The sequence below is a fragment of the Carcharodon carcharias genome, chromosome 7 (assembly GCF_017639515.1).
Source record: "Carcharodon carcharias isolate sCarCar2 chromosome 7, sCarCar2.pri, whole genome shotgun sequence".
In the NCBI taxonomy this organism is placed as follows: domain Eukaryota; kingdom Metazoa; phylum Chordata; class Chondrichthyes; order Lamniformes; family Lamnidae; genus Carcharodon; species Carcharodon carcharias.
This window is the reverse complement of record NC_054473.1, coordinates 115283568-115744251: the sequence shown is the minus strand read 5'-3', so window position 1 is coordinate 115744251 and position 460684 is coordinate 115283568. Positions and strand designations below refer to the sequence as shown.

The following is a 460684-nucleotide window of genomic DNA, read 5'->3' as shown; positions in this document are numbered from 1 at the left end:
CCTGATAGTGCCACCCCTTCTCACCGACTGGGGGGACCCCAGTTCGGAAACTTCTACAATCCAGTCCCCTTTATTAGTTAAACAAGAAACCCTCCAAGTGTTTACCATATAATATCCTCACCAGCTACAAAATTGAAAAATTAGCAGTGAGACCATCCACATACGTCAATCAGGAAGTCTGTGGAAACTTGTCAAACAGTATGAAAGATTTGGGAGATGGATAATGTTTTTGAATCATATGAAAATTATGTACCAATGCTAGGTTCAATTTTGTGCAATCTGTTCCTGATGTATTAATTGCCTTTGTCATGTTGTTACCTTGCCTTCTATATTTTTAAAAATATTTTGTAGAATAAATTTTCAGCTATGCAAACTGGTGGGTAATGATGTAGACCAGTAATTCTCTGTCAAGTTTCAATACCCCCCGCCCTGTTTCCTCACTTTGCTTTTCTGAATGTGAGTACTCTTTTTTGGGTACCATTCAAAAATGCTACCCTCTCCAGTATTTCACCATAGTTGTATGTCATGTGCAGGTGTACACCAGGAATTATTCACTAGCTTTTTGTCAAAAACCTGGATCTAATTACTGGCTTACTTAAGGGCCATTCTCATGAATGCTGTAACATCAAATGATTGGGCTGTTAGTTCTTGTGATTGTGGTCACTCTGTGCATCACAGAGTAGAGAAGTTGGGAACTGGGTAAAGAGTGGGAACAAGGTGCTGCTTTTTGCCTCTAGTACTTGTAATGGTTCGGATAAGCTTTAGGCAGAATGTATTTAAAATTCACTGTACTTCCTGACCCGGGATCGGAAGTTGTTTCTGCTTGGTCCTGTCTGAATTTTGCAAGGCTGGAACTATGGAAAGAGCTGTTTATAACACTGTAGTCTCAGGACCCCTAGATAATGTTAACAACTCAAGATTGATGCAATTAAATGGAAGTTGGATTTAAACCTTTTTTAATGTGACCTCTACAGATACATTGCAGATCAATAAATTTCAATAGACTTCATCACTAATTTTACATCAGGACAGCCTGTTGAATATCTACCACAATGTCTCAATCAATGAACTATGTAAAATAAAGTCTTGGACCAATCTGACAATCATTCCTGGTCTGAAGACAGACGGTTGCCTTTTGGCTTCATGGATTGTTGCTCTATAGGTTGTGAAATGGACAAGGAGCTCATCTGTAATACCGGGCAAGCCCATATTTTTTGATCTGATGGTCCTGGTTATTTAGAATGTAATGTTAGACAGAATTCAGAAGAAACACCAACTGGGAAAGGAATGCCATCATCAGTTCAATTATAGAGCAGTGTCTGTGTTGTATGTGCTAATATTAGCAGCAAACAATTCACTCACAATCTCTGGTTCCACTAAGTCTGTAACTAGCAACCTTACAATTGATCTTTCTACAGTTCTGAAAGTCACATTCCATTAATAATTCAAGGCTGCAAATTATCTTTTACAGGGTGTTGCAGGATGTTGATGTGATTTTCAGATAAATATTGATTATATACCACTGACCTATACAATCAAAACTCAATATTGGACTTTCATTATTCATTTGTATCACTTGTTTCGTGGGATTCTCAACTTTGTTTTTCATCGCCTATTCACCATCTACTTGGTTTGATGACTGGGTGCAGAGCCTATTCATGGGTGGCTACTGTGTCCTCTGGTGGAGTGGGCAGATAAGTGCCAGATTAAGTTCAATGCGGAGAAGTGTGAGGTGATGTTCTTTGTACCAAAGTGTATGGAGCGACAATACAAAATAAAGGATACTATTCTAAAGGGTGTGCAGGTACATAAATCATTAAAGGTGGCAGGGCAGGTAGAGCTGTTTTTAAAGCATGAAGTACTCTAGGCTTCATTAATAGGGGCATAGATACAAGAGCAGGGACATTATGATGAACTTATATAAGACACTGGTTAGACCTCAGCTGGAGTACTGTGTACAATTCTTGGCACCACACTATGGGAAGCATTAGAGAGAGTGAAGAAGAGGTTTACAAGAATGGTCTCAGGGATGAGACACTTCAGCTATGAGGATAGATTGGAGAAGTTGGGACTGTTTTCCTTGGAGAGGAGAAGGCTGAGAGGAGACTTGATAAAAGTTTTCAAAATCATGAAGGGTCTGGACAGAGTAGATAGGGAGAAACAGTTCCCACTGGTAAACAGATCGAGAATCAGAGGGCACAGTTTTAAGGTGTTTTGCAAAAGAAGCAAATGTGAGGTGAGAAAAAACTTTTTCACACAGCGAGTAGTTAAGGTTTGGGAAGCACTGCCTGGAAGTGTGGTGGAGGCAGGTTCAATTGAGGCATTCAAGAGGCCATTGGTTATTATTTAAATAGAAACAATGCACAGGGTTATGGGGAAAAGGCAGAGATCGGCACCAAGTTAAAATGCTGAGAGATCCGGTGCAGACATGATAGGCTGAATGACCTCCTTCTACACCGTAACAATTCTGAGATTCTGTATCTGGTTGCTTAGAAGTTCCACACAAGTGTGACAGCCCTGCCAAGTATTCTATCCATCCCTTTAAGATATTGAGTGAGGTCAAATCATCGAATGATTACAGCACAGAAGGAGGCCATTTGGCCTGGCACATCTGTGCTGGTTCTCTGCAATCCAACATTTCACTGGGCTGTTGGCGGGAGAGACTCTTATCTACCCACTATAACTTCCCTCCTTGAAATCCGGCTATCATATTGAATTAATGGCATTAGATGTGGGCATAAAACCATGCAATCTGAAACTCCAGTATTATCTCATAGGAATATAAGCCAATCTAATATGTTTAATCCCTTAACCTTTAACCTTGGATGTAAGAGACTGTATTTATAGAAATTGCTAGGGATTCCAAAGCCCTTTCAAACAGTAATAGGGACAGTGAACAGTTTGCCTTATGCCTCCAGCCAATGCATGGAGAAAATTAGCTACTTAATGTAGCTGAAGCTAGAGGAACCACTTACAGAGCTTCAATTTATTCGAACTGATTACGATTTCTATAATGTGCAGAATAGGGACACCCACTCTACCCTACAAAATGGATAACTCCACTCTACAATATCAAATGGAAAGCATAGGTACCTCTATTCTCAAGGGGATTAGATAATGCTGAACATGACAAGTTATTTCCCCAGATCCAATAGAACCAGAGGACGTTTCCTGGACTTGAAAGGAAATCAGTTCAAAACTAATCTGCAAAAACCATGGGCTGAAATTTATGGCCCAGGTGCGGGTGGAAAAGGAGGCAGGTGGGTCTGTAAATTGGGGTACTGTGCTATTGGTAGTATACCCGCTACCAGTCCACCTGCCATAGCCTCTCCATGATTTTACAGGCAGCCAGGGAGATGTCAATTAATGCCCAATTAAGGGACTTATCCTGCCGTTGCTCCAACAGCGGCAGGAGAGGCCTGTACCCAACTTGTAGCCTGGCAGGTTTAAGCCTGTTGGCTGCTGGACAGTGAAAGGGGGGCAGCACCTCCTTGGCCTGCCTATAGCACTAGCAGTGCTCACCACTCTTGCTTGGCAATGCCAGTGTGCAGAGCTGCTGACCTCTGATTGGCCAGCTGCTCTATGAGGTGGAATGTCCTCTTGGAGATGGTGGAGTCTGCTGTCAGCGTAAAATCCAGCACAATGTGTCAGTGAGCAAGTGGTTAATCTATGGAACAAATTCCCTAGAGATGCTCAAATGTAAATAGAATTCTTTGAGGATATAACATCTTGAGATATGATATCTGTGGTAAGTCTAGTGTGCCTGTGCAGAAAAAGTTAATTTTGGACCTATGGTTCTCCATTTGTAATGGTGCAGAAACTCCATGTTTTTAGGAGATTCTCGTGATGTTCTCCATTACTGAGAACCTTCACAGCATTGAGAGTCAAGCAAATATGACAGCAGTAATGCCTAACATCTAGTGACCACCGGTCAATTTACCAGAACATCAATTAAAAACTATTCCCAGGATCCAGATAGATCTCTTTCTGGAGTACTTAGGGGTCAAATATAATGAGTTTCCTGTGGTGGTCTTGACTTTCTCTGATATTCAAAGTCTAATGTTGCCAGACTTTCAGACTTGTCCAGAATCTGATGAAAAGATTGACTCCTCTCCACAAATCTAAAAAGCTTCCAACAATTAAGATGTATATCCAAAAGCAAAATACTGTGGGTGCTGCACATCTGAAATAGAAACAGAAAGTGCTGGAAACTCTCAGCAGTTCAAACAACATGTGGGGAGAGAGAAACAGAGTTAACATTTCAGGTCGATGACCCCTCATCAGAACTTGAAGATGTTAGAGACAACAGCTTTTAAGCAAATACAAAGCGAGGTTAAAGAGGGACAGGGAAAGAATGAAAGGGAGATGTCGATGAAACAGAGGGCAGGAGTGATTAAGTAACAATAAAGGAGATAGTAAAGAGACAAGTATGGGAGCAAAAGATGGGCCCACAGAAGATGTAGATAGTTACGGTAGAGTAGCAGAAGGGAAGGGAAACATTGAAAACCTTGAAAAGTGAAGAGGTTGTTATGATTCTGGGAGTGTGGCAGATGGTCCACGGGGATATGAACAATCTCTCTGACCCCAAATTGATAGGGAATCCATTTTAGTTTTGCAATGAATGCAGAGATTCTAGTTTTGCTGGTTTGGTGACCATTCTCCATTCATTAAATATTAAACGAGATGATGTGATACTGCTCCATCTGATCTTTCAGTGGGAATTTTACAAAGTACTAAATTGACTCAGTTGCAGACTGCTTTGTAAAATAGATGCAGTGCAAACTTATAGTGGCTCAGAAAGAGAAAAGCGAAGTGGTGCAGCATAAGTTGCCCTTCTACAGTCAGCGTCCTTAAGCCAAGGCAAATAATTTGAAGAAAACTGCTCATTGGTGACATTGCAAGGAGTTTTACACTGAGGCCAACAGGAAACAGATGCATACAAATTGTGAGTAAACAGGTGGTGACAGAAGTTTCCTTTTCAGAGAATAATTGTGAAGGCTGCACAGTTTATTCACAAGCTCTGTATTTATTTCCAGCCTGTTTGGGACTAATGTCACAGAATTAAGATAGGTAGAATTTGTTTATCAATCCAGGGTTCATTAGAAAACGATCTTTGTCCCTGGATTTAGATCAGGAATGGGGTGGGGGCAGAAAAGAGAAAGAATGAAAATACGAAAGGACTAGGAACATAAGACATAGGAGCAGGAGTTGATATGTAAAGTATATGTTGTTTACTATGTAGCACTGAATTAGACAGACTGGAAGATCCCAGCTTCCATCCCCAGTCTGTGCTGCTTTAGTGGTTGATCTGAACTTGGGTGATAATTAGGGCACCACAACTGGCCTTCCAATTTCAACTCCTGAACCTGGCCAAATAATCATGCATATGTGTGTTACAGTTGCCAACTGCGATTAAATGTATTTCTGGAGGTTTCATCACATTCTTGCCCCCATGCTCCAGCCATTAATCAGCCAACACATCTATCCTTGTGGCACACTGCTATTTTCAATATTTCCATCTTCAATATTTCTATATCTGTTAAAGATAAATGTTCAAAGAATTTTTTTTACAGTGGGAGGGATTTTCTGGTCCTGCCCGCCATGGGAATAACCGTGGGAAGGATGGAAAATTTGACAGGCCAGCCAAAGGTCCATTGACTCAGTCCCACTCTTTCTCCAGGATTGTACACACTAATGTCCCGAAGATTGATCTTCAATTCCTGGAGACTCCAGGCCAATCCTGGAGGGTTGGCAACCCTATTATGTGCATACAAGAAGTTGCATTTATACAAATGTGTATATGGGTGTGTCTGCATGTGTATTCATGTGTCCTTTGCATACTTTTTTTTGGAAAAATATACTTTATTCATAAAATATCTGGCAGAACATTCCAAACCATTTCAAAATCACCATCACAAAAGGTACAATCAGATTCAACTTTGAGGACATGTATCACAAGGTGCATCAATACAATCAATGAACGTTACTATCATTTGCAGACATTCATTTTGAGCTGTACAGCCCGAGGGTTCACAGTCCCTCGGTGCACTGTGGCAGAAAGATCTTAGACAGCGACCCTTCCCCATTGCGCCTTTGCGGCGGCTGCCCCAAGCTTTAGTGCGTACCTCAGCACGTAGTCCCAGACCTTGGAATGTGCCAGTCTGCAACACTCGGTCGGGGACAACTCTTTGCACTGGAAGACTAACAAGTTTCGGGTAGACCAAAGAGCGTCTTTCACCGAGTTGATGATCCTCCAGCTGCAGTTGATGTTTGTCTCGGTGTGTGTCCCTGGGAACAGCCCGTAGAGCAACCATGTCACAGAACTGCTCGGGATGAACCTCGACAGAAACCACTGCATCTCTCTCCAGACCTTCTTTGCAAAGGCACAACCACAAGGAGGTGAACAACGGTCTCGTCCCCACCACAGCCACCTCGAGGGCAACGTGCTGAGGGGGTGAGATTCCTGATGTGTAGGAAGGATCTGACGGGAGGGCCTTTCTCACTTTGCTTGTTGGAAAGTTCCGGCGATGAGGCATTCTGCCAAATGACTTTGACAGTCTGCTCGGGGAACCATCCCACAGGATCCACCTTCTCCTTTTCCCACAGGGCCTCTAAGATGTTACGTACCGACCACTGCCTGATGGACTTGTGGTCAAAGGTGTTTCTGTGCATAAATTTTTCCACCAGGGACAGGTGGTACGGCACGGTCCAACTACTTGGAACGTTCCGCAGCAGCATGGCCAGACCCATCCTCTGCAACACCAGGGACAGGTAGAACCTCAGCACATAGTGACACTTGGTGTTTGCATACTGAGGATCTACACACAGCTTAATGCAGCCACACGCAAAGGTGGCCATCAGTATGAGGGCGACGTTGGGCACGTTTTTTCCACCTTTAGAGGCTTGTACATCGCGTCCCTGCAGACACGATCCATGTGTCCTTTGCATACATCACGAGGATCAGTTTCAGTTGCCTCAGTCTCTCCCTCTCTCTCTCAAGATGCCCCTTACAACCTCCCTCTCTGACCAACATTTGGGCCACCAGTCCTTCTATGGCTCAATGTCAAATTTTGTTTCATAACTTTCATGTGAAGCACCTTTAACATAGTAAAATGTCCGATGTAAATGCAAATTCTTGTAGCTGTTGTTTTAATGGCCACCCCACAGACAAACAATGTGCCAAAGTTTATTGCTCCATCTAAACACATGAAGAATGGTCACTTGGACAGAGTTTCATGGAACTGCTGCAACTTTGAATCTACGCCCAAATATGAATCAGTGCCTTTACAGCAGCTGACAGGGAAGACAGAATCAACCATTTTCCACAAGGGCCAGAATGTAATTTGTGCTGCCTGGAGCCACTGCCTGTTGAGTTAGACAGTGAAGAACAATACAGAACTGGACAAACAGTTTTCTTGTGGTCATTTCTGGACCATTCACTATAAACCGCCTCTGATGATTCTTTGATAGAATGGACCTGTAATGAGAAGGTAAAATCAGTTATCTGTTTACTTGATAATACATGCATTGTGTTCAGTCACTGAAGAAATGATCATGTGTAAATTGGCATTAATCTATACAGGCCCAGGAAGATCCCAGATTTTCATCTCTAGGTTTTGTTGACATAGCTGATCTCAGCTACAGCAGGATTGGAGTTGCCACAATCTGTCTCGGTTTCTGCAATGTCATTACAGCAAGTTTATAAAGGAATAGTCTGGATTTGGCTATAGTAAAACTTTTTGCCCAGTTTGCATAATAGGGTATGTATTATTTATGTAAAAACAAGGCTCTGGAGAGAAGATAATCACCCATGGCATTAACTTGGATTCTCATCTGCCTGCCACTATGGTTTTAAATGGATTAAAAATGGATTAACTTCTGAGCCTATGGACTGTGGCCAGGGCTCCATCCAAGTATAGGACCCACGGTAAAACTCACTATAATTTATGAAACCTACATGAGTCCTTGCGATTAAATATTCTAGAATTTTAAAAAGTACCATCAGAATTGGGGGAGGCAATGCACATTCAATATTTTAGTACATGTTTAAGTTTTAATGATAAAGGCAAAATACTGCAGATGCTGGAAATCTGAGGCAAAAACTAAAAAAGTGCTGGAAAAACTCAGCAGGCCTGACAACTCTCTTTCTCTCCACAGCTGCTAACGTTTTGAGTCCATATGACTCTCCTTCAGAGCTTCTGAAGAAGAGTCATACGGGCTTGAAACATTAACTGTCTTTCTTTCCACAGATGCTGTCAGACCGGCTGAGTTTTTCCAGCATTTTGTTTTTGTTTATGTTTTAATGGTTTGAATAGAAGGAGCTTGTGGGAACGAGTGTGAAGGGGCTCCGAATTATTCCCACCAAAATGTAAGAAAAGAATGGCAATCATTCCAGATTTTACTGTAAGACTTGCATCTATAGAGCACGACTCCCAAATCCTTCATATAAGATGAGGACATTGCTGCAGGAATTCCTCAGGGTAGTGTCCTAGGCCCAACTATTTTCAGTTGCTTCAACAATGACCTTCCGTCCATCATAACATCAAAAGTTAAGATATTCGCTGATGATTGCGCAATGCTTAGCACCAATCGCGACTCCTCAGATACTGAAGAAGTCCATGCCCTTATTTAGCAAGACCTGGACAACATTCAGGTTTGGGCTCATGTTAAATCGCCACTTATTTGCACCATACAAGTGCCAGGCAATGACCATCTCCAGCAAGAGAGAATCCAACCATCTCCCCTTCACATTCAGTAGCATTACCATTGCTAAATCCCCCACTAATCAACATCCTGGGTGTTACCATTGACCAGAAATTGAACTGGACCAACCATATAAATACTATATAAATACTGTGTCTACAAGAACAGGTCAGAGGTTGGGAATTCTGCAGGTAGTGACTCACCAAAACCTATTCGCCATCTACAAGCCACAGGTCAGGAGTGTGAAGGAATACTCTCCAATTACCTGGGTGAATGGAGCTCCAACAGCACTCAACACCCATCCAGGACAAAGCAACCCGTTTAACTGGCACCCCACCTACTACCTTCAACATCCACTCCCTCCACCACCATCGCACAGTAGCAGCAATGTGTACCATCTACAAGATGCACTTCAGTAACTTGCCAAAGCTCCTTTGACAGCACCTTTCAAACCCATAACCTCTACCATCTAGAAGGACAAGGGCAGCAAATATATGGGAACACCATCACATGCAAGCTTCCCTACACACACCATCTTCACCTGGAAATATATCACCATTCCTTCACTATCACTGGGTCAAAATCCTGGAACTCCCTAACAGCATTGTGGGTGTTCCTACACCACATGGACTGCAGCAGTTCAAGAAGGCAACTCACCACCACTTTCTCAAGGGCAATTAGGGATGGGGCAATAAATGCTGGCCATCTGGCGACACCCACATCTCATGAAAGAACATTTAAAAAGTTACTTTGTAATATTAGGAGGAATTTTCCATTTTGAAACTAAATGCAGTGGTGGGCGAGTTCCAAGGTGCGTTTCCCACTGGTCAGAATGACAGGAAATCACACCAGATTCTGCACCTGGAAGTTCATTAATTATGCACAGGCGAGTATCTCCCCGAATCACTTGGCAGGTTGGGAGCTGATTCGCCATCTCACCGTTACCTGACTGGTCAAAGGACCAGGCGCCATATTTAAACACCACCAGCGCACACACACATCTCACTCTCTCTAGCCCAGCTGTCTCCTGGAGACGTATCAAGATATCTGATGACCAGAGAAAGAAGGCAGCAAGTCACAAGAAGGAGGCTGCACTCAGTTTCTGCCCTGATGCCCTCAAAGCATTGACACAAGGAACATGGGAGCATAGGGACGTGCTTTATCCCAACAACGGCCCCAGGAAGCACACCAGCTTCACCTCTCTGGCTGGGGTAGCCATCGCAGAGCATGTCAACATGGCTGGTCATCACACCTGCAACGCAATCCAGTGCGGGAAGAGGATGAGTGATCTCATCCGCTCTGCCAGAGTAAGTCATCCTTCAACTCCCTCCAATATCAAACTCTCATCATGGCATCATGTACTCAAAAGGTTACTCTATTCATGGATCTCACACATCCATTAGCGAGGGACACGTATCACCACAAAAATTGTCTCACGGAAACTTTCACATCATGACCACCTCATCCATCATGCTGCACACACTATCCTCAGCTCCTTGTGGGGAGGGCTCAGCACACAGGGGAATGCATCTTTCCCAACCTCTGCTCCATTGTTTCTCAGCACATGCCTTTCTTTTGTCTTTATCCAGGCAAAACTAGTCCACCACAGACGGGAAAGAGTGCAGACAGGGGGAGGGACAGCCAGCATCATTGCCGTCAGTGAGTTTGAGGAGGATGCAGCCAAGCTGGCTGAGGGCAGGGATCGTTCCTGTGGGGAAGGAGAGATCGGATTGCCCCAGCAACCCAGTACAGATCACACCTCCATGAGTTCATCGCATCCTGACAATCACAGCAGGTGACAAGCAGTCTTGTAATTGGCCTGCTCAACTCTCTCTCTCTCCCATAGGCACCAGCAGATCAAGGCCCACAAGGTGCCCACCATAAGCCTCAGCTCCCAGACCACGTCAGAAGAGGAAGCTAGGGAAGAACCGTCACTGCGCTCACACACACCCTCTACCAGCGCAGGGACACACACTTCAATGGGGCCATAGCTTTAAATTATGCTCGGGGTCACCCACTGGGAGAACACCTCACTGACATGTCCCCACAGTAGTCAAAGGCAGGGACAGTCCATGTCTCTGACACTTGGAGGACTGCTGGAGACCAGTCACCTGTTGAGTCTGAGCCAGATGATGAGCTTCTCATCAAGCGGCTGCCAACACAATGATGCAGTGACAGATGGTGGAACATCAGGCAGAGATTCAGCAGTCACTCAGCAGATTAGAGCGAATGATAGAGGAGTCCGTCCACATTCTGTCTGATGTCATGGCTCCAACATCTGAGCACAGAGGTCACCATGGCAAGGCTGACAACCACCAAAGGAGACCTTGGTCCAGCAGGCTTTGCACTTGGCCCTAGAATCCATGGCCACACACACTGGCAGACACCATCAATGTCTAGGCAAGAGAGGTTGAGGCACCTTGACCTCCCTCCAGGTGCCCCTTGTCCTCAAGGAGTCAGGGAGGGGCCCTTAGGAACTCACAGGAAGCATAAGCCTGACACCACAGGGGCCTCCACTCAGAATGCTCCAAGGGTGTCCAGCCGCTCACAGTCCCCTCTACTTGTGACCCCATCCACTCTAGCTGCTCAGGCCAGGGAGGGTGCATCTGTTCCTGAGCAGGTGACCCTTATCAGGCCAAGACCCTCCAGGCCTCGGGCTACCAGAGAACGTCTGCCAGGGTCATCACAGACATCAGGACATAGCAGTCAGCAGGCTGCCTCCACCTCTGCTGCAGATGTCAGGGCTGCACCCAGGTGTAGCGGTAGGATTAGGAAAGGTAAGAAATATTGAATCATTTTTGGGTCACTGGTGTGCAACCAGTGTACAAATATTGCACTTTTATTAATACATTTGATGTTTATGTGAATGGTTTGGTCAGCTGAAGGCATTGTGATTTTATACATATGAATCCTCTTATTTCCAGGTTTAGCCATCCTCCCACTCAGTGATAAGCTCGCTCTGTGAGATTCACATTCATGTGATGTCAACCTCACTGAAGATAGTCTCCGCACCCTTGTGAGATGTCAGGGAAACACGTTGAAATCTTTATTGGAAGTATGTGATTAATGCACTCAATCCTTTTTCATCACGACACACCATTGTAAGAGGGCAGCTCAGCAGCCTTAAAGGATTAGGAGCAGTTGTGTCTCCTCAGTGGTAGTGGCAAAGGACAAGACCTGGACAGGAGAATGATACTCCCAACCATGTCCTCATCTCACTGGCCACTGTAGTTTCTCATTAACGTGGTGATGACTGCATGACTGCATCAGGTAAGTTGCCGAAGAGTTCTCACTGTTTAGTTGACTTTCACTTCCCAGAGCGAGCGTGTGCAGGGTACACCGCTGACCTTGGAGATGATGGCCTGGTGAATCATGAAACTGGAAGGTGCAAGTCTGAATTCTGAACTTGGTCTCAATGTGACAGGTTGGACATCCCTATCACTGCAACGGAATGGCATTAAGGAATAGAAGAAAAGTGACCATCTCCCTTTGCCTTCACTTTACTTCTCCTGGAATCTGATGGCAATTAAAATAGCACGGGCCTGTCTTCCACGTTGTGCTTCCTCGATGGTATTGCCCCGTGGAAGTTGACCTTCATCACCCTCTTCAGGCTCCTGGCCCTGCTGCTCTTCATCCTCCATGGAGCTCTCATCCTTCTCCATATCTCCCTCTGGCAATGGATCACCTCTTTGCAGCACCAGGTTGTGAATGACGCAACACACAATGATGCAGGAGACCCTATCTGGAGTGTACCCCAATCCGCCACCTGAATAGTCCAAATATCGGAAGCACATCTTCAGAATACCAATTATTCGATTAGGGACCACGTGGAGCTGTGAGCAGCGTTGTACCTCTCCTCAGAAGCACTCTGAGGCTGATGCACAGGTGTCATAAGCCAATGTTTCAGTGGGCACCCCTTATCCTCAAGCAGCCATCTTTCAAATATTTGAGTGACTCAGGATGTATGAGTCATGGCAACTCCCAGGGTATGTGCTTAAAGTGATCGCACACCAGTTATACATTGATGGAATGAAAGCCTTTGCGGTTTATCAACATTAGGGGCTGCTGCCATCGAGCTCTTAAAGTCACATGGGTGTACTTGATTGCACCCTGCCCTTTCTGGGAAGCCTGAGATAGCTGCAAACCTGTTGAATCTTGCAGCCTGGCTTTCTTCATCAAGTATAAACTTCACATATTGATGAGCCTTGCTGTAGACGGCATCTATGGCTGGTGGACTGCGAGATGCCACACAGGTCCCCTGTGGATCCCTGGGACAACCCTCCAGCAAAGAGGTTGAGTGCGGTGATGTTACAACTGGTCCCCAGGTAAGGTTCCCCCAATTTGTTATGATCCAAACAAGGTACACCGAGTTGTTATGCTCCCGGGTGAAGAGGGATGAATTGGCTCCCCTTCTCTATTCAACCCCCTCGGTTGATCGCAACAAGGTTAATGTAAAAAAAGATCCCTTCCCTCATGGATACCTTTTCCTAGTCCAAATATATTTATGCTTTAAAAAGGAACCAATCTAACCAGGCTTTCTTGAGTTAAAGAAAGAGTGAGTTTATTAGTTACTAAAACACGAGAAAAAAAATAATAAAATGCAACACACAAACTTCTCATTTCTAATAAGTGTGTGTGAGTCCAAAAATAAAAGTAAAGATATACGAATCAGTCTTTGGCCGATCCATGAGGAGTAGATTATGAAACGTTACAGCTATTAAATTTGATGATTCTAGTAGTGCTGACTTTTGGCAATTGAGCAGTTGGGTTGGAGATTCTTGGTTCTGCAGGTTATCTAAAATGAATTGTCCTGTTTCCTATTCAACCAAAGCTTTGCTGACTTGTGACTTGTTCCAGCAATCAGAGAGAGGACCTTTTTTACCTACAAGCTCTAGTTGATGTTCTTCATCAACTATGACCTTCATAGCACGCCCTTGCACATCAGGCCCAGAACACCAAGCCAGCACACAGAGACCAGGGTTGCGGCTAGCTTTTAACACCTTTCCTTGTGTATTCCTGGAAGGGAGAAAACAAACATGTGTTTTGCCCAGATCAGCTTTCTTTTCAACTCACACCATGTCCACAGCCTGGGATATAACTCACAGGAAATGGTAATCAGCCTTCATTATCTCCACAACCACAGGAGATTACAGTTCAGCTTTTGCATTGCATCTTTTCCTTTGAAGTGTCCCTGTCTGAAGTAGGACTTGGCACTTTTTAGGTGTAACATTCCATTCTATGGACTAGTTAGTCAAGTGTAATCCACATAGGAATTTTCCAGCAAGTGGAAAATTTACAATCTCAGCCAGCTTTCGTTTGTATGTCTGACACATCTTACTGAAAAGTTCAATATGTCCATAAGTAATTTGAGGCTATGACAGTGATCACCTTGTCACTGATTGTTTTAGCACTTCAGATACAAGCCTGACACATTGAGGCAACAAGTTGCCATCCCTGAGATTCGTCTCTACTTTTGATTTTTGAATGCACCATTACTGCAATCATATGAGATGGTGGTTCTGCGCTCTTACATCGAGACCTGCTCCAATGCTACCTCTCTCAAAGTCCGTGTTCCAAATATTTACCTGGAACCTCACAATGTGAAGGTAGAAGGTAAAGCTCCCTCCTATTATTCTCCATCCTCACCCATTAATACTGGATGTCATTGTTGTGGTCGACATTCTTACCCTCCCCCCTAAACCCGTCACTGCTGATGTGACCATATGGACCTCTACCTTTCCCATCTAGAGGCTGTGTGCACGGTCACCTACAGGGGAGAACACTCCCAGGAAAGTTTCACATTCCCCCACCTTCATTATGTTTTTCACAAATACAGCCTGTGGATGTGTCCCATAACCATAACAATCCCATTTTCACACCGAGTTGTGCATTATTACAATTGAGCACACAGCCCTTGCCCCTATCTGGAGCAGCAGCACAATGTGTATGCCATGAGTAGCCCTATAGCATGGCCCGCTGCACCCCAGGACTGTCAACTTTCTTACTCTTAACTGTGAGGTCCACAGAGGCCCAGGACAGTCTCTGACTCCGATCTGCTAGCCTTGGACCAAACACTTTGCCTTTCAATGAGTTCCCCACTGCCCTCAGGACTGAACAATATACACTGTCTCCCTTCCCACCTTCCTTTATGAGTCTCTGTGTGATCCATCCCTCATGTGCCACACTAACACACACATTCCCTTTCCTATTCTGGAGTCTGTGTGCATCCTGTCCCATTCATACATGTGGTATTCCATCCACACCCTTGTTTGTCAGTGTTTCAGTTTCACTGTTGGGCTCCAGCTTCCCACACCCCTCCCCTGTGCCTACCATAATTCCCTCTCCCCCAACCCCCTGCAATGCCTTTCTTCCTCTTTGCCTGTGTTTCCCCTCCCTCAAACCCCTTGCAATGGTTTCCTTCCCCCTTGCCACCCATGTGTCCATTTTCCTTTCCCCTCCCCCATCCCTACCCCAGTTGAAATGCTGGTTGCTGTCTGAAGGCTCAGCCCGGCCTGAGCACCGCTGCACAGCTGTTCCTTCAGGACTACAGCAGAGGCTACCGGGAGCAGACCAACCTTACACCCCCACCGTGGATGCAATACTGGTCTCTGTCTGAAGGCTCAGCTGTGCCTGAGCACCGCTGCGCAATGGTCTCCTCTGACAACAGAGACACCTACCGGGAGCAGACCACCCTACATCCCCAGCAGTGTAGCGTTCCACTGGCATTGCAACTAGACTGGCTCAGCACTGTGGCAGGTAGGCTATGAATGTTGTACTCACTGCAAAGTCAGGAGCGAAATGGAGGTGAAATGACCACTGCACACCACTTTTTTCTAAATGTGATTCAGACGGACATGGTTTCCCGCTGGTTTGACACAAGGTTGCAAGGCAGCATGTGATTCCGATGAGCAGCTAATTTAATGATCATTCATGAAATGGTTAAAAACAAAAAAAACTGCGGATGCTGGAAATCCAAAACAAAAACAGAATTACCTGGAAAAACTCAGCAGGTCTGGCAGCATCAGCGGAGAAGAAAAGAGTTGACGTTTCGAGTCCTCATGACCCTTTGACAGAACTTGAGTTCAAGTCCAAGAAAGAGTTGAAATATAAGCTGGTTTAAGGTGTTGGGGGGGTGGGGGGCGCAGAGAGAGAGAGAAAGAGAGAGAAAAAGAGAAAGTGGAGGGGGTTGGTGTGGTTGTAGGGACAAACAAGCAGTGATAGAAGCAGATCATCAAAAGGTGTCACCAACAATAGAACAAAAGAACACATAGGTGTTAAAGTTGGTGATATTATCTAAACGAATGTGCTAATTAAGAATGGATGGTAGGGCACTCAAGGTATAGCTCTAGTGGGGGTGGGGAGAGCATAAAAGGTTTAAAAATATTTAAAAATAATGGAAATAGGTGGGAAAAGAAAAATCTATATAATTTATTGGAAAAAAACAAAAGGAAGGGGGAAAACAGAAAGGGGGTGGGGATGGAGGAGGGAGCTCAAGACCTAAAGTTGTTGAATTCAATATTCAGTCCAGAAGGCTGTAAAGTGCCTAGTCGGAAGATGAGGTGTTGTTCCTCCAGTTTGCGTTGGGCTTCACTGGAACAATGCAGCAAGCCAAGAACAGACATGTGGGCAAGAGAGCAGGGTGGAGTGTTAAAATGGCAAGCGACAGGGAGGTTTGGGTCATTCTTGCGGACAGACCGCAGGTGTTCTGCAAAGCGGTCGCCCAGTTTACGTTTGGTCTCTCCAATGTAGAGGAGACCACATTGGGAGCAACGAATGCAGTAGACTAAGTTGGGGGAAATGCAAGTGAAATGCTGCTTCACTTGAAAGGAGCGTTTGGGCCCTTGGACAGTGAGGAAAGAGGAAGTGAAGGGGCAGGTGTTGCATCTTTTGTGTGGGCATGGGGTGGTGCCATAGGAGGGGGTTGAAGAGTAGGGGGTGATGGAGGAGTGGACCAGGGTGTCCCGGAGGGAACGATCCCTACGGAATGCCGATGGGGGGTGAAGGGAAGATGTGTTTGGTAGTGGCATCATGCTGGAGTTGGCGGAAATGGCGGAGGATGATCCTTTGAATGCGGAGGCTGGTGGGGTGATAAGTGAGGACAAGGGGGACCCTATCATGTTTCTGGGAGGGAGGAGAAGGCGTGAGGGCAGATACGTGGGAGATGGGCCGGACACGGTTGAGGGCCCTGTCAACGACTGTGGGTGGAAAACCTCGGTTAAGGAAGACATGTCAGAGGAACTGTTTTTGAAGGTAGCATCATCAGAACAGATGCAACGGAGGCGAAGGAACTGAGAGAATGGGATGGAGTCCTTACAGGAAGCGGGGTGTGAGGAGCTGTAGTCGAGGTAGCTGTGGGAGTTGGTGGGTTTTCACAGCCATATCTCCTTTCTCAGTGACTGTATCTGCCTCCGACTTACCCCACGTGGATTTCAACTGAAATTCCACCCCTCATGTTTCGAACCCACCCAGGATTACAGGTATCTCCGGGACATAAAACATTTCTCGGACTGCTGTTCCTGTCACATTCTGAAATCCACACTCAGTGCCATGTGCCGCCATATGACCACACTCGACCTCTCCCTCCAGTAGCACCGCCGTACCCTTTTTCAAAGCTGCGCGTGCCCCCAGTTTCATTTTATTCTTCGGCTCATCCGACGCCTCAACAAGAAACTTTTTCTCTTTCTCTCAAGTGCTAAGGAACGCAAGCTCCAACAACTCATTGACACCAACACCCATCTAGGACCCTCCACCCCTGCCTGTCCCTGCGTCCCCACCCCATCTTCCAATCCCAGCCCCAGCCGTGTATTCACTATACCCCCTGACCTTCCCATCTCCGATGCTGAACGTTCAGTGCTCAGCAAAGGACTTAGTTTCATACCCTTAGGCCCTCACCTCAATTTCAGGCTCGGCATGATGCTGAACTCTTCTTCTGCCGTCTTCGTCTCCGGGCTCACTTCTTTGGGCAGGAGTCCTCTCCCCATTCAACGGATCCTTTCACCCACCTCCAATATTCTCCCTCCACCTGGACCCCTCCCTCTAGATTCTTACCTTCTCTTGATCTTTTCATTGAGAAACGTCGGCGCGACATTAGTCGTCTCAATTTCTCTGCTCCTGTCACCCATTCTAACCTGTCTCTCTCTGAACTTACTGCACTCCATTCTCTCAGGTCCAATCCTGACGTTGTCATCAAACCTGCTGACAAGGGTGGTGCTGTTGTTGTCTGGCGCACTGACCTCTACCTCGCGGAGACGGAGTGTCAACTCGCAGACACTTCCTCCTACTTGTCCCTGGACCATGACCCCACCACTGAACATCAAGCCATTGTTTCCAGGACTGTCACTGACCTCATCTCCTCTGGGGATCTCCCTCCCACAGCTTCCAACCTGATAGTCGCCCAACCTCGGACGGCCCGCTTCTATCTCCTACCCAAAATCCACAAACAGAACTGCCCCGGTAGACCGATCGTCTCAGCTTGCTCCTGCCCCACAGAACTCATTTCTCGTTATCTTGACTCCCTTCTCTCTCCCCTTGTCCAGTCCCTTCCCACCTACATCCGTGATTCCTCTGACACCTTACGTCACATCAACAATTTCCAGTTCCCTGGCCCCAACCGCTTCCTCTTCACCATGGACGTCCAATCCCTCTACACCTCCATCCCCCACCAGGATGGTCTGAGGGCACTTAGCTTCTTCCTCGAACAGAGGCCCAAACAATCTCCATCCACCACTACTCTCCACTGTCTGGCTGAACTTGTTCTCACACTGAACAATTTCTCCTTCAACTCCTATCACTTCCTCCAAATAAAAAGGTGTGGCTATGGGTACCTGCATGGGCCCCAGCTATGCCTGTCTCTTTATGGGGTATGTGGAACATTCCTTGTTCCAGTCCTACTCCGGCCCCCTTCCACAACTCTTTCTCCAGTACATGGATGATTACTTCGGTGCTGCTTCATGCTCTCGTCGGGACTTGGAAAAATTTATTAATTTTGCTTCCAATCTCCACCCCTCCATCATTTTCATGTGGTCCATCTCTGACACTTCCCTTCCCTTCCTTGACCTCTCTGTCTCAGTCTCTGGTGATAGACTGTCCACCAATATCCATTACAAACCCACTGACTCCCACAGCTACCTCGACTACAGCTCCTCACACCCCGCTTCCTGTAAGGACTCCATCCCATTCTCTCAGTTCCTTCGCCTCCATCGCATCTGTTCCGATGATGCTACCTTCAAAAACAGTTCCTCTGACATGTCCTCCTTCCTTAACCGAGGTTTTCCACCCACGGTCATTGACAGGGCCCTCAACCGTGTCCGGCCCATCTCCCGCGCATCCGCCCTCACGCCTTCTCCTCCCTCCCAGAAACATGATAGGGTCCCCCTTGTCCTCACTTATCACCCCACCAGCCTCCGCATTCAAATGATCATCCTCCGCCATTTCCGCCAACTCCAGCATGATGCCACTACCAAACACATCTTCCCTTCACCCCCCCTATCGGCATTCCATAGGGATTGCTCCCTCCAGGACACCCTGGTCCACTCCTCCATCACCCCCTACTCTTCAACCCCCTCCTATGGCACCACCCCACGCCCACGCAAAAGATGCAACACCTGCCCCTTCACTTCCTCTCTCCTCACCATCCAAGGGCCCAAACGCTCCTTTCAAGTGAAGCAGCATTTCACTTGCAATTCCCCAACTTAGTCTACTGCATTCGTTGCTCCCAATGTGGTCTCCTCTACATTGGAGAGACCAAATGTAAACTGGGCGACCGCTTTGCAGAACACCTGCGGTCTGTCCGCAAGAATGACCCAAACCTCCCTGTCCCTTGCCATTTTAACACTCCACCCTGCTCTCTTGCCCACATGTCTGTCCTTGGCTTGCTGCATTGTTCCAGTGAAGCCCAACGCAAACTGGAGGAACAACACCTCATCTTCCGACTAGGCACTTTACAGCCTTCCAGACTGAATATTGAATTCAACAACTTTAGGTCTTGAGCTCCCTCCTCCATCCCCACCCCCTTTCTGTTTTCCCCCTTCCTTTTGTTTTTTTCCAATAAATTATATAGATTTTTCTTTTCCCACCTATTTCCATTATTTTTAAATATTTTTAAACCTTTTATGCTCTCCCCACCCCCACTAGAGCTATACCTTGAGTGCCCTACCATCCATTCTTAATTAGCACATTCGTTTAGATAATATCACCAACTTTAACACCTATGTGTTCTTTTGTTCTATTGTTGGTGACATCTTTTGATGATCTGCTTCTATCACTGCTTGTTTGTCCCTACAACCACACCAACCCCCTCCACTTCTCTCTCTCTCTCTCTCTCTCTCTCTCTCTGCCCCCCCCCGCCCCCCGCCCCCCCGCCCCCCCCCCCCCCCCCACCCCCCACCCCCCACACCTTAAACCAGCTTATATTTCAACTCTTTCTTGGACTCGAACTCAAGTTCTGTCGAAGGGTCATGAGGACTCGAAACGTCAACTCTTTTCTTCTCCGCCGATGATGCCATTCATGAAATGGTAATGGATGCAAATGGCATTCACACCACTAGTCAGCGAGCTACCTGACCCACCAGCAGGAGAATTGCAAACTGTTTTTACGCTGGCAGGATTCCAATTTTTTGGCTCCTGCTAGATTCTCTGCTCCCTCCCACCACAAAACCCGCCACAGGCAGGATGGGAAAACTCCACCTGTAGGTTCTCATTGTCATTTTAAAAATAAACATTGCAGTCAGTTTGCTTACAATAAAGATCTCAGTTGTTGGATGGATGACCAGCTTGTGAGGCTCCCAATTATTCATTATTGAGCTCCAAATGTTAAATATTAAAATTCCATGGCTTTAGCTGGAAAGGTGTAGAAAGTTCTTGTATACTGGCCATCATTCCTCTCAACCAAAAACAGATAAACTGTGAGCAACTTGGATGAAATTAGAAAAACATTCAAGTTCAGAGCTAGAATAGCAAAGATCATACCTTAGTGGGCAAGGGAAAGGGATGTGGCAAAGGCAGCTGAACAAGTTGTCTCAATCTTAGTGACAAAGAATTCCATGACCTCTTCACACTTGTCGGAGACGGGCATGGAGGAGGCAAGTGAGAGGGGTTCAAAGAGCTGCTTTATAGTGGTTGTCTTTGTGCTCTGGGATGATCCTGGAATAATGAATAGTTTTGTTAGAGGAAAGCAGGTTCCTCATTCTGCTCAATGTAGTCTAGCCAGATCTGGCTATGAATGGCTCAACCAGTTGTGCATCATACAAACTTAAATGGATATGGTGAACTACTGGTTAAGCCATTCATAGCCAGATCTGACTGGGCTACATAAAGTAAAAAATTCTCTCTTGTTTCTCTCCTATCTCCCTTCTCTGGGCTCATTTTGTCCACGAGACGTACCCCCAGCTCCCTCAACCCTTTCCCAAGTGCTGACCACCCACAGTTTGTTCCTGGCTCTCATGTTAGCTGATGTTGTTAACAGTTCTCTCACTTCAAGTACAGTATCCCTTCTCTTTAAATTCTGCCATTGTCACCCCTCTACTCAAAAACTAACCCTTGATCCCATTTGCCAATGAAAACTACCCATCCCATCTCCAACCTTCCTTTCCTCTCCAAAGACCTTGAACCTGTTGTCAGCTCCCAAATCTGTGCACACTTTGCCTGGAATTCCATGTTTGAATCCCTCCAATCAGGTTGCTGCCCCTGTCACATATTGAAACCGCTCTTATCAAAGTCACAAATGACATTGTGTGTGACAGCGACAAAGGTAATACAAAGGTAAAATATCTCTCCTCATTATTCTCAACCATCTGCAGCATTTCACCCGGTTGACCACACCATCCTCCTCCAATACCTCTCCACATTGTCCGGCTGGGTGATACTCCTCTCACCTGGTTCCATTCTTATCCACCCTGTCATAGCCAAAGAATCGTTTGTAATGGCTTCTCTTCCTACTCCTACACCGTTCCTCTGGTGTCTTTCAAGGATCTATCCTTGGCCAATTTCTCATCTACATGCTGCCCTTCAGTGACATCGTCCAAAAAGGCAACATCACTTTCGACATGTACTTTGATGACACCCAGCTTTACCTCACCATCACCTTTATCAAATCCTTCACTGTTTCGAAATTACCAGACTGCTTGTCTCTGGACTTAGCACAAATTCCATTCCTTAACCACTGACTCCATCACTTTCCCTAGTTACTCTCTGAGACTGATCTCAGAGACTGAACCAGACTGTTCATAACCCTGGTGTCATATTTGACCCTGGGCTGAGCCTCAGACTAAATATCCACACCATCACTAAGATCTCTTATTTGTACCTTTGTAACATCACCTAACTCAATCCCTGCCTTATTTCATCTGTTGCTGAAACCCTCATTTATGCCTTTGTTACTGCCAGACTGCACCTTTCCAACACCCTCCTGGCTGGCTTCCCACATTCTACCCTCCGTAAACTTGAGCTCATCCAAAACTTTGCTGCCTGTGTCCTAACTCACACCACATCCCACTCACCTATCATTCCTGTGTCCTAACTCGCAGCACATCCCATTCACCTATCTCATTCCTGTGCCTGTTAACATTGTTTGGGGAAAATTAAAAATGCTGAAAGAGAACATTAAGAATTTACTGAACAACACTTAAAATCTCCAGGCAGTCATGGCTGCTAAACATATTAAGAGTTGATGATTATCAATGAACATTGCACAGCCTTGAGAGTCAGGCTGAAGACACAAGGAGGACATAATTTATTTTATGTGTACTCCCCTCTCACATAGGGAAGGGGCAGATGGTTTTAAGCTTAGATATGGGAAGACATACAGTGGACAAGAGGGGGCTTTGATGAAACACAAGCAGTCTTGAGTTGTGAGAACCAAGGTCTTTGCATATGTGTTTTAATTTTGATTGGATAATATAATTATGTATACACCCTTTAGAATAATTGGTTAGCAAAATCACATGTTTATGTACTCAATAGGATAGTTTTAACATGGTACCTGTGTGTCGGTTACCGATTGGATGTATTCAAATGTACTCAAATATATTGTGATAAGAAAAAGTACAAAAGTAGTGAAATGTAATCAATCTGGGAGCTGGGTCTTCATTCTTAGGAATGATTGCAGCTCCCTTGCATGTGTGTGAATAAAACTGGTTAAAGAAAGCCCAAGTCTCTGTGGTCGCTACGTGATTGGGGATTGTAATTTCTCCTCTTCAACTGGCCTATGTGGTAGTCGCTGTATTGGAGGGAGTACCCTCTTCAACCTACATTGGTTCCCAGTTAAGCAACACCTCAATTTTAAAACTCTCATCCTTGTTTGTAAAGTCCATGGCCCTGACCCTCCCTGTATCTGTAATCTCCTCCAGCCCCACAATCCTCCGAATATCTGTTCTCTTCTAATTCTGATCTCTTGTATGTTCCTGAGTTTATCAATCCTCCTTTGGTGACTGTGCCTTCAGCTGTCAAGGCTCTAAGCTCTGGAATTCTTTCTGCCTCACTTTCCTCCTCTAAGACGTTACTTAAAACCTCCCTCTTTGACCAAGCTTTTAGTCATCTGCCCTATACCTCCTGCTCCGGCTAGTGTCAAATTTTGTTTCATAGCACTGCCTGAGATGTTTTATTTCATGAAAGGCACTATCTAAATACAGGTTGTTATTGTTGTAGACAGGCAGGAAGGTTTCAGTAAAGGAGAAGGCGGCCTCAACTGTCAGCCAGACTTCCATTAATGTCACAATATCAGTGCAATCAGCACAATAATCTCACTGATGGCGAGAGCCATGTTTGCAAGTGAATGGTCATTCTCCAGGGAGATGTGGTGAGGGGGTGTTTGATTGTTGATTTGTTGGCAGAATCCAAAGTGGGAATGCGATGAGAGGGTCAGGAAGGAGGTTAGCAAGATTAGTGGGTGTGCTGGGTGGGAAGGTCAGAGAGTGAGAGGCAGATGGGTTTCCTGTTCATAAGGAGGCAGTGCCGACTGCCTCAGTTGGAACAGTGGAAAGCTGTGGGCTCATCCAGGAAGTTAACATGTGGGACTGTGGCAAGAGAATAGGAAAGTAGAGGGATAGGGAAGGGATGCAGTGGGGATTTGGAGGGACTAACAAAGCACCTGAGATGGGAAAACGAAAGGAGGCATGACTGGGTAACAGGAAGGGGAGGACACAGGAAAGAAGGGACCATGGGAGTAAAATGGGAGGTAGAAATAATGAGGATAAGGTCAGGAGTAGCAGTCAAGCTATGCACATAAATGAATACAGAGCAAATTCAGCCATGGCAAAGATTGCCACATACAAGCTACCCAGTTACTTTCACTAAATTCCTACTTCCAATTTTACTTTCACGGTTCCTTTAATCTGTAGAGAGATAATGACCTGGATTCTGTCAGGCCACCAATCAGAGAATTGGCAGGGAGCCCTCAACAATTCCATAGGGGAGGCTCAGTGACATCAAGTACCCTTCAGGCACTTAAATGGCCTCCATCAGGCCTATCCTGCAATTGAGGTCCCTGCCAGTGGAATCCAGCCCACCAAGAGATGTTGGCCAATCAGAAGCTGGCAATTGTCCATTGCTACCAGCAGCGAACGGGATGGGGATCGTGGTGTGGGGGCGGGGGGGGGGGGGGGGGGGGGGGGGGGGTGTGTCACAGGAGAGGAGGACCGGGGTGCAGGCCGGAAGCCAGCGCAGGGTGTGGCTTCCAGCAGCACCCACCTTTCCAATCCCAGCTCCTTGATCAGGTACAGAGTACCTGACAGTGAGGGACACCACCCTCAGATGGCAAACCTGACAGGTGGGTGTCCTTCCAAGGGCATGGGAAAGCTGTGCAACTCTGATTTAATACGTGAGTGGTGGGCTCAGGGATAATGGGCATCGTTTAGCTCATTAATGAAGCTAACTGGCATCTCGCCACCGGCTGCTTGGGATCCTGCGTCAGCCCTTTCAGCGTTCCCACTTAATAGGGAAAGCTTTGCCACCGCCGGGACACTAACGCGGGGCCTCACCCGCGATTAAGTCATGACATGAATTGCATTAAATCTGGCCCAATTTATCAACGTTAAGCTTCCAGTGCAGAGCCTTAGCTATCAAGAATCATCTTCTCCTCTGCCACATGTATTGACACACTACATAATTTTTTTAAAATTCTGTCATGGGATATTGGCAGTGCATCACAGGCAGTGCCCGCATTTGTTGGCCATCGCTAATTGCCCTTGAACTGAATGGCTTACTGGGCCATGTCAGAGGACAGTTAAGAGTCAACCACATTGTGTTGGTCTGGAGTCACATGTAGGCCAGACCAGCTAACAAAGGCAGATTTCCATCCCTAAAGGGCATTAGAGTCAGATTTTTTTTTTTTTAAATATAATAGCTTCATGGTCACCATTGCTGAGACTAGCTTTCAATTCTAGATTTTGTCAATTGAATTTAAATTCCACCACAGCATTACCCTGGGTCTCTGGATTATTAGTCCAGTGACACTACCACTACACCACCACCTCCCCTAATTCCATTTCTTCCACTGCTTTTATGTACATGGATTGTCTCTTTAACAAAGAAACACCCCTCTTTATGTGGGCAGATCTGACCCAAAGGAGTGGCTACATGTGATTGGCGAGGGGTTGGTAGACACTGCGCCCCATCAGGCATGGAAAACCCGCTGGCTATTAAGCCAGTATTCACAGACAGGAAAGCTCATCCCCACCCTCTGGGCTGTGTGGAGTGCAGCTTGAACCTGTAACTTCCTGAATCAAAGACAGGGATAACGGAGTCAAGGCTCACTCCTTGCCCCTTGAGAATGCATGGGGAAAATTTGAGTGAGAACTCTGCCTTGACCATTTCCAATACAGATTTTTGTCTGTCTCTCCCAGAAATGGAAAATTAGGAAATTGCCACATATATAAAAATCATCTGATCCCTTTGTTTAGATTCCAGTCCACAACGTGCTTCCAGTCATCAATTAATCTAGTCAAGTATATTGGGCAGGATTTTCCCCTCATTCGGCAGGCGTGGCGGGCGGGCCCGAGGGTGGGCAAAATGGTCCACTGCCCACGATTTCACGCTGCCTGGCCAATTAACAGCCAGCCACTGTGAAAGGTGCGCTGGAACCCTCAGCACTGCCGGAGTGGGGGTGGGAGGAGTGCGAGCGCTGAAGTGTGTGCCTGTGCAGGGGTGCGCTCATTGAAAGCTCTCTGAAGGCACAGAGCTGCCTCAGGGAGCTGAAGACTTCTAAAATGAAAAATCAACAAATAACATAAACATGTCCTGACATGTGACTCAGTCGCATGAAGAGGGTCATGTTCAAAATGAGTTTAATTTAAAAAAAAATTTTATTCACTGTAGGAAACCTCATCCCACCCATGGATGAGGTTTCGCAAAAAATGCAAAGGTCACCTGGCCTATTTGTGTGCCCGCCAACCGTAAGGTTAGACGGGCAGTGAAAAATTCAATCTAATTACCTGCTTAAGTGCCTTAATAGGCCTCTTAATTGTTGGCAGGCACATTGCCAACCCTCACCCATGCCCGCTGACTGAAATATAGTGCGAGTGCGCGATGACATCGAGACGCTCGCCTGACATCATTGCGTGATATTTCATGCTCAGGCAAGTCAGGCATGCATCCGCACACGGAGCTGAAAATTCTGGCCATTGATTACATTCCACCCATAACTCTCTCCAACCTGAGAAAGCTTGCTTCATATTTTCATACATTTATTGCACTTCATGGTTGCAAATGAGAGCCCTGGCAAAACGTCATTTACCCAAAAGCTTAAGTTTCTTTCTCCCTCCTCAGATGCTGCCTAACCTGCTGAGCATTTCTACCATTTTCTGCTTTTATTCCTGCTTGGGTGGACGGTTTTGAAAGTGAGGATTGATCACTGCATGGTGGATTTTGCATGTCCTCATAGCTCACCATCTGAAGGGTTTTTAATGTGTGTCACTGGCTAACCAGGAGGGATTTGTAATGTGTACATGTCTAATACTTTGGTAACAAAGCTGGGAGTGGACAGTTTGATGAGGGGACCGGGAATGTTTAGTCCAAGTCTGTCCCTGGGTTTTGAGTGGAGTCGATATGGAGATACAGCCGAGCCGAGTGGCTGCAGAATGAGAGTCGGTTGGACGCCTTTGCTGGCGGCTTGTGGCTGACTCACCTCTGTGTTTCAGGATGTCCACTCCGGGACTGTGAGCAGCAGTCTGACGGATCGCTCTCCGTCCCTGCCATCGCGAAGTAAACTGGCACAGGAAGAAAGACCATCCCTTGGTCTCCTTTCTCCAGCTCCTCCCCTCGTGGTGTGAGCACAGACAGTCCCAGCCTGCTAATGACCACTCGCTAACATCCAGAGCCTGTCTACGGCAGAGCAGGCAATGTCTGCAGAGGATAGCAATGTGAAGAGACAAGGTAAGGAGCAGGCTGAACTGGCAGTCAGCATCAGCGATTCTGATCATCCTCAGCTAGTGCTTTGCTCGGATCTGGGAATGCCTGTAAATCCGCCCATAGAGTGTTATAACACACTGCGCCTGGCCGACAGTGCGTCGTTAAAGGGGGGGTTGGGGGGGCGGCGGGTGGGGTGTGAAATCATTTAGGAACGTTAACGGTTGCGGACTGATTAAGTAGCATTTGGATCGTATCTGCGAATGTGACATCTCTTAATCCGCTACTGTTAAGGAACATTGTGCTGTGAGCGGGTCACCCTCCCTAGCTCAGCAAGTCTCGATATCCATTATCTTTCAAAGACTTTCCAAGCTACTTGTGGCAGATTCGCGTCCCCGTTTCCCTCTCTCTTGCTCCCACCTCAGTTTCCGAACACTTTTCTGTTGTACTACCTTGATCTATGTCTGGAATCATCTATACATTAGAGCGCGTTTATCGAAAAGACGGTTTGATGTCAACATGGGATAGGTGTTGGAGGTGGGGGATGCAGTTGAAGCGGGGAGTGTGGGCTTTTCGCAACTGACTTAACCTATCTGCTGTTCAAACTGTCAGATCTGTAATAATAGCTGTAATGCACAGATTTGTATTCCGACAACATTTCCCCGCAGAAAGTTGTTTTGAGATGTAAGCACAGCGGTCGTTTCGCACTAAACCGGATCTCATACGGCAAGTGAGTGATGTATTTTTGAAAGGTTCTGCTTGGGGTGGGGGGGGAGAAAGAGGAGTGTTGGTTAAAACATTAAATGGGGTCTTTAGCATCTCCTTAATCAGGGCTCGGTTTCATCTCATCCGAATGGCAGTACAGCAATTCCCTGTGTACTATATTGAAGATTATATGCTGGGTCCTGCAGTGAGATATGCGAATGAGTTCGGGCCAACTGAGACAAACTGACACAGTCTGCTATTTTCTAAAGATAGACAGGAGCCGCGACGGAAACGTATGCATTGTATTATCGAGGAAAGAGAATGGCTTCACTAAGGAGTGGCCAGGATTAGATTCGTTCTCTTTCGAGTTGATTTCAGCACTTGTTAAGTAGTCATCATGGACCATTAGTTAATATGAGGCAGCAAACACGTTGTTAAATGAAACGTTAAAATCCTAATTCGAAAACGAAAAAGCATTAAGTGCTAGAATGTAGAAATGCATATTTTATATTCACCCTTTCATTCAATAAGAGATTAATGAGCACCGAGACGCACAGTATTAACTGATTGAGAACTTCAATTTATTATACAAATTGGCGGAGCACATCAGTACGTAATACTTATTAATGGGGCAACCAATTTACAGCACCTGTTGATTCAGCACCCAACTTACAGTTCCTGTTGGTAATCCAAATCCATTATACTTACTTACCGAGTAGCCAAACACACAGTACTTAGTAATGGAGCCTTCTAACCTGTTGCACACCTAGTTGGAGGACCCAACTTGTAGTATTTATTAATGGAGTGCCTCATTATACAGTACTTATTGTTGGAACAGCCTGACTTTTGACACTTGCTCAATCCTTAGTCAATTGGTGCCCACAGAGTAGCTAAGCAGACATTATATATTGGTGGACATATTGTACTACTGATGGACTATCTAAACCGATAGTACTTATTTCCAATTGACTTCACCTCTAGTTTTTTTTTGGGAAGGTAGTTCCTGAATTCCACTACCTTTGGCATCACCTCTGGCCTCGCTCTAACTGTAAGGTTATGTCTGGACTCTCACCAGAGGAAATAGTTTCTCTCCATTTACCCAATCAAATCATTTAATTATCTTAAGCACCTCAATTAGATTACCCCTCAACCTTGTATATTTAAAAGGAATACAAACCTATAACTTTGTCTCCTAATTATCCCCCTTATCATTTTGGTAAATCTGTGCTGCACCCCTTCAAAGGCCAATATGTCATTCCTGAGATGTGGTGACCAGAACTGAATGCAATGCAGCACTGTAAACAGAACTTTGTACTTCTGTAACATAACTTTAACCTTTTTGCATTCCATTCAACATGGAATAAAGACCAATATTCCATTAGCTTTTTAAGTTTTTTTGTACCTGTCCACTAGTTCTTAATGATTCTTGTGCTGGAACTTCTAATCTTTCTCTTTATCCATTGTTCCTCACTTTTCATCATTTAGAAAATTCTCTGATCTATCTTCCTTTGGTTGAAAGTGGATGACTACATTTTTTCACATTGAACTCTAACTGCCAGTTTCACCCACTCACTTAATCTATCAATGTCCCTTTGCAATGTTCTGTTCCCATCTACACTATTTACTGTGCCTCCTTATTGTTGTCAGGAAACTTCATCCAAGTCATCTATAAGGGTAGTGAAAATGTGAGGCGCCAGTACAAGCCCCTGGCTGACACCACCAGTCACACCCTTCTACTACTGTACATACCCCATTATGACACTATCTTCTCCCTCTGAACCAGTTCACTATTCCACCCAATAGGTTGCCTCCAGTTTGATGCACCTTCATTTTTGTTAATGGTCTCTTACATGTAATGTTCTTGCCTCCTGGAAGCTCATAAAAATAACATCTATAGACATGGCTTTATCACCATGTTAGATACCTTGTTAAAGAATTTAACTATGGTTGTTTGACATGACTTACCCTTTATAAATCCATGCTGGCTCTCTCTCAGTTCAGATTTATTCAGATATATTCAGTCATCCTGTCCCTGAAAAGACATTCTTGTAACTTCCCCACAACTGACATCAGACTAATAAGCCTATAGTTTCCTATTTATTCCTCTTACACTTCTTGAATAATAGGGTGACAGACAATGTCTGAATCAAGAGAGTTTTGAAAAATCATGACTAACAGTTCACCTACTGTCTCACCCACTTACTTTAATTCCCTTGAGGTGGGAACAGCAGGCCCTGGAGATTTGTCCAGCTTTAATCTCATTAACTCCTCAGTCACTACTTTATTTATATTGAATCCAGTTAGTTCCGGCCCTTGATTTATTTTTTGTTTTCCTTGCATCACTAATACTTTATCCTCATCCTCTCCTGTGAAGGCCCACAAAGTAGCTGCTTAGTAAATCTGCCATTGTCTAATTTCCAATTACAATATCATCTGCACCTGTCTTTAAGGGTCACATGACTCTCAGGCATTCTGCTTCACTTAATATATTTATAAAAATCTTTCGTGTTGACCTTGATGACCTCCCATAAGTCTTTTCTGGTATTCTTTTTTGCAGCTCTGACCATTTTTTTGTATTCTTTGGCCGTTCTTTATATATTTTCCAGTCTGCAGAATCTCTCCTATTCATTGTCTTTGAAAAAGCTCTTTCTTTGAGTTTTAGACTAACTCTCGCTCCTCTTGCTGACTAAGGTGTTTAATTACACAAGTACTGGGAGACCTCTTGCCCTTTTGGAATATGTACAGGTCTTGTTTTCTACCAAATACTTTTCAATCACCTTCCATTTTCATCTATCGTTTTATCTGTTAATAGTTCTGCACAGTCTACTGTGCATTGCTGAAAAAAGAGACATGTCAACGTTTTTTCTTTTTGTACATCAGGACACTTTGCAAGAATACCAATACAAGGAGAAAACAAGAAATTATACTGTATGTGGAAAGGAATTGTTGCTCTCCCCTTATGTTGGTATTCTTGCAAAGTGTCCTGATAACAACTTAGACATGCCCCTTTTTTCAGCAGTACTCAAGTTCTGTTCCACCAAATGACAGTCTGCTTTGGCAATTCCTACCTCAACTCTTCAAAGCCAGCTTAACTTAAGTTTAAAACTTTTGATCTTTTAATAATATGGAATCTCAGTTCTGTTCAGTATATGTTTCATTTTCTGACATACAGTGATAAAATAGGCACATGTATAGTTAGCATGCATGATGGCTGAAGGAGTTTAATGCACCACCTGGTGAGGTTGATACAGACAAGTTTTGAGTTAGTTATTCGCCTAGCATCCCCAAAGTTAGATTCGGCAAAGTCAGGGTTTTTGCTCCTGATCACTATCCAGTGACTCCTGCTAGAAATTTTGCATATTTGGATGTTAGCTGATGATAGGAGTGGGCTCGACTGTGATGCTCCACACAGTTGAATGGCTTCCTAATAATTGCTCCTTAGATATATTTATGACAGTTATTTGGAGGATGGCTGACATCCATGGAACTCAGACGTAGTGAAAACAGCACCCTGAGGAGAGGAGGGCCTGGTAATTAATGACATTGGCATGTGCACAGCAGCAGTGCTAGACTGTACACAGCACAGGATGTCTCAAATGCCTGCTGACAGGAGAATATTGGATGACTTTGCCAAGGGCTGGTGCCATCTGTACCCGTATCATACCCCAACTGCCATTATCAAATATTGTATCTCTCTTATTCTGTCTCTCACACTCATTTTCTTTCAATGTCTTTCTCTGTTCCTTCTGAGTCTTTGTCTTCTTTTCTCATTCTCTCCCTCTTTTTAGTGTTTTTCTCATATTGTCACTCCCTAAATCACTTTCACTTTTTTTCCCTTACATACTTTCTCTCCCCTCCGCACTTTCACCACCCTTTTTCTCTGCCCCCTCTCAATTTCTTAACCACTCCCTTGCTCATTTTTATCCTCATCCTTTCCCTCTCTCATTATTTCTTTCACCTCTTTCTCACAACCTCTCATTCTTCCTTTCTTCTCCTTCTCTCTCCTTGTTTAATTTTCACTTTAAAGTCTCATCTGAGGGACAGCAGCTCCGACAACGCAGCACTCTGTCAGTGGTGAATGTCAGCCTAGATTTTTGTGCTTAAGTCTCAGGAATGTGAGTAACTACTCATTTGAAGTGTTTCGGCACTGACCTTCGCAGAGTGAGGACACATTGTGGGAACTTGGGCATAAGCTCAATTTTTCATCCACCACAGTTAATATGGCAGCCAGGCTCCCACTCCCAGGTGTGCAAAGCCAAGGGTGCTAAATGTGCCCCCCTAATCTGAGTAACAGCCATATCAGCTCCTCATTCTCCCCATACAGGCAGTTCCAAACGCTTTCTCTTTATTTTTAATTCTTTCATGTGGGCATCACTGACAAGGCCAGCCAGCATTTGGTGTCCTTCCTAATTGCTCTTGAGCAGAGCAGCTTGCTAGGCCATTTCAGAGAGCAGTTAAGAATCAACCATATTGCTGCGGGTATGGAGTCACATGTAGGCCAGGTAAGGAGAGCAGATTTCCTTCCCTAAAGGATATTAGTGAACTAGGTAGCTTTTTATGACAATTGATGGTAGTATCATGGTCACCATGACTGAGACTAGCTTTATATTCCAGATTTATTAACTGAAAAATTAAATTCCACCAGCTGCCATGGTGGAATTTGAATCCATGCCCTAGGAGCATTAGCCTGGGCCTCTGGATTACTAGTTCAGTGACATTACCGCTGTGCCACCATTTCCCATTTATCATGGATACTGTGTCCTTTTATGAAGCATAGATAGTCAAAGAATTGAAGTATTATGATGATTCTCAAAGGCAGAAGATTAATTCAGCAATGGTAAATAATCCATATCCTTTAATACGTTGCTAAGCTGTCATCACTGACCTTTGCAGTCCTTCTGCTCGATATCGATCTTTGCTGGAGAATGATTTCAGCACAGGATGATTTCATTTGCACTGAGTGATGCATTGCTTCCAGCAGGCTGCCAATGAGTTACTTCATTGCTGATTGCCTGCTGAACATGCAGGAGCTGAAATCGTTTGCTATTGATGAAGTGACTGCTGTGAGGTGTGTGACTGCCCTCTGCCTCACTTCATATCCTGAGAGGGTTTGTGTGGGGACAGTGGGATACAGGGGGTTCAGCCCTGGCTGTTCAGCTCTAGAAGCTGTTTTTGCATCCAGTTCACACTGACAGAGATGTAAGCTTCCATTATGGTCCTGACTCACTCCCTGTTTTGTGTTTAGATAAAAGATGTCTTCTGTAGCAAAAACAAAAAATGCTTGAAAAACTCAGTAGATCTGACAGCATCTGTGGAGAGAGAGAGATAGATAACATTTTGAGTCCGTATGACTCTTCTTCAGATCTAAAGGGATGTAGAGATGTGGTGAAATATATACTGATTAAGGGGGGTGGAACAGGTAAAGCCGGATAGAAGGCCAGCGATGGGTGAAGGCAAAGGAGAGACGGCAAAAGATGTCATAAACAAAAGGTCAAAGAGTTGTTATTGGTGGTGGTACTGGCTAAAGAAGGTGCTGATGGTGACATTAAGAAAACAAAATGTGATAATGGCCGGACCAGGGTAAGCACTCTGGAAAGTGACAGATGGTCCTAATGGGGGAGGGGAAGGTGGTGGGAAGGGAGATCGAAAATAGGCCAAAAGCAGGGGATAAATGAATGAATGAAAATGGAAATATATTTTTAAAAATAATAATGAAAATAAGTGGGGAAAAAATTAATTAAAATTTTAAAAAATAAAAATGAATGTGAAAAACGAGGGATGAAAAAGGGGGATGGGAATGGAGGAGAGAGTTCATGATCTGAAGTTGTTGAACTCTATGTTAAGTCCGGAAGGCTATAGAGTGCCTAGTTGGAAGATGAGGTGCTGTTCCTCCAGTTTGCGTTGAGCTTCACTGGAACATTGCAGCAGGCCAAGGACGGACATGTGGGCATGAGAACAGGATGGTGTGTTGAAATGGCAAGCGGCAGGAAGGTCTGGGTCATGCTTGCGGACAGACCGAAGGTGTTCCGCAAAGCAGTCACCCAGTCTGTGTTTGGCCTCCCCAATGTAGAGGAGACCACATTGGGAGCAGTGAATGCAGTAGACCAAATTGAGGAAAGTGCAAGTGAAGCGCTGCTTCATTTGGAAGGAGTGTTTGGGCCCTTGGACGGTGAGGAGTGGGGGAATAAAGGGGCAGGGGCATTAACAACTCTTTGACCTTTTGTTTATGACATCTTTTGCCATCTCTCCTTTGCCTCCACCTATCGCTGGCCTTCTGTCCAACTTCACCGGTGCCACCCCCCCTTAATCAGTAGAGATTTCGCCACATCTCTACCTCCCTTTAGATCTGAAGAAGAGTCATATGGTCTCAAAACGTTATCTCTGTCTCTCTCTCCACAGATGCTGTCAGACCTGCTGAGTTTTTCCAGCATTTTTTGTTTTCTTTTCAGGTTTCCAGTATCTGCAGTATTTTGCCTTTATTTTGATGTCTTCCATAGTTGGGCTGATTCTGTGCCCTTTTATGTGGGCCCAGGATGAACAATTGTCGCTAAGTTATGATCTCTATCTTTGTTACCTCCTCTAGCCCTACAACCCCTCTGAGATCACTTCCCTTTTTGTGCATCCCCCATTTATTTTCTTCCACTATTGGTGGCTATGCCTTCAACAGCCCAGGCCCCAAACTCCATAATTACCACCCTAAACCTCCTGCCTCTCTCTAATCCTTCTGTATACTCTTAAATGCACCTCTCTGATCAAACCTTTGGTCATTTGTAGTCCTAATATCTCCTTATGTGGATCAGTATCAAATGTTGTCTTCTAACACTTCAATCAAGCAGCTTGGGATGTTTCATTGCGTTAGAGGTGCTATACAATTTCAAGTTGCTGTTGTATGTATAGATAAGTGTTGCAAAGTTGCAGTCCCAGACAGTACTTAACACGTTGAGGGTACATAATGATAATATAAATGCAAAAGCCAATGCTCCATCAATTAGTTTAAAGAGTCAGATAGTCCTGTGGGCCCAATGATTGTAGCAGTCAAATTCCCAAAATCAGCTCTAGGCAAATGAATCTCTGCCCTAGAAGTGTAAATTTATAAATCTTAACCCGTACTGCACAGATAAAGTGAGATGCCCAGCATGTCTTTTCTTTTCTGCACTGTCAGGACAATACAGACAGGCTAAAATAAGAAATTCAGGTTTATTTACAGTTTGAATAATACACTGAAGTGGTAAAACACAGCAAGGTATTTAAAGCACAATGGCAGACTTACAGAATTCATAAATGTTGCTAAATTTTAAAAAAGAGAGAGTCCAAAATTCTGTAGCTCTTTTTTGTTGCTTCTGATGGAGTATTTGACAGGAGGTACATGAAACAGGATCCTTACAGAGTTCTCTTGAGCCTCATCACCTTGCAGGTGCAGTGTGAGGCATAAAGCCATAGAACCATGATGGTGTTCATCAATTAAATGTTAGCTGTTACCTTGATGTTAAAAAAAGTACTTTTGAATATCGCAAGACTTCTTCTCAGGCCATTGAGTTATTAACCTACTTTTAACACTTAAGTAGATGTGAGGATAGATTTTCATGTTCATAGCCTTAGCTGACTGGACCAACTGCCTCTTACAGAACCATCTGGTTTTCATACTGTTGTAATTAGTAGAATGAAAACCAGGTGAGTTCTCCAATAATGGCAGATCCACTCTGCCACATTATCACCCAGACCAATGTGAAAATCTATCCCTAGGTATGAAGTGAGGTCCCTGGTCATTTGTTTGCTTTGACACCCAAAGACATTTGAAGCCACAATTTTGCCTGTTTGGCATGAGATGAGCTGAAGTACAATCATTTGATTAGCTGAAGTTCACAGGCTAGAGTGATTTTGTCCCAAAGCCAAAATTTGTAATCCTCATTGTTGAATTTTGGTAAGGGGAGACGATGTCCATTTAAACTCCAGCTATTTTGTAAACTGCCTCAAATAATGACATGGATTTTCATATTTGTCAGAGAATGGAAGTTCTCCTTTTTCTTCTTTGAATGTCCCTGTAAGGATCATACATGAAGTGCATGTCAGTTTGGTTTCTACTTGGCCTAGTGCTAAATTGTCCAAAACCAATTGATGTCAGAAAGGAATCAGGGGATTAGATTTTCTCATGGGCTTTGGGACCCCAACATCAAGATCAAATAGGGATCCCGGACCCTCACTTACTGTCAGCGCATCCGCCAGTGTAATCCTCCCAGATTCAGGCTCCTAATTGGGCCTCCAATTTCAAAGACCTATTAAAGACAGCAGGTGGACTCGCAATACTGCAGGCCCCATCAGAGGACCAGCAATCCTGAAGCCTCAGCAGTGCCTCTGGGAGAGGTTGGTGCTGCTAAGGCAAGTCGGGGACCGTGGAGGGATCTCAACATGGAGGCACCCTCGGACACAGCACTTAAAAGTAAAACTTTTAGGGTCAAAGCTAGTAGGTCCTTTGAAGCAGAGGGAAAACCCCTGTGGGGGTGCATCCTTTGGGCCACAGGTGTTGCCTTTTCTGCTGACTGACCCCACACCCCCGCTTCAGGGCATGAAGCCTCGGTTCCAATGACCACCCGCCTGCCGCGGGGAAGCTGCCTCCATTGAGCTGGCAGCCTCTGCTTGTGGTGGGCATCTGCTCTGCTGTGGCAAAATGCTGGTGCAGCCAAAAATCTGAGGTACTTTGCCCATAATTGACTTAATTGGTTGCCCACCTCTGTAGTGCAGGCAGCCAATCCAGGTCCTCATCCACCCATGGGAAACTTTCAGGCAGTGGGAATGCATTGGAAAGCCATTCTGAAGCAGCTCCCCCTTTTTATCCCATGCACCACACCCCTACCCCCACCCCCACCTTGACCCTGCCTGCAAGCCTACCATCATGAGGTCACAAAAATTCAGCCCAGGATGCAGGAAATAAAAATACCATAGAGGTTGCAGTAGGTGGGGCTCTGTTCGGAGGTTAGAGGTACAAGCATTTGGATCTAACCCATGTTATACCTAACCTGGGATCCACTTGATGCTGACAGTAATTTACTAACATAGTGTGGTGCAACATGTTAAAATAATTCTGAAGTGGAACAAGGGTGGGAGGAAGAAGGAGCCTACAATGGGTTGCAGATCATCTGTTTATTCCAGTGGTTATGCTTGGAGTGCTAAGTAATGACTCTAGTATCTTGGACTGAACGTGTTTTCTCTATCTTGTGGTGTATGAATAATGGAGTTTGCTGTTAAGTGACAGCGCTGAGTGCTCAGAAAATTGAAGAGGTGCCTCTGATTGTAAGGTAATGTGAGCATGTTTGTTCCAGAGCCTCATTTTCTATAAATATATTCCAGGATGTTGCTCACACTGCTGCTGAGAAGTCTCCAAACTGAATGTAACCTGTGGTGTTCTTACCCTCTGTGCTTCAGCTCCTGTCATTGAGCATGTTAAATTACCAACCAGCTCCTGTGCTACAATATATTTTCAGCATCAAATACCAATTTGAAGTGAATCTGCTACATCAAAGCTCAGCCCTAAGGTCAAGGAAGGAATAGGGCAAATATTCACAAGAGCAAAATACTGCAGATGCTGCAAAGCTGAAATAAAACAGAAAATGATTGAAGTACTCAGCAGGTCAGGCAGCCCCTGTGGAGAGAGAAAAACAGAGGTAATGTTTCAGATCGACAACCCTTTGTCAGAACTGGGAGTACTTCAAGATGTAGGCAAAGCTGGTATAGGAGGAAGGAATGAAAAAGAAAGTCTTTGTAAAGTAAAAGGCAGGCGATATTAAGTGACAAAAGGAGTGATGGTGCAAGGCCAAAAGAGATGGTAATGGAAAAAGTAATGAAACAAAAGATGTGTCAAGAGGAGGTATAAATGGGAATAGCAGAATTATCATCAATAGCTGCCACCCAAATATAAAAACACAAAAAGAAAAGAATGGGATCAGTGATTATGATCTGAAATTATTGAATAAATGTTGAGTCTGGAAAGCTATAAAGTGCTTTTCCTTGAGATTTCATTGGGCTTCATTGGAACAATATTGAAGGCCGTGCATAGGGAGGTCAGAGTGGAAGTGGCAGAGAATTAAAATTCCAGACCTCTAGAACAGATGGACTGAATGGAGGGTTCTGCAAAGTGGTCATCCAATCTGGGTTTGATCTCCCAAGTATGGAGAGCTCTGCATCGGGAGCAGTGAATACAGGATACTAAACTATAAGTAAAATCGCTGTTTCACCTGGAAGGGATGTTTGGGACCTTGGGGAGTGGGAAGAGAGGAGGTAAAAAGGTAGGTATTGCATTTCCTGCTCTTGCATGGGAAGTTGTGGTGGGAAGGAGAATGGGTGTTGGGGGTGATTGAGGAATGGACCAGTGTCACAGGGGGAACAATCCCTTCAAAATACTGAAAGAGGGGAGGATGTGTTTCGCGGTGACATCACATTGGAGGCATCAGTACTGACAGAGGATCATCTGTTGAATGTGGAGCCTGGTGGGGTGGAAGGCCGAGGACAAGGGAACGATCACAAGGGTAACCATTTACGCTGGACTATAGTAGGAACCTAAGATAAAAGCAAAAAACTGCGGATGCTGAAAATTCAAAACAAAAATAAAAATACCTGGAAAAACTCAGCAGGTCTGACAGCATCTGCAGAGAACACTGGTAACATTTCGAGTCCATATGACTCTTCACCAGAACTAAGGAAAAATAGAAAAGAGGTGAAATATAAGCTGGTTTGGGGGGTGGGGGGGTGCGCGTGGGACAGGTAGAGCTGGATAGAGGGCCATTGATAGGTGGAGATAACTAAAAGATGTCATAGACAAAAGGACAAAGAGATGTTGACACTGGTGATATTATCTAAGGAATGTGCTAATAGGTGACATTAAGGGTAGAAAGCAGGACGAGCAAGGTACAGATAGCCATAGTGGGGGTGGGGTGGGGGGAAGGGATCGAAATAGGCTAAAAGGTAGAGATAAAACAATGGATGGAAATACATTTAAAAATAATGGAAATAGGTGGGAAAAGAAAAATCTATATAAATTATTGGGAAAAAGGAGAATCGGAAATGGGGTGGGGATGGAGGAGAGAGTTCATGATCTAAAATTGTTGAACTCAATATTCAGTCCAGAAGGCTGTAAAGTGCTTTGTCAGAAGATGAGGTGCTGTTCCTCCAGTTTGCGTTGAGCTTCACTGGAACAAAGCAGCAGGCCAAGGACAGACATGTGGGCATGAGAGCAGGGTGGAGTGTTGAAATGGCAAGCGACAGGGAAGTCTGGGTCAATCTTGTGGATTATCTCCACCTATCACTGGCCCTCTATCCAGCTCTACCTGTGTTCCCCACCCCCCTCCGCAGATGCTGTCGGACCTGCTGAGTTCTTCCAGGTATTTTTATTTCTGTTATAGTAGGAACCTACCCGTAGAACAAGCAGGGCTGATAACAGGATGACAGGCACCTGAAGCTATGACTCAGCTCATAGCTGCAGATTCTCTGTATTGTATGGTGTCAGGTCTGAGGTCTATAGGAACAGAAAAACAGAAAGAGGCTATTTGGCCCCTTGAGCCTATTCCACCATTCAATGGCTGAATCGCAACCTAACTCCATATACAGGCCTTTGTCCAGTATCTCATAATATCTTTGGTATTAATCAGTCTCCATGTTCAATTTAATAATTGATCCAACATCAATTGCCATTTGCAGAAGAGAGTCCAAGTTTCTACCACCCTTTGTGTGAAGAAGCGTTTCTTAACTTCACTCCTGTGAGCTCCTGCTCTAATTTGTAGACTATACCTCCAAGTCCTAGACTCCCAATAAGCGGAAATAGTTTCTCTCTACCTACCCCATCTCCCCTTAACACCTTGAAAACTTAAATCAAGTCAACCCTTAACCTTCTAAATTCAAGGAATAATGGCCTTAGTTTGTTTAATCTCTCGTTGTAGCTTAATCTTTGGAGTCCAGGTATCATTCTGTGCTACACTCCCTTCAAAGCCAATGTATCCTTCTGAAGGTGTGGCACCCAGAGCTGCTCATAGTAACTCCATGTATGGTCTAAACAGGGCTTTGTATAGCTGAAGGATGACTTCCACCTTCCATGTATTCTAGTCCTTGAAATATAAAGACCAGCATTCTATTAGCATTTCTGATTATTTTCTGTTCATGCCATTTAGTCCCCCAAGTCTGTTTGGACCTCCACTGCTCCACTGTTTCTATTCACCAGTTAGAAAGTCCCCTCCATTTGCCACAGTTTTCTACATTCACTTAATCTATCAATACACCTTTGTAACTCTTTCGAGTACAAACACATTTCCATCTGTTCCTATTCAGATGAAAATTACATTGTTTCATAGTTTGCCATTGTGAGATTTGAACTCTTGATCTTGGGGTTATGAGCCCAGTACCATAACCACTTGGCTATTTAGGCCAAGCATAATACACCTTTGTAATTTTAAACTTCCACCTACCATGCTAATAATGCAGCCTATGTGTCATCAGCAAATTTGGATATGTGGCTTTCTATCCCATCATCTAAGTCGTTAATGAACACAGTGAATAGTTGAGGCCCCAAAACAGATCTTTGTGTGTCACCACTGGTCACATCCTGGCAATTAGAGTATTCGCCCTCTATATCTACTCTCTGCTCTTTCCACTCAGCCATTTTCCTAAGCAGGTAAATAATTTGCCTTCAATTCCATGAGCATCAAATTTACCTGACATTCTCTTATGAGGGAGTCTATCAAATGCCTTCTGGAAGTCCATATAAATAACATACATAGATATTCCCCTCTCCACCACATTAGTTAGCTCTCAAAAAAAAATTCAATCATGTTTGTCAGGCATGACCTTCCCTTTACAAATAATTGTATACGTGACTCACATAGAGCACCAGTTGGAGTTATTAACTCTGATTAGACATTTCCTAGAGGTTTCATAACAAGACTCTGGGGCAGAAATTTTTGTCTCATGGGTGGGCGCGCTCCCACTCGAAAGGGAGTGAAATAGTGAGCGATGACGTTGGGCGAGTGTCCCAACATCATTGCACACCCTTGTGATCTTTCGGACAGCGGGCACACACGAGAGGTGGCAGCGCGCCCACTGACAATTAAGAGGCCTATTAAGGCCCTTAAGTAATTAATTAAGTTGCATTTTTCACTGCCCGCTTAACCATTCGGTTGGTGGGCAGGCAAATAGGCCAGGTGGCCTTTGCATTTTTAATAAAAGGTTATCCATGGGCAGAATGAGGTTTCCAACAGTTACTAAAAGAAAAATTTTAACACCCTTTTTTACATGTCCCTCTTCATGTGACTGAGTCATATGTGGAGACATGTTTATATCATATGTAAAAAGTTTATGTATTGGCGCAAGGGTTGCCAACCCTCCAGGATTGTCCTGGAGCTTCCAGGAATTAAGGTCATTCTCCTGGACACCGTGGCTCTGTGCATGCTGCCCCACACATGCGCACACTTCAGCCCCCACCCCAGCAGCACTGAGGCTCCTAGCACACCTTTCACGGTGGCTGGCCGTTACTTGGCCAGCCAGTGTGAAGTTGCGGTTGGAGCCCGATCACAGGTGGCGTTTGGTCTCATGGCTATTCCCAGGCCTGTCTGCCGTGCCCGCCTGACGAGGGGAAAATTCTCCCCCTAGTCTCTATTTGCCCCCCCCAATGAAAACAACTTATTCCCACTCCAATACTTTTTTATAACTGCTAAATGAAAGTGTTCAAAAGTTTTTTTAAACACCATTTTTCTCCCAAAATTACCAGCATGCAGGAGATCGATCTTAATTCCTGGAAGCTCCAGGACAATCCTGGAGGGTTGGCAACCCTTGCGCCAAAACAAAATTCAGAAGCACTTTGAGCCCAAGTAGCAATCCTGATTTTCAGAGCTCGACTAGATGGGTATCTCAAAAGGGGCCCTCTCGCTTCAGCCTAGTAAGAATATTGTTCCCCCTGAGAGGCACTGTTCTTCCTTTGTTTTTATTCATTCACAGGATGTGGGCTTCACTGGCTAGGCCAGCATTTATTGCCCATCCCTAATTGCCCTTGAGAACGTGATGGTGAGCTGCTTTCTTGAACTGCTGCAGCCCATGATCCTGAAGGGTCATTCTTAATATTTGACTCTCTCCTTCATTGGTTTCCAAAGAACTCATCGTGCCTCAAACCCTTTCTGTTGTAGAAAACAGATATGGGGGCAGTGCTAAGGACACCTAATGTCTGCAGCCCACATTGGCAATGGTGGTTTCTGGTGCATTAGAGTCCAGGATTAGGAACATTCTAAGTCATGGAAGAAGGACAGTGCACCTTGACACAGCAATCCTTGAGTCACCTATTTCTACTTGGCATCCTTTGGGATTAAACCATGAATGAACGAACCCCAATCAATAATCCTCCTATTTCACAGGGATTGAGAATGGACAGTTCTGTGTACTTAGGGTTTAAATGCACACCATATTCTACCTAAAAATTAAAACCTACTCCCCATCTGATTGAATGAGCGCAGCTCCAATGACGCACAAGAAGCTTGACACCATACAGGATAAAGCAGCCTGCTTGATTGGCACCCCATTCACCACCTTAGACATTCACTCCTTCCACTGCCGATACACAGTGGCAGCAGTGTGTACCATTTACAAGATGTGCTGCAACAACTCACCAAGGCTCCTTCAATAGCACCTTCCAAACCAACGACTTCTATCACCTAGGAGGACAAGGGCAGCAGACACATGGGAACACTACCACTTGCATGTTCCCCTCCAAGTCATACACTATCCTGACTTGGAAGTATATCGCCGTTCCTTCGCTGTCACTGGGTCAAAATCCTGGAGCTCCCTCCCTAACTGCATTGTGGACGTACCCACACCACACGGACTGCAGCAGTTCACCACCATCTTCTCAGGGTGCTGCTCCTTATATCTCTGGGCCTCCCTATTTGGGCAATGGGGTGTTGTTAGAACAGGGATCCCAGCCATTATGCAGCTGACTCTTTCTGGAAAGTGCAGCCGTGCATGTACTTGATCAGAATTCAGCGGAGTGAGGGAATGGGCTTGGCTATGATGCCCCCTATAGTAGGATAGCCTAATGACAATCATTTGCTAAATTCACTGAAACAGTGGTCGTTCGGCTGCAGTGTGGAGATTGGCCAGCAGCATTGAACCCATCACTCACCCTCCCACCATCACCCAGAATGGTCAGCAGTGTGAGAAGTGAATCTCAGTGAAATAGAATCCCACATGACAGAATATTATTCCAGTTTGTGGCCTATAGACTTTTTTGGACGTGAGGAAGGAGAGCCAACCTCCTCGCACTCCTTGCATTGACCTCCACTTGGTGGTAACATTGTTCCCTGGTGTGTCTCTCTATCAAGTTCTCCCATTGTTGAATGGGGCCTGTTCATTCTTCTCCAGTCCCCTCCCCCACCCACCTCCTCAGATGACATATCATATGGCTGTCACTGTTACAAATTCAGTCAGATTACAGAGCAACAGGAAACATGGCTGAATGCTTTGATTATGTACTAACAGCCACGTGTCTGCTGTGAGCTTGGATCTGTGGAATGGACATCAGACAGCCTGTGACGTGAGGTTCCCATCCCCCTCGCTCAATGACTTTGGTAGTCAGTGGAGTACTGAGCCACACAGGGACATTTTGATGTTCTAACCTGTGCTGAGCCTTGGCTTGTGTTATTGGGTGGCGGAGGGAGCGGGTGACAATTAACCTCATTAACCTGAGTTAGAGAAGGGAAACTCAGCCAGGGTTCCTGCACCAGATATCTCTGCAGTGGTTCCTCCTGGCAAGTGGATACCAGGCTCTGTTGGGGTGCCCTCCATGGCCAAATAGTCTGCGGCACTGTTTGAGCTAACACATTATAAATGGTCATCAGTTTTCCTACGACTTTGAAATTCAAGCTTGGTGACATCTGGCCACCTCTTCTGGATTAGTCTCACCCTCTACCCCATCCCTCTCCACCTTGCTTGCTTCACCCGCTCTAAGGGCCTTGACCCTTCATGTTGGCTTAGTACAGTGAGAGAAATGAGTCAGCGCCTTCAGGAAGGGAGGAAACTAGAGAGAAATAATTATAGGGAAAATAAAAGAAACATGTCAGATTCACACACACAAAAAAAGAGAAAAATGAGAGGATGTTGAGTTAGTCAGAATTATTTTTAAACTGGGTTTTGAAAAGTCAGATATGATTTCCTCTCTACTGATTGTAATCTATTGTTCTTATAGCTCTTAAAGGTTTTTGTTTGCTATTTCAAATTAAATCTTCAGATGTTTTATCGTTCAAGACCTAGGCCTCCCAAAGCTGTTAAAATGTTTACATAAATGCACACTTTAACTCAGCCAGGTATCAGGCCAAAGAACATTGCTCTCTCTGGGGAATTGCATGGCAGCGATCTCTACATCTTAGCCTATCCCAGCTGGACTTTCACCTCTGGAAGATTGTGGCACTAACTTGAGCACCTAATATATGTCCCATCAAGGATGACACTTACTGAGGGACTGCTGCGTTGCCAGAAGTATCCATCATTCAGACAAGGCACTAAATCATGGCCTTGTCTGTTTGCTTGGTTAAGGATCACATAATACAGAAGAGTCGTAGAGCTATTACAATACGGAAGGAGCTCATTCGTCTCATCAAGACCATGCCTGCTTTCTGTAGAGCAATCCAGTCAGTCCCATTTCCCTATCCTATCCTTGTAACCCTGAGTTTATTTACCTTGTGCCTGCCCAATTTCCTTTTGAAATCATTGAATGTCTCTTCTTCCACTATCCTCGTAGGCAGAGAGGTCCAGTTCATGTGCACTCATGCAAAAAACATCTTCCTCATATTCCCCCCTGTATCTTATGCCCAAAACCTGAAATCTGTGTTCCCTAGTTCTTCTCAATCAGCTTTTCTTTTTCAATGTCCTCTAAACCTGTCAGAATCTCGTACACTTCCATCATAGGATCCCTAAATCTCTCTGCTCAGTCACAGTTCCTAGCGTCACATCATTTGGAAAATGCTCTGATCTATCTTTTAGAGATATTAGTTGTGTCTCAGTGGATAACATTCTCACCACTGCATCAGAGGTTGTGGGTTCAGTGCCACTCCAGCAACTTGTTAGAAAAAAATGTAGACTGACAAGCCGATACTGAGGGAGAACTGCACAATCGGAGAGTCGGTACCAAGGGAGCACTGCACAGTCAGAGTCAGTACTGAGGTAGCGTTGCACTGTCAGAGTCAATACTGAGGGAGCACTGCACTGTTGGAGTCAGTACTGAGGGAGCAGTGCATTGTCAGAGAGTCAATAATGAAAGAGCGCTGCACTGTCAGAGTCAGTACTGAGGGAGTGCTGCACTGTCGGAGTCAGTACTGAGGGAGCACTGCACTGTCGGAGTCAGTACTGAGAGAGCATTGCATTGTCAGAGAGTCAATATTGAAAGAGTGCTGCACTGTCGGAGTCAGTACTGAGGGAGCGCTGCACTGTCGGAGTCAGTACTGAGGGAGCGCTGCACTGTCGGAGTCAGTACTGAGGGAGCGCTGCACTGTCGGAGTCAGTACTGAGGGAGCGCTGCACTGTCGGAGTCAGTAATGAGGGAGCACTGCACCGTCAGAGTCAATACTGAGGGAGCACTGCACTGTCAGAGGGTCAGTACTGAGGGAGCGCTGCACTGTCAGAGAGTCAGTACTGAGGGAGAATTATATTGTCAGAGAGTCAATATTGAGGGAGCGCAGCACTGTCGAAGTCAGTACTGAGGGAGTGCTGCACTGTAGGAGTCAGTACTGAGGGAGGACTGCACTGTCGGAGTCAGTACTGAGGGAGCACTGCACTGTCGGAGTCAGTACTGAGGGAGCGCTGCACTGTTGGAGTCAGTACTGAGGGAGCGCGGCACTTTTGGAGTCAGTACAGACGGAGCGCTGCACCGTCAGAGTCAGTACTGAGGGAGCGCTGCACCGTCAGAGTCAGTACTGAGGGAGCGCTGCACCGTCAGAGTCAGTACTGAGGGAACACTGCACTGTCAGAGTCAGTACTGAGGGAGCATTGCACTGTCAGAGTCAGTACTGAGGGTGCACTGCACTGTCAGAGAGTCAGTACTGAGGGAGCATTGCAATGTCAGAGAGTCAGTACTGAGGGAGCGCTGGACTGTCGGAGGGTCAGTACTGAGGGAGCGCTGCACTGTCAGAGATCAGTACTGAGGGAGCATTGCATTGTCAGAGAGTCAATATTGAAACAGCTGCACTGTCAGAGAATCAGTACTGAGGAAGCACCGCACAGTCGGCAAGTCAGCACTGAGGGAGTGCTGCAGTTTTGGAGCGTCAGTACTGAGAGAGCACTGTACTGTCAGAGATGCGCTGAATTTTCAGAGGGTCAGTACTGAGGGAGTGCTGTACTGTTGAAGGGTCAGTACTGAGGGAGAGCTGCACTGTCAGAGAGTCAGAACTGAGGGAGCATTGCACTGTGGGAGAGTCAGTACTGAGGGAGCGCTACATTGTCGGGGAGTGAGTAATGAGGGAGTGCTGCACAGTCGGAGTCAGTACTGAGGGAGTGTGCACTGTTGGAGTCAGTAGTGAGAGAGCGCTGCACTGTGGGAGTCAGTACTGAGGGAGCGCTGCACTGTGGGAGACAGTATGAGGGATCGCTGCACTGTGGGAGTCAATACTGAGGGATCGCTGCACCGTGGCAGTCAGTACTGAGGGAGCGCTGCGCTGTGGGAGTCAGTACTGTGGGAGCGCTGCACTGTGGGAGGCAGTACTGAGGGAGTGCTACACTGTGGGAGTCAGTACTGAGGGAGTGCTGCACTGTGGGATTCAATACTGAGGGAGCGCTGCACAGTCGGAGTCAATACTGAGGGAGCGCTGCACTGTCGGAGTCAGTACTGAGGGGGCGCTGCACTGTCGGAGTCAGTACTGAGGGAGCGCTGCACTGTGGGAGTCAGTACTGAGGGAGCGCTGCACTGTCGGAGTCAGTACTGAGGAGCGCTGCTCTGTCGGAGTCAGTACTTAGGCAACGCTGCACTGTCGGAAGGCCAGTACTGAGGGAGCACAGCACTGTCGGATGGTCAATACTGAGGGAGCGTTGCACTGTCGGAGGGTCAGTACTGAGTGAGCGCTGCACAGTCGGAGGGTCAGTACTGAGGGAGCGCTGCACTGTCAGAGGGTCAGTACTGAGGGAGCGCTGCACTGTGGGAGACAGTATGAGGGATCGCTGCACTGTGGGAGTCAATACTGAGGGATCGCTGCACTGTGGCAGTCAGTACTGAGGGAGCGCTGTGCTGTGGGAGGCAGTACTGAGGGAGCGCTACACTGTGGGAGTCAGTACTGAGGGAGTGCTGCACTGTGGGAATCAGTACTGAGGGAGCGCTGCACTGTCGGAGTCAATACTGAGGGAGCGCTGCACTGTCGGAGTCAGTACTGAGGGAGTGTGCACTGTTGGAGTCAGTAGTGAGAGAGCGCTGCACTGTGGGAGTCAGTACTGAGGGAGCGCTGCACTGTGGGAGACAGTATGAGGGATCGCTGCACTGTGGGAGTCAATACTGAGGGATCGCTGCACCGTGGCAGTCAGTACTGAGGGAGCGCTGCGCTGTGGGAGTCAGTACTGTGGGAGCGCTGCACTGTCGGAGTCAATACTGAGGGAGCGTTGCACTGTCGGAGGGTCAGTACTGAGTGAGCGCTGCACAGTCGGAGGGTCAGTACTGAGGGAGCGCTGCACTGTCAGAGGGTCAGTACTGAGGGAGCGCTGCGCAGACGGAGTCAGTACTGAGGGAGCGCTGCACATTCGGAGTCAGTACTGAGGGAGTGCTGCGCTGTGGGAGTCAGTACTGAGGGAGCGCTGCACTGTCGGAGTCAGTGTTGAGGGAGCGCAGCACTGTCGGAGTCAGTACTGAGGAGCGCTGCTCTGTTGGAGTCAGTACTGAGGGAGCGCTGCACTGTCGGAGGGTCAGTACTGAGGGAGCGCTGCACTGTCGGAGGGTCAGTACTGAGGAAGCGCTGCACTGTCAGAGAGTCACTACTAAGGGAGCATTGCACAGTCGGCAAGTCAGCACTGAGGGAGTGCTGCAGTTTTGGAGCGTCAGTACTGAGGGAGCACTGTACTATCAGAGATGCGCTGAATTTTCAAGGGTCAGTACTGAGGGAGTGCTGTACTGTCGGAGGGTCAGTTCTGAGGGAGAGCTGCACTGTCGGAGTCAGTACTGAGGGAGCGTTGCACTGTTGGAGTCAGTACTGAGGGAGCGCTGCACAGTCGGAGTCAGTACTGAGGGAGCGCTGCACTGTCGGAGTCAGTACTGAGGGAGTGCTGCACTGTTGGACGGTCAGTACTGAGGGAGCGCTGCACTGTTGGAGGGTCAGTACTGAGGGAGCACTGCACTGTCAGAGGGTCAGTACTGAGAGAGCGCTGCACTGTCAGAGGGTCAGTATTGAGGGAGCGCTGCACTGTCGGAGAGTTACTACTAAGGGAGCATTGCATTGTCAGAGAGTCAATATTGAAAGAGAGCTGCACTGTCAGAGAGTCAGTACTGAGGAAGCACCGCACAGTCGGCAAGTCAGCACTGAGGCAGTGCTGCAGTTTTGGAGCGTCAGTACTGAGAGAGCACTGTACTATCAGAGATGCGCTGAATTTTCAAGGGTCAGTACTGAGGGAGTGCTGTACTGTCGGAGGGTCAGTACTGAGGGAGAGCTGCACTGTCGGAGTCAGTACTGAGGGCGCGCTGCACTGTCGGAGTCAGTACTGAGGGAGTGCTGCACTGTCAGAGTCAGTACTGGGGGAGCGCTGCATTGTGGGAGTCAGTACTGAGCGAGCGCTGCACTGTTGGAGGGTCGGTACTGAGGGAGCGCTGCACTGTCGGAGGGTCAGTACTGAGGGAGCGCTGCAGTGTCGGAGGGTCAGTACTGAGGGAGCGCTGCACTTTCAGAGAGTCAGTACTGAGGGAGCATTGCACTGTGGGAGAGTCAGTACTGAGGGAGCGCTACATTGTCGGGGAGTCAGTAATGAGGGAGCACTCCCCGATCAGAGAGTCAGTGCCGAGGGAGTGCTGTACTGTCAGAGTGTTAGTATTGAGGGTGCACAGCATCGTCAGAGAGTCAGTACTGAGGGCGTGCTGCACTGTCAGAGAGTCAGTACTGAGGGAGCGTTGTACTGTCAGAGCGTTAGTACTTAGGGTGCACTGCATTATCGGAGTGTCAGTACTGAGGGCGCACTGTGCTGTCAGAGAGTCAGTGTTGAGGGAAGGCTGCACTGTTAGAGTCAGTACTGAGGGAGCACTGCACTGTCAGAGTCAGTACCGAGAGAGCACTGGACTGTAAGAGTCAGAACCGAGGGAGCGCAGCACTGTAGGAGTCAGTAGTGAGGGAGCGCTGCACAGTCGGAGTCAGTACTGAAGGAGAGCTGCACAGTCGGAGTCAGTACTGAAGGAGCGTTGCACAGTCGGAGTCAGTACTGAGAGAGCGCTGCACAGTCGGAATCAGTACTGAGGGAGCGCTGCACTGTGGGAGTCAGTACTGAGGGAGCGCTGCACTGTGGGAGTCAGTACATAGGGAGCGCTGCGCTATGGGAGTCAGTACTGAGGGAGCGCTACACTGTGGGAATCAGTGCTGAGGGAGCGCTGCACCGTGGGAGTCAGTACTGAGGGAGCGCTGCACCGTCGGAGTCAGTACTGAGGGAGCGCTGGACTGTCGGAGGGTCAGTACTGAGGGAGAGCTGCACTGTCGGAGTCAGTACTGAGGGAGCGCTGCACAGTCGGAGTCAGTATTGTGGGAGCGCTGCACTGTGGGAGTCAGTACTGAGGGAGCGCTGCACTGTGGGAGTCAGTACTGAGGGAGCGCTACACTGTGGGAGTCAGTACTGAGGGAGCGCTGCACTGTGGGAGTCAGTTATGAGGGAGCGCTGCACTGTTGGAGTCAGTATTGAGGGAGCGCTGCACTGTCGGAGTCAGTACTGAGGGAGCACTGCACTGTCGGAGTCAGTACTGAGGGAGCGCTGGACTGTCGGAGGGTCAGTACTGAGGGAGCGCTGCACTGTCAGAGATCAGTACTGAGGGAGCATTGCATTGTCAGAGAGTCAATATTGAAACAGAGCTGCACTGTCAGAGAATCAGTACTGAGGAAGCACCGCACAGTCGGCAAGTCAGCACTGAGGGAGTGCTGCAGTTTTGGAGCGTCAGTACTGAGAGAGCACTGTACTGTCAGAGATGCGCTGAATTTTCAGAGGGTCAGTACTGAGGGAGTGCTGTACTGTTGAAGGGTCAGTACTGAGGGAGAGCTGCACTGTCAGAGAGTCAGAACTGAGGGAGCATTGCACTGTGGGAGAGTCAGTACTGAGGGAGCGCTACATTGTCGGGGAGTGAGTAATGAGGGAGTGCTGCACAGTCGGAGTCAGTACTGAGGGAGTGTGCACTGTTGGAGTCAGTAGTGAGAGAGCGCTGCACTGTGGGAGTCAGTACTGAGGGAGCGCTGCACTGTGGGAGACAGTATGAGGGATCGCTGCACTGTGGGAGTCAATACTGAGGGATCGCTGCACCGTGGCAGTCAGTACTGAGGGAGCGCTGGACTGTCGGAGAGTCAGTACTGTGGGAGCGCTGCACTGTGGGAGGCAGTACTGAGGGAGTGCTACACTGTGGGAGTCAGTACTGATGGAGTGCTGCACTGTGGGAATCAGTACTGAGGGAGCGCTGCACTGTCGGAGTCAATACTGAGGGAGCGCTGCACTGTCGGAGTCAGTACTGAGGGAGCGCTGCACTGTCGGAGTCAGTACTGAGGGAGCACTGCACTATGGGAGTCAGTACTGAGGGAGCACTGCACTGTCGGAGTCAGTATTGAGGGAGCGCTGCACTGTCGGAGTCAGTACTGAGGAGCGCTGCTCTGTCGGAGTCAGTACTGAGGCAACGCTGCACTGTCGGAAGGCCAGTACTGAGGGAGCACTGCACTGTCAGATGGTCAATACTGAGGGAGCGTTGCACTGTCGGAGGGTCAGTACTGAGTGAGCGCTGCACAGTCGGAGGGTCAGTACTGAGGGAGCGCTGCACTGTCGGAGTCAGTACTGAGGGAGCACTGCACTATGGGAGTCAGTACTGAGGGAGCACTGCACTGTCGGAGTCAGTATTGAGGGAGCGCTGCACTGTGGGAGTCAGTTATGAGGGAGCGCTGCACTGTTGGAGTCAGTATTGAGGGAGCGCTGCACTGTCGGAGTCAGTACTGAGGGAGCACTGCACTGTCGGAGTCAGTACTGAGGGAGCGCTGGACTGTCGGAGGGTCAGTACTGAGGGAGCGCTGCACTGTCAGAGATCAGTACTGAGGGAGCATTGCATTGTCAGAGAGTCAATATTGAAACAGAGCTGCACTGTCAGAGAATCAGTACTGAGGAAGCACCGCACAGTCGGCAAGTCAGCACTGAGGGAGTGCTGCAGTTTTGGAGCATCAGTACTGAGAGAGCACTGTACTGTCAGAGATGCGCTGAATTTTCAGAGGGTCAGTACTGAGGGAGTGCTGTACTGTTGAAGCTTCAGTACTGAGGGAGAGCTGCACTGTCAGAGAGTCAGAACTGAGGGAGCATTGCACTGTGGGAGAGTCAGTACTGAGGGAGCGCTACATTGTCGGGGAGTGAGTAATGAGGGAGTGCTGCACAGTCGGAGTCAGTACTGAGGGAGTGTGCACTGTTGGAGTCAGTAGTGAGAGAGCGCTGCACTGTGGGAGTCAGTACTGAGGGAGCGCTGCACTGTGGGAGACAGTATGAGGGATCGCTGCACTGTGGGAGTCAATACTGAGGGATCGCTGCACTGTGGCAGTCAGTACTGAGGGAGCGCTGCGCTGTGGGAGTCAGTACTGTGGGAGCGCTGCACTGTGGGAGGCAGTACTGAGGGAGTGCTACACTGTGGGAGTCAGTACTGAGGGAGCGCTGCACTGTCGGAGTCAATACTGAGGGAGCGCTGCACTGTCGGAGTCAGTACTGAGGGAGCGCTGCACTGTCGGAGTCAGTACTGAGGGAGCGCTGCACTGTGGGAGTCAGTACTGAGGGAGCGCTGCACTGTCGGAGTCAGTACTGAGGAGCGCTGCTCTGTCGGAGTCAGTACTTAGGCAACGCTGCACTGTCGGAAGGCCAGTACTGAGGGAGCACTGCACTGTCGGATGGTCAATACTGAGGGAGCGTTGCACTGTCGGAGGGTCAGTACTGAGTGAGCGCTGCACAGTCGGAGGGTCAGTACTGAGGGAGCGCTGCACTGTCAGAGGGTCAGTACTGAGGGAGCGCTGCACTGTGGGAGACAGTATGAGGGATCGCTGCACTGTGGGAGTCAATACTGAGGGATCGCTGCACTGTGGCAGTCAGTACTGAGGGAGCGCTGTGCTGTGGGAGGCAGTACTGAGGGAGCGCTACACTGTGGGAGTCAGTACTGATGGAGTGCTGCACTGTGGGAATCAGTACTGAGGGAGCGCTGCACTGTCGGAGTCAATACTGAGGGAGCGCTGCACTGTCGGAGTCAGTACTGAGGGAGCGCTGCACTGTCGGAGTCAGTACTGAGGGAGCACTGCACTATGGGAGTCAGTACTGAGGGAGCACTGCACTGTCGGAGTCAGTACTGAGGCAACGCTGCACTGTCGGAAGGCCAGTACTGAGGGAGCACTGAACTGTCAGATGGTCAATACTGAGGGAGCGTTGCACTGTCGGAGGGTCAGTACTGAGTGAGCGCTGCACAGTCGGAGGGTCAGTACTGAGGGAGCGCTGCACTGTCAGAGGGTCAGTACTGAGGGAGCGCTGCGCAGACGGAGTCAGTACTGAGGGAGCGCTGCACATTCGGAGTCAGTACTGAGGGAGTGCTGCGCTGTGGGAGTCAGTACTGAGGGAGCGCTGCACTGTCGGAGTCAGTGTTGAGGGAGCGCAGCACTGTCGGAGTCAGTACTGAGGAGCGTTGCACTGTCGGAGGGTCAGTACTGAGGGAGCGCTGCACTGTCGGAGGGTCAGTACTGAGGGAGCGCTTCACTGTCGGAGGGTCAGTACTGAGGGAGCGCTGCACTTTCCGAGAGTCACTACTAAGGGAGCATTGCACAGTCGGCAAGTCAGCACTGAGGGAGTGCTGCAGTTTTGGAGCGTCAGTACTGAGGGAGCACTGTACTATCAGAGATGCGCTGAATTTTCAAGGGTCAGTACTGAGGGAGTGCTGTACTGTCGGAGGGTCAGTTCTGAGGGAGAGCTGCACTGTCGGAGTCAGTACTGAGGGAGCGTTGCACTGTTGGAGTCAGTACTGAGGGAGCGCTGCACAGTCGGAGTCAGTACTGAGGGAGCGCTGCACTGTCGGAGTCAGTACTGAGGGAGTGCTGCACTGTTGGACGGTCAGTACTGAGGGAGCGCTGCACTGTCGGAGGGTCAGTACTGAGGGAGCACTGCACTGTCAGAGGGTCAGTACTGAGAGAGCGCTGCACTGTCAGAGGGTCAGTACTGAGGGAGCGCTGCACTGTCGGAGGGTCAGTACTGAGGGAGCACTGCACTGTCAGAGGGTCAGTACTGAGGGAGCGCTGCACTGTCAGAGGGTCAGTATTGAGGGAGCGCTGCACTGTCGGAGAGTAACTGCTAAGGGAGCATTGCATTGTCAGAGAGTCAATATTGAAAGAGAGCTGCACTGTCAGAGAGTCAGTACTGAGGAAGCACCGCACAGTCGGCATGTCAGCACTGAGGCAGTGCTGCAGTTTTGGAGCATCAGTACTGAGAGAGCACTGTACTATCAGAGATGCGCTGAATTTTCAAGGGTCAGTACTGAGGGAGTGCTGTACTGTCGGAGGGTCAGTACTGAGGGAGAGCTGCACTGTCGGAGTCAGTACTGAGGGCGCGCTGCAATGTCGGAGTCAGTACTGAGGGAGTGCTGCACTGTCAGAGTCAGTACTGGGGGAGCGCTGCATTGTGGGAGTCTGTACTGAGGGAGCGCTGCACTGTCGGAGGGTCAGTACTGAGGGAGCGCTGCAGTGTCGGAGGGTCAGTACTGAGGGAGCGCTGCACTTTTAGAGAGTCAGTACTGAGGGAGCATTGCACTGTGGGAGAGTCAGTACTGAGGCAGCGCTACATTGTCGGGGAGTCAGTAATGAGGGAGCACTCCCCGATCAGAGAGTCAGTGCCGAGGGAGTGCTGTACTGTCAGAGTGTTAGTATTGAGGGTGCACAGCATCGTCAGAGAGTCAGTACTGAGGGCGTGCTGCACTGTCAGAGAGTCAGTACTGAGGGAGCGTTGTACTGTCAGAGCGTTAGTACTTCGGGTGCACTGCATTATCGGAGTGTCAGTACTGAGGGCGCACTGTGCTGTCAGAGAGTCAGTACTGAGGGAAGGCTGCACTGTTAGAGTCAGTACTGAGGGAGCACTGCACTGTCAGAGTCAGTACCGAGAGAGCACTGGACTGTAAGAGTCAGAACTGAGGGAGCGCAGCACTGTCGGATTCAGTAGTGAGGGAGCGCTGCACAGTCGGAGTCAGTACTGAAGGAGAGCTGCACAGTCGGAGTCAGTACTGAAGGAGCGTTGCACAGTCGGAGTCAGTACTGAGGGAGCGCTACACAGTCGGAATCAGTACTGAGGGAGCGCTGCACTGTGGGAGTCAGTACTGAGGGAGCGCTGCACTGTGGGAGTCAGTACTGAGGGAGCGCTGCGCTATGGGAGTCAGTACTGAGGGAGCGCTACACTGTGGGAATCAGTGCTGAGGGAGCGCTGCACCGTGGGAGTCAGTACTGAGGGAGCACTGCACTATGGGAGTCAGTACTGAGGGAGCACTGCACTGTCGGAGTCAGTATTGAGGGAGCGCTGCACTGTCGGAGTCAGTACTGAGGAGCGCTGCTCTGTCGGAGTCAGTACTGAGGCAACGCTGCACTGTCGGAAGGCCAGTACTGCGGGAGCACTGCACTGTCAGATGGTCAATACTGAGGGAGCGTTGCACTGTCGGAGGGTCAGTACTGAGTGAGCGCTGCACAGTCGGAGGGTCAGTACTGAGGGAGCGCTGCACTGTCAGAGGGTCAGTACTGAGGGAGCGCTGCGCAGACGGAGTCAGTACTGAGGGAGCGCTGCACATTCGGAGTCAGTACTGAGGGAGTGCTGCGCTGTGGGAGTCAGTACTGAGGGAGCGCTGCACTGTCGGAGTCAGTGTTGAGGGAGCGCAGCACTGTCGGAGTCAGTACTGAGGAGCGTTGCACTGTCGGAGGGTCAGTACTGAGGGAGCGCTGCACTGTCGGAGGGTCAGTACTGAGGGAGCGCTTCACTGTCGGAGGGTCAGTACTGAGGGAGCGCTGCACTTTCAGAGAGTCACTACTAAGGGAGCATTGCACAGTCGGCAAGTCAGCACTGAGGGAGTGCTGCAGTTTTGGAGCGTCAGTACTGAGGGAGCACTGTACTATCAGAGATGCGCTGAATTTTCAAGGGTCAGTACTGAGGGAGTGCTGTACTGTCGGAGGGTCAGTTCTGAGGGAGAGCTGCACTGTCGGAGTCAGTACTGAGGGAGCGTTGCACTGTTGGAGTCAGTACTGAGGGAGCGCTGCACAGTCGGAGTCAGTACTGAGGGAGCGCTGCACTGTCGGAGTCAGTACTGAGGGAGTGCTGCACTGTTGGACGGTCAGTACTGAGGGAGCGCTGCACTGTCGGAGGGTCAGTACTGAGGGAGCACTGCACTGTCAGAGGGTCAGTACTGGGAGAGCGCTGCACTGTCAGAGGGTCAGTATTGAGGGAGCGCTGCACTGTCGGAGAGTAACTACTAAGGGAGCATTGCATTGTCAGAGAGTCAATATTGAAAGAGAGCTGCACTGTCAGAGAGTCAGTACTGAGGAAGCACCGCACAGTCGGCAAGTCAGCACTGAGGCAGTGCTGCAGTTTTGGAGCATCAGTACTGAGAGAGCACTGTACTATCAGAGATGCGCTGAATTTTCAAGGGTCAGTACTGAGGGAGTGCTGTACTGTCGGAGGGTCAGTACTGAGGGAGAGCTGCACTGTCGGAGTCAGTACTGAGGGCGCGCTGCAATGTCGGAGTCAGTACTGAGGGAGTGCTGCACTGTCAGAGTCAGTACTGGGGGAGCGCTGCATTGTGGGAGTCTGTACTGAGGGAGCGCTGCACTGTCGGAGGGTCAGTACTGAGGGAGCGCTGCAGTGTCGGAGGGTCAGTACTGAGGGAGCGCTGCAGTGTCGGAGGGTCAGTACTGAGGGAGCGCTGCACTTTTAGAGAGTCAGTACTGAGGGAGCATTGCACTGTGGGAGAGTCAGTACTGAGGCAGCGCTACATTGTCGGGGAGTCAGTAATGAGGGAGCACTCCCCGATCAGAGAGTCAGTGCCGAGGGAGTGCTGTACTGTCAGAGTGTTAGTATTGAGGGTGCACAGCATCGTCAGAGAGTCAGTACTGAGGGCGTGCTGCACTGTCAGAGAGTCAGTACTGAGGGAGCGTTGTACTGTCAGAGCGTTAGTACTTCGGGTGCACTGCATTATCGGAGTGTCAGTACTGAGGGCGCACTGTGCTGTCAGAGAGTCAGTACTGAGGGAAGGCTGCACTGTTAGAGTCAGTACTGAGGGAGCACTGCACTGTCAGAGTCAGTACCGAGAGAGCACTGGACTGTAAGAGTCAGAACTGAGGGAGCGCAGCACTGTCGGATTCAGTAGTGAGGGAGCGCTGCACAGTCGGAGTCAGTACTGAAGGAGAGCTGCACAGTCGGAGTCAGTACTGAAGGAGCGTTGCACAGTCGGAGTCAGTACTGAGGGAGCGCTACACAGTCGGAATCAGTACTGAGGGAGCGCTGCACTGTGGGAGTCAGTACTGAGGGAGCGCTGCACTGTGGGAGTCAGTACTGAGGGAGCGCTGCGCTATGGGAGTCAGTACTGAGGGAGCGCTACACTGTGGGAATCAGTGCTGAGGGAGCGCTGCACCGTGGGAGTCAGTACTGAGGGAGCACTGCACTATGGGAGTCAGTACTGAGGGAGCACTGCACTGTCGGAGTCAGTATTGAGGGAGCGCTGCACTGTCGGAGTCAGTACTGAGGAGCGCTGCTCTGTCGGAGTCAGTACTGAGGCAACGCTGCACTGTCGGAAGGCCAGTACTGCGGGAGCACTGCACTGTCAGATGGTCAATACTGAGGGAGCGTTGCACTGTCGGAGGGTCAGTACTGAGTGAGCGCTGCACAGTCGGAGGGTCAGTACTGAGGGAGCGCTGCACTGTCAGAGGGTCAGTACTGAGGGAGCGCTGCGCAGACGGAGTCAGTACTGAGGGAGCGCTGCACATTCGGAGTCAGTACTGAGGGAGTGCTGCGCTGTGGGAGTCAGTACTGAGGGAGCGCTGCACTGTCGGAGTCAGTGTTGAGGGAGCGCAGCACTGTCGGAGTCAGTACTGAGGAGCGTTGCACTGTCGGAGGGTCAGTACTGAGGGAGCGCTGCACTGTCGGAGGGTCAGTACTGAGGGAGCGCTTCACTGTCGGAGGGTCAGTACTGAGGGAGCGCTGCACTTTCAGAGAGTCACTACTAAGGGAGCATTGCACAGTCGGCAAGTCAGCACTGAGGGAGTGCTGCAGTTTTGGAGCGTCAGTACTGAGGGAGCACTGTACTATCAGAGATGCGCTGAATTTTCAAGGGTCAGTACTGAGGGAGTGCTGTACTGTCGGAGGGTCAGTTCTGAGGGAGAGCTGCACTGTCGGAGTCAGTACTGAGGGAGCGTTGCACTGTTGGAGTCAGTACTGAGGGAGCGCTGCACAGTCGGAGTCAGTACTGAGGGAGCGCTGCACTGTCGGAGTCAGTACTGAGGGAGTGCTGCACTGTTGGACGGTCAGTACTGAGGGAGCGCTGCACTGTCGGAGGGTCAGTACTGAGGGAGCACTGCACTGTCAGAGGGTCAGTACTGAGAGAGCGCTGCACTGTCAGAGGGTCAGTATTGAGGGAGCGCTGCACTGTCGGAGAGTAACTACTAAGGGAGCATTGCATTGTCAGAGAGTCAATATTGAAAGAGAGCTGCACTGTCAGAGAGTCAGTACTGAGGAAGCACCGCACAGTCGGCAAGTCAGCACTGAGGGAGTGCTGCAGTTTTGGAGCGTCAGTACTGAGGGAGCACTGTACTATCAGAGATGCGCTGAATTTTCAAGGGTCAGTACTGAGGGAGTGCTGTACTGTCGGAGGGTCAGTACTGAGGGAGAGCTGCACTGTCGGAGTCAGTACTGAGGGCGCGCTGCAATGTCGGAGTCAGTACTGAGGGAGTGCTGCACTGTCAGAGTCAGTACTGGGGGAGCGCTGCATTGTGGGAGTCTGTACTGAGGGAGCGCTGCACTGTTGGAGGGTCAGTACTGAGGGAGCGCTGCAGTGTCGGAGGGTCAGTACTGAGGGAGCGCTGCACTTTTAGAGAGTCAGTACTGAGGGAGCATTGCACTGTGGGAGAGTCAGTACTGAGGCAGCGCTACATTGTCGGGGAGTCAGTAATGAGGGAGCATTCCCCGATTAGAGAGTCAGTGCCGAGGGAGTGCTGTACTGTCAGAGTGTTAGTATTGAGGGTGCACAGCATCGTCAGAGAGTCAGTACTGAGGGCGTGCTGCACTGTCAGAGAGTCAGTACTGAGGGAGCGTTGTACTGTCAGAGCGTTAGTACTTCGGGTGCACTGCATTATCGGAGTGTCAGTACTGAGGGCGCACTGTGCTGTCAGAGAGTCAGTACTGAGGGAAGGCTGCACTGTTAGAGTCAGTACTGAGGGAGCACTGCACTGTCAGAGTCAGTACCGAGAGAGCACTGGACTGTAAGAGTCAGAACTGAGGGAGCGCAGCACTATCGGATTCAGTAGTGAGGGAGCGCTGCACAGTCGGAGTCAGTACTGAAGGAGAGCTGCACAGTCGGAGTCAGTACTGAAGGAGCGTTGCACAGTCGGAGTCAGTACTGAGGGAGCGCTACACAGTCGGAATCAGTACTGAGGGAGCGCTGCACTGTGGGAGTCAGTACTGAGGGAGCGCTGCACTGTGGGAGTCAGTACTGAGGGAGCGCTGCGCTATGGGAGTCAGTACTGAGGGAGCGCTACACTGTGGGAATCAGTGCTGAGGGAGCGCTGCACCGTGGGAGTCAGTACTGAGGGAGCGCTGCACCGTCGGAGTCAGTACTGAGGGAGCGCTGGAATGTCGGAGGGTCAGTACTGAGGGAGAGCTGCACTGTCGGAGTCAGTACTGAGGGAGCGCTGCACAGTCGGAGTCAGTACTGAGGGAGCGCTGCACAGTCGGAGTCAGTATTGAGGGAGCGCTGCACTGTGGGAGTCAGTACTGAGGGAGCGCTGCACTGTGGGAGTCAGTACTGAGGGAGCGCTGCACTGTGGGAGTCAGTACTGAGGGAGCGCTGCACTGTCGGAGTCAGTATTGAGGGAGCGCTGCACTGTTGGAGTCGGTATTGAGGGAGCGCTGCACTGTGGGAGTCAGTACTGAGGGAGCGCTGCACTGTGGGAGTCAGTTATGAGGGAGCGCTGCACTGTTGGAGTCAGTATTGAGGGAGCGCTGCACTGTCGGAGTCAGTACTGAGGGAGCACTGCACTGTCGGAGTCAGTACTGAGGGAGCGCTGCCCTGTCGGAGGGTCAGTATTGAGGGAGCGCTGCAAAGTCGGAGGGTCAGTACTGAGGGAGCGCTGCACTGTCGGAGGGTCAGTACTGAGGGAGCGCTGCACTGTCGGAGGGTCAGAACTGTGGGAGCGCTGCACTGTCGGAGGGTCAGTATTGAGGGAGCGCTGCAAAGTCGGAGGGTCAGTACTGAGGGAGCGCTGCACTGTCGGAGGGTCAGTATTGAGGGAGCGCTGCAAAGTCGGAGGGTCAGTACTGAGGGAGCGCTGCACTGTCGGAGGGTCAGTACTGAGGGAGCGCTGCACTGTCGGAGGGTCAGAACTGTGGGAGCGCTACACTGTCGGAGGGTCAGTGCTGAAGGAGCGCTGCACTGTCGGAGGGTCAGTACTGAGGGAGCGCTGCACTGTCGGAGAGGGACTACTAAGGGAGCATTGCATTGTCAGAGAGTCAATATTGAAAGAGAGCTGCACTGTCAGTGAGTCAGTACTGAGGAAGCACCGCACAGTCGGCAAGTCAGCACTGAGAGAGTGCTGCAGTTTTGGAGCGTCAGGACTGAGAGAGCACTGCACTATCAGAGATGCGCTGAATTTTCAAGGGTCAGTACTGAGGGAGTGCTGTACTGTCGGAGGGTCAGTACTGAGGGAGAGCTGCACTGTCGGAGTCAGTACTGAGGGAGCGCTGCACTGTTGGAGTCAGTACTGATGGAGCGCTGCACTGTCGGAGTCAGTACTGAGGGAGCGCTGCACTGTCGGAGTCAGTACTGAGGGAGCGCTGCACTGTTGGAGGGTCAGTACTGAGGGAGCGCTGCACTGTCGGAGGGTCAGTACTGAGGGAGCATTGCACCGTGGGAGAGTCAGTACTGAGGGAGCGCTACATTGTCGGGGAGTCAGTAATGAGGGAGCACTGCCCGATCAGAGAGTCAGTGCCGAGGAAGTGCTGTACTGTCAGAGTGTTAGTATTGAGGGTGCACTGCATCGTCAAAGAGTCAGTACTCAGGGCGTGCTGCACTGTCAGAGAGTCAGTACTGAGGGAGCGATGTACTGTCAGAGCGTTAGTACTTAGGGTGCATTGCATTATTGGAGTGTCAGTACTGAGGGCGCACTATGCTGTCAGAGAGTCAGTACTGAGGGAAGGCTGCACTGTCAGAATCAGTACTGAGGGAGCACTGCACTGTCAGAGTCAGTACCGAGAGAGCACTGCACTGTAAGAGTCAGTACTGAGGGAGCGCAGCACTGTCGGAGTCAGTAGTGAGGGAGCGCTGCACAGTCGGAGTCAGTGCTGAAGGAGAGATGCACAGTCGGAGTCAGTACTGAAGGAGCGTTGCACAGTCGGAATCAGTACTGAGGGAGCGCTGCACAGTCGGAGTCAGTACTGAGGGAGCGCTGCACTGGCAGAGTCAGTACTGAGAGAGCATTGCTTTGTCAGAGAATCAATATTGAAAGAGCACTGCACTGTGGGAGTCAGTAATGAGGGGGCGCTGCACTGTCGGAATCAGTACTGAGGGAGTGCTGCACTGTCGGAGTCAGTAGTGATGGAGCGCAGCACTGTCGGAGTCAGTACTGAGGAGGCACTGCACTGTCGGAGTCAGTATTGAGGGAGTGCTGCACTGTCGGAGTCAGTACTGAGGGAGCGCTGCACTGTCGGAGTCAGTACTGAGGGAGTGCTGCACTGTCGGAGTTAGTACTGAGGGAGCGCTGCAATGTCGGAGTCAGTAAAGAGGGAGCACTGCATCGTCAGAGAGTCAGTACTGAGGGCGTGCTGCACTATCAGAGAGTCAGTACTGAGGGAGAGCTGCGCAGACAGAGTCAGTACTGAGGGAGCGCTGCACACTCGGAGTCAGTACTGAGGGCGTGCTGCACTATCAGAGAGTCAGTACTGAGGGAGCGCTGCACATTCGGAGTCAGTACTGAGGGAGCGCTGCACTGTGGGAGTAAGTACTGAGGGAGCGCTGCACTGTGGGAGTCAGTACTGAGGGAGTGCTGTACTGTCGGAGGGTCAGTACTGAGGGAGAGCTGCACTGTCGGAGTCAGTACTGAGGGAGCGTTGCACTGTTGGAGTCAGTACTGAGGGAGCGTTGCACTGTTGGAGTCAGTACTGAGGGAGCGCTGCACAGTCGGAGTCAATACTGAGGGAGCACTGCACTGTCAGAGGGTCAGTACTGAGGGAGCGCTGCACTGTCAGAGAGTCAGTACTGAGGGAGAATTATATTGTCAGAGAGTCAATATTGAGGGAGCGCAGCACTGTCGAAGTCAGTACTGAGGGAGTGCTGCACTGTAGGAGTCAGTACTGAGGGAGCACTGCACTGTCGGAGTCAGTACTGAGGGAGCGCTGCACTGTCGGAGTCAGTAGTGATGGAGCGCAGCACTGTCGGAGTCAGTACTGAGGAGGCACTGCACTGTCGGAGTCAGTATTGAGGGAGTGCTGCACTGTCGGAGTCAGTACTGAGGGAGCGCTGCACTGTCGGAGTCAGTACTGAGGGAGTGCTGCACTGTCGGAGTTAGTACTGAGGGAGCGCTGCAATGTCGGAGTCAGTAATGAGGGAGCACTGCATCGTCAGAGAGTCAGTACTGAGGGCGTGCTGCACTATCAGAGAGTCAGTACTGAGGGAGAGCTGCGCAGACAGAGTCAGTACTGAGGGAGCACTGCACATTCGGAGTCAGTACTGAGGGCGTGCTGCACTATCAGAGAGTCAGTACTGAGGGAGCGCTGCACATTCGGAGTCAGTACTGAGGGAGCACTGCACTGTGGGAGTAAGTACTGAGGGAGCGCTGCACTGTGGGAGTCAGTACTGAGGGAGTGCTGTACTGTCGGAGGGTCAGTACTGAGGGAGAGCTGCACTGTCGGAGTCAGTACTGAGGGAGCGTTGCACTGTTGGAGTCAGTACTGAGGGAGCGCTGCACAGTCGGAGTCAATACTGAGGGAGCACTGCACTGTCAGAGGGTCAGTACTGAGGGAGCGCTGCACTGTCAGAGAGTCAGTACTGAGGGAGAATTATATTGTCAGAGAGTCAATATTGAGGGAGCGCAGCACTGTCGAAGTCAGTACTGAGGGAGTGCTGCACTGTAGGAGTCAGTACTGAGGGAGCACTGCACTGTCGGAGTCAGTACTGAGGGAGCGCTGCACTGTTGGAGTCAGTACTGAGGGAGCGCGGCACATTTGGAGTCAGTACAGACGGAGCGCTGCACCGTCAGAGTCAGTACTGAGGGAGCGCTGCACCGTCAGAGTCAGTACTGAGGGAGCACTGCACTGTCAGAGTCAGTACTGAGGGAGCATTGCACTGTCAGAGTCAGTACTGAGGGTGCACTGCACTGTCAGAGGGTCAGTACTGAGGGAGCGCTGCACTGTCAGAGAGTCAGTACTGAGGGAGCGCTGGACTGTCGGAGGGTCAGTACTGAGGGAGCGCTGCACTGTCAGAGATCAGTACTGAGGGAGCATTGCATTGTCAGAGAGTCAATATTGAAACAGAGCTGCACTGTCAGAGAATCAGTACTGAGGAAGCACCGCACAGTCGGCAAGTCAGCACTGAGGGAGTGCTGCAGTTTTGGAGCGTCAGTACTGAGAGAGCACTGTACTGTCAGATGCGCTGAATTTTCAGAGGGTCAGTACTGAGGGAGTGCTGTACTGTTGAAGGGTCAGTACTGAGGGAGAGCTGCACTGTCAGAGAGTCAGAACTGAGGGAGCATTGCACTGTGGGAGAGTCAGTACTGAGGGAGCGCTACATTGTCGGGGAGTGAGTAATGAGGGAGTGCTGCACAGTCGGAGTCAGTACTGAGGGAGTGTGCACTGTTGGAGTAAGTAGTGAGAGAGCGCTGCACTGTGGGAGTCAGTACTGAGGGAGCGCTGCACTGTGGGAGACAGTATGAGGGATCGCTGCACTGTGGGAGTCAATACTGAGGGATCGCTGCACCGTGGCAGTCAGTACTGAGGGAGCGCTGCGCTGTGGGAGTCAGTACTGTGGGAGCGCTGCACTGTGGGAGTCAGTACTGAGGGAGCGCTACACTGTGGGAGTCAGTACTGAGGGAGTGCTGCACTGTGGGAGTCAGTACTGAGGGAGCGCTGCACTGTCGGAGTCAATACTGAGGGAGCGCTGCACTGTCGGAGTCAGTACTGAGGGGGCGCTGCACTGTCGGAGTCAGTACTGAGAGAGCGCTGCACTGTGGGAGTCAGTACTGAGGGAGCGCTGCACTGTTGGAGTCAGTACTGAGGAGCGCTGCTCTGTCGGAGTCAGTACTTAGGCAACGCTGCACTGTCGGAAGGCCAGTACTGAGGGAGCACTGCACTGTCGGATGGTCAATACTGAGGGAGCGTTGCACTGTCGGAGGGTCAGTACTGAGTGAGCGCTGCACAGTCGGAGGGTCAGTACTGAGGGAGCGCTGCACTGTCAGAGGGTCAGTACTGAGGGAGCGCTGCACTGTGGGAGACAGTATGAGGGATCGCTGCACTGTGGGAGTCAATACTGAGGGATCGCTGCACTGTGGCAGTCAGTACTGAGGGAGCCCTGTGCTGTGGGAGTCAGTACTGTGGGAGCGCTGCACTGTGGGAGGCAGTACTGAGGGAGCGCTACACTGTGGGAGTCAGTACTGAGGGAGCGCTGCACTTTCATAGAGTCAGTACTGAGGGAGCATTGCACTGTGGGAGAGTCAGTACTGAGGGAGCGCTACATTGTCAGGGAGTCAGTAATGAGGGAGCACTCCCCGATCAGAGAGTCAGTGCCGAGGGAGTGCTGTACTGTCAGAGTGTTAGTATTGAGGGTGCACTGCATCGTCAGAGAGTCAGTACTGAGGGCGTGCTGCACTGTCAGAGAGTCAGTACTGAGGGAGCGTTGTACTGTCAGAGCGTTAGTACTTAGGGTGCACTGCATTATCGGAGTGTCAGTACTGAGGGCGCACTGTGCTGTCAGAGAGTCAGTACTGAGGGAAGGCTGCACTGTTAGAGTCAGTACTGAGGGAGCACTGCACTGTCAGAGTCAGTACCGAGAGAGCACTGGACTGTAAGAGTCAGAACTGAGGGAGCGCAGCACTGTCGGAGTCAGTAGTGAGGGAGCGCTGCACAGTCGGAGTCAGTACTGAAGGAGAGCTGCACAGTCGGAGTCAGTACTGAAGGAGCGTTGCACAGTCGGAGTCAGTACTGAGGGAGCGCTGCACAGTCGGAATCAGTACTGAGGGAGCGCTGCACTGTGGGAGTCAGTACTGAGGGAGCGCTGCACTGTGGGAGTCAGTACTGAGGGAGCGCTGCACTGTGGGAGTCAGTACTGAGGGAGCGCTGCACTGTGGGAGTCAGTACTGAGGGAGCGCTGCACTGTCGGAGTCAGTATTGAGGGAGCGCTGCACTGTTGGAGTCGGTATTGAGGGAGCGCTGCACTGTGGGAGTCAGTACTGAGGGAGCGCTGCACCGTGGGAGTCAGTACTGAGGGAGCGCTGCACCGTCGGAGTCAGTACTGAGGGAGCGCTGGACTGTCGGAGGGTCAGTACTGAGGGAGAGCTGCACTGTCGGAGTCAGTACTGAGGGAGCGCTGCACAGTCGGAGTCAGTACTGAGGGAGCGCTGCACTGTGGGAGTCAGTACTGAGGGAGCGCTGCACTGTGGGAGTCAGTACTGAGGGTGCGCGGCACTTTTGGAGTCAGTACAGACGGAGCGCTGCACCGTCAGAGTCAGTACTGAGGGAGCGCTGCACCGTCAGAGTCAGTACTGAGGAAGCACCGCACAGTCGGCAAGTCAGCACTGAGGGAGTGCTGCAGTTTTGGAGCGTCAGTACTGAGAGAGCACTGTACTGTCAGAGATGCGCTGAATTTTCAGAGGGTCAGTACTGAGGGAGTGCTGTACTGTTGAAGGGTCAGAACTGAGGGAGCATTGCACTGTGGGAGAGTCAGTACTGAGGGAGCGCTACATTGTCGGGGAGTGAGTAATGAGGGAGTGCTGCACAGTCGGAGTCAGTACTGAGGGAGTGTGCACTGTTGGAGTCAGTAGTGAGAGAGCGCTGCACTGTGGGAGTCAGTACTGAGGGAGCGCTGCACTGTGGGAGACAGTATGAGGGATCGCTGCACTGTGGGAGTTAATACTGAGGGATCGCTGCACCGTGGCAGTCAGTACTGAGGGAGCGCTGCGCTGTGGGAGTCAGTACTATGGGAGCGCTGCACTGTGGGAGGCAGTACTGAGGGAGCGCTACACTGTGGGAGTCAGAACTGAGGGAGTGCTGCACTGTGGGAGTCAGTACTGAGGGAGCGCTGCACTGTCGGAGTCAATACTGAGGGAGCGCTGCACTGTCGGAGTCAGTACTGAGGGAGCGCTGCACTGTGGGAGTCAGTACTGAGGGAGCGCTGCACTGTGGGAGTCAGTACTGAGGGAGCGCTGCACTGTCGGAGTCAGTACTGAGGAGCGCTGCTCTGTCGGAGTCAGTACTTAGGCAACGCTGCACTATGGGAGTCAGTACTGAGGGAGCACTGCACTGTCGGAGTCAGTATTGAGGGAGCGCTGCACTGTCGGAGTCAGTACTGAGGAGCGCTGCTCTGTCGGAGTCAGTACTGAGGCAACGCTGCACTGTCGGAAGGCCAGTACTGCGGGAGCACTGCACTGTCAGATGGTCAATACTGAGGGAGCGTTGCACTGTCGGCGGGTCAGTACTGAGTGAGCGCTGCACAGTCGGAGGGTCAGTACTGAGGGAGCGCTGCACTGTCAGAGGGTCAGTACTGAGGGAGCGCTGCGCAGACGGAGTCAGTACTGAGGGAGCGCTGCACATTCGGAGTCAGTACTGAGGGAGTGCTGCACTGTGGGAGTCAGTACTGAGGGAGCGCTGCACTGTCGGAGTCAGTGTTGAGGGAGTGCAGCACTGTCGGAGTCAGTACTGAGGAGCGCTGCTCAATTGGAGTCAGTACTGAGGGAGCGCTGCACTGTCGGAGGGTCAGTACTGAGGGAGCGCTTCACTGTCGGAGGGTCAGTACTGAGGGAGCGCTGCACTGTCGGAGAGTCACTACTAAGGGAGCATTGCATTGTCAGAGAGTCAATATTGAAAGAGTGCTGCACTGTCAGAGAGTCAGTACTGAGGAAGCACCGCACAGTCGGCATGTCAGCACTGAGGGAGTGCTGCAGTTTTGGAGCGTCAGTACTGAGGGAGCACTGTACTATCAGAGATGCGCTGAATTTTCAAGGGTCAGTACTGAGGGAGTGCTGTACTGTCGGAGGGTCAGTACTGAGGGAGAGCTGCACTGTCGGAGTCAGTACTGAGGGAGCGTTGCACTGTTGGAGTCAGTACTGAGGGAGCGCTGCACAGTCGGAGTCAGTACTGAGGGAGCGCTGCACTGTGGGAGTCAGTACTGAGGGAGTGCTGCACTGTTGGACGGTCAGTACTGAGGGAGCGCTGCACTGTTGGAGGGTCAGTACTGAGGGAGCACTGCACTGTCGGAGGGTCAGTACTGAGAGAGCGCTGCACTGTCAGAGGGTCAGTATTGAGGGAGCGCTGCACTGTCGGAGAGTAACTGCTAAGGGAGCATTGCATTGTCAGAGAGTCAATATTGAAAGAGAGCTGCACTGTCAGAGAGTCAGTACTGAGGAAGCACCGCACAGTCGGCAAGTCAGCACTGAGGCAGTGCTGCAGTTTTGGAGCGTCAGTACTGAGAGAGCACTGTACTATCAGAGATGCGCTGAATTTTCAAGGGTCAGTACTGAGGGAGTGCTGTACTGTCGGAGGGTCAGTACTGTGGGAGAGCTGCACTGTCGGAGTCAGTACTGAGGGCGCGCTGCACTGTCGGAGTCAGTACTGAGGGAGTGCTGCACTGTCAGAGTCAGTACTGGGGGAGCGCTGCATTGTGGGAGTCAGTACTGAGCGAGCGCTGCACTGTTGGAGGGTCAGTACTGAGGGAGCGCTGCACTGTTGGAGGGTCAGTACTGAGGAAGCGCTGCACTTTCATAGAGTCAGTACTGAGGGAGCATTGCACTGTGGGAGAGTCAGTACTGAGGGAGCGCTACATTGTCGGGGAGTCAGTAATGAGGGAGCACTCCCCGATCAGAGAGTCAGTGCCGAGGGAGTGCTGTACTGTCAGAGTGTTAGTATTGAGGGTGCACTGCATCGTCAGAGAGTCAGTACTGAGGGCGTGCTGCACTGTCAGAGAGTCAGTACTGAGGGAGCGTTGTACTGTCAGAGCGTTAGTACTTAGGGTGCACTGCATTATCGGAGTGTCAGTACTGAGGGCGCACTGTGCTGTCAGAGAGTCAGTACTGAGGGAAGGCTGCACTGTTAGAGTCAGTACTGAGGGAGCACTGCACTGTCAGAGTTAGTACCGAGAGAGCACTGGACTGTAAGAGTCAGAACTGAGGGAGCGCAGCACTGTCGGAGTCAGTAGTGAGGGAGCGCTGCACAGTCGGAGTCAGTACTGAGGGAGCGCTGCACAGTCGGAATCAGTACTGAGGGAGCGCTGCACTGTGGGAGTCAGTACTGAGGGAGCGCTGCACTGTGGGAGTCAGTACTGAGGGAGCGCTGCGCTGTGGGAGTCAGTACTGAGGGAGCGCTACACTGTGGGAATCAGTGCTGAGGGAGCGCTGCATCGTGGGAGTCAGTACTGAGGGAGCGCTGCACCGTCGGAGTCAGTACGGAGGGAGCGCGGCACTGTCGGAGGGACAGTACTGAGGGAGAGCTGCACTGTCGGAGTCAGTACTGAGCGAGCGCTGCACTGTCGGAGTCAGTATTGAGGGAGCGCTGCACTGTGGGAGTCAGTACTGAGGGAGCGCTGCACTGTGGGAGTCAGTACTGAGGGAGCGCTGCACTGTCGGAGTCAGTATTGAGGGAGCGCTGCACTGTTGGAGTCGGTATTGAGGGAGCGCTGCACTGTGGGAGTCAGTACTGAGGGAGCGCTGCACCGTGGGAGTCAGTACTGAGGGAGCGCTGCACCGTCGGAGTCAGTACTGAGGGAGCGCTGGACTGTCGGAGGGTCAGTACTGAGGGAGAGCTGCACTGTCGGAGTCAGTACTGAGGGAGCGCTGCACAGTCGGAGTCAGTACTGAGGGAGCGCTGCACTGTGGGAGTCAGTACTGAGGGAGCGCTGCACTGTGGGAGTCAGTACTGAGGGTGCGCGGCACTTTTGGAGTCAGTACAGACGGAGCGCTGCACCGTCAGAGTCAGTACTGAGGGAGCGCTGCACCGTCAGAGTCAGTACTGAGGGAGCACTGCACTGTCAGAGTCAGTACTGAGGGAGCATTGCACTGTCAGAGTCAGTACTGAGGGTGCACTGCACTGTCAGAGGGTCAGTACTGAGGGAGCGCTGCATTGTCAGAGAGTCAGTACTGAGGGAGCATTGCAATGTCAGAGAGTCAGTACTGAGGGAGCGCTGGACTGTCGGAGGGTCAGTACTGAGGGAGCGCTGCACTGTCAGAGATCAGTACTGAGGGAGCATTGCATTGTCAGAGAGTCAATATTGAAACAGAGCTGCACTGTCAGAGAATCAGTACTGAGGAAGCACCGCACAGTAGGCAAGTCAGCACTGAGGGAGTGCTGCAGTTTTGGAGCGTCAGTACTGAGAGAGCACTGTACTGTCAGAGATGCGCTGAATTTTCAGAGGGTCAGTACTGAGGGAGTGCTGTACTGTTGAAGGGTCAGTACTGAGGGAGAGCTGCACTGTCAGAGAGTCAGAACTGAGGGAGCATTGCACTGTGGGAGAGTCAGTACTGAGGGAGCGCTACATTGTCGGGGAGTGAGTAATGAGGGAGTGCTGCACAGTCGGAGTCAGTACTGAGGGAGTGTGCACTGTTGGAGTCAGTAGTGAGAGAGCGCTGCACTGTGGGAGTCAATACTGAGGGATCGCTGCACCGTGGCAGTCAGTACTGAGGGAGCGCTGCGCTGTGGGAGTCAGTACTGTGGGAGCGCTGCACTGTGGGAGGCAGTACTGAGGGAGCGCTACACTGTGGGAGTCAGTACTGAGGGAGTGCTGCACTGTGGGAGTCAGTACTGAGGGAGCGCTGCACTGTCGGAGTCAATACTGAGGGAGCGCTGCACTGTCGGAGTCAGTACTGAGGGAGCGCTGCACTGTCGGAGTCAGTACTGAGGGAGCGCTGCACTGTGGGAGTCAGTACTGAGGGAGCGCTGCACTGTCGGAGTCAGTACTGAGGAGCGCTGCTCTGTCGGAGTCAGTACTTAGGCAACGCTGCACTGTCGGAAGGCCAGTACTGAGGGAGCACTGCACTGTCGGATGGTCAATACTGAGGGAGCGTTGCACTGTCGGAGGGTCAGTACTGAGTGAGCACTGCACAGTCGGAGGGTCAGTACTGAGGGAGCGCTGCACTGTGGGAGACAGTATGAGGGATCGCTGCACTGTGGGAGTCAATACTGAGGGATCGCTGCACTGTGGTTGTCAGTACTGAGGGAGCCCTGTGCTGTGGGAGTCAGTACTGTGGGAGCGCTGCACTGTGGGAGGCAGTACTGAGGGAGCGCTACACTGTGGGAGTCAGTACTGAGGGAGTGCTGCACTGTGGGAATCAGTACTGAGGGAGCGCTGCACTGTCGGAGTCAGTACTGAGGGAGCGCTGCACTATGGGAGTCAGTACTGAGGGAGCACTGCACTGTCGGAGTCAGTATTGAGGGAGCGCTGCACTGTCGGAGTCAGTACTGAGGAGCGCTGCTCTGTCGGAGTCAGTACTGAGGCAATGCTGCACTGTCGGAAGGCCAGTACTGCGGGAGCACTGCACTGTCAGATGGTCAATACTGAGGGAGCGTTGCACTGTCGGAGGGTCAGTACTGAGTGAGCGCTGCACAGTCGGAGGGTCAGTACTGAGGGAGCGCTGCACTGTCAGAGGGTCAGTACTGAGGGAGCGCTGCGCAGACGGTGTCAGTACTGAGGGAGCGCTGCACATTCGGAGTCAGTACTGAGGGAGTGCTGCAATGTGGGAGTCAGTACTGAGGGAGCGCTGCACTGTCGGAGTCAGTGTTGAGGGAGCGCAGCACTGTCGGAGTCAGTACTGAGGAGCGCTGCTCTGTTGGAGTCAGTACTGAGGGAGCGCTGCACTGTCGGAGGGTCAGTACTGAGGGAGCGCTTCACTGTCGGAGGGTCAGTACTGAGGGAGCGCTGCACTGTCGGAGAGTCACTACTAAGGGAGCATTGCATTGTCAGAGAGTCAATATTGAAAGAGTGCTGCACTGTCAGAGAGTCAGTACTGAGGAAGCACCGCACAGTCGGCAAGTCAGCACTGAGGGAATGCTGCAGTTTTGGAGCGTCAGTACTGAGGGAGCACTGTACTATCAGAGATGCGCTGAATTTTCAAGGGTCAGTACTGAGGGAGTGCTGTACTGTCGGAGGGTCAGTACTGAGGGAGAGCTGCACTGTCGGAGTCAGTACTGAGGGAGCGTTGCACTGTTGGAGTCAGTACTGAGGGAGCGCTGCACAGTCGGAGTCAGTACTGAGGGAGCGCTGCACTGTGGGAGTCAGTACTGAGGGAGTGCTGCACTGTTGGACGGTCAGTACTGAGGGAGCGCTGCACTGTTGGAGGGTCAGTACTGAGGGAGCACTGCACTGTCGGAGGGTCAGTACTGAGAGAGCGCTGCACTGTCAGAGGGTCAGTATTGAGGGAGCGCTGCACTGTCGGAGAGTAACTGCTAAGGGAGCATTGCATTGTCAGAGAGTCAATATTGAAAGAGAGCTGCACTGTCAGAGAGTCAGTACTGAGGAAGCACCGCACAGTCGGCAAGTCAGCACTGAGGCAGTGCTGCAGTTTTGGAGCGTCAGTACTGAGAGAGCACTGTACTATCAGAGATGCGCTGAATTTTCAAGGGTCAGTACTGAGGGAGTGCTGTACTGTCGGAGGGTCAGTACTGAGGGAGAGCTGCACTGTCGGAGTCAGTACTGAGGGCGCGCTGCACTGTCGGAGTCAGTACTGAGGGAGCGCTGCACCGTCAGAGTCAGTACTGAGGGAGCATTGCACTGTCAGAGTCAGTACTGAGGGAGCATTGCACTGTTAGAGTCAGTACTGAGGGTGCACTGCACTGTCAGAGGGTCAGTACTGAGGGAGCGCTGCACTGTCAGAGAGTCAGTACTGAGGGAGCATTGCAATGTCAGAGAGTCTGTACTGAGGGAGCGCTGGACTGTCGGAGGGTCAGTACTGAGGGAGCGCTGCACTGTCAGAGATCAGTACTGAGGGAGCATTGCATTGTCAGAGAGTCAATATTGAAACAGAGCTGCACTGTCAGAGAATCAGTACTGAGGAAGCACCGCACAGTCGGCAAGTCAGCACTGAGGGAGTGCTGCAGTTTTGGAGCGTCAGTACTGAGAGAGCACTGTACTGTCAGAGATGCGCTGAATTTTCAGAGGGTCAGTACTGAGGGAGTGCTGTACTGTTGAAGGGTCAGTACTGAGGGAGAGCTGCACTGTCAGAGAGTCAGAACTGAGGGAGCATTGCACTGTGGGAGAGTCAGTACTGAGGGAGCGCTACATTGTCGGGGAGTGAGTAATGAGGTAGTGCTGCACAGTCGGAGTCAGTACTGAGGGAGTGTGCACTGTTGGAGTCAGTAGTGAGAGAGCGCTGCACTGTGGGAGTCAGTACTGAGGGAGCGCTGCACTGTGGGAGACAGTATGAGGGATCGCTGCACTGTGGGAGTCAATACTGAGGGATCGCTGCACCGTGGCAGTCAGTACTGAGGGAGCGCTGCGCTGTGGGAGTCAGTACTGTGGGAGCGCTGCACTGTGGGAGGCAGTACTGAGGGAGCGCTACACTGTGGGAGTCAGTACTGAGGGAGTGCTGCACTGTGGGAGTCAGTACTGAGGGAGCGCTGCACTGTCGGAGTCAATACTGAGGGAGCGCTGCACTGTCGGAGTCAGTACTGAGGGAGCGCTGCACTGTCGGAGTCAGTACTGAGAGAGCGCTGCACTGTGGGAGTCAGTACTGAGGGATCGCTGCACTGTCGGAGTCAGTACTGAGGAGCGCTGCTCTGTCGGAGTCAGTACTTAGGCAACGCTGCACTGTCGGAAGGCCAGTACTGAGGGAGCACTGCACTGTCGGATGGTCAATACTGAGGGAGCGTTGCACTGTCGGAGGGTCAGTACTGAGTGAGCGCTGCACAGTCGGAGGGTCAGTACTGAGGGAGCGCTGCACTGTCAGAGGGTCAGTACTGAGGGAGCGCTGCACTGTGGGAGACAGTATGAGGGATCGCTGCACTGTGGGAGTCAATACTGAGGGATCGCTGCACTGTGGCAGTCAGTACTGAGGGAGCCCTGTGCTGTGGGAGTCAGTACTGTGGGAGCGCTGCACTGTGGGAGGCAGTACTGAGGGAGCGCTACACTGTGGGAGTCAGTACTGAGGGAGCGCTGCACTTTCATAGAGTCAGTACTGAGGGAGCATTGCACTGTGGGAGAGTCAGTACTGAGGGAGCACTGCACTGTCGGAGGGTCAGTACTGAGAGAGCGCTGCACTGTCAGAGGGTCAGTATTGAGGGAGCGCTGCACTGTCGGAGAGTAACTGCTAAGGGAGCATTGCATTGTCAGAGAGTCAATATTGAAAGAGAGCTGCACTGTCAGAGAGTCAGTACTGAGGAAGCACCGCACAGTCGGCAAGTCAGCACTGAGGCAGTGCTGCAGTTTTGGAGCGTCAGTACTGAGAGAGCACTGTACTATCAGAGATGCGCTGAATTTTCAAGGGTCAGTACTGAGGGAGTGCTGTACTGTCGGAGGGTCAGTACTGAGGGAGAGCTGCACTGTCGGAGTCAGTACTGAGGGCGCGCTGCACTGTCGGAGTCAGTACTGAGGGAGCGCTGCACCGTCAGAGTCAGTACTGAGGGAGCATTGCACTGTCAGAGTCAGTACTGAGGGAGCATTGCACTGTTAGAGTCAGTACTGAGGGTGCACTGCACTGTCAGAGGGTCAGTACTGAGGGAGCGCTGCACTGTCAGAGAGTCAGTACTGAGGGAGCATTGCAATGTCAGAGAGTCTGTACTGAGGGAGCGCTGGACTGTCGGAGGGTCAGTACTGAGGGAGCGCTGCACTGTCAGAGATCAGTACTGAGGGAGCATTGCATTGTCAGAGAGTCAATATTGAAACAGAGCTGCACTGTCAGAGAATCAGTACTGAGGAAGCACCGCACAGTCGGCAAGTCAGCACTGAGGGAGTGCTGCAGTTTTGGAGCGTCAGTACTGAGAGAGCACTGTACTGTCAGAGATGCGCTGAATTTTCAGAGGGTCAGTACTGAGGGAGTGCTGTACTGTTGAAGGGTCAGTACTGAGGGAGAGCTGCACTGTCAGAGAGTCAGAACTGAGGGAGCATTGCACTGTGGGAGAGTCAGTACTGAGGGAGCGCTACATTGTCGGGGAGTGAGTAATGAGGTAGTGCTGCACAGTCGGAGTCAGTACTGAGGGAGTGTGCACAGTTGGAGTCAGTAGTGAGAGAGCGCTGCACTGTGGGAGTCAGTACTGAGGGAGCGCTGCACTGTGGGAGACAGTATGAGGGATCGCTGCACTGTGGGAGTCAATACTGAGGGATCGCTGCACCGTGGCAGTCAGTACTGAGGGAGCGCTGCGCTGTGGGAGTCAGTACTGTGGGAGCGCTGCACTGTGGGAGGCAGTACTGAGGGAGCACTACACTGTGGGAGTCAGTACTGAGGGAGTGCTGCACTGTGGGAGTCAGTACTGAGGGAGCGCTGCACTGTCGGAGTCAATACTGAGGGAGCGCTGCACTGTCGGAGTCAGTACTGAGGGAGCGCTGCACTGTCGGAGTCAGTACTGAGAGAGCGCTGCACTGTGGGAGTCAGTACTGAGGGATCGCTGCACTGTCGGAGTCAGTACTGAGGAGCGCTGCTCTGTCGGAGTCAGTACTTAGGCAACGCTGCACTGTCGGAAGGCCAGTACTGAGGGAGCACTGCACTGTCGGATGGTCAATACTGAGGGAGCGTTGCACTGTCGGAGGGTCAGTACTGAGTGAGCGCTGCACAGTCGGAGGGTCAGTACTGAGGGAGCGCTGCACTGTCAGAGGGTCAGTACTGAGGGAGCGCTGCACTGTGGGAGACAGTATGAGGGATCGCTGCACTGTGGGAGTCAATACTGAGGGATCGCTGCACTGTGGCAGTCAGTACTGAGGGAGCCCTGTGCTGTGGGAGTCAGTACTGTGGGAGCGCTGCACTGTGGGAGGCAGTACTGAGGGAGCGCTACACTGTGGGAGTCAGTACTGAGGGAGCGCTGCACTTTCATAGAGTCAGTACTGAGGGAGCATTGCACTGTGGGAGAGTCAGTACTGAGGGAGCACTGCACTGTCGGAGGGTCAGTACTGAGAGAGCGCTGCACTGTCAGAGGGTCAGTATTGAGGGAGCGCTGCACTGTCGGAGAGTAACTGCTAAGGGAGCATTGCATTGTCAGAGAGTCAATATTGAAAGAGAGCTGCACTGTCAGAGAGTCAGTACTGAGGAAGCACCGCACAGTCGGCAAGTCAGCACTGAGGCAGTGCTGCAGTTTTGGAGCGTCAGTACTGAGAGAGCACTGTACTATCAGAGATGCGCTGAATTTTCAAGGGTCAGTACTGAGGGAGTGCTGTACTGTCGGAGGGTCAGTACTGAGGGAGAGCTGCACTGTTGGAGTCAGTACTGAGGGCGCGCTGCACTGTCGGAGTCAGTACTGAGGGAGTGCTGCACTGTCAGAGTCAGTACTGGGGGAGCGCTGCATTGTGGGAGTCAGTACTGAGCGAGCGCTGCACTGTTGGAGGGTCGGTACTGAGGGAGCGCTGCACTGTTGGAGGGTCAGTACTGAGGAAGCGCTGCACTTTCATAGAGTCAGTACTGAGGGAGCATTGCACTGTGGGAGAGTCAGTACTGAGGGAGCGCTACATTGTCGGGGAGTCAGTAATGAGGGAGCACTCCCCGATCAGAGAGTCAGTGCCGAGGGAGTGCTGTACTGTCAGAGTGTTAGTATTGAGGGTGCACTGCATCGTCAGAGAGTCAGTACTGAGGGCGTGCTGCACTGTCAGAGAGTCAGTACTGAGGGAGCGTTGTACTGTCAGAGCGTTAGTACTTAGGGTGCACTGCATTATCGGAGTGTCAGTACTGAGGGCGCACTGTGCTGTCAGAGAGTCAGTACTGAGGGAAGGCTGCACTGTTAGAGTCAGTACTGAGGGAGCACTGCACTGTCAGAGTCAGTACCGAGAGAGCACTGGACTGTAAGAGTCAGAACTGAGGGAGCGCAGCACTGTCGGAGTCAGTAGTGAGGGAGCGCTGCACAGTCGGAGTCAGTACTGAAGGAGAGCTGCACAGTCGGAGTCAGTACTGAAGGAGCGTTGCACAGTCGGAGTCAGTACTGAGGGAGCACTGCACAGTCGGAATCAGTACTGAGGGAGCGCTGCACTGTGGGAGTCAGTACTGAGGGAGCGCTGCACTGTGGGAGTCAGTACTGAGGGAGCGCTGCGCTGTGGGAGTCAGTACTGAGGGAGCGCTACACTGTGGGAATCAGTGCTGAGGGAGCGCTGCACCGTGGGAGTCAGTACTGAGGGAGAGCTGCACTGTCGGAGTCAGTACTGAGCGAGCGCTGCACTGTGGGAGTCAGTATTGAGGGAGCGCTGCACTGTGGGAGTCAGTACTGAGGGAGCGCTGCACTGTGGGAGTCAGTACTGAGGGAGCGCTGCACTGTCGGAGTCAGTATTGAGGGAGCGCTGCACTGTTGGAGTCGGTATTGAGGGAGCGCTGCACTGTGGGAGTCAGTACTGAGGGAGCGCTGCACCGTGGGAGTCAGTACTGAGGAAGCGCTGCACCGTCGGAGTCAGTACTGAGGGAGCGCTGGACTGTCGGAGGGTCAGTACTGAGGGAGAGCTGCACTGTCGGAGTCAGTACTGAGGGAGCGCTGCACAGTCGGAGTCAGTACTGAGGGAGCGCTGCACTGTGGGAGTCAGTACTGAGGGAGCGCTGCACTGTGGGAGTCAGTACTGAGGGTGCGCGGCACTTTTGGAGTCAGTACAGACGGAGCGCTGCACCGTCAGAGTCAGTACTGAGGGAGCGCTGCACCGTCAGAGTCAGTACTGAGGGAGCACTGCACTGTCAGAGTCAGTACTGAGGGAGCATTGCACTGTCAGAGTCAGTACTGAGGGTGCACTGCACTGTCAGAGGGTCAGTACTGAGGGAGCGCTGCACTGTCAGAGAGTCAGTACTGAGGGAGCATTGCAATGTCAGAGAGTCAGTACTGAAGGAGCGCTGGACTGTCGGAGGGTCAGTACTGAGGGAGCGCTGCACTGTCAGAGATCAGTACTGAGGGAGCATTGCATTGTCAGAGAGTCAATATTGAAACAGAGCTGCACTGTCAGAGAATCAGTACTGAGGAAGCACCGCACAGTCGGCAAGTCAGCACTGAGGGAGTGCTGCAGTTTTGGAGTGTCAGTACTGAGAGAGCATTGTACTGTCAGAGATGCGCTGAATTTTCAGAGGGTCAGTACTGAGGGAGTGCTGTACTGTTGAAGGGTCAGTACTGAGGGAGAGCTGCACTGTCAGAGAGTCAGAACTGAGGGAGCATTGCACTGTGGGAGAGTCAGTACTGAGGGAGCGCTACATTGTCGGGGAGTGAGTAATGAGGGAGTGCTGCACAGTCGGAGTCAGTACTGAGGGAGTGTGCACTGTTGGAGTCAGTAGTGAGAGAGCGCTGCACTGTGGGAGTCAGTACTGAGGGAGCGCTGCACTGTGGGAGACAGTATGAGGGATCGCTGCACTGTGGAAGTCAATACTGAGGGATCGCTGCACCGTGGCAGTCAGTACTGAGGGAGCGCTGCGCTGTGGGAGTCAGTACTGTGGGAGCGCTGCACTGTGGGAGGCAGTACTGAGGGAGCGCTACACTGTCGGAGTCAATACTGAGGGAGCGCTGCACTGTGGGAGTCAGTACTGAGGGAGCGCAGCACTGTTGGAGTCAGTAGTGAGGGAGGCTGCACTTTGGGAGTCAGTAGTGAGGGAGCGCTGCACTGTGGGAGTCAGTACTGAGGAAGCGCTGCACTGTGGGAGATAGTATGAGGGATCGCTGCACTGTGGGAGTCAATACTGAGGGATCGCTGCACTGTGGGAGTCAGTACTGAGGGAGCGCTGCGCTGTGGGAGTCAGTACTGTGGGAGCGCTGCACTGTGGGAGGCAGTACTGAGGGAGCGCTACACTGTGGGAGTCAGTACTGAGGGAGTGCTGCACTGTGGGAGTCAGTACTGAGGGAGCGCTGCACTGTCGGAGTCAATACTGAGGGAGCGCTACACTGTCGGAGTCAGTACTAAGGGAGAGCTGCACTGTCGGAGTCAGTACTGAGGGAGAGCTGCACTGTCGGAGTCAGTACTGAGGGAGCGCTGCACTGTGGGAGTCAGTACTGAGGGAGCGCTGCACTGTGGGAGTCAGTACTGAGGGAGCACTGCACTTTCGGAGTCAGTATTGAGGGAGCGCTGCACTGTCGGAGTCAGTACTGAGGAGCGCTGCTCAGTCGGAGTCAGTACTGAGGCAATGCTGCACTGTCGGAGGGTCAGTACTGAGTGAGCGCTGCACAGTCGGAGGGTCAGTACTGAGGGAGCGCTGCACTGTCGGAGTCCGTCCTGAGTGATCGCTGCACTGTTGGAGTCAGTACTGAGGAGCGCTGCTCCGTTGGAGTCAGTACTGAGGGAGCGCTGCACTGTCGGAGGGTCAGTACTGAGGGAGCGCTGCACTGTCGGAGAGTCACTCCTAAGGGAGCATTGCATTGTCAGATAGTCAATATTGAAAGAGAGCTGCATTGTCAGAGAGTCAGTACTGAGGAAGCACTGCACAATCGGCAAGTCAGCACTGAGGGAGTGCTGCAGTTTTGGAGCGTCAGTACTGAGAGAGCACTGTACTATCAGAGATGCGCTGAATTTTCAAGGGTCAGTACTGAGGGAGTGCTGTACTGTCGGAGGGTCAGTACTGAGGGAGCGCTGCACTGTCGGAGTCAGTACTGAGGGAGTGCTGCACTGTTGGACGGTCAGTACTGTGGGAGCGCTGCACTGTCGTAGTCAGTATTGAGGGAGCACTGCACTGTTGGAGTCATTATTGAGGGAACGCTGCACTGTCGGAGTCAGTACTGAGGGAGCGCTGCACTGTGGGAGTCAGTACTGAGGGAGCGCTGCACTGTTGGAGTCAGTATTGAGGGAGCTCTGCACTGTCGGAGTCAGTACTGAGGGAGCACTGCACTGTCGGAGTCAGTACTGAGGGAGCACAGCCCTGTCGGAGGGTCAGTACTGAGGGAGCGCTGCACTGTCGGAGGGTCAGTACTGAGGGAGCGCTGCACTGTCGGAGGGTCAGTACTGAGGGAGCGCTGCACTGTCGGAGGGTCAGTACTGAGGGAGCGCTGCACTGTCGGAGGGTCAGTGATGAAGGAGCGCTGCACTGTCGGTGGGTCAGAACTGAGGGAGCGCTGCCCTGTCGGAGAGGGATTACTAAGGGAGCATTGCATTGTCAGAGAGTCAATATTGAAAGAGAGCTGCACTGTCACAGAGTCAGTACTGAGGAAGCACAGCACAGTCGGCATGTCAGCACTGAGGCAGTGCTGCAGTTTTGGAGCGTCAGTACGGAGAGAGCACTGTACTCTCAGAGATGCGCTGAAGTTTCAAGGGTCAGTACTGAGGGAGTGTTGTACTGTCGGAGGGTCAGTACTGAGGGAGAGCTGCACTGTCGGAGTCAGTGCTGAGGGTGCGTTGCACTGTCGGAGTCAGTACTGATGGAGCGCTGCACTATCGGAGTCAGTACTGAGGGAGCGCTGCACTGTCGGAGTCAGTACTAAGTGAGCGATGCACTGTCGGTGTCAGTACTGAGGGAGCGCTGCACTATTGGAGGGTCAGTACTGAGGGAGCGCTGCACTGTCAGAGAGTCAGTACTGAGGGAGCATTGCACTGTGGGAGAGTCAGTACTGAGGGAGCGCTGCACTGTGGGAGACAGTATGAGGGATCGCTGCACTGTGGCAGTCTACTGAGGGAGCGCTGCGCTGTGGGGGTCAGTACTGTGGGAGCGCTGCTCTGTGGGAGGCAGTACTGAGGGAGTGCTACACTGTGGGAGTCAGTACTGAGGGAGTGCTGCTCTGTGGGAGTCAGTACTGAGGGAGCGCTGCACTGTCGGATTCAATACTGAGGGAGCGCTGCACTGTCGGAGTCAGTACTGAGGGAGAGCTGCACTGTCGGAGTCAGTACTGAGGGAGCGCTGCACTGTGGGAGTCAGTACTGAGGGAGCGCTGCGCTGTGGGAGTCAGTACTGTGGGAGCGCTGCACTGTGGGAGGCAGTACTGAGGGAGTGCTGCACTGTGGGAGGCAGTACTGAGGGAGTGCTACACTGTGGGAGTCAGTACTGAGGGAGTGCTGCACTGTGGGAGTCAGTACTGAGGGAGCGCGGCACTGTCGGAGTCAGTACTGAGGGAGAGCTGCACTGTCGGAGTCAGTACTGAGGGAGCGCTGCACTGTGGGAGTCAGTACTGAGGGAGCGCTGCACTGTGGGTGTCAGTACTGAGGGAGCACTGCACTGTCGGAGTCAGTTTTGAGGGAGCGCTGCACTGTCGGAGTCAGTACTGAGGAGCGCTGCTCTGTCGGAGTCAGTACTGAGGCAACGCTGCACTGTCGGAGGGTCAGTACTGAGTGAGCGCTGCACAGTCGGAGGGTCAGTACTGAGGGAGCGCTGCACTGTCAGAGGGTCAGTACTGAGGGAGCGCTGCACTGTCGGAGAGTTACTGCTAAGGGAGCATTGCATTGTCAGAGAGTCAATATTGAAAGAGAGCTGCACTATCAGTGAGTCAGTACTGAGGAAGCACCGCACAGTCGGCAAGTCAGCACTGAGGGACTGCTGCAGTTAGGAGCGTCAGTACTGAGAGAGCACTGTACTAACAGAGATGCGCTGAATATTTAAGGGTCAGTACTGAGGGAGTGCTGTACTGTCGGAGGGTCAGTACTGAGGGAGAGCTGCACTGTTGGTGTCAGTAGTGAGGGCACCGCAGCACTGTGGGACTCAGTACTGAGGGAGCGCAGCACTGTGGGTGTCAGTACTGAGGGTGCGCTGCGCTGTGGGAGGCAGTACTGAGGGAGTGCTACACTGTGGGAGTCAGTACTGAGGGAGCGCTGCACTGTCGGAGTCCGTCCTGAGTGATCGCTGCACTGTTGGAGTCAGTACTGAGGGAGAGCTGCACTGTCGGAGTCAGTACTGAGGGAGCGCTGCACTGTCGAAGTCCGTCCTGAGTGATCGCTGCACTGTTGGAGTCAGTACTGAGGGAGTGCTGCACTGTGTGAGTCAGTAGTGAGGGAGCCCTACACTTTGGGAGTCAGTACTGAGGGAGCGCTGCACTGTGGGAGTCAGTACTGAGGGAGCGCTGCACTGTTGGAGGCAGTACTGAGGGAGCGCTGCACTGTGGGAGTCAGTACTGAGGGATCGCTGCACTGTGGGAGTCAGTACTGAGGGATCGCTGCACTGTGGGAGTCAGTTCTGAGGGAGAGCTGCAATGTTGGAGTCAGTACTGAGGGAGTGCTGCACTGTTGGACGGTCAGTACTGAGGGAGCGCTGCACTGTCGGAGTCAGTATTGAGGGAGCGCTGCACTGTGGAAGTCAGTATTGAGGGAGCGCTGCACTGTCGGAGTCACTACTGAGGGAGCGCTGCACTGTGGGAGTCAGTAGTGAGGGAGCACTGCACTGTTGGAGTCAGTATTGAGGGAGCTCTGCACTGTCGGAGTCAGTACTGAGGGAGCACTGCCCTGTCGGAGGGTCAGTACTGAGGGAGCGCTGCACTGTCGGAGGGTCAGTACTGAGGGAGCGTTGCACTGTCGGAGGGTCAGTACTGAGGGAGCGCTGCACTGTCGGAGGGTCAGTACTGAGGGAGCGCTGCACTGTCGGAGGGTCAGTGCTGAAGGAGCGCTGCACTGTCGGAGGGTCAGTACTGAGGGAGCGCTGCCCTGTCGGAGAGGGACTACTAAGGGAGCATTGCATTGTCAGAGAGTCAATATTGAAAGAGAGCTGCACTGTCACAGAGTCAGTACTGAGGAAGCACTGCACAGTCGGCATGTCAGCACTGAGGGAGTGCTGCAGTTTTGGAGCGTCAGTACTGAGAGAGCACTGTACTATCAGAGATGCGCTGAAGTTTCAACGGTCAGTACTGAGGGAGTGTTGTACTGTCGGAGGGTCAGTACTGAGGGAGAGCTGCACTGTCGGAGTCAGTGCTGAGGGAGCGTTGCACTGTTGGAGTCAGTACTGATGGAGAGCTGCACTGTCGGAGTCAGTACTGAGGGAGCACTGCACTGTCGGAGTCAGTACTAAGTGAGCGATGCACTGTCGGAGTCAGTACTGAGGGAGCGCTGCACTATTGGAGGGTCAGTACTGAGGGAGCGCTGCACTGTCAGAGGGTCAGTACTGAGGGAGCATTGCACTGTGGGAGAGTCAGTACTGAGGGAGCGCTACATTGTCGGGGAGTCAGTAATGAGGGAGCACTGCCCGATCAGAGAATCAGTGCCGAGGGAGTGCTGCACTGTCAGAGTGTTAGTATTGAGGGTGCACTGCATCGTCAGAGAGTCAGTACTGAGGGCGTGCTGCACTGTCAGAGAGTCAGTACTGAGGGAGCGTTGTACCGTCAGAGCGTTAGTACTTAGGGTGCACTGCATTATCGGAGTGTCAGTACTGAGGGCGCACTGTGCTGTCAGAGACTCAATACTGAGGGAAGGCTGCACTGTCAGAGTCACTACTGAGGGAGCAGTGCACTGTCAAAGTCAGTACCGAGGGAGCACTGCACTGTCAGAGTCAGTACCGAGGGAGCTCAGCACTGTCGGAGTCAGTAGTGAGGGAGCGCTGCACAGTCGGAGTCAGTACTGAGGGAGCGCTGCACTGTCGGAGTCAGTACTGAGGGAGCGCTGCACTGTGGGAGTCAGTACTGAGGGAGCGCTGCACTGGCGGAGTCAGTACTGAGGGAGCATTGCATTGTCAGAGAATCAATATTAAAAGAGCACTGCACTGTCGGAGTCAGTACTGAGGGAGCGCTGCACTGTCGGAGTCAGTACTGATGGAGCGCAGTACTGTCGGAGTCAGTACTGAGGGAGCACTGCACTGTCGGAGTCAGTATTGAGGGAGCGCTGCACTGTTGGAGTCAGTATTGAGGGAGCGCTGCACTGTCGGAGTCAGTATTGAGGGAGCGCTGCACTGTGGGAGTCAGTACTGAGGGAGCACTGCACTGTTGGAGTCAGTATTGAGGGAGCTCTGCACTGTGCGAGTCAGTACTGAGGGAGCACTGCACTGTCGGAGTCAGTACTGAGGGAGCACTGCCCTGTCGGAGGGTCAGTACTGAGGGAGCGCTGCACTGTCGGAGGGTCAGTACTGAGGGAGCGCTGCACTGTCGGAAGGTCAGTACTGAGGTAGCGCTGCACTGTCGGAGGGTCAGTACTGAGGGAGCGCTGCACTGTCGGAGGGTCAGTGCTGAAGGAGCGCTGCACTGTCGGAGGGTCAGTACTGAGGGAGCGCTGCCCTGTCGGAGAGGGACTACTAAGGGAGCATTGCATTGTCAGAGAGTCAATATTGAAAGAGAGCTGCACAGTCACAGAGTCAGTACTGAGGAAGCACTGCACAGTCGGCATGTCAGCACTGAGGGAGTGCTGCAGTTTTGGAGCGTCAGTACTGAGAGAGCACTGTACCATCAGAGATGCGCTGAAGTTTCAAGGGTCAGTACTGAGGGAGTGTTGTACTGTCGGAGGGTCAGTACTGAGGGAGAGCTGCACTGTCGGAGTCAGTGCTGAGGGTGCGTTGCACTGTCGGAGTCAGTACTGATGGAGCGCTGCACTATCGGAGTCAGTACTGAGGGAGCGCTGCACTGTCGGAGTCAGTACTAAGTGAGCGATGCACTGTCGGTGTCAGTACTGAGGGAGCGCTGCACTATTGGAGGGTCAGTACTGAGGGAGCGCTGCACTGTCAGAGAGTCAGTACTGAGGGAGCATTGCACTGTGGGAGAGTCAGTACTGAGGGAGCGCTGCACTGTGGGAGACAGTATGAGGGATCGCTGCACTGTGGCAGTCTACTGAGGGAGCGCTGCGCTGTGGGAGTCAGTACTGTGGGAGCGCTGCACTGTGGGAGGCAGTACTGAGGGAGTGCTACACTGTGGGAGTCAGTACTGAGGGAGTGCTGCTCTGTGGGAGTCAGTACTGAGGGAGCGCTGCACTGTCGGAATCAATACTGAGGGAGCGCTGCACTGTCGGAGTCAGTACTGAGGGAGAGCTGCACTGTCGGAGTCAGTACTGAGGGAGCGCTGCACTGTGGGAGTCAGTACTGAGGGAGCGCTGCGCTGTGGGAGTCAGTACTGTGGGAGCGCTGCACTGTGGGAGGCAGTACTGAGGGAGTGCTGCACTGTGGGAGGCAGTACTGAGGGAGTGCTACACTGTGGGAGTCAGTACTGAGGGAGTGCTGCACTGTGGGAGTCAGTACTGAGGGAGCGCGGCACTGTCGGAGTCAGTACTGAGGGAGAGCTGCACTGTCGGAGTCAGTACTGAGGGAGCGCTGCACTGTGGGAGTCAGTACTGAGGGAGCGCTGCACTGTGGGAGTCAGTACTGAGGGAGCACTGCACTGTCGGAGTCAGTTTTGAGGGAGCGCTGCACTGTCGGAGTCAGTACTGAGGAGCGCTGCTCTGTCGGAGTCAGTACTGAGGCAACGCTGCACTGTCGGAGGGTCAGTACTGAGTGAGCGCTGCACAGTCGGAGGGTCAGTACTGAGGGAGCGCTGCACTGTCAGAGGGTCAGTACTGAGGGAGCGCTGCACTGTCGGAGAGTTACTGCTAAGGGAGCATTGCATTGTCAGAGAGTCAATATTGAAAGAGAGCTGCACTATCAGTGAGTCAGTACTGAGGAAGCACCGCACAGTCGGCAAGTCAGCACTGAGGGACTGCTGCAGTTAGGAGCGTCAGTACTGAGAGAGCACTGTACTAACAGAGATGCGCTGAATATTTAAGGGTCAGTACTGAGGGAGTGCTGTACTGTCGGAGGGTCAGTACTGAGGGAGAGCTGCACTGTTGGTGTCAGTAGTGAGGGCACCGCAGCACTGTGGGACTCAGTACTGAGGGAGCGCAGCACTGTGGGTGTCAGTACTGAGGGTGCGCTGCGCTGTGGGAGGCAGTACTGAGGGAGTGCTACACTGTGGGAGTCAGTACTGAGGGAGCGCTGCACTGTCGGAGTCCGTCCTGAGTGATCGCTGCACTGTTGGAGTCAGTACTGAGGGAGAGCTGCACTGTCGGAGTCAGTACTGAGGGAGCGCTGCACTGTCGAAGTCCGTCCTGAGTGATCGCTGCACTGTTGGAGTCAGTACTGAGGGAGTGCTGCACTGTGTGAGTCAGTAGTGAGGGAGCCCTACACTTTGGGAGTCAGTACTGAGGGAGCGCTGCACTGTGGGAGTCAGTACTGAGGGAGCGCTGCACTGTTGGAGGCAGTACTGAGGGAGCGCTGCACTGTGGGAGTCAGTACTGAGGGATCGCTGCACTGTGGGAGTCAGTACTGAGGGATCGCTGCACTGTGGGAGTCAGTTCTGAGGGAGAGCTGCAATGTTGGAGTCAGTACTGAGGGAGTGCTGCACTGTTGGACGGTCAGTACTGAGGGAGCGCTGCACTGTCGGAGTCAGTATTGAGGGAGCGCTGCACTGTGGAAGTCAGTATTGAGGGAGCGCTGCACTGTCGGAGTCACTACTGAGGGAGCGCTGCACTGTGGGAGTCAGTAGTGAGGGAGCACTGCACTGTTGGAGTCAGTATTGAGGGAGCTCTGCACTGTCGGAGTCAGTACTGAGGGAGCACTGCCCTGTCGGAGGGTCAGTACTGAGGGAGCGCTGCACTGTCGGAGGGTCAGTACTGAGGGAGCGTTGCACTGTCAGAGGGTCAGTACTGAGGGAGCGCTGCACTGTCGGAGGGTCAGTACTGAGGGAGCGCTGCACTGTCGGAGGGTCAGTGCTGAAGGAGCGCTGCACTGTCGGAGGGTCAGTACTGAGGGAGCGCTGCCCTGTCGGAGAGGGACTACTAAGGGAGCATTGCATTGTCAGAGAGTCAATATTGAAAGAGAGCTGCACTGTCACAGAGTCAGTACTGAGGAAGCACTGCACAGTCGGCATGTCAGCACTGAGGGAGTGCTGCAGTTTTGGAGCGTCAGTACTGAGAGAGCACTGTACTATCAGAGATGCGCTGAAGTTTCAAGGGTCAGTACTGAGGGAGTGTTGTACTGTCGGAGGGTCAGTACTGAGGGAGAGCTGCACTGTCGGAGTCAGTGCTGAGGGAGCGTTGCACTGTTGGAGTCAGTACTGATGGAGAGCTGCACTGTCGGAGTCAGTACTGAGGGAGCACTGCACTGTCGGAGTCAGTACTAAGTGAGCGATGCACTGTCGGAGTCAGTACTGAGGGAGCGCTGCACTATTGGAGGGTCAGTACTGAGGGAGCGCTGCACTGTCAGAGGGTCAGTACTGAGGGAGCATTGCACTGTGGGAGAGTCAGTACTGAGGGAGCGCTACATTGTCGGGGAGTCAGTAATGAGGGAGCACTGCCCGATCAGAGAATCAGTGCCGAGGGAGTGCTGCACTGTCAGAGTGTTAGTATTGAGGGTGCACTGCATCGTCAGAGAGTCAGTACTGAGGGCGTGCTGCACTGTCAGAGAGTCAGTACTGAGGGAGCGTTGTACCGTCAGAGCGTTAGTACTTAGGGTGCACTGCATTATCGGAGTGTCAGTACTGAGGGCGCACTGTGCTGTCAGAGACTCAATACTGAGGGAAGGCTGCACTGTCAGAGTCACTACTGAGGGAGCAGTGCACTGTCAAAGTCAGTACCGAGGGAGCACTGCACTGTCAGAGTCAGTACCGAGGGAGCTCAGCACTGTCGGAGTCAGTAGTGAGGGAGCGCTGCACAGTCGGAGTCAGTACTGAGGGAGCGCTGCACTGTCGGAGTCAGTACTGAGGGAGCGCTGCACTGTGGGAGTCAGTACTGAGGGAGCGCTGCACTGGCGGAGTCAGTACTGAGGGAGCATTGCATTGTCAGAGAATCAATATTAAAAGAGCACTGCACTGTCGGAGTCAGTACTGAGGGAGCGCTGCACTGTCGGAGTCAGTACTGATGGAGCGCAGTACTGTCGGAGTCAGTACTGAGGGAGCACTGCACTGTCGGAGTCAGTATTGAGGGAGCGCTGCACTGTTGGAGTCAGTATTGAGGGAGCGCTGCACTGTCGGAGTCAGTATTGAGGGAGCGCTGCACTGTGGGAGTCAGTACTGAGGGAGCACTGCACTGTTGGAGTCAGTATTGAGGGAGCTCTGCACTGTGCGAGTCAGTACTGAGGGAGCACTGCACTGTCGGAGTCAGTACTGAGGGAGCACTGCCCTGTCGGAGGGTCAGTACTGAGGGAGCGCTGCACTGTCGGAGGGTCAGTACTGAGGGAGCGCTGCACTGTCGGAAGGTCAGTACTGAGGTAGCGCTGCACTGTCGGAGGGTCAGTACTGAGGGAGCGCTGCACTGTCGGAGGGTCAGTGCTGAAGGAGCGCTGCACTGTCGGAGGGTCAGTACTGAGGGAGCGCTGCCCTGTCGGAGAGGGACTACTAAGGGAGCATTGCATTGTCAGAGAGTCAATATTGAAAGAGAGCTGCACTGTCACAGAGTCAGTACTGAGGAAGCACTGCACAGTCGGCATGTCAGCACTGAGGGAGTGCTGCAGTTTTGGAGCGTCAGTACTGAGAGAGCACTGTACCATCAGAGATGCGCTGAAGTTTCAAGGGTCAGTACTGAGGGAGTGTTGTACTGTCGGAGGGTCAGTACTGAGGGAGAGCTGCACTGTCGGAGTCAGTGCTGAGGGAGCGTTGCACTGTTGGAGTCAGTACTGATGGAGCGCAGTACTGTCGGAGTCAGTACTGAGGGAGCACTGCACTGTCGGAGTCAGTATTGAGGGAGCGCTGCACTTTCGGAGTCAGTACTGAGGGAGCGCTGCACTGTCGGAGTCAGTACTGTGGGCGTACTGCACTGTGGGAGTCAGTAGTGAGGGAGCGCTGCACTGTGGGAGTCAGTACTGAGTGAGCGCTGCACTGTGGGAGACAGTATGAGGGATCGCTGCACTGTGGGAGTCAATACTGAGGGATCGCTGCACTGTGGCAGTCAGTACTGAGGGAGCGCTGCGCTGTGGGAGTCAGTACTGTGGGAGCGCTGCACTGTGGGAGGCAGTATTGAGGGAGTGCTACACTGTGGGAGTCAGTACTGAGGGAGTGCTGCACTGTGGGAGACAGTATGAGGGATCGCTGCACTGTGGGAGTCAATACTGAGGGATCGCTGCACTGTGGCAGTCAGTACTGAGGGAGCGCTGCGCTGTGGGAGTCAGTACTGTGGGAGCGCTGCACTGTGGGAGGCAGTACTGAGGGAGTGCTGCACTATTGGAGGGTCAGTGCTGAGGGAGCGCTGCACTGTCAGAGAGTCAGTACTGAGGGAGCATTGCACTGTGGGAGAGTCAGTACTGAGGGAGCGCTGCACTGTGGGAGACAGTATGAGGGATCGCTGCACTGTGGCAGTCTACTGAGGGAGCGCTGCGCTGTGGGAGTCAGTACTGTGGGAGCGCTGCACTGTGGGAGGCAGTACTGAGGGAGTGCTACACTGTGGGAGTCAGTACTGAGGGAGTGCTGCTCTGTGGGAGTCAGTACTGAGGGAGCGCTGCACTGTCGGATTCAATACTGAGGGAGCGCTGCACTGTCGGAGTCAGTACTGAGGGAGAGCTGCACTGTCGGAGTCAGTACTGAGGGAGCGCTGCACTGTGGGAGTCAGTACTGAGGGAGCGCTGCGCTGTGGGAGTCAGTACTGTGGGAGCGCTGCACTGTGGGAGGCAGTACTGAGGGAGTGCTGCACTGTGGGAGGCAGTACTGAGGGAGTGCTACACTGTGGGAGTCAGTACTGAGGGAGTGCTGCACTGTGGGAGTCAGTACTGAGGGAGCGCGGCACTGTCGGAGTCAGTACTGAGGGAGAGCTGCACTGTCGGAGTCAGTACTGAGGGAGCGCTGCACTGTGGGAGTCAGTACTGAGGGAGCGCTGCACTGTGGGAGTCAGTACTGAGGGAGCACTGCACTGTCGGAGTCAGTTTTGAGGGAGCGCTGCACTGTCGGAGTCAGTACTGAGGAGCGCTGCTCTGTCGGAGTCAGTACTGAGGCAACGCTGCACTGTCGGAGGGTCAGTACTGAGTGAGCGCTGCACAGTCGGAGGGTCAGTACTGAGGGAGCGCTGCACTGTCAGAGGGTCAGTACTGAGGGAGCGCTGCACTGTCGGAGAGTTACTGCTAAGGGAGCATTGCATTGTCAGAGAGTCAATATTGAAAGAGAGCTGCACTATCAGTGAGTCAGTACTGAGGAAGCACCGCACAGTCGGCAAGTCAGCACTGAGGGACTGCTGCAGTTAGGAGCGTCAGTACTGAGAGAGCACTGTACTAACAGAGATGCGCTGAATATTTAAGGGTCAGTACTGAGGGAGTGCTGTACTGTCGGAGGGTCAGTACTGAGGGTGCGCTGCGCTGTGGGAGGCAGTACTGAGGGAGTGCTACACTGTGGGAGTCAGTACTGAGGGAGCGCTGCACTGTCGGAGTCCGTCCTGAGTGATCGCTGCACTGTTGGAGTCAGTACTGAGGGAGAGCTGCACTGTCGGAGTCAGTACTGAGGGAGCGCTGCACTGTCGAAGTCCGTCCTGAGTGATCGCTGCACTGTTGGAGTCAGTACTGAGGGAGTGCTGCACTGTGTGAGTCAGTAGTGAGGGAGCCCTACACTTTGGGAGTCAGTACTGAGGGAGCGCTGCACTGTGGGAGTCAGTACTGAGGGAGCGCTGCACTGTTGGAGGCAGTACTGAGGGAGCGCTGCACTGTGGGAGTCAGTACTGAGGGATCGCTGCACTGTGGGAGTCAGTACTGAGGGATCGCTGCACTGTGGGAGTCAGTTCTGAGGGAGAGCTGCAATGTTGGAGTCAGTACTGAGGGAATGCTGCACTGTTGGACGGTCAGTACTGAGGGAGCGCTGCACTGTCGGAGTCAGTATTGAGGGAGCGCTGCACTGTGGAAGTCAGTATTGAGGGAGCGCTGCACTGTCGGAGTCACTACTGAGGGAGCGCTGCACTGTGGGAGTCAGTAGTGAGGGAGCACTGCACTGTTGGAGTCAGTATTGAGGGAGCTCTGCACTGTCGGAGTCAGTACTGAGGGAGCACTGCCCTGTCGGAGGGTCAGTACTGAGGGAGCGCTGCACTGTCGGAGGGTCAGTACTGAGGGAGCGTTGCACTGTCGGAGGGTCAGTACTGAGGGAGCGCTGCACTGTCGGAGGGTCAGTACTGAGGGAGCGCTGCACTGTCGGAGGGTCAGTGCTGAAGGAGCGCTGCACTGTCGGAGGGTCAGTGCTGAAGGAGCGCTGCACTGTCGGAGGGTCAGTGCTGAAGGAGCGCTGCACTGTCGGAGGGTCAGTACTGAGGGAGCGCTGCCCTGTCGGAGAGGGACTACTAAGGGAGCATTGCATTGTCAGAGAGTCAATATTGAAAGAGAGCTGCACTGTCACAGAGTCAGTACTGAGGAAGCACTGCACAGTCGGCATGTCAGCACTGAGGGAGTGCTGCAGTTTTGGAGCGTCAGTACTGAGAGAGCACTGTACTATCAGAGATGCGCTGAAGTTTCAACGGTCAGTACTGAGGGAGTGTTGTACTGTCGGAGGGTCAGTACTGAGGGAGAGCTGCACTGTCGGAGTCAGTGCTGAGGGAGCGTTGCACTGTTGGAGTCAGTACTGATGGAGAGCTGCACTGTCGGAGTCAGTACTGAGGGAGCACTGCACTGTCGGAGTCAGTACTAAGTGAGCGATGCACTGTCGGAGTCAGTACTGAGGGAGCGCTGCACTATTGGAGGGTCAGTACTGAGGGAGCGCTGCACTGTCAGAGGGTCAGTACTGAGGGAGCATTGCACTGTGGGAGAGTCAGTACTGAGGGAGCGCTACATTGTCGGGGAGTCAGTAATGAGGGAGCACTGCCCGATCAGAGAATCAGTGCCGAGGGAGTGCTGCACTGTCAGAGTGTTAGTATTGAGGGTGCACTGCATCGTCAGAGAGTCAGTACTGAGGGCGTGCTGCACTGTCAGAGAGTCAGTACTGAGGGAGCGTTGTACCGTCAGAGCGTTAGTACTTAGGGTGCACTGCATTATCGGAGTGTCAGTACTGAGGGCGCACTGTGCTGTCAGAGACTCAATACTGAGGGAAGGCTGCACTGTCAGAGTCACTACTGAGGGAGCAGTGCACTGTCAAAGTCAGTACCGAGGGAGCACTGCACTGTCAGAGTCAGTACCGAGGGAGCTCAGCACTGTCGGAGTCAGTAGTGAGGGAGCGCTGCACAGTCGGAGTCAGTACTGAGGGAGCGCTGCACTGTCGGAGTCAGTACTGAGGGAGCGCTGCACTGTGGGAGTCAGTACTGAGGGAGCGCTGCACTGGCGGAGTCAGTACTGAGGGAGCATTGCATTGTCAGAGAATCAATATTAAAAGAGCACTGCACTGTCGGAGTCAGTACTGAGGGAGCGCTGCACTGTCGGAGTCAGTACTGATGGAGCGCAGTACTGTCGGAGTCAGTACTGAGGGAGCACTGCACTGTCGGAGTCAGTATTGAGGGAGCGCTGCACTGTTGGAGTCAGTATTGAGGGAGCGCTGCACTGTCGGAGTCAGTATTGAGGGAGCGCTGCACTGTGGGAGTCAGTACTGAGGGAGCACTGCACTGTTGGAGTCAGTATTGAGGGAGCTCTGCACTGTGCGAGTCAGTACTGAGGGAGCACTGCACTGTCGGAGTCAGTACTGAGGGAGCACTGCCCTGTCGGAGGGTCAGTACTGAGGGAGCGCTGCACTGTCGGAGGGTCAGTACTGAGGGAGCGCTGCACTGTCGGAAGGTCAGTACTGAGGTAGCGCTGCACTGTCGGAGGGTCAGTACTGAGGGAGCGCTGCACTGTCGGAGGGTCAGTGCTGAAGGAGCGCTGCACTGTCGGAGGGTCAGTACTGAGGGAGCGCTGCCCTGTCGGAGAGGGACTACTAAGGGAGCATTGCATTGTCAGAGAGTCAATATTGAAAGAGAGCTGCACAGTCACAGAGTCAGTACTGAGGAAGCACTGCACAGTCGGCATGTCAGCACTGAGGGAGTGCTGCAGTTTTGGAGCGTCAGTACTGAGAGAGCACTGTACCATCAGAGATGCGCTGAAGTTTCAAGGGTCAGTACTGAGGGAGTGTTGTACTGTCGGAGGGTCAGTACTGAGGGAGAGCTGCACTGTCGGAGTCAGTGCTGAGGGAGCGTTGCACTGTTGGAGTCAGTACTGATGGAGCGCAGTACTGTCGGAGTCAGTACTGAGGGAGCACTGCACTGTCGGAGTCAGTATTGAGGGAGCGCTGCACTTTCGGAGTCAGTACTGAGGGAGCGCTGCACTGTCGGAGTCAGTACTGTGGGCGTACTGCACTGTGGGAGTCAGTAGTGAGGGAGCGCTGCACTGTGGGAGTCAGTACTGAGTGAGCGCTGCACTGTGGGAGACAGTATGAGGGATCGCTGCACTGTGGGAGTCAATACTGAGGGATCGCTGCACTGTGGCAGTCAGTACTGAGGGAGCGCTGCGCTGTGGGAGTCAGTACTGTGGGAGCGCTGCACTGTGGGAGGCAGTATTGAGGGAGTGCTACACTGTGGGAGTCAGTACTGAGGGAGTGCTGCACTGTGGGAGACAGTATGAGGGATCGCTGCACTGTGGGAGTCAATACTGAGGGATCGCTGCACTGTGGGAGTCAGTACTGTGGGAGCGCTGCACTGTGGGAGGCAGTATTGAGGGAGTGCTACACTGTGGGAGTCAGTACTGAGGGAGTGCTGCACTGTGGGAGTCAGTGCTGAGGGAGCACTGCACTGTCGAAGTCAATACTGAGGGAGCGCTGCACTGTCGGAGTCAGTACAGAGGGAGAGCTGCACTGTCGGAGTCAGTACTGAGGGAGCGCTGCACTGTGGGACTCAGTAATGAGGGAGCGCTGCACTGTGGGAGTCAGTACTGAGGGAGCACTGCACTGTCGGAGTCAGTATTGAGGGAGCGCTTCACTGTCGGAGGGTCAGTACTGAGTGAGCGCTGCACAGTCGGAGGGTCAGTACTGAGGGAGCGCTGCACTGTCAGAGGTTCAGTACTGAGGGAGCGCTGCACTGTCGGAGAGTTACTGCTAAGGGAGTATTGCATTGTCAGAGATTCAATATTGAAAGAGAGCTGCACTGTCAGTGAGTCAGTACTGAGGAAGCACCGCACAGTCGTCAAGTCAGCACTGAGTGAGTGCTGCAGTTAGGAGCGTCAGTACTGAGAGAGCACTGTACTAACAGAGATGCGCTGAATTTTCAAGGGTCAGTACTGAAGGAGTGCTGTACTGTCGGAGGGTCAGTACTGAGGGAGAGCTGCACTGTCGGTGTCAGTAGAGATGGAGCGCAGCACTGTGGGACTCAGTACTGAGGGAGCGCAGCACTGTGGGTGTCAGTACTGAGGGTGCACTGCGCTGTGGGAGGCAGTACTGAGGGAGCGCTACACTGTGGGAGTCAGTAGTGAGGGAGCGCTGCACTGTGGGAGTCAGTACTGAGGGAGAGCTGCACTGTCGGAGTCAGTATTGAGGGAGCGCTGCACTGTCGGAGTCCGTCCTGAGTGATCGCTGCACTGTTGGAGTCAGTACTGAGGGAGTGCTGCACTGTGTGAGTCAGTAGTGAGGGAGCCCTACACTCTGGGAGTCAGTACTGAGGGAGCGCTGCACTGTGGGAGTCAGTACTGAGGGAGCGCTGCACTGTTGGAGGCAGTACTGAGGGAGCGCTGCACTGTGGGAGTCAGTACAGAGGGATCGCTGCACTGTGGGAGTCAGTACAGAGGGATCGCTGCACTGTGGGAGTCAGTACTGAGGGATCGCTGCACTGTGGGAGTCAGTTCTGAGGGAGAGCTGCAATGTCGGAGTCAGTACTGAGGGAGTGCTGCACTGTCGGAATCAGTACTGAGGGAGCGCTGCACTGTGGGAGTCAGTACTGAGGGAGCGCTGCACTGTCGGTGTCGGTTTTGAGGGAGCGCTGCACTGTCGGAGTCAATACTGAGTAGCGCTGCTCTGTTGGAGTCAGTACTGAGGCAACGCTGCACGGTCGGAGGGTCAGTACTGAGGGAGCGCTGCACTGTCGGAGGGTCAGTACTGAGGGAGAGCTGCACTGTCGGAGAGTAACTGCTAAGGGAGCATTGCATTGTCAGAGAGTCAATATTGAAAGAGAGCTGCACTGTCAGAGAGTCAGTACTGAGGAAGCACCGCACAGTCGGCAAGTCAGCACTGAGGCAGTGCTGCAGTTTTGGAGCGTCAGTAGTGAGAGAGCACTGTACTATCAGAGATGCGCTGAATTTTCAAGGGTCAGTACTGAGGGAGTGCTGTACACTCGGATGGTCAGTACTGAGGGAGAGCTGCACTTTCGGAGTCAGTACTGAGGGAGCGCTGCACTGTTGGAGTCAGTACTGAGTTAGCGCTGCACTGTGGGAGAGTCAGTACTGAGGGCGCGCTACATTGTCAGGGAGTCAGTAATGAGGGAGCACTGACCGATCAGAGAGTCAGTGCCGATGGAGTGCTGTACTGTCAGAGTGTTAGTATTGATGGTGCACTGCATCGTCAGAGAGTCAGTACTGAGGGCGTGCTGCACTGTCAGAGAGTCAGTACTGAGGAAGCGTTGTACTGTCAGAGCGTTAGTACTTAGGGTGCACTGCATTATCGGAGTGTCAGTACTGAGGGCGCACTGTGCTGTCAGAGAGTCAGTACTGAGGGAAGGCTGCATTGTCAGAGTCAGTACTGAGGGTGCACGGCACTGTCAGAGTCAGTACCGAGGGAGCACTGCTCTTTCAGAGTCAGTGCCGAGGGAGCTCAGCACTCTCGGTGTCAGTACTGAGGGAGCGCTGCACTATCGCAGTCAGTACTGAGGGAGTGCTGCACTGTCGGAATCAGTACTGAGGGATCGCTGCACTGTGGGAGTCAGTACTGAGGGAGCGCTGCACTGTGGGAGTCAGTACTGAGGGAGCGCTGCACTGTGGGAGTCAGTACTGAGTGAGCGCTACACTGTGGGAGTCACCACTGAGGAAGCTCTGCACTGTGGGAGTCAGTAGTGAGGGAGCGCTGCACTGTGAGAGTCAGTACTGAGGAGCGCTGCACTGTGGCAGTGTGTACTGAGGGAGCGCTGCACTGTGGGAATCAGTACTGAGTGAGCGCTGCAGTGTGGGAGTCAGTACTGAGGGAGCGCTGCACTGTGGGAGTCAGTACTGAGGGAGCGCTGCACTGTGGGAGTCAGTACTGAGGGAGCGCTGCACTGTGGGAGTCAGTACTGAAGGAGCGCTGCAGTGTCGGAGTCAGTAATGAGGGAGCACTGCATCGTCAAAGAGTCAGTACTGAGGGCGTGCTGCACTGTCATAGAGTCAGTACTGAGGGAGCGCTGCACTGTGGGCGTCAGTAATGAGGGAGCGCTGCACTGTGGGTCTCAGTACTGAGGGAGCGCAGCAATGTGGGAGTCAGTACTGAGGGAGCGCTGCGCTGTGGGAGGCAGCACTGAGGGAGCGCTACAATGTGGGAGTCACTACTGAGGGAGCGCTGCACTGTGGGAGTCAGTACTGAGGGAGCGATGCACTGTGGGAGTCAGTACTGAGGGAGCGCTGCACTGTGGGAGTCAGTACTGAGGGAGGGATGCACTGTGGGAGTCAGTACTGAGGGATCGCTGCACTGTTGGAGTCAGTACTGAGTGAGCGCTGCACTGTGGGAGTCAGTACGGAGGGAGCGCTGCACTGTCGGAGTCAGTACTGAGGGAGCGCTGCACTGTGGGAGTCAGTGCTGAGGGAGCGCTGCACTGTGGCAGTTAGTACTGAGTGAGCGTTGCACTGTGGGAGACAGTAGTGAGGGAGAGCTGCACTGTTTGACTCAGTACTGAGGGAGCGCTGCACTGTGGGATTCAGTACTGAGGGCGTGAGGCACTGTCAGAGAGTCAGTACTGAGGGAGCGCTGCACTGTGGGAGTCAGTACTGAGGGAGCGCTGCACTGTCGGAGTCAATAGTGAGGGCTCGCTGCACTGTTGGAGTCAGTACTTAGGGAGAGCTGCACTGTCGGAGTCAGTACTGAGGGAGCGCTGCACTGTCGGAGTCAGTACTGAGGGATCGCTGCACTGTGGGAGTCAGTACTGAGGGAGCGCTGCACTGTGGGAGTCAGTACTGAGGGAGCGCTGCACTGTGGGAGTCAATAATGAGGGAGCGCTGCACTGTGGGAGTCAGTACTGAGGGAGCGATGCACTGTGGGAGTCCGTACTGAGGGAGCGCTGCACTGTGGGAGTGAGTACTGAGGGAGCGCAGCACCGTGGGTGTCTGTACTGTGGGAACGCTGCACTGTGGGTGTCATTACTGAGTGAGCGCTGCACTGTGGGAGTCAGTACTGAGGGATCGCTGCACTGTGGGAGTCATTACTGAGGGAGCGCTGCTCTGTGGGAGTCAGTACTGAGGGAGCACTGCACTGTGGGTCTCAGTACTGAGGGAGCACTGCATCGTCAGAGAGTCATTACTGAGGGCGTGAGGCACTGTCAGAGAGTCAGTACTGAGGGAGCGCTGCACTGTGGGAGTCAGTACTGAGGGAGCGCTGCACTGTGGGAGTCAGTACTGAGGGAGCGCTGCACTGTCGGAGTCAATAGTGAGGGATCGCTGCACTGTTGGAATTAGTACTGAGGGAGAGCTGCACTGTCGGTGTCAGTACTGAGGGAGCGCTGCACTGTCGGAGTCAGTACTGAGTGAGCGCTGCACTGTGGGAGTCAGTACTGAGGGAGCGCTGCAATGTGGGAGTCAGTACTGAGGGAGCACTGCACTGTGGGAGTCAGTACTGAGGGAGCACTGTACTGTGGGAGTCAGTACTGAGGGAGCGCTGCACTGTCGGAGTCAGTACTGAGTGAGCGCTGCGCTGTCGGTGTCAGTAATGAGGGAGCACTGCATCGTCAGACAGTCAGTATTGAGGGCGTGCTGCACTGTCAGAGAGTCAGTACTGAGGGAGCGCCGCACTGTGGGAGTCAGTACTGAGGGAGTTCTGCACTGTGGGACTCAGTACTGAGGGAGCGCTGCAATGTGGGAGTCAGTACTGAGGGAGCACTGCGCTGTGGGAGGCAGTACTGAGAGAGCGCTAAACTGTGGGAGTCAGTACTGAGGGAGCGCTGCACTGTGGGAGTCACTACTGAGGGAGCGCTGCACTGTCGGAGTCAATACTGAGGGAGCGCTGCACTGTGGGAGTCAGTACTGAGGGAGAGCTGCACTTTCGGAGACAGTACAGAGGGAGCGCTGCACTGTCGGAGTCAGTAGTGAGGGAGCGCTGCACTGTGGGTCTCAGTACTGAGGGAGCACTGCATCGTCAGAGAGTCATTACTGAGGGCGTGAGGCACTGTCAGAGAGTCAGTACTGAGGGAGCGCTGCACTGTGGGAGTCAGTACTGAGGGAGCGCTGCACTCTGGGAGTCAGTACTGAGGGAGCACTGCCCTGTCGGAGTCAGTATTGAGGGAGCGCTGCACTGTCGGAGTCAGTACTGAGGAGCGCTGCTCTGGCGGAGTCAGTACTGAGGCAACGCTGCACTGTCGGAGGGTCTGTACTGAGTGAGCGCTGCACAGTCGGAGGGTCAGTACTGAGGGAGCGCTGCACTGTCAGAGGGTCAGTACTGAGGGAGCACTGCACTGTCGGAGAGTTACTGCTAAGGGAGCATTGCATTGTCAGAGAGTCAATATTGAAAGAGAGCTGCACTGTCAGTGAGTCAGTACTGAGGAAGCACTGCACAGTCGGCAAGTCAGCACTGAGGGAGTGCTGCAGTTTTGGAGCGTCAGTACTGAGAGAGCACTGTACTAACAGAGATGCGCTGAATTTTCAAGGGTCAGTACTGAGGGAGTGCTGTACTGTCGGAGGGTCAGTACTGAGGGAGAGCTGCACTGTCGGTGTCAGTAGTGAGGGAGCGCAGCACTGTGGGACTCAGTACTGAGGGAGCGCAGCACTGTGGGTGTCAGTACTGAGGGTGCGCTGCGCTGCGGAAGGCAGTACTGAGGGAGCGCTACACTGTGGGAGTCAGTAGTGAGGGAGCGCTGCACTGTGGGAGTCAGTACTGAGGGAGCGCTGCACTGTCGGAGTCAATAGTGAGGGATCGCTGCACTGTTGGAGTCAGTACTGAGGGAGAGCTGCACTGTCGGAGTCAGTACTGAGGGAGCGCTGCACTGTCGGAGTCCGTCCTGAGTGATCGCTGCACTGTCGGAGTCAGTACTGAGGGAGTGCTGCACTGTGTGAGTCAGTAGTGAGGGAGCCCTACACTTTGGGAGTCAGTACTGAGGGAGCGCTGCACTGTGGGAGTCAGTACTGAGGGAGCGCTGCACTGTTGGAGGCAGTACTGAGGGAGCGCTGCACTGTGGGAGTCAGTACTGAGGGATCGCTGCACTGTGGGAGTCAGTAATGAGGGAGCGCTGCACTGTGGGAGTCAGTACTGAGGGAGCGCTGCACTGTGGGAGTCAGTTCTGAGGGAGAGCTGCAATGTCGGAGTGAGTACTGAGGGAGTGCTGCACTGTCGGAATCAGTACTGAGGGAGCGCTGTACTGTGGGAGTCAGTACTGAGGGAGCGCTGCACTGTGGGACTCAGTACTGAGGGATCGCTGCACTGTCGGAGTCGGTTTTGAGGGAGCGCTGCACTGTCGGAGTCAGTACTGAGTAGCGCTGCTCTGTTGGAGTCAGTACTGAGGCAACGCTGCACTGTCGGAGGGTCAGTACTGAGGGAGCGCTGCACTGTCGGAGGGTCACTACTAAGGGAGCATTGCATTGTCAGAGAGTCAATATTGAAAGAGAGCTGCACTGTCAGAGAGTCAGTACTGAAGAAGCACCGCACAGTCGGCAAGTCAGCACTGAGGTAGTGCTGCAGTTTTGGAGCGTCAGTAGTGAGAGAGCACTGTACTATCAGAGATGCGCTGAATTTTCAAGGGTCAGTACTGAGGGAGTGCTGTACTCTCGGAGGGTCTGTACTGAGGGAGAGCTGCACTTTCGGAGTCAGTACTGAGGGAGCGCAGCACTGTTGGAGTCAGTACTGAGTTAGCGCTGCACTGTCGGAGTCAGTACTGAGGGAGCGCTGCACTGTCGGAGTCAGTACTGAGGGAGCGCTACACTGTCGGAGTCAGTACTGAGGGAGCGCTGCACTGTTGGAGAGTCAGTACTGAGGGAGCGCTGCACTGTCGGAGGGTCAGTACTGAGGGAGCGCTTCACTGTCAGAGAGTCAGTACTGAGGGAGCATTGCACTGTGGGAGAGTCAGTACTGAGGGAGTGCTACATTGTCAGGGAGTCAGTAATGAGGGAGCACTGACCGATCAGAGAGTCAGTGCCGATGGAGTGCTGTACTGTCAGAGTGTTAGTATTGATGGTGCACTGCATCGTCAGAGAGTCAGTACTGAGGGCGTGCTGCACTGTCAGAGAGTCAGTACTGAGGAAGCGTTGTAATGTCAGAGCATTAGTACTTAGGGTGCACTGCATTATCGGAGTGTCAGTACTGAGGGCGCACTGTGCTGTCAGACAGTCAGTACTGAGAGCGCACTGTGCTGTCAGAGAGTCAGTACTGAGGGAAGGCTGCACTGTCAGAGTCAGTACCGAGGGAGCACTGCTCTGTCAGAGTCAGTGCCGAGGGAGCGCAGCACTGTCGGTGTCAGTACTGAGGGAGCGCTGCACTGTCGGAGTCAGTACTGAGGGAGCGTTGCACTGTCGGAGTCAGTACTGAGGGAGTGCTGCACTGTCGGAGTCAGTACTGAGGGCGCGCTGCACTGTGGGACTCAGCACTGAGGGAGCGCTTCACTGTGGGAGTCAGTACTGAGGGAGCGCTGCACTGTGGGAGTCAGTACTGAGGGAGGGCTGCACTTTTGGAGGCAGTACTGAGGGAGCGTTGCAGTCGGAGTCAGTACTGAGGGAGTGCTGCACAGTAGGAGTCAGTACTGAGGGAGCGCTGCACTGGCGGAGTCAGTACTGAGGGAGCATTGCATTTTCAGAGAATCAATATTAAAAGAGCACTGAACTGTGGGAGTCAGTAATGAGGGGGCGCTGCACTGTGGGAGTCAGTACTGAGGGAACGCTGCACTGTCGGAGTCAGTAGTGATGGAGCGCAGCACTGTCATAGAGTCAGTACTGAGGGAGCGCTGCACTGTGGGAGTCAGTAATGAGGGAGCGCTGCACTGTGGGTCTCAGTACAGAGGGAGCGCAGCACTGTGGGAGTCAGTACTGAGAGAGCGCTAAACTGTGGGAGTCAGTACTGAGGGAGCGCTGCACTTTGGGAGTCAGTACTGAGGGAGCGCTGCACTGTCGGAGTCAATAATGAGGGAGCTCTGCATCGTCAGAGAGTCAGTACTGAGGGCATGCTGCACTGTCAGATTGTCAGTACTGAAGGAGCGCTGCACTGTGGGAGTCAGTACTGAGGGAGCGCTGCACTGTGGGAGTCAGTACTGAGGGAGCGCTGCACTGTGGGAGTCAGTACTGAGGGAGCGCTGCGCTGTGGGAGTCAGTAGTGAGGGAGCGCTGCGCTGTGGGAGTCAGTAGTGAGGGAGCGCTGCCCTGTGGGAGTCAGTACTGAGGGATCGCTGCCCTGTGGGAGTCAGTAGTGAGGGAGCGCTGCAATGTGGCAGTCAGTACTGAGGGAGCGCTGCACTGTGGGAGACAGTACTGAGGGAGCGCTTCACTGTGGGAGTCAGTACTGAGGGAGCGCTGCAATGTGGGAGTCAGTACTGTGAGAGCGCTTCACTGTGGGAGTCAGTACTGAGGGAGCGTTGCACTGTCGGAGTCAATAGTGAGGGATCGCTGCACTGTTGGAGTCAGTACTGAGGGAGAGCTGCACTGTGGGAGTCAGTACTGAGGGAGCGCTGCACTGTCGCAGTCAGTACTGAGGGAGCGCTGCACTGTGGGGGTCTGTACTGAGGGAGCGCTGGACTGTGGGAGTCAGTACGGAGGGAGCGCTACACTGTGGGAGTCAGTACTGAGGGAGCACTACACTGTGGGAGTCAGTACTGAGGGAGCGCTGCACTGTGGGAGTCAGTACTGAGGAGCGCTGCACTGTGGGAGTCAGTAATGAGGAGCGCTGCACTGTGGGAGTCGGTATTGAGGGAGCGATGCACTGTGGGAGTCAGTACAGACTGAGCGCTGCACTGTGGGAGTCAGTACTGAGGGAGCGCTGCACTGTGGGAGTCAGTTCTGAGGGAGCGCTGCACTGTGGGAGTCAGTACTGCGGGAGCGCTGCACTGTGGGAGTCAGTACTGAGGGCGCGCTGCACTGTGGGAGTCAGTACTGAGGGAGCGTTGCACTGTAGGAGTCAGTACTGAGGGAGCGCTGCACTTTGGGACTCAGTACTGAGGGAGCGCTGCGCTGTGGGAGGCAGCACTGAGGGAGCGCTATACTGTGGGAGACAGTACTGAGGGAGTGCTGCACTGTGGGAGTCAGTACTGAGGGTGCACTGCACTGTCGGAGTCAAGAGTGAGGGATCGCTGCACTGTTGGAGTCAGTACTGAGGGAGAGCTGCACTGTCGGAGTCAGTACTGAGGGAGCGCTGCACTGTCGCAGACAGTACTGAGGGATCGCTGTACTGTGGCAGTCAGTACTGAGGGAGCGCTGCAGTGTGGGAGTCAGTAGTGAGGGAGCGCTACATTGTGGGAGTCAGTACTGAGGGAGCGCTGCACTGTGGGAGTCAGTTCTTAAGGAGCGCTGCACTGTGTGAGTCAGTACTGAGGGATAGCTGCGCTGTTGGAGGCATTACTGAGGGAGCGCTGCGCTGTTGGAGACCGTACTGAGGGAGTGCTGCACTGTGGGAGTCAGTACTGAGGGAGCGCTGCACTGTGGGAGTCAGTACTGAGGGAGCGCTGCACTGTGGGAGTCAGTACTGAGGGAGCGCTGCACTGTGGGAGTCAGTACTGAGGGAGCGCTGCACTGTGGGAGTCAGTACTGAGTGAGCGCTGCACTGTGGGAGACAGTAGTGAGGGAGCGCTGCACTGTGGGACACAGTACTGAGGGAGTGCTGCACTGTGGGATTCAGTACTGAGGGAGCGCAGCGCTGTGCGAGGCAGTAATGAGGGACCGCTGCACTGTGTGAGTCAGTACTGAGGGAGCGCTGCACTGTGGGAGTCAGTACTGAGGGAGCGATGCACTGTTTCAGTCAGTAATGAGGGAGCGATGCACTGTTGGTGTCAGTACTGAGGAAGCGCTGCACCGTGGGTGTCAGTACTGAGGGAGCGCTGCACTGTGGGTGTCAGTACTGAGTGAGCGCTGCACTGTGGGAGTCAGTACTGAGGGAGCGCTGCACTGTGGGAGTCACTACTGAGGGAGCGCTGCACTGTTGGAGTCGGTACTGAGGGAGCGCTGCTCTGTGGGAGTCAGTACTGAGGGAGCGCTGCACTGTGGGAGTCAGTACTGAGGGAGCGCTGCACTGTGGGAGTCAGTACTGAGGGAGCGCTGTACTGTGGGAGTCAGTACTGAGTGAGCGCTACACTGTGAGAGTCAGTACTGAGGAAGCTCTGCACTGTGGGAGTCAGTAGTGAGGGAGCGCTGCACTGTGAGAGTCTGTACTGAGGGTGCGCTGCACTGTGGGAGTCAGTACTGAGGAGCGCTGCACTGTGGGAGTGTATACTGAGGGAGCGCTGCACTGTGGGAATCAGTACTGAGTGAGCGCTGCATTGTGGGAGTCAGTACTGAGGGAGCGCTGCAATTTGGGAGTCAGTACTGAGGGAGCGCTGCACTGTGGGAGTCAGTACTGAGGGAGCGCTGCACTGTGGGAGTCACTACTGAAGGAGCGCGGCAGTGTCGGAGTCAGTAATGAGGGAGCACTGCATCGTCAAAGAGTCAGTACTGAGGGCGTGCTGCACTGTCATAGAGTCAGTACTGAGGGAGCGCTGCACTGTGGGAGTCAGTAATGAGGGAGCGCTGCACTGTGGGTCTCAGTACTGAGGGAGCGCAGCACTGTGGGAGTCAGTACTGAGGGAGCGCTGCGCTGTGGGAGGCAGCACTGAGGGAGCGCTACAATGTGGGAGTCAGTACTGAGGGAGCGCTGCACTGTGGGAGTCAGTACTGGGGGAGCGCTGCACTGTCGGAGTCAATAGTGAGGGATCGCTGCACTGTTGGAATCAGTACTGAGGGAGAGCTGCACTGTGGGAGTCGGTATTGAGGGAGCGATGCACTGTGGGAGTCAGTACAGAGTGAGCGCTGCACTGTGGGAGTCAGTACTGAGGGAGCGCTGCACTGTGGGAGTCAGTTCTGAGGGAGCGCTGCACTGTGGGAGTCAGTACTGCGGGAGCGCTGCACTGTGGGAGTCAGTACTGAGGGCGCGCTGCACTGTGGGAGTCAGTACTGAGGGAGCGTTGCACTGTAGGAGTCAGTACTGAGGGAGCGCTGCACTTTGGGACTCAGTACTGAGGGAGCGCTGCGCTGTGGGAGGCAGCCCTGAGGGAGCGCTATACTGTGGGAGACAGTACTGAGGGAGTGCTGCACTGTGGGAGTCAGTACTGAGGGTGCACTGCACTGTCGGAGTCAAGAGTGAGGGATCGCTGCACTGTTGGAGTCAGTACTGAGGGAGAGCTGCACTGTCGGAGTCAGTACTGAGGGAGCGCTGCACTGTCGCAGACAGTACTGAGGAATCGCTGTACTGTGGGAGTCAGTAGTGAGGGAGCGCTGCAGTGTGGGAGTCAGTAGTGAGGGAGCGCTACACTGTGGGAGTCAGTACTGAGGGAGCGCTGCACTGTGGGAGTCAGTTCTTAAGGAGCGCTGCACTGTGTGAGTCAGTACTGAGGGATAGCTGCGCTGTTGGAGGCATTACTGAGGGAGCGCTGCGCTGTTGGAGACAGTACTGAGGGAGTGCTGCACTGTGGGAGTCAGTACTGAGGGAGCGCTGCACTGTGGGAGTCAGTACTGAGGGAGCGCTGCACTGTGGGAGTCAGTACTGAGGGAGCGCTGCACTGTGGGAGTCAGTACTGAGGGAGCGCTGCACTGTGGGAGTCAGTACTGAGGGAGCACTGCACTGTGGAGGTCAGTACTGAGGGAGCGCTGTACTGTGGGAGTCAGTACTGAGGGAGCGCTGCGCTGTCGGAGTCAGTAATGAGGGGGCACTGCATTGTCAGAGAGTCAGTACTGAGGGCGTGCTGCACTGTCAGAGAGTCAGTACTGAGGGAGCGCTGCACTGTGGGAGTCAGTACTGAGGGAGTTCTGCACTGTGGGACTCAGTACTGAGGGAGCGCTGCACTGTGGGAGTCAGTACTGAGGGAGCACTGCGCTGTGGGAGGCAGTACTGAGAGAGCGCTAAACTGTGGGAGTCAGTACTGAGGGAGCGCTGCACTGTGGGAGTCAGTACTGAGGGAGCGCTGCACTGTCGGAGTCAATAATGAGGGAGCTCTGCATCGTCAGAGAGTCAGTACTGAGGGCATGCTGCACTGTCAGATTGTCAGTACTGAAGGAGCGCTGCACTGTGGGAGTCAGTACTGAGGGAGCGCTGCACTGTGGGAGTCAGTACTGAGGGAGCGCTGCAATGTGGGAGTCAGTACTGAGGGAGCGCTGCGCTGTGGGAGTCAGTAGTGAGGGAGCGCTGCACTGTGGGAGTCAGTACTGAGGGAGCGCTGCACTGTGGGAGTCAGTACTGAGTGAGCGCTGCACTGTGGGAGTCAGTACTGAGGGAGCGCTGCACTGTGGGAGTCAGTACTGAGTGAGCGCTACACTGTGAGAGTCAGTACTGAGGAAGCTCTGCACTGTGGGAGTCAGTAGTGAGGGAGCGCTGCACTGTGAGAGTCTGTACTGAGGGTGCGCTGCACTGTGGGAGTCAGTACTGAGGAGCGCTGCACTGTGGGAGTGTATACTGAGGGAGCGCTGCACTGTGGGAATCAGTATTGAGTGAGCGCTGCACTGTGGGAGTCAGTACTGAGGGAGCGCTGCACTGTGGGAGTCAGTACTGAGGGAGCGCTGCACTGTGGGAGTCAGTACTGAGGGAGCGCTGCACTGTGGGAGTCACTACTGAAGGAGCGCGGCAGTGTCGGAGTCAGTAATGAGGGAGCACTGCATCGTCAAAGAGTCAGTACTGAGGGCGTGCTGCACTGTCATAGAGTCAGTACTGAGGGAGCGCTGCACTGTGGGAGTCAGTAATGAGGGAGCACTGCACTGTGGGTCTCAGTACTGAGGTAGCGCAGCCCTGTGGGAGTCAGTACTGAGGGAGCGCTGCGCTGTGGGAGGCAGCACTGAGGGAGCGCTACAATGTGGGAGTCAGTACTGAGGGAGCGCTGCACTGTGGGAGTCAGTACTGGGGGAGCGCTGCACTGTCGGAGTCAATAGTGAGGGATCGCTGCACTGTTGGAATCAGTACTGAGGGAGAGCTGCACTGTGGGAGTCGGTATTGAGGGAGCGATGCACTGTGGGAGTCAGTACAGAGTGAGCGCTGCACTGTGGTAGTCAGTACTGAGGGAGCGCTGCACTGTGGGAGTCAGTTCTGAGGGAGCGCTGCACTGTGGGAGTCAGTACTGCGGGAGCGCTGCACTGTGGGAGTCAGTACTGAGGGCGCGCTGCACTGTGGGAGTCAGTACTGAGGGAGCGTTGCACTGTAGGAGTCAGTACTGAGGGAGCGCTGCACTTTGGGACTCAGTACTGAGGGAGCGCTGCGCTGTGGGAGGCAGCACTGAGGGAGCGCTATACTGTGGGAGACAGTACTGAGGGAGTGCTGCACTGTGGGAGTCAGTACTGAGGGTGCACTGCACTGTCGGAGTCAAGAGTGAGGGATCGCTGCACTGTTGGAGTCAGTACTGAGGGAGAGCTGCACTGTCGGAGTCAGTACTGAGGGAGCGCTGCACTGTCGCAGACAGTACTGAGGGATCGCTGTACTGTGGCAGTCAGTACTGAGGGAGCGCTGCAGTGTGGGAGTCAGTAGTGAGGGAGCGCTACACTGTGGGAGTCAGTACTGAGGGAGCGCTGCACTGTGGGAGTCAGTTCTTAAGGAGCGCTGCACTGTGTGAGTCAGTACTGAGGGATAGCTGCGCTGTTGGAGGCATTACTGAGGGAGCGCTGCGCTGTTGGAGACAGTACTGAGGGAGTGCTGCACTGTGGGAGTCAGTACTGAGGGAGCGCTGCACTGTGGGAGTCAGTACTGAGGGAGCGCTGCACTGTGGGAGTCAGTACTGAGGGAGCGCTGCACTGTGGGAGTCAGTACTGAGGGAGCGCTGCACTGTGGGAGTCAGTACTGAGGGAGCACTGCACTGTGGAGGTCAGTACTGAGGGAGCGCTGTACTGTGGGAGTCAGTACTGAGGGAGCGCTGCGCTGTCGGAGTCAGTAATGAGGGGGCACTGCATCGTCAGAGAGTCAGTACTGAGGGCGTGCTGCACTGTCAGAGAGTCAGTACTGAGGGAGCGATGCACTGTGGGAGTCAGTACTGAGGGAGTTCTGCACTGTGGGACTCAGTACTGAGGGAGCGCTGCACTGTGGGAGTCAGTACTGAGGGAGCACTGCGCTGTGGGAGGCAGTACTGAGAGAGCGCTAAACAGTGGGAGTCAGTACTGAGGGAGCGCTGCACTGTGGGAGTCAGTACTGAGGGAGCGCTGCACTGTCGGAGTCAATAATGAGGGAGCTCTGCATCGTCAGAGAGTCAGTACTGAGGGCATGCTGCACTGTCAGATTGTCAGTACTGAAGGAGCGCTGCACTGTGGGAGTCAGTACTGAGGGAGCGCTGCACTGTGGGAGTCAGTACTGAGGGAGCGCTGCAATGTGGGAGTCAGTACTGAGGGAGCGCTGCGCTGTGGGAGTCAGTAGTGAGGGAGCGCTGCACTGTGGGAGTCAGTACTGAGGGATCGCTGCCCTGTGGGAGTCAGTAGTGAGGGAGCGCTGCACTGTGGCAGTCAGTACTGAGGGAGCGCTGCACTGTGGGAGACAGTACTGAGAGAGCGCTTCACTGTGGGAGTCAGTACTGAGGGATCGCTGCCCTGTGGGAGTCAGTAGTGAGGGAGCGCTGCACTGTGGCAGTCAGTACTGAGGGAGCGCTGCACTGTGGGAGACAGTACTGAGAGAGCGCTTCACTGTGGGAGTCAGTACTGAGGGAACACTGCGCTGTGGGAGGCAGTACTAAGAGAGCGCTAGACTGTGGGAGTCAGTACTGAGGGAGCGCTGCACTTTGTGAGTCAGTACTGAGGGAGCGTTGCACTGTCGGAGTCAATAGTGAGGGATCGCTGCACTGTTGGAGTCAGTACTGAGGGAGAGCTGCACTGTGGGAGTCAGTACTGAGGGAGCGCTGCACTGTCGCAGTCAGTACTGAGGGAGCGCTGCACTGTGGGGGTCTGTACTGAGGGAGCGCTGGACTGTGGGAGTCAGTACGGAGGGAGCGCTACACTGTGGGAGTCAGTACTGAGGGAGCACTACACTGTGGGAGTCAGTACTGAGGGAGCGCTGCACTGTGGGAGTCAGTACTGAGGGAGCGCTGCACTGTGGGAGTCAGTAATGAGGAGCGCTGCACTGTGGGAGTCGGTATTGAGGGAGCGATGCACTGTGGGAGTCAGTACAGAGTGAGCGCTGCACTGTGGGAGTCAGTACTGAGGGAGCGCTGCACTGTGGGAGTCAGTTCTGAGGGAGCGCTGCACTGTGGGAGTCAGTACTGCGGGAGCGCTGCACTGTGGGAGTCAGTACTGAGGGCGCGCTGCACTGTGGGAGTCAGTAGTGAGGGAGCGTTGCACTGTAGGAGTCAGTACTGAGGGAGCGCTGCACTTTGGGACTCAGTACTGAGGGAGCGCTGCGCTGTGGGAGGCAGCACTGAGGGAGCGCTATACTGTGGGAGACAGTACTGAGGGAGTGCTGCACTGTGGGAGTCAGTACTGAGGGTGCACTGCACTGTCGGAGTCAAGAGTGAGGGATCGCTGCACTGTTGGAGTCAGTACTGAGGGAGAGCTGCACTGTCGGAGTCAGTAATGAGGGAGCGCTGCACTGTCGCAGACAGTACTGAGGGATCGCTGTACTGTGGCAGTCAGTACTGAGGGAGCGCTGCAGTGTGGGAGTCAGTAGTCAGGGAGCGCTACACTGTGGGAGTCAGTACTGAGGGAGCGCTGCACTTTGGGAGTCAGTTCTTAAGGAGCGCTGCACTGTGTGAGTCAGTACTGAGGGAGCGCTGCACTGTGGGAGTCAGTACTGAGGGAGCGATGCACTGTTTCAGTCAGTAATGAGGGAGCGATGCACTGTTGGTGTCAGTACTGAGGGAGCGCTTCACTGTGGGAATCAGTACTGAGGGAGCGATGCACTGTGGGAGTCCGTACTGAGGGAGCGCTGCAATGTTGGAGGCAGTACTGAGGGAGCACTGCACTGTGGGAGTCAGTACTGAGGAAGCGCTGCACCGTGGGTGTCAGTACTGAGGGAGCGCTGCACTGTGGGTGTCAGTACTGAGTGAGCGCTGCACTGTGGGAGTCAGTACTGAGGGAGCGCTGCACTGTGGGAGTCACTACTGAGGGAGCGCTGCACTGTTGGAGTCGGTACTGAGGGAGCGTGCTCTGTGGGAGTCAGTACTGAGGGAGCGCTGCACTGTGGGAGTCAGTACTGAGGGAGCGCTGAACTGTGGGAGTCAGTACTGAGGGAGCGCTGCACTGTGGGAGTCAGTACTGAGTGAGCGCTACACTGTGAGAGTCAGTACTGAGGAAGCTCTGCACTGTGGGAGTCAGTAGTGAGGGAGCGCTGCACTGTGAGAGTCTGTACTGAGCGTGCGCTGCACTGTGGGAGTCAGTACTGAGGAGCGCTGCACTGTGGGAGTGTATACTGAGGGAACGCTGCACTGTGGGAATCAGTACTGAGTGAGCGCTGCACTGTGGGAGTCAGTACTGAGGGAGCGCTGCACTGTGGGAGTCAGTACTGAGGGAGCGCTGCACTGTGGGAGTCAGTACTGAGGGAGCGCTGCACTGTGGGAGTCAATACTGAAGGAGCGCGGCAGTGTCGGTGTCAGTAATGAGGGAGCACTGCATCGTCAAAGAGTCAGTACTGAGGGCGTGCTGCACTGTCATAGAGTCAGTACTGAGGGAGCGCTGCACTGTGGGAGTCAGTAATGAGGGAGAACTGCACTGTGGGTCTCAGTACTGAGGGAGCGCAGCACTGTGGGAGTCAGTACTGAGGGAGCACTGCGCTGTGGGAGGCAGCACTGAGGGAGCGCTACAATGTGGGAGTCAGTACTGAGGGAGCGCTGCACTGTGGGAGTCAGTACTGGGGGAGCGCTGCACTGTCGGAGTCAATAGTGAGGGATCGCTGCACTGTTGGAATCAGTACTGAGGGAGAGCTGCACTGTCGGTGTCAGTACTGAGGGAGCGCTGCACTGTCGGAGTCAGTACTGAGTGAGCGCTGCACTGTGGGAGTCAGTACTGAGGGAGCGCTGCACTGTGGGAGTCAGTACTGAGGGAGCACTGCACTGTGGAGGTCAGTACTGAGGGAGCGCTGTACTGTGGGAGTCAGTACTGAGGGAGCGCTGCGCTGTCGGAGTCAGTAATGAGGGGGCACTGCATCGTCAGAGAGTCAGTACTGAGGGCGTGCTGCACTGTCAGAGAGTCAGTACTGAGGGAGCGCTGCACTGTGGGAGTCAGTACTGAGGGAGTTCTGCACTGTGGGACTCAGTACTGAGGGAGCGCTGCACTGTGGGAGTCAGTACTGAGGGAGCACTGCGCTGTGGGAGGCAGTACTGAGAGAGCGCTAAACTGTGGGAGTCAGTACTGAGGGAGCGCTGCACTGTGGGAGTCAGTACTGAGGGAGCGCTGCACTGTCGGAGTCAATAATGAGGGAGCTCTGCATCATCAGAGAGTCAGTACTGAGGGCATGCTGCACTGTCAGATTGTCAGTACTGAAGGAGCGCTGCACTGTGGGAGTCAGTACTGAGGGAGCGCTGCACTGTGGGAGTCAGTACTGAGGGAGCGCTGCAATGTGGGAGTCAGTACTGAGGGAGCGCTGCGCTGTGGGAGTCAGTAGTGAGGGAGCGCTGCACTGTGGGAGTCAGTACTGAGGGATCACTGCCCTGTGGGAGTCAGTAGTGAGGGAGCGCTGCACTGTGGCAGTCAGTACTGAGGGAGCGCTGCACTGTGGGAGACAGTACTGAGAGAGCGCTTCACTGTGGGAGTCAGTACTGAGGGATCGCTGCCCTGTGGGAGTCAGTACTGAGGGAGCGCTGCACTGTGGCAGTCAGTACTGAGGGAGAGCTGCACTGTGGGAGACAGTACTGAGAGAGCGCTTCACTGTGGGAGTCAGTACTGAGGGAACACTGCGCTGTGGGAGTCAGCACTGAGGGAGCGCTGCACTGTGGGAGTCAGTACTGAGGGAGCACTGCACTGTCGGAATCAGTATTGAGGGAGCGCTGCACTGTCGGAGTCAGTACTGAGGAGCGCTACTCTGGCGGAGTCAGTACTGAGGCAACGCTGCACTGTCGGAGGGTCAGTACTGAGTGAGCGCTGCACAGTCGGAGGGTCAGTACTGAGGGTGTGCTGCACTGTCAGAGGGTCAGTACTGAGGGAGCACTGCACTGTCGGAGAGTTACTGCTAAGGGAGCATTGCATTGTCAGAGAGTCAATATTGAAAGACAGCTGCACTGTCAGTGAGTCAGTACTGAGGAAGCACCGCACAGTCGGCAAGTCAGCACTGAGGGAGTGCTGCAGTTTTGGAGCGTCAGTACTGAGAGAGCACTGTACTAACAGAGATGCGCTGAATTTTCAAGGGTCAGTACTGAGGGAGTGCTGTACTGTCGGAGGGTCAGTACTGAGGGAGAGCTGCACAGTCGGTGTCAGTAGTGAGGGAGCGCAGCACTGTGGGACTCAGTACTGAGGGAGCGCAGCACTGTGGGTGTCAGTACTGAGGGTGCGCTGCGCTGTGGAAGGCAGTACTGAGGGAGCGCTACACTGTGGGAGTCAGTAGTGAGGGAGCGCTGCACTGTGGGAGTCAGTACTGAGGGAGCGCTGCACTGTCGGAGTCAATGGTGAGGGATCGCTGCACTGTTGGAGTCAGTACTGAGGGAGAGCTGCACTGTCGGAGTCAGTATTGAGGGAGCGCTGCACTGTCGGAGTCCGTCCTGAGTGATCGCTGCACTGTTGGAGTCAGTACTGAGGGAGTGCTGCACTGTGTGAGTCAGTAGTGAGGGAGCCCTACACTTTGGGAGTCAGTACTGAGGGAGCGCTGCACTGTGGGAGTCATTACTGAGGGAGCGCTGCACTGTTGGAGGCAGTACTGAGGGAGCGCTGCACTGTGGGAGTCAGTACTGAGGGATCGCTGCACTGTGGGAGTCAGTACTGAGGGAGCGATGCACTGTGTGAGTCAGTACTGAGGGAGCTCTGCACTGTGGGAGTCAGTTCTGAGGGAGAGCTGCAATGTCGGAGTGAGTACTGAGGGAGTGCTGCACTGTCGGAATCAGTACTGAGGGAGCGCTGCACTGTGGGAGTCAGTACTGAGGGAGCGCTGCACTGTGGGACTCAGTACTGAGGGAGCGCTGCACTGTCGGAGTCGGTTTTGAGGGAGTGCTGCACTGTCGGAGTCAGTACTGAGTAGCGCTGCTCTGTTGGAGTCAGTACTGAGGCAACGCTGCACTGTCGGAGGGTCAGTACTGAGGGAGCGCTGCACTGTGGGAGTCAGTACTGAGGGAGCGCTGCACTGTGGGAGTCAGTAATGAGGGAGCGCTGCACTGTGGGAGTCAGTACTGAGGGAGCGCTGCACTGTGGGAGTCAGTACTGAGGGAGCACTGCACTGTGGAGGTCAGTACTGAGGGAGCGCTGTACTGTGGGAGTCAGTACTGAGGGAGCGCTGCGCTGTCGGAGTCAGTAATGAGGGGGCACTGCATCGTCAGAGAGTCAGTACTGAGGGCGTGCTGCACTGTCAGAGAGTCAGTACTGAGGGAGCGATGCACTGTGGGAGTCAGTACTGAGGGAGTTCTGCACTGTGGGACTCAGTACTGAGGGAGCGCTGCACTGTGGGAGTCAGTACTGAGGGAGCACTGCGCTGTGGGAGGCAGTACTGAGAGAGCGCTAAACTGTGGGAGTCAGTACTGAGGGAGCGCTGCACTGTGGGAGTCAGTACTGAGGGAGCGCTGCACTGTCGGAGTCAATAATGAGGGAGCTCTGCATCGTCAGAGAGTCAGTACTGAGGGCATGCTGCACTGTCAGATTGTCAGTACTGAAGGAGCGCTGCACTGTGGGAGTCAGTACTGAGGGAGCGCTGCACTGTGGGAGTCAGTACTGAGGGAGCGCTGCAATGTGGGAGTCAGTACTGAGGGAGCGCTGCGCTGTGGGAGTCAGTAGTGAGGGAGCGCTGCACTGTGGGAGTCAGTACTGAGGGATCGCTGCCCTGTGGGAGTCAGTAGTGAGGGAGCGCTGCACTGTGGCAGTCAGTACTGAGGGAGCGCTGCACTGTGGGAGACAGTACTGAGAGAGCGCTTCACTGTGGGAGTCAGTACTGAGGGATCGCTGCCCTGTGGAGTCAGTAGTGAGGGAGCGCTGCACTGTGGCAGTCAGTACTGAGGGAGCGCTGCACTGTGGGAGACAGTACTGAGAGAGCGCTTCACTGTGGGAGTCAGTACTGAGGGAACACTGCGCTGTGGGAGGCAGTACTAAGAGAGCGCTAGACTGTGGGAGTCAGTACTGAGGGAGCGCTGCAACTTTGTGAGTCAGTACTGAGGGAGCGTTGCACTGTCGGAGTCATAGTGAGGGATCGCTGCACTGTTGGAGTCAGTACTGAGGGAGAGCTGCACTGTGGGAGTCAGTACTGAGGGAGCGCTGCACTGTCGCAGTCAGTACTGAGGGAGCGCTGCACTGTGGGGGTCTGTACTGAGGGAGCGCTGGACTGTGGGAGTCAGTACGGAGGGAGCGCTACACTGTGGGAGTCAGTACTGAGGGAGCACTACACTGTGGGAGTCAGTACTGAGGGAGCGCTGCACTGTGGAGTCAGTACTGAGGGAGCGCTGCACTGTGGGAGTCAGTAATGAGGAGCGCTGCACTGTGGGAGTCGGTATTGAGGGAGCGATGCACTGTGGGAGTCAGTACAGAGTGAGCGCTGCACTGTGGGAGTCAGTACTGAGGGAGCGCTGCACTGTGGGAGTCAGTTCTGAGGGAGCGCTGCACTGTGGGAGTCAGTACTGCGGGAGCGCTGCACTGTGGGAGTCAGTACTGCGGGAGCGCTGCACTGTGGGAGTCAGTACTGAGGGCGCGCTGCACTGTGGGAGTCAGTAGTGAGGGAGCGTTGCACTGTAGGAGTCAGTACTGAGGGAGCGCTGCACTTTGGGACTCAGTACTGAGGGAGCGCTGCGCTGTGGGAGGCAGCACTGAGGGAGCGCTATACTGTGGGAGACAGTACTGAGGGAGTGCTGCACTGTGGGAGTCAGTACTGAGGGTGCGCTGCACTGTCGGAGTCAGTAGTGAGGGAGCGCTGCACTGTGGAGTCAGTACTGAGGGAGCGCTGCACTGTCGGAGTCAGTAATGAGGGAGCGCTGCACTGTGGAGACAGTACTGAGGGAGCGCTGCACTGTGGGAGTCAGTACTGAGGGAGCGCTGCGCTGTGGGAGTCAGTAGTGAGGGAGCGCTGCACTGTGGCAGTCAGTACTGAGGGAGCGCTGCACTTTGGGAGTCAGTACTGATGGAGCGCTGCACTGTGGGAGTCAGTAGTGAGGGAGCGCTGCACTGTGGGAGACAGTATGAGGGATCGCTGCAGTGTGGGAGTCAGTACTGAGGGAGCGCTGCACTGTGGGAGTCAGTAGTGAGGGAGCGCTGCACTGTGGGAGTCAGTACTGAGGGAGAGCTGCACTGTCGGAGTCAGTACTGAGGGAGCGCTGCACTGTCGGAGACAGTACTGAGGGAAGCAGCTGTACTGTGGCAGTCAGTACTGAGGGAGCGCTGCAGTGTGGAGTCAGTACTGAGGGAGCGCTACACTGTGGGAGTCAGTACTGAGGGAGCGCTGCACTGTGGGAGTCAGTACTGAAGGAGCAGCTGCACTGTGGGAGTCAGTACTGAGGGAGCGCTGCACTGTTGGAGTCAGTACTGAGGGAGCGCTGCGCTGTTGGAGACAGTACTGAGGGAGCGCTGCACTGTGGGAGTCAGTACTGAGGGAGCGCTGCACTGTGGGAGTCAGTACTGAGGGAGCGCTGCACTGTGGGAGTCAGTACTGAGGGAGCGCTGCACTGTGAGAGTCAGTACTGAGGGTGCGCTGCACTGTGGGAGTCAGTACTGAGGAGCGCTGCACTGTGGGAGTCAGTACTGAAGGAGCGCGGCAGTGTCGGAGTCAGTAATGAGGGAGCACTGCATCGTCAAAGAGTCAGTACTGAGGGAGCGCTGCACTGTGGGAGTCAGTAATGAGGGAGCGCTGCACTGTGGGTCTCAGTACTGAGGGAGCGCAGCACTGTGGGAGTCAGTACTGAGGGAGCGCTGCGCTGTGGGAGGCAGTACTGAGGGAGCGCTGCACTGTGGGAGTCAGTACTGAGGGAGCGCTGCACTGTTGGAGTCAGTACTGAGGGAGCGCTGCATCGTCGGAGTCAGTAGTGAGGGAGCGCTGCACTGTCGGAGTCAGTACTGAGGGAGCGCTGCACTGTGGGAGTCAGTAATGAGGGAGCACTGCACTGTGGGTCTCAGTACTGAGGGAGCGCAGCACTGTGGGAGTCAGTACTGAGGGAGCGCTGCGCTGTGGGAGGCAGCACTGAGGGAGCGCTACAATGTGGGAGTCAGTACTGAGGGAGCGCTGCACTGTGGGAGTCAGTACTGAGGGAGCGCTGCACTGTCGGAGTCAGTACTGAGGGAGCGCTGCACTGTTGGAATCAGTACTGAGGGAGAGCTGCACTGTCGGTGTCAGTACTGAGGGAGCGCTGCACTGTCGGAGTCAGTACTGAGTGAGCGCTGCACTGTGGGAGTCAGTACTGAGGGAGCGCTGCACTGTGGGAGTCAGTACTGAGGGAGCACTGCACTGTGGAGGTCAGTACTGAGGGAGCGCTGTACTGTGGGAGTCAGTGCTGAGGGAGCGCTGCGCTGTCGGAGTCAGTAATGAGGGGGCACTGCATCGTCAGAGAGTCAGTACTGAGGGCGTGCTGCACTGTCAGAGAGTCAGTACTGAGGGAGCGCTGCACTGTGGGAGTCAGTACTGAGGGAGTTCTGCACTGTGGGACTCAGTACTGAGGGAGCGCTGCACTGTGGGAGTCAGTACTGAGGGAGCACTGCGCTGTGGGAGGCAGTACTGAGAGAGCGCTAAACTGTGGGAGTCAGTACTGAGGGAGCGCTGCACTGTGGGAGTCAGTACTGAGGGAGCGCTGCACTGTCGGAGTCAATAATGAGGGAGCTCTGCATCATCAGAGAGTCAGTACTGAGGGCATGCTGCACTGTCAGATTGTCAGTACTGAAGGAGCGCTGCACTGTGGGAGTCAGTACTGAGGGAGCGCTGCACTGTGGGAGTCAGTACTGAGGGAGCGCTGCAATGTGGGAGTCAGTACTGAGGGAGCGCTGCGCTGTGGGAGTCAGTAGTGAGGGAGCGCTGCACTGTGGGAGTCAGTACTGAGGGATCACTGCCCTGTGGGAGTCAGTAGTGAGGGAGCGCTGCACTGTGGCAGTCAGTACTGAGGGAGCGCTGCACTGTGGGAGACAGTACTGAGAGAGCGCTTCACTGTGGGAGTCAGTACTGAGGGATCGCTGCCCTGTGGGAGTCAGTACTGAGGGAGCGCTGCACTGTGGCAGTCAGTACTGAGGGAGCGCTGCACTGTGGGAGACAGTACTGAGAGAGCGCTTCACTGTGGGAGTCAGTACTGAGGGAACACTGCGCTGTGGGAGTCAGTACTGAGGGAGCGCTGCACTGTGGGAGTCAGTACTGAGGGAGCGCTGCACTGTCGGAGTCAATAATGAGGGAGCTCTGCATCGTCAGAGAGTCAGTACTGAGGGCATGCTGCGCTCTCAGAGTGTCAGTACTGAAGGAGCGCTGCAGTGTGGGAGTCAGTACTGAGGGAGCGCTGCACTGTGGGAGTCAGTTCTGAGGGAGTGCTGCACTGTGGGAGTCAGTACTGAGGGAGCGCTGCGCTGTGGGAGTCAGTAGTGAGGGAGCGCTGCACTGTGGGAGTCAGTACTGAGGGACCGCTGCCCTGTGGGAGTCAGTAGTGAGGGAGCGCTGCACTGTGGCAGTCAGTACTGAGGGCGCGCTGCACTGTGGGAGTCAGTAATGAGGGAGCGCTTCACTGTGGGAGTCAGTACTGAGGGAGCGCTGCACTGTGGGAGTCAGTACTGAGGGAGCGCTGCACTGTGGGAGTCAGTACTGAGGGAGCGCTGCACTGTGGGAGTCAGTACTGAGGGAGCGCTGCACTGTGGGAGTCAGTACTGAGGGAGCGCTGCACTGTGGGAGTCAGTACTGAGGGAGCGCTGCACTGTGGGAGTCAGTACTGAGGGAGCGCTGCACTGTGGGAGTCAGTACTGAGGGAGCGCTGCACTGTGGGAGTCAGTACTGAGGGAGCGCTGCACTGTGGGAGTCAGTACTGAGGGAGCGCTGCACTGTGGGAGTCAGTACTGAGGGAGCGCTGCACTGTGGAGTCAGTACTGAGGGAGCGCTGCACTGTGGGAGTCAGTACTGAGGGAGCGCTGCACTGTGGGAGTCAGTACTGAGGGAGCGCTGCACTGTGGGAGTCAGTACTGAGGGAGCGCTGCACTGTGGGAGTCAGTACTGAGGGATCGCTGCACTGTGGGAGTCAGTACTGAGGGAGCGCTGCACTGTTGGAGTCAGTACTGAGGGAGCGCTGCACTGTCGGAGTCAGTACTGAGGGAGCGCTGCACTGTGGGAGTCAGTACTGAGGGAGCGCTGCACTGTGGGAGTCAGTACTGAGGGAGCGCTGCACTGTGGGAGTCAGTACTGAGGGAGCGCTGCACTGTGGGAGTCAGTACTGAGGGAGCGCTGCACTGTGGGAGTCAGTACTGAGGGAGCGCTGCACTGTGGGAGTCAGTACTGAGGGAGCGCTGCACTGTGGGAGTCAGTACTGAGGGAGCGCTGCACTGTGGGAGTCAGTACTGAGGGAGCGCTGCACTGTGGGAGTCAGTACTGAGGGAGCGCTGCACTGTGGGAGTCAGTACTGAGGGAGCGCTGCACTGTGGGAGTCAGTACTGAGGGAGCGCTGCACTGTGGGAGTCAGTACTGAGGGAGCGCTGCACTGTGGGAGTCAGTACTGAGGGAGCGCTGCACTGTGGGAGTCAGTACTGAGGGAGCGCTGCACTGTGGGAGTCAGTACTGAGGGAGCGCTGCACTGTGGGAGTCAGTACTGAGGGAGCGCTGCACTGTGGGAGTCAGTACTGAGGGAGCGCTGCACTGTGGGAGTCAGTACTGAGGGAGCGCTGCACTGTGGGAGTCAGTACTGAGGGAGCGCTGCACTGTGGGAGTCAGTACTGAGGGAGCGCTGCACTGTGGGAGTCAGTACTGAGGGAGCGCTGCACTGTGGGAGTCAGTACTGAGGGAGCGCTGCACTGTGGGAGTCAGTACTGAGGGAGCGCTGCACTGTGGAGTCAGTACTGAGGGAGCGCTGCACTGTGGAGTCAGTACTGAGGGAGCGCTGCACTGTCGGAGTCAGTACTGAGGGAGCGCTGCACTGTGGGAGTCAGTACTGAGGGAGCGCTGCACTGTGGGAGTCAGTACTGAGGGAGCGCTGCACTGTGGGAGTCAGTACTGAGGGAGCGCTGCACTGTGGGAGTCAGTACTGAGGGAGCGCTGCACTGTGGGAGTCAGTACTGAGGGAGCGCTGCACTGTGGGAGTCAGTACTGAGGGAGCGCTGCACTGTGGGAGTCAGTACTGAGGGAGCGCTGCACTGTGGAGTCAGTACTGAGGGAGCGCTGCACTGTGGGAGTCAGTACTGAGGGAGCGCTGCACTGTGGGAGTCAGTACTGAGGGAGCGCTGCACTGTGGGAGTCAGTACTGAGGGAGCGCTGCACTGTGGGAGTCAGTACTGAGGGAGCGCTGCACTGTGGGAGTCAGTACTGAGGGAGCGCTGCACTGTGGGAGTCAGTACTGAGGGAGCGCTGCACTGTGGGAGTCAGTACTGAGGGAGCGCTGCACTGTGGGAGTCAGTACTGAGGGAGCGCTGCACTGTGGGAGTCAGTACTGAGGGAGCGCTGCACTGTGGGAGTCAGTACTGAGGGAGCGCTGCACTGTGGGAGTCAGTACTGAGGGAGCGCTGCACTGTGGGAGTCAGTACTGAGGGAGCGCTGCACTGTGGGAGTCAGTACTGAGGGAGCGCTGCACTGTGGGAGTCAGTACTGAGGGAGCGCTGCACTGTGGGAGTCAGTACTGAGGGAGCGCTGCACTGTGGGAGTCAGTACTGAGGGAGCGCTGCACTGTGGGAGTCAGTACTGAGGGAGCGCTGCACTGTGGGAGTCAGTACTGAGGGAGCGCTGCACTGTGGGAGTCAGTACTGAGGGAGCGCTGCACTGTGGGAGTCAGTACTGAGGGAGCGCTGCACTGTGGGAGTCAGTACTGAGGGAGCGCTGCACTGTGGGAGTCAGTACTGAGGGAGCGCTGCACTGTGGGAGTCAGTACTGAGGGAGCGCTGCACTGTGGGAGTCAGTACTGAGGGAGCGCTGCACTGTGGGAGTCAGTACTGAGGGAGCGCTGCACTGTGGGAGTCAGTACTGAGGGAGCGCTGCACTGTGGGAGTCAGTACTGAGGGAGCGCTGCACTGTGGGAGTCAGTACTGAGGGAGCGCTGCACTGTGGGAGTCAGTACTGAGGGAGCGCTGCACTGTGGGAGTCAGTACTGAGGGAGCGCTGCACTGTGGGAGTCAGTACTGAGGGAGCGCTGCACTGTGGGAGTCAGTACTGAGGGAGCGCTGCACTGTGGGAGTCAGTACTGAGGGAGCGCTGCACTGTGGGAGTCAGTACTGAGGGAGCGCTGCACTGTGGGAGTCAGTACTGAGGGAGCGCTGCACTGTGGGAGTCAGTACTGAGGGAGCGCTGCACTGTGGGAGTCAGTACTGAGGGAGCGCTGCACTGTGGGAGTCAGTACTGAGGGAGCGCTGCACTGTGGGAGTCAGTACTGAGGGAGCGCTGCACTGTGGGAGTCAGTACTGAGGGAGCGCTGCACTGTGGGAGTCAGTACTGAGGGAGCGCTGCACTGTGGGAGTCAGTACTGAGGGAGCGCTGCACTGTGGGAGTCAGTACTGAGGGAGCGCTGCACTGTGGGAGTCAGTACTGAGGGAGCGCTGCACTGTGGGAGTCAGTACTGAGGGAGCGCTGCACTGTGGGAGTCAGTACTGAGGGAGCGCTGCACTGTGGGAGTCAGTACTGAGGGAGCGCTGCACTGTGGGAGTCAGTACTGAGGGAGCGCTGCACTGTGGGAGTCAGTACTGAGGGAGCGCTGCACTGTGGGAGTCAGTACTGAGGGAGCGCTGCACTGTGGGAGTCAGTACTGAGGGAGCGCTGCACTGTGGGAGTCAGTACTGAGGGAGCGCTGCACTGTGGGAGTCAGTACTGAGGGAGCGCTGCACTGTGGGAGTCAGTACTGAGGGAGCGCTGCACTGTGGGAGTCAGTACTGAGGGAGCGCTGCACTGTGGGAGTCAGTACTGAGGGAGCGCTGCACTGTGGGAGTCAGTACTGAGGGAGCGCTGCACTGTGGGAGTCAGTACTGAGGGAGCGCTGCACTGTGGGAGTCAGTACTGAGGGAGCGCTGCACTGTGGGAGTCAGTACTGAGGGAGCGCTGCACTGTGGGAGTCAGTACTGAGGGAGCGCTGCACTGTGGGAGTCAGTACTGAGGGAGCGCTGCACTGTGGGAGTCAGTACTGAGGGAGCGCTGCACTGTGGGAGTCAGTACTGAGGGAGCGCTGCACTGTGGGAGTCAGTACTGAGGGAGCGCTGCACTGTGGGAGTCAGTACTGAGGGAGCGCTGCACTGTGGGAGTCAGTACTGAGGGAGCGCTGCACTGTGGGAGTCAGTACTGAGGGAGCGCTGCACTGTGGGAGTCAGTACTGAGGGAGCGCTGCACTGTGGGAGTCAGTACTGAGGGAGCGCTGCACTGTGGGAGTCAGTACTGAGGGAGCGCTGCACTGTGGGAGTCAGTACTGAGGGAGCGCTGCACTGTGGGAGTCAGTACTGAGGGAGCGCTGCACTGTGGGAGTCAGTACTGAGGGAGCGCTGCACTGTGGGAGTCAGTACTGAGGGAGCGCTGCACTGTGGGAGTCAGTACTGAGGGAGCGCTGCACTGTGGGAGTCAGTACTGAGGGAGCGCTGCACTGTGGGAGTCAGTACTGAGGGAGCGCTGCACTGTGGGAGTCAGTACTGAGGGAGCGCTGCACTGTGGGAGTCAGTACTGAGGGAGCGCTGCACTGTGGGAGTCAGTACTGAGGGAGCGCTGCACTGTGGAGTCAGTACTGAGGGAGCGCTGCACTGTGGGAGTCAGTACTGAGGGAGCGCTGCACTGTGGGAGTCAGTACTGAGGGAGCGCTGCACTGTGGGAGTCAGTACTGAGGGAGCGCTGCACTGTGGGAGTCAGTACTGAGGGAGCGCTGCACTGTGGGAGTCAGTACTGAGGGAGCGCTGCACTGTGGGAGTCAGTACTGAGGGAGCGCTGCACTGTGGGAGTCAGTACTGAGGGAGCGCTGCACTGTGGGAGTCAGTACTGAGGGAGCGCTGCACTGTGGGAGTCAGTACTGAGGGAGCGCTGCACTGTGGGAGTCAGTACTGAGGGAGCGCTGCACTGTGGGAGTCAGTACTGAGGGAGCGCTGCACTGTGGGAGTCAGTACTGAGGGAGCGCTGCACTGTGGGAGTCAGTACTGAGGGAGCGCTGCACTGTGGGAGTCAGTACTGAGGGAGCGCTGCACTGTGGGAGTCAGTACTGAGGGAGCGCTGCACTGTGGGAGTCAGTACTGAGGGAGCGCTGCACTGTGGGAGTCAGTACTGAGGGAGCGCTGCACTGTGGGAGTCAGTACTGAGGGAGCGCTGCACTGTGGGAGTCAGTACTGAGGGAGCGCTGCACTGTGGGAGTCAGTACTGAGGGAGCGCTGCACTGTGGAGTCAGTACTGAGGGAGCGCTGCACTGTGGGAGTCAGTACTGAGGGAGCGCTGCACTGTGGGAGTCAGTACTGAGGGAGCGCTGCACTGTGGGAGTCAGTACTGAGGGAGCGCTGCACTGTGGGAGTCAGTACTGAGGGAGCGCTGCACTGTGGGAGTCAGTACTGAGGGAGCGCTGCACTGTGGGAGTCAGTACTGAGGGAGCGCTGCACTGTGGGAGTCAGTACTGAGGGAGCGCTGCACTGTGGGAGTCAGTACTGAGGGAGCGCTGCACTGTGGGAGTCAGTACTGAGGGAGCGCTGCACTGTGGGAGTCAGTACTGAGGGAGCGCTGCACTGTGGGAGTCAGTACTGAGGGAGCGCTGCACTGTGGGAGTCAGTACTGAGGGAGCGCTGCACTGTGGGAGTCAGTACTGAGGGAGCGCTGCACTGTGGGAGTCAGTACTGAGGGAGCGCTGCACTGTGGGAGTCAGTACTGAGGGAGCGCTGCACTGTGGGAGTCAGTACTGAGGGAGCGCTGCACTGTGGGAGTCAGTACTGAGGGAGCGCTGCACTGTGGGAGTCAGTACTGAGGGAGCGCTGCACTGTGGGAGTCAGTACTGAGGGAGCGCTGCACTGTGGGAGTCAGTACTGAGGGAGCGCTGCACTGTGGGAGTCAGTACTGAGGGAGCGCTGCACTGTGGGAGTCAGTACTGAGGGAGCGCTGCACTGTGGGAGTCAGTACTGAGGGAGCGCTGCACTGTGGGAGTCAGTACTGAGGGAGCGCTGCACTGTGGGAGTCAGTACTGAGGGAGCGCTGCACTGTGGGAGTCAGTACTGAGGGAGCGCTGCACTGTGGGAGTCAGTACTGAGGGAGCGCTGCACTGTGGGAGTCAGTACTGAGGGAGCGCTGCACTGTGGGAGTCAGTACTGAGGGAGCGCTGCACTGTGGGAGTCAGTACTGAGGGAGCGCTGCACTGTGGGAGTCAGTACTGAGGGAGCGCTGCACTGTGGGAGTCAGTACTGAGGGAGCGCTGCACTGTGGGAGTCAGTACTGAGGGAGCGCTGCACTGTGGGAGTCAGTACTGAGGGAGCGCTGCACTGTGGGAGTCAGTACTGAGGGAGCGCTGCACTGTGGGAGTCAGTACTGAGGGAGCGCTGCACTGTGGGAGTCAGTACTGAGGGAGCGCTGCACTGTGGGAGTCAGTACTGAGGGAGCGCTGCACTGTGGGAGTCAGTACTGAGGGAGCGCTGCACTGTGGGAGTCAGTACTGAGGGAGCGCTGCACTGTGGGAGTCAGTACTGAGGGAGCGCTGCACTGTGGGAGTCAGTACTGAGGGAGCGCTGCACTGTGGGAGTCAGTACTGAGGGAGCGCTGCACTGTGGGAGTCAGTACTGAGGGAGCGCTGCACTGTGGGAGTCAGTACTGAGGGAGCGCTGCACTGTGGGAGTCAGTACTGAGGGAGCGCTGCACTGTGGGAGTCAGTACTGAGGGAGCGCTGCACTGTGGGAGTCAGTACTGAGGGAGCGCTGCACTGTGGGAGTCAGTACTGAGGGAGCGCTGCACTGTGGGAGTCAGTACTGAGGGAGCGCTGCACTGTGGGAGTCAGTACTGAGGGAGCGCTGCACTGTGGGAGTCAGTACTGAGGGAGCGCTGCACTGTGGGAGTCAGTACTGAGGGAGCGCTGCACTGTGGGAGTCAGTACTGAGGGAGCGCTGCACTGTGGGAGTCAGTACTGAGGGAGCGCTGCACTGTGGGAGTCAGTACTGAGGGAGCGCTGCACTGTGGGAGTCAGTACTGAGGGAGCGCTGCACTGTGGGAGTCAGTACTGAGGGAGCGCTGCACTGTGGGAGTCAGTACTGAGGGAGCGCTGCACTGTGGGAGTCAGTACTGAGGGAGCGCTGCACTGTGGGAGTCAGTACTGAGGGAGCGCTGCACTGTGGGAGTCAGTACTGAGGGAGCGCTGCACTGTGGGAGTCAGTACTGAGGGAGCGCTGCACTGTGGGAGTCAGTACTGAGGGAGCGCTGCACTGTGGGAGTCAGTACTGAGGGAGCGCTGCACTGTGGGAGTCAGTACTGAGGGAGCGCTGCACTGTGGGAGTCAGTACTGAGGGAGCGCTGCACTGTGGGAGTCAGTACTGAGGGAGCGCTGCACTGTGGGAGTCAGTACTGAGGGAGCGCTGCACTGTGGGAGTCAGTACTGAGGGAGCGCTGCACTGTGGAGTCAGTACTGAGGGAGCGCTGCACTGTGGGAGTCAGTACTGAGGGAGCGCTGCACTGTGGGAGTCAGTACTGAGGGAGCGCTGCACTGTGGGAGTCAGTACTGAGGGAGCGCTGCACTGTGGGAGTCAGTACTGAGGGAGCGCTGCACTGTGGGAGTCAGTACTGAGGGAGCGCTGCACTGTGGGAGTCAGTACTGAGGGAGCGCTGCACTGTGGGAGTCAGTACTGAGGGAGCGCTGCACTGTGGGAGTCAGTACTGAGGGAGCGCTGCACTGTGGGAGTCAGTACTGAGGGAGCGCTGCACTGTGGGAGTCAGTACTGAGGGAGCGCTGCACTGTGGGAGTCAGTACTGAGGGAGCGCTGCACTGTGGGAGTCAGTACTGAGGGAGCGCTGCACTGTGGGAGTCAGTACTGAGGGAGCGCTGCACTGTGGGAGTCAGTACTGAGGGAGCGCTGCACTGTGGGAGTCAGTACTGAGGGAGCGCTGCACTGTGGGAGTCAGTACTGAGGGAGCGCTGCACTGTGGAGTCAGTACTGAGGGAGCGCTGCACTGTGGGAGTCAGTACTGAGGGAGCGCTGCACTGTGGGAGTCAGTACTGAGGGAGCGCTGCACTGTGGGAGTCAGTACTGAGGGAGCGCTGCACTGTGGGAGTCAGTACTGAGGGAGCGCTGCACTGTGGGAGTCAGTACTGAGGGAGCGCTGCACTGTGGGAGTCAGTACTGAGGGAGCGCTGCACTGTGGGAGTCAGTACTGAGGGAGCGCTGCACTGTGGGAGTCAGTACTGAGGGAGCGCTGCACTGTGGGAGTCAGTACTGAGGGAGCGCTGCACTGTGGGAGTCAGTACTGAGGGAGCGCTGCACTGTGGGAGTCAGTACTGAGGGAGCGCTGCACTGTGGGAGTCAGTACTGAGGGAGCGCTGCACTGTGGGAGTCAGTACTGAGGGAGCGCTGCACTGTGGGAGTCAGTACTGAGGGAGCGCTGCACTGTGGGAGTCAGTACTGAGGGAGCGCTGCACTGTGGGAGTCAGTACTGAGGGAGCGCTGCACTGTGGGAGTCAGTACTGAGGGAGCGCTGCACTGTGGGAGTCAGTACTGAGGGAGCGCTGCACTGTGGGAGTCAGTACTGAGGGAGCGCTGCACTGTGGGAGTCAGTACTGAGGGAGCGCTGCACTGTGGGAGTCAGTACTGAGGGAGCGCTGCACTGTGGGAGTCAGTACTGAGGGAGCGCTGCACTGTGGGAGTCAGTACTGAGGGAGCGCTGCACTGTGGGAGTCAGTACTGAGGGAGCGCTGCACTGTGGGAGTCAGTACTGAGGGAGCGCTGCACTGTGGGAGTCAGTACTGAGGGAGCGCTGCACTGTGGGAGTCAGTACTGAGGGAGCGCTGCACTGTGGGAGTCAGTACTGAGGGAGCGCTGCACTGTGGGAGTCAGTACTGAGGGAGCGCTGCACTGTGGGAGTCAGTACTGAGGGAGCGCTGCACTGTGGGAGTCAGTACTGAGGGAGCGCTGCACTGTGGGAGTCAGTACTGAGGGAGCGCTGCACTGTGGGAGTCAGTACTGAGGGAGCGCTGCACTGTGGGAGTCAGTACTGAGGGAGCGCTGCACTGTGGGAGTCAGTACTGAGGGAGCGCTGCACTGTGGGAGTCAGTACTGAGGGAGCGCTGCACTGTGGGAGTCAGTACTGAGGGAGCGCTGCACTGTGGGAGTCAGTACTGAGGGAGCGCTGCACTGTGGGAGTCAGTACTGAGGGAGCGCTGCACTGTGGGAGTCAGTACTGAGGGAGCGCTGCACTGTGGGAGTCAGTACTGAGGGAGCGCTGCACTGTGGGAGTCAGTACTGAGGGAGCGCTGCACTGTGGGAGTCAGTACTGAGGGAGCGCTGCACTGTGGGAGTCAGTACTGAGGGAGCGCTGCACTGTGGGAGTCAGTACTGAGGGAGCGCTGCACTGTGGGAGTCAGTACTGAGGGAGCGCTGCACTGTGGGAGTCAGTACTGAGGGAGCGCTGCACTGTGGGAGTCAGTACTGAGGGAGCGCTGCACTGTGGGAGTCAGTACTGAGGGAGCGCTGCACTGTGGGAGTCAGTACTGAGGGAGCGCTGCACTGTGGGAGTCAGTACTGAGGGAGCGCTGCACTGTGGGAGTCAGTACTGAGGGAGCGCTGCACTGTGGGAGTCAGTACTGAGGGAGCGCTGCACTGTGGGAGTCAGTACTGAGGGAGCGCTGCACTGTGGGAGTCAGTACTGAGGGAGCGCTGCACTGTGGGAGTCAGTACTGAGGGAGCGCTGCACTGTGGGAGTCAGTACTGAGGGAGCGCTGCACTGTGGGAGTCAGTACTGAGGGAGCGCTGCACTGTGGGAGTCAGTACTGAGGGAGCGCTGCACTGTGGGAGTCAGTACTGAGGGAGCGCTGCACTGTGGGAGTCAGTACTGAGGGAGCGCTGCACTGTGGGAGTCAGTACTGAGGGAGCGCTGCACTGTGGGAGTCAGTACTGAGGGAGCGCTGCACTGTGGGAGTCAGTACTGAGGGAGCGCTGCACTGTGGGAGTCAGTACTGAGGGAGCGCTGCACTGTGGGAGTCAGTACTGAGGGAGCGCTGCACTGTGGGAGTCAGTACTGAGGGAGCGCTGCACTGTGGGAGTCAGTACTGAGGGAGCGCTGCACTGTGGGAGTCAGTACTGAGGGAGCGCTGCACTGTGGGAGTCAGTACTGAGGGAGCGCTGCACTGTGGGAGTCAGTACTGAGGGAGCGCTGCACTGTGGGAGTCAGTACTGAGGGAGCGCTGCACTGTGGGAGTCAGTACTGAGGGAGCGCTGCACTGTGGGAGTCAGTACTGAGGGAGCGCTGCACTGTGGGAGTCAGTACTGAGGGAGCGCTGCACTGTGGGAGTCAGTACTGAGGGAGCGCTGCACTGTGGGAGTCAGTACTGAGGGAGCGCTGCACTGTGGGAGTCAGTACTGAGGGAGCGCTGCACTGTGGGAGTCAGTACTGAGGGAGCGCTGCACTGTGGGAGTCAGTACTGAGGGAGCGCTGCACTGTGGGAGTCAGTACTGAGGGAGCGCTGCACTGTGGGAGTCAGTACTGAGGGAGCGCTGCACTGTGGGAGTCAGTACTGAGGGAGCGCTGCACTGTGGGAGTCAGTACTGAGGGAGCGCTGCACTGTGGGAGTCAGTACTGAGGGAGCGCTGCACTGTGGGAGTCAGTACTGAGGGAGCGCTGCACTGTGGGAGTCAGTACTGAGGGAGCGCTGCACTGTGGGAGTCAGTACTGAGGGAGCGCTGCACTGTGGGAGTCAGTACTGAGGGAGCGCTGCACTGTGGGAGTCAGTACTGAGGGAGCGCTGCACTGTGGGAGTCAGTACTGAGGGAGCGCTGCACTGTGGGAGTCAGTACTGAGGGAGCGCTGCACTGTGGGAGTCAGTACTGAGGGAGCGCTGCACTGTGGGAGTCAGTACTGAGGGAGCGCTGCACTGTGGGAGTCAGTACTGAGGGAGCGCTGCACTGTGGAGTCAGTACTGAGGGAGCGCTGCACTGTGGGAGTCAGTACTGAGGGAGCGCTGCACTGTGGGAGTCAGTACTGAGGGAGCGCTGCACTGTGGGAGTCAGTACTGAGGGAGCGCTGCACTGTGGGAGTCAGTACTGAGGGAGCGCTGCACTGTGGGAGTCAGTACTGAGGGAGCGCTGCACTGTGGGAGTCAGTACTGAGGGAGCGCTGCACTGTGGGAGTCAGTACTGAGGGAGCGCTGCACTGTGGGAGTCAGTACTGAGGGAGCGCTGCACTGTGGAGTCAGTACTGAGGGAGCGCTGCACTGTGGGAGTCAGTACTGAGGGAGCGCTGCACTGTGGGAGTCAGTACTGAGGGAGCGCTGCACTGTGGGAGTCAGTACTGAGGGAGCGCTGCACTGTGGGAGTCAGTACTGAGGGAGCGCTGCACTGTGGGAGTCAGTACTGAGGGAGCGCTGCACTGTGGGAGTCAGTACTGAGGGAGCGCTGCACTGTGGAGTCAGTACTGAGGGAGCGCTGCACTGTGGGAGTCAGTACTGAGGGAGCGCTGCACTGTGGGAGTCAGTACTGAGGGAGCGCTGCACTGTGGGAGTCAGTACTGAGGGAGCGCTGCACTGTGGGAGTCAGTACTGAGGGAGCGCTGCACTGTGGGAGTCAGTACTGAGGGAGCGCTGCACTGTGGGAGTCAGTACTGAGGGAGCGCTGCACTGTGGGAGTCAGTACTGAGGGAGCGCTGCACTGTGGGAGTCAGTACTGAGGGAGCGCTGCACTGTGGGAGTCAGTACTGAGGGAGCGCTGCACTGTGGGAGTCAGTACTGAGGGAGCGCTGCACTGTGGGAGTCAGTACTGAGGGAGCGCTGCACTGTGGGAGTCAGTACTGAGGGAGCGCTGCACTGTGGGAGTCAGTACTGAGGGAGCGCTGCACTGTGGGAGTCAGTACTGAGGGAGCGCTGCACTGTGGGAGTCAGTACTGAGGGAGCGCTGCACTGTGGGAGTCAGTACTGAGGGAGCGCTGCACTGTGGGAGTCAGTACTGAGGGAGCGCTGCACTGTGGGAGTCAGTACTGAGGGAGCGCTGCACTGTGGGAGTCAGTACTGAGGGAGCGCTGCACTGTGGGAGTCAGTACTGAGGGAGCGCTGCACTGTGGGAGTCAGTACTGAGGGAGCGCTGCACTGTGGGAGTCAGTACTGAGGGAGCGCTGCACTGTGGGAGTCAGTACTGAGGGAGCGCTGCACTGTGGGAGTCAGTACTGAGGGAGCGCTGCACTGTGGGAGTCAGTACTGAGGGAGCGCTGCACTGTGGGAGTCAGTACTGAGGGAGCGCTGCACTGTGGGAGTCAGTACTGAGGGAGCGCTGCACTGTGGGAGTCAGTACTGAGGGAGCGCTGCACTGTGGGAGTCAGTACTGAGGGAGCGCTGCACTGTGGGAGTCAGTACTGAGGGAGCGCTGCACTGTGGGAGTCAGTACTGAGGGAGCGCTGCACTGTGGGAGTCAGTACTGAGGGAGCGCTGCACTGTGGGAGTCAGTACTGAGGGAGCGCTGCACTGTGGGAGTCAGTACTGAGGGAGCGCTGCACTGTGGGAGTCAGTACTGAGGGAGCGCTGCACTGTGGGAGTCAGTACTGAGGGAGCGCTGCACTGTGGGAGTCAGTACTGAGGGAGCGCTGCACTGTGGGAGTCAGTACTGAGGGAGCGCTGCACTGTGGGAGTCAGTACTGAGGGAGCGCTGCACTGTGGGAGTCAGTACTGAGGGAGCGCTGCACTGTGGGAGTCAGTACTGAGGGAGCGCTGCACTGTGGGAGTCAGTACTGAGGGAGCGCTGCACTGTGGGAGTCAGTACTGAGGGAGCGCTGCACTGTGGGAGTCAGTACTGAGGGAGCGCTGCACTGTGGGAGTCAGTACTGAGGGAGCGCTGCACTGTGGGAGTCAGTACTGAGGGAGCGCTGCACTGTGGGAGTCAGTACTGAGGGAGCGCTGCACTGTGGGAGTCAGTACTGAGGGAGCGCTGCACTGTGGGAGTCAGTACTGAGGGAGCGCTGCACTGTGGAGTCAGTACTGAGGGAGCGCTGCACTGTGGGAGTCAGTACTGAGGGAGCGCTGCACTGTGGAGTCAGTACTGAGGGAGCGCTGCACTGTGGGAGTCAGTACTGAGGGAGCGCTGCACTGTGGGAGTCAGTACTGAGGGAGCGCTGCACTGTGGGAGTCAGTACTGAGGGAGCGCTGCACTGTGGGAGTCAGTACTGAGGGAGCGCTGCACTGTGGGAGTCAGTACTGAGGGAGCGCTGCACTGTGGGAGTCAGTACTGAGGGAGCGCTGCACTGTGGGAGTCAGTACTGAGGGAGCGCTGCACTGTGGGAGTCAGTACTGAGGGAGCGCTGCACTGTGGGAGTCAGTACTGAGGGAGCGCTGCACTGTGGGAGTCAGTACTGAGGGAGCGCTGCACTGTGGGAGTCAGTACTGAGGGAGCGCTGCACTGTGGGAGTCAGTACTGAGGGAGCGCTGCACTGTGGGAGTCAGTACTGAGGGAGCGCTGCACTGTGGGAGTCAGTACTGAGGGAGCGCTGCACTGTGGGAGTCAGTACTGAGGGAGCGCTGCACTGTGGGAGTCAGTACTGAGGGAGCGCTGCACTGTGGGAGTCAGTACTGAGGGAGCGCTGCACTGTGGGAGTCAGTACTGAGGGAGCGCTGCACTGTGGGAGTCAGTACTGAGGGAGCGCTGCACTGTGGGAGTCAGTACTGAGGGAGCGCTGCACTGTGGGAGTCAGTACTGAGGGAGCGCTGCACTGTGGGAGTCAGTACTGAGGGAGCGCTGCACTGTGGGAGTCAGTACTGAGGGAGCGCTGCACTGTGGGAGTCAGTACTGAGGGAGCGCTGCACTGTGGGAGTCAGTACTGAGGGAGCGCTGCACTGTGGGAGTCAGTACTGAGGGAGCGCTGCACTGTGGGAGTCAGTACTGAGGGAGCGCTGCACTGTGGGAGTCAGTACTGAGGGAGCGCTGCACTGTGGGAGTCAGTACTGAGGGAGCGCTGCACTGTGGGAGTCAGTACTGAGGGAGCGCTGCACTGTGGAGTCAGTACTGAGGGAGCGCTGCACTGTGGGAGTCAGTACTGAGGGAGCGCTGCACTGTGGGAGTCAGTACTGAGGGAGCGCTGCACTGTGGGAGTCAGTACTGAGGGAGCGCTGCACTGTGGGAGTCAGTACTGAGGGAGCGCTGCACTGTGGGAGTCAGTACTGAGGGAGCGCTGCACTGTGGGAGTCAGTACTGAGGGAGCGCTGCACTGTGGGAGTCAGTACTGAGGGAGCGCTGCACTGTGGGAGTCAGTACTGAGGGAGCGCTGCACTGTGGAGTCAGTACTGAGGGAGCGCTGCACTGTCGGAGTCAGTACTGAGGGAGCGCTGCACTGTCGGAGTCAGTACTGAGTGAGCGCTGCACTGAGGGAGTCAGTACTGAGGGAGCGCTGCACTGTGGTGTCAGTACTGAGGGAGCACAGCACTGTGGGAGTAAATACTGAGGGAGCGCTGTACTGTGGGAGTCAGTACTGAGGGAGCGCTGCACTGTGAGAGAGTCCGTACTGAGGGAGCGCTGCACTGTGGGAGTCCAGTACTGAGGGAGTTTCTGCACTGTGGCACTCAGTACTGAGGGAGCGCTGCACTGTGGGTGTCAGTACTGAGGGAGCGTTGCGCTGTGGCGGCAGTACTGAGAGAGAGCTAAACTGTGGGAGTCAGTACTGAGGGAGCGCTGCACTGTGGGAGTCAGTACTGAGGGAGCGCTGCACTGTCGGAGTCAATATGAGGGGAGCACTGCATCGTCAGAGAGTCAGTACTGAGGGGCATGCTGCACTGTCAGAGTGTCAGTACTGAAGAGCGCTGCACTTTGGGAGTCAGTACTGAGGGAGCGCTGCACTGTGGGAGTCAGTACTGAGGGAGCGCTGCACTGTGGGAGTCAGTACTGAGGGAGTCGCTGCACTGTGGGAGTCAGTACTGAGGGAGCGCTGCACTGTGGGAGTCAGTACTGAGGGAGCGATGCACTGTGGGAGTCAGTACTGAGGGAGAGCTGCACTGTCGGAATCAGTACTGAGGGAGCGCTGCACTGTCGGAGTCAGTACTGAGGGAGTCGCTGCACTGTGGCAGTCAGTACTGAGGGAGCGCTGCTCGTGTGGAGTCAGTACTGAGGGGAGCGCTACACTGTGGGAGTCAGTACTGAGGGAGCGCTGCACTGTGGGAGTCAGTACTGAGGAGCGCTGCACTGTCGGAGTCAGTACTGAGGGATAGCTGCACTGTTGGAGTCAGTACTGATGGAGCGCTGCACTGTGGGAGTCAGTACTGAGGGAGAGCTGCACTGTGGGAGTCAGTACTGAGGGAGCGCTGCACTGTGGGAGTCAGTACTGAGGGAGCGCTGCACTGTGGGAGTCAGTAGTGAGGGAGCGCTGCACTGTGGAACTCAGTACTGAGGGAGTGCTGCACTGTGGGATTCAGTACTGAGGGAGCGCTGCGCATTGCGAGGCTGTACTGAGGGACCGCTGCACTGTGGGAGTCAGTACTGAGGGAGCGCTGCACTGTGGGAGTCAGTACTGAGGGAGCGCTGCACTGTTTGAGTCAGTAATGAGGGAGCGATGCACTGTTGTTCTCAGTACTGAGGGAGCGCTTCACTGTGGGAGTCAGTACTGAGGGAGCGCTGCACTGTGCGAGGCAGTACTGAGGGACCGCTGCACTGTGGGAGTCCGTACTGAGGGAGCGCTGCACTGTGGGAGTCAGTACTGAGGGAGCGCTGCACTGTGGGAGTCAGTACTGAGGAAGCGCTGTACCGTGGGTGTCAGTACTGAGGGAGCGCTGCACTGTGGGTGTCAGTACTGAGGGAGCGCTGCACTGTGGGAGTCAGTACTGAGGGAGCGCTGCACTGTGGGAGTCAGTACTGAGGGAGCGCTGCACTGTCGGAGTCAGTACTGAGGGAGCGCTGCACTGTGGGAGTCAGTACTGAGGGAGAGCTGCACTGTTGGAGTCAGTACTGAGGGAGCGTTGCAACGGTCGGGAGTCAGTTCTGAGGGAGCGCTGCACTGTCGGAGTCAGTACTGAGGGAGCGCTGCACTGTCGGAGTCAGTACTGAGGGAGCGCTGCACTGTGGAGGCAGCTATGAGGGAGCGCTATACTGTGGGAGTCAGTACTGAGGGAGCGCTGCACTGTCGGAGTCAATAGTGAGGGATCGCTGCACTGTTGGAGTCAGTACTGAGGGAGCGTTGCACTGTCGGAGTCAGTTCTGAGGGAGCGCTGCACTGTCGGAGTCAGTACTGAGGGAGCGCTGCACTGGCGGAGTCAGTACTGAGGGAGCGCTGCACTGTGGGAGTCAGTACTGAGGGAGCGCTAGCACTGTGGAGTCAGTACTGAGGGAGCGCTGCACTGTCGGAGTCAGATACTGAGGGATCGCTGCACTGTGGAGTCAGTACTGAGGGAGAGCTGCACTGTGGGAGTCAGTACTGAGGTAGCGCTGCACTGTCGGAGTCAGTACTGAGGGAAGCTGCACTGTGGCAGTCAGTACTGAGGGAGCGCTGCACTGTGGGAGTCAGTACTGAGGGAGCGCTGCACTGTGGGAGTCAGTACTGAGGGAGCGCTGCACTGTCGGAGTCAATAATGAGGGAGCTCTGCATCGTCAGAGAGTCAGTACTGAGGGCATGCTGCACTGTCAGATTGTCAGTACTGAAGGAGCGCTGCACTGTTGGAGTCAGTACTGAGGGAGCGCTGCACTGTGGGAGTCAGTACTGAGGGAGCGCTGCACTGTGGGAGTCAGTACTGAGGGAGCGCTGCGCTGTGGGAGTCAGTAGTGAGGGAGCGCTGCACTGTGGGAGTCAGTACTGAGGGATCGCTGCCCTGTGGGAGTCAGTAGTGAGGGAGCGCTGCACTGTGGCAGTCAGTACTGAGGGAGCGCTGCACTGTGGGAGTCAGTACTGAGGGAGCGCTGCACTGTGGGAGTCAGTACTGAGGGAGCGCTGCACTGTGGGAGTCAGTACTGAGGGAGCGCTGCACTGTGGGAGTCAGTACTGAGGGAGCGCTGCACTGTGGAGTCAGTACTGAGGGAGCGCTGCACTGTGGGAGTCAGTACTGAGGGAGCGCTGCACTGTCGGAGTCAGTAATGAGGGAGCGCTGCACTGTCGAGAGTCAGTACTGAGGGAGCGCTGCACTGTAGGAGTCAGTACTGAGGAGCGCTGCACTGTGGGAGTCAGTACTGAGGGAGCGCTGCACTGTGGGAGTCAGTACTGAGGGAGCGCTGCACTGTGGAGTCAGTACTGAGGGAGCGCTGCGCTGTGGGAGTCAGTACTGAGGGAGCGCTTCACTGTGGGAGTCAGTACTGAGGGAGCGCTGCACTGTGGGAGTCAGTACTGAGGGAGCGCTGCACTGTGGGAGTCAGTACTGAGGGAGCGCTGCACTGTGGAGTCAGTACTGAGGGAGCGCTGCACTGTGGGAGTCAGTTCTGAGGGAGTGCTGCACTGTGGGAGTCAGTACTGAGGGAGCGCTGCGCTGTGGGAGTCAGTAGTGAGGGAGCGCTGCAATGTTGGAGGCAGTACTGAGGGAGTGCTGCACAGTAGGAGTCAGTATTGAGGGAGCGCTGCACTGTCGGAGTCAGTACTGAGGGAGCGCTGCACTGTCGGAGTCAGTACTGAGGGAGCGCTGCACTGTGGGAGTCAGTACTGAGGGAGCGCTGCACTGTGGGAGTCAGTACTGAGGGAGCGCTGCACTGTCGGAGTCAGTACTGAGGGAGCGCTGCACTGTGGGAGTCAGTACTGAGGGAGCGCTGCACTGTGGGAGTCAGTACTGAGGGAGCGCTGCACTGTGGGAGTCAGTACTGAGGGAGCGCTGCACTGTGGGAGTCAGTACTGAGGGAGCGCTGCACTGTGGGAGTCAGTACTGAGGGAGCGCTGCACTGTGGGAGTCAGTAATGAGGGAGCGCTGCACTGTGGGAGTCAGTACTGAGGGAGCGCTGCACTGTGGGAGTCAGTACTGAGGGAGCGCTGCACTGTGGGAGTCAGTACTGAGGGAGCGCTGCACTGTGGGAGTCAGTACTGAGGGAGCGCTGCACTGTGGGAGTCAGTACTGAGGGAGCGCTGCACTGTGGGAGTCAGTACTGAGGGAGCGCTGCACTGTGGGAGTCAGTACTGAGGGAGCGCTGCACTGTCGGAGTCAGTACTGAGGGAGCGCTGCACTGTCGGAGTCAGTACTGAGGGATCGCTGCACTGTCGGAGTCAGTACTGAGGGAGCAAAACTGTGGGAGTCAGTACTGAGGGAGCGCTGCACTGTGGGAGTCAGTACTGAGGGAGCACTGCACTGTGGGAGTCAGTACTGAGGGAGCGCTGCACTGTGGGAGTCAGTACTGAGGGAGCGCTGCACTGTTGGAGGCAGTACTGAGGGAGCGCTGCACTGTGGGAGTCAGTACTGAGGGAGCGCTGCACTGTGGGAGTCAGTACTGAGGGAGCGCTGCACTGTGGGAGTCAGTACTGAGGGAGCGCTGCACTGTGGGAGACAGTACTGAGGGAGCGCTGCACTGTGGGAGTCAGTACTGAGGGAGCGCTGCACTGTGGGATTCAGTACTGAGGGAGCGCTGCACTGTGGGAGTCAGTACTGAGGGAGCGCTGCACTGTGGGAGTCAGTACTGAGGGAGCGCTGCACTGTGGGAGTCAGTACTGAGGGAGCGCTGCACTGTGGGAGTCAGTACTGAGGGAGCGCTGCACTGTGGGATTCAGTTCTGAGGGAGCGCTGCGCTGTGCGAGTCAGTACTGAGGGAGCGCTGCACTGTGGGAGTCAGTACTGAGGGAGCGCTGCACTGTTTGAGTCAGTAATGAGGGAGCGATGCACTGTTGGTGTCAGTACTGAGGGAGCGCTACACTGTGGGAGTCAGTACTGAGGGAGCGCTGCACTGTGGGAGTCATTACTGAGGGTGCGCTGCACTGTCGGTGTCAGTACTGAGGGAGCGCTGCACTGTCGGAGTCAGTACTGAGTGAGCGCTGCACTGAGGGAGTCAGTACTGAGGGAGCGCTGCACTGTGGGAGTTCAGTACTGAGGGAGCGCTGTACTGTGGGAGTCAGTACTGAGGGAGCGCTGCACTGTGGGAGTCAGTACTGAGGGAGCGCTGCAGTGTGGGAGTCAGTAATGAGGGAGCACTGCATCGTCAGAGAGTCAGTACTGAGGGCGTGCTGCACTGTCAGAGAGTCAGTACTGAGGGAGCGCTGTACTGTGGGAGTCAGTACTGAGGGATTTCTGCACTGTGGGACTCAGTACTGAGGGAGCGCTGCACTGTGGGTGTCAGTACTGATGGAGCGCTGCGCTGTGGGAGGCAGTACTGAGAGAGAGCTAAACTGTGGGAGTCAGTACTGAGGGAGCGCTGCACTGTGGGAGTCAGTACTGAGGGAGCGCTGTACTGTTGGAGTCAATAATGAGGGAGCACTGCATCGTCAGAGAGTCAGTACTGAGGGCATGCTGCACTGTCAGAGTGTCAGTACTGAGGGAGCGCTGCACTTTGGGAGTCAGTACTGAGGGAGCGCTGCACTGTGCGAGTCAGTACTGAGAGAACGCTTCACTGTGGGAGTCAGTACTGAGGGAGCGCTGCAATGTGGGAGTCAGTACTGAGGGAACACTGCACTGTGGGAAGCAGTACTGAGAGAGCGCTAAACTGTGGGAGTCAGTACTGAGGGAGCGCTGCACTGTGGGAGTCAGTACTGAGGGAGCGCTGCACTGTCGGAGTCAATAATGAGGGAGCTCTGCATCGTCAGAGAGTCAGTACTGAGGGCATGCTGCACTGTCAGAGTGTCAGTACTGAAGGAGCGCTGCACTGTGGGAGTCAGTACTGAGGGAGCGCTGCACTGTGGGAGTCAGTACTGAGGGAGCGCTGCCCTGTGGGAGTCAGTAGTGAGGGAGCGCTGCACTGTGGCAGTCAGTACTGAGGGCGCGCTGCACTGTGGGAGTCAGTACTGAGGGAGCGCTTCACTGTGGGAGTCAGTACTGAGGGAGCGCTGAACTGTGGGAGTCAGTACTGAGGTCGCGCTGCACTGTTGGAGGCAGTACTGAGGGAGCGCTGCACTGTTGGAGGCAGTACTGAGGGAGCGTTGCACAGTCGGAGTCAGTACTGAGGGAGTGCTGCACAGTAGGAGTCAGTACTGAGGGAGCGCTGCACTTACGGAGTCAGTACTGAGGGAGCATTGCATTGTCAGAGAATCAATATTAAAAGAGCACTGAACTGTGGGAGTCAGTAATGAGGGGGCGCTGCACTGTGGGAGTCAGTACTGAGGGAACGCTGCACTGTCGGAGTCAGTAGTGATGGAGCGCAGCACTGTCGGAGTCAGTACTGAGGGAGCGATGCACTGTGGGTGTCAGTTCGGAGGGAGCGCTGCACTGTCGGAGTCAGTAATGAGGGAGAACTGCAACGTCAGAGAATCAGTACTGAGGGCGTGCTGCACTGTCATAGAGTCAGTACTGAGGGAGCGCTGCACTGTGGGAGTCAGTAATGAGGGAGCGCTGCACTGTGGGTCTCAGTACTGAGGGAGCGCAGCACTGTGGGAGTCAGTACTGAGGGAGCGCTGCGCAGTGGGAGGGAGCACTGAGGGAGCGCTACACTGTGGGAGTCAGTACTGAGAGAGCGCTGCACTGTGGGAGTCAGTACTGAGGGAGCGTTGCACTGTCGGAGTCAATAGTGAGGGATCGCTGCACTGTTGGAGTCAGTACTGAGGGAGAGCTGCACTGTCGGAGTCAGTACTGAGGGAGCACTGCACTGTCGGAGTCAGTACTGAGGGAGCGCTGCACTGTGGGGGTCTGTACTGAGGGAGCGCTGCACTGTGGGAGTCAGTACGGAGGGAGTGCTACACTGTGGGAGTCAGTACTGAGGGAGCACTACACTGTGGGAGTCAGTACTGAGGGAGCGCTGCACTGTGGGAGTCAGTACTGAGGGAGCGCTGCACTGTGGGAGTCAGTAATGAGGAGCGCTGCACTGTGGGAGTCGGTATTGAGGGAGCGCTGCACTGTGGGAGTCAGTACTGAGTGAGCGCTGCACTGTGGGAGTCAGTACTGAGGGAGCGCTGCACTGTGGGAGTCAGTACTGAGGGAGCGCTGCACTGTGGGAGTCAGTACTGAGGGAGCGTTGCACTGTAGGAGTCAGTACTGAGGGAGCGCTGCACTTTGGGACTCAGTACTGAGGGAGCGCTGCGCTGTGGGAGGCAGCACTGAGGCAGCGCTATACTGTGGGAGTCAGTACTTAGGGAGTGCTGCACTGTGGGAGTCAGTACTGAGGGACCACTGCACTGTCGGAGTCAATAGTGAGGGATCGCTGCACTGTTGGAGTCAGTACTGAGGGAGAGCTGCACTGTCGGAGACAGTACTGAGGGATCGCTGTACTGTGGCAGTCAGTACTGAGGGAGCGCTGCAGTGTGGGAGTCAGTATTGAGGGAACGCTACACTGTGGGAGTCAGTACTGAGGGAGCGCTGCACTGTGGGAGTCAGTTCTTAAGGAGCGCTGCACTGTGTGAGTCAGTACTGAGGGATAGCTGCGCTGTTGGAGGCATTACTGAGGGAGCGCTGCGCTGTTGGAGACAGTACTGAGGGCGTGCTGCACTGTGGGAGTCAGTACTGAGGGAGCGCTGCACTGTGGGAGTCAGTACTGAGGGAGCGCTGCACTGTGGGAGTCAGTACTGAGGGAGCGCTGCACTGTGGGAGTCAGTACTGAGGGAGCACTGCACTGTGGGAGACAGTAGTGAGGGAGCGCTGCACTGTGGGACTCAGTACTGAGGGAGTGCTGCACTGTGGGATTCAGTACTGAGGGAGCGCTGCGCTGTGCGAGGCAGTACTGAGGGACCGCTGCACTGTGGGAGTCCGTACTGAGGGAGCGCTGCACTGTGGGAATCAGTACTGAGGGAGCGCTGCACTGTTTGAGTCAGTAATGAGGGAGCGATGCACTGTTGGTGTCAGTACTGAGGGAGCGCTACACTGTGGGAGTCAGTACTGAGGGAGCGCTGCACTGTGGGAGTCACTACTGAGGGAGCGATGCACTGTGGGTGTCCGTACTGAGGGAGCGCTGCAATGTTGGAGGCAGTACTGAGGGAGCGCTGCACTGTGGGAGTCAGTACTGAGGAAGCGCTGCACCGTGGGTGTCAGTACTGAGGGAGCGCTGCACTGTGGGTGTCAGTACTGAGTGAGTGCTGCACTGTGGGAGACGTACTGAGGGAGCGCTGCACTGTGGGAGTCACTACTGAGGGAGCACTGCTCTGTGGGAGTCAGTACTGAGGGAGCGCTGCACTGTCGGAGTTAGTAATGAGGGAGCACTGCATCGTCAGAGAGTCATTACTGAGGGCGTGCTGCACTGTCAGAGAGTCAGTACTGAGGGAGCGCTGCACTGTGGGAGTCATTACTGAGGGAGCGCTGCACTGTCGGTGTCAGTACTGAGGGAGCGCTGCACTGTCGGAGTCAGTACTGAGTGAGCGCTGCACTGTGGGAGTCAGTACTGAGGGAGCGCTGCACTGTGGGAGTCAGTACTGAGGGAGCGCTGTACTGTGGGAGTCAGTACTGAGGGAGCGCTGCACTGCGGGAGTCAGTACTGAGGGAGCGCTGCATTGTAGGAGTCAGTAATGAGGGAGCACTGCATCGTCAGAGAGTCAGTACTGAGGGCGTGCTGCACTGTCAGAGAGTCAGTACTGAGGGAGCGCTGCACTGTGGGAGTCAGTACTGAGGGAGTTCTGCACTGTGGGACTCAGTACTGAGGGAGCGCTGCACTGTGGGTGTCAGTACTGAGGGAGCGCTGCGCTGTGGGAGGCAGTACTGAGAGAGAGCTAAACTGTGGGAGTCAGTACTGAGGGAACGCTGTTATGTCGGAGTCAATAATGAGGGAGCACTGCATCGTCAGAGAGTCAGTACTGAGGGCATGCTGCACTGTCAGAGTGTCAGTACTGAGGGAGCGCTGCACTGTGGGAGTCAGTAGTGAGGGAGCGCTGCACTGTGGGAGACAGTATGAGGGATCGCTGCAGTGTGGGAGTCAGTAGTGAGGGAGCGCTGCACTGTGGGAGTCAGTACTGAGGGATCGCTGCACTGTGGGAGTCTGTACTGAGGGAGCGCTGCACTGTGGGAGTCAGTACTGAGGGAGCGCTGCACTGTGGGAGTCAGTACTGAAGGAGAGCTGCACAGTTGGAGTCAGAACTGAGGGAGCGTTGCACAGTCGGAGTCAGTACTGAGGGAGTGCTGCACAGTCGGAGTCAGTACTGAGGGAGTGCTGCACTGGCGGAGTCAGTACTGAGGGAGCGCTGCGCTGTGGGAGGCAGCACTGAGGGAGCGCTATACTGTGGGAGTCAGTACTGAGGGAGCGCTGCACTGTCGGAGTCAATAGTGTGGGATCGCTGCACTGTTGGAGTCAGTACTGAGGGAGAGCTGCACTGTCGGAGTCAGTACTGAGGGAGCGCTGCACTATCGGAGACAGTACTGAGGGATCGCTGCACTGTGGCAGTCAGTACTGAGGGAGCGCTGAACTGTGGGAGTCAGTACTGAAGGAGCGCTGCACTGTGGTAGTCAGTACTGAAGGAGCGCTGCACTGTGGGAGTCAGTATTGAGGGAGTGCTGCACTGTGGGAGTCAGTAATGAGGGAGCGCTGCACTGTGGGAGTCAGTACTGAAGGAGCGCTGCACTCTCGGAGTTAATAGTGAGGGATCGCTGCACTGTTGGAGTCAGTACTTAGGGAGAGCTGCACAGTCGGAGTCAGTACTGAGGGAGCGCTGCACTGTCGGAGTCAGTACTGAGGGATCGCTGCACTGTGGGAGTCAGTACTGAGGGAGCGCCGCCCTGTGGGAGTCAGTACTGAGGGAGCGCTGCACTGTGGGAGTCAGTAATGAGGGAGCGCTGCACTGTGGGAGACAGTACTGAGGGAGCGCTACACTGTGGGAGTCAGTACTGAGGGAGCGCTGCACTGTGGGAGTCAGTACTGAGGGAACGATGCACTGTGGGAGTCCGTTCTGAGGGAGTGCTGCAATGTAGGAGGCAGTACTGAGGGAGCGCTGCACCGTGGGTGTCAGTACTGAGGGAGCGCTGCACTGTGGGAGTCACTACTGAGGGAGCGCTGCACTGTGGTAGTCGGCACTGAGGGAGCGCTGATCTGTGGGAGTCAGTACTGAGGGAAAACTGCACTGTCGGAGTCAGTAATGAGGGAGCACTGCATCGTCAGAGAGTCAGTACTGAGGGCGTGCTGCACAGTCAGAGAGTCAGTACTGAGGGAGCGCTGCACTGTGGGAGTCAGTACTAAGGGAGTTCTCCACTTTGGGACTCAGTACTGAGGGAGCGCTGCACTGTGGGAGTCAGTACTGAGGGAGCGCTGCGCTGTGGGAGGCAGTACTGAGAGAGCGCTAAACTGTGGGAGTCAGTACTGAGGGAGCACTGCACTGTGGGAGTCAGTACTGAGTGAGCGCTGCACTGTCGGAGTCAATAGTGAGGGATCGCTGCACTGTTGGTGTCAGTACTGAGGGAGAGCTGCACTGTCGGAGTCAGTACTGAGGGAGCGCTGCACTGTGAGAGTCAGTACTGAGGGATCGCTGCACTGTGGTAGTCAGTAATGAGGGAGCGCTGCACTGTGGGAGTCAGAAGTGAGGGAGCGCTACACTGTGGGAGTCAGTACAGAGGGAGCGCTGCACTGTGGGAGTCAGTACTGAGGGAGCGCTGCACTGTCAGAGTCAGTACTGAGGGTGCGCTGCACTGTTGGAGGCAGTACTGAGCGAGCGCTGCACTGTGGGAGTCAGCACTGAGGAAGCGCTGCACTGTGGGAGTCAGTATTGAGGGAGCGCTGCACTGTGGGAGTCAATACTGAGGGTGCGCTGCACTGTGGGAGGGTCAGAACTGAGGGAGAGCTGCACTGTCAGAGAGTCAGTACTGAGGGAGCATTGCACTGTGGGAAAGTCAGTACTGAGGGAGCACTGCACTGTGAGAGTCAGTACTGAGGGTGCACTGCACTGTCAGAGGGTCAGTACTGAGGAAGCGCTGCACTGTCAGAGATTCAGTACTGAGGGAGCATTGCATTGTCAGAGAGTCAATATTGAAAGAGAGCTGCACTGTCAGAGAATCAGTACTGAGGAAGCACTGCACAGTCGGCAAGTCAGCACTGAGGAGTGCTGCAGTTTTGGAGCGTCAGTACTGAGAGAGCACTGTACTGTCAGAGATGCGCTGAATTTTCAGAAGGTCAGTACTGAGGGAGAGCTGCACTGTCAGAGAGTCAGAACTGAGGGAGCATTGCACTGTGGGAGAGTCATTACTGAGGGAGCGCTACATTGTCGGGGTGTCAGTACTGAGGGAGCACTGCACGATCAGAGAGTCAGTGCTGAGGGAGTGCTGTACTGTCAGAGTGTTAGTATTGAGGGTGCACTGCATCGTCAGAGAGTGAGTACTGAGGGCGTGCTGCACTGTCAGAGAGTCAGTACTGAGGGAGCGTTGCACAGTCGGAGTTAGTACTGAGGGAGCGCTGCACAGTCGGTGTCAGTACTGAGGGAGCGCTGCACTGTCGGAGTCAGTACTGAGGGAGCGCTGCACTGTGGGAGTCAGTACTGAGGGAGCGCTGCACTGTGGGAGTCAGTAGCGAGGGAGCGCTGCACTGTGGGAGTCCGTACTGAGGGAGCGCTGCAATGTTGGAGGCAGTACTGAGGAAGCGCTGCACTGTGGGAGTCAGTACTGAGGGAGCACTGCACCGTTGGTGTCAGTACTGAGGGAGCGCTGCACTGTGGGTGTCAGTACTGAGTGAGCGCTGCACTGTGGGAGTCAGTTCTGAGGGAGCGCTGCACTGTGGGAGTTGGTACTGAGGGAGCGCTGCTCTGTGGGAGTCAGTACTGAGGGAACACTGCACTGTGGGAAGCAGTACTGAGAGAGCGCTAAACTGTGGGAGTCAGTACTCAGGGAGCGCTGCACTGTGGGAGTCAGTACTGAGGGAGCGCTGCACTGTCGGAGTCAATAATGAGGGAGCTCTGCATCGTCAGAGAGTCAGTACTGAGGGCATGCTGCACTGTCAGAGTGTCAGTACTGAAGGAGCGCTGCACTGTGGGAGTCAGTACTGAGGGAGCGCTGCACTGTGGGTGTCAGTTCTGAGGGAGCGCTGCACTGTGGGAGTCAGTACTGAGGGAGCGCTGCGGAGTGGGAGTCAGTAGTGAGGGAGCGCTGCACTGTGGGAGTCAGTACTGAGGGATCGCTGCCCTGTGGGAGTCAGTAGTGAGGGAGCGCTGCACTGTGGCAGTCAGTACTGAGGGCGCGCTGCACTGTGGGAGTCAGTACTGAGGGAGCGCTTCACTGTGGGAGTCAGTACTGAGGGAGCGCTGCACTGTGGGAGTCAGTACTGAGGGAGCGCTGCACTGTTGGAGGCAGTACTGAGGGAGCGCTGCACTTACGGAGTCAGTACTGAGGGAGCATTGCATTGTCATAGAATCAATATTAAAAGAGCACTGAACTGTGGGAGTCAGTAATGAGGGGGCGCTGCACTGTGGGAGTCAGTACTGAGGGAACGCTGCACTGTCGGAGTCAGTAGTGATGGAGCGCAGCACTGTCGGAGTCAGTACTGAGGGAGCGCTGCACTGTGGGTGTCAGTACTGAGGGAGCGCTGCACTGTCGGAGTCAGTAATGAGGGAGAACTGCATCGTCAGAGTGTCAGTACTGAGGGAGCGCTGCACTTTGGGAGTCAGTACTGATGGAGCGCTGCACTGTGGGAGTCAGTAGTGAGGGAGCGCTGCACTGTGGGAGACAGTATGAGGGATCGCTGCAGTGTGGGAGTCAGTACTGAGGGATCGCTGCACTGTGGGAGTCAATAGTGAGGGATCGCTGCACTGTTGGAGTCAGTACTGAGGGAGAGCTGCACTGTCGGAGTCAGTACTGAGGGAGCGCTGCACTGTCGGAGACAGTACTGAGGAATCGCTGTACTGTGGCAGTCAGTACTGAGGGAGCGCTGCAGTGTGGGAGTCAGTAGTGAGGGAGCGCTACACTGTGGGAGTCAGTACTGAGGGAGCGCTGCACTGTGGGAGTCAGTTCTTAAGGAGTGCTGCACTGTGTGAGTCAGTACTGAGGGATAGCAGCGCTGTTGGAGGCATTACTGAGGGAGCGCTGCGCTGTTGGAGACAGTACTGAGGGAGTGCTGCACTGTGGAACTCAGTACTGAGGGAGTGCTGCACTGTGGGATTCAGTACTGAGGGAGCGCTGCGCTGTGCGAGGCAGTACTGAGGGAGCGCTGCACTGTGGGAGTCAGTACTGAGGGAGCACTGCACTGTGGGAGTCAGTACTGAGTGAGCGCTGCACTGTTTGAGTCAGTAGTGAGGGAGTGCTGCACTGTGGAACTCAGTACTGAGGGAGTGCTGCACTGTGGGATTCAGTACTGAGGGAGCGCTGCGCTGTGCGAGGCAGTACTGAGGGACCGCTGCACTGTGGGAGTCAGTACTGAGGGAGCGCTGCACTGTGGGAGTCAGTACTGATGAAGCGCTGCACTGTTTGAGTCAGTAATGAGGGAGCGATGCACTGTTGGTGTCAGTACTGAGGGAGCGCTACACTGTGGGAGTCAGTACTGAGGGAGCGCTGCACTGTGCGAGGCAGTATTGAGGGACCGCTGCACTGTTGGTGTCAGTACTGAGGGAGCGCTACACTGTGGGAGTCAGTACTGAGGGAGCGCTGCACTGTTTGAGTCAGTACTGAGGGAGCGCTGCACTGTGGGTGTCAGTACTGAGGGAGCGCTGCACTGTCGGAGTCAGTAATGAGGGAGAACTGCATCGTTAGAGAGTAAGTGCTGAGGGCGTGCTGCACTGTCATAGAGTCAGTACTGAGGGAGCGCTGCACTGTGGGAGTCAGTAATGAGGGAGCGCTGCACTGTGGGTCTCAGTACTGAGGGAGCTCAGCACTGTGGGAGTGAGTACTGAGGGAGCGCTGCGCAGTGGGAGGCAGCACTAAGGGAGCGCTACACTGTGGGAGTCAGTACTGAGAGAGCGCTGCACTGTGGGAGTCAGTACTGAGGGAGCGCTGCACTTTGGGACTCAGTACTGAGGGAGCGCTGCACTGTGGGAGGCAGCACTGAGGGAGCGCTATACTGTGGGAGTCAGTACTGAGGGAGTGCTGCACTGTGGGAGTCAGTACTGAGGGAGCACTGCACTGTCGGAGTCAATAGTGAGGGATCGCTGCACTGTTGGAGTCAGTACTGAGGGAGAGCTGCACTGTCGGAGTCAGTACTGAGGGAGCGCTGCACTGTCGGAGACAGTACTGAGGGATCGCTGTACTGTGGCAGTCAGTACTGAGGGAGCGCTGCAGTGTGGGAGTCAGTAGTGAGGGATAGCTGCGCTGTTGGAGGCATTACTGAGGGAGCGCTGCGCTGTTGGAGACAGTACTGAGGGTGTGCTGCACTGTGGGAGTCAGTACTGAGGGAGCGCTGCACTGTGGGAGTCAGTACTGAGGGAGCGCTGCACTGTGGGAGTCAGTACTGAGTGAGCGCTGCACTGTGGGAGACAGTAGTGAGGGAGCGCTGCACTGTGGGACTCAGTACTGAGGAAGTGCTGCACTGTGGGATTCAGTACTGAGGGAGCGCTGCGCTGTGCGAGGCAGTACTGAGGGACCGCTGCACTGTGGGAGTCACTACTGAGGGAGCGCTGCACTGTTTGAGTCAGTACTGAGGGAGCGCTGCACTGTTTGAGTCAGTAATGAGGGAGCGATGCACTGTTGGTGTCAGTACTGAGGGAGCGCTACACTGTGGGAGTCAGTACTGAGGGAGCGCTGCACTGTGCGAGGCAGTACTGAGGGACCGCTGCACTGTGGGAGTCCGTACTGAGGGAGCGCTGCACTGTGGGAGTCAGTACTGAGGGAGCGCTGCACTGTTTGAGTCAGTAATGAGGGAGCGATGCACTGTTGGTGTCAGTACTGAGGGAGCGCTACACTGTTGGAGTCAGTACTGAGGGAGCGCTGCACTGTGGGAGTCAGTACTGAGGGAGCGATGCACTGTGGGAGTCCGTACTGAGGGAGCGCTGCAATGTTGGAGGCAGTACTGAGGGAGCGCTGCACTGTGGGAGTCAGTACTGAGGAAGCGCTGCACTGTGGGTGTCAGTACTGAGGGAGCGCTGCACTGTGGGTGTCAGTACTGAGTGAGCGCTGCACTGTGGGAGACGTACTGAGGGAGCGCTGCACTGTGGGAGTCACTACTGAGGGAGCGCTGCACTGTTGGAGTCGGTACTGAGGGAGCGCTGCTCTGTGGGAGTCAGTACTGAGGGAGCGCTGCACTGTCGGAGTCAGTAATGAGGGAGCACTGCATCGTCAGAGAGTCATTACTGAGGGCGTGCTGCACTGTCAGAGAGTCAGTACTGAGGGAGCGCTGCACTGTGGGAGTCATTACTGAGGGAGCGCTGCACTGTCGGAGTCAATCGTGAGGGTTCGCTGCACTGTTGGAATCAGTACTGAGGGAGAGCTGCACTGTCGGTGTCAGTACTGAGGGAGCGCTGCACTGTCGGAGTCAGTACTGAGTGAGCGCTGCACTGAGGGAGTCAGTACTGAGGGAGCGCTGCACTGTGAGAGAGTCAGTACTGAGGGAGCGCTGCACTGTGGGAGTCAGTACTGAGGGAGTTCTGCACTGTGGCACTCAGTACTGAGGGAGCGCTGCACTGTGGGTGTCAGTACTGAGGGAGCGCTGCGCTGTGGGAGGCAGTACTGAGAGAGAGCTAAACTGTGGGAGTCAGTACTGAGGGAGCGCTGCACTGTGGGAGTCAGTACTGAGGGAGCGCTGCACTGTCGGAGTCAATAATGAGGGAGCACTGCATCGTCAGAGAGTCAGTACTGAGGGCATGCTGCACTGTCAGAGTGTCAGTACTGAGGGAGCGCTGCACTTTGGGAGTCAGTACTGAGGGAGCGCTGCACTGTGGGAGTCAGTAGTGAGGGAGCGCTGCACTGTGGGAGACAGTATGAGGGATCGCTGCAGTGTGGGAGTCAGTAATGAGGGAGCGCTGCACTGTGGGAGTCAGTAATGAGGGAGCGCTGCACTGTGGGTCTCAGTACTGAGGGAGCTCAGCACTGTGGGAGTGAGTACTGAGGGAGCGCTGCGCAGTGGGAGGCAGCACTGAGGGAGCGCTACACTGTGGGAGTCAGTACTGAGAGAGCGCTGCACTGTGGGAGTCAGTACTGAGGGAGCGCTGCACTTTGGGACTCAGTACTGAGGGAGCGCTGCACTGTGGGAGGCAGCACTGAGGGAGCGCTATACTGTGGGAGTCAGTACTGAGGGAGTGCTGCACTGTGGGAGTCAGTACTGAGGGAGCACTGCACTGTCGGAGTCAATAGTGAGGGATCGCTGCACTGTTGGAGTCAGTACTGAGGGAGAGCTGCACTGTCGGAGTCAGTACTGAGGGAGCGCTGCACTGTCGGAGACAGTACTGAGGGATCGCTGTACTGTGGCAGTCAGTACTGAGGGAGCGCTGCAGTGTGGGAGTCAGTAGTGAGGGATAGCTGCGCTGTTGGAGGCATTACTGAGGGAGCGCTGCGCTGTTGGAGACAGTACTGAGGGTGTGCTGCACTGTGGGAGTCAGTACTGAGTGAGCGCTGCACTGTGGGAGTCAGTACTGAGGGAGCGCTGCACTGTGGGAGTCAGTACTGAGGGAGCGCTGCACTGTGGGAGTCAGTACTGAGTGAGCGCTGCACTGTGGGAGACAGTAGTGAGGGAGCGCTGCACTGTGGGACTCAGTACTGAGGAAGTGCTGCACTGTGGGATTCAGTACTGAGGGAGCGCTGCGCTGTGCGAGGCAGTACTGAGGGACCGCTGCACTGTAGGAGTCACTACTGAGGGAGCGCTGCACTGTTTGAGTCAGTACTGAGGGAGCGCTGCACTGTTTGAGTCAGTAATGAGGGAGCGATGCACTGTTGGTGTCAGTACTGAGGGAGCGCTACACTGTGGGAGTCAGTACTGAGGGAGCGCTGCACTGTGCGAGGCAGTACTGAGGGACCGCTGCACTGTGGGAGTCCGTACTGAGGGAGCGCTGCACTGTGGGAGTCAGTACTGAGGGAGCGCTGCACTGTTTGAGTCAGTAATGAGGGAGCGATGCACTGTTGGTGTCAGTACTGAGGGAGCGCTACACTGTTGGAGTCAGTACTGAGGGAGCGCTGCACTGTGGGAGTCAGTACTGAGGGAGCGATGCACTGTGGGAGTCCGTACTGAGGGAGCGCTGCAATGTTGGAGGCAGTACTGAGGGAGCGCTGCACTGTGGGAGTCAGTACTGAGGAAGCGCTGCACCGTGGGTGTCAGTACTGAGGGAGCGCTGCACCGTGGGTGTCAGTACTGAGGGAGCGCTGCACTGTGGGTGTCAGTACTGAGTGAGCGCTGCACTGTGGGAGACGTACTGAGGGAGCGCTGCACTGTGGGAGTCACTACTGAGGGAGCGCTGCACTGTTGGAGTCGGTACTGAGGGAGCGCTGCTCTGTGGGAGTCAGTACTGAGGGAGCGCTGCACTGTCGGAGTCAGTAATGAGGGAGCACTGCATCGTCAGAGAGTCATTACTGAGGGCGTGCTGCACTGTCAGAGAGTCAGTACTGAGGGAGCGCTGCACTGTGGGAGTCATTACTGAGGGAGCGCTGCACTGTCGGAGTCAATCGTGAGGGTTCGCTGCACTGTTGGAATCAGTACTGAGGGAGAGCTGCACTGTCGGTGTCAGTACTGAGGGAGCGCTGCACTGTCGGAGTCAGTACTGAGTGAGCGCTGCACTGAGGGAGTCAGTACTGAGGGAGCGCTGCACTGTGGGTGTCAGTACTGAGGGAGCACTGCACTGTGGGAGTAAATACTGAGGGAGCGCTGTACTGTGGGAGTCAGTACTGAGGGAGCGCTGCACTGTGAGAGAGTCCGTACTGAGGGAGCGCTGCACTGTGGGAGTCAGTACTGAGGGAGTTCTGCACTGTGGCACTCAGTACTGAGGGAGCGCTGCACTGTGGGTGTCAGTACTGAGGGAGCGTTGCGCTGTGGGAGGCAGTACTGAGAGAGAGCTAAACTGTGGGAGTCAGTACTGAGGGAGCGCTGCACTGTGGGAGTCAGTACTGAGGGAGCGCTGCACTGTCGGAGTCAATAATGAGGGAGCACTGCATCGTCAGAGAGTCAGTACTGAGGGCATGCTGCACTGTCAGAGTGTCAGTACTGAGGGAGCGCTGCACTTTGGGAGTCAGTACTGAGGGAGCGCTGCACTGTGGGAGTCAGTAGTGAGGGAGCGCTGCACTGTGGGAGACAGTATGAGGGATCGCTGCAGTGTGGGAGTCAATAATGAGGGATCGCTGCACTGTGGGAGTCAATAGTGAGGGATCGATGCACTGTTGGAGTCAGTACTGAGGGAGAGCTGCACTGTCGGAATCAGTACTGAGGGAGCGCTGCACTGTCGGAGACAGTACTGAGGGATCGCTGTACTGTGGCAGTCAGTACTGAGGGAGCGCTGCAGTGTGGGAGTCAGTAGTGAGGGAGCGCTACACTGTGGGAGTCAGTACTGAGGGAGCGCTGCACTGTGGGAGTCAGTTCTTAAGGAGCGCTGCACTGTGTGAGTCAGTACTGAGGGATAGCTGCGCTGTTGGAGGCATTACTGAGGGAGCGCTGAGCTGTTGGAGACAGTACTGAGGGAGTGCTGCACTGTGGGAGTCAGTACTGAGGGAGCGCTGCACTGTGGGAGTCAGTACTGAGTGCGCGCTGCACTGTGGGAGACAGTAGTGAGGGAGCGCTGCACTGTGGAACTCAGTACTGAGGGAGTGCTGCACTGTGGGATTCAGTACTGAGGGAGCGCTGCGCATTGCGAGGCTGTACTGAGGGACCGCTGCACTGTGGGAGTCAGTACTGAGGGAGCGCTGCACTGTGGGAGTCAGTACTGAGGGAGCGCTGCACTGTTTGAGTCAGTAATGAGGGAGCGATGCACTGTTGGTGTCAGTACTGAGGGAGCGCTTCACTGTGGGAGTCAGTACTGAGGGAGCGCTGCACTGTGCGAGGCAGTACTGAGGGACCGCTGCACTGTGGGAGTCCGTACTGAGGGAGCGCTGCACTGTGGGAGTCAGTACTGAGGGAGCGCTGCACTGTGGGAGTCAGTACTGAGGAAGCTCTGCACCGTGGGTGTCAGTACTGAGGGAGCGCTGCACTGTGGGTGTCAGTACTGAGGGAGCGCTGCACTGTGGGAGTCAGTACTGAGGGAGCGCTGCACTGTGGGAGTCAGTACTGAGGGAGCGCTGCACTGTTGGAGGCAGTACTGAGGGAGCGCTGCACTGTGGGAGTCAGTACTGAAGGAGAGCTGCACAGTTGGAGTCAGTACTGAGGGAGCGTTGCACGGTCGGAGTCAGTTCTGAGGGAGTGCTGCACAGTCGGAGTCAGTACTGAGGGAGCGCTGCACTGGCGGAGTCAGTACTGAGGGAGCGCTGCGCTGTGGGAGGCAGCACTGAGGGAGCGCTATACTGTGGGAGTCAGTACTGAGGGTGCGCTGCACTGTCGGAGTCAATAGTGAGGGATCGCTGCACTGTTGGAGTCAGTACTGAGGGAGAGCTGCACTGTCGGAGTCAGTACTGAGGGAGCGCTGCACTGTCGGAGACAGTACTGAGGGATCGCTGCACTGTGGCAGTCAGTACTGAGGGAGCGCTGCAGTGTGGGAGTCAGTACGGAGGGAGCGCTACACTGTGGGAGTCAGTACTGAGGGAGCGCTGCACTGTCGGAGTCAATAATGAGGGAGCTCTGCATCGTCAGAGAGTCAGTACTGAGGGCATGCTGCACTGTCAGATTGTCAGTACTGAAGGAGCGCTGCACTGTTGGAGTCAGTACTGAGGGAGCGCTGCACTGTGGGAGTCAGTACTGAGGGAGCGCCGCACTGTGGGAGTCAGTACTGAGGGAGCGCTGCGCTGTGGGAGTCAGTTGTGAGGGAGCGCTGCACTGTGGGAGTCAGTACTGAGGGATCGCTGCCCTGTGGGAGTCAGTCGTGAGGGAGCGCTGCACTGTGGCAGTCAGTACTGAGGGAGCGCTGCACATGGGAGACAGTACTGAGAGAGCGCTTCACTGTGGGAGTCAGTACTGAGGGAGCGCTGCAATGTGGGAGTCAGTACTGAGGGAACACTGCACTGTGGGAAGCAGTACTGAGAGAGCGCTAAACTGTGGGAGTCAGTACTGAGGGAGCGCTGCAATGTGGGAGTCAGTACTGAGGGAGCGCTGCACTGTCGGAGTCAATAATGAGGGAGCTCTGCATCGTCAGAGAGTCAGTACTGAGGGCATGCTGCACTGTCAGAGTGTCAGTACTGAAGGAGCGCTGCACTGTGGGAGTCAGTACTGAGGGAGCGCTGCACTGTGGGAGTCAGTTCTGAGGGAGCGTTGCACTGTGGAGTCAGTACTGAGGGAGCGCTGCGCAGTGGGAGTCAGTAGTGAGGGAGCGCTGCACTGTGGGAGTCAGTACTGAGGGATCGCTGCCCTGTGGGAGTCAGTAGTGAGGGAGCGCTGCACTGTGGCAGTCAGTACTGAGGGCGCGCTGCACTGTGGGAGTCAGTACTGAGGGTGCGCTTCACTGTGGGAGTCAGTACTGAGGGAGCGCTGAACTGTGGGAGTCAGTACTGAGGGAGCGCTGCACTGTTGGAGTCAGTACTGAGGGAGCGTTGCACAGTCGGAGTCAGTACTGAGGGAGTGCTGCACAGTAGGAGTCAGTACTGAGGGAGCGCTGCACTTACGGAGTCAGTACTGAGGGAGCATTGCATTGTCAGAGAATCAATATTAAAAGAGCACTGAACTGTGGGAGTCAGTAATGAGGGGGCGCTGCACTGTGGGAGTCAGTACTGAGGGAACGCTGCACTGTCGGAGTCAGTAGTGATGGAGCGCAGCACTGTCGGAGTCAGTACTGAGGGAGCGCTGCACTGTGGGTGTCAGTACTGAGGGAGCGCTGCACTGTCGGAGTCAGTAATGAGGGAGAACTGCAACGTCAGAGAATCAGTACTGAGGGCGTGCTGCACTGTCATAGAGTCAGTACTGAGGGAGCGCTGCACTGTGGGAGTCAGTAATGAGGGAGCGCTGCACTGTGGGTCTCAGTACTGAGGGAGCGCAGCACTGTGGGAGTCAGTACTGAGGGAGCGCTGCGCAGTGGGAGGGAGCACTGAGGGAGCGCTACACTGTGGGAGTCAGTAATGAGGGAGCGCTGCACTGTGGGAGTCAGTACTGAGGGAGCGTTGCTCTGTCGGAGTCAATAGTGAGGGATCGCTGCACTGTTGGAGTCAGTACTGAGGGAGAGCTGCACTGTCGGAGTCAGTACTGAGGGAGCGCTGCACTGTCGGAGTCAGTACTGAGGGAGCGCTGCACTGTGGTAGTCAGTACTGAGGGAGCGCTGCACTGTGGGAGTCAGTACTGAGGGAACGCTACACTGTGGGAGTCAGTTCTGAGGGAGCGCTACACTGTGGGAGTCAGTTCTTGAGGGAGCGCTGCACTGTGGGAGTCAGTACTGAGGGAGCGCTGCACTGTGGGAGGCATTACTGAGGGAGCGCTGCACTGTGGGAGTCAGTACTGAGGGAGTGCTGCACTGTGGGAGTCAGTACTGAGGGAGCGCTGCACTGTGGGAGTCAGTACTGAGGGAGCGCTGCACTGTGGGAGTCAGTACTGAGTGAGCGCTGCACTGTGGGAGACAGTAGTGAGGGAGCGCTGCACTGTGGGACTCAGTACTGAGGGAGTGCTGCACTGTGGGATTCAGTACTGAGGGAGCGCTGCGCTGTGCGAGGCAGCACTGAGGGACCGCTGCACTGTGGGAGTCCGTACTGAGGGAGCGCTGCACTGTGGGAGTCAGTACTGAGGGAGCGCTACATTGTGGGAGTCAGTACTGAGGGAGCGCTGCACTGTGCGAGGCAGTACTGAGGGACCGCTGCACTGTGGGAGTCCGTACTGAGGGAGCGCTGCACTGTTTGAGTCAGTAATGAGGGAGCGATGCACTGTTGGTGTCAGTACTGAGGGAGCGCTACACTGTGGGAGTCAGTACTGAGGGAGCGCTGCACTGTGGGAGTCATTACTGAGGGTGCGCTGCACTGTCGGTGTCAGTACTGAGGGAGCGCTGCACTGTCGGAGTCAGTACTGAGTGAGCGCTGCACTGAGGGAGTCAGTACTGAGGGAGCGCTGCACTGTGGGAGTCAGTACTGAGGGAGCGCTGTACTGTGGGAGTCAGTACTGAGGGAGCGCTGCACTGTGGGAGTCAGTACTGAGGGAGCGCTGCATTGTAGGAGTCAGTAATGAGGGAGCACTGCATCGTCAGAGAGTCAGTACTGAGGGCGTGCTGCACTGTCAGAGAGTCAGTACTGAGGGAGCGCTGTACTGTGGGAGTCAGTACTGAGGGATTTCTGCACTGTGGGACTCAGTACTGAGGGAGCGCTGCACTGTGGGTGTCAGTACTGATGGAGCGCTGCGCTGTGGGAGGCAGTACTGAGAGAGAGCTAAACTGTGGGAGTCAGTACTGAGGGAGCGCTGCACTGTGGGAGTCAGTACTGAGGGAGCGCTGTACTGTTGGAGTCAATAATGAGGGAGCACTGCATCGTCAGAGAGTCAGTACTGAGGGCATGCTGCACTGTCAGAGTGTCAGTACTGAGGGAGCGCTGCACTTTGGGAGTCAGTACTGAGGGAGCGCTGCACTGTGGGAGTCAGTACTGAGAGAACGCTTCACTGTGGGAGTCAGTACTGAGGGAGCGCTGCAATGTGGGAGTCAGTACTGAGGGAACACTGCACTGTGGGAAGCAGTACTGAGAGAGCGCTAAACTGTGGGAGTCAGTACTGAGGGAGCGCTGCACTGTGGGAGTCAGTACGGAGGGAGTGCTACACTGTGGGAGTCAGTACTGAGGGAGCACTACACTGTGGGAGTCAGTACTGAGGGAGCGCTGCACTGTGGGAGTCAGTACTGAGGGAGCGCTGCACTGTGGGGGTCTGTACTGAGGGAGCGCTGCACTGTGGGAGTCGGTATTGAGGAGCGCTGCACTGTGGGAGTCAGTACTGAGTGAGCGCTGCACTGTGGGAGTCAGTAATGAGGGAGCGCTGCACTGTGGGAGTCAGTACTGAGGGAGCGCTGCACTGTGGGAGTCCAGTACTGAGGGAGCGTTGCACTGTAGGAGTCAGTACTGAGGGAGCGCTGCACTTTGGGACTCAGTACTGAGGGAGCGCTGCACTGTGGGAGTCAGTACTGAGGGAGCACTGCACTGTCGGAGTCAGTACTGAGGGAGCGCTGCACTGTGGGAGTCAGTACTGAGGGAGCGCTGCACTGTCGGAGGGCAGTACTGAGGGAGCGCTACACTGTGGGAGTCAGTACTGAGGGAGCGCTGCACTGTGGGAGTCAGTACTGAGGGAGCGCTGCACTGTCGGAGTCAGTACGTGAGGGATCGCTGCACTGTGGGAGTCAGTACTGAGGGAGAGCTGCACTGTCGGAGTCAGTACTGAGGGAGCGCTGCACTGTCGGAGTCAGTACTGAGGGAGCGCTGCACTGTGGGAGTCTGTACTGAGGAGCGCTGCACTGTGGGAGTCAGTACTGAGGGAGCGCTGCACTGTGGGAGTCAGTACTGAGGGAGCGCTGCACTGTGGGAGTCAGTACTGAGGGAGCGCTGCACTGTGAGAGTCAGTACTGAGGGTGCGCTGCACTGTGGGAGTCAGTACTGAGGAGCGCTGCACTGTGGGAGTCAGTACTGAAGGAGCGCGGCAGTGTCGGAGTCAGTAATGAGGGAGCGCTGCACTGTGGGAGTCAGTACTGAGGGAGCGCTGCACTGTCGGAGTCAGTACTGAGGGAGCGCTGCACTGTTGGAGTCAGTACTGAGGGAGCGCTGCACTGTCGGAGTCAGTACTGAGGGAGCGCTGCACTGTCGGAGTCAGTACTGAGGGAGCGCTGCACTGTGGGAGTCAGTACTGAGGGAGCGCTGCACTGTGGGAGTCAGTACTGAGGGAGCGCTACACTGTGGGAGTCAGTACTGAGGGAGCGCTGCACTGTGGGAGTCAGTACTGAGGGAGCGCTGCACTGTGGGAGTCAGTACTGAGGGAGCGCTGCACTGTGGAGTCAGTACTGAGGGAGCGCTGCACTGTGGGAGTCAGTACTGAGGGAGCGCTGCACTGTGGGAGTCAGTACTGAGGGAGCGCTGCACTGTGGGAGTCAGTACTGAGGGAGCGCTGCACTGTGGGAGTCAGTACTGAGGGAGCGCTGCACTGTGGGAGTCAGTACTGAGGGAGCGCTGCACTGTGGGAGTCAGTACTGAGGGAGCGCTGCACTGTGGGAGTCAGTACTGAGGGAGCGCTGCACTGTGGGAGTCAGTACTGAGGGAGCGCTGCACTGTGGGAGTCAGTACTGAGGGAGCGCTGCACTGTGGGAGTCAGTACTGAGGGAGCGCTGCACTGTGGGAGTCAGTACTGAGGGAGCGCTGCACTGTGGGAGTCAGTACTGAGGGAGCGCTGCACTGTGGGAGTCAGTACTGAGGGAGCGCTGCACTGTGGGAGTCAGTACTGAGGGAGCGCTGCACTGTGGGAGTCAGTACTGAGGGAGCGCTGCACTGTGGGAGTCAGTACTGAGGGAGCGCTGCACTGTGGGAGTCAGTACTGAGGGAGCGCTGCACTGTGGGAGTCAGTACTGAGGGAGCGCTGCACTGTGGGAGTCAGTACTGAGGGAGCGCTGCACTGTTGAGTCAGTAATGAGGGAGCGATGCACTGTTGGTGTCAGTACTGAGGGAGCGCTACACTGTGGGAGTCAGTACTGAGGGAGCGCTGCACTGTGGGAGTCATTACTGAGGGTGCGCTGCACTGTCGGTGTCAGTACTGAGGGAGCGCTGCACTGTCGGAGTCAGTACTGAGTGAGCGCTGCACTGAGGGAGTCAGTACTGAGGGAGCGCTGCACTGTGGGAGTCAGTACTGAGGGAGCGCTGCACTGTCGGAGTCAGTACTGAGGGAGCGCTGCACTGTTGGAGTCAGTACTGAGGGAGCGCTGCACTGTTGGTGTCAGTAATGAGGGAGCACTGCATCGTCAGAGAGTCAGTACTGAGGGCGTGCTGCACTGTCAGAGAGTCAGTACTGAGGGAGCGCTGTGCTGTGGGAGTCAGTACTGAGGGAGCTTCTGCACTGTGGGACTCAGTACTGAGGGAGCGCTGCACTTTGGGAGTCAGTACTGAGGGAGCGCTGCACTGTGGGAGTCAGTACTGAGAGAGCGCTGCACTGTGGGAGTCAGTACTGAGGGAGCGCTGCACTGTGGGAGTCAGTACTGAGGGAGCGCTGCACTGTGGGAAGCAGTACTGAGAGAGCGCTAAACTGTGGGAGTCAGTACTGAGGGAGCGCTGCACTGTGGGAGTCAGTACTGAGGGAGCGCTGCACTGTCGGAGTCAATAATGAGGGAGCTCTGCATCGTCAGAGAGTCAGTACTGAGGGCATGCTGCACTGTCAGAATGTCAGTACTGAAGGAGCGCTGCACTGTGGAGTCAGTACTGAGGGAGCGCTGCACTGTGGGAGTCAGTACTGAGGGATCGCTGCACTGTGGGAGTCAGTAATGAGGGAGCGCTGCACTGTGGCAGTCAGTACTGAGGGAGCGCTGCACTGTGGGAGTCAGTACTGAGGGAGCGCTGCACTGTGGGAGTCAGTACTGAGGGAGCGCTGCACTGTGGGAGTCAGTACTGAGGGAGCGCTGCACTGTGGGAGTCAGTACTGAGGGAGCGCTGCACTGTGGGAGTCAGTACTGAGGGAGCGCTGCACTGTGGGAGTCAGTACTGAGGGAGCGCTGCACTGTGGAGTCAGTACTGAGGGAGCGCTGCACTGTGGGAGTCAGTACTGAGGGAGCGCTGCAGGAGTCAGTACTGAGGGAGCGCTGCACTGTGGGAGTCAGTACTGAGGGAGCGCTGCACTGTGGGAGTCAGTACTGAGGGAGCGCTGCACTGTGGGAGTCAGTACTGAGGGAGCGCTGCACTGTGGGAGTCAGTACTGAGGGAGCGCTGCACTGTGGGAGTCAGTACTGAGGGAGCGCTGCACTGTCGGAGTCAGTACTGAGGGAGCGCTGCACTGTGGGAGTCAGTACTGAGGGAGCGCTGCACTGTGGGAGTCAGTACTGAGGGAGCGCTGCACTGTGGGAGTCAGTACTGAGGGAGCGCTGCACTGTGGGAGTCAGTACTGAGGGAGCGCTGCACTGTGGGAGTCAGTACTGAGGGAGCGCTGCACTGTGGGAGTCAGTACTGAGGGAGCGCTGCACTGTGGGAGTCAGTACTGAGGGAGCGCTGCACTGTGGGAGTCAGTACTGAGGGAGCGCTGCACTGTGGGAGTCAGTACTGAGGGAGCGCTGCACTGTTGGAGTCAGTACTGAGGGAGCGCTGCACTGTGGGAGTCAGTACTGAGGGAGCGCTGCACTGTGGGAGTCAGTACTGAGGGAGCGCTGCACTGTGGGAGTCAGTACTGAGGGAGCGCTGCACTGTGGGAGTCAGTACTGAGGGAGCGCTGCACTGTGGGAGTCAGTACTGAGGGAGCGCTGCACTGTGGGAGTCAGTACTGAGGGAGCGCTGCACTGTGGGAGTCAGTACTGAGGGAGCGCTGCACTGTGGGAGTCAGTACTGAGGGAGCGCTGCACTGTGGGAGTCAGTACTGAGGGAGCGCTGCACTGTGGGAGTCAGTACTGAGGGAGCGCTGCACTGTGGGAGTCAGTACTGAGGGAGCGCTGCACTGTGGGAGTCAGTACTGAGGGAGCGCTGCACTGTGGGAGTCAGTACTGAGGGAGCGCTGCACTGTGGGAGTCAGTACTGAGGGAGCGCTGCACTGTGGGAGTCAGTACTGAGGGAGCGCTGCACTGTGGGAGTCAGTACTGAGGGAGCGCTGCACTGTGGGAGTCAGTACTGAGGGAGCGCTGCACTGTGGGAGTCAGTACTGAGGGAGCGCTGCACTGTGGGAGTCAGTACTGAGGGAGCGCTGCACTGTGGGAGTCAGTACTGAGGGAGCGCTGCACAGTGGGAGTCAGTACTGAGGGAGCGTTGCACTGTAGGAGTCAGTACTGAGGGAGCGCTACACTGTGGGAGTCAGTACTGAGGGAGCGCTGCACTGTGGGAGTCAGTACTGAGGGAGCGCTGCGCTGTCGGAGTCAGTACTGAGGGATCGCTGCACTGTTGGAGTCAGTACTGAGGGAGCGCTGCACTGTGGAGTCAGTACTGAGGGAGTGCTGCACTGTGGGAGTCAGTACTGAGGGAGCGCTGCACTGTGGGAGTCAGTACTGAGGGAGCGCTGCACTGTGGGAGTCAGTACTGAGGGAGCGCTGCACTGTGGGAGTCAGTACTGAGGCAGCACTGCACTGTGGGAGACAGTAGTGAGGGAGCGCTGCACTGTGGGACTCAGTACTGAGGGAGTGCTGCACTGTGGGATTCAGTACTGAGGGAGCGCTGCACTGTGCGAGGCAGTACTGAGGGACCGCTGCACTGTGGGAGTCCGTACTGAGGGAGCGCTGCACTGTGGGAGTCAGTACTGAGGGAGCGCTACACTGTGGGAGTCAGTACTGAGGGAGCGCTGCACTGTGGGAGTCAGTACTGAGGGAGCGCTGCACTGTGGGAGTCAGTAATGAGGAGCGCTGCACTGTGGGAGTCGGTATTGAGGGAGCGCTGCACTGTGGGAGTCAGTACTGAGTGAGCGCTGCACTGTGGGAGTCAGTACTGAGGGAGCGCTGCACTGTTTGAGTCAGTACTGAGGGAGCGCTGCACAGTGGGAGTCAGTACTGAGGGAGCGTTGCACTGTAGGAGTCAGTACTGAGGGAGCGCTGCACTTTGGGACTCAGTACTGAGGGAGTGCTGCACTGTGGGAGTCAGTACTGAGGGAGCACTGCACTGTCGGAGTCAATAGTGAGGGATCGCTGCACTGTTGGAGTCAGTACTGAGGGAGAGCTGCACTGTCGGAGTCAGTACTGAGGGAGCGCTGCACTGTCGGAGACAGTACTGAGGGATCGCTGTACTGTGGTAGTCAGTACTGAGGGAGCGCTGCAGTGTGGGAGTCAGTATTGAGGGAACGCTACACTGTGGGAGTCAGTACTGAGGGAGCGCTGCACTGTGGGAGTCAGTTCTTAAGGAGCGCTGCACTGTATGAGTCAGTACTGATGGATAGCTGCGCTGTTGGAGGCATTACTGAGGGAGCGCTGCGCTGTTGGAGACAGTACTGAGGGCGTGCTGCACTGTGGGAGTCAGTACTGAGGGAGCGCTGCACTGTGGGAGTCAGTACTGAGGGAGCGCTGCACTGTGGGAGTCAGTACTGAGTGAGCGCTGCACTGTGGGAGACAGTAGTGAGGGAGCGCTGCACTGTGGGAGTCAGTACTGAGGGAGTGCTGCACTGTGGGATTCAGTACTGAGGGAGCGCTGCGCTGTGCGAGGCAGTACTGAGGGACCGCTGCACTGTGGGAGTCCGTACTGAGGGAGCGCTGCACTGTGGGAGTCAGTACTGAGGGAGCGCTACATTGTGGGAGTCAGTACTGAGGGAGCGCTGCACTGTGCGAGGCAGTACTGAGGGACCGCTGCACTGTGGGAGTCCGTACTGAGGGAGCGCTGCACTGTGGGAGTCAGTACTGAGGGAGCGCTGCACTGTTTGAGTCAGTAATGAGGGAGCGATGCACTGTTGGTGTCAGTACTGAGGGAGCGCTACACTGTGGGAGTCAGTACTGAGGGAGCGCTGCACTGTGGGAGTCATTACTGAGGGTGCGCTGCACTGTCGGTGTCAGTACTGAGGGAGCGCTGCACTGTCGGAGTCAGTACTGAGTGAGCGCTGCACTGAGGGAGTCAGTACTGAGGGAGCGCTGCACTGTGGGAGTCAGTACTGAGGGAGCGCTGTACTGTGGGAGTCAGTACTGAGGGAGCGCTGCACTGTGGGAGTCAGTACTGAGGGAGCGCTGCATTGTAGGAGTCAGTAATGAGGGAGCACTGCATCGTCAGAGAGTCAGTACTGAGGGCGTGCTGCACTGTCAGAGAGTCAGTACTGAGGGAGCGCTGTACTGTGGGAGTCAGTACTGAGGGATTTCTGCACTGTGGGACTCAGTACTGAGGGAGCGCTGCACTTTGGGAGTCAGTACTGAGGGAGCGCTGCACTGTGGGAGTCAGTACTGAGAGAGCGCTTCACTGTGGGAGTCAGTACTGAGGGAGCGCTGCAATGTGGGAGTCAGTACTGAGGGAACACTGCACTGTGGGAAGCAGTACTGAGAGAGCGCTAAACTGTGGGAGTCAGTACTGAGGGAGCGCTGCACTGTGGGAGTCAGTACTGAGGGAGCGCTGCACTGTCGGAGTCAATAATGAGGGAGCTCTGCATCGTCAGAGAGTCAGTACTGAGGGCATGCTGCACTGTCAGAATGTCAGTACTGAAGGAGCGCTGCACTGTGGGAGTCAGTACTGAGGGAGCGCTGCACTGTGGGAGTCAGTACTGAGGGATCGCTGCCCTGTGGGAGTCAGTAGTGAGGGAGCGCTGCACTGTGGCAGTCAGTACTGAGGGCGCGCTGCACTGTGGGAGTCAGTACTGAGGGAGCGCTTCACTGTGGGAGTCAGTACTGAGGGAGCGCTGAACTGTGGGAGTCAGTACTGAGGTCGCGCTGCACTGTTGGAGGCAGTACTGAGGGAGCGCTGCACTGTTGGAGGCAGTACTGAGGGAGCGTTGCACAGTCGGAGTCAGTACTGAGGGAGTGCTGCACAGTAGGAGTCAGTACTGAGGGAGCGCTGCACTTACGGAGTCAGTACTGAGGGAGCATTGCATTGTCAGAGAATCAATATTAAAAGAGCACTGAACTGTGGGAGTCAGTAATGAGGGGGCGCTGCACTGTGGGAGTCAGTACTGAGGGAACGCTGCACTGTCGGAGTCAGTAGTGATGGAGCGCAGCACTGTCGGAGTCAGTACTGAGGGAGCGATGCACTGTGGGTGTCAGTTCGGAGGGAGCGCTGCACTGTCGGAGTCAGTAATGAGGGAGAACTGCAACGTCAGAGAATCAGTACTGAGGGCGTGCTGCACTGTCATAGAGTCAGTACTGAGGGAGCGCTGCACTGTGGGAGTCAGTAATGAGGGAGCGCTGCACTGTGGGTCTCAGTACTGAGGGAGCGCAGCACTGTGGGAGTCAGTACTGAGGGAGCGCTGCGCAGTGGGAGGGAGCACTGAGGGAGCGCTACACTGTGGGAGTCAGTACTGAGAGAGCGCTGCACTGTGGGAGTCAGTACTGAGGGAGCGTTGCACTGTCGGAGTCAATAATGAGGGATCGCTGCACTGTTGGAGTCAGTACTGAGGGAGAGCTGCACTGTCGGAGTCAGTACTGAGGGAGCACTGCACTGTCGGAGTCAGTACTGAGGGAGCGCTGCACTGTGGGGGTCTGTACTGAGGGAGCGCTGAACTGTGGGAGTCAGTACGGAGGGAGTGCTACACTGTGGGAGTCAGTACTGAGGGAGCACTACACTGTGGGAGTCAGTACTGAGGGAGCGCTGCACTGTGGGAGTCAGTACTGAGGGAGCGCTGCACTGTGGGAGTCAGTAATGAGGAGCGCTGCACTGTGGGAGTCGGTATTGAGGGAGCGCTGCACTGTGGGAGTCAGTACTGAGTGAGCGCTGCACTGTGGGAATCAGTACTGAGGGAGCGCTGCACTGTGGGAGTCAGTACTGAGGGAGCGCTGCACTGTGGGAGTCAGTACTGAGGGAGCGTTGCACTGTAGGAGTCAGTACTGAGGGAGCGCTGCACTTTGGGACTCAGTACTGAGGGAGCGCTGCGCTGTGGGAGGCAGCACTGAGGCAGCGCTATACTGTGGGAGTCAGTACTTAGGGAGTGCTGCACTGTGGGAGTCAGTACTGAGGGACCACTGCACTGTCGGAGTCAGTACTGAGGGAGCGCTGCACTGTCGGAGACAGTACTGAGGGATCGCTGTACTGTGGCAGTCAGTACTGAGGGAGCGCTGCAGTGTGGGAGTCAGTATTGAGGGAACGCTACACTGTGGGAGTCAGTACTGAGGGAGCGCTGCACTGTGGGAGTCAGTTCTTAAGGAGCGCTGCACTGTGTGAGTCAGTACTGAGGGATAGCTGCGCTGTTGGAGGCATTACTGAGGGAGCGCTGCGCTGTTGGAGACAGTACTGAGGGCGTGCTGCACTGTGGGAGTCAGTACTGAGGGAGCGCTGCACTGTGGGAGTCAGTACTGAGGGAGCGCTGCACTGTGGGAGTCAGTACTGAGGGAGCGCTGCACTGTGGGAGTCAGTACTGAGGCAGCACTGCACTGTGGGAGACAGTAGTGAGGGAGCGCTGCACTGTGGGACTCAGTACTGAGGGAGTGCTGCACTGTGGGATTCAGTACTGAGGGAGCGCTGCACTGTGCGAGGCAGTACTGAGGGACCGCTGCACTGTGGGAGTCCGTACTGAGGGAGCGCTGCACTGTGGGAGTCAGTACTGAGGGAGCGCTACACTGTGGGAGTCAGTACTGAGGGAGCGCTGCACTGTGCGAGGCTGTACTGAGGGACCGCTGCAATGTGGGAGTCCGTACTGAGGGAGCGCTGCACTGTGGGAATCAGTACTGAGGGAGCGCTGCACTGTTTGAGTCAGTAATGAGGGAGCGATGCACTGTTGGTGTCAGTACTGAGGGAGCGCTACACTGTGGGAGTCAGTACTGAGGGAGCGCTGCACTGTGGGAGTCACTACTGAGGGAGCGATGCACTGTGGGTGTCCGTACTGAGGGAGCGCTGCAATGTTGGAGGCAGTACTGAGGGAGCGCTGCACTGTGGGAGTCAGTACTGAGGAAGCGCTGCACCGTGGGTGTCAGTACTGAGGGAGCGCTGCACTGTGGGTGTCAGTACTGAGTGAGTGCTGCACTGTGGGAGACGTACTGAGGGAGCGCTGCACTGTGGGAGTCACTACTGAGGGAGCACTGCTCTGTGGGAGTCAGTACTGAGGGAGCGCTGCACTGTCGGAGTTAGTAATGAGGGAGCACTGCATCGTCAGAGAGTCATTACTGAGGGCGTGCTGCACTGTCAGAGAGTCAGTACTGAGGGAGCGCTGCACTGTGGGAGTCATTACTGAGGGAGCGCTGCACTGTCGGTGTCAGTACTGAGGGAGCGCTGCACTGTCGGAGTCAGTACTGAGTGAGCGCTGCACTGTGGGAGTCAGTACTGAGGGAGCGCTGCACTGTGGGAGTCAGTACTGAGGGAGCGCTGTACTGTGGGAGTCAGTACTGAGGGAGCGCTGCACTGCGGGAGTCAGTACTGAGGGAGCGCTGCATTGTAGGAGTCAGTAATGAGGGAGCACTGCATCGTCAGAGAGTCAGTACTGAGGGCGTGCTGCACTGTCAGAGAGTCAGTACTGAGGGAGCGCTGCGCTGTGGGAGTCAGTACGGAGGGAGTTCTGCACTGTGGGACTCAGTACTGAGGGAGCGCTGCACTGTGGGTGTCAGTACTGAGGGAGCGCTGCGCTGTGGGAGGCAGTACTGAGAGAGAGCTAAACTGTGGGAGTCAGTACTGAGGGAACGCTGTTATGTCGGAGTCAATAATGAGGGAGCACTGCATCGTCAGAGAGTCAGTACTGAGGGCATGCTGCACTGTCAGAGTGTCAGTACTGAGGGAGCGCTGCACTGTGGGAGTCAGTAGTGAGGGAGCGCTGCACTGTGGGAGACAGTATGAGGGATCGCTGCAGTGTGGGAGTCAGTAGTGAGGGAGCGCTGCACTGTGGGAGTCAGTACTGAGGGATCGATGCACTGTGGGAGTCTGTACTGAGGGAGCGCTGCACTGTGGGAGTCAGTACTGAGGGAGCGCTGCACTGTGGGAGTCAGTACTGAAGGAGAGCTGCACAGTTGGAGTCAGAACTGAGGGAGCGTTGCACAGTCGGAGTCAGTACTGAGTGAGTGCTGCACAGTCGGAGTCAGTACTGAGGGACTGCTGCACTGGCGGAGTCAGTACTGAGGGAGCGCTGCGCTGTGGGAGGCAGCACTGAGGGAGCGCTATACTGTGGGAGTCAGTACTGAGGGAGCGCTGCACTGTCGGAGTCAATAGTGTGGGATCGCTGCACTGTTGGAGTCAGTACTGAGGGAGAGCTGCACTGTCGGAGTCAGTACTGAGGGAGCGCTGCACTATCGGAGACAGTACTGAGGGATCGCTGCACTGTGGCAGTCAGTACTGAGGGAGCGCTGAACTGTGGGAGTCAGTACTGAAGGAGCGCTGCACTGTGGTAGTCAGTACTGAAGGAGCGCTGCACTGTGGGAGTCAGTATTGAGGGAGCGCTGCACTGTGGGAGTCAGTAATGAGGGAGCGCTGCACTGTGGGAGTCAGTACTGAAGGAGCGCTGCACTCTCGGAGTTAATAGTGAGGGATCGCTGCACTGTTGGAGTCAGTACTTAGGGAGAGCTGCACAGTCGGAGTCAGTACTGAGGGAGCGCTGCACTGTCGGAGTCAGTACTGAGGGATCGCTGCACTGTGGGAGTCAGTACTGAGGGAGCGCCGCCCTGTGGGAGTCATTACTGAGGGAGCGCTGCACTGTGGGAGTCAGTAATGAGGGAGCGCTGCACTGTGGGAGACAGTACTGAGGGAGCGCTACACTGTGGGAGTCAGTACTGAGGGAGCGCTGCACTGTGGGAGTCAGTACTGAGGGAACGATGCACTGTGGGAGTCCGTTCTGAGGGAGTGCTGCAATGTAGGAGGCAGTACTGAGGGAGCGCTGCACCGTGGGTGTCAGTACTGAGGGAGCGCTGCACTGTGGGAGTCACTACTGAGGGAGCGCTGCACTGTGGTAGTCGGCACTGAGGGAGCGCTGATCTGTGGGAGTCAGTACTGAGGGAAAACTGCACTGTCGGAGTCAGTAATGAGGGAGCACTGCATCGTCAGAGAGTCAGTACTGAGGGCGTGCTGCACTGTCAGAGAGTCAGTACTGAGGGAGCGCTGCACTGTGGGAGTCAGTACGGAGGGAGTTCTGCACTGTGGGACTCAGTACTGAGGGAGCGCTGCACTGTGGGTGTCAGTACTGAGGGAGCGCTGCGCTGTGGGAGGCAGTACTGAGAGAGAGCTAAACTGTGGGAGTCAGTACTGAGGGAACGCTGTTATGTCGGAGTCAATAATGAGGGAGCACTGCATCGTCAGAGAGTCAGTACTGAGGGCATGCTGCACTGTCAGAGTGTCAGTACTGAGGGAGCGCTGCACTGTGGGAGTCAGTAGTGAGGGAGCGCTGCACTGTGGGAGACAGTATGAGGGATCGCTGCAGTGTGGGAGTCAGTAGTGAGGGAGCGCTGCACTGTGGGAGTCAGTACTGAGGGATCGATGCACTGTGGGAGTCTGTACTGAGGGAGCGCTGCACTGTGGGAGTCAGTACTGAGGGAGCGCTGCACTGTGGGAGTCAGTACTGAAGGAGAGCTGCACAGTTGGAGTCAGAACTGAGGGAGCGTTGCACAGTCGGAGTCAGTACTGAGTGAGTGCTGCACAGTCGGAGTCAGTACTGAGGGACTGCTGCACTGGCGGAGTCAGTACTGAGGGAGCGCTGCGCTGTGGGAGGCAGCACTGAGGGAGCGCTATACTGTGGGAGTCAGTACTGAGGGAGCGCTGCACTGTCGGAGTCAATAGTGTGGGATCGCTGCACTGTTGGAGTCAGTACTGAGGGAGAGCTGCACTGTCGGAGTCAGTACTGAGGGAGCGCTGCACTATCGGAGACAGTACTGAGGGATCGCTGCACTGTGGCAGTCAGTACTGAGGGAGCGCTGAACTGTGGGAGTCAGTACTGAAGGAGCGCTGCACTGTGGTAGTCAGTACTGAAGGAGCGCTGCACTGTGGGAGTCAGTATTGAGGGAGCGCTGCACTGTGGGAGTCAGTAATGAGGGAGCGCTGCACTGTGGGAGTCAGTACTGAAGGAGCGCTGCACTCTCGGAGTTAATAGTGAGGGATCGCTGCACTGTTGGAGTCAGTACTTAGGGAGAGCTGCACAGTCGGAGTCAGTACTGAGGGAGCGCTGCACTGTCGGAGTCAGTACTGAGGGATCGCTGCACTGTGGGAGTCAGTACTGAGGGAGCGCCGCCCTGTGGGAGTCATTACTGAGGGAGCGCTGCACTGTGGGAGTCAGTAATGAGGGAGCGCTGCACTGTGGGAGACAGTACTGAGGGAGCGCTACACTGTGGGAGTCAGTACTGAGGGAGCGCTGCACTGTGGGAGTCAGTACTGAGGGAACGATGCACTGTGGGAGTCCGTTCTGAGGGAGTGCTGCAATGTAGGAGGCAGTACTGAGGGAGCGCTGCACCGTGGGTGTCAGTACTGAGGGAGCGCTGCACTGTGGGAGTCACTACTGAGGGAGCGCTGCACTGTGGTAGTCGGCACTGAGGGAGCGCTGATCTGTGGGAGTCAGTACTGAGGGAAAACTGCACTGTCGGAGTCAGTAATGAGGGAGCACTGCATCGTCAGAGAGTCAGTACTGAGGGCGTGCTGCACAGTCAGAGAGTCAGTACTGAGGGAGCGCTGCACTGTGGGAGTCAGTACTAAGGGAGTTCTGCACTTTGGGACTCAGTACTGAGGGAGCGCTGCACTGTGGGAGTCAGTACTGAGGGAGCGCTGCGCTGTGGGAGGCAGTACTGAGAGAGCGCTAAACTGTGGGAGTCAGTACTGAGGGAGCACTGCACTGTCGGAGTCAGTACTGAGTGAGCGCTGCACTGTCGGAGTCAGTACTGAGGGAGCGCTGCACTGTCAGAGTCAGTACTGAGGGATCGCTGCACTGTGGTAGTCAGTAATGAGGGAGCGCTGCACTGTGGGAGTCAGAAGTGAGGGAGCGCTACACTGTGGGAGTCAGTACAGAGGGAGCGCTGCACTGTGGGAGTCAGTACTGAGGGAGCGCTGCACTGTCAGAGTCAGTACTGAGGGTGCGCTGCACTGTTGGAGGCAGTACTGAGCGAGCGCTGCACTGTGGGAGTCAGCACTGAGGAAGCGCTGCACTGTGGGAGTCAGTATTGAGGGAGCGCTGCACTGTGGGAGTCAATACTGAGGGTGCGCTGCACTGTGGGAGGGTCAGAACTGAGGGAGAGCTGCACTGTCAGAGAGTCAGTACTGAGGGAGCATTGCACTGTGGGAAAGTCAGTACTGAGGGAGCACTGCACTGTGAGATTCAGTACTGAGGGTGCACTGCACTGTCAGAGGGTCAGTACTGAGGAAGCGCTGCACTGTCAGAGATTCAGTACTGAGGGAGCATTGCATTGTCAGAGAGTCATTACCGAGGGAGCGCTGGACTGTCGGAGGGTCAGTACTGAGGGTGCGCTGCACTGTCAGAGATCAGTACTGAGGGAGCATTGCATTGTCAGAGAGTCAATATTGAAAGAGAGCTGCACTGTCAGAGAATCAGTACTGAGGAAGCACTGCACAGTCGGCAAGTCAGCACTGAGGAGTGCTGCAGTTTTGGAGCGTCAGTACTGAGAGAGCACTGTACTGTCAGAGATGCGCTGAATTTTCAGAAGGTCAGTACTGAGGGAGAGCTGCACTGTCAGAGAGTCAGAACTGAGGGAGCATTGCACTGTGGGAGAGTCATTACTGAGGGAGCGCTACATTGTCGGGGTGTCAGTACTGAGGGAGCACTGCACGATCAGAGAGTCAGTGCTGAGGGAGTGCTGTACTGTCAGAGTGTTAGTATTGAGGGTGCACTGCATCGTCAGGGAGTGAGTACTGAGGGCGTGCTGCACTGTCAGAGAGTCAGTACTGAGGGAGCGTTGCACAGTCGGAGTTAGTACTGAGGGAGCGCTGCACAGTCGGTGTCAGTACTGAGGGAGCGCTGCACTGTCGGAGTCAGTACTGAGGGAGCGCTGCACTGTGGGAGTCAGTACTGAGGGAGCGCTGCACTGTGGGAGTCAGTAGCGAGGGAGCGCTGCACTGTGGGAGTCCGTACTGAGGGAGCGCTGCAATGTTGGAGGCAGTACTGAGGAAGCGCTGCACTGTGGGAGTCAGTACTGAGGGAGCACTGCACCGTTGGTGTCAGTACTGAGGGAGCGCTGCACTGTGGGTGTCAGTACTGAGTGAGCGCTGCACTGTGGGAGTCAGTTCTGAGGGAGCGCTGCACTGTGGGAGTCACTACTGAGGGAGCGCTGCACTGTGGGAGTTGGTACTGAGGGAGCGCTGCTCTGTGGGAGTCAGTACTGAGGGAGCGCTGCACTGTCGGAGTCAGTAATGAGGGAGGTCTGCATCGTCAGAGAGTCATTACTGAGGGCGTGCTGCACTGTCAGAGAGTCAGTACGGAGGGAGCGCTGCGCAGTGGGAGGCAGCACTGAGGGAGCGCTATACTGTGGGAGGCAGTACTGATGGAGCGCTGCACTGTCGGAGTCAATAGTGAGGGATCGCTGCACTGTTGGAGTCAGAACTGAGGGAGAGCTGCACAGTCGGAGTCAGTACTGAGGGAGCGCTGCACTGTCGGAGTCAGTACTGAGGGAGCGCTGCACTGTCGGTGACAGTACTGAGGGATCGCTGCACTGTGGCAGTCAGTACTGAGGGAGTGCTGCACTGTGGGAGTCAGTACGGAGGGAGCGCTACACTGTGGGAATCAGTACTGAGGGAGCGCTAAACTGTGGGAGTCAGTACTGAGGGAGCGCTGCACTGTGGGAGTCAGTACTGAGGGAGCGATGCACTGTGGGAGTCCGTACTGAGGGAGTGCTGCAATGTAGGAGGCAGTACTGAGGGAGCGCTGCACCGTGGGTGTCAGTACTGAGGGAGCGCTGCACTGTGGGTGTCAGTACTGAGTGAGCGCTGCACTGTGGGAGTCAGTACTGAGGGAGCGCTGCACTGTGGGAGTCACTACTGAGGGAGCACTGCACTGTGGGAGTCGGCACTGAGGGAGCGCTGCTCTGTGGGAGTCAGTACTGAGGCAAAACTGCACTGTCGGAGTCAGTAATGAGGGAGCACTGCATCGTCAGGGAGTCATTACTGAGGGCGTGCTGCACTGTCAGAGAGTCAGTCCTGAGGGAGCGCTGCACTGTGGGAGTCATTACTGAAGGAGCGCTGCACTGTGGGAGTCAGTACTGAGAGAGCGCTGCACTGTCGGAGTCAATCGTGAGGGTTCGCTTCACTGTTGGAATCAGTACTGAGGGAGAGCTGCACTGTCGGTGTCAGTACTGAGGGAGCGCTGCACTGTCGGAGTCAGTACTGAGTGAGCGCTGCACTGAGGGAGTCAGTACTGAGGGAGCGCTGCACTGTGGGAGTCAGTACTGAGGGAGCACTGCTCTGTGGGAGTCAGTACTGAGTGAGCGCTGTACTGTGGGAGTCAGGACTGAGGGAGCGCTGCACTGTGGGAGTCAGCACTGAGGGAGCGCTGCATTGTCGGAGTCAGTAATGAGGGAGCACTGCATCGTCAGAGAGTCAGTACTGAGGGAGCGCTGCACTGTGGGAGTCAGTACTGAGGGAGTTCTGCACTGTGGGACTCAGTACTGAGGGAGCGCTGCACTGTGGGTGTCAGTCCTGAGGGAGCGCTGCGCTGTGGGAGGCAGTACTGAGAGAGATCTAAACTGTGGGAGTCAGTACTGAGGGAGCGCTGCACTGTGGGAGTCAGTACTGAGGGAGCGCTGCACTGTCGGAGTCAATAATGAGGGAGCACTGCATCGTCAGAGAGTCAGTACTGAGGGCATGCTGCACTGTCAGAGTGTCAGCACTGAGGGAGCGCTGCACTGTGGGAGTCAGTACTGAGGGAGCGCTGCACTGTGGGAGTCAGTAGTGAGGGAGCGCTGCATTGTGGGAGACAGTATGAGGGATCGCTGCAGTGTGGGAGTCAGTAGTGAGGGAGCGCTGCACTGTGGGAGTCAGTAGTGAGGGAGCGCTGCACTGTTGGAGGCAGTACTGAGGGAGCGCTGCACTGTGGGAGTCAGTACTGAAGGAGAGCTGCACAGTTGGAGTCAGTACTGAGGGAGCGTTGCACAGTCGGAGTCAGTACTGAGGGAGTGCTGCACAGTCGGAGTCAGTACTGAGGGAGCGCTGCACTGGCGGAGTCAGTACTGAGGGAGCGCTGCGCTGTGGGAGGCAGCACTGAGGGAGCGCTATACTGTGGGAGTCAGTACTGAGGGAGCGCTGCACTGTCGGAGTCAATAGTGAGGGATCGCTGCACTGTTGGAGTCAGTACTGAGGGAGCGCTGCGCTGTTGGAGGCAGTACTGAGGGAGCGCTGCACTCTGGTAGTCAGTACTGAGGGAGCGCTGCACTGTGGGAGTCAGTATTGAGGGAGCGCTGCACTGTGGTAGTCAGTACTGAGGGAGCTCTGCACTGTGGGAGTCAGTAATGAGGGAGCGCTGCACTGTGGGAGGCAGTACTGAGAGAGAGCTAAACTGTGGGAGTCAGTACTGAGCGAGCGCTGCACTGTGGGAGTCAGTACTGAGGGAGCGCTGCACTGTCGGAGTCAATAGTGAGGGAGCACTGCATCGTCAGAGAGTCAGTACTGAGGGCATGCTGCACTGTCAGAGTGTCAGTACTGAGGTAGCGCTGCACTGTGGGAGTCAGTACTGAGGGAGCGCTGCACTGTCGGAGTCAGTATTGAGGGAGCGCTGCACTGTGGGAGTCAGTACTGAGGGAGCGCTGCACTGTGGGAGTCAGTACTGAGGGAGCGCTGCACTGTGGGAGTCAGTAGTGAGGGAGCGCTGCGCTGTGGGAGACAGTATGAGGGATCGCTGCACTGTGGGAGTCAGTACTGAGGGATCGCTGCACTGTGTGAGTCAGTAGTGAGGGAGCGCTGCACTGTGGGAGTCAGTACTGAGGGAGCGCTGCACTGTGGGAGTCAGTACTGAGGGAGCGCTGCACTGTGGGAGTCAGTACTGAGGGAGCACTGCACTGTGGAGGTCAGTACTGAGGGAGCGCTGTACTGTGGGAGTCAGTACTGAGGGAGCGCTGCGCTGTCGGAGTCAGTAATGAGGGGGCACTGCATTGTCAGAGAGTCAGTACTGAGGGCGTGCTGCACTGTCAGAGAGTCAGTACTGAGGGAGCGCTGCACTGTGGGAGTCAGTACTGAGGGAGTTCTGCACTGTGGGACTCAGTACTGAGGGAGCGCTGCACTGTGGGTGTCAGTCCTGAGGGAGCGCTGCGCTGTGGGAGGCAGTACTGAGAGAGAGCTAAACTGTGGGAGTCAGTACTGAGGGAACGCTGTTATGTCGGAGTCAATAATGAGGGAGCACTGCATCGTCAGAGAGTCAGTACTGAGGGCATGCTGCACTGTCAGAGTGTCAGTACTGAGGGAGCGCTGCACTGTGGGAGTCAGTAGTGAGGGAGCGCTGCACTGTGGGAGACAGTATGAGGGATCGCTGCAGTGTGGGAGTCAGTAGTGAGGGAGCGCTGCACTGTGGGAGTCAGTACTGAGGGAGCGCTGCACTGTGGGAGTCAGTACTGAGGGAGCGCTGCACTGTGGGTGTCAGTCCTGAGGGAGCGCTGCGCTGTGGGAGGCAGTACTGAGAGAGATCTAAACTGTGGGAGTCAGTACTGAGGGAGCGCTGCACTGTGGGAGTCAGTACTGAGGGAGCGCTGCACTGTCGGAGTCAATAATGAGGGAGCACTGCATCGTCAGAGAGTCAGTACTGAGGGCATGCTGCACTGTCAGAGTGTCAGCACTGAGGGAGCGCTGCACTGTGGGAGTCAGTACTGAGGGAGCGCTGCACTGTGGGAGTCAGTAGTGAGGGAGCGCTGCATTGTGGGAGACAGTATGAGGGATCGCTGCAGTGTGGGAGTCAGTAGTGAGGGAGCGCTGCACTGTGGGAGTCAGTAGTGAGGGAGCGCTGCACTGTTGGAGGCAGTACTGAGGGAGCGCTGCACTGTGGGAGTCAGTACTGAAGGAGAGCTGCACAGTTGGAGTCAGTACTGAGGGAGCGTTGCACAGTCGGAGTCAGTACTGAGGGAGTGCTGCACAGTCGGAGTCAGTACTGAGGGAGCGCTGCACTGGCGGAGTCAGTACTGAGGGAGCGCTGCGCTGTGGGAGGCAGCACTGAGGGAGCGCTATACTGTGGGAGTCAGTACTGAGGGAGCGCTGCACTGTCGGAGTCAATAGTGAGGGATCGCTGCACTGTTGGAGTCAGTACTGAGGGAGCGCTGCGCTGTTGGAGGCAGTACTGAGGGAGCGCTGCACTCTGGTAGTCAGTACTGAGGGAGCGCTGCACTGTGGGAGTCAGTATTGAGGGAGCGCTGCACTGTGGTAGTCAGTACTGAGGGAGCTCTGCACTGTGGGAGTCAGTAATGAGGGAGCGCTGCACTGTGGGAGGCAGTACTGAGAGAGAGCTAAACTGTGGGAGTCAGTACTGAGCGAGCGCTGCACTGTGGGAGTCAGTACTGAGGGAGCGCTGCACTGTCGGAGTCAATAGTGAGGGAGCACTGCATCGTCAGAGAGTCAGTACTGAGGGCATGCTGCACTGTCAGAGTGTCAGTACTGAGGTAGCGCTGCACTGTGGGAGTCAGTACTGAGGGAGCGCTGCACTGTCGGAGTCAGTATTGAGGGAGCGCTGCACTGTGGGAGTCAGTACTGAGGGAGCGCTGCACTGTGGGAGTCAGTACTGAGGGAGCGCTGCACTGTGGGAGTCAGTAGTGAGGGAGCGCTGCGCTGTGGGAGACAGTATGAGGGATCGCTGCACTGTGGGAGTCAGTACTGAGGGATCGCTGCACTGTGTGAGTCAGTAGTGAGGGAGCGCTGCACTGTGGGAGTCAGTACTGAGGGAGCGCTGCACTGTGGGAGTCAGTACCGAGGGAGCGCTGCACTGTCGGAGTCAATAATGAGGGAGCACTGCATCGTCAGAGAGTCAGTACTGAGGGCATGCTGCACTGTCAGAGTGTCAGTACTGAGGGAGCGCTGCACTGTGGGAGTCAGTACTAAGGGAGCGCTGCACTGTGGGAGTCAGTCCTGAGGGAGCGCTGCACTGTGGGAGTCATTACTGAAGGAGCGCTGCACTGTGGGAGTCAGTACTGAGGGAGCGCTGCACTGTCGGAGTCAATCGTGAGGGTTCGCTTCACTGTTGGAATCAGTACTGAGGGAGAGCTGCACTGTCGGTGTCAGTACTGAGGGAGCGCTGCACTGTCGGAGTCAGTACTGAGTGAGCGCTGCACTGAGGGAGTCAGTACTGAGGGAGCGCTGCACTGTGGGAGTCAGTACTGAGGGAGCACTGCTCTGTGGGAGTCAGTACTGAGTGAGCGCTGTACTGTGGGAGTCAGGACTGAGGGAGCGCTGCACTGTGGGAGTCAGCACTGAGGGAGCGCTGCATTGTCGGAGTCAGTAATGAGGGAGCACTGCATCGTCAGAGAGTCAGTACTGAGGGAGCGCTGCACTGTGGGAGTCAGTACTGAGGGAGTTCTGCACTGTGGGACTCAGTACTGAGGGAGCGCTGCACTGTGGGTGTCAGTCCTGAGGGAGCGCTGCGCTGTGGGAGGCAGTACTGAGAGAGATCTAAACTGTGGGAGTCAGTACTGAGGGAGCGCTGCACTGTGGGAGTCAGTACTGAGGGAGCGCTGCACTGTCGGAGTCAATAATGAGGGAGCACTGCATCGTCAGAGAGTCAGTACTGAGGGCATGCTGCACTGTCAGAGTGTCAGCACTGAGGGAGCGCTGCACTGTGGGAGTCAGTACTGAGGGAGCGCTGCACTGTGGGAGTCAGTAGTGAGGGAGCGCTGCATTGTGGGAGACAGTATGAGGGATCGCTGCAGTGTGGGAGTCAGTAGTGAGGGAGCGCTGCACTGTGGGAGTCAGTAGTGAGGGAGCGCTGCACTGTTGGAGGCAGTACTGAGGGAGCGCTGCACTGTGGGAGTCAGTACTGAAGGAGAGCTGCACAGTTGGAGTCAGTACTGAGGGAGCGTTGCACAGTCGGAGTCAGTACTGAGGGAGTGCTGCACAGTCGGAGTCAGTACTGAGGGAGCGCTGCACTGGCGGAGTCAGTACTGAGGGAGCGCTGCGCTGTGGGAGGCAGCACTGAGGGAGCGCTATACTGTGGGAGTCAGTACTGAGGGAGCGCTGCACTGTCGGAGTCAATAGTGAGGGATCGCTGCACTGTTGGAGTCAGTACTGAGGGAGCGCTGCGCTGTTGGAGGCAGTACTGAGGGAGCGCTGCACTCTGGTAGTCAGTACTGAGGGAGCGCTGCACTGTGGGAGTCAGTATTGAGGGAGCGCTGCACTGTGGTAGTCAGTACTGAGGGAGCTCTGCACTGTGGGAGTCAGTAATGAGGGAGCGCTGCACTGTGGGAGGCAGTACTGAGAGAGAGCTAAACTGTGGGAGTCAGTACTGAGCGAGCGCTGCACTGTGGGAGTCAGTACTGAGGGAGCGCTGCACTGTCGGAGTCAATAGTGAGGGAGCACTGCATCGTCAGAGAGTCAGTACTGAGGGCATGCTGCACTGTCAGAGTGTCAGTACTGAGGTAGCGCTGCACTGTGGGAGTCAGTACTGAGGGAGCGCTGCACTGTCGGAGTCAGTATTGAGGGAGCGCTGCACTGTGGGAGTCAGTACTGAGGGAGCGCTGCACTGTGGGAGTCAGTACTGAGGGAGCGCTGCACTGTGGGAGTCAGTAGTGAGGGAGCGCTGCGCTGTGGGAGACAGTATGAGGGATCGCTGCACTGTGGGAGTCAGTACTGAGGGATCGCTGCACTGTGTGAGTCAGTAGTGAGGGAGCGCTGCACTGTGGGAGTCAGTACTGAGGGAGCGCTGCACTGTGGGAGTCAGTACCGAGGGAGCGCTGCACTGTCGGAGTCAATAATGAGGGAGCACTGCATCGTCAGAGAGTCAGTACTGAGGGCATGCTGCACTGTCAGAGTGTCAGTACTGAGGGAGCGCTGCACTGTGGGAGTCAGTACTAAGGGAGCGCTGCACTGTGGGAGTCAGTCCTGAGGGAGCGCTGCACTGTGGGAGTCATTACTGAGGAGCGCTGCACTGTGGGAGTCAGTACTGAGGGAGCGCTGCACTGTCGGAGTCAATCGTGAGGGTTCGCTTCACTGTTGGAATCAGTACTGAGGGAGAGCTGCACTGTCGGTGTCAGTACTGAGGGAGCGCTGCACTGTCGGAGTCAGTACTGAGTGAGCGCTGCACTGAGGGAGTCAGTACTGAGGGAGCGCTGCACTGTGGGAGTCAGTACTGAGGGAGCACTGCTCTGTGGGAGTCAGTACTGAGTGAGCGCTGTACTGTGGGAGTCAGGACTGAGGGAGCGCTGCACTGTGGGAGTCAGCACTGAGGGAGCGCTGCATTGTCGGAGTCAGTAATGAGGGAGCACTGCATCGTCAGAGAGTCAGTACTGAGGGAGCGCTGCACTGTGGGAGTCAGTACTGAGGGAGTTCTGCACTGTGGGACTCAGTACTGAGGGAGCGCTGCACTGTGGGTGTCAGTCCTGAGGGAGCGCTGCGCTGTGGGAGGCAGTACTGAGAGAGATCTAAACTGTGGGAGTCAGTACTGAGGGAGCGCTGCACTGTGGGAGTCAGTACTGAGGGAGCGCTGCACTGTCGGAGTCAATAATGAGGGAGCACTGCATCGTCAGAGAGTCAGTACTGAGGGCATGCTGCACTGTCAGAGTGTCAGCACTGAGGGAGCGCTGCACTGTGGGAGTCAGTACTGAGGGAGCGCTGCACTGTGGGAGTCAGTAGTGAGGGAGCGCTGCATTGTGGGAGACAGTATGAGGGATCGCTGCAGTGTGGGAGTCAGTAGTGAGGGAGCGCTGCACTGTGGGAGTCAGTAGTGAGGGAGCGCTGCACTGTTGGAGGCAGTACTGAGGGAGCGCTGCACTGTGGGAGTCAGTACTGAAGGAGAGCTGCACAGTTGGAGTCAGTACTGAGGGAGCGTTGCACAGTCGGAGTCAGTACTGAGGGAGTGCTGCACAGTCGGAGTCAGTACTGAGGGAGCGCTGCACTGGCGGAGTCAGTACTGAGGGAGCGCTGCGCTGTGGGAGGCAGCACTGAGGGAGCGCTATACTGTGGGAGTCAGTACTGAGGGAGCGCTGCACTGTCGGAGTCAATAGTGAGGGATCGCTGCACTGTTGGAGTCAGTACTGAGGGAGCGCTGCGCTGTTGGAGGCAGTACTGAGGGAGCGCTGCACTCTGGTAGTCAGTACTGAGGGAGCGCTGCACTGTGGGAGTCAGTATTGAGGGAGCGCTGCACTGTGGTAGTCAGTACTGAGGGAGCTCTGCACTGTGGGAGTCAGTAATGAGGGAGCGCTGCACTGTGGGAGGCAGTACTGAGAGAGAGCTAAACTGTGGGAGTCAGTACTGAGCGAGCGCTGCACTGTGGGAGTCAGTACTGAGGGAGCGCTGCACTGTCGGAGTCAATAGTGAGGGAGCACTGCATCGTCAGAGAGTCAGTACTGAGGGCATGCTGCACTGTCAGAGTGTCAGTACTGAGGTAGCGCTGCACTGTGGGAGTCAGTACTGAGGGAGCGCTGCACTGTCGGAGTCAGTATTGAGGGAGCGCTGCACTGTGGGAGTCAGTACTGAGGGAGCGCTGCACTGTGGGAGTCAGTACTGAGGGAGCGCTGCACTGTGGGAGTCAGTAGTGAGGGAGCGCTGCGCTGTGGGAGACAGTATGAGGGATCGCTGCACTGTGGGAGTCAGTACTGAGGGATCGCTGCACTGTGTGAGTCAGTAGTGAGGGAGCGCTGCACTGTGGGAGTCAGTACTGAGGGAGCGCTGCACTGTGGGAGTCAGTACCGAGGGAGCGCTGCACTGTCGGAGTCAATAATGAGGGAGCACTGCATCGTCAGAGAGTCAGTACTGAGGGCATGCTGCACTGTCAGAGTGTCAGTACTGAGGGAGCGCTGCACTGTGGGAGTCAGTACTAAGGGAGCGCTGCACTGTGGGAGTCAGTCCTGAGGGAGCGCTGCACTGTGGGAGTCATTACTGAAGGAGCGCTGCACTGTGGGAGTCAGTACTGAGGGAGCGCTGCACTGTCGGAGTCAATCGTGAGGGTTCGCTTCACTGTTGGAATCAGTACTGAGGGAGAGCTGCACTGTCGGTGTCAGTACTGAGGGAGCGCTGCACTGTCGGAGTCAGTACTGAGTGAGCGCTGCACTGAGGGAGTCAGTACTGAGGGAGCGCTGCACTGTGGGAGTCAGTACTGAGGGAGCACTGCTCTGTGGGAGTCAGTACTGAGTGAGCGCTGTACTGTGGGAGTCAGGACTGAGGGAGCGCTGCACTGTGGGAGTCAGCACTGAGGGAGCGCTGCATTGTCGGAGTCAGTAATGAGGGAGCACTGCATCGTCAGAGAGTCAGTACTGAGGGAGCGCTGCACTGTGGGAGTCAGTACTGAGGGAGTTCTGCACTGTGGGACTCAGTACTGAGGGAGCGCTGCACTGTGGGTGTCAGTCCTGAGGGAGCGCTGCGCTGTGGGAGGCAGTACTGAGAGAGATCTAAACTGTGGGAGTCAGTACTGAGGGAGCGCTGCACTGTGGGAGTCAGTACTGAGGGAGCGCTGCACTGTCGGAGTCAATAATGAGGGAGCACTGCATCGTCAGAGAGTCAGTACTGAGGGCATGCTGCACTGTCAGAGTGTCAGCACTGAGGGAGCGCTGCACTGTGGGAGTCAGTACTGAGGGAGCGCTGCACTGTGGGAGTCAGTAGTGAGGGAGCGCTGCATTGTGGGAGACAGTATGAGGGATCGCTGCAGTGTGGGAGTCAGTAGTGAGGGAGCGCTGCACTGTGGGAGTCAGTAGTGAGGGAGCGCTGCACTGTTGGAGGCAGTACTGAGGGAGCGCTGCACTGTGGGAGTCAGTACTGAAGGAGAGCTGCACAGTTGGAGTCAGTACTGAGGGAGCGTTGCACAGTCGGAGTCAGTACTGAGGGAGTGCTGCACAGTCGGAGTCAGTACTGAGGGAGCGCTGCACTGGCGGAGTCAGTACTGAGGGAGCGCTGCGCTGTGGGAGGCAGCACTGAGGGAGCGCTATACTGTGGGAGTCAGTACTGAGGGAGCGCTGCACTGTCGGAGTCAATAGTGAGGGATCGCTGCACTGTTGGAGTCAGTACTGAGGGAGCGCTGCGCTGTTGGAGGCAGTACTGAGGGAGCGCTGCACTCTGGTAGTCAGTACTGAGGGAGCGCTGCACTGTGGGAGTCAGTATTGAGGGAGCGCTGCACTGTGGTAGTCAGTACTGAGGGAGCTCTGCACTGTGGGAGTCAGTAATGAGGGAGCGCTGCACTGTGGGAGGCAGTACTGAGAGAGAGCTAAACTGTGGGAGTCAGTACTGAGCGAGCGCTGCACTGTGGGAGTCAGTACTGAGGGAGCGCTGCACTGTCGGAGTCAATAGTGAGGGAGCACTGCATCGTCAGAGAGTCAGTACTGAGGGCATGCTGCACTGTCAGAGTGTCAGTACTGAGGTAGCGCTGCACTGTGGGAGTCAGTACTGAGGGAGCGCTGCACTGTCGGAGTCAGTATTGAGGGAGCGCTGCACTGTGGGAGTCAGTACTGAGGGAGCGCTGCACTGTGGGAGTCAGTACTGAGGGAGCGCTGCACTGTGGGAGTCAGTAGTGAGGGAGCGCTGTGCTGTGGGAGACAGTATGAGGGATCGCTGCACTGTGGGAGTCAGTACTGAGGGATCGCTGCACTGTGTGAGTCAGTAGTGAGGGAGCGCTGCACTGTGGGAGTCAGTACTGAGGGAGCGCTGCACTGTGGGAGTCAGTACCGAGGGAGCGCTGCACTGTCGGAGTCAATAATGAGGGAGCACTGCATCGTCAGAGAGTCAGTACTGAGGGCATGCTGCACTGTCAGAGTGTCAGTACTGAGGGAGCGCTGCACTGTGGGAGTCAGTACTAAGGGAGCGCTGCACTGTGGGAGTCAGTACTGAGGGAGCGCTGCACTGTGGGAGTCTGTACTGAGGGAGCGCTGCACTGTGGGAGTCAGTACTGAGGGAGCGCTGCACTGTGGGAGTCAGTACTGAGGGAGCGCTGCACTGTTGGAGGCAGTACTGAGGGAGCGCTGCACTGCGGGAGTCAGTACTGAAGGAGAGCTGCACAGTTGGGGTCAGTACTGAGGGAGCGTTGCACAGTCGGAGTCAGTACTGAGGGAGTGCTGCACAGTCGGAGTCAGTACTGAGGGAGCGCTGCACTGGCGGAGTCAGTACTGAGGGAGCGCTGCGCTGTGGGAGGCAGCACTGAGGGAGCGCTATACTGTGGGAGTCAGTACTGAGGGAGCGCTGCACTGTCGGAGTCAATAGTGAGGGATCGCTGCACTGTTGGAGTCAGTACTGAGGGAGAGCTGCACTGTCGGAGTCAGTACTGAGGGAGCGCTGCACTGTTGGAGACAGTACTGAGGGATCGCTGCACTGTGGCAGTCAGTACTGAGGGAGCGCTGCAGTGTGGGAGTCAGTACAGAGGGAGCGCTACACTGTGGGAATCAGTACTGAGGGAGCGCTGCACTGTGGGAGTCAGTACTGAAGGAGCGCTGCACTGTGTGAGTCAGTACTGAGGGAGCGCTGCGCTGTTGGAGGCAGTATTGAGGGAGCACTGCTCTGTTGGAGGCAGTACTGAGGGAGCGCTGCACTGTGGTAGTCAGTACTGAGGGAGCGCTGCACTGTGGGAGTGAGTATTGAGGGAGCGCTTCACTGTGGTAGTCAGTACTGAGGGAGCGCTGCACTCTGGGAGTCAGTATTGAGGGAGCGCTGCACTGTGGGAGTCAGTACTGAGGGAGCGCTACACTGTGGGAGTCAGTACTGAGGGTGCGCTGCACTGTGGGAGTCAGTACTGAGGGAGCGATGCACTGTGGGAGTCCATACTGAGGGAGCGCTGCAATGTTGGAGGCAGTACTGAGGGAGCGCTGCACCGTGGGTGTCAGTACTGAGGGAGCGCTGCACTGTGGGTGTCAGTACTGAGTGAGCGCTTCACTGTGGGAGTCAGTACTGAGGGAGCGCTGCACTGTTTGAGTCACTACTGAGGGAGCGCTGCACTGTGGGAGTCGGTACTGAGGAAAGCTGCTCTGTGGGAGTCAGTACTGAGGGAAAACTGCACTGTCGGAGTCAGTAATGAGGGAGCACTGCATCGTCAGAGAGTCAGTACTGAGGGCGTGCTGCACTGTCAGAGAGTCAGTACTGAGGGAGCGCTGTGCTGTGGGAGTCAGTACAGAGGGAGTTCTGCTCTGTGGGACTCAGTACTGAGGGAGCGCTGCACTGTGGGAGTCAGTACTGAGGGAGCGCTGCACTGTGGGAGTCAGTACCGAGGGAGCGCTGCACTGTCGGAGTCAATAATGAGGGAGCACTGCATCGTCAGAGAGTCAGTACTGAGGGCATGCTGCACTGTCAGAGTGTCAGTACTGAGGGAGCGCTGCACTGTGGGAGTCAGTACTAAGGGAGCGCTGCACTGTGGGAGTCAGTACTGAGGGAGCGCTGCACTGTAGGAGGCAGTACTGAGGGAGCGCTGCACTGCGGGAGTCAGTACTGAGGGAGCGCTGCACTGTCGGAGTCAATAGTGAGGGATCGCTGCACTGTTGGTGTCAGTACTGAGGGAGAGCTGCACTGTCGGAGTCAGTACTGAGGGAGCGCTGCACTGTCAGAGTCAGTACTGAGGGTTCGCTGCACTGTGGGAGTCAGTACTGAGGGAGCGCTGCACTGTGGGAGTCAGTAGTGAGGGAGCGCTTCACTGTGGGAGTCAGTACTGAGGGAGCGCTTCACTGTGGGAGTCAGTACTGAGGGAGCGCTGCACTGTGGGAGTCAGTACTGAGGGAGCGCTGCACTGTCAGAGTCAGTACTGAGGGAGCGCTGCACTGTTGGAGGCAGTACTGAGCGAGCGCTGCACTGTGGGAGTCAGCACTGAGGGAGCGCTGCACTGTGGGAGTCAGTATTGAGGGAGCGCTGCACTGTGGGAGTCAATACTGAGGGTGCGCTGCACTGTGAGAGGGTCAGAACTGAGGGAGAGCTGCGCTGTCAGAGAGTCAGTACTGAGGGAGCACTGCACTGTCAGAGTCAGTACTGAGGGTGCACTGCACTGTCAGAGGGTCAGTACTGAGGAAGCGCTGCACTGTCAGAGATTCAGTACTGAGGGAGCATTGCATTGTCAGAGAGTCATTACCGAGGGAGCGCTGGACTGTCGGAGGGTCAGTACTGAGGGTGCGCTGCACTGTCAGAGATCAGTACTGAGGGAGCATTGCATTGTCAGAGAGTCAATATTGAAAGAGAGCTGCACTGTCAGAGAATCAGTACTGAGGAAGCACTGCACAGTCGGCAAGTCAGCACTGAGGAGTGCTGCAGTTTTGGAGCGTCTGTACTGAGAGAGCACTGTACTGTCAGAGATGCGCTGAATTTTCAGAAGGTCAGTACTGAGGGAGAGCTGCACTGTCAGAGAGTCAGAACTGAGGGAGCATTGCACTGTGGGAGAGTCATTACTGAGGGAGCGTTACATTGTCGGGGTGTCAGTACTGAGGGAGCACTGCACGATCAGAGAGTCAGTGCTGAGGGAGTGCTGTACTGTCAGAGTGTTAGTATTGAGGGTGCACTGCATCGTCAGAGAGTGAGTACTGAGGGCGTGCTGCACTGTCAGAGAGTCAGTACTGAGGGAGCGTTGCACAGTCGGAGTTAGTACTGAGGGAGCGCTGCACAGTCGGTGTCAGTACTGAGGGAGCGCTGCACTGTCGGAGTCAGAACTGAGGGAGCGCTGCACTGTGGGAGTCAGTACTGAGGGAGCGCTGCACTGTGGGAGTCAGTACTGAGGGAGCGCTGCACTGTGGGAGTCAGTACTGAGGGAGCGCTGCACTGTGGGAGTCCGTACTGAGGGAGCGCTGCAATGTTGGAGGCAGTACTGAGGGAGCGCTGCACTCGGGGAGTCAGTACTGAGGGAGCGCTGCACTGTGGGAGTCAGTATTGAGGGAGCGCTTCACTGTGGTAGTCAGTACTGAGGGAGCGCTGCACTGTGGGAGTCAGTAATGAGGGAGCGCTGCACTGTGGGAGTCAGTACTGAGGGAGTGCTACACTGTGGGAGTCAGTACTGAGGGTGCGCTGCACTGTGGGAGTCAGTACTGAGGGAGCGATGCACTGTGGGAGTCCGTACTGAGGGAGCGCTGCAATGTTGGAGGCAGTACTGAGGGAGCGCTGCACCGTGGGTGTCAGTACTGAGGGAGCGCTGCACTGTGGGAGTCAGTACTGAGGGAGCGCTGCACTGTTTGAGTCACTACTGAGGGAGCGCTGCACTGTGGGAGTCGGTACTGAGGGAGCGCTGCTCTGTGGGAGTCAGTACTGAGGGAAAACTGCACTGTCGGAGTCAGTAATGAGGGAGCACTGCATCGTCAGAGAGTCATAACTGAGGGCGTGCTGCACTGTCAGAGTCAGTACTGAGGGAGCGCTGCACTGTGGGAGTCAGTACTGAGGGAGTTCTGCACTGTGGGACTCAGTACTGAGGGAGCGCTGCACTGTGGGAGTCAGTACTGATGGAGCGCTGCACTGTGGGAGTCAGTACTGAGGGAGCGCTGCACTGTAGGAGGCAGTACTGAGGGAGCGCTGCTCTGCGGGAGTCAGTACTGAGTGAGCGCTGCACTGTCGGAGTCAATAGTGAGGGATCGCTGCACTGTTGGTGTCAGTACTGAGGGAGAGCTGCACTGTCGGAGTCAGTACTGAGGGAGCGCTGCACTGTCAGAGTCAGTACTGAGGGATCGCTGCACTGTGGTAGTCAGTACTGAGGGAGCGCTGCACTGTGGGAGTCAGTAGTGAGGGAGCGCTACACTGTGGGAGTCAGTACTGAGGGAGCGCTGCACTGTGGGAGTCAGTACTGAGGGAGCGCTGCACTGTCAGAGTCAGTACTGAGGGAGCGCTGCACTGTTGGAGGCAGTACTGAGCGAGCGCTGCACTGTGGGAGTCAGCACTGAGGAAGCACTGCACTGTGGGAGTCAGTATTGAGGGAGCGCTGCACTGTGGGAGTCAATACTGAGGGTGCGCTGCACTGTGGGAGGGTCAGAACTGAGGGAGAGCTGCACTGTCAGAGCGTCAGTACTGAGGGAGCATTGCACTGTGGGAAAGTCAGTACTGAGGGAGCACTGCACTGTCAGAGTCAGTACTGAGGGTGCACTGCACTGTCAGAGGGTCAGTACTGAGGAAGCGCTGCACAGTCAGAGATTCAGTACTGAGGGAGCATTGCATTGTCAGAGAGTCATTACCGAGGGAGCGCTGGACTGTCGGAGGGTCAATACTGAGGGTGCGCTGCACTGTCAGAGATCAGTACTGAGGGAGCATTGCATTGTCAGAGAGTCAATATTGAAAGAGAGCTGCACTGTCAGAGAATCAGTACTGAGGAAGCACTGCACAGTCGGCAATTCAGCACTGAGGAGTGCTGCAGTTTTGGAGCGTCTGTACTGAGAGAGCACTGTACTGTCAGAGATGCGCTGAATTTTCAGAAGGTCAGTACTGAGGGAGAGCTGCACTGTCAGAGAGTCAGAACTGAGGGAGCATTGCACTGTGGGAGAGTCATTACTGAGGGAGCGCTACATTGTCGGGGTGTCAGTGCTGAGGGAGCACTGCACGATCAGAGAGTCAGTGCTGAGGGAGTGCTGTACTGTCAGAGTGTTAGTATTGAGGGTGCACTGCATCGTCAGAGAGTGAGTACTGAGGGCGTGCTGCACTGTCAGAGAGTCAGTACTGAGGGAGCGTTGCACAGTCGGAGTTAGTACTGAGGGAGCGCTGCACAGTCGGTGTCAGTACTGAGGGAGCGCTGCACTGTCAGAGTCAGTACTGAGGGAGCGCTGCACTGTGGGAGTCAGTACTGAGGGAGCGCTGCACTGTGGGAGTCAGTACTGAGGGAGTTCTGCACTGTGGGACTCAGTACTGAGGGAGCGCTGCACTGTGGGAGTCAGTACTGATGGAGCGCTGCGCTTTGGGAGGCAGTACTGAGGGAGCGCTGCACTGTCGGAGTCAATAATGAGGGAGCACTGCATCGTCAGAGAGTCAGTACTGAGCGCATGCTGCACTGTCGTAGTCAATAGTGAGGGATCGCTGCACTGTTGGTGTCAGTACTGAGGGAGAGCTGCACTGTCGGAGTCAGTACTGAGGGAGCGCTGCGCTGTCAGAGTCAGTACTGAGGGATCGCTGCACTGTGGGAGTCAGTACTGAGGGAGCGCTGCACTGTGGGAGTCAGTAGTGAGGGAGCGCTACACTGTGGGAGTCAGTACTGAGGGAGCGCTGCACTGTGGGAGTTAGTACTGAGGGAGCGCTGCACAGTCGGTGTCAGTGCTGAGGGAGCGCTGCACTGTCAGAGTCAGTACTGAGGGAGCGCTGCACTGTGGGAGTCAGTACTGAGGGAGCGCTGCACTGTGGGAGTCAGTACTGAGGGAGCGCTGCACTTTGGGAGTCAGTACTGAGGGAGCGCTGCACTGTGGGAGTCAGTACTGAGGGAGCGCTGCACTGTGGGAGTCCGTACTGAGGGAGCGCTGCAATGTTGGAGGCAGTACTGAGGGAGCGCTGCACTCGGGGAGTCAGTACTGAGGGAGCGCTGCACTGTGGGAGTCAGTACTGAGGGAGCGCTGCACTGTGGGAGTCCGTACTGAGGGAGCGCTGCAATGTTGGAGGCAGTACTGAGGGAGCGCTGCCCTCGGGGAGTCAGTACTGAGGGAGCGCTGCACTGTGGGAGTCAGTATTGAGGGAGCGCTTCACTGTGGTAGTCAGTACTGAGGGAGTGCTGCACTGTGGGAGTCAGTAATGAGTGAGCGCTGCACTGTGGGATTCAGTACTGAGGGAGTGCTACACTGTGGGAGTCAGTACTGAGGGTGCGCTGCACTGTGGGAGTCAGTACTGAGGGAGCGATGCACTGTGGGAGTCCGTACTGAGGGAGCGCTGCAATGTTGGAGGCAGTACTGAGGGAGCGCTGCACCGTGGGTGTCAGTACTGAGTGAGCGCTTCACTGTGGGAGTCAGTACTGAGGGAGCGCTGCACTGTTTGAGTCACTACTGAGGGAGCACTGCACTGTGGGAGTCGGTACTGAGGGAGCGCTGCTCTGTGGGAGTCAGTACTGAGGGAAAACTGCACTGTCGGAGTCAGTAATGAGGGAGCACTGCATCGTCAGAGAGTCAGTACTGAGGGCGTGCTGCACTGTCAGAGTCAGTACTGAGGGAGCGCTGCACTGTGGGAGTCAGTACTGAGGGAGTTCTGCACTGTGGGACTCAGTACTGAGGGAGCGCTGCACTGTGGGAGTCAGTACTGATGGAGCGCTGCGCTGTGGGAGGCAGTACTGAGAGAGCGCTAAACTGTGGGAGTCAGTACTGAGGGAGCGCTGCACTGTGGGAGTCAGTACCGAGGGAGCGCTGCACTGTCGGAGTCAATAATGAGGGAGCACAGCATCGTCAGAGAGTCAGTACTGAGGGCATGCTGCACTGTCAGAGTGTCAGTACTGAGGGAGCGCTGCACTGTGGGAGTCAGTACTGAGGGAGCGCTGCACTGTGGGAGTCAGTACTGAGGGAGCGCTGCACTGTGGGAGTCAGTACTGAGGGAGCGCTGCACTGTGGGAGTCAGTACTGAGGGAGCGCTGCACTGTAGGAGGCAGTACTGAGGGAGCGCTGCACTGCGGGAGTCAGTACTGAGTGAGCGCTGCACTGTCGGAGTCAATAGTGAGGGATCGCTGCACTGTTGGTGTCAGTACTGAGGGAGAGCTGCACTGTCGGAGTCAGTACTGAGGGAGCGCTGCACTGTCGGAGTCAGTACTGAGGGAGCGCTGCACTGTCGGAGTCAGTACTGAGGGAGCGCTGCACTGTCGGAGTCAGTAATGATGGAGCACTGCATCGTCAGACAGTCATTACTGAGGGCGTGCTGCACTGTCGGTGAGTCAGTACTGAGGGAGCGCTGCACTGTGGGAGTCAGTACTGAGGGAGCGCTGCGCTGTGGGAGGCAGCACTGAGGGAGCGCTACAATGTGGGAGTCAGTACTGAGGGAGCGCTGCACTGTGGGAGTCAGTACTGAGGGAGCGCTGCACTGTCGGAGTCAATAGTGAGGGATCGCTGCACTGTTGGAGTCAGTACTGAGGGAGAGCTGCACTGTCGGAGTCAGTACTGAGGGAGCGCTGCACTGTCGGAGTCAGTACTGAGGGAGCGCTGCAGTGTGGGAGTCAGTACTGAGGGACGCTGCACTGTGTGAGTCAGTACGGAGGGAGCGCTACACTGTGGGAGTCAGTACTGAGGGAGCGCTGCAGTGTGGGAGTCAGTACTGAGGGAGCGCTGCAATGTTGGAGGCAGTATTGAGGGAGCGCTGCACCGTGGGTGTCAGTACTGAGGGAGCGCTGCACTGTGGGTGTCAGTACTGAGTGAGCGCTTCACTGTGGGAGTCAGTACTGAGGGAGCGCTGCACTGTGGGAGTCACTACTGAGGGAGCGCTGCACTGTTTGAGTCGGTACTGAGGGAGCGCTGCTCTGTGGGAGTCAGTACTGAGGGAAAACTGCACTGTCGGAGTCAGTAATGAGGGAGCACTGCATCGTCAGTGAGTCAGTACTGAGGGCGTGCTGCACTGTCAGAGAGTCAGTACTGAGGGAGCGCTGCACTGTGGGAGTCAGTACTGAGGGAGTTCTGCACTGTGGGACTCAGTACTGAGGGAGCGCTGCACTGTGGGAGTCAGTACTGATGGAGCGCTGCGCTGTGGGAGGCAGTACTGAGGGAGCGCTGCACTGTCGGAGTCAATAATGAGGGAGCACTGCATCGTCAGAGAGTCAGTACTGAGCGCATGCTGCACTGTCAGAGTGTCAGTACTGAGGGAGCGCTGCATTGTGGGAGTCAGTACTGAGGGAGCGCTGCACTGTGGGAGTCAGTACTGAGGGAGCGCTGCACTGTGGGAGTCAGTACTGAGGGAGCGCTGCACTGTGGGAGTCAGTACTGAGGGAGCGCTGCACTGTAGGAGGCAGTACTGAGGGAGCGCTGCACTGCGGGAGTCAGTACTGAGTGAGCGCTGCACTGTCGTAGTCAATAGTGAGGGATCGCTGCACTGTTGGAGTCAGTACTGAGGGAGAGCTGCACTGTCGGAGTCAGTACTGAGGGAGCGCTGCACTGTCGGAGTCAGTACTGAGGGAGCGCTGCAGTGTGGGAGTCAGTACTGAGGGACGCTGCACTGTGTGAGTCAGTACGGAGGGAGCGCTACACTGTGGGAGTCAGTACTGAGGGAGCGCTGCAGTGTGGGAGTCAGTACTGAGGGAGCGCTGCAATGTTGGAGGCAGTACTGAGGGAGCGCTGCACCGTGGGTGTCAGTACTGAGGGAGCGCTGCACTGTGGGTGTCAGTACTGAGTGAGCGCTTCACTGTGGGAGTCAGTACTGAGGGAGCGCTGCACTGTGGGAGTCACTACTGAGGGAGCGCTGCACTGTTTGAGTCGGTACTGAGGGAGCGCTGCTCTGTGGGAGTCAGTACTGAGGGAAAACTGCACTGTCGGAGTCAGTAATGAGGGAGCACTGCATCGTCAGTGAGTCAGTACTGAGGGCGTGCTGCACTGTCAGAGAGTCAGTACTGAGGGAGCGCTGCACTGTGGGAGTCAGTACTGAGGGAGTTCTGCACTGTGGGACTCAGTACTGAGGGAGCGCTGCACTGTGGGAGTCAGTACTGATGGAGCGCTGCGCTGTGGGAGGCAGTACTGAGGGAGCGCTGCACTGTCGGAGTCAATAATGAGGGAGCACTGCATCGTCAGAGAGTCAGTACTGAGCGCATGCTGCACTGTCAGAGTGTCAGTACTGAGGGAGCGCTGCATTGTGGGAGTCAGTACTGAGGGAGCGCTGCACTGTGGGAGTCAGTACTGAGGGAGCGCTGCACTGTGGGAGTCAGTACTGAGGGAGCGCTGCACTGTGGGAGTCAGTACTGAGGGAGCGCTGCACTGTAGGAGGCAGTACTGAGGGAGCGCTGCACTGCGGGAGTCAGTACTGAGTGAGCGCTGCACTGTCGTAGTCAATAGTGAGGGATCGCTGCACTGTTGGTGTCAGTACTGAGGGAGAGCTGCACTGTCGGAGTCAGTACTGAGGGAGCGCTGCACTGTCAGAGTCAGTACTGAGGGATCGCTGCACTGTGGTAGTCAGTACTGAGGGAGCGCTGCACTGTGGGAGTCAGTAGTGAGGGAGCGCTACACTGTGGGAGTCAGTACTGAGGGAGCGCTGCACTGTGGGAGTTAGTACTGAGGGAGCGCTGCACAGTCGGTGTCAGTACTGAGGGAGCGCTGCACTGTCAGAGTCAGTACTGAGGGAGCGCTGCACTGTGGGAGTCAGTACTGAGGGAGCGCTGCACTGTGGGAGTCAGTACTGAGGGAGCGCTGCACTGTGGAAGTTGGTACTGAGGGATCGCTGCAATGTTGGAGGCAGTACTGAGGGAGCGCTGCACTGTGGGAGTCAGTACTGAGGGAGCACTGCACCGTTGGTGTCAGTACTGAGGGAGCGCTGCACTGTGGGTGTCAGTACTGAGTGAGCGCTGCACTGTGGGAGTCAGTACTGAGGGAGCGCTGCACTGTGGGAGTCACTACTGAGGGAGCGCTGCACGGTGGAAGTTGGTACTGAGGGAGCGCTGCTCTGTGGGAGTCAGTACTGAGGGAGCGCTGCACTGTCGGAGTCAGTAATGAGGGAGCACTGCATCGTCAGACAGTCATTACTGAGGGCGTGCTGCACTGTCGGAGAGTCAGTACTGAGGGAGCGCTGCACTGTGGGAGTCAGTAGTGAGGGAGCGCTGCGCTGTGGGAGGCAGCACTGAGGGAGCGCTACAATGTGGGAGTCAGTACTGAGGGAGCGCTGCACTGTGGGAGTCAGTACTGAGGGAGCGCTGCACTGTCGGAGTCAATAGTGAGGGATCGCTGCACTGTTGGAATCAGTACTGAGGGAGAGCTGCACTGTCGGAGTCAGTACTGAGGGACCGCTGCACTGTCGGAGTCAGTACTGAGGGAGCGCTGCAGTGTGGGAGTCAGTACTGAGGGAGCGCTGCACTGTGTGAGTCAGTACGGAGGGAGCGCTACTCTGTGGGAGTCAGTACTGACGGAGCGCTGCACTGTGGGAGTCAGTACTGAGGGAGCGCTGCAATGTTGGAGGCAGTACTGAGGGAGCGCTGCACCGTGGGTGTCAGTACTGAGGGAGCGCTGCACTGTGGGTGTCAGTACTGAGTGAGCGCTTCACTGTGGGAGTCAGTACTGAGGGAGCGCTGCACTGTGGGAGTCACTACTGAGGGAGCGCTGCACTGTGGGAGTCGGTGCTGAGGTAGCGCTGCTCTGTGGGAGTCAGTACTGAGGGAAAACTGCACTGTCGGAGTCAGTAATGAGGGAGCACTGCATCGTCAGAGAGTCAGTACTGAGGGCGTGCTGCACTGTCAGAGAGTCAGTACTGAGGGAGCGCTGCACTGTGGGAGTCAGTAGTGAGGGAGTTCTGCACTGTGGGACTCAGTACTGAGGGAGCGCTGCACTGTGGGAGTCAGTACTGATGGAGCGCTGCGCTGTGGGAGGCAGTACTGAGGGAGCGCTGCACTGTCGGAGTCAATAATGAGGGAGCACTGCATCGTCAGAGAGTCAGTACTGAGCGCATGCTGCACTGTCAGAGTGTCAGTACTGAGGGAGCGCTGCATTGTGGGAGTCAGTACTGAGGGAGCGCTGCACTGTGGGAGTCAGTACTGAGGGAGCGCTGCACTGTGGGAGTCAGTACTGAGGGAGCGCTGCACTGTGGGAGTCAGTACTGAGGGAGCGCTGCACTGTAGGAGGCAGTACTGAGGGAGCGCTGCACTGCGGGAGTCAGTACCGAGTGAGCGCTGCACTGTCGGAGTCAATAGTGAGGGATCGCTGCACTGTTGGTGTCAGTACTGAGGGAGAGCTGCACTGTCGGAGTCAGTACTGAGGGAGCGCTGCACTGTCAGAGTCAGTACTGAGGGATCGCTGCACTGTGGTAGTCAGTACTGAGGGAGCGCTGCACTGTGGGAGTCAGTAGTGAGGGAGCGCTACACTGTGGGAGTCAGTACTGAGGGAGCGCTGCACTGTGGGAGTCAGTACTGAGGGAGCGCTGCACTGTCAGAGTCAGTACTGAGGGAGCGCTGCACTGTTGGAGGCCTTACTGAGCGAGCACTGCACTGTGGGAGTCAGCACTGAGGAAGCGCTGCACTGTGGGAGTCAGTATTGAGGGAGCGCTGCACTGTGGGAGTCAATACTGAGGGTGCGCTGCACTGTGGGAGGGTCAGAACTGAGGGAGAGCTGCACTGTCAGAGAGTCAGTACTGAGGGAGCATTGCACTGTGGGAAAGTCAGTACTGAGGGAGCACTGCACTGTCAGAGTCAGTACTGAGGGTGCACTGCACTGTCAGAGGGTCAGTACTGAGGAAGCGCTGCACTGTCAGAGATTCAGTACTGAGGGAGCATTGCATTGTCAGAGAGTCATTACCGAGGGAGCGCTGGACTGTCGGAGGGTCAGTACTGAGGGTGCGCTGCACTGTCAGAGATCAGTACTGAGGGAGCATTGCATTGTCAGAGAGTCAATATTGAAAGAGAGCTGCACTGTCAGAGAATCAGTACTGAGGAAGCACTGCACAGTCGGCAATTCAGCACTGAGGAGTGCTGCAGTTTTGGAGCGTCAGTACTGAGAGAGCACTGTACTGTCAGAGATGCGCTGAATTTTCAGAAGGTCAGTACTGAGGGAGAGCTGCACTGTCAGAGAGTCAGAACTGAGGGAGCATTGCACTGTGGGAGAGTCATTACTGAGGGAGCGCTACATTGTCGGGGTGTCAGTACTGAGGGAGCACTGCACGATCAGAGAGTCAGTGCTGAGGGAGTGCTGTACTGTCAGAGTGTTAGTATTGAGGGTGCACTGCATCGTCAGAGAGTGAGTACTGAGGGCGTGCTGCACTGTCAGAGAGTCAGTACTGAGGGAGCGTTGCACAGTCGGAGTTAGTACTGAGGGAGCGCTGCACAGTCGGAGTTAGTACTGAGGGAGCGCTGCACTGTGGGAGTCCGTACTGAGGGAGCGCTGCACTGTGGGAGTCCGTACTGAGGGAGCGCTGCAATGTTGGAGGCAGTACTGAGGGAGCACTGCACTGTGGGAGTCAGTACTGAGGGAGCACTGCACCGTTGGTGTCAGTACTGAGGGAGCGCAGCACTGTGGGTGTCAGTACTGAGTGAGCGCTGCACTGTGGGAGTCAGTACTGAGGGAGCGCTGCACTGTGGGAGTCACTACTGAGGGAGCGCTGCACTGTGGGAGTCAGTACTGAGGGAGCGCTGCACTGTGGGAGTCAGTACGGAGGGAGCGCTGCACTGTGGGAGTCAGTACTGAGGGAGCGCTGCACTGTGGGAGTCAGTAATGAGGAGCGCTGCACTGTGGGAGTCGGTACTGAGGGAGCGCTGCACTGTGGGAGTCAGTACTGAGGGAGCGCTGCACTGTGGGAGTCAGTACTGAGGGAGCGCTGCACTGTCGGAGTCAGTACTGAGGGAGAGCTGCACTGTCGGAGTCAGTACTGAGGGAGAGCTGCACTGTCGGAGTCAGTACTGAGGGAGTGCTGCACTATCGGAGTCAGTATTGGGGGAGCGCTGCACTGTTGGAGTCAGTACTGAGGAGTGCTCCTCTGGCGGAGTCAGTACTGAGGCAAGGCTGCACTGTCGGAGGGTCAGTACTGAGTGAGCGCTGCACAGTCGGAGGGTCAGTACTGAAGGAGCGCTGCACTGTCGGATTCAATAGTGAGGGATCGCTGCACTGTTGGAGTCAGTACTGAGGGAGAGCTGCACTGTCGGAGTCAGTACTGAGGGAGCGCTGCACTGTCGGAGTCCGTCCTGAGTGATCGCTGCACTGTTGGAGTCAGTACTGAGGGAGTGCTGCAATGTGTGATTCAGTAGTGAGGGAGCGCTGCACTGTGGGAGTCAGTACTGAGGGAGCGCTGCACTGTGGGAGTCAGTACTGAGGGAGCGCTGCACTGTGGGAGTCAGTACTGAGGGATCGCTGTACTGTGGGAGTCAGTATTGAGGGAGCGCTGCACTGTGGGAGTCAGTTCTGAGGGAGAGCTGCAATGTCGGAGTGAGTACTGAGGGAGTGCTTCACTGTCGGAATCAGTACTGAGGGAGCGCTGCACTGTGGGACTCAGTACTGAGGGAGCGCTGCACTGTCGGAGTCGGTTTTGAGGGAGCGCTGCACTGTCGGAGTCAGTACTGAGTAGCGCTGCTCTGTTGGAGTCAGTACTGAGGCAACGCTGCACTGTCGGAGGGTCAGTACTGAGGGAGCACTGCACTGTCGGAGGGTCAGTACTGAGGGAGAGCTGCACTGTCGGTGAGTCACTACTAAGGGAGCATTGCATTGTCAGAGAGTGAATATTGAAAGAGAGCTGCACTGTCAGAGAGTCAGTACTGAGGAAGCACCGCACAGTCGGCAAGTCAGCACTGAGGCAGTGCTGCAGTTTTGGAGCGTCAGTAGTGAGAGAGCACTGTACTATCAGAGATGCGCTGAATTTTCAAGGGTCAGTACAGAGGGAGTGCTGTACTCTCGGAGGGTCAGTACTGAGGGAGAGCTGCACTTTCGGAGTCAGTACTGAGGGAGCGCTGCACTGTTGGAGTCAGTACTGAGTTAGCGCTGCACTGTCAGAGTCAGTACTGAGGGAGCGCTGCACTGTTGGAGAGTCAGTACTGAGGGAGCGCTGCACTGTCGGAGGGTCAGTACTGAGGGAGCGCTTCACTGTCAGAGAGTCAGTACTGAGGGAGCATTGCACTGTGGGAGAGTCAGTACTGAGGGAGCGCTACATTGTCAGGGAGTCAGTAATGAGGGAGCACTGACCGATCAGAGAGTCAGTGCCGATGGAGTGCTGTACTGTCAGAGTGTTAGTATTGATGGTGCACTGCATCGTCAGAGAGTGAGTACTGAGGGGGTGCTGCACTGTCAGAGATTCAGTACTGAGGAAGCGTTGTACTGTCAGAGCGTTAGTACTTAGGGTGCACTGCATTATCGGAGTGTCAGTACTGAGGGCGCACTGTGCTGTCAGAGAGTCAGTACTGAGGGAAGGCTGCACTGTCAGAGTCAGTACTGAGGGTGCACGGCACTGTCAGAGTCAGTACCGAGGGAGCACTGCTCCGTCAGAGTCAGTGCCGAGGGAGCGCAGCACTGTCGGTGTCAGTACTGAGGGAGCGCTGCACTATCGCAGTCAGTACTGAGGGAGTGCTGCACTGTCGGAGTCAGTACTGAGGGAGCGCTGCACTGTGGGAGTCAGTAATGAGGAGCGCTGCACTGTGGGAGTCGGTATTGAGGGAGCGCTGCACTGTGGGAGTCAGTATTGAGTGAGCGCTGCACTGTGGGAGTCAGTACTGAGGGAGCGCTGCACTGTGGGAGTCAGTACTGAGGGAGTGCTGCACTGTGGGAGTCAGTACTGAGGGCGCGCTGCACTGTGGGAGTCAGTACTGAGGGAGCGCTGCACTGTGGGAGTCAGTACTGAGGGAGCGCTGCACTTTGGGACTCAGTACTGAGGGAGCGCTGCGCTGTGGGAGGCAGCACTGAGGGAGCGCTATACTGTGGGAGTCAGTACTGAGGGAGTGCTGCACTGTGGGAGTCAGTACTGAGGGAGCGCTGCACTGTCGGAGTCAGTACTGAGGGAGAGCTGCACTGTCGGAGTCAGTACTGAGGGACCGCTGCACTGTCGGAGACAGTACTGAGGGATCGCTGCACTGTGGCAGTCAGTACTGAGGGAGCGCTGCAGTGTGGGAGTCAGTAGTGAGGGAGCGCTACACTGTGGGAGTCAATACTGAGGGAGCGCTGCACTGTGGGAGTCAGTTCTTAAGGAGCGCTGCACTGTGTGAGTCAGTACTGAGGGATAGCTGCGCTGTTGGAGGCATTACTGAGGGAGTGCTGCGCTGTTGGAGACAGTACTGAGGGAGTGCTGCACTGTGGGAGTCAGTACTGAGGGATCGCTGCACTGTGGGTGTCAGTACTGAGTGAGCGCTGCACTGTGGGAGTCAGTACTGAGGGAGCGCTGCACTGTGGGTGTCAGTACTGAGTGAGCGCTGCACTGTGGGAGTCAGTACTGAGGGTGCGCTGCACTGTGGGAGTCACTACTGAGGGAGCGCTGCACTGTGGGAGTTGGTACTGAGGGAGCGCTGCTCTGTGGGAGTCAGTACTGAGGGAGCGCTGCACTGTGGGAGTCAGTACTGAGGGAGCGCTGCACTGTCGGAGTCAATAGTGAGGGATCGCTGCACTGTTGGAGTCAGTACTGAGGGAGAGCTGCACTGTCGGAGTCAGTACTGAGGGAGCGCTGCACTGTCGGAGTCAGTACTGAGGGAGCGCTGCACTTTGGGACTCAGTACTGAGGGAGCGCTGCGCTGTGGGAGGCAGCACTGAGGGAGCGCTATACTGTGGGAGTCATTACTGACGGAGTGCTGCACTGTGGGAGTCAGTACTGAGGAAGCGGTGCACTGTCGGAGTCTAGTGAGGGATCGCTGCACTGTTGGAGTCAGTAATGAGGGGGAGCTGCACTGTCGGAGTCAGTACTGAGGGAGCGCTGCACTGTCGGAGACAGTACTGAGGGATCGATGCACTGTGGCAGTCAGTACTGAGGGAGCGCTGCAGTGTGGGCGTCAGTAGTGAGGGAGCGCTACACTGTGGGAGTCAGTACTGAGGGAGCGCTGCACTGTGGGAGTCAGTTCTTAAGGAGCGCTGCACTGTGTGAGTCAGTACTGATGGATAGCTGCGCTGTTGGAGGCATTACTGAGGGAGCGCTGCGCTGTTGGAGACAGTACTCAGGGAGTGCTGCACTGTGGGAGTCAGTACTGAGGTAGCGCTGCATTGTGGGAGTCAGTACTGAGGGAGCGCTGCACTGTGGGAGTCAGTACTGAGGGAGCGCTGCACTGTGGGAGTCAGTACTGAGTGAGCGCTGCACTGTGGGAGACAGTAGTGAGGGAGCGCTGCAGTTTGGGACTCAGTACTGAGGGAGTGCTGCACTGTGGGATTCAGTACTGAGGGAGCGCTGCGCTGTGCGAGGCAGTACTGAGGGACCGCTGCACTGTGGGAGTCAGTACTGAGGGAGCGCTGCACTGTGGGACTCAGTACTGAGGGAGCGCTGCACTGTGGGAGTCAGTACTGAGGGAGCGATGCACTGTGGGAGTCAGTACCAAGGGAGCACTGCACTGTCAGAGTCATTACCGAAGGAGCGCAGCACTGTCGGAGTCAGTACTGAGGGAGCACTGCACTGTCAGAGTCAGTACCAAGGGAGCACTGCACTGTCAGAGTCAGTACCGAAGGAGCGCAGCACTGTCGGAGTCAGGACTGAGGGAGCGCTGCACAGTCGGAGTCTGTACTGAGGGAGAGCTGCACAGTCGGAGTCAGTACTGAGGGAGCGCTGCACAGTCGGAGTCAGTACTGAGGGAGCGCTGCAATGGCGGAGTCAGCACTGAGGGTGCATTGCATTGTCAGAGAATCAATATTGAAAGAGCACTGCACTGTCGGAGTTTGTACTGAGGGAGCGCTGCACTGTCGGAGTCAGTACTGAGGGAGCGCTGCACTGTCGGAGTCAGTACTGAGGGAGCGCTGCACTGTCAGAGTCAGTACTGAGGGAGCGCTGCACTGTCGGAGTCAGTATTGAGGGAGCGCTGCACTGTTGGAGGGTCAGTACTGAGGGAGAGCTGCATTTTCGGAATCATTACTGAGGGAGTCCTGCACTGTGGGAGTCAGTACTGAGGGAGCGCTGCACTGTGGGAGTCAGTACTGAGGGAGCGCTGCGCTGTGGGAGTCAGTACTGAGGGAGCGCTGCACTGTGGGCGTCAGTACTGAGGGAGCGCTGCGCTGTGCGAGGCAGTACTGAGGGACCGCTGCACTGTGGGAGTCAGTACTGAGGGAGCGCTGCACTGTGGGAGTCAGTACTGAGGGAGCGCTGCACTGTGGGAGTCAGTACTGAGGGAGCGATGCACTGTGGGAGTCAGTACCAAGGGAGCACTGCACTGTCAGAGTCATTACCGAAGGAGCGCAGCACTGTCGGAGTCAGTACTGAGGGAGCACTGCACTGTCAGAGTCAGTACCAAGGGAGCACTGCAATGTCAGAGTCAGTACCGAAGGAGCGCAGCACTGTCGGAGTCAGTACTGAGGGAGCGCTGCACAGTCGGAGTCTGTACTGAGGGAGAGCTGCACAGTCGGAGTCAGTACTGAGGGAGCGCTGCACTGTCGGAGTCAGTACTGAGGGAGCGCTGCACTGTCGGAGTCAGTATTGAGGGAGCGCTGCACTGTTGGAGGGTCAGTACTGAGGGAGAGCTGCATTTTCGGAATCATTACTGAGGGAGTCCTGCACTGTGGGAGTCAGTACTGAGGGAGCGCTGCACTGTGGGAGTCAGTACTGAGGGAGCGCTGCGCTGTCGGAGTCAGTACTGAGGGAGCACTGCACTGTGTGAGTCAGTACTGAGGGAGCGCTGCACTGTGGGAGTCAGTACTGAGGGAGCGCTGCACTGTGGGAGTCAGTACTGAGGGAGTGCTGCACTGTCGGAGTCAGTACTGAGTAGCGCTGCTCTGTTGGAGTCAGTACTGAGGCAACGCTGCACTGTCGGAGGGTCAGTACTGAGGGAGCACTGCACTGTCGGAGGGTCAGTACTGAGGGAGAGCTGCACTGTCGGTGAGTCACTACTAAGGGAGCATTGCATTGTCAGAGAGTGAATATTGAAAGAGAGCTGCACTGTCAGAGAGTCAGTAATGAGGAAGCACCGCACAGTCGGCAAGTCAGCACTGAGGTAGTGCTGCAGTTTTGGAGCGTCAGTAGTGAGAGAGCACTGTACTATCAGAGATGCGCTGAATTTTCAAGGGTCAGTACAGAGGGAGTGCTGTACTCTCGGAGGGTCAGTACTGAGGGAGAGCTGCACTTTCGGAGTCAGTACTGAGGGAGCGCTGCACTGTTGGAGTCAGTACTGAGTTAGCGCTGCACTGTCAGAGTCAGTACTGATGGAGCGCTGCACTGTCGGAGTCAGTACTGAGGGAGCGCTGCACTGTCGGAGTCAGTACTGAGGGAGCGCTGCACTGTTGGAGAGTCAGTACTGAGGGAGCGCTGCACTGTCGGAGGGTCAGTACTGAGGGAGCGCTTCACTGTCAGAGAGTCAGTACTGAGGGAGCATTGCACTGTGGGAGAGTCAGTACTGAGGGAGCGCTACATTGTCAGGGAGTCAGTAATGAGGGAGCACTGACCGATCAGAGAGTCAGTGCCGATGGAGTGCTGTACTGTCAGAGTGTCAGTATTGATGGTGCACTGCATCGTCAGAGAGTCAGTACTGAGGGCGTGCTGCACTGTCAGAGATTCAGTACTGAGGAAGCGTTGTACTGTCAGAGCGTTAGTACTTAGGGTGCACTGCATTATCGGAGTGTCAGTACTGAGGGCGCACTGTGCTGTCAGAGAGTCAGTACTGAGGGAAGGCTGCACTGTCAGAGTCAGTACTGAGGGTGCACGGCACTGTCAGAGTCAGTACCGAGGGAGCACTGCTCTGTCAGAGTCAGTGCCGAGGGAGCGCAGCACTGTCGGTGTCAGTACTGAGGGAGCGCTGCACTATCGCAGTCAGTACTGAGGGAGTGCTGCACTGTCGGAGTCAGTACTGAGGGAGCGCTGCACTGTGGGAGTCAGTAATGAGGAGCGCTGCACTGTGGGAGTCGGTATTGAGGGAGCGCTGCACTGTGGGAGTCAGTATTGAGTGAGCGCTGCACTGTGGGAGTCAGTACTGAGGGAGCGCTGCACTGTGGGAGTCAGTACTGAGGGAGCGCTGCACTGTGGGAGTCAGTACTGAGGGCGCGCTGCACTGTGGGAGTCAGTACTGAGGGAGCGCTGCACTGTGGGAGTCAGTACTGAGGGAGCGCTGCACTTTGGGACTCAGTACTGAGGGAGCGCTGCGCTGTGGGAGGCAGCACTGAGGGAGCGCTATACTGTGGGAGTCAGTACTGAGGGAGTGCTGCACTGTGGGAGTCAGTACTGAGGGAGCGCTGCACTGTCGGAGTCAATAGTGAGGGATCGCTGCACTGTTGGAGTCAGTACTGAGGGAGAGCTGCACTGTCGGAGTCAGTACTGAGGGAGCGCTGCACTGTCGGAGACAGTACTGAGGGATCGCTGCACTGTGGCAGTCAGTACTGAGGGAGCGCTGCAGTGTGGGAGTCAGTAGTGAGGGAGCGCTACACTGTGGGAGTCAATACTGAGGGAGCGCTGCACTGTGGGAGTCAGTTCTTAAGGTGCGCTGCACTGTGTGAGTCAGTACTGAGGGATAGCTGCGCTGTTGGAGGCATTACTGAGGGAGTGCTGCGCTGTTGGAGACAGTACTGAGGGAGTACTGCACTGTGGGAGTCAGTACTGAGGGATCGCTGCACTGTGGGTGTCAGTACTGAGTGAGCGCTGCACTGTGGGAGTCAGTACTGAGGGAGCGCTGCACTGTGAGAGTCAGTACTGAGGGTGCGCTGCACTGTCAGAGTCAGTACCAAGGGAGCACTGCACTGTCAGAGTCAGTACCGAAGGAGCGCAGCACTGTCGGAGTCAGTACTGAGGGAGCGCTGCACAGTCGGAGTCTGTACTGAGGGAGAGCTGCACAGTCGGAGTCAGTACTGAGGGAGCGCTGCACTGTCGGAGTCAGTACTGAGGGAGCGCTGCACTGTCGGAGTCAGTATTGAGGGAGCGCTGCACTGTTGGAGGGTCAGTACTGAGGGAGAGCTGCATTTTCGGAATCATTACTGAGGGAGTCCTGCACTGTGGGAGTCAGTACTGAGGGAGCGCTGCACTGTGGGAGTCAGTACTGAGGGAGCGCTGCGCTGTCGGAGTCAGTACTGAGGGAGCACTGCACTGTGTGAGTCAGTACTGAGGGAGCGCTGCACTGTGGGAGTCAGTACTGAGGGAGCGCTGCACTGTGGGAGTCAGTACTGAGGGAGCGCTGCATTGTCGGAGTCAGTATGAGGGAGCACTGCATCGTCAGAGAGTCAGTACTGAGGGCGTGCTGCACTGTCAGAGAGTCAGTACTGAGGGAGTGCTGCACTGTGGGAGTCAGTACTGAGGGAGCGCTGCACTGTAGGACTCAGTACTGAGGGAGCGCTGCACTGTGGGAGTCAGTACTGAGGGAGCGCTGCGCTGTGGGAGGCAGTACTGAGGGAGCGCTACACTGTGGGAGTCAGTACTGAGGGAGCGCTGCACTGTGGCAGTCAGTATTGAGGGAGCGCTGCACTGTGGGAGTCGGTATTGAGGGAGCGCTGCACTGTGGGAGTCGGTATTGAGGGAGCGCTGCACTGTGGGAGTCGGTATTGAGGGAGCGCTGCACTGTCGGAGTCAGTATTGAGGGAGCGCTGCACTATCGGAGTCTGTACTGAGGTGCGCTGCACTGTCGGAGGGTCAGTACTGAGGGAGCGCTGCACTGTCGGAGAGTCACTACTAAGGGAGCATGGCATTGTCAGAGAGTCAATATTGAAAGAGAGCTGCACTGTCAGAGAGTCAGTACTGAGGAAGCACCGCACAGTCGGCAAGTCAGCACTGAGGGAGTGCTGCAGTTTTGGAGCGTCAGTAGTGAGAAAGCACTGTACTATCAGAGATGCGCTGAATTTTCAAGGGTCAGTACAGAGGGAGTGCTGTACTCTCGGAGGGTCAGTACTGAGGGAGAGCTTCACTTTCGGAGTCAGTTCTGAGGGAGCGCTGCACTGTTGGAGTCAGTACTGAGGAAGCGCTGCACTGTCGGAGTCAGTACTGAGGGAGCGCTGCACTGTTGGAGTAAGTACTGAGGGAGCGCTGCACTGTCGGAGTCAGTACTGAGGGAGCGCTGCACTGTGGGAGTCGGTACTGAGGTAGCGCTGCTCTGTGGGAGTCAGTACTGAGGGAAAACTGCACTGTCGGAGTCAGTAATGAGGGAGCACTGCATCGTCAGAGAGTCAGTACTGAGGGCGTGCTGCACTGTCAGAGAGTCAGTACTGAGGGAGCGCTGCACTGTGGGAGACAGTACTGAGGGAGTTCTGCACTGTGGGACTCAGTACTGAGGGAGCGCTGCACTGTGGGAGTCAGTACTGATGGAGCGCTGCGCTGTGGGAGGCAGTACTGAGGGAGCGCTGCACTGTCGGAGTCAATAATGAGGGAGCACTGCATCGTCAGAGAGTCAGTACTGAGCGCATGCTGCACTGTCAGAGTGTCAGTACTGAGGGAGCGCTGCATTGTGGGAGTCAGTACTGAGGGAGCGCTGCACTGTGGGAGTCAGTACTGAGGGAGCGCAGCACAGTGGGAGTCAGTACTGAGGGAGCGCTGCACTGTAGGAGGCAGTACTGAGGGAGCGCTGCACTGCGGGAGTCAGTACCGAGTGAGCGCTGCACTGTCGGAGTCAATAGTGAGGGATCGCTGCACTGTCGGAGTCAGTACTGAGGCAGCGCTGCGCTGTGGGAGTCAGTACTGAGGGAGCGCTGCACTGTGGGAGTCAGTACTGAGGGAGCGCTGCACTGTGCGAGGCAGTACTGAGGGACCGCTGCACTGTGGGAGTCAGTACTGAGGGAGCGCTGCACTGTGGGAGTCAGTACTGAGGGAGCGCTGCACTGTGGGAGTCAGTACTGAGGGAGCGATGCACTGTGGGAGTCAGTACCATGGGAGCACTGCACTGTCAGAGTCATTACCGAAGGAGCGCAGCACTGTCGGAGTCAGTACTGAGGGAGCACTGCACTGTCAGAGTCAGTACCAAGGGAGCACTGCACTGTCAGAGTCAGTACCGAAGGAGCGCAGCACTGTCGGAGTCAGTACTGAGGGAGCGCTGCACAGTCGGAGTCTGTACTGAGGGAGAGCTGCACAGTCGGAGTCAGTACTGAGGGAGCGCTGCACTGTCGGAGTCAGTACTGAGGGAGCGCTGCACTGTCGGAGTCAGTATTGAGGGAGCGCTGCACTGTTGGAGGGTCAGTACTGAGGGAGAGCTGCATTTTCGGAATCATTACTGAGGGAGTCCTGCACTGTGGGAGTCAGTACTGAGGGAGCGCTGCACTGTGGGAGTCAGTACTGAGGGAGCGCTGCGCTGTCGGAGTCAGTACTGAGGGAGCACTGCACTGTGTGAGTCAGTACTGAGGGAGCGCTGCACTGTGGGAGTCAGTACTGAGGGAGCGCTGCACTGTGGGAGTCAGTACTGAGGGAGTGCTGCACTGTCGGAGTCAGTACTGAGTAGCGCTGCTCTGTTGGAGTCAGTACTGAGGCAACGCTGCACTGTCGGAGGGTCAGTACTGAGGGAGCACTGCACTGTCGGAGGGTCAGTACTGAGGGAGAGCTGCACTGTCGGTGAGTCACTACTAAGGGAGCATTGCATTGTCAGAGAGTGAATATTGAAAGAGAGCTGCACTGTCAGAGAGTCAGTAATGAGGAAGCACCGCACAGTCGGCAAGTCAGCACTGAGGTAGTGCTGCAGTTTTGGAGCGTCAGTAGTGAGAGAGCACTGTACTATCAGAGATGCGCTGAATTTTCAAGGGTCAGTACAGAGGGAGTGCTGTACTCTCGGAGGGTCAGTACTGAGGGAGAGCTGCACTTTCGGAGTCAGTACTGAGGGAGCGCTGCACTGTTGGAGTCAGTACTGAGTTAGCGCTGCACTGTCAGAGTCAGTACTGATGGAGCGCTGCACTGTCGGAGTCAGTACTGAGGGAGCGCTGCACTGTCGGAGTCAGTACTGAGGGAGCGCTGCACTGTTGGAGAGTCAGTACTGAGGGAGCGCTGCACTGTCGGAGGGTCAGTACTGAGGGAGCGCTTCACTGTCAGAGAGTCAGTACTGAGGGAGCATTGCACTGTGGGAGAGTCAGTACTGAGGGAGCGCTACATTGTCAGGGAGTCAGTAATGAGGGAGCACTGACCGATCAGAGAGTCAGTGCCGATGGAGTGCTGTACTGTCAGAGTGTCAGTATTGATGGTGCACTGCATCGTCAGAGAGTCAGTACTGAGGGCGTGCTGCACTGTCAGAGATTCAGTACTGAGGAAGCGTTGTACTGTCAGAGCGTTAGTACTTAGGGTGCACTGCATTATCGGAGTGTCAGTACTGAGGGCGCACTGTGCTGTCAGAGAGTCAGTACTGAGGGAAGGCTGCACTGTCAGAGTCAGTACTGAGGGTGCACGGCACTGTCAGAGTCAGTACCGAGGGAGCACTGCTCTGTCAGAGTCAGTGCCGAGGGAGCGCAGCACTGTCGGTGTCAGTACTGAGGGAGCGCTGCACTATCGCAGTCAGTACTGAGGGAGTGCTGCACTGTCGGAGTCAGTACTGAGGGAGCGCTGCACTGTGGGAGTCAGTAATGAGGAGCGCTGCACTGTGGGAGTCGGTATTGAGGGAGCGCTGCACTGTGGGAGTCAGTATTGAGTGAGCGCTGCACTGTGGGAGTCAGTACTGAGGGAGCGCTGCACTGTGGGAGTCAGTACTGAGGGAGCGCTGCACTGTGGGAGTCAGTACTGAGGGCGCGCTGCACTGTGGGAGTCAGTACTGAGGGAGCGCTGCACTGTGGGAGTCAGTACTGAGGGAGCGCTGCACTTTGGGACTCAGTACTGAGGGAGCGCTGCGCTGTGGGAGGCAGCACTGAGGGAGCGCTATACTGTGGGAGTCAGTACTGAGGGAGTGCTGCACTGTGGGAGTCAGTACTGAGGGAGCGCTGCACTGTCGGAGTCAATAGTGAGGGATCGCTGCACTGTTGGAGTCAGTACTGAGGGAGAGCTGCACTGTCGGAGTCAGTACTGAGGGAGCGCTGCACTGTCGGAGACAGTACTGAGGGATCGCTGCACTGTGGCAGTCAGTACTGAGGGAGCGCTGCAGTGTGGGAGTCAGTAGTGAGGGAGCGCTACACTGTGGGAGTCAGTACTGAGGGAGCGCTGCACTGTGGGAGTCAGTTCTTAAGGTGCGCTGCACTGTGTGAGTCAGTACTGAGGGATAGCTGCGCTGTTGGAGGCATTACTGAGGGAGTGCTGCGCTGTTGGAGACAGTACTGAGGGAGTACTGCACTGTGGGAGTCAGTACTGAGGGATCGCTGCACTGTGGGTGTCAGTACTGAGTGAGCGCTGCACTGTGGGAGTCAGTACTGAGGGAGCGCTGCACTGTGAGAGTCAGTACTGAGGGTGCGCTGCACTGTCAGAGTCAGTACCAAGGGAGCACTGCACTGTCAGAGTCAGTATCGAAGGAGCGCAGCACTGTCGGAGTCAGTACTGAGGGAGCGCTGCACAGTCGGAGTCTGTACTGAGGGAGAGCTGCACAGTCGGAGTCAGTACTGAGGGAGCGCTGCACTGTCGGAGTCAGTACTGAGGGAGCGCTGCACTGTCGGAGTCAGTATTGAGGGAGCGCTGCACTGTTGGAGGGTCAGTACTGAGGGAGAGCTGCATTTTCGGAATCATTACTGAGGGAGTCCTGCACTGTGGGAGTCAGTACTGAGGGAGCGCTGCACTGTGGGAGTCAGTACTGAGGAACGCTGCGCTGTCGGAGTCAGTACTGAGGGAGCACTGCACTGTGTGAGTCAGTACTGAGGGAGCGCTGCACTGTGGGAGTCAGTACTGAGGGAGCGCTGCACTGTGGGAGTCAGTACTGAGGGAGCGCTGCATTGTCGGAGTCAGTATGAGGGAGCACTGCATCGTCAGAGAGTCAGTACTGAGGGCGTGCTGCACTGTCAGAGAGTCAGTATTGAGGGAGTGCTGCACTGTGGGAGTCAGTACTGAGGGAGCGCTGCACTGTAGGACTCAGTACTGAGGGAGCGCTGCACTGTGGGAGTCAGTACTGAGGGAGCGCTGCGCTGTGGGAGGCAGTACTGAGGGAGCGCTACACTGTGGGAGTCAGTACTGAGGGAGCGCTGCACTGTGGCAGTCAGTATTGAGGGAGCGCTGCACTGTGGGAGTCGGTATTGAGGGAGCGCTGCACTGTGGGAGTCGGTATTGAGGGAGCGCTGCACTGTGGGAGTCGGTATTGAGGGAGCGCTGCACTGTCGGAGTCAGTATTGAGGGAGCGCTGCACTATCGGAGTCTGTACTGAGGTGCGCTGCACTGTCGGAGGGTCAGTACTGAGGGAGCGCTGCACTGTCGGAGAGTCACTACTAAGGGAGCATGGCATTGTCAGAGAGTCAATATTGAAAGAGAGCTGCACTGTCAGAGAGTCAGTACTGAGGAAGCACCGCACAGTCGGCAAGTCAGCACTGAGGGAGTGCTGCAGTTTTGGAGCGTCAGTAGTGAGAAAGCACTGTACTATCAGAGATGCGCTGAATTTTCAAGGGTCAGTACAGAGGGAGTGCTGTACTCTCGGAGGGTCAGTACTGAGGGAGAGCTTCACTTTCGGAGTCAGTTCTGAGGGAGCGCTGCACTGTTGGAGTCAGTACTGAGGAAGCGCTGCACTGTCGGAGTCAGTACTGAGGGAGCGCTGCACTGTTGGAGTAAGTACTGAGGGAGCGCTGCACTGTCGGAGTCAGTACTGAGGGAGCGCTGCACTGTGGGAGTCGGTACTGAGGTAGCGCTGCTCTGTGGGAGTCAGTACTGAGGGAAAACTGCACTGTGGGAGTCAGTACTGAGGGAGTTCTGCACTGTGGGACTCAGTACTGAGGGAGCGCTGCACTGTGGGAGTCAGTACTGATGGAGCGCTGCGCTGTGGGAGGCAGTACTGAGGGAGCGCTGCACTGTCGGAGTCAATAATGAGGGAGCACTGCATCGTCAGAGAGTCAGTACTGAGCGCATGCTGCACTGTCAGAGTGTCAGTACTGAGGGAGCGCTGCATTGTGGGAGTCAGTACTGAGGGAGCGCTGCACTGTGGGAGTCAGTACTGAGGGAGCGCTGCACTGTGGGAGTCAGTACTGAGGGAGCGCTGCACAGTGGGAGTCAGTACTGAGGGAGCGCTGCACTGTAGGAGGCAGTACTGAGGGAGCGCTGCACTGCGGGAGTCAGTACCGAGTGAGCGCTGCACTGTTGGAGTCAATAGTGAGGGATCGCTGCACTGTTGGTGTCAGTAGTGAGGGAGCGCTACACTGTGGGAGTCAGTACTGAGGGAGCGCTGCACTGTGGGAGTCAGTACTGAGGGAGCGCTGCACTGTCAGAGTCAGTACTGAGGGAGCGCTGCACTGTTGGAGGCCTTACTGAGCGAGCACTGCACTGTGGGAGTCAGCACTGAGGAAGCGCTGCACTGTGGGAGTCAGTATTGAGGGAGCACTGCACTGTGGGAGTCAATACTGAGGGTGCGCTGCACTGTGGGAGGGTCAGAACTGAGGGAGAGCTGCACTGTCAGAGAGTCAGTACTGAGGGAGCATTGCACTGTGGGAAAGTCAGTACTGAGGGAGCACTGCACTGTCAGAGTCAGTACTGAGGGTGCACTGCACTGTCAGAGGGTCAGTACTGAGGAAGCGCTGCACTGTCAGAGATTCAGTACTGAGGGAGCATTGCATTGTCAGAGAGTCATTACCGAGGGAGCGCTGGACTGTCGGAGGGTCAGTACTGAGGGTGCGCTGCACTGTCAGAGATCAGTACTGAGGGAGCATTGCATTGTCAGAGAGTCAATATTGAAAGAGAGCTGCACTGTCAGAGAATCAGTACTGAGGAAGCACTGCACAGTCGGCAATTCAGCACTGAGGAGTGCTGCAGTTTTGGAGCGTCAGTACTGAGAGAGCACTGTACTGTCAGAGATGCGCTGAATTTTCAGAAGGTCAGTACTGAGGGAGAGCTGCACTGTCAGAGAGTCAGAACTGAGGGAGCATTGCACTGTGGGAGAGTCATTACTGAGGGAGCGCTACATTGTCGGGGTGTCAGTACTGAGGGAGCACTGCACGATCAGAGAGTCAGTGCTGAGGGAGTGCTGTACTGTCAGAGTGTTAGTATTGAGGGTGCACTGCATCGTCAGAGAGTGAGTACTGAGGGCGTGCTGCACTGTCAGAGAGTCAGTACTGAGGGAGCGTTGCACAGTCGGAGTTAGTACTGAGGGAGCGCTGCACAGTCGGAGTTAGTACTGAGGGAGCGCTGCACTGTGGGAGTCCGTACTGAGGGAGCGCTGCACTGTGGGAGTCCGTACTGAGGGAGCGCTGCAATGTTGGAGGCAGTACTGAGGGAGCACTGCACTGTGGGAGTCAGTACTGAGGGAGCACTGCACCGTTGGTGTCAGTACTGAGGGAGCGCTGCACTGTGGGTGTCAGTACTGAGTGAGCGCTGCACTGTGGGAGTCAGTACTGAGGGAGCGCTGCACTGTGGGAGTCACTACTGAGGGAGCGCTGCACTGTGGGAGTTGGTACTGAGGGAGCGCTGCTCTGTGGGAGTCAGTACTGAGGGAGCGCTGCACTGTCGGAGTCAGTAATGAGGGAGCACTGCATCGTCAGACAGTCATTACTGAGGGCGTGCTGCACTGTCGGAGAGTCAGTACTGAGGGAGCGCTGCACTGTGGGAGTCAGTACTGAGGGAGCGCTGCGCTTTGGGAGGCAGCACTGAGGGAGCACTACAATGTGGGAGTCAGTACTGAGGGAGCGCTGCACTGTGGGAGTCAGTACTGAGGGAGCGCTGCACTGTCAGAGTCAATAGTGAGGGATCGCTGCACTGTTGGAGTCAGTACTGAGGGAGAGCTGCACTGTCGGAGTCAGTACTGAGGGAGCCCTGCAATGTCGGAGTCAGTACTGAGGGAGCGCTGCAGTGTGGGAGTCAGTACTGAGGGAGCGCTGCACTGTGGGAGTCAGTACGGAGGGAGCGCTGCACTGTGGGAGTCAGTACTGAGGGAGCGCTGCACTGTGTTAGTCAGTACGGAGGGAGCGCTGCACTGTGGGAGTCAGTACTGAGGGAGCGCTGCACTGTGGGAGTCAGTAATGAGGAGCGCTGCACTGTGGGAGTCGGTACTGAGGGAGCGCTGCACTGTGGGAGTCAGTACTGAGGGAGCGCTGCACTGTGGGAGTCAGTACTGAGGGAGCGCTGCACTGTGGGAGTCAGTACTGAGGGAGCGCTGCACTGTGGGAGTCAGTACTGAGGGAGCGCTGCACTGTCGGAGCCAATACTGAGGGAGCGCTGCACTGTCGGAGTCAGTACTGAGGGAGAGCTGCACTGTCGGAGTCAGTACTGAGGGAGAGCTGCACTGTCGGAGTCAGTACTGAGGGAGTGCTGCACTATCGGAGTCAGTATTGAGGGAGCGCTGCACTGTTGGAGTCAGTACTGAGGAGTGCTCCTCTGGCGGAGTCAGTACTGAGGCAACGCTGCACTGTCGGAGGGTCAGTACTGAGTGAGCGCTGCACAGTCGGAGGGTCAGTACTGAGGGAGCGCTGCACTGTCGGATTCAATAGTGAGGGATCGCTGCACTGTTGGAGTCAGTACTGAGGGAGAGCTGCACTGTCGGAGTCAGTACTGAGGGAGCGCTGCACTGTCGGAGTCCGTCCTGAGTGATCGCTGCACTGTTGGAGTCAGTACTGAGGGAGTGCTGCAATGTGTGATTCAGTAGTGAGGGAGCGCTGCACTGTGGGAGTCAGTACTGAGGGAGCGCTGCACTGTGGGAGTCAGTACTGAGGGAGCGCTGCACTGTGGGAGTCAGTACTGAGGGATCGCTGTACTGTGGGAGTCAGTATTGAGGGAGCGCTGCACTGTGGGAGTCAGTTCTGAGGGAGAGCTGCAATGTCGGAGTGAGTACTGAGGGAGTGCTGCACTGTCGGAATCAGTACTGAGGGAGCGCTGCACTGTGGGACTCAGTACTGAGGGAGCGCTGCACTGTCGGAGTCGGTTTTGAGGGAGCGCTGCACTGTCGGAGTCAGTACTGAGTAGCGCTGCTCTGTTGGAGTCAGTACTGAGGCAACGCTGCACTGTCGGAGGGTCAGTACTGAGGGAGCACTGCACTGTCGGAGGGTCAGTACTGAGGGAGAGCTGCACTGTCGGTGAGTCACTACTAAGGGAGCATTGCATTGTCAGAGAGTGAATATTGAAAGAGAGCTGCACTGTCAGAGAGTCAGTACTGAGGAAGCACCGCACAGTCGGCAAGTCAGCACTGAGGCAGTGCTGCAGTTTTGGAGCGTCAGTAGTGAGAGAGCACTGTACTATCAGAGATGCGCTGAATTTTCAAGGGTCAGTACAGAGGGAGTGCTGTACTCTCGGAGGGTCAGTACTGAGGGAGAGCTGCACTTTCGGAGTCAGTACTGAGGGAGCGCTGCACTGTTGGAGTCAGTACTGAGTTAGCGCTGCACTGTCAGAGTCAGTACTGATGGAGCGCTGCACTGTCGGAGTCAGTACTGAGGGAGCGCTGCACTGTCGGAGTCAGTACTGAGGGAGCGCTGCACTGTTGGAGAGTCAGTACTGAGGGAGCGCTGCACTGTCGGAGGGTCAGTACTGAGGGAGCGCTTCACTGTCAGAGAGTCAGTACTGAGGGAGCATTGCACTGTGGGAGAGTCAGTACTGAGGGAGCACTACATTGTCAGGGAGTCAGTAATGAGGGAGCACTGACCGATCAGAGAGTCAGTGCCGATGGAGTGCTGTACTGTCAGAGTGTTAGTATTGATGGTGCACTGCATCGTCAGAGAGTGAGTACTGAGGGCGTGCTGCACTGTCAGAGATTCAGTACTGAGGAAGCGTTGTACTGTCAGAGCGTTAGTACTTAGGGTGCACTGCATTATCGGAGTGTCAGTACTGAGGGCGCACTGTGCTGTCAGAGAGTCAGTACTGAGGGAAGGCTGCACTGTCAGAGTCAGTACTGAGGGTGCACGGCACTGTCAGAGTCAGTACCGAGGGAGCACTGCTCTGTCAGAGTCAGTGCCGAGGGAGCGCAGCACTGTCGGTGTCAGTACTGAGGGAGCGCTGCACTATCGCAGTCAGTACTGAGGGAGTGCTGCACTGTCGGAGTCAGTACTGAGGGAGCGCTGCACTGTGGGAGTCAGTAATGAGGAGCGCTGCACTGTGGGAGTCGGTATTGAGGGAGCGCTGCACTGTGGGAGTCAGTATTGAGTGAGCGCTGCACTGTGGGAGTCAGTACTGAGGGAGCGCTGCACTGTGGGAGTCAGTACTGAGGGAGCGCTGCACTGTCGGAGTCAGTACTGAGTAGCGCTGCTCTGTTGGAGTCAGTACTGAGGCAACGCTGCACTGTCGGAGGGTCAGTACTGAGGGAGCACTGCACTGTCGGAGGGTCAGTACTGAGGGAGAGCTGCACTGTCGGTGAGTCACTACTAAGGGAGCATTGCATTGTCAGAGAGTGAATATTGAAAGAGAGCTGCACTGTCAGAGAGTCAGTACTGAGGAAGCACCGCACAGTCGGCAAGTCAGCACTGAGGCAGTGCTGCAGTTTTGGAGCGTCAGTAGTGAGAGAGCACTGTACTATCAGAGATGCGCTGAATTTTCAAGGGTCAGTACAGAGGGAGTGCTGTACTCTCGGAGGGTCAGTACTGAGGGAGAGCTGCACTTTCGGAGTCAGTACTGAGGGAGCGCTGCACTGTTGGAGTCAGTACTGAGTTAGCGCTGCACTGTCAGAGTCAGTACTGATGGAGCGCTGCACTGTCGGAGTCAGTACTGAGGGAGCGCTGCACTGTCGGAGTCAGTACTGAGGGAGCGCTGCACTGTTGGAGAGTCAGTACTGAGGGAGCGCTGCACTGTCGGAGGGTCAGTACTGAGGGAGCGCTTCACTGTCAGAGAGTCAGTACTGAGGGAGCATTGCACTGTGGGAGAGTCAGTACTGAGGGAGCACTACATTGTCAGGGAGTCAGTAATGAGGGAGCACTGACCGATCAGAGAGTCAGTGCCGATGGAGTGCTGTACTGTCAGAGTGTTAGTATTGATGGTGCACTGCATCGTCAGAGAGTGAGTACTGAGGGCGTGCTGCACTGTCAGAGATTCAGTACTGAGGAAGCGTTGTACTGTCAGAGCGTTAGTACTTAGGGTGCACTGCATTATCGGAGTGTCAGTACTGAGGGCGCACTGTGCTGTCAGAGAGTCAGTACTGAGGGAAGGCTGCACTGTCAGAGTCAGTACTGAGGGTGCACGGCACTGTCAGAGTCAGTACCGAGGGAGCACTGCTCTGTCAGAGTCAGTGCCGAGGGAGCGCAGCACTGTCGGTGTCAGTACTGAGGGAGCGCTGCACTATCGCAGTCAGTACTGAGGGAGTGCTGCACTGTCGGAGTCAGTACTGAGGGAGCGCTGCACTGTGGGAGTCAGTAATGAGGAGCGCTGCACTGTGGGAGTCGGTATTGAGGGAGCGCTGCACTGTGGGAGTCAGTATTGAGTGAGCGCTGCACTGTGGGAGTCAGTACTGAGGGAGCGCTGCACTGTGGGAGTCAGTACTGAGGGAGCGCTGCACTGTGGGAGTCAGTACTGAGGGCGCGCTGCACTGTGGGAGTCAGTACTGAGGGCGCGCTGCACTGTGGGAGTCAGTACTGAGGGAGCGCTGCACTGTGGGAGTCAGTACTGAGGGAGCGCTGCACTTTGGGACTCAGTACTGAGGGAGCGCTGCGCTGTGGGAGGCAGCACTGAGGGAGCGCTATACTGTGCGAGTCAGTACTGAGGGAGTGCTGCACTGTGGGAGTCACTACTGAGGGAGCGCTGCACTGTCGGAGTCAATAGTGAGGGATCGCTGCACTGTTGGAGTCAGTACTGAGGGAGAGCTGCACTGTCGGAGTCAGTACTGAGGGAGCGCTGCACTGTCGGAGACAGTACTGAGGGATCGCTGCACTGTGGCAGTCAGTACTGAGGGAGCGCTGCAGTGTGGGAGTCAGTAGTGAGGGAGCGCTACACTGTGGGAGTCAATACTGAGGGAGCGCTGCACTGTGGGAGTCAGTTCTTAAGGAGCGCTGCACTGTGTGAGTCAGTACTGAGGGATAGCTGCGCTGTTGGAGGCATTACTGAGGGAGTGCTGCGCTGTTGGAGACAGTACTGAGGGAGTGCTGCACTGTGGGAGTCAGTACTGAGGGATCGCTGCACTGTGGGTGTCAGTACTGAGTGAGCGCTGCACTGTGGGAGTCAGTACTGAGGGAGCGCTGCACTGTGGGTGTCAGTACTGAGTGAGCGCTGCACTGTGGGAGTCCGTACTGAGGGTGCGCTGCTCTGTGGGAGTCACTACTGAGGGAGCGCTGCACTGTGGGAGTTGGTACTGAGGGAGCACTGCTCTGTGGGAGTCAGTACTGAGGGAGCGCTGCACTGTGGGAGTCAGTACTGAGGGAGCGCTGCACTGTCAGAGTCAATAGTGAGGGATCGCTGCACTGTTGGAGTCAGTACTGAGGGAGAGCTGCACTGTCGGAGTCAGTACTGAGGGAGCGCTGCACTGTCGGAGTCAGTACTGAGGGAGCGCTGCACTTTGGGACTCAGCACTGAGGGAGCGCTATACTGTGGGAGTCATTACTGACGGAGTGCTGCACTGTGGGAGTCAGTACTGAGGGAGCGGTGCACTGTCGGAGTCTAGTGAGGGATCGCTGCACTGTTGGAGTCAGTAATGAGGGAGAGCTGCACTGTCGGAGTCAGTACTGAGGGAGCGCTGCACTGTCGGAGACAGTACTGAGGGATCGATGCACTGTGGCAGTCAGTACTGAGGGAGCGCTGCAGTGTGGGCGTCAGTAGTGAGGGAGCGCTACACTGTGGGAGTCAGTACTGAGGGAGCGCTGCACTGTGGGAGTCAGTTCTTAAGGAGCGCTGTACTGTGTGAGTCAGTACTGAGGGATAGCTGCGCTGTTGGAGGCATTACTGAGGGAGCGCTGCGCTGTTGGAGACAGTACTCAGGGAGTGCTGCACTGTGGGAGCCAGTACTGAGGTAGCGCTGCATTGTGGGAGTCAGTACTGAGGGAGCGCTGCACTGTGGGAGTCAGTACTGAGGGAGCGCTGCACTGTGGGAGTCAGTACTGAGTGAGCGCTGCACTGTGGGAGTCACACTGAGGGAGCGATGCACTGTGGGAGTCAGTACCAAGGGAGCACTGCACTGTCAGAGTCATTACCGAAGGAGCGCAGCACTGTCGGAGTCAGTACTGAGGGAGTGCTGCACTGTGGGATTCAGTACTGAGTGAGCGCTGCGCTGTGCGAGGCAGTACTGAGGGACCGCTGCACTGTGGGAGTCAGTACTGAGGGAGCGCTGCACTGTGGGAGTCAGTACTGAGGGAGCGCTGCACTGTGGGAGTCACACTGAGGGAGCGATGCACTGTGGGAGTCAGTACCAAGGGAGCACTGCACTGTCAGAGTCATTACCGAAGGAGCGCAGCACTGTCGGAGTCAGTACTGAGGGAGCACTGCACTGTCAGAGTCAGTACCAAGGGAGCACTGCACTGTCAGAGTCAGTACCGAAGGAGCGCAGCACTGTCGGAGTCAGTACTGAGGGAGCGCTGCACAGTCGGAGTCTGTACTGAGGGAGAGCTGCACAGTCGGAGTCAGTACTGAGGGAGCGCTGCACAGTCGGAGTCAGTACTGAGGGAGCGCTGCAATGGCGGAGTCAGCACTGAGGGTGCATTGCATTGTCAGAGAATCAATATTGAAAGAGCACTGCACTGTCGGAGTTTGTACTGAGGGAGCGCTGCACTGTCGGAGTCAGTACTGAGGGAGCGCTGCACTGTCGGAGTCAGTACTGAGGGAGCGCTGCACTGTCGGAGTCAGTACTGAGGGAGCGCTGCACTGTCGGAGTCAGTACTGAGGGAGCGCTGCACTGTCGGAGTCAGTATTGAGGGAGCGCTGCACTGTTGGAGGGTCAGTACTGAGGGAGAGCTGCATTTTCGGAATCATTACTGAGGGAGTCCTGCACTGTGGGAGTCAGTACTGAGGGAGCGCTGCACTGTGGGAGTCAGTACTGAGGGAGCGCTGCGCTGTGGGAGTCAGTACTGAGGGAGCTCTGCACTGTGGGAGTCAGTACTGAGGGAGCGCTGCGCTGTGCGAGGCAGTACTGAGGGACCGCTGCACTGTGGGAGTCAGTACTGAGGGAGCGCTGCACTGTGGGAGTCAGTACTGAGGGAGCGCTGCACTGTGGGAGTCAGTACTGAGGGAGCGATGCACTGTGGGAGTCAGTACCAAGGGAGCACTGCACTGTCAGAGTCATTACCGAAGGTGCGCAGCACTGTCGGAGTCAGTACTGAGGGAGCACTGCACTGTCAGAGTCAGTACCAAGGGAGCACTGCACTGTCAGAGTCAGTACCGAAGGAGCGCAGCACTGTCGGAGTCAGTACTGAGGGAGCGCTGCACAGTCGGAGTCTGTACTGAGGGAGAGCTGCACAGTCGGAGTCAGTACTGAGGGAGCGCTGCACTGTCGGAGTCAGTACTGAGGGAGCGCTGCACTGTCGGAGTCAGTATTGAGGGAGCGCTGCACTGTTGGAGGGTCAGTACTGAGGGAGAGCTGCATTTTCGGAATCATTACTGAGGGAGTCCTGCACTGTGGGAGTCAGTACTGAGGGAGCGCTGCACTGTGGGAGTCAGTACTGAGGGAGCGCTGCGCTGTCGGAGTCAGTACTGAGGGAGCACTGCACTGTGTGAGTCAGTACTGAGGGAGCGCTGCACTGTGGGAGTCAGTACTGAGGGAGCGCTGCACTGTGGGAGTCAGTACTGAGGGAGTGCTGCACTGTCGGAGTCAGTACTGAGTAGCGCTGCTCTGTTGGAGTCAGTACTGAGGCAACGCTGCACTGTCGGAGGGTCAGTACTGAGGGAGCACTGCACTGTCGGAGGGTCAGTACTGAGGGAGAGCTGCACCGTCGGTGAGTCACTACTAAGGGAGCATTGCATTGTCAGAGAGTGAATATTGAAAGAGAGCTGCACTGTCAGAGAGTCAGTAATGAGGAAGCACCGCACAGTCGGCAAGTCAGCACTGAGGTAGTGCTGCAGTTTTGGAGCGTCAGTAGTGAGAGAGCACTGTACTATCAGAGATGCGCTGAATTTTCAAGGGTCAGTACAGAGGGAGTGCTGTACTCTCGGAGGGTCAGTACTGAGGGAGAGCTGCACTTTCGGAGTCAGTACTGAGGGAGCGCTGCACTGTTGGAGTCAGTACTGAGTTAGCGCTGCACTGTCAGAGTCAGTACTGATGGAGCGCTGCACTGTCGGAGTCAGTACTGAGGGAGCGCTGCACTGTCGGAGTCAGTACTGAGGGAGCGCTGCACTGTTGGAGAGTCAGTACTGAGGGAGCGCTGCACTGTCGGAGGGTCAGTACTGAGGGAGCGCTTCACTGTCAGAGAGTCAGTACTGAGGGAGCATTGCACTGTGGGAGAGTCAGTACTGAGGGAGCGCTACATTGTCAGGGAGTCAGTAATGAGGGAGCACTGACCGATCAGAGAGTCAGTGCCGATGGAGTGCTGTACTGTCAGAGTGTCAGTATTGATGGTGCACTGCATCGTCAGAGAGTCAGTACTGAGGGCGTGCTGCACTGTCAGAGATTCAGTACTGAGGAAGCGTTGTACTGTCAGAGCGTTAGTACTTAGGGTGCACTGCATTATCGGAGTGTCAGTACTGAGGGCGCACTGTGCTGTCAGAGAGTCAGTACTGAGGGAAGGCTGCACTGTCAGAGTCAGTACTGAGGGTGCACGGCACTGTCAGAGTCAGTACCGAGGGAGCACTGCTCTGTCAGAGTCAGTGCCGAGGGAGCGCAGCACTGTCGGTGTCAGTACTGAGGGAGCGCTGCACTATCGCAGTCAGTACTGAGGGAGTGCTGCACTGTCGGAGTCAGTACTGAGGGAGCGCTGCACTGTGGGAGTCAGTAATGAGGAGCGCTGCACTGTGGGAGTCGGTATTGAGGGAGCGCTGCACTGTGGGAGTCAGTAATGAGTGAGCGCTGCACTGTGGGAGTTAGTACTGAGGGAGCGCTGCACTGTGGGAGTCAGTACTGAGGGAGCGCTGCACTGTGGGAGTCAGTACTGAGGGCGCGCTGCACTGTGGGAGTCAGTACTGAGGGAGCGCTGCACTGTGGGAGTCAGTACTGAGGGAGCGCTGCACTTTGGGACTCAGTACTGAGGGAGCGCTGCGCTGTGGGAGGCAGCACTGAGGGAGCGCTATACTGTGGGAGTCAGTACTGAGGGAGTGCTGCACTGTGGGAGTCAGTACTGAGGGAGCGCTGCACTGTCGGAGTCAATAGTGAGGGATCACTGCACTGTTGGAGTCAGTACTGAGGGAGAGCTGCACTGTCGGAGTCAGTACTGAGGGAGCGCTGCACTGTCGGAGACAGTACTGAGGGATCGCTGCACTGTGGCAGTCAGTACTGAGGGAGCGCTGCAGTGTGGGAGTCAGTAGTGAGGGAGCGCTACACTGTGGGAGTCAATACTGAGGGAGCGCTGCACTGTGGGAGTCAGTTCTTAAGGTGCGCTGCACTGTGTGAGTCAGTACTGAGGGATAGCTGCGCTGTTGGAGGCATTACTGAGGGAGTGCTGCGCTGTTGGAGACAGTACTGAGGGAGTACTGCACTGTGGGAGTCAGTACTGAGGGATCGCTGCACTGTGGGTGTCAGTACTGAGTGAGCGCTGCACTGTGGGAGTCAGTACTGAGGGAGCGCTGCACTGTGAGAGTCAGTACTGAGGGTGCGCTGCACTGTCAGAGTCAGTACCAAGGGAGCACTGCACTGTCAGAGTCAGTACCGAAGGAGCGCAGCACTGTCAGAGTCAGTACTGAGGGAGCGCTGCACAGTCGGAGTCTGTACTGAGGGAGAGCTGCACAGTCGGAGTCAGTACTGAGGGAGCGCTGCACTGTCGGAGTCAGTACTGAGGGAGCGCTGCACTGTCGGAGTCAGTATTGAGGGAGCGCTGCACTGTTGGAGGGTCAGTACTGAGGGAGAGCTGCATTTTCGGAATCATTACTGAGGGAGTCCTGCACTGTGGGAGTCAGTACTGAGGGAGCGCTGCACTGTGGGAGTCAGTACTGAGGGAGCGCTGCACTGTCGGAGTCAGTACTGAGGGAGCACTGCACTGTGTGAGTCAGTACTGAGGGAGCGCTGCACTGTGGGAGTCAGTACTGAGGGAGCGCTGCACTGTGGGAGTCAGTACTGAGGGAGCGCTGCATTGTCGGAGTCAGTATGAGGGAGCACTGCATCGTCAGAGAGTCAGTACTGAGGGCGTGCTGCACTGTCAGAGAGTCAGTACTGAGGGAGTGCTGCACTGTGGGAGTCAGTACTGAGGGAGCGCTGCACTGTAGGACTCAGTACTGAGGGAGCGCTGCACTGTGGGAGTCAGTACTGAGGGAGCGCTACACTGTGGGAGTCAGTACTGAGGGAGCGCTGCACTGTGGCAGTCAGTATTGAGGGAGCGCTGCACTGTGGGAGTCGGTATTGAGGGAGAGCTGCACTGTGGGAGTCGGTATTGAGGGAGCGCTGCACTGTGGGAGTCGGTATTGAGGGAGCGCTGCACTGTCGGAGTCAGTATTGAGGGAGCGCTGCACTATCGGAGTCTGTACTGAGGTGCGCTGCACTGTCGGAGGGTCAGTACTGAGGGAGCGCTGCACTGTCGGAGAGTCACTACTAAGGGAGCATGGCATTGTCAGAGAGTCAATATTGAAAGAGAGCTGCACTGTCAGAGAGTCAGTACTGAGGAAGCACCGCACAGTCGGCAAGTCAGCACTGAGGGAGTGCTGCAGTTTTGGAGCGTCAGTAGTGAGAAAGCACTGTACTATCAGAGATGCGCTGAATTTTCAAGGGTCAGTACAGAGGGAGTGCTGTACTCTCGGAGGGTCAGTACTGAGGGAGAGCTTCACTTTCGGAGTCAGTTCTGAGGGAGCGCTGCACTGTTGGAGTCAGTACTGAGGGAGCGCTGCACTGTCGGAGTCAGTACTGAGGGAGCGCTGCACTGTTGGAGTAAGTACTGAGGGAGCGCTGCACTGTTGGAGGGTCAGTACTGAGGGAGCGCTGCACTGTCGGAGGGTCAGTACTGAGGGAGGATTGCACTGTGGGAGAGTCAGTACTGTGGGAGCGCTACATTGTCGTGGAGTCAGTAATGAGGGAGCACTGCCCGATCAGAGAGTCAGTGCCGAGGGAGTGCTGTACTGTCAGAGTGTTACTATTGAGGGTGCACTGCATCGTCAGAGAGTCAGTACTGAGGGCGTGCTGCACTGTCAGAGAGTCAGTACTGAGGGAGCGTTGTACCGTCAGAGCGTTAGTACTTAGGGTGCACTGCAATATCGAAGTGTCAGTACTGAGGGCGCACTGTGCTGTCAGAGAGTCAGTACTGAGGGAAGGCTGCACTGTCAGAGTCAGTAGTGAGGGAGCACTGCACTGTCAGAGTCAGTATCGAGGGAGAACTGCACCGTCAGAGTCAGTACCGAGGGAGCGCAGCACTGTCGGAGTCAGTATTGAGGGAGAGCTGCACTGTCGGAGTCAGTACTGAGGGAGCGCTGCACAGTCGGAGTCAGTACTGAGGGAGCGCTGCACTGTGGGAGTCAGTAGTGAGGGAGCGCTGCACTGTCGGAGTCAGTACTGAGGGAGCGCTGCACTGTGGGAGTCAGTACTGAGGGAGTGCTGCACTGTGGGAGTCAGTACTGAGGGAGCGCTGCACTGTCGGAGTCAGTACTGAGGGAAGCTGCTCTATCGGAGTCAGTACTGAGGGAGCGCTGCATTGTCGGAGTCAGCACTGAAGGAGCGCTGCACTGTCAGAGGGTCAGTACTGAGGGAGCGCTGCACTGTCGGAGGGTCTGTACTGTGGGAGCGCTGCACTGTCAGAGAGTCAATATTGAAAGAGCGCTGCACTGTCAGAGAGTCAGTACTGAGGAAGCACTGCACGATCAGAGAGTCAGTGCTGAGGGAGTGCTGTACTGTCAGAGTGTTAGTATTGAAGGTGCACTGCATCGTCAGAGAGTGAGTACTGAGGGCGTGCTGCACTGTCAGAGAGTCAGTACTGAGGGAGCGTTGCACAGTCGGAGTTAGTACTGAGGGAGCGCTGCACAGTCGGAGTCAGTACTGAGGGAGCGCTGCACAGTCGGAGTCAGTACTGAGGGAGCGCTGCAATGGCGGAGTCAGTACTGAGGGAGCATTGCATTGTCAGAGAATCAATATTGAAAGAGCACTGCACTGTCGGAGTTTGTACTGAGGGAGCGCTGCACTGTCGGAGTCAGTACTGAGGGAGCGCTGCACTGTCGGAGTCAGTACTGAGGGAGCGCTGCACTGTCGGAGTCAGTATTGAGGGAGTGCTGCACTGTTGGAGGGTCAGTACTGAGGGAGCACTTCACTGTCGGAGTCAGTAATGAGGGAGCACTGCATCGTCAGAGAGTCAGTACTGAGGGAACGCTGCACTGTTGGAGTCAGTACTGAGGGAGAGCTGCATTTTCGGAATCATTACTGAGGGAGTCCTGCACTGTGGGAGTCAGTACTGAGGGAGCGCTGCACTGTGGGAGTCAGTACTGAGGGAGCGCTGCACTGTCGGAGTCAGTACTGAGGGAGCACTGCACTGTGGGAGTCAGTACTGAGGGAGCGCTGCACTGTGGGAGTCAGTACTGAGGGAGCGCTGCACTGTGGGAGTCAGTACTGAGGGAGCGCTGCATTGTCGGAGTCAGTATGAGGGAGCACTGCATCGTCAGAGAGTCAGTACTGAGGGCGTGCTGCACTGTCAGAGAGTCAGTACTGAGGGAGTGCTGCACTGTGGGAGTCAGTACTGAGGGAGCGCTGCACTGTAGGACTCAGTACTGAGGGAGCGCTGCACTGTGGGAGTCAGTACTGAGGGAGCGCTGCGCTGTGGGAGGCAGTACTGAGGGAGCGCTACACTGTGGGAGTCAGTACTGAGGGAGCGCTGCACTGTGGCAGTCAGTATTGAGGGAACGCTGCACTGTGGGAGTCGGTATTGAGGGAGCGCTGCACTGTCGGAGTCAGTATTGAGGGAGCGCTGCACTGTCGGAGAGTCACTACGAAGGGCGCATGGCATTGTCAGAGAGTCAATATTGAAAGAGAGCTGCACTGTCAGAGAGTCAGTATTGAGGAAGCACCGCACAGTCGGCCAGTCAGCACTGAGGGAGTGCTGCAGTTTTGGAGCGTCAGTAGTGAGAAAGCACTGTACTATCAGAGATGCGCTGAATTTTCAAGGGTCAGTACAGAGGGAGTGCTGTACTCTCGGAGGGTCAGTACTGAGGGAGAGCTTCACTTTCGGAGTCAGTTCTGAGGGAGCGCTGCACTGTTGGAGTCAGTACTGAGGGAGCACTGCACTGTCAGAGTCAGTACCGAAGGAGCGCAGCACTGTCGGAGTCAGTACTGAGGGAGTGCTGCACAGTCGGTGTCAGTACTGAGGGAGCGCTGCAATGGCGGAGTCAGTACTGAGGGAGCATTGCATTGTCAGAGAATCAATATTGAAAGAGCACTGCACTGTCGGAGTTTGTACTGAGGGAGCGCTGCACTGTCGGAGTCAGTACTGAGGGAGCGCTGCACTGTCGGAGTCAGTACTGAGGGAGCGCTGCACTGTCGGAGTCAGTACTGAGGGAGCGCTGCACTGTTGGAGGGTCAGTACTGAGGGAGCACTGCACTGTCGGAGTCAGTAATGAGGGAGCACTGCATCGTCAGAGAGTCAGTACTGAGGGAACGCTGCACTGTTGGAGTCAGTACTGAGGGAGAGTTGCATTTTTGGAATCATTACTGAGGGAGTCCTGCACTGTGGGAGTCAGTACTGAGGGAGCGCTGCACTGTGGGAGTCAGTACTGAGGGAGCGCTGCACTGTCGGAGTCAGTACTGAGGGAGCACTGCACTGTGGGAGTCAGTACTGAGGGAGCGCTGCACTGTGGGAGTCAGTACTGAGGGAGCGCTGCACTGTGGGAGTCAGTACTGAGGGAGCGCTGCATTGTCGGAGTCAGTATGAGGGAGCACTGCATCGTCAGAGAGTCAGTACTGAGGGCGTGCTGCACTGTCAGAGAGTCAGTACTGAGGGAGTGCTGCACTGTGGGAGTCAGTACTGAGGGAGCGCTGCACTGTAGGACTCAGTACTGAGGGAGCGCTGCACTGTGGGAGTCAGTACTGAGGGAGCGCTGCGCTGTGGGAGGCAGTACTGAGGGAGCGCTACACTGTGGGAGTCAGTACTGAGGGAGCGCTACACTGTGGCAGTCAGTATTGAGGGAACGCTGCACTGTGGGAGTCGGTATTGAGGGAGCGCTGCACTGTCGGAGTCAGTATTGAGGGTGCTCTGCACTGTCGGAGTCTGTACTGAGGAGCGCTGCACTGTCGGAGGGTCAGTACTGAGGGAGCGCTGCACTGTCGGAGAGTCACTACGAAGGGAGCATGGCATTGTCAGTGAGTCAATATTGAAAGAGAGCTGCACTGTCAGAGAGTCAGTACTGAGGAAGCACCGCACAGTCGGCCAGTCAGCACTGAGGGAGTGCTGCAGTTTTGGAGCGTCAGTAGTGAGAAAGCACTGTACTATCAGAGATGCGCTGAATTTTCAAGGGTCAGTACAGAGGGAGTGCTGTACTCTCGGAGGGTCAGTACTGAGGGAGAGCTTCACTTTCGGAGTCAGTTCTGAGGGAGCGCTGCACTGTTGGAGTCAGTTCTGAGGGAGCGCTGCACTGTTGGAGTCAGTACTGAGGGAGCGCTGCACTGTCGGAGTCAGTACTGAGGGAGCGCTGCACTGTTGGAGTAAGTACTGAGGGAGCGCTGCACTGTCGGAGTCAGTACTGAGGGAGCGCTGCACTGTCGGAGGGTCAGTACTGAGGGAGCGCTGCACTGTCGGAGGGTCAGTACTGAGGGAGGATTGCACTGTGGGAGAGTCAGTACTGTGGGAGCGCTACATTGTCGTGGAGTCAGTAATGAGGGAGCACTGCCCGATCAGAGAGTCAGTGCCGAGGGAGTGCTGTACTGTCAGAGTGTTACTATTGAGGGTGCACTGCATCGTCAGAGAGTCAGTACTGAGGGCGTGCTGCACTGTCAGAGAGTCAGTACTGAGGGAGCGTTGTACCGTCAGAGCGTTAGTACTTAGGGTGCACTGCAATATCGAAGTGTCAGTACTGAGGGCGCACTATGCTGTCAGAGAGTCAGTACTGAGTGAAGGCTGCACTGTCAGAGTCAGTAGTGAGGGAGCACTGCACTGTCAGAGTCAGTATCGAGGGAGAACTGCACTGTCAGAGTCAGTACCGAGGGAGCGCAGCACTGTCGGAGTCAGTATTGAGGGAGAGCTGCACTGTCAGAGAGTCAGTACTGAGGGAGCATTGCACTGTGGGAAAGTCAGTACTGAGGGAGCACTGCACTGTCAGAGTCAGTACTGAGGGTGCACTGCACTGTCAGAGGGTCAGTACTGAGGGAGCGCTGCACTGTCGGAGGGGCAGTACTGAGGGAGCGCTGCACTGTCGGAGGGTCAGTACTGAGGGAGTGCTGCACTGTGGGAGTCAGTACTGAGGGAGCGCTGCACTGTCGGAGTCAGTACTGAGGGAAGCTGCACTATCGGAGTCAGTACTGAGGGAGCGCTGCATTGTCGGAGTCAGCACTGAAGGAGCGCTGCACTGTCAGAGGGTCAGTACTGAGGGAGCGCTGCACTGTCGGAGGGTCTGTACTGTGGGAGCGCTGCACTGTCAGAGAGTCAATATTGAAAGAGCGCTGCACTGTCAGAGAGTCAGTACTGAGGAAGCACTGCACGATCAGAGAGTCAGTGCTGAGGGAGTGCTGTACTGTCAGAGTGTTAGTATTGAAGGTGCACTGCATCGTCAGAGAGTGAGTACTGAGGGCGTGCTGCACTGTCAGAGAGTCAGTACTGAGGGAGCGTTGCACAGTCGGAGTTAGTACTGAGGGAGCGCTGCACAGTCGGAGTCAGTACTGAGGGAGCGCTGCACTGTCGGAGTCAGTACTGAGGGAGCGCTGCACTGTGGGAGTCAGTACTGAGGGAGCGCTGCACTGTGGGAGTCAGTACTGAGGGAGCACTGCACCGTTGGTGTCAGTACTGAGGGAGCGCTGCACTGTGGGTGTCAGTACTGAGTGAGCGCTGCACTGTGGGAGTCAGTTCTGAGGGTGCGCTGCACTGTGGGAGTCACTACTGAGGGAGCGCTGCACTGTGGGAGTTGGTACTGAGGGAGCGCTGCTCTGTGGGAGTCAGTACTGAGGGAGCGCTGCACTGTCGGAGTCAGTAATGAGGGAGCATTGCATTGTCAGAGAATCAATATTGAAAGAGCACTGCACTGTCGGAGTTTGTACTGAGGGAGCGCTGCACTGTCGGAGTCAGTACTGAGGGAGCGCTGCACTGTCGGAGTCAGTACTGAGGGAGCGCTGCACTGTTGGAGGGTCAGTACTGAGGGAGCACTGCACTGTCGGAGTCAGTAATGAGGGAGCACTGCATCGTCAGAGAGTCAGTACTGAGGGAACGCTGCACTGTTGGAGTCAGTACTGAGGGAGAGTTGCATTTTCGGAATCATTACTGAGGGAGTCCTGCACTGTGGGAGTCAGTACTGAGGGAGCGCTGCACTGTGGGAGTCAGTACTGAGGGAGCGCTGCACTGTGGGAGTCAGTACTGAGGGAGCGCTGCATTGTCGGAGTCAGTATGAGGGAGCACTGCATTGTCAGAGAGTCAGTACTGAGGGCGTGCTGCACTGTCAGAGAGTCAGTACTGAGGGAGTGCTGCACTGTGGGAGTCAGTACTGAGGGAGCGCTGCACTGTGGGTGTCAGTACTGAGTGAGCGCTGCACTGTGGGAGTCAGTTCTGAGGGTGCGCTGCACTGTGGGAGTCACTACTGAGGGAGCGCTGCACTGTGGGAGTTGGTACTGAGGGAGCGCTGCTCTGTGGGAGTCAGTACTGAGGGAGCGCTGCACTGTCGGAGTCAGTAATGAGGGAGCATTGCATTGTCAGAGAATCAATATTGAAAGAGCACTGCACTGTCGGAGTTTGTACTGAGGGAGCGCTGCACTGTCGGAGTCAGTACTGAGGGAGCGCTGCACTGTTGGAGGGTCAGTACTGAGGGAGCACTGCACTGTCGGAGTCAGTAATGAGGGAGCACTGCATCGTCAGAGAGTCAGTACTGAGGGAACGCTGCACTGTTGGAGTCAGTACTGAGGGAGAGTTGCATTTTCGGAATCATTACTGAGGGAGTCCTGCACTGTGGGAGTCAGTACTGAGGGAGCGCTGCACTGTGGGAGTCAGTACTGAGGGAGCGCTGCACTGTGGGAGTCAGTACTGAGGGAGCGCTGCATTGTCGGAGTCAGTATGAGGGAGCACTGCATCGTCAGAGAGTCAGTACTGAGGGCGTGCTGCACTGTCAGAGAGTCAGTACTGAGGGAGTGCTGCACTGTGGGAGTCAGTACTGAGGGAGCGCTGCACTGTAGGACTCAGTACTGAGGGAGCGCTGCACTGTGGGAGTCAGTACTGAGGGAGCGCTGCGCTGTGGGAGGCAGTACTGAGGGAGCGCTACACTGTGGGAGTCAGTACTGAGGGAGCGCTACACTGTGGCAGTCAGTATTGAGGGAACGCTGCACTGTGGGAGTCGGTATTGAGGGAGCGCTGCACTGTCGGAGTCAGTATTGAGGGTGCTCTGCACTGTCGGAGTCTGTACTGAGGAGCGCTGCACTGTCGGAGGGTCAGTACTGAGGGAGCGCTGCACTGTCGGAGAGTCACTACGAAGGGAGCATGGCATTGTCAGTGAGTCAATATTGAAAGAGAGCTGCACTGTCAGAGAGTCAGTACTGAGGAAGCACCGCACAGTCGGCCAGTCAGCACTGAGGGAGTGCTGCAGTTTTGGAGCGTCAGTAGTGAGAAAGCACTGTACTATCAGAGATGCGCTGAATTTTCAAGGGTCAGTACAGAGGGAGTGCTGTACTCTCGGAGGGTCAGTACTGAGGGAGAGCTTCACTTTCGGAGTCAGTTCTGAGGGAGCGCTGCACTGTTGGAGTCAGTTCTGAGGGAGCGCTGCACTGTTGGAGTCAGTACTGAGGGAGCGCTGCACTGTCGGAGTCAGTACTGAGGGAGCGCTGCACTGTTGGAGTAAGTACTGAGGGAGCGCTGCACTGTCGGAGTCAGTACTGAGGGAGCGCTGCACTGTCGGAGGGTCAGTACTGAGGGAGCGCTGCACTGTCGGAGGGTCAGTACTGAGGGAGGATTGCACTGTGGGAGAGTCAGTACTGTGGGAGCGCTACATTGTCGTGGAGTCAGTAATGAGGGAGCACTGCCCGATCAGAGAGTCAGTGCCGAGGGAGTGCTGTACTGTCAGAGTGTTACTATTGAGGGTGCACTGCATCGTCAGAGAGTCAGTACTGAGGGCGTGCTGCACTGTCAGAGAGTCAGTACTGAGGGAGCGTTGTACCGTCAGAGCGTTAGTACTTAGGGTGCACTGCAATATCGAAGTGTCAGTACTGAGGGCGCACTATGCTGTCAGAGAGTCAGTACTGAGTGAAGGCTGCACTGTCAGAGTCAGTAGTGAGGGAGCACTGCACTGTCAGAGTCAGTATCGAGGGAGAACTGCACTGTCAGAGTCAGTACCGAGGGAGCGCAGCACTGTCGGAGTCAGTATTGAGGGAGAGCTGCACTGTCAGAGAGTCAGTACTGAGGGAGCATTGCACTGTGGGAAAGTCAGTACTGAGGGAGCACTGCACTGTCAGAGTCAGTACTGAGGGTGCACTGCACTGTCAGAGGGTCAGTACTGAGGGAGCGCTGCACTGTCGGAGGGGCAGTACTGAGGGAGCGCTGCACTGTCGGAGGGTCAGTACTGAGGGAGTGCTGCACTGTGGGAGTCAGTACTGAGGGAGCGCTGCGCTGTCGGAGTCAGTACTGAGGGAAGCTGCACTATCGGAGTCAGTACTGAGGGAGCGCTGCATTGTCGGAGTCAGCACTGAAGGAGCGCTGCACTGTCAGAGGGTCAGTACTGAGGGAGCGCTGCACTGTCGGAGGGTCTGTACTGTGGGAGCGCTGCACTGTCAGAGAGTCAATATTGAAAGAGCGCTGCACTGTCAGAGAGTCAGTACTGAGGAAGCACTGCACGATCAGAGAGTCAGTGCTGAGGGAGTGCTGTACTGTCAGAGTGTTAGTATTGAAGGTGCACTGCATCGTCGGAGAGTGAGTACTGAGGGCGTGCTGCACTGTCAGAGAGTCAGTATTGAGGGAGCGTTGCACAGTCGGAGTTAGTACTGAGGGAGCGCTGCACAGTCGGAGTCAGTACTGAGGGAGCGCTGCACTGTCGGAGTCAGTACTGAGGGAGCGCTGCACTGTGGGAGTCAGTACTGAGGGAGCGCTGCACTGTGGGAGTCAGTACTGAGGGAGCACTGCACCGTTGGTGTCAGTACTGAGGGAGCGCTGCACTGTGGGTGTCAGTACTGAGTGAGCGCTGCACTGTGGGAGTCAGTTCTGAGGGTGCGCTGCACTGTGGGAGTCACTACTGAGGGAGCGCTGCACTGTGGGAGTTGGTACTGAGGGAGCGCTGCTCTGTGGGAGTCAGTACTGAGGGAGCGCTGCACTGTCGGAGTCAGTAATGAGGGAGCACTGCATCGTCAGACAGTCATTACTGAGGCCGTGCTGCACTGTCGGAGAGTCAGTACTGAGGGAGCGCTGCACTGTGGGAGTCAGTACTGCGGGAGCGCTGCACTGTGGGAGTCAGTACTGAGTGAGCGCTGCACTGTGGGAGACAGTAGTGAGGGAGCGCTGCACTGTGGGACTCAGTACTGAGGGAGTGCTGCACTGTGGGTTTCAGTACTGAGGGAGCGCCGCGCTGTGCGAGGCAGTACTGAGGGACCACTGCACTGTGGGAGTCAGTACTGAGGGAGCGCTGCACTGTGTGAGTCAGTACTGAGGGAGCGCTGCACTGTGGGAGTCAGTACTGAGGGAGCGCTACACTGTGGGAGTCAGTACTGAGGGAGCGCTGCACTGTGGGAGTCAGTACTGAGGGAGCGATGCACTGTGGGAGTCAGTACCAAGGGAGCACTGCACTGTCAGAGTCAGTACCGAAGGAGCGCAGCACTGTTGGAGTCAGTACTGAGGGAGCACTGCACTGTCAGAGTCAGTACCAAGGGAGCACTGCACTGTCAGAGTCAGTACCGAAGGAGCGCAGCACTGTCGGAGTCAGTACTGGGGGAGCGCTGCACAGTCGGAGTCTGTACTGAGGGAGAGCTGCACAGTCGGAGTCAGTACTGAGGGAGTGCTGCACAGTCGGTGTCAGTACTGAGGGAGCGCTGCAATGGCGGAGTCAGTACTGAGGGAGCATTGCATTGTCAGAGAATCAATATTGAAAGAGCACTGCACTGTCGGAGTTTGTACTGAGGGAGCGCTGCACTGTCGGAGTCAGTACTGAGGGAGCGCTGCACTGTCGGAGTCAGTACTGAGGGAGCGCTGCACTGTCGGAGTCAGTACTGAGGGAGCGCTGCACTGTCGGAGTCAGTATTGAGGGAGTGCTGCACTGTTGGAGGGTCAGTACTGAGGGAGCACTTCACTGTCGGAGTCAGTAATGAGGGAGCACTGCATCGTCAGAGAGTCAGTACTGAGGGAACGCTGCACTGTTGGAGTCAGTACGGAGGGAGAGCTGCATTTTCGGAATCATTACTGAGGGAGTCCTGCACTGTGGGAGTCAGTACTGAGGGAGCGCTGCACTGTGGGAGTCAGTACTGAGGGAGCGCTGCACTGTCGGAGTCAGTACTGAGGGAGCACTGCACTGTGGGAGTCAGTACTGAGGGAGCGCTGCACTGTGGGAGTCACTACTGAGGGAGCGCTGCACTGTGGGAGTCAGTACTGAGGGAGCGCTGCATTGTCGGAGTCAGTATGAGGGAGCACTGCATCGTCAGAGAGTCAGTACTGAGGGCGTGCTGCACTGTCAGAGAGTCAGTACTGAGGGAGTGCTGCACTGTGGGAGTCAGTACTGAGGGAGCGCTGCGCTGTGGGAGGCAGTACTGAGGGAGCGCTGCACTGTAGGACTCAGTACTGAGGGAGCGCTGCACTGTGGGAGTCAGTACTGAGGGAGCGCTGCGCTGTGGGAGGCAGTACTGAGGGAGCGCTACACTGTGGGAGTCAGTACTGAGGGAGCGCTGCACTGTGGCAGTCAGTATTGAGGGAACGCTGCACTGTGGGAGTCGGTATTGAGGGAGCGCTGCACTGTCGGAGTCAGTATTGAGGGAGCGCTGCACTGTCGGAGAGTCACTACGAAGGGCGCATGGCATTGTCAGAGAGTCAATATTGAAAGAGAGCTGCACTGTCAGAGAGTCAGTATTGAGGAAGCACCGCACAGTCGGCCAGTCAGCACTGAGGGAGTGCTGCAGTTTTGGAGCGTCAGTAGTGAGAAAGCACTGTACTATCAGAGATGCGCTGAATTTTCAAGGGTCAGTACAGAGGGAGTGCTGTACTCTCGGAGGGTCAGTACTGAGGGAGAGCTTCACTTTCGGAGTCAGTTCTGAGGGAGCGCTGCACTGTCGGAGTCAGTACTGAGGGAGCACTGCACTGTCAGAGTCAGTACCAAGGGAGCACTGCACTGTCAGAGTCAGTACCGAAGGAACGCAGCACTGTCGGAGTCAGTACTGGGGGAGCGCTGCACAGTCGGAGTCTGTACTGAGGGAGAGCTGCACAGTCGGAGTCAGTACTGAGGGAGCGCTGCACAGTCGGAGTCAGTGCTGAGGGAGCGCTGCAATGGCGGAGTCAGTACTGAGGGAGCATTGCATTGTCAGAGAATCAATATTGAAAGAGCACTGCACTGTCGGAGTTTGTACTGAGGGAGCGCTGCACTGTCGGAGTCAGTACTGAGGGAGCGCTGCAGTGTGGGCGTCAGTAGTGAGGGAGCGCTACACTGTGGGAGTCAGTACTGAGGGAGCGCTGCACTGTGGGAGTCAGTTCTTAAGGAGCGCTGCACTGTGTGAGTCACTACTGAGGGATAGCTGCGCTGTTGGAGGCATTACTGAGGGAGCGCTGCGCTGTTGGAGACAGTACTCAGGGAGAGCTGCACTGTGGGAGTCAGTACTGAGGTAGCGCTGCACTGTGGGAGTCAGTACTCAGGGAGCGCTGCACTGTGGGAGTCAGTACTGAGGGAGCGCTGCACTGTGGGAGTCAGTACTGAGTGAGCGCTGCACTGTGGGAGACAGTAGTGAGGGAGCGCTGCACTGTGGGACTCAGTACTGAGGGAGTGCTGCACTGTGGGATTCAGTACTGAGGGAGCGCTGCGCTGTGCGAGGCAGTACTGAGGGACCGCTGCACTGTGGAAGTCAGTACTGAGGGAGCGCTGCACTGTGGGAGTCAGTACTGAGGGAGCGCTGCACTGTGGGAGTCAGTACTGAGGGAGCGATGCACTGTGGGAGTCAGTACCGAGGGAGCACTGCACTGTCAGAGTCATTACCGAAGGAGCGCAGCACTGTCGGAGTCAGTACTGAGGGAGCACTGCACTGTCAGAGTCAGTACCAAGGGAGCACTGCACTGTCAGAGTCAGTACCGAAGGAGCGCAGCACTGTCGGAGTCAGTACTGAGGGAGCGCTGCACAGTCGGAGTCTGTACTGAGGGAGAGCTGCACAGTCGGAGTCAGTACTGAGGGAGCGCTGCACAGTCGGAGTCAGTACTGAGGGAGCGCAGCACTGTCGGAGTCAGTACTGAGGGAGCACTGCACTGTCAGAGTCAGTACCAAGGGAGCACTGCACTGTCAGAGTCAGTACCGAAGGAGCGCAGCACTGTCGGAGTCAGTACTGAGGGAGCGCTGCACAGTCGGAGTCTGTACTGAGGGAGAGCTGCACAGTCGGAGTCAGTACTGAGGGAGCGCTGCACAGTCGGAGTCAGTACTGAGGGAGCGCTGCAATGGCGGTGTCAGCACTGAGGGTGCATTGCATTGTCAGAGAATCAATATTGAAAGAGCACTGCACTGTCGGAGTTTGTACTGAGGGAGCGCTGCACTGTCGGAGTCAGTACTGAGGGAGCGCTGCACTGTCGGAGTCAGTACTGAGGGAGCGCTGCACTGTCGGAGTCAGTATTGAGGGAGCGCTGCACTGTTGGAGGGTCAGTACTGAGGGAGAGCTGCATTTTCGGAATCATTACTGAGGGAGTCCTGCACTGTGGGAGTCAGTACTGAGGGAGCGCTGCACTGTGGGAGTCAGTACTGAGGGAGCGCTGCGCTGTGGGAGTCAGTACTGAGGGAGCGCTGCACTGTGGGAGTCAGTACTGAGGGAGCGCTGCACTGTGCGAGGCAGTACTGAGGGACCGCTGCACTGTGGGAGTCAGTACTGAGGGAGCGCTGCACTGTGGGAGTCAGTACTGAGGGAGCGTTGCACTGTGGGAGTCAGTACCAAGGGAGCACTGCACTGTCAGAGTCATTACCGAAGGAGCGCAGCACTGTCGGAGTCAGTACTGAGGGAGCACTGCACTGTCAGAGTCAGTACCAAGGGAGCACTGCACTGTCAGAGTCAGTACCGAAGGAGCGCAGCACTGTCGGAGTCAGTACTGAGGGAGCGCTGCACAGTCGGAGTCTGTACTGAGGGAGAGCTGCACAGTCGGAGTCAGTACTGAGGGAGCGCTGCACAGTCGGAGTCAGTACTGAGGGAGCGCTGCAATGGCGGAGTCAGCACTGAGGGTGCATTGCATTGTCAGAGAATCAATATTGAAAGAGCACTGCACTGTCGGAGTTTGTACTGAGGGAGCGCTGCACTGTCGGAGTCAGTACTGAGGGAGCGCTGCACTGTCGGAGTCAGTACTGAGGGAGCGCTGCACTGTCGGAGTCAGTATTGAGGGAGCGCTGCACTGTTGGAGGGTCAGTACTGAGGGAGAGCTGCATTTTCGGAATCATTACTGAGGGAGTCCTGCACTGTGGGAGTCAGTACTGAGGGAGCGCTGCACTGTGGGAGTCAGTACTGAGGGAGCGCTGCGCTGTCGGAGTCAGTACTGAGGGAGCACTGCACTGTGTGATTCAGTACTGAGGGAGCGCTGCACTGTGGGAGTCAGTACTGAGGGAGCGCTGCACTGTGGCAGTCAGTACTGATGGAGCGCTGCACTGTGGGAGTCGGTATTGAGGGAGCGCTGCACTGTCGGAGTCAGTATTGAGGGAGCGCTGCACTATCGGAGTCTGTACTGAGGTGCGCTGCACTGTCGGAGGGTCAGTACTGAGGGAGCGCTGCACTGTCGGAGAGTCACTACTAAGGGAGCATGGCATTGTCAGAGAGTCAATATTGAAAGAGAGCTGCACTGTCAGAGAGTCAGTACTGAGGAAGCACCGCACAGTCGGCAAGTCAGCACTGAGGGAGTGCTGCAGTTTTGGAGCGTCAGTAGTGAGAAAGCACTGTACTATCAGAGATGCGCTGAATTTTCAAGGGTCAGTACAGAGGGAGTGCTGTACTCTCGGAGGGTCAGTACTGAGGGAGAGCTTCACTTTCGGAGTCAGTTCTGAGGGAGCGCTGCACTGTTGGAGTCAGTACTGAGGGAGCGCTGCACTGTCGGAGTCAGTACTGAGGGAGCGCTGCACTGTTGGAGTAAGTACTGAGGGAGCGCTGCACTGTCGGAGTCAGTACTGAGGGAGCGCTGCACTGTTGGAGGGTCAGTACTGAGGGAGCGCTGCACTGTCGGAGGGTCAGTACTGAGGGAGGATTGCACTGTGGGAGAGTCAGTACTGTGGGAGCGCTACATTGTCGTGGAGTCAGTAATGAGGGAGCACTGCCCGATCAGAGAGTCAGTGCCGAGGGAGTGCTGTACTGTCAGAGTGTTACTATTGAGGGTGCACTGCATCGTCAGAGAGTCAGTACTGAGGGCGTGCTGCACTGTCAGAGAGTCAGTACTGAGGGAGCGTTGTACCGTCAGAGCGTTAGTACTTAGGGTGCACTGCAATATCGAAGTGTCAGTACTGAGGGCGCACTGTGCTGTCAGAGAGTCAGTACTGAGTGAAGGCTGCACTGTCAGAGTCAGTAGTGAGGGAGCACTGCACTGTCAGAGTCAGTATCGAGGGAGAACTGCACTGTCAGAGTCAGTACCGAGGGAGCGCAGCACTGTCGGAGTCAGTATTGAGGGAGAGCTGCACTGTCGGAGTCAGTACTGAGGGAGCGCTGCACAGTCAGAGTCAGTACTGAGGGAGCGCTGCACTGTGGGAGTCAGTAGTGAGGGAGCGCTGCACTGTCGGAGTCAGTACTGAGGGAGCGCTGCACTGTGGGAGTCAGTACTGAGGGAGTGCTGCACTGTGGGAGTCAGTACTGAGGGAGCGCTGCACTGTCGGAGTCAGTACTGAGGGAAGCTGCACTATCGGAGTCAGTACTGAGGGAGCGCTGCTCTGTCGGAGGGTCTGTACTGTGGGAGCGCTGCACTGTCAGAGAGTCAATATTGAAAGAGGGCTGCACTGTCAGAGAGTCAGTACTGAGGAAGCACTGCACGATCAGAGAGTCAGTGCTGAGGGAGTGCTGTACTGTCAGAGTGTTAGTATTGAAGGTGCACTGCATCGTCAGAGAGTGAGTACTGAGGGCGTGCTGCACTGTCAGAGAGTCAGTACTGAGGGAGCGTTGCACAGTCGGAGTTAGTACTGAGGGAGCGCTGCACAGTCGGAGTCAGTACTGAGGGAGCGCTGCACTGTCGGAGTCAGTACTGAGGGAGCGCTGCACTGTGGGAGTCAGTACTGAGGGAGCGCTGCACTGTGGGAGTCAGTACTGAGTGAGCGCTGCACTGTGGGAGACAGTAGTGAGGGAGTGCTGCACTGTGGGTTTCAGTACTGAGGGAGCGCCGCGCTGTGCGAGGCAGTACTGAGGGACCACTGCACTGTGGGAGTCAATACTGAGGGAGCGCTGCACTGTGGGAGTCAGTACTGAGGGAGCGCTGCACTGTGGGAGTCAGTACTGAGGGAGCGCTACACTGTGGGAGTCAGTACTGAGGGAGCGCTGCACTGTGGGAGTCAGTACTGAGGGAGCGATGCACTGTGGGAGTCAGTACCAAGGGAGCACTGCACTGTCAGAGTCAGTACCGAAGGAGCGCAGCACTGTCGGAGTCAGTACTGAGGGAGCACTGCACTGTCAGAGTCAGTACCAAGGGAGCACTGCACTGTCAGAGTCAGTACCGAAGGAGCGCAGCACTGTCGGAGTCAGTACTGGGGGAGCGCTGCACAGTCGGAGTCTGTACTGAGGGAGAGCTGCACAGTCGGAGTCAGTACTGAGGGAGTGCTGCACAGTCGGTGTCAGTACTGAGGGAGCGCTGCAATGGCGGAGTCAGTACTGAGGGAGCATTGCATTGTCAGAGAATCAATATTGAAAGAGCACTGCACTGTCGGAGTTTGTACTGAGGGAGCGCTGCACTGTCGGAGTCAGTACTGAGGGAGCGCTGCACTGTCGGAGTCAGTACTGAGGGAGCGCTGCACTGTCGGAGTCAGTATTGAGGGAGCGCTGCACTGTTGGAGGGTCAGTACTGAGGGAGCACTGCACTGTCGGAGTCAGTAATGAGGGAGTACTGCATCGTCAGAGAGTCAGTACTGAGGGAACGCTGCACTGTTGGAGTCAGTACTGAGGGAGAGCTGCATTTTCGGAATCATTACTGAGGGAGTCCTGCACTGTGGGAGTCAGTACTGAGGGAGCGCTGCACTGTGGGAGTCAGTACTGAGGGAGCGCTGCACTGTCGGAGTCAGTACTGAGGGCGCACTGCACTGTGGGAGTCAGTACTGAGGGAGCGCTGCACTGTGGGAGTCAGTACTGAGGGAGCGCTGCACTTTGGGAGTCAGTACTGAGGGAGCGCTGCATTATCGGAGTCAGTATGAGGGAGCACTGCATCGTCAGAGAGTCAGTACTGAGGGCGTGCTGCACTGTCAGAGAGTCAGTACTGAGGGAGTGCTGCACTGTGGGAGTCAGTACTGAGGGAGCGCTGCACTGTAGGACTCAGTACTGAGGGAGCGCTGCACTGTGGGAGTCAGTACTGAGGGAGCGCTGCGCTGTGGGAGGCAGTATTGAGGGAACGCTGCACTGTGGGAGTCGGTATTGAGGGAGCGCTGCACTGTCGGAGTCAGTATTGAGGGTGCTCTGCACTGTCGGAGTCTGTACTGAGGAGCGCTGCACTGTCGGAGGGTCAGTACTGAGGGAGCGCTGCACTGTCGGAGAGTCACTACGAAGGGAGCATGGCATTGTCAGAGAGTCAATATTGAAAGAGAGCTGCACTGTCAGAGAGTCAGTACTGAGGAAGCACCGCACAGTCGGCCAGTGAGCACTGAGGGAGTGCTGCAGTTTTGGAGCGTCAGTAGTGAGAAAGCACTGTACTATCAGAGATGCGCTGAATTTTCAAGGGTCAGTACAGAGGGAGTGCTGTACTCTCGGAGGGTCAGTACTGAGGGAGAGCTTCACTTTCGGAGTCAGTTCTGAGGGAGCGCTGCACTGTTGGAGTCAGTACTGAGGGAGCGCTGCACTGTCGGAGTCAGTACTGAGGGAGCGCTGCACTGTTGGAGTAAGTACTGAGGGAGCGCTGCACTGTCGGAGTCAGTACTGAGGGAGCGCTGCACTGTTGGAGGGTCAGTACTGAGGGAGCGCTGCACTGTCGGAGGGTCAGTACTGAGGGAGGATTGCACTGTGGGAGAGTCAGTACTGTGGGAGCGCTACATTGTCGTGGAGTCAGTAATGAGGGAGCACTGCCCGATCAGAGAGTCAGTGCCGAGGGAGTGCTGTACTGTCAGAGTGTTACTATTGAGGGTGCACTGCATCGTCAGAGAGTCAGTACTGAGGGCGTGCTGCACTGTCAGAGAGTCAGTACTGAGGGAGCGTTGTACCGTCAGAGCGTTAGTACTTAGGGTGCACTGCAATATCGAAGTGTCAGTACTGAGGGCGCACTGTGCTGTCAGAGAGTCAGTACTGAGTGAAGGCTGCACTGTCAGAGTCAGTAGTGAGGGAGCACTGCACTGTCAGAGTCAGTATCGAGGGAGAACTGCACTGTCAGAGTCAGTACCGAGGGAGCGCAGCACTGTCGGAGTCAGTATTGAGGGAGAGCTGCACTGTCAGAGAGTCAGTACTGAGGGAGCATTGCACTGTGGGAAAGTCAGTACTGAGGGAGCACTGCACTGTCAGAGTCAGTACTGAGGGTGCACTGCACTGTCAGAGGGTCAGTACTGAGGGAGCGCTGCACTGTCAGAGATCAGTACTGAGGGAGCATTGCATTGTCAGAGAGTCAATATTGAAAGAGAGCTGCACTGTCAGAGAATCAGTACTGAGGAAGCACTGCACAGTCGGCAAGTCAGCACTGAGGGAGTGCTGCAGTTTTGGAGCGTCAGTACTGAGAGAGCACTGTACTGTCAGAGATGCGCTGAATTTTCAGAAGGTCAGTACTGAGGGAGAGCTGCACTGTCAGAGAGTCAGAACTGAGGGAGCATTGCACTGTGGGAGAGTCATTACTGAGGGAGCGCTACATTGTCGGGGTGTCAGTACTGAGGGAGCACTGCACGATCAGAGAGTCAGTGCTGAGGGAGTGCTGTACTGTCAGAGTGTTAGTATTGAGGGTGCACTGCATCGTCAGAGAGTGAGTACTGAGGGCGTGCTGCACTGTCAGAGAGTCAGTACTGAGGGAGCGTTGCACAGTCGGAGTTAGTACTGAGGGAGCGCTGCACAGTCGGTGTCAGTACTGAGGGAGCGCTGCACTGTCGGAGTCAGTACTGAGGGAGCGCTACGCTGTGGGAGTCAATAGTGAGGGAGCACTGCAATGTGGGAGTCACTGGTGAGGGAGCGCTGCACTGTGGGAGACAGTACCGAGAGATCGCTGCACTGTGGGAGTCAGCACTGAGGGAGAGCTGCACTGTGGGAGTCAGTATTGAGGGAGCGCTGCACTGTGGGAGTCAATACTGAGGGTGCGCTGCACTGTGGGAGGGTCAGAACTGAGGGAGAGCTGCACTGTCAGAGAGTCAGTACTGAGGGAGCATTGCACTGTGGGAAAGTCAGTACTGAGGGAGCACTGCACTGTGAGAGTCAGTACTGAGGGTGCACTGCACTGTCAGAGGGTCAGTACTGAGGAAGCGCTGCACTGTCAGAGATTCAGTACTGAGGGAGCATTGCATTGTCAGAGAGTCATTACCGAGGGAGCGCTGCACTGTCGGAGTCAGTACTGATGGAGCGCTGCACTGTCGGAGTCAGTACTGAGGGAGCGCTGCACTGTGGGAGTCAGTACTGAGGGAGCGCTGCACTGTGGGAGTCAGTACTGAGGGAGCGCTGCACTGTGGGAGTCCGTACTGAGGTAGCGCTGCAATGTTGGAGGCAGTACTGAGGGAGCGCTGCACTGTGGGAGTCAGTACTGAGGGAGCACTGCACCGTTGGTGTCAGTACTGAGTGAGCGCTGCACTGTGGGTGTCAGTACTGAGTGAGCGCTGCACTGTGGGAGTCAGTACTGAGGGAGCGATGCACTGTGGGAGTCACTACTGAGGGAGCGCTGCACTGTGGGAGTTGGTACTGAGGGAGCGCTGCTCTGTGGGAGTCAGTACTGAGGGAGCGATGCACTGTGGGAGTCAGTACCAAGGGAGCACTGCACTGTCAGAGTCAGTACCGAAGGAGCGCAGCACTGTCGGAGTCAGTACTGAGGGAGCACTGCACTGTCAGAGTCAGTACCAAGGGAGCACTGCACTGTCAGAGTCAGTACCGAAGGAGCGCAGCACTGTCGGAGTCAGTACTGGGGGAGCGCTGCACAGTCGGAGTCTGTACTGAGGGAGAGCTGCACAGTCGGAGTCAGTACTGAGGGAGTGCTGCACAGTCGGTGTCAGTACTGAGGGAGCGCTGCAATGGCGGAGTCAGTACTGAGGGAGCATTGCATTGTCAGAGAATCAATATTGAAAGAGCACTGCACTGTCGGTGTTTGTACTGAGGGAGCGCTGCACTGTCGGAGTCAGTACTGAGGGAGCGCTGCACTGTCGGAGTCAGTACTGAGGGAGCGCTGCACTGTCGGAGTCAGTACTGAGGGAGCGCTGCACTGTCGGAGTCAGTATTGAGGGAGCGCTGCACTGTTGGAGGGTCAGTACTGAGGGAGCACTGCACTGTCGGAGTCAGTAATGAGGGAGCACTGCATCGTCAGAGAGTCAGTACTGAGGGAACGCTGCACTGTTGGAGTCAGTACTGAGGGAGAGCTGCATTTTCGGAATCATTACTGAGGGAGTCCTGCACTGTGGGAGTCAGTACTGAGGGAGCGCTGCACTGTGGGAGTCAGTACTGAGGGAGCGCTGCACTGTCGGAGTCAGTACTGAGGGAGCACTGCACTGTGGGAGTCAGTACTGAGGGAGCGCTGCACTGTGGGAGTCAGTACTGAGGGAGCGCTGCACTGTGGGAGTCAGTACTGAGGGAGCGCTGCATTATCGGAGTCAGTATGAGGGAGCACTGCATCGTCAGAGAGTCAGTACTGAGGGCGTGCTGCACTGTCAGAGAGTCAGTACTGAGGGAGTGCTGCACTGTGGGAGTCAGTACTGAGGGAGCGCTGCACTGTAGGACTCAGTACTGAGGGAGCGCTGCACTGTGGGAGTCAGTACTGAGGGAGCGCTGCGCTGTGGGAGGCAGTATTGAGGGAACGCTGCACTGTGGGAGTCGGTATTGAGGGAGCGCTGCACTGTCGGAGTCAGTATTGAGGGTGCTCTGCACTGTCGGAGTCTGTACTGAGGAGCGCTGCACTGTCGGAGGGTCAGTACTGAGGGAGCGCTGCACTGTCGGAGAGTCACTACGAAGGGAGCATGGCATTGTCAGAGAGTCAATATTGAAAGAGAGCTGCACTGTCAGAGAGTCAGTACTGAGGAAGCACCGCACAGTCGGCCAGTGAGCACTGAGGGAGTGCTGCAGTTTTGGAGCGTCAGTAGTGAGAAAGCACTGTACTATCAGAGATGCGCTGAATTTTCAAGGGTCAGTACAGAGGGAGTGCTGTACTCTCGGAGGGTCAGTACTGAGGGAGAGCTTCACTTTCGGAGTCAGTTCTGAGGGAGCGCTGCACTGTTGGAGTCAGTACTGATGGAGCGCTGCACTGTCGGAGTCAGTACTGAGGGAGCGCTGCACTGTTGGAGTAAGTACTGAGGGAGCGCTGCACTGTCGGAGTCAGTACTGAGGGAGCGCTGCACTGTTGGAGGGTCAGTACTGAGGGAGCGCTGCACTGTCGGAGGGTCAGTACTGAGGGAGGATTGCACTGTGGGAGAGTCAGTACTGTGGGAGCGCTACATTGTCGTGGAGTCAGTAATGAGGGAGCACTGCCCGATCAGAGAGTCAGTGCCGAGGGAGTGCTGTACTGTCAGAGTGTTACTATTGAGGGTGCACTGCATCGTCAGAGAGTCAGTACTGAGGGCGTGCTGCACTGTCAGAGAGTCAGTACTGAGGGAGCGTTGTACCGTCAGAGCGTTAGTACTTAGGGTGCACTGCAATATCGAAGTGTCAGTACTGAGGGCGCACTATGCTGTCAGAGAGTCAGTACTGAGTGAAGGCTGCACTGTCAGAGTCAGTAGTGAGGGAGCACTGCACTGTCAGAGTCAGTATCGAGGGAGAACTGCACTGTCAGAGTCAGTACCGAGGGAGCGCAGCACTGTCGGAGTCAGTATTGAGGGAGAGCTGCACTGTCAGAGAGTCAGTACTGAGGGAGCATTGCACTGTGGGAAAGTCAGTACTGAGGGAGCACTGCACTGTCAGAGTCAGTACTGAGGGTGCACTGCACTGTCAGAGGGTCAGTACTGAGGGAGCGCTGCACTGTCAGAGATCAGTACTGAGGGAGCATTGCATTGTCAGAGAGTCAATATTGAAAGAGAGCTGCACTGTCAGAGAATCAGTACTGAGGAAGCACTGCACAGTCGGCAAGTCAGCACTGAGGGAGTGCTGCAGTTTTGGAGCGTCAGTACTGAGAGAGCACTGTACTGTCAGAGATGCGCTGAATTTTCAGAAGGTCAGTACTGAGGGAGAGCTGCACTGTCAGAGAGTCAGAACTGAGGGAGCATTGCACTGTGGGAGAGTCATTACTGAGGGAGCGCTACATTGTCGGGGTGTCAGTACTGAGGGAGCACTGCACGATCAGAGAGTCAGTGCTGAGGGAGTGCTGTACTGTCAGAGTGTTAGTATTGAGGGTGCACTGCATCGTCAGAGAGTGAGTACTGAGGGCGTGCTGCACTGTCAGAGAGTCAGTACTGAGGGAGCGTTGCACAGTCGGAGTTAGTACTGAGGGAGCGCTGCACAGTCGGTGTCAGTACTGAGGGAGCGCTGCACTGTCGGAGTCAGTACTGAGGGAGCGCTACGCTGTGGGAGTCAATAGTGAGGGAGCACTGCAATGTGGGAGTCACTGGTGAGGGAGCGCTGCACTGTGGGAGACAGTACCGAGAGACCGCTGCACTGTGGGAGTCAGCACTGAGGGAGAGCTGCACTGTGGGAGTCAGTATTGAGGGAGCGCTGCACTGTGGGAGTCAATACTGAGGGTGCGCTGCACTGTGGGAGGGTCAGAACTGAGGGAGAGCTGCACTGTCAGAGAGTCAGTACTGAGGGAGCATTGCACTGTGGGAAAGTCAGTACTGAGGGAGCACTGCACTGTGAGAGTCAGTACTGAGGGTGCACTGCACTGTCAGAGGGTCAGTACTGAGGAAGCGCTGCACTGTCAGAGATTCAGTACTGAGGGAGCATTGCATTGTCAGAGAGTCATTACCGAGGGAGCGCTGCACTGTCGGAGTCAGTACTGATGGAGCGCTGCACTGTCGGAGTCAGTACTGAGGGAGCGCTGCACTGTGGGAGTCAGTACTGAGGGAGCGCTGCACTGTGGGAGTCAGTACTGAGGGAGCGCTGCACTGTGGGAGTCCGTACTGAGGTAGCGCTGCAATGTTGGAGGCAGTACTGAGGGAGCGCTGCACTGTGGGAGTCAGTACTGAGGGAGCACTGCACCGTTGGTGTCAGTACTGAGGGAGCGCTGCACTGTGGGTGTCAGTACTGAGTGAGCGCTGCACTGTGGGAGTCAGTACTGAGGGAGCGATGCACTGTGGGAGTCACTACTGAGGGAGCGCTGCACTGTGGGAGTTGGTACTGAGGGAGCGCTGCTCTGTGGGAGTCAGTGCTGAGGGAGCGCTGCACTGTGGGAGTCAGTACTGAGGGAGCGCTGCACTGTCGGAGTCAATAGTGAGGGATCGCTGCACTGTCGGAGTCAGTACTGAGGGAGAGCTGCACTGTCGGAGTCAGTACTGAGGGAGCGCTGCACTGTCGGAGTCAGTACTGAGGGAGCGCTGCACTGTCGGAGTCAGCACTGAAGGAGCGCTGCACTGTCAGAGGGTCAGTACTGAGGGAGCGCTGCACTGTCGGAGGGTCTGTACTGTGGGAGCGCTGCACTGTCAGAAAGTCAATATTGAAAGAGCGCTGCACTGTCAGAGAGTCAGTACTGAGGAAGCACTGCACAGTCAGCGATTCAGCGCTGAAGGAGTGCTGCAGTTTTGGAGCGTCAGTACTGAGAGAACACTGTACTGTCAGAGCGTCTGTACTGAGGATGCGCTGAATTTTCAGAGGGCCAGTACTGAGGGAGTGCTGTACTGTCAGAGTGTCAGAACTGAGGGAGAGCTGCACTGTCAGAGAGTCAGTACTGAGGGAGCATTGCACTGTGGGAAAGTCAGTACTGAGGGAGCACTGCACTGTCAGAGTCAGTACTGAGGGTGCACTGCACTGTCAGAGGGTCAGTACTGAGGGAGCGCTGCACTGTCAGAGATCAGTACTGAGGGAGCATTGCATTGTCAGAGAGTCAATATTGAAAGAGAGCTGCACTGTCAGAGAATCAGTACTGAGGAAGCACTGCACAGTCGGCAAGTCAGCACTGAGGAGTGCTGCAGTTTTGGAGCGTCAGTACTGAGAGAGCACTGTACTGTCAGAGATGCGCTGAATTTTCAGAAGGTCAGTACTGAGGGAGAGCTGCACTGTCAGAGAGTCAGAACTGAGGGAGCATTGCACTGTGGGAGAGTCATTACTGAGGGAGCGCTACATTGTCGGGGTGTCAGTACTGAGGGAGCACTGCACGATCAGAGAGTCAGTGCTGAGGGAGTGCTGTACTGTCAGAGTGTTAGTATTGAGGGTGCACTGCATCGTCAGAGAGTGAGTACTGAGGGCGTGCTGCACTGTCAGAGAGTCACTACTGAGGGAGCGTTGCACAGTCGGAGTTAGTACTGAGGGAGCGCTGCACAGTCGGTGTCAGTACTGAGGGAGCGCTGCACTGTCGGAGTCAGTACTGAGGGAGCGCTGCACTGTCGGAGTCAGTACTGAGGGAGCGCTGCACTGTGGGAGTCAGTACTGAGGGAGCGCTGCACTGTGGGAGTCCGTACTGAGGTAGCGCTGCAATGTTGGAGGCAGTACTGAGGGAGCGCTGCACTGTGGGAGTCAGTACTGAGGGAGCACTGCACCGTTGGTGTCAGTACTGAGGGAGCGCTGCACTGTGGGTGTCAGTACTGAGTGAGCGCTGCACTGTGGGAGTCAGTACTGAGGGAGCGCTGCACTGTGGGAGTCACTACTGAGGGAGCGCTGCACTGTGGGAGTCGGTACTGAGGGAGCGCTGCTCTGTGGGAGTCAGTACTGAGGGAGCGCTGCACTGTGGGAGTCAGTACTGAGGGAGCGCTGCACTGTCGGAGTCAATAGTGAGGGATCGCTGCACTGTTGGAGTCAGTACTGAGGGAGAGCTGCACTGTCGGAGTCAGTACTGAGGGAGCGCTGCACTGTCGGAGTCAGTACTGAGGGAGCGCTGCAGTGTGGGAGTCAGTACTGAGGGAGCGCTGCACTGTGGGAGTCAGTACGGAGGGAGCGCTACACTGTGGGAGTCAGTACTGAGGGAGCTCTGCACTGTGGGAGTCAGTACTGAGGGAGCGCTGCACTGTAGGAGTCAGTACTGAGGGAGCGCTGCACTGTGGCAGTCAGTAATGAGGAGCGCTGCACTGTGGGAGTCGGTACTGAGGGAGTGCTGCACTATGGGAGTCAGTACTGAGGGCGCGCTGCACTGTGGGAGTCAGTACTGAGTGAGCGCTGCCCGGGGGGTTCAGTAGCGAGGGAGTGCTGCACTGTGGGACTCAGTACTGAGGGAGCGCTGCACTGTGGGATTCAGTACTGAGGGAGCGCTGCGCTGTGCGAGGCAGGACTGAGGGACCGCTACACTGTGGGAGTCAGTACTGAGGGAGCGCTGCACTGTGGGAGTCAGTACTGAAGGAGCGCTGCACTGTCGGAGTCAATAGTGAGGGATCGCTGCACTGTTGGAGTCAGTACTTAGGGAGAGCTGCACTGTCGGAGTCAGTACTGAGGGAGCGCTGCACTGTCGGAGTCAGTACTAAGGGAGCGCTGCACTGTGGGAGTCAGTAAGGAGGGAGCGCTGCACTGTGGGAGTCAGTACTGAGGGAGCTCTACACTGTGGGAGTCATTACTGAGGGAGCGCTGCACTGTGGGAGACAGTACTGAGGGAGCGATGCACTGTGGGAGTCCGTACTGAGGGAGCGCTGCAATGTTGGAGTCAGTACTGAGGGAGCGCTGCACTGTCGGAGTCAGTACTGAGGGAGCGCTGCACTGTTGGAGGGTCAGTACTGAGGGAGCGCTGCACTGTCGGAGGGTCAGTACTGAGGGAGGATTGCACTGTGGGAGAGTCAGTACTGTGGGAGCGCTACATTGTCGTGGAGTCAGTAATGAGGGAGCACTGCCCGATCAGAGAGTCAGTGCCGAGGGAGTGCTGTACTGTCAGAGTGTTACTATTGAGGGTGCACTGCATCGTCAGAGAGTCAGTACTGAGGGCGTGCTGCACTGTCAGAGAGTCAGTACTGAGGGAGCGTTGTACCGTCAGAGCGTTAGTACTTAGGGTGCACTGCAATATCGAAGTGTCAGTACTGAGGGCGCACTATGCTGTCAGAGAGTCAGTACTGAGTGAAGGCTGCACTGTCAGAGTCAGTAGTGAGGGAGCACTGCACTGTCAGAGTCAGTATCGAGGGAGAACTGCACTGTCAGAGTCAGTACCGAGGGAGCGCAGCACTGTCGGAGTCAGTATTGAGGGAGAGCTGCACTGTCAGAGAGTCAGTACTGAGGGAGCATTGCACTGTGGGAAAGTCAGTACTGAGGGAGCACTGCACTGTCAGAGTCAGTACTGAGGGTGCACTGCACTGTCAGAGGGTCAGTACTGAGGGAGCGCTGCACTGTCAGAGATCAGTACTGAGGGAGCATTGCATTGTCAGAGAGTCAATATTGAAAGAGAGCTGCACTGTCAGAGAATCAGTACTGAGGAAGCACTGCACAGTCGGCAAGTCAGCACTGAGGAGTGCTGCAGTTTTGAAGCGTCAGTACTGAGAGAGCACTGTACTGTCAGAGATGCGCTGAATTTTCAGAAGGTCAGTACTGAGGGAGAGCTGCACTGTCAGAGAGTCAGAACTGAGGGAGCATTGCACTGTGGGAGAGTCATTACTGAGGTAGCGCTACATTGTCGGGGTGTCAGTACTGAGGGAGCACTGCACGATCAGAGAGTCAGTGCTGAGGGAGTGCTGTACTGTCAGAGTGTTAGTATTGAGGGTGCACTGCATCATCAGAGAGTGAGTACTGAGGGCGTGCTGCACTGTCAGAGAGTCAGTACTGAGGGAGCATTGCACAGTCGGAGTTAGTACTGAGGGAGCGCTGCACAGTCGGTGTCAGTACTGAGGGAGCGCTGCACTGTCGGAGTCAGTACTGAGGGAGCGCTACGCTGTGGGAGTCAATAGTGAGGGAGCACTGCAATGTGGGAGTCACTGGTGAGGGAGCGCTGCACTGTGGGAGACAGTACCGAGAGATCGCTGCACTGTGGGAGTCAGCACTGAGGGAGAGCTGCACTGTGGGAGTCAGTATTGAGGGAGCGCTGCACTGTGGGAGTCAATACTGAGGGTGCGCTGCACTGTGGGAGGGTCAGAACTGAGGGAGAGCTGCACTGTCAGAGAGTCAGTACTGAGGGAGCATTGTACTGTGGGAAAGTCAGTACTGAGGGAGCACTGCACTGTGAGAGTCAGTACTGAGGGTGCACTGCACTGTCAGAGGGTCAGTACTGAGGAAGCGCTGCACTGTCAGAGATTCAGTACTGAGGGAGCATTGCATTGTCAGAGAGTCATTACCGAGGGAGCGCTGCACTGTCGGAGTCAGTACTGATGGAGCGCTGCACTGTCGGAGTCAGTACTGAGGGAGCGCTGCACTGTGGGAGTCAGTACTGAGGGAGCGCTGCACTGTGGGAGTCAGTACTGAGGGAGCGCTGCACTGTGGGAGTCCGTACTGAGGTAGCGCTGCAATGTTGGAGGCAGTACTGAGGGAGCGCTGCACTGTGGGTGTCAGTACTGAGTGAGCGCTGCACTGTGGGAGTCAGTACTGAGGGAGCGCTGCACTGTGGGAGTCACTACTGAGTGAGCGCTGCACTGTGGGAGTCAGTACTGAGGGAGCGCTGCACAGTGGGAGTCACTACTGAGGGAGCACTGCACTGTGGGAGTTGGTACTGAGGGAGCGCTGCACTGTCGGAGTCAGTACTGAGGGAGCGCTGCACTGTGGGAGTCAGTACTGAGGGAGCGCTGCACTGTCGGAGTCAATAGTGAGGGATCGCTGCACTGTTGGAGTCAGTACTGAGGGAGAGCTGCACTGTCGGAGTCAGTACTGAGGGAGCGCTGCACTGTCGGAGTCAGTACTGAGGGAGCGCTGCAGTGTGGGAGTCAGTACTGAGGGAGCGCTGCACTGTGGGAGTCAGTACGGAGGGAGCGCTACACTGTGGGAGTCAGTACTGAGGGAGCTCTGCACTGTGGGAGTCAGTACTGAGGGAGCGCTGCACTGTAGGAGTCAGTACTGAGGGAGCGCTGCACTGTGGCAGTCAGTAATGAGGAGCGCTGCACTGTGGGAGTCGGTACTGAGGGAGTGCTGCACTATGGGAGTCAGTACTGAGTGAGCGCTGCACTGTGGGAGTCAGTACTGAGGGAGCGCTGCACTGTGGGAGTCAGTACTGTGGGAGCGCTGCACTGTGGGAGTCAGTACTGAGGGCGCGCTGCACTGTGGGAGTCAGTACTGAGTGAGCGCTGCCCGGGGGGTTCAGTAGTGAGGGAGTGCTGCACTGTGGGACTCAGTACTGAGGGAGCGCTGCACTGTGGGATTCAGTACTGAGGGAGCGCTGCGCTGTGCGAGGCAGGACTGAGGGACCTCTACACTGTGGGAGTCAGTACTGAGGGAGCGCTGCACTGTGGGAGTCAGTACTGAAGGAGCGCTGCACTGTCGGAGTCAATAGTGAGGGATCGCTGCACTGTTGGAGTTAGTACTTAGGGAGAGCTGCACTGTCGGAGTCAGTACTGAGGGAGCGCTGCACTGTCGGAGTCAGTACTGAGGGATCGCTGCACTGTGGGAGTCAGTACTGAGGGAGCGCTGCACTGTGGGAGTCAGTAGTGAGGGAGCGCTGCACTGTGGGAGTCAGTAAGGAGGGAGCGCTGCACTGTGGGAGTCAGTACTGAGGGAGCGCTACACTGTGGGAGTCATTACTGAGGGAGCGCTGCACTGTGGGAGACAGTACTGAGGGAGCGATGCACTGTGGGAGTCCGTACTGAGGGAGCGCTGCAATGTTGGAGGCAGTACTGAGGGAGCGCTGCACCGTGGATGTCAGTACTGAGGGAGCGCTGCACTGTGGGTGTCAATACTGAGTGAGCGCTGCGCTGTGGGAGTCAGTACTGGGGGAGCGCTGCACTGTGGGAGTCACTACTGAGGGAGCGCTGCACTGTGGGAGTCGGTACTGAGGGAGCGCTGCTCTGTGGGAGTCAGTACTGAGCAGCGCTGCAATGGCGGAGGTTCAGTACTGAGGGTGCGCTGCACTGTCGGAGAGTCACTACTAAGGGAGCATTGCATTGTTAGAGAATCAATATTGAAAGAGAGCTGCACTGTCAGAGAGTCAGCACTGAGGAAGCACCGCACAGTCGGCCAGTCAGCACTGAGGGAGCGCTGCAGTTTTGGAGCGTCAGTAGTGAGAGAGCACTGTACTATCAGAGATGCGCTGAATTTTTAAGGGTCAGTACTGAGGGAGTGCTGTACTCTCGGAGGGTCAGTACTGAGGGAGAGCTGCACTTTCGGAGTCAGTACTGAGGGAGCGCTGCACTGTTGGAGTCAGTACTGAGGGAGCTCTGCACTGTTGGAGTCAGTACTGAGTTAGCGCTGCACTGTCGGAGTCAGTACTGAGGGAGCGCTGCACTGTCGGTGTCAGTACTGAGGGAGCGCTGCACTGTCGGAGTCAGTACTGAGGGAGCGCTGCACTGTTGGAGGGTCAGTACTGAGGGAGCGCTGCCCTGTCGGAGGGTCAGTACTGAGGGAGCGCTGCGCTGTCAGAGATTCAGTACTGAGGGAGCGCTACATTGTCGGGGAGTCAGTAATGAGGGAGCGTTTCCCGATCAGAGAGTCAGTGCCGAGGGAGTGCTGTACTGTCAGATTGTTAGTATCGAGGGTGCACCGCATCGTCAGAGAGTCAGTACTGAGGGCGTGCTGCACTGTCAGAGAGTGAGTACTGAGGAAGCGTTGTACTGTCAGAGCGTTAGTACTTAGGGTGCACTACATTATCGGGGTGTCAGTACTGAGGGCGCACTGTGCTGTCAGAGAGTCAGTACTGAGGGAATGCTGCACTGTCAGAGTCAGTACTGAGGGAGCTCTGCACTGTCAGAGTCAGTACCGAGGGAGAACTGCACTGTCAGAGTCAGTACCGAAGGAGCGAGCACTGTCGGAGTCAGTACTGAGGGAGCGCTGCACAGTCGGAGTTTGTACTGAGGTAGAGCTGCACAGTCGGAGTCAGTACTGAGGGAGCGCTGCATAGTCGGAGTCAGTACTGAGGGAGCGCTGCACTGTCGGAGTCAGTACTGAGGGAGCGCTGCGCTGTCGGAGTCAGTACTGAGGGAGCGCTGCACTGTCAGAGAGTCAGTACTGAGGTAGCATTGAATTGTCAGAGAGTCAATATTGAAAGAGCGCTGCACTGTTGGAGAGTCAGAACTGAGTGAGTGCTGCATTGATGGAGAGTCAGTACTGAGGGACCGCTACATTGTCAGGGAGTCAGTGATGAGGGAGCACTGCAGGATCAGAGAGTCAGTAATGAGGGAGCGCGGCACTGTCGGTGTCAGTACTGAGGGAGCGCTGCACTGTCGGAGTCAGTACTGATGGAGCGCTGCACTGTCGGAGTCAGTACCGAGGGAGCGCTGCACTGTCAGAGAGTCAGTACCGAGTGGGCGCTGCACTGTCGGAGTCAGTACTGAGGGAGCGCTGCACTGTGGCAGTCAGTACTGAGGGAGCGCTGCACTGAGGGAGTCAGGACTGAGGGAGCGATGCACTGTCGGAGGGACAGTACTGAGGGAGCGCTGCACTGTCGGAGGGGCAGTACTGAGGGAGCGCTGCACTGTCGGAGGGTCAGTACTGAGGGAGCGCTGCACTGTCAGAGAGTCAGTACTGAGGGAGCATTGCATTGTCAGAGAGTCAATGTTGAAAGAGCGCTGCACTGTCAGAGATTCAGTATTGAGGAAGCACAGCACAGTTGCGATTCAGCACTGAGGGAGTGCTGCAGTTTTGGAGCGTCAGTACTGAGAGAACACTGTACGGTCAGAGGGTCTGTACTGAAGATGCGCTGAATTTTCAGAGAGTAAGTACTGAGGGAGTGCTGCACTGTCGGATGGTCACTACTGAGGGAGAGCTGCACTGTCAGAGAGTCAGTACTGAGGGAGCATTGCATTGTCAGAGAGTCAATATTGAAAGAGCGCAGCACTGTTGGAGAGTCAGAACTGAGTGAGTGCTGCATTGATGGAGAGTCAGTGCTGAGGGAGCGCTACATTGTCGGGGAGTCAGTAATGAGGGAGCACTGCACGATCAGAGAGTCAGTACTGAGGGAGCGCGGCACTGTTGGAGTTCTACTGAGGGAGCGCTGCACTGTCGGAGTCAGTACTGAGGGAGCGATGCACTGTCGGACTCAGTACTGAGGGAGCGCTGCACTGTCGGATCAGTACTGAGGGAGCGCTGCACTGTCGGAGTCAGTACTGAGGGAGCGCTGCAGTGTCGGAGTCAGTATTGAGGGAGCGCTGCACTGTCGGAGTCAATACTGAGGGAGCGCTGCACTGTCGCACTCAGTACCGAAGGAGTGCTGCACTGTCGGAGTCAGTACTGAGGGAGCGCTGCACTGTCGGTGTCAGTACTGAGGGAGCGCTGCACTGTCGGAGTCAGTACTGAGGGAGCGCTGCACTGTGGGAGTCAGTACTGAGGGAGCGCTGCACTGTCGGAGTCAGCACTGAGGGAGCGCTGCAATGTAGGAGGGTCAGTACTGTGGGAGCTTTGCACTGTCAGAGAGTCAATATTGAAAGAGCGCTGCACTGTCGGAGTCACTACTGAGGGAGCGCTGCACTGTGGGATTCAGTACTGATGAAGCGCTGCACTGTGGGAGTCAGTACTGAGGGAGCGCTGCACTGTCGGAGTCAGTACTGAGGGAGCGCTGCACTGTCGGAGTCAGTACTGAGGGAGTGCTGCACTGTCGGAGTCAGCACTGAGGGAGCGCTGCACTGTCGGAGGGTCGGTACTGAGGGAGCGCTGCACTGTCAGAGGGTCAGTACTGTGGGAGCGCTGCACTGTCAGAGAGCCAATATTGAAAGAGCGCTGCACTGTCAGAGAGTCAGTATTGAGGAAGCACAGCACAGTTGGCGATTCAGCACTGAGGGAGTGCTGCAGTTTTGGAGCGTCAGTACTGAGAGAACACTGTATTGTCAGAGGGTCTGTACTGAGGATGCGCTGAATTTTCAGAGGGCCAGTACTGAGGGACTGCTGCACTGTCGGAGGGTCACTACTGAGGGAGAGCTGCACTGTCGGAGTCAGTACTGAGGGAGCATTGCATTGTCAGAGAGTCAATATTGAAAGAGCGCTGCACTGTTGGAGAGTCAGAACTGAGTGAGTGCTGCATTGATGGAGAGTCAGTACTGAGGGAGCGCGGCACTGTCGGAGTCAGTACTGAGGGAGCGCTGCACTGTCGGAGCCAGTACTGAAGGAGCGATGCACTGTCGGAGTCAATACTGAGGGAGCGCTGCACTGTCGGAGTCAGTACTGAGGGAGCGCTGCACTGTCGGAGTCAGTACTGAGGGAGCGCTGCACTGTCGGAGTCAGTACTGAGGGAGCGCTGCACTGTCGGAGTCAGTACTGAGGGAGCGCTGCACTGTCGGAGTCAGTACTAAAGGAGCGCTGCACTGTCGGAGTCAGTACTGAGGGAACGCTGCACTGTCGGAGTCAGTACTGAGGGAGCATTGCATTGTCAGAGAATCAATATTGAAAGAGCACTGCACTGTGGGAGTCAGTACTGAGGGAGCGATGCACTGTCACAGTCAGTACTGAGGGTGCGCTGCACTGTCGGAGTCAGTACTGAGGGAGGGCTGCACTGTCGGACGGTCAGTACTGAGGGAGCATTGCACTGTCGGAGGGTCCGTACTGTGGGAGCGCTGCACTGTCAGAGAGTCAATATTGAAAGAGCGCTGCACTGTCAGAGAGTCAGTACTGAGGAAGCACTGCACAGTGAGCGATTCAGCACTGAAGACTGCTGCAGTTTTGGAGCGTCAGTACTGAGAGAACACTGTACTGTTAGAGGGTCTGTACTGAGGATGCGCTGAATTTTCAGAGGCTCAGTACTTAGGGAGTGCTGTACTGTCGGAGGGTCAGAACTGAGGGAGAGCTGCACTGTCAGAGAGTCAGTACTGAGGGAGCATTGCACTGTGGGAAAGTCAGTACTGAGGGAGCGCTACATTGTCGGCGAGGCAGTAATGAGGGAGCACTGCACGATCAGAGAGTCAGTGCTGAGGGAGTGCTGTACTGTCAAAGTGTAAGTAATGAGGGTGCACTGCATCGTCAGAGAGTCAGTACTGAGGGAGTGCTGCACTGTCGGAGTCAGTACTGAGGGAGCGCTGCACTGTCAGAGTCAGTACTGAGGGAGCGCTGCACTGTCGGAGTCAGTACTGAGGGAGCGCTGCACTGTCGGTGTCAGTACTGAGTGAGCGCTGCACTGTCGGAGTCAGTACTGAGGGAGCGCTGCACTGTCGGAGTCAGTACTGTGCGAGCGCTGCACTGTCGGACTCAGTAATGAGGGTGCCCAGCACTGTCGGAGTCAGTACTGAGGGAGCGCTGCACTGTCGGTGTCAGTACTGAGGGAGCGCTGCACTGTCGGAGTAAGTACTGAGGGAGCGCTGCACTGTCGGAGTCAGTACTGAGGGATCGCTGCACGGTCGGAGTCAGTACTGAGGGAGCGCTGCACTGTCGGAGTCAGTACTGAGGGAGCGATGCACTGTCGGAGTCAGTACTGAGGGAGCGCTGCACTGTCGGAGACAGTACTGAGGGAGCGCTGCACTGTCGGAGACAGTACTGAGGGAGCGCTGCACTGTCGGAGTCAGTACTGAGGGAGCGATGCACTTTCAGAGTCAGTACTGAGAGAGCGCTGCACTGTCGGAGTCTGTACTGAGGGAGCGCTGCACTGTCAGAGAGTCAATATTGAAAGAGCGCTGCACTGTCAGAGAGTCAGTACTGAGGAAGCACTGCACAGTGAGCGATTCAGCACTGAAGACTGCTGCAGTTTTGGAGCGTCAGTACTGAGAGAACACTGTACTGTTAGAGGGTCTGTACTGAGGATGCACTGAATTTTCAGAGGCTTAGTACTTAGGGAGTGCTGTACTGTTGGAGGGTCAGTACTGAGGGAGCATTGCACTGTGGGAAAGTCAGTACTGAGGGAGCGCTACATTGTCGGGGAGGCAGTAATGAGGGAGCACTGCACGATCAGAGAGTCAGTGCTGAGGGAGTGCTGTACTGTCAAAGTGTAAGTAATGAGGGTGCACTGCATCGTCAGAGAGTCAGTACTGAGGGAGTGCTGCACTGTCGGAGTCAGTACTGAGGGAGCGCTGCACTGTCAGAGTCAGTACTGAGGGAGCGCTGGACTGTCGGAGTCAGTACTGAGGGAGCGCTGCACTGTCGGTGTCAGTACTGAGTGAGCGCTGCACTGTCGGAGTCAGTACTGAGGGAGCGCTGCACTGTCGGAGTCAGTACTGTGCGAGCGCTGCACTGTCGGACTCAGTAATGAGGGTGCCCAGCACTGTCGGAGTCAGTACTGAGGGAGCGCTGCACTGTCGGTGTCAGTACTGAGGGAGCGCTGCACTGTCGGAGTAAGTACTGAGGGAGCGCTGCACTGTCGGAGTCAGTACTGAGGGAGCACTGCACGGTCGGAGTCAGTACTAAGGGAGCGCTGCACTGTCGGAGTCAGTACTGAGGGAGCGATGCACTGTCGGAGTCAGTACTGAGGGAGCGCTGCACTGTCGGAGACAGTACTGAGGGAGCGCTGCACTGTCGGAGACAGTACTGAGGGAGCGCTGCACTGTCGGAGTCAGTACTGAGGGAGCGATGCACTTTCAGAGTCAGTACTGAGAGAGCGCTGCACTGTCGGAGTCTGTACTGAGGGAGCGCTGCACTGTCAGAGAGTCAATATTGAAAGAGCGCTGCACTGTCAGAGAGTCAGTACTGAGGAAGCACTGCACAGTGAGCGATTCAGCACTGAAGACTGCTGCAGTTTTGGAGCGTCAGTACTGAGAGAACACTACTGTTAGAGGGTCTGTACTGAGGATGCACTGAATTTTCAGAGGCTTAGTACTTAGGGAGTGCTGTACTGTCGGAGGGTCAGTACTGAGGGAGCATTGCACTGTGGGAAAGTCAGTACTGAGGGAGCGCTACATTGTCGGGGAGGCAGTAATGAGGGAGCACTGCACGATCAGAGAGTCAGTGCTGAGGGAGTGCTGTACTGTCAAAGTGTAAGTATTGAGGGTGCACTGCATCGTCAGAGAATCAGTACTGAGGGAGCGCTGCACTGTCGGAGTCAGTACTAAAGGAGCGCTGCAGTGTCGGAGTCAGTACGGAGGGAGCGCTGCACTATCGGAGTCAGTACTGAGGGAGCGCTGCACTGTCGGAGTCAGTACTGAGGGAGCGCTGCACTGTCAGAGAGTCAGTACTGAGGTAGCATTGCATTGTCAGAGAGTCAATACTGAAAGAGCGCTGCACTGTTGGAGAGTCAGAACTGAGTGAGTGCTACATTGATGGAGATTCAGTACTGAGGGACCGCTACATTGTCAGGGAGTCAGTTTTGACGGAGCACTGCACGATCAGAGAGTCAGTAATGAGGGAGCGCGGCACTGTCGGAGTCAGTACTGAGGGAGCGCTGCACTGTCGGAGTCAGTACTGAGGGAGCACTGCACTGTCGGGGTCAGTACCGAGGGAGCGCTGCACTGTCAGAGAGTCAGTACCGAGGAAGCGCTGCACTGTCGGAGTCAGTACTGAGGGAGCGCTGCACTGTGGGAGTCAGTACTGAGGGAGCGCTGGACTGTGGGAGTCAGTACACTGTCGGAGTTAGTACTGAGGGAGCGTTGCGCTGTGGGAGTCAGTACTGAGGGAGCGCTGCACTGTCGGAGTCAGTACTGAGGGAGCATTGCATTGTCAGAGAATCAATATTGAAAGAGCACTGCACTGTGGGAGTCAGTACTGAGGGAGCGCTGCACTGTGGGAGTCAGTACTGAGGGAGCGCTGCACTGTCGGAGGGTCAGTACTGAGGCAGCACTGCACTGTCGGAGGGTCAGTACTGAGGGAGCGCTGCACTGTCGGAGGGTCATTACTGAGGGAGCTCTGCACTGTCGGAGGGTCAGTACAGAGGGAGCGCTGCACTGTCAGAGAGTCAATATTGAAAGAGCGCTGCACTGTCAGAGAGTCTTTACTATGGAAGCACTGCACAGTGAGCGATTCAGCACTGAGAGTGCTGCAGTTTTGGAGTGTCACTACTGAGAGAACACAGTCCTGTCAGAGAGTCTGTACTGAGGATGCGCTGAATTTTCAGAGGCTCAGTACTGTGGAAGTGCTGTACTGTCGGAGGGTCAGTATTGAGGGAGAGCTGCACTGTCAGAGCATCAGTATTGAGGGAACGTTGTACTGTCAGAGCATTAGTACTTAGGGCGCACTGCATTATCGGAGAGTTAGTACTGAGGGCGCACTGTGCTGTCAGAGAGTCAGTACTGAGGGAGCACTGCACTGTCAGAGTCAGTACTGAGGGAGCGCTGCACTGTCGGAGTCAGCACTGAGGGAGCGCTGCACTGTCGGACTCAGTACTGAGGGAACGCTGCACTGTCGGAGTCAGTATTGAGGGAGAGCTGCACTGTCAGAGCATCAGTATTGAGGGAACGTTGTACTGTCAGAGCATTAGTACTTAGGGCGCACTGCATTATCGGAGAGTTAGTACTGAGGGCGCACTGTGCTGTCAGAGAGTCAGTACTGAGGGAGCACTGCACTGTCAGAGTCAGTACTGAGGGAGCGCTGCACTGTCGGAGTCAGCACTGAGGGAGCGCTGCACTGTCGGAGTCAGTACTGAGGGAGCGCTGCACTGTCAGAGGGTCAGTACTGAGGGAGCGCTGCACTGTCGGAGGGTCAGAACTGAGGGAGAGCTGCGCTGTCAGAGAGTCAGTACTGAGGGAGCATTGCACTGTGGGAAAGTCAGTACTGAGGGAGCGCTACATTGTCGGGGAGGCAGTAATGAGGGAGCACTGCATGATCAGAGAGTCAGTGCTGAGGGAGTGCTGTACTGTCAAAGTGTAAGTAATGAGGGTGCACTGCATCGTCAGAGAGTCAGTACTGAGGGAGTGCTTCACTGTCGGAGTCAGTAGTGAGGGAGTGCTGGACTGTCGGAGTCAGTACTGAGGGAGCGCTGCACTGTCGGTGTCAGTACTGAGTGAGCGCTGCACTGTCGGAGTCAGTACTGAGCGATCGCTGCACTGTCGGACTCAGTAATGAGGGTGCCCAGCACTGTCGGAGTCAGTACTGAGGGAGCGCTGCACTGTCGGTGTCAGTACTGAGGGAGCGCTGCATTGTCGTAGTAAGTACTGAGGGAGTGCTGCACTGTCGGAGTTAGTACTGAGGGAGCGCTGCACTGTCGTAGTCAGTACTGAGGGAGCGCGGCACTGTCGGAGTCAGTACTGAGGGAGCGCTGCAGTGTCGGAGTCAGTACTGAGGGAGCGCTGCACTGTCGGAGTCAGTACTGAGGGAGCGCTGCACTGTGGGTGTCAGTACTGAGGGAGCGCTGCACTGTTGGACTCAGTACTGAGGGATCGCTGCACTGTCGGAGTCAGTACTGAGGGAGCGCTGCACTGTTGGAGGGTCAGTACTGAGGGAGCATTGCACTGTCGGAGGGTCCGTACTGTGGGAGCGCTGCACTGTCAGAGAGTCAATATTGAAAGAGCGCTGCACTGTCAGAGAGTCAGTACTGAGGAAGCACTGCACAGTGAGCGATTCAGCACTGAAGACTGCTGCAGTTTTGTAGCGTCAGTACTGAGAGAACACTGTACTGTTAGAGGGTCTGTACTGAGGATGCGCTGAATTTTCAGAGGCTTAGTACTTAGGGAGTGCTGTACTGTCGGAGGGTCAGAACTGAGGGAGAGCTGCACTGTCAGAGAGTCAGTACTGAGGGAGCATTGCACTGTGGGAAAGTCAGTAGTGAGGGAGCGCTGCACTGTCGGAGTCAGTACTAAAGGAGCGCTGCACTGTCGGAGTCAGTACGGAGGGAGCGCTGCACTATCAGAGTCAGTACTGAGGGAGCACTGCACTGTCGGAGTCAGTACTGAGGGAGCGCTGCACTGTCAGAGAGTCAGTACTGAGGTAGCATTGCATTTTCAGAGAGTCAATATTGAAAGAGCGCTGCACTGTTGGAGAGTCAGAACTGAGTGAGTGCTACAATGATGGAGATTCAGTACTGAGGGACCGCTACATTGTCAGGGAGTCAGTTTTGAGGGAGCACTGCACGATCAGAGAGTCAGTAATGAGGGAGCGCGGCACTGTCGGAGTCAGTACTGAGGGAGCGCTGCACTGTCGGAGTCAGTACTGAGGGAGCGCTGCACTGTCGGGGTCAATACCGAGGGAGCGCTGCACTGTCAGAGAGTCAGTACCGAGGAGGCGCTGCACTGTCGGAGTCAGTACTGAGGGAGCGCTGCACTGTGGGAGTCAGTACTGAGGGAGCACTGCACTGTCGGAGGGTCAGTACTGAGAGAGCGCTGCACTATCAGAGAGTCAGTACTGAGGGAGCATTGCATTATCAGAGAGTCAGTATTGAAAGAGCTCTGCACTGTCAGAGAGTCAGTATTGAGGAAGCACCGCACAGTCGCCGATTCAGCACTGAGGGAGTGCTGCAGTTTTGGAGTGTCAGTACTGAGAGAACACTGTCCTGTCAGAGGGTCAGTACTGAGGATGCGCTGAATTTTCAGATTGTCAGTACTGAGGGAGTGCTGCACTGTCGGAGGGTCAGTACTGAGGGAGTGCTGCACTGTCAGAGAGTCAGTACTGAGGTCGCATTGCACTGTGGGAGAGTCAGTACTGACGGAGCGTTATACTGTCGGGGAGTCAATAATGAGGGAGCACTGCACGATCAGAGAGTCAGTGCCGAGGGAGTGCTGTATTGTCAGAGTGTTAGTACTGAAGGCGTGCTGCATTATTGGAGAGTCAGTACTGAGGGTGCACTGTGCTGTCAGAGAGTCAGTACTGATGGAAGGCTGCACTGTCAGAGTCAGTACTGAGGGATCACTGCACTGTCAGAGTCAGTACTGATGGAGAGCTGCACTGTCGGAGTCAGTATTGAGGGAGCGCTGCACAGTCGGAGTCAGTACTTTGGGCGCGCTGCACAGTCGGAGTCAGTATTGAGGGAGCGCTGCACTCCTGGAGTCAGTACTGAGGGAGCAATGCATTGTCAGAGAATCAATATTGAAAGAGCACTGCACTGTGGGAGTCAGTAATGAGGGGGCGCTGCACTGTCGGAGTCAATACTGACGGAGCACTGCACTGTTGGAGTCAGTACTGAGGGAGCACTGCACTGTCGGAGTCAGTACTGAGGGAGCGCTTCATTGTCGGGGAGTCAGTACTGAGGGAGCGCTGCACTGTCGGAGTCAGTAATGAGGGAGCGCTGCACAGTCGGGGTCAGTACTGACAGAGCGCTGCACAGTCGGTATCAGTACTGAGGGAGCCCTGCAAAGTCAGGGTCAGTACTGAGGGAGCGCTGCACAGTCAGAGTCAGTACTGAGGGAACGCTGCACTGTGGGAGTCAGTACTGAGGGAGCGCAGCACTGTCGGAGTCAGTACTGAGGGAGCGCGGCACTGTCGGAGTCAGTACTGAGGGAGCGCTGCTCTGTCGGAGTCAGTACTGAGGGAGCGCGGCTCTGTCGGAGTCAGTACTGGGGGAGCGCTGCACTGTCGGAGTCAGTACTGAGGGAACGCTGCACTGTCGGAGTCAGTGTTGCAGTTTTGGAGCGTCAGTACTGAGAGAACACTGTATTGTCAGAGGGTCTGTACTGAGGATGCGCTGAATTTTCAGAGGGTCAGTACTGTGGGAGTGTTGTACTGTTGGAGGGTCAATACTGAGGGAGAGCTGCACTGTCAGAGAGTCAGTACTGAGGGAGCATTGCATTGTCAGAGAGTCATATTGAATGAGCGCTGCACTGTTGGAGGGTCAGAACTGAGGGAGTGCTGCATTGATGGAGAGTCAGTACTGAGGGAGCGTTGTACTGTCAGAGCGTTAGTACTTAGGGTGCACTGCATTATCGGAGAGTCAGTACTGAGGGCGCACTGTGCTGTCAGTGAGTCAGTACTGAGGGAGGGCTGCACTGTCAGAGTCAGTACTGAGGGAGCACTGCACTGTCAGAGTCAGTACTGAGGGAGCGCTGCACTTTCGGAGTCAGTACTGAGGGAGCGCTGCACTGTCGGAGTCAGTACTGAGGGAGCGCTGCACTGTCGGAGTCAGTACTGAGGGAGCGCTGCACTGTCGGAGGGTCAGTACTGAGGGAGCGCTGCACTGTTGGAGGGTCAGTACCGAGGGAGCGCTGCACTGTCAGAGAGTCAGTACTGAGGGAGCATTGCACTGTGGGAGAGACAGTACTGAGGAAGCGCTACATTGTCGGGGAGTCAGTAATGAGGGAGCACTGCACGATCAAAGCGTCAGTACTGAGGGAGCGTTGTACTGTCAGAGCGTTAGTACTTAGGGTGCACTGCATTATCGGAGAGTTAGTACTGAGAGAGCACTGCACTGTCGGAGGGTCAGTACTGAGAGAGCGCTGCACTATCAGAGAGTCAGTACTGAGGGAGCATTGCATTATCAGAGAGTCAGTATTGAAAGAGCTCTGCACTGTCAGAGAGTCAGTATTGAGGAAGCACCGCACAGTCGCCGATTCAGCACTGAGGGAGTGCTGCAGTTTTGGAGTGTCAGTACTGAGAGAACACTGTCCTGTCAGAGGGTCAGTACTGAGGATGCGCTGAATTTTCAGATTGTCAGTACTGAGGGAGTGCTGCACTGTCGGAGGGTCAGTACTGAGGGAGTGCTGCACTGTCAGAGAGTCAGTACTGAGGTCGCATTGCACTGTGGGAGAGTCAGTACTGACGGAGCGTTATACTGTCGGGGAGTCAATAATGAGGGAGCACTGCACGATCAGAGAGTCAGTGCCGAGGGAGTGCTGTATTGTCAGAGTGTTAGTACTGAAGGCGTGCTGCATTATTGGAGAGTCAGTACTGAGGGTGCACTGTGCTGTCAGAGAGTCAGTACTGATGGAAGGCTGCACTGTCAGAGTCAGTACTGAGGGATCACTGCACTGTCAGAGTCAGTACTGATGGAGAGCTGCACTGTCGGAGTCAGTATTGAGGGAGCGCTGCACAGTCGGAGTCAGTACTTTGGGCGCGCTGCACAGTCGGAGTCAGTATTGAGGGAGCGCTGCACTCCTGGAGTCAGTACTGAGGGAGCAATGCATTGTCAGAGAATCAATATTGAAAGAGCACTGCACTGTGGGAGTCAGTAATGAGGGGGCGCTGCACTGTCGGAGTCAATACTGACGGAGCACTGCACTGTTGGAGTCAGTACTGAGGGAGCACTGCACTGTCGGAGTCAGTACTGAGGGAGCGCTTCATTGTCGGGGAGTCAGTACTGAGGGAGCGCTGCACTGTCGGAGTCAGTACTGAGGGTGCACTGCACTGTCGGAGTCAGTACTGAGGGAGCGCTACATTGTCGGGGAGTCAGTATTGAGGGAGCATTGCATTGTCAGAGAGTCAATATTGAAAGAGCGTTGCACTGTCGGAGTCATTACTGAGGGAGCGCTGCACTGTCGGAGTCAGTAATGAGGGAGCGCTGCACAGTCGGGGTCAGTACTGAGGGAGCCCTGCACAGTCGGAATCAGTACTGAGGGAGCCCTGCAAAGTCAGGGCCACTACTGAGGGAGCGCTGCACAGTCAGAGTCAGTACTGAGGGAACGCTGCACTGTGGGAGTCAGTACTGAGGGAGCGCAGCACTGTCGGAGTCAGTACTGAGGGAGCGCTGCACTGTCAGAGTCAGTACTGAGGGAGCGCTGCACTGTCGGAGTCAGTACTGAGGGAGCGCTGCTCTGTCGGAGTCAGTACTGAGGGAACGCTGCACTGTCGGAGTCAGTGTTGCAGTTTTGGAGCGTCAGTACTGAGAGAACACTGTATTGTCAGAGGGTCTGTACTGAGGATGCGCTGAATTTTCAGAGGGTCAGTACTGTGGGAGTGTTGTACTGTTGGAGGGTCAGTACTGAGGGAGAGCTGCACTGTCAGAGAGTCAGTACTGAGGGAGCATTGCATTGTCAGAGAGTCATATTGAATGAGTGCTGCACTGTTGGAGGGTCAGAACTGAGGGAGTGCTGCATTGATGGAGAGTCAGTACTGAGGGAGCGTTGTACTGTCAGAGCGTTAGTACTTAGGGTGCACTGCATTATCGGAGAGTCAGTACTGAGGGCGCACTGTGCTGTCAGAGAGTCAGTACTGAGGGAGGGCTGCACTGTCAGAGTCAGTACTGAGGGAGCACTGCACTGTCCGAGTCAATACTGAGGGAGTGCTGCACTGTCGGAGTCATTACTGAGGGAGCGCTGCACTGTCGGAGTCAGTACTGAGGGAGCGCTGCACTGTCGGAGTCAATACTGAGGGAGCGCTGCTCTGTCGGAGTCAGTACTGAGGGAGCGCTGCACTGTCGGAGTCAGTACTGAGGGAACGCTGCACTGTCGGAGTCAGTGTTGCAGTTTTGGAGCGTCAGTACTGAGAGAACATTCTATTGTCAGAGGGTCTGTACTGAGGATGCGCTGAATTTTCAGAGGGTCAGTACTGTGGGAGTGCTGTACTGTTGGAGGGTCAATACTGAGGGAGAGCTGCACTGTCAGAGAGTCAGAACTGAGGGAGCATTGCATTGTCAGAGAGTCAATATTGAATGAGCGCTGCACTGTTGGAGAGTCAGAACTGAGGGAGTGCTGCATTGATGGAGAGTCAGTACTGAGGGAGTGCAGCGCTGTCAGAGAGTCAGTACTGAGGGAGCGTTGTACTGTCAGAGCGTTAGTACTTAGGGTGCACTGCGTTATCGGAGAGTCAGTACTGAGGGCGCACTGTGCTGTCAGAGAGTCAGTACTGAGGGAGCATTGCACTGTCCGAGTCAATACTGAGGGCGTGCTGCACTGTCGGAGCCATTACTGAGGGAGCGCTGCACTGTCGGAGTCAGTACTGATGGAGCGCTGCACTGTCGGAGTCAATACTGAGGGAGCGCTGCACTGTCGGAGTCAGTACTGAGGGAGCCCTGCACTGTCTGAGTCAGTACTGAGGGAGCCCTGCACTGTCGGAGTCAGTACTGAGGGAGCATTGCATTGTTAATGAGTCAATATTGATGGAGCGCTGCACTGTCAGTGAGTCAATACTGAAGAAGCACCGCACAGTTGGCAAGTCAGCACTGAGGATGCGCTGAATTTTCAGAGGGTCAGTACTGAGGGAGCACAGCACAGACAGAGATTCAGTACTGAGGGAATGCTGCACTATCAGAGTCAGTACTGAGTGAGCGCTGCACTGTCGGAGTCAGTACTGAGGGAGCACTGCACTGTCCGAGTCAGTACTGTGGGAGCGCTGCACTGTCAGAGTCAGTACTGAGGGAGCCCTGCACTTTCGGAGTCAGTACTGAGGGATCATTGCATTGTCAAAGAGTCAATATTGATAGAGCGCTGCACTGTCAGTGAGTCAATACTGAGGAAGCACCGCACAGTCGGCGAGTCAGCACTGAGGATGCATTGAATTTTCAGAGGGTCTGTACTGAGGGAGCACAGCACAGTCAGAGATTCAGTACTGAGGGAACGCTGCACTATCAGTGTCAGTACTGAGGGTGCACTGCACTGTCAGAGTCAGCACTGAGGGTGCACTGCACTGTCAGAGTCAGCACTGAGGGTGCACTGCACTGTCAGAGTCAGCACTGAGAGAGCACTGCACTGTCCGAGTCAGCACTGAGTGAGCACTGCACTGTCAGAGTCAGTACTGAGGGAGCGCTGCACTGTCGGAGTCAGTACTGAGGGCGCGCTGCAGTGTCGGTGTCAGTCCTGAGGGAATGCTGCACTGTCGGAGTCAGTGCTGAGGGAGCGCTGCACTCTCAAAGTCAGTACTGAGGGAGCACTGCACTGTCAGAGTCAGCACTGAGGGAGCACTGCACTTGTCAGAGTCATCTCTGAGGGAGCGCTGCACTGTCAGAGTCATCTCTGTGGGAGCGCTGCACTGTCGGAGTCAGTACTGAGGGAGCGCTGCACTGTCGGAGTCAGTACTGAGGGTGCGCTGCACTGTCGGAGTCAGTACTGAGGGAGCGCTGCACTGTCGGAGTCAGTACTGAGGGGGCGCTGCACTGTCGGAGTCAGTACTGAGGGAGCGCTGCACTCTTGGTGTCAGTACTGAGGGAGCGCTGCACTGTCGGAAGGTCAGTACTGAGTGAGCGCTGCGCTGTCGGAGAGTCATTACTGAGTGAGCGCTACGTTATCGGGGAGTCAGTACTGAGGGAGCACTGCACGATCAGAGAGTCAGTGCTAAGGGAGTGCTGTACTGTCAGAGCGTTAGTATTGAGGGTGCACTGCACTGTCGGAGAGTCAGTACTGAGGGCACGCTGCACTCTCAGAGAGTCAGTACTGAGATGATGCTGCACTGTCAGATGGTCAGCACTGAGGGAGTGCTGCACTGTCAGAGGGTCAGTTCTGAGAGTGCGCTACACTCAGCAGGCTATGAAAAGAGAGACAGTTCCTATAATCCAGACACACATCAAAATGTGTAACTGTTTAAGGAAGAGACATTAAAAATGCAATGTACTGGATATTGAAACAATGGCTGCCACAGACAGACACACATAAAACCTCTTTTGGAACAACGTGTCACCTGGTTTGTGAAGCTAATTCTATCAGAAATCTACCAGCAACCAAAATCTCGTAATAATTGCAACATCGTCTACACCGGACCACATCCAAGAAAGCAGCTAATCTAAATGAGCCACAGCATTTAAAATCTACACCTCAAGGGCAATCAAAGGACACTTAGCTATGTGTGTGTCTGTGTGTGTGACACCACCCGAGGAGGCTGAATAGAGAGGAGCCGTTACATCCCTTCTCACCTGGTTGTAACAGTCGGTCTTGGTGTTTTTTTCAGAAAGCCTGTGTTTTTGTCAACTCCCCCCATGCACAACACTCCTCTTCCCTCATGCCCCTCTCCCCAGTCAAAAGCTAAAGCCCCCAATGCCTTGCTCAACAACTGAAGCCTTCCCATTCATCAGCTCTTGTGCTCTTCCCCAACTCCAAATTATCACTCTGAGGTTGCACAAAGTTGGAGGCTTTAAAGTGGGGTCACACCAGGAAACACTTTGGGAAGCACTGTCCTAGATCAAGTTGAAATGGGCTTTAAAGCTCAGTAGTTTTGGTGGAAGCCAAATTGAGCACGGGCCAACAGGTGGTAGGTGAGTAGGTATCGCTTTTGATCATAGTGCTGGACATATATAAGGGAAAATATCAAAATAGAATTAGCTAATGAAACTTAAGGGTCCCAAGCTATATAGAGGTTTAAGGAAGATTACACAATTGTCCTTTGGTTACTTCACATTGTTATATTTTTGGTGCATTAGGTTCTGAGCACTTGGTACAGTGGAGTACTGACTGAACTTTACAATACCGCTTGGCTTTTGGTGACCTTGGAGGCTGACGATATATTTGTTCTGCTTTTGCAAGAAAGAATGACTTGTTCTGTTTGCTGGTTCCAGCTAATCAGAATAATCATTCGGGTATTTCAAATCTAAAAGCGATATTTCTATGCTTGGAAAGGAAGGACATTTTTGAAACTGCTGTCCGCTCTGATTTTTCAGATGCTATGTGGCCAGAGTTTGAGAAAGCTGAAAAGCTAGCCCGAGGAGCTGCATTAAAATGGGCCTCAGGAATCTTTTACCACCCAGATCAACTGGAGAGACTGGGCCAGTATCGCAAGAGAGAGACACAAAGAACATCCTCTGTTCAGTCCAGATTAAAGGTAAGTGTGTAATAGGACAGTGAGAGAGTGGAGTATTAGCTAATGTCCGACCCATCCCAACCTCCAGAATCCAGGCTGTGCTTCCGAAAAGTTATTCCCTAACTCTGACAACTCGGGAACTGATCCCATTCTGAATCTTTCAAAGAGTCATTGTTTGCTGAATGCGTTGACAGTGAAATCTATGTTGCTGACTGCAAGTATGAGGATTTAACCTTTGTGCTAAGCTTAGCTTGAGATCTCAGCTTTAGAATCTGTTTGTTCTTTGTCCTGGAGATCATCAAAGCACATCCATCTCATCAATTCCATGTTTATTTCCAAAATATTCACCTTATGCTTCCTTACTTTTCCTTCTTCCAAATTAAATAATAGTTATTTTTGATCTTAAGTGGATTCCTGTCCTGGTCCTGTGACCCTGGTTGGAACGTGTGTGTGTGTGTGTGTGTGTGTGTATGGAAATTAACTGAGGACAGGATTGGACTAGGCTGTGATGCCCCAATGAACAAATAACCTGAGAACACCCCCAATACCTAAGATCACTCATGAAGGCTCACTAGTGGCAAACAATGAAAACGTGAAAAAAATGAATATTTCACAGTGAACAACAAGTCAAGTACCCTGTTATCTTCAGTCCTACCTGAGTAATAAGCCACCCAAGCTCCCTGAATGTTGGCTGAACATTGCAGCTCAGGGAGGTCTCGAGTCCAACCCCTTCCTTGAGTCAATTAGTTGATCTCATCCAATATGGTAATGGGGCTCAGCAAGCATGGGCCAGGGACAGGGAACATGGGGCAAGATTTCAGCTCCCACTTGTTGTCCTAATGGAAAGTGCAGTCATAGAGTCACAGCATCATTTACAGTGCAGAAGGCCATTTGACGCATTGAATCTATGCAAGCTCTGTGCAAAGCAATCCAGTCAGTCCCATTCCCCCACTTGATCTCTGTAGCTCTGCAAGTTTATTTCCTTCAAGTGCCCATCTCATTTCCTTTTGAAATCATTTTTGTTTCTGCTTCTGCCACCCACGTGGGCAATGAGTTCCAGTCATGTTCACTCGCTGAGCAAAAAACCTCTTCCTCACATCCCCTCTGTATCTCTTGCCCAAAACTTTATATCTGTGTTCCCTAGTCCTTACCATCAGCCAATGGGAACAGTTTTTCCTTGTCTACCTTGTCCAAACCTCTCATAATCTTGTACACCTCCATCAAATCTCCCCTCAATTTCCTTTGCTTTAAGGAGAACAAGCCCAGCTTATCCAACCTAATCTTGTAACTAAACCCACCTGCTGTTCCCCCCCACCCACCCATCCCTGAAGCCATTTTGGTAAATTGCTTTTCAACTCTCCCAAGGACAGGCACAAAGGCATGATTCTGCTTTGACTGTTAAGAATGAAAGTTGGGCCAAGTACTGAAGCCCAGTGAGGAATCAGTGCCTTTGGGAGAAGAATAGATAATTGTTTTATAGAAGTGTTAATACTCCAATTAAGAGAGAAATCCCAATGCCCTGCAATTATTATATGATTGCTTTAGTCCTTCTGTTGTATGGAGGGGAAGAAGCTGGCCTGAAAACTCCATGGCTATGGAGATATTCAGACCTTCACAGTACAGAGAGGTCAGCTTGAGGAATGCTGGGTCTGTGGTCTCACACTGTGATCTCCAACCTTTGAACTTGTTTACTGCCAATCGTGCAGCTACAATATCCAGGGATCAGGAATGTGAGTTTTCAAATGTCATTAATAAGATAACTCTATTCTGCAAAAATAAGTCTTTTAAAAAATTTCGTCAGGAAGGGTGTTTCAGCCAGCCACATCCCGCATCTCCTAGCTATACATCGGAAAGATGAATCCAAATCGCCACAATGTCAACATACAAACATATGAATTAGGAGCAGGAGTAGGCCATTCAGCCCCTCAAGCCATCTTTGAAACTAGTCACTAGTTAACCATGTTTATAAACTAGGAATCCAGACACTTGCTGTAATTAGCTGACATTGGACTATTCCTGTTGATGTCAATCCAACCTCCATGAATAGGACTCTCAAGACTATTTGGCTTCATGACTTTAGGAAGGATGTCAAGGCCTTGGACAGGGTGCAGAGGAGATTTACTATAATGGAATGAGGGAGTTCAGTTATATGGAGAGACTGCAGAAGCTGTGATTGTTCACCTTAAAGCAGAGAAGGATAAGGAAAAACTTAATAGTGGTGCTCAACATTATGAGGGTTTTAGGTAGAGGAGGTAATGAGAGACTGTTTCCTCTGGCAGGAGGGTCAGTAACCACAGGGCACAGGCTTGGTATAATTGGCAGAGGCTGGAGAAGAAGAGTTTTTTTTACAGAGAAAGTTGTTATGATCTGGAATACACTGCAAAAGATTCAACAGTAACTTTCAAAGGAGAATTGGATATATATGCTTGAAAAATAAACATTTGCAGGATTATGGGGAAAGAGCAGGGGAGTGGGACTCATTGCATAGCTCTTTTAAAGAGCCAAAATAGAGATGAAGGGTAGAATGGCCTCCTTGTGTGTTGTAAGAATCATTGGGGAGGGGCTTTATGTGTGGATGCCATATGGTTTGAGAGTGCACATAGCTTAGGCTGCAATTACTTCTTACATATTTAAACATTCTTCTCTATTTGGTCATGAGGTAGCTCAGCTGGTTGAGTACAGTCCGTGATATTGGACATTGCTTTCCAGCAGGAGTGGAATCCTTCAACTGTTCCATCTTAATGTCTAAATGAAGACTGAGGTCAAAGTTTCTTTCTCTCTCTGCAGTCTGCTGTTCAGTCCTATCTGGAAGGGGTTGGAACAGGCCTTGGACAGCTAAGGGCGTCTCTCGATGATGTCAGAGCAGTACGCCACACACTGGTTGATGTACGTGAAGACTGGAAGAGCAAAGTCAACGGGTTTGAAGGCTTGGGGCAGCTGAGCAGCCTGGTTTCTGAGCATGTCCAGTTGGCCACTGCAGTACACAATCTACAGCAAGTGTTCTCAGGTAAGAGGCCTGTAGTCTAGATTGTTTACAATATCCATGTCCCTGTCTAATTAATTCCCATGTTAAAAGGCATACTATGCACACAGTTTTCCTCCGACGGGGATGAATTCAAAGGAGCAGTCCCACTGCCCAAAGCTGAGGAGGATATATATTGGCTAGAACACTGGGTAATTTCCCAGCTCTCCTACAAAATAGTGCCATAGGATATTTACTTATAGCTGAAGGTACAGGTTTAAAGTCTCCTCCAAAAGACAACACCTCTGACACTGCAGCACTCCTCCTGGAGCATCACTAGATTTTGTTCTTGTGGGATTTGAACTCACAACTTTCTGATTCAGGGATGAGAATGCCAACCACTGAACCACAGCTGATACTTTAAAGGACAGATATTGATGCCTAATACTAACCAAATGATATGATGCTTTCAGGCCACTGGAGTCTGAAAGAATGGAGTACTGAAATAGGAGAGAGTCCCACTTGCCATTTCTGTGCATCTTCTGTGAGAGACAGCAATCTGGGCTCAGTTACATTCCCACAGTCACAGAACAGACTGACACTGCCTTGTCAACTGGCTGCAGGACTCACAAGTCTTGTTCCTGTCTTCTTACCCTAGAAGGATAACCAACATGGGGAAGGCAGAAGTAATGGACTTAGTGAGAAATAGCCGGACTAAATCGGACCCACCCAGCAAATGACTTCACAATGAAGCAAAGAGTAGAGTGACCATTCAGAAAAACTGTGAGATTTGAAAGAGTGATTTCAAAAGCCTTAACCAGGGGCTGTTTGGAATAAAAGCCGGAACATAGAATATGTAACTACGGCAGTGGCATCTTTTTACAATGCATATGGAAGGAGGACGCAAATAGTATTATTGACCAATCACCATGGCAGTCATTTGTGGGTGGATTGCCATGAAAGGTGGAGTGAAGTTGATCTCCTGTTGCCTATGACAAGAGTATTGGAGCTTGTTTCAGTCAATAGTTAGTCATCGCAACAACCCTGAAAATTTGTTTATTGTTTGCGTAACTTTTTACATAACCTTCCATTAACTGTGCATATCTAAAGTCATGGGCTGGGATTTTCTGGCCCCATCATGGCAGGATGGTGGGAGATTTGGCAGCCCAGCCAAAAGCCCCTTGACTTTTGGCAGAATGGGACGATTCAGGCAGCGGGCAGGGCCGGAAAATCCCGTCCATGGTGATAAATGGCAATTCCATCATTACCTTTCTGAGAGTAGGACATATTTCATGTCGGGTTAAGTCGCAGGGTACGGGCAGGCCTCCCCTTCATGGTTCCACCTATGCAGCCAGGTGACACGATTCCACAGAAGCAAAAGACTGTGCATGCTGGAAATCTGAAATAAAAATAGAAAATGCTCGACATACTCATCAGATCTGGTGGCATCTGTGGGGAGAGAAACAGAGTTAACGTTTCAGGTTGTGACCTTTCATCAGAACTGAAAAACATTAGAGATTTGAGAGGTTTCAAGCAAATACAGAGGCAGGCCAGAGGGTGAGGGGAGGAGAGAACAAACAGGAAGGCCTGTGATGGGGTGGAATACAGGAGAGATTAAATTCCAAAAGGGAAGATTGGTGGCAGCCTTCTGTCTTGTAAGATAATGGTTTGCACTGTGTGGTCAGCGATTGCTAAACATTGCCTGGTGTGGCTCAGAGCCCCACTCTGACATGGCCATCTCTGCTACATTTGCTGCAGAGGAAGACAATGGGCTGAGAAGTTGCACGATTTGCTGGCCTCTTGTTCCCTCTGGACCCCCTCCTTGGCCAGCTGAGCTTTTTGTTTCTGCTTACCTCTTCCAATGCCCTTCCAAACAGTTAGCCTCCAGAGGTCATGGCCATCAGCGCCTGTCTCCCAGTTGTCAGTATTAACGTTCCCCTCTGAATATCTCTTTTGCAAGTGATCTTGTAGCAGAGGTATGGACATCCGGGAGGTTGTGACCCAGTGGCCAATTCACCACACAGAAAGTCTTTTGGTACACAGCCATCATCCATCCAATGAATGTGGCCAAACCAGCACATCATTGGCACAGCAGAGTGCATGCTGATAGAATTAGCACACTCCAGGACCTCTGAGTTGGTGACCTTGTCCTGCCAAGAGATGCCAATGATATGTCTGAGACAGAGAAGCTAGAAACTGTTCAGCCTTTTCTCCTGTCTAGAATATATTGTCCAGGTCTCATCACTGCAGAGGAGTGCGCTGAGGACATTGACCTGGTAGACTCACAGTTTGGTATTCTCAGCCAGGTTGCTGTTGTTCCACATTCTCTTACTCAGCTTGGACATAACAGCTGCAGATTTTGCAATGTGTGTGTTGATCTCAGCATCAAGTGACAGATTGCTGGTGATTGTGGTGTCTAAACATGCGAAACTATCAACATCCTCCAGTGTCGCATTGCCAAGGCTGATAGATGGCAGTATGGCAACATTCTGGACCATGACATTTGTCTTGCTGATGCTGATGGTCAAACCAAACTCTTTACAGGTCTGAGAGAACCTGTCCATTTGCTGCTGAAAGTGCTCCTCAGTATAGAATGTTAATGCAGCATCGTTAGCGTAGAGCAACTCTCTGCTGAGGACTTGGCACATCTTTGTCTTGGATACCAAGTGAGCGAGGTGGAACAGCTGTCCGTCAGTTCTGCTATGTAAGTAGACACCCTCTGCCAATGACCTGAGGGTTTATGGTTAGCAGCAAAGAGAAGAATATGTCAAAGAGTGTCAGTGCCAAAACACATCTCTGTTTGACAACACTGTGGCTCTCAGAGGGCTCTGATGTTGCCCTGTCATAGTTGACCTTGCCCATCATCTTATCATGGAAAGAGGAGATCACATTGAGCAGCTTCAGTGGGCAGCCAATTTCTTCAATAGACTACCTCTGCTCATATGGTCAAATGCCTTGGTGAGGTTGATGAAGACAATATATAGTGGTCTCTGTTCACGGTATTTCTCTTGCTGCTACCGAACTGAGAAAATCATGTCAATTGTAGATCTTCCAGTTCTGAAACCACACTGGGATTTGGGCTAGATGCGTTCAGCCTGGATCTGCAATCTGCCAAGGGCAACATGGGCAAATACTTTTCCCATTATGCTCAGCAGGGAGATATCTCAATAGTTGTTGCAATCGCTGCAGTCTCCCCCGTTCTTGTACAGGGTCACAATCTTCACTTCACACACATCCTGGGGCACTGCCCCCTCCCTCCAACAAACAGCGAAGTTCATGCAGATGCTCCAGGAGTACCGATTTCCCATGCTTCATGAGTTCAGGTGGTATAGAATCGGCACCTGGAGCTTTGCCCATGGCAAGTGGGTAAATAATGGAGTTTGCTAAGCTCCACCACTGGAGTTCAATCTCCAGCTATGCCAAGACAAACAGGCTTTCTTTGGTGTCTATAGCTTCCTCCATCACAGTGTTCCTCTTTGAGTACAAGTCAAGATAGTGTTTCACCCAGCTCTTCAACTACAGTAAAGTCCCGCCATTCGCTGGGGTTCCGTTCCTGCAAATTTTAACGCAAAATGAAATTGCGAACAGCGAACATACTTTATGTTGGGAGTGAATTAAATAGGTTCCAGCCTTCCCCAGATCTGACATTTCTAAGGGCAAAAAAGCAATAAAAACTATGTTTTGAGTAAATTCGAGACAATTTTATTGCAGAAATTGTTTGGAAATGTAAGAAAAGAAGAACAATGTATATCTTGTCAATTAAAGAATTGTACAAGTTACAAATTACGTTGCATTACTGTATAGTACAGGTACTATACTTTATTTGAGGGTGGAGGTAGAGGGAATGGGTGACGTGGCTGATGCAGGCGATGATGTGGATGAAAAGAACGATGTTACTGTTGACTGCTTCACCTTCTATTGTTCAACTTTGTAAAGTTCTCCATAAGGAGCAATAGCTGTGTCAATCGGTCTACAAAAGGCGATGCTTCTTTCCACGCTTGTATCATTTCAATCAATTCTTCTGTAGAGAGTTCCTCTTGATAAGATTGAAGCAACTCATCCACTTCAGCTGTGGTGATGTCTTCAAATCCCTCCCCTCCAACTTGTTTTGCCAAGTCAACAATCCTGGCCAGTTCAGTATCCACACTGGGGAACCCTGTGAAATCATTCACAGCCTCAGGCCAAACTTTTTCCCAGCAGGCAGTTATGGTTGAAGCTCTAACCTCATCCCATGAGTTCTTAATTATGTTTATTGCTATGAGGATGTTGAATTCTTTCCAGCAATTACGGGCTATGGTTGAAGGGTTTGCTTCCAGAAGATGAAGGATATGGCTGAAACTTTGTTGGGTGTAGTAAGCCTTGAATGAGGCAATGACTCCCTGGTCCATTGGTTGGGTAAGTGAGGTCGTATTTGGGGGTAAAAACAAAATGTCAACATCTGGATGGTTCTCTGCAAGAGAGTGTGGATGCCCAGGTACATTATTGAGGATTAGTAAGACTTTGAAAAGCAGGTTCTTTTCCCTCAGATAAATGTGGATCTCTGGCAGAAAGCAATTGGCAAACCAGTTTTCAAATACGGCTGCTGTAACACAAACATTATTGTTAGCCTTCCAAAAGACTGGCAGATGAGATTTATTTTTGCCTTTGAAAGCTCGAGGGTTTCCTGACCTATAAACTAGTGTTGGTTTACATTTAAACACAAACACTGGCCCTTATCTTTTTCCTCAGACTGTCTAATGTACCTTATTGTGGATTCATTCACTGAGTATTCCCTAGCCAGCATGGTAACACTTGCACAATTTTTCAGTCTATCTAAGATTGTGTCTTTTTGGTTCAAGTGTCATCACTTTCCTGGGACGTTTTCTGCTTGGCACTGACTCACTCATTTTTAGTAAAGTGCTACACTGTACCTGTACTGAAAAACACTTGCTGTAAAACACAGGAAACCACATGCAGTTAAAAACGGCACTTGCGCAGAGGCGGCACGTGCGCAGTGTGCGCTTTCTACGTGGGAAAGACAACAAGCAGCACTTTTTATGGCCTCTGAATTCAATGTTTTATGAACATTTCAGGACTAACGTATATTTAGGTGAGAAATTTAACATTTAAAATTGTGGATGAGTGAAGTTTTGGGGCCACGAACCGCGATCAAATGTTCAAGCACGCTAACTGATTCGAATTCATGTTAGAGGGGTCGCAAAAGGCAGGAGTTGACTGTAATTATTGCAGTCAGTGATGACCTCCCCTGACTTTGTTTTCAAGTGAACCATTTTCTTTGCTGATGGGCCTGTTGCCTTTTTGATCCCTTCATACCTGCCCCTGACATTCCGTGTTCAAGGACATCTGGATATCCTGGCAGAGTTGTAACCAGTATCCACACTGGGGAACCCTGCCTAGCAGTTAGTTGTATTTTACTTTGTTAGTGCATTTAGAGTTTTTGTGCTCGGATCTCTCTAGCAATCAGTAATAGGCTCAATTACAGTGATGTCAACCTCAAACCAGTTGCATTTTTCCACTCATGTTTCCCATATGTTGAGGATGGTTTATTGTAGATGGTGTCTTGACATATGCTCCATTTCACGTCTGCACTGTGTGGGAATGCTAGACAGCGCCTGTTCAACTGAGCCACAGAACTGTTGGTTTTTATCTAGTAGGCAGTATGGTTGACTTGAAATGAGCATGGCATTTCTGCTTTGAATGTAAAACCTTCAGGTGCTGCATCCTCACCCTGGCGCACACCAGGGAGTGATCTGTATCACAGCCTGTATTGTGGTAGCTGCATGTTTTGAGAATGTTGTTCAGAGAGTCATGTCAGGTGATGGTCAGATCCAGCTGGTGCCAATGCCCTGGTGCCAATGCCTTTGATGTCTCCAGGACACCTTGTGACGTGGTTGTTCTGAAAAAAGGTGTTAGTTACATAAAGCTTATGGTAGCAGCAAAGTTCAAGTAGTCTGTTTATTCTCATTTATCATTCCCAGCCCATGTTTTAGAGGCAGGGGGTCCATGGTCTGCTTTTGTGTTGAAATCCCCCAGTAAGTAAAGATGTCCTGACTTAGGGATTCTGCTAATAGCATGTCAAGCTCCCCATAGAATTGTTCTTATGCCTCTGTAGTTGAGCACAGTGTGGGAGCATATATACTCAGGGGGTTAATTGGCCCTGTTTGAGTTAAAAGACGGATGGAGAGAACATGTTCTGAACCATTTCTAGAGAGTCTATCATTGAGAGTAGTGGGTTCCTTACAGTGAAGCCTACACCTTGCTCACATCGTACCTCTGAACCCTTCTCCTGCCAGCTGAATGTGTAATGTTTTTCTTTCAGTAATCCACTTCCAGTGAATCTGGTCTCTTGTAGGGATGCTATGTCGATGTTCAGCCCATCAAGTTCCATATCAATGACACTCTTCTGCGCGTTATTGACCATCTGCAAGTCGTCTGACAGTCCTGTGCGTATGGTCCTGACATTCCAGCTTGCCAATCAAAGAATTCGCACCTTCTTTCTTTTTTTGCTTGTTTAGGTTGCTTTCCTGGTCCAATGGATTCCGCCCACTTGTTGAGTAGGCACTTTAAACTACAAGCACCCACTGAAGCAGATAGATCATGGTAGATCAGCACCTTCCGAGTTGGGGGCTGCCTGACTTGAGGTGGACAGTGACTGACCAGGGGGTCACAAAGGTCCCTCCCACTGTTGGTGACAGTGCTGGTGCAAGTGGCAAAATGGGACGAAAGGTCATTGACCTGAAGCGTTAACTCTGTTTTTCTCTGTCTCCGCCAACGCTACCTGACCTGTTGAATATTTCCAGCATTTTCTGGTTTTGTATGGAATTCTGAAATCTTTCCAGTTGTTGTTTCTTCCCATGTCTGGCCATTCTGATTCATTGCCTAAAGTTCATCTCTTGCTACTGCAGACAATGCTTCCTTTCCTCTTCCTGTTTAAAATAAATATTTTCCTGGAGCATACTGCCTTGGTTGCAGGCAGATCATTGTGTGTGAGAGAGACTAGGGACCTTTATTAAATTATTTTGTCGTTAGGCGTCAGCATGAACAACATTATTTGCTGTAAACATGGAGCAGAATCTACAACCGGAAGTTCATTGGTATATTTATCTCCCAGTAACTGAGGATATACATTGTCATCTGAGTCACATAAGTACCACACACTATCCCTGTGAGTGAGCAAAGTTCACTTTACAAATTAGCATTTCTTGAAACTGACCAGCATGTACCATAGGAACCTCTCTCCCTCTATCTGTCTCTCTGTCTCTTCCCCAAGAGAATGTCTCCACTCTAAATTTCACCTTTTCTTTAGCTAAACAAAAGCTTGACCTGTGACCCTTCTCCAGTTCTCCCATGCCCAGGGTTTGGCCAGTTCAGTTGCTAATTAAACTTGTTACCGCACTCTTAGGTGTGAGCTGCTGGCAGCTATTCCACTGAAGAATGAAGCCCCGGTGATGATGATGATGATGATTAGGTGTGCATGTGATCGGAATGTCTGAACAGCCTTGAGCTGATATGGTATACAGGAAAAACGTTGGACAGACATTTCAACTGGATCTAATTTACATCCCCAGAAGTAGGGTGTGTTGTATGGAGCTGAATCTAACTTAATAGCCTCGTCTTGATGTAAATTAGTCTGAAATTCCTCCAAGGCCAATAGTCAAAAGTTCCAAAACTTGGCAAGCTGTTATTCTCGATGCAACTCATTCCCTCATACATGTGATTTACTTTACCTCAGTTCACTCCTCATAGCAAAGAAAAGGTGGTGGAGGCAATGAGATAAGTTTTGTAGAGAGAAGACCCTGATACTTTCAAGTTCACTTGACGGACAGCTCAGCAGCCAGAAGCTACTGTTCTGCAGTATAGAATGGTCAGCAGGTAGTCAATTCAACTAGAATTATCATGATACAAGCAAATAGCTAAAGACACTGAGGTGGGTGTATGAAACCTAACCTAAACTTCAGAGCCTTGAACACATAATCTAGGCTGACATTCTAGTCCAGTGCTTAGGGAATACTGCACTATTGGAGGTGGATGAGACATTGAACTGAGGTCCTGCCTGCCCTCTGAAGTGAAGAAAAAAGGATTTGATGCACTATTCAGAAAAGAGCAGGGGAGTTCAAACCAGTACCCTGGCAAACATTTGTCACTCAGAAAACAGGAAAAACTGATGTTCTGGTTATTTAGTCCATCACTGTTTGTGGGACCTTGTTGGGGATAGATTGGCTCCTGTATTTCTTACATTATGACAGTGACTATGCTTCAAAACTACTTAATTGGTTGTGAAGTGTTTTGGGATTGCCGGAGGTTGTGAGAGGCTTGAAATAAATGCAAGTCTTTCTTTCCTTTTTCAGTACATTTAACATTATGGACATTGGTCCAAGTTTAATGTTGCTAAGTGGTGTAGGAATGTAGGTTCATATTGCCCATGTACCTCATTGTTTGGCAGATGATGAGTCAACACAGCTTTCAGTCTTGCTGAGCAGAGGTGCTTGTGAAGCAAGCCTAATTGAGAGAAGGTTGCTCATTCATGCCTTGAGTGTTGGTTTGGTCACTGTTTATGGTAATAAAACAGTTGAAGAACTTGAGTAGACCATGTAACCATAGTAATTGAATTATTGGGAGATAACATGAACGTACCTTCTTGGCTCCATGTTACCTGAACTCTGCGTTGTATGTCTTTTGATGTATGTTAATTTAGAATTAGTATGCATGGAATGTAGAGATCATAGGTAGAAATGGTACAAGTGTTTTGAGTAAACCATTGCTGTAGTCATGCTGGAATTGTGAAGAGTGAAACTGAGTTCCTACTGTGAATCATGAACTCAACGATAATCATATAATATGGAATTGTGTTGTATGATTTGACTGAGTAATCATGTGGGATTGCGTAACATGAGCTCATTAAAGACTATTGGAGGTTTACAACTGATATCTGCACTTGAAATAACAGAACAGAACAGGAGACCAGCCCAACAAGGGTGGTGAGGGGTCTTGTTATTTTTGTTTGAGGAGGTATAGGTTAGAAATTGTGGCTTTCGAATTTTGTTGGATTACTCCAGGTTTCTTACTGTAGCTTTGGCATGAAACTAGCAGGAACCCAGTAAAACTGCACACAGCCATTTTCAACCATTCCCATGTTTTATCTGTGGCCTCACTCAGCTTGCCTGTTAAAGTTACATCAGGAGGCAAGTGATCACCTCATAGAATCCTAGGGCCACTGTCACAAGTTCAATCTGCTGTTTCAACATCCTGCTGCTGCTGTATAATCTTTGTTTTCAATAAAACCTCTTTCATTGTTTGCAGCCGAGATCCCATGGTCTGAGCCAATGCTTATCATTCCATCATTCAAACACTTGGAGAGCATATGAGGGCTTGTGTCAATTTTCTGTTCAAACCTTGGGCAAAACTGCATTAAAGAAAGAATTTCTATTATTACAACACCTTATCACGCCCTCAGGAGGTCCCGAAGCACCTCACAGCCATTGATTGTTTTTGAAAACTAGCCACTGTTGTAAAGTGGGGAAAGTAGCAACCAATTTGCACACAGCAAGGTCCCAGGAACAGCAAATGAGATGAATGACCAATTATTCTGTTTTAGTGATGTTAGTTGAGGGAGGACTGTTGAGTGGGACACTGGGGAGAACTCCTTGCTCTTTTTTGAATAGTACCATGGGCTCTTTTACTTCCATTCAAGCAGACTGGATCTTGAATTAATGTCTCAACTGAAATTAGCACTTCTGGGAATGCAACACTCTCTCAGTACTGCACGGGTGTGCCTAAGAGTGCTGGTGTGGATTATGTGCTCTCAGATGATTGTGGGGCTATGTGGACAGAGCAGGGAAATGGGACTAATTGGATAGCTCTTTTTGGCACAGAAACAAAGGGATGAGTAGCCTCCTTCTCTCCTGTAAAATTCCATGCAATTCTGAAGCAAAGATGGACTCAGAATCCCTTGCTCAGAAGCAAGGGTGATACCTACTAAACAAAGTGACACTTTACCAAATTATCAGATTCAGACTCACACTCTAGTTCATCATGAGCAAGAACTTATATATAGGAATGAATTATCAACTCAACCTCTACAAATGTGACGTCCGTGGCCCTGTTCCGTGAGGAGATGGCCATATACACATTCAGGTTGGGTGTAGCCTGTAAGGATAGCTGCTCTGCTTGTCCCTTCTCTGCAAACTTATCTGTCTGGATGGCTGTGGAGAAGGAGAATGCGGCATCTGCCAGTACAGTAATAATGGGGATGCTGGTAACAATATTTTAAGTTTATAAGAGCCCTTTGGTTTTTATTTCTACTGAAGTTCTTTATTATCTGTGCCTCTAAAAAGGGGGAACTTTTGTTTGGGTTTTGGTTGATTACACTCGGACAACTCAGTGCCTTCTAATTGGTTATTTTAGGAAAGGCTTTAATTGAGGAGTCCTCCAGGAAAGGAGTTGATGAGGAGGTAAAGAATTGATGGAAAGGGAGGGGCACGGAACAAAGTAAATGAACTCTGTAGCTCTGATAAAACTTAGATAAGTAAAAACAAAATTCACTGTTTAGAATGCAAAGTGTTAATGAACTGATTGACCAAGCCTGATCTATTCGATTGCAGTCCCTGAGGCTGTGACTGAGACACGGCTGCTGATCGAGGACAGGAAGCTGCTGGAGGCCCACAGCAAGTTGATGGTGATGGAGTGCTGGCGAGACGACATTCTGTACCAGCTGTACCGAGCCGGGAGGCAGAACACGGAAGGGGAGCAGATCGTCTTGTCGTACTTTAGCGTTGTTGACCAGCTCAATGAAGACCTTGCCAAGGAACTCTGGGATGTTGTAAGCTGCGGCCTAACCCTGGTTAAACAGGACCCATCCCTGTTTGTCTCAGTAATTCGTATAATTGAGCGAGAGGAGAAGATTGACCAAATGACAGTGGACGGCCAAAACCAACACATGTTTCTCCCTCCTGGACGGCCCAAAAATCTGCGACAGATGTTTTTTAAAGTTATTGAGCAGTCAACCGCAGCACAATTCAGAGCAAGGCAAACTGACACAAAGGGACCAGGACTGGCCAATCATCTAGCAGCCTTGCAGAACAATATTCTCAATGATTTGAAAGTAGTAAAACACTTAATGGTGCAGTGCTGCCCTCCCCACTACAATATTCTTCAGACCTATGTGCTGCTACACCACAGTTGTCTTTCAGGACATCTGCAGGATATAATCTCATGGGATTTGGAGAAGAGTGAGATCTATACGGTGCTGAATTGGATACGCCGCATCTACCACAGGTAGGTGGCAGGGAACAAGGAGTGGCATGAGTGTGCAACAGTCTGGTCTGAATTACAATGACATTTGGAAGTGCTTCGGAATGGCTAGTTTGGTGAACAATGTTGTATTTGTCTTGTTTTTGTATCAATGATGCACACAGGCCGTTGACATTGTAGCTGAACTAAATTTATTGATAACACGTTTTCCCACCATGAGTGCATATCTGCAGTAACTGAATTCTATCAAGACAGCTTCCATCATCTGCTATCTGACCTTCAACCCCCTTGGCTGGCTGACTTGGGGTCAGACCATATCTAGTACAGAGTAAATAGTATCTAATACTGGAGTCCACAACCACAATCAACTATTATCATGACATTTCCCTTCTTAAAAAAAAACTTCTATACAACTCAAGTACACAAAGTTTCTTATCTGTTCTTTCTCACTCTGTTTTGAACAGTCTGTTTTGTCTTTTACTCATCTCTGTAGTTTTTTCATAATTCTTCCACTGGATGTTCTGAATGGTGATAGAGGTGATTTTGAAAGACAAGGGGCCTTCTCCAGCTCTGTGTCACTGTCACCCCTTGGATAGTTTTCAGGCCTCTCAGGCTTTGTCTGGTTATCTGTTGTTTCACTGGTGCATTCTGGCTTTTGATCTTCAGCTACACTTTCTGGTTCAGAGCAGGGTTGCGTTTCATTTGTTTTCCGTAAGAATTTCCGATATCTCCTGTACTGTTGTCCGTTTGGAATCTGCACTATGTATGACCTTGGTACTTCTGTGATTCCTGTGACAACAGCAGAGTTCGTGATTCCTTCATGCTGAATCCTCACTGTCTCTCCCATGGTCAGGTCTAACAGTTGGGGTGCAGTTGGAAGCTTAATTCTTAGTCTTCTTCCCAACAGGAGCTGTGCTGGAGATGATCCAATGCCCTCTAATGGAGTATTCCTGAAATCCAGCAGAGCCAGGTAGGGGTCTCTACCGTCCACCTTTGCCTTCTTCAACAGGTGTTTTAAGGTCTGCATGGTATGTCCCATCATTCCGTTGGATTATGGATATTTGGGATTTGGCATAGTGTGGCAAAACTCCCAGTCCTGTGCAAGTTTGTGAAACTCAGTGCCTGAGAATTGTGGACCATTATCTGAGATGAGCACTTCAGCTATGCCGTGGCGAGCAAAACTTGATTTTAAATGGTTTATTACAATGATGCTCTTATTATCATTCCTCAGCAGCACTGACTCAAAAAACTTTGAGTAATTATCTATTTCTAATAGGTGCTCACTGTTGTCAAATGTGAACAAGTCCACTCCAATTTTCTGCCAGGGCCTCTCTGGAACACTGAGCAGTTGAATTGGTTCTTCTGCTTGTGACTTTCTGTACTTTTGGCACACTGCACACACACTCACCATTTCCTCGATTTGTGCTCCCATTCCAGGCCACTACATTACATCTCAAGCTCTTCTCCTGCATGTTTCCATACTGAGGTAACTTTCATGTATGCTCCGCAGCATTTCTTTCCTCAGTGTCGCAGGAATTATGATCTTTTCTCCCTTGAAAAGTAGTCCTTCTGCTACATGAAGTTCCTCACTAAAGTTTCAGCACTCTTGTGCAGCAGAAGGGGCTCCGCTCCAGTGTGTGGGCTAGCCAGTTTACACAATCTGCTTCAGTTTTCTCAGTGTGGCGTCATTCTTGGTCACTTCCCTGATCTCATCCTGTTTGGTTACAGCCACAGGTGAGTTCTTTGTCAGCATGTGAACCTGTGCTTCCATTTCTTTATCCTCTTCCTCCATGATGGGTAGGTATGCACATGAATGTCTGCAATGTACATTTTCTTGCCTGGTTTGTATTTAACTCTGACCTGGTACTTCTGCAGAAGCATTAGTAATCTTTGGATTCTTGGCAGTGCACAGTTCAGGGGCTTTTTAAGTCTGAAGCTAATCAAGCTTCCAAAGGCTTATGATCAGACTCTACCTCCACATCTTTGCCATAGACAAACTGGTGGAAGTATTCTAGGCCAAACACAATTGCTTGCATTTCTTTCTCTATTTGGGCATATTGCTGCTGTGCTTCAGTCATTGCCTTTGAAGCGAAAACCACTGGTGCCTCATTTTGCAAGAGGACAGCTCCCAGGCCAGTCTTTGAAGCACCCACTGAGATCTAGACCAGCTGAGTGACATTGTAATACTTTAACACTGGTGTCTGGGTCAGTGTTCTCTTCAGACTGGTCAAAACTTCCTGGTGACTTTGTTCCCAGTGCCATTCCACATCATTTTATAGAAGGTCGCTGAGACATGCTGCAGGTCTGACATGTTCGGAATGAATTTCCCAAGATAGGAAACCGTTCCCAAAAACCTCTCCAGGTCTTTCTTACATTCTGGGGGTGGCATGTTCATGACTGCTTTGATTTTACTCGGGTCCAACTTCAGTCCCTCACTGGTTAGCACATGTCCCAAGTATTTGATTTCATGAAGACCTATTTTGGCACTTTTCCTTCTTCAACTTGAGGTTCCTTTCTCTAGCTCTGGCCAACACCTGCCTCAGTCTGTGGTTGTGTTCTTCGCATGAGGCTCCCCAGACCAGCACATCATCAATATAGGTTTCCACGCCCTCTAACCCTTCAAATAGTTGCTTCATTGTTCTGTGGAACACCTCCAGAGCTGAATTAATAACAAAGGTAAGCATAAAATCATGTATCGCCCATATGGTGTGTTGAAGGTACAGAGATAGGAGCTGAATTCATCCAGCTTGACCTGCCAGAAGCCTGAACTTGCATCCAAGACTGAATAGTTAGTAGCAGCAGCTAGTTTACACGTGATTTCTTCTACTGTGGGCAGCTGGTAATGCTCTCTTTGTACTGCCTGGCTTTGGTCTCTGTGATCCAGACAGACTCACAGATTCCCATCTGATTTTTCTACAGTTACAATTGGATTAACCCACTTTGTGGGTTCTTCAATTTTCTTGATGATGTGAAGTTTCTCCATTTTGACCAACTCTGCTTTCAGTCATTCTCTCAGCATTACTGGTATTTTTCTGGGTGGATGTATTTTGGGTGTCACATTTTTGTAAATCTTGATAGTGTGTTCTCCTTTTAGGCAGCCAATCCTCTGGAACACATCTTTATATTCGCTCAGGAAGTCACCAGCGGTGACAGTCATTATTCTCTTGATTAGCTTCAGATTTTCGCAAGCTTTGATTCCAAGAATGGATTTTGCATCAGTTTTCACCACGATGAATGGAAGTGTTTGAGTGTTTTTTGTAGTTCACCTTAAGTGTGCACTTGCCTTCTACTGCAATTTTTTCACCTGTATAAGTAGACAGCTTCGCTTTTGTTTTAGTTAGCTGTTTTTCTTTGCTTATCTTATGATACAGGGTTATGGGAATGACACCTCTGTCAAGCTTGAAATTCACCATCATGTTGGCAATTTTAAAATCAATCCCTATTCGTCATCTTTGGAATTTGTTGTTACTGCACCAATGAAAAGTTCCGTTTCAGTATTTGTGTCAATCGTAGGCACTTTCTTCAATTTATACATCTCAGCGAAGTGATTTAATTTATCACAGTTCTTACACAGCTTTCTGTAGGCTGGACAACGATGTGGTAAATGCTCTGTTCTGCATCGGCTGCATTTAAATGTTTTAATAGCAGTTTTGTTCTTTTTACATTCAGACTGTCTATTTGTTCTTTCCCGGGGCTGTTTCTGTTTAACTGCAACTGGCTGCTTGACCATGTGTGGCTTATCATCTTCTATCATCTGTTCAACCTGGCATTTTGTTGTCTCTGCTGCTCTGCAGATATTTATTGCTTTCTCCAGAATGAGATCAACTTCTCTCAAAAGTCGTTCTCTCAGAGTGTCATTTACGATTCCACCAATTATTCTACCTTCGATGAGCGATTCTTGAAGCTTTCCAAATTCAAGCAATTTAGCTCATTTTCTCAGCTCAGTCATGTACTAATGTTGTCACTGTCTTGTGCGTACATAAAAAAATTGATATCTTTCATACTTGATATTTTCCTTGGGGGTGCAGCAGGCTTCGAATTTTTCCATTATTTCTTTCAAGTCATTTTGTTTCTCATCACTTTCAAATGTGAGTGTGTTATAGACTTCTAGGGCTGCTTCCCCCTGCTACGTGAATAAAGACTGAAGACTGTACCTGAGGATCTTTTTTATCACTGCCAATCGCTACGAGGTACAGCTCGAATCGCTGCTGGAACCTCCTCCAGTCTTCGGCAAGATTTCTCTCCAAACTGAGCTCTGTCAGTGGTTTCAGAACCTCCATTGTTCTGTTTAATTTACTTCTGACAGCATGTCTTGTTTTTGTTTCAATAATGCACACAGGCTGTCGACATTGTAGCTGAGCTAACTTTATTGATAACACACTTTCCTAACATGAACACATATCTTCAGCAACTGAATTCTATCAAGACAGGTTCCAACATGTGCTATCTGACCTTCAATCCCCAAGTGAGGTGACCCCATATCAAGTACAGATACCGTATTGTATCCAGTACTGGAGTCCACTACCACAATCAACTGTTATCATGACAGTATTGTTGGCTGAAGGGAGTTAAGATCTAAAAGGGGTTTTGGAAAGATCTACCTGAGTTATTAAAATGACAGGGTGGTCAGTAATATTTTTAATAGAGGTTGTTTTTTGAGATGTAGGAGGGAACATAAGTAACCTATTGAAATGGGTGAGCCCATGGTAGATTAAGTTCAATGCAGAGACATGTGAACTGATTCACTTTGGTTGGGAGATTGAGGAGAGGCAGTATACAAAAAGGGGCACAATTAAAAGAAGTGCAGAAATAGAGAGATCTGGTGATATATATGTGCACAAATCATTGAAAGTGGCAGGGTAGGTTGAGAAAGTTGTTAAAAAGGAATATAAAATCCTAGGCTTTATAAGCAGAGGCATTGAGCACAATAGTAAGTTTTGATGAACCTTTATAAAACTCCGATTTGGCCTCAACTGGAGTAATGCGTCCAATTCTGGACACTGTACTTTGGGAAGGATGTGAAGGCTTGAGAGAGAGTGCAGGAGAGGTTTATGGGAATGGTTCCAGGGATGAGGTACTTCAGTTACTTGGCAAGGTTGGTGAAGGTAGGCTTGTTCTCCCTGGAGAAGAGAAGGTTGAGAGGAGATTTGGTAGAAATGTTCAAAATCATGAGGGATCTGAACAGAGATGGAGAGAAACTGTTCCCATTGGAAGAAGGGTTGAGAACCAGATGACACTGATTAAAGGTGATTGGCAAAAAGAACAACAGCAACACGAGTAAAAACTTTTATGTAGCAAGTGTTTAAGATCTGGAATGTGTGCTGCCTGAAGATATGGTGGAGGTAGATTCACTTGGGGCTTTCAAAACAGAATTGGATAAGCACGTGAAGAGAGAATTTGAAGAACTATGGGGAAAGGGCAGGGGAGTGGGACTGAGTTGCTCTTGCAGAGAGCCAGCAGGGACACAACAGGCCAAATGGCCTCCTGAGCTGTAATCATTCTATGATTCTATCATCTGCAAATTTGACATTTGCTCTGAGCTCTTGAATCCAAGTTATTGATGCAAATTAAAAGCGGAAATGGTCCCAATACCCTACTTTGCCAATCCCTTGTCTATTCTCAGAATTTACTCTGAATTCCTCACAATTTTGAATTTATTGAATAAGACTTTGCATGGTACTTTGTCAAAGCTTTTTTGGAAGTCGGGGTACATAATGTATTCAGGATACTCTCAATCCAGTTGGAATGCCACTTTCTCAAAGAAACTGTGGGAGCTTGGTGAGATGGGATCTTTCCCTTCTCAATCCATGTTCACCACTGCAAACTAGATTACTGTAAAGATAATACTCAAATTTGCTCCTGACATTATTCATTATTGACATGATATTGAAATAGGATTAATTGGTCTTTACTTGTCTGTTTATTTTGTGGCCCTTTTAAAAAAGTGTGCCACATTAGCCTCACACTGGATTTCTGGGTGTGTTCACTATTTCCTCATATAATTCTCTGCCTCACAAATATCTCCCTTGTCTCGCTTAATAATTTGGGATCAATATCATCCATTGCAGAGGGATTTCTTTGCTTTGACCCAATTTACATTGTCTAACGATTTCCACTCCAGTTTTATTGAAATCAATTTCACTGAATATCGTATAATCTTGTACAATGTATCCATGACCATGTCTCTAATGCCCCTCTTACATTGTAGCTTCCCACTGCCATTTCAGGAATCTTATCCATAGTGCTTTCACTTTTCATCTTTCTGTAGATTTGGCCCCTTTCTTGGCTCTAAGTGGCTGCCGGTTCCTCATATCTGGTTCCCGTATGTCTCTCAGAATTAGTCTGCCTTTAATACAATCAAACGTGGTAGAAAGAAATCAGATACTGCGCCCAGAGTTGTTAATTCAAGGTGACTGCTAATTGAAGATGACTGACAGTTAATCTGGTAGAATTTTACCATACGCCTTATAGTAGCAACTCTCTATTGGTACCCAAATTGTGTGCTATGTCCACGAAATGAATCTAATAACTGTCCTCTCAAGCACAAGGGGGTGAAAATGGCCTGGAGTGGGTAAAGGCACTGCCAATTTTACCCAGTTTAAATACATTTCTTGTAAGCTGTCATGTAATGATTCCTTGGTGCCTTGTCCAAAAGGTCATTCCCCATGTGCAAGCTGAGTGCCAAACAGTGAGTGGAGGTTATTATTCAAAAAGGGAAGGTACTAAATATGTGACTAGAAGCTTAATATGGACAAGTTGCTATGGCCAGGTGGTTACTTCCCAGAACTTTGGAAGGAAGCTATGGAAGAAATGACATCAGCTTTGGCTATTATTTTCCAAAAAAATTCTCGGAAAGGATATTTGTGCCGTGGGATTGGAGAATGGCAGATGTCATTCCTTCCCTCACTCACTCTAACCCCTTCAAAAAGGGAGTCAGGGGTAGGGCAGGACATTAAAAACCATTTGGTTTTATGTCAGTCATAGGTGAAGTTCTAGAGTCTAGAATATTGAACACAATTACAAAGGACTTGGGGAAACAGGAATGAATCCAGAAGTGCCAGTATCGATTTCTCAAAGCCAGGTCTTGAGGGATAGAATGCTGAACATGTACAACATCTTCTTTGGAGGGTCCTGGGCAGTTAGGAGCACCCCAATATAGGAAGGACATGAAGAAGATGCATTCACTAGGCTGTTACCATGGATGAAGAGTTACAGTTATAAAGAGTGACTTGAGAAGTGAGAAACTTTTTCATTAAAGTTGAGGACATTGAGGAGTGACCTGATGGAGATTGTCCTGATTATGATGAGTTATGGATAGTGGTGGGCTGTTTCTCTTGGTCTCTGGCATTGTAACAAAAGAACACAGAATTATGATTATGATTAAAGGTACAATAGCATAGTTTTTATGTTACGGAACTAGTAACCCAGAGGTCTGGACGTGGACATGGGTTCAAATCCTACCATGGCAGCTGAGAAGTTTAAATTTTGTTCAATAAATCAATATGGAATAAAAACTGCAAGTTCCACTCCAAGTCACACATCACCCTGATATCCCCAATCCTTCATCATTGTTGAATCAAAATCCTGGTACTCTGTCCCTAACAGCACTGTGGGTGTACCTACACCAAAAGGACTGCAGTCGTTCAGGAGGATGACTCACCACCACCTTCCCCAGGGCAATTAGGGATGAACAATTGCTGGCTTTGCTGATGATACTCTCATCCCATGAACTTAATTAAAAAAATAATTAAATGGAAAGTCAGAAAACCATTCTTTTTGAATTTCACTTTCTGCCACAAAGCATTGTAGAAAGAGAATTGGATAGATGCTTGAAAACAAAGGAACGATAATGGTAACAGGGAGTGGGTAGGAGAGTGCAACGACATTGGGGCAAATATGTGGAAAAACACCAAGTGATTGGCCAAATAGCCACTTTCTGGACTGTAACATTTGCAATCTGCTATGGGAATGAGTTATTGAACCATTAGGGACACCACAGCTGCTGTCATTGAATACTGATCAATATTGAGAATCCTGGCCTATCGTTTTTCCCTTTGCTAGTCCAGGAACCCTGAGACTGATCCCGTTATCCTTACTGCCATCCCGTGTGAGATCAGCCAATACCACATGGATTGCATATAGGCAGCTTGAAATCTTGGACTGATGCTAAACATAAGCAGACCCCTGGGTCCAGGTTTTCACTCCAGGGTCACGTGCACAGAGAGGGGAGAATTCGCAGCTCTGCAAACCCAATTTTTAAAAAATGGCCACTCGCAGGTCAGATTTTTTGTTTTTGGCGGGGGGGGGCACAGGGCGAGAGGCGGGCTGGATGAGAAGTTGACTCTGCCGCCCTGGGAACAAATGTAGAGGATGCAGGGTATCGAAGCAAGTTGGGCTGAAGGCCTGCCTCTTTAACTTAATTTTAAAAATGATTAAAACAAAAAAGAGCCCTCCAGCCCTAACCCTTTACCCCCTTGCCCTCCATACAATCCCCATGCCCCATCCATGCCAATCTATGCCACCTCATGCTCCCACCCACCCCCATGTCCCCTCTTAGCCCCATGCCAACACATGTTCCTCTATCCAAACTCATATTCCCAATGCTCCCCACATCCCCATGGCTCTTTATAGCCCCATGCCAACTTAGTGCCAACACATGCCCCCCACCCATCACCTTTTGCTCTTACCCTCTCCATGCCAACTCACCTAGCATTCACCATGGACAAACTTCAGGAGCCATGCTGACATAAAATAGCTATGTGTCTTGACCGCATCACTATTTTAAACAAAGAACACTAATTGATTCCTACAACTAATCTCTTAGGAAAACAAATATTTCTATTCTATACCAAGTTGGATCTGTGAATCAAACTGCTCACTTAACAGGCACCCCACTGTGATATTGTTGGTTTGTACAAACAGCCATTGCAGCACAAATCCTATAATGTAGCCCACAGGCTTATGTCAACAGACAGAATGAAATATCAAGCACTGATTTTTTTTTTGAAACCCAGACTTTTAAAAATTTAAAGCCCAGCCCAGTTAGATCCATTTACAGATTTGGCAGTTCCAATGAGTTTTTACTGTTCTGGGACAGCTTTGACAGTTTTGACAGTTCCAATTAGTTTATGCACTTTTTACACACACTCATGTTTATTTTTAAGAATCCCAAAGGGTGCCTTACCTCTTCCAAATGGTCCCGGCACCATATTCACAGGGGTACCTTACCTCTCCAAAGGGGTACCCTAGTTATCCAAATGAATCCACTAAGTTCAGACCAGCTGTTACCTGGTCTAATCTGCACAAACCAGGTTTCACACTCTGGGCTATCAAAATCCCACTTCAGTGCTGGCTGCTAATTTAAATGGCCGACTGCCTCTGTAAACCGCTCATGTGCAAACCCTGGCCTGATTCAAGTCCCACCCCGATGAAAATAGGAAATCCCATGTTCAGGGGCCTCTCCATTGTGCCAAATTCTGGGCCTAGATTTGACTTATGGTCTGTGCTGAGTTTGCTGGTATCAATGAAGGTCAGTGAAGGGACGTAAGGTGTCAGTCCCGTACATGGTTAGGCAGAGGTTAGACTACAGGGTGAGTAATCCAGAAAAGATTAGTTCAATTTCCACCATGCCAGTTTGAGAATTTGAATTCAGTTAAAATAAACTTTGGAAATAAGATAATTTCAGTGAAAAGACCACGATCAGATAGTTGTAAAATTCTATTCCTTGATCTTGCCTATATGTAACTCCAGGCCCACTCCAATACGCTCCGTAGGCCCTCTGAAATGGGCTAGTTTTATCAATAGCCAATGCTTGTGTCAGTGGGAATATTAGAATCATAGAATGGTTACAGCACAGAAGGAGACCATTCTGTCATTGAATTGGTAGGCACAATGGCCTCCCGGCACCTGTACCTGTTCATGTGCACTTTACCATTGGAGACTCCTGGGCACTGAGGGGAATTGTCCATGTGAAACAGGCACTGTTTGGCCCAACGCTTGGGTTTCCAGCCCTCAGTTGGTTTGAACTGGAGTCCTCCTGTAGACATTGAGGAAGTGGGGAGTTGTTTACATTCGGAACCTGTCAGTGAAAAGTCCACTGATGGATGGGGAACGTGGCTTGCAATGTGCTGTTTAGTTTGGCTAAACGGTGTCTCTGGCAATCACCAGGGAGGAGGGCTCTAACTGTTTAGTGTTTGGATGACAGCGAAAAAAGAAATATGATTTATTTATCAAACCCCATTCTGTTTCCAGGATGTGTAAAGTTGTGTTATCCTTTCTAAAATATTGTTCTTGCAAACACTCCCTTCTCAGGCTCAGTCTTTGTGCCTGGTTTTGGATGTCTCAGTACACTGAAGCCCAAGGTCTTCCTGAATCAAGATGAGCCAAACTTGGATATTCTTGAGCTGACCCTGGTCCACACCCCATGGCAGGTAGTTGCTTTCAGGATCTGCAGCACACAAAACCAACTTTGAGTCCAGCTGGCATCAACTCATATTTAAAAAGCTCGGAGCTGGATTTTAATTGCCAAAGGAGGTCCAAGTAGGCATATTGCCAGATAGCACTGCATGAGCTTGCTTTCAGATTCTGCCTAGGATCAACGAAAGTGTGATTAAAATGTCAAGGGAATGTTGTCCCTACAGGGCTGAGAGAATAAGGAGACATTTGACATCGAGAAAGTGTTCGTCTCTGCATCGGTCTTTCTGGTTGTCTGAAACTTCAATGGAAGAGCCACTAAAATCCCTAAACGCCAAACCCCAGATAAGTCTTCCAATCAGCAGTTAGCAGAATGAGAATCCCCAATATGAATTTTCTTGGTGCCAAATGGTTAAGCATTCATATACATATCACAACCTTGCCACATATTCGAGGCTGACACTCCAATGTAATACTGAGGGAGTGCTGCATTGTCAGAGGGGTCATTCTTTGAATGAGCCAATAAATGATAATGCTATCTGCCTGTTGAGGCGAATCTGGAAGACCATTTTTTCCCTTAACCAACATCACTAGACATAGAAGTGCTTTTCTAGACAGCCATGTTACTGGACTAGGAATCCAGAGGACAGGACTAATGATCTGATAGATATTTCAAATCCCACCACAGCAGCTGAATTTAAATTCAGTTAAATAAATAAATTGGGGATAAAATGTTAGTCTCAGTAATAGTGACCATGTAACTACCAAATTGTCATAAAAAACCATCTGGTTCACTAATGTCCTTTAGGAAAGGAAATCTGCCAATTTTACCCAGTTTGGCATATATGTGGCTCCAAACCCACAGCAATGTGATGACTCTTAACTGCCCTCTGAAATGGTTTAGCAAGCCATTCAGTTGTATGAAAAGCAATAGCATGAGAGACTACAGCAGTTTAAGATGGCTTGCCATTAGCTTCTCAAAGGCATTTGGGGGTGGGCAATAAATATTGGCCTGTGAATGACTAAATTATAGAAAGCTTAGTTGCCACATTCTCCTGCATGACAACAGTCAAGTACTTCAAAAATTTAGATGTCATAACCTTTTAAAGGCCAGAATTATTCTAATGCTAATTCATTGAAGTGGAGCATGGCTCCTGAATGTGATGGTCACATTTTCTGCACTGTAGAAAGGATGGTAGAAGCAGATTCAGGAACAACTTTCCAAAGGGAATACTTGAAAAGGAAAAAGTTGCAGGTCTATAGGGAAAGAGCAGGCAAGCGGGACTAATTGGGAAGCCCTTTCAAAAAGCGAGCATAAACACGATGGGCTGAATGGCCTCCTTCTGGACTGAAAGATTCGATGAATTAAGTCATCCTTTCTCCCATATGCCTGAATAAATTGTCTCCCTCCATCATGTCACCCTTCTCACCATTAAAGAATCTTAATGACCGTTGACAGGAAGCCCCACTTCAGAAGAAGCTACTACAAATACATCCAGTAATTGCCTAGGAATGTTAATCATTTGTGACGTTTTTCCTGTAATGGTATTATCGCAACCTTGCTTCCTGTTTTCCTCTTTTGTTTCTTCCTTTAGCAGCCCAGAAATGGTAGCTCACCCTGATCTCTCTCCTGATGTTGACATTGCCTCACCGGGCCCCCTGATTTCTCAAGATGCACTGGAGCAGCTGCAGAATAAATATGTTAATGCTGTCCGGGTGAGTTGAGACCTTTAAATAAATTTGGGAGGGCCTACTTGGAACTTGTATTTGTCAAATTCCCTGTGCAAACCTGAACTTTAAGCAAAAAAAAATACATAAATACTTTTAATACAAAACAAATAATGGTTCACCATGTGTTGCTGTGCTATGCGGTCCCAATGTACAATCCTCAGCCTGTGCTAAATAAGTTAACCTCACCTCAGTTAAGCATCAGACGCCAACATTGAGCTCAGAACCTCAGGGTGTGAAGGGGAGACACAAACAAAAGTGACCCTCTCTGGAGAGCACATGTGCATGTAGCACTCAAAGGAACAGAGGATCAGCCTGGGCAGTGATGGCCGCAATTGTCAAATAGTCCACAGGCTCAGTCAAGGTGCCAGTGCCCCTTGAGGTGGGCAGCTGTATCTCTAAGAGAGGAATGGAGAAAAAGCTGTGTGGGAAAAACTTTTTTTTTTGAAAAAATATACTTTATTCATAAATCTTCAAAAACATTTAGAACCATTTCAAATCACCATTACAAAAACACAAACAGGTTCAACTTTTACAACATGAAACACAAGGTGTATCAGAACAAACAATGAATATTTCAATCATTGGCAGACATACATTTTAATCTGTACAGCCTGAGGGGCTCTTTATAGTTCCCAGGCCCCAGTGCACTGTGGCAGAAAGGTCTTAGGCAGCGACCCTTCCCCATTGCGCCTTTGCGGCGGCTGCCCCAAGCTTAACTGTGTCCCTCAGCACGTAGTCCTGGACCTTGGAATGTGCCAGTCTGCAACACTCGGTCGGGGACAACTCTTTGCGCTGGAAAACCAACAAGTTTCAGGCGGACCAAAGAGCGTCTTTCACTGAGTTGATGATCCTCCAGCTGCAGTTGATGTTTGTCTCGGTGTGTGTCCCTGGGAACAGCCCGTAGAGCACAGAGTCCTCTGTCACAGAACTGCTCGGGATGAACCTCGACAGAAACCACTGCATCTCTCTCCAGACCTTCTTCGCAAAGACACAATCTACAAGGAGGTGAACAACGGTCTCTTCCCCACCACAGCCACCTCGAGGGCAACGTACAGAGGGGGTGAGACTCCTGGCGTGTAGGAAGGATCTTACAGGGAGGGCCTTTCTCACCACCAGCCAAGCTACATCTTGGTGTTTGTTGGAAAGTTCTGGTGATGAGGCATTCTGCCAAATGACTTTGTCAGTCTGCTCAGGGAACCATCCCACAGGATCCACCCTCTCCTTTTCCCTCAGGGCCTTTAAGACGTTACATGCCGACCACTGCCTGACGGACTTGTGGTCGAAGGTGTTTCTCTGCATAAATTTTCCCACGAGGGACAGGTGGTACGGCACGGTCCAACTACTTGGAGCGTCCGCGGCATCGTGGCCAGACCCATCCTTCGCAACACCGGGGACAGGTAGAACCTCAGCATGTAGTGACACTTGGTGTTTGTATACTGAGGGTCTACGTACCGCTTGATGCAGCTGCACACAAAGGTGGCCATCAGTATGAGGGCGATGTTGGGCACGTTTTTTCCCCCTTTATCTAGAAGCTTGTACATCGTGTCCCTGCGGACACAATCCAGTTTCAAGCTCCAGATAAAGCGGAAGATGGCTCGGGTGATCGCCACCACACAGGAGTGTGGAATGGGCCAGACCTGCGCCACGTACAGCAACAGCGAGAGTGCCTCACACCTGATGACCAGGTTCTTACCCACAATGGAGAGGGAGCGTTGCTCTCACATGCCCAGTTTCCTTTGCACCATAGACACCATAGACTCGCTCCTTCCAGTTTCTAACGCGTGCCCTGGTCCCTCCGAAACATATCCCCAACACCTTCAGGCCATCAGCCCTGACAGTGAAGGGGACAAAGGATCGGTCAGCCCATTTCCCAAAGAACATGGCCTCGCTCTTCCCACGATTTACCTTGGCTCCCGAGGCCAGTTTGGACTGGCCGCAGATGTGGATAAGTCTGTGCACCGACAGCGGATCCGAGCAGAAGACGGCGACATCGTCCATGTACAGGGAGACTTTGATCTGAGTGCCTCCACTACCTGGGATCGTCACTCCTCTTATGCCCGGATCTTTCCCGATGGACTCAGCAAAGGGTTCTATGCAACACACGAAAAGAACAGGCAAGAGAGGACAGCCCTGCCTGACTCCAGATTTAATAGGAAAGCTATCTGATTCCCACCCATTGATTGAGACTGCACTACTGATGTTAGTGTAGAGCCGTTGGATCCAATTGCGAATTCCTTCCCCAAACCCCATTTTGGAGAGCACATCCACCATGTAGGTGTGAGATATTCTGTCAAAGGCCTTCTCCTGATCCAGGCTGATGAGGCAAGTATCCACACCCCTGTTCTGCACATAGGCAATCGTATCCCTGAGCAGCGCGAGGCTGTCAGAGATCTTCCTGCCCGGCACAGTGCAGGTCTGGTCAGGGTGGATCACCAATTCCAGAGCGGATTTGACCTGATTGGCGATGACCTTGGACAGAATTTTATAGTCCACATTCAACAGTGAAATGGGTCACCAATTTCTAATTTCCTCCCTTTCCCCCTTGTGCTTGTAGATGAGGGTGATAATGCCTTTCCTCATGGATTCTGACATGCTGCCGGCCAGGAGCATACTCTCGTACACTTCTAGCAGGTCTGGGCCGATCCAGTCCCACAGAACCGAATACAACTCCGCCAGCAAGCCGTCGCTTCCGGGAGTTTTACTCTTCTCGAAGGACTCAAGGGCCTCAGTCAGTTCGTCAGGAGTTAGCGCTTTGTCCAGACTCTCCCGTGTACTGTCATCTAAGACCTCCGTGATAGAGGACAGGAAGGACTGGGAGGCTGTGCTGTCTGTGGGCTTCACGTCATACAATCCGGCATAGAAGGATTTGCTAATCCTCAAAATGTCGGACTGTGATGACTTTACTGAGCCGTCTTCTTCCTTCAGGCTGCTGATCACAGAGCTCTCTCTGTGTACCTTTTGGAAGAGGAAACGTGAGCACGTCTCATCCTGCTCCACTGAGCGGACTCTGGAACGGAAGATGATCTTGGAGGCCTCCGAGGCAAAGAGCGAGGCTTGCTGGCTCTTCACCTCTTGGAGTTCCTCCTTGATATCGACCCCCATTGACCGCAGCCAGAGCAGGTTCTGCATGTTTTTCTGGAGTCTGGACATTTCCCTCTGTTCCTTTCTAGCTTTCTGGGTGCCTTTGAGGATGAAAAACCTCTTGATGTTTCCCTTGATTGCTTCCCACCAGTGTGCCAGTGACTCAAAGTGGGGTTTCATGGTTCTCCAACCTTTGTAATCCCTCTTGAGCTCCTCAATGTTCTCTGGGGTCAGCAGTTGCACATTTAGCTTCCATGCCCTCCTGCCAACCCTCTGGTCCGTCTCTAAGTGACAGTCAGCCAGTAGGAGGCAGTGGTCAGAGAAGAACACAGGCTTGACGTCGGTGGATCTGACTGTGAAAGCACGGGACACAAACAGGAAATCTATCCTGGAACAGACGGACCCGTCAGGCCGCGACCAGGTGTATCTACGCTGCGCTCCATCTGCAGGACTGCTGAAGACGTCATGCAGCTTGGCATCCTTAACTGTTTCCATCAGGGATCTGGATGTAGCATCCAATCAGCTGTCGGCCCTGCCGGATCGTCCAGCCGCATCGATGATGCAGTTGAAGTCACCGCCCAGAATGACCGGCCTGGAGGTTGCCAGCAGCAGTGGGAGCTGCTGAAAAACCTCCAGCCGTTCAGCCCCTTGTGACGGGGCGTAGACGTTAATTAACCGGAGTGGAGCATTCTTGTACATTACGTCTGCTACGAGGAGGCGCCTGCCCACCACCTCCTTAACCTCGGAGACAGTGAAGCTGCCTCCCCACAGCAGAATCCCCAGGCCGGAGGAATGAGAGTCGTTTCCTCCCGACCAGATCGATGGCCCGTGCGACCACCATCGTGACCTTTGCCTGTAGGAGCTGAGGTGCGGTATCGCACACTCTTGCAGAAACAACAGGTCAGCTTTGACCTTGGCAAGGTAGTCCAAGGTTGCAACACATCGCATAGTAGATTTAATGCTACGCACATTTATGGATACAATCTTTACACCCATTTTAAAGCAGTTAGTCGCTTACCAAACCTGTTGTCTCTGAGAGTTCCTTCATGCCCGTGGTGTGCTCAAATTGCTTCACGGGATGGGCTGAGGAAAGCGTCCTGAACCTCCCCATTGGCGGTGTTCTGCTCGGGTGGCATCTGGGGGTCCGTGCAGAGAGCAGGGTTTGAAATGTCCTCTGTTGGAGAAGCTTCTCCAATCCTCTCCCCTTCTGGGGCATTGCTGCTCCCGGCTTCCCGGAGCTGGGGTGCGCTGAGCGCCTCACTGTTCCCAGATTCCTGGGGCTGTGGCACACTGGCCTCTTCGGGTTGTGGGCCAAGTTGGGGTGCGCTGGTCTCCTCATTGTCCCCAATGTTCTGGAGCTTGGGTGTCTCGTCCTCCAACTCCCTAGTGTTTTGCCGCTTCTTCTGTTGGCGCTGCCCTGGCACTTCTTCGTCCGAAGAGCTGCTGCTCTTGTTATCCGTGTCGGATAGCAGACGCCTCTTGATTCTTGTCTGGGAAGTGGCTTGGTTTCTTTTTAGCCCCTTCTTCCTTTTGGCTCTCTTCACCAGCTGCCACTCCCCCTGCTGCTTTCCCACTGCTGCCTCCTCCTCCTCCGTTGATTCGCTCTCCTGAGGAGTGGGAGGTTCAGGGGGCAGTACTGTTGATTGGCTGTCTGTTGCCCCAATCTTTTCCTCCACCTTGTCTCTCTCTGTGTCCTCCTTTGTCCCGTTGTTCTCCCTGGGGGCCTTGGTGGTTGGAGTGACACGAGGCATTTCTTCTGCTTCCCCCTCGTTGGCTTTGGCTGCCTGTGAATAAGTACGGCAACGTTTGGGGCAGGTCTTGTAGAGGTGACTTGCCTCGCCACACAGGTTGCAGCACTTAGCCTGTTTACAATCTTTTGTCTGGTGCCCTTCCTTTTTGCAGTTCTTGCAGAGGACGGCGCTGCAGTTGGCCGCCACATGACCAGACTTGCCGCATGAGTGACAAAGTTTGGGTTGCCCAGCGTAGACAAGGTACCCACGGCTTCCCCCGATAGCGAATCTGGAAGGGGGGTGGAAAACGGCTCCCTTACCGTCGGTCTTGAGCGTTACCTTAACCTGGCGTTTACATGTCCAGATCCCCAAATTATCTTTAACTTCAGTGCAGCTCCCAACCTTATCGAAGTACCTGGTAAGGAAGGTGAGCACGTCAGCGACAGGGACGTTGGGGTTGTACAGATGCACCGTCGCAACCCGTTCACGATGCAACGGTAGAACAAAGAGCGGCTCCGCCGTCAGGATCTTCATTTCTGGCAGGTCTTTCTTTTCCTCAGACACCTTCAGGAGTTTGACACAAGCTGCCACTTGCTTGAAGGTCACATCAAAGAAACCAGCGCTGGGGAAATCCTGTAGGCGGTAGATCTCCGCAGCATCGAAACCACACAGCTTGAATAGGATCCTCTTGGTGAAGAAGGTCCTATCCATTCCTGTTCCTTGCTCGCTGCCCTTCACCATGACTCGGATGGTGTTAGGTACCCCATGGTAAGGGGTTTGACTGGTTATAGCCATTGCTCTTTCCCTGGCAGAAACGCGATGAAGTCTCTCCCCTGCCAGGTAAGTATGTGTGGGAAAAACATGCTGTATAATATTGGGGAGGCCATTCCACTGATAGAACTACATAGAAACTACAACAAAAAAAAGGCCCTTCGGCTCCCCCCTGTTCGTGTTGGTGTTTATCCTCCGTATGAGCAGCAGTCCTTACCCCGTTTGTCTGCCTTGTTCCTGTATTCTTTTATCCTTCTTTCCTTCAGCCATTTTTTAACCTATTCTTAAATATTGACCTACGCTCAGTTTCAATTACCCATGGTGCATTCCACAACCTCAAAAGCAATCTGAAAATAAGTCTCTTCTGCTCTCTGTCCTGAATCTCTTTTTAAATCTCTAATAAATATCAAATCAATAAGAGAATTTTCCTGCTGGTTGCGTTTTGCCTGGTTAAGTTCATATTATATACGCTGGCAACCAGTGCTAACCATGAGATGATATTGTGCTATAACCAATGGCAACCATGGGATGTAATCCAGATAACCATGGTAATGCTCTGGGGACCTAGATTCGATCCCAGGGCTCAGTCAAGGTGTGCCCTTTGAGGTGGGCAGCTGTATCTCTATTTAAACCCAATAAAAATCTGGAATTAAAAGTCATAAAAAACCCATCTGGTTCACTAATGTCCTTTAGGGAAGGAAATCTGTCTTCCTTACCTGGTCTGGGCCTATGTGTGACATCAGACCCACAGCAATGTGGTTGACTCTTAAGCCATTCAGTTGTATCAAACCACTAACAAGTCAGTAAGGAATAAAACCAGATGGGCCACCCAGCATCAACCTAGGCACCGGAAATGACAATGGCCTTCACTATCGCTGGATCAAAATCCTGGAACTCCCTCCCCAACAGCACTGTGGGTGTACCTACACCACAGGGTCTGGAGCAGTTCAAGGAGGCAACTCACCATCACCTTCTCAAGGGCCACAAATGCTGGCCTAGCCAACTGCACCCACATCTCTTAAATAAACAATCAAAAAAACTGTTTTAGCTGGATCTGACTAGATCACATCAAACACTATCAGGCCCAGCTATCCTCTACCAAAACCGTCCCCTGCTCCAGCATCATCCTGGAATGTAAAGGTAGCTCTCCCTCCCAACTTCATTTCTTCAATATCAACCATTTCCTTAAACCTCTCTTCCTTTTCCTCCTCCGCCCTCAGCCTCAAAAAGTGTTACCATCTGTTCTGCCTATGCCACATCCTCTGTCTCCTAATCTGCTCGTCAAAATTTCCCCCACTGCTCACCCTTGATCTAGCCCAAAGCTCACATTTTACTCTGGGTTTTTCTTCTATTTCTCCTCATGCACTCTCCAAGCTTAACTTATCCATGAAAGCACTTCCTTCCCCTGTGACCTGATTCCCACTAAACTGCTGACCATATTGCCTGCTTTTCTGACCCCTGTGCTAGCCAATATTGTAAGAAATCCCCCTCTCCTCAGGTACCTGTCACCCTCCCTTTCAAATTTGCCACAATCACCCCCTTCCTCAAAAAAAACCAACCTCAATCACTCTGTCCTTACATACTAGCACCCCATTTCTCTCTTTCCCTTCGTCTTCAAAGTCCTTGAATATTTTGTCAACTCCCAAACCTGTGCCCACCTTTCCTGCAACTCTGTACTTGATCCACTCCAATTAGGATTCTTCCCCTGCCACAGCACTGAACGAGTTCTTATCAAGGTCACAAATTACAATCTGGGACAGTTATTGTGGAAAACTATCCCAGCTCATCCTTTGTGACCTCTCTGCATCCATTGACACAGTTGACCTCACCATCCTTCTCCAACATCTCTCCTTCCTGGGGCAGCTGTGTGGTACTGCCTTCGCCTGGTTCCACACTTACCAATACATTCAAAGCCAGGGAATCACCTGCAATGACTTCTCTTCCCTCCCATGCACCATTACCTCCAGAGTCTCCAAAGCACAGCTATTTTGCATACTTTTCATTTTAAGTTTCATCAAACAATGGCAACCTAACTGCACCTTCTCACAAAGGTCTCTGACAGTTTGCCCCTAATCTAGAACACTGGGTTTACTTAAGTTCCTTCCCCAGCTGTTTGTTTAATCAGGGAGACCTGTGACAACTGCATTGGAGACCCAAATTCTTCCTTTAACTATCCTGTTCCTATGGTCCTAGTGCCCTGTAGCTTGGGAAGTGTATGTACACTTCATCACACTTTATAATGGTATCACACTGGTAACTATGGGGTGATGTCACACTGGTAACCACTGGTAACCATGGGGTGATGATGTCACACTGGTAACCACTAGTAACCATGGGTGATATCACACTGGTAACTACCAGTAACTATGGGGTAATGTCACACTGGTAACCAAGCAACGGCATCATGCTGGTAAACATGTGATGGTATTACAGTTAACCACATAATGGTGTCGCACTGGGTATGAAGGTGAACATCAGGTGGGAACAAGATTGGGCACTGTGAGGGAGTGTGGGTACTGAGTGAGGATAGGAGTGAAATTTGGTATAACTTTTTTTTTCTTTTTGCGACACTGAAATCTTGCAAAATTCCGCTGGACATGTACAAGACTATGGATTCTGTAGAGAGTACAGATGAACATTCACCAGGAATGAATAAATCAAATTCTGCATGAATGGCATAAATTTTTTTCCAGGGAATCATATTCCATGTTTTTCCATGAAAACTACAAATCAGTGACCTTGCTGATATCTACTCATTGCTGCCTTCAATGGAGACTCTGTATAAAATATTTGAAAAAATATATTATTCCACTCAGATTATTAACATGAAATAAATCTGGTAAAATTCCCAGAATTTATTCAATAAATTCAATAAATACAAACCAAACTGTACATACGAAGGATGGATGAAGTACTGGGACCTCCCTCAGAGCCAGAACAGTAGGGGAGGAAGGGAGAGTATTGGCTGAAAACAACAATTTCCTTAGAGCCTGAGAGTCCACCCAGTATAGGGTTATTTCACAAAATGCTGATGCCCACTAACTCACCTCAGCATATGGCCAAGCCCCTTTAAGGAGTAGCTGGCTATCTCTTTGTGGAACCCACTGGTCTCTTGCTACTGTTACACGGTGGTGCAAAGAGGGGATTGTCATCCTGTTAGGCTCCTGCCAGAAATCAGACCTCTGTTTATTACTGACAGCAAACAGTAACCAGGAGGAGGAGAGGGGGAGGAGAGGGCTGAAGAGAGGGGAAGGAGGAGAAAGGAGAGAGTGTTAACGTTGCAATCCTGTCACAATGAAGTGCATGCTCTAGTTGTAAGTAAGAACAGCCTTTACCAATTGGGGAAAGGCTAGGGCATTATTCTTAAGTATATAAGAACAGGTTGGGGGAGGGGAAGGGGAAAGGGAAGAAAAGGGGGCCTGTTCTGTGAATAACCCTATGTTGAGGAAAGACTGGCTCCAGATTCCTCCTTTACTCAGGGAATGAGCAACAATTTATAACAGAGAGGAGGAGAGGGTGTTAGTTCCAATAATTCTATGTTGAGGAAGAATGAGTCTGAAGCTAGCCTGTACCCTAAAACAGATCTATTTCCAAGACAGCAAAGTGACAGGCTCTTCCAGTTCTACCGCTGTCTGTTGGAGGTACAGTGTTACTCAGAGTGGCTGCTTAAATTCGGAGAGAAACAGCCAGAATTGTCAGCAGAATAAAATTTATTTAAATTGAATAAGGCCCTTGATTTTTCATTATTTCTTCATTCTAGCTGGCTGTGTCGGACTGGATGCAGAAAGCAGTGGAAGCTGAGGTGAACGATTGGTACAGGGAGGAGGAACCTGAGTCTGACCATGAGGGTTACTGCCACTCCAGCCTGCCGGTGATTGTGACTCAGGTCAGTGAAAGGCCAGCACTATTAGGAGAACTCAGTGCATTTAGATTGTTCAATGTCATGGACAGTGGGAGTATCACGAGGCATTGGGGGCCAGCAGCCAGTTAAAGACTGCTGCTATTCATGACATTTTCTATTTTCTTTGATACATAGATGGGCCCATGTCTTCTTGATTTAAAAAAATAGTAACAAGGAAGGGTGACCCTATTCTCTGCAGAAGGGCATTGAAGAACAAGATTCTCCCTCTTTCCTCAGGCCTCCCCAAGGCTCATTTGTTGCCATGGTGAGGCCCTCTAACGGAAATAAAACCTGAGTCTTTAATGAGCCCTTTGCACACAGGTTGCTAGCATGGCTAATCATATTGAAGTACATCAGACTCATCAGAGGCCATGATCCTCCAGCCCTGATAATTTAAGATCAAGGTACCAATTTTTCCTCTTAACCTGGGAGCACTGAAGCTGTGTGTCTGTGGCTCAGTAGTAGCTCTATCACCACTCAGTCAGAAGCTTGTGGTTTAAATGCCACTTCAGAAACTTGATCATATAATCCAGGCTAGTACTGAGGGAGTGCTGCTCTGTTGGAGGTGCCTTCTTTTAGATGAGACATTCAGTCAAGGTTCTGCCTGCCCTCTCAAGTGAATGTAAAAAAGATCCCATGGCACCAACTTAAAGAAGAGCAGGGGAGTTATCCCTGGTGCCCTAACTAATATTTATCTCTCAACCTACATCACTAAATAAGGTTATCAGGGATCATCACATTGCTGATGGTGGAACTTGCTGTGCACAAATTGGCTGCTGTGTTTCCTGTGTTATAACAGTGACTACACTTCAGAAATACTTCATTTGCTGTAAAGTGTTTTGGGACATCCTGAGGTTGTGAAAATCCTTTCCTTTCTTTTCTATTTTTCTCACCTGTGCCTGAGTCCCATTAGTATCAGGTACCCTCCTGCACCCATGGGTGGGGTTGATGGTGAGGATAGGCTATCTCACCATGTTGGGCAGTGCAGCTGAACCTGCCCTATCCTCACCAAAGATCCACACACAGTTCTGGATTACTGGACTGGGATGAGGAGCCGAACTGATATTTTCTCCCGCCCTTAACCCAGGGACATTAATACCAACTGTGGCAGCCGCACGGGCCTGAAATCTGCCCCCAGGGGTTGTGACTCCATGTCAAGGTAAAAAGTGGGTCCTGAGTCCACACTTGGCAGCAGCAGGACCTCCTTGGTAATTTTACCATGGGCAGCCTCCTAATTAGCCACCCATGAGCCCACCATCTGATTCAGGACAGTGGACAGACTCCTGATGCCTCCGGCCCAATCAGAGGGCCAGCAGCCTCAGGCAGTGCCACTGGGGGAAGTGGGCACAGCTAAGGTACGCACAAGACCCAGCGCCTACAGCAAGTTAAGTTCCAAACATAAAAGAATTAAGGGGCCGTGGGTCAGAGAGGACACCCCTCTGGGGAGATTGGAGGGGCTGGTGTCTTCCCTGCTTGCATTCCCCACACCAAGGATGAATTTAGAATAGAGATGGTGACTACCTAATTAGTGTGGGTTATTACCTCAATCTGTGATACACACTTACACTGAGCTATTAGGTGGATGTTATAAACTGTGTATAAACTGACCAGTAAGAAAACAAACTCGATAGTGCATTTCCAATAGTTTTTGCATACTTAAATCAATAGTTAAAGGAATAATAACTGGAATTTTAAAGACAATGAACAGGCAATGGGACCAAATACACATTTCCTGACAGAAGTTAAGTTTTACATTGTTTTGTGTTTTCTGCACAGTTGCCTTGACCTTCAAACTTTGCCCTTTTCCATCCAGATGTTGGAAGAGAATGTCCAGGTGGCGATGGTGATCAGTGACTCTCTCAGGGACCAAATGGTGGCAATGGCCCTACAGGAACTGGAATCTTTCTTGTACAGGTAACCGATTAATATAGGAAATGGTGTAACAGTTTATACTTTCTGCATGGCTCACAACTTGTGTTGTGATCATAGAATGATGCCATTTATTTGCGAAGAACTGTTAAGTGTGTCACAATTTCCCAAACCAACAGATAAATCTGTTGACAATGAATAATTTTGTGTTTTGAACTGAACCAGACAAGCAAGAATCACAGAATCACAGAATCAGTGCAGAAGAGACCCTTCGGTCCATCAAGTCTGCACCGACACGTGAGAAACACCTGACCTACCTACCTAATCCCATTTACCAGCACTTGGCCCATAGCCTTGAATGTTATGATGTACCAAGTGCTCATCCAGGTACTTTTTAAAGGATGTGAGGCAACCCGCCTCCACCACCCTCCCAGGCAGTGCATTCCAGACCACCCTCTGGGTAAAAAAGCTTTTCCTCACATCCCCCCTAAACCTCCTGCCCCTCAGCTTGAACTTATGTCCCCTAGTGACTGACCCTTCAACTAAGGGGAACAGCTGCTCCCTATGCACCCTGTTCATGCCCCTCATAATGTTGTACACCTCGATCAGGTCAACTCTCAGTCTTCTCTGCTCCAAAGAAAACAACCCAAGTCTATCCAACCTCTCAAACAAGAAGTTGAAGGGGTGTTTGAAAGGGATGCTGAGCAGCTCAAATAGCCAACCTCACCAAATTGGTTCAGTGTCCATCAATGGCCAATTTCTTAAATCTGTTGGGGTTCTTCCAATTTCCATCATTGCTTCACTGGAAAGCCTGGTAAAGACAGCCATTGACAGCATCTTTCCAGGTTATCTGTCGATCTACCTCCACTACAGCTGGAGACCAAGAGAATCCCCAACCAAGTTTATCCTAGCAACTTTGATTTATTTATTTTGTACTTTCAGGAATTGTTTGGCAAAACATTCACACAAACCTGTTCATTTGTGTGATTGTGGCATGCAGCTGAATGCACTGCTATGTGCTGAATGCGGCACATCTCAGCTGGGGGGCCCAAGTTTGTGCCAGGCTACCATCACTTAAGCTAGACTGCGTCTCTGAAAGGCCAGGTGCATTCTGGTTACAGCAGGGGCCTGAGCTGTTGGGAAAACATTTGAAAACCTTCAGGAAGGACCCAAAATGATGCTTCTGGCAAGAGGACATACCCCCCTGCTTTTCGGATGCTGTGCAGAAGTTGTTAGTGCAGGAGGTGGCCCAGAGGAGAGAGATTCTCTTCCCTCCGGGGGCCAGGAGGCCCCTGAGACAGGTGCTGAGAAGGCAGGTGGAGCAAGTGGCCATGGTGATCAATACCACCAGTCTGACACTGAGGACCTAGATGCAGTGCCGCAAGAAGGCCTTGTATGAGTGATCAAGGTCAGTGAATGTCCCTTTTCATGCCATGTCCTACCAACTGCACCACTGGCCTCACCCATTGCTTTATTTACCTCACATCCCTCCCTCACCTACCAACAATCTATCACAACTACAAGTCAAATTTCATATATGCTTCACACACCCTCACGCATTTAGCACTGCTGGAAGCTGAACACTTAGATCTCAGAGCTTACACATACTGCCAGCTATTCAACTGTACCAGGCACATCACCCACTCCCTGTTGACTTAACCAAGTTTTCACAACTTTTCTAAAAACCCAGCACTCCCATTAATTCTGCAAGACAGAGTAGACAGTCAAACTCAACTAACCTGAAAGTTGGATGGTGATGTCTTTCAGCAGCAATGTGGGTGGAGGGTAGGGGTCATGTTCAGCTGTACCTATTTATGGGATGGTGTTAACTGGAGCAGAGAGGTCAGGTTATGCATAAAATCAGAGTTAGACACTGATCTGCCTATTCTGCATCCTGCCAGAAAACGCATATAATACCCACACCATCACTATCAGCAACATAGTGATCGCCACGGGTCCCATCGGAAATGAGCCTCTCTCCATTTTTCACCTCAACCAGCTCCAGTAGTACCAAAACTACCGCTGCTATGGAGCCAGATTTTGTGGCCCACCCATGAACCAAACTATTTTGGTATCACAGCACACAGAAGTATTACTGATCCAAAGATACACCACATGACATTTCTTAACATTCATGGGACTGAATGCCTGTGAAACTCTCTGTACCCCCACAGGCATTAACACTGTTTTTCCCAGGTCTCCACAGATCTTCAGAAAAGGAGGAATACTGTGGAAGTTTGTTTCCCCGCTATCTTAAATTTGATATCCCCACTGCTGAGCATCAACTGCAGCTCCTACTCATCACAATTTGTTGGAAAGACTTGGTGAATAATTAAAATCTGCAGATTATCTGGGTTTTTAAAAATATTTTACCCAGCCTATACAAACCCCCGGCTTTACTTAAGTTTCCGACACTTTGCCAGGATACAACTCCACAAGTCAACGGGACTGATGGCAGGGTATTCAACCATGAGATTGGGGAAGGGGGGGCTTCTCAACTATCATCATTGAATGCTCGTTCATGCCCACTGAGACACACCCATGCACATGTGCATGCACACACATATACATGCACACACACGTGCACACATGCTTGATAGCGACCAAGAACAGGAATCAGGTTGATACATACGAACGTATGAATTTGGAGTAGGAGTAGGCCACTCGGCCCTTTGAGCCTGCTGCTCCATTCAATACGATCATGGCTGATCTGTTTGTAACCTCAAACCCACAGTCCCACCAACCCCCGATAACCTTTCATCCCCTTACTTATCAAGAATCTATCTACCTCTGCCTTAAAGATATTTGAATACCCTACAAAAACAGAATTACCTGGAAAAACTCAGCAGGTCTGGCAGCATCGGCGGAGAAGAAAAGAGTTGACGTTTCAAGTCCTCATGACCCTTTGACAGAACTAGGTGAATCCCAGGGAGGGTTGAAATATAAGCTGGTTTAAGGTGGTAGTGGTGGTGGTGGTGGTGGTGGTGGTTGGGGGGGGCGGGGGGGAGGAGGGCGCGGTTGGGTGGGGGGAGGTGGAGGGGGGTGGTGTGGTTGTAGGCAAAAGCAGTGATAGAAGCAGATCATCAAAAGATGTCAAAGACAGCAGGATAAAAGAACACATAGGTGTCGACGTTGGTGATATTATCTAAACAAGTGTGCTAATTAAGAATGGATGGCAGGGCACTCAAGGTATAGCTCTAGTGGGGGTGGGGGGAGCATAAAAGATTTTAAAATATTTTAAAATAATGGAAATAGGTGGGAAAAAGAAAAATCTATATAATTTATTGGAAAAAACAAAAGGAAGGGAGAAGAAACAGAAAGTGGGGTGGGGATGGAGGTGGGAGGTCAAGACCTAAAGTTGTTGAATTCAATATTCAGTCCGGAAGGCTGTAAAGTGCCTAGTCGGAAGATGAGGTGTTGTTCCTCCAGTTTGCGTTGGGCTTCACTGGAACAATGCAGCAAGCCAAGGACAGACATGTGGGCAAGAGAGCAGGGTGGAGTGTTGAAATGGCAAGCGACAGGGAGGTTTGGGTCATTCTTGCGGACAGACCGCAGGTGTTCTGCAAAGCGGTCGCCCAGTTTACATTTGGTCTCTCCAATGTAGAGGAGACCGCATTGGGAGCAACGAATGCAGTAGACTAAGTTGGGGGAAATGCAAGTGAAGTGTTGCTTCACTTGAAAGGAGTGTTTGGGCCCTTGGACGGTGAGGAGAGAGGAAGCGAAGGGGCAGGTGTTACATCTTTTGCATGGGCATGGGGTGGTGCCAAAGGTGGGGGTTGGGGAGTAGGGGGTGATGGAGGAGTGGACCAGGGTGTCCCGGAGGGAACGATCCCTATGGAATGCCGACAGTGGGGGTGAAGGGAAGATGTGTTTGGCAGTGGCATCATGCTGGAGTTGGTGGAAATGGCGGAGGATGATCCTTTGAATGCGGAGGCTGGTGGGGTGATAAGTGAGGACAAGGGGGACCCTATCATGTTTCTGGGAGGGAGGAGAAGGCGTGAGGGTGGATGCGCGGGAGATGGGCCGGACACGGTTGAGGGCCCTGTCAACGACCGTGGGTGGAAAACCTCGGTTAAGGAAGAAGGAGGACATGTCAGAGGAACTGTTTTTGAATGTAGCATCATGGGAACAGATGTGACGGAGGCGAAGGAACTGAGAGAATGGGATGGAGTCCTTACAGGAAGCGGGGTGTGAGGAGCTGTAGTCAAGGTAGCTGTGGGAGTCGGTAGGCTTGTAATGGATATTGGTGGACAGTCTATCACCAGAGATTGAGACAGCGAGGTCAAGGAAGGGAAGGGAAGTGTCAGAGATGGACCACGTGAAAATGATGAAGGGGTGGAGATTGGAAGCAAAATTAATAAATTTTTCCAAGTCTTGATGAGAGCACGAAGCAGCACCGAAGTAATCATCGATGTACCGGAGAAAGAGTTGTGGAAGGGGGCTGGAGTAGGACTGGAACAAGGAATGTTCCACATACCCCATAAAGAGACAGGCATAGCTGGGGCCCATGCGGGTACCCATAGCTACACCTTTTATTTGGAGGAAGTGAGAGGAGTTGAAGGAGAAATTGTTCAGTGTGAGAACATGTTCAGCCAGACGGAGGAGAGTAGTGGTGGATGGGGATTGTTCGGGCCTCTGTTCGAGGAAGAAACTAAGGGCCCTCAGACCATCCTGGTGGGGGATGGAGGTGTAGAGGGATTGGACGTCCATGGTGAAGAGAAAGCGGCTGGGGCCAGGGAACTGGAAATTGTTGATATGACGTAAGGTGTCAGAGGAATCACGGATGTAGGTGATACTCTGCCTCAGCCACTTTTTGAGGAAGAAAATCCCAAAGATTCTCAACCTTCTGAGCGAAGAAAAATTCCTCATCTCTGTTTTAAATAGGTGACCCTTAGTTCTAAATCGTCCCACAATTGGAAACATCCTTTTCACATCCATCCTGTCAAGACCCCTCAGGGTCTTATATGTTTCAATCAAGTCACCTCTTACTCTTCTAAATTCCAGCAGATACAAGCCTAGCCTGTCCAGCCTTTCTCATAAGACAACCCACCCATTTCAGGAGTGAGATTCACTCATTTCCCTCACTCTTGCCTAGGAATGCTGATGTTAATTACAGTTCCCTGAGGTCAGCTAACACAATACAGGCCAGGCCTGTGTCCTGGACCCTTGAGCTCTGCATCAATAACACATGAGGACAACCCACACCTTCTCAAGGTCAGTTAGGGATGGGCAATAAATGTTGCCCTTGCCAGCAACAGCCACATCCCAAGAATGTATAAAAAAAGATGCATATACCCATTCGGGAGCAACGGGCTGGTTTTAATCAGCAGTTTACAGAAGTCTGATTGCGTTAGAGCGTGTTCTGCCTTCCTCAACAGACAACTCCCAGTGAATTGTTTAAGATGAGAGTTCAGTGTAGGGCTCCATTGGCTTAGGTGGCTGGGGGTGAGGTCAATCCCTGTACCGGCTGTGGTAGTTAATGGGGGCCTGCCTCCTTACTTTGCCTCATGCTTTATGAGGTGATGGCCCTCAAGCTCGACACCAAAAGTCTCTCTTCTTCTGTGGTCCTTTGTGGACAATAACTAATTACTTTAAATTACTTGAAAGTTCAGAATCAGATACAGTCCCCATCGCATAGAGCAGAGTGTTCCTATTAATGTAGTTTACCTGTAGATGGAAAATTGAGAGGAACATACTAAATCAAATGCTGAAAATTCCTTGTAATTAAAAATGCTTCTTCATTATCTTTCCAGAACATCCTTGAGCTGTAGGAATTCTGACCTTGTGAAACTTTCAATGTAAAAGAGAACGTTTATTAATATTTTCCTCACTTTATCTCTGGTCTAGCACGTGGTTCAGGATGAATGCCAACAGCACAGGTTCAATTCCTGCTCTGGTTGAGGTAGCCTTGGGCCCTGCCTCCTCGCTTCCACCATGCCAAGTGGTGCCCCTCAAGCTATATAACCAATTGTTTCTCCCTAAAAGAGAGAGATGCTAATGGTCCCTCCTGGACTATGTCTAATTACCTCTCTCCAATCTGAATGAGTACAAAACGCATGCCTCAAATCGCCAGAGCATTGAACACGTTTCAATGATGCCTTTGTAATGTAATGGTAAATGCTAGGCTTCATTTTCTGGATAAAAGGTCATCGACCTGAAAAGTTAACTCTGTTTCCTTCTGCACAGATACTGCCAGACCTGCTGTGTATTTCCAGCATTTTCTGTTTTTAAGCCAGTGATAGGCAGCTGCCCGTGTTAACATAGGAACATAGGAAATATGAGCAGGAGTCAAGCCAGCTCTGCCATTCAAACAGATCATGGCCAATCATCTAGCTCTACAGCATTTTCCCCACTATCCCTATATCCCTTGATGTCAATATTAGACAGAAATCTATCAATCTCAGTTTTGAACATGCTCAGTGACTGAGCCTTCACCACCATCTGAGTGAAAAAATTCCTCCTCATCTCAGTCCTACATAGCCTGCCCCTTATTCTGAGCTGTGTCCCCTGGTTCTAGACTCATCAGCCAGGGGAAACATCCTATCTACATTTACACTGTCACACCCTGTAAGAATATTGTAAGTTTCAATGAGATCACTTCTCATACTTCGAAACTCTGGAAAATAAGGCCCAGCTTCCTCAATCTCTCTTAATAGGACAATCGCACCATCCCAGGGATCAGTCTGGTGAATCTCCGTTGCGCTCCCTCTATGGAAACTATATTCTTCCTTAGATAAGGAGACCAAAACTGTTCACAATACTCCAAGTGAGGTCTCAGCAAGGCTCTATTGCAACAAGCCATCTTTATTCCTGTACTCAAATCCCCTTGTGATGAAGGCCACATACCACTTGCCTTCCTAAATTCTTGCTTAATAAGTGGGGATGGTGTAGGTGGTGGGGAATCTCCCTGAATCTTCTCCATTTTTATCTTTATGTTCCCAATGTATCTTTCTATAGATTCCGAGAGGCTGTCATCAGTTACGGAAAGGGACGCCAGAAGGAATCCCAGCCCAAGTATTACCTGCTGTACCTGCTGGCTGCCGTCAACAACTGTATAGCATTCAGGTATGCAGCCTGGCAATGGCTACCAGATGTTTCAAAGCATTTTACCGCCAGTGAGATATTTTTTTGAAGTGTGGTCATTTTGTAATGAAGGAAATGTGGCAGCCAATTTGTACACAGCAAACTCCCACAAACAGCAAAGTAATAATGCCCAGGAAATCTTTTTTTTTTGTTTGTCATGTTGATTGAAGGATAAACGTTGGCCAGGACACTGGCGATGACTCCCCTCCTCTTCTTCAAAGCAGTGCCATTGATCTTTTGCATTCACCTGAGCAGGCAGTTTAATGTCTGTTCTGAAACACAGCACCTCCAACAGAGCAACACTCGCTCAGTACAGTGTCAGTCTTGATCTTTTTTGTTTGTGTTTACAAGTGGGACTCAAACCCTGAAGGTGAGAATGCTATCAACTGAGCCACAAATTGTCTTGACAATTACATTAGTCAAATGCCACGGCCCAATGAGACTCAAGCTAATGTGTAATACACAGGCAACAAGAGGGTAAAATTAGATTTGACGCCCCCACCCAAGGCTGCCTTGGTAAAAGTCACTACCCAGCATGGTACTGACTCTCACAAACAAGGAAGGCCTCACACCTAGGCCTCAGGCTCCACTGAGTGCATTGATCTCAGCCAGGTTCCATGATGTAAGGTCTATCATTGAACTTCAGGCTTAGATGAGGGTGGGATGAATAATCCTGCAGGTTTCTAACTCCTGGTCACTACCCTGTGACCCCAGCTGGATAGTGCAAGTGTGCGGGTGTTGAGTTGAGCACAGAAAGTAACTGTGGCCAAATAGGACACCAAAAGCTAACATCTTGTCAGACACAAGAAGAATGCCAATTATGTAATGCAGCCCTGCCTGAATTTACCCCAATAGATCTTGAATCATCAGGGATTGATCCTTTTGTATATTAAATTTTAAAGTTTAAATGTGTCAGCTGTGGCTCACGTGATCAAGCCCCACTCTCGAGAACAAAATCTGGGACAACATTTCAGTTCAGTTTAGTGTTGTTGGTGGTGGGATTTTGTTGTGTGCACTTCCTATATTTGAATACTTCTCTAACTCTCTTCAAGTGCTGTAAAGTGTTTTGGGACATTCTAAGGTTGTGAAAGGTTCTGTGTAAATGCAAGTACTTTTTCCTTAATCATGTATATTACTGGTTTTACCCTCCCCACCTTTGTGCTACTAAGCCTCATAGATCGAATGGCCACAGCATCAGGATTCTAGCCATGGAACTGTAGATTGGGGCCACAGTAGCACCTAATGCCCCTGGGGCTGGGAGTTGAAAAACAAAGGGGCAGAAGAGGGTCCTCCTGCCCAGTGACCACTGCAGTACAGTGTATTTGCAGCTATGAGAAAAAAGAAATAGGAAGTAGGCTATTCGGCCCTTTGTGCCTGTTTATGACTGATCTTCAACATCAACTCATTTCCCTACACTATCCCACGTCCCTTAGTTTCCAAATATATATTGACCTCAGTCTTGAATATAATCAACAACTGAGCATCTACAGCTCTCTGGGGTATAGAATTCCAAAGATTTACAACCCTTCTCTCAAATTACAAATTCACAAATTTATTAAAATTGAGGAGGTAACAAGCAGGATAGACAAAGGGGAACCAGTAGATGTAATATATTTGGACTTCCAAAATGCGTTCGATTAGGTACCGCACATAAGACTACTTAATAAGCTAAGAGCCCACGGTGTTGGGGGTAGTATATTAGCATGGATAGTGGATTGGCTAACTAATAGGAAACAGAGAGTTGGGATAAGGGGGAAATTTTCAGGATGGCAACCTGTGGAGTGGCACAGGGATCAGTGCTGGGGCCACAATTATTTACAATATTTATTAATGACTTGGATGAGGGAAGTGAATGTGCTATTGCCAAGTTTGTGGATACACAAAAATAGGTGGGAAGGCAAGTGGTGAGGATGACACAAAGAGTCTACAGAGGGATAAAGACAGGTTAAGTGAGTGGGCAAAGACTTGGCAGATGGAATATAATGTGGGAAAATGTGAGGTTTTGCACTTTGGCAGGAAGAATAGAGGAGCTGGATATTATTTAAATGGAGAAAGACTGAAGAAAGCTGCAGCACAGAGGGATTTGGGGGTCCTCGTGCATGAATCCCAAAAAGCTAGCGTTCAAGTTCAGAGATAATAGGGAAGATAAATGGAATGTTGGCCTTTATTTCAAATGGAATGGAGTATAAAAATAAGGAAGTCTTGCTAAAACGATACAAGGCACTAGTTAGACCACACCTAGAATACTGTGAACAGTTTTGGTCCCTTTATCTAAGGAAAGATAAACTGGCATTGGAGGCAGCCCAGAGAAGGTTCACTCAGTTGATCCCGGGTATGGAGGGTTTTCTTATGAGGAGAGGTTGAGTAGGTTGGACCTGTACTCATTTGAGTTTAGAAGAATGAGAGATGACCTTATTGGAACATATAAGATCCTTAGAGGGTTTGACGGGCAGATGCTGAGAGTATGTTTCCCCTTGTGGGAGAGTCTAGAACCAAAGGGCATAATCTCAAAGTAAGGGGGCATCCATATAAGACAGAGATGAGGCAGAATTTCTTCTCTCAGAGGGTGGTCAATCTGTGGAATTCTTTACCGCAGAGGGCTGTAGAGGTTGGTTCATTAAGTATATTCATGGCTTAGATAGATTTTTAATCAGTAAGGGAATCAAGGGTTATGGGGAAAAGACAGGAAAGTGGAGTTGAGGATTATCAGATCAGCCATAATCTCATTGAATGGTGGAGCAGACTCGATGGGCTGAATGGCCTCCTTCTGCTCCTATGTCTCATGGTCTTATGGTCTCTGAGTGAAGAAATTTCTCCTCATCTGAATCTAAAATGGCCAACCCTTTATCCTGGGACTGTGACCTTGTGTTCTAGATTTCCCAGCCAGGGTATGAGGATATTAGGGGAAGGAGAAACCCCGCCCATTTAGTGCTGCAAACACCAATTGATTTGCTTAGATTACACATCATCAAGTGAAGAACCAGCATGTTGGCTGAATGACTAACTGACTCTGTTAATGTTCACACATGAAAGTCAGAAACTTGAGCAGAACAGGAACTGTTGCTCTATGTCAGGAGGAATAGGGACAGTCTCTTTCTACTTGGACAGGTGCTGCAACATTAAGTGACACCATCCCCTTTGTGTTTTAGGAGATCTGTCCAATGGCTGCAGCAACAGTGCGGCCAGGGTTCCCATGGTGACTGCTGCAGCAAATTGCCTCACTCCATTGACATAGCAGTGGACCGAGCTATGAAGAAAGGCTGCAGACTGCTAATAGATGAGATGCTTACAGAATTACAGGTACTGGACCATACAGATAGTGGGGAGGATTGGTGTGCTCCCTAGAGCTGAAAGGCCAGTGTCTAATTACTGGGTACAGTACTATAAGGCTATTATACTATTAATCGCAGGATTAATAATCTGGAGGCCTGGATTACTAATCCAGAGAACTGTGTTCAAATCCCACCATAGTAATTTGAGAACTTGAATTCAGTTTGAAAGTTGACAGCACTAAAAGTGACCAAGCCAGTTTGATGTAAAAAACAGCTGGTTTACTGATATCCTTTAGGGAAGGAAACTTGCCATTCTTACCCAATGCGTGGCCCCAGTCCCACACCAATCTTAACTGAAGGGCCTGGTGAGCCTTTCACTTGTATCAAACTTGACAACTAGGTTTGGGCAATAAATGCCCACTTTGCTAGTGAAACCCTTATCATGAGAATAAATTTTTAAAAATTGTCAATCATTTTTAAAGAAGCATGATAATGACCCTCATCTCAAACCCTTGTGAGTATGATGCTTAAAAAACATCAGAATGAAGTTGCTGTCCGATTGTTGAGTTAGTATCCAACCCTGGAGACTGTGGGGAAGGCTGTTTTATCACACCATTGGTTCTTCCACTCTGACCATTCATGACAAACATCTCCCATTGTCTAACCACTGTCTGGGTCTGTCAGGAGATGCATTCATGGCCAACTCAGTCGAGTGCCTGATGGGAAAACATTCCATCAATGGCACAAAACTGATTCTCGTTGAGGCCGAAATAATTGATGCTGTAGGAACTAATGTACCAAGGATGGACGAAATGCTCTCCTGAGATTGGTGTTAAGGTACATTGTTAGTGCAACCTGGTGGGTACTTTACTCTGCATCTAACCCCGTGCTGTACCTGTCCTGGGCGTGTTTGATGGGTCAGTGTAGAGGAAGCTTTACCCTGTATCTAACTCCATGCTGTACCTGTCATGGGTATGTTTGATGGGGACAGTATAGAGGGAGCTTCACTCTACATCTAAACCCGTGCTTTACTTGTCCTGGGACAAGTTTGATGGAGACAGTGTAGAGGGAGCTTTACTCTATATCTGTACCTGCTCTGGGTGTGTTTGATGGGTACAGTATAGAGGGAGCATTACTCTGTATCTAACCGCATGCTGTACCTGCCCTGGGAGTGTTTCATGGGTCAGTGTAGAGGGAGCTTAACTTGGTATCAAACCCTGTGCTGTACCTGCTCTGGATGTGTTTGATGGGTACAGTAATGAGGGAGCATTACTCTGTATCTAACCACATGCTGTACTTGTCCTGGTACTGTTTGATGGAGAGAGTGTAGAGTGAGCTATACTCTTTATCTAATCCCATGCTCTACCTGTCCTGGCTGTATTTGATGAGGACAGTGTAGAGAGGGCTTTACTCTGTATCTAACCCCGTGCTGTAACTGCCCTGGGAGTGTTTGATGCGACAATGTAAAGGAAGCTTCGATCTGTTTCTAACCCCATGCTGTACCTGTCCTGGGTGTGTTTGATGGGGACAGTATAGAGGGAGCTTTACTCTATATCTAGCCCCGTGCTGTACCTGCCCTGGGAGACTTTGATAGGGACAGTGTAGTGGGAGCTTTACTCTGCATCTAACCCCGTGCTCATTTGCCCTGGGAGCGTTTGACGGGGACAGTGTAGAGGGAGCTTTACCCTGTATCTAAACCCATGCTGTACCGGTCCTGGGAGTTTTTCATGGAGAGAGTGCAAAAGGTGCTTTAATCGCTATCTAACCCCATGCTATACCTGTCCTGGGTGTGTTTGTTAGGGTCAAAGTAGACAGAGCTTCACTCTGCATCTAACCCCATGCTGTAGCTGCCCTGGGAGTGTTCGATGGGGACAGTGTGGAGGGAGATTTACTTTGTATCAAACCTCATGCTGTACCTGACCTGTCTGTGTTTGATGGGACAGTGTGCAGGCAGCTTTACTCTGTATCTAACCCATGCTGTACCTGTCCTGGAAGTGTTTGATGGTGACAGAGTATAGGGAGCTTTATTCTGTATCTAACCCGAACTCTACCTGTCCTGGGAATGTCTGATGGCGACAGTGTAGAGGGAGCTTTACTCTGTAACTAAACTCCTGCTGTACCTGCCCTGGGAATGTCTGATGGGGACAGTGTAGTGGGAGCTTTACTCTGTATCTAAACTCCTGCTATACCTGGCCTGGGAGTGTTTGATGGGGACAGTGTAGAGGGAGCTTTACTCTGTATCTAACCCCGTGCTGTACCTGACCGGGGAGTGTTTGATGGGGATGGTGTAGAGGGAGCTTTACTCTGTATCTGACCCCGTGCTGTACCTGTTCTGGGAGAGTTTGCTCCTGTCAGTGCTTACAGAAAATGGGAAAGTGTTCCAATTCTAATTTTTAGATCTTGCAACCCATTGAGCATCTGCAACCATCTTAATGAAACCTTGTACAATATTAAATATTAAACTCACTACGAATCTTCTCTGTAGCCTCATTTCCTCCAGCTGCTGTCTGGGTCCTGGCTTGGTCGCTCTGATTTTATCGATACCATCTGTACTGTCATGGACACATATTGCAGCTATTTCACCCGCATCAGGGAGCCTGTCTTTCAGGTGAGAGACAAGCTCCTTATTTCACTTACTGCCCTTCTGCCTCCTTCTATCTCCAATTTAACTAAACTATAAAATACCAGGCCCCTTTTTAGGAGATTAGGATAGGGGCCCACGACAAAGATACCATTCAACTATGCAGGCCAATGGCTTATGGTTCTACCTTTTGTAACATAGTGGGTAGCATCCCTGTTTCTGAGCTGAAGCTCTGGGTTCGAGTCCCACCCCAGGACTTGATGGCCAAGAAAGATGTGTTCATAACGCAGCCAAACAAGTTGAGTATCAACTGCAAATCCTTCCAACACACGTCATTGGTAGACAATAAGAGTGGGAGAGATTCCTGGTTAGCCACGTGATGGAAAGAAAGTTGGAGTCTCTACCTTCACTATCTATAGCTCCAGCCTACTATATGCTTGTAAAAGTGTAGATTGTCACAGCAACCTGGACTCCATGAGTGAATTGTAACATGCCATCACCAGTCCAGCATTAGCTCCCAATGGCAGTAATGTATTATTACATCACCATTTAATTTGCCCCCTTTTTCTTTCATGTTTCTTAAAGCAACATAGCAAGGCTTAAAGGGAAAGTATCTTCATCAGTGCCTCGTGAAAAGTACAAACAGTTAAAAGATTACCCCTAATTCCTTTTCTATCTATTTGGCTAAGAAAATTTAGCAAGTCCAAAACTGTAAAGGTAAATGGGAAGGGGAAATGTTTCCTGACTTGTACTCAACAAGATTGTGAATGAAGTGATCTCAAGGCACTACTGTACTTCCTACACCCAGGCTTAGGTTGACCAACTGTCCTGGATTTTATGGGATCAGTTGGTCCATATTTGGGGCAGTTGTACCAGGTCCCAGGCCATCGGCATCTGGGACGCTGATTGTGCCATGAATGTGAGCTTTGAGCTCCCTGCACGTGCAGTATGTGTGTGCATTGTGCTACGGTCTCTAAGCTCCACTCTAGCCACTTGAAGAACTCTGGTTGGAAGAATCCCCCTCACCTCTTACAACTCTGGCAGAACCCCCACCTCTCCACCACCCCTCACCCCGCTCTTTCATATTCGTCCCATGCCAAAGTGTCCCATAAGTTTTTGGCCAGCAGTTGGTCATCTTGCCCTGGCCAAGAATAATCCAACACACCGACATATGCACATACTCCTAAACATAAACTTGAAAGCACATGCCGGCACCCACCCTCACATGCGTACACCTGCAAGCATATGCATAAACTGTCATGTGCACAGAAAGACATACATACACTCACATGTAAATATAGACACTTGCAAATCCAACCACACACACATTCCTGTGATTGCTTGATGTGGCAGAAGCCCAGGCTATTTTTTTTAATGCCTCTATGTTATTCATTCACCTGTAGGCTAGGTACGCTGACATCAAATGCAGCATCCCCACTAAAAGAAGCCAGCTCAGCACAAGCTGAGAATTGAATACCAGTGGCTGTGTTTATCCACTGAGCCATTTATTCATCTTACATAAAAGGATTTTCTGAAAGTGCGGGAGGTACAAGAAGGAGGGTAGAGGCAACATTACATAAGTGGCAAATAAATGGCGAATAGGCAGAATAATCCTCTCAGAGTGTTTGTGATCAGAGAAGGTACCTGGGCACAAGGTGTAATGTCTCTATGATGTGCTGACTCCACAGTTCATGCTGTTTGAAGGCCTCCGTCTGGTAATCATTGAGTATGTCCGCACACTGATGCTGAAGAAAATTGTCTGCAAAAACCCCACAGAGCGAGAGAGGCTGTCGGACAGAATGTCGCATGATGCAGAGAGACTGCAGGAACTCTTCTGTAATCTAGTGAGTGAGCTCAAGCATTAATAAAGCATAATTCATTTCATTTATCACTGAGAAAACATTCACCTTAAACATCCTAACCATCCATACACAATAGCAGCTCGTTAGCCCTAAGTCCAAAACTCAATGAGGATGGATATCAGTGAGGACTTGGGTTACCAACCCTCCAGGATTGGCCTGGAGTCTCCAGCAATTGAAGATCAATCTCCAGGATGTTGCTGGAGCAAGTCATAGCAACATTTAAAAATAATTTTTTTTCTTTCATTTTCTTTGAACGTTTCTCTTTACCAGATATAAACCTATTGAAAATGGAAGGAAAAAAGGCTCTTGGCTGACAGTCAAGCAACATCCAGTTGGGCAATGAGTCTTTCTGCTTTCCAATTGGCTTAGGAAGGCAGGACGTCACAAGGATGGATGTATTGGCCAACTAATGGCTGGAGCATGGGGGCAAGTCATGTGATGAAACCTCCAGGAATACATTTAATCACAGTTGGCAACCCTAGTGAAGACCAACGTTCCCTCTACTTTTCCTTGGCTGTACACGGCCTGTTTGTTGCAATGCGTTACACAGCCACACCTGCGTTAATCTTAAAGGGACCACAGCTGGTGATGAGCCTGCTTGTTTCCTGAGCAGCCATGCACCCCAATAGCTTGGAGGGAACATTTGTGAGGTGCTGTGAAGGTGGCTTCATCAAGCCTGTTCACCCCACCAGCGCTCAAAGGTAGCCATGGCCTCTCTGCTCTAAGCGAAGACATTTATAACATGTTTTTTTCTGCAATCAGCAATCTGATGTTTAAGCTGTGACCACAGCCAGTTGTTTGAACTGATTGTCAAATAACCAAGAGGTTCCTTTTTTTTCACACTATTTTGTTAGTTCCAATCACGGCCTTTCCCCTCCAAGCAATCCCCTGGCCTTACACTGCCCCCTGCTGTGATGAAAAGCTTGTGTTTTAAAAGTTTATATCATTCAATTTTAATACTTCTTTAAGCTCTATTTCCCCACCCAGCACATTATCAAATGTTTCGTCTGTACAGCACAATATCCTTGATCCCGAAATTCATCCTTCACTAACATTATCAGCATCATTGAGGGGAACAGACAGATTTTTTGACTGAAACCCATTAGTTTTGCCTTTGTTAGAAACAAAAGTGATGTAAAGGCAAATCAATAGCCTCATAACACACAAACATATACACAGACACACATGGAAGTACATACAAATACACAGCCAGACACACACATACAAGCACACAGACATACACGCACAGACATATGCATACACATAGACACATGGAGGCACACACAGATACACGTATAGTACACAAATGCACAAACATCCTGTATATGCAGAGACATTCAGACACACAAACACATGCAAACAGTCACAAATACACACATGAAAATGGGCACAAACACACACATGAAAATGGGCACAAACACACACACACACACACACACACACGTACACCCATGCGTAGACTGATACACAAATATACACAGATAAACACATGCATGAGCACATAAATGGGCACATACACAGCCATGCACACAAATGCATGCATATAGGCATGCGCACAGGCATGCACACACAAACACACACACACATATATATCTAAACTGAAATCTTAAATTTCACTCCCAAAGGGTTCAATCTTCCTCTGGTTACAGCAGAGGACTTTACATGGGGAGGAAGCTTGACCTCACACTGTACCTGGTCCCGTGAACTTTGTCTTTTTCCTTCCTGCAGGGATTGGAAGAACCTGATCGCCTAACCAATGTGATTTTCTCTGTGTCGGAGCTCATCAAACTGAGGGACACCTCCCTCCTCAGCCTGGAAGTTTCCTGCCTTGTGGCCAAATATCCTGATATCAGGTAACTCTTCCCTGTCCTCTGACATCACACCTTTAACAGAGTAACTACCAGGAGCAGTGACATTGATCTGCAAATTTGGATCCAAGTACTGTTTGACCGACATACACCCGGACCCATGTGGCTCATTGGCTGAGATTACCACCTAGTGTGGAACTCACAACTAACAGAGCTCACCAGCGCTCCAGTACGTAACCCATGTGGCCAGCCTTTAGTTGTAACAATAAGAGTCAGTCAGTAGCCTATTTGGGTACAATGGACATTGGTCAGGATCAGGCTGGACTGCATAGTTAACTTCCATGCCTGTGCTCCTGCTATATGCCCAATAATCACCAGCAAGAACCCTGGCTGATTTCTCCCCTTCCTAACCGAGGAATATTGAGGCCAATTCTGGCATTGCTTGCTGGGATCAACTGATGAGTACATCAGGTAGCCCACGTACCAATGAGCTGGTGGAAGGAGGGATGCATGTCGGGAGTAGGGTGTAATGGGGAATTAGTTTTTTCTGTATCCTGACTGGTCGTGAAGAACTGCTTGTTGCTATCTCCAGCACAGTCAGCCCTCACCCTGAGGAATATTTTGCTCTGTGTTTTAACATTAACAAGAACTTGGATATGAGCAAACTGGGAACAGACCCAGTAGGAAGGCAGTGTTTCTCAACCCTGAAATGGATGAAAGGCCAGTATTTGTTTTACATAGGATTAAATAGGCTTTGCAGCACAGAGTCAGGCCATTCGGCCCAACCTGTCCATGCTGGTGTTTATGGTCGACCAAAGCCTCCTCCCATCTTTCCTTATCTAAATTTACCATTGTAACCCTCTATTCCCTTCTCCCTCAGAGGCTTGTCTGGCTTCTTCATAAATGCATGTATATTATTCACTTCAACCACTCCCTGTGGTAGTGAGTTCCACATTCTCACCACTCTTTGAGTAAAGAAGTTTCTCCTGAATTTCCTATTAGATTTCTTGGTGACTATGTTATATTGATGGCTATCCCTAGTTGCCCTTGAACTGAGTGGCTAGGCCATTTCAGAGGGCAGTTAAGAGTCAATCACATTGTTGTGGGTCTGGAGTCACATGTAGGCCAGATCAGGTAAAGGTGGCAAATTTCCTGGTGAACCAGATGGACTTTTATGACAATCATCAATGGTTTCATGGTCACCATTACTGAGACTAGCTCTATATTTCGCATTTTATTAATTGAATTTAAATTCCACCAGCTGCCATGGTGGGATTTGAACCCACTTCACCAGAGAATTAGCCTGGACCTCTAGATTACAAGTCCAGTGACATTACCACTACACTACCACCTCCCCCAAACTGGGCTGATTCCTGAGCTAATGGGATTGTCCTATGAGAAGACACTGAGTAAACAATAGGTCTATATTTTCTACAGGTTAGAAGAATGAGAGGTAATCTCAGTGAAACATTTGAAGCTGTTCAGGGGCTTGACAAGATAGATGGTTCCCTGGCCAGAGAGCCTAGAACTAATGGATCTTGGCCATTTAGAACTGACATGAGAAGAAATTTCCTCACCAAGTGTTATGATTCTTTGGAATTCTGTATCCCAGAAGGCTGTGAATGCTCAGTCATTGAGTATTTGAAATTAATAGACTTTGATACTAAGAGAATTGATGGATTGGGAGATAGTGCAAGAAGGTGGATTTGAGGTAGAAGCCCATCCACGATCATATTAAATGACAGAACAGGCTCATTGGGCTGAATGGCCTACACGAGCTCCACTTCCTGATGTTCTTATGTATTTCACAGAATCCCATGACAATCACAATACAGAAACAAGGTGACTGGCCAACCAGTCTGTTCATCCTCTACAAGAGTAAGACTAAAATGCTGCCTTGTAACTTGGTGCCAACTTGAAACAATCAGGTTTCTGCCCCTGCCACAATATTGAAACAGCCTTTATCAAAGTCACAATTGACATCCAATATGACTGTGACAATGGTAAACTTTCTCTCCTCATCCTTCTCAACCTGTCTGTGGCCTTTGGCACAGTTGGCGACACCATCCTCCTCCAATGCCTCTCCACTGTTGTTCAGCTGGGTTGGACTGCTCTCACATGGTTCCACTCTTATCTATATAAGCGCAGCCAGAGGCCGACTTGCAATGACTTCTCTTCCTGCTCCCACACTATTACCTCTGGTGTCCCCCAAGGATCTATCCTTGGCCCCAGTCTTATTTCTACATACTGCCTATCAGCAATATCATCCAAAAGCACAGTGTTAGTTTTTGCATGTGCGTTAATGACACCCAGCTCTACCTCAACACCACCTCTCTCAACTCTTCCACTGTTGCTTAATTATCAGACTGCTTATCTGACATCCAGTCCTGGATGAGCAGAAATTTCCTCCAATTAAATACTGATAAGACTGGAGCCATTGTTTTCAGTCCCCACTCCAAACACCATTCCCCTAGCTATCGACTCTCAACTCTCTCCCTGGCAGCAACCTGAGATTAAACCAGTCTGTTGATAACCTTGGTATCACATTTGATCCAGAGATCAGTTTCCAACTTCATATTTGTGCCATCACTTAGACTGCCTGTTTCCACCTCTGTAATGTCGCCCAACTTCACCCCTTCTCAGCTCATCTGCTGCTGAAACCCTTGTTCATGACTTCTAGACTTGACTATTCCAATGCATTCCTGGCTGGTCTCCCACATTCTGCTTGAGGTCATCCAAAATTCTGCTGCCCATGTCTTAGCTTGCAGTAATTCATGTTGCCCTATCACCCCTGTATTTACTGACCTACCTTGGCCCCTGGTCAAACAATGTCTTGATTTTAAAATTCTCATCCTTGTTTCCCTCCATGGCCTTACTCCTTCCTAGTTCTCTAACTCCCCTAGGCCCACAGCCCTCCAAGACATCTGTGCCCCTCTAATTCTGGCCTCTTGTGCTTCCCCAATTTTAATCATTGCACCATTGGTGGCCTTGCTTTCATTTGCCTAGGCCCCAAGGTCTGGAATGCCCTCACTACACCTCTCCTCCTCTCTACTTCACTTTCCTTCTTTAAGGTACTCTTTGACCAACTTTTGGTCATCTGACCCAATATCTCTTTATGTGACTCAGTGTTATACTTTGTTCTAAAATGCTTCTGTGAAGCACTTTGGGACTATATATTAAATTAAATGTGTGATATAATTATAAGTTGTTGTTAGTTTGCTGCATCGACTGCCATCTTGTGTAATGAAGGAGTATTCAACCTCTGCCACTAGGTTGCAGCAGTGCATCCTGGCAATGAGGATAATGCAGCATGAAACTCAGCCTATTGGCATCATTGAGCACACTATATTTAAGCAGACCTGCCATTGTCTGAATTCTATTGAAGGTCAGGTTGGCTGCCACTCACTTGGATTCACAGGTCTATGGCAAATGGTTTTCTGTCCATTCAATTAACTGGACAGAAAACCAGACACTATGGGCCAGTGATTCCCCAGCCAGCAGTCTGTGACCACAGATCTGGATTGGGAGTAGCTGTGTGGAACTGCAATCATCCTTTAAAAGTCCATTCACATTAATGGTGAAGGTAACTCCCGTGAGAACACAACAGTTGCTGGAAATTGGAAATATAATCAAGAAATGCTGGAAAAACTCATCAAGTCAAGCAGCATCTGTGGACAGAAAATCAGAGGTAGCATGATAGGGAGAAACTGTTCCTATTGGTGGAAGGATTGACAACCAGCAGTCACAGATTTAAGATAATTGGCAAAAGAAGCAATGGCGACATGAGGAAAAACTATTTCACGCAGCGAGTGGTTAGGATCTGGAATGCACTGCCTGAGAGGGCAATGGAGGCAGGGTCAGTTGAGGCTTTCAAAAAATAATTGGATCATTATATGAAAAGGAGAAATGTGCAGGGGTATGGAGAAAAAGCAGGCGACTGGCACTAAGTGAATTGCTCCTTGCGAGGGCCAGTATAGATACAACAAGCCAAATGGCATCCCTCTGTGCTGTAACCATTCTATGATTCTGATTCTAGGACCTTTCATCAGAACTGGAAGATGTTAGAGATGTAACAGTTTTTAATCAAATACAGAGCTGGGGCGTAGAGAGTGGGTGGTGGAACAAAGAACAAATGGGGAGGAGTGACATGGAGTGAAATCACTTCTGTTACAGTGCATTCAGAATATTATAGAATCTTGCAGCAAAACAGGAGGCCTTTTACATGGCCCATCACGCCTGTTCTGAGTTTTTGAGCTACCAAATAGTTCCGCTCCCCTAAACTTTCCACACAGCACTGCAGATTTCTCCTTTTGAAGTATTTCTCCAATTCCCTTTTGAAAGTTCCTATTAACTCTGCTTCCACTGCCCTTTCAGGCAGCGCATTCCAGATCGCAACAACTTGCTGTGTACAACCATTTCCCTTCACCTCATCTTTGCTATTTTAGCCAGTTATCTTAAATGTGCAGGCATCCACGCCAGCAGCAGGATATTATGCCAGTCCAGAATACGTCTGGACCAACGTGGTATGGACACGATGGGACTCAACTGAAGAAGGCCTGGGACAGCCTGTGGAGGCTGGAAGATAGGAGCCTCGAGTAGCTGTGGACCCTAGAACACCACGTGAAGCAGTAGGTGGGTGGAGCATCAACCAGGTAGATCTTCCAGCTGCAGCAGTTGCCAGGAGCTGGATCACTGTCTTCGGGATCTTCCAGGAGGTCCATCTTCTATCTTCAGAAGCTTCCAGGAGCTGGATCTTCTATCTTCAACGGTGAGTCAGTTGATATCCAGGTGCCTTTTAAACATGGTGCCCAAAAAATGATGGCAGGGCATGAGCCATCCAGCCCACCATGCTGGGCAAAACATCAGGAAACCCCAACTGCATAACTAATTAGGCCAGCATTGCACAATACAGCACGAATTCCCACCAGCCTCTGTGGCAGGAAACTCTCCCCATTCTCGCCCCCAGCACGGGACTTGGTCTCAGAATGGAAAATTCCGCCCTGTGTTCTCTGGTTACTGATCCTCCTGCCTGCCAATGGAAACAATTTCTCCCCAGATACTCCATCGAAACAGTGCATAATTTCACACAGCTCCATATTAAAATAAATCACTATATTGTTGATCATGCCTCAACCCCAGCCCATTGGAAGATTGTATGACATAATGGAAGGATTTACAAGTGATTAATAGTCTGACAGCTGTGGTGTGAACACTCCATTCCATGACTTTAACTATCTTTAACCCAGCCAGTAGGGAAAGTAATTTTATATGGGAGAGTTTTATGTATACATCCCATACATTGAACAAAAACCATCCATACCCACCTGGATTTCAACTCTGGATTCAGGGCCTCATTTCCATTGTCTACTGGAGCAAGGGTCAATCCCTGCACATCCTGACTCAGGACTGGAACCCTAGCACTGGGCCACAGAATCACAGAATTGTTACAGTGCAGAAGGAGACCATTTGACTCATCATACCTGCACTGGCTCTCGGATTGAGCAATTTACCTAGGGCAATTCTCTGTCTTCTCCCCATGACCCTGTACATTCTTCCTTTTCAAACAGTCTAATTCCCTTTTGAATGCATCAATTGAACCTGCCTCCACCACACTCTCAGGCAGTTCATTCCAGACTTTAACCACTCATTGCGAGAAAGAATTTTCTCTCGTGTCACTTTTGCTTCTTTTGATAATTACTTTAAATCTGTGCCCTCTCATTCTGGATTCTTTCATGCATGGGGACAGTTTCTCCCTTTCTACTCTGTCCAGAACTCTTCATGGTTTTGAACACCTCTGTCAAATCTTCTCTTCTCCAAGGAAAACAGTTCTAACTTTTCCAATCTATCTTCATAACTGAAGTTCCTCATCCCTGGAATAATTCTCGTGAATCTTTTCTGCACTCTCTCCAATGCCTTCGATCTCTCCTAAAGTGCGGTGCCCAGAACTAGACGTAATACTGTAGCTGAGGCCAAAACAGTGTTCTATACAATTTTAACATAACCTCCTTGCTCTTGTACTCTATGGCCCAATTAAAAAACACAGGATACAGTATGCATTAACTACTCTGTCCCACCTTCAGTGACATAGGCACATGTACACCCAGGTCCCTCTGTTCCTGAACTCCTTTAGAATTGTACCCTTTATTTTGTCTCTCTGTATTCTTTCTACCAAAATGAATCACTTCCCAATGGCTCACTCCACACACAATGTGCTGGAGGAGGGAGGGAAGTGTGAAATTCATCTTGGAATATAGTGTAAAATGGTTGACTTCATTGCCATTGGGCTGCTGATTCACTATCACCCAATCTGTGTTTTCTACCCAAAGTTAAAACTAAGTTTCACCACCACTATTTTCTATATATTGCTTGTGAATCTCATGTGGTAATGCTCCTAGTAAGTCATGTGCTTTATAAATGGGAGTATTATACCATGTGAAAGAGAATCTGGCCATGCTCCCCCTTTAAGGCTACAAGGTGCATGAGTGGTAGGTTCATCTTGAGGTCTGGAGAACACTGGCGGTGTTTTGGTTGACAGGACAATTAAATTGTTGGAGATGTTTTGGGGTGAACCTATTGCTGGAGAGAGGGAGCTGAAACCTACACCATTGTTTGTTTTCTATAAGATAATGAGCTAAGCGCAGCCGGTGGAAAGTAGACATTATCCCAGGAATCACTGTTTAAATTGTCCTTGCACCCAACATGGTCTGATTTTTAATTTGACACAGCCAGATGTGTTAATGTATTTGCCCAGGTTTGTGTAAATTTGGGCCGATTATAATAAGTTTAACTATGATGAAGGGTGTCAGAAGTCTGACTGAACATTATACCACTGTAGATCTCCCATTGATTTAGTTTGCAGATAGCAACTTAATGTGTTACATATGGGAAAATCAACTGGTTATCCTGATCTAGTGCAAGAAGTGTTTAATGCTTCTTGTAGATATGTTCACAGAATCACAGGATCTTTATAGTGCAGAATGAGGCCATTCAGTCCATCAATTCTGCATTGGCACCCTGAAAGAGAATTCTACCTAGTCCCATCCCCTGCCTTATGCCCAAAGCCTTGCGTATTCTCTTTTTTCAGGTAGCAACCCAATACCCTTTTGAATACCTCAATCAAACCTGCCTTCATTATTCTCTCAGGAAGTTTGTTTCAGACTCCAACCACCCTCTGGGTGAAAATGTTTTCCCTCACATTACATTTACTCCTTTTGCCCATTATTTTGAAAGCTTGCTCTCTAGTTCTTGATGCTCTTTTGAATGGGAACAGTTTCTTACTATTTACCTTGGCCATACCCCTCAGAATCTTGAAACCTCTATCAAGTCTTCTCTCAGCCTTCTTTTCTCCCAGAAAATCAGTCCCAACCTCGCCAATCTATCCTCACAGCTACAGTTCTTTATCCTTGGGATCATTCTTGTGAATCTCTTATGCACAATAGTGATGAACGATAATGAACAAATCTAGATAGGTAGATGAGTGATCATAACTCCGTTAGATTCAAGGAGCAATCATAACTCCATTAGATTCAAGGTTGTTATGGAAAAGGACAAGGATGGGCCCGAAATCAGAGTTCTAAATTGGGGGAAGGCCGATTTTAATAAGATCAGATATCATTTGGCCAGAGTGGACTGGAAGCAGCTACTTTTAGGTAAATCTATGTCAGAGCAGTGGGATTCATTCAAGAAGGAAATAAGGAGAGTATAGGGCCAACATATTCCAGTAAAGACAAAAGGTGGGACCAACAAATCCAGGGAACCCTGGATGTTGAGGGATATACAGGATTGGATAAAGAGAAAAAGGGAGGCTTAGGGCAGATACCGGGGGCTCAAAACAACGGAAGCCCTAGAGGAGTATAGAATCTGTAGAGAGGAACTTAAAAAAGAAATTAGGAAAGCAAAACAGGGGCATGAGAAAACATTGGCAGGTAAAATAAAGGAAAATCCAAAGTTATTTTATAAGTACATTAAGAGTAAGGGGATAACTAGGGCAAGAATAGGGCCCATTAAGGACCATAGTGGTAATTTGTGTGTGGAGCTGGAAAATGTAGGTAGGGTTCTAAATGAATACTTTGTGTTGGTGTTCACAAGTGAGAGGGACGACGTGGGTATGGAAATCAGGCAGCAGGACTGTGATGTAATTAAAGAAATTAGCATAGAAAGGGAGGAGGTTCTAAGTAGCCTGGCAGGCTTTAAAGGAGATAAATCTCCAGGCCCGGATGAAATATATCTCAGGATATGGAGTGAGTGAGGCAAGGGAGGAGATAGCAGGGGTGCTGGCAATAATTTTCAATACCTCTCTGGCTACAGGAGAGGTGCCAGAGGACTGGAGGACAGCCAATGTGGTACCGTTATTCAAGAAGGGAGGAAGGGATAAACTGGGGAACTACAGGCCAGTTAGTCTAACCTTAGTGGTGGGGAAACTATTGGAAGCAATTCTGAGGGACAGAATGAATCTACACTTGGAGACGCAGGGATTAATCAAGGACTGTCAGCATGGTTTTGTTAACGGGAGATCATGTCTGATCAATTTGATTGAATATTTCGAAGAGGTGACCAGGTATGTAAATGAGGGCAATGCATTTGACCTAGTCTACTTGGACATCAGCAAGGCTTTTGGTAAGTCCCACATGGGTGACTGATAATGAAGGTAAGAGCCCATGGGATCCAAGGCAATTTGGCAAATTGGATCCAGAATTGGCTGAGTGGCAGGAAGCAGAGGGTGATGTTCGAGGGGTGTTTTTGTGACTGGATGCCTGTGTCTAGTGGGGTTGCACTAGAATCGGTGGATTCGGTGTTGGGGATCGGTGTTGGGTCCCTTGCTATTTGTGGTGTATATTAACGATTTAGACTTGAATGTAGGAGAGTTGATCAGTAAGTTCGCGGATGACACAAAAATTGGTGGGATGGTAAATAGCCTTAGATTAAAGGAGGATATAGATGGGCTGGTCAGATGGGCTGATCAGTGGCAAATGGAATTTAATCCAGATAAGTGTGAGGTGATGCACTTGGGCAGGACAAACAAGGCATGGGAATAAACGATGAATGGTAGGACCCTGGGAAGTACAGAGGATCAGAGGGATCTTGGGTGTGCATGTCCACTGGTTCCTTAAGGTAGCGGAACATGTAGATAAGTTAGTTAAGAAGGCATATGGGATACTTGCCTTTATTAACCGAGGCATAGAACATTAGAACAGGGAGGTTATGCTGGAACTGTTTAAAGCACTGGTTAGGCCACAGCTAGAGTATTGTGTGCAGTTCTGGAATCCACATTATAGGATGTGATTGCACCAAAGAGAGTGCAGAGGAGATTTACCAGGATGTTGACTGAGCTGGAAAATTTTAGCAATGAGGAGAGATTGGATAGACTGGAGCAGAGGAGATTGACGGGGGACATGATCGGAAGTATTTGGATGTGCACTTGCGATGCCATGGCATACAAGGCTATGGGCCTAGTGCTGGAAAATGGGATTAGAATAGTTGGGTACTTGTTTGACCGGTGCAGACTCAATGGGCCGAAGGGCCTTTTTCTGTGCTGTAGACCTCTGTGACTCTATGACCTGACCAGATACTTGTTTAAGTCTATTTCTGTTCCTTAATAATGAAACAATTCCCCCAATTTTCTTTTCTCAGCGATGAGCATGTTTCAGTCCTACTGGATATCAGGGGGGATGTGTCCAAAGACATTCGTGGAACTGTGCTGGAGATGTTGGAGCAGAATACCCAGCCACCTCCAGAAGACTATCAGCCCATCTTCTCCGATATCCTGGTGCCTGCTCCTGTTCTGCCCTTTTGTCTCCCTACTGTCAAATGCGGCTAGGTCCATGTGTCTCATTGTGGACCTGTGAAAGGACCCTGAAGCAGAGAAAGAGGTCGCCTGACGATTGCAGCCACACACCATCAGTGCAAAACAGTGCTTCACTTAGACATCTGTCCAAATGTGCAGTGGAGACTGGAGCCCCAGCTGGGGAAAAGGTGTCCAACTTGAGTAGGCAGGCAATATAGCTGTAAAGGTTAGTGAGGCACTGGTGTTCGATCATTAGATTCCTCCCACCCCCAACACACACCACCACCACCACCACCACCACCACGCCCCACACACACCAACCCCCCTCCCCCCCCCACCCCCCCACCCCCCCAACCCCACCACCACATACAACAGTCTGTCATATTTGCAAAACATGTCAAAGGTCACAGGAGAGATCCTCCCTCCATGGCACAACTGGTATAGCCAACATGTGGCCATCCCATACAGGCAAAAAGTCTCAGCAAGTAGTGCTGAGTTACCATGGTTCCTGCTGCTGATTGCTAGCCATTGTGTCTTCTATAGGAAAGGGGAAAGTGTGTAAATGTCAGCTAAGATACAAAATCAGGCTTGAATGTGATGCTCCCCAAAGTTGACTATCCTACCAAAGTTCACTGTCAAGGGGGTCCATGTGAAGACAACACCAGAGGTCTCCTGGGCCCTATGGTAACTCTCACACAAACCAACAACTTTGGGAAGAGGCAGGAACATTTACAAAGCTGAGGATAGCTTAGGAATGTCACATCAATCTTTCCTCTTTTTATTCTCAAAGCTAGGGCTTCCTGTCCAAGGGGAATCCTGGGTGTTCGATTCTCATCCAGCCTCAAAATGGGGTTGGTGGATTCACCATCCCATCAACCCAAGCAGCTGCCGTTTTCAAAGGGGCCTTCCCTCAGGTTACCAGGGGAGAGCACCTGTTTGCAGCATGGGTCAAGAACCTGGCTGGAATTTTGGGGAAATGTGAGTGAAGCTTGGTGTCTGCTGCAAATACAACCCAGCCAAGTTGTAGGGTTAAATTCTTGTGCAGATGGGAGCTGTGGGGATGGGTTGGGGGTGAGGGGCAGGGGTGGCATTGTCTCCCTGGCACCCCCCCACCCCCCCCCCCCCCCCCCCTCCCCACCCTCCGCTTTTCCACCCAATGATATGATATCCGTTATTGCCCCTTACCCAGAGCTGGCAGATGGTATCAGCAGTCAGCCTCCTACTCAGAGGTAACTAAGTTACCACCTGAGCTGAGAGGTTCGAATTGGTAAAGTTAATAACATGAACACAGGATATCAGTAAACAAAATGGCAGTTCAGAAAAAGCTGCCCAACAACAAACTCTGCTTTTAAAATTGAGATATATTTTATTTGGACATTATTGATTTCAATGAGCAGATTGCCATGGGACCCAATCCATGTGCCACTAGAGGGGTTGGATAGACCTCTTAGTAAATTCCACCTCCCACACAGTCACGTCCTTCTCCAATGAAATGTTTGCACATTATTGGTGAAGCTTGCCCACACACTCCTTGCTTTAGGGTGTGAGATCGGGGAGCGCTTTACAGCACCATCACCTTCCTTTTAATTGGAGAACCATTTAATGTCAGCCATACAAGACTGTTTACGATCATGTCCTTTCCAGCAAACTCATTGCACACTGAAAAAACACATGCTACAGTCAGAGGTCATTTGTCGCTTCTTCCCAAACTTTACCCCAGCGAGTTCTGTTTCCTGGTGGCTCCACTATAGTAGCCATCATAAGTTGTGGTCCTTTAACAGAAACTCGGGGACCCTGATGGCATGTTTACCAGAGCGTTGCCCTTCTCCATTCCTGTGCTTCCCGTCCCTACAGTCACTTGCACCTGGCCAGTTTGCTGAATCAAGTGAGGATGTGATCCTTGGGGGCATTAGTACAGGAGGAATGAGCACACTTCTCTTTGACAATGCTGAGAGAGTTAGCAGTCAACTGACTAGCCCAGCAGGTGGAACTCTCTACTTTGAAGCAGAATTGTTGCACAAAACTATTGTTGATTCATTGTTGGCAGTGCTTGTGATTTATGTCAGGTCCCATGAATGCTGTATAGTATTTATTAATACTCACAACCCACATGTGGAAAACCAGGGTCCAATTTCCCATGTAAAATGACAATCAGTCCATAAAGAAAGACTAGCATTTATATAACACCTTTCTCAACCTCAGGATGTAGAAAGAGCTTTATAGTCAATGAAGCAGTCTTTTGACGTGTAGTCACTGTCGTAAAGTAGGAAATACAGTGGCCAATTTGTGCACAGGAAGCTCCCACGTACAGCAATGTAATAATCTGCTTTAGTTGAAGGATCAATATTGGCCACAGCACAAGAGCGAGCTCCCTACTCCTCTTTGAAATAGTGCCGTGGGAACTTTAGCACCTGAGAAGGTAGACAGGCCTCAGTTTAACTCTTCATACACAAGTGGCACTTCCAAAAGTGCAGCACTATCTCAGTACTGCATTGTAGTCTCAGCCTAGATTTTGTACTCAAGTCTCAGAAGTTGGGCTTGAACCCACAACCCTGTGATCAGAGGCTACCAGCAAACCATGGCTGACATAGTCCAGGATGTGGCATTGTAACCCCACCTTCACAAAGGGTGACTAACTCTGTCCCAGAAGGTAAGCCTAAGATTTGCACCCATTAGGCATCTGAACTACACTAAATGTGTCACACAAGAAAACCCAAAACCAAATCAGGAGCTTCTGTGTTTCAGAGCCACTTTTTCCACAGATCGTGTACAATCTAAGCTATCATGGATATCCTCTTCTGGAAGATCTACCGGAGGGAAGTTCTCCAAAGCCTCTTTTATATAGGTGCTTGTTAGATTCCAGGAGTCTGATGCCAGTGAACCAGCTCACAGTATTAAGTCTAGTTCTAATCTTTAATTGAGTCATTAAGTCTGAGAAGGAGCACATTCAGCCCATTAGATCTTTGTTAGCCATATTTATCTTCATGGAAGAATCACATTTCCAGGTTTTTATTTTCAGTCTCTGAGAATCCATATTAAGTTAGTGCCAAGTCCAATAGCAGCTGATAGAGTCCCCAACCCCAAAAGATGTTGAAAGTCCCTAATACCCACAGGCAATGAACCTGACTGGCTGACTTCCTCATCCAACTTTTCCACGATCCCAGGGATATTTTTCCCGGCAAAACTGCTAAAAGCTTTTTGTTCAGAGGCACTTTTGTTGACTTCCAGCTCATGTTATTACTGTCTGAAATAAAAGCACAATGGACTGAGACACAGAATGTGGCAGCTTTCTTCTCAAATAACAAATCTAAAGGAAGATGCTCTGCTGGTTCATTAAATGCTTCATATAATCTATAAAAAGGAATTTATCGCATTTGTAATGGCAGGATGTTTATTAAGGTTATAAATGTATCTCGCCACAACAAGATCTGAAATTCAAAGAATCCAATATTTAAACCGCTTCAAAGCTCCAGACATAGCTCCACAAATGGCTCAATGGTCAACTTAGAGTCACATTTGCTTAGTCTGAGCTTGTTTATTTTGGGAATGTGTTTGTTTAACATGCTCAGCAATATATTTTCAAGGGTATTTCACTTCCCTCGTCTAAAGTGTTGTTGAACAAACCTTGTCTGCGAGTTAGTGCCTGTTTGTCTGTCTGTGTGCAGGTGTGTGTCTGCCTGTTTTTGTGATTCTGTCTGTATGTACGTCTGTGTTTGAGTCTGTCTGTCTGTGTTTCTGCATCTATATTTTATCTGTGTGTGTCTGTCTGCGTGAGCAAGTGTGTGTGTGTGTGTTTAGACTGAATTTTCACTACAGAGCTGGAAACAGGAACCAGGTTTATTTTCCCATTAACTCTGATGAGTTTTTTTTTGAGGTAGCAAGCTAAAGCAGGTGGGGAGGATGGTAATTGGTTCACAGGGTCTTTTGCATCACCTAAGTGATCCAAGAGATGGGTTGGGAAGGAGCATAATGGAAATAGCTACAGAAATGGCTACTTCTATGGGAGTAGGTCAGAGGCTGGGAATTCTGTAACAATTAACTCACCTCCTGACTCCCCAAAGCCTGTCCACTAGCTACAAGGCACATGTCAGGAATGTGATGGAATACTCTCCACTTGCCTGGATGAGTGCAGCTCCCCCACAAAACTCATGAAGCTCCATAACATTCAGGACAATGTAGCCCACTTGATCAGCACTCCATCCACCACTTCTCACATTCACTCCCTCCACCACTGATGCACAGTGGCAGCGGTATGTATCATCTACAACATGCATTGCAGCAGCTTACCAAGTGTAGTAATACACTTTTGATAAATGTAGGGCTGTAACTTTAAGAATAATTGTGTTGTAAGATCACATGATCTGTGTAAACCAATCAGATTGTAGTGTGGGGAACCTGCAGGAGGGAGTTCCTTTTTAGTTATAGAGTTAGATGCACACATGTAGCTGCTGCTGTCTTGTAAGTAAAGTTCAATGTTTCCACTGAGAAAAGTTGCCTGGAAAATTAACCCTATAACAAACTGGCAATGAGGATAAATCAGATCCGGTGCTGTCCCTCACCCAGCTATTGTGAGTATCTAAGATAATTTTTTAAAAAAGATACGCTCATCCGAGATGCCACAGTTTGGCAGAATTGACCCCTTTGAGCCAGCCACAGATGACTGGCCTCAATATATAGAATGTCTTGGGTTCTACTTTTAAGCCATCAAAATCATAGGGGAGGAAAAGAGGAGAGTGATTCTCTGAAGTATTTGTGGGAGCTTGAGGCACAGTTTAATTCGAAGCTTGGCGGCCCCTAGTGCCCCTGATTCAAAGACTTTCAGTGAATTAATAGACCTCATTAAGGGGCATTTTCAACCCAAACCCTCAGTCACAATGCAGAGGTTCAGGTTCAATTCACAAATTAGAGCCCCAGGGGAGTCCACTGCTACCTGCGTGGTGAAATTAAAACAATTTAATGGAATATTGTGATTTCGATGAAACCCTGAATGATAAGCCCAGGGATTGTTTGCTTTGTGGTGTGCAAGATGATGATATTCAGTGAATATTGCTGGCTGAAATGGATCTTGATTTTAAGAAAGCGTTAGAAATAGCACTGGTGATGGAAAGTGCTGTAAGAGATTCACAAGCAATTTCAAGGTGCACAAAATGGTGTCGTCTTCCTAGTCAGGTGGGAGCAGTTAGCCAAAAATGGCGCAAAAAGCTGGGACTCCGCCGTGAAGTGGGAAACAGCCCCTGCTAACTGAAAATTTAGAGGAGACAGCTCAGCATCAAATTTGAAAACCAATTGTTGCCCACGTGGAAGCAATCATACTCCTAATGACTGCCGATTTAAAGAGGTGGAATGCTACTTTTGTCGCTAAAGAGGGCACCATATTGAAACATTGCAAAGTAAGATTAAAACAGGCTTCCAGGCAACAAACAAAGTCCAATGGAATATATAATGTGGAAGAACCAGAAACAACCAATTCTGACATTTATTCCTTATTCAACTTGAAAGTTGGGAAGACAGAGCCAATCGCTGTTACTTTACAAGTGAATGGAAAACCCTTAAAAATGGAAGTAGACTTCTTCCACTGTAGTAGGTGCTCAACAATTACATTTGGAACAGACTTCTGCCAAGCTGAAAATGTATACAGGCGAAGAAACCCAAATAAAGGCTATAACCAGTGTATCTGTTTATTTTGGACACCAAACTGCACAACTACCAGCGATGGTGGTAGAACACGAAGGCCCAAGTCTTCTAGGTCACGATTGGTTGAAGGAGATTAAATTAAACTGGTCTGAAATCTTCCAGTTGTGAGTAGGAGGATTGCCAGAGCTGCTAAAAAATATGTGACACCATGTTCCAGGATGAACTGTGGAGAATCAAAGGCCTGCAGGCCAAGATTTATATGGACTCAGAAGCAACTCCTCACTTGAAAGCAAGACCGGTGTCATACGCCCTGAGAGAGAAGGTTGACGCTGAGTTGAACCAGCTAGAGAGGCTGGGTATCATAAAGACAGTTCAGTTCTCAGAGTGGGCAGCACCCATAGTCCCTGTCCTTAAACCGGACCAGACCGTCGGGATCTGTGCGGACTATAAACTAATGGTCAACAGAGCAGCCAAACTATACAGGTACCCTATACCCAAGATTGAAGACCTTTATGGGAAACTAGCAGAAGGGCCAACGTATATGAAGCTTGATACGAGTCACACATATCAGCAACTGGAACTGGATAATGCCTCCCGATAAGTTGTGACCATAAACGCCCACAAAGGGTTATATCAATACACACGCCTGCCCTGCAGTATTTCTTTGGCCTGTGCCATTTTTCAGAGGATGAAGGAGAGCTTGCTACAAGGACTACCTCAAGTTGTGGTCTACCTGGACGATGTACTAATAACTGGATTCACGGAAATGGAACACTTGGCTAATCTAGAGGAAGTCCTGGAACAATTTTAAGCAGGAATGTGCCTGAAGAAGGCAAAATGTATTTTGTAGTAGTTCCTTCACGAGGGAGAGAACTGCTCTTAGTAGAGCTACATAGTGCCCATCCTGGATTCTCAAGACTAAAGATGATTGCACAAAGATATCTTTAGTGGCCAGAAATGGATGGCGATATTGACAAGGTGGTTAAACATTGTGTGCAATGCCAGCAGCTACAGAAGTTGCCAATCGCAGCCCCATTACACCCATGGGAGAGGCCTGGTAGACCCTGGGTGAGATTGCACATAGATTATGTCGGTCCGTTCCTTGGAACCATGTTTCTACTGATTATAGATGCTCTTTCCAAGTGGTTAGATGTTTATGAGGTTAAGTCGCCAACTGTAAAAAAATTAAGCCAAAGCTTTTCTATCCCTGGATCGCCAGAAGTAATCATCTCAGGTAATGGTACGCTGAACTTCAAAGATTTGTCAGCCTAAATGGTATCAACAGGTGAAGACTGCACCATACAATCCATCATCAAATGGACTGGTGGAAAGAGCAGCACAAACTTTAAGGCAGAAATGAAAAAATTAACAGATGAATCATTGGAAACTAAACTTGCTCGTTTCCTATTTCACTACAGAACAACCCCCCACCCACACACACACAGCTACAGGGGCAACACCTGCAAAGTTACTGATGAGGTGTCGTCTTCAAACAAGACTGAGGCTGATACTTCCCAATTTGGAGGGGAAGGTGGAAAAAAGTCAAGGGAACCAAAAAGTGACTCATGATTTGCAGAGTCATGAGCGACAATTTACTATTGGAGAAACAGTATATGTAAGGAATTTCAGCGGAGGATCGAAGTGGTTACCTGGTAAAGTAAGCTCTGTGCCTGGACCATTGTCGTACCACATGGAAGTGGAGGGTCAGGTCACCCGTAAGCATGTGGATCATTTAAGAAGAAGAGAGATGCCCCAACAAAATGATGTTCCACCTGTAACCTTTGCTGAACCTATGGTTCCTGTTGAAGTTGTCCAACCAAGGACACACACGCTCGATGTCTCTGTTGGAGTGGAAACATTGAACTGCCTGTGCCTAATGAAGTACCTGATGTTATTATAGTTCTAGAGACTGTGATTCCAGCCAAAGAATCTGAAGTTGTGGAGCTACGACATTCCGCATGGATCAGGAAACCACCTGAAACACTAAACTTATAATTTCATAACCTGTGTACATATTGTAATGTCATGAAATAAATATCCTTGTAAATACAAAATGTGCAGAAAAGTTAAAGGGGGAGGAATGTATCAATTATAGTTTTGATAAACATACCGCTGTAGCTTTAAGAATTATTCTGTTGTAAGATCACATGATTTGTGTAAACCAATCAGTTATCAGTGCGGGGCACCTCAAGTGGGGAGCACTTCTTTAGTTATAGAGTTAGATGCAGACATGTAGCTGCTGCTATCTTGTGAATAAAATTCAATGTTTCCACCAAGAAAAGTTGCCTGGAAAATCAACTCTAGAACACCAAGGTTCCTTAGACAGTAATACAAAAATGGCAGCATCTGCGGAGAGGAGCACAGTTAACGTTTCGAGTACGAATGACCTTCAACAGTACCTTCCAAACCCACTACCGCTAACACCTAGAAGGACAAGGGCAGAAGACACATGGGAACGCCACTGCCTGCAAGTTCCCCTCCAAGCCACACACCATCCTGACTTGGAACTATATCGCTGCTCCTTCACTACTGCTGGGTCCAAATCCTGAACTCCCTAATAGGACTGTGGGTGGACTGCAGTGGTTCAAGAAGGCAGCTCGCCACCACCTTCATAAGGGCAATTGGGGATGGGCAACAAATGCTGGCTTTACCAGTAATGTTCACATCCCACGAAAGAGTTTTTAAAAGTCATAGATACCTGTGGATGTCCCACTGCTAAAATGGAGGGAGTGAAATTTCGGAGGAAGGGCAGAGTTAAAGGTTTTTTTTTTGAAAAACATACTTTATTCATAAAGTATCTGGAAGAACATTCCAAACTATTTCAAAATCCCCATCACAAAAGTACAATCACGTTCAACTTTTACAACATGTATCACAAGGTGCATCAATACAATCAATGAATATTACAATCATTTCAATATGGTCAAGGCAGACAATCAGACAATGGTATTGGAGCTGTCAACATACATCATGTTGAACTCTGAGATGCTTCAATACATTTATAATACAATTAGTATTCAATGCATACATTCATTTTGAACTGTACAGCCCGAGGGGCTCTCAACAGTTCCCAGCCCCTCGATGCCCTATGGCAGAAAGATCTTAGACAGCGGACCCTTCCCCATTTCACCTTTGCGGTGGCTGCCCCAAGCTTTAGTTCGTCCCTCAGCACGTAGTCCTGGACTTTGGAATGTGCCAGTCTGCAACACTCGGTCGGGGACAACTCTTTGCGCTGGAAGACCAACAAGTTTCGGGCAGAACAAAGAGCGTCTTTCACCGAGTTGATGATCCTCCAGCTGCAGTTGATGTTTGTCTCGGTGTGTGTCCCTGGGAACAGCCTGTAGAGCATAGAGTCCTGTGTCACAGAACTGCTCGGGATGAACCTCAGCAGAAACCACTGCATCTCTCTCCAGACATTCTTTGCAAAGGCACAATCCACAAGGAGGTGAACAATGCTTTCGTCCCCACCACAGCCACCTCGAGGGCAACGTGCAGAGTGTGTGAGACTCCTGGTGTGTTGGAAGGATCTGACACAGAGGGTCTTTCTCACTATCAGCCAAGCTAAGTCTTGGTGCTTGTTGGAAAGTTCTGGCGATGAGGCATTCTGCCAAATGACTTTGACAGTCTGCTCGGGGAACCATCCCACAGGATCCACCCTCTCCTTTCCCTGCAGGGCCTCTAAGACATTACGTGCCAACCACTGCCTGATGGACTTGTGGTCAAAGGTGTTTCTCTGCATAAATTTTTCCACGAGGGACAGGTGGTATGGCACGATCCAACTACTTGGAGCATTCCACGGCAGCGTAGCCAGACCCATCCTTCGCAACACCAGGGACAGGTAGAACCTCAGCACGTAGTGACACTTGGTGTTTGTGTACCGAAAATCTACGCACAGCTTGATGCAGCCGCATACAAAGGTGGCCATCAGTATGAGGGCAATGTTGGGCACGTTTTTTTCCCCCTTTATCTAGAGGCTTGTACATTGTGTTCCTGCGAACATGATCCATTTGCGACCCCCAGAAAAAGCGAAAGATGGCTCGGGTGATCGCCATCGCGCAGGAGTCTGGAATGGGCCAGACCTGCACCACGTAGAGCAACAGCAAGAGTGTCTCACTCCTGATGACCAGGTTCTTACCCACAATGGAGAGGGAGCGTCTCTCCCACATGCCCAGTTTTCTTTTCACCATAGACTCTCGCTCCTTCCAGTTTCTAATGCATGCCCCGGTCCCTCCGAACCATATCCCCAACACCTTCAGGCCATCAGCCCTGATGGTGAAGGGGACAAAGGATTGGTCAGCCCTGTTCCCAAAGAACATGGCCTCGCTCTTCCCACAATTTACCTTGGCTCCCGAGGCCAGTTCGAACTGGTCGCAGATGTGGATCAGTCTGCGCACCGACAGCGGATCCGAGCAGAAGTCAGCAACATCGTCCATATACAGGGAGGCTTTGACCTGAGTGCCTCCACTGCCTGGGATCATCGCTCCCCTTATGCCCGGATCTTTCCTGATGGACTTAGCAAATGGTTCTATGCAACACACAAACAGGACAGGGGAGAGAGGGCAGCCCTGCCTGACTCCAGATTTAATAGGAAAGCTATCTGATTCCCACCCATTGATTGAGACTGCGCTACTGATGTTAGTGTAGAGCAGTTGGATCCAATTGCGAATTCCCTCCCCAAACCCCATTTTGGAGAGCACATCCACCATGTAGGTGTGCGATATTCTGTCAAAGGCCTTCTCCTGATCCAAGCTGATGAGGCAGGTATCCACACCCCTGTCCTGCACATAGGCAATTGTATCCCTCAGCAGCGCGAGGCTGTCAGAGATCTTCCTGCCCGGCACAGTGCAGGTCTGGTCAGGGGGGATCACCAATTCCAGAGTGGACTTGACCCGATTGGCGATGACCTTGAACAGAATCTTATAGTCCACATTCAACAGTGAAATGCGTCGCCAATTCCTAATTTCCTCCCTTTCCCCCTTGTGCTTGTAGATGAGGGTGATGATGCCTTTCCTCATGGATTCTGACATGCTGTCAGCCAGGAGCATACTCTCATACACTTCTAGCAGGTCTGGGCTGATCCAGTCCCACAGAGCCAAATAGAACTCCGCAGCAAGCCATCGCTTCCGGGAGTTTTACTCTGCTTGAAGGACTCAAGGGCCTTAATCAGTTCGTCAGGAGTTAGCGGTTTGTCCAGGCTCTCCTGTGTATTGTCGTCTAAGACCTCCATGATAGAGGACAGGAAGGACTGGGGGGCTGTGCTGTCTGTGGGCTTCACATCATACAATCCGGCATAAAAGGATTTGCTGATCCTCAAAATGTCAGACTGTGATGACTTTGCTGAGCCGTCTTCTTCCTTCAGGCTGCTGATCACTGAGCTCTCTCTGTGTACCTTTTGGAAGAAGAAACGTGAGCCCGTCTCATCCTGCTCCACGGAGCGGTCTCTGGAACGGAAGATGATCTTGGAGGCCTCCGAGGCAAAGAGCGAGGCTTGCTGGCTCTTCACCTCTTGGAGTTCCTCCTTGACATCGATCCCCATCGACCGCAGCCAGAGCAGATTCTGCATGTTTTTCTGGAGTCGGGACATTTCCCTCTGTTCCTTTCTAGTTTTGTGGGTGCCTTTGAGGATGAAAAACCTCTTGATGTTTCCCTTGATTGCTTCCCACCAGTGTGTCAGGGACTCAAAGAGGGGTTTCACAGTTCCCCAACCTTTGTAATCCCTCTTGAGCTCCTCAATGTTCTTTGGGGTCAGCAGTTGCACATTTAGCTTCCATGCCCTCCTGCCAACCCTCTGGTCTTCCTCTAAGTGACAGTCAGCTAGTAGGAGGCAATGGTCAGAGAAGAATACCGGCTTGACGTCGGTGGATCTGACTGCGAATGCTTGAGACACAAACTGGAAGTCTATCTTGGAACAGATGGACCCGTCTGGCCGCAACCAGGTGTATCAACGCTGTGCACCGTCTGCAGGGTTGCTGAAGACGTCGTGCAGCTTGGCATCCTGAACTGTTTCCATCAGGGATCTGGATGTAGCGTCCAATCTGCTGTCGGCCCTGCTGGATCGTCCAGCCACATTGATGATGCAGTTGAAGTTACCACCCAGAATGACCGGCCTGGAGGTCGCCAGCAGCAGTGGGAGCTGCTGAAAAACCCCCAGCCGCTCGGCCTTTTGTGCCGGGGCGTACACGTTAATTAACCGAGTGGAGCATTCTTGTACATTACGTCTGCTACGAGGAGGCGCCTGCCCACCACCTCCTTAACCTCGGAGACAGTGAAGTTGCCTCCCCGCAGCTGAATCTCCAGGCCGGAGGAATGAGAGTCGTTTCCTCCCGACCAGATCGATGGCCCGTGCGACCACCATCGTGACCACTGCCTGTAGGAGCTGAGGTGTGGTATCGCACACTCTTGCAGAAACAACAGATCAGCTTTGACCTTGGCAAGGTAGTCCAAATTCGCAACACATCGTGTCGTAGATTTAATGCTATGCACATTTATGGATACAATCTTTACACCCATTTTAAAGCATTTAGTCTCTTACCAAACTTGTTGCCTCTAAGACTCCCAGACCTTTAGTCTGCTCTTGCATACCCATGGTGTTCACAAATTGCCTCACTTTGGATGGGCTGAGGAAACTGTCCTGAACCTCCCCATTGGAGATGTTCTGCTCAGGCGGCATCTGGGGGTTCGTGCAGAGAACGGGATTTGAAATGTCCTCTGTTGGAGAAGCTTCTCCAATCCTCTCCCCCTCTGGGGCGTTGCTGCTCCCGGCTTTCCCGAGCTGGGGTGCGCTGAGCGCCTCACTGCTCCCAGATTCCTGGGGCTGGGGTGCGCTGGCCTCTTCGGGTTGTGGGCAAAGTTGAGGTGCGCTGGTCTCCTCATTGTCTCCAATGTTCTGGAGCTCGGGTGTCTCGTCCTCCAACTCCCTAGAGCTTTGCCACTTCTTCTGTAGGTGCCGCCCCGGCACTTCTTCGTCCGAAGAGCAGCTGCCTTTGTCATCCGTGTCAGATGGGAGACGCCTCTTGCCACTTGTCTGGGAAGTGGTTTGGTCACTTCTTAGCCCCTTCTTCCTTTTGGCTCTCTTTTACCAGCTGCCACTCCCCCTGCTGATTTTCCACTGCTTCCTCCTCATCCATTGATTTGCTCTCCTGAGGAGTGGGAGGTTCAGGGGGAAGTGCTGTTGATTGGCTGTCTGCTGCCTCAATCTTTTCCTCCACGTTGTCTCTTTCCCTGTCCTCCTTTGTTCCGTTATTTTCACTGGGGCCATGGTGTTTGGAGTGTTGCAAGTTTCCTTGGTAGTAGTGACACGAAGCATTTCTTCTGCTTCCCTGTCGTTGGCTTTGGCTGCCTGTGCATAAGTGAGGCAGCGTTTGGGGCAGGTCCTGTAGAGGTGACCTGCCTCATCACACAGGTTGCAGCACTTAGTCTGTTTGCAGTCCTTTGTCTGGTGCCCTTCCTGTTTGCAGTTCTTGCAGAGAGCAGTGCTGCAGTTGGCCGCCACATGACCAGACTTGCCGCATGAGCGACAAAGTTTGGGCTGCCCAGCGGAGATAAAGTAGCCACGGCTTCCCCCGATAGCAAACTGAAAGGAGGGTGGAAGATAGCTCCCTTACCGTCGGTCTTGAGCTTGACCTTAACCTGGCGTTTGCAAGTCACTATCGCGAAGGTGTCTCTAACTCAGTGTATCTCCCAACCTTGTCGACATACCTGGCAAGGAAGGTGAACACGTTGGTGACAGGGACATAGGGGTTGTAGAGATGCAACGTCACCACATGGTCCCATTGCAACGGCAGAGCAAAGAGCGGCTCCACCGTCAGGATCTTCATCTCTGGCTGGTCTCTCTTCTCCTCGAACACCTTCAGGAACTTGACGCAAGCTGCCACTCGCTTGAAAGTCACGTCGAAACATCCAGTGATGGGGAAGTCTTGCAGGGAGTAGATCTCCTCCGCTTCAAATCCACACACAGTCAACAGGATCCACTTGATGAAGAAGGCTCGATCCATGGGTGCTCCTCCTTCGCTGTCCTTCACCGTGACCCGGACGGTGTTAGGTACCCCATGGTATGGGTCTCGACTGGTTATAGCCATCGTTTCACGACTACGCTTGATCTTAGCCAAAAGGCCGAGAAGCACAGAGTTAAGTGAAGGTGAGAGGTGGCTGAGAGAATTGGAAGTTCAGTCAATTAAGCTCTCCAAGTCAACAAGCAAGAGGAAACTGAACACAATCATCAACATTAACAAAGGAAGTGGGGTGGGACAGCTGAGTAACATGAGAATGAGGAGTGTTTGAACATATCTAAGGAAAAGACAAGGCCTATAGCTGGCACCCAGGCAGGTTCCCATAGCAACACGTCTTATCTAGGGGAAGTGAGTGCCGATAAAAAAAGTTGTTGAAGGTGAGAACAAGTTCAGCCCAGTGGATAAGGGTAGTGATGGATGGAGAGGGGTTGGGCCACTGTTCAAGTTGTTGAAGTTAAACACTGATTAGTGTCCAGGGAGATCCAGCCACTTGTTGTAAACCGTTTCCTCACCACTCATTGCGGAGTAGCCAAAGTACTGATGGTTTGAACTACAATAACCAACACCTCCAACCTGGAGTCTCCAGGAAATTAACATTAATCATGTCAAGTATCACTATTAATCATGAAAAGATCATAGGTGCAGTAAAAAAAATTATGAATGGTTTCCTTTTTTCAGTTATACAAGTATTGGAGAAGGATAAATAAATTGGGGAAGGATAAATAAAGCTGTTTAACTGGGTAGGGCAATTAGAAGAAGGAATTCACATGATGAAAACTTTAGGAATACATCCAACCCGAGTTGGTAACCCTAGCTTCAAAATACAGTCATGGAGCAACATACCTCCTCACCCAGACCCAGGCCCCACTGATGGCAAAAGGCTCAAGTCCACACTGCAAATGCAAGTCACCTTGATCCATCCGACACCACAACAAGATGTGGGCCGTTCCCTACGGGGACAAGAGCAGCCAGCCGCTGGCCCTGGCTCAGCCTGAGGACAGCTCAGCAAGACAATGGGCAGCAAGGAAATGAGCAAAGGAAAGAGAGAGAGAGACAGGGAGAAAGAGATTATAAGAGAGGGGGGTAGAAAGAGGGAGGGAGGGAGATGGGAAGGAGAGAGAGAAGGCAAGAGGGAGGGAGGCAGGACAGGAGGGGGTTGGGGGAGAGGTGGAATATGTAGGTAGAGGGGGGATGGATGGATGGGAGAGGGACCAGAGAAGGGGGAGGGTTGGGCGAGATAGGGGGAGGGAGGGGCGTTGGGTGGAAGATAGGGGGTAGAGGAGGTAGAAAGGGGAGGAGGAGAGTGAGCGAGGGATGGGAGAGGGAGGGGGAGAGGGAGGGAGGGGATGGGAGAGTGTGGGAGGCAGAGGAAGGGAGGGGAGAGAGGAAGGGAGAGGGTGAGGGGGGGAAGGGAGGGGGGAGTTGAAAAGGGGGGAGAGAGGGGAGGTGTAGAGAGAGAGGGGGGAGAGGGGAGAGAGGAGGCGGATGGGGAGAGGAGGCAGAGGGGGAGAGAGGAAGCAGGAAGGGGGAGTAGGGTGGGGGGAGAGAGAGGGAGGCAAAGGGGGAGGAGAGAAAGGAGCGGGAGGGGGAGAGAGGAGAAGAAGGGGAGTAGAGGGAGGGACGTGGAAATGGAAGTGGTAGGGAGGGGGAGGGAGGGGTGTTAGGGGAGAGTTGGGGGAGAGATGGGGGAGGGTGGAGAGAGGCGAGGAGGAAGGTGCAGGACGAGGGAGGGAGAGAGTGAGAGAGGGAGGGGAGCGTTGAGAGAGGGGGAGGAGAGAGAGAGGAGGGGGAGGGGAGAGAGAGGAGGAGAGAGTGGTGGTGGGGGAGAAAGATGGGTGGTGGAGGAGAGCGGTGGAGTGGGGAGAGAGTTGGGGGGAGAGAGGATGGGGAGGGGGCAGCGAGGAGGGAGTAGAGAGGAGGAGTAGGGGTTAGAGAGGAGGGGCAGGGGGAGGAGGGCTAGGGGTGAGAGAGGAACGGGATGGGGAGTGTGGTAAAGTGAGGTACTCAGGCCCTTGGGCACCCAGTACGGAGGAGGATCAGCAGGTGCACACTCCAGGGCCATTCACCCAGGTGACTCTGGGAGTGACCGGCCCATCTGACTCCCTTTTACCTGTGACCTCCGCAGCTCCAGCTTCACTGGCCAAGGAGGGCATCACTGCCACACAGCAGGACCCCGAAAGCAGGGGAGGACCCTCCAAGTCTTAGCCCTCCAGAGGCCGGCCGCCAAAGTCATCACAGACAGGGCGTCATAGTCAGCAGGCTGCCTCTACCTCTGCCGTAGATGTCTGGGGAGCACCAAGATGTAGCAGCAGGGTTAGAACAGTTAAGGAGAATTAGTTGCACAGGCTGGGCAGGGGAGGTGTTAATCACTTGTACACAATGTTCATTATTGTCAATAAACTCCAAAGAATGTCTATTGCCTATGGCTCCTTGTTCTGATGAGCAGTGTTCTTATCACTCAGATGTGAAACCTTTCTGCACAAGATAAAGGCAGGTCTCTCAGTCCAGGGCCTCTTCCCTGTGCTCTGCCTTCAGACCAAAGTGATGGTCCAGTCTCACACTCCCTGGATACATTATTGATGCCTGCACCTCGGCAGTGCTGGTCATTGCTGCCAGAATGTAGTGGGCAGGCGTCACAGAGTTCTCTCATACTCTCTGTGTGCTCTCGGCACCTTTCAAGTGGGGCTGGCCCCCATCACACCAGCATCTGCGACCAGTGATGCTGTGCACCACTGAGGTGCTGAAGACAGACACAACATCAGATGCATCTAAAGTTTCATGGCTGCCTCTTTGAGATGGCCCTGATCCTGGAGGGCAAGCGAGCTGCCCTTGGCCAGACAGGAGTCAGACATTCTCAGTGGCCATGTGAAGATTCATGGAGTATCCTCACTGCATGTTATCATCATCCCCTGTGATCAAGCAACTATTAGGGCCTCCACTGCATCCCCATGACAGGAACATTATCACAGAGAGTATTGGTGCTGAGATAAGCTAGACTGGAGTCAAATATTCACGACTGCAATGTGAGGGTCTACGGGGACACGCCACTGCATGTTGTCATCATCCTCCACAAATCTGGCAGCTTTTAGGGCCTCCCAAGTGTGCCTGCCTCAGCTAGACAGTGACAGAGCCTCATTCCCATCATCTTTGCCACCGAGGACCCCCTCACCCTCATCCCCATCAGCATCCTCCTCATTGAAGGAGACCTCCAGCTCCGGCATCTCCTCCTCATCTAGCTCCTCTCCCGTTGCAGCGCCAGGTTGTAATGTGCGCATCAGATGACGATGATACCCTCTTTGGATTGTATTTCAGGGCTCCCCAAACCGGTCCAGGCACCAGAACCTCATCTTCAGCATCCCGATGGTCTGCTCCAAGTTGCGAGTTGCAGCATGAGCCACATTATAGTGTCGCTCAGAGTCTGAGCTGCAGTCTGAGGCCGTCACGTGGGTGTCATCAGCCACGGCCTCTGTGGGTAGCCCTTGTCCCCAAGAAGCCAACCCTGCAGCTTCTGTGGACCCTGGAAGACTGCAGGGATCTGTGAGTGACTCAGGATGTAGGCATTGTGCACACTTCCTGGAAACCATGCACATTCCTGCAGGATGCATTTCTGGTGGTCACACACCAGCTGCACGTTCAGTGAGTGGAAGCCCTTGCGGTTGATGAAGTCCACTGAGTGTAGCGATGGAGACCTGAGCACCACATGAGTGCAGTCAATCGCACCCTGCACCTGTGGGAATCCCAAGATCCGGGAGAATCCTGGCTGTCCCAGTCCCAGGCAAAATACATAAAGTTGTGTGCCATGGAGAAGATGGCATCTGTGACCTCATAGATGCATGCGTGGGTGGCAGATTGTGAAATCCCACAGACATCACCTGTGTAGCCCTGAAAGGAGCCACTGGCATAGAAATTGAGCGCCATGGTCACTTTCACAGCCAATGGCAGTGGATGCCCTCCATATCCCCTTGGCGCCAGGTCCTGCAGTAAGTGGCTGATGACAGCCACCAGGTCCCTAGACATGCGCAGTCATCGGCGACACTGGTTCTCAGTCATCTGCAGGGATGGCAGGTGGTGTCTATAGACCTGTGGCTCATTGTCACTCCTGGGCAGCGTGTGTGGGAGCCCTGCTGCCCCTTCTTCATGAGGTTGCTGCTCCTGCCTTTGCGCAGCCAGGAGCCTCAGTCGCTCTCTCCTCCATCTTCTACAGTCTCTGGAGGCCATCAGGCATACAGCTAGGTCACCAGGGTCCATGATCCTGACGTGGTCCTCCTGCAGCATGAAAGAGAGAGAGACGTGGTTATCATGGCTGTACTTAGCACCTTTCCTGGTCTTGTGTGACTGCCCCTTAACGCTTCCCAGAGAATGCTGGTCACCCCTCAGATGGCCAGAGATGAGTGCTGCCCGGTCAATCTGTGACATGAGGAACACTGGTCCTAACCGGGATGCTGAGATTGCAAGGGGCTGTGAGCACCTCCAGCAGTAGCTGCTACATGGCCAGCATTGGTGAGGAGATTGTACAACATGTGCAGTCCAACTGCTCCAAGGTGTAATAAAGTGGTGGTGGACTGGAAGTCTGTGCCGGGGGTGGGGGGGTGGTGGTTGGTGGGGTGGGTAAGGTATGAAGCGCTTGGTAGCCCTTTGGTGCCTCCATGTTGCTTGTGTGGTGGGCAGCTAGGAGACTGACCCCAATCGTATCACTGTGGCTGTGCTTGATCTGTCTCAGTTACAGAGGCAGGGTCAGTTTATACAGGGTGTCTCTAATTGTGGCCACTCCTCTCACTTACCCTGCACCTCACCTCGATTGCCTGTGCGCAAGATGCAGCACCAGGGCAGCACTTGACTGCCCTGCCCCCCCCCAGCACTTGCCCCCAGACACCCCCCACCCCTCAGCAGTCAGCTGCGGGACCAGACATCAGTTTCCCCCGCCCCTCCGGGACCCCTGAGGCCTGTAAACAACAGGCAAACTGTGGAGAATGCTGCTGCTCACTCACTTCAGTTCTCCCAAAGTGCACGTAGCCTGTGTACTGTTGTGATACATATTGGTGTGCTTTCCCGCTGATGTGGATGGAAGATACGGCGGGGTTCCGAGAGCCTGGCGGGATGGTCTGTTAATTATATGCTGATGTATTACAATGAGCTCCCCGCCGACCGATGGCGGGAAATGCGTCCTGCTGTTGGCGAGCTGAGCAGAGGATCGCGACCTGCCTTCCCAGCATCATGAAGTGGGTCCCAGCATATTTTCCACGCATGCCATCCATCATACCCACCACCAGTGGGCTTGGAAAATTCTGCCCAGAGTTTAGAAACAGTGACAGCTCTTAAAGAGGCAATACATTTAAAAGAGTAAATACATGAAAAATAGCTATGGACAGAAAATTATGAGACCCCAGAGAGAGGGCGACTCTGCTGTAAGCCAAATACCTAAATTCGTCATTACCTGGAAAGCCTATCGGAAGTGCAGTCCCCTTGCAGTCATTCACAATGCTGCCGTTCAGGCCATTCGACCCCATTGCTGATGACTGGTTTCTGTATTTCAAATGCCCCGTGTTTTTTTTTACTGCTAATGACATCACAGGGTGGAGAAAAAGAGGGTGATTCTTTTATCCTCATGTGGGAGCAAAGCGTACGGGCTGATCCACAGCATTAAGTCACCTAGCACCCCAGACTCAAAGACTTTTGACGAGTTAATAAAAATTGTACAGAGCCACCTAAGACCAAAGCCCTCAGTTGCTATCCACCACTTCAAGTTCAATTCAAGGAACAGGCTTCCAGGGGAGCTAATAGCTGACTATGTTACTGTTTTAAAGGCATTAACTGACCATTGTGAATTTGGTGATATGTTGAGAGACTGGCTGATATGTAGGATTGGAGATGATGTTATTCAAAGGCGTTTGCTAGCTGAACCTAGTCTAGACTTCAGTAAGGCAATAGAATTAGCTACCATGATGGAGATTGCTGTTAGAAATTTCGAAGTTATAGAAGAGAAACAAAATGGCGCCGTCCATCTGGTTGAGTGGGACAATCCGGCAACAAAAGATGCGAAAACTTCGGACTCTACGGAAAGGCGGAAAAAGCTCTCTAGCTTCAGACCATTGAAAAACAACAATACTGCAGTGAAAACCCACAAAATGAATGTGAGAAATACATCCAGACCTCCAGTGAGCGAACGACAACTCAAACAAGTCAAGTGCTTTTTCTGGCGGCACTGCAGAGAAAGGCTAAAACAACACTATAAAGGCAGAAGGAAGAAATCGTGAAATATGCCTCATGGAAGAGCCAGAAGAAAAAGAATCAGGCATCAATTCGTTATATAACCTCAAAGTGGGTAGAACCGAGCCAATCCAAGTAGCCATAATGATCAACGGACAACCCATTAGGATGGAAGTTGATACGGGAGCATCGATGTCATTGGAGGGCATACATTTAGATATCTGAGTAAAGGAACCCATGCTTTGAAGTTAGAAGTTTCAGACAGAAAGCTAAGGACATGTACGGGCAAAGAAATAAGACTGAAAGGGTTATGTCAGGTCTCGGTGAAGTATGGAAATCAATCTGAAAGGTTGCCCATACTAGTGGTAGCTGGAGAGGGACCAAGCTTAATAGGCCACCACAGGCTTTAAATGGTTAAATTGAAATGGGCCTAAATTTTTCAAGTTGTTACGAGAGTCTCACAAGACTTATTGCAAAGATGCTCATCTGGTTTTAATGACAAATTAGGAAGGATTCAAATGCTACAGGTCCAAATCCAAGTAAACCCAAATGCAGTCCCCAGGTTTATAAGAGTCAGACTAGTCCCTTACACTTTGCGGGACAAGGTAGAAGTCAAATTAAGAAACAAATTAGCTGAGAAGGGGAAACAATATGCTATTCTCCAGGAAACTATTAATGAGAATAGGAAGAATTGGAAGAGCTGAAGCAGCAGCTGCGTAAAAGCCCTGAAGTTTTAAAGTTATAATGCCCTGAATTCTCAGAAGAGCTGTTGGAAAGCCCGACTAGTAACTCATTCACGTTCAGCTCGCACCTGAGTCTAGTCCAGCCAACAGCAAAATTTAAGAGAAGACAGAGATACGGGTCAGTGCTACCGAGAAAAGGACACACAGGAAGAAAAAGAGAAATTATTGACAGTCCTCGGAAAGAACAATAAAGATTTTTTTTTCCTTTTCCTCTTTCTCCTCACACATCATGTAGCTCATTGCTTTATTGCTTTGTGCTTATTGCCCTTTATCTGTTTCAGCTTGGAGGGGAGGGGCAGCAGGAGTGAATGTGACTGCAACCAGAAGATGGTGAAATCATCCACTGAGGTGTATAGTGGGCAACTGCCCCTGAAAAGGTCTCAGAAACACCACCCGACAAAGAAGACCACCTGAGAGGCTTGACCTGTAAATAGTTATTGTGTAAATAGTTAATGTGCTTTAAGCTGTACTTTTAAGTAAAGGGAGAGGGATATGGTAAAGTGATGTACCCTGTCTCTTTAAGAGAATGCAAGTGTACTTGCACGTGACAGCACTAATGAATCACTGTACAGCGTCGGCAACATAAACTCTAAGTCTGTTTCTGGAGGTTTCCGAGTGAGCAGTTATGATCTGGTGCTCTGCTCTATGTCTCAATAAACTATCACTGCTTACTCTTACATCAGTCTTTTCTCTTTGATTGTAAGTGACAAATGAAAAGAATATAGAATGGCGTGCAGTTAAGAGTTCGGTTGGCCAATGGACTCATTTACCCAAGACATAAAAGGGAGGGGGGAAGAGAGGAGGGGGAGAGGGGAAGGGAGGAGGGGAAGGGGGGAAGTGAGGAGGGGAAGGGGGGAAGCGAGGAGGGGGAGGGGGAAGCGAGGAGGAGGAGGGGGAAGCAAGGAGGGGGAGGGGGAAGCGAGGAGGAAGGGGAAGTGAAGAGGTGTTGGGGGGGAAGAGAGGAGAGGTTGGGGGGGAAGAGAGGAGGGGGTGGGGGGAAGAGAGGAGAAGGGAGAAAGGAGGGGGAGGGGGAAGAGAGGAGGGGGAGGGGGAAGAGAGGGAGGAAAGAATGGGGAGAGAGGCAGGGAGGAAGGGGAGGAGAGGGAAGGAGGGGGAGAGAGCATGGAGGTGCAGCAGGCTGTAAAGAAGGCAAATGGTACGTTAGCCTTCATAGTGAAAGGATTCGAGTACAGGAGCAGGGATATCTTTCTACAATTATACAGGGCCTTGGTGAGAACACACCTGGAATATTGTGTACAGTTTTGGTCTCCTTATCTGAGGAAAGATGTTCTTGCCATAGAGGGAGTGCAGCGAAGGTTTACCCAACTGATTCCTGGGATGGCGGGACTGACATATGAGGAGAGATTGAGTGGTTAGGATTATATTCGCTGGAGTTCAGAAGAATGAGGGGGGATCTCAAAGAAACCTATAAAATACTAACAGGACTAGACAGGCTAGATGCAGGAAGGATGTTCCCGATGGTGGGGGAGTCCAGAACCAGGGTTCACAGTCTGAGGATATGGATTAGACCATTTAGGACTGAGATGAGGAGAAATTTCTTCGCCAAGAGAGTGATGAGCCTGTGGAATTCGCTACCGCAGAAAGTAGTTGAGGCCAAAACATTGTATGTTTTCAAGAAGGAGTTGGATACAGTTCTTGGGGCGAAAGGGATCAAAGGATATGGGGAGAAAACGGGAGCAGGCTATTGAGTTGGATGATCAGCCTTGATCACGATGGGGGAGAGAGGGAGGGAGGGAGGATGGGGGAGAGAGGGAGAGGGGTGAAAGGGACGGGAAGGAGAGAGGAAAGGGGGAAGATGGGAGGAAGGGGGGAGATGGGGGCAAGAGGGAATGGGGGAATGGGGAAGGGAGAGGGAGAGGGGGAAGGAAGAGGGGGAAGGGGAGGGAGAGGGGCTAGAGGGGAGGGGAGGGGGAGAGAGGGCAGTAAGGGACAGAGGGTGGGAAGGAAGAGGAGGGAAGGGGAGGGAGAGGGGGGAAGAGGAGGGTGGGGGAAGGGGGAGGGAGAGGGGGGAAGGGGAGGGAAGCAGGAGGAGGGGAGGAGGGGGAGGGGAGGGGAGTGGAGGTGGGAGGGAGGGGGTGGAGGGGAGAGGGAGGCTGATGGGGAGGGAGAAGGGAAGGGAAAAGGAGGCAGAAGGGAAGGGGAGGGAGAAGGGAAGGGAAGGGAGGAAGAGAGCAAGGGGGTAGGGAGGGAGTTTGAAAGAGTGATTGAGTGGAGGATACAGAGGATGAGAGAGAGTGCAAGCAAAAGAGTGAGATGAGGAGGGTGAACAAGAAAGAACGCAAAAAACATTGAGAGATTGAAAGCGAAGGAGAACACAAGAGTTAATTAAAGAGCGGGAGAGAGCGACTCAAAGCCAGTGAGAGGGAAGGAACGAGAGAAACAGAGAGAAAACAAGAGAGTGCGAGTAAGGGAAAGGGAGCAAGAAGAGAGCAATCAAGAATGATGCAGAGGGATAAAGAGCGAGAGCATGAAGGACTGATCAGCAAAAAGACTGCCAATTGAAGGCAGTGTGCAGAGCAGTGAGCAGTCTTACTGTGTGAATCTGGTGTGCCCACGGAGCGTTCCACTTAATTATTAACCCGCCCTGCATCTGCTTTGCTTCAGACAAGATTGGGCAAGCTTTTTAAAAAAATGATTTACTAGATTAATCCAACGTTAAACAAATTTACATTGTGATCATGCCTTTCTAGAATACAATCATCCCATCACTAGCAAGTAGCTTCAGGTATAAAAGTCATCAAAGGCAATTACAACATTGTTATTATTCTCCCTCATCATACAATCATTCCATTACCAGTTCTTAGCTTCAGAAATTAAAGTGTAATTTGTCTCCTATGACATAAATTTTTCCATTGAACATCGAAACCTAGTTTAAAAAATACCACCCTTAAATTCCTTCCAGAATAATAAATCCACAAAGACTAAACATTGGGCATGGTCCAATGGATGCTGCCCCAGGCATCAGCTGCCTGCCTTTCCCTTTCATTAAAGTCTTGCAGTCCTGTGGCTCGGTCGGCCACAAACCTCCTATTTCTTTTTTCCTCTCCGCCACCCCCTTTCCTTGTCTTGTTCTTCTCTCTTGCTCCTCAACCTCAACACTCACAACCTACCATAAATCAAAAAACAAAATACTGCGGATGTTGGAGATCTGAATTAAAAACAGAAAGTACTGGAAAAACTCAGCAAATCTGGCATCATCAGTGGAGAGAGAAATGGAATTAACATCTCGAGTCCATTAACTCTGTTTCTCTGCCCACAGGTGCTGCCAGACCTCACAATCCACAAGTCCTTTACTCTTCATTGCCTAACCTTGCTTCAGCCTTGAAATCTCCATTAGCTTTCCTTTTGTTACCTCACTCACCAAATCATCCACACTCCAAACGTATATTAAAGATAAATTTTAAATGATTTCTTTTAGAATCTGCTCTCAGTGGAATTGAGTGTGAAATAAAAAGATCTATCCTGGTCGATATTTATTATGCCCAATTGCAACCTTTTAAGGTAGACCTGTCAAAAACCCAATGGAGGCAGGCCCCTATACAAGAGGCTGTGTGAATGTACTTACAGGCATTGCACTTAAGAGAAAACAATACTGAATTTGCCTAATAACAACATTGTGCATTAATAGAGCACCTGTACCATATTCAAACATCCCAAAGTATTCCACAGGAGTGTTTGTTAATGTTGAACTTGTGCTGCAATAGAATACATGCTTTAAATTGGTAATTAAGCACAGCTGTCCCCAGTTGGGGAAGGGTTCATGAACCATTGCAAGCGTATATAAACCAGTTCACTCTGGGTGTCTGGGAGAGTTTGTGATTTAACTTTGTTGTCTTAGAAATAAACCTGGTTTAGAGTACAGGTTAGCTTCAGGCTTATTCTTCCTCAACCTACAATTCTTAGAATTAACAGTGCTACCTCAACAGAATTCACAAAAATAATTCAAAAGTAAGAGGGTTATATTTATGAAGAAACATTTGGAAAATTGGGCATTCTCATTGGGCAGTGAGATTTGCCAGAGGTTTAAAAAATGAAGAATCTTGAGAAGATAAACAGTAAAACATTAGCTGAGGTTTCCACTCCATCAGAATCTCAGTGGGCAGTTGTTCACATTATTTATTTAATTATCTACAGCCTGTCATTCAGGCTATGGTATACCTTTTAGTCGATGAGCCAGTCACTCGCAGAAATAAATTGGATGTTATCACCAATAGAACAGCATGAGAGGTTATGAGAAGATTATTCGACAATGGAATGACAATTCAATGTTTTAGTGCTTGGTGCAAGTTAGCATGTAGAAAATGAGGATTCAGCAGTGCAACATCCATCAGACAACCATGCCGTGAATGATGTGTCCTGCTTCACAGGCCACCGCCATGCACTAATTATCTCTCCTTGCTTTCGCAGGCACGTCTGCCAAACAGCCGAGGGGGTCCACAACCCAGGCCCTGGACTCAAGCCCCGAAGACACCTCAGCATCCCTGCTGAAATCCTCATTAAAGACCCATCAGAGCGCCCATCCACACACTCCGCCAGCACAGAGACACACCTTAGTGGGACCTAGCTTTAGATTAGCCTCAGGATCACAATATGGTGAGCACATCACACTGTCTGATCCACAGCAGGCAGCAGCAGTGAATTCCCAGGTGTCCGGAACTCAGAGGACTGCTGGAGGCCAGAACGTTGCTGAGTCCGAGTCAGATGACAAGCCTCTGGACTCGGTCATGTCACAGTTGCTGGAGCTGCAAAGGCAAGCTCGGGATCATCAGGAATGGATGTCCGCTGCACTCCTCAGATTGCAAGGCACGATGGAGGAGTCTGTCCGCCATCAGGCTGAGGTGATAGTGCCGGCATGCAAATGCACTGAGGTCAACACTGGGAGGATGTTAGCCGCCATGGAGACCTTGGTCCAGGATGTCACTCCTGCACTGCTGCGCAGGCTCAACTCCTTCACTGATGCCATAGTTGGCTTCCAACAGTGTGTATGCGAGAAGGGTGTGGAGCAGCTCGATCTCACTCCAGCTTTCCCTTCTCCTCAAGAAGTCAGCCAGGGGCCCTCGGGCGACCATAGGAGGAGGATCAGCAGGTGCACATCCCGCAGCCATCCATCTAGGTGACTCCAGGAGTGTCTGGCTCATTCGAGTCCCCTCTTCCTGTGACCCCAGCAACTCCAGCTTCACAGGCCAAGGAGGATGCCGCTGCCACACATCAGGGCCCTGAAAGCAGGCCGGGGCCTCCAGGTCTTGGCCCTCCAGAGGACGCCCATCAAGGTCATCACACACCGGGAGTAGCAGTCAGCAGGCTGCCTCCACCTCCGCTGTGGATGTCTGGGAAGCACCAAGACATAGCGGCAAGGTTAGGAAGATTAAGAAGGCATAGTTGCACAGCCTGGGCATGGATATTACTCACTTGTACATAATGTTCAATTTGTTAATAAATCCCAAAAATGTCTCCTTGTTCTGATGAGCAGTGTTCATGTCATTCAGATGTGAAACCTTTCTGCACAAGATAAAGGCAGGTGTCTTAGTCCAGGGCCTCTTCCCTATGCTTCGTGCAACCTTCCCAGCACACTGATGATGTGCCTTCACTGTCACTGGACAGGGCACCTCAATGGGGCTTATCATTGCTGCCAGAATGTCCTGGGCTGACGGCACTGAGTTCCGTCATTCTGTGTGCTCTCAGCACCTTTGAGGTTCAGCTGGCCCCCATCTCATCAGCATCTGTGTCCGGTGACAGCGCGGTCCTGAAGGGTCAAGCTCACCAAGGATCAGGACAAGTTAAAGTTTCCCCACTGCATCTCCATGATATGAACCGGTTCACAAAGCGCAAGTGAGCTGCCATCAGCCAGACAGGAGTCAGACATTCACATAAGCTATGTGAGAATCTATGGAGTGTCCCCACTGCATGTTGTCATCATCCTCCTGGAATGTAAGGACTATGGGCATCTGCTGCGTCTCCATGACAGGAGCCTTATCACTGAGGGTATGTGCGCTGCCATCAGCCAGACAAGAGTCAAACACTCAGAGATGCAATGTGAGGATCTATGATGTCTCCTCACTGAAAGTCGTCATCATCCACCACGAATCTAGCAGCTATGAGGGCCTCCTGAGCGCGCCCGCCTCGTTTACCCTTTGAGGACCTCCTCACCTTCATCACCGTCAATGTCCTCCTCATTGGAGGAGACATCCAGCTCCTCCTCAGCCAACTCCTCACCCCATTGCAGCATCAGTATGTAAGGGGCGTAGCAGACGACAATGATGTGTAACACCCTCTATGGACTATATTGCGGGGCTCCACCAGACCGGTCCAGGCACCGGAACCTCATTTTCAGCATCCTGATGGTTTGCTCCACCAAGTTGCGAATTGCAGCATGAGCCTTGTTATAACTTCACTCTGCTGCAGTCTGAGGCTGCCGCACGGATGTCATCAACCACGTCCTCTGCAGTTAGCCCTTGTTCCCAAGGAGCCAACCCTGCAGCCTCTGTAGATCCTGAAAGATGTCAGGGATCTGTGACCGACTGAGAATGTAGCAGTCATGAAGGCTCCCTGGGAATCGTGCGCAGATCTGCAGGATGCACTTGTGGTGGTGGGACACCAGCTGGACATTCAGTGAGTGGAAGCCCTTGCAGTGACCTAGTTGACCGCTTGTTCTCAAGGAGATTGGAGCACCACATGAGTGCAGTCAATCGCACCCTGCACCTATGGAAAACACAAGATCTGGGCAAATCCCAATGCTCTTGCATCCTGGCTGTCCTGGTCCAGGGTGAAATACACAAAGTTGTGTGCCTTCGTGAAGATGGCGTTCGTGACCTCATGGATGTATTTGTGGGTGGAGGCTTGTGAGATCCCACAGCAGCCCTGAAAGGAGCAACTGGCATAAAATTTGAGCGGTGTGGTAACTTTCATGGCCGCGGGCAGTGGATGCCCTTCATGTCCCCGTGGCGCAAAATCCTGCAGCAGGTAGCAGATGTGACTGACCTGTTCCCTGGACATGTGCCGTCTTCAGCGATGCTGGTTCTCGGTCGTCTGAGGGAACAAGTTCCATCTACAGACCCTGGGTTTAGCTAGGCGCTGATCAGTGATGGCTTTCTGTGGTCCTTCAGCAACGTGTGCGGGACCCCTAGGCGGTCCTTCTTCCTGAGGGTGCTGCTCCTCCATCTGCCCAGCCAGGTGCCTCCATTGCTATCTTCTCCTTTGTCTCTGCTCTCTGTATGCATGAGGCATACAGCTAGTTCACCAGGCTCCATGCTCCTGATGTACTCCTCCAGCAGGATGAAACCCGTGGGTTAGCTTAGATGTACTAAGAACCCCTCTTTGTTAAGTCTGAAGGCCCCTTAATGCATCCCAGAGATTGCTGGTCACCACTTGGATGGCTAGAGGTTAGTGGACTGCATGGCTGCCTGAAACCCCGCCCACCTCAGCCCGACTCCACCTGACCGATTGGCGGCAGCTTTGCCCATTGGACCTCATGCTGTGCTCTCAGCTCAGGCACAGGCATTCTCCGAACCCACACGGCAAAGCTGCGCTGTTAGCTTGAACCATGGGGGAGACTGGTCCAAACTGGGATGATGACGTTGCAAGGGGCTGTGAGCTCCTCCAACAGTGACTGCTGGATGGCCAGCTTTATCAAGGAGATTGTACAACTTGCCCAGTCATCCAACTGTTCTGTAATCCACTAAAATTCACACTAGTTTGCAGTCAGCGCCCAAGGGATGAAAAGCTCTCGAGCATGTGGCAGCACTTTGATACCTCTGTGTTGCTTGAGTGGGCAGCTAAGCTAGAGGCCCGGCTCCATGCATGTCAATGTGGCTGCACCTGAACTGTCTCAGCTGCAGAGGAATGGTCATTTAATTCAAGGTGTATTATGGGGGGCGCAACGTGAAGGTTTGCCTGGGGCATCTAATTCTCTTGCATAGGTCCTGGTGATGAAGTGTTGGAAGATCACTAAAACGTTAATTCTGTTTCTCTCTCCTCCATAGATGCTGCAAACTTGCTGATTATTTCTAGCATTTTCTGTTTTTATTGCAGCACCTATAGGATATTTTTGCTGTCCTATCAATGTCACTGCCCAAAAGATGCGCCAGGTAAAGACATCCCCTGACGCGCATATGAGCTGCTGTGCCGAGGGGGCTGGGATGGGCGGGGCTTCTTCACCAGCTGCTGCGTCCTAGCCCCGTCCCGATTGCGCGCAATACGCCCTGCGCGACATCATCACGGCCTGCCACGTCGTGTGACGTCATCACAGTGCGCCGGAAGTGCTGTGCTGTTCATTTCGATCTTCTCCGAGATGGTTTGAAGTGTTTCTGAGCCGGGAGCGGGTTTCCAGCCACTCGAGGCCGAGTAACAGGCGGGTCCCATAGAAAGGGGGAGAAGGAAGCGGCCTCTGAAACTACGGACCTTGGATCGAGGGCTGGAGCCATGGCGGTGAGTGTGGGGTGATGGTTCCCCAGGTGAGGGCCCGGGGGAGGCCACTCCGCCCACTCTTGCTCCGTGCTCCTCCGTCTCCCCTCTCCGCCTTGTTCCCAACAAACGGTAGCCACTACCAGTTCCACCTCTCCAACAGTTCCACCCCATGATCAATTGCCCATTGCTGTGCAGATTAGGGAGTGGTATTGCTGTGGTCTGAACTTATCTGTCTGTTCAGGCTATTGCCCAGCCAGAAGAATAAGATAATGTCTGTTGCTGAAGCTTTTGTTGAGCTTCATTGGAGCAGAGGTCACTGATGGAGAACTAGAATTAGCCTTGTGATTCTCTGTGTAGTCATGACTCGATGTGACAGGGAGAAAATTGGAGGCGAATTATTAATAAGAGCAGTTAGTATCTGAGTTCTGTGAAAGGACATGAACCAGAAATCTGAGCTAGTTCTCCCAACAGATGTTGCCTATTTTTTTGCTTATTGTTCTCTGTTAATGTCATTTGAGTTGAAGAGTTGTGGTGCTCATAGTGTTTGTAATGCAGAGTCATAATCCCGTCTCTGTGTCCTTGAAGCTGCTAAAATTATTTATTTTCTTGTTTGAGCAGCCGAAGGGAGGCAAGGTTGGAACGAAAGGGAAGAAACAGATCTTTGAAGAGAACAAGGAGACATTGACCTTCTACCTGAGAATTATTCTGGGAGCTAATGTGAGTTTAATGGATTGTGCCTATTCATGAGGGAGGGGCCGGAGAGAACCGTATCTTAATGCAAAGCCAGGGCTACATCACTGTTTACAATCTCTCTACAAACTGGTTTAACTGTGCATAGGAACCTGCCCCTCTCAGGCAGCAACAATCATTGGGAAGTCTGGGTTAAATTTTGAGGACATTCTTTTCCCTTTTCTCGTCAGATGAAGCTTGCCTACTCTATGTCCTTTCCACTTTTGCTCACCCTCCACGAATACATTCATCTGCCTTTCCTTTGATAGATTATCAAACTGCCCCTTTGGCAAGAGACAAGATGCCCTGTGTTATTTTGTTGCTGTCTTACTAATAGCTGCATTGTCTCTTCCACAGGCTATTTATGGGGCCGTGAACCTCTTCCTCTTCTACAGTTCAGTCACGTTCTGGACCTGGGTAAGTGTGAAGGGTTTGTCCTTTTATATTCCTTTATTGTGGATGAACCTGATGGTGTTGTCACCTGATTCCCCCCCCCAACCACCTCATCCCCAACAGTGGCTGTTGTGACGGACCCCTCCATCCCTGCGTCTTTAACCATGGGTCTTGGAGGCTGCAGTCAAGCATCAACAGGAGCCGAATGCACAGGGGGTGTTTGAATTTGACCAGGCAGCAGGAAAATAAAGATGTGTCTTGTCTGGAGGATGTGAGATTTGTTTTGGAGAAACTCTGGAAGCTTAATTTGAAGAACATCCATAACACAACACCAAGTTACCCCAATAAGCACCAGCTTAGTTCACGGGCACAGCTTCCCTTCTCTTTGCAGCTGAGGTGGCAAAAGAGAGTCTTTAACCAAGCCACGCAGAGCGGAACATCCCCAGGTCAATTCCTGATTGTTACCCACTCGTCGACAGTCCTTTGGAATTGAGGATGACGCCTGTCAAGCTTGGTGAGACTTCAGATGAGTGAGGAGCCCAATTCTGGATTCACATGTTCTTCCACAGTGGGGGCCCGTTGTTGTGCAGGGGATTGGAAATCGCAGCTGTGGGTTGGCTTCCCTCTCCTTCCTCTGCCGCTGCTGTTCCGCCTTGCTGTTGAGTCACTGAGCCTCGAAGTGGCTTGTGCCTTGATGGACCAGGTGGTGCTGTGCCGAGTGATCGGCAGCATTCTCCTCCCAGTCAGTGGTGTTAATGTCTCCGTGCTTTAAGGCGACCTTGAGTGTATCCTTATACCTTTTCCTTTGGCCACCTTTGAGTGTTGGCCAGTGGAGAGCTGTGAGAAGAGAACCTGCTGAGGAAGGCAGTTTCGGGCATCCTGGCGCAATGGCCCATCCATCGGAGTTGGTTCCGCAGGAGCAGGGCTTCAATGCTGATAGATGTCATGGAGGACCCTGGCATTAGTCTGGCGGTCCTTCCATTTGATCCCCAGGATTCCATGCAAGCATCGCTGATGGAAGCTTCCAAGGATCTTAATGTGGCGTCGGTAGACAGTCCATGTTTTGCACAGTAGAGGAGGGTGGTCAACGCAATGGCCTTATAAACAAGAATCTTTGTTGACTTTCAAAGGCTCCTGTTGCCAAAGACATATTGGTGCTGCTTGAAGAAGGCAGCGCTGGCACAGTTGACTTAGTGCTGGACTTCATCAATGGTAGTCCCTTGGGAGAGGTGGCTGCCAAGATAAGGGAAACGCTGCACGTACTCCAGAGCCACCCCATCCACATGAATGGAGCCAAGGGATGCTCAACTAGCCCGGGGAACGTTAGTGAAGGATCTTCGTCTTGGCGATGTTTAAGAACAGGCCAAGCCTCTTATGAGGTGTTGAAGAGGTTAAGCATCCTTTGCATGTCCTGTACAGAGTGAGCCATCACACAGCAGTCACCCACAAACTGAAGGCCGTGGGTGTCTATGATGGTGAATTTTGTTTTTGCCCGGAAGTGAGCAAGTTGAAGAACTTCCTGTCCATACGGTACTGAATGCTGACACCAGGTGGTAGCTCATCTCGGATGAGGTGGACGGTCAGATAAATGGTGGACAAGCTGGGGCCGGTCACACAACCTTGTTTGACCCCGGTTCAGATGTGAAGGGTGTCAGTTTTGGATCCTCCACTCAGGACAGTGGCAGCCATGTTGTGCTGCAGGAATCTCAGGACGATGACAAACTTCAACGGGCAACCAAAACATTGGAGGGCAATCCATAGAGCTTCACAATTTAAATAATCAAACGCCTTGGTCAGGTCGATGAGGGCGAGGAACAATTCTTGATTTTGCTGCTGATGTTTTTCCTGGATCTGTCTCGCCACAAAGGCCATGTCCGCAGTACCCCGAGATGGTCGGAAGCCACAGTGGGTTTCCGGGGGGATCTCCTCAGCGACCCAACGAAGGTGGTTCAGGAGGATGCAGCCAGGATCTTACCCATGATGGACAGGAGGGAAATCCCACTAGTTTTCACAATCAGATTTGCCCCCTCTTGCAGGTACTAATGATGGTCACGTTCTTGAGATCCCGGGGGTGTCCTCTTCGTCCCAGAGATGGAGGATGAACTGCTGGAGTTGTGATGTGAGCTGATAGCTGCCAGCATGGTAGACCTTTGCAGGTATACCGCCTGACTCACAAGCTTGTTCATTTTTATCTGTTGGATGGCTCGCTTAAGCTCATCGATGCTTGGTGGATCTGCGAGGGAATCCTCCACAGGGTGTTGGGGGTTGGTTAGGAGGGTGTCCTTTGATACGATGAAATCCTGATTGAGGAGCAGTTTGAAATGCACCTTCCAATGCTGGCAGATGGCGTCGTCATTGTCCTCAAGGATCCAGGAGCTGTCCTATGATCAGAGAGGATTTTTTTCTGGTTGCGTAAGGTGTCTTGGTAGCCTGGAAAAAGTTGCATATGTTCTGCTGGTCAACGTAGGCCTGAATATTGTGCGCTATACTCCACCCACCAGTTGTTCTTCATGTCACGAATGCATCGCTGGACTTCAGCCTTCAGTTGGTGGTACACTGCCGTCATTCGCTGGGTACATGGGAGACTTTCCCAGGCAATGAAGGCTACTTACTTCCACTCAGAGATCACGGTGTCATTAGCGTCAAACCAGTCCTGGCTCCGTCGTGGTGCAAACCCGATCGTCTGTGTGCAAGTGTCTAGGATGGTAGATTGGATTTGCTCCCAGTATGCCTGGATGGAAATGGCATCAGTGGTGGACACTTGCTCCAGCGCACCTTGCAACTGGGCCTGGAACTCTTCCCGCAGTCCCAGGTCCTTCATTGCTGCAATATTCAGCTTTTTCCAGGTGGCTTTTTGGATTCTCTGGTTTCTTGGCGCAAGGCAGATGTGCATCACCAAGCACACAAGTTGATGGTCTGTCCGGCAATATTCAGAACCCTTAGCCCTCATGACAAGCACGTCCCTCAGGTCTCTGCCTCGGACAGTGATGTAGTCCAGGAAGTGCCAATGACCCAACCCCGGGTGCATCCATGTGGCCTTCAGCTGATTCTTCTGGCAGAAGACAATGTTCGTCACGATCAGACCGTATTGGGCACACTTGGTCAAGAGTAGGATGTCGTTGGCATTGGCCTTACCCATGCCATTCTTGTGGATTTCATGGTCACGTCCAATTCGGGCATTAAAGTCACCTAGGAGGATGACCTTATTGTTCCTGGGGATGGAGGCAAGGACACCATCAAGATCGGAGTGAAACCTCTGCTTGACTTCATGCTCAGAATCTAAAGTTTGCCCTGATAAAGTACATGCTAATGACAGTGGCATATTGATTACAACTGAGATGCAGCGTAGAGCCGTCAGCCTCCCGTTGGAGAGCACGGCAGCTATCCTGTTCCGACTCCATGGATGGGGGGGTCATGGTCTGATTTCCCTTTCCAGAAGGTGTGCCCTCCACTGGCCTCCCTCAGTTGCCCCTATCTAGCGAGGTGGGTTTCGCTAAGAGCTGTGATGTCGATGTTGTGCCTCGCTAGCGCCCAAACCACGATGGCAGTCAGTCTTTCTGGGGAATGAATCTTTGGGTTGTCAGCAAGTTTTCCCTCATTCCAGGCTCCGAAGTTTAGCTTTTTCTTGTTTCGACCACAGAGATGGTGATCCCACTGGGTGCTATTTCACAGCTAGAAGAAATGGGACAGCCTATTTTTGGGGCACCTTTTCTAGCCCCCTCTCCGTTCGGGGTGAGCAGATGGTATCCCGAATAGGACTGCTCAGTTGCAGATGCAACTGCCAAAAGGCACCCAAGTCTCAACGCAGGTGCCCGATGACCGCCACACACCCGCTGCCTGTGTGAGGAATCTTGCCTGGGGATCTTCAGGTATCAGAGCCCTGTCCCTGCTACCAAGCCTCCGTCGCCACAGGGCTTTTCACCTGACGGAAACCTGTGCGTGGTGTAGTTTAGCGTGGGGACTCCAGCTGGGTTCCACGCGGTCTTGACGGTTGGTGGCCAGCTTCAGTGGCATGGCGAACCATGACGACTGGGGCCACTTCCCCATTGCAGCCACCTTCTGCCTTCACAGCCATTAGGTCCGCAACCCTCCTCCACTTGCTCTGCCTTGGAATGTTCTTTGCCTGGAACCTCACCCTCGACCTTACCACCATGGGACATCCTACCAGGAGCATGAGCTCCGGACAGCATTGTTCTCAGGCTCATTTGGGACACGCAAACTTCCCCACCACAGCAAGCACCCCTCACCCCTCCCCCATGGATATGTTTGTCCTGTTGGGGTGGACAGAATGAAACGCGGTATTGAGCTCACCTGCCCGCCTTCTCACTCACTCACACTCTCTCTCTTTCTCTCTCACTCTCACTCTCTCCTCTCTCTCTCTCTCTCTCTCTCTCTCTCTCCCCCCCCGCCCAACCCCTCCATTGAATACCCTGTTGAAACTAGTTTTGCAGGTGAAGAGCCGCACATTAGGTAATCAGCACTGAGGAACAGACAAAACTTGTACCCCTGCAAGCATCAGCAGCTTGATGATGGGACCAGGGATGGAAATGGAGGTCAGGGAATGGAGTTGTGGCATTATCCAAAGTCACTGGCGTCAGCGTTCCCAATAAGGAAAGTTCTGCTCATCCAGCATTGGATGTTGCACAAAGTGGGTATCAAACTAGAGCTAATGTGAGGTGATGATGGTGGGATAGAGCTGAGAGTCTACATACACATGAAACCTGTTTTCGGAAGCTACCGGAGTGGCCATGTAGTTGAGCAATAGAAGAGGGTCCTTGATGAACACAAGAGATAACGGTGTTGGAGTGGGAAGTAAGCTGTTGTGGATTCTCTGGTAGGTATGAATGGAGCCAAGCAAGGCCAGTACCACCCAGCTGGATGGCATGGTCAGCTGTGGAGGATGAGGGGGAATAATTTACCTTGGAGGGATTCAGACATAGAATTGCAGGAAAGATGGACACTGGGAAGCAACAATGTGTCCAAGGACTATGGAGATGGGACGGTGGTTTGCCAGGACAGGGTTGGGTCTTTTTAAGGAAAGGTGTGATGATGGCAGAATTGAAAAGGTTGGAGATGGTACCGAGGAGAGGGAACCATTAACAATGTCAGCTAATATGGGGCCTAAGAAAGGAAGGTAATGAGTCAGCGGTTTGGGCAGAATCCAGAGAGCAGGAGGTAAGTCTCATGGGCAAGGTGAGGTTGAAAAAGGAGCTGCAGCAGATGAGATAGAGAAAGAGGAGTTTAGGGGTAGGATAGTGGAGAACATTTGGGGAGGTTTGTCTTGGGCTGTGGGAAAGGAGAGAAGTAACAGAGCAACTGAGTGGATTGTCTCATTATTTGTGACAAAAAGGTTCATTGTTGTTCAAGGTGTGGGTGGAGGAGGTGGGAGAGGGTGCTTTAAAAGAACATAATGTAAGAGAGAGGAGCAGGAGTAGGTCATTTGGTCCCTCAAACCCACCCCGCCATTCAATAAAATCATGGCTGATCTGCCCCAGGCCTTAACTCCTCCTTCGTGCCAGCTCCTCATAGCCCTCAACTCCCTGATATTTCAAAAATCTACCTACCTACCTCTTTAAATACTTTGTGATCCAGCCTGTAGCCTAGGAGAGAATCCAGGCATTATCTTTGAATTGCTGGATGATTTTTGAATAGCGGTTTTAGTGGTGGAAAGCCTAATCTGATAATGCTTTATGTGGTTCATTACATGGTCTGGCAATGAATGCTAAATCAGTTGTTTGCCAAACATGTTCAAATCTGTGTCCCTTTGGATGTAAGGAAGTGGAGATGAGGGGAATACTGGGAGGGAAGGGAAAGAGTAATAGTTCTAATGGGAACATTGGCATTATAGTGCTGGACAGGGTATGGTTTATTAAACGGGTCTTTGCTAAAATGTTATACTGAATTTTAAGCTGAAGGATAATTAGTTAGGAATTTGAAAGTGCAGAGCTAAGGGGTTTGAGGGTTTTCCCCCAGCGCAGGCATAGAAGGAAATGGGCTTGGAAGGCGGATGAAGAATGTGGGGTGGAGAGTTAGACAAGAAAATGATTGGAGATTGCCTTCTCAGCAGTCAGTACAATGGGAGTAGCAAGATCTCGTGAGATGACATGAAGAAGGGGTGGCCATATATATGGGTAGGGGAGTTCACATGAAGAGGAGGAGAGATTTGGGGAACCAAAGGGGCTGGTAAACCCAGGAGACAGAACAAGGAGAGTTAAGATGGGGTTGAAATCACTGAGGGTGAAAAGACATTCATTGCAGGGGCTGAGGGAGGAAAGCAGTAAAGACATCTCGGTGAGAAACTTGGAGTGACATTTGGGTGGGATGCAGTGAAGGATTTTTAAAGAGAGATGGGAAACGAAATAAACCATCTGTCTTCTGTCCTTTTAATGGAGTCTTCTCTCTTGATGACAGGGATTGCTGGCTTTCGCCTTTGTTGTCTACAGCTTCAGCTATCGATGGATGCAGGGAATGGCACAGCCAGTATTCTCAGAGGACCGCGTACTACTTGACGGAGGTATTGACCTCAACATGGAGCAGGGTATGGCAGAGTGAGTGTCCACAGTGCTGCAGGTATCTGACTTGTACCAAATGGCCCATGTGGTGTCTGACCACCTGAGCCCCCACTGCGTGTTCCTCAGATTGTACAGTGATTTTAGCCAGAGATGAAATACAATGCAGTTTATTCGATGTCCGTAAACAGAACATACTGATTCCTACCAGGTCAGGCAGGATCTGTGGCGAGAGAAACAGCGATAACGTTTCAGGTCTGACCCTTCATTTTTTTTTACTGTTACCCGTGTCTCAGTTGATGGCATTCTTGCCTCTGAGTCACAGGGTTCCAGGTTCAAGTACCACTCCAGGGCTTGAGCGCAAAAGTCCAAGACTGACCTCTCCAATGCAGCACTGAGTGAGTGCTACACTGCTCGAGGTCCCGTCCTTCAGATGGGACATTAAACCGAGGCCCCGTCTGCCTTTTCAGGAGGATGTCAAGGATCCCATGGGACTATTTTGAAGAAGAGCAGGGGAGTTATTCCTCCAACTTCTCAAAAAAAGTTTAATCGTTGCTGTTTGTGAGATCTAGCTCTGCCCAGGTATGTGGCTGCATTTCCTACATTACAACAGTGACCACACTTCAAAAAGTACTTCATTAGCACTTTGAGATGTTCGGTGGCCCTAAGTGCTATATAAATGGCAGTCTGTCTTTCTCCATAGGTGCACTTATGAATAGCATTTTCTGTCAGATTAATTTGCCCTTGTTGCAACCCTGCATAAACAAGAGGAAAATCTCCATTTCTGTGTGAGCTAACTACTCTCAGCTAACCTCAGTGTTCCTGGGGAGCATGGGGTAATGGATAATCAGCTCCGGCTTCGACCCCATAATCACTATCCACTTGATAACTTCCACAGGGAGGTGGTGACAGGATTCTGACAATGGATACCTGTGTCTTCAGCTGAAGAAAGAGGGAGGCATTTGCTCGAGTTGAGATGGGACAGGACAAAGGGCAAGGGGGAGTGAGTGAACAGTGACTTTTCCCAGAAGTGCGTGACAGCAGTAGCAGTGAATATCAATAACAGCCCAGCAGAGTGGAACTGTTTTCCTTCACCACCACACACCTGCCCTCTCTCCAGCTCCCTATGAGCACCACTATTTACTGCTGCCTGTTTTCTGAGGCGACCGTGGATGCCCAGTTCTGTTGTGAGCTTGAGAAATGAGCATCAGGCTGAGCAAACGTGAGGACGGAGAAGTATCAATGTAAGTGAGCTAACAGAAAAAGCAGCAAGTTGTTAATACGGCTGAGATGATCTTTAAACTGGAGTGAAGCAATAAAGATAATAAAGGAACAAAAGGACACCTGGGGCCCTAACTACTGTGGAGTGGTGATCGCAGTCGGATTGCCACTCCACTCCTAGTTACTTACCCTGAAATGCTCCTTCCTCGCCCAACCTTCCTACTCGGGCCAGATGAGAATGGTGCAGTGCAGTGGGTTCCCGAGGCCTTGTGTAAAGCAGGTAGGTTTAAAGGTCCAACCGCTTTGAGTAGTCAGGGAGAAGATAAGTGAGCAGTATTGGGGTGGGGGTGTAGGGTGGATAGGGGGTGGTCAATAGTGGGGGGGGATCAGGTGGTCACTATGGCGGTGTGGTCAGTAGGGGAGGAGATTCAGGTTGTCTGTGGGGATGGTAGTCAATAGCAGGTGTAAGGTGTTCAGGGTGTTGGGTGGTCAGTGGGTGGGGTGACGAGGGCAGTCGGTGGGGGGGTGGGGGGTGGGAGTTAGTCATGGGATCCTGTGGGAGGAGGCGGGGTTCAGGGTAGTAAAGAGAGTTGGGGGTAGTTGAGGGGGAGCCGAGGCGGGGTGCATGGGAGTAGTCAGTTGGGGGGGTCCTGTAGAGACGCGGGGGACGTTGGGGAGGGGGGTACGTTCAGTACTATAGTTACCCAGGAGTTAGAAGTGGTTTTAATTCTTCTGTCTTTGCCTGGGTAACAATTCCTATAAGACAGTCAAAACCATCCGAAGTGTGCAATTTAAATTGGACTATTGGATGGTTCCCAGTGCAAGGCCCAACACAAGTTTGATCTTCCCGGACGATCGTTGTGCAATCCTCGTGGGGACTTCCTGGGTGGGTGGGGGTTTCCCCACCACATCTTTGGGGTACCCCCAAGGTACGGTACCCTGGAGCTCAGAAGTTGTGAGCCATGAATTTCTGAGGCAGTGGGAGAAGGATTGAAATTCTGTGGATAAGGTTTGACATTAGTTGGAGAAGCTAACAGCTCAGGGTGGATTCCCCAGTCTTTAGAAGGAAAGTGTCTCAATCCCAAATGTCCTCTCACTCCTGCCTGCTCACAGCATTAAAGCATGCTGCCTTCAGGAAGGTTTCTTTCCCCAGTGGTAACTTTGCATGGGAATATTGACCTGAACCTGTGAATGCACTGGTTGCCTTTGTTAGCTCCCTACAAAACTGAGTTAGCTCTGCTCCTCCAGCTCTGGCCTTTTGTATATCACTGCTCCATTGGTGGCTGTGCCCTCAGTAGCCCAAGTCTGGAATTGCCTCCCTAACCCCCTCAACCTCTCCTTTGTCCTTTAAACACTTTGTCCAAGCTTTTGTTCATTCTGCTCTAATATCCCCTGATGTGGCTTTCTTTTATCTGATTTGATAGCACTCCTGTGAAGTGCTGCAAGGTGCTTTACTTTATTAATGATGCTGTTGAGTCTGGTTAATTCAGACCACTGCATTCTGTAGCATTCAGCTCCGTTGGTGCTAACCTGTTGTTTGCCTTCCAGGCATCTGAAGGACGTGATCTTACTCACTGCCATCCTGCAGGTCCTCAGCTGTATATCCATGTACTTCTGGTACTTGTGGCTCCTGGTAAGTTCTGGCTGCATCCAACACTAACTTGAAGGAATCTTTAGCTGAGGGAGTTGCTATTTATATACTGATTAGTGGGAGGAGTGGGGGGCAGCTAGAGAAGTAACGAGACACACGGACCCACGGGCAAAAAAGCTAGTTATTCAAATGCAGTGTTTGAGAACTCTGAACAAATCTTCCACCTCCCTTTGGTGTATCCACAAAAAGAAAGATGGGAATATACTAAGAGGGGTGGAAGAAGTGAGAGATCTTGGCGTACAAGTACACAGGTCCCTGAAGGCAGCAGTTCAAGTAGACAAGAAGGCATATGGAATGCTCTCCTTCATTGGCAGAGGTATAGAATATAAAAGTAAGGATATAATGTTGGAATTGTATAAAACATTGGCGAGGCCACAACTGGAGTACTGTGTGCAGTTCTGGTCACCACGTTACAGAAAGGATGTAATAGCTCTGGAGAGAGTGCAGAGGAGGTTTACAAAAATGTTGCCAGGGTTAGAAAAGTGTAGCTATGAGGAGAGATTGGATAGGGTTGAGGTTATTTTCCTTAGAACAAGTAAGTCCGAGAGGTGATTTGATTGAGGTATGCAAAATTATGAGGGGACTAGACATAGTGGACAGGATAAAATAGTTTCCCTTGGTGGAGAATTCTAGAACCAGAGGACATAGATTCAAGATAAGTGGCAGAAGGTGTAGGGGGGACATGAGAAAGAATTTTTTTACGCAGAGGGTAGTGAGTATCTGAAATTCACTGCCCAAGTTGGTGGTAGAGGCAGAAACTCTAAACTCTTTTTAAAAATTACCTGGATCTGCACCTTAAGTGCTGTAAGCTGCAGCGCTATGGGCCGGGTGCAGAAAGGTGGGATTAGAAAGGACACCTAGGTGTCCTTGGGCTGGCATGGACAAGATGGGCCATATGGCGTCCTTCTGTGCTGTAACTTTTCTATGGTTCTGTGGTGCATTTTCATAGTGCTTTTCACAATGGAAGAGCTATAGAACATTCCAGTTGAACTTGATGCCTGGACTGATGCTTTGACTGGCTAGTTCTGTCTTTCAGGCACCGGGGAGGGCTCTTTATCTGCTCTGGGTGAACATCCTGGGGCCTTGGTTTACTGCGGAGCCCCCCACCAATCCAGAGATATCCGAAAAGAAACAGAGGCGCCAGGAGCGACGACAGATGAGAAAGCAGTAGTAACAGGAGCTGCTTCCATGTCTTTGTTTACCAATCGATTACCAGAAGCCATCAGCTGACAGCTTAGCTGTCACCTCACCTCCCTCGCCAAGATATCCCAGACACCTTGGACTGATATCCTCCTGTTAGAGCCCTGTCTGTGCTGGGAGAAAGACACTCGCTGCTTCTCGATCATCACCCCACATGTCCTGTTCCCCGTGCTACATTTATTCCAAGGCTAAAGAGAGCTGTTGTGGGATCCTCTGCTACGTGTATGCACCTCAGGTAGATCATGCTTGGATGTTTCTGACTTCAGGTACCATTCCCCCATCACCTCCCACCCCCACAACAGGGCACCACTCAACCAGTGGGTGGGTCAAAAGTTGAAGTGCTAAAATTTTGTGGAATCAAACTCATTTAGCAATGAATCACTACCTCATGTTTCAGTTTGTGTGTAAATTAACCCCTTTCCATTCTTATTCCGACCTACTCAAAGCATCGTTTCCCTTCCTAGGATATAGTTCCTCAGACATCAGAGACATCTCTGCCATTTTGCTGATGTGTGGACCTCGGTGGTGAGTGTCAACCAACAGAGGGAATTGTGGCCGAGCTGGATCCTGTCCTCCCCTGGTGTCCATCAACAACCACAGGAATCTGAGCACAGGGCCACAGCAGCCATTTTGAAGTTCTGTGGATGTCCTTTCTGAGCTCCAGTAATTCGGCATAGATCAGGGATCAAACACAGAGCCTTCAGCTCAGTGACTGGGACTAACCTGGAACTGTTTGAGGAGACCCTGTGTGCTCATGATCCAACATGTTTGCCAATATCAGCAAAGCTTTTGTCAGTGCCACTCAGTGATGGGCCATCGTTCTGTGGTACTCCAATGTCTGCACACATCTGTCCCAAAGGAAAAAGTAGAATGAGAATCCCAGCCAAAAGTTGGCAAAACCTATTCAACATCAGTTTTTTTGCCCAGAGCATGGTCCTCCTTCCTGCTGTGAGACTCCACAGCTCCAGTTTCTAACTCAGTTCGACTCAGGAGTTGAGTGGAACATAAGAACAGGAGCGGGCCATTCAACCCCTTGTCTGTTCCACCATTCAATAAGATCTTCACTCTATCAACTCCCCTTGGCTCCATATGCCTTGGTGAGGAGAAATCTATTGAGTTCAGATTTAAAGTGATTGATTAAGTTAGCACCTGATGCTTTTTGTGGGAGAAAGTTCCACATTTTTCTTTTCTGAATAGTCTGCCTCTGATTTATAAGATTATCTCCCTTTATCCTGGACTCCCCAACCAGCGGAAAAATTCTCCCTCTCCCTCTCTTCCCCCAATCATATTCCAGGGAATATATGTTTCACTTATGTAATCTCTCCTCATAATGTAATTGGGTAATATTCAGATGAAGTGGAGAAGGGCTGTAATACAAACTGTACCCGACCATCTACAGCATGTCTTCAGACCTCTTCTATCTAAGTGCTTTCTTTTTTGCCCCTCCCTGTCAGCCATGGCTCAGTCAGTAGCACATGTGCTTCTGAGTCAGGAGGTCATGAATTCATTCCCACTCCAGAACCTTGACCACAAAATCTAGGCTGCCATTCCAGTACAGCATCGAGGGAGTGCCACATTGTCATAGGTGCCGTCTTTTGCTTGACAAATTAAACCAAGGCTCCATCTGTCCTTTCGGTTGAATGTAAAAGGATCCTGTGGCACTATTCGAAGAAGCTCAGGGGAGTTATCCTGGTTAATATTTATATCTCCGCCAACATCACTAAAACTGATTATCTGGCCGTTGCTGTTTGTGAGAGCTTGCTGCATGTGAATTATCTGCTGCGTTTGCCTACATTGCAACACTTCATTACAACTTCAAAAAAAGCCTCACTGGCAGGAAAATACGTTGGGATGTCCAGAGGTCATGAAAGGTACTGTATCAATGCAAGTTCGACTTTCATTTGAGCTCCTTCCATCGAGTTCAGTCTTAACATCTCCACAGCTTAAACAGAACCAGATGCAAAATGCTAATCCATGTGCCATAGTGCCAGGGAAGGTCCTCACGATGCAATGAGCTGCACAGGGACCCGTGTTGTTTTAAACTCGCAGACTGTGCATAGGGTAGGACACTTGTGGCATCAGGCTTACCCCAAGGACCAAAAGATTTCACATCTTAATGTATCAGTGTCTTAAATCATTGCCTACAGGAGGTGAGGTGGGGTGTGAACAAGTGGCAAGTGCACGATGGCCTGCGTAGGTCAGCAGTGACAACTGAAAGACTTTGATCTTCCCCATTTACTGTATTATATCAGTGACAAGTAATTGTATTTAAAGTTTTATTGAACTATAAGAAACAATCAATAATTGTTTACACAAAATCAAATGGATATTGAATAAATATTGTATGATACGCTACTCTGCTAACAGTTGCCTCAGATTTTAATATTTGGATGATGGGTCTGATGGTAGCACATGGTCACTCCTGCATGATGGGGTGGGGGCCGGAAATCTGAGCACAAATGCTGCCCCAGGTATATTTAAATCTTCCCCCCTGCTTCCCTTTCTGCTCCCCCCGCCCCCGATAGTTCAGCAGCTGCTGAGCTGGGGCAAGTGATTCTGAATGTGTAGTGCATAATAGGAGATGGAGGAATCAGGTCACACCCCACAATGAAATATTCTTTTGACACTCGGGCTCTCACATAACCAAAGGTGAGGGTTAGGGGAGATGTTAGTCCAGTGATAGTAATCCAGAGGCCTAGGCTAGTGCTCTGGGGACACAGGCTCAAATCCCACCATTGCAGCTGGTGGAATTTAAATTTAATTAATAAAGCTAGTCTCAGTAATGGTGACCTTGACAACCATCATCGATTCTTGTAAAAACCCATTTGGTTTCCTGTCCTTTAGGGAAGGAAATCTGCCGTCCTTAGTCGGTCTAGCCTACATGTAACTCCAGAACCACAACAATGTGGTTGACTCTTAGCTGCCCCCTGAAATAGCCCAACAAGCCACTCCTTTTAAGGGCAATTAGGGATGGGCTACAAATGCTGAACTTGCCTGTGATGCTCACATCCCATGAAAAAATAAAAAAAAAACAAAGGCCACCTGGGAGAGGCAGGTCCAGTGCTGCTGGTGTTATTCACTATTATTTGTCTTCAGCAAAAGACAGGAGATAGTTTTAAGTGGGATGACTCAGATCATAAGAATTAGGAGCAAGAGTAGGCCACTCGGCCCATCGAGCCTGCTCCGCTTAGTCAGTAAAATCATGGCTAATCTGATTATGGTCTTAACTCAGCTTACCTGCCTGCTCCCCATAACTTTTGCAGATCAAAAATCTGTCTAACTCTACCTTGTATATATTCAATGACCCAGCCTCAACCGCTCTATTATTTTGTGAAATGGGTGGTGCGTTTAACTATCTATTGCCTGGAAGTTTTACAGTATTCCTCTCCTCCCTGTTAAAATGTTGATCTGCAGCATGGAGCAAACAGCAGCATTCATTTAGATGGTTCCTGAAGACCATCCCCAGGGGCATCAAAAATAGGTGATCACAAACTTGTTAAAGAGAAATCTTGAGGGTCATAAAGTGGGAATTCAACAAGTGTTTGGGGGTGGTAAGGGGTTAGCTTAAGAAAATGGGGATTTAGTCAGTTGAAGGTGTGTTGAACACATTGACCAAAGGAAGAAAGGATGCACATGGGGCCAGAGTTGGAGGAATGGAGATAGTTACTTATCTGGGCAAGGTTCTGGAGATGAGCAAAGCCATTTTAAAGTTGAGGCATTGAGCATACTGGGAGCCAGTGTAGGTTAGCAAGGTTGGACTGATGAATGAGCAGGACTTGATGTAGGGTAACATCATTTGCAGCCACATTTTGAATGCGCTGATGTTTGCAGAGGATGAAAGGGCTGTCCAGGAGCATACTGGAGTATAAATTTGGATCAGGGTTTCTTGGACCGATAGGCTGAGGTTGGAGCCAGGTAACGTCCGAGATAGACGTAGGCATTTTTTGTGCTGAAGAGAATGCCGGATCAGGCTCGAGCTTGAATAGGCATCAAAGTTACAAATGGTCTTGTTCAGTCTGAGACCATGGCGAGGGGGAAAGATGGAATCAGGCAAGGGAACATAGTTTGTGACAGCAAGCACAAATAATGGCTGCAGGAAATTGGAGCTGATCCAAGACTGGGTAATGGACAAGAAGTCTGATAACCAAGGCTGTCTGGGGGGGGTGGGATGATTGAGAGGTGTTGCTGAGGTAGACCTGGGTGTCATCGATGTATATGTGGAAATGGATCCCATGCCTGCAGTTGCAAGGGGTCAGTAACTGGAGGAGGAAGCGAACAACAGATCCTTGGGTTACTGCAGAAATAATGGTGTGGGACAGGAATAGAACCCATTGCCTGAGTTTCTTTTGCTACCATCTGATAGAGTGGTGTTATGGTGCCCTTAGAGGCCGATAACATTAACAAAGTAAATTCAAACTTCCCGTTGATCGCTGAAAGGATGATGTGACGACTATTGACTAAACGCTTTTTATAGGCATCTTATACTTTAAACTACAGAGTGGAACTTTCCCATTTTACCTTTAACACAGCTGAAAAACCCACTTTACAGGTAAACTTTACATTGTCCCTTAAGTTGTCATTCAACTTTCCTGGCCCTGGTCCAAAGTGATTTCCAGCTCCCGAGGGTTTGCTCCTGTGCCTTTTCTTTCCCAGCCTGGTAACATTTAACTCCAGAATTGTTTTTCATAGTGAGTATTTTCCCTGGAGATTCTCCCTCTAGCATAATCTAGGCAAAATCTTTCAGCCTCATTTCAAATCCTCATGAATTTGGGCTCTTCAATCAGTGCGCAGACTCTCACCTGCACAGGGAGCCACAGACACTTTTGACCTCTAGTCCCCCTCTCCCCCAGATCCTGACAGACTGCCTGTGTCTGAGTGTTTCAGCGATATCTTAAAAATCCTTCCTCCCACCAGCATCCCCCCCCCCCCTCCCCCCCCCGCAACCCCTTCATGGCAATGCAAATCACATGAGCCTGGTATTCAGATAGAAATGCTGATTAGATATCCTTGAGACCCCCCATCTTTCAAATAAATGGGCAGTTTAAAGTATAATTGTTTAGAACGTGACATTCTCAACACCTTCCTTTAGAGAATGTTAGTCTAACCACAGTAAACACAGATGCTACTGCCATTGTCTCCAACCTTACACTATCTTTCCAGCAAGCAACCTAAGCCTCCCTTTAATCTTTAACAGCCATGCCACTCAGACCTGTAGCTCGGTAGACTTTAGAACAGGTCACATGACTCCCTTCATTTTTACCCTAAAATAAAGCCATAGTCTCAAAACATAATCTTATACATTTCATATTTGTAACAGTGGAATCAAATGAAACCAAGCTGGTTCATGAAGTGTTAGAAACTGATAGCGTGGCAAATGGTGTCCAATGCTGCAGAAATGATGTGCGTGATTTAAGTTAATGTACTTTCAATGCTGTGGCAGGGGAAGAAACCTGATTGGAGAAGTTCAAATGCATTTGTGAGAAAGGTGACATGAATTTTCGGGGCAACAATGTATCTAAGGCCTTTGAAGAGGAAAGGTAAGTTGGCGATGGTGTGTAATTTGCAATAATAGAGGGGTCAAAAGATTGGTTTTGTTAGTGGTGCTGGTGGTTTTAAAAGGGAGGAAGGCAATACCTGAGGAGAGGGAGTAGCTTAAAATATCAGCTAGCACAAGGGGCTGGTCAGTGGTTTTGTTTCGGGATCAAGAGAACAGGAGCTGGGTTTGATAAATGAAATGAGCTCAGAGAAAAGGTGAGGAAGTGGAAAAAGGAACTAGAAGAAGCCATGGATTGAGGGCTAGAGTGGAGGGGAAGGTTTGGTTCTGGGAAAGGGAAGCAAGATAGGCAACTGAACGTCATGGTCTCAATCTTGGTGACCAGGAGCTTCTCAGATTGGTTGCTGGAGGTGAGGAAGCAGGGCAGGAGTGCAAGTAGACAGCGACGAAATGCAGCAAACATCCCAGGAGTTACCTTTGCAGCCAGGATGACCCTGGAACAGTGAACGGTTTGGCAGAGCAAAGCAGGATCCATTAGCTCTTGATGTAGTCCAGCCAATTTAGTAATCAACAGCTAAACTCGTTTTAACTCAGAAATGTTCGAATTCTGCCCCTTTGTACTGAAGTGTAGATGTGAAGTGATGAACGCGGTGGAAGATAGTAAAGCTTTTGTTGGCGACAAAGGCACGAAAACAGATGAGGGAGCTGCAGAATTATAATGGTGGACAAACAAAGATGAAGGTATTTTTCAGTGGGAATGTATATTTGAAGTGATTTGTTCTTTCCCAGGTGGAGGCAGAAGGTGGCTGGACAGAGGTTGCATGTGGTGAGGATTCAAGGAAGTGGCTGGAGATGACTGTCAGTGAAAAAAATCAAAAGAGTAGAGGGGCCAGGAGAGGTGGTGAGATTGAGGGCAGGAGAGTTTATGCAGAGACTTGTGGAAGTGGGGAGGTCAGAGGAAAGAGGGCTAGAGGATTAAAAAATAGTGCTTAGTGCAGAGACTGGGGCGGATATTTCAATGTGGAACTTAGCTTGGGTCTAGGTGGACCACAAGGATTTTTGAGGAGAGGTCAGAGTGTTGGGATACAATGAGGTGCTCACAGGAAGAGGTGGAACCAGAGCAGTTGTGATAATGTGATAAACGACATCCGTAATCATTCAGTTCTCAAACCCTTTCCCAACACTTCATTTCTTCTGCTCATCTGTAATTAGTAAAGTACCAAGCCAGCGCGTCCTCATCCACACACTCATCCTTCATGCATAAACTTCAATGGTGAGAGTTGGCAGGCATTTTGAGTCTGGGTTGCAGTGTTTTCAAGACTTTAATCAACATTTACAACCACACTTAGATATTGCTGGATATTTTTTTCTTACTTTCCAATTACACCTGCCGTCCTCTGCTGAAGCTGACTGTATCAGCGTCCTGCAGGTGGGTGGTTTTGTGGGTGCGGGTGGGAGATGTGAATGGACAAGGACAAGAACTGGGAGTGTAAAATGGACACCAGCAGATCAGCTGCCCTCGATACGCTACACCTAATTTTCCTTTCCACTGACTTAACAGGCATCTGATTCAATATTTGCCAGTTTTGCAACCTGACAGCACTCACATCTTGTGCAATCTCTCCCCTCCCCAATCCAAATCCCTGTTCTGCAACTGTTTTTTCATCTTTCCTGGTTATAACAGGCCAGCTGTCCTGTGTTCTTTGAAATCATGGTCAAAAGGTGACATCTTGAGAGGGTTCGGGATTTCTGCACCTCACCAGCTGGCAGAACACTATGGATGTTTGGGTGGCAACTGCTCCCTTTGGACCATTCTCTGCATCGGCTGCCCAAATAGGGAGCCAACAAGCAAGTCCCTCCCGCCTCCACCCAGAGGTGCAGATGGGTGAAGATCACAGATATATACACATAAGATGAGGTTAAAGGGCAGAGTCTTGCATTGTTAACATCTGGTTGCCAGCTGGAAGCAAAAGAACTTTCCGTAGCATTCTACATGGAACAAAATGGTCTCGCAATTGTAGGATCCCTCTTTCACTCCCTGACCCTTAAGCAAGGCACACATCTTGGACTTTTCCCTATTCATTGGTTAATTTAACTCCAGGGATTTGAGCAGATAATCTGGGCTGACATTCCGGTGCAGTACTAAGGGAGTACTGTACTGTCGGAGGTGCCATCTTTCAAGTAAGACTTTGAAACCACAAACCTCCCTGAAGTAAAATTAAAAGACTGTGCCGTGAAGTAATTCCTGATAAAAATGAAAAATGCTAAAACTCAGCAGGTCAGGCAGCATCTGTAGCGAGAAACAGGAGTTAATTTTTGGCTGCATTAGCTGCCATCGCAGTGCATGCCCCCTTCTAGTGTTTTACTCAGTTATGCCTACTCTGACGCATGACATAACAGCCATTACAATATAAAAGCAACTAATTTGCAGGCCGTTTCAAGCTGATTCTCAAAGCTTGTGGGATAGATCTAAGGGAGTGTGTGCAAACCAAAGGGTAGCGAATCTGAAACCTCTTTTACTCATTCTTGATTTTTAGTTCCGTTGGTTTCCCTGGAATGCAGAGGCACACAGATTGGCAGCTCAAGTGTACATAATCCAATGATTACTCATCAGCACGTACATTGTCCATGTCTTACCAATGATAATCGCTGTCTGAGCCAACTGACTCTGCATAGGCCATTTCTTAAAGTAAGCCGTTCAAGCCCTAACTTTCAAAACCTTCCTTGGATTTCTGTGCATGCGCAGACATGTATCGGTGGCCATCTTGCACGGCCATGCTGCGTTGGTAGGAGGCACAGTGTTAAGTTTTCAGGCCAATGACCAGTCATCATTCATAAGTCCTGATATCACCATTAGGTTTGTCAACCGTGATTAATGTAGTCCTGGAGGTTTCATCACATGACTTTCCCCCATCCTCCAGCTATTCATTATATCCACCCTTGTGACATTGGAAATCAAGAAGGCTCATTACCCCAATTGGATGATGCTTGACTTTCAACCAAGCAGCCTTTATTTTCCCATTTTCAATATTTTTATATCTGGTAAAGAGAAATGTTCAAAGAAAATTTTAAAAACAAATCTTTTTTAATATCCCGATGATTTTTCTCCAGGATTGCACACAGCAGTAGCCTGGAGATTAATCTTCAATTCCTGGAGACTCCAGGCCAATCCTGGAGGGTTGGCAACCCTAAACACCAGTGAAACCTTTACTACCCACGCACAGGCCTGTTCGGCAGCTGCAGTGTGGTTACCAACTTGTTTTAGCTCAGCTTTTGAAATACTAAAGATCGCATCATTTTAAACAATCTCTCAGCCGTTGCAGGTAGGAGAATTCCAGGCTAACCAGAGTGACCCTGCGACATGAAGGGGAATAATCAGCCAGACTCTGCTTTGCTCTTGATCTCAAGCTGGTTACCGGTGTTGAGTGAGAACAGGATAGGGCTAGAATGTGAACACTCGGAGCTTGGTTCCTGAGGAAAAACCAGCAAAACTTAGAAATGAAGGATACCAGTAAGCTTGTCCAAACTGGTTTTGTACACCTTAAATTGGAGCTCCAGTATTACTGGTGCCAGTATTACTAATAATTGCTGGTCTTCGAAAAATTTTGAACTAGTTTTTCCTTCTGGTAGCTCAAGGAGGACAGAATTCTTTTAAACTTAAATTTATATTTGTTACAAAGAGTGATGTAACCAGACAGTTCACTGCTGCGCTGGGGTTGAGATGATGTTGATACAAGCTGGTTAAGCTTCTTTCTTGTGGTTTATGAATCACCCAAGCCTCTTGATGTGGGGCCTTGTATTCTGCTCCAGGGTGAAGTGGGAAGTGTATATCTGATTCTGTCTCATCACCGGTAATGGGTTTTCCACAGATATTTGTCACAAACCCACAGAAATCTACAAACACCTTGATCACTATGTATCTTTACCCTTCTTGTCCCCTGTAAGGATTCTACTCCTGCCCCACCACCAGTTTCTCCATCTTTATCCCAAATGTTTTAGCACAATCAGTAACATACTTGGCTCTGAGTCAGGTGATTGTGGGTTCAAAACCGGTGCCAGGGACTTCACGTAGTTTAGGCTGCTGCTGCAGTGTTGTACCGAGAGAGTCCTGTACTGTTGGAGGTGTCATCTATGAGATGAGATGTTAAACTGAAACAATGTCTGCTCTTTGGAGTGGTACAATTCTAAGAAAAGCAGGGAAGTTTTCCCTGGTTTCCTAACCAATATTTGACCAATTACATCTAAAGCAGAATATCTGGTCATTAACACCTTGTTGTGCACAAATTGTCCTCTGCACTTGTTACATTATAACAGTGACTACACTTCAAATGTATTTAATTGTATATAAAGTGCTTTGAGATGTTCTAAGGTCGTGAAGGGTGCAATAGAAATGCAAAGTCTTCCTTCTTAACACGCTAGAGCCTTTAGCCTCAGTTGAAGCTTGCCTAAACAGTGGTCAACTGCAGACTTGAACATATCCACCCTATTTTTGGTACTCTGCTCTGCTCTTACCCATTTCCCCCATCCTCACCTTCCACCCCACCAACCTCCATGTTAGTGTGTCTTCCGCCTTTTCCGACTCCCACAAGACAATTCTATTTCTAAGTTAACAGGAAATGCTAGAAAAAACTCAGCAGGTCTAGCAGCATTTGTGGAGAGAAAAACAGAGTTGAAGTTTCAAGCCTATACGACTCTTCTTCAGAGCTGAAGAAAGGTAGAAATGTGATGGGTTTCATGCTGCTGAGGAAAGGGAGTGGAACAGGTGGAGCAAAATAGAAGGCCAGGGATAGTTGTGGTACTCAGGAGAGATTAAAATGACAAAGATGGACACAAGACAAGGGGAGTCATGATAGTTTTAAAGACTAAAGCAGGTGTTAATAGCAGAATAAAGGTGTGTGTTAATGGCCACTACTGAACCTCAGTATTCCTTACTCTGCCTTTCAGAGGGGCTAGTCCCTATGTGTTTGCCCTTCCAGCTGTCCTTTCCATGTGAAACTGCATGAGGCATGTCCTTTTATTTCCTCTCAAATCACCATCCACTCACCTCACACTGGAATAATGACTCACTACTGTTACTATCTAGGAACTGTGGCAGCCAATTTGTGCACAGCAAGCCCCCACACACAGCAATGAGATAATCTCCAGATAATCTATTTCAGGTGTTGGTTGAATAAATACTGGCCAGGAAATCAGGGACTATGGCTCTTCTTCGAATAGTGGCATGGGATTTTTCACATCTATCCAAGAGGGCAGACAGGGCCTAGGCTTAATTAAGATTTCATCTAAAAACTGCAAACGAATAAAAATAAATGTTCCAATCACCTTTAAGCGATTGTAGCATAACATCATTAGAAAGGAAGTATGTCACAAGGGATTGTAGCATGACACACTTCCTTTTGAGTGATGTCATGCTGCAATCCCTTAAAGGCATATCACAACAAGAAAAACATGCATTTATATAGTACTTGCACCATGTCCCAAAGTGTTTTCAGTCAATGAGTATCTTCAAAATGTTTGTTGTAATGTAGTAAATGTAACAGCAAGCTCCCAGAAACAGCAATATGATAATAACCACATTATTTGTTGTATTAGTGTTGGTTGAGGGGATGAATAGTAGCCAGGAAACTAGGGAGAATGCCCCTGCTTTTCTTGAAAACAGTGACACATGATCTTTCACATCCTCCCAAGAAGGGGGCAGGCAGGGCCTCAGTTTTACACCTCGTCCCCAAGGCAGTGCAGTCAGGACTACACGAGTGCCAACCCATTTAGTTCTTCTGGAGCAGGACTTGAACCTACAATTTTCAGACTCCAGAGTGTGAATACTACCACCTAACCACAGCTGACACTGCAGCTATATGCCTAAACCACCAACTACTTGGACTAGTGGAGGGGCAGCAGGACAGAGGAAACCCCCATCCCCTCTCCCCAAGTATGAAGCCAACAAAAGAAAAAGAAAGGCATTAACCTGAAGAGTTAAGAGATATTAAATAATTTAGCTTATTCATCGGTTAAGCGTTGGATTGTGACATCTTCAAATGTTTTATGACCCTGCCACTGTCTGCGTTTCCAAATAGTTGCCCAGAGCAGTCATTCTGGTTCATTCCCAAAATTCAAATAACAGTTTCAACAAATTGCTTCAGATGAAAGTTCAAATTTAAAACAAAAACAGAAATACTTGGAAAAACTCAGCAGGTCTGGCAGCATCGGCGGAGAAGAACAAAGTTGACATTTCAAGTCCTCATGACCCTTCAATAATGTTCAAATCTGCCTGACCACAAACTGCCTGAGCCTCTGAGAATCCATCGGTCAGGTCTTTTATTCCTGGGATGTGCAGCGGACTAAATGTTCCCACCACAGCTCTCAACTGTGATCTAATTTGTAATTAAAATGACACCATCTACTTTTCAAGCCAGAATTGACAGCATTCTAAACTATTTCTCAACCCCTCGGAAACAAAATAAAATAACTCACGCAGCCATAACCAGTGTTATAGTGTTGGATTGAATCCAAGATGATTTTAAGACCAGAAAAAGAGAAAAAAAATGCCTTTAATATCATGTGTGTGGGAATGATGACTATGTTGCCCACAGCAATTTATGTTATGTAGCTGCAAAACTTTTCTTTGCAAGTGCAAGAGGTCCACTGGTTGTGGCAGAGCTTGTCTGTTAGGGTCTCCCTGGCACACAGCGCGAAGGGGAGGGTCCACTGCACTGCTGTGCTAAGTGGACTTAAGCTGAGTGCTAATAGAAGTAAATGTGGGCATTAGAAAGGGGGGGTTGGGGGTTGCCAATACTCCAGGATTATAAGAAAGAATGTGCATTTATATAGCACCTCTCATGACTTCAAGACATCCCAAAGTACTTGACAGCCAACGGAGTGCTTTTGAAGTGTAGTCACTGTTGTAATGTAGGAAATGAGTCAGTCATTTTGTGCACAGCCAGATCCCACATAAAGCAAATGTGTTAACGACACAGGAATAAATAACCATTGGAACTTCTCCATGATCTGCCACCAGCCTTCTGTGGCACTATACTACTTTCCAACATTCCTACCAGTCTAACTCAGCCTATGGACTCACATCTAGAGAATGTCCACCCTGGGTGCCATAACAGGCCCCTGGAGATACATATCCAGCCTTCACAATCATCAGTATAGAGAGAAAAATTAAAGAAAGAATTTGCATTTATAAAGCACCATTAACATAGTAAAACACCCCACAGTGGTCACAGGTTCCTATCAGACAAAAAAAAGCTGACACCATACCAGAGAAAGGACATTAAGACCGGTCAAAGAAGTGGGTTTTAAGAAATGCCTTAAGGGAGGAGAGAGAGAGTAGAGAGATGGCGAGGTTTAAGGTGGGAATTCCAGAGCTTAGGGTTCAGAAAGGGTAAGGTATGGTCGCCAATGGTGGGTGCAGAAAGTCAAGAATGCTCAAAGAGACCCAACTTAGAAAGACACAGAGTTCTTGGAGGGTTGTTGGGCTGGAGGAGGGTACAGAGTTAGGTAGGAGCAAGGCTAAGGAGGGAGTTGCACATAACAGCACTGTGGGTATACCTACACCACATGGACTGCAGCAGTTGAAGAAAGCAGCTCACCACCACCTTCTCAAGGGCAACAAATGCTGACTTAGCCGGCGATGCCCACATCCATGAATAAATAAAACAGAAAGATGAGAAATTTAAATTTGATGTTCAGGGTGACCAAGAGCCAACTCAGGTCAGTGAGCACAGGGATGATGGGTGGTGGCGCCTAATCACAAACACAGGACATCCCAAAATGTTTAACAAACAACAAATTACTTTTTGGAGTGCATTGCTGTTGTTATGCAGGCAAATGCAGCAGGGGAATTGCTCACACGTGGCAAATAGGATGGATTCATTTCTGGAGGGCTCAACAATTTCAGATAATAACCTCTGACCCCATTTTGTTTTTTATAACTTTGTTTTTTAGACAGTAGTTGTTAGCAATGATTCTCTTTTCCCATTTACACCTCTTCTAGACACATCTTTTGTTTCTTTACTTGCAGCATTATTACCGCCTTCCTTTTGTCATTTAGTCTTTTCCTGTCTTCCACCCGATCACAGATCTTCCCTTTTGTTCTCCCTCCCCCACTTCCACAGGCTTTGTACTTGCTTAAAAGCTCTCTAACTTATTCCAGTTCCGATGAAAGATCACAGATCTGAAAACTAAATTCTCCCTCCATTGATGTTGGCAGATCTGCTGAGTATTTCCAGCATTTTCTGTTTATATTCATTTCTAGTTTGTTAATTAATGGAGAAATATTAGGCAAAATAAGGGAAGAGCCTAAGGCTCTCTTGCAAAATGGTGCAAAAGGGTGCTTTTGTGTTAACTTGTACAACAGATGTGACACTGGGTTTAACATCTCCTGCAAAAGGTGGTGCATCCAACAGTGCTGCAAAAGGTGGTGCATCCAACAGTGCTGCACTCCCTCTGTGTCATATTGAAGTATCAGCCTGCATTATGTCCTCAAGGCCCAGGAGACAAATTTAGGACTGTACTAATTTCTCATTTAGAGCTGACAGTGACCACTGGGTCAAACTGATATCAAGTTAATAAAGCAAGGAAATGTAGCATTTCAAGATAAGGCACTTAGTAAAGTGTATTCTCTGAGACGAGAAGGGTGGGGGATTCAGGCATTAAATGCAACATTAAATATATCACGGGATAATGGCCTGCTGAGTGTGTGATTAAACACAACAGGGTTGTTAAACAGCATCTTATGGCATAGGAGCGGTGTCTGTCCCTTCATCACTACGGCAATATACTTTTGAACAAAGTAGGTGGGGGTGGGGTGGTGGGGGGGGAACTGTTCTGACACAGTTTGATGCCCTCTTGGAAGAGCTAACGAGCTTCTCTTTTTTTCCTTTTTTTGCTGTCTCTCACCTCCCTCCTCCAACCTCTCACACAATAGCAGATTGTATCAGTTTAAGTATCATTGGTGCATTCACTGATGTGTAACTATGTAACAAATAGTATGGCTACTAGTAAACTGAGATGTTTCTCTGTATGAAACAAAAGTACTTATTTCAGTTGTCCTGCTCAGTTGATTGCAGAATGGAGCCTATTTATCTGAAAAGTGGAGTGCCCTCCTGTACTGACTGCTAACTACAGAGCTGTTCAGGTTACCTGATAATGCTAATGCATTATGCGTGTTTAGGGGCTCCAGAGACCAAGCGACAGTATGGAATTACCATCATATAGGCACAGATATCTCCATGTTATTAAAACTCATAAGTTGAAATCATACTGTGCGTAATCAGTGAGGTACTCATGAATGAATTTAAAGGCAAAAAATGTTGGAAAGGCATAGCAGATCTGGCAGCACTGCAGCGAGAGAAACAGAGCTAACGTTTGTACAACAGTATGGCAAACTGGCAATTGAGAGGAGGTCCGATCTCATAAGTAACATCAGGAGAAATGGAGAAATATCTGGGAGCAGAATTGACCCCTGCGCAGGGGTAACTGAGGAGCAATGGAGATCCAAAATCAATGGGTGGATAGTGAATTTGAAGAAGGCAGCACTTCGACCTATCCAGAGGATAAAAATCCTTAAAACCCACATGATTCCCAGAATCTACTTTCATTTAATCCTCGCAGTGGTCAGCACGTAACGTCTTTGAGACCCTGCGGGAAAAGGAGAGAGTGGATCCGGTGGGATGGTTCCCCGAGCAGACTGTCAAAGTCATTTGGCAGAACGCTTCATCGCCAGAACTTTCCAACAAACACCAAGATGTAGCTTGGCTGGTGGTGAGAAAAGCCCTCCCGTCAGATCCTTCCTACATGCCAGGAAATTCACCCCCTCTGCACGTTGCCCTCGAGGTGGTTGTGATGGGGACAAGACCATTGTTCACCTCCTTGTGGATTGTGCCTTTGCAAAGAAGGTCTGTAGAGAGACGCAGTGGTTTCTGTTGAGGTTCATCCCGAGCAATTCTGTGACACAGGACTCTGTGCTCTACGGGCTGTTCCCAGGGACACACACCGAGACAAACATCAACTGCAGCTGGAGGATCATCAGCTCGGTGAAAGACGCTCTTTGGTCTGCCCGAAATTTGTTGGTCTTCCAGCGCAAAGAGTTGTCCCCGACCGACTGTTGCAGACTGGTACATTCCAAGGTCCAGGACTACGTGCTGAAGGACGCAGTAAAGCTTGGGGCAGCCGCTGCAAAGGCCCAATGGGGAAAGGTCGCTGTCTAAGACCTTTCTGCCATAGGGCACTGCGGGGCTGTACAGCTCACAATGAATGTATGCATTGAATATCAATTGTATTATTATTGCATTGAACAGCATGATGTATGTTGATAACTCCAATACCATTACACTGTCTGACTGTCTGTAATGACCATATTGAAATGACTGTAATATGCATTGATTGTATTGAAGCACCTCGTGATCCATAAGGAAACGTTGAATCTGATTGCACTTTTTGTGATGGCGATTTAGAAATGTTTTCTAATATTCTTCCAGATATTTTATGAATAAAGTATATTTTGCAAAAAAAAGTTAACATTTTGAGTCTAATATGATGTCTTCCAAAGATAAAGGAAAAATACTGCGGATGTTGGAAATCTGAAACAAAAACAAAAAAGTGCTGCGAAAACTCAGCAGCTCTGATGACAGCAACTGTAGAGAGGAAGATATCTGAGTGAGAAAGGCTTCTTCCAAACTGAGTTCCGAAGAAAACTCATATTGGACTTGAAACATTAACTCTGTTTCTCTCTCCACTGATGCTGCCAGACCTGCTGAGCTTTTCCAGCATTTTCTGTTTTTATTTCAGACCTCTGACATCCATGGTTTTTTGCTTTTATTTGTTAATTGTCTACGTTTGCCACCACTGCAGTGCATGCCATCACTGTGAGCAATGGAGATCAGGAATTTACGCATTCCCCAAACCTCAGCGTGTTACTCAGCCTCTCCATTTAATTTCTCATTTTTTTACGCAAAATTCAAACTCGCAGCAACCCTAATGAGAACTGAAACTGATTGTCTGTTGTTTTAATATAAAGACTGATAAGCGGCAGCATTTTCAGGTGAGGAGGAAAAAAAGGGAGACAATTGAATAAGAAAAGTGGGGAGAAAAGAATTACTAGTTTTATCTTGTATCAGAGGTAAATATGTGTGAAAATCTGCTGAGGCATTACAGCATTACTCCAGAACAGCAAGATTGCTCCTGGCACTTTTTTCAATGGAATAGAAGATCGGGCAGTGTAATCTCCACATCAACCTAGATAATAATTGCTGCTTGCTGATCCTCTTGGCACCTCCCTTTGCTGTGTTGATGCAGCTCTTGTTTTCTTCCAGTGTGTTATTTTACTGCCTTTAAAGAAAGGCTTTAAAAATTGGTTTTCTGCACGTGTGGACAAGTGTGCATGCGCCGCCCGGTATCATGGCCATCTTGCGTTGGCAGGAGACACACTGCTGTTGATTAATTTCCCTTGTTCCATCATTTTAGACAAGATATTAATTCAGTTTGAGGCATCAGCCTTGGGTTTGCCTTGAGTCAGAAGGTTCAAGCACCACCTCAGAGACTTGTGCATAAAATACTCTCCACGGCAATACTGAGGGAGTGCTGCACAGTTGAAGATGCTGTCTTTTGGATGAGGTAAAAGATCGTGAGGTACTATCTGAAGTAGAACTGCCAAGTTCTCCTCAGTGTCCTGGTTAATATTTAACCCTCAGCCAACAGATTACTGTTATTTGTAGGGTTTTCCATTGCTCAAATACAAGTTCTTTCTCACAAAAGATAGATGAGGAGGATTTTTCCTCAGAATGAGTTGTGTTCTGGGATGGTGGAAGCAGTTTCAATAATAACCTTCAAAAGAGAATTAGATAAATATTTGGAAAGGAAATATTCCCAGGGCTACATGGAAAGAGCAGGAGGAGTGGAATAAATCTGATAGCTCTTTCAGAGGGCCAGCTTTAGGCATGATGGGCTGTGTGCTGTACGAACCAATTATTCTAATGCCCTCAGTCCATCGGGATGAAGGGAAATTCCTAATATCGCACAGGACAGTCTCCACCAAACCTCAGTCTGAGTGAAAGAGCAGCAACATTATATGGTGGCAGCTGGTGTACTTAAAAGAACACAGGGTACAGGTCACATGTCAGAGGCCAATTTTAAAAACTCAGCCTATCATGCAATAAATGAAACATTTCTACACCACCTTTCACAATCTCAAGACGTTTCAAAGTGCTTCACAGCCAATGAAGTACTTTTGAAGTGTAGCCACTGTTGTAATGTATGTGGCAATCCATTCATGCACAGTACAATTCCACAAACAGCAATCAGGTAAATAACTCAATTTTTTTTTGAAGCAATGTTGGTTGAGGGATGAAAGATGGCCAGGAGACCATGATAACTCCCTTGCTCTTAATTCAACTTGCTCTTCATGTACATTCACCTGACGGGGGTGTAGGAGGCCTTGGTTTAATGTCTCACCCAGGAAATAGCATGTCAACAGTGTAGCACTCCCTCAGTACTGCAGTGCCAATTTACAGTTTGTGTCCAAGTCTCATTAGTGGGGCTTGAATCTGCAACCTTCTGACTATCAGGTGAGAACTCAAACGACTGAGGCACAGTCAAGTCCACATGCCTTCCAAGAGGTGGCAAGAACAAAGCACACGGCAGCACATCAAAAATTTGTATAAGTTTATTCAGGAGACCTGAATGATTTCATTTTATATTAAAAGGTGGTGAGAGTCATTGACCTGTGTGAAGGGGAAGAAGCTTTTATAAGCTCAAAGACAGTTATTAGACAGTTGTATAAAGAATTAGAGATTTGCTCTGGTGCACAGAAATGTACCCTTCAACAAAACGACACACGACAAAATGAAATGATTCATGACTACGTTTTAGTTAGCCTGGAAGATTAACGGCCATTGGATAGGATTCAGCTTGACCCTGACCTCACATTTCAGGAGGTAATATAACAGGCAAGACAGAGCAAAGCTATTAAAAAGCAATAGGTCCTAGTTTAAAAGGAACAGCCAGATGGGAAAGCAAGTGTGGATCAGCTCAAGGCACAGGGAGGAATTTAACAACCTTCGCAAGTATCCCAACCAAGATAGCCTTTGAAGCACAACTGCAAAATGAGGAAGAAGCTCACCAATCTACCAAAAGCCTGAGTCAGATGGGTTTGCCTGATTCTACATGTCAAGGAAGTGTGCCAGGCTAGAGACATGAAGTGCCATATGTATCAAGGAGTACAGCAAACCGTTGGCATCATTCTCAGGATAGGGGGTGAGGCTGCTAAGGCTGACATTATTGCCTATCCTTAGTTGCACTTAAGAAAGTGGTGATGAATCATCTGCTTGAACTCCTGCAGTCTGAATAGTGAAGGTACACCCATTGTGTCTTTAGGTAGGATTTTGACTCAGTGACAATGAAAGAATGGCAGTATATCACCACATCCAGATGTTGTGTGACTTGGAGGGCAACTTGAAAGTGAACAGCGTTCCACATGCACCTACTACCCATGCCCTTCTAGGTGGTTGTGGATTTGGTAGGACTATTGCCTGTCATGTTGGTTAATATTACAATACAAGCTGCACACATCAAGGTCCCACAAATGAACAATGATCAGTTAATTTGTTGTTATTGAATGGAGTGGAGGGATGACTCTTGGCCAGGGGCCCTCCCTTGCAAATCATGCTGCAGATTCTTCTAACACATCAAGCAAACTGGGTCTTGGTTGACCATCATCTCAAGGCATCTCCTCCAATATTGCAGCACTCCCTCAGTAAAAAGAAAAAAAATCAAAATAATTTCTATATTGGCTTTCATGATCTCTAGATGTCCCCAGGTGCTTTTTGAAGTGTAGTCACTGATGAAATGTAGGAAATCTGGCAGCCAACTTGCACACGGCAAACTCCCACAGCCAACAATGTGAAAATGACCAATCTGGTTTTAGCGATATCGATTGGGAAATAAATACTGGCCAGGGCATTGAGCAGAACTCCCCTGCTCTACTGTGGCAATAGTGCCCGGAATAAGTGGGTTGTCTTATGAGGAAAGGTTGGACAGACTAGGCTTGTCTCCATTGGAGTTTAGAAGACTGAGGGGTGATTTGATTGAAGTATATAAGAACCTGAATGGCCTTGACAATGTGGGCATCGAAAGAATGTTTCCTCTTGTGGGTGAGTCCAGACCTGTTTTAAAATTAGGGGCTGCCCTTTTAGGACAGAGATGAGGAGAATTTTTTTCTCTCAGAGGGTTGTGCAACTTTGTAACTCTCTGCCCCAGAAGGTGGTGGAGGCAGGGTCATTGAGTTTTTTTAAAGCAGAGGTAGATAGATTATTGTTAGGCAAGGGAATCAAAGGTTATCAGGGTTAGATGGCAATGTGGAAATCGAAACACAAGAAAATCAGCCATGATCTTATTGAATGGCAGAACAGGCTCGAGGGGCTGAATGGTCTACTCCTGGTCCTATTTTTTATGTTTTTATGTTCTTAGGTGCCATGGGATACCAAACTGCATGGGATGCTCCAGTACTACAATGGAGCATCAGTCTCAATAATGTGTTCAAGTCCTTGAGTCGGATTTAGCCTACAACCTCCTGACTCACAGCCAAGCTCACAATGAATGTTTTCCTGGAAGAAATGGAACTAATAAGTGGACAGTGAGGAAACTGGTAAATTATATTGTAATTGATGTCAGGATTGATACAGGGTTGAGACCGCTGGTCATTCCAGAGTTTCTCACCCCCACCCAGGAAAGTTAGCGATTGAATACTAGAAACCCTCACTATGGAAACCAGCCAAAGTGGACAAAGCTTGCATTTGTATGCTGACACCCAGTACTGGGTACAGTTGGGGGAGATGGTAGGGTAGTGGTAATGCCAATGGAGTAGTAATCCAGTAAACCCAGGCTAATGGCCTGGGGATGCAAATTCAAATCCCACCACGGCAGTTGGTAGAGTTTAAATTCAGTTAATAAATCTGCAATACAAAGCTAGCCTCAGTAATGGTGACCATGACAACCATCATCAATTGTTATAAAAACCCTTCTGGTTCACTAATGTCCTTTAGGGAAGGAAATCTGCCATCCTTACCTGGTCTGGCCTACATGTGACTCCAGACCCACAGCAATGTGGTTGACTCTTAACTACCCTTTGGCCTATCAAGCCACGCAGTTCAAGGCAATTAAGGATGGACAGCAAATGCTGATCTTTCCAGTGACACTCAAATCCCATCAAAGAGCAAAGAAAAAAAGACTGGTCTTGCCCAACTGCTTCTATATTGTCAGACTGCTTGCCTGACATCCAACAAGAACAACAACTTATATTTACATGGCATCTTTAATGACATCCCAAGGCCTTCACAGGAGCATTTATAAAGGAAATATGGCACCGAACCACATAAGAAGATACTAGATAACCAAAAGCTTGGTCAAAATGTTACAATCTCCACAGAGATCGATAATTTTTAAAAAGATGTTTAAATTTCCTGTGACTGACTGGAAGGACCAGATAACAAGATTTCAAATTTTAAGACTTTTACTGTAACATAAAAGCAACATGACTAAACTGTTTTGTAGGCAACTTATACTTAAAACTAGAGAAAAGAAACTCCCCATTTAACTTTTAGCTCTCCCGAAGATCTCCCACTATGGTGATACTCTACACTTTCCCTTAACTTCATTCTCCTGGAACCAGTCCAAAGCTGTATTCTCCATTTCCAGGGATCTGCTTCCTTTATCTTTACTGAGCTGGATAACTTTTAATTCCAGAATTGACTTTCACTGTGAGGGTAACATTGGAGATTCTTCCCCTCTAGACTAAGCCAGTGAATCTTCCAGCCTCTCTTAAATCCTTGTGAAATTGTTTCTTCAATCGGAGTGCAAGTTCCCATCCACATTCTGCATGGTGAACCATAGGATTAGCATTTTCTCAGCTTCAGGTACAGGACTAGCTGCCTCTATCTCCTGCTCTCTCTCTCTCTCTCTCTCAGATTCTTGTTCTTGAGAGTGTCTGTGAATGATGTCTCAAAGTGCTTTATGCCAAGGAAGTACTCTTGAAGTGTGGTAATTGACTTTTTATTTATTCATTCATGGGATGTGGCCTTTGCTGGCTGGGCCAGCATTTATCGCCCTTCCCAAATTGCCCTTGACAAGGTGGTGGTGAGCTGTCTTCTTGAACCGCTGCAGTCCCAATGGTGTAGGTACACCCACAGTGCTGTTAGGAAGGGAGTTCCAGGATTTTGACCCAGCAATAGTGAAGGAACAGCAATATATTTCCGAGTCAGAACGGTGAGTGACTTGGAGGGGAACTTCCAGGTGGTGATGTTCCCATCTATCTGCTGCCCTTGTCTTTCTAGGTGGTGGTTTGGAAGGTGCTGTCTAAGGAATCTTGGTGAATTCCTGGAGTGCATCTTGTAGATGGTACACATTGCTGCTACTGTGTGTTGGTGGTGGAGGGAGTGAATGTTTGTGGATGTGGTGCCAATCAAGCGGACTGCTTTGTCCTGGACAGTGTCCAGCTTCCTCAGTGTTGTAGGAGCTGCACTCATCCAGGCAAGTGGGGAGTATTCCATCCCATTCCTGACTTGTGCTTGTAGATGGTGGACAGGCCTTAGGGAGTCAGGAGACAAGTTACTCATCGCACGATTCCAAGCCTCTGTCCTGCTCTTATAGCCACAGTATTTATATTGCTAGTCCAGTTCAGTTTCGGGTCAATGGTAATCCCTAGGATGTTGATAATGGGGGATTCAGCAATGGTAAAGCTATTAAACATCAAGGAGCGATGGTTGGATTGTCTCTTGTTGGAGATGGTCATTGCCTGACACATGTGTGGTGCAAATGTTACTTGCCACTTGTGTTTGAACCGAGGCTGTAATGAGGTCAGAAGCTGAGTGGCCCTGGTGGAACCTGAATCAATGAGCAGGTTATTGCTAGGCAAGTGCCACTTGATAGCACCGTTGATGACATTTTCTATAGCTTTGCTGGTAATCGAGAGTAGAAAGATGGGGTCGGTAATTGGATTTGTCCTGCTTTTTGTGTGCAGCACATACCTGGGCAGTTTTCCATAAAGCTGGGTAGATGCCAGTGTTGTAGCTGTACTGGAACAGCTTGGCTAGGGGCGCAGCAAGTTTTGGAGCACAAGTCTTCAGTACTATTGCCGGAATATTGTCAGGGCCCATGGCCTTTGCAGTATCCAGTGCCTTCAGCTGTTTCTTGATAACACGTGGAGTGAATTGAATTGGCTGAAGGCTGGCCCCTGAAGGAGGCCAAGATGGATCATCCAATCGGCACTTCCAGCAGAAGATTGTCGCGAATGCTTCAACTTTATCTTTTGCATTGCTGTGCTGGGCTCCTCCATCATTCAGGATGGGGAAATTTGTGAAGCCTCCTTCTCCAGTGAATTGTTTAATTGTCCACCACCATTCATGACTGGATGTGGCAGAACTGCAGAGCTTAGATTTGATCTGTTGGTTGTGGGATCGCTTAGCTCTGTCTATCATTTGCTGCTTATGCTGCTTGGCACGCAAGTAGTCCTGGTTTATAGCTTCACCAGGTTGACACCTCATTTTTATGCCTGGTGCTGCTCCTGGCATACCCTCCTGTACTCTTCACTGAACCAGGGTTGATCCCCTGACTTGATGGTAATGGTAGAGTGGGGGATGTGCCAGGCCATGAGGTTACAGATTGTGTCCGAGTACAATTCTGCTGCTGCTGATGGCCCATAGCGCCTCAAGGATGCCCAGCCTTGAGTTGCTAGATCTGTTCAAAATTTATCTAATTTAACACAGTGGTAGTGCCACACAACACGATGGAGGGTACCCTCAATGTGAAGGCGGAGCTTCACCTCCACAATGACTGTGCGGTGGTCAATCCTACCGATGTTGTCATGGACAGATGCATCTGCGGCAGGCAGGTTGATGAGGATGGGGTCAAGTATGTTTTTCCCTTTGTTTTGTTCCCTCACCACCTGCAGCAGACCCAGTTTAGCAGCTATGTCATTTAGGACTTGGCCAGCTCGGTCAGTAGTGGTGCTACCGAGTCACCCTTGGTGATGGATATTGAAGTCCCCCGCCCAGAGAACATTCTACGCTCTTGCCACCCTCAGTGCTTCCTCCAAGTGATGTAATGGAGAAAATCCAGCAGCCAACTTGCACACAGCAAACTCCCACAGCCACTTGTGTCTGTAAGTTTCAGGGATACCTTAGAAAACCTGCAACTTGGTATACTACAATGGTTCTCTATGGGCTGGTCCCTTCCCAAAGCTTATCTCCATGGCAATTTGAATCATATAGGCTTTGTATCTAACTAGAAATCTTAATTTGCTATATTCTAAACTCTTAACTCCATTGGAATTACACAGACATAGAACCATAGAAAAGTTACAGCACAAAATGAGGCCTTTTGGCCCATCTTGTCCATGCCAGCCTGAGGACACCCAGGTGCCCTTTCTAATCCCACCTTCCTGCACCAGGGTCATAGCCCTGCAGCTTACAGCACTTGGAACAGACAGTTCCAAGTATAACCATTATACAACCTGACATTCCTAATATCTCTCTATGAGACTTGGAGATTAGAAGTCTACCCACAGTCAGCACGACTGCTCTCACTATTGTCTACATCTAGCATGTCAACATGTGAACATCTAACACCTTCTTCCCAGTAAGTCATCCTGGGCCCCGCTTTAGCTTTAACAACCCCAGCCACCGAGCTTTATTGTTAGGCAGAATTCAGAGCAGGTCCCATGACCCCCTTCATTCCTCCATTTTACCTTAAATTAAAGAGACAGCCCCAAAACATAACAATCTTATAAACTTTGTATTTCTAACTAAAGGGGTAAATTTTAAGGAGTGTCCTATAGAAGAGAAGCAAGATATGGAGGCAGAAAGGTGTTGGGAGAGTACTCCAGATCTTAGAGCCTGAGCAAATGAAGTCGCAGCCACCAAAGAATCCAGTCTTAGATGAACGCTAATTTTTTTGCAGCTAAACACTGGGAAGATTGAAACCAGTCTTCAACCCATTACTGGGTCGATTCTACTCCTGGGCCACCGTCACTGGCTGAACCAGACTGTTCACAGACTATTTGACCCTGAGCTGAGCTTCAAACTTCATATCCTCTGCATCACTATGTCTGTCTGTTTCTGCATCTGTAACACCCAACTCTATCCCTAACCCAGACCCAGCACTACTGTCAAAAGCCTATCCACACAACCCTTATTTATGTCTTTGTCACCTCCAGATTTGATTATCCAATAGTCTTTTGATTAACTTGCCATTTTCTACCGTTCTTCATGCATGTTGTAGTCAAGGGTAATGATGGTAGAGGCACCAAGTTCTTTCCAGGCATCTCTCCTGCCCTTCCTGCCTGCCATGGCAGCTTGGATCCCTTGGGTGGTGCCTGTTGGCTGGACAGCTGGTGTGGATTGTATCAGTACCCACAAGCATGGGGTCTGATCCCTGTTCTGGCTGGCGTATTGGAAAGACTTATAAGTCAATTTTCGACCTGTTTGGCCACATTATGAATGAACTTTCCTTGGCTGTCAACTTTTGGATTGGGTCTTGACTTCTGGATCAAGAGGCAGGGACACTACCCAATGTGCCACAAGACCTTCTATCATCCCAGTCCAAAAACAAGATGACCAGGTGTGAAGCTGTGTGGATTTGTCTTGGCCAGATACAAATCATCTACTAACAGTGAGAGAGAGGAGAGTTAAGAATTATACTGAGAAAGTCAAAAGCATTCTCCAAACTGGAGGCTCATTCCAGGTTCTGGCAGAGTCAAAGTCCGGCTTTTAAAAAGGGTCATTCGTGCCAATACTTATTACCTGCTGTGGTGATTTAAGTCTAAAAGACCATAGCTGAAGATGTTCTCAGCACTGGAAGTTCTTCAAAAGTTCATGTCCCAATGTTGTGCCAAATGGATGATATCCTGGCATCTGAGGAGAGCCAAGTAGAACATGTTTGCCAACTTAAGGCTGCTCTTGAGGGGAGTTTCAGGACAAAGGAGTTACCTTGAATGATAAATACCAGTTCTTGAAGACTGTGTTGAGGTTTTTAGGGTGTGTCATTGACTCATCAGAAATTGAAACGATGCAGACAACAACTGAACAACTGAGCAGTCTTCACTAATAAAGTTTCAAAGTAATCAAAATGTGAACTGTTGGCCTTTATCTCAAGAGGGTTGAAATATAAAGGGGGAAGAAATTATGCTTCAGCTGTACAGAGTTTTGCTCAGACCCTACCTGGAGTATGGCATTCAGTTCAGACACCACAGGAAGTAAATGTTAGCCCTAGATAAGGTACAGTGCAGTTTCATCAAAATAGTGCCAGGGCTTAAAGGGTTAAATTATGAGGACAGGCTGCATAAACTTGGGTTGTATTCCCTTGAGTTTCGAAGGTTGAAGGGTGATCTAATTGAAGTGTTTGCAATGATAAAAGGATTCCATGGGGCGGACACAGAAAACCTGCTGTGGTGAGGGATTGCAGAACTGGAGGGTACAACCTTAAAATTGGAGCTAGGCCTTTCAGAAATGAAATCAGGAAGCACTTTTTCACCCAAAGGGTCATGGAAATGTGGGACCCTCTCTCCTGAAAGTCTGTGGATGCTGGATCAATTGGAGTTTCTAAGATTGACTAATTTATATTGGGTAAAGATATCAAGGGATAAGGAATGAAGCCTGGTCAATGCATTTGAATGGTGGAACAGGCTCAAGGAGCTATCTGGCTTCCTCCTGTCCCTATGTTCCTAAGCATAACAAATCTTAGGTTTGGTGAACTAGCTAGGAAAAAAATCACAGTCCTTTTTAACAGAGAAACATAAGAACAGGATTGAACCATTTAACCCCTTGAGCCTGTTCCACAATTCAGTTAGGTAATGGCTGATGTGTAACCATGCACCTCCCTTTGCCCCATATCCATGAGTAGCTTTGATTAACAAAACCTATCAATCTCAGGCTTAAAACAAGGCTTTCTGGGTTTTTTTCTGGATTTGAATCCAGGACTCCCTCACACGCAAAACAAGAATCATAGCCCTATATCAACAAACCACACTCACTCCCCATGGATGCTGCCGGACCTACTGAATATTTGCCCCCTTTTTCTGTTTTTAAACTGCAGCCGGTTTCCCTTATGCTGTAGATGGAAGGATTTAATGCGTAAGGCAATGCTTTGAGTTGGAATAAGTCTTAGCATGAAACACTTTGTGAGGTTAAAAAAGATTTCAGTAACATTGGCACATTCTGGCCATGAGAGGGAGAACTGGCTGTCAGAAGATGATTCAATGTGATAAAAACAAAAAAACTGCAGATGCTGGAAATCCAAAACAAAAACAGAATTACCTGGAAAAACTCAGCAGGTCTGGCAGCATTGGCGGAGAAGAAAAGAGTTGACGTTTCGAGTCCTCATGACCCTTCGACAGAACTTGAGTTCGAGTCCAGGAAAGAGCTGAAATATAAGCTGGTTTAAGGTGTGTGTGTGGGGGGGGGGAGAGATAGAGAGACAGAGAGGTGGAGGGAGTTGGTGTGGTTGTAGGGACAAACAAGCAGTGATAGAAGCAGATCATCAAAAGATGTCAGCGACAATAGTACAATAGAACACATAGGTGTTAAAGTCCGCCAACTCCAGCATGATGCCACCACCAAACACATCTTCCCTTCACCCCCCTTATCGGCATTCCGTAGGGATCGCTCCCTCCGGGACACCCTGGTCCACTCCTCCATCACCCCCTACTCCTCAACCCCCTCCTATGGCACAACCCCATGCCCACGCAAAAGATGCAACACCTGCCCCTTCACTTCCTCTCTCCTCACCGTCCAAGGACCCAAACACTCCTTTCAAGTGAAGCAGCATTTCACTTGCATTTCCCCCAACTTAGTCTACTGCATTCGTTGCTCCCAATGTGGTCTCCTCTACATTGGAGAGACCAAACGTAAGCTGGGCGACCGCTTTGCAGAACACCTGCGGTCTGTCCTCAAGAATGACCCAAACCTCCCTGTCGCTTGCCATTTTAACACTCCACCCTGCTCTCTTGCCCACATGTCTGTCCTTGGCTTGCTGCATTGTTCCAGTGAAGCCCAACGCAAACTGGAGGAACAACACCTCATCTTCCGACTAGGGACTTTACAGCCTTCCGGACTGAATATTGAATTCAACAACTTTAGGTCATGAGCTCCCTCCCCCATCCCCACCCCCTTTCTGTTTCCCCCTTCTTTTTTTTTTCCAATAAATTATAAAGATTTTCCTTTTCCCACCTATTTCCATTATTAAAAAAAACCCACTAGAGCTATACCTTGAGTGCCCTACCATCCATTCTTAATTAGCACATTCGTTTAGATAATATCACCAACTTTAACTTTAACACCTATGTGTTCTATTGTACTATTGTCGCTGACATCTTTTGATGATCTGCTTCTATCACTGCTTGTTTGTCCCTACAACCACACCAACCCCCTCCACCTCTCTGTCTCTCTATCTCTCCGCCCCCCACACACACACCTTAAACCAGCTTATATTTCAGCTCTTTCCTGGACTCGAACTCAAGTTCTGTCGAAGGGTCATGAGGACTCGAAAAGTCAACTCTTTTCTTCTCCGCTGATGCTGCCAGACCTGCTGAGTTTTTCCAGATGATTCAATGTGTGCGCTTTCGTGCTGTCTTGCTGCAGAAATCACAGGATTGTCAGTAACACTTCAGAGTCAAACAGCAGCACAGAGTGGGAATGTACACAAATGGAGGGGCTTTGATCATAAGATGACAGATTCAACAACAAGCTGATTGAGTGATTTTTTTCCACCTGATGACCAATCACAAATCACTCACATCCTTGACATGGACACAAAAATCAGGTGAGAGGCAAGCGCGGGCTGCCAATTTAATGTCACATAATTTTATAATATTGCATAAAGTCAGAGATTACCCTTTATGACTCTGTTATTGTATGATGAATTATGTAAAGAAAGAACTTACTTTTATATAGTGCCTTTCATGACCTCAGTATGTCCCAAAGTACTTAACACACAATGAAGTCGTTTTGAAGTGTAGTCACTAGTGTACTAAAGAAACACCAGCAGCAAATTTAAACACAGCCAGGGTCCACAAACAGCAAGGAGATAATGACCAGATGATCTGGAGTTGGTTGTGTTGATTGAGGCATAAATGTTGACCAGAATACAGTGAGAATTCCTCTATTCTTAGTGGGACTACAATCTTTTACAGCAACCTATGGGGACAGACAATGCTTTGGTTTAATGTCTCATTGAAAAAGCAGCTCCTTCAAAATTGCAGCAACTGCTCTGTGATGTACAGTATGTCCTCAAGTCTCTGAAGTGAGGCTGGAACCTTGAATGATAAGCACACTAACACTAAGGCAAGGTGGATATCATGGCCTGACTATACGATACTGCCTGAAATGGGTGACAGATTAAATTCATTGTTACCTGTGGAATATGACACTCAATACAAAATGGCTCTTCCAAGACACCCCGTCTAGTGATACTTACATTGATGTGACTTAGGATAATATGGAAATGGCTTTCTGCTTGGTGGGAGTCCCCACCCCAACGCAACATACCCCACAACATTGATCCTAGATCCATAGTATGTAGTTGATACATTATTCCCTCAAAGTGACATTCAATGTCCATCTTTCTCCTCCAAAAGACATTGATTCTCTCACAGGAATATTGTTCCAGCTGACTTCCTGGCCCTTCCTGTGTGCTCTCTGACAGTGAGTACGAGCTCCAAACTGTCGCGGATCAATGCAGCCAAGCCTTGATTATTTCTTAACTTAGAAGCCACACACCAATGTTTTCCAATCAGTCGAAGGTGTTCAATACATTAGCCACTGACTAAATGTGGCTAATGAGAATTTTATCTAGTTAATCGTATTTCTGATCAGAAAAAAATAAGTAATCGACATTGTCATTGGACATGAGATCTTAATACACCTTCATATGGTGTCTGCATGTACAAATTAAACTTTTTTGTCCACTTGTTGGTAATGCAGAGACAAAAAACACTGGGTTTGGGCTCATGAAGAGTGGTAGGTGTTCTTCATGGGATGTGGGTACCACTGGAAAGGCCAACATTTATTGCTGACCCCTAATTGCATTTGAACTGATTCATTTGCTAGGCCATTTAAGAGTTAACTACATTGCTGTGGGTCTGGGTCTGGAGTCACATGTACACTAGACCATGTAATGACAGCAGATTTCCTTCCTTAAAGGGAAATTGCTTTGGGGGGATTTGAACCCATACTCCCAGATGATTAGTATGGGTCTCTGGATTAGTCATCTAGTGAACCACTACACTACCATCTTCTCTTGACAATCTGGGAGTGTTGTAAGGCATTTTATGTTAAAATATGGCTAAAATGCTCAAGTGGCTAGGGAACAATTTATGTCAGACAACGTTGTAACAAGGGGTGCACTAAAGCTTTGGATAGCTACTGAAAAACTCATGGGGAAAGGCCATGAAGACATCCCCCCAACCATAGTGCATCAAGGGGCTGGACCCATGTAAAATCCCTTGGGTTATGTCCTGCAGAGAATGTTTTGACATGAAATGTAAATATAAATTGTGAATAAAACCTGTAACTGTAAGTGTTGTGAGACATTCGATTGCCACACACTGTAGTGAAAGAAATTGAACTTTTAAAAAATTATTTCACAGGATGTGGGTATTGCCTGCTAGGCAAGTATTTATTACTCATCACTGATTGCCCTTGCAATTGCACTTTATGTAATGTCACATTTAAACTGTTGTGTTATGCCTCCTTTTGTCTTTCATCCATCCTCGTTCCAAGGGTTGGCCACACTATGAACAATCTTTCTCCACTGATTTCTAACCTCTGCTGCCCTCACTGCCTGTCCCATTGAGAGGCCAGTCCTTGTTTATATATTAACCATCCATGCCATCTTGGGGATTCCTTGGGCACATTTTCCAGGTATTTTGCCTTGCATTACCTCTTTTCCAAACACTCCCCCACTGTTCGCATCACATGTCCAAATATGTGAGCTTCCATGATATCACTGCCTCAAACAGGTTCCTCTTGACACCAAAACAAAACAAAAACAGAATTACCTGGAAAAACTCAGCAGGTCTGGCAGCATCAGCGGAGAAGAAAAGAACTGATTTTAAATCAGTTCTGTTGAAGGGTCATGAGGACTCCAAAAATCAACTCTTTTCTTCTCCGCCGATGCTGCCAGACCTGCTGAGTTTTTCCAGGTAATTCTGTTTTTGTTTTGTTTTGGATTTCCAGCATATGCAGTTTTTTTGTTTTTATCCTCTTGACACCAGCTATGCTATATACTTTTACAAAATTTGACGTATAAAGTGCATAGGAGGAGTCATATTGGAGTCGAAACATTAACTCTGCTTCTGTCTCCACAGAACATTGACACATTCTCCTGTTTCAAACCTTAGACAGTTATGCTGATCAATATAACAATGCGTCAGAGCCACTTGAGGCTAAATTCCATTGGCCTTTATATATTTGACTACTACATTCTGGTGATCTGTGTACATGGATCCCTAAACCACTACGGAAATCAGTTAACTTTTATGAAAAAGATTTACAAGTATTTCAGACTCGAAACATTAACTGTTTCTATTTCCACAGATGCTGCCAGACCCGCTGAGATTTTCCAGCACTTTCTGTTTTGATATCTGATAATCAAACTATTTGGCAGCATCAAGAACACATGATCCTTAGCCAACAAGTTCTAGAGGATTAGGACTTGAACCCGAAAATTCTGGCTCACAGATAGGTTTGCCAACAGCAAGTAAATGTATTTGTGGAGGTTTCATCAAAGGACTTGCCCCGATGCTCCAGCCATTAGTTGGCAAACACATCCATCCTTGTGATGCACTGCCTTCCTATGCCAATTGGAAAGCAAAAAGACTCATCATCCAAAGGATGAGGCTTGACAGTCAGCCAAACAGCCTTCCAACCCCATTTTAACATATTTTTATATCTGGTAAAGAGGAATATTCAAAGAATAATAAAAAAAACCCAATTTTTAAAATGTTCCGATGTTTTTTTTTCCAGGGTTGCATAGAGTTGTGTCTGGAGATTGATTTTCAATTCCTGGAGACTCCAGGCCAATCCTACATAAAATAGATTTATCCATTTCCAAAATTTATTCTTTCACAGGATGTGGGCATCGCTGGCCAGGCCAATATTTGTTGCCAATCCCTAATTGCCCTTGAACAGAGTGGCTTGCCAGGCCACTTCAACCCTACTCAAGAGGTAGGGACGCTACCCAACCCACTCCTACCTCCTCGGATTTATGAATGGAATAAATTATGAATGAATGAATGAGTGGGGGCGGAGCTGAGATCCTCCCCTTCGCCTCCGCACCTGACGTAGAGGCGGCGCCCCGCCCCCCCCCCCCTTCGGCCGACGTCCAGAGAGGCGGCGGGAGCCCGGAGAGAAAGTGCGAGAAGATGGAGCGTGCGGTAGCAACGGGAGGCAGCGGCTCGGGGCGCAGCTGAAGAGAGGCCGGGGGGGAGGAGGAAGAGGTCCAGGAAACACCGGGGATTGAAGAGAGGCCTAGTAGAAATTTGACTGGGGAGGGTAGGCAAGGAGACAATAAAGAGAGAGATAACCCCCACCCCTCCTGCCCGATTCCCCCCCCCCCCCTCACACACCCGGCGCCTCCCCGGGGGGAATATGAGCCCCCGCCGGCCGCTCCATGTGGATTTCTCGGTCGCTGCAGAGGGGAGCGGTTCTCGCTGAGGAAGCCGAGCGGCTGCCCTCTTCCCGGCCGCCCGAGCTGGCCCAGGGCCGCTTCTACCCGCGCTGCTACCAGCGCTCGGACGCCGCCATGGCCGCCCCGTTCTGCGGCCAGGAGCAGGCGCCACCTCCGCCTCAGGCGAGCCCGGCTCCGCCTCAGGCCCCCAGCCGGCCCGAGGTCCCGCCGCCTCAGCCCCAGTGCGGCCTCTGCTGCTCCCGCGGCCTCTCCTCGGCCCCGGGGCCGCGTTCTCGTAACCCGGCGGCCGGGCCGCCTCCTCCCCCCTCTCCCGCCGCTGCTGCTGCAGCAGGAGGCCCGGCCGAGGAGTTGCGCCTGCTGCCTTGTCGACACTCCTTCTGCCAGGCCTGCCTGGAGGCCCACCGGCGGCGGCGAGGAGGAGGAGGGGGCGTCGGTGGCGGGGGGCCGGCGGCTCACAGGCAACGACCAGGGAATGGGCCCGGTCCGGGCCCCGAGGCCGAGGCCTCATCGTCCTCCTCGTCCTCTTCCTCCTCCTCGTCCTCCTGCTCGGGGAACTCGGCCGAGCTCAGCTGCCCCATCTGCGAGCGCCTGATGCCGGCCGCCGACAGCGAGGGGCTGCCGGCCGAGCTACTACTGCTCAACAATCTACTGGACGTGGTGTCAGCGGCCGAGGACGAGCTGGAGCCCGCCGGCGGCGGCAACGGCAGGGGTCGGGCCCGGCCCAAGAGCTCGCAGGCCGGCTGCAGCTCGTGTGACGAGGGCGCCCCGGTCACCTCCCGCTGCCTGGACTGTGCCGAGTATCTGTGCGATCACTGTGTGCGGGCCCACCAACGGGTCCGCCTCACCAAGGAGCATGTCATCCACCGCTTCAGGCAGCAGCAACACTACAACCAGCAGCCTTTCCCCAGCCTGCCGCTCACACACGAACGGGTCAGCTACTGCCAGCAACACGATAACGAAGTAGGTTTGGCCAATTCGTTACTAGCCTGGTTTCAAACAGTATTGTTTATTTCGTTGCATAGGTTTTGGTGGTGGCCGGGGAGGGAATGCAACCTGTTTTCGCTTCTTGCATGGGGTTAAAAATGCAACATTCGTTCGTTGCATTGGGGGAGCACATGCATTCGTTGCATGGGGCTAAAATGCAACTTATTTTATTCGTTGCTTGGGTGTCGTTTGTTGCATGGAGTTTAAATGTAGCGTGTTTCGTTTGGTGCGGGCGGCTAAAATGCAACATGTTTCGCTTGTTACATGGGACTAAAATGCACCGTGTTTCGTTCGTTGCTTGGGGTTAAAATGCAACATTTCATTTGTTGCATGGAGTTTAAAAAATGCAACGTGTTCAGTTGTATGGGGCTGAACTACACCGTGTTTCGTTCGTTGCCTGGTTAAAAAATGCAGCCTGTTTCGTTTGGTGAATGGGGTTAAAATGCAACATGTTCGTTGCCTAGGAGAGAAAGCAACCTGTTTTCATTCATTGCGTGGGGGCAAATGCAACGCGTTCTAATTAGTTGCATGATTTCCGTTTAAAAAAATTCTACTTTGATTTATAATTGAGAAATTTCGTGTTTTAATTGGCTGCATCCAGAGGGTTTTAATTAACTTGGAAGATTTTATAAAATACATTCTAATTCGCACGTAATTTTGCTTAGTTTTAGTTGCTCAGTATTTGTTTTCTCTGTAACATTGGCTTAATATTCCAAGTATTCTATGATTTAATACCCAAGACTGCGAAACCTTAGACACCAATGGCAAACTTAGTCTATTAAATTGTGTGCATGTTTAGCCTAACTTAAAGATTACAGTTGCTTCATATGTGTGTTTGATATGGTTTTAAGATTGTATAAAATTCGACCTGTTTATGTTTCATGATATGTTTCAAGTCGGAGGTTTTGGGCTTGTGAAATGACGGTGCATTCTCGTTCTCCATTTTCTGTTCACAGATCATTTTAATTCGAACAAGACTTTAAGCTGTTCTCGTAGACGTAACTATTGACATTTCGAAATGAGCCCGTTTAGGGTTTGTTTTTTACATTTTACCTTCAATTTGCCCTGTAGTTTATTGAAACAATCTGGAGGCAACGTGTTCTGACCGGACTTGCAGCCGACCTTCAGTCTAATCCATAGGTTTTCCTGATTACTTTTGATACTTCATTCGTTGCAGCGATGTTTATATTTCGATAACACATTTCGCTTAGTACCACGAGTTTTCTACATCTTCGTGGCTGTTAACGCTTTCGCTGCCTTGTCAGCGTGTTTGAATTAAGTAAAATTCTCACGTTTTCGTGTGAAATAATTGCATAATATTTCAAAATCTGGATCAATATAGTCGGGGGCTATAGGTTAATAAATCTTAACGTGTGGCTGGCGGTGTATTCAAATGGGTGTTAACGAATTTTTAAAAGATTAATCCTGGAATGAACATTAAATTAGGGAAAGCATGCCTTTTTTCAGTGTGGGCAGCATTAATTTTGTTTCCACAAACCATGATATGGCGTCTCGCCAAGTATCTTTCATCGCGATGGCATCATTTTGCTAAACGAGTCTCATGTACGGCAGCCTGGTAACAATGTGTCCTCTGAAACGTGGTATCGGCAGCAAAGCAGTCTTGTTCAGACCTGTAATGTAACAGCCTGTGTTTCTGATCACTCGTTAATGTGTTGTGTCCATTCATGTTTTGCCCAGTGAGGATTGCACAACATATCAATAGCGTATCGATTAATCTGGGAATGTCGTGAGTTGGCAGCAGTGCTTTAATTCAGCACTCTAGAGAAATTCACATGTTTGAATTTTGTACCTTTGGTTTTGTGTGTACACACATGTGTCCTCCCTTTCCAGTCTAGGGGTGCTGGGCAGTGTTTTTTCAGCAAACAAAATGGTGCCTGCTGTTGGGCGGGCTCAGTCAAAGTGTGCGATTTACTTTAAGGGGATTAGGTCTGGTCATGTTTCGCATTCTGTAAGCGAAGGGCTTGCTTTGTCGTTTACTTCCCCGCCCGATATTTCAAGTGGCAATATGAATATGGGGACTACTTCGAGTGAGATCCTTCCCATCTAGGGGACCAAAACTTCTTCAATTTTAAGAATTACAAATTTGTTACAAAGCTAATGGACACGATATGACTCTGGCTTAATCTATCTAATGATGGGTTAAATAATGCAATTTCCGTTGGGGAGAAGTGAGAATTTTGGTATTAATGCATATGGTTGATCAAGAGTTGCAGCGTTTTAAATGCCATTTAGAGAGGATGCAAATTTCTAATGGTGCACAATGCTTATTAGAATAGATTAACACATTGGCCTTTGGGGTCCCTGTTCAGCAGTGCCCAGTAAAACTCTCCAGGCTGCAGAAACTCTGCATACAACTCCAGAATCAAATTTCAATGAAATTGGAATGTTGTGATATGATTTACTTTTGTTGTGCGTAGACATTCCAAGAACCTGTTGCTTCATGCAAATTACTACGTATTTATGTTTCAGTGGAAGGGGGTGGGGTGCGCCCGCATATTCTTTGAGCCCAGAGCCTAGGGTCTGCAAAACAGCTTATTTCCATTCTGGCACAGTTTTATTTGCTATTTTTCTCTTAACTTTCTAGTTAGTTGCAATTTGAGGGTAGCATTCTTCACATATGTGACATTTCACAGCAAGGCCAGCATTCCAGTGTAATCCTAACTGGAGAGGTTAGAACTGCCTGCTCTATTCTCTCATTATTTGAAGTGGTGAATTCTCCTGGACTCCTTGCCAACACTCTTTTTGTGGTTTGTTAGACTTTGTGCACAAAAGGATTGTTGCATTTGGCTCAAACAGTGACAAGACATGGAGTAATTTAATACATGCAAATTACTTTGGGGAATTTCCTGAGTGGTGCTACATAGTTGCAAATTAATTCCTGACCTTGGTCTCATTAGCAAACTTCTTTTCCACTGAAAAAAGATCAGAACAATACATGGATAGGAATAGAAATCTTGGAGGGTGAGAGTATTCTATCAATATAGTTGTCAGTACTGTATATAGATCTGTTTTCACTTGAGCTGCACTGATTTGGGATGACTTCACTGTTCTAACTGAATGAATGGAAGGGCCACATTCAAAACAGAGCCTGGGTTTTAATCTATCTCAAGTGTCTCCTTTCTGATTGAAAATAATAGAATTTTACATGGGGAAGCCATTGGACAAGCTTCTGAATAAGCTGCCACCTTTTTTTCCTTTAATGTAAGTGTTAAAGGCAAGTGAGAAGATGTATTGTGGGTTTTTTTATACTTCGTTCTAACAACCCTTTTTTATACAAAATAAAACCATGATTTTCCCTTTTGATGTTATAATGACATTTGAATGTCAGTTCAAACACTCTGGCTTCTAAGTTGGTCTGTGGATGCAAGCCCCATTGGAGACGCTTGAAAACAACTTAGGCTGGCACTTTTGTGCAGTTCTGAGGGAATGCTGCATTGTCAGATGTGCTGACTTTCAGTTGAGATGTCTCCACAGATGATCATAAAAGATCCTATAACCATGTTTGGAGAAAAAGGCAGGAGAGTCCTGGCTATGTTTATGCCCCCACCATCACTAAAATAAATTAGCTGGTCATTTATGTAATTGTGGGATCTTGTGTGCAAATTGGCTGGTGTATTTCACCCATTATAACACTGACTTCTTCGCTGTGCTTCTTTCTCTGTGAAGACTTACGATGCCTTGAGACAATGAGAGGCACTTTATAAGTAAGTTCTTTCCCATGCTTCCTTACTTTCTCTCTTTTAGACCTAGAAACTGGATGAGTCACTGATCAGAAATTGTTTTTCCAATTTCTTTAGATTATCAAACCTCAATTTTGAATTAATCTGTAGATTCGTTTGAATTAAAAACAACAAAAAACTATAATTCCAGTGACAACAGTTTAGTGAATTTCTTTTGTATTCTCTCCATTGATTTGATATCCTTTCTAAAGGAAAGAGGGTTTAAAACTGGATATGATATTCTAACTGACCTAACAAATGATTTAGGCAAACTTAGTATTGCATCTTCCTCTGTACTTTTATAAAAAAACTTTATCAGCTTGTCTCGGAGTCACGAATCTGTGTATCTGAGCTCCCAAAGATCTGTAAAGTTTGACCTTTGTATGTCCTTATCCCTCTGCAATGTATCACTTTGCATTTCTCCAGGAACCAGATTTTTGATCTCCAAGGGTCAACTTTATAGGCAGGAAAGTGGAATTAAGTCAGATCAGCCATGATTTTATTGAATGGTGGAGCAGCCTCAAGGGGCTGAATGACCTACTGTTCCTATTTCTTGTGACCGTATAAACTTCATTTGATTGTTCAATTTGTCTCTCCCCTAGACTTGCCTATAGATAAGCACACTCTTACTTCTGTGTCATTTGCAAAATCCTGGTGGAAAATAATTTTGGTTGGTATTTCATTAAAAGGGAAGAGATAAACATTTGCAACACCAAACTTCCATTGACTATTCTGATCTGATGCCAATTGTTTGTGGTGAGCTAAAAGTGAAAGTAGAATGACAGTATATAATGTAAGGGAGGGAGAAGAGAAAGCAATTTGGATCTTGTCTCAAACAGTTTCCTCACTTACTTATGGGTTAGGAAGTTTGCTTGGGGATTAATGCCCTTCAACCCAAAGGTAGAAAGCTCAGAAGTAACATCGTGTGCATGGTATTGAGCTCAGTTTTACCAAACCCTGGTGGTCAGATACCTGTCAAAGCTAGTTGCCTTTGCTTGCATATGTAAAACAACTGTGGAAGGCTCTTAACTTCATCAGATTTTTTGGGAGAAGCAGTGTGTCAGATTTGGTGTTATTTATAAGACCAGGCTATGGTTCCTTATTGATCTAACATCTCAGCAGTCAGGGGCCCTTTCCTGAAGTCACGGTAAGGTTTTTGAAGATGGTTAGCATCTACATAAGGGATATGGAGAGAATGCAAGAAGATGGCATTGAGATGATCAACCATGATCTAATTGGTGAATCATGCTTGATGGGCCAAACTCCTGTTCCTGTGTTCCTATGCATCTTTGGGATGAAAGGGTAAATGAGATTGAGGGGTATGATGGGGTTTTGTTAGATGTGTTTGGCGAAGCTAATGCTTGTGAATGAGTAGCCACTGATGGGAGTGAAGTTAATGGTAACAGGCACATGATTTGAGGACCAAGATTTTCCAGTGTTCACTTGAGATCGTGAACCTTGCATAATTTAATGTCCGATGGAAAGTGGGTTGTTAGATTAGGGTGGTGTTAGGCGTTTTTGTTGCAAAATTGTTGATTATAGTCAGTAGATACCCAAGATTTTAAAGCTATGAGCAAGGTTAAGTTGCTTCATTGGAAATCACTGATTCTAAGAGGACAAGCATTTCACCGTTTGGGGAAATGGACAGAGCAACCCTGATGAAAATTTGAACTAGCCTTGTGGGTTCTTGACCTGTGAAATTGATGAAGTGTTAAGGAAAGGTATTTTGACCACTGGTGTACATTACTTGATGACTAACTGCGAGCATTGGCAGACCTTGAGAGCTGCTACCTGTGCAGATTTACAGTCAGGAGGCCCAGACACTTTAAGATGAAAACACAAAACCCAGCCCTTTGGTAGTTCTTGGCATAGTGGAGAGATGTAGCCTGTAGCCTCAAAGAACAGTCACTGAGCTGACCAATTTTTTGGGTAAGTGGTTGCATTTTGTTTTTGGTGGGTGGTGTGGATGGGGAGCAGACTGTCCTGTTCATGGTCCTCATTGCAGGTTGTTGGTAAAGATGTGATTGGTTCCGGCAATGCTCAACCATTTTTTACCTGTCTAAGTGGTGTGATTAACTCATCAAATACTGGAAGACTGATGACTTTGTCCTTCCAACACCCAAGTTGTTGGCTTCAGAAGAGGTGGATATAAACATTTCTTGTATTTTGTTCAATTTAAATTTATAGGTTTACCCTGGTGGTAGTAGATTGTGTGGGAAGGCATAACTATCATTGCAGTTAGACCGCGCCTGGTCTTCAACCCACAGTAAACACTTCAGGTGGCTAACTGTTTTCTCCGTTTGCTTGGAGGGCTTTATGAAACTTGGAATCTTGCAGGCTTGTATGGTGGTGTAATTGGGAAATGTCGTGTTGCGGGGGGTTGGGGGGGGGGCGGCGGCGGCATGGCATGGCTTAACCTTATTTTGATTCTTATTTTGATGCTGAACTTGTTGGGAACCCACCTTCATTCATTTCAAGTGCTTTGATTTTTACATTTGGAATATTGCTAATTTTGATAGCGCTTGACTTTTTTTTTGTTAACTTGAGTATTTAAAGGTTTTAATTTCCAGCAGTATCTGCTTCATGTGACCATACTCCACAGAATGCTGTGCAGCTGTATAGTTTTATTGATTGCTTAGAAGAGGGACCCCATAGTGCTGGACTAAATTTAATGCTGTGCTCGAGGCCTTTTGTTGAAATCTATATATAGGTTTATTCCTGTGAATCAGTTAACAATGTATCCTGCTTCATAATTTTTTCCTCCCGGCATTGTAGTTGTTCCCATGTGATAATACTCTGCTTTCCATCATCACAAGTCAGGTTAACTGCCATTGCTTACACTCAGCTCTATTCCATGTGTAAAAGGCAACATCCTTACCAGCAGTGACTTGGCGTAGATTTGCTGTGTATATAAGCTGCTTATAAGTCTTAGCGTTTTTATGTAGGTGATGTAAGTTAAAAGGCAAACAATGCTAATTGCATTAATTATGCAGGAGATTGTTGTCTTGATTTCCACCACCCCTGCCCCACCCATCCTCCAAAATATTTCAATTACTCTGCCACGAAGGGTAATGGATGGAGAGTTTCGGTCAACTTCTCATGTAATCCTCTCAATGTGGTTTTTATTCTCGAGTCAAGCTTTTTATATTAATAAAACTCTGAGTAAATATAGGACTTACTATCATACCAGAGTCGGATGTTTCTAGATTAGACGTTAAAGGCTGGATAGAGCCATAAAAGATTTACCAAAACAGATTTTGATGGACTCCCAGGATATAGCAACAGTATTGATTGGTTACTTTTATCAGTCTTCGATAGAAAAGATGCTGAGTTACCAATAACAAACACACCTCCTTCTCCAAGTCACATAGCATTCATATCACCATTCTTTAATTGCTGGATCAAAATCTTGTAGCTCCTGGGCAGTGGCAGTGAGGAAGTGCCTTCATCACATGGACTGGCCCACCACACCTTATCAAGGGTATGAGAGAGAATCTAGCAAAGCTGGGATTTCTTGCCTGTGTTGGAAAAGGGGTGGTTGTGGAAAGGATCTGGCTGAATTGATGCCCTTCTCCCCACCATGGATACGTAGCCTGCTGACATCTGTATACAGTTCATAATGACCACTTAGTTGAAGTAGTGCAGGATAGTTAGTGTTTGTGGAACTATACTCTTTTCCACGCACCCAATTTTTACAAAAATCACTGGAAAACACTCAGGAATAGGCTATTGGCTGGGTTTATCCCCATTCTAGGATCAGTCAAGTCAAACACCAGTTCTCTATCACAAAACAAAAACAGAATTACCTGGAAAAACTCAGCAGGTCTGGCAGCATCGGCGGAGAAGAAAAGAGTTGACGTTTCGAGTCCTCATGACCCTTCGACAGAACTGTTCTGTCGAAGGGTCATGAGGACTCGAAACGTCAACTCTTTTCTTCTCCGCCGATGCTGCCAGACCTGCTGAGTTTTTCCAGGTAATTCTGTTTTTGTTTTGGATTTCCAGCATCCGCAGTTTTTTGTTTTTACCAGTTCTCTATCACCTTTATCCTCTAACTTTGTATGGGTTAACATTGACTGAGCTACCAGCAGAATATTTCTTATTTTCTATATGCATAAGCATTAGAATTGTTAATGTAATGTCGATTGTGTTTATCACTAGATTTAAGTGTTTGTACTAACATCAGCTTGTTCATTATTTCAACTTTTTCCCATCAGCTTGACCTAGGTCTGAAGCTGTCTTAACTTGGTACAAATTTAGCCAATGCCACACTGGCATTGGAAGCACATTTTTTGAAGTTGTTAGAAATGGGTAGAAGGGAATTTATATTGAATGTTGTTCTTGATCTTGGAGTGAGTAATATCGATACTAGGTGCCTAAAATGGGAAGTGTTCTGGCCCCTTATGTGCTTGAGCACAAAGTTCACATGTCATTTGAAAATTCACAAATCAATTTTTTTTAAAAATGCAGCACAAAGCTTTGGCTCCATGATAGCCTTCATTGCATGAAGGTCAGTTCATTCTTTGTAATTCATTTTGTAATCAGCTGTTAGGAGCTGGTACCAATATGACTGGACTATTCTGTATAGATTTGAGATAGGTCTCTGACTGGAATCTTTACCCTTCCTCTTCAAAATACTCACTCCCTTGTACCACCTCGAAGTTATCTCTAAGATCTGCCAAATTACACATGCTGTAGAAATTATTTTAAAATGTCCCTTACAGAAAATAATATCATTCAAAGGTTGCAGGCAATCATCCTTTTAGCTTTATGGTCCCAATTTAGAATTTGGGCTGATAGAGGAAAAGTTTATCTGTGCAAGTGACCAGAATAAAATTTAGTTTGGGCTGCCTCAAAGCCCAGTTTTGGGAGGTCCTGTAAAATTAGTGTTGGGACAGCCTCTGGCCACAGATATAGGTGTTGCAGGAAGTGGAAGAAAACTCATACAGTAAGGAAAATTTTGAATTTAAGACTGAATACTAGACCTAGTGACTTGATGCAGACATTGGATGGCAAGTTTTCCATTTAATTTTCTGTAGTGAGTAGATATTCAAGAAAATTGACCTGAGAAACCTGCCAGTATAATTAGTGGCTTCGTAACTCTCTCTTAAATTGGAGAGCTGAACCTGGATTTATGGTGGTGGACTGTATATTTGAAAAATAAGGAAATATACTAGTGTGAAGCTTGAAGAATTTAGGCATGTATGGTAGAGGACAGTATAGTAATGTAATGTCTCAACTCTTTGCTGGAGATTAGACGTTCCAATCCAATGCATTTCGTGATGAGTTATTCCGTTCAGGGTCTCATGGGAAGTGTGGAATTAATTGTATTTGAAAACCAGTAATTTGAGCTGGAATTTAATTAGACACTGCTCTACACCATAAGTTAATATTGCAGTCATGAGTCAAAGATTTTATTGGAGAGTGAACAGGAGAGGACTTTACTCAGCTACCTCATCTTATTTTCTTTTGAATTATGTTGCTAAATTTCCCCCCCTTCCTCTACCAGTGTCTTTGTATTGAGTGTGCAGTTTTACAATGGGAGAATAGTTTTTCTTCTTTTCTCTTAGTTCCCGTTCCAAACTGTCAAGCAAGTAGGTCTCTATTTTTTGATAAAGGAAGAAAAGGGTGGCACCTGTAATGGTGAAATTACTAGTAAAACAGCAATGTTACCAGCTAAAGCTAGCAACATGGAGCGTGCAATCTCCCCTCAAATGTGTTTTATATGTGAGTATCCTCTAATTATTTCAGAGACTTAGTGGCTAAGTAACTGTTAGAGTGGCAGCTGCTGTTAATGCCTTTCTGCCATTTGTTATTAATGCATGGCACTTTTTTTTTGTCACTGGTGACCTTGTGTTCCTGAGGATGTGACCTTAACATGCCTCTTTCTTTGAATTGTGTGCTTAGGATAAGACTCTAGGCATCCAAGGGGGAGGAGTGGAATGGGTTTGCTGCAGATGGTCTTATTTACTATGTTTTATGGGACTGAATCTTGCTTTCTGCTTCCTGATAAATGATTGGATTTTGGAGTTTAATATGTTTAATTCTTTCATTTCTTGAAACATACTGTTTAGAAAGGGGAAATTTGAAGCTGGGGGTGCTATAACTGACGGTGCTATGGAATGGAAAAGCAAGTGGGGTGTTCTCGATCCCTATCCAGTGACTTTGGATAAGGACAGGATCTAGCTTGTCTCTGACTCCTGACATTGTCAAAAACCTACTCAAAGAAATAGGTTTTAAGGAGGGCCTTAAAGGAGCAGAGACAAGCAGATCAGTTATAGGGAGGGAATTATAGTGCATGAGTCAGAAGCTGAAGGGATGAGGTGATGTACAGGGAGGAAGTTGGAGATGGGAGGCATGGTGTCATTAGAGAGTTTAAATGCAAGGATGAGAATTTTAAAGTTGGAATGTTGGGCTAACATAGGTCAGTTATGTTGGGCTTGATGCATTATAGAATGTTGGCATAAGAACTTGCATTAAATGCTGGGAAAAAAATAATTGAATCAAGAAATTAATGGCTGACAAGGAATAAGTTAGAGGTTAGGAAGAGCCAGTACGAGTGGCTCAGTAACTGTACATTACCCTAAGAAAATAAAAGCTTTAATGTAAAGTTCTCATATAATGGACAACATATCCAACAAATATCTAACAGCTTATCTATGGGGAGACATTGGCATAGTGGTATTGTCACTGGACTAATCATCCAGAGATCCAGGGTAATGCTCTGGGGACCTGGGTTCAAATCCCACCATGGCATGTTATTTGAATTTGAATTTCAGAAAAAATCTAGAATTAATGATGACCATGAAACCATTGTCGATTATTGTAAAAACCCGCCTGGTTCACTAATGTCCTTTAGAGAAGGAAATCTGTCCTGGCCAATATGTTGATTCTTAAAATGCTCTCTGAACAAGGGCAATTAGGGATGGGCAATGCTGGCCTAGCTAGCAATGCCTACATCCCATGAATGAATAAAAAAAAAGCCATCAGCTTAAATCTCTCAATTTATTGTGGTCTCTTGTTAAATTATCCCCTTCCCTCCACAAGGACAGGAAGCTCTCAAGGACTGTACCAATCCAGTTTTCACAGCAGAATATGAGATTGCATTTGATGCCATTATTCCAGTGCTCTAGAGTACAACTTTAACAAAAGAACATTGCTTGTATGTATAGTGTAACCAGATTGATCTTGGGATTAACATGCTGTTCACACAGTTGTAGTTTTCTGTGGTCAGATAATTTTTAAAAACTCAATTGTTAATGTAAAATTTAGCATTGTATGAATAACTGCCTGTGTTTTTCATTCACTTGCAACCTCCTGTTCTCTTCCCATCCTACCACCATTCTAAGTGTTGAACTGTTGTTTAGATTTATGGTTCAATCAAAATTTACAGCACACTGGTGTTTCTTTTTTGAATTACTAATAGGAATCTCTACTAAGAGGCACCAAATGGTATAGTGGGTGATAATACTGTTGCTTCATCTCTGGATTTTGGGCTCAGTCTATTTTCAGCTGTTGGGATGAGTCTCTGGCTGGAATGCCCTTGACCTGAGTCAGAATTGCCTATAATTTGGCATTAACTTAACAATCCTGGGCATCAAAAGAGAGACAGTAAATGGCTGGATGGTTAAGAAATTGTATTGGACTAAGAAATGTGCTTCTGAGGTACGGGGTTAATTCGCTGAACATGTTACTCTGCCTCTAACTTGGGAAGACTTAGTGTTGAGATTGGGTGCTCGAAATGGAAATGCATCATTCCCCAATTGTAGTATCCCTTTTAATGGATACTGAAGAATCACCAGTTATTTGCAAGAAGTTTCCACAGTACAGAATGATTGTCACAATAAATTTGTGATAGCTGCATTCTGCAAATGTTGATAACATAAGAAATAGGAATAGGAGTAGACCATTTGGCCTCTCAAGCCTGCTCCGCATTTAGGAAGATCATGGCTGATCTTGTTTCGATTTTCACATTGCCATCTAACCCTGATAATCTTTGATTCCATTGCCTAACAAGAATCTATCTACCTCTGCCTTAAAAAATATTCCATGGCTCTGCCTCCACCTCCTTCTGAGGTAGAGTTCCAAAGCTGCATAACCCTCTGAGAGAAAAAAAATCCTCCTCATCTCTGTCCTAAAAGGGTGACCCCTAATTGTAACACAGTGCCCCCATTTCTGGACTCACCCACAAAAGGGAACATCCTTTCAATGTCCATCTTGTCAAGGCCGTTCAGGATCTTGTATACTTCAATCAGATCATCCCTCACTCTTCTGAACTCCAGTGGAAACAAGTCCAGCCTGTCCAACCTTTCCTCATAAGACAACCCACTCATTCTAGGTATCAATCTCGTAAACCTCCTTTGAACCACCTCCAATGTATTTACATCCTTTTGTAAATAAGGAGACCAAAACTGCATACAGTATTTGAGGTGTGGTCTCACCAATGCTCTATATAACTGAAGCATAATATCTTTACTTTTATGTTCAATCCCTCGTAATAGAGGATAGCATTCTAGTAGCCTTATTAATTACTTGCTGTACCTGCATACTAACTTTTTGTGACTCGTACTAGAACACCTAGATCCCTCTGCACCTCAGAATTATGCAGCCCTTCTCCATTTAAATAATACTCTGCTTTTTTGTCCTTCCTGCCAAAGTGAACAACTTCACATTTTCCCACATTAAACTCCATTTGCCAGATCTTTGCCCATTCACTCAACCTATCTATAAGCATCTGCAACCTCCTCATGTCCTCTTCACAGCATACTTTCCTACCTATCTTTGTCTCATCTGCAAATTTAACTATCATGTTTTCACTCCCCTCATCTAAGTCATTGAGGTAAATCTTAAGTTCCCAGCACAGCCCCCTGTGGGACTCCACTCCTCATAACCTGCCAATCCGAAAAAGACCCATTTATGCATATACTCTGCTTTCTGCCAGCAACCAATTTTCTGTCCATGCTAATATGTTACTTTTTACACCATGCGCTTTTATTTTCCATTATAACTTTTGGCGTGGCACCTAATCAAATGTCTTCTGGAAGTCCAAGTACAGTAATTCTACAGGCTCCCCTTTATCCACTGTGCATGTTACTCAAAAATACTCCAAAAAATTGGTTAAACAATGATCTTCCTTTCACAAAACTATGCCAAATCTTTCAGATTGAGCTCTTCTAAGTGCCCAGCTACAACCTCCTTATTGATCGATTCTAACAGCTTCCCCGCAGCAGACTTCAAGCTAACTGACTTTTAGCTTCCTGTTTTCTGCCTCCCTCCTTGAATAGAGGGGTTATATTTGCTACTTTCCAGTCTGATGGAACTTTCCAGAATCTAGAGAATTTTGGAAAATTAACGCTAGGGCATCAACCACCTCATTAGCCACCTCTTTTAAGACCCTAGGATGTAATCCATCGGGACCTGGGGACTTGCCAGACTGCTGCTCCATCAATTTGCTCAGTACCATTTCCCAAGTGATTTGAATTTCACCGATTGAAATTCTAATCAGTTAATGTTGTAAATACTGAAAAATAAATGGAAGGGAAACAGCAAATTGATTAAACCTGGCATACCAAATGCAGGAGTAAGGCTTGTTGTTCTTTGGTAGTTGTATGAGCTATGCAGTCTCTCAGTCTCATTCCTTGGGACAATTTTTAATTGAGTGAGAAGCATTGGAATTTTATCTCTTGTCCTGAGATTTGTTTTTTCTTTGACTGCAGTTTGATAGGGAATATATTCCTGTGAGATGGTGGAGATGCAAGGATATATTAGGTATGAGAGTTTGTTGGTAAGCTACTTAGTTTTGTGGGGTAGGAGAGAAATCCCAGCTGTGTCCATTCTGGTCCTTATCTGATTTGCGTGGTGTGTGCTTCTAAGCAGAGGCCACTGGATAAGTAATCAGATGCTCCTGCTTTGATTCTTTCTTTCTTTCTCTCTCTCTCTCTCTCTCTCTCTTCCCCCCCCCCCCCCCCCCCCACATGGTCAATTACTGTGTGTCCTCTGGCTAAGGAAGGGTCAGGAAGTGAATTTCAGATCAATCCTCTTTTAAAAGCATGGCTGTCACATGAACATATGATTAGGGTCAGCTAGAATGGTTCCTTTTTTTCCCCTCCACAGAATCTTAACAGTGCAGAAGGAGGCCATTTGGCCCATCATGTCTGTACCAGCTCTCCAAACAAGCATTATGATCTAGTGCCATTGCTGTGCCTTTTCCCTGTACCCTGACACATTAGATGATATTCGAACTGAAATAATGTTCTCTTGAATACCTTGATCAATTGAACCTTTTTCACATCACACTTGCTTCTTTTGCAAATCACTTTAAACCTGTGCCCTCTCATTCTTGATCCTTTAACGAGTGGGAACAGCTTCTTCCTACCTACTCTGTCCAGCCCTCTCATGATTTTGTACATCTCTATCAAATCTCCTCTCAGCCTCCTTCTCTTCAAGGAGAACAGCCCCAATGCCTCCAATCTATTCTCATGGTTGAAGTTTCTCATCCCTCGAACCATTCTTGTAAATCTCTTCTGCACTCCCTCTGATGTATTCGCATCCTTCCTATAATATGGTGCCCAGGACTGTACACGATATTCCAGCTGTGGTCTAATGAATGTCTTCTATAAATTCAGCACAACCTTCTTGCTCTTGTGCTCTATGCCACTATTAATAAAGCCCAGGATACTATATGCTTTATTAACTGCTCTCTCCACCTGTCCTGCCACCTTCAATAATCTATGCATATATACACTCAAGTCTTTCTGCTCTTGCACCCCCTTCAAAATTTCACCCCTTAATTTTATATTGCTTGTCCATATTCTTCCTGCCAAAATGCATCATCTCTCACTTCTTCGCATTGAACGTTCTCATTGAACCTATCTGTCCACTCCACCAACTTGTCTATGCCCTCTTGAAGTTCCACACCATCCTCCTCGCAGTTCACAACACTCCCAAGCTTCACATCATCTGCAAACTTTGAAATTGTCTCCTGCACACCAAGAGCTAGATCATTTAATGTATATCAGGTAAAGCCAGGCTTTTGTGCGAGCGATGAAGCAAGATGCCAAATGGTCTGAATGAGTTCTTGAGCAGCTGACCACTCCATGGTAAATCAGCAACCTCAAGAAGAAGGAGAAACTTGGAAGGTTTTTGAGAGTATGCTAAATTTTATAAAATCTTATGCTAGCAGCCTGCACTTATATGCTAACCAGGTATTCATACTGTATAGACATGGTGTTGTGGATAATTATTTAAATAAGCAAACAGCTCTTATCAATGTACACCTGGGAACACCTGGGAACATCCTTCAGCTTATGAAGAGTTTTTCCAGTTCGACTACCAGAAGGAGGAAAGGAAAGAGGAGCAGAAAAAGCATTAGAAAGCTTTGATCAGATTGATCCAGATGAAGGCTTTTACTTTCTGATCCCTGCTCGCCCTTCATAGCTTTCCAACTGTCCACTGCAGTATACACTGCCATATGTGCTTAGTTTTCACTGGCTTGCATTGTTCAGTGTCTTCTGGTGGCCTTCATGCTGTTGCCTTTCAGACAGAAAAGGAAGTGAATGGTGAGCTTGCTATTTAAAGGAGCAGTGCATCAAGGGGAGGGGTAGTGAGCGAAGCGATGAGGGGGGATGACAAGCAAAACAGCAAGGGATAGCGCAGGGATCGGCAAGCATCAAAGTTTTCTTTGCAAGCAGTTACCTGTGATATCACGGCAGTGATGTCCCAGGCACATTTGACTGAATGTGCGGTGAGTGACTTGTGATGGCAGCAAATGCAATCTGATAGAAATTGTTCACATGCTTGTTTGCCCCCTTTGCTTAAAATCTAATTCCTACTGGGTTGCAGTGCCATGGGTTTTGCAAGTCCTTTTGTGCCTCAAGCTATGGCTAATTCTGATCCTCAGCTCACCCAGTGTCTATGTGGAAATCTGTCTCTCCCCACCATTTCCCTTCCTCCTCCCCCAACACCACACATGTACATATGTTCAGGGTTTTGAGGAAAATATTGTTGTTCAATACTTCTGCCTTAACTGAGATCACCTTACTTGGCACATGCCAGAGATTGAACTTGGGACCTTCTTGACATCCACTGGGGAAAAAGCTCTCCCCATGGAAGAAGTTCGTGAAGTGGCGCCATAGTGGATTTTGGAAAGGAGCTGAATTGTAATGTACACAATTTTAAAATATATATATATTCAGTACAGCCTTTCCTCATCTTTTCCACCCCACCAATTTGTGATAATGTAATGGCTGTACACTTGCATCTTCACTGGGTGTCACTCGTTGGGACTGACATATCAAGATAACTTGATTAGAATCAACTGTCACCTAGGAAGTTCTGAATTTCAATGAAGTTGATCTGAATTAATACAATTTTAAAAGTTGCAGCACTTAAACATAAGTTTTTAGTTGTAAATATTGCCCATTGGCCTGCAATTGAACCAGAGAGGTTTCCAATTTTGTTGGATCTGGTCAGTTGGATAGAAACACTAATGACATCAGCTTTATACCCTTTGTTCATGCCCTCTGTTCACATTTTACCTTGCAGAAATGTTTGTCTTTTTATCCATGCATGGCATGTGGGCATCACTGGCAAGGCCAGCAGCCTTTGTCCATCCTTAATTGCCCTTCAGACAAGCTATTGCAGAGAGCAGTTAAGCCAACCAAATTGCTGTGGACTTGGAGCCAGACCAGAGATGGATGGCTGATTTCCTTCCCTAAAGGATGTCAATGAACCAGATGATTATTGTCATGGTTATTAATGCTGAGGTTAGCTTTATATTCCACATTTATTCATTGAATTTAAATTCCACTAGCTACCATGGTGGGATTTGAACATGTGTCCCCAGAGAATTAGCCTGGGTCTCTGGATTACTAGTCCAGTGACATTACTTCTAGGACTTAACTGGGAACCAATTTGTACCCGAATTTCAAAAAGCAGGTGACTTGGGTTGCAGAAGTAATCCTAATCTCTTGTTTTGAGCTAAACCAATTCATGAGGTGTGTTGCCTATAAACCTCATCTTTGCAAATCAGCTTGTACCAATCAGTACTCTTTGTTGACAAATGTCAGTGTTGTGGTTCAGGAGGGTTTTGATGCAGTAATATTTAACAGCTGGGATGTTGCCAGCGGTAACTTAAACTGGCAAGTGTCCAAGTGACGAATTGTGTACTCATACTTCAGTTTACAGATTAGGGAAGCCGAGGCTTTAAAAGCTTCATGGAATATTTAATATACATTGGAAGCATAAAATAATTAGATTTGTTTGCTGTATTGTTATAAAACTATATCGAGGCAATTCTTGCTTTCCAAACTTAAATCACTGATTAAATTTCATTATTGGGAATGGAGTCGAGAATGTCAATTTGTGCAATAGAAGGGTCCTTTTATTTCCTTGAGCTTCGTGGAATTATACTGTGTAAATGTAACAGACATGATTTTATAGAAAACTCATACCCAGGCCCGAATGCCACACTGGTATCATAGCCCATTGACGTTGCTGCCCTAAGTGAGACATGACATACAGGAGGCTCGACACTTCAAGCTCTACCTGCCCAGTGTAGGGCAGAGTCTGCAGATTGAGCATTGGACTTTCAGCCGTCTCAGAATCTCTTGAACCGGAGTAAAAATAAGTCGTCCTCTATCCCAAGGGACTGCCTATGAGAGTGTGTTAGGGAGTTCTAAGATTTTGATGCAGCAACACTGAAGGGACACTGATATATTTATAAGTCAGGATGATGTGTGATTTGGGAGTTCAGTGTTTCATTGTACCTGTTGTACTTGTTCTTTGCGGTGGTAGAAGGTGCTGCCAAAAAAGCCTTGGTTGCAATTCTTGTAGATAGAAACGTAGAAAATGTACGGTACAGAGAAGATCATTCAGCCCATATATGTGCTGGCTGAAAAGAGCTATCCAGCTGAATCCCGCTTTCAGCTCTTGGCCCTATAGCCTTGTAGACAACTGTTTTGCTGATTGGTGGAGGGGGTGAATGTTAAAGGTGGTGGATGGAGAGTAGGGAGGTGAATACTGCAGAATTCCTAGCCTCTGACCTGCTCTTGTAGCCACACGTTCCAGTTCAGTTCCTGGTCACTGGTGAACCTGACAATGTTAATGGAGGATTCAGTGATGCTAATGCTAAAGAAATATGAAGGGAAGGTAGCAAGACGGTGAAATGTTGAGAACTAAAGTTTACTTGTTAGGTAGATCATGACTATGTTCCTTTTGTAAATATGGTGAAGAAACTAGGCACTTCAAATGTTTTCTTTCCCCTGTTTCTTATTGCAGGAGCAAGATAGCCTGGATTAATGAAATTGACCATCTCTGTGAAATAGCACTGATTGAATTTGCTTTAAACAAAAGTGAAGCTACCCGTTTTTGCTAAAGGGAGTTTTCTAATGATTAGACAACTGTACGTTGTTTCTCTGGCCCAGCTCTCTTTTTAATAGCAAATCATTTGAAGATGCTGCATTAAATTCTTCAAGTAATTGCCACTTATACTAACCAATTGAATAGTGTATCCATGTGCTGTTAAGTAGCTAATAAACATTAGTTGTATAGTATTTGTTTCCAACAAATGCATTGATGTTTGACCTGGATTTTTCGAAAGCCCCGGTCTCTAAAATGTTAATATCCACTTGTCAGGCAAAATGTATTAGTTGCACAACAGATTCAGGGTATGTATCTCTCTACCAGTGATGGAGTTCTACAAAAAGTAGTTGTTGGATAAGTGCCATTTGAATTTATGCTGCCTACGCTACAGTTCAAGAGCCAGTGTTTGGCAGATTCCTGTGAACTACTTATGCCAATGGCATACATTGAGGTGGAGAAAATATAAAATAATGAACTGCCTCATTTTTAAAATTGTTCACTGTTTTTGAAATGTTGGATTCAAGTTAGGTATATGTCACCAAGCCAATGAACCGACCAATGATTCTGCTTGCAAAGCTTGTTTAAAGTTGATATGAAAAGCACATGGGACTATTTTGGCTTGGAAGCAATTGTTAATAGAATCCATCAATGTTTGCCGTAAAAGCTTGCGAACAAGGTACTGTATCTACCTGTACAACTATTAACTAGAAGAATGTAATCACTTATACCAAAAGTTGCAAGTTTACAGTGTGTAAAATGTGAATAAATAGAAATGATTTCATGAAGAAACATTTAGACAAGTTGCAGCATAGTTTTGACTAGGAAGCCTGTAAACCTCCCCATCTCTCCCAACCCCACAACCTCTGAGAGATCTGGATTTATATAATTCTGGCCTCCAGTTATAGTTGCTCTCATTCGTGATCATGCCTTTAGTTGCCTAGGCCCTAAACTCTGAAATTCCCTCCCTACACCTCGTTTTCCTCCTTTAAGACACTCCTTAAAACCTTGCTGTTTGGCAAAGCTTTTAATTGTACTACCTAACATATCCCCTTATGTGGCTGGATGCCACCCTTTGTTTTATAAAGCTCTTGTGAAGCACCTTGGGATGTTTCGTTCAAACGGTTTAAATCAAACACACTGCATGTCACAGTGGAATTTATATTCTCACTGAGGTGATGTCACCTATAAATTGTTCAGATTTGATACAAAAATGTGACCTAGTACTGTTTACTGCTAAGCAAGTGACAAAATACACATATCCACTTGGGACGGCCTCTTTTACTTATTCAGAATAATAGTTTTGAATTAACAGCATTTCATGTAGATGTGGAATTCTTTGCCTGATCCATTTCGGTAGCACTTTGAAAGATAGTTTCCCCCCTCTTCAGTTGTGCTGCTGCAGTGTTAGATTTCAGAAGCATGATATTCCATTATATTCATCTGTTTTTTTTAAATAGAAGCTGAAAGAAAGAGGTGTGTTTGTGTGACCACCAGAGGAGCTATTCATGAACTTAGCATTTTCTTTGCAGTGGTCTCATTGAGGCATTTAGCATATGCTCCTCTGCTGTACTGCTTGAGGAGGGAGTGAAAGGTGATTCTCTTGACCTCCTGATCATGTTTCCTATTCTTCCCACCCCCCTCCTCCAAGAAGAATCTGAATGGAAATGGAGCCTTTGTTTTGTATGTTAATTCCATACAAAACAGGATTTTACTCTGCCTGTTTAGTTGGTAGCCTTGCTGTGTGCCTTGAAAGTATTTAAAGAAATGATGTTTCTTTGGTAAATGGCTTGAATGCCTCTAAAGTTCTCGTGCTTTTCAGTGGGTTTAGTATAAATGATTTTAGTTATAGGGATGATTTTTTTCCAATTTGGTTTTGTGGGCCAGTTGAGGGCATAGAGGACTGCACACCAGTATAGAAGATGGCTGAGAATTTTGAAGAATTGTTCTGAAGAGACATAAGGTATCAGTTTCATAGGGATTTTTAACAGGAGGATTTGCCTTCCCATTGTTTTTTCATATCTATGCTTTTCACCAGTGCCTTTTACAGCTCCATATTTTTCCCTTAGCTTGTTTGAGGATTCAATCCTGGTCTGTGCTGGTTGCTGATATCAGGCAGGGTGGTCGTAGTTATGTGGAATTGGTGTTTAGAGAAAGAATTGAATGGTTTTCCACAGCAACTGAAATCAATGCCTACACGCATTGGTGAGGACAAGATCAGGCTTGGTCATATTAGTTGCTGATGTATGAAGAATTGCTCTTTAGATGAGATAATGGAGATGAATTGGTCCGCTTTGGAGTTGCGCGTCAGCATGAGTTGATGCTCACAGAAAAGATGCAGAACAAAGGAACAGTTCAGAGAGCCAGAACTTAAGATAGAAATCCTGTTTCTTGAGAGGCTAAGGTTTGCCTTCTGCCTTGTGTTAATGCAGTGGGGATTGACGTCCTTTTCTTCTGTTGTCAGTTGGTTCTGCTGAATGTCACCAAATACAGTGCTGTGCGAGATAAAAGGGGTTTTGTCCTGTCAAACAGATAAGTTCTTTTGTGTCATGTGTTGAAGAAGTTGAAATTAAAGTTGACTTCCCTTGCCCAATTCCAAGATGGAGGTCTGGAAGCCACTTGTTGCTTTAATGTTTAAGGTAGCAAATACGGAAAGGGTTTGTTCTCAAATGAGCATAAATATGATAATTAAGGCAAGATTGGGCTAACATGTTCAGACATCCCATACACGGTGAACTCTGCTGTATTGAAAGGTTCTGGGCCTGGGATAAATATACTCCACCTGTGATGTAGCTATAGGAACCTCACTTGGATGTCTACAAAAGAAAATGGCATATAAAAATCCTCTAGATTATTTGACTGAAAAACATTTAATGCAAGTGACCTCTATATATTTATGCCATTGTTTTATTTTATTTCATCACTATATATTAACTAATTTGCAAATAAATCTTCGTTTCAATCTGACTCCTGGCCTGAAGATGTGAGAGACTGTCTTTCAGAGGAGATCAATTTCTGAACATCCACAGCTTTCCAGGGTAGCGAATTCCAAAGATTCACAACCTTTCTATGCGAAGAAGTTTCTCTTCGCCTCAGTCTGAATTGGTTGACCCCTGGCTCTAGATTTCCCAGCCAAGGGAAGCATTTTCTCAGCATCTACCCTGTCAAATCTATTGATCCTATCAGTGCAGACTTGAGGCAGGAGAAAGTGGCAAGAATCCCACGTTTCTCTGCTGCAGCAGACTAAGAGATTTGTGACATGGAAACTGCCAAAAATGTTTCTTGAGCAGAGGGCAAGTGATTTTTACAAGGGATAGGCACTGTAGCCTCCAGGTGCAGTCAGTAGCACCATCGAGTTAGGAAAACCTGGAGCTCAGATTTACATCACTAAAAGTGTTCTACCTTTACCATTGGCAATCTCTAGAGCTCAATGTATCTGACAAGAGTAGCAACAAGCATTTGCAAGAGCAAGCAGCACACTGAAATCTATGATTTCCAGTTTGGCAGTGCTAGTCTGGAATCCATCTGGATAACAATCATGTCTGCACAATGGTACTGAGACTTCTGCATCAAGTTAAATTGAACTAAGGAGGTGTGTGTATCTGGACCTCTGTTCTTATGGGGATATGCTGGAAAGATCATTGATGCAGAACTTGAATTTTTTTTCCTGTATGTATTCATTTCCTTTCTCATTCCCTCTCCAACAATTCAGTTAGCATAGCCAGTATCTGAATGTTATCAGAACCGTGACATTTATCTGTAACAAAGTAAATAGCTCAATTTATATTCCCTGATTTGATTGTGTTCAAACCTATGCTGAAATTCTGTAATGCCCTTTTCTAGCTGTATTTGAATGACTGCAATTGTGCCCATCCAGGCTCCAGAAGCGATGCAAAAGAAAGCATTATGTTAATCCACGTCAGAGGGAAGAGCTATGAGGAACAAACAGCTTGATGATTTTGTCTAAAATCTCTTAAGCAGACCTTTATACATAGATATTGTTTGGGTTTATTTTTTTCTGGTGTTTAGGTACAGTGTAGCAGCAAGGTGAGGGTTATGTTAACAAAATTTTGATTGGCATCAAGAAGCATTTCTTTGTGAAGCAATTAGAAGGACGTTCGGGATGAAATTCTGGTAGGATGACCCCAAATGGGTTTGAATGAACTCAGTTTGAAGCAGTCTTGTGTTTTTATACCAAGAATTGCAGAGACAGTGTAGAAGTCAGGCAGTAATATGAAACCAATTGTCTTGCATTGAAACAAGTTGTATCTTGAAACACATGATTGTGTCTTTTCAGTTGGTAGACTGGGTTAAATTGAGCTATATTATTATTTTAACCACTGACTCTAAAAGCCCAAGTGTATCACAGCTAAATGTATGGAAAACTTTAAGGTCTATTCTGTTTTGACTACTCTTCCTGAATGCTGCCAGTCTATATGCTGAAGCAGCTGCAGCATGTTTGATAGGATGCAGTTCTCTTTAGGAACAATACTATTCTTTGCATGTACTGGCAGGCCTGCATATGGTTATTGATGGGTACATAAGGTGCAACCAGCTTATAGGAAGGTGGACTGCATATTTATAAGAGTGATCATTCATTGTCTTAAAGTAAAAAAGATAGTTTTGTTGCAACATTTTGGAACTGACTGATGAAAGATGATATATACAAATTAATATATATTGCTTGAAGTACCCATTTGAAATATGGTGTGCATCATTTAGTGATGTTCAAATCCTCTGCCTGAGGTTTTTTGATGTTTAAGTTCTATCCAGACCCATGATAAATGCCACATTTCCTGTTGCCTTGATAAAGATTGTATTGTTGTCAACCCAGAGAAATTGGTTGCTATTTGACCTGAGGAAACCTGTTTAAAATTGTACAAGTAAAGGGGAACCTAGATATTTATATAAGACTTAAGTTGGTAAGACATAAATGTAGGATTTTCAGTCCCAGTCTATATCTCCAGGTAAAATGACATCTTTTACTGAAGATGCTACAGCTTTGGTGCCCCACCTATCACTTGTCTGCAAGCTTTTCATTTTTGGTGTTCATTCAGAGTGCATTTTCCCTGTTTCCCTTCACAATCTGTATATGTCTTGTGTGCAGACAAATGAGTCATGCATTTCACCCTGCTTTCTAACTGTTGATAACTCCACAAACCATAGGAACAACTTGAGGTATTCAAACATATTTCTTCATTCTCATATGACCTAATGTTTAACCAAGGATAATATGAATTAGGAGCAGGAGTAGGCCATTTGCCTTCTCGAGCCTGCTCCACCATTCTAAAAGATCATGGCTGATCCTGATCGTAGTCTCAACTCCAAATTCCCGCATATCCCTGATAACCGTTGACTCTCTTGTTAGTCAAGAATCTGTCAACCATGATAGAGTCTACCCTTTGCACATTCCTTATGTCCTCTTCACAACCTACTTTCCTACCTATCTTTTTGTCATCAGCAAATTTAGCAACTATACAATCTGTCTCTTCATCTAAGTAATTGATGTAAGTTGTAAATCGTTGAGGCTCCAGCACTGATCCCTGTGGCTCTCCACTCGTCACACCTTGCCAATCTGGAAGTGACCCATTTATCACTACACCATGCTTCCTGTCAGCTGACCAATCCTCTGTCCATGTTACCATCTACACCATGAGCACTTATTTTGTGTAATAACCTTTGATGTGGCACCTTGTCAAATGCCTTCTGGAAATTTATCCTGGTGTTTGCAGTTGAATGGTAGGAAGTTAGTTGATGCCCATGATTGTCCCAGGCATGGTTTTTGTGATATTTTCTTTGATATTCTTTGCACAGTGCTAATTGAAGACTATTTACTTTCGCCAATGGGTTACAGGGAAATAAGGGACTAATCATAGAGCAATTATAATCTTCCTAGCACCAGGTTCAGAGCAGCATCAATGGAAACCTCTGATTAGGTCTTCCACGCTAGCTACTACATTGGCCTTGCGAGCCAAAGCATGCCTGTGTATTTGCTCCTAAAGACATAGTATTGCACCTATGATAAGCCATACCGTGAAATAAATTTGGAATATTGTTTCAGCTGAAAAATCCATGAGTACTGGGATAAATAGCATCACGTTTTCTATATCCATTCTGAAATATTTTTCCTACAGAAAAATTTAAACTGTTTTACTTTTATAAGAAGTTCAGTCTTCTCTATTTTGGTCAAAACAAGTTTCTTTGATTCACAATGTAAAGCTGGACTTCAGCTTAGTCTGATACCCTAACTTAAATTAACTGACATCGATGACTTTGTTCTCTTCCAGGTGATGCGTCTGTACTGTGATACTTGCACTGTCCCGATTTGTCGAGAATGCACAATGAGCCGTCATGTAGGGCACAGCTTTGTCTACCTCCAGGATGCCGTACAGGACTCCAAAGAAATTACCCTACAGCTGTTAGCAGATGCACAGCAAGGCCGACAGGCAATTCAGGTGAACTTTATTAAGAAGCTCAAATATAACTCGCCCATATCCTTTGTTCTAATTTCTTTAAATCTTTTTGTGCTGTCTTCATTTCAATCTAACTTCATGATTACAAGACCCCAAATTGTCTGTCTTTAACTTAGCTTGTTATTGCCTCCAGCTTGGCCTTCTCCCTTGTGGGTTTCCTCAGCTTCTGCTGAATAAAGGACTTTAAAACACTTCAGTAAACATCCTCATACATACAGATTATCCCCACAGTAATTCCCAGCTGGTCAGGAAGATTAAAATTCTTGTCATTACAGCTGAGGCCTCAGCACTGATCATTACAACTAACGTAGTGCCAAGCACACTATTAATATTTATTCTTTTTTTATCTTTTCAGATCCACCCACAAAGCCCTTCTTAGGAGCCCATAAACTTTCCTCAGTGTACAGTGTGACATCGCCTCTTTCTTTCACTTTGCTCTTGCAGCGCTTCAGATTTTGTTCCCCCTTTTACCTTTGAGCAGGTTTCTGTAGGTCTTGATAGAGATGAATAGAAACGATAATTTGGGGGACAAATAATACTCACCTGGGAAAATACAGGTTAATTAAGAAAAGCCAGCATGGATTTGTTACAGGTAAATCGTGCTTAGCTAATTTGCTTGTGTTTTTTGATGGTTTAACAGAGAGGGTTGATGCAGTGTACATGGACTTCCAAAAGGCATTTGATAATGTGCTGCACAACAAACATGTGAGCAAAGCTATAGCTCATAGAATAAAAGGGACAGTAGCAATATAGATACAAAATTGGCTGAGTGACAGGAAACAGTAGCAGTAGAAGTTAATGGTTGTTTTCCGGACTGGAGGAATGTTTATGCTGGCGTTCCTCAGGTGTTAGTGTTAGGACCCCTGACTTAGACCTTGGTGTGCAGGACACAATTTCAAAACTTGCAAATGGTACAAAACTTAGAAGTATTGTGAACTGTGAGGAGTATGGTGTAGAGCTTCAAAAAGCTATAAAGGCAGGATGGTGGAATGGGTGGACAGATGGCAGATGAAATTTAATGTAATGTGAAGTGATTCATCTGGGAGAAAGAATGTGGAGACACTTTTAAAAAAAGAGTAAAATTCTAACGGGCGGGTGAGGAGCGGAGGGACCTAGGTATATATGTGCATAAGTCATTGAAGGTGGCAAGACAGATTGAGAGTGTGAGTAATAAAGCATACGATATACTAGGCTTTATTAACAGGGGCATAGATTACAAAAGCAAGGAATTTATTAAAGTTGTATAAAGCACTAGTTCAGCCTCAGCTGGGGTATTGCATCCAGTTCTGGTCACCACAGTTCAGGAAGGATGTGAAGGCATTAGAGAGGTTGAAGAAAAGAATTCTCAAAGATTCACGAGAATGCTTCCAGGGTTGAGGAACTAACGTTATATAGCAAGATTGAAGAAGCTGGCACTGTTTTCCTTCAAGAGCAAAAGGTTGGGAGGAGATTTGATAGAGGCATTCAAATTCATGAGCGCGTCTGGACAGACTAGATGGGGAGAAGCTATTTCCATAGGTGGAAGGATCAGGATCCAGAGGGCACAGATATAAGGTAACTGGCAAAAGAATCAATGGTGACTGGGGAAAAACTTTCCTTGAATGCGCGCTGCCTGCGAATGGTGTAGATAGGGTCAGTTGAGGCATATGAAAGGCAATGGAATTATTAGCTGAAAAGGAAGAATGAGGTGTTACAGGTTAAAGGGGGATGGGCGCGTGTGGTGGCACTAGGTGAATTGCTCCTTCAGAGAGCCAGTATAGACATGGCAGGCTGAATGGTGGCCTCCTGTGCTGTGATTATTTTCTGAGAGTTGTTATTTGTCTATATTGTAAACTTTATCCACTTGTATTTCTTTTGTCTGTTCATGCAAGTCGATCTTCCTTGTCCTCTTTGCTATATGTATAACATGGTTTTCTTTTAGCACATCCTCTTTTTTTTATTCCCCCCACCCACCTGTTTATTTTCATGGACTATAGTTATAAAACTCAGAATCCCATTTTCCCATTTATGCTTTTTTCCTATCTGAAGTTTTACTGTTTATGTACCCTCATGCGTTCCTCCACTCCATTTGGAATTTTACTAATATAGGGGATGGCATTCTCTCTCTCAAATTTGTATTACATATGTTGAAACTGTATTTGCCGCATACCTTCCAACTCCCCTAAAATATGTTGTGCATTCTAGTTTGTATTCCCTAATTTCACATCTTTATAATTCTCCTTGCGTGCATATCCAAATTGTGTCTTTGAAAAGCAAGAGATCTAAATTCATTTCTGGGCATCTTAACTAGTCTAAGAAGCTTTTGGTTTGTACCCTGTGTCCTGACCTTTGACTCAGCTACTGTCCAGGTCCATACGTACTGCACCCATTGCATGCCATTGTACATTGAACAAACTTTTTTTTCACCTTCCTGCACATCACTTAAGGAACTATTCATGTGTGCCCGGAGAGCCCAAGATGGGCTTCATTGCAACTTCAGTTTTCACTTACTCCCTCTCCTCCAAGTTGGCTAAATATGTTATAGCAATCAAACATGCATGTTTCTGGTAGAGGCCCATACAGTTGTGTTTTGGGTTTTAGATCCATGACCAATGATTCATACCATAGCACTGAGAATGCTGAGATCAGTTTTAACTTGGCTAACTGGGCACAGACCAATGATTGAACCGCAATCCTTTGTTTTGTATGGCTCAGCTATCAATTGGGTAAATGGCATATCAGAGGGCCTTAAATGTTAGAACTTAAGCAGTGAACAATTGAATTGGAGTCTAGTCTTTGTACACTCAGAAACTTGTACTTTCAGACACTACTTATTATGCACCTATATATAAATATATTGCCAGTGCCTAAATATAATTAAAAGCCACCTGAACTGCCTGGACATTTCTTGGATTTTGGCAACTACCATATCAATAACATGTTTATCATGTCTACACAGCCCAGTCCAAAGGGCTGTTACAGGAGTGTGAGCTTCAGGTAAGTATACAAACATCATTTGTACGTATTGTGCAGCACTTTTTTTTTTTGCCATTGTTTCAAAATGAAATGAATGCTTGGTCTGGAAGTATTTCTTTTATGCTGCTAGTTAAATGCTGCTTGCAGGAAACACAAACCTTTTATCTTGCTCGAACATACCTTGCTGTTGGGGAAAATAATTTGCATGTGGTGGATTTCACTTGTCTGTAGGGGTGGAAAGAATATTTGCAATTGAGTTTTAATGTGTCAAGAGTGCAGCTGAAGGACTTTTTTGAAAATAGCAACAAACAACTATTTTTTTTTTTAATACCATCATTCTTGTCTGCTTTTCTGAAGGTGACAGCCTAAAGTGATACTCTGTTCCTTGGGTGTGGTAAACTAACTCTCTGAGGCCTTGCACTCGAGGAAGATTATTTAATTGCGGTTGGTGTAACAGCATTGCACAGAATCCTATTCGTGTCCTTAAAAAGCTAGTGCACAATTCCACACAGATCAATGGTTACTGGTTAGAGCATGAACTCTGGTTTCTGTTTGCTTGACCACATAGACAAGAAACATTACTTCCTACAATTACACTGGTTCACAACAGATCTAAAATTACAACCAGAATTTCAGGTGCAGCAGAAGTATTTTTCTGGCATTTCAATGCCATTTTAAGCATTTTTAAATCCTGTGACTTTTTTTTTTCCACTGAGCAATTATTGGAGGTTTAAAGTTTAGGGTAAATGAATTGTTATAATGAAGCCTTTTCCCATTTAGTTATTACTGTGTTGTGTATCATTCGGCTTGTTTGATGATACAGTGCTGCTGACCATATTTGGGTGAAGCTCAAAGGATGCACAGTGATTAACAAGGGGATGAAGTTTTCTGTGGAAGTTGTATCCATTTTGCCAGTGTCAATTTGCGCTTCAATTTCCTGTTGGTCTCTATTCGCTGGAGTATTAAAATTTGCATTATTGTGCACGTGTTGGTAACAACATGGAAGCTGTGACAAGCTTTTCAGTTTTCAATGTGACTCCTACTGATACCATAAAAATGCATTAAAAGAGAATAAAAAGCAGGTCACAGGATTTAAAAATGCTTAAAATGGTGTTGAAATGCCAGAAAAGTGATACTTCTGCACCTGAAATTCTGGTTGTAATTTTAGATCCGTTGTGAACCAGGGTAATTGTATGAAATTCACATGTACATCTCTTAAGCTGAGGCCAGAGCCATTATAAGCAAGTTGGGATGTGTTCTTACTACCCAGTTGCTGACTGCAAAATTTGTTAAAAGTCAGTGGGTCCTTCCTGGCAATAGAGTTTTGTCTTTGTTATCCTTCCGCTTTCAAAAATGTTCTTTGTTTCCTTGGAATGCCTGTTTCCATCTCTTAATTATATTGTTGGAATGTGTACTGGCCTTCAGGATGTTCAGCTTGATTTTTGTCCTGTCACAAAGTGAAATAAAAGAAAGTAAGTTTAAGCAACATGCAGAAAGATCACTCCCTTAAACATGAACCATATTTAGTGCTTGTAGAAGTGTTGAGGGTTGATTGTTACTAGCATGCTCTGCTCAACCTCCTTCAATATTGTCACAATGGCTGTTTGTGTTCATCACGAAGCTGCCACTTGGAAGTTGTGGTTAATAGAGCAGGAAGCTCCTCTTTCAGGAAAATTGTCAAATAAAAAGGAATGTTTGGAGCATAATTTTTTTACTAATGGAAGAAAAGTTTAGCCTCAACTTTTTTTGGCTACTCCAATGATGCAATACCCTTGCTTGTTCAGGTGCATTGACCACAGGACATGACCTGGTGACTTTAATCTGGCTTGAGAGCCCCAGAAAGCTGTACTATATATGATGAGAAACCTACATCCGTGTTGTTAAACAAAATGCTGCTGAGAATTTCTTCATAAAATATACTCCTTCCATTATTCTTTCCCTACCCCCTTCCTACCTTCCTCTCTGAACTTTAGTTTGTTCTGAGCGTACATCTGGCATGATACTGAGGCATACAGATTGCAGAAGTCCCAGGTTTGAACTCTTCAAGCTGAGTAAGTTGGGGCAGCAGTTGGTTACTAACTTTGGATTCTCTGTGTCCTGAGACTTGCAGGGAGCATACAGTCAGGGTTCATAGGATTTATCATCGAGTTAACTTTCCTGTAAATTTTGAGGAGTGCATTCTGAGTTGCTTTCCATAGTCAAAAAATGTCTTAGCCTCTTCCACAGTAAGCTTGGCTGGTTGGGAAGATTGCATTAGTGCATTCAATTAACGGAGCACTTGGTGAGATATTTAAATTCCAAATTGTAGCTTGTGGTCAAAGATGTGTGCGAGAATGAGGCATGAGAGATGATATGCTTGCATCTATTTTTAATGCCTGAATTTACAATTTTTTCACTAATTTTTGAGAGATGGTGATGATTTGTAGTATTTCTGTTATGTATGTGTATGTATAAATTTATTTATGTAGATGATGAATTAGTTTATCTAATTTTTACAAGATTCAATCATCTTATAGAGTCATAATAAATACGGAGAGGCCCAATTGGGAAATGAATACTTGGTCAGTCTGGGAACAGTTTCACTATCAGGCTGTGACTGAACAACCATGGTTTGATTTCACGTGTCCACAGTTGACCTCCTCCTTTATAATTTGGGTTGCACTAATGTGATTTATTTGTCAGACACAATTTAACTTTAAAGACTGTGATCCTAAAGCCTTGAGTTTTCAATTTCAAATCTTTTTGGTTCATTTCTTCTGAGTTCAGAACGACCTAACTGGAATTCTAAACCATTTAAATGGAGAGGCTGGATTAGCTTTACATTCCTTTTACCAAGTGAGCCATGCTCAATATATTGGGCATGGTGCCAAGTGTTTGTGAGCACTGTATTTTCATGATTCTTTTACTACATTAAAGGCACCTTCCTAAGTACATATTTCAAGGTCCACTGTATGTCATAGAATGGAGATGGTCTCTGTCCTTTGCATGTGTTTCTTGCTAAGCTTCCCCAATTGGATGGGTTGCCACGTCCTTACATGGATCAGCCACTGAGTGGTGGTGGGGGAAACTGCAAGTAAAAGAAATGCATTCATTTTTCTGCGACATTTTCCTCCTGATGGTAGCATGGTGGCAGACTGAGCTTTGGAGAGAAATAGAGAACTGGAAAAATTGCCAAAGTAATGGATCCTGTAAAGGACCCTAATAAGATGTAAACTTGGTCATAACTACTGCAGTGATTTATCTCTGGTTATACAGTCACTGTTTAAAATGTTAGTAAGTCTGTAATTTTTAAGTGCCAGCAGTTGAAATGGAATGTATTTGGCTATTTATCATCAACTTTGTTTAAAATTTTCAGCCTCAAAATTGAAAGTACTTTTATTTTGCTTTCATAGCATAGCTGCCATTTGAATAAACGTGCATGTTGTTCTAAAATAATGAATAAGAAGTTGTAATTTAGTGAAAAGTAAAATTTGTTCTGCCTGGAATGCACTGCCTGGAAGTGTGGTGGAGGCAAGTTCGATTGAGGCATTCGAGAGCATTGGATGATTAAATAGAAACAATGTGCAGGATTACGGGGGGAAAGGCAGGAGATTGGCAGTAAGTTAAAATGCACAGAGCTGATGCAGACTCGATGGGCCGAATGGCTTCCTTCTGCACCGTAACATTCTGTGATCCTGTGCCATCCCTGAAAAGATAAACAGACTTAATGTACTGGAGCTGACCACAGGAGTTGTGCTTGGTCTGAGCATGATGCCTAATATCTGCAAGTCAGGTTGAATTCTGAATCTGATCTGGCTTCTGCATCTGTTTCCCCAAACTCATTGCTACAATATATCACTGCTTCATGTAAGCTTTGGTGAAATAATGGGATTCATTTTAGTTTGGTTTCAACTTCATTTTCCTGCCAGGGTATGGTTCCTAGAATGGAATCTGCTTTCCAGTACACCTCTAAAATGACCTAAAATATGAGCAAATACAAACAGCATCCGTATTGGGCTATGCGGGATTGTCACAGCCAAGCCTAATGTCATCATTCGTGATGTCAGTAAGTGCATTTCTAACAAGACTGCTACATAGTGATCAAAGACTGTCATGTTTTTGGGTCTTATATTTGATATTTTCTTAGGTTCAGGTTTCAACAGTCATTCCAGTAAGCAGACCTCACATGTTCAATGATTCAACATGCAGCCTTTATTGTCCATTATCTGGGTGAATAATGTCAAGACCCAGGGATCATTACTTAGGAACCTTGCTTTGTACACTGGCTGCTGGAATGGATCATGCACTGCTCTTTGAAAGTGGAATGAATATACATTTTAGCAGACAGAGACTGAGCTATCATTGGTTTCATTAAGATGAATTATAAGAGTGGATCATGTATGTTTCTGTTCTCCTTGATGAATAACATAAAATACCTATCATTTTTTTCTCTAGACAAGAGACGTTAAAACGTAAAACTCTTTGTACTGTGTAACATAGCTCAGTCTCGGAATTGACTCAACTCTTCTGGTTAGTACAGAGCACTCTACTTTGGCTGTTCTCTGCAAAGCTGAAGCACTCTTCTGTAGACTAAACACATGGATAGAATTTTCCCTGGGATTTTCCCAATCTGCCTCAAACTTCAGAAACTTAGATGAAACAGCTTAATGCCCATTTCTCTGGGAATTCAGATTTTCTGAGAGAGATTGGGCAACATTCCACACCTTCAAGTCGATACAGCCCCCTATCCCAGAGCTGTCTGTGATTGTGTCCCTGTCTCCAAAGACTGAGATAGAGCTGTCAATCGAATCCACTATCCTGAGCCTGTTTTTTTTAATTTTTGCCAAGCTGTCCGCAGAAATATTAGAACAGCTTTGGAGCTAATACTGAAACAAATATCAAGAGATGACTACATCTCAATTATATTAGATCAACAGCTATCCACAGAGAGGTGTATTTCATATCAGCGTTGAACAGAAAGCCAACCTATGACCATGGCGTGTGAATGTCTTGTCAGTTAATCAGTTTAAACTGCATATAACTTGCTGTTAAAACTCTCATCATATGAAGCCCAGCACCACCCTGTTTTCAGCTGCAGAGTACTGAGATCTGGGGACTGAGCTCCTTTCATATGACTCAAACCATAAAGCAGCTGAATCAAAACCTTCTTAAGACTCCTAAACCCATTGGCTTCAAAGTGAGGAATTGTGGAAGTGTGTTGGCTGACATCAGAAACTATCCTAAAAGGATTGAACTGGACTTTCTGGTCTGTGTGGTTAAATGTTGTCACACAATGTAACTGCTTATAGCCACCCATAATTCTTGCCCATTAGTTGACTTGTTCACCAGCAGGACATGTATGCCTTGGGCACATTTGTTTTCAAATGTCCTCTGAAATAAGTTCTGATTTTGGAAACTTGGGGTGTGGGTGAGGGATGGCTGTCTGGATACTTTTCTCACTTCAGTGGAACAAGTTGCCTGCTTGCCCTTTTAGTATTGAAAGGACCATTTTGTACTGGGACCAGATGTGAGACATTCCTTGTAGCAGTAGTTTGGGCAGATAAGCTAGCATGGGTTAATGTCAAGTCTTTATAGTGGTCTCTCACACTGTGAAAGCCTGCAGTATATGTAGAAAATTGGTTTGAAACACAACGTGCAATTTATAAAATTCATCATTTGCACGTGGACATTACACAGAAAGAGGTGGTATTTTTTCTGGTGGCTGAAATGGTGTGGAAGTAATGATACATACAACTTCATGTTTGTAATTAATGTATGAGGACCCCACCCAGGTTTCTGTATAGACTTTCTTGTTTTAAACAGGCTTCCACTTATCTCATGTCTGCTTTAAAGAATAGCATACTGCAGATAGATTGAGGCGGCTGGTTTCAATTGGCCTGAAAGAGTTAACATCCTCTTAATAAAAGCCTAGGCTTCCTTTGGTAAGCAACTTGGATATTTGCGGTATGGAATTCCTGAGTCAGCAGTTAACTAAAGGGTTTGTGTGGGTGTGTGACTGAGAAGGGTTTCACTACCAGTAATGGAGTGAGTTGCATCTGGCTTGTGTGTCAGTAGGATAGTCATGACTGTTAAGGATGGAAGGGACAGTACTTGAAAATTGTCTGGTAAATTTGTACATATTAGTAAATGCGCTGCCTCTTACTTCAAAAAGTATGCAAACCAATCCCACCCCACCTTCCTTTATCAGATCACTGAAACAAAATGGAATGTGAAAAGAATTTGGAAGTGACTGGCCGATTGCATTCTCTTTCTTCCCCTCAGCTGAAAATATAAACTCCCTGGTCATCCTGTTTCAGGTTGTCTCCTGGAATTGATAAGAGCCTTTGCTGAGTGAAGAGGATTCTAAATTTTGGTCTGCAATTATTAATCAGTGAGATGCTTCAACACCATCATTCCCTTCGCTCCTGAAGAATAAAGTTAGGTGTTTGAGAGAGTTGGTTTGCAAGTAAGATTTTGTTTTATGACTCAGACTTTTTAAGGAGTTCTATAATGGAAATCTAATGTGGTTATTGACTTAGATCCATGTCTCTTCCTAACTGTGGGTGTACCTGCCCCACATTGACTGCAGTGGGCCAAGAAAGCAGCTTACCACCTTCTCGGGCATTTAGGGATAGGCAAAAAATGCTGGCCTTGGCAGCACACTTACATCTCATGAAAGAATAACAAAAATCTTGTGCAGCACATTGATTCCAGAGTTAAGATGAAGATTTTTTCTTGCACCCCATGGCCAAAACTAGGATTTGGTGAATGTTGTACTGTCTTTGAGATCTGTGAAATATCAAAAACAGACAGTTAAAGCATTGGAGTTCACAAAAGAAGAATTGCAATTAAACGTGAATGCTTTGCTGTGGTTATTTGTTTAGTCTCCATGTAGTCATTTTTGAATTATAATCACTGAAAAGTGGAATGTTTCAATGTTGAGGCATGAGCTGGGCTTCCTGGCTCTGGTTGAAACTGCATATTATGGACCAGTCCAGACATCCTGAGGCAAGGCAGGTTCTTATAGCGTTGGTCCCTTGTTGTGGAATGGCTCAACAGTCCTAGACATTATCATTTTTCTTTTGCTGAGCAACTTCAAAATACTGGGTTCGAATGAAGAGAAAATGGCCAGCCAGCTGAGACCAGGTACAGTGAATCTTTTTACATCATCATTCCTGAGCAAAGTAGCTTAATGCTAATGCTTTCTTAAAGCTATGAATACTGACAAGTTCTCTGCTACCTTGCCTAAGTGGCCATTCAGTGTGTGAACAGGATATTCCAATTGGAGAGAGCATGGCATTAAAACTTAATTTACCAACAATAACCAGTGCTGACTTTCCTACAGCCCAATTCTAGTGGCTCAAGTGGCATTGGAATGTGTTGCCTTTACTGTTGTAACTCTGGATTTAATGTTCTTTTTCTTATTTTTTAAAAAATGAATTGGCTTGTTTAAATCATCTGAAGATCCATTGATAAAATTGTACTGTGTGGAAGAAAGTATTTTAAAAAGTGATAAAGGAGGACTTTACAAAACATTTCTATGGGGAAGTTACCATTTTTGATTCAAAAATAAATTGAGTGCTATTAAAATGACCCTGCTGTGGTCATTTTCTTCCATTCATTGTTTGTAAAAAGCCTATTTCGTGGTCTAGCCTCATCTGGGCACCAGTTGAATATTGCCTTACAGTGACATTGCTCCTTGGCGTATCCCTTTTTTGGGATTGCCACTATTTTGGAATCCGTACATGCCTGCAGTATTAACTGTGCACTTCTGCAGTTGACTCAGCACTGTATGGACAGCTGTCTTCACTTGTGATTCAAATGCTGGATGTATAGTGCTTGTCTGTATTTGAATAAATCATTTTGCATTGGCACATATTTAAAATCATGCTTGTATTAAATCCCCGAAGATGTTATCCATTTAAGTAAGATTATGTTTTCACTATAATTTTTTTCACAATAGTTTTACTGAGGGGTCAGACAGAGCCACTCCCTCTCAGATTGCTGTGGATGGTGAATTGGCAGAATGATGGATTTTTGAGCACCAAGGGAATAGAGGAACATGAGGATAGGATAGGGCAGGACCATGGAGTTGGGGTAAAAGATAAGCCATGAACTTGCTGAATGGTGATGAAAGTTCATGGAGATGTATGGTCTACTCCATTTACTCTACTCTATTTCTTAGTTGGGGGTGATTCCCTTGATTAAAGTGGCTGGTAAAACCTTCGATCTATGTAAACTGTGGGACAATTCTACCCTCCCCATAAATGTTTGGAGAATGATGTATAATTTTGTGGCTTGCAACACTCTTATATTCCGAGCATGTCTGAACTCCTTAGCCATGATTTATTTTTTGTTTGTGGGATGTGGGTGTTGCCAGCTAGGTCAGCATTTATTGCGCACCCATAATTGTCCTAAAGAAGGTGGTGCTGTGTTGCCTTCCTGTACCACTGCAGTTCATGCATTGTAGGAACACCCACAGTGCTGTAGGGAGAGGGTGTTTGGGATGTTTCCCCAGCAACAGCGAAGGTGGTGGTGATCCCATGCATCTGCTGCCTTTGTCATTCAATCAAGATAGTAGAGGTCACGGGTTTGGAAGGTGCTGTCGCAGGGGCCTTGGTGCGTTGTCGCAGGGGCCTTGGTGCGTTGTCGCAGGGGCCTTGGTGCGTTGTCGCAGGGGCCTTGGTGCGTTGTCGCAGGGGCCTTGGTGCGTTGTCGCAGGGGCCTTGGTGCGTTGTCGCAGGGGCCTTGGTGCGTTGTCGCAGTGCCCTTTTGTGTTTTGCTGGTAAAGGAAGTGGATGTTGATGGTGGATGGGGTGCGAATCAAATGGGCTGCTTTGACCTGGATGATGTTGAGTTTCTTGGGTGTTGTTGGAGCTGCATTCATCCAGGTATTACATCATGCACCTGACTTGTGCCTTGTAGATCTTTTTCCTATCTCACCCCTTCAGGCGTAAACCTTGCTGGGGTGGCTGGTTTTCTTGGGCAGCAGCACAGCCTGTATGTCGGGCAGGATCCCACCCTGGGCTATGGTGACCCCTCCCAACAACTTGTTGAGCAATCTGTTGTTGTGGATGGCGAGCTGCAGGTGGCAGGGGATGATGCAAGCCAGCGTTGCCAGCCAGCTCGGCGATCTCGGCTGTCAGATACTCGAGGACAGCAAGTCCGGCCCCAACATGCTCAGCATAGTGACCCTTGCATAGTAGCGGTGGATACAGCCAACAGGGAACTGGAGACTGGGTCTGGAGGAGTGTTTTGGCCTTAGCGTGCCCTTTGCCTTGGTTTTACCGACTGGTGGATAGGCTTTGGGGGGTCAGGAAGTGAGCTACCCTCAGCAGAATTGCCAGCTTCTGACCTGTCCTTGTAGCCATAGTATTTATGTGGCTAGTCCATTTCAGTTTCTGGTCAATGTTAACTCGCAGGATTTTGATAATGGGGGAATTCAGGGATGGTAATGCCATTGAATGTCATGTGGAATTGGTTAGATTTTCTCTTGTTGGACACGGTCATTGCCCAACACTTGTCATGCAAATGTCCTTTGCCACTTGTCAGCCCAAGCCTGAATGTTATCCAGCTCTTGCTGCATATGGAGATGGACTGCTTCAGTGTCTGAGTCGTCGCTAATAATGCTGAACATTGTGCAATCATCAGCAAGTGCCCCTACTTCTGACCTTTATGATGGAGGGAAAGTCATTGATGAAACAGCTGAAGGGCACCACCCTGAAGAGCTGCAGTGATGTCCTGGGACTGAGATGATTGACCTCCAGCATCCACAACCAATATCCTTTGTGTTAGGTATGTCTAACCAGTGGAGAGATTTCCCCCTGATTCCCATTGAGTTAGGTTTTGCTAGGGCTCCTTGATGCCGCACTCAGTCAAGTGCTGCCTTGATGTCAAGGGCAGTCACTCCCACCTCACCACCTGCAGTTCAGCTCTTTTGTCTTTGTGTTTGAACCAAGGCTGTAATAAGATCAGAAGCTGAGTGGCCCTGGCAGAACCTGAATCTGTGAGCAGATTATTGCTAAGCAAGTGCCACTTGATAGCACCGTTGACTACATTTTCTATCGCTTTGCTGGTAATTGAGAGTAGAAAGATAGAGACGATAATTGGATTTGTACTGCTTTGTGTGCAGGACATACCTGGGCAGTTTTCCAAATTGTTGGGTAGATGTCAGTGCTGTAGCTGTACTGGAGCTGCTTGGCCAGGGACGCAGCTAGGACTGGAGCACAAGTCTTCAGTACTATTGCTGGAATGTTGCCAGGGCCCTTAGTCTTTGGAGTGACTTAGTTGTAAATACCCAAGTTGTGTTTCTAATGCTCTGCATTCTAACCTCCAGAGTGGCTTGCAATTTATAGAAATTACTTCATGTTGCACTCTGAAAAAATCATGTTTGCAAACAAGTTACTGAGCAGTTGGAAATGAAGTCTGATCAATTTGAAATTCTGTGCACATGTTGAAGATTGTCAATATCAACAATGGTGTGAATTTCAATCATGCACTTAACCATCCAAAAAAAATGTAAGTGCATCATGCACTAGGAATGTGCTTCCAACATGAAGTTGCCTAACAAATGTTAAACTCTGTTCTTTAATTTAAAAAAAAATGCTGGACAAACATAGCGAAAAAAGTAACTTGATATTTTTTCCCCTGAGATTTGACCAAACTGTGCATTTGTTTCTGAAGTCCAGTCTTTTTATCTCCTGTAATTTAGTGACCTCTGCAATTTGTCTTTGGCAAAGATATGGCAGATTTTTAGAACAATGATATTTTGAATAGCAAAAAGCCTTATGAGCTGCGCTGTGTACATATAGAACGAGAATGGCTTAGTGTTGTTACAATCACCTTCACTAATAATGATTAATGTCCAAAGTTATAATAGAAAAATAAGACAAGGGGCTCACAGTTACATCAAAGCTTTAGTTATTGAACTTCATGTTGGGCGCTCAGCATTGGTGGAATGGAAAGAAAAGTAGAGATGCATATAATTGAATCATCTTAGAACCGCATTATAAAATTACCACCATGCAACATAGTGTGATTTTGAGCCTGAGCTATCCCCATTCAGCTAGAGGCAACTTTGGGATGCTACAGGAAATGCTGGAAGTACTCGGGTCTAGAAGTGTCTGCAGAGAGAAAAACCGATCGATTGTTTCAGGTCAATGAGAACTGGAAAAAGTGAGATGCAAGAGGCAAGTATTAAGCAAGTATTTCCAGTATTTTTATTTCATGTTCCCAGTACAGCAGTTTGCTTTTGTCCAGGGTGCTGCATTTGACCTTAACTGTGATTGTGACTATGGAGACTGGAGTCTGATTGTGGTAACTATGAAGGAGTCTGCCTGCTGTCTGCCACAGGAATGTTGATTACAAGGATTATCTTCAATCGCTATCTCCCAGTGGCCAAAAAGTTCCTTCCAGTTACAGTGTGGTTTTCACCCATCAGGAGGCACCACAGACATGATCACTGCACACCAAATCCAAGAAAAATGCAAGGAACAGTACCAACCTATGTATGACCTCCTTTTCAACCTCCCAAAAGCTTTTGACCCTGTCAACTGTGAAGGCTAATAGAGTACCCTCCTTGAATGTGGCTGCCCTCAAATTCATTGCCATCCTCTACCTTTTTCCACGATGACGTGCAAGCTGCGGTCTTCACCAATAGAACCATCACAGACTCTTTCTCAGCGAAGATTGGGGTCAAAAAAGGTTCTGTCATTGCTCCAACTCTCTCCTTCATTTTCCTTGTGAAAAGATTTCACCTCTCCTCCAGCATTGGGAATAATTTGTAGAACAAATGAGAAACTGTTCAATCAACACTACCTCCGATCCAAAAGCAAATCACACCAGCCTCAGTCATTGAGCTGCAGTCTGCAGATGATGCTTGTGTGTGCACGCTCACTTAAACTGAGCTCTTGACAATGTCAACTCCTTGGAAGCATCTGAGCAAACAGGCCTTATTAAACACCTGGAAAACTAAGATCCTCTTCCAACCAGTCCCAGAGCACAACGCCCTCCTCGCGCTCGCTCGCTTTCTCTCTCTCTCTCTCTCTCTCTCTCTTCCCTCCCCCCACTCAAAATGTCAAAACTCTAATCGATTAAGATCACTCGTGAGATTGTGAAAAATGTGCAGTATTTTCCATATGTTGCCAGTCTCTTGTGGAGGCAGACATAGATATCTAAATTCAGCCTTCAGCCGACTGAGGAAAGAAGCATTTGAGGATCAGGTTCTCAAACCCAAGAATAAAGTCGAGGTTTACTGGGCAGCAATGATGTTCTATGCTCATATATGTTTCAGAGACTTGGATAATTTACAGCAGACACTTCAAAACAGTGCAGAATTATCACCAGCAGTGCCTTAAGATCCTCCAAATCTGGTGGCAAGGTAGGCAGCTCAACAGCAGCATACGTTCCCAAGCAAACATGTCCAGCATTGAAATGCTGATCACCCTAAAACCAGACATCCTTGTCAGAACATGTTGCTTGTATACCTATCGCTAGACTCCCAAAGCAACTGCTCTACTTGTAATTTGGTCACAGCAGGAGACTCCCAGGAAGGCACTGGCAATGTTTTGGGGATGTCCTCGAAGCATCCTTGAAGAGGTCAAACATCCCTGCTGCTTCCTGGAAGACCCTGGCTTGTGACTGACCAAAATGGAAAAGGTTCATTTGGGAAGACACCAAACTCATTAAAACACATTGTTGGGAACACAGATGAAGTTGAGATATTGGAGAGGGTGCACAAAACTCTTCAAGCACACGCCCTGCATATGACAGAATCTGCAGATTGTCCACTTTATTTATATACTATCTCAACCCATCGAACTGGAGTGGAAGCAAATCATCCTGTCTTGAGGGACTTCTCACAAAGAGACATTTGATCTTAGTGCTGAGGGCTAGTGAAGTGAAGCCACTTTTAGAATCATACAATGGTTACAGCTTGGAGGAGGCCATTTGTCCCATTTTGTCTGTGCTGGCACCTTGCAAACGCAATTCACCTAGTCCCACTCACTTGCCTTTTCCCCATAGCAGTGCAAATTTGTGTTCTCCAGATAATTATCCTATTCTCTTTTGAAGGGTTTGATTAAATCTGCCTCCACCACGCACTCGAGCAGTGCATTCCAGATGCTAACCACTCACTGCATGAAAGTTTTTCCTCATGTTCTCATTGCTCCTTTTGCAAATTACCTTAAATTGGTGGCCTCTAGTTCTTGATCCTTCTGCCAACCATGTCCAGAACCCTCATGACTTTGAATATCTCTATAAAATCTCCCCTCAATTTTTTATCCTCCAAGGAAATCGACCTCTGCTTCTCCGGTCTATCCACATAACTGAAGTCCCTCAATGTGAAGCCATTCTCATTAACCTTTTCTGCACCCTTTCTGATGCCTTCAAATACTTCCTGAAGTGTGGTGCCTTAAACTTGGACACATTTACTTGAGTTGAGGCCGAACCTCAAATGTTAATTGTTAACCTCAAGTGTTAAAAATACAGGTTTACCATAACTTCCTTGCTTTTGTACTCTGCCTCTATTTTATAAAGCTCAGGATCTTGTATGCTTTATTAACTGCCTTCCCAACCTACCCTGCCACCTTCATTGATTTGTGCATTCCCAGGTCCCTCTCCTCCTGCACCCTCTTTAGAAATTGTATCCTTTAGTTTATATTGCCTCACCTCATTCTTCCTACGAAAATTAATCACTTCACACTTCTAGATGAAATTTCATCAGCCACTTGTTCGCCCATTCCACCAGCCTATGCCCTATTGAGGTTAATCACTGTCCTCCTCAACAAGTTCATAATACTTCCAAGTTTTGTCATCCACAAATTTTGAAATTGTGCCCTGTACACTGATGTCTAGATCATTAATATAAAACAAGAAAAGTAGAGGCCCTAACATAGACCCTGAGGGACCCACTATATACCTTCCTGCAGTCCGAAAAAGAATTACAACTGTTTCCTGTCACTCAGCCAGTTTGCATCTGTGTTGCTACCATCTTTTATTTCATAAGGTCTAACATTCCCAATAATCCTGTTTGTGGCACATTATACCTTTTGAAAGTCCAGTTATATATTATACAAAGAAGAAAGAAATAAAGGAAACTTGCATCCATTAAATTCAATTTACTCAGTTACTCAGTTTAAAATCTATTATTGGAATTTGTTCTTGCAGAAGTAAAAACCTCATTTTAATCATAGAAGATCCAAATAATCTGCTTCACTGTTGCTGACTTGAGGATTAAATCTTGACCCGGACTGGTCCTTAATAGTGCTTTGGAATCTTTAACATCAACCTGGGCAGGCAGGCGTTGCATTGTTGGAGGTGCCCCTTTTCAGGTGAAATGGTAAACTGCTTAGCTTACTGTCTCACCTGAAAAAGGGCACCTCCAACAGTGAAACACTCCCTCAGTATTGCTCTTGTGTTTTGGCGTGCATTATCTTTTTAAGTGCCTGGAGTTGCCTGTCTGAAGCAGATAGTGATGTTGCCACTGAGCCAAGGCTGAGATGTGTCTTATGTATTATATATTTCTACAATTTAGTGACTGGTTCCAGTTATTTTCCCAGCATACCACCACCACCAAGGCATGCTCAGAATTTAAGAATAAGTGGTCTGTTTGTGTTGAAGTTAATTGTAATTGCATAACCAACCGATAAAATTAGAGGCAAGGATTTTTTAAAAAGTCTTCCGTAGAAACCTGTTCTGCAATTGGGATTAAGTTCACCAATAGAAACAGCCATGCTATCAGGGATCAGTTCCCTATTCAGAAAGGGGAAAAAATCCACTTTTCTAACTAACTATATTTTTACTGAAAATTAATACCCGTGATATTTCAGGACATCCCACATTATTGAAGTGAATTGGAGGGAATGTGATGCACTTTCTTTCTCAAATTTGCTTTGGGAATACTTCTTGAATATGGTTTATGCTATAGCTTAAATTCACACTTTTCCCTACTTGCACTGCATTATTATGCTCATGCACTATGCGAGTAAGATAAAGTGAAGAGAGGGTGGTATTATTGAGCCTCTTATTGATGTCTTCTGTAGGAAGAAAGATCTTGTGCTGTAACAGTTCCACATGACAGTGGTGAGATTCTTGTCATGTTAGGTCTATCTTTCAAACGCTAAAATGGTTTTCCGATTGGTGCTTGAACCACAGGAAGCAAGCATTCCTCCCTGTCATTCAAACCATTTAGATTAAAAATAAGCATACTTCTAGATTTCTGTAAAATGAGATAATCAACCTGTTCCTTTCTAATACCTGTTGATGCTGAATGTTAGAAATTTCTGGCTGGCTAATCCAGGGTGAATTTGATCCTCTTGGTGTTCATTCTGAGCAGCTCCCTTTCCTAACACTTTTATACCTTATACTGCAAACGTGGATGGGTGTTAAGTAGCCGGAGTTAAATTCGAATGGTCGTGAATTGCATCAAAGTAGTTCTGCATTAATGGCTGCAGCTTCAATTGCAGTAGAAATTTTTGGGTAATATTGTAACAACTGTCCATGTTAAAACAGTTGTGTATAAGGTAGCCTAACGAGGCAGCTGACTAAGTCAAAGTCATACAGGCCAAAGAAGTTTGACTCCATGTGTTGCAGTGGGTTGCTATAGCTGGCTGCCTTGCCCTTGGTTAAAGCTACTACTGATTCCCATTCTGGGATCTATCAGTACCGGGTGTCCTTGGAAAGTGTGGATGTTGCTGCAGACAGATTTTTATGACTGTGGTGTAATTCCTACCAACCCCTTACAAACATTCAAATAGCCGTTCCTATTATCTGGGCTTCCCCTATACAAAAGCTCTGTATCCTTATGTAAGGTGAATACACAACAAAGTTCATGCATGCTGACTGCCCTTGGTATCTTGCCCAAGTTGCTGAGCCTGGATGGAGAATGCCTAAAAATTTAGGCAATTTCATCCTTCAGTTGAGGGTGCAATGTAACTGAAAGTGATCAATTGGCCATTGTATTGCTGGATAAGATGAGGGGAAAGAAAGAAATCAGCTAGGATCATCACCCCTGTAACTGTTTTCTATTTGTGCATTGGACAATGGCACAGTACTGGCTAGGACCTGTGAAGGCGCTCCCAATGTAGGTTGTGACCTTACTGCTGTTGGGTTGAGAGGTGGGATGGTGGCATTTATACTTCACACTAAGATGAAGTAAACTCTTGTTCTTTTGAAATTTCCAAGCAATTTTTCATCTGTCTGAATATGAATAGAATAACACCTTGAGATTGTGGGCTTTTTGGGTAAAGGTCAGCCAGTCAGTTTTCTGCTGCTTGGCAATGCTCATAGGCTTGGCACAGTTCTTTAAAAACTGAAAAATGCTCAGTTGGAAAAAGAATTTGTTTAGGGTAGGCTAACTGCAGAACTTGTATTCTGATAGTTGAGTACAGAAGCCCTGACACACTCCTTGTACATTGATCTCTGGTGCTACAGCAATCGTAGGGAACCAGTGATTTTGTTGGCATGAAAAATAAATGTACAGCAAGGTGGCTCATTAATTATACTTCTATTCTTCTCCCACCCTATTCTTACAGCTTAGTATAGAGAAAGTCAGGGCCATGGTGGAGCAAGTCGAGATGAAAGCTCAAGTAATTCGGTCAGAAGTCAAAGCAGTAACTTCACGGCACAAGAAGGCTCTGGAGGAACGTGAATGTGATTTGTTAAGAAAGGTGAGTTACTCTTGCAGGTTGCCAAATGAAATTTGGTATTTGAACAACCTGATTCACGTATGGTTTGTGATTCAGTGCTTAATGCTGGGGTGCTCACACGAAAACCCAAATTAACAGTTTTTCCTCATCAGCCCCACTCTGCCCCCTCCTGATGGTGACTTGTGCTGTAGAATACTTGTGTCATGCTCACATTTGAACTTAAATGGTGAATTGAAGACTACTGCACTACGGTAATAGGGTGTTAGATTAAGCTACTATCACAAACCAGACTGACATGGCCTACCATCAGCCTGAATAATAGCTGACACTCAGATACAACGTGTATGTTGTGTTGAGTGCCTGCACAGATTGGGAGGCTTAGGATTGGGACCCTTATGTGACAGCTAGTGAATTATTTTGAATTGCTGACTCTTTTGTATTTGTACTATCATGATCCTGTAATCAGAAATTAGATGGAATGACCACCTAAATCTGTTTTTGATGGTATTGATTGTTACAGGTCTTCAACCAGGGTCATGGAATTTAACATTCGCTAAATAGTTAAGTGAAAATTTCATGGAATAGAACTTGCAGCGTAGGAGGCTGTTTGGCCATTCACTGCTGTGCTGGCTCTTTAATAGGTTGTCCAAATTATTGCCGTGCCCAGCATTTTTCCCATTACAGGGAGGTGGTGGCATAGTGGTAACGTCACTGGACTGGTATTCCAGAGACCCAGGGTAATGCTCTGGGGACCTGGGTTTGAATCCCACCACGGCAGATGATGAAATTTGAATTCAGTAAAAATCTGGATGGTGATAACCGCAAAACTATTGCCAATTGTCGTAAAGACCCATCTTGTTCACTAATGCCCTTTTAGGGAAGGGAATCTGCTGTCCTCTCCTGGTCTGGCCTACATGTCACTCCGACCCACAGCAATGTGATTGGCTCCTAAATGCCCTCTCAGCAAGGGCAATTAAGAATGGGCAGTAAATGCTGGCCCAGCCAGTGATGCCCACATCTAATTAACAAATAAAAACTGTAAATTAGTCCTTTGGGCTAACCTGCTCAGCTATTTTTTGAAAATTCCTATTGAATTTGATATCACCACCTTCTCGGATAGCCTGCTCCAGATCTTAACCCTTAACAAGGCACAGTGGCAACAGTGCGTACCATGTAAGATGCACTGTAGCAACTCACCGAGGCTATCACCTAGGAAGACTAGGGCAGCAGATGCATGGGAACACCTGCAGGTCTGTGTCTCATCTTTCCCCCCCTCCCCCCACCGGCCAAGTCCCACACCATTCTGACTTGGAACTAGATTGCCGTTCCTTGAAGCTTGTTGAGTCAAAATCCTAGAACTCCCTCCCTGCCAGCACTGAGTGTACCTATAATACGTGAACCGTAGTGGTTCAAGGTGGCAGCTCTCCACCACCACGAGGGCAATTAGGAATGGGCAGCAAATGCTGGCCTAGACAGTGAACAACTCACATGCTGTGGAAGAATAAAAAAACAGAATTGTGCACAATATTCTGATTGAGGTCAAACCAGAGATTTACAAATATAGCATGACTGCCTGTCTGCCCCTATTTACAAAGGTAAGTATTCCATATGATTTTTAACTACCATATGTGCTTGTTCTGCTACCTTGAAAGTTTTGTGGATATGTGCCCTGAGGCCCATTTACTCCTTCAACTCCTTCAAAATGGTATCTGATTTTACTGCCCCTCCATCTTGTTTCACAATTGCATCCCTTCACATTTATCTATATTAAGTTCTATCTGCTGTGTCTGCCCATTTCCCTTATTTGTACAACCTCCTGAGATCCATCATCTATCCTCCTCTCTAATTTACCACATTGCTGAGTTTTGGATTGTCCGCAAACATCGACATTATACTCGTTATATACCCAAATCAGGTCTGCTCCTGATTTGGACATTGGATTGAAGTGCAGTGGGTGCTCCAATCAGCAAAACATTTGTCTACTGCTACTTTCTTGCCCCTACCCCTTAGCCTAGTGCTTACCAAAGTTATCACTAACTGTTTAATCCCGTGTGCTTTTATTTTCCAAAAATGCCATCCTTTTGAAAGTCAGCATATATAACATCTACTCAGACACAATGTTAATTCAGGTAATTCGATCAGCTTAGACGCGATCTGCCTTTTAATAAATTCATGCTGGCTGTCTCTTATCAACCCATGTTTCTCCCAATGGAACTTCTGTTCTTGACGATTGATATTTAACTGATTGGCCTGTAATTAGAATCATAGAAATTTACAACACAGAAGGTAGATTATTCAGCCTATCACATCTATGCTGACCAACATGTAGCCATTCAGCCTAATTCCACTTTCCCTGCTCTTTGTTCGTAGCCTTGTAGGTACATAATCCAAGCGCTAATTTATGGCAGTTTCTGTCTCTAGCACCCTTTCAGGCAGTTAGTTTCAGATTCCTATGGGGGGAAATATGGAACCCCCTTCAAACTACCTCCTAAATTCATGTTCCCTGGCTATGGACCCCTCAGTCATGGGACATGTGGCATTCCTGTTCACTAATTTCAAGACTCATTTTATAAACTTCAGTTAGATCTTCTCGCAGTCTCCTCTGTTCCGCTATTCTTAATAACTACCATTTATTGTGTATTCCCTTGCCATGCATTACCTCACGCACTTCTGGATTGAACTGCAGTTGCCACTGTTGAGTCCTGCTGATTTAGTCCATTGATACCCTCCTGCAGCCTACATCATTCTTTATCAATCGCATGGTCAATTTTTGTATGATGTGCAAATTTTTTAATCATACCCCTACATTCAAGTCCAAACAATTGATACATAACAGGAAAGTAGCCAGAGGCAATTTGGAAAATGGTGAGAGCATCCACTATTTCTTCCCTTGCTTTCCTTAATAGCCCGAGATGTGTTTTGTCCAGGGCTGGGGATTCATCTGCTTTCAAAGATTTCTAAACCAATTAATACTTATTTGCTATGTTAATTTCATCTAATATTTCACACACACCCTCCGCCTTATTGGGATGTCTGTATCGTCTCCCTTGTGAAAACCAGTGCAAAGTATTCATTAAGAACCAAAGCATCGTCCCTCTGTCTCCACACACCAGCTACTCTTTGGTCTCTAATGGGCACTACTGTTTCTTAGTTATTCACTTGAAGTTTCTTGACATCCAGGGGGCTCTAGATTTGTTAGTCAGCATTTTCTCTTCAGGGGAACATAATTGCTCCACACTCGCTCTATCACTTCCTTGAATGCCACCCATTGATCTGACAGTGATTTGCCTTCAAATAGCTGAAATCACATTTCAGCTTAATAAAATTCCCTTTTCTCCAATTATAATCTTTTATTCCTGGTATATTGTCATCCTTTTACATAACTGGAATTATCCTACTTATTCGTCCCACTTTTTGGACAGGGGTGTTAAGTTTCCAAACCTCCAGCCCTCTGGCACCACAGCAGAACAAAGGGGAATTGAAAGTTTATGGACAGAGATTCTGCTGTTTCTATCCAAGCTCGCTAACCATCTGGACTCGGTGAATTGTTAACTTTGCCAACCTATTTTTTTCTCCTATTTGAATTCTTACTCTCCTTTCCTCTCTGCTCAGACGTTCATTTCATTGTTTTTTGTAAGATTGATAAAAGTATTCATTCATTACCTCAGTCATGCTCTCTGCCTCTAAGATGATTTCCTTTTTTTGTCTATAATTGGTTCCATCATTCCTTTTTATCTACCCTTTCACTAAAAGATTAAGTTCCCTTTTATTCTACCTGCTAATCTTTGCCCTTGTATACTTTTTCTGTTTCTCCTTGAACACACTATGCTTCCTAGTTTGCTGTTGTATTCTGTACCTGACAATTTATTATAAACTGCCCTTTTCTGTTTTATTTTAACCTCTTGTTGTCCAGGGTGCTTTTAGGTTTAGCTGTCCCGTCCATACTCAATGGGAATTGTTTTTTACCCAAATTATCTTGACCTTGAAAGTCTGCCATTGCTTATTTGCTGTTTTCCTGGCCAATCATTTTTCTTTTCCTGTGCTACACCTCTTAAACCCCTCCACCTCAAGTGTAGCTGAAGCCTACCAACTAAAGAGTGTGCCAGTTTAACTGTCTGAACCTGTGTAGGGGTTTGAGTTTACAATAAAGTTTAGAAAAGAGTGCACGTTTCCTCAAACCTGAATCAGTAAGTTTTGCCAAAATCCAATAGCTTGTGTCTTCAGTAACTGCTGTGGTACAGTATTCAATCTCAACTAGAGTGCAGGAGCGCTACAATTAACCTCTGCACTAGTTAGAGAGATTGAAACATCAACCAGGCTTCTTGCTCCTGGGTCTCCAAAGATCACAGCAGGAGATATGGGTGTCCAGTGAGGACAGATTGACGAGGATTTCATGTGAATGAAAATTTGAGTACGATAATGGAGGCTTTTGCAATTTGGTATATGAAGGATGTGAGCCAACTCTTTGGGAGAGGAACAGAAAACAGTTTAGAAGTGGAGGGAAAAAATGCCCTTTGCAAACCCAGGTTAGTATTTTAGAAACCACACAGCATCTGTGAAGCCAGCGGTTTAAATAGAGGGATAAAGGGGAGTTTTACATTCTACATGTCAATAACGTTGCTGTAATAGGTGATTCTCTATCTACATGTAAATTATAACCACATTTCATTAGAATGAGAATTATATAACCTACAGAAATCATTAAAAGTACAGTAGAATATTTAAGGCTACACAAGTACATAGAAATTGGTGTATCAAAACTTAGCCTGTGGACTTATTCAGGGGAGACAAGGGTAAAGAAATATCATTCTATATAGTTTCTTTAAAACCTCAGGATGTCCCAAAGTGCTTTACAGCTAAGTAAGTATTTCTGAAAGGTCATCACTGTAGGAAATGCTGCAACCAATTTATGCAGCCAATGGCAATAAAATAAGGCCATATGATCTGATTTAGTGATGTTGAGAAGTTGGCCAGTGATCTAGACCTAGTTGCCTCACTATTGCCTTGGTAATCATTGCTGACAGTTTGAAACTTGGGCTCAGTGCTTTTAGTAAAACATTACATTGTTTGCACAATGTAAACATTAACCCTAGTTTCCAGCATGAGCTGATCTCAATTTTGCTGGGAATTGGATGTTTCCCCTGAATTCAGTGCCCCTAACCTAGAAGAAAGTTGGCTTTGGTATCTGATTTTGATTATTAACCCAGCAAACCCTACTGGAACAACACCAGATCTGGATGTCATGTGAGGACAGGATCTGCCCTGTGTTCATACTAAAAAACAAAAAACTCAAAATGCTCAAACCCTCAGGGGGCAAGCAGTTAGTAAATGTTTTTTCTTGCAACAAGGGGGGAAAATTGGTTGGGTGAAAAAGTTACTTATATATGGTGGGTGAGATCGTTAGATTAGTGTTCAGCATTCTAACACTTTTTTTTAACGTGAATAGGTTGAAAAGATCCGGCAGATGAAGGCCAAGACTCTGCACCTTCAGGTGGAAGCGCTGCGTGAGAATTTAAACAGGCTAGAGAGCACTATAGACTGTGTGCAGAAAGCCTTATTGGATGGGCGAGATGTGGATGTACTCTTGGCAAAAGAACAAATGTTTGTCCAAATCCAGGACTTGAAGAAACTTAGAAACCTCCTTCAACCTCAAGATGACGACACACTTTCTTTCATTCCACCTGATGGTGTTCTGTACAAAGCCATCAAGTCACTGGGCATAATCAGTAGCAGTGCCTATGCCCCAATATCTACAGCTACTGGTGAGGGATTGAAAAGGGCATTACGTGGGAAAATGAGCAGCTTCACTGTAATCACCAAGGATCACACTGGTGAAGGAAGATCATCTGGTGGTGATTTGGTTGTAGTTGTTATCATGGGACCTGACGGCTGTCTCTTTCGCGCTGATGTTCTTGATCATCATGATGGTACCTACACAATTAGTTACTCCCCACATCTAGAAGGAGAACATGTGGTTTCAGTGACGATTCGTGGCCAGCATATTGAGAACAGCCCCTTTCGAGTAATTGTCAAAGCAGGTCGCAACTACACTGGAATTGGGCTTCCGATTTGTTCCTTTGGCGGAGAAGGAGATGAAGATGGACAGCTTTGCCGACCATGGGGTGTTTGTGTCAACAAAGAAGGCTATATTATCATCGCTGACCGTAGCAACAACCGCGTTCAGGTGTTCACACCAAGTGGAACCTATCACCACAAGTTTGGGACAGCAGGTGCCAGACCTGGGCAGTTTGATCGTCCTGCTGGTGTTGCCTGTGATCAAAATTGTCGAATTGTAGTGGCCGATAAGGACAACCATCGCATTCAGGTTTTCACCTTCGAAGGACAGTTTGTCCTTAAGTTTGGGGAGAAAGGAAGCAAGAATGGCCAGTTCAACTACCCTTGGGATGTTGCAGTCAATACTGATGGAAAGATCCTAGTGTCTGACACTCGCAATCATAGAGTTCAGCTTTTTGGCCCAGATGGAAACTTTGTAAGTAAATATGGCTTTGAGGGAGCTTTGTGGAAGCACTTTGATTCTCCTCGTGGAGTGGCCTTTAACCATGAAGGACACCTTGTGGTCACAGATTTCAACAACCACCGTCTGCTGGTAATCCATCCTGACTTCCAGTCTGCCCGCTTCCTTGGCTCTGAAGGCACAAGTAATGGTCAATTCCTCCGACCTCAGGGTGTAGCCATCGACCAAGAAGGACGCATCATTGTGGCTGACTCCAGGAACCATCGCATTCAGATCTTTGAACCAAACGGCAACTTCCTGTGCAAATTCGGGACCCAAGGCAGTGGTTTTGGGCAGATGGATCGTCCGTCCGGAATAGCCCTGATGCCAGATGGACTGATAGTAGTCGTCGACTTTGGCAACAATCGTATCCTCTTGTTTTAATAATGCTGTGTGCTTTGTTTTTCTATATTGTGGATTTGTTGCTCAGGGACAATGTCTTAATTGTTTTCCCTAGAGAAGACAGGTTTTTTTTTCTGTGCTGCAGTCATCTACCTCATGTTGGTAAAGTGTGAGCTGTGAGACTACTTCAAAACTACATAAATATATAGCAGACCTACCTCACTGCCTGCAGATGTTGGGCTAACTTAATGTTTGGATGTTTCCATGGAATGTGCAAATGTGTCCAGGCAATTGGTGCCTTTATGACCTGAATCCAAAGACTTATTTCTTAGTATTAAAATTGTCCTGTAGCTTTATTTAAAAAAAATCTCTCAGGTAGGAAGACTATTGGCCACTTCTATAGCCTAAAAAATGGCCATTTGTGGGTGACTGAAAGGCTTTGGCTGCCTACCTGCATACATTTTGTTTTCAGGGATTATTTGATATTGAATATCTCGTATGTTTAGCCCTAACTCGTCTGAATGTAGCCCTACGCTCCACCTGAATGTAAACTAAATACCTCTTTTTTTTTTTGTTTTTTAGGGTGTAATGTTCTTTGGCCTGATGCACATAATGGTGAACATAGAAGTTGTTGAGGGTTCTTCTGAGTGTTTATTTGGGGTATTTGTGTAAGGAAAATTTGGGTTGTCATTTGATACCCTGAAGATCAAAGTATATTACCTGGGATAATCAAATTATATTTACCTCAACTGCTACCTCAGGTACCGGTATAAAATCAATTTCCTACTGAATTGGTAGGCTGGATTTGGTTTCAGAGGCAGTATTACTTTGTGTTAGAAGTGTGAATTGGCTGATTTAAAAGACAGTATCACTTTTTCCTTGGGTGTTGTTTAGTCTTGATTGGGAATCTGCAGAAAAATGAGTTCAGGGTGGAGAAAGTCTACTGGTCCTGCTTTGGGAGTGGCACTGCTTCGATGCACACACACTGTTACAGATGCCATAAACTGAAATGAACACCTAACTTTGAAGATCCAATTGGTTCTCATTGCCAAGCTTTCTAAATGGGGAAGGTTTTTAAATCATCCGGTGCTTCATTGAGAACTAATGTATTTGGAAGTGATAGCTTTATCACAAAAATATTGTAAAATGCATCAAGGATTGATCAGTTCTTTACTGGTGGGATTTAGACAATGGGGTTATGTTGTCTTGTCCTTATGTAGAAAATAAGTCAGTTCTTTGGAGGGCATTATTGTAATGGTTTGTGTGTGTCGTGCGCTGGAGCAGTAGTAACACTTGTAAAGACCCATAAGGACGGGCAATAATTGCTGATTGTAACAGCGCTGTTATGTGAATATTCTGCCAGGATTCTGGTTGTATCTAATAGTTAAGGAAATATATATATATGCTGTAGTGGTAGGAACATTGGTAGAATCCATGGATTTATTTCCAGCTCTGAATCTTCCATTTTTCCTGTAGCCCAAAAGTGACCAATTAGTTTAGAAATGAGACGACGTCTCTTTAAAACTTTTAAATTAAGTTTATGCAAATGATTTCCTTCACAGCCTTCTCTTTAAATACAGATTTTAGGAAAAGAAAAAGTATTTTTACAATCTAAGAACTGCAGCAAAAAAACTTGACATTTTACAGAAACCACACTGAATATTTTTGCAAAACCTAGAAGTGGTTAACACCATAAATTGTATGATTTTAACTCTGAGCCAGTTTCATCACACCTGCTAAGATACTCCATTAGTATTCCTGCCTTGCTAGTTTGGTGACCAGAGTTAAAGGCACAATCCCATTTCCATTTCACTTAGACTGCAGCATGACTGCAAATGGCTACAAAAATGACTCATTCCATCTTTATAATAATGAGTGAGCATTGCTTTTTGGGAAGGAAGGGGATCCAAACATTTAAAGCTGTGAAGATTGGTGATTTTCAAATATGGCACTGTTTTCTTCACTTAATCAGAAGGCTGCGTGGCTTCAGTTTGGATCAAAAGTGACATGGTCAGTATTGGAACAACATATCTAGGCCAGCTCCTCAAACCCAAGGGGCTTAAGAATGAACAAATGTAGTTGGACCTTACCTCAATCCTTTGTCGTTCAGGGTTCAAATGCAAGAGCGGCTGTTTATTTAAAACTTGCATCAATTTGGCTGTTTTATCATTCCCCTGGCTGGTTGAAGCAATGTCTTTCTTTTGAATTCTTGGCAGGATGGAAGGAAGGGTCATGCTAGTCAGTAAAATTGTAATGGGAAATCTGAAATGAGGGGTAGCATTAATGTAAATTGAGGTCCACAGCCCCCCTAGTGTGGGGATGGTTGGCTGTTTTTGGTTAATCTTCAGTAAGATTGGAAATTACTTCAGAATTTGTGTAGAGCAGTCTCCATTTATAAATGTTAGTACCCTACTTTATTGTAAGCTCCCTAATGGATCTATTTAGCTTTCAAGATGAAACTGGCTAATGTGCTGCTTCAGATTGTAACAGTTGGTTGAATATGTCGTGGTTAGATGTTGTAGCATAGAATGGCTTTTGTTTTACACATTGGGAAATTGTTCATGAGCAGTGGTTAATGATTAATGCAAAACTGTTAAGGGGCCCATCAATTTGAAATACACATTTAAACTGTCCAGCTTTTCAAGGATGAAATAGGCTTTGTCTTTAGAATTAAATAAAACACTACAAGGTCTAATTCCTGTCATTTGAATGCTGTGCTCTTTAGCTTTGAGGTTTATGCAGTTACAGCTTTGGGTGGACTGCCTTAGAGATATCCCTTGAAGCCATGTTTTCCCCTTTTTAGCACAAATTTAAAGATACAAGCACATATTTGTCAGCCCCACTTTTGGGGTATTTTTAAAGATAGACATTCAGCCTTCAAAAAAAAAAATCAACTTTTCACACCAGGTAAATCTGTTATTACTGTATTGAGTTCCCTTGGGATAGCAAAATAATAAATCTACAAACCAAATTGAACCTTCTTAAAAAAAAAAGCCCTAAATTTAAATCTGTTCAAAATATGTCTTCTGTTACTGTGTTTGAGGTATTGGTGTGATGTAGGATTCACAATGGCCTCCTGGCTAGAATATTGCAGTTATGATAACTAGTTCAGTACTGTGCTTTTCCTGATGGCTCATGGTGAACTTTACTAGTATAAAGTTTGATGACCCCTCTGATCATGTTGCTTGTAATGAGGTCGTCAGCTAAACATTGGGTGGAATGGTTGCTAAAATCATAACTTGTTTTTGGATTAATATTTTGAACATTCTTTTTTCATGAGGCCATATTTTGATATGAAGCATTAAGGGACCTTTTTCAGGTATAAAACTTCAAATTACAGGTTGAGTCCAGGAGGGACAATGAAGCCCTTATTTTAAAAATTCACCTTTTTAAATCTTTTCTATTTGGCTTGTGTCTGTTATCCAGTTGGTAACTTAAGATGATCTTCGTTTAGTTTTCTCTACATTTTGAATTGGCTAGGTCAGAGCTGTGAGTGTTCAAAACTCACATTATTTTCCAACTTTGTAACTGGACAAATCCCCAAAGTCTGTTTAGCTTGAGTATTCGCAAAACGATTTCGCACAGCTTTACAAGCAAATGCAGAGTTCACTAAAAGTGCTTAATGGATTATGTTCACAATTCTTAAACTAATCAGGCACAGTACCTTACCTCAAATAACCTCAGCAAAAGATCAACTTGCAGAACCCCAAGAGGCCAATTAATTCAGAGACTAGGGTCTAAATGATACATAATTCTCAGGGAAGTGATCCTACCATCTCTGGAAGGTAATAGGGGTGCAAGATGTGGTTCTGGTGCCTTGTTAGGTAATGGCTTTTGTCTACCTCGGTGCCTCTTTCCGCGGCAGCTTCAAACTACCTCATGTTGGAACCCAATTGGCTCACTTGCCATTGGGTGAATAGCTTGCACCGGGGGCTAATGTGCAGTTTTTTTTTTGATATCGGGATTTTAATGCAACCCATGAATCAGCTGCTGAAAAGGGCATTGAACAAAAGTATATGAATGATGGTTGGCGTAAAAACGTGACTGGTTTGTCTCCTCCATCCACCTTTTTGAGAATCCCATTCAGCATGCAGTTGGGATCATCAGTTTGATAGCATCTGAAGTTCAACTTAAAACACAAACCTTCTACAATCTGAACACAACTCCTTCTGAACTTAATGGGGGATTAAAGTTGTTTAAAATATAGCATTTACAAGTATGAAAGACCACATGTTCCCTGGCATTTTTTATCAACTTTGTGGCATCAAAGGGAAGCTCCAGGAAAACTTCATGGCAGGTGACTAGTTTTCAACCTAGCCCTGTTCTGTGTTGAATGGTACCATTCTATAAATAGTTATGTAATTTGATTTAGTGACGACATCAGGCAGGCCAAACAAAAACCTCTCTACCTCCTTTGTGCACAGATGGATTATGTTATACTTACATATAGTATAGACATACATTAAAAAATATGGGATGGCTCGTTCACATTAACTTGGTAAACATACTGCCCCAACAGGTATTTAACCCTACTTTCACTGTTCCAACATGTTTTTTCACTTCCATTGTTGGGAGGTGAGAGGTTGGCAGCAAATGGGTGAGCTTTGATCAAATGACTGGAGATTCTCATTAAGGTTATTGAGTTGATAACGTGGCATTCCTCCTGTCTTCCTTTACTACTTTTCAAATGCAGCTTGCACCAAAAGTGTGGGGCTGTTTAGGTTAATTGCTGGAAAGAGGTGGCAATGCCATGCTTGGGGGCAGGGGAGGAGTCAGTGGTAAAGTAGGTTTGGGGAGCAGTTGAATTATCGTCAGTTTGGATCTTCATTCATGTACATACTTGCAAAGTAGAAGTTTGGTGATTAAGGGCACTTGGAGTTTATTTTCTAAGCTTGCCAGCAGATTCAAATTGAAGTCTTGCAGGGTTTGTTTGACCAATTACAATCCAGTGCAGTTTATTCAAAGCTGAATGATCAGAGATTTAATAACCCGTTTCACACACCAAATAGTTGGATGTTGTTAAAATGTAGACAAAGGAGTTGTTGACTTTTTCATTGACAAAATGTGACCCCAGCTGATAGTGGGAGCACCTGATGTGCTGTTTGTTTAAACAAATTGTTTTTGTGAACTGATTTTATGAAGTGCTTAAGTTTTTTTTTATATTGTGAAACTGGGTTTCAAACCACTAGTTAAGCAGACTTTATTCAAAATTTATTCTTGAGAATTTAAGTGTCTGGTCCAAGATCCAGAAATCCTGGCTGAGAAGACGTAATATATAGCTTAAAGAAGTTTTCGCTGTTTTCTAAAAACAGTGAAACCAAGTTCTGGGCTCAGATTATTTTACAGAGGCAGAGCTACAGTAAAATCAAATGTTCTATTGAGTTGTGTAAGAAGTGATTTTGCTTATTGCCTCTGTTTTTCTTTTTCTAATTTTAACTTTGTAGTCTGTGTTCTAGATTAAGGGGATAGCATTAAAATGTCTGGTGCAAGTGGTCAAAGGCCCTTTTCTCAAACTTAGACAAGTGCCTCAAAATGACGGAGCCTGTTTCTGTATTTAAAGATGTCCGAGCAGTATTGTTTAAGCTACTGTTGTACAACAACCCAGCATTTAATGTTCATCGGTGGTTACCACTGCTTAAAGGAGGGGAAATTGGGGTCCTAGACTACCAGAAAAGTGTTTGTTTTCAAAGAAAATTCCTCTTGGGGTTGTCTTTACAGTAAGGTGACGGGTAATTTTTTTGTTTCGCCCTTTTGTATAATTTCCCTCTAATTGTAAGATCCAGCCTCTGCACCAAAGAATGAGGTTTACTGACCTGGAACACTTCTTATTCCTGTGTGTTTGAAAGCCTAAAAATTGATGTTTGTGCAATTTTTATCTGGATGAAAGTTCAATAAAATTTGTTTACAATTGATGCATTCTTATGCAGTTTTTTCATGTTGTGTTAAATCCTATCACTATATACAACTGTAGCTTCAGGATTTCATGTGATATATTGGATGGGAATGAGCAGAGACATAAATTTCATGTAAATTGCAACATATCTGAATGAAGCATTTGATCATGGTTAAGTTGAAGTCCTTGCACATTCAATTTCTTCATATTATTACAGGAAATGAAAGCTGTTAATGGTTTAAAAGCATATGTGAAGTCATATGTACTGGGGAAAAAATTTTTCTTGCTGCGCAAGTCCTAATAGGTTATAATATCGGGAGCAATTACAGAGGGATCATGATGTCCTAATCAATGGACCCCAGCTGATCGAAATAGCTCGAGCACTAATCCCTCTCTGTATTGTATGGATGTTGCAGTTTTTCCTAATCGGCTCAAGTATTGGAGCAAGTATCTTACCAGCCAGAAAATGGACATGAGTTATCAAAAATGAGCAAATAACCCTTATAAAACACTCACGTTTAAAGCTTTTATGAACTTTTCAATTCAGGAATATGTGAACCTAGGGCTTGTAATGTTGCATTATCCCCAGGTTTCTGTAGCTGCAAGTACTCGGGCTGCTATAGTAGACTAGTGTCACTACTTATTGTACTCGTGGATTATAACAATGCATCAGTGTCATTGAAGTGCCATCCCCAGAATCTAACCTAAACCTGCTTTAAACAGAGTATGACAGTGTAGTGATTATTGCTACTGAATTAGTAACCCACAGGAACAAAAACAGAAAATGCTGGCAGAACTCAGCAAGTCTAGCAGCATCTGTGGAGAGAGAAACAGTTAACGTTTCAAGTCCGTATGACACTTGAGCTCTGAAGAAGGGTCATACGGACTCGAAACGTTAACTGTTTCTCTCCCCACAGATGCTGCTAGACCTGCTGAGTTCTGCCAGCATTCTCTGTTTTTGCTTGATTTCCAGCATCTGCAATATTTTGCTTTTATCTTAGTAATCCACAGGCCTTGAGAATGAGTGCCATGGTGGAATTTAAGCAGTTTGAGAATCTGAACTGCAGTTTTGCTAGAATCGAGTTGTGTGCCCATAAAGTTGTTGGATTGCTGTAAAACCCTACTGGTTCACTAATGCCCTTTAGGAAAGGAAATCTGCCATCCTTTTGTGATCACACCTCTTGTGACTCAGACCCAGAACAATGTGGCTAACTCTCCATTCCCCTCTGAAGTGGCCCAGCAAGCTACTAAAGGCCCACCACCTCGGGCAATAGGTATATACAATAAATGCTGGCGAAACCCATGTACTGAAAATTCTTTCCTTCAAAAGTAGGGGACAGGCTGGCAGCAAGCTGTGACTATCAATGGCATCACAAAAATAGATCGATTAAAAATGCATCCGGGTATTCTAGTTACAAACGCAAGTTGCTTCACATTGGATTCACAAGGCAAAGGATACATAATTTAGAACAGCTGTTAAGGTTCAGTGCTTCTGGCATTATAAAGTACTTCAGCCTTTATTTGGTTTTACAAGCTTCCATTTTAAATTTCAGCTGCCCCTTGGTACACCTTGCACCCTGTGTCCTGAATCCCAACAAAAAGGAGGCAAGTCAGTGAAGTATCAGCGACAATGACAAATAACAGCATTAAGGATTATGGGGGAAAAAGTTTTTAGGGTTGTAGGGTGAAAAGAATACTTCAGTTTTGGTGCTTCACCTAGTAAGTTATCAGACTGGTGTGAGGCTCTTACCATATCTGCTTGGACATCTGCAAAAGTTCCAAATCCGCTAACCTCAATTCATGGCACACAAATTAAACACAACAGCATGTGTTTACAAAACCACAGTAAATTACGTCCTTGTTACCTTAAGGTATCTTTCCCAAGTGATGAAATACTGAATGTAATGGAAGAAAATTTGTTTTCACAAACGAACTGAGTGCTTCGGAAAGTTTAAATGCACTACCATGGCAACTACAATCCAAGGCATGTACAATGTCATGCAGCTTGTGTAATTGGTTATATACTCAGGTGCCAAATGATTAACTGACAATTGCAGATGTGAGTTCAAGGAATCTGACTTAAAAACCAAGACATGACTCAAATGCAGAATTAAAGAATAGTTAAAGCACAGAAGATAGTTTGGCCCATTGAGGCTCAATTTTGCTAGTTCTATTCCCTTTGCCCTTTCACCTCTACACTCTCAATTTTTCCCTTCAAGTATTTATCAAATTGCCTTTTGAAAGCCACAATTGAAAGTACCTTCACCACCATTTCATGCAGCACAATCAAGATCGTAACCACTCGTGTAAAAAGTATTTCGTCATGTTGCCTTTAGTTATTTTGTCAATCACTTTAAATCAGTGTTCTCAAGTCATGACCTTTCAGCCAAAGGGAACAGTTTCTCTCTTCTATATCTCATGATTTTGAACACCTCTAACAAATCTCTTCTGAACCTTCTCTAAGGAGAACAGCCTTACTTTCTCTATTCTAACCACATAGCTAAAAATTTGGTAGTACAGAACTTGAGTATTGCTGAAAAAAACGTTATCAAAGCTTTTTGTCTTGCACTCATCAGGATAGCTCGCAAGAAATAACACTAAAAGGAACAACAATTTATACTGCATGCAATGAATGTGCTGATTGACAAGTGGACTCTGGTAGAGGCATTGCCATGGAGAATGTAACAGAAAACAGTTAACTGCTAAACTGTCGAATTCAAGCCAGGCAGGTTGATTCTTGTCAATGCTTTCCATGGAGTTTGAACCAGGGAATGGTTGTCCTCCTAAGCTTTTGTTAATTAAAAGCGGCACAATGCGTGGACATGTTTCTTCTGTCAACAAAGGACAGGGCCCTGTGTATGAATACATGTGGCTTCTAGCATATGTAAGTGAGCCACACTGCATGTCCAACTGATAATCGTTCTGCCTATCTCACAAATGAGTGATGTACCTGAATTTCAATGCTGGTGTGATGCCAGATATGTAGGCCGTAAGTCCCAACAACTGGTGAATCGTATGAAACGGCATGTCCTTTCAGCTATTCACAACAAGCAAGGTACCAACTGTACCCTACCAGCTCTCACTTGCAAAAGTCAACATTGTGTCCAACATTAGATGTGATTCTGTAATTGGATAGCACTTGCTAAATAATCCTAAGAATTACACAAAATCCATTTGATTCAGTGTGACTCACTTAACACGTGCTAGAAACCACATATTCACAGGGTCCTGTGTAGGACCCTGTCCTTTACTGACTGAAGGGGCATGTCCACACCCTTCCAACCCTAGAAAGGACAAGGGCAGCAGACACATGGGGACATCACCTGGAAGTTCCCCTCCAATCTCACCATCCTGACTTGGAAAGACATCGCTGTTCCTTCACTATCACTGGGTCAAAATCTCGGAATTCCTTCACTAACAGCACTGTGGGTCTACCTACACCAGATGGACTGCAGCAGTTCAAGAAGGCAGCTCACCACCACCTTCTCAAGGGTAATTAGGGATGGGGTAATAAATGCTGGCCTAGCCAGTGATGCCCACATCTCACGAATAAAAATATGAGTAAAACCTGTGCCTGCATACATAGAAGAAAATAATAACTGCTAACCACTTTCCCTCCTGGTCCTCATACAAGCTAATATTGTGAGCAGTTCTTTCTCTTCAGCTGTTCCTCTCCTTTTAAATCTGCTGCCATCACTATTGTCAAAAAAACCACCTTTGCCCCCACCATCCTTGCAAATTACTGTCCTTTCTCCAATCTCACTTTCCTCTCCAAAGTTCTCAAACATGTTGGCTTCCAAGTCCGTGACCGTCTTTACTCGAACTCCATGTTTGAATCCCTCCAATCAAGTTTCTGCCCCGCTATAGTTCAGAAACAGTTCTTATCAAAGTCACAAATTATTCTATGTGACTGTGATGAAGGCAAACTTACTCTCCTCATCCTTCTCAACCTTCTGCAGCCTTGACACATTTGGCCACACCATTGTCCTCCAATGTCTCTCCCTTGTCATCCAGCTAGGTAGGACTGCTCCTGGTTCCATTTTTACCTATCTAATCATAGCCACCAGAACATCACTTGCAATGGCTTCTCTTCCGGCTCCCACGCTGTTATCTCAAGAATTTATCCTTGATCCTCTTATTTCTCATCTATATGCTGCTCCTTGGCAACATAATTCAAAAGCACAGCGTTAGTTTCACATGTCGCTAATGACACCAGCTTCTCCCTCACAACCACCTCTCTCAACACTTCCCTTGTCTCTGAAATGTCATTGATTGTCTGATGTCCAGTATTGAATTATTTTCTCCAATTAAATGTTGGGAGCCATTGTCTTTGGTTCCTGCCACATACTCCATGCAATTGCCTTTATCCCACTCTCTGGCAACTTGGTTAGACTGAACCACATTGCATGCAACATTGGTGTAATATTTGACCCAGAGTTGAGTTTCTGACCACACATCTGTTCCATCACTAAGACCACCTCTGCAACATTGCCTGACTTCGCTCTTGTCTCAGCTTATCTGCTGAAACCTCATTCATATCTCTAGCCATGATTTCCAATGCATTCCTGACCAGTGAGGCAAGATCGACATTTAATAGGTTTTGAGCAAGGGATATGGGGTGGGAGGGATTGGAGGAAGAACAAAAGGGAGGGTCCATGTTAGGGTAGAGGGCAGAAGAGATTCGATGACAAAAGGTTCCAATGCACAAAAGTCAAAGGGAGTGGGAATGGGCATAGTAAAGAAACAAAACTTGTCTAGATGAGGTATGAATGGTGGGACAGCATCTCAATGCAACATGAAAGAATAAAGAAAGAAACGAGAAAAAACAACCAGTGAAAGAAAAACAAAATGGAGGTAGAGATTGTGATCAAAAATAGGATATAGGGTCTTGTGTCAAAACAGGAGTTGATTTCAAGCTTGTATCAAGCTTTGGAACACAAGCAGCCTGTGGATGGGTCAAAGATGGAGCAAGGTGGTGAATTGAAATAAGCAGCAAGAGGCTTATGGTCATTCTTACGAACTGAACAGAGCTGTTCTATCACCAAGTCCACCTTTGGTCTCACCAATGTAGATCATATCACATCATAAGCAGCAAATACAATATACTAAATTGAAAGAAGCACAAGTAAATTGCTGTTTCACTTGCGAGATGTATTAGAGCCATGGAAGGTGGGAAGGGAGGAGGTTAAGGGATATGTGTTGCATTTCCCTGTGCTTGCATGGAAAGGTGCTGTGGGAAGGGAGGGATAGTTGCCTGAGGAGTAAACCAGGATGATGCAGAGGGAATGGTCTCTTCGGAATGCTGAATGGGGAGGGCAAGGGAAGATGTGTTTGGTGGTGGCCTCAAGCTGTTTGTGGAGGATGGTTCAGTGAACGTGAAGGCTGGTGGGGTGGAAGGTGAGGACAAGGGGAACCTTATTGTGGTTCTAGGAGGGAGGGGAAGGGGTGAGAGCAGAAGTTCATGAAATAGATTGGACACAGTTAACCATGGTGGGGTGGAGGATCTTCCATTGAGGAAAAAGAAAAGACACATCAAAAACACTAGTGTCAAAGGTAGCATCTTCTGAATAGATGCAATGAAAACAGAAATTGGGAGAGTGGAATAGAGATCTTTACATGAAGAGGGGTACAAGGAAGTGAAGTTAATGTGTCTGTGGGAGTCAGTGGATCTATTGTGAATATTAGCTGGTAGCCTATCCCTAGAAATGGAGACAGAGAAGTCCGGGAAGAGAAGGGAACAGTCGGGATGATCTAGTGAAGGTGAGAAAAAGTGGAAATTGGAAACAAAGTCAATGAACATTTCCAGTTCAAGAGCAGGAAGCAGCACTGATCCAGTCATCAATGTATCAAAAAATGAGGGAGAGAGGAGACCTGAGTAGAACTGGAATAAGGAATGTTCCACATATCCCACAAAAATGGTGGTGTAGGTAGGACCTGTGCAGATACTCAGAGCAACATCATTTATTTGGAGGAAGTGAGTGGAGTTGGAAGGAGAAATTGCTCAATTTGAGAACAAGCTCAGCCTGGTGGAATGAAGGATGGGGACTGGTTGGGCAGTGGAGAGCCCTCAAACGTTCTGGTTGGGAAAGGAGGTGTTGAGGGATTGGGCATCTATAGTGAAGTGGAGACAGTTAGAGCCAGGAAACTGGAAACCATTGAAGCGATGTAGGGCATCAGAAGAGTCGTGGTAGGAAGAGACTGGATGAGGGAGTCAAGATAGGAAAAAATAAGTTCAGCCAGGCAGGTCCCATCTTCCACTCTCTGTAGGCTTGAGGTCATCCAAAACTCAGCTTCCTGTGCCCTAACTCACATCAAATCCCATTCACTAATTACCCCTGTGTTTATTGGCTTCTGGATAAGCAATGCCTTATTTTAAAATTCACATCCTAGTTCATTATCTCTCCCTCGGCCCTCCCAATTTCTGTAACCTTCAGCTCCACATTCCATGAGATATGCACACTCCTCCAATTCTGACCTCCTGGCATCCCTGATTTTAATCTGTCTACCATTGGTGGCTGTGCCTTCAGCTGCCCAAACTCTGAGATCTGGAATTTCCTCTCTAAACCTAGACCCATATTCGTGTCCACCCCCGTGGACCCCGCCATCTCACGTGGTCTCGCTGGTGCCATTGTATCAATTACCAATAAGGCCGTCTCTGATCACTTCCTTGTATCAGTCTCCGCCCACATTTCCGTTCCGTTTTGAGTGCGCAGGTGATTTAAGTGTTTGACCCTGTTAAATCTTTTTCCGTTGCTGTACACACATTGTCACTTAACAGGGCCGACTTGTGCATGGGCAACTTGGGGATGTTTGGGTTGTTGTACGACCTCATGGCCACACAGCTCAGAATGTTTGTCATCACCCCGTTCTCAAAAAGCCAGCCATTTGGCCCACTGCCCTTGCAAACTGCCAGCCCATCTTCAACATCCCTTTTCTCTCAAGTCCTGGAACATGAAGTCACCAACAACCCCCCGCCACCCACCACCCCCCCCCCCCCCCCCCACCTCCACCCCACCTCCCCAACCTCCCCCAAATCCAAGCCCATCTTTTCCTGAACTCCATGTTTCAATCCCTCCAATCAGGTTTCACAATATAGAAAAGGCTCTTACCATCCTATGTGACAAAGGTAAACTTCCCCTGATTGTCCTTCTCGACCTGCCTGCAGCCTCTGACACAGCTGACCACACCACCCTCTCTTCACTGCCATCCAGCTGGGTGGGACTGCTCTAACCTGGTTCCATTCTTATCTCTCTGATCGTAGCCATAACATTCTCATCCTTGTTTTCAAATCCCTCCATGGCCTCGCCCCCTTCCTATCTCTGCAGCCTCCAGCCTCACAGCCCTCCAAAATGTCAGCACTCCTCAAATTCTAGCCTCTTGAACATCCCTGATTTTAATCACTCCACCATTGGTGGCCAGACCTTCAGCTGCCTGGGCCTGAAGCTCTGGAATTCCC

At 50.5% G+C, this 460684-nt stretch overlaps 3 protein-coding genes across 7 annotated transcripts; all 3 read left to right on the top strand.

The window, feature by feature from the left end:
- Positions 1–27011: 27011 nt before the first annotated feature.
- Positions 27012–322683, top strand: exoc3l1 (exocyst complex component 3-like 1). Its single transcript, XM_041192273.1, has 13 exons — positions 27012–27069; positions 258217–258377; positions 261144–261363; positions 271920–272592; positions 284577–284697; positions 294055–294180; positions 296009–296109; positions 303022–303129; positions 306297–306447; positions 308905–309027; positions 310689–310844; positions 312591–312715; positions 322301–322683. The coding sequence occupies exons 1-13, from the start codon at positions 27036–27038 to the stop codon at positions 322485–322487; spliced, it is 2286 nt and encodes a 761-aa protein (XP_041048207.1). The 5' UTR covers positions 27012–27035; the 3' UTR covers positions 322488–322683.
- A 28612-nt stretch (positions 322684–351295) lies between these two features.
- tmem208 (transmembrane protein 208) lies at positions 351296–365529 on the top strand. 4 transcript variants are annotated; one of them, XR_005943619.1, is made up of 7 exons: positions 351303–351492; positions 352090–352188; positions 352558–352617; positions 359005–359141; positions 361872–361956; positions 363011–363409; positions 363639–365529. XR_005943619.1 is itself a non-coding variant. In XM_041192482.1 (6 exons), exons 1-6 carry the CDS (start codon positions 351487–351489, stop codon positions 363143–363145), a joined length of 522 nt encoding a protein of 173 aa, XP_041048416.1. In that variant the 5' UTR covers positions 351296–351486; the 3' UTR covers positions 363146–365529. The 4 variants fall into 4 exon arrangements, 3 of the variants coding, with proteins under 3 accessions (XP_041048416.1, XP_041048417.1, XP_041048419.1); XM_041192482.1 differs by having other exon boundaries at positions 351296–351492; positions 363011–365529; XM_041192483.1 differs by lacking the exon at positions 363011–363409.
- A 30346-nt stretch (positions 365530–395875) lies between these two features.
- On the top strand, positions 395876–453247 carry trim71 (tripartite motif containing 71, E3 ubiquitin protein ligase). 2 transcript variants are annotated; one of them, XM_041192303.1, is made up of 5 exons: positions 396245–396307; positions 397288–397364; positions 420714–420881; positions 440366–440500; positions 445926–453247. In XM_041192303.1, the coding sequence occupies exons 2-5, from the start codon at positions 397350–397352 to the stop codon at positions 447375–447377; spliced, it is 1770 nt and encodes a 589-aa protein (XP_041048237.1). In that variant the 5' UTR covers positions 396245–396307; positions 397288–397349; the 3' UTR covers positions 447378–453247. The 2 variants fall into 2 exon arrangements, with proteins under 2 accessions (XP_041048236.1, XP_041048237.1); XM_041192302.1 differs by lacking the exon at positions 397288–397364 and having other exon boundaries at positions 395876–396307.
- The last annotated feature ends 7437 nt before the right edge of the window (positions 453248–460684 follow it).

What these genes read in the sequence shown, in the direction of transcription:
- trim71 (XM_041192302.1), top strand. Translation starts at nt 395,939, where the DNA reads ATGCCGGCCGCCGACAGCGAGGGGCTGCCGGCCGAGCTACTACTGCTC. An exon ending in AAGGCCGACAGGCAATTCAG is followed by an intron (nt 420,882 to 440,365) that starts GTGAACTTTATT and finishes CTATTCTTACAG; the next exon opens with CTTAGTATAGAGAAAGTCAG. An exon ending in AATGTGATTTGTTAAGAAAG is followed by an intron (nt 440,501 to 445,925) that starts GTGAGTTACTCT and finishes TAACGTGAATAG; the next exon opens with GTTGAAAAGATCCGGCAGAT.
- exoc3l1 (XM_041192273.1), top strand. Translation starts at nt 27,036, where the DNA reads ATGTCTGCAGAGGATAGCAATGTGAAGAGACAAG. An exon ending in AACAACTGTATAGCATTCAG is followed by an intron (nt 303,130 to 306,296) that starts GTATGCAGCCTG and finishes TTTGTGTTTTAG; the next exon opens with GAGATCTGTCCAATGGCTGC. An exon ending in TCAGGGAGCCTGTCTTTCAG is followed by an intron (nt 309,028 to 310,688) that starts GTGAGAGACAAG and finishes CTGACTCCACAG; the next exon opens with TTCATGCTGTTTGAAGGCCT.
- tmem208 (XM_041192482.1), top strand. An exon ending in ATGGAGCAGGGTATGGCAGA is followed by an intron (nt 359,142 to 361,871) that starts GTGAGTGTCCAC and finishes TTTGCCTTCCAG; the next exon opens with GCATCTGAAGGACGTGATCT. An exon ending in TCTGGTACTTGTGGCTCCTG is followed by an intron (nt 361,957 to 363,010) that starts GTAAGTTCTGGC and finishes TCTGTCTTTCAG; the next exon opens with GCACCGGGGAGGGCTCTTTA.